This window comes from Anabrus simplex, chromosome 1, assembly GCF_040414725.1.
Source record: "Anabrus simplex isolate iqAnaSimp1 chromosome 1, ASM4041472v1, whole genome shotgun sequence".
NCBI lineage: Eukaryota > Metazoa > Arthropoda > Insecta > Orthoptera > Tettigoniidae > Anabrus > Anabrus simplex.
Genome location: NC_090265.1, coordinates 1674436472 through 1674906881, shown reverse-complemented (window position 1 = coordinate 1674906881; position 470410 = coordinate 1674436472). Strand labels below are relative to the sequence as shown.

The 470410-nt window shown below is 39.3% G+C and overlaps 1 protein-coding gene and 1 long non-coding RNA gene across 7 annotated transcripts; one reads left to right on the top strand and one right to left on the bottom strand.

Moving 5' to 3' along the window:
• The first annotated feature begins 186518 nt into the window (after positions 1 to 186518).
• LOC136858677 (serine/threonine-protein kinase Doa) lies at positions 186519 to 469958 on the top strand. 6 transcript variants are annotated; one of them, XM_068225660.1, is made up of 13 exons: positions 186519 to 186665; positions 227339 to 227460; positions 308419 to 308614; positions 363227 to 363305; positions 363970 to 364036; positions 373236 to 373349; positions 373459 to 373549; positions 374455 to 374625; positions 387773 to 387902; positions 398056 to 398200; positions 407747 to 407852; positions 414457 to 414631; positions 469196 to 469958. In XM_068225660.1, exons 1-13 carry the CDS (start codon positions 186552 to 186554, stop codon positions 469246 to 469248), a joined length of 1563 nt encoding a protein of 520 aa, XP_068081761.1. In that variant the 5' UTR covers positions 186519 to 186551; the 3' UTR covers positions 469249 to 469958. The 6 variants fall into 6 exon arrangements, with proteins under 6 accessions (XP_068081761.1, XP_068081760.1, XP_068081763.1 ...); XM_068225659.1 differs by having other exon boundaries at positions 308416 to 308614; XM_068225662.1 differs by lacking the exons at positions 186519 to 186665; positions 227339 to 227460 and adding an exon at positions 268385 to 268422 and having other exon boundaries at positions 308416 to 308614.
• Positions 434124 to 435953, bottom strand: LOC137502397 (uncharacterized). Its single transcript, XR_011018767.1, has 3 exons — positions 435834 to 435953; positions 434401 to 434499; positions 434124 to 434299 (listed from the first exon to the last, which is right to left on the bottom strand). It is a non-coding gene; the product is annotated as an uncharacterized lncRNA (long non-coding RNA).
• Positions 469959 to 470410: the final 452 nt, after the last annotated feature.

Genomic DNA, 470410 nt, shown 5'->3' with positions numbered 1-470410 from the left:
ATGAGAAGTGCGGCACATCTGATTACTTACGTTCTCGCCTGTCTGACAGCGACTAACACTAACACTAACAACAGCTATCTTTCTTATTCTAGGGCCCTCTACTGCACATTCCACATTACGTCATCACGTTCAAATTTTCCACCTAACTTCTCAACAGGAAATGCCAATACTACACCAATAGGACGGCTTTAACATATGCTCGCTGGATTTCTTATACATCGTTATTATCCTATTGGAATGAACATTGTGCAATTCATTATCAAGCCTTCACGACATAACAGAATATTATATATTAACACATCACACAAAAAGGAAGAATTTTAACGCAAGTTTTTACTGTATCATCCCATGTGGACAATTTTAATTTTAATGTCAACGGTATTCTTAAGTGCTGTGCTCAAAACAGTTCTGAATTCTTCACCATTTTAAATGACATATTCGGTTATCCGAATTATTTTAATGTGTTACTTTGTCCTTGTCCTTGTAGCTTTTTCTCAAAAGTTTTTATGGCTGATGATGTCTACAAGGTAGACGAAACATGTCCCGATATAATTAAAAATCATGTAAATATTTAGTTAATAAAGAATCTTAGTATTGTAAAGGTGGAACATTTGACTTAACCTTCAACGTATACTCACGACAATACGGGCTTTATAATGAAGTTTATTTTATGTAAAAGTTTATACAAGGCAAGAACATCCAAAATTTAGTGACTGTTTAGTAATCCGGGCTTCCAGCCTCTTGCTTCACAAGTCGTGAGCACACAGCTCAAAATTTACAAAGACACAAATTTAGACAAGGGCAGAAATCCCTCACTGCAATGGAGCACTAGCTCCGTACTCATAATCTCAAGCCTCCCAGAGGCACTCTTACAACACAAGAAAAGAGCTGACGTGCTCTCAGTTTTCCACGTCTATACAAGGCGACACCAAAAATATCTTACACCCTTTTGGCCTTCAATGGCCCAACTTACAAATTGATTCAGAAGTATATTATACCCACCCTATAGGGCCTTCGTGTAAAAGCAATAACAGTTAACTAAATGGCTCGAACACAAAATGAAAGGAGGCAAATACTTGAGCTCCTCGATATGAACACTTGAAACCTAAAGGCCACTAGGCCGATGAAAACAGGAGCTATTTCCAAACTATGGAAGTGACTCGTATAATAAAGAAATTTTAAGACATTACGGAAAGGAAAGAAATCAGTTACCTCAAACCAAAGTGAAAGGGAGCTCGAGAGGGTAGGTCACTCTCTATCCCCAATTTAGATTTAAAGATTTTAAGTAGTTTTTACATAAGCCGGCAGAAAATTACATTTGTAGAAAAGGTTACGTGGTTAAAGTTTCGGACCTTTCCCTCAGGTTAAACTGCGGAGCTAGCAAGAAATAAGGATATTAACTGGCCATTACCTTGCTGAAGACCTGCTGCCTGATGAAAGAGGCGCCTCCCGCCCCCTGCTCGACACACACACTAAGTTAGATGTTGATCAAATGGCCAAGAGAGGAGAAAATCTGCAGTTTATAAACCCTCGGGGAAGGTTCGCTACCGTAAAGTTACACACTAAATCGAAGAAGAAGCCTGTGATAGGCTAAACATTACTTACAGAAATTAGGGATTGGCTGGATTCAAAACTGGCGGAAAGAAAAGATAAATATTGCCAACCCAAAAATAAATGAACATCGATTAGTTAAAAAAACTTATGAATACAAAACTTCTTCAAAAAATTTCTTTCACTTCGCACCAGGATGCATGATCATAGTTTTCTAGCAGTGACAACTATGAGAGAATGTCCAAACTTCTTGATGAACGGAAAACACAACAAGTTGAAATTCACACAGTACTGGAAACTTCACAATAACCAAAATTACGGTAGTGACATCTTCTGAGAAAAGGTTTAAATAGGTCTAGTTTCAAGTTAAGTGTTTCTCCTGTAGGGGAGTTTTTTTGGCGCAAGATTTAAATGTACGGCGTAGAGGTGTACCTCCCGGTACTATTATTATTATTATTATTATTATTATTATTATTATTATTATTATTATTATTATTATTATTATTATTATTATTATTGTTCAGGGGTATTGTGGATCGCAGAGGTGAAACAAGGTACCAGGATGAATGGGTCTAACAACAATGTCAAGAATTGAATTTAAAACTTAAGCTGAAGGTTATATTTTCCACAATTTTTACAGGTACAAGTAGCAAACCTTGAACAAGATTGGGGGAAAATCCAAGATTAGTGGTTTTTACAGACCATGGGCTTCAAACCCTCATTTCACTTTTCCTGAGCTCCTAGCTCAAATTTACAAAGAGCACAAATTTACTCAAGGGCAGAAATCCCTCAATACATGGAACACTAGCTCCCTAAATTACAATATTCGGCCTCCCAGAGGCACATTTACAACACTAGAAAAAGAGCTAACGTGCTCTCAGTTTTCCAAGCGTCAAGGCAACATAGCATGAAACTCTAATAATCTCTGGCCTTACAAGGCACTATTTACAAATAGAAATCTAATTACACAGAGGTATCTAGTACCCAACCTACAGGGCCTTAGTGAAAAAGAACAGGTTAAATAAACGGCCCGTGTACAATTTGAATGGAGTCGAAGACTGCACTCCACAAAAAAATTTAAACCTCTAGGACGCTTGGCAGACGAAACAGGGGCTATTTCCAAACTACTGAGGTAGCACGCATGGAAATAACTTTAATACATTACAGAAACAAAACGTGGCACCTCAAACCAAGATGAAGGAGAGCTCGAGAAGGTACATCACTCTCTATCACCGATTTACAGTTGAAGATTTAATGAAGTTATTACATTATCCGGCAGAAAGTTACATTTTTAGAAAAGAAGGTTACATAATTTATGATTCAGACCTTTCCCTCGGGTTAAACTGCGGAGCTAGCAAGAAAGAAAGATGTTATGTGGCCATTACCTTGTAGAAGTTCTAGCAGCTGACGAAGAGGCCGCCCGCCTCCTGCTTTGACACACACACTCAGTAAGATGACGATCAATTGGCCAAGAAACGTGAAAATCCGCACACTATAAACCCTCGGGGAAAGTTCGAGACCATTCAAGATTAAACTAGCCACACCCTCTCTTTTTATTGGTTAATTTAAAGTTATACTCAAATCGAAGAAGAAGAAGAAGAAGAAGAAGACTGGGATTGGTAGAAAATTAATTACAGAAATTATTGATTGGTTGGATTCAAAACTGGCGGAAAGAAAAGATAAATATTGCCAACCCGAAAATAAATGAACATCAATTAGTAAAAAAAGTTATGAATACAAAACTTCTTTAAATCAAAAGTTCTCTCACTTCGCACCAGGGTGCATGATAATAGTTTTTCTTTTGGTAGTGTCATCTATGGGAGAATGTCCAAACTTCTTGATGAATGGCAAACAAAACAAGTAGAAATTCACACAGTACAGGAAACTTCACAATAACAAAATTACATCAGATTTGTGTGGTGACATCTTCTGAGTAAAGTTCTAAGTAGGTGTAGTTTCAATTTCACTGTTTCACCAGTAGAGGAGTTCTTTTAGGCGCTAGATTTAAATGCGCGGCGTTGGGGTGTACCTCTCGGTACAGACCCACCCAAATGTTCTTCCTTGGGGTGACACAGAAGAATTTTGAAAAGAATTATTTTCAGTTGAAGAAAATTTCTTTTTTTTTAAGTTGATAGGTAGAAGGTGGTTTAACTCCAGCTTTAGAGTGTCTTTGTTGTAGTAGAATATGAAGTACATGTTGATAAATTTGACGGCAAGTCCTGCCGCCGCTGCCGATATCCAGTTGAGGTACCCCTGAAGTACCCTCAGATACACCTCTCCCGCTACTATGACAGGGGTAGTCGTGTGATGGACGCCGCAGATTAGAAGTATATATACAGTCCCCAGATGAACTGGCGATAGGGGCGCAGCAATTCAGCCTTTGCCGGGAGATGGACTCCGGCGCGCCGTACACAGATAGACGTCACGGGAGTGGAGTGGGCCCGTACCCCACCTCAGTGGTGGTACGGCGACGAACGGCTGCGGGGACACTGAAACAGTAAGATCTCGGCGACAGAAAAGTGTTGTTGGTGACTTGAGAATAGAGGGTACGATCTTTATTGGCGATGCTGAGGGACAGGCGGCGTGGAAGGCTATTTTTATTCTTTTAACTATTTGTGTGGATTTGCAGGAGACGGGGGCTTGGTAATGGCCACTCGGGAACTGACAGCAGGAAAACCAGAGGGGAAGGTCGTACATACAGATCATATACAAACTATAATACGATAATCGGAGCAGAAGGCCTCGAGAGATTATAAAAAAATATAACCTTCAAACTACTACTAAATATTAGCGGCAATGAATATTTAAAAAAACTAATTATACAGAGAGATGTGGACTCAAAAGATTCTCTCTGTGGCTGGATTGCTCACTAATAATGTAACAGGAGTCAGGAAATCTAATATGATGCACGGCCCATGAAATCTTGGGGCAAGCTTGCCCGCGGGAAAAAAATTCCTAACCATGACTTGATCTCCGACTTCTAAATTGGTGGGCCTCCGTCCACGATCATATCTTTCCCTAACCTTTTCATGAGAAACGTTCAGGTTGTGCTTAGCTTTCTTCCATAGATCCCTAATATTATCGGAATCTATTGTCTCTAGTAGAATATCATTGAGTGACCAAAGGTTAGAGAGCGGCGTGTTAGGCACAAATTTAAACATCAGAGAAACTGGAGTGAACTTATGGGACTCATGAACCGCCGAATTAAAAGCAAAGGCCAAGCAATGCAGGGACGTATCCCACCTGGAATGATCTTCATGATGAAATGCAATGAAAGCTGATCTAAGATTACGGTTGACCCGCTCAGCCAGAGATGGTTGAGGATAGTACGCCGATGTTGTTACATGTGATATAGACAGATCAAAACAGAATTTACGGAAGAGGTTGGTGGTAAAAGCTTTAGCATTATCAGAAACTATATATTGACAAGGACCAAAAGAAGCAAATATGGTATTCAAACAATAAATAGTGGACTGAGCGGTTGCCAGCTTAGTCGGAAATAACCAGGAAAACCTAGTGAAACTATCTACACACACTAGAATGAATTTGTTAGCTTTCTCCTTTGATTGGGGGAAGGGTCCGACGTAGTCTATATTGAGGCGTTCCATGGGGCGCGACGCTTGATGAGAAGATAACAGACCTAACTTAGTGGGCAAGGTGGGCTTACTAAGCAAGCAAGATTTACAAGCTTTTACTAATTCTCGAATTTCACCGTCCATACCTTTCCAGATAAACATCTCTTGGATTTTTTCTCGAGTTTTGAAGATGCCTAAATGCCCCCCCTAATGGGGTCTCATGATAGTACTTGAAGATCATAGGTACAACAACAGATGGAACCACAACTTTCATCTTTTGATCGTGCCTCGACGGGCAACATAAAACCCCGTTCCTCAACACATAAGGGACGACATGTTCCCCAAAAGAAATTGTTTCAATGATAGGGGCCAGCACAGGATCTTCATATTTTTCAATATCCCTGAACAACATGGGGCCATCAGTTAGAATGGCATTAATGCCCGAAGGTATGGGCGTGGGAAGAGAAGAACTATCTTCCTGTTCAGATGTCTCTTCGTCATGGGCAAACGTGCGGCTTAGTCCATCCGCAACAACATTTTCGGATCCTCTGATATGCCTAACATCAAATTGGAAGACCGAAATCCTGATGGCCCATCGGGCTATACGACCAGTACAACGCGGCCTAGCTAAGACACAACTTAAGGCTTGGTTAACTGTTTCCAGGTCGAACTTGACGTGTTCCAGATAGAGGCGGAACTTCTCTAATGCAATAAGACTGCCAAACCCTCAAGTTCATATATGGAGTACTTGGCTTCTTGAGCAGATAATGTTCTAGACGCATAAGCAATGGGTCGTCTTCCGAGTTCCGTTTCCTGAAGAAGGACAGCAGCCACCACCGATGATGAGGCGTCGGTTTGAACAATGAATTTCTTGGAAAAATCAGACATCGCAAGAAACGGGGCATTACAAAAAGCTAATTTCAGATCTTCAAAAGCGGCTTGTTGAAAAGGCCCCCACTCAAATTTGACACCTTTCCTACGAAGTAAGTTCAAGGGCGCCGCTCTGTTAGCGAAGTTGGGAATAAATTTCCGGAAGAAATTCACCATGCCGATGAACCTGGCAATACCTTTGATGTCCTTAGGTGGTTTGAAATCACGAGTGATCGATCGAAAAACCATCGGGCGACACAATATGTCCTGGGAATGTCATAGAAGGCTTAGCAAAAGCTACCTTAGATAACTTCACAGTCAACCCGGCCTTACGAAGTCGGTTGAGTACTTCCTTCAGATGATCTAGGTGATCTTCAAAGGTCTCAAAAAATACGGCATCGTCAAGATAATGATACAAGTATTCAAACTTGATGTCGGAGAAGACCCTATCTAGCAGTCTCGTGAGCACGGCTGCCCCCGTGGGGAGCCCGAAAGGTAGGTGGTTGTACTCATACAAGATCCAATCCGTCGCAAAAGCTGTTAGATGTTTCGATTCTTCGACTAGAGGGACCTGGTTGTACGCCTGGTTAAGGTCTAAGATAGTGAAGAACTTAGCTTTCCGAAACCATGAAAAACAAGAGTGAAGGTCGGGAAGAGGCACAGATTGTAACACCACCTTCCGATTTAAAGCCCAATAGTCAATCACAGGCCTGAAGCCACCTTGGGGTTTCGGCACCAGAAAATGGGCCATGAATAAGCCGGCTTGGAGTGTCGAATAATCCCGTCCTTTAACATCTGATCGATGATCTCCTTGAGAGCCTTCATTTTAGGAGGAGAGAGCCTATAGGGTGGAAATCTAACCGGGATCGAATCAGTAACCTCAATCTTGCATTCAATAAGGTCAGTAACACCTAGAGTATGGGAAAATACTTCCGGAAACGACTGACACAACTTACGAATACTATCAGCCTGCTCCTCAGGTAGATGTCTAAGGTCTAAAAACATCTCATCCTGGGTAGAGGAAACAGATGAACATGATACAGAACTACACTTTAGCAAAGGGGTTTTACACTAATTTGCAAATTTGAAGGTGCACGACTTGCTCGGAATGTCGAGCACTAGACCTGCATGAGACATGAAGTCTGCTCCTAATATTATGAGGCAAGACAAGTGCTTAGCGACAAACAATAACTTTCCAGGTGAATTTAGAAATCCGAATTTTGGCAAAGATGAAACCTAGAATTTCTAATGGTGAGGAATTAGCCGAAACGTATTGGACCGAAGTCGAACAATAACCAGAAAATTTACAGACAGACTTTAATTCGGAATTCCACTCAGCCGATATTATGGAAAAAAACACTCCCAGAGTCTAATAGAGCCCTAACGGGCTCACTATTCAATTCCACTTTCAGAAAAGGTACAAGTGCGGGGGGCTCCACCGCAATCCTAAATCATTATTTGGGGCATTCAAATGCGGGGTTAGAATAACTTCTACCCTATTCCGAGCTTTCGGTGGTTTTAAGCGGGGCTGAGCCTTGGGAAGATGAATGTGCCAACTCATCCGATGCCACTAGTCTCTTTCGATTATTCGAGTTGGTGGAGATTGCACCAGAAGTTGAACAGGAGGGGGTGTTAATGGCATTAGGGCAATTCTTGGCAAGGTGATTAAAGGAGCCACACTTGAAACATTCTTGTGATGAACCTGCTCCATTCTTTGTCCCACTCGATTTTATTACTGGGCACTTGTTACGCAGATGATCTGTCGACCCACAAGCATAGCATTTGCGGGTGGTGAAAGTTCGGCGAGGTTGAGGCCGAAAATTACTCGAAGACGGAGGGGGCTCCTTAGCGACCCGTAAGGTGTCGGCATACCTAACTCCTTCGGCGAAAGTTTGAGGACGCGACGCGAAATACAGGTACGACCTATAGGGCGGGGAAATCCCCTCAACAATCGTCTGCACAATTTGATCTTCTGGGAAATGAAGAGCAGATACCCTTATGTAAAACTTAATATCTTGGATGAAGTCTGCCAGGTTTTCATCCAGTCGGTGTACTCTGAAATAGTACCTTTGAATTAATTATGACATTGCCCGAGCCGGAATGATGTTAGCTAAGAGATGGGCGTGGAAGTCTTCTATGGAAGATTGCTCAGCTATTGCTTTGACTATTTTGTCTGAGAGGACGCCGATGGACTAAGGGTAAATTATTTGAAGAATTTGAGAGTGAGAAAGGGAAAACACTAGAGCGTGATCATGAAATTCAACTAAGAATCTTTAAAAGTAAAATGACGTCGTTAGTGGAATTAATAGAAATAGATTCCCATAAGCAACATAGCCAAAGGGTGAGGCAAACTACTGAACCCGGGTGACATAATTGGTAACAGGCTAGGGGCTGAAGAAGCTTCAGACACAGCATTATTTAAAAAGAATGGTGGAATGGATGTACGACGATCAGGCTCATTTCCTAATGGGGCAGATGTTTGTTGAGTTCCGACAGATTTTCTACCTTCTTCACCCTTGGAAGAATCCCCCTCACTTACAATGTTTATCATATTGGCTTGGTCGGTTTTGGGAGCAGCTGCCGCCGACAACAATTTACTACATTTGACATTTCTGAAGGATGATCAACAAGATTACTAGTTTCCTTAGCATGATCTTCTTTTAACTTGAGAGACAATAGGTCCCTAACTCTATTGTAAAAATGGAACAACCTAGCCTGCACTCTTTTAAGTTGCTTAGCCGAAAAACCACTCACTTCAAAAAAACTAACTACGAATGCTAGCTCAGTGGTATTATCAGTGATAGTGGAGAGAGCTTCATCAATTACCTTCTCTCCCAAAGTTGGGATACTAATAGGTAATTCTCATTACTCTTTAAGCTTGGTGGTGTCTGCCGCAACCGTGCCTCCAGATTGAACATTCCTAATAAGTAATTTGTAAATCAATTCCTCCTTGCGCAAGTAGGCGGAATTGAGGAATTCGGGAGGGGCGGACATGATGAAAAAATTTTACAAATTTAGAAAATTTGCAGCGACCGAGAAAATTCTTCGAGTTCGAAACGGATACTATGATTAGCAGTCAAAAAGGGCTTAATTGAGACCCAGTCAACCACGCTCTGCTACCACTTGTTACGGGGTATTTGTGGATCGCAGAGGTGAACCAAGGTGCCGGGATGAATGGGTCTAACTATAATATCAAGAATTGAATTTAAAACTTAAGTTGAAGGTTATATTTTCAACAATTTTCAACTTCACAATTTTTACAGGTACAAGTAGCAAACCTTAAACAAGATTGGGGGAAAATCCAAGATTAGTGGTGTTAACAGATCATGGGCTTCAAGCCCTCATTTCACTTTTCCTGAGCTCCTAGCTCAAATTTGCAAAGAGCACAAATTTACTCAAGGGCAGAAATCCCTCAATACATGGAACACTAGCTCCCTAAATTACAATATTCGGCCTCCCGGAGGCATATTTACAACACTACAAAAAGAGCTAACGTGCTCTCAGTTTTCCAAGCCTACTCAAGGCAACATAGTATGAAACACTAATAATCTGGCCTTACAAGGCACTATTTACAAATAGAAATCTAATTACACAGAGGTATCTAGTACCCAACCTACAGGGCCTTAGTGAAAAAGAACAGGTTAAATAAACGGCCCGAGTACAATTTGAATGGAGTCGAAGACTGCGCTCCACAAAAAAATTAAAACTCTAGGGCGCTTGGCTGACGAAACAGGGGCTATTTCCAAACTACTGAGGTAGCACGCATGGAAATAACTTTAATACATTGCAGAAACAAAACGTGGCACCACACACCAAGATGAAGGAGAGCTCGAGAGGGTACATCACTCTCTATCACCGATTTACAGTTGAAGATTTAATGAAGTTATTACATTATCCGGCAGAAAGTTACATTTTTAGAAAAGAAGGTTACATAATTTATGATTCGGACCTTTCCCTCGGGTTAAACTGCGGAGCTAGCAAGAAAGAAAGATGTTATGTGGCCATTACCTTGTAGAAGTTCTAGCAGCTGACGAAGAGGCCGCCCGCCTCCTGCTTTGACACACACACTCAGTAAGATGACGATCAATTGGCCAAGAAACGTGAATATCCGCACATTATAAACCCTCGGGTAAAGTTCGAGACCATTCAAGATTAAACTAGCCACACCCTCTCTTTTTGATTGGTTAATTTAAAGTTATACTCAAATCGAAGAAGAAGAAGAAGAAGAAGACCGTGATTGGTAGAAAATTAATTACTGAAATTTTTTATTGGTTGTATTCAGAACTGGCGGAAAGAAAGGATAAATATTGCCAACCCGAAAATAAATGAACATCAATTATTAAAAAGCTTATGAATACAAAACTCCTTTAAATCACAAGTTCTCCCACTTCGCACCAGAGTGCATGATAATAGTTTTTTTGGTAGTGTCATATATGGGAGAATGTGCAAACTTCCTGATGAATGGCAAACAAAACAAGTAGAAATTCACACAGTACAGGAAACTTACAATAACAAAATTACATCAGATTTCTGTGGTGACAACTTCTGAGTAAAGTTCTAAGTAGGTGTCTTTTCAATTTCACTGTTACACCAGTAGAGGAGTTCTTTTAGGCGTTAGATTTAAATGCGCGGCGTTGGGGTGTACCTCCCGGTACAATTATTATTATTATTATTATTATTATTATTATTATTATTATTATTATTATTATTATTATTATTATTATTATTATTATTATTATTATTATTATTATTAGTATTATTATTATTATTAAAGTCTCCGTGGCTCAGTCGGCAGCACCGCTGAGTTTCCTGGTTCAAATCCCGATCACTCCATGTGAGATTTGTGCTGGACAAAGCGGAGGCGGGACAGGTTATTATTATGATAAGGGGTTGAGAGTGAAGTGAGATGAATGTATTTGGCATGTTTTACGGTCGGATAATAATGATGTTGCCGCACGAGAATGGAATCGTTTACCGGATGATGTCAGAGGAATACCAACTAAGTTACAGTGTCATTTAAAACAGCGTTAATAAAACAAGATGTCACTGACTTACATGATGTTCGCTTGTAATATTGTCGCTTGGAACTATTGAATAATTGGTAATTCTAATTAAAACTTACCGTCTGAAGCACCAGAGTGAAGCTGCTAAGTACTTTTGTAGTGAGTGTGGTTTTAAATCTGCATTGTGGAGATCAGTGTTCATTAAAGCATCAATCTCATAACTATAACCTCATCCTGTTAGCTAACCGATAATGGCCGCCTCTGTTGATGGAGGTCTGCCGAGCTCACTGAATCTAAATAATGAAAATCAGCAAGTCTCAAGTAACCTCATTAATCGACAGGATAAAGAAAGCATAATTCCCACCCGTACCGGTGAACCAGGTAAATCATGACAACATCTATTACTGTTCCTAACACACTTAATCTCCTAACAATCCATGGTTAAGTTACTCTGCAGCAATGCAATCCTGTCCTACCAAAGATCAAGCTATTGTTATTGAATCTTGTGATGGTATTAGTAGGCATCCGAGATTATATACCGTACTAGCAATTGGTAAAGTGACTAGCCCTAGTAACATCCTATTTGTCTCACGGATATCTAATGGAAGAATATGCATCTTCCTTGCAAGTCAAAAGTGAGTTGAAGAATTAATTTCAAAACATCCCAAGATTCTCATAAATAATGTTTCCTTGGAAATAAGACCTCCCCTGATTAAAAACAACGAGTTATTCTATCTAATGTTTGCCCTGTGATTCCTAATATTGTTATTGTAGAAGAATTTCTCAAACTCGGCATTAAACCAATGTCAAAGATATCACCTATTAGAGCAGGTTTAGCAATCCCTGGATTTTCTCACATTCTCAGTTTTCGGAGACAGATTTATGTTCAAAATGAAGACTTTAACAAACTTCCAGACTCACTCCAAATCGAATATGAGGGTACCAATTACTGGATTTATTTATCCTTATGCTTTCTTTGTAAAACTGAGGAGCACTTAGCTAGAAACTGTCCTGATAATGATAAAATAATAAATGAAGGCTCCTCATTAAATCAAAACAGTCATTCTCGTGGCAAGATTAATCTAACGGAATTTCCCCAACTAGTAGAGGATACACAAAAGATGAAAACAAACTGTCAAGAAAATATTACCTGTACTCCCTCACAAACTACTCTTCAGACCTGCTATGTCTACATCTCTTCAGTGTTCTCAAAATCAAAACTGTGGGCCTTTAACCTCAGTCGAAACGACTCTAACCTCTCCTTTGGAATGTCCTCAAAACCCCTCATGTGTTCATCTTGCTGGATCAAAGAGGCCAATATCAATATCTAGCAGTGAAACTACAGGCAGAAAAGACCTTGATTTTAGGAAACCTCCCCGAACAACTGAACCTAAGACAAGTGTACAGGCAGGAAAACAAAGACAAAACAAAATTACAAGAAACAAAAGACATAAAAAAGAAAGCACAACTATTAGTGATATGCTTAAGCCAGTTAAGCAAGTTCTAGCAGCCAACCCCATTCATTTCCCCTCAGTTACTTACAACTCCAATCCTTTTTTTAAAAACAGTGTTGGAGTTAATGACATAGCAACAATAGCTTCCAATTACACCCAAGACCTAGAGGGTTTAGCCCAAGCCCTTCAGAGCTATGTCCATACTACACAGAAAAATCCATTAAGAACAGCAGTACTCGAATAGTCGAGAAACTGCTTAAGGCTAGCAGTGAAAACCGAGGTGAAGCAATTAATAATTTGGTTCCAGATTACTCCAGCGATGACTCTACATCCCTCACATAATGATGATAAAATTCCCTCTACACCTGTTTGTCATTCTTATGACTATAACATTACTTCAATGGAACCTCAACAGTTTTCGATCACAGCAAGAGTATTTACAAGTTCTACTAAATAAACATCAGCCTTCAGTTGTATGTCTACAAGAAACTAACTTTAGAAACAACTGTGTTTCCCATTTAAGACAGTTCAACGTACATTATAAAAACCGAATTAATCCAAATCATGCAAGTGGAGGAGTATGTTAAAAATAATTTACACCATCAAGAGGTTCCTTTAACTACTGATTTAGCAGCAATCGCAGTTTTATTATCCCTACCAAAAGCTATATGCGTATGTAATGTGTATTTTCTTACGACTAGTACATATCACGCTAATGATTTAAGAAACCTAATACACCAACTCCCCAAACCCTTCATTTTGATGGGTGATTTTAATAGCCACAACAGTTTATGAGGTAGTCGCAATACTGATGCAAGGGGGAAAGAAATAGAGACGATACTAGATGAATTTACTCTAGTATTATTGAACTCAATTGCTCCAACCCGTTTTGATATAGCACACAGAACATATAGTAGCTTAGATTTAACTATATATACGCCAGACATAGCTGCACTATTTAACTGGTCCATTTGTTCAACTCTACAACGAAGTGACCTGTTCTCCAACATAATTAACGATGATGAAAGTTCTCCAGACAACACATCAATACTTTAAATGGAATATAAATAAGGCAAATTGGCAATCATTTAGAAAGACTGTAAATAACTATTTAAATGATCTAACTCCAACAAATAAATTTTATTCTACGCACATCAATGATATTGTTCAAGAATTCACTGAAGTAATAATGAAATCTGCTGACCAGAGTATCCCAAAAACAACTCCTATGCCCTTCAAGAAAACGGTTTCCTGGTGGAATGACTCCTGTAAAGAGGCTATCAAAAATAAAAACCGTGATTACTACCTATACAAAAGAAATCCTACGCCTGAAAATAAAATCAATTTTCAGAAATATCGAGAAATAGCACGAAATAAAATAAAATTAAGAAAAAAACCTCCTGGTTAACATTCGTTTCTTCCTTAACTTCCCAAACTTCACAAAACGTTATGTGGAATAAAATCCAAAGACTAAGTGGTAAATACAATAAATTCTGTATTACTTCTCTAAGAGATCCAGTCGCTGGGTCAATTGTAAATGAAAGCTGATCAACTGGCTAAATCATTTTCAAAAATCTCTACCGATAACAATTATGAACCTGAATTTCTTCACATGAAAACAACTCGAGATCCAATAGACTTAAGTGAAACTGTACCTACACCGAACAATGCTTATCATGATACTTTACAGTTACAATAAATTGTTACAGAACTCAACAAATGCGGCAGATCTCGTCCTGGCCCAGACACCATTCCATATGAATTTTTAAAACAAATTCTACATAGTGCACTCAATTTTCTACTTGCTATTTTCAACTATATATGGAGTTCCAAACTATTTCCAGATCAATGGCGTTGTGCTATTGTAGTGCCTATACTCAAACCAGGAAAGGACATTTTGATCCCAAATAATTATCGTCCCATCGCTTTGACAAATACGATGTGTAAGCTAATGGAGAAAATTGTTAACAAGAGATTACGCTGGTATTTGGAACATATACACTTTTTAGTGATGCACAAAATGGTTTTCGTAAAGCACGTTCAACAACAGATACTCTGATATGTTTAGAATCAGAAATACCAGAAGCTTTCGTGAATAATCAGCACCTCATAGCTGTTAGTTTAGACATTGAGAAGGCATATGACATGGTGTGGAAAGACTATCTAATTGAAACATTGATGAAACACAATATTTCAGGAAACATGCTTTGCTCCATTTATAATTTCCTTAAAGATCGATGAATTCAAGTAAGTACAAATGGAACTCTTTCACATGAAGTAACCATTGACAATGGAGTTCCCCAAGGATCAGTCATTAGTGTCACAATGCAATAAACGGCATTGTCTCCAACCTCACCTGAAAAACCTTAAAAATGACTGCTTGCGAAGGTTGAACATAGTGAAGATCCTGGCAGCAAAGAACTGGAGCGGTGATAAGGGAACAGGGAACTGGAAATCAAGTAGGGATGACATAAAATTGTTAGTGTTGAACTGTAGAAGTATTGTAAGGAAAGGAATAGAATTAAGTAATTTAATAGATATATATTTACCAGATATTGTAATAGGAGTTGAATCATGGCTGAGAAATGATATAATGGATGCAGAAATTTTCTCACGGCACTGGAGTGTGTATCGTAGAGATAGGATAGGAAGGGTGGGAGGGGGAGTGTTCATTTTGGTGAAAGAAGAATTTGTAAGCTACGAAAAAGTTAAAGATGAGACACATGAAATTCTAGGTGTAAGGCTCATTTCTAAAGATAATAGGCAACTTGATATATTTGGAGTGTACAGATAGGGAAAAGGTAGCACTGACGCGGATTCGGAATTATTTGATAGGATAGTCAGCTATGTGGGAAACGACATGGAAAGAAATATGATTGCGCGGGAGATCTGAATTTGCCAAATGTCAATTGGGAAGAAAACGCGAACGACAGGAAGCATGACCAACAAATGGCAAATAAGTTAATATGGGAAGGACAGCTGATTCAGAAAGTGATGGAACCAACCAGAGGGAAAAATATCCTGGATGTCGTGCTGATAAAACCAGATGAGCGCTATGGGGAAACTGAAGTAATAGATGGTATTAGTGATCATGAAGCTGTTCTTGTGGTAGTTAAAAATAAATGTGATAGAAGGGAAGGTCTTAAAAGTAGGACTGTTAGGCAGTACCATATGGCTGACAAAGCAGGCATGAGGCAGTTTCTAAAGAGTAATTATGATCGATAGAAAACGGTAAATAAAAATGTAAACAGACTCTGGGATGGGTTTAAAGAAATTGTTGAGGAATGCGAAAACAGGTTTGTACCATTAAGGGTGGTAAGGAATGGTAAAGGCCCACCTTATTATAATAGAGAAATAAAGAGACTAAGAAGGAGGTGCAGACTGGAAAGAAATAGAGTTAGAAATGGCTGTGGAAGTAAGGAGAAATTGAAGGAACTTACTAGAAAATTGAATCTAGCAAAGAAGGCAGCTAAGGATAACATGATGGCAAGCATAATTGGCAGTCATACGAATTTTAGTGAAAAATGGAGGGGTATGTATAGGTATTTTAAGGCAGAAAAAGATTCCAAGAAGGACATTCCAGGAATAATTAATGAACAAGGGGAGTGTGTATGTGAGGATCTTCAAAAGGCAGAAGTATTCAGTCAGCAGTATGTAAAGATTGTTGGTTACAAGGAAAATGTCGAGATAGAGGAGGAGACTAAGGCCAAAGAAGTAATAAAATTTACATATGATAACAATGACATTTACAATAAGATACAAAAGTTGAAAACTAGAAAAGCGGCTGGAATTGATCAGATTTCTGGGGATATACTAAAGACAATGGGTTGGGATATAGTACCATATCTGAAGTACTTATTTGATTATTGTTTGGTCGGAGGAGCTATACCAGATGAATGGAGAGTTGCTATAGTAGCCCTTGTGTATAAAGGAAAGGGTGATAGACATAAAGCTGAAAATTACAGGCCAGTAAGTTTGACATGCATTGTATGTAAGCTTTGGGAAGGCATTCTTTCTGATTATATTAGACATGTTTGTGAAATTAATAACTGGTTCGATAGAAGGCAAATCGGTTTTAGGAAAGGTTATTCCACTGAAGCTCAACTTGTAGGATTCCAGCAAGATATAGCAGATATCTTGGATTCTGGAGGTCAAATGGACTGTATCGCGATTGACCTGTCTAAAGCATTTGATAGGGTGGATCATGGGAGACTACTGGCAAAAATGAGTGCAATTGGACTAGACAAAAGAGTGACTGAATGGGTTGCTATATTTCTAGAAAATAGATCTCAGAGAATTAGGGTAGGTGAAGCTTTATCTGACCCTGTAATAATTAAGAGGGGAATTCCTCAAGGCAGTATTTTCGGACCTTTATGTTTTCTTATATATATAAATGATACGCGTAAAGGAGTGGAATCGGAGATAAGACTTTTTGCGGATGATGTTATTCTCTATAGAGTGATAAATAAGTTACAAGATTGTGAGCAACTGCAGCGTGACCTCGAAAATGTTGTGAGATGGACAGCAGGCAATGGTATGATGATAAACGGGGTTAAAGGTCAGGTTGTGAGTTTCACAAATAGGAAAAGTCCTCTCAGTTTTAATTACTGCGTTGATGGGTTGAAAGTTCCTTTTGGGGATCATTATAAGTATCTAGGTGTTAATATAAGGAAAGATCTTCATTGGGGTAATCACATAAATGGGATTGTAAATAAAGGGTACAGATCTCTGCACATGGTTATGAGGGTGTTTAGGGGTTGTAGTAAGGATGTAAAGGAGAGGGCATATAAGTCTCTGGACCCCAACTAGAGTATGGTTCCAGTGTATGAGACCCTCACCAGGATTACCTGATTCAAGAACTGGAAAAAATCCAAAGAAAAGCAGCTCGATTTGTTCTGGGTGATTTCCGACAAAAGAGTAGCGTTACAAAAATGTTGCAATGTTTGGGTTGGGAAGAATTGAGAGAAAGAAGAAGAGCTGCTCGACTAAGTGGTATGTTCCGAGCTGTCAGCGGAGAGTTGGCGTGGAATGACATTAGTAGACGAATAAGTTTGAATGGCGTTTATAAAAGTAGGAAAGATCACAATATGAAGATAAAGTTGGAATTCAAGAGGACAAACTGGAGCAAATATTCATTTATAGGAAGGGGAGTTAGGGATTGGAATAACCTACCAAGGGAGACGTTCAATAAATTTCCAATTTCTTTGAAATCATTTAGGAAAAGGCTAGGAAAGCAACAGATAGAGAATCTGCCACCTGGGCGACTGCCCTAAATGCAGATCAGTATTGATTGATTGATTGATTGATTGATTGATTGATTGATTGATTGATTGATTGATTGATTGATTGATTGATTGATTGATTGATTGATTGATTGATTGATTGATTGATTGATTGATTGATTGATTGATTGATTGATTGATTGATTGATTGATTGATTGATTGATTGATTGATTGATTGATTGATTCACCTACCAGTAAAGGCTTGCCTTTTGCCGATGATTTGACTATACTAAGTGCAGGAAGAAATAAATTAACTACTCAGCAGTTACTTCAAGAATCAATTGATAATATCCACAAATGGGCTAAAGTTACAGGGTTCAAGTTTTCCAAAACTAAAACCAAATGCATACACTTCTCCAAATGTAAACATACTGTATATGATCCTGAGCTGTACATGGGCAATCACAAAATTGAAACAGTAACAACTATGAAAATCTTAGGAGTTTTATTCGACACTACGTTAAGTTGGATACCTCACCTGAAAAACCTTAAAAATGACTGCTTGCGAAGGTTGAACATAGTGAAGATCCTGGCAGCAAAGAACTGGAGGGCAGTCTACCAAGTGCTAATGAAAACTGCAAAGCCATTATTAGGGCTAAATTAGACTATGGCAGCATTGTACACAATTCCGCAAGAATGTCTTCACTCAGAATCCTTGATTCCATCCAGTCCAAAGCTCTTCGAATTGCTCTAGGAGCCTTCCGTACTCGTCCAGTAGCCAGCATTCAAATAAAAGCAAATGAACCACCACTCAGAATTAGACATAGAGAACTAAGTTTGACTTACGCGCTCAAGGTAGCAACTATGAGTGAATCAAGAATTTATGCTTTCCCTAACAAGCACCAAGGTACACACATTAAATCAGGATCACAACCACAGCCCTTCAATGTCAGAATAGCCAAGTTTCTTGAAGAATTAAATTTAAATATCCCTCCAATACTCCTCGCAGACAACTCTCTTAATGTCCCACCATGGACTATTACCCTTCCAACAATTAACTTTGAAATAAATTACAGTGTCAAAGATGAAATTGACAGATCTCACTAACATAAATTATTTCTTGAAATTTCTAACAAATACCCAAGGCACACTGCAATCTATACTGATCGATCAAAATGAGAGGAAAGAAATGGATGTGGGATTATATATCCTGAACGTACCATGCTATACCGATTGCCTGACTACTATACAGTCTTCTCTCATGAGCTGTACGCAATAAAGTAGGCTATGCTACATATTTTGATAACCAGCACCTGCAATAACTGCATCATTTTTTCTGATTCAAAAAAGTGCATTAAACGCAATAGAAAGTCCATCATCGAAACACATCCTTGTACAAGAAATACAACTGTTGTTTTACAACATCATGAAAGAAGGCAAATAAGTCATCCTTGTGTGGGTACACTCTCATAGAGGTTTTCAAAGCAATGAATCTGCTGATCAAGCAGCTAAAGACGCTATTTACCTCCCGTTAGGCGATCTAACAATAGCTACCCCTCACACTGACATTATTGCCTATGCTAAAACAAAAATATACCAACAGTGGAAGATAAAATGGCGTCAAACTTCAAACAGCAAACTCCACGAAGTAACAACGGAATCTACAGTACAACACTATCTGCACAACCTTCACAGGCAAGATCAAGTCCTAATATGTAGAATACGGATCGGCCACTCCAAGATAAGTCACAGCTACCTCCTTGAGAAGAAATTGCCTCCCATCTGTACAGCATGAAACAGTATGTTGACTATGAAGCACATCATTACAGACTGTTCACTGTTTGACAAATGGCGTCAGTCTCACGGTATACCTAAGGATAATTTTTTTTTGCTAGTTGCTTTACGTCGCACCGACACAGAGAGGTCTTATGGCGACGAGACTTATCGTCGTCTAAGGATATCAAGAGGGCACTACCATCTCCTTCACTGTCCAAATAAATTATCAACTTTTTCAAAGACACTGGTCTGTATTCAAAAATTTAACTGTTCAGTTCAAAATACCAAACTATTTTATATCCCTTTCGTTCTTCTCTCTACTGTAATTTAATGTAAATTCTACAGTTAGAAGTCACGATAAGACCTTAGGGTTAAAGTGACTCTAAATAAACTTAATTAAAAAGAACGTTAAGAGGTATAGCAGGATACGAGTGAACTATGCATTTCTTGTCTTGCTACTAGCTATTATTATTATTATTATTATTATTATTATTATTATTATTATTATTATTATTATTATTATTATTATTATTATTATTATTGGTCTCTTTCGGAACACACGAAGCTTTATTCATGATTCGTTTGCGGAGGATCCAGGATGTTTTCATCTGTTGACTAAAGATCATCTTCCTTTCTTCCGTCCACTTGGTACCTGCTCTTTCTAGTACTTCATTCTCTGGAGTAACTTCCCACTTGTCAATTTTCTTTCTATATATGTTTCGATTCAAAATTTCTTCAGGTTGAATTTGTGCATTCTTCATGTCCGCCTTTGGTTTGTTGTATCCAAGGAAAATTCTTCAATTTATCAACTCTTTCAAGAACTTGGTGGGTTAGTCTGGTTTCTGGAAGCCTCTTAATATGTCCATAAACTTTTAGCCTTCTTTTCCTGAGGTCTGCCGCAATATTAGATAATTTTTCTGTGGGACTTCCGGGTTTTGGAGGCGGCACACTTCTCCCGTGTGTCTTGGTCCTAAAATTTTCCTCATGATTTTTCGCTCTTCTTTTAGGATATTATCCAGCTCGCCCTTTCTATGAAGCGTTAGAGTTTCCCCTGCATATAAAGCCTCAGGTTTGATTACAGTATTGTAATGTTTAATCTTAACGTGGAGAGACATACATTTTTTTGTTGTAGATTTCTCTTGTTCTCCCATAAATTCTTCGGAGTTTTTGGACACGGTTGTTTTTGGGCTATTTTCTCTTGTCCGGTTAGTTCGAGGATTTCGCCCAGGTATTTGAAGTGAGGGACTCTGTTGATTTTTCCGTATTTTGTATTGAGACTATGGATATCTAGTTTTGCACAGAAAAATTCCGTTTTCTGGAAGGAGATACGAAGTTACTATTATTATTATTATTATTATTATTATTATTATTATTATTATTATTATTATTATTATTATTATTATTATTATTATTATCGCTTAATCGTGATACAGGATCAAAACAATGCAGCCTATGCCGTAAAAAATTAAGTCTTGGTACTATATTTCCAATTCGCAAAGTTTGCATCACTCATTGAAAGGAAATGGGTAATTTAGCATTCATGATATTTACTTCTTGCTAATCATCAACTTCGTGGTGGTGGTGGTAGTAGTAGTAGTGGTGGTGGTGATTCTGTTTCTAAGAGGAAGTACAAATGGGCAACCGTCCTCTCCAACACTGACTGGAGTTAAATTGAAAGAGGCCTGACTCTTCGAAGAATGATGTATGTATGTATGTATGTATGTATGTATGTATGTATGTATGTATGTATTTATGTATGTATGTATGTATGTATGTATGTATGTATGTATGTATGTATGTATGTATGTATGTATGTATGTATGTATGTATGTATGTATGTATGTATGTATGTATGTATGTATGTATGTATGTATGTATGTATGTATGTATTGCACCCGCTCACCTCCTGAGTCCCAGACTAGCCTTAATCTCAGGGGTGATCAGTTCATAAAATATAAAAAAATTAATCAAAAAAATAAAAATATATATCGGCGCACCAAATGAACACACGGATCAACGGGACATGCAAATTAAGGTAACGGAGAATGGCTCATTCATAGATATAAATTATAGACTCCACAATAGGACTGGGAAGTGACAACTTAAATTTCATGGGCATACTGGACTAACTACAATAAAAAGATATGGAAACTGTTTCCTATTGAAATTGCAATAAGGAGCAATTTATTAACTTATTTTGCAAAACTGCACATGATGACAATTATTACATTGGGAAAATTCCATCCTGAAAAATAAATGACATAATACTTGGATTCACCTCACTACTCTGGTAGTGTACAATATTTGCTGAATTCGCGCCATTGGTTACTGGGGGTCGAATCCACATCCATATGAGTGGACGTTTCACCGCTGGAGATATTATTTCGGAGACGAAGGCATGAGAGTAACTATTTACAGTCGTCTCCCCGTTCCGTAGGACATGTCACTTCCGGTATGTACATTCTGGTGAGCCGGACACCCACCGTGGAAATGTTATCGTATCTAAAACGGGAATTTATAGTACGGACAAACTCTAGCCTATTATGTCCAGATTCACGAACATGCCAGGCATAGCCCATTAACTCAAAGCTTAACTCAATATTTACTTTTGTCAATACGACAAAACGTACGGAAAGGTTCATTACTATGCTCTGACAATGAAGACATGTGCCGTCCGTGGGTTAATTCGTATCTACCGCTAACAATCTTCCCCGTGAAAACCCAACATCTCGATCTGACCAGTTCGGCACATGACGACTGTCCCTCTCATATCCTCCTATGATCATTAAATAATATCATTATCATTCTTTACCTGATCATTATCATATTCTGTGATTACCATCAATTATTTTATTATTATCATTAATTTCAATTATAATCCTATTGCACCTTGTCGACCGACATTTCCCGTGGAGACTTTCTCTATTTGCCACACGCATGGGTGAGAATTAATGCTCCTAACGGGGGATACATTACTCGAATCGTGCCTTTTCCCAATACTTTATCATAAACTCCGGCCAACATTCCATTATCTAATGTTAGGCAGCCAAATAAATATAATGAATTCCCGCACACATCAAGTTATCATGCGGATAGGAATGAGACATGAGTACATCATCCTATCCCTGTGACCTTATATGAATATAAGTATCCAGTCTTGTCCTAATATTTGAATATTTCATCCCGTCCGATATAAATACTCCTTCGCCTCCATCGATATTTACTTATTCTGCGAAATATCAATTACTTTTCATATTATGATATCAATTACATATATATTCGCTGCACGATACCTCTCAGGGATAAAAATTGTGATAAATATATATATTTCCATTTTTTACGTGGACTCAACTGAAGGTAATGCACAGCCTCATTCTTAAATTCATTCGTAAACCATCACAGCTCAATTGTCATCCATAACTAAGAAAAACCCTAGGTTCATTTACCAATCAACTAGTTCATATACCTCCGAATACCTCTTCGAATTATGAAATAAATAAATAAATAAATAAATAGTAAGAATTCCAATCAAAGTTCTTATCACCTAGTTTATTGAAAAATAAAATGATAGTACTTGGAAATTAGTAAAGAAAATCATCTACAGGCTCGTTTGTATTCACTGAATTCCGATCCCTAAACAAAATATTGTAAATATTTCTTTAAAATATTATCTGAATTTCATTAATAATATTAATTACCATTTCAATACCTTTCAAATATTAATTATTGATGCTGTAACATATTGTATTACTGTAGAAATAACATCTAAGTATTATTCAAATTTAGGTTAAATATCAAAAATGATGTTTACATATCGTTCAATTGCCCTTTTGAATCATTATAACACATTGAGAAAAAACTAGAAATATTTTCAAAATATTATTTAAATCCCAATTAAGTGTCCTCAATTTTCTCAAATGAATTAAATGTCTTTCCTCAAGAGTTTGTGACATAGCGTTAGCAACATAAGCGAGTTCCAGAAATCATGGCTTAAAAATTGCCATTCATTATCATACTGTCGTAAATCACCTCAAAAATAAATATTATGTCTATTAAATAAACTTAAAAAAATCCATAATTTTTCTTGAAAAGTGTGTAGGAGTAACCTGATACAACATTCATGTGTCAACAAGCAAGTTATTCAACTGATACACTCATACCATGATTAAAAAAATCGTCTATCTGCGAAAGATTTCGAATACAATCGTAAATGAAGGTCATCTATTCACGGATGGTAGATTTATAGATCATGAAAACATTTCCTAGTTCCAATCATGTCTTTGACAGGAAATCAATCAACTTGAAGATAGCCTAGCATGTGAAACATTTGTAGAAAGATACTAAGTTTCTCTCGTAAATACGTTATTTCTAGGATATACTCTCGATGATGGTACACCATAAGCAACCTCTAAGTTTAAAAACCTCATATGGTCGTATTCATATTCCATTTAACCCAACATGACATGCTACCGTATATATCACGTGACCATAACAACAACATTAACCTAATATCGGCGTTACGCTGCATAAATATCACCAATTATTAATATATGCTCGTATTTTCGCCATGTACGCAGCTTACGTATCATAACTCTTCATAAATCATATATTCTACCATAAACCCAACCTATATTCTTGCGCACAATATCCTCATTTCATTGTACATATCAACAATCTCATTCTATTACATCATTTGTTGCTCTACGAGTGTCACGATGTACGTATATTACACTAAACACAATATCATAACATGTCATGAGTTTACGATATTAAATGACACAAGTAACTACATTCCTCCTGCAATTAAAGGCATGTGTTAATAATTCAGGCTATGTTACTCACGTTTTTGTGACGATTAAACATTATGTCATTTCCTTCTGTCTTAGAATACGATCTCATTTCGTTCAACATTGTATTAAGCTTGATTTGCATTATGAAAGACGTATAATCCTGTCACAACGTTGTAATACTTTCCTCAAGTAAACAAATATTCCTATACATGGAGTATAAATTTTTGGTTTGTCAAAGACTACCTAGATCCGAGTTCTCAAACGATTAGATGGATTATTTTTCAAAGACACTATTCATGGAGTCTATATCTCGATGAACCAGATATTAACCTTGCTGTACAAATATTTCAACTTAAACACACACTATTATACACACAAATCTAATAATTTAACTACGTAAAATTACTACAAGGAACTCCACTTATCTTGCATCCGCTATTCCGCTGGGCTGGATTTCACCCTGGGTCTTCTTTGGACAGCATCTCGCGTTCATGTGCTCGTCATTGGCGGTAACTGGACTCGGGCTTCGGGCATGCAGAACGATTGGCTAGGGTTCTTCCTGATTGTGACCCAATATCCTTGAATTAGTCAGCCATGATATCTCCGTCGATTACATGCAATAAGAAAAACATATTGAAGGTCGTCATTAGATGCATATTTCAATTATGAACTGATCACTCCTGGGTATATTCTCTGTCTTTTTAGCAAACAATTTTGAAGGTGTAATATTTTATATGGTAGTCAAAATGTTTTCTGCTTGACGCTGACTTTAAAATGTAAACTGGCGACTTCTAACTTTTATATATATAAGGGCTTCCAATTATCTGTTTTGAGTTTAGCTTGGCGACTTCTTCTACGAGATCAAATCTTCCTTCCTTACTCTTCTTCCGCGCCAGATATTACTAATTCGTATTTGAAATTTTGGTGAAAGTTTCTTTACGTTTTGCATATGGTCGTAACTGTATCACTAACAATTCTCTTCTCCAGCTTTAATCCCTTCTCTTCTTGTATAGAATCTCGATCGATACTTCGTTCCGAAATTGACTTCTTTAAGTTTTTAAGTGATTGTTTTTCTTAGCTCGGAATAACAATACAATTTCTTTCACGGCCGCATGGATTCGTTAGGTGTGTCCGTCTCAAGATTTATTCACGGCCTACTTGACTTGACATGTCTGCAGTTTTTCTCGACGTGTTCACGGCCGCATGGACTTCTAAAGTGCGATCGTCACAGCTGTATTCCGCGGCTTATTTGATTCTTTATGTCGGTGTATTTTCCTGGTAATATATTCTTTTATCATACAATTTTCATCATTCCATCGCAATTCATGGCAACTGTCAGCGACGTAACTGCCGTTCATGACGCAAACTGGGCCATGAAATGGTACATTTTGCTCCGCTTTCATTGACCCGTTTGTATTAGAGCATCCTGTATATCTTTATTTGCGTGTTTTTCTTTCTTTTATAGACTCTATTCCCGGTCTTCTTCATAATACAATTTTAAACTAGATGCGTTATATACATTTCTATATGTTCCAGTTAAGTTCTCGACTACATACGCGTTGTTGCCTAACGATTTTTTATCACGTATGGACCATCATACAAATGAACAAATTTAGTGAATATTCGTTCTGATACATTGGAATTAGGTGCTTTTGGAATCATGACTTTGTCATTACTTTTAAAAGGTAGATGGAACTTTTTATTTCGGACCCTTCTTAGGCGTTTATGTGCTTGCTCTACAAGTTTGGCTGTCACCATCCGGTTGATTTCGACGCTGGTGGGTTCGGGTTCATCGTTTACCCCTATGATTTTATCGCAAGGTCTTTTCGGTTGTTCATTCAAGTGTATCATGCGGGGTATCTGGTTAGTTGATTCATGTACCGTATTGTTCGTACATTCCTCAATGAAATTTATAACGTTAATCCATCTCCAATGGCTTTCCGAACAATATATTCTACAATATTTCGACAATTCCCGCATACTTCGTTCTACGGGGTTTGCTGATGGGTGCCTAACTGAACAGAGTATATGTTTAATCTCCAGGTTCTGCATCATTTCTTCAAACTCAGCTGAGGTAAACTGGGTTCCTCTGTCAGTTAATATTTTGTCGGCTTTCCCATTCGAGGTATTGTTTCTATTTATTGCTTTAATTACTTGCTTAGTTTTTGCTCTTTGGATTGGTTGTAGTACTACGAATTTTTAAAATACGTCCATAGTAACGACTATGTACTTATGTCCTCTAACAGCTGTTGGCAGTTTACCGAATATGTCTATTGCGAAAATTTCTCTCGGTGCTGTTGGTATTATAGCGATTGGTTCATGTTTAGTTAGGAATGAATTATATTTTGTTCTTTGACAAATTTCACATGTTTTGATCACATTTCTGAAGGTCTTCCTAATTCCTTTACATGTGAACCTTTCCAATATTGTTTTCGTTACCTTTTCAATTCCCCCATGTCCGATTATTCTGTGTGCATGCCAAATGAGTCCTTTTTGTAATGATCTTGGTACCACTATTTTCAATTTATCGAAATTCTTGTCAATATATTTCATTAACATTCCGTTTTTTAATACGTATGGATTGCTTTCATCTTGTAGATTCCCGTTTTCTGAGTTATTATGCTCAATCCTTCTGATTTCCAATAATAAATTTTCGTCTGCCCTTTGCAATAGCGCGATATTCCTTAGTTTTTCCAGAAATTCCTCATCCTGTCGTACCAATTCAATGTGCTGAACAACCTCTTCTCTCTCCACCGGGTTTCTACTTAATGCGTCTGCAAGAATGTTGTCCTTCCCACTGCAGTGTTCGATTTTTATGTTAAATTGTTGCGTAAACAAGATCCACCGTGTAACCCTCTCTCTCGACATGGCTGCTTTCAGTCCAAAATGTAAGGCTTTGTGATCGGTTCGGATCTTTACTGGGAAACCGTATACTATTTTTTTCCACTGCTGCAGGGCGTATATAATAGCTAGTAATTCTTGTTCAGTTGTCGTGTAATTCACTTCATGGTTACGTAATTTTCTACTAGCAAATGCTAAATACGTTCGACTCTTTGGGGCATCTGCCATTTCCTGGTATAAGTAAGCACCTATTCCTATGTTGGATGCATCAGTCTGTATTATGAATTCTTTAGAGTAATCAGGATATCCCAGCTTTATGCTGTTAGCTAGTAATTTCTTCATTGCAAGGAACGCTTCTTCGGTCTTTTCATTCCACTTCCACTTGTTATTTGTCCTTAACAATTCCTGCAATGGTGCTGCTGTTTCCGTATATCCTTTGCAATGGTTAGCAAAGAATTGCGTCATTCCTAAGAATTGCCTTACTTGTTTGATCCGCACTGGGCGAAGAAATTCGCATATTGCCTGAATTTTTATTGGGTTTGGCCTTACTCCATCCCCATCGATGACATGTCCAACGAATAAAATTTGTTCTTGACAGAATTTTGATTTTTCTAAATTGATCTTAAAACCTGTGTTTTTCAAATTCTCCAGTAATCGATCGAGTTTGTCACAATGATCATCGAATGTTTCACTTGCGAATACCAAGTCATCTACGTAGCATGTCACGTATTCCTTTACTCCAGGCAACAGATTTCTATCAAGGGCTGTTATCAATACAGCGCAGCTGTTTTTCAGTCCAAAAGGCACTGGCAATACGCGTAGGTTTGATTGTTGAACATGAAACCGGTCAATAGCCTCGATTTCTCTTCTAGTAGTATATGATGAAATGACGAAGTAAAGTCTAGGCTTGTGAAGTATTTCATATTTCTGAATCTTTTTATTATCTCCTTGATCTTCGGAACATGATCATATTCCGGGATTAGTTTTTCGTTTACTCTACTGAAATCCAGACACATTCTTAGCTTTCCATTACTCTTCTTAACCATAACGATTGGGTTCAGGTAAGGAGTTGTTGTTTTTACAACTATCCCGTCATCCACCATCTCTTGAATAATTTTCTTTACTTCCTGAAAATACTTCTCGGGAATATCGTATATTTTTCCTTTGTATGGTGTCCAATCATTTACAACTATCTTGTATTTGAAATTCGGTATCTGTCCAGGTTTGTCCTTAAATACTTCAGAATGCTTCTCTATGATAGCATATAATTTCAGCTTTTCTTTGACATCTAATTTGGTTTCAGCAATTTTCCTCCATAGACTTGGTTCTTCTTTTTCTTCGTCAACCACTAAAATCTTTTCCAAGCTTTGTATTATTTCTTCTTCGTTATCAGTTTCGCTCATCCTCCCGATTGATGCATAATCACCTATTAGCCCCTGTACTTCCCATCCTTCGAATTTCCTATGTTCTTGGTCGAGTATCTCTTTTCTCAGCTTAATCCTCTCTTTAGTTATCTTCCCATCATCCTCGGTTATAGGAAATCTTATTTCTTGCTTCTTTAGATCGATGGTCATCTCTGTTGTTGTCATAAAATCGATCCCAAGGATTACGGTGTATCTTATCCTGTTCATCACTATGAACGGGTGTTCGAAAACTAGTTCGCCGATCCTGATTTTCAAATATGTTTGTACTTTGGATTCGACTGATTTATCGGGCATTATTCCACGTATCTTTGTCTGTGCCACCAGTATTATGGGCACCTTTTCTTTCCGATTGATCTCATCGAATAATGCTTTCGATATAACGCTGATACTTGCTCCAGAGTCGATCAGGCAGTGTGTCTTCAATCCATTCATCCGTACAACGACGATAGGCAACCGTGCTTTATTTTCTCTATTCCTTTCCAGCGGTTCATTTAACAATTCATCCGGGTGTATGTCCCAAGATTCAATCAGTAGTATATATCAACTTCCAATTTTGCCATAACTTTCATTCCAAGTACTATCTATCTCCTCTTCTAATTCAAAATTGGTGTTTTTTTACTCCGGATGTCCAATTCGTATGTTTGGGTATCTGGGTTTAGTTTTTGTTCATCTCTCTTTTTCCTTTTAAATTCTTGGAGCTCCAAGCTTTCGGCTCCTTCTAAATCCCCATTAATGTTTTGGTTGTTAATCACTTCTCCCAATTTCTTCTTTTCTTGGTTTTTTCTCATTAAGTCTTGGCTATATTGCCTGTTCCTGCTTTCTCTATTGTCGTGATGATTTCTTGCTGTTCCTCTATACATTGGGTTTCGCCTAAAGTTGCCTCTTCTTCTGCCGTCTCTGTTCAGATTATATGGTCGATGATACGGCGCAAATTTCCCGCGTATTTGCCTTCCAGTCTCATGACCATTTTGTCTGCACTTACATCGGCTTTGTTCTCCTATCCTCCCTTCGTCATCACTACACTCTCTTTTCCTAGGATTCCTATCGGTGTCTCTTCGTTCAGGAAACGATTTCTTTTGATTGTTTTCCCAGTTCAACACATTTATCTCCTCTTGGTTATTTGTATTCCTATTTATTTTTGGCGCAGCATGACTAGATGTCATGTCAAGTTGTCTCAATAAGTTCTCCACCTCCACTGCTGATTTCACATTAGCTGCCGCCAATAATCTCTGAGTTTCTGGAGGGAATTGTTTTTGAATTGTTCTTATAGCCTCCAACTCACTATGTGCCGAATCTAAGTCTTGGAACCTACGGAATTGGTATGCGAAATAGTCACTGTATTTAGTCTGCCCTATGGATGAATATTTCCTAGAATACAGCTCCAGCCTAAGGTTCTGCTGAATCTTCGGGTTCCAAAATCTTTTTAAAAAGGCAATTTTGAATTCCTCATGATCGTGAAATTTGTATTTAAACGCTTGGTACCATACATTTGGATTAGCATCCAAATGCTTCTCGATTACTCTGAGTTTCTTTTCGTCGGGAATTCTACTCTCCCGGAAGTATTCTTCCATTTCTCGCGAAAATCTCTTCGGAGACATTGCTGCGGAGTTGTTGAAATGTTTGGGTCTGTCTTCGTAAGTTTTGATGATATTGATTATCGCTGGGCTTCCATTCCCATTATTTCCAATCATGTCCTTGCTACTTTGCTCTGTTCCTCCACTTATCGTGGGTGTCCGTTCTCTTTCGTTAATCTGTATATCCACCATACTTTGCTCGTTCAATTGTTTTGATACTTCTGACTTTGTTATCTGAATTTCCCCTCTGATATTCTGAATTTCTTTCTTCATTTCGTCTATTCCTTGCTCTGTTCTAAGCATTCTTTCTTCTGCTTCGTTTTTATTCTTTTTCATTTCTTCATTTATCATCTCCATTTTGTTCCCAATCTGGTCACGTGCTAGAATGAATTTATCCTCCATACTTTTGTTTGTCGATACTACATTTTCATTTATCTTCTTCAACACCTCATTATATTGACTCCATTTTCCCTGCGAATCTATCCTTATGGATTCCATATTCTCGGTCAATTTCTTGATCTCGTCCTCTTTCTAACCTTGGATACAATTCTTACTTTCCGTTAGCTCGTTTCTAATTTTATTTATTTCACCGTAGATCTCTTTGTTCTTGTCTTCCATTTTCTCCATCATTTCCGTTTGCAGATCATCTAATCTGGCTTTCATTCTTGGAAACTTCTTCTTCAATTTTTCCAATTCCTGTTTTTATCATTTCCTCCTGTCTCTTCTCCATTTTTCTCATCTCTTCCATCCGGTTTCGATGCCTTTCTTCTTGTTTCTGCTGGTATTCTTCTTGTTTCTGCTGGTATTCTTGTTTCTGCTGATGTCTTCCTAATATCTCTTCTAACTGCTTCTTCTGTCTTTCTTCTTGCCTCTCCTCTTGTTTCATCATCATTTCTCGTAACATTTATATCATTCCTTTTTGTTCTTCTTTCGTCTTCTCTAGATCCTCGGTTATCTTATTTATCTTCTCCTATTTTTCTTTCGATCTCTCCTTCTGTTCTTCTTTAGCCTTTTCGAACTCCTCGATTATTCTGTTTATCTCCTCGTGCTTTTCCTTTTGGTATTCCTCAACTTGTGAACTCAATTGATTAATAGTCGCCATTTTATGTCTATTATTGCTCAGCTTCGCTAAAGAGTCTATTTTGCTAATTGTTTATATTTTGCAACCAATAAATATATCAGTATTTCAATTCAGTATGGGATCGACAATCTGGTCTCCCCATATAACCAACCGTCTCATTATCCCTGTTATTTCACAAACTTGAGAAAACAAGGAAAAACCATCATTCTTGATATTTGGGAACTTACTAAACTATTTGCTATCTCTACCTCAACAGAAAAATCATATCATGATCTAAATTAATATTATTAACTATCTTAATCTACTAATTATTTGAAACATCTCTGCTATATTATTCACTATCATCATCCATTTCTTCTTCAGCTCCCTTCCTCGATCACACGACTCCTTGCCTAATTCTCAAATTCTTCTTCTCTTGGTTTCCCTCGTATGCATCGAATCTCAACCTTTTGCTTCCTATCAGTCTTGCCTCATCTCTGGGTGAAGCTTTCTCATGTCCAACACTTTCTATGTAACTCTTCATGCCTCATATATCCTCAGATCCACTGCGTTTTTGGGTGTCATTCAATGCAATTATTCTTCTCCAACGACGAGCGTTAGCTAATGCAACAACTATTTTCCAGAAACCGCATTTGTATGCCAAATAATGTGCCAACAATTATCTTATAGTTTGGTTAGGCATCCTTAGCCTTGCTTCAACGGTAAGTATCAATCAATGTTAAAATTATCTTGTCATTGGACTGAGTGTCCTCAATTTTACTTTCATGTTAATGCTAACTCGACGCTGTGCCCCCGGGTATCCACAACCTTGCTCCACTAATGAGCATCAATTATTACACCTGGGTATCCTCCAGCGTATCCTCAGTTTCGCTCCAACAATGGGCATCAATTAACCTCTTAACTGGGTGTTATTGATGTGCTTGGTGTAACCTGCCCTGTGTGTTTTTTCAGCAGATTGTGTTACACAGCAGGATAGGCAGAAAAGTTAGTCATATCATTCACCTGTGGTACAAAAAGTAAAATAAAGGCATTTTAATTAATAAATTTTAATGTTAGAGAATTTTTAACCATTTTTACATTAACTACAAGGTCATTTACCTGGTTGGAATTTCAGAGTTTGGCCCATATTTTACAGCCGAAAGTTGAAATCAATCAAAGCAAAGGTTATTTATAAATATCATATCATGCATGTGACATTCTGAACCATTTTTCATTAACTGCAAGGTCATTTACCTATTTGAAATTTGAGTGTTTTGTTCATATGTCCATATGAGAACCTAAAATTAAAACAAAAAAGAAAGGAATATTTACGAATTACACCTGATGCTAGTGACATTGTGAAAGATTTTACATTAACTTCACGGCCAGTTACGTCATTTACCTCACTAGAACTGCAGTGATTTGTCTCAGAGATAGTTTTCAAAAAGTAAGGGGTTGCGATACTTTCCCGTTTGGAGAAGTACATACTGTTTTCTGGCTTATGAACAATCCCCTGCAGAATTAGAAGTCCAATTAGAGATTTTATCTGAGTTAGATTTGTATCCACCCAATCTCCCGCTCGTGACCGCAGTTTCAAGTTCGGATAGGCTTCTAAAGCCTGTTTAGCATACACATGGGTCTGTTCGGCAATAAGTTAAAACATGTCATTTTCTATGAACTGTTCAAAATATTCCAACACATTGGATTCATCGTCGAAGTCCACATTTACACCACTAGCACCAGAAAATACGAATTTCTGACGTGAAACACCACGCGGCGGGAAAGGTTGAAACATGTCTAGCACTTGGTCTTCATCCGATACGTCATATTGTTTATCTTGTTCTTCATTCTCATTCTCTGAACCACTTTCACTATCAGAATCAGCATCATCTGTATCAAGCCACTCATCTTTGGAATTCTGAGAACATAAATCGTCACAATCGTTCTCTAAGTGTTGAATAATCTCGTTTCCTTCGAGCGTTTCGAACTTACGCCTTGAACTAGATGCTGCCATATTTGGCCTACTGCGGACAAGTAACACCGTACAGTTGTAAAATAAAAACCAACAAGCTTCAAGGAGCATGATATGTGGTATTTGCTGCCATAGTGCAGGAAAAACATCAATTAAGACGATAATACATGACGCGGCAACGTAGCTCGTCATACCCAGGAGATATTCGCGGTAAAAGACGAGTACGTATATATACGTCATGCCCAGTTAAGAGGTTAATGATATGCGCCCAATATTTACATCTTCAACTATCCTGGGTATCCTCAGTCTTTGCTCCACGAATGGGCATCAATTAATGTACCCAGGTATCCTCCAGGGTATCCTCAGTTTCACTCCACTGTTGGGCGCCAAATAATGCACCTTTTCTACCGACATTTCACGTGGAGACTTTCTCTATTTGCCACACGCATGGGTGACAATTAATGCTCCTAACGGGGGTACATTACTCGAATCGTGCCTTTTCCCAATACTTTATCATAAACTCCGGCCAACAATCCATTATCTAATGTTAGGCAGCCAAATAAATATAATGAATTCCCGCACACATCAAGTTATCATACGGATGGGAATGAGACATGAGTACATCATCCTATCCCTGTGACCTTATATGAATATAAGTATCCAGTCTTGTCCTAATATTTGAATATTTCATCCCGTCCGATATAAATACTCCTTCGCCTCCATCGATATTTACTTATTCTGCGAAATATCAATTACTTTTCATATTATGATCTCAATTACATATATATTCGCTGCACGATACCTCTCAGGGATAAAAATTGTGATAAATACATATATTTCCATTTTTTACGTGGACTCAACTGAAGGTAATGCACAGCCTCATTCTTAAATTCATTCGTAAACCATCACAGCTCAATTGTCATCCATAACTAAGAAAAACCCTAGGTTCACTTACCAATCAACTAGTTCATATACCTCCAAATACCTCTTCGAATTATGAAATAAATAAATAAATAAATAGTAAGAATTCCAATCAAAGTTCTTATCACCTAGTTTATTGAAAAATAAAATGATAGTACTTGGAAATTAGTAAATAAAGTCATCTACAGGCTCGTTTGTATTCAATGAATTCCGATCCGTAAACAAAATATTGTAAATATTAATTTTAAAATATTATCTGAATAATATTAATTACCATTCAATACCTTTCAAATATCAATTATTGATGCTGTAACATATTGTATTACTGTAGAAATAACATCTAAGTATTATTCAAATTTAGGTTAAATATCAAGAATGATGTTTACATATCGTTCAATTACCCTTTTGAATCATTATAACACATTGAGAAAAAACTAGAAATATTTTCAAAATATTATTTAAATCCCAATTAAGTGTCCTCAATTTTCTCAAATGAATTAAATGTCTTTCCTCAAGAGTTTGTGACATAGCGTTAGCAACATAAGCGAGTTCCAGAAATCATGGCTTAAAAATTGCCATTCATTATCATACTGTCGTAAATCACCTCAAAAATAAATATTATGTCTATTAAATAAACTTAAAAATCCATAATTTTTCTTGAAAAGTGTGTAGGAGTAACCTGATACAACATTCATGTGTCAACAAGCAAGTAATTCAACTGATACTGTCATACCATGATTAAAAAAAGTCATCTATCTGCGAAAGATTTCGAATAAAATCGTAAATGAAGGTCATCTATTCACGGATGGTAGTTTTATAGATCATGAAAACATTTCCTAGTTCCAATCATGTCTTTGACAGGAAATCAATCAACTTGAAGATAGCCTAGCATGTGAAACATTTGTAGAAAGATACTAAGTTTCTCTCGTAAATACGTTATTTCTAGGATATACTCTCGATGATCGTACACAATAAACAACCTGTAAGTTTAAAAACCTCATATGGTCGTATTCATATTCCATTTAACCCAACATGACATGCTACCGTATATATCACGTGACCATAACAACAACATTAACCTAATATCGGCGTTACGCTGCATAAATATCACCAATTATTAATATATGCTCGTATTTTCGCCATGTACGCAGCTTACGTATCATAATTCCTCATAAATCATATATTCTACCATAAACCCAACCTATATTCTTGCGCACAATATCCTCATTTCATTGTACATATCAACAATCTCATTCTATTACATCATTTGTTGCTCTACGAGTGTCACGATGTACGTATATTACACTAAACACAATATCATAACATGTCATGAGTTTACGATATTAAATAACACAAGTAACTGCATTCCTCCTGCAATTAAAGGCATGTGTTAATAATTCAGGCTATGTTACTCACGTTTTGTGACGATTAAACATTATGTCATTTCCTTCTGTCTTAGAATACGATCTCATTTCGTTCAACATTGTATTAAGCTTGATTTGCATTATGAAAGACGTATAATCCTGTCACAACGTTGTAATACTGATTTTCAAAGCTTTCCTCAAGTAAACAAACATTCCTATACATGGAGTATAAATTTTTGGTTTGTCAAAAACTACCTAGATCCGAGTTCTCAAACGATTACATGGATTATTTTTCAAAGACACTATTCAAGGAGTTTATATCTCGATGAACCAGATATTAACCTTGCTGTACAAATATTTCAACTTAAACACACACTATTATACACACAAATCTAATAATTTAACTACGTAAAATTACTACAAGGAACTCCACTTATCTTGCATCCGCTATTCCGCTGGGCTGGATTTCACCCTGGGTCTTCTTTGGACAGCATCTCGCGTTCATGTGCTCGTCATTGGCGGTAACTGGACTCGGGCTTCGGGCATGCAGAACGATTGGCTAGGGTTCTTCCTGATTGTGACCCAATATCCTTGAATTAGTCAGCCATGATATCTCCGTCGATTACATGCAATAAGAAAAACATATTGAAGGTCGTCATTAGATGCATATTTCAATTATGAACTGATCACTCCTGGGTATATTCTCTATCTTTTTAGCAAACAATTTTGAAGGTGTAATATTTTATATGGTAGTCAAAATGTTTTCTGCTTGACGCTGACTTTAAAATGTAAACTGGCGACTTCTAACTTTTATGTATATAAGGGCTTCCAATTATCTGCTTTGAGTTTAACTTGGCGACTTCTTCTACGAGATCAAATCTTCCTTCCTTACTCTTCTTCCGCGCCAGATAATACTAATTCGTATTTGAAATTTTGGTGAAAGTTTCTTTACGTTTCGCATATGGTCGTAACTGTATTACTAACAATTCTCTTCTCCAGCTTCAATCCCTTCTCTTCTTGTATAGAATCTCGTTCGATACTTCGTTCCGAAATTGACTTCTTTACGTTTTTCAAGTGATTGTTTTTCTTAGCTCGGGATAACAATACAATTTTTTTCACGGCCGCATGGATTCGTTAGGTCTGTCCGTCTCAAGATTTATTCACGGCCTACTTGACATGTCTGCAGTTTTTCTCGACGTGTTCACGGCCGCATGGACTTCTCAAGTGCGATCGTCACAACTGTATTCCGCGGCTTATTTGATTCTTTATGTCGGTGTATTTTCCTGGTAATATATTATTTTATCACACAATTTTCATCATTCCATCGCGATGCATGGCAACTGTCAGCGATGTAACTGTTGTTCATGACGCAAACTGGGCAATGAAATAGTACACTATATTTGATTATTATCGTGTATCATTCGGGATGATTACCTGCTAACCCTTGCCGACGTTTCAAACGAAGGCTCGTTCTTCCTCGTAATTTATCCGCACAATTTAATGATCAGTTTCCTAATAAAATATTATTGTTATTATTATTGTTATTTTTATTATTAGATTCGTAACAATGAATCATCGTCCATAAAATATCTTAATTTTCTGTCATCATAATTATTATTCTCAAAATACTATTGCAAGTTCTTCTGCTTCTTCTTCAACTTTCCATTATTATTTATTATTATTATTATATTTATTATTATTAGTGGAGACTATCATTATCGTATCACTTATTCTTCATGCATTTAATATTTTACCTTGATCTCACCATAATTATTCTCAAATTAATCGAATAAATTCTTATTATTATTCCTCTTCATATTATTACTATTGTTATTATTATTATGGTAACTTAATTTCACGTGTTACGCTACCGTTAGCGATATTTATGGTTAAATGCATAAGCATTTACAATTTCGGTCTACTTTGGCACTAAGCAATTGATTTAAGACAAGATTCACTTGGGTTATTATTATTATTATTCATATTATTATTATTATTAAAAATGGAAAGTTGATATTTTAATTTCCACTCTTCAGAATTCAGTCACATATGTTAAATCCCGTTATGAACACACAAGATCTGCTTTATGTCGGTCGGGACAACATGGTATTCAGGACCGTGCCTTCAAGTTCGTACTGCCGTTAATTTTATGGGGACACCTGTCCTCCCAAGACACATCTCACAACCTACGGCACATCGCGGCTGGGCAAATACCTCCAATGCCGTCGATTGCTAAACTATTCCTTTCAATTCATCTAAAGTCCATTTTCTTTCATTGGACTCTTCAAACATTTAATTCGTAAATTAACCCTCGGTGCGTGGATTCTGCCAGGCATAACACCAGAATCGGCATTTTATATCGTCTTAGGCCTTGAGATTCATCTATTTCATCATTACAAACAGTACGACTCAATTTTATTTCAAGCCGGATTTTCGTCCCTCATGACTTGCAACTCTAAATATGGGCTCAAACCACTCTGGGGTTTCACCATATCGTGACCATTCTAATTCACGTACCTCTATCGCTTTTAAACAAATTTTAATGGTTAAGATAAAGTCCAAAAACGTGAAATCAACAATTTACGTAAAATTAAACTTACTGCTGAATTAAATTCTTTAACGCTACATGTCATCTCTACATTGATTATTATTTGCACTAGCCAACTCACGAAGCACTGTCATTATTATTATTATTATACTTTAACATGCAAACGCAGAAAAAATATTATTATTATTATTATTATTATTATTATTATTATTATTATTATTATTATTATTATTATTATTATTATTATTTTACTTTCCTTTGCCAACTCACAAACATTATTATTATCTCTCACTCGCAAACACACCCAGCAGGATTACGATTATTATAGAACTTGCCAACGCAGAAAGCACATAAAGCAGTATTATTATTATTATTATTATTATTATTATTATTATTATTATTATTATTATTATTATTATTATTATTATTATTATTATTATTATTATTATTATTATTATTATTATTATGACCTTCTGTACGCAACATAAAATTTACTCTCTAGCACTTTCATAATCTGGCTGTCTTATAACAAATAATCACCGCAGTGATTGAATATCAAATAAATGGGTTAGTACAGAGAGAAATCTAACACTTGAATTGAACTTAAATCAAAGTATACACAAACAGCATGCATTAATTGAAAGAAATATCCCATATTTACATTATATACAACAAACAAATAATTAATTAATCTAACCCATTATTACGTTAATGTAAATTAGTTCGTCCGTCTAACAAAAAAATAAAATCATGGATTCGGGAGGCGGACCATGTTAAGTAACCATAATGAAACTACACTGGACCCCGTTTAGTCAGATAACATCCCCAAATATTAAAATGTGTACTCATTCCTATGTAGAATTCCAGTGTCTCGTAGCGGATGAGAAGCCTCATGGCCCCATGGTAATTTTACTCGTCCATCTTATTGCACTTTATAAATTTAACACAATAAAACACTTCTTGGCGACTACCCATGATTAATACCTTGTGTTTGAGTCATCAGTCCATAGACTGGTTTGATGCAGCCCTCCATCCCACCCTATCCTGTGCTAACCTTTTCATTTCTACGTAACTATTGCATCCTACATCTGCTCTAATCTGTTTGTAATATTCATACCGTGGTCTACCCCTACCGTTCTTACCACCTACATTTCCTTCAAAAACCAACTGAACAAGTCCTGGGTGTCTTAAGATGTGTCCTATCATTCTATCTCTTCTTCTCGTCAAATTTAGCCAAATCGATCTCCTCTCACCAATTCGATTCAGTATCTCTTCATTCGTGATTCGATCTATCCATCTCACCTTCAGCATTATTCTGTAACACCACATTTCAAAAGCTTCTATTCTCTTTCTTTCTGAGCTAGTTATCGTCCATGTTTTACTTCCATACAATGCCACGCTCCACACGAAAGTCTTCAAAAACATCTTTCTAATTCCGATATCAATGTTTGAAGTGAGCAAATTTCTTTCCTTAAGAAAGCTCTTCCTTGCTTGTGCTAGTCTGCATTTTATGTCCTCCTTACTTCTGCCATCGTTAGTTACTTTAATACCCAAGTAACAATATTCATCTACTTCCTTTAAGACTTCGTTTCCTAATCTAATATTTCCTACATCACCTGCCTTCGTTCGACTGCACCCCATTACTTTTGTTTTGGACTTATTTATTTTCATCTTGTACTCCTTACCCAAGACTTCATCCATACCATTCAGCAACTTCTCGAGATCTTCTGCAGTCTCAGATTAAATAACAATATCATCAGCAAGTCTCAACGTTTTGATTTCCTCTCCTTGGACTGTGATTTCCTTTCCAAATTTCTCTTTGATTTCCTTTACTCCCTGTTCTATGTAAACATTGAAAAGGAGAGGGTACAAACTGCAGCCTTGCCTCACTCCTTTCTGGATTGCTGCTTCTTTTTCAAAGCCCTCGATTCTTATCACTGCAGACTGATTTTTATACAGGTTGTAGATAATTCTTCGTTCTCGGTATCTGATCCCTATCATCCTCAGAATCATAAATAGCTTGTTCGAATCAACATTATCGAATGCCTTTTCTAGATCTACTAATGCCATGTACGTGGGCTTGTCCTTCTTGATTCGATCCTCTAAGATCAGACGTAAAGTCAGGATTGCTTCACGTGTTCCAACATTTCTCCTGAAGCCAAATTGATCTTCTCCCAACTCAGCTTCAACTTGTTTTTCCATTCTTCTGTAAATAATACGTGCTAAAATTTTGCAGGCATGAGATACTAAACTAATGGTGCGGTAGTTTTCACACCTGTCAGCACCGGCTATCTTGGGAATAGGTATAACAACATTCTGCCGAAAATCGGATGGGACTTCTCCTGTCTCATACATCCTGCACACTAAATGAAATAACCTTACCATGCTGGTTTCTCCTAAGGCAGTCAGTAGTTCAGAGGGAATATCATCAATTCCAGGTGCCTTGTTCCTATTTAGGTCACTCACAGCTCTGTCAAACTCTGATCTCAAAATTGTGTCTCCCATTTCATCAGCATCAACAGCCTCTTCATGTTCCAGAACCAAATTATCTACATCGTTACCTTGATACAACTGTTGGATATGCTCCTGCCATCTTTCTGCTTTGTCTTCTTTCCCTAGAAGTGGCTTTCCACCTGAGCTCTTAATATTCATGCACCTAGATTTCCTTTCTCCAAAGGTTTCCTTGATTTTCCTGTATGCAACATCTACCTTTCCCAAGACCATACAGTCTTCGACATCCTTGCACTTCTCCTTCAGCCATTCTTCCTTAGCTACCTTGCAATTTCTATCCACTTCATTCTTTAACCGCCTGTATTCTTTTCTGCCCTCTTCATTTCTAGCATTCTTGTATTTTCGTCGTTCATCAATCAGGTCAAGTATCTCCTGAGTTATCCACTGATTCTTAGTTATCTTTTGTTCCTTCCTAACATTTCTTCAGCTGTCCTACTGACTTCATTTTTCATGACTATCCACTCTTCCTCTATTGTGTTTCCTTCAGCCTTTTCATTTAGTCCTTGTGCAACATGTTCCTTGAAACAATCTCTCACACCCTTTTCTTTCAACTTGTCTAGATCCCATCTTTTTGCATTCTTTCCTTTTTTCAATTTCTTCAACTTCAGATGGCATTTCATGACCAACAAGTTGTGGTCAGAGTCCACGTCTGCTCCTGGGAAAGTTTTGCAATCCAACACCTGGTTTCTGAATCTCTGCCTAATCATAATGAAGTCTATTTGATACCTTCCAGTGTCTCCAGGTCTCGTCCACGTATAAAGCCGCCGTTTGTGGTGTTTGAACCAAGTATTGGCAAGGACTAAATTATGATCAGTGCAGAATTCAACCAGCCGAATTCCTCTTTCGTTCCTTTGTCCCAATCCGAATTCTCCTACTGTACTACCTTCTCTTCCTTGGCCTACCACTGCATTCCAGTCTCCCATCACAATTAGATTCTCGTCACCTTTTACATATTGAATTAAATCTTCTATCTCCTCATATATTCTTTCGATTTCTTCATCATCCGCTGAACTAGTAGGCATATAGACCTGCACAATTGTGGTGGGCATTGGTTTGGTGTCTATCTTTACAACAATAATTCTTTCACTATACTGGTCGTAGTAGCTTATCCGCTGCCCTATTTTCTTATTCATTATTAAACCAACTCCTGCATTTCCCCTGTTTGATTTCGTGTTGATAATTCGGTAGTCGCCTGACCAAAATTCCTGTTCTTCCTGCCAACGTACTTCACTTATACCAACTACATCTAACTTTAGCCTATCCATCTCCCTTTTCAGATTCTCTAACCTACCACAACGATTCAAACTTCTAACATTCCACGCTCCGACTCGCAGAATGTCAGTATCCATCTTCCTGATGATCGCCCCCTCTCGTGTAGTCCCCACCCGGAGATCCGAATGGGGGACTAGTTTACCTCCGGAATATTTTACCCGGGAGGAAGTCATCATCAGTACATCATTCATACAGAGAGAGCTGCATGTCCTCGGGAGGTAGTTACGGCTGTAGTTTCCCGTTGCTTTCAGCCGTGTAGCAGTATCAACCCAGCTAAGCCATGTTGATTATTATTACAAGGCCGTATCAGTCAATCATCTAGACTGCCGCCCTTGCAACTACCGAAAGGCTGCTACCCCCCTTTCGATGAACCATTCGTTAGTCTGGTCTCTCAACAGATACCCATCCGATATGGTTGCACCTGCGGCTCGGCTATCTGCATCATTGGGTACACGCAAGCCTCCCCACCGCGGCAAGGTCACATGGTTCGCAGAGGAGGGATTAATACCTTACTAGAGAATTTACACTAATTTATACAAGAATTTAAAAAACACTTATAGTTGCATCTAGACCCATTACATTTGCCCAATTATTCTTCCTTGAGCCCGAATCACACGTCGTGACGCATTACGACGAAGTGTCGTTTCATTCGAACCGGCGCGTATCGCGTTCTTTATCCCGCACTTCCTGAAGTATACGATGCCGTCTTGTGATCGCCTCGCTCCTACAGTTCCCTGCTACAGTAATTGTTACACCGTCTATCATGAAATATTTATTTCAGGCTCTGAACACTGCCTTCAAAAAGTATTATCGGCGTTCCCGCCGATCCTTTAAATTCCAACACATGAAATGTTGAGAAATGTATTAATTTCACATACAGTGATACTGATAATTTACACTCGATATACTGAATAATTTTCACTGTTCGTCTTCACCTTCATGACTACTAACGTACTTTCCACTCTAACAGAATCTATAATGCGTTTTCTGGTACTGAGTTACGGAGTCACCGTGTCAGCGTATCAAATTATTTCGAACGACTGGTTCATGTGAAGCTCGACTGGTAACAACTGGTGAATGGTAACAACTGGCGATGTGAGGTCCAACTGCCGGTTATTTATGGACGATATGGTTTCCCGCCGGGGTCATGCGTGGTCATACCAGGGAGAGGGGGGTTGGCTATCCTAAATCGGTATTTGCAGGTGGATTTGGATCTCTTAATTTATCCCACTTAATAAAATGGCGATACACATTCACGTGTCATATTCTGAACTCATTTCGTTTCGGCGATCATGGAGATATTACTTGATTTCTGTCCTCCACTTTTTTCGCGCGCTAAGTCGTCGTCCCTGATGGCGTGATCGTCATGGCCAATGGCGAACTCGCGTGGGTCATTTCCAAGAATTGTTTACTTTAATTTATTACAATTACAATTAATCAACATTGGGATGATATCACAAAAATCCCCTCTGTTCAATTTTGTGATTGGAATAATTTAATTACTTTTATCGGAGTAGCTAACTGGAATTCATCTCGGTATCTCTTACGTTGGTGCATTTGCGAGCCTCTGATAAATTCTGTCAATGGCTACTACCGCAGCGGTTAGTTCAAAATTCGCTTCCTTGCAACATGACAACAAATGCCTCGAGGAGTTGGAAATCCTCGTACGTCATATTCTCCGTATCGGTGATGCACCTGGCCTCGCTTTTGTTCAGAAATAAATGCTCTTTCACTTCCTTACAGTCATTACTTCTGTTGGTTTGAGCTATAGATTTAATCCTCTTAACTTTCTGACCAAGAATATTCTCCCCATAATGACAGGCTTAACTGTGGCGACGGATTGTCGCGACCACGTCTGGCTATGTCGAAATTCTTCTTTCCAGACCAAACTGACACTGTACATAATTTAATATTCCCATATGTCTGCATTTATATTATAATCAAATCATGATATCTAGGGCCCATCTCATCCGGGTACATTTTCCCGTTGCTCGGTAAAAAAATATTGTGATAATGGGATCTTTTGCTATGTCCGCATCATACTTTCATCATGATTTGATTGCTACTTCCATTCCGTTTCGATGGTGACGGATTTCGTCCCGCAGGTTCTGGTTATTGAGTCTCAATTCTTCATTCTCTCGTTGAATCAGGTGGATCATGTTAACAAAATCCTGGACATCGCTGTCAGGCTCTCCACATTCTAAGCATGGTCTTGCTTCTATTTGCCTATGGAGCAGTTGGACTTCTTTTTCTCTTCCGTCTTCTTCTTCATCATCCTCTCCTTCGTCATCATCTTCTTCTTGGTCGTCCTCAGCCTTTATTGAAACTCTCTCGTTTTCCTCCTAGCTCCGAGTTGTCTTTCGTCCTCGAGTCTAGGGGTGTTTGGATTTAGCTGGCTACTATATTGATATTGTGGCATCCGCGCGTTCCTTTCCCCGTTGCGACCACAATTAACCTCCTTCTTCCAATTGTCTTCTAAATATTGCTTGGTATCCTGATGTAGCTCCTCCATAGTTTGTATGGTCGCCTCTATGTATTGTTTCCCATCGTCACGGTCCCAAAACACTACATGGCTTGTCATCCTTTCGGTCATGATTTTGGATTGCCTCCTTCCATTTCCTCTTCTTCAGCACATCGAGGTACTGCTGGGTTTCTGGGTGTCGATCCTCCCCATTTCTACGGTATTCCTCCGTGTAAGGCCTTCGGTTATTCTGATTTCTTCCGTGGCATGGCTGAGTTTCTCTCCTTCCATTCCGATATCCACGGTATCTCCTTTCGTCGTGGAATTTAACATGCTTGGTTTGCCGGTTGCCTTTCGCAATTCTCCTGGATTATTCCATTGTCGAAGTCTCCATCCCTGATCATACAACCTCTTTGGCTCTGGATCGGTACTTGTTCCCTGACTTCTGGTATTTATGATCCTGGTTTCCGTCTCCCTTTCGACGTTATTGATATGTTGCTCTCTATGCCTGGGTTGCCTTTGGTTAGAGTGATACGTGGTCTGATCTAACCGACGCAACAGAGCTTCCGCTTGTACTGCCGTCCGAATATTCTACGCAATGATCATCCGCTGGACCTCAAATGGCAGCTGTTTCCCAATAGCGCTAATGAGTTCCGTCTCACTGACCGGATTGTCTAGCTCGCGCATCTTGTGAAATTACGCCACGAAATACTCTGACTATTTAGTTGGGGACGATGTAGAATAACGTCTGGAGTACAACTCCAACCTTAGATCTTGTTGTTCCTCAATGCTCCAAAATTTCTGTAAAAACGCCTGTCGATATCCCGTAAAATCCTCGAATGTGTATAAAAAGGCCCTGAACCATATTGCAGGTGCTCCGTCCAAAAACTTCTCTACAGTTCGTAATTGCCGCTCCGCCGGAATCGTATTCTCACTAATATAGTTAGTGATCTCGCGGATGAAGCCTTTAGGGGTTATATGTCCTCGAGCGTCGTATCTGGGTGGTTTGTCGTCTGACATTTTGATGACGTGGACCACAGATGTCGGAAGGGCATTCGATGATGATGACGATCTGTCTCCTATTTCAAAATTAAGTCCGGTCGTATCAGCTTGTGACATGCCTTCCTTTTTATGAAATCCCTGATTTCTAGGGACTCGAACTCTCGGTACTGGAGATGGAAGTCCTGAACTGACCCTGGCTGTTCTAACTTGGCCTTGACCTGTTCCAGATCTTTTCTAATTTCATCCAGCTTTTCGGTATTACTGTCTGACATTTGCTTGGACACTGAATTCTGCCCCTGTGAACCTTAAATTGTTCCACTATTCTGATCTCTGTGTCAGCGATCGTCTGGCTTTGTTCCGCCAACCCTTCAGTTTTTCTGAACAATGCTATATTTGCCTCCTCACACTGTGTGAGTCTCCGGCTACGATCTTCCGAATTCGGCTTTATATCCTGAATTTCATTTCTGAGACCGGCTGCCAGTACTAGGGTACGAACAGTTTCAACCCGTAACTCATCTATTCCCTTTTCGCGCCTGTCCAAACTACTTGCAGTATGTGCACCTTTACTTTCCACGTGGCTTCGGATGATATCGTTTTCCTTGCGACATTCACCCCTCACCTCTTCGATGTGCGCCTTCAAATCTTCCCGGTCGACCAACCTCTGAGCTGAGAGCTCCTGCATACTGGCCTTTAATTTCTCCTTAATTTCGTTACGTTCTAGTAACGCCTCATCCCTGAATCTATCAACCTTTGCATTGACACTAATAATACAAGAGTCGATATGCCCTTTCAATTCGTCCTTAGCGAAATGACACGCCTCCTGGACTTGGATCATTTGGTCCCGTAATTCCTGTCCCAGTGAAATACTGGCGGCATGAACATCGGCTATTTGTTTCGTGAGTTTTATTTTATTAATTTCACATGCGGCCTGTGCCATATCGACTTTATTTTCCACAGAAACACTAGCGGCCCAAACCTTGTCCACTTTAACTTCTAACGAAATATTAGCGGCATGTATTTGTTCCGGGAGTTCCTGTCTATTAGTCTCAATTTTACGCTCTAGTGAAACACTAGCGGCATGAACTATAGATGTAAGTTCCTGTTTAGTAGAAACACTAGCGGCATGAACTATAGATGTAAGTTCCTGTTTAGTAGAAACACTAGCGGCCTGAATTTGTTCCGTGAGTTCTTGTTTATTTAGAACCATAACTCGCATTAAGTCTTCCATTGTGATAGCTTTCACCTCTCTCTGTCCTTCTAACTGTTCACCTTGGGGACGCTCCCTACCTTCGTCTGACAATATATCAAATGAGAAAAGAGGGCCGATCAGCCTCTCATCCTATCGCACCCGATTACGACAATTTTGGGTCTAGGCCGTATCATACGGTTATATCCTCGTTAATATTTTCTAAAATTTTAAATTTCCAAATTCAAAAGCAAAACAAAATATTTCGCTTTCACTTCACGAATTTCTTAGATAAAGTATTTCAAATTTGCATATTAATTGCCCTCACGTGCTTATTATGCCTGAAATTCATATCATCAGTCACTCCAGACTATGACAACAACAACGACAATCGATAATACAACGATGAAAAACTTGAAGTCACCTGTCTTGAAATAATATAAATTTAACTTACACAGTTCCATTATCTTTTTATTATTACCTGAATCTAGTGCTCAGTCACATTTTTACCAAATCCAGTATTCCTAAAAATTTTGTCTATATAAATTCCTGCTCATGGATAATTACATTTATGTGGAGTCTCATTAAATTACAATAAATTTTAGTTTCATAGAAAAAAGGGAATTTTTAAATTAATGAGCCTTTATAGCAATGAACTACTATTGTATAATTATCAAGTCTAGCCCCGTTCGAAACTAACTTTACATTAACATTAATTACTACTTGACACATCTAATGTAAATCCACTATTAGCTTAACCGTGATGCGGTCAAAATTTAAGTAAATATCCCGATTGGGTTTACATTCAAGTTAAACAACTGGGCCTATCTATAATGCAATCGGGCACTGAGTTGGTCGCTCATGATATCGTCGCTAATACAACAAAGTTCGTTTTTTGATGCGTCAAATTATAAAGTCACACGTTGCTCAAGCATGATGAAATAGGCCTTTTACGTTGGGCGCCATGATGCACCCGCTCACCTCCTGAGTCCCAGACTAGCCTTAATCTCAGGGGTGATCAGTTCATAAAATATAAAAAAATAATCAAAAAAATAAAAATATATATCGGCGTACCAAATGAACACAGGGATGAATGGGGCATGAAAATTAAGGTAACGGAGGACGGCTCATTCATAGATATAAATTATAGACTCCACAATAGGACTGGGAAGTGACAACTTAAATTTCATGGGCATACTGGACTAACTACAATAAAAAGATATAGAAACTGTTTTTATTGAAATTGCAATAAGGAGCAATTTATTGACTTATTTTGCAAAACTGCACATGATGACAATTATTACATTGGGAAAATTCCATCCTGAAAAATAAACGACAATACTTGGATTCACCTCACTACTCTGGTAGTGTACAATATTTGGTGAATTCGCCCCAATGGTTACTGGGGGTCGAATCCACATCCGTATGAGTGGACGCTTCAGCGCTGGAGATATTATTTCGGAGACGAAGGCATGAGAGTAACTATTTACTGTCATCTCCCCGTTCCGTAGGTCATGAGTCACTTTTGGTATGTTCATTCTGTTGAGCCGGACACCCACCGTGGAAATGTTATCGTATCTAAAACGGGAATTTATAGTACGGACAAACTCTAGCCTATTATTTCCAGATTCACGAACATGCCAGGCATAGCCCAAGCTTAACTCAATATTTACTTTTGTCAATACAACAAGGCGTACGGAAAGGTTCATTACTATGCTCTGACAATGAAGACATGTGCCGTCCGTGGGTTAATTCGTATCTACCGCTAACAATCTCCCCCGTGAAAACCCAACATCTGGTTCTGACCAGTTCGACACATGACGACTGTCCCTCTCATATCCTCCTATGATTATTGAATAAGATCATTATCATTCCTTATCTGATCATTATCATATTCTGTGATTACCATCAATTATTTTACTATTATCATTAATTTCAATTATAATCCTATACTTGATTATTATCATGTATCATTCGGGATGATTATATGCTAACCATTGCCGACGTTTCAAACGAAGGGTCGTTCTTCCTCGTAATTTATCCGCACAATTTAATGATCAGTTTCCTAATAAAATATTATTGTTATTATTATTGTTATTTTTATTATTAGATTCGTAACAATGAATCATCGTCCATAAAATATCTTAATTTTCTGTCATCATAATTATTAATCTCAAAATACTATTGCAAGTTCTTCTTCTGCTTCTTCAACTTTTCGTTGTTGTTGTTGTTGTTGTTGTTATTATTATTATTATTATTATTATTATTATTATTATTATTATTATTATTATTATTATTAGTGGAGATTATCATTATCGTATCACTTATTCCTCATGGATTTAATATTTTACCTTGATCTCACCATAATTATTCTCAAATTTATCGAATAAATTCTTATTATTATTCCTCTTCATATTATTATTGTTATTATTATTATTATTATGGTAACTTAATTTCACGTGTTACACTACCGTTAGCAATATTTATGGTTAAATGCATAAGCATTTACAATTTCGGTCTACTTTGGCACTAAGCAATTGATTTAAGACAAGATTCACTTGGATTATTATTATTATAATTATTATTATTATTATTATTATTATTATTATTATTATTATTATTATTATTATTAAAAATGGAAAGTTGATATTTTAATTTCGACTCTTCAGAATTCAGTCACATATGTTAAATCCCGTTATGAACCCACAAGATCTGCTTTATGTCGGTCGGGACAACATGGTATTCAGGACCGTGCCTTCAAGTTCGTACTGCCGTTAATTTTATGGGGACACCTGTCCTCCCAAGACACATCTCACAACCTACGGCACATCGCGGCTGGGCAAATACCTCCAATGCCGGCGATTGCTAAACTATTCCTTTCAATTCATCTAAAGTCCATTTTCTTTCATTGGACTCTTCAAACATTTAATTCGTAAATTAACCCTCGGTGCGTGGATTCTACCACTCATAACACCGGAATCGGCATTTTATATCATCTTAGGCCTTGAGATGTATCTATTTCATCATTACAAACAGTACGGCTCAATTTTATTTCAAGCCGGATTTTCGTCCCTCATGACTTCCAATTCTAAATATGGGCTCAAACCACTCTGGGCTTTCAACATATCGTGACCATTCTAATTCACATGCCTCTATCGCTTTTAAACAAATTTTAATGGTTAACATAAAGTCCCAAAACGTGAAATCAACAATTTACGTAAAATGAAACTTACTGCCCGAATTAAATTCTTTAACGCTACATGTCATCTGCTCATTGATTATTATTTGCACTAGCCAACTCACGAAACACTGTCATAATTATTATTATTATTATTATACTTTAACATGCAAACGCACAAAATATTATTATTATTATTATTATTATTATTATTATTATTGTTATTAATTTACTTTCCTTTGCCAACTCACAAACATTATTATTATCTCTCACTCGCAAACACACCCAGCAGGATTACTATTATTATAGAACTTGCCAACGCAGAAAGCACATAAAGCAGTATTATTATTATTATTATTATTATTATTATTATTATTATTATTATTATTATTATTATTATTATTATTATTATTATTATTATGACCGTCCGTGCGCAACACAAAATTTACTCTCTGGCACTTTCATAATCTGGCTGTCTGGAATTGGAAATCAAATAAATGGGTTAGTACAGAGAGAAATCTAACACTTGAATTGGACTTAAATCAAAGTATACACAAACAGCATGCATTAATTGAAAGAAATATCCCATATTTACATTATATACAACAAACAAATAATTAATTAATCTAACCCATTATTACGTTAATATAAATTAGTTCGTCCGTCTAACAAAAAAATAAAATCATGGATTTGGGAGGCGGGCCATGTTAAGTAACCATAATTAAACTACACTGGACCCCGTTTAGTCGCGATAACATCCCCAAATATTAAATTTGTATACTCATTCCTATGTAGAATTCCAGTGTCTCGTAGCGGATCAGAAGCCTCATGGCCCCATGGTAATTTTACTCGTCCATCATATCGCACTTTATAAATTTAACACAATAAAACACTTCTGGGCGACTACCTATGATTAATACCTTACCAGAGAATTTACACTAATTTATACAAGAATTTAAAAAACACTTATAGGTGCCTCCAGACCCATTACATTTGCACAATTATTCTTCCTTGAGCCCGAATCACACGTCGTGACACATTACGACGAAGTCTCGTTTCATTCGAACCGGCGCGTATCGCGTTCTTTATCCCGCACTTCCTGAAGTATACGATGCCGTCTTGTGATCGCCTCGCTCCTACAGTTCCCTGCTACAGTAATTGTTACACCGTCTATCATGAAATATTTATTTCAGGCTCTGAACACTGCCTTCAAAAAGTATTATCGGCGTTCCCGCCGATCCTTTAAATTCCAACACATGAAATGTTGAGAAATGTATTAATTTCACATACAGTGATACTGATAATTTACACTCGATATACTGAATAATTTTCACTGTTCGTCTTCACCTTCATGACTACTAACGTACTTTCCACTCTAACAGAATCTATAATGCGTTTTCTGGTACTGAGTTACGGAGTCACCGTGTCAGCGTATCAAATTATTTCGAACGACTGGTTCATGTGAAGCTCGACTGGTAACAACTGGTGAATGGTAACAACTGGCGATGTGAGGTCCAACTGCCGGTTATTTATGGACGATATGGTTTCCGGCCGGGGTCATCCGTGGTCATACCAGGGAGAGGGGGGTTGGTTATACTAAATCGGTATTTGCAGGTGGATTTGGATCTCTTAATTTATCCCACTTAATAAACTGGCGATACACATTCACGTGTCATATTCTGAACTCATTTCGTTTCGGCGATCATGGAGATATTACTTGATTTCTGTCCTCCACTTTTTCGCGCGCTAAGTCGTCGTCCCTGATGGCGTGATCGTCATGGCCAATGGCGAACTCGCGTGGGTCATTTCAAAGAATTATTTACTTTAATTTATTACAATTACAATTAATCAACATTGGGATGATATCACAAAAATCCCCTCTGTTCAATTTTGTGATTGGAATAATTTAATTACTTTTATCGGAGAAGCTAACTGGAATTCATCTCGGTATCTCTTACGTTGGTGCATCTGCGAGCCTCTGATAAATTTTGTCAATGGCTACCACCGCAGTGGTTAGTTCAAAATTCGCTTCCTTGCAACTTGACAACAAATGCCTCGAGGCGTTGGAAATCCTCGTACGTCATATTCTCCGTATCGGTGATGCACCTGGCCTCGCTTTTGTTCAGAAATAAATGCTCTTTCACTTCCTTACAGTCATTACTTCTGTTGGTTTGAGCTATAGATTTAATCCTCTTAACTTTCTGACCAAGAATATTCTCCCCATAATGACAGGCTTAACTGTGGCGACGGATTGTCGCGACCACGTCGGGCTATGTCGAAATTCTTCTCTCCACACCAAACTGACACTGTACATAATTTAATATTCCCGTATGTCTGCATTTATATTATAATCAAATCATGATATCTAGGGCCCATCTCATCCGGGTACATTATGTATCTTGAGTATTCATCCCGAAGACTTGCTTGATCCTCAACAGCTCCTTCATCAGCTGTCACATTTGGCCTAGGTGTCACTGAAAGGGCATACTAGGGAAATGAGGAATGAGGTAGTTTCCCGTTGTTTTCCTCACAGGTCCAAAAGTTGCTATTACATATCAGTCTGCCAAGGTCACTGAAATGCAGGGACTAACTGACCATATGAGCGACATTACATCATTCAAAACAAGGACTGGCTTAATAAGGGATGGCGTCATTAACATCGCTCATATTTCCTTCACAGAACTCACAGAAAAGGCGTAGGTGAAGCATTATCTGATCCTGTAATGATTAAGAAAGGAGTTCCATTGGGCGGTATTATTTGACCTTTAGGTTTTCTTATGCACATCAAATTCATATGACTGGAGAAATGGAATCACAGATAAGGCTTTATGCGGATGATGTTATACTGTATAGAGTAACAAATAAGGTACAGGATTGTGGGGGAGTGCAAATGAATCTCGGCGACGTTGTGAGATGGACAACAGACAATCGTATGACGGTAAACAGGGTGAAAAGTCAGGTTGTCTCACCAAGAGGAAACATCCTCTCAGTTTTAAGTACTGTACTGTGTCAGGGGATCGCTATAAGTATTTAGATGTTAATATAAGGAAAAATCATCGTTGGAGTAATCATGTTAACGGGATTATAAATAAACGTTACAGGTCTATTTATATGGTTGTGAGGGTATTTAGGAGCTGTAGTGAAATGAAATGGCATATGACTTTTAGTGCCGGGAGTGTCCGAGGACATGTTCGGCTCGCCAGTTGAAGATCTTTTGATTTGACTCACATAGGCGACCTGCGCGCCATGATGAGGATGAAATAATGATTAAGACGACACGTACATCCAGCTCCCGTGTTAGCGAAATTAACCAATGATGGTTAAATTTCCCGACACTGTCGGGAATCGAACCCGGGACTAGTGTGACCAAAGGCCAGCGTGCTAACCATTTAGCCATGAAGCCGGACGAGGTTGTAGTAAGTATGTGAAGTAGAGAATGCATAAGTCGCTGGTAAGACCCCAGTTAAAGTATGGTTTCAGTGTAGTCTATGGAATCCTCATAAGTATTCCTCGATTCCAGAACTAGGAAAGATCTTAATGAAAGCAGCACGATTTCTTCAGGGTAATTTCCGACAAAGGAGCTGTGTGACGAAAATACGATGTTGCAATTATGTTAGTAAGGATAGATATTCACGAAGTTGTGTAAACCATGTCCTTCGGAGACTTTGGTATAAAGAGATGAGGTGAAGTTGATGATTACATCCTGGTGTTTGGGGCGGTAGGTAGGCTACCACGTAGCTGCAAGAGGTACTGAAAGGGATAATCCCGAGGGGCTCCAACCTTGGCGACCCTGAGGCTGCTATCTGGGTCTAGTATTGCTTCTAGCTTTCCATTCTCTCTATCGGACTCGTAAGATATTGATTTGTTGAAGAATTTGTGTACTGTAGTAAATTAAGTCAATGCGAATCAGGATTCCAGAAGTAGTACGGGGCATCACATCAAGTAAATAAGGTAAAGTATAGTACCACGTGAAAATATTAATATATTCCCCTGCCGATAATTCTTAGAAGCTGTTGATAAAGTCATTTACATAAATCAGTTAACGTTTGAATATGATTAAACATCTGAAAATTAAACTATTCGTATTTTCTAGGATACAAGATAGTTCTCTGCGGTGCAGCTTTTCAGGAAGGTGATTTTAATCTTTAACCTGGTAACGTATAATAGAAACAATTAACTTTGAGCCATTGTTTTATGTTACTACCTGTATCCTATTATTAATATCAGTGCTAATTTATGATTTGTGTACAGGCAGAAACAATAGGCTAGTGATCATGGCCTTCGCGGATCGTATGATAATGAGTCGTTGAAGAATTTGCGTACTGTAGTAAATTAAATCACTGCGAACCAGTATTCACGAAAGTAGTACAGGACATTATACGAAGTAAATAAGTTAAAGGTTGCAAGTCCTGCTTTGGTCTTTCCCATCATCGCCATAAGGCCTATCTGTGTTGATGCAACGTAAGACGAATAATTTTCGAGTGAACTTGTTGCATACAGCAGTGCGTACGAACCAGGAGGAGAGGATCTTACCTAAGAGATGGATTCGGCTAAAAGCAGAGTCAGAGAAAGGCATAGAAGGTGATGATTAGACTCAGTATTCAATAATGTCAAGATTAGAGATGAGAGAACAGAAGGGACCAGAATGCTAATTGCAATAGAGGATTATGGAAACACTTGCATTCGAGAGATGATGTGTTCAAACACCATTGTCGACAACGCTGAAGATAGTTTTCGGTAGCTTCCCATTTTCACATCAGGCATATGCCGGGGCTGTACCATAATTGAGGCTTTACGTCGCTCAGATACAGATAGGTCTTATGGTGACGATGGAATACTGTACCTTACTGGGTCGTTGATAAATTTTTAAAAAGTGGATCACAGAGTGAAAAGGCACATCTTACCAAATTATTCCTGTCTTCTTACCTGGCTAGATCAGTGGCGAGACCGCGGACGTTCGTTGACTTGATCAAATAAAAATAAATCTTAAAGATATAATAGGACAGGAATCGCGATTGTGTGAGTGAATGAGGATAATAATTTCAGAAACTAATCTTTAATAATTGGAAACATAAAAATCGGATGAAAAGAACATTAATAATCCCAAAAATCTATACAAAAAGTACAAGTTCACATCAGTAGCCAAGAAGTGGCATCATGATTAATAATCTCTTCTGAGACCGTGGGAACATTACATAAACACTGCATTTTATATCTTGATAAGTTCAGATTTTACACAGTAATCTTCGTAATTAAACGTCCTATTGTACGAGATTAGGAACACAAGCTCTTCACACCTAAAAAACTAAATTTAACATTATTCCCATAAATTCGGGATACCAATACACATGAATACAAATACAGGGCTATCTGTTACCCCCAGAAGGCACTGAAGTTAAGATGAGCCCGCTCTCATTGTCAAAGGACGAGTATGAACTCGCAACCTCTAGAAAGCATACGTGCTACTTTTAACAACACTCAATCAAATGACAAACACAGAGAGAACCAAGACAATAAAGCAACACAGAATAAATCACAAATACCGCCGCATCTGAAATAAAAATTAAAAGGAAATACACTCGTCTTGCGGGTTTGGTGAATTAGGCGCCTTTTTTCCTGGAACACCTTATCTGGGTGATGGTATTGATCTTCCCTGGCGAAAGGGAGAGTGCAAGGCCGTCTGTCCATCGGGTACAAACTAACCTTACGTCAGCAGACGTCTACCATAACATTGCTGAGTTTCCGCCACAACTGGGATCTGTCACTTGCCTAGCAGGCTCCACCTCATGCTCTCAGCTGAGCGAACTTGTCACCCCTTCAATATGGGGCACTCTACAGGCGCTCCCAGCCTTTCAGTGATATAATAAAATATTTCTCTGACATATGACTCACTTTCCTCAAATTCATAATTAGGCTTATATTCCAGACCTCTTCTTAGGCCAAACAAATCAAACTGAATATCATCCGTGCATTTCACCTCTTTATACATCTGACCCCGGTTCATGCCACGTGCACGGTTATAAGAAAACTCGCCGGAGTAATTTGGATAACCCTCTCTACTACAATATTGAGGACATCTGACCCTCAGCTTCATCAGCTCCTGTGAAATTCATGCACATTTATATAGCATGCTGGCCCTATTCTTAGGTTGCCCGGTACTTCCAGTAAGGGTCTCCCACTCGACGTTTCAAGGCATATGTGTCCTTTATATTATATACATATCCTTTATATATGTTATTTTAGCTCCGCAAAACTACTTTACAAAATAACCCAAAGAAAGAACATAACATTATCTGACACTAAATCAAACCTAAATCCAACCTAAATCCCTCATTACCATGAAGAAATAATACAAAGCTACTACACTTAAAACACATTGCAAAGTCCTGAGTAAAAATTATATGATTGCCATAACGGCTTAAGGAAAATTAATTTACAAAGAAAATATATGCGAAGCTAACGGTCCCTTTCTCATGCTAATAAAATCTGTTCAAACTTATCTTGCCATGGTGACCTCACAAACCCTCCATGTCGGACTCAGTAATTGGACTTAGCCCAACATTACTCTGTCTTCATCGTGGGTCGCTGTCCCTCGGTTCAGCACCTGGGGTTGATTCATGGCGATGACGTCTTCTTGGCTGAAGAGTGTTGGACGGTCTTGTGCTATTGGCAGCTCTTGTCGTAGTTTCCGTATAGCATTAACTGCAATTAGAGACAGTTATACGGCTGCTGGCGCACTCCGATCCCTCCTATTCCTTTATCTTTCACGTTAGGGCTGAAAGTACAGTTTACCCAGTCGAAAGTTATTTAACGAAATTCTTAGCGCTTTACCTCACACGACCTCTGAGTTGAAGACTATTAATTGTTCCCTTCCTAGTTCGGGTATCAGCTATATCTCCAGGCTACAATTATTAATTGTTTGATTTTACATCTTCTAAAACGAAGTCTTTGTGTAGTTGGCAAAATCACGATGCAGCCTCCTACGTGGCTGACTTCCACAACGCAAGACTGAAAATACGAATGATCCCCTCTCCACTAGCATGCCCTATGTATTAGTCCAGACAGAGACGCCACACCAGGGGACTCACCAAGATACACACTTCGTTTCTTTGTGCAGAGAAGAGTTTGGTTCCCACGCTTGTCCCGCGCACTTTGTATAACGGAAAGCAATGACTATTAATACCACAAATCAATTCATAGCACTCAGAAAATTATATGATGGAACGGCCTTCTTCCTTGTACTTCTTTATGGCTGTAAGGTACGATACTCGAATATTTCTTATGTCATTTTTCTCGATTAAAACCCTTCCATTGTTTCTAGTCTTCTTCTAGTTGAAGTCTAACTCTTTTACAGTACCGTACTTCTCAAACTGGTACCACCTCCTTGGAGACCAATCTTAACTTTTAACACAGGTCGTAATTTAGATATTGATGGAGTTTTTTCTGTTTAATGGATTGTGCGTCGAATAACACACCAAAATCGTCAATGTCCGTTACACTTTTCTTCCCTTGCCGTGCTTTTGCTGGCGTACCAAATTAAGTTCCTTCAGTCTCGTGCTGTCTCTGTTCTACTAAAATTATCTTGACCGTCCTCAACGACACTTTTGTTGCATCTGCTTTCCTTGTATTTTCAACAATCTTCTTCTATGCTGCCCTTGCGTTTTATTCTTATTCACCTCAGCTTTTTTTCTTTATGAAACTATAGATATTGAGAAAAATCCCTCGCGGTTGTCCTCCTTTTGTCGTAAACTTCAGTTTGGATTACAGGTGGCATAACTCACATGGCGCACGAACTGTAAGAATCTGTAGTGACTATGAACTAGTGCTGGTCGAAACAGTTGCTATTAGACAACGGTTGTCGCCGAAACAGTTGCACGCAGCCAACCGTTTTATAAAACTGTTGCGAAATAACGTACTCCTATCGATATGAATAGAAATGAGGCAGTTTGTCAACCTTGGTCAACCGCGGCAACGTTTCACGACTTTCCCTGTACCGGCCACCCGGTGATCCATATCATTCAATCCAATACAAACGGATATAATTAATTTATTTACACATTTCAGTCATATAGAATAAACATTGGATATATAAATATTACATCGTGACCAAGAACACAATGTTTCAACAACCCTGAGCCAAATAAAAATGTTTTACAAAATTGATAACACCTTTATTCCATCGAAATATAACATTCTGAAATGTATAAATAACGTATAGAACATTCCATTATATATTGTGTTAAAATTTGGATTCGATCAGATAACATGTTTTTGGTAATACAGAGGTGCCGGAATTTTGTCCCGCAGGAGTTCTTTGACGTACCAGTAAATCTACCGACACGAGGCTGATGTATTTGAGCACCTTCAGATATCACCGAACTGAGCCAGGATCGAACCTACCAAGTTTGTGTCAGAAGGCCAGCGTTCCACTGTCTGAGACGTTGTGAGAGTGTCTTTGTTATTACAGAGACGGATTTGAAGTCGTATGTTTTCGTATTAGTTTAAATGATATATGTCACCGCATCTAAAGATCAATTAGTTCTGTATTTCATGACTGAGTGGAGAGTAATTAGGATTACAAACAATATTAACTAAAACGTACTCGGCTAACTGTACCTTGCAACACTCAAGCCATTTAATCTGACGTAGCACTGTATTCTCGCTCTCCATAACGTTAGGCTTATCAGCCACAGCAGCGCATATCTCCAGAATGGCCTACCTGACTTGTGAGTTATTCTGTTACATTGGAGAACTCCAGTTTCAATCAATCAATCAATCAATCAATCAATCAATCAATCGATCGATCGATCAATCAATTAAAGAGTTGTTTCATTCCCTCCTATTATTGAGGTGGGCGGGCCACAGCTAAACTTTTAGCTCTTAGACCAAGAGTAACGAGTTTAATATTGAGACACTCTTTGATTGTTGTATGTGTCATTCATACATGAGGGAGTAGGAAGGGAGTGGGGTTGGTGCAGAGGCAACCGAAAACATTGAGTACCGAAACCACCCAAGTCGGATCCCAAAGTTTGGCAGCATCACACCCGCCCGTATTAACCCCCGCTATCCCCCATTTTTGAGTAAAAGATATACAAGTGTACAGGAAGTTTCGTGAGATAAAAGACATGAGTGCATCCTTGATGTGAATAGTCCTGTGATAATGAAGAATTGTAACACGTTAAGCACTTAAAAGAACACTATAAATACGAATAAAATTTCACACGCACACGAGCTGGTGGGTAAATAACAAAAATGTTCACGTGCCAGGTCCTTGGGCACTATTTTTAACTCCATAGAAACACACTGAGCATCAAAAGAAAGTAAATAACAATCGTAACATAGGTACATAAGTAGTTAAGGGTATATAATAAGAAGAAGAACAATAATAACAGTAATAATCATAATATTAATAGTAATAATAAGATCAGTGTTCCGTATCGCTCTGTTTCATAAAACTTACTAATGTGCCCGTTCGCATCTCGTAGACCGATTGCAAAATGGCGGCGTAGGAAGGTATGGCCCATGCGATCTATCAGATACAATGAACTTCTCGGTAATGTGATGTTATAGAAGGCGATGTACGTCACGGAATGGACCATTTTGGAAGGCACTACGGGACAGTAGAGGGTCAACTGTATTGTTTGAAAAAATGTAGCAGCGAGGTGATTGTTAAAAAACTTCACTCTTAAAAATTTGCATCGGTAAAGGAAGGACGCAACTGCAAGTCGAACTTCGTATCGGAAGATAATAGAAGGATTAAGAAGAGGATATCAAAGATTTACGATCGTCGTTCAGAAACTGACGAAATAATTCACCCCCGGACGATATAAGAAGAGCCGAGGAATAAAAAATAAAATAAAATACGGAGATCTACATCTTAACAGGGTCCCGTAAGCAACCATCCCACGTTTTGGGAAAGGAGGACCAACTGTAAGAGAGGAGCGACAATTTCAATCGGGAAGAAGATTATTCCTGCTCAATTTAAGAAGAACGAGAGTGAATTTGGAGGTCTACAGAGAAAGGCAGATACATAAATTCGTATATACGGAGAACTTAATTCCTACCAAAGCAAAAACTTCATCCCAAAGAACAAAGAAGAGTATATCAACTGAGAAATAAAATTATAAAAATGGAATTTATTATGACTGAATCCTTCGTCGAAATGTATATCTTTGCTGCCTACAGAACTGAAGTCATGACTGTTTGCTAAATCTACAAGATGGACCGAACTGGGGAAAGGTACATCCTAACCAGATGACCAACCTACGGCGGAGGAAGGCAACGGCCAACCAGACGACCAGCCGATGACGTGGAAGGCGATGTCCAACCTGATGTCCAGACCATGACGAGCGAGAATCTCAACCCACCAGGAGCCGATTCCAAACGCGTGGACGGAGGATGATCAGACCCGGATCTCAACCGCGGGTCTAACCACATCCAAGCACTGGAGCGACTACTGGACCACACACATATAATATCTAACGAGCTAAGTCCTTACATTTTTATCTAGTTACGTAGTTTCTTTTTGATCTGCATCCGCACTCTAACTTCGGCATGTGTCGATTAATTGGAGATATTAACTACTTAATTAAGAGTGTGAGTGAATTATTCAAGTGAAGTCTGAGATATTTAAGGCTTTAATATAAGATGGCAGTGTAGAATAAGATCTATATTACATTGTATACGCGCTACCGTACTTGGTCAGAAATAGTATAAAGTGGCATGAGTAAATGAAAGAAGTGTTTTTCTAATATCTGATAGCAATGAGTTAACACACGTTGTTGGAACTTAAATAGATCTCGTTTTAATTGTACAATGGTTACGTCACATTTGACCCGCGCGGCAGATATGATTGTATTTGAGTTACGTACTCTTTGGTCTGTTGAATGAGGGCATTGAACTCTGTCTTATGTTAAAATATACGAGGTTATTGAAATGCGTTTTATAAAAAGGCAATTCTGAGATGCTTAGTGTAGCGGTACAAAAGTAATCGGCGATATGTTTATGGTAAAGAGTATGCAAATGAAGTGATAGTAGTACATTGAAATGAAGTTGTAATGTGATTATTCGACGGAGTCTAGTAAGGAATATTGAAACGCGGATATTTATTTATGTGCTTCGGTGTGGATATGAATCGCTATTTGCTGAGGAAACGCTATGTTACGTTAATATGAGGAGAGATGCCGTGTTGAAATAAAAAGAGGTGTGAAAGAGAGTACATTGCACGGATGACCTATTTGAGGTAAGATTGATATGTACCATAGTAGAATTGAGATTCGTGACAGTATTTATCTGACAGTTGTAGAGATTGTGCATTAAATACGAGAGTTCATTGACATGTTATTTAAATGCGCTCATGGCCAAGTGTAATTATGATATTCTTTGATGTGGTGACATACTTCGAAACATGAATGCGTGTTATTTTCATTCTAACTGACCATATGAGTTTAGTAGCCCGTAAGGATACGACATATTGTATGTGAGAAAAGGAAGGCATATTGAGCCTAGGGTAGATGTGTGTGTGGATCGGAAACTACGTAAATAGGTAGTTAGGTGATTTATTTCTTTTAAAACAGATATTATTTTCAGGCGATGTTCTTAGAAAATATAATGAGTAGGGAAATGGTAGGTTAGGAGCCGTGTCTCACAGGCACTAGGAAGGTATTGCCTTAGCCCGTAAGCTGTTATTCAAGCATATTAAAGAAGAAGGACTATATAATCAGAGTTCAGATTTATGAATGCCAACTTAGGAGAGCAATTTTATGAGTTGATACTCATGCTAGGGTTTATTTCAGAGGCATATACCCAAAGATATGCTCGGTTTTATATTTGCAATCTGATTTTAATCTATTTAATTATTATTACGCTTCATTTTGGTGAACTATATGTTTGATTCAGAAGTAATTGACTTGGGTGTGTTGAGAATAGATAATACAATTAATATGACAGTATTTACGTCAAGCTAAAGAAGTATTTTAAGCAAGGCTGTGATTGCTCAGTGATCAAGTGTACATATTAAGGGTCATTTTGATCTCATTTCAGAATAATAATATCAAAATAATTATAAATATGGAACATAAAATAGAAATATTGAATATGAATGAACAAAAACATAAATGTGAGTATGTGAGTGTGTAAATAGTTTGAAATTCAAAATACATTTCTTTTATTTTGAGCCAGCGCTGACTCTGAACTATTATGCGTATATGATATCAAGATACTACTACCCAAATTCACATTAATTTTTCGGAGGCTGATATTTTATTTCAATAAATACTATTGAGTCTTGGGTAAGGAGTACAAGATGAAAATAAATAAGTCCAAAACAAAAGTAATGGAGTGAAGTCGAACGAAGGCAGGTGATGTAGGAAATATTAGATTAGGAAACGAAGTCTTAAAGGAAGTAGATGAATATTGTTACTTGGGTAGTAAAGTAACTAACGAGGGCAGAAGTAAGGAGGACATAAAATGCAGACTAGCACAAGCAAGGAAGAGCTTTCTTAAGAAAAGAAATTTGCTCACTTCAAACATTGATATCGGAATTAGAAAGATGTTTTTGAAGACTTTTGTGTGGAGCGTGGCATTGTAAGGAAGTGAAACATGGACGATAACTAGCTCAGAAAGAAAGAGAATAGAAGCTTTTGAAATGTGGTGTTACAGAAGAATGCTGAAGGTGAGATGGATAGATCGAATCACGAATGAAGAGATACTGAATCGAATTGGTGAGAGGAGATCGATTTGGCTAAATTTGACGAGAAGAAGAGATAGAATGATAGGACACATCTTAAGACACCCAGGACTTGTTCAGTTGGTTTTTGAAGGAAGTGTAGGTGGTAAGAACGGTAGGGGTAGACCAAGGTATGAATATGACAAAAAGATTAGAGCAGATGTAGGATGCAATAGTTACGTAGAAATGAAAAGGTTAGCACAGGATAGGGTGGGATGGAGGGCTGCATCAAACCAGTCTATGGACTGATGACTCAAACACACACACACACACTATTATATTATTTTCCTAGAATGTGTCTGTGTAATTAATTCTTTCTCTGAACGCTTAGCTCATCAGTTAGTTGTTAAGTTAAATAGGCCTAAGCAATTGAATGGATTGACGAATGCTAAGATTTTTTTAGGTTTACGGTAGTCGGTACTCTCATACGAATTAATACCTCGGTGATACGTCTGCGATGCACTGATACTCTTCAGAGCTCACGTTAAGCGCGACCAAATGTAAGATCACAGATTTTACGAGAGACATGGAATACCCTGAGAAGAAATTGAGCCGCTGGGAAAATAATATGCTGACCGTGCTACCACGAGGCACACCAATAATATAATAATATTTAATGGTTAACCAAATTCTGTTTCACAAAGATGTATATATGACTAATAAAATATCTTCACTCATAATATTAGTTAATTAGTCAGCTGATCCAGTTGGAGGTTAGAATCGATTTGTTGTATATGTTCTTGGTTTGTGTTTGTTCCCAGCAGTAGGCTAGTGTTTGGGTACAACTGGCTATTAATCCATACATTCAATAGACTCACTTGATATTTTCATTGTTCTGACTGTGGGTACATAGGTGAATGGGTTCCGGTAAAAGAATTAAAAGTAATGTGAGAGAAGATATGTTCTTTACGAATGTTTTTGGGTTGCAGCCTGTTGCACACTATATAACCCTCCTTGCTTTTTTAAATATGCTCTTAAAACTCTCTATTGAGATGGACTAGCAAAACCTTGGGTTACTGGTGGTATAAGCGAAGCATAAAAGGATAGACTGAGTCTCCGAGCAGAACTGCACCAGGGAAAGGTCTCCAACCATTAGTCATCTTATTGTTGAAGTCACTTAGCCTTAGAGCCTTAGCATCGCTGACACTACCAGGTCATTTCCCACAAACATAATAGAATTCTAAGTGGTGGCCATGGTGATGATTATTGTATTAAGAGGAAGTACAACTAGGCAACCATACTCTATATAATACTAATCAGAGAGAAAAATGGAAGTATCCGATACTTAGAAAAATGAAGGTATCGGCCAAGAGGACAAATTAGGGCAAATATTAATTTATAGGAAGAGGATATAGGGATTGGAATAACTTACCAAAGGAAATGTTCAATAAATTTCCTGTTTCTTTGAAATCATTTAAGGAAAGGCTAGGAAAACAACAGATAGGGAATCTGCCACCTGGGCGACTGCCCTAAATGCAGATCAGTATTGACTGATTTGATTGAACGGAAAACAAGGGCCACGAAGGGCGTCAAAATGAAAGACTCCCTAGATCTCGCAACCTAATAACATCGGGGTCGGAAAAAAACAAGAGTTGACCAAGGGAGGTCGGATATGAGAGATGAAGATGGCACAAGTAAGTCGAAGCAATGCCAGGACTGAGCTAAGAGCCCCGCGGTCGCCAAACCACGCTCTCGACTGTAGAATTCTAAATTTTGTCTACATATGAACATTACATTCAAGGAATGTTTCCCATATCGATCAGCAAATGCTGGTTCATACGCTTTTTAGCATTCCACCAAGTACTCCACAAACTAAAGGAATACCGCCAAGTTCAGTGAATATGACAAATGCAGTACATCACCATAGTTAGCCAACCAACATGCAACATCATGAGGAAGGGTGTCATCTGACGCTGACATAACTCTGCAGACTGTCGCTTTATATCAGAAACACAATGATACTGTGTACCATTACCTGACCAGTTGAGTGCAATCTGAAGCTGCTGTTTTGAGGTTAGTGCTTCGTGCCTTGCAGGGGAGCATAGTAAGATGTTACCTCTCCTATCAAGCACATATTCAAATTATCTGTAATCCAACCTAAATCTCTCATTGTATTCATATATTTGTTCCCGACCAGTACAGGCTGTTCTTGGCCTAAAATTTATTGGACAGTGAATATACATTCGCTCCTCATCATTATTTGAATCAGAGTCAACTATTTCACCGATCTTCACAATTTGATGCCAAAATATTAAAATACCACTCACTTTGGTTTCACTAATATCAAATACAGTAGACACAATATGCGACACTTCTGGATTTAGCCTTGTTAAAATGGGAGACAAGTCGCAAGTGGCGCTCCTAGTGGCTTGATCTGAAAATTCACACTAAATTCAAATATCAACGGAAATGTATATACGGAAATAGATAAATAAATTACGTCTAGAAAGTGTTACTAAGATATTAACTTCAAAGTTGCTAATGCAATTCTGGATAAATGAATGAAGAATTATTTAACAGGTTATTATTTAAAGACTGAAATTAGACATATAATCAAGATGTGACATGGACTGCTGTGAAAGGGCTTGATTTTTCATTTATGCATTATTTTAGTTTTAGAATTCCTGCCTGAACGTTCACCACCAGATTTTTCTTTTTTCTCATTTAAAAGCATTGTTCATATTAAAACACTTGTCAACAAAAAATATCGGCACAGTCCTTACACACATGATTCAATGAATTTACATTTAAGAGCTGGACAATTTTCCTTTTAACTTGAAGCCTACTAACAGAAAGAAAAATCTATAAATTTAGCCTCAAAAACATTCAAACTTTCCCTATAAGCAATACTTGCCATAATGCCATTACATTAGGATAAAGCAAATTTGCATCATCATATTGTTTCAACAAAATATGTACATTTCTTAAATCACCCATATTTTCTTCACACAACCAGCCACACTCGTATGCATATGTATTTTCCTGAATTAAATCAAACCCACAGATCACACCTACTACAACACATCGGTATTGAAGGTTAACTGCTGCACTATACAATAAAATATGCGTATTATATTTTAATATTTCATCATTACTCCAGCCAAACACAGCACATACATTTCCCCTCATGCTGAGAGGAGATATCAAGGAATGACACAAGCTATTATTTAATTATGTCAACTCACTGAAAAGGCATAAATAACACCAAAACCTTCACACACAAATACACGTGCTCTTATGACAGAACCAGTAGTTCTCAGGTCAATCCGCTAGAGAGAGCTCTAATAGCTGTCCCTCGATATCTCGCTGGGTGTCGCGTATTGTCTTCTGTATTTGCTAATATTGATCATGAGTCGAAATACACTCATGGAAATAATCCCAATAATATGAGTAACTTTTATTAGTCATATTGTCTATGAAACAATTTACAAATATTAGGAATACCTACTAATAATATTTACTCAAACGAATAGGCCTAACTAATATTATTGCCTAATAACTCTATGAAACGTATACTCATAATATTAGTTAATATTATTGGTTTCTTACTAATAATATTAGTGAAAAACAGTGGCGTGCAGTGAACACATTCGTTACCCCAGCTACAAAAATGTTTTAACTATAAGCGATCGTAGCCCCACTACATTCTCTAAAGTCAACATTAGCATTTGATCGAGACTGCATTTCTCGTGAAAAGGTCTACCTGAGAAAGGTCTCTCAATAATATTTTCAAACACACACTCGCACATATTTCCAAATTGATATTCATGGTAGTGACGACACCATCACAACTTAGTCTATAGCAGAATTTAAACAATGTACTTACAGTTTCAAGCGGTGACGCTTCGTAATGAAATATTAGTACAGTCATGGTTTCCAAAAAAAGTACACTGGGGCTATTTGTTTTTAACTGAAAAGCCTAGATTAAACTGAATCAGCAAAATTTAACTCATATTCTAGCGTCGCCGAACTTTTGTATTTTCAATCGCTTACTGAATGTACGTGCATCAACGACAAACGAGGGAAAATATTCGTCATGGCGTATAACACACGTTATATTCATGAAGAATGGCACAAAACTCTCAAAAACTTTACCTATAATCCAAAAGGAACACTACAAAAATTCACTATATACCACCATCACAGATATCCAAATACAAAATTATTTTACTTCGTGCTTAGCTCTGTGTTCATGCTGGGCAACCCAAATATTTTTCTGCAGCTATCGGAAAACATACTCTAAACGTGCCATCAACAAATTGCTCGAAAAAACTTTATACATACCAAAATCCAAAAATAAAATAAATTCTTGTATATTACAATTGATTTCATAAACTAGCTCTATTTTTTATTATCAAGACGATGTGCAAGTGGCCATACTGTTAACATTTTGATGTTTGTCTTGTAGCCTCTATCGTGTGGCGCTGAACACTTCGAGTGACAAGTATTAAAACTAGGTAAAGCTAGCTGGCCTGTCGCCGTAAATTGCTGTCGGGGGAAGGTCCACAGCTCCGCCCCGCCGCCAGGACAAGGAAGCTTCAAGTGCATGCGTCAACCGAGCGACTTAAATTTCGCTGGGGAGCTCTCTTTCGCGCCGGCAAGGAAACCCAGCTCACTGGAGAAGATGAACTGCGGTGGTGCGAGCGGCTTGTCGAGATAGCTGTACTTGGCTTAGCTTAGATATTCGCAGCTTTTTAAACTATAAAATACGTTCTAAGGAATAATAAGAAGATATAAATACAAAGTTATTTACCCCAGCAGTGCTGGGGTAGATGGAGTTCAGTGCACGCCACTGGCAAAAAATGTTTTATGAAATAGGGCCTTGCACTCGGCGGGATTGGTCTAAAACACCCTGTTCCGAAATAACAGTATTCCGTACCGCCAGCGCTCGGTGGGATAACTAGCAACACCCTGTTCCGAAAGAACAGTGTTCCGTATCGCCTGCACGCGAGGGGATTGGTCCAAGAACAACTACAACCGGTCCTGATTGGTCTAGGTGTTTGAGAACCGCGCATGTTCCGCTCCGCTAGTTGGTTGATTGTTCAGACTCCAGGCGAACGTGAGTGCTATTTCTCTGCACTGGTTTCGAACTTCTTTGAAACTTGACTGCGCTGGAACATCAAGGGAAGAGGAAGAGAATCCACGAAATATGGAACTGTAAGGCGCAGAGGCGCGCATTTCACAAGGGAACATAGGTAATGGTTAAGTCGCCGATCGTGATGAAACTTGGAAAACACATTGAGGTACACGTAAAAACGATGTCGGCATCAATTTTGGGTGCCAACATTCATTAGGGCGTTAACTACGGGGTCTAAAAGTTGCGACATTTCAAATTCCGCGTGATCAGCGATGAATACCTGCTGGTCAATGCTAAGCCGGCACACTGCGTGCTTGGAGACACGCCTCTGCACCTCCACCCCTACACACCTCCGCCCCTCCTTCTGGTTCGCCAATGCACGTTTCCCTTCTCCCCGCGCCTGCCGTCATCTTAGCGGTCGAAGAGAACTGGTGCTACACTTTGCGTACTCTATCAGCCTTCATCATCTCTCTCCTTTGTAATTTCCACATTGTATTACTCAGTTGACGTTTTCTGAAATGTTTATGAAAACGTTTGCACCGGGCGAGTTGGCCGTGCGGTTAAAGGCGCGCGGCTGTGAGCTTGCATCCGGGAGATAGTGGGTTCGAATCCCACTGTCGGCAGCCATGAAGATGATTTTCCGTGGTTTCCTATTTTCACACCAGGCGAATGCTGGGGTTGTACCTTAATTAAGGCCACGGCCGCTTCCTTCTAACTCCTAGGCCTTTTCTATCCCATCGTCGCCATAAGACCTATCTGTGTCGGTGCGACGTAAAGCAATTAGCAAAAAAAAGTACGGTGCCTGTTGTTAATTGTGTTTTGTTTCGGTTTTCTTTTCACTATTTTTTAATGTTTCGAATAGACCAAAGATTTTTTTTTACTATCAGTTATTGACAGGGTGTTTGCCCGATGTAATGTATACGGAGTCATTTATTGTGTTGCCTTTAATTGTTTGTTGTTGTACCAGTTCGTACAATAGCCGTTTAACTTTTTGCGTATGTAACTGCCATTATACCCAGAAGACTGTAGTGTGATACTTTAATAACGGTACTTGTTGAATACATAGAACTTCGTCAGCTATAACGCAAAAGTACCGGTACAGTAAGACTACAGGTATGCCTGTGATTACTGTATATCTACTGCATATATAAATGCACATCTTTTTTATTTTTCAAGACTTTTATTATTACGTCAAACTTTACTACATTCCATCTCATACTCATATCAAAGTTTCCTATGCATTAAATTTATTTATATTCGACAACCATTGCTGCAATTGAAATGTGTTGTGCCTGTCACTGCAAAACATAAATAAATCGTTCAGTACAAACACAAATAAAAACATTCTACCTATAGGCCTATTCCTTATACCAGAGTACGCAATACGGAAAATACCAGTAGTTTCAAACTCGGAGTTCATAATTGTTGTTGTTGTCGCCCGCGATGTCGTTTCGTTATGACATAACTGATAGCGTACACAAAATGGGTGGCGGGAAGGGGACATAAAAAGAAGATCTGGACCTACAGCCAGGTTTTAGTCCAACTCGTTGGCTGAACGGTCAGCGTACTGGCCTTCGGTTCAGAAGGTTCCGGGTTCGATTCCCGGCCGGGTCGGGGATTTTAACCTTAATTGGTTAATTCCAATGGCACGGGGCTGGGTGTATGTGTTGTCTTCATCATCATTTCATCATCATCATCATCACGACGCGCAGGTCGCCTACGGGAGACAAATAGAAAGACCTGCACCTGGCGAGCCGAACCCCTCCTGGGATATCCCGGCACTAAAAGCCATACGACATTTCATTTCATACCAGGTTTTGATATCCCGAGGTACCGAATCTCATTACATTCATAGAGATCCTATATGCGGGCACGTAATTTCCTTACATAAAAAGTTATTTAACGTTGTTTAAAGGTGGGAGATTTATTTAGTGGTGGGTGATTTAATTGCATTAATTCCACACGTATGTCCACACTCTAAAGGACACTACCGACAGCTTTAATGTGTTTTAGATGTAAATAATAATTTAAGCGTAGGTGGGACGCGGTATCCTATCCCACGTTTGACCATACCCGGTGGTACTTAATTCGGAGTTGTACCCACGAATGTGACAACTCACCGGAATTAGCAGGAATGAAAATATAACATTTGAATAAAATATGGGTATTGCACCCGTCCACCTCCCGAGTCCCAGACTAGCATTTATCTCAGGGGTGTCGGTTCATTATTTAAGTCATCAAATATAAATATAGCGGCATAAAATAGAACACGGGAATGAACGGAGCAATTAAAATTTAAAAAATGGGGAAGGCTCGATTGTAAACTTGAATTTAAGGACTCCATGATAGGACTAGGAAGTGACTGTTAACTTTAAAAAGGGCATCATCTAACTACAATAAAAAGATTATGAGAATGGTTTCCTTTGAAATAATTGCCAGAAAGAGCAGTTTATTACGCCATCCGACGTACGAAACTTTGATACATTTGGCAACGATATTTAAATTTTCCACACATGTTACATAAACAAATCACTTGCTATACCGCAAGTGGTATCAATATCGTGCTGGGTTGCTTCTGAAATAAAATGACATTCTGAGGTATAATTTACGGGTCGATTCCATTTGAATCGAACCGTTGTTCAAGGATATAGCTTCCTTCTATCGGGAGCCCGAGCATAACCCCTGTTACGGTCGGCTTCTCGATTTAACTAAGATGATGTACTCCGGCTATATACATTTTTCCGAGACCGGTACTCGGACTGGGTAATGTTTCTCGTGAATTACGAAAAATGGATTACACGGACAGTTCCTATCTTACGATGTCCAGCTGATGCCATACCACTGAATTAGCATTTATATTTTATTTACACCTGATCTGAAATGTTACAAAGTAGCCTCAGTAGATTACTGCCACAGATGAGATAACGAGAAACGGTGGGAAATACCGTGCGGAAACCGTACGATAACGAGGTCACAAATGACTAAAATATTTATCATTCTCATGATTCAAACATACGAATCGAGGGATGTTGTCACCAATTAATTAATTAACTATCGTCAGAAATATTCATTTAATCCACGAAATTTATCATCCTTGAAATTATTATTATTATTATTATTATTATTATTATTATTATTATTATTATTATCGGTTGCATATTATCATTTAGATTCCCGTTTCACATCTTTATCAACGCTCAATTAGTTAAGGCGGTCCAATCATTTATATGCAATATTATTATTATTATTATCACGACATCATGATTGTCATCGCTCGTCATTACAATGATTACACTATACGATCATTTATGTGGAATCTGAACTCTCATTATCCTTAGATCCGTAGTATCTCGACGAATAGCTGTGCAGTCTATTTATTTCGTACATGCTGTCACGGGTTCGAATTCTACCCGCTACGTAACTCAGTATTTCTCTGTGACAACGCCCGTACATTTTACACTCATTTCAATATCCTAAGTGTCTCTCGTACGGAATTTATTTCCTTTTCTATCTCAATATTCCTTGATTCATTTATTTCTCACAGAATTATCAACTGACTTATTTATTCCACTTTTGACATCGTACGACCTTTTATTATTTGACTGCAGATTCTTTAACATTTTCTATCTCATTTTGATCTACGCCTTAGTTCATTCTCCACAAATAATCGTAACATTTTGAAATTATATTTACCAAAATTTGACAATCATGGTTTCGTAATATTAATCCTACGTGTTCCGGCTAATGAATTGCAAATTTAAGACACGACATTTATACGTAAAGATAATATTGGACCGTAATTTAAACCACACGTTCATTAACATGTACGGATTATTAGCACCGATCTACATTTCAATATTATTAATTTATCAAGTTAAATTACCACACACTTTAATTCCGAATTAAAAACGACCTCCCGTCATTAAATGATTTCCGACAAACTCAACACCTGATCACTTAAATTTTATTATTACGCATTGATCACTAAAAATTTCCAATATCTCATGAATTATTATTATTTCCAAATTATATTTTTAAAAAAATTTTCTAAAAAAAGTAGTTTTATTTTTATTTATTATTTTTATTAATTTTTTAAAAAATTAATTTTCGCCTGTTACACGGTAGTCCACTCTTAATATGTTTAATGCATAACCCCTTTTACAGATTCGATTTATTCTGGCACTAATCAACTCCAGATACGATTTACTTGGAATATTATTATTATAATCGCTTCTCACAAATTTGAACAACTTCACTTTGAAAGTATGAACATACTAATCACAACAAAACACAACTGGTATGGCGAAGCTGGATTTTCCTTCAGTGTCATTACATAGCTCGTTAAAATGACAAAACAGAAAAGCACATATCGGGTCTTATTTAACTATCATAACCAAAATCAAATATAAAGAAAATTATTGACTACAAAGAAATATGAATGCATGCATGACTTAACGTACTACCCTATATCTACAAAATTTACATCTACAACAAACTGAATACATAAAAGACCCGATTATTTACATTGCTATTATTTACTACTGTCCGTGCTACAAATTTAGGATGGGGTCGTTAAGCGACTCATCTTGTTACAGAAGGTAACCAAGTCTAATCAAATTATTCCCATTTTTCCCAATCACGATAACATTTCCCAAATATATTTTACATTATGTACTCATCTTAGTTTCTCGGTATTCCATTACAGCTTTGCAGATGAGAGGCTCTTTTCGGCCCCCCTCTGCATTTTACTCCTCCATTCTTGATGGCGTAGTTCCACAAAAGATTTCCTGGCACATTACCATTTTACACTAATACCTTAATTATCACAAACCTTCACCATTGACAACGTTAACACTGAACACTTTAACTTTTATACAACAAATTAATATCCTAGACCCAAAAATTTAATATTTACACTATTTTAATCTTCGTCCAATTACCGCACAATGGACCTGGACACGTACGACGAGGTGTCAACTTTTACGCCCGTCGCGATTTATGTCGTCCGACGCGATACGCCCGTTTCATACGGCACTCTTGAAGTGTTCATGATAGCGGTTCGATATTGCAAAGTACAGGCTACTATTCCCCTAAAGTACTGTTCGTCACACAGTAGGTTATTTACGTACTTATTGTGGTACAATTTATATTACTCTCTTATAGTGCAATTAATTTACTTCACTGATATTTATAACTGACAAACACTGTCCTACGTTAACTATTTCCAGTTCATGTTGCTTGAGCGCGATCACATCTTATAAACACTGGCGGATGCTCGCTCCATTAAATGTTGAGTTACTGTACGCCCGTAGAATTCTAAGTTAGCTGCGACCGACAGTTCAGCTCCAGAGATTCATTTCAAGTGTGTTGGCGAGGATACCTTGTCCCGTATATATGGATGAAGCTTTCCCTCGCGGATTCATTGACGTCATACCCCTAAGGGAGGGGGTGGATTTTTAATATCGGCATTTGCACTCCGAATTGGACGTTAAAATTTACATCAAATTAATCCACTCCGCTAGCATATCTGCTGGATTAAATATGAACTCCTGGTGATCACAGATTTAGGAGATACGGGTGGATTTAGCTCCTCACATTTCGCGCCTTCGGAAGCGTCCCTTACAACGTGGTCTTCGTCCAGCCAATGACATTCAAGCTGCCTGGTTTCCAAGAAATCCAGCCTCCAATTTATTTAATTTGGCAATAATTATTGATTATTTTTCCATGCGTGACATCTAATAAATTCATTACATCGATCCGTGTACTCACAATAATTTATTACTGATTAATTTTGAAGTTACGAGAATATCTCATCCATCATTCCTTAAGATGGTATCCCTGAGTCTTCCATCAAATTTTTACGATTGGCCGGCAAGCGGTCACGTGATTTAAATCTCCACCTGCCCGAACCTAAGCTAGCGAATGTACTCGCAACTGCTGTAGTTTTCCACGATGTCACGGAATTTCCGTCCTGCCAAAAATATCCCAGCGCATTACTCACGTAGCGAGCTTCCTTTGTATCACCTATCCCCTTTCTCTTTCTGACCAAGACTTATTTGTAGACTTGTATTTCCTTGTTCGCCAACTAATGAGATCCCCTGCTGTGAAGTAGCTAAATGTTGGTGTGTCGAGCTAATCCGTCAGGCTCCAGTCTGTCGTCCTTCCTTCGCCCCTATTTCGACATTACATATATGAAATGTTTTCAACTACACTTCTGTATTTCAATAAATGTACCATATATTATTTTATCAATCAAATCATGATTGACTTTGGGCCTAAGTCACTCGGGTTCATATATTAGTGTAGGTTATTTATTATCACTATGTGTGAAACGGAACATTATTTAAAGGATTTCAATAATTATAGTACGAAAAGAAGCAGAGTATAGAGCCGGTCCCGTTGAACAGCTAAGCAGCCGGCAAACGCGTGGAGAAGGGAAACGTGTGGCGGCCAACTAGTTGGAGTGGGGAGGGGAGGAGGTGCGGAGGCGTGTCTCCAGGTACGCAGTGTGCCAGCTTAGCATTGGCCAGCAGGTATGCATCGCTGATCGCGTGGAATTTGAAATGTCGCAACTTTTAGGCCCCGTAGTTAACGCCCTAATGAATGTTGGCACCCAAAATTGATGCCGGCATCGTTTTTACGTGTACCTCAATGTGTTTTCCAAGTTTCATCGCGATCAGCGACTTAACCATTGCCGATGTTCCCTTGTCAGTCAGATTTTTGACAGCGAAAGTATGCATGACACTATCTGATTTTATATTTTTATTCGTATGAATTCTTGCTGCGTGAAACCGGGTGTATCGTCAGAGTATTCTTTTACTGCGATTTACGGCTGTTTGTGTTGTGCTATCCACTGCAATTTTTCATAACAAGTGTTAAAAACAGACTATTATACATACCGGTATATAAAAACATGGCGATATCAATATACCAAATATTATTGAGCAAGGCCTACATATTTCATATTCTACTGGTACCTGTCTGCTTTTGTCACATAAAGTGACAATCCACAGACTGTTTCCAGTCATTCGACCGAGTCAGGAATGGAATCAGTGAAGCCCCTATCTAACGGCAAGGACAGGAAATGTGCCGGCTGCCGAAGCCTGTCGCACTCCTCTGGGACAATGATAAATGACTGACAGATGAGATGAATGTTAATGCAGAGTGTTGCTGGAATGAAAGATGACAGGGAAAACCGGATTACTCAGAGAAAAATCTACCCCGCCTCCGCTTTGTCCAGCACAAATCTCACATGGAGTGACCGGGATTTGAACCACGCTCTCCAGCGGTGAGAGGCCGGTGCGCTGCCGCTTGAGCCACGGGGGCTCTTTGTCACATAAACATCTTAGTTAATTTATAACTGCTCTTCTGTCTGTCGAAACTAATTTATTTGTTATAAAATACCAGAAAAATGAATATAACAGATCAAACCTGAAATTTATATTAATTAAGGTGTTTCTTTCTCAGGTTTCATTAATGCTCAATTTTTTGTGATAAAAGCCATGTTTCAGCGTTCTCTACAGACAATAAAAGTAAAGCACGAAACTAACAGTTTGTTGTTGTTTGTCCAACCCTTGTCCCGTTTCCTTACGGGATCGGGTATGAGGTGAGATGAATCTGTCGTGGAGAGTTTTTATGACCGGATGCCCTTCCTGACGTCAACCTCATCAGAGGAGTTAATGAGATGAAATGAATGACGTGATATATGATAGTAGGAAGAGGGTGAAACGCGGTGCCGGCACATAGCCTACTCCTGTCGAATAGCACTAAGGGGTCTGCTCAAGGCTTAACATCCCCATCCGACGGACGAATCACCATCAACAGCGGCATATGTCCTCACTCCATATGAGCACTGCGAAGAGGTTTGGAATTTAATCCAGGCTTTTGGCACGCAATCTAGTGATTAGGATTTGTATTCCACCACCTCCCCTACCCTGCCGGCCAACATTCTGATGGTGAAAAATGTTTTTGACCAACGGGACTCGAACCGGCTAACCTCGGTGTCAGACCGTTTAGACTTCAGCGCCTTAACGATCATGGCCACCAGGCGGTCTAAAGCATAAAACTAACAGTGAGGAAACAAATTTCGAATTAGCATTTAATGAGGTTTGTTAATATTTTGTAATTTCCGACTGCCTAAACCTTTTACTGTTATTTTGGAACCGGTATTCGGAACATAGTATTTTTTCGGAACCGGAACTGTTCCAGAAAATAGAACAACTTCGCCCATCTCTATTATCTATCTATCTAGGTATTCTGCCTTATGGCAGGTCTTGTCATGGGATGAACCTCTTCCACTGTTGCCTGTCCTGCGCCAAGTTTTTCATGTCCGAATATTTATTTCCTTGGATATTGTCCAACATTTCATATTTTTTCCTTCCTCTTCCTCGTTTGCCTTTCACCATTCCTTCTATTCCTTCTTTCAGTAAACAGTCCCTCCTCAAACAATGTCCGATCCAGTTCATTTTTCTCCTTCTAATGGTTTGTAACATACTTCGTTCTTCTCCAACTCTTCGTAATACCTCCTCATTCCTTACCCGGTCTTCCCATTTCACTCGTTCTATTCTCCTCCATACCCACATCTCTAGTGCCTCCAATCTTCTCCCATCTTTCTTTCTCAATGTCCAAGTCTCTGCGCCATACAGCGCTATGCTCCAAATGTAACACTTAGCAAGTCTTTTCCTCAAATCTTTGTTTAATAGTCCACAAAATAATTTTGATTTTTTCCTAAAGCCTTCTTTTGCTATGGTAATTCTTTTCTTAATTTCTGTTGTGCAATACATATCATCTCTGATCATACTTCCCAAATACTTGAAGTTACTGACTTGCTCTATTTCTTCTCCTCCTATACTAGTATGACAGCTACCTTTTCCTCCAATTATCATACTTTTGGTCTTCTTCTTATTAATTCTCATTCCATATTCTTCTAGTTTCATGTTGAGTTTATCTAACATTTGTATCATTTCACGTTCGCTTTCTCCCATCATAACCATATCATCTGCAAATCTTATACATTCTACTCTCCTACCTCCAACACAAACTCCACTATTTCCATTAAAACTTTCATTGATTATTTCTTCGAGATAGATGTTGAACAGTGTCGGTGATAAAGAGCAGCCCTGTCTTACACCTCTTCCTAATTCAATTTCTTCACTCAACTCATCTCCTATTCTCACTCTTGCTCTCTGGTTTATATACAAATTCTTTATTAGCCTTCTATCCCTCCAATCAACTCCATGTTTCTTCAGGATTGTCATCAATTTGTCCCATCTGACACAGTCAAAAGTCTTCTCAAGGTCAATAAATACAGCATAAACCTTCCTGTTTTTCTCTATGTATCTCTCTCCTATCACCCTCAGAAGACCAATGGCGTCTCTTGTTCCAACTCCTCTCCTGAAACCAAACTGTTCTTCACCTATAAAGTTATTCAGCTTTCCATATATCCTTCTGTTGAGCGTCCGCAGTAAGACTTTGGCTGCATGTGAAATCAGACTCAATGTTCTATGTTCTTCACATTTTTTGCTGTTCTTTTTCTTTTCCATAGGGATTAAGATGATTTCACTGAAGTCCTTTGGCCATTTTCCTGTCATGTATATTTGATTACATAATCCAATCAACTCCTTTCTCCCTTCATTATTTAACGCTTTTAACAGTTCAACAGGAATCTCATCTATTCTCTATTTGTGATCAGTGATCACGTCGTGTTTCTCCGACCCCTAACTTGCATTATTAATTACTGTGCCCCCAGTTAAAGAAACTGGGGCATCCCAAAATTCGTTATTCAGTTTGAATAAATTAACTTTTTTCATCAAGAAGGCAGTGACTGATGATGTTCTCGAGTAATTCTCTTGCTTAAGTTTTGGTATATAATAGAGGTTTGTAATCGTTACATTATTGTACAAGTGATCAGCAGTAAATATTTGGATCACCTATTACATTCTTATAAGTAAGATACCTGACATTATATCCGTGGTCTTTCTGAGGAGTGAAAAACTATAGGCCTATAGAATAGAAATAACCTAAAACCCTTTGTTGACTCACTCAAAATGGCCACCTCTGTTGACAGAGGGCGGCATCTATCGAATTCAATGAATGAAGAAATCAATGATAATTTTCCTCAACAGACACCAAGAAAGCCAGCAAATAACAACACCGTAAATAACCCTCCACATCCTAACAGTGCATCAGGTAACCAAATGACAACCGTTAAAACTAGTAACGAATGCAATTCAAGGTTAAGCTATTCTGCTGCAATACAGTCGTACCCCTACAATGAACAAGCTATTGTAATAGGATCAGTATCAAGGATTATGTGCTAGCTATAGGGAAACAACCCCTAGCAACATTCGGTTTGTTTCACGTATATCGGACGGAAAGATATGCATCTTTCTCTCTAGTAAGAAAACTGTTGAAGATCTGATATTGGCAAATCCTAAGATTTGTATCACTGGAAATACGACCACTTCTAACCAAAAACAAGCGTATTATATTATCCAGCGTCTGTCCTGTGATCCCAAACTATGTTATCGAAGAGGAATTGTTAAAACTCAGTGTGAGAATCATCTCTAGAATTGCCCCCATTAGAGCAGGCTTGTCAATTCCAGGATTCTCCCACATTTTAAGCTTTCGAAGACAAATGTCCATTCAAAATGAAGACTTTGATAAACTCCCCGAATCCCTCCATATTGAATACGATGGTACAAACTACTGGATTTACCTATCATCCGACTCACCCACTTGTTTTCTTTGCCATACCGAAGGACATCTGGCCTAAGATTGTCCTAATAACGTTTCACTTCCAAAAGATGAATCCTCTTCCAATCACTTTCCTCAACTCCAAAAGAATTCACAAAAGTCAAGAGACTGAAAATCCCAAAACTGACATAGGCACTTTTAGCTCCCTCCCAAAAGATAGGCCTATTCAAGAAACCACTTCACTGACCAACCCTGACTTTGCACTGTAATGCTCCTCTCTTCTCCGGAATTCAAATTGAGAGAGAAATTGCTGCACCTATCGCGCCCATATGACAGTTTGTAAGGGGGAGGGGGCTAGACCTGGGGGTATGTAATATTTTTAAAATTTTGGAAGATGAATGGCGGTAGAATAACACCCACTGTATCCCCTGCATGTTGGTGGGTTACGGTAGTACCATTTCTACATAATACCGACTTTTAAATCATTTTCTTGAAAGAAATACACCTGACTACATTAGATTTTTGCCTTTCCCTGAGAGCTAGAGGGGGGCCGCGGCCCCCCGCTCCTGCCCCCAGGCACGGGCGTTCTTGGCACTTATGGAAACTCACTCTACCCCTACAACAGTGAATTTTCCTGGATGTAAAAGGCCCAATTACACTAGCTAGTAGTGAAACAACTAATCCAAATCCTCCTGATAGCAACAAATCCATACTGGCCTCTCCTGAACAAATCGAAAACCGTAAGACAAATCAAACTTCCAAGAAAACCTAGACAGACACGCAAAAATCAACATTAAGTGATATGCTCCTGCCAGTAAAACAAGTTCTGGAAGCCGACCCATCACTATTCCCCCTCAGCTACCTAGCTCCAATCCTTCTTCGAAAATACAGTTGATGACAAGGACATATCAGCAATTGCTTCCAACTACACACAAAACATAGAAGTTCTTGCTGAAGCCCTACAAAAACTCTATCCCTACTACACCGATAAAAGCATCAAAAACAAAAGCACTCGAATAGTAAAAAAAACTACTGAAATCCGCCAGTCAAAGTGAAGTCCCAAGGCATATCAATGTAACGCCACACTATTCCAGTGACGACAATTCCTTCCCAGTATAATAATGGAGATAAATCTCGTTCTGCTTTTGATCATTATTATGACAACGTTACTAAAATGGAATCTCAACAGTTATCGATCATTGTTAGAATATCTACAACTCCCAATAAATAAACACCAACCATCCGTTATCTGTCTCCAGGAAACAAACTTTCAGAACGACTTTGCTGCCAATCTAAGACTCTACAGTGTCTACCACAAAAATAGAACTAATATGAATCATGCGAGTGGAGGAGTAGCTACTTATATCAGAAACAATATATATGCCAAAGAAATTACTGTTAACACTAATTTGGAAGCTGTAGCGATTTTCAGTCCATCTACCACCTTCTCTATGTATATGCAATGTTTATATTCCAAACAGTTATTTGTTTCAAGGTGACGATCTACGAAACCTTATCCACCAACTACATGAACAATTCATCCTAGTAGGTGACTTCAACAGCCACAACACGTTATGGGGTAGTCATAGTTATGATGCAAGGGGAAAAGAGATAGAAAAGATACTTGATGAATTTGATTTAATTGTAATGAACTCTACAGATCCAACTCGCTTTGACATAGCCCACGGCACCTGTAGTAGTATAGACCTAACCATCTGCACGCCGGACGTAGCAATCCTTTTCAACAACACTCCAAGGAAACAATGGCCACTTCCCGATACTAATTAATAATGAAAATTCTTCTGTCAACTCCTCATTTATTAACAACCCTAAATGGAAATTAAATGAGCCAGATTGGACGAAATTTAGTTAGACAGTTAGTAATCATTTAAATGACTTAACTCCTCCATATGATTTCCCTTCTAAGCACGTAAATACCATTGCTCAAGATTTCACAGAAGTTCTCGTTAAATCTGCAGACATGAGTGTTCCAAAAGTAATCTCAAATTCCTTTAAGAAAACAGTACCTTGGTAGAAGGACACTTATAAGGAGGCTATTAAGAATAAGAATCACCCTTTCTACCTCTACAAAAGAAAACCCACACCTCAAAATAAAGCCCAATTTCAGAAATGTGGAGCAATCGCTCGAAAAGAAATAAAACTCAGCAAAAAGAATGCATGGCTAACATTTGCCTCCTCGCTAAGTTCCCCAACCCCACAAAAGGAAATGTGGAATAAACTTCAAAATAAATGGCAAATATAATCACTTCTACATTACTTCCCTCAGAAACTCGGTTGATGGAACCTTCATAAACAAACCTCAAAACATCACTGATCAATTATCTGACGCATTTGCCGAGATCTCCAGTGACAACAATTATGAGGGTACCGATCTCTGCACATGGTCATGAGGGTGTTTAGGGGTTGTAGTAAGGATGTAAAGGAGAGGGCATATTAGTCTAAATTTCCAATTTCTTTGAAATCATTTCGGAAAAGGCTAGGAAAGCAACAGATAGGGAATCTGCCACCTGGGCGACTGCCCTAAATGCAGATCAGTATTGATTGATTGATTGATCTGTACTTCAGTGAAGTAGCATGATCCCGAATTTCTCCATACAAAGAAATCCAGTGAATCCATTGATCTAAGGAAAGCCATCTCTGACCCAAACTATAATTTAAACGATGCTTTTCAACTACAGGAAATAATTATTGAACTTGCTTGATGATGCTTGTTGTTTAAAGGGAGCCTAAAATCTAAGGTCATCGGCCCTTATTGAACTTGACAAATGTGGCAAATCTAGTCCTGGCCCAGACACGGTCCCTTATGAATTTCTAAAACAGCTTCCACTAAATGCAATAAATTATCTTCTGGCCATTTTCAACCACATATGGAGTTCTAAGACTTTTCCTGATCAATGGCGCAATGCCATTGTAGTACCAATAGGCCCAAACTAGGGAAAGACAACTCATTTGCAGAAAATCATCGTCCTATTACTTTAACTAATGCGATGTGTAAACTCATGGAGAAAATAGTCAACAAATACGCTGGTATCTCGAGCACATAAATTTCTTCAGTAATGTGCAAAACGGGTTCCGTAAAGCACACTCCATAACAGACACTTTGATAAGTCTGGAATCTGAAATACAGGAAGCGTTACTCAATAACCAACACCTAATAGCAGTCAGTTTAGGTAAGGCATATGACATGGTATGGAAAGATTATGTAATCAAAGTATTAATGACACATAATATATATATATATATATATATCTGGAAATACCGGGCGAGTTGGCCGTGAGGTTAGGGGCACGAAGCTGTGAGCTCGCATCCGGGAGATAGTGGGTTCGAATCCCACTGTCGGCAGTCCAGAAGATGGTTTTCTGTGGTTTCCCATTTTCACACCAGGCAAATGCTGGAGCTATACCTTAATTAAGGTCACGGCCGCTTCCTTCCCATTCCTAGTCCCATCGTTGCCAAAATAACTCTATGTGTCGGTGCGACGTAAAGCAAATAGCAAAAAATCTGGAAATATGCCATATTTCGTTTATAATTTTCTCCAAATGCGCCGAATACAAGTTAGAGTAAATGGAATGCTGTCAAAAGAAGTAGTAATCAACAATGGAGTCCCACAAGGATCAGTTATCAGTGTAACACTGTTTCTCGTAGCAATTAATGGTATAGTCTCCAACATCCATTCACCAGTTAAGTGTTGCCTTTCTGCTGAAGATTTGATAATCTTCTGCCCAGGGAAAAACATTACGACGACTCAACTCCTATTACAAGAATCAATTTTAAATATTCAAAACTGGGCTAAAGCCACAGGGTTCAAATTTTCTAAAACTAAAACCAAATGTATTCTTTTCTCCAAAATAAACATACTATCCCTAACCCTGAATTATATATGGAAGACCATAAAATTGAATCAGTTAAAACAATTAAAATTCTAGGACTTCTATTCGATAACAAGCTCACCTGGACCCCATACCTTAGAAATCTTAAGGATGAATGTCAAAGAAGAATGAACATCATGAAAATTATCTCAGCAAAAAACTGGGGATCAGACTACCAAGTCCTAATGAACACATACAGAGCCACAATCAGAGACAAACTGGATTATGGCAGTATAGTATATTGTTCTGCCGGACCATCTACCCAAGATCCTTGATTCCATCCAATCCTCAGCTCTTCGAATTGCCCTAGGAGTCCATCGCACCAGCCCCATAGCTAGTATGGAGATTGAAGCCAATGAGCCACCATTTGAAATCAGACATAAACAGCTGAGTTTGACGCACTCAAGATAGGTGGCACGAGTAACGACTACTTAAAATCTCTTATATTTTCAAAGAGACATAAAGGAAAACTAACTGAAACTCAACCCCAACCCTTTAATATCAGAATATACAATCTTCTCTAAGAACTAAAACTCAGCCTTCCACCTATTTTACTTCCACACAACTCCCTAGATACCCCTCCATGGAAAGCTAATTTGTCTCCAATCAACTGGGAAGTGAACAACAGTCTTAAAGCTCAAACTGACACAGCAAAATCCCAACAGTTATTTCATGAAATTTTCAATAGATACTCATCATATAGTGCAATTATACTGATGGATCAAAATTCAGTGAGAGAAATGGTTGTGCGGTGAAATATAAATTAAAGACTATAGTAAGCTGTACAGATTACCAGATCTTTTCACAGTTTTTACAAGTGAACTATATGCTCTTTAACAGAACATGATTCATATTTCAAAAGCAAGCTACAATAACTCATTCATAATATTCTCTTATTCCAAAAATGCATTAACTTCAATACAAAATCCATCAACATCACACCTCCTTGTTAAATAAATTCAAATGCTGTACCACAAGATCAAGATTTCAGGGGAAAATGTTATATTTATGTGGATACCATCTCACAGAGGAATACCAGGCAACGAATCAGTTGATCAAGCAGCAAAAGAGGCTACTAGTCTTCCAATCAACGACCGTCAAATTGCCACACCACATTCTGATGTCATCGCTTATATCAAAATAAAACTATACGAACAATGGAAAATGAACTGGCTTAAAAATTTCACTAGCACCGTCCAAAAAATTATATCTACGAGAATATATCCTCTCCAAAACCTCACCAGACATGAACAAGTCTTAATCTCCCGACTAAGGATAGGACGCACGAGGATCACCCACAACTATCTCCTAGAAAAGAAACAATCTCCCACGTGCAGTAAATGTAACTGCTCTCTCACTGTCTTATCATCTCAGAATGTCAACTGTATCACCATTGGCGCCAACACCACAACATACCTAAGGAAATGGAAGTGACACTGGCTTCTCCAGCACTGAGTCATAAACGCATCTACTTCCTCAAGGACACTGGCTTGCACTCCAAAATCTAATTACATTATACTTATTTATATTTTCCTTATATTTTTATAATTAAAATATAATAATAATTATTATTATTGTTATTGTTATTATTCTTTAATCATATGTAAGAGTCGCGATAAAACCTTGGAGTAAAAGCGACTATAAACAACCCTAATAAATGAAAATCACTTTCAATATTTTGAAACGACGACAACGACGAGGAGTTTTCATTCCCCACCCCGAAGGGGCCACCTAAAGGGTAACGCCCTCTCTCTGGGCAGGAGATTCGACGGGGTTGGGGGAAAGTGAGAGAAGAGGGAGGTGGGTAAATAGAGATAGGAAAAGGGAGAGGAGATGAAGAAGAAATGGTCTCTTGGCTAAGGGGGTTGTAGTTTATAGATTGCTATATTGATTAGTAGCGATACATAGATACAAAGACATGTGCGTGCATATAACAAAGATCGGAACGGAGATGCGAAGAAGGGAAGGTTTAAGCGAGGTTGCAATGGGTAAGGTGAAGGGCGAAGATGTGAAATAAGGATGAAATGTTAACAAGAGGAGTGAGTAGGAGTCGGAGAAGATCAGATGTGGGCGGTGGTGGTGAAAAGAAACTGGGTGGGGATGGATAAGAACGAATATGTGGACTAGTTGGATGAGGAGGAGGGGCAGGCCAGGGACCGCGACGGAGTGTGGTAGGGCGGGTCAAAGGATGGGGTGGAGAGCGAGACTGTTCGACCCGGTGGTGGTGGTCGTAGAGATGTGTACCGTGGTTGATGAAGCGTTGAGCGTCTTCGGGAGTCGGAGGGTGGGGTTGAACTAAATAGATAGGTCCATCTTCGTTGTGAATCCGGAACGCTCTTCTCACGGGTAGTCCTGCCTGGAGGAGTTCATGGGCTATGTCTTCAACTGGTATACTAGGGTCTACGCTGCGAACGATGCAGCTGTAGATGGTATTGCGGTCGGGCGGCGGTGGTGATGATGGACATGTTGTGCCTGCAGGAGTATAGTGGCAGTTTCATCGGCAGGTGGCTGAAGTGTTGCGTACTGTGGACTAGGTTGATCAGGGGTGGGAGGGATTTATTTATTTATCCGTGTCCGAAACTACTACAATATATTTACAACTACCCTATTTACACCTTGTTTTTCCAGTATTCAACTGTCGAGATGGCACATTTATTGGCTTCCACCAAATCCTTCATACACCGGGCGAGTTGGCCGTGCGCGTAGAGGCGCGCGGCTGTGAGCTTGCATCCGGGAGATAGTAGGTTCGAATCCCACTATCGGCAGCCCTGAAGATGGTTTTCCGTGGTTTCCCATTTTCACACCAGGCAAATGCTGGGGCTGTACCTTAATTAAGGCCACGGCCGCTTCCTTCCAACTCCTAGGCCTTTCCCATCCCATCGTCGCCATAAGACCTATCTGTGTCGGTGCGACGTAAAGCCCCTAGCAAAAAAAATCCTTCATACTACATGGTAGAGGCAGATTTCTACAGATGAGAAGGTCTCGATGATCCTGCTTTTCACCACACTCAAATAAATCTTGATCACCGTACCCCCACTTTTTCAGACTGGTTTTACTTCGTGCCACTCCAGATCGTAATCTCTTAAGCGTCCTTCAATGTCCATATTGAAGATGGTGTCCTGCAGATGGCTTCTCTTTCACTTCACATAATCCTACAGGCGACTTCATTCTCCAGAGTTCCCTTCGCCGAGATTCGGCTGATGATGGGATTGACCGTCGTTGTTTGTAGGAAGCTTTTCCTCGATTTCAATCTTGATGGGTGGGCGTGTACAAACATTGGATGTCTTGGATCTGTTTCTTGCTTCTTCTTCTTCTTCTTCTTCTTCTTCTTCTTCTTCTTCTTCTCAATCTCTGCTGCAACGTGTCTCCTAACATCCGGAGGTGCTACTCCCATAAGTAGAAGGATCTTATTAACAGGAGTTAGTCGTAAACAGCCTGTCACAATGCTACCTGTCTCGGGGAGGGCTACATCTACTTGGTTTGTATGAGCGGAATTCCTCCAGACTGGAGCAGCATACTCTGCAGCAGAGAAACACACGGCAAGGGCAGATGTATGGAGGACGTTAGGCTGTGCTCCCGATGTTGTGTCTGTGAGTTTGCGAAAGAGATTAATCCTGCTGCATACCTTCTGTTTGGTATCTATACAGTGCTGTTTATAAGTTAGGGCACGGTCAAATTTAACCCCTAGATATTTGGGTTTAATTTGTGTCCTTTCCAGGTGACGTTCAACTCCTTTCTTGCTTCCTTGTTGCGTAGATAGAATGCACGTACCTGAGTTTTCTCCGGATTGGTTTCAGGTGATTCTCGTCTTAGTAGACATCTAGATCTTCAAGAGCAGATGTCAGTTTTAATTCTACTTCTTCAAATGTCACTCCTTGAGCAGCAAGAGCTGTGCCATCTGCGTAGATGAAAGCCCTAGTTCCGGTGTTAAGTGACTGATCGTTGGTATAGATGTTATATAATTGGAGCCAACACACTTCCTTGGGGGTGGCCATTCTTTTGACATCTCCATCGGCTTTTCTTTCCCTTCAGAGTGATGAAAAACGTCTGTTCTGGAACAGGCATTGAATAAACTGTGTCAGTCGATAGTCTTTTGTTGTTGAATACAGCGTCCTTGTCATCCTTTATGATTCACTGTATCATAAGCAGCCGTGAGATCAATAAAAGCAACTCCTGTTATTTGTTTCCTCTCATATCCATCCTCGATATGCTGGGTTAGATTAAGTATCTGAGCGGAGGGATGGGGAGAGGGGACGTCATAATAAGGGTAGGATGGGACATAGTTGTAGTGGTCAGAGGAACGTTGGGGGAGGTGTGAGCAAAAGTGGTGGTGGTGGCAGCGGGGGTGGTGAAGAAAGTGGACGAACTCTGTTGTTGAGGTGTCCATTGGGGTGGTGTGGTTGCTGCGGACGGCTCAAATGCGTCTTCAATGTACTTAGGACAAGGTGTCGCTTGATGACAGTAGCTGAAGGATACACCGTTGTGGAGAAGTCTCTGAATTGCGTCTTCTGTGGAAAGTTGAAGCAGGAACCAAACGTGTTGGAACAAAATTGTCCTGGACCCGAGATGCATTTTCAGCTGGGAAGCCCTGCATACGGAGGTGGTTGAGTATTTCCTGGTCAGTAAAAGCGAGATCAACGACGCGAAGGATGCAATTGCGCAATTCCAGCTTGGTGTCAGCCGATTTGCTTAGTTAGTTCGGCGAGATGCTAGGTAAGGATGTGGAGTCACCCGGCCGATCAAAGAAATGGGGATGTGTTGTGCAGTATTGAGCGATTTTCTCTTTGTTGTAGGCTTAGTAATGGAGAGTTTGAGCCACAACCATTCCCATCGCGGAAACAATCCCAGTACAAATATATACCATGAGAGATTTGAGGGGTAGAACGCGACTAGGAAAGGCCATAATAAACAGCCTTGAACTGGAAAAGAGCCTCTTTACAAATTAAAAACAGTAAGAGACTAATTCCATAAGTAATAAAATTCAAGTACATGTAATAAGGGTATATTAAAATCATAAAATAAAGGTAGAAGGAATGGAAAAAATCAATTAAAATGATAAGAACGGGTACATGCATAAGCAGTCCTTGTCCAGTAGATGACACAACATTGTTATGTGAGCATGAAGTTGCAAAACCCAAAAAATTATTAAAACCTTCGGCGAGCTCACTCAGTTAAGTACAATACCTTTATTGAATGTGCCAGTATTAATATTGGTGCCACAGACCAAAAGAGATCGTTCTTTCTACGAGTATATCTCAATTCATTTTTCACACAACATCGTTCCGACACCATCCTCATAGCAACAATCACCACAGATCGTGTAACTCCCACTAACAAGGAGAAAAACCCAGAGTTGAAAAATAAAATAAAATAAGTAAGATATCACAGAAATAACTCCGGACCAAGGAGATAATATAAATAACCAAAGAGGAAAATCCCAGGCAATCCCATAGCCTAAATGAAAGAAACATAAAACATGGCGGCCCTATAGGTAAGTGAGCGGCCAAGATAGGTGCGAAGGCAAAAGAAATAGCACCATACGAAAATGCATGAATAAGATACAGAAACAAGATCAAAATGTAAATTCAGCTGATTGATACGTCATTCTTTCACTCCCCTCTCATACTAATATTCGCGCACACATTCAGGCACAGCCGGGATCGGCAAGCAATAAGAGCACCAGCGTCAGTTAAACGACGAACTCAATTTCATGTAGCATGACTCCAAGGTCACAAACGAGGTCTCATTTATATCAGAAGTTGCGTGCACAGAACAAACGAATTCAGCCGTGGGATCAGAGAAATCCTGCAGTCATGCACAAACCCATCAGGGTTCGCACTTCGTACGACACGAGTGGAAGCTCGCGCCGACACAAAGGGCAAACAGTCATCAGATGGCAAATTACATAAAAATGCAGTGCACATGAACAGAAGTAATATGATACCCAAGCATCAACATATCATAATCACAACAACCACAAAACAAAACAAAACAACTGCGGAGCGAACGACATATATCAATCAGCTATAAATAATAGAACAAATATAACGAAAGAATAGCCGAACAAATAATACGAAAGAATACCCATACCTGAAGTATATTAACCAGCAAGGAAAAGAGAAGGATGGTGGTAATAGGCCAAGTTTGAATCGTTTAAAGACTTGTCTGCAAGTCAAAAAGGCAACTCCGATCTGGGTGGGGTCTATATTATATTCTTCTCTCAAAACCAAAGCAAAGATTCCAGTCAAAGAGAGAAAATTCACACGTCGTCCGAAAGATAGACCATCCGTGTCCAACATCGAGGGTGCTGCCCTCTCTAGTATAATCACGGAAGCTGTTAAGCCATTCAAGGTGAGGCCGGAAGAGGCCATTAGCAATAAGAGAACAGAAATATTAATGAAATTGCCATGCAGATATGGCTCGTTCCAGGGCGGAAACTATTTCCTTTCACTCATCTGTGTCCAAGGACTAGCCGAAAAGTGTAAGTTTCTCCTGTTTCATTGTTTTCTTTCAGAATATGTCACAGGTTTGGAAGAGACTGCGTAACGTTGGAGGAATTTCTGCTTCTATAAAATCAACATTATTTTAGTACAGAGAACTTCAACAAAGAGGTTCGCGCTTGAGGTATGTTTGTGCTGGTATTGTGCCCTTTTCAAGGCATGTGTGGCGGTACACCTCTTGCTCGACTGTTGCTCCGGCTGCTCCTGTAAATAAAGACATTTAAATATACGTACCGCTCACGTAGACTCCATCTCCTGGTCGTGGTACCGTCCCTCAGCTTTCCTCGAGTTGGTCGGGCCACACAAAATGAGGGGTGAGGAGGTAAAAATGTCGGCGGGTCAACTAACTACAAATAAATAAATAAATCTTTATTGCAACCAATGGTCAAATAAAAGAATAGAATACATAGCACTATTCACTACAGAGACTTTTCAGAGAGTAGGCTCTCTTTGGGTACTCCAAAGCGTGGTAACGGCCACAAAGTCTATTGCACCATCGACATACACAGTCACTATTCGGATCGTGAAAGCGGAAAGTAGCACAGCCTACAAATAACGGTACCCAAAAGACTGAATTGAATTTAAATGAACGACAATTTTATTAACAAAATCGGCAAAAAGGAAAACAAACAGAAATTAAAATGAATCGAAATAAAATTGAATAAAAATAATGAAAGTAACAAAACTCAAATATTCTTGAAATCAAAAAACTATCTTTCAATAAACTTGACTGAAGGTCACAAATTGAAATATCAATCATCACTCCCCCCCTGTGGGTGGGGGCAGTAGAATAACACCCACGGTATCCCCTGCCTGTCGTAAGAGGCGACTAAAAGGAGCCCCAGGGGCCCTGAACTTTGGAGCGTGGGTTGGCGACCGCGGGGCCCTCAGCTGAGTCCTGGCATTTCTTCCACTTACTTGTGCCAGGCTCCTAACTTTCATCTATCCTGTCCGACCTCTCTTGGTCAACTCTTGTTCTTTTCCGACCCCGACGCTATTATGTTTGCGAGGGCTAGGGAGTCTTTCATTTTCACGCCCTTCGTGGCCCTTGTCTTCCTTTGGCCGATATCTTCATTTCTCGAAGTGTTGGATCCCTTCCAGTTTTTCCCTCTGATTAGTGTTATAGAGAGGATGGTTGCCTAGTTGTACTTCCTCTTAAAACAATAATCACCACCACCACCATCAAACATCACTATCGAACTAATGACTCCAATGTCCGTTGACACTCAAATAAAATGAACCAATAGTCTGCCAAGACTTGCCATACTCAGAAAATATCCCAATGACGTACATTCCAACTGTAAATTCAACTAAATGGGATTTTAATAACTTATTAATAAATTGATTAATTAATCCAATACTCTCAAATCGAAAAATATGGGTGTCTTAAATTTATGATCACAACTCCTAATTAACTTGCCAATTTCTCACTGTAATATCAATGTTTTGTAAGCAAAATAAGTGGAAAAGACAAGAAAAATCCATGAACACTTCCCGTTCTGCAGAATAATATCTCGTTAATCTTCATATCACTTTGCCACAACAAAAAAATTAACTGGTGCCTAAACGAAGAAAAATTATCAATAACACAAATTTTATCATGAACACATCAATTCTGTATCATATATTTACCTCCTGTGATAGTTCTGGACACTCAAAGCAAAAGTAAATTAGGCCAAATGCCTCAGTTATTACGCTTATCAAATGAACTCGCCTCTTCACAATATTAATTTACTTTACACTGCCGCTGTCTACACTTGTACTGAGAAATAACCCAACTCTGTTGTTATACCGTTAATGGAAGCAGATTCCATCCTAGTTAGACAGTTTGCGGCGTTTATCACATAACCTTTTACCAGAGGTCGTTTCATTTGCATAATTAATTAGTATTAGTGGTGTCCAATTTCATTTGTTTGTTATTTTGCCTTCATGTCTGCGTAAAGAACTTGTTTCAGTTTACTCTGACTATGAATAACACGTGGTCCCATTCACTTAATACTTAAAATTAGTATTTACACAAATATACACTGTACTGGAGAAACAAATGCTCCAAACAAAGGAAGAAATCAAATGCAAAATAACCTAACTACTCCTACATTTCAATCAAACACGTACAAATCAGATTTACGTACCATCGGCCTCTACACTATAAAATACAGCAGATAAAAATATCAAAAGGGAAAGGAAAGAAAGGAACAATATTCTCAACAATAACGTGATCACTGCCTATCAAAATTAATCAAATTTCGGAAATTTAATAATGCAAAACATCGCTATCAAAATAAACCTCAGCTACAACTGAGTTGAATTTGGCGGCAATCCCAAAACATAAGACGTAAATGTCTGAAACCGATATTCTCGAATTTAAATAATGAGAAATATGCGTCATCATAATCACAAATTAGCTTTCAAAATTATACATTGCAAGCTCGCTCCGTTTCATGCCTCCACTCGGCCTCTTATTAGAATATCTCCGAGTGTTATGTCATCCCTGGAAAATATTCGCGTACTTAAACTTTCCGCCTATAATTATCACATGTACTGTCGTATATTTAACTCTATCATTCAAATTGATTATCATTCAATTCTCATATTTATCTCATTACTCTCAACGTATTATTCATTTGTCAACAAAGCCCTGCTCGTTTATCACGCAGGCTCAATAACTTCACTAATTCATAGTGTCTTTCTCATATTCATAAATACGACATTATTATACGATATGGTCCACAAGACTCTATTTTCCATTTCACCATTATTATCATCAGGGACATTACTGCATCTTTATACTCGGTTACTTCGATCTTTCATTTCATATTCACAAGCTGCCATGAATTTCAGAGCCAGCTGGCAACGATTCCTAATTCTAACATTGAATATAAACAAGATTGCCTGCCACACTCAACTGTCGAAAACTCGAAACTGCGTACCCTCGAAGAAAATAAATATCGTGCATCTAACAACTTAAACCACCAAAACAAAGGAAAGAAAATCTAAGACTGGATATCAAACTGTGATCACATAAGATAACAATAACTCAGATACGCTGTAAATTCACGTCAGCTGACTTTAAAGTAACTCGGCAACATCCACAAAAACAAAAATATTATTATCTGTTATCATCATTATTATTATCTGTTATCATCATTATTATTATTGTAATGAGACGTGAAAATACCATGTGCAAGAAACACCTACTGTAAAGTAAAAATATATTTTATACGTTAACCACACAAAACTCATGTCCAAAAATGACTCTAAGAAGACTAACGAGAAACTCAAAAGAATATGATTAATATTTAATGATTATTATGATTTTACTGACACCCTGACATTTACACCCCGAATCGTTAGATGTAATTGCCGTGGTCTCACTCCTACAAAAAAAATTAAGCTCCCTTGGGTACGTGAATTTTTATATATACAAGAATACCTGATATCACTATACTAAAATTGACCACGAATCATTCATGTCATCATCAATTACATAACACATAAATACAACATGTTCTTTACCTTATGTGCCGGCAGGTGGGCTGCATTCTCCTCAGCCTCCACTACATGGTGCTTAATCCATCTTGATCATCTTGCTGGGAATATATGACACTTCGCACACACGATTCGGATCCATATTAATTTACGTAGCACTCGTAAGATTTTGCCGAAGCACACGCGCCCTCTCGAACTCTACACATAAATATAATTTACACAGTATACACGGAATTAGCATCCATTGAGTTGGCGTTCATTGTCAGGAACAAATCACCTGGCTCGTTGACGTCTTTCTCCCTAGGTCTGCACAGCTTGCCCCTTCAGTTGTTTGAACAAGGGATTAAAAGTTATTCACCTCGCTTGGAAATAGAAAGTGTAGGTCTACTCCTTCTCCCGTTACATTCCACTGGTAAACAAAAGTCTCTCCCTCTAACATAGCATGAGTAGTGCTTGGTTTGAATGTCACAAATGAAACAGTAATTTTTGTACGATGCGCAAATGTAATTGCAACGTTTTTCTGATCAGTCACAGAGTGAAATTATATAAATGATACTGTCCTACAGAATGTAATGCCTTTTTCGCTCAGTTATTATAGTGTAAGTTATATGAGCCATAAACTGCTGTGAAACTAAATATTCTGAAAGGTCCCATAGTTCAGTCAGTGTTCTCCGTGCGGCTTACCACGTTAAGTGTTCATTATTAAACATTCTAGCACACAAATATCGTCTACATTTTTGACTGTATTAAGTGAGTCAACATTTTCTACGACCTGATCTACTACTGTTATCAGAGTTCTCCTAAATGTTTGTCATCTGTTTTACCTCATGAATCACACTCAGCGATGACTAAATATGAGTAGCCGGTTCACATACCATCACCCTGCGCTGCACTTGAAGACTTGACTCTAGGCTCGGAAATTGCAACTAAGACTGAGATATTGGCAAAGTGTCGCCACTAGTTTTGTAAATTCGAGAAGCTCTGCCTCCCACGTAGTTCCACTGGAGGGGTGTGGCGTGGTGATACGACACCTTGGATTAAGTTTTTAATTTCCCGTAGATTTTATGTTCAGTAACTACCTTCTGATGATTCCAAATTTGGTGTGATTCACCTGTTGCACTCCACTATCAGAAATGATCGTTGATTTCTTTATAGATTGAAATGCGTCATAGGGCCTATTTACTCACGCACCATGGCACTTTCCCGCCATGACGGTCATTGTCATGGGTGAAACCATTCTTCCACACAATACTGATAAATTATTATTTACAATAATTAATCACATATTCGTATAAATAATTTTCCAAATATTTTTTCCAGATTAGGACACTATATTTTTCTACTTCTCTCGTCACCAAATCACGAGATACTGGATAAATATTCCCGCTGGAACAAGGCGGTTAAATTTTGAAATTTCTGATTGGCTAAAATCTTGCCGCTTGTCTTGGCTTGGGTGAAACCATTTTCTGTCAAGGGGTGACAGGTATTCGGTCTGTCCTTGTCACACAATTTAGGTGCGCCGCATTCCTTTCTCCGGTTTCCCGTGAGAAAACTGTAGAAAGTCCAGCACTTAGCAGTGTCATAAACATATATTGGAGAAAGCTTTTAGCCAAACATATTTCCGGTACGTGATTTTAAAGAGTTTCTGGGGATATAATTCCGTCTTGTGAGGTCTCAGCCTGGAACTTTGTGAAACTGCTGGCTCTTCCTCGCTATCTGCAGTATTCACATGTATGATTTTTAATAATTTATATACGCATTCCTTTAGGCTAAACGCCTTATGGGTGCAGTATCTAGCGGTGAATGTTCGAATTGGCTGCAACGGTGTGCAACGCGGTGGCTGCAGGGAGGCCTAAGATTCACTGCCATCTAGCACCATGCTCGACGTCACGCTAAGCCGAACATAGCCGACTCCGCACAGTATCTAGCTCTAGCACCTCATAGAGGCCAGCGGCTGCGCGCGTGCGCTGGGACTAGACCAGCATTAATGCCACAATTTAAGAAAATAGTCAAATATACACTTTCAGCCCGCCTGGTGGCCATGATCGTTTAGGCGCTGAAGTCTAAACGGTCTGATACCAAAGTTAGCCGGTTCGAGTCCCGATGGTCGAAAAAATGTCACCATCAGAATGTTGGTCGGTAGGGTAGGGGAGGTGGTGGTATACAATTTCTAATCACTAGATTGCATGCCAAAAGCCTGGATTAAATTCCAAACCTCTCCGCAGTGCTCATATGGAGTGAGGGCATGTGACGCTGTTGATGGTTTCGTCCGTCGGATGGGGACGTTAAGCCTTGAGCAGACCCCTTGGAGCTATTCGACAGGAGTAGGCTATGTGCCGGTACCGAGTTTCACCCTCTCCCTACTATCATATATCACGCCATTCATTTCATCTCATTAATTCCTCTGATGAGGTTGACGTCAGGAAGGGCATCCAGTCATAAAAACCCGCCAAGAAAGATTAATCCCACCTCATACCCAACCCCGTAGGGAAACGGGACAAGGGTTGGACAAACAAACTCAAGTATACACCTTCAATGTAGTACTCATTTTATAAATGATAACATGAGACCATGCTCATTAGTCAAAATTATTGAATATAACTGGAACTGTATTTTAACAATCGCAGTTCTTTTCTTCAGAAATTTAAATACTAATAACACAATAAATTTGATATTAAATATCACTTTGTCAGAAACATAATGCTGAACTTTAGCTGCAAAGGAGTATACCATCTAATAATTTTATTGAGAACTCTTTTTCACCACCCTTCGTTTTGTCTCATTTGTCCGTCACTTACTGTTAGATTGTCATGGGATGTTAATGTTTGTACATATCATATCATATCATATCATATCATATCATATCATATCATATCATATCATATCATATCAATTTTACAAGGACTGATCGATTTTCACTTCACTTTGTCTTTAAGGTTACAGTTACACTTCACAATAAAACATGAGCAACATCAAATATCCCGACATTCTCCCACCTTGCAATTTTCAGTCATTCAACAAAATTGCAACAATGAGTCATTCATTACAGAAACCGTGCAGGTCGCTTCACCACTCTTCCACATCTAGTACGGTCTACCTCTAGGTCTGCCTCTCTCTTCGAGGCATGAATTTTGTGTTCGGTCTCTTCAACTGATGACAGGGAATATTCTAACGGGATCAGACGTTGAACAGGTCGCATGACTACTCCTCTCTTCGTACGAAGCCTCACAACTCTTACACGACCGTCCTTCCCAAATAACAGATCTTCGATAAGGCCCAGCGGCCACTCTAGTTTATTAAGATTGTCCATCTCAATGAGCACAACATCTCCTTTGCTAAATTTTTCATGTTGCTTCTGTTTCAACTAAAGTTGGGCAAGGTACTCCTTTCGAAATCTCTGACGAAGTACATTTCTCAATAGCAGTCGATAGGCTGTTCTCTTCCTCAGTTGAGGTCCACCCATGGCATCCAGATCCGGTACACCTATCTCATGGGCCTCTTGCAGAAACATCGCTGGTGTGATTGATCTCAAGTCATCGGGATTTTCTGTGTCTGCAGTCAAGGGTCGGCTATTGATAACTGCTTCACACTCGCATAAAACAGTCATTAATTCTTCAGATATCAGGAAAGATTTTCCCAGAACTTTGCGAAGCAGGTCTTTCAACAGTCCGATCAATCTCTCCCACCAACCACCCCACCACGAGGCTGTGGGAGGGTTAAGTTTCCATGCAGTTCTTCGAATGCTACAATAAGACTCCATCTGCTGCCAGTTAAGCTTAGCCATCATGTTACTCGCACCTCTAAAATGTGTTCCGTTGCCACTATAAATTATCGAAGGCCTTCATCTACGTGATATAAATCTTCGTAGTCCTTGAAGAAAAGAGTCTGTAGATAGCGATGCGAGCAGTTTCAAATGTACTGCTCGGTACCACAGCGCATGTGAACAAACATACCCACATCTTCTGATTACCTCTCACAATCAACGGGCCAGCCAAGTCAACACCAACTACTTCGAAAATCTCGGCATCTCTCACGTGATCGTGAGGTAGAGGTGGTGTAGAAACCTTTAGTCTCTCTTATATCTCTTGCAAATAACACATTTTCACACACATGATCTCACGAATCTTCTTCCATTCAAGATCCAGAATCTTTCTCTGAGAATACCCAACAGAGTCTGTGGGCCTACATGATAATTCTGAACATGAGTACCATGAATAAGTCGCTGAACAACAGGGTGATCTCCCGGCAAGACAGCGGGCTGACGAAACTCAAATTTATCCTCCCTCTCTGATACTCTCGTATTCACTCGCAAAATACCATGTTCGTCCAGGACTTCTACAACTGAAATCAGCTTTTGATCCTCAGGTCCTCGAAAACTCTCATTCGGGATAAGTTTAATAACTGTTCTTTCGCAGTCTTCCAATTCTGAACAACTCAGCTCTCCACTTTTCCTCCTTTTAGACTTACAGTTAATAATAAACCGTTTGATCCAACCAATCAATCTCACTATCTTGTGAAAACGAGAAAAATATTTGTAGTACCAGTCTGACCTTAATGGATCTTCTGTGACGACGAGGCTTGTGGCAGTCTTTCTTCTTTCGTGCATAATTGCATCTTCATTCCTGACGCTGCAATCTGAAAGCCATTCTTCCGCTGGAAGGTACAACCAGGATGGCCCCTCCCACCATCTGGAAGTTGTAAGTTCTCTTGTTCCACATCCTCGAGTAGGCAGATCAGCAGGATTCACTGTACCAGGCACATGCCTCCAGGATTCCTTTTGAGTCAGTTGCCTTATTTCCCTAACCCTGTTCCAAACGAAGACTGACCAAAGGATCTCACGCTGTATCCATGTCGTAGAATCTGTCCACAAGTAACTGACTCAGCGTCAAAATCTTTTCTCACAGTTGACAACAATCGAGCACTTATTGTTGCTCCCATGAGCGCTGAGTCGAGGAATGGTCGGCCGGGGTAAAGGAGCTACTCTTGATTTTGCTTGAAGGAACTGGACGTAAACTCCTGAATCCGTATGCGTACGTAAAAATACCACTGCGGCATATGCATCTCGACTCGCATCGCAGAAGACGTGAAGGCTACGTACTATATATACCTCAGGAAATTTTTTGGGGATCTCCAACTGATGTAATTCTCGAAGTTCACAAAGCCATTTTCCAAATGTGGTTTTCATTTCCAAAGGTATTTCCGTGTCCCAAGAGACCTCATTTATTTTATGTAGTAAAAGCTTCGGCAGCAGCAAATGGCCACCGAAAATCCTATTGGATCGTAAATCTGATGGACAGTAGACAGCACTATCCTTTTAGTTTTCTTCTCTTGTGAAATATTTTCCAGAGGCTCACAATTCAAACGAAGCACATCCTCCTTGCGACTCCACATTATTCCAAGGACGGGTGACAACTTACAATCACCTTCAAGCAAAGAACCAGTGCTCTCCCAACCTCTGAGCTCAAACTTGTGTTGGGAAAGAACCTCTTGAGCAGTACTGACAAATAGTTCCAGCTCCTCCTCATTTGAGACACTTGTCACACAATTATCAACATAAATACTGTCCTTAAGCTGTATAATAATACCAACAGTCACTTTATTTTCATCTTGAGCATTTAGCAAGGCGTGGTCTAGAACGTGGTCAATCCACCGCTGCCAGTAAACAAGGGCTCGATGTCACTCCAAAAACTACTCGATTGTGCCTATAGGTTTTCACTTCTTCCTTGCCCCACAGGAATTCCAAAGAATCTCTATCTTCTGGTGATATTGAAATTTGCAGAAACGCCTTACGGATATCAGCAATAACCCCAACTGACTTCTTTCGGAACTGTAGGAGGAGAGAAGGAATTCGTTTGATGAGATTGGGACCCTTTTCTAGACAATCGTTCAGGGAAGGATTGTTACCTCTTCTCGTGGAAGCATCAAAGACTGGCCTCACTGGTGTTGTTGCAGAATTCTTGATGACAGGTCGATGAGGAAGATAATGCCCACAGATTCCAGCCTGATCATCCGTAATTTCTTCTATTATCCCTTCATCAAGCCAGCCTTGAAAAACGTTATCATATTCTTCTAAGAGCCCGTTGCTGTCAAGCTTTCTCTTTGTAATTTCTAGCCGCTTTTCTGCTGTCTCGTATGACGGACCTAAGGGCAGATGATCTTTCAGCCATGGAAGTCGAACTTCGTACCTACCATCATCTTTTATCTGTACGGTTTCCAGGAAATCTAGTCTTGCTTCTTCTTCTTCCAGTTGATAGGATCCTCTATCCCCAAAACGTCCAGTTCCCACAGGTCATTCACTTTCTCTATATTCAGCAAAATAGGTGTCGCTTCCCTCTCATCACCACCTGACTGCTGATTTCTGCCGAATACCGTCCACCCTAATGTAGTCAACATTGCCGTCAAATCTCCCACTATTCTACACTCATTCAAGAGAATTGACCCTAGGAAATCTGCTCCGATAAGGATCTCTATTTCTTTAACTCTCCCCACATCTAGGTGTGACAGTCCCAGTTGTATCACGTGTTCTGCTGTAAGGCGAGGAACATGACTGCAAATAACAGGCTGGCTAAGAGCAGTCAGTCTCAACTGATTAGAATTATCAAGATTCTGAAGAACAAATTCAAATACACGATGTTCTACAGGATACCCAGTATTACCACCAAACACAGCATTGCTCATAGTCACTTTTCTAATCTCCTGAAGACCTAATCTCTCTGCTAGTTCTTCTTTCACGTAAGAACGCTGCGAAGCAGAGTCAAGAAGGACACGCACCTGATTATATCCATGCACTATTTTAACCAAGACAGTTTGAAGATAGACACACGAGGAATTAATGCAGAAATTAGTTACTGACCTAGACTGAGGTGAAGCCTGCGACTCTTTCTCAACTTTCCTTTCTGAAAGATCACACATGACCGGATAATGTTGCCGTTTACACACATTGCAGGAGAGGCGAGCGTAACATTTTTTTGCAACATGCCCAATCTTGAAGCACTTGAAGCATGCACCGTTCTGGGAGAGTCTAGCTTTCTTTTCTTCGAGAGTCATAATTTTTACCTGCTGGCATTGCGATGAAGCATGAGTCTCTACTTTACAGAAAGCGCATGCATTACCTACACCACTAGTGTAAACTAAACCTTGAGCAGTTGGAACATCAGATTTTCTCAAAGGTTTTGATGTTTGAGCTTTACCCACACTAATATAACTGATCTTCCTAGTTAGCTTCAAGTATTCTTCATTTTCTACTTCAAATTTCAGAAATTCTAACAGTCCTTTGAGCTTTTCTTGTGACCCAGCTTCTTGCATATTATCTCCTCTCCTCTGCAACACAGTCAAACAAGACTCCACGAGAGGAAATAATAATGCAGCATAGTTGTCAGTAGTTAGACCCTTTGATTCTAGCAACCTAACATATCGTTCTCTATATGTGATTTTTTCACACGAGAACACGTTTACGTATTTCTAAACAACTTTATTATCACTACGAAACTTATCCTAGTCTCGTCAATTTCTCTTTTTAAACACCACAGTGCTAACTTTTTTCTTTCCTCCCAGAAGAAGAAAACAATCACACCTCGAGAGAAAACAATCGCTCTCTAAAACAATCTACATAGAATATATACATGTTTCACATCAGAGACCTAATGGTGCTGTTTCTTGACGCCATATTGGAAGTCTGTGCGTCCGTACGTCCGTTGCTATGTTAACCAGGATAAGTATATGTACGTTATACGTCCATGGACACGAAACATAAATATATTAACATAATACTTTCGGCTCATCGTAAAACTTCAAAATACGATTATTGAAAGTTTTATCATAATTAGGATATCTGTCCTACGACAAACATTAACCTCAATTCGATCATACAACACTGACAGGGAAGGTTTTTCAGTCACTAGATTTACAATGTCTCTTACGTAAAGCTCTATTCATAAATCCTTTCGACCATAACGTGTTTTTAACAACTGAACAGCTTTACTATAATTTTTAGGACTAGGTGGAAAACAATTCACAAGCTCATAAGCCCTTGTCCCGGGAGTCATAGATTCTCTTAGAGAATCTTTTCTGCATCATCCAGCTCGCTACTTTCGTGTATTCGTTTGAACTATGCCCAAAATGATAACCACTGCTTACTATCTCCCGAGAACTTGACAAGCGATAACTTCGGCAATTTACTAACCAATCTACTAGTCTGAGAAGCACTCAAGCTTATGGAAGAAGCATCACACGTTATTTGACATTCATTGAATTTCTCGTACCGTACTTGCATTTCACTGTTGTCCACTTATCTCGATGTGATTCGACTTCTTCATATTCCGCAGCTACATCTTCGTCCGTGCCTTCATTGGTATGCCAAGCTTCATGGATTCTCTCATCAAGTGTAAACAGTCGATCGGCCTTATCTTCGAGTACCTTAAAACTGGTGAAAACATCTTCCTGCGTTACATTTTCATCAGCAATCTTGTTCTGGAATATGTCAAACGCCCTTGTAAATAAACGACGTAACTGTGTCCTTTCTTTCAATAATACATTTAAAGCAGCCATGTCTTTACGTCGGTCGAAATCGAAAGCTGTACCACGAAGCAAGTTTTCTCTTATTTAACCTTCATAGGATTATTACACGGCCAGAACTGTCCTGCCATGGTCGCCAGATGTTAATGTTTGTAAATATATCATATATCGTGTAATAATTAGGTATCTTAAATTCATTTAATGCAATACTTAGACTCGCGAATACTACAATTTTTACAAGGACTGATCGATCTTCACTTCACTTTGTTTTTAAGGTTACAATTACACAAGGTAGATAGAGTATATTAGGTAGGCCATTCCCGCTCACAGCGCTGTCATTGGTTGATCACGCGTGACGTAGCCGGGAGGGCTGGAAGCGCGCGCCTGCATTGCCTGCATGCAGTATAAACCTCGATAATTAAGAAAAATAAATTCAATTTCTTATAAATAATTAAAAAGTTGACTTTATTATAATAAAGAGGTACTTGACATACCACCTGCAATCAGTGATATAATATTATGGATAGAATATAGAAGAAACTTTGAGTAATTACATCTTAAAAGACGGCTGTAAGAACAATACATGAACAGAAACACTGAAATAGTTATTGGTTTAATTGTATTTTGAAACTTACGTTTTGATGACTTAGGCAGTTGTTGAAGAGGCTGAAGCTGCCCACAGTCGACTCTTTTCCGCTTAATACTTCTTCATAGCATCTATATGATCTAATGAAAGTCCTAGTTCTGACGTACAGCGATATAATATTCTAGTCAAGTTCTGGAAATTTTGATTTTATTATAGAAGTAAAAGTCTGCATTACTCTTTCACATTTAGAAGTATAAATCCCGTGAAAACTACCAAACAGTACATCAAACTGCATAACATTTTGATACCATTCTTCGGTTGGACGAGTAAGGACTTCTTTTGAAATGATTGATAACCAGTCGTGAGGCACTTCCTGTGCCAAGGCAAACATTTCACCTTTGTCACCCAAGCCATTATCAACACAGCGACATTTGAATGCCAAGTAGCCTGCAAGATATTTAATTGCATCCTGGTTTACGTCTTCAGTTTCGAAGTTCTGGCTCAAGTCTTCCAAGTCTTAACAACTCCAACGTTTCTTCCTATTCATCTACGGGTACAGGTGTTAACGGCCCCTCAAAAACATCTACAATATATATAGGCCATTGCTTGCGGAGCTCAAGAAATCTTTCTCATTATCAGCATCAGGATGAAAAGTGCCCGTATCACTCGGCAATGAATTATTTTCAATTTTCACTGACACACTACAGGAGAGAGGGATTTCATTACTCCCTGTGAGTAATAGAAGTCGAATTCTGTTACGAACTTCAAAAGGAAACGGATTGCTATTTAAAAAACTCCTAGGCCACGGACACGTGGTTTAATCTGGCGGTTAAAATATAAGGCATATTTTCATGTTCCATGTCTTCAGAAAGTCCTAAGAGAGAGTTTGTAAATATTATGAACCCCTTCTGAAACGGAAGTAAAGTTTTCCGTTTACCAAATCTCACTTGTGTAATCACCTTTGAGAAAGCGCTTCAGAATATTTTCCTGGCTCCTTAAGTTTAAGCCGTATCCACTCCTAAAGGGAGTATTTTCATCTTTAGGTGCCCTGAAATTCAACACGTCGAAGGTGTCATTGACTAGCTCGATGAAGTTGCTTTCAGCGTCCTTGTTTAAAGTATACCGCACTGCCAGAGCTGTGCGCAGCTATTCTCACATTCTGACAGGATCTGCCTGTTACACTCACAAGATGAGCCTCATTAAATGATGTGTAGTTGATAGGACCCCTGTTTGAATTTGTAATAGGTGTTCTGTTGTCTTCTTCTGAAATTCTGAACCATCAGCTAACGTCAAACATTCATCTAAAAAGTTGTTTCTCAATAATTTCAAGAGGTGGGGTACATCACAGAACACCCACACCTTCCTTTCATCATCCACTGGATTGGCAAAATGCTCTTGTCCTTGTGTACGTTTAGTTCCTTCCACACTTCAAATTTTTGCCCCCCCCCCCCCCCCCCAGGGTCACAAGTTACTGCGACAATATGCGTGTCACAAGCCTCAAGTTTAAATTATATTTCTTAAAAACTCTGACGTCATTGTCACGTCAAAATCATAAAAAATGGGTTGCTTCCATGCAGCAAAGAGCCCTCGAACCATCGCTACCTGGACGTTGCTGTGAGGCCCTAGTATGCGGTCATCAGATGAATGGTATGAAACACGTCCGTCTATAGTCATTTCATCAAATGTCAAAACCGCGATCTTTTCAGACTCCTTATAATTTACTGCGCACCTCACGTTTTGGAAATCTGTGGTACAAGACACCAGTTGTTTTTCATCCCCAATTAGTACATTGTGCCATAGCACTATTAACTAAGTATTATTTAGAAACCTTACTCACCTTTAACACAACAATCAAAACAATACTGAAAATGTTACAAGACTGCGTACCGCAAAATAGACCTATACTGAAAGTGAGTTCCTTATCGTTCACCGCAACAGCTGCCGACAGACCTCCACGTGACGTCAGCATGAGACGATGTTACGCTGGAAGCAAAGCGCGGGAGTCGGGAATGAGCCCCCCTGACAATTACACTTCACAATAAAACATGACCAACATCAAAACATCAAATATCCCGACAGGAGTATACCATCTAATAATTTTATTGAGAACTCTTTTTCACCACCCTTCGTTTTGTCTCATTTGTCGTCACTTACTGTTAGATTGTCATGGAGTTCTGAAGCATTCTTATTTGGTGCACAATTCTGACACTACTTTGTTAGGAATGTTCACAGTTGTAATCAATAAATATCTACCGGACTCGTTGAGGAAGTACTGCATAGAGAACTCGATAGTGAAAGCTTACAATAGTGACATTGCTAACTACTTGAGATACTGTACAGGCCACATTTTATCAGGCATGTAATGAATCGCAGTGTGAAATTCTTGAACAATGCGTGAATTCTTACAGCGAAGGAGTTTTCTCCGTACAGAGCTCCAGTGATCCAGTGATACAGTTGACTTCGGGGAACGATTGGGTACATGTACAGATTGCCATGTGTTCAGATTTTCTAGCAAGCATTTGTGTGCCATTTTCGAACACTTTCCAGACTGGGGATTTGATAAACTGAACGTGGATTACATAAAAAGCCACTCTGCTGTATTCCATGACAATCTAAGAGTAAGTGATGGACAAATTAGACAAAACGAAGGTAGTGGTGAAATTCATATGAGTTGTGAAGACCCGAATATATCAAAAATTAAGTCACTGCAACAACCAGTAAGAGATGAAGCAAAGAAGTTAATTGACATGTCGTACTTGTGTGAAAATGTCAACTCATTACAAGAAATACATGCCATGCTTGTATAGGGACGAAAGGTCATCTTGTCAGGCTGGGTTGACACTTCAAATTAAAAACAGCCTTCAGTGTACCGTTTCCAGAATCAAGAGGAAGTATGGGATACTACAAGCGAGATTTTTTAAAAAGAGAGAGGAAAGCAATAGTGTCATGGAATTTTCCTCTTCTTACACTTTCCCACATCCTTGTAGAGGCAGGGGTGCCATCTGTGCAGCAAACATGGACTGGAGCCTGTTTTACGAGCGGATGCCCTTTCTAACGCCAAACCTAAGTGAAGGGATGTATTCACTATTACGAGTACCGAGCGAGTTGGCTATGCGGTTAGGATCACGTAGCTGTGAACTTGCATTCGGCGTATGGCGAGTTTGAATGCCACCGTCGGCAGCCCTGGTGGTTGGTAGTGATATGTATGAAGAGGAGTGCACTGGAACAAAATCAGACAACCAGTCCCCGAGTTAGATCAATGAACTAGACGCAGTTAGAAGGCGACCCGGCCGGGAATCGAACTTATGGCCCTCTGGAACGGAGGTCTTGGCGCTGACCTTTAAGTTAAGGAGCTAATAGCAGCAATCTTTAATATTAAAGGCTCATTGTTGGTAATATATAACGGCTGTTCTCGAGCCCTCTGAGGGTACCGGGGGAGGGGGGTTGTCCGTAGAATAGATCCATGGTATCCCCTACTTGTCACGTCGGTTGCTCTACCAACTGAGTTATGGTGGCCTACAACTTGTCGTAACAGGCGACTAAAAGGAGCTCCAGGGGCTTTCAACTTGGGAGCCTGGGTTGGGACCATGGGGCCCTTAGCTGAGTCCTGAGTTGTACCAGTCTACTCACTTTCATCAGTCCTATGCGACCTCTCTTGGTCAACTTTTGTTCTTTTATGACCCCAGTGGTATTAGGTCTGTGAATGCTAGGGAGTCTTTCATTTTCGCCCTTCGTGGCCCTTGTCTTTCTTTGGTCGATACCTTCATTTGTCGAAGTGTTGGACCTCCGTTTTTCTTGTGATCACTGTTAAGAGTGTATGGTTGCCCAGTTGTATTTTCTCAAAAAACAATAATCACCACCATCTTCACGCTGTCATGGAGATATAAGTAGAAATAGAGATACTAACGAGGTTTATGTATGAAAGAAGATTAACTAAAGACATAATTTCTAGGGATATAACTAGCTATTAATGAATAAAATATCTGTATAGACTATATTGTCTTTGTATAATTTTATTATTTATTTAGAAACGGTATCTAAACGAATCTTCATTTTACTTTAATAAAAATACACTGAACTGTAAACTTACGTTTGGTGTCATTATTATATATGGTCATTGGCTGCAATAAAATTTTAATAATATAACTTATATTGTTTATTTGAAGAACCTTCGTAGCTCAGGCGGCAGCGCGCCGGCCTCTCACCGCTGGGTTCCGTGGTTAAAATCCCGGTCACTACATGTGAGATTTGAGCTGGACAAAGCGGAGGCGGACAGGTTTTACTCCGGGTACTCCGGTTTTCCCTGTCATATATGTTACGGAGTTATCCGTGGAAGGCAGAGGTGAAAGAAGGTGCGGGCTGGAATGGGTCTAAGTACAAAGCTGAAAGATGAATTAAAATTTCAATAAAGGTTATATTTTCAATAGTAGAAAAACTTAACAAATTTCACATAGAATTTAAAAAATAACAACAACTCGACCACTATCCACTAATCAGGTACAAGGTACAATTTTACAAACCAGACCACGAAAGCACAAGTTTTAGGGGATCATTACAAGATCTGGGCTTCGAGCCCCAAGTTTTATCATTCCTGAGCTCTCAGCTCACAACCACAAATTACCAAAGGGCAGATAACCCCTAATTACATGGAGCACTTGCTCCCACCTTTTAACCTCAAGCCTTCCAGAGGCACTTTTCAAACACAAGAAAGAGCTGAGCCGCTCTCAATTTTTCAAGCCTATTAAAGGCAATACCAAACTATTACACTAAATTGCCATCAAGGCACCGCTTACATCAAATGAAACGGGGGTATCTCGTACCCAACCTACTGGGCCTCAGTGGAAAAGAACAGATTAATTAAATGGCCCAAAATACCAAGATGAATGGAGGCGTTGCTTGCACTCCTACATGAACACTTGTTAAAACCTAAGGGGCACTAGGCCGATTAAACAGGGACTATTCCCACACTAGGGAGGTGACTCGTATAAGAAAATTTGAATACATTAAGAGTAGAAAATCGGTTATGAAAACGTAGTCACTTCAAATCAAAAAAGAAGGGGAGCTGGAGAGGGTAAAGCACTCTCTATCCCCGATTTACAGTTAAAGTAATAAGAAAATTTCACATAAGCCGGCACTAAGTTACATTTTTAGACAGGTAGGTTACATTGAAAAGGTTTCGGACCTTCCCCGAGGGTTAAACTGCTGACCTAGCAAGAAATAAAGATGTTAAACGGCCATTACCTTTGTTGAAGAGCTGCTGCCCGAAGGAAGAGGCGCTACCGCCCCCTGCTATACTTCCATACACTAAACTAGATGTTGTTGAAGTGGCCGAGAGCCAGGAAAATCAGCAGTTTTATACTCTCGGGGAAGATTCGAGACCTTTCATGAATAATTAAGACACACCCACAGTCGTTTATTGGGTAGCTTACAGTTACACATCAAAATTGGAGAAGAAAGACACAATTGGCTGAAAATTAATGACAGAAATTATTGATTGGCTAACTTCAAAACTGGCGGAAAGGAAAGATTTATATTGCCAACCCACAAATGAAAGAACGAAATTTAGTAAGGAACAAACTTATGAATACAAAATTTCTTCAAATAAAGTTCTACCACTTCGCACCAGGGTGCATGGTCATAGTTTTTGTAGAGACATCTATCAGAGAATGTCCACACTTCTTGATAATTAGTAAACAAAAGCAGTTCGAAATTAACACAGTGACATCTTCTGAGAAACTGTTGAGATAATTCAGTTTTTAAAGTTCAGAGTTTCTGCTGTAGGGGAGTACTTTAAGGCGGAAAATTCAAAAGTGCGGCGTAGAGGTGTACCAACCGGTACAATATATATCATTCTACCAACACTCTCCAATATCGTTTCATTTCATCTGTCATTCATTAATCATTGCCCCAGAGGAGTGCGATAGGCTTCGGCAGCCGGCACAATTATATATAATTTAATATCAAATTTACTGTGTAATCTGTGTTTAAATTTCTGAAGAACAGAATTTCCAATTATTTTAATTAATTATGACTAATGGGGTTGTTCTCATGTTATCATTTATAAAATGAGATAATGAGTGTATATTTCAGTATTTTCTTAAATTGTGTCATTAATGCGAGTCCCAGTGCGCGCGCGCAGCCGCTGGCCTCGAATAGGTGCTGGAGGAACTGTTGCAGGACGGCCACGGCCGTGGTTCGGCTGTGCGTGACGTATATTATAATACATGTGGCTTAAAATAGTATAGTCACTGTCTTGAATAATGTATGTAATGACTGTAAAGTTAGCCTACATACAAATTTTTTAAAATAACATTACGGTACCATATTCCAGGTTACATGGTTTTACATATCAGAATATACAACGCAGTATCACCAAACTATACACAGAAATGTACTTTTTATATATGAATCACCGGTATGTACGTTATATAATCTTAACACATGCAGAAGACAGAAAATAATATGATTAGTTAACCGATGGGTAGACAAATTTGTATTACCTAGCTCCATATTTATGTTAATATAATATAAGTTAAAATATACTGTACGATTTTACTTATGGTATTAATAGAAATAATAACGAAACCCTGCTACTCTTTAGAAGTGAAAACAAGGAACTGCCAAGGTCCCCGGGGTGTGTATAGTGCTCCTTTGATGATGGCTACGGTTTGATCCCCGCAATGAGGAATTTAATATTAGTATCACTCACAACAGGCCTATAGTTTGAGAAAATACTACCGGTACTTGTTGCTCGGTGAAAACAAGCAGTTTCCTGGTACCGGAGTACTTGTATTCAGGATTCAATTATCGACCACCCGCGGTTCGATCCCCGTGATGTGCGACTAATTCTGTGTCCCGGTTCGGTTAGCACTGGTAGACATCCGCTGTATTTTAAACATTCTATTAACTACTATCGGTTTTGCTAATACATTGTTACTGTTATCATTACGGTACCTTTTTCTTTTTCTACCGCGCTTCCCACAACTATGGGGTTGTGGGTGGGAACTGCGTCATACGTGTGGATTTGGTCCTGTTTAACGGCCGGATGCTCTTCCTGACACAAATCCGATGTGGTGATTTGTAGTGTGGTATGTTGTCTGAATATGAAGATGAGAGTGTTAGGACAAACACAAGCACCCAGTCTCCAAACCCAAGCTATTAAAATATCCCACCCGACCGGGAACCGAACCTGAGACATTCTGAACTGAATAGCAGTACGCTGGCCATTCAACCACGAAGTCGGACTATTATTCTCATCATTGTAATGTATGGGAAAACTCAACTTGGTACTAGACGGCACTTATAACCACGTCCTTTAAGAGATGAATAGCTATAAATGTTTGAATTCGAGAATATATCAAACATAATATCTCATATGGTGAAAATGAATGAGACTTGCAATAAATGATCGAGAGTGACCTTTCCTGTAACTTTTGTTATGTACAGGTTTTAGATAAAACAGATATTTTCGGGGATATTTGGAAAATTTGTGAAAAATAATATTCAGTAATCGTGAAAATCTCTCTTATTTTTCCTTACACGGTAAAATAGCACAAAACGTAATAAAAGATCGGAAATTATATTCTAAACAACTTTCCTTGTGTACAGGTTTTCGATACGGCGAATATTAACGGAGAAATCTGACATTTAACTTACTGTCTTGAACTCCATAAAATTACTAACTCATTTCGTTATTATTGTTACCATTATAATGAAACAACTCTACTCGTTACTGGGAGTGTCTTATCACGTGCTACTTTCAGAGATGAAACCAAGCAATTGTCCAATTTCACTTCAAAACCCTTTCCGGATCTGTATCTGCATCCATAAGCATGTCCGACTCGTTGGCTGAATGATCAGCGTACTGGCCTTCGGTTCAGAGGGTCCTGGGTTCGATTCCCGGCCGGGTCGGGGACTTTAACCTTTATTGGTTAATTCCAATGGCTCGGGGGCTGGGTGTTTGTGGTGTCCTCAACATCCCTGCATCGCACACACCACACATAACACTATCCTCCACCACAATAACACGCAGTTACCTACACATGGCAGATGCCGCCCACCCTCATCGGAGGGTCTGCCTTACAAGGTCTGCACTCGGCTAGAAATAGCCACACGAAATTAAATTAATTCCATAAGCATAACAGTCTGGCGTAATTTTCTTCAAAACTCAAGACCTCAGAAATTCATACACATTTCGAAACTAACAATACTAAATAATTGTCCGTGTTTAATAAAAATATATTTTCGGTTGTATTAAGTTTAAAGCCGCCTCTATGGTGTAGTGGTTAGTGTGATTAGCCGCCATCCCCGGAGGTCCGGTTTCGAATGCCGGTTCTGCCACGAAATTTGAAAAAGTGGTACGAAGGCTGGGACGGGGTCCACTCAGCCTGAGTAGAGATGGGTTCGATTCCCACCTCAGCCATCCTTGAAGTGGTTTTCCATGGTTTCCCACTTCTCCTCCAGGCAAATGCCGGGATGGTAGGCCTACCTAACTTAAGACCACGGCCGCATCCTTCCCTCTTCCTTGTCTATCCCTTCCAATCTTCCCATCCCCCCACAAGGCCCCTATTCAGCACAGCAGGGGCGGCCACCTAGGCGAGGTACTAGTCATTCTCCCCAGTTGTATCCCCGACCCATAGTCTGAAGCTCCAGGACACTGCCCTTGAGGCGGTAGAGGTGGGATCCCTCGCTGAGTCCGAGGGAAAAACCGACCCTGGAGGGTAAACAGATTAAGAAGAAGAAGATTAGGCCTAAGGTTAAAACAGATAGTCTGTACTTCGCTGAAATTGCATAAAGAGTGATCTTACCTTGTGCGGATGCGGAATAGGCCTACACACGTTCAAATCACCTGACGGGACATTCGGCTAAAACATGGCAGAGCCAATCAGAATGAAGCACTCGTTGGCGACACTGCATATCGTTGCCTACGTTATAATACTGCCGGTTGTCATTTCTTGATTGATACAGTACTTTTGCATCCATCTCTTGGCACAGGCCAGAGTAAAGTGTAGCTTCCACCGAAGTCCTAGTCAACATCCATGGCTGTGACAATATGGAAGTTGCTGGGGTATGGGCAGTGCTGAGTAATGACATTCGGAGCATGACTAATACATCTGAGTGTTATGAAAGGTGCTGCTCGTAGGGTCAGCCGTGCTGCAATAGTACTTTCTGACCCAGTGAGGAAAGCAATGGCAAACTACCTCACTCCTCATCTTGCCTAGTACGCCTCATGTTGGTGCTGCCATTGGTTTTTGGGGTTTCCTTATAACCGCATAACCTTTAGTGGTGCTATTTGAGGATCCAACCAGCCTCTGGGCTGATGACCTAACAGACAGACAGACGTAATAATAATGTACACTGACTGACAGAGCAAATGCAACACCAAGAAGGAGTGGTTCGAAAGGGATGAAAGTTGGGGAAAAACAGAGACGGCACGGACGAATAATTGATGTTTATTTCAAACCGATATGCAGGTTACACAATGCGCACGGCATCGACTCAGTAGGATGTAGGACCACCGCGAGCGGCGATGCACGCAGAAACACGTCGAGGTACAGAGTCAATAAGAGTGCGGATGGTGTCCTGAGGGATGGTTCTCCATTCTCTGTCAACCATTTGCCACAGTTGGTCGTCCGTACGAGGCTGGGGCAGAGTTTGCAAACGGCGTCCAATGAGATCCCACACGTGTTCGATTGGTGAGAGATCCGGAGAGTACGCTGGCCACGGAAGCATCTGTACACCTCGCAGAGCCTGTTGGGAGATGCGAGCAGTGTGTGGGCGGGCATTATCCTGCTGAAACAGAGCATTGGGCAGCCCCTGAAGGTACGGGAGTGCCACCGGCCGCAGCACATGCTGCACGTAGCGGTGGGCATTAAACGTGCCTTGAATACGCACTAGAGGTGACGTGGAATCATACGCAATAGCGCCCCAAACCATGATGCCGCGTTGTCTAGCGGTAGGGCGCTCCACAGTTACTGCTGGATTTGACCTTTCTCCACGCCGACGCCACACTCGTCTGCGGTGACTATCACTGACAGAACAGAAGCGTGACTCATCGGAGAACACGACGTTCCGCCATTCCCTCATCCAAGTCGCTCTAGCCCGGCACCATGCCAGGCGTGCACGTCTATGCTGTGGTGTCAATGGTAGTCTTCTGAGCGGACGCCGGGAGTGCAGGCCTCCTTCAACCAATCGACGGGAAATTGTTCTGGTCGATATTGGAACAGCCAGGGTGTCTTGCACATGCTGAAGAATGGCGGTTGACATGGCGTGCGGGGCTGCCACCGCTTGGCGGCGGATGCGCCGATCCTCGCGTGCTGACGTCACTCGGGCTGCGCCTGGACCCCTCGCACGTGCCACATGCCCCTGCGCCAACCATCTTCGCCACATGCGGTGCACCGTGGACACATCCCTATGGGTATCGGCTGCGATTTGACGAAGCGACCAACCTGCCCTTCTCAGCCCGATCACCATACCCCTCGTAAAGTCGTCTGTCTGCTGGAAATGCCTCCGTTGACGGCGGCCTGGCATTCTTAGCTATACACGTGTCCTGTGGCACACGACAACACGTTCTACAATGACTGTCGGCTGAGAAATCACGGTACGAAGTGGGCCATTCGCCAACGCCGTGTCCCATTTATCGTTCGCTACGTGCGCAGCACAGCGGCGCATTTCACATCATGAGCATACCTCAGTGACGTCAGTCTACCCTGCAATTGGCATAAAGTTCTGACCACTCCTTCTTGGTGTTGCATTTGCTCTGTCAGTCAGTGTATTATAGCGTAGGCAATGGTGCATTATAGAGTCACTGTCAGAGCCATCTACTGGAGTCGGCTATGGTTACTGTAGTACCGAGTATAACAGGCTGTCTGAGTATTGGCGGGAAGTAACTTGGGAGTTAGATCTCTCTCTTCTTTAGCATACCATTCCTCTGGTTCATAAATTTTCTGATACTATTGGTATGTAACACACTGGTTCATCATACGAAGTATTCCAGTGATGCAATCCCTACTCTAAGGCACTAATTGGAATGAGCAGTGTAGGTCTACGGTGCACACTTTAGGCTATATAGAGCACACTTAAACAGAATAATGACAGAGGAGTGTTCGTACTGACGTCATTGTAATGAACTATGTCGACTTCAGTTGGAAAAACCATTAAGATAGTCTTTCTGAGAATTGTGTAGCGAAGCACAGGTACATCAGCTAATTAATTATGTAATCGGGATGAGGAAACTATTACTCAAATAAACAGTCCTCTCCCGGGCGAGTTGGCCTTGCGGTTAAGAGCGCGCAGCTGTGAGCTTGCACCCGGGAGATAGTGGGTTCGAACCACTGTCGGTAGCGCTGAAGATGGTTTTCCGTGGTTACCCATTTTCACACCAGGCAATTAAGGCCACGGCCGCTTCCTACTCATTCCTAGGCCCTTCCTGCCCCATCGTTGCCATAAGACCTATCTGTGTCGGTGTGACGCACTGATCTCTATACATGGATCGCTGATGGCAGGTCTCCGCTGCAGGAGAAGGTACGCCAAGTTGAGCGCGCAGTTCGCCATGTTGGCGTACCCAACCTAGAGCTCTCCTTATGGGGAAGCAATGATAATATAGTCAATTTTAAGTCGCAATTAATGGCGCATTGGAATAATTAAAAATATAGAGACATGTTCACTCAAAGCATAAGGACATTGGGATCACTGACACGTCATTCCGAGGTCAGTAAATCTCCGGGATAGCAATAAACATGAGTGTATAATAACGGCCGACAAATACACTGACTGACAGAGCAAATGCAACACCAAGGAGGAGTGGTTCGAAAGGGATGAAAGTTGGGGAAAAAACAGAGACGGCACGGACGAATAATTGATGTTTATTTCAAACCGATATGCAGGTTACACAATGCGCACGGCATCGACTCAATAGGATGTAGGACCACCGCGAGCGGCGATGCACGCAGAAACACGTCGAGGTACAGAGTCAATAAGAGTGCGGATGGTGTCCTGAGGGATGGTTCTCCATTCTCTGTCAACCATTTGCCACAGTTGGTCGTCCGTACGAGGCTGGGGCAGAGTTTGCAAACGGCGTCCAATGAGATCCCACACGTGTTCGATTGGTGAGAGATCCGGAGAGTACGCTGGCCACGGAAGCATCTGTACACCTCGTAGAGCCTGTTGGGAGATGCGAGCAGTGTGTGGGCGGGCATTATCCTGCTGAAACAGAGCATTGGGCAGCCCCTGAAGGTACGGGAGTGCCACCGGCCGCAGCACATGCTGCACGTAGCGGTGGGCATTTAACGTGCCTTGAATACGCACTAGAGGTGACGTGGAATCATACGCAATAGCGCCCCAAACCATGATGCCGCGTTGTCTAGCGGTAGGGCGCTCCACAGTTACTGCCGAATTTGACCTTTCTCCACGCCGACGCCACTCTCGTCTGCGGTGACTATCACTGACAGAACAGAAGCGTGACTCATCGGAGAACACGACGTTCCGCCATTCCCTCATCCAAGTCGCTCTAGCCCGGCACCATGCCAGGCGTGCACGTCTATGCTGTGGAGTCAATGGTAGTCTTCTGAGCGGACGCCGGGAGTGCAGGCCTCCTTCAACCAATCGACGGGAAATTGTTCTGGTCGATATTGGAACAGGCAGGGTGTCTTGCACATGCCGAAGAATGGCGGTTGACGTGGCGTGCGGGGCTGCCACCGCTTGGCGGCGGATGCGCCGATCCTCGCGTGCTGTCGTCACTCGGGCTGCGCCTGGACCCCTCGCACGTGCCACATGTCCCTGCGCCAACCATCTTCGCCACAGGCGTTGCACCGTGGACACATCCCTATGGGTATCGGCTGCGATTTGACGAAGCGACCAACCTGCCCTTCTCAGCCCGATCACCATACCCCTCGTAAAGTCGTCTGTCTGCTGGAAATGCCTCCGTTGACGGCGGCCTGGCATTCTTAGCTATACACGTGTCCTGTGGCACACGACAACACGTTCTACAATGACTGTCGGCTGAGAAATCACGGTACGAAGTGGGCCATTCGCCAACGCCGTGCCCCATTTATCGTTCGCTACGTGCGCAGCACAGCGGCGCATTTCACATCATGAGCATACCTCAGTGACGTCAGTCTACCCTGCAATTGGCATAAAGTTCTGACCACTCCTTCTTGGTGTTGCATTTGCTCTGTCAGTCAGTGTATTAACTTAGGTGCTGAATACATGCAATTAGCGATCGGTAACACAATACGAGTGAAAACCAGTTTCTGGAAACATTGCTGTAAATTGTATACATTTATGCCACGAAATTATGCATTCTTAAAATGATGTACCTATACACGTAGCTCAATATACAGGCCTAGATTCGACATATCGTAATCGGTGCTTGGTAATGAATTTCTGTTTCCTGTTTCCATGAAATAACGCGCATATTATCAAATTAAAATATCATTGAAGCAAATGTACACATTTATAAAACCAGCAAATATTCAAAACTTGTCAATATATCACATTACCTGCAGCTTAATTTACTATTACAGACCTCTTTAATTAAATTCAGCTAGCAAAGCGATATTGATAGTAATCATCAGAAATCTGTAACACCAGTTAAAAGAGTCCCAAATACCACGAATAGTATAATGGGATAGCCCCAAACACCCACCACACTTTCCCTTCTCCCACCACTTCAGTGTCTGAAACCCATAATTATTACTGATGTAAATAAGGTCTAGAATTCCTCCAGACTTCATTTTCTAAGATTGTTATAAGGTCACGTCAATTATTTCATCGAAACCGTCAGTTTAATTATGAGAAATAAAAAAAATATAAGTAAATCTTTACTTGCAGTTAATGTTCAGTAAAATTGAAAACAGGTGGCTGTACATCACTTCTAAGGCGTACAGTTTGTCCATTTCTATCAAAACAGTCTTCCTCTAAGTGATCCGAGCAGAGAACAGCTGTTTTAGAAGGCTCCCAATTCTCCCGCCTGATACTCCTAATCGATGATCTTAGATGTTCGGGTCTCGAGAAAGGAAACCTACAAAAATTAATTGCCATTTTGCTCCCGGAATATGCGAAATAAGATACAATAAACCTAAAACTCAAAAAACTACCCTAGGAAGATTCTTATGTACAGTATAAAACTCCCCGAGCCAGGCTGAGTGGCTCAGACGGTTAAGGCGCTGGCCTTCTAACCCCAACTTACAGGTTCGATCCTGGCTCAGTCCGGTGGTATTTGAAGGTGCTCAAATACGACAGCCCCGTGTCGGTAGATTTACTGGCACGTAAAAGAACTCCTGCGGGACTAAATTACGGCACCTCGGCGTCTCCGAAGACCTTAAAAAATTAGTTAGTGGGACGTAAAGCAAATAAGATTATTATTAAAACTCCCCGATGAAATGATTTTTCCTTCTGCTGATCGGTTCTGTTTGTACATCCATAAGCTGAATACTGCGGTATGTTAATACCCCGTAGAATGTTTCTTCATTCATATTTCAGATAAACACATACATATTTAAATTGAATTTTGTAATCCACAAGTATACTACAAGGCAACGAACCTAAATTCGTAAAATACACTACTATTTACTTTGCAATAACACAGCATAGAACACTCGTGGAACTACAATCAAGAGGCCTGGCGTCACTGAACTAAGCTCCTTGTGGTCTATTGCACCATGCGCTCGCTGCCATCTTACTACGCCAGTCATCTTCTATTCGGCTTACTGCTACCCAATCTACCAGCCATCCAGGTATAGAGATCAGTGGTGTGACGTAAAGCAAACAGAAAAAAAAGTAGTCCTCTCTTGTTAGAATTATGCATACGTATTGTAATAATATACTTGGAATTTTCTTAAAAATTAACAATATGGAAGGATGTTTCAAGGAGAAGAAAGGTCTATTTTATTTTCCAAGTTGTATTACGTCGCACCACCACAGATAGGTCTTATGGCGATGATAGGACAGGAAAGGGCTATGAGTAGGAAGGAAGTGGCCGTGGCCTTAATAAGGTACAGCCCCAGATTGTGCCTAGTGTGAAAATGGGGAACCACGGAAAACTATATTCAGGGCTGTCGACAGTGAGGTTCGAACCCACGATCTCCCGAATACTGGATACCGGCTGCATTTAAACGACTGCAGGTTCATAAATTTTCTGATACTATTGGTATGTAACACACTGGTTCGTTAAAAAGCTTTATAAAAAAATGTAAATTCTCTCTCAATCAACAGTCACTATTGATCTGCATTAGGGCTGTCACCCAGGTGGCAGATTCCCTATCAGTTGCCTACAGTACATAGTCTTTTCTTAAATGACTTCAAAGAAACTGAAAATTTATCGAAGATATCCCTTGGTAAATTATTCCAATCTCTAATTTATCTTCTTATCAAGGAATATTTGCCCAAATTTGTACTCCAACTTTATATTCATATTATGATCTTAACTTCTTTTAAAAAGTCCATTTAAGCTTATTCTGTGACTACTGCCAAGACAGAGCGAAATTTTTCAGCAATCTATTTATCTATATATAGACTCAATCAAACACTACTGATCTGCATTTAAGGCAGTCGCCCAGGTGGCAGCTTCCCTATCTGTTGTTTTCCTAGCCTTTTCTTAAATGATTGCAAAGAAATTGGAAATTTATTGAACATCTCCCTTGGTAAGTTATTCCAGTCCCTAACTCCCCTTCCTGTAAACGAATATTTGCCCCATTTTCAACTTTATCTTCATATTGTGATCTTTCCTACTTCTAAAGACACCACTCAAACTTCTTCGTCTACTGATGTCATTCCACACCATCTCTCCACTGACAGCTCAGAACATACCACTTATAATACCAACATCATCTATATATATAAAAGAACATGTCCTGACTGACTGACGGACTCATCATCGCCGAGCCAAAACTACTGGACGTAATTAAATGAAATTTTGAGGATACATTTATATTACAATGTAGGCGCTCGCTAAGGGAGGATTTTTGGATATTCCTTCGCTAAGGGGGTTAAAACGGGGTTGAATTTGTAAAATGAGTGTATCTATATCTCAAAACTTTAGAAGTTTACAGATGTAAAAATTGGTATTTAGAATCTCCTTTAAAATAAAGAAACACGTATTTTTTCTTCGGAAAATCCCAATAGGAGGGGTACAAAGGGGTAAAAAACGGGGTTGAATGCCCTGAATGAGGATACTTATATCTCAGAAACTGAAGATATTATAGACCTGAAAATTGGTATTTGGGATCTACTTTAAAAATAAAGAAACGCGTTTGTTTTTGTTTTTAGAGAATCCAAATAGTGGGGGGGGGGGGGTTAAAAGGGGGTGAATTTTCAAGATGAGTGAATCTATATCTCAAAATTTTAAAAGTTTACAGATGTAAAAATTGATATTTAGAACTTTAAAAATAAAGAAACACTTTTTTTTGTTTTCTGAAAATTCCAATAGAAAGGGTGAAAAGGGGTGAATAAAGGGCTGAATGCCTTTAATAAGGATACTTATATCTCAGAAACTGAAGATATTACAGACCTGAAAATTGGTATGTGGGATCTCCTTCAAAAATTAAGAAACACGCATTTTTATTTTTTTATTTTTTGTTTTTGGAAAATCCAATTCATTGTTGTTAAACAGGAGTGACAAAATGGGGTGAACTTTTAGAAAGACAATATTTACAGTATATCTCAGAAACGTAAAATGTTACAGACGTAAAAATTGGTATTTGGAATCTCCTGTAAAAGTAAAGAAACATAGGTGATTTGTCTTTGGAAACTCCACGTAAGGAGAACTAAAAAGGGGGTGAAATTTTAAAACGAGAATTTTTACAGTATATCTCGTAAAACGTAACATGTTACAGAAGTGAAAGATGGTACTTATTATCTCCATTAAAAATAAAGTAACGTGTATTTTTGGTTTTCGGAAAAATTAAAATGGCGTCGAATTATTTTAATTAGGATGCTGATATCTCAAAAACTGAAGATGTTACAGACGTGAAATTTCGTATTGGGGATCTGCTTTAAAAGTAAAAAAAACACGTATTCTTGGAAAATCCAATGAATTGGGGGGGGGGGTGAAAGAATTGAAAAATTAATTGAATTAATTGTATGAGGATACTTACATGTAATAAAAATTAAAGTTGTTACAGACGTGAAAATTGGTATTTGGATCTCCTTTAAAACCAAAGAAAAACGCGTTTGGGGGGCGGGAGTGTAAAGGAGTTGAATTCCACTCAAAAATTGAAGATGTAGAGTCGTGATATTTGGTGTTTAGAAGATCCTCTACTATCAAAGAAACAAGCATATTTTGCCGCAAAATTCACTTAAGGAAGGGGAGTGTGCAGGAAGTGAAAAAATTGAATTATTTTTATGGGGATACATATACATCAAAACTGAAAGTAACAGGCAAGAACATTGGTATTTTGAATCTCCTTTAAACATAAAGAAACATGCCTTCTTTTTGTTGGGGGGGGGGGGGGTTGGTAAATCAACTTAACGGCGGTGGGGCGAAAAAAAAGGTGAGACCAATTGATTTTACTGTCCATAATGTTCTTATAAGGAGCCTCCGTGGCTCACGCGGCAGCGCGCAAGCCTCTCACCGCTGGGTTCCGTGGTTCAAATCCCGGTCACTCCATGTGAGATTTGTGCTGGACAAAGCGGAGGCGGGACAGGTTTTTCTCCGGCTACTCCGCTTTTCCCTGTCATCATTCATTCCAGCAACACTCTTCAATATCATTTCATTTCATTTGTCATTCATTAATCTTTGCCCCAGAGGCAGCCGGTCGAATGACTGGAAACAGGCCGTTGATTTTCGAAGTACTTTTTCTGATCATAAACCGATCATTTTTAATCTTTCCTGGGTTCTTTTTCAAGAGCCATCTTTTCCTTTGGAGAAGGTTCTTAGAATGCAGTAGATTCTCCTGGCATATATGTAAAAATTTAAACACATTTGAAATAAACGATAGGAATGAGATTGACCGTGAAATTGTTCACATCTATAATAAGGTCAGTAATGCACGGAAGTATGTCATTCGTATCGCGAGAAATCCCGCGCACTTGTCTACGCGCGACAATGGTGCTAGTCACATTGTCACCAATGACAATGGCAGCAAATGTAATTTACCACCAAGTAACGGTCTTGCATCTTGCTGTGGGGTCCAGAACATGAATAATAATAATAATAATAATAATAGTAATAATAGCCTAATGGTGATGATGATGTTCTGGGCCGTCGTCAAACTGTGCGGACCGTGCTGGAAACGGGTCCTGGACGGGTAACGACTACGAATGCTGTACGGCCGCGGGTTCAGTACCGCCAATTCACCCCAAGACGACACCACGCCCGATCTCCTCGAGGACTTGATCCATATTAAAAATGCTTATAGGAAAGATGGCAAAGATTTAGGGACCCAACTGACCGGGTGGAATACCTTGACCTAGCCCGGGAAGTACGAAATCGATTGCTGGAAAGAAAGATTGAAAAATGGGAGGAACTCTGCCGTAATCTCTCAGAAAACGAATCAGACCAGAATTTTGGTGGATTCTCTCAGAAAACGAGTCAGGTCGTGAATTTCGGCGGATTATATATAAAACGTTAAGAATTCAATTATAAATTTCAGTATAATGCTGTAGCAAAGCACAGGTATCTTGCTAGTTGATATATATAAGAAAACATAAAGGTCAAAGTTCCAATAATACTGCCTTGAGGAATTCCCCTCTTAATAATTACGGGGACAGATAAAGCTTTGCCTACTCTAATTCTCTGAGTTCTATCTTCTAGAAATATAGCCACCCATTTAGACACTCTTTTTTCAAGTCCAATTGCAACTCATTTTTGCCAGTAGTCTCCCATGATCTACCCTATCAAATGCCTTAGATAGGTCAATCGCGATACAGTCCAATTGACATCCTGAATCCAGGATATCTGCTATATTTTGCTGGAATCCTACAAGTTGAGCTTCAGTGGAATAACCTTTCCTAAACCCAAACAGCCTTCTATCAAACCAGTTATTAATTTTGCAAACATGTTTAATATAATCAGAAAGAATGTTTTCCCAAAGCTTATATGCAATGCATGTTAAACTTACTGGCCTGTAATTTTCAGCTTTATGTCTATCACCCTTTCCTTTATACAAGGGACTACTATAGCAACTCTCCATTCATTTGGTGTAGCTCCTTCAAACAAACAATAATCAAATAAGTACTTCAGATATGGTACTATATCCCAACCCATTGTCTTCCGAATCCACCGAAACCTTATCAATTCCAGCTGCTTTTCTAGTTTTTTGTATCTTACTGTAAATGTCATTGTTGTCATAGGTAAATTTTAATATGTACTTCATTAGTATTAGGCCCCTACTCACCTCTCCTATCTAGACATTATCCTTGTAACCAACAATCTTTACATACTGCAGACAGAATACCTACTTCTGCCTTTTGAAGATCCTTGCATACACACTCCCCTTGTCCATTAATGATTCCTGGAATATCCTTCGTGGAACCTGTTTCTGCCTTAAAGTACCTATACATACTCTTCCATTTTTCACTAAAATTTGCATGGCCACCAATTATGCTTGCCATCATGTTATCCTTAGCTGCCTTCTTTGCTAGATTCAATTTCCTAGTTACTTCCTTCAATTTCTCCTTACTTCCACAGCCATTTCTAACTCTATTTCTTTCCAACCTGCACCTCCTTCTTAGTCTCTTTACTTCCCTGTTATAATATAGTGGATCTTTACCATTCCTTACCACCTTTAAAGGTATCTATTTTTACTTTCCTCAATAATTGCTTTATAAACCCATCCCAGAGTCTGTTTACATTTTTATTTACCGTTTTCCACCAATCATAGTTGCTTTTTAAAAACTTGCTCATGCCTGTTTTATCAGCCATATAGTACTGCCTAATAGTTCTAATTTTAATATCCTCCTTTCTTTCACATTTATTTATAACTACCACATAAACAGCTTTGTGATCACTAATACCATCTATTACTTGGTTTCTCTATAGAGTTCATTTGGTATTTACCAGCACCACATCCAGAATATTCTTCCCTCTAGTTGGTTCCATCACTTTCTGAGTCAGATGCCCTTCCCATATTAACTTATTTTCCATTTGTTGGTCATGCTTCCTGTCGTTCACATTACCTTCCCAATTGACATTTGTTAAATTGAGATTAATTGTTTAACATTAAAAGTTGAGATCACCCGCTACAATTACGTACCTTTCCTTATCGTTTTCCACATAGCTAATTATCTTATCAAATAATTCTGAATCAGCATCTGCACTACCATTTCCCAGTCTGTACACTCCAAAGACATCAAGTTGCCTATTATCTTTAGAGATAAGCCTTACACCTAGAATTTCATGTGTGTTATCTTTAACTTTTTCGTAGCTTACAAATTCTTCTTTCACCAGAATGAATACTCCATCTTCTACCATTCCTATCCTATCTCTATGATACACACTCCAGTTCTGTGAGAAAATTTCTGCAGCCATTATATCATTTCTCAGCCATGATTCAACTCCTATTACAATATCTGGTAAGTATATATCTAATAAATTACTTAATTCTATTCCTTTCTTTACAATACTTCTACAGTTGAGCACTAACATTTTTATGTCATCCCTACTTGAAATGAACAGTCGTATGGCTTTTAGTGCCGGGATATCCCCGGACGGGTTTGGCTCGCCAGGTGCAAGTCTTTTTATTTGACTCCCGTAGGCGACTTACATGTCGTGATGAGGATGAAATGATGATGAAGACAACACATACACCCAGCCCTCATGCCAGGGAAATTAACCAATGATGGTGAAAATTCCCGACCCTGTCGGGAATCGAACCTGGGACCCTCTGAACCAAAGGCCAGTATGCTGACCATTCAGCCAACGAGTCTGACATCCCTACTTGATTTCCAGTTTCCTGTTCCCTTATCACTGCTCCCTAGGCCACCCTGTTTCCCTGAATGTACCTCCCTATAACCCTTCTAAACAAATTTCCTAACTTATATGTACCACTGTGGTTTAAGTGAAGGCCATCTGAGCGCAGATCCCTATCTCCTACCCACCCATTAGGATCTAGATATCTCGCTCCTAGTTTCCCACATACCCACTTCACAATCTCATTTAAATCCCAAATCACCTTCCAAATAGTATCCTTCCTACACAGTGTTCCACTAATAATAATCTCCACTTCCTTTAACTTCACCCATGCTGCATTTACCAGGTCCCACACATCCCCAACTATGTTGGTACTTATACCTGCTTCTCTTACGTTATTAGTACCAACGTGAAACACTACCACCTTCTCCTTTCCCTCCTCCTTCTCTTCTACTTTCCTCAACATCTGCCTTAACCTATTACCTGAATAACACTCTACCCTGGTACCCTTTCCTCCACACACTTTCCTGACATTTCTACCAATGGAATCCCCCATGACCAGAGCCTCAACCCTACCCACCTCATTTGATCCCCTCCCCTTCTGGTCAGCCCTATCTTTCCTGACAGCTGCAGAAGCTACTTCCTCCTACCTTTTCTCCATCCCATGACCCTGCCCCACCTGTCTTTTCCTATCCACTACTCCACATTTACCTTTCCTACCTTTTCCCTTTCTCCTACTTCCACACTTCTCAGCAACAGTTCCCTGTTCCTCATCTTCCCTCGGTTGTTCTACTTGCAGTGACTCATACCGATTTCTCACAGCCACCTGTCCTGAATTCTGATCCTGAATGAAGCCCTTAGCTTGCAATATCCTTCCCCTTAAAAAATTAGACCATCTGCAATTCCCCCCTTTCCTTCCCATCCCTCTTTCTTACCTATTGTATCCTGTACATTGTTTGAGGGAGGCCTACTTTCCTCCCTATCCTCTGAGAGAATCCTAATTATCTCCCTCAAACTCTCCAACCCATCCCTCATACTCCTTAATGCCTGACCACACCCACAGTGCCTACACTTGCACTTCTTAGCCATTCTTTACTGAATAATGAAAAGAAAAAAGAAGATAACTTATTCTGTGGTAAAAAAAAATTGAAAGGAAAGAAATATTGTCTAGGATAGTTCACAAAGATCACACTATAACAAGGTATTTAATATAGGCTACTACTACACTACAATACTAATTAGTTGTATGATTTTTTATTCCTACAACACCCTAACAGGATGAAAATTGCTGGTAATTACTGGAAACAGAGAAAAATACACAAGAATTACACAATTCTAAACTGCAGTTAAGTCCACCCTAATTACTACAACAGAATTCTAGTAAAAGAGTTACTATAGAAACCACAGATACTATAATACACAAATACAGGGTGCGCATAAATGATTAGAGCAGTTTCAAAAAATTCCTGTTTGTTTATTATTTGTTGCAACATTACCAAATTATTTAGACAGACAGAAGAACTCACAAAGTTTTTTATGAGCCTATAAGTGCTCGATATGTGCTCCATGATTGATTCTACACACATCAGCTCTATAGTCAAGTTCGTCCTACACCTGATGTAGCATGTCGCTGTCAATTTGACCAAAGGCATTGATAATGCAACCCTCAGTTCCGTTAGATCAGCCGGTAATGGTGGTGTAAAAACTGCGTCTTTCACATAACCCATACGGTGAAGTCGCAAGGGGTGAGGTCAGGAGAGCATTGAGGCCATGACATGAGGGCATGATCTTCATTCCCGATATGACCAATCCATCTTTCTGGAAGTCTGCTGTTCAGAAAGTCACGAACATCAACATGGAATTGAGGTGGAGCACTATCCTGTTGGTAGATGAAGTTCGTGAAGTTCATGCTATCAGTCTCCAACTGTTGCATGAGCCAATTCTCCAGCATATCCAGGTAGATGTACCCTATAATGGATTTTCCAGTGAAGAAGAAGGGACCGTAAACTTTACATTTCAAGATGGCATAGAAAACATTGAGCTTGGGAGAGTCACGAACGTGCTGCACACAGGTACAGAGATTTTCAGTCGCCCAAAATGCTGCCTCATTACTGAAGACAAGATTGTCACAAAATTCATCATCTTCCATACGCTCCTGAAAACTTGTACAAAACTCAAAACGGTTCACTTTGTCAGCCGGCAACAATGCGTGGAGCAGATGAAAATGGTAAGGGCGCATCTGCAATCTTTTCCTTATGACTTTCCAAATGGTCAAATGAGTTATGTTAATTTCCCTGCTCGCTCGACGAGTTGACTTTCGTGGGCTACGTTCAAAACTGTGTTGCACATGCTCAACCATTTCTTCAGGCACACTAGCTGGCCTATTGATTTTCCCTTGCAGAGACATCCCGTAGTTTTGAACTGTTCATACCATCGGCGAATGGAGTTCGCACTGGGTGGATCTTTCCGACACTTTGTTCTAAAATTTCGTCGCACCATTATCACAGATTGGCTGGAATGAAATTCCAGAACAGCATATGCTTTTTCACTGTTAGTCACCATCTTTACAACTGTTGGAGTAGGGGACGCATCATGTCTGCCGGATGTTGCAACTGTTGCGCTCTTGCGGGCGTTGGGGGAAACACAATGTATGGATGGCTATTCAAAGAAAACAAAACAAAACTTTGAGGGATATTTGCGTTACAGCATCAAACACCACCACCATATCTCTAATAATATGGCTAGAAATAAATGATGAAACCGCTCAAATCATTTGTGCACACCCTGTATTTCACAGTAATAGAATAAACACACTATTTTCTAATAAGATACTATTACACACTACAATAATTTTAAACTATGTTCAGACTACATTCAGATACTACAATACACTACAATAATTTTAAACTACGTTCAGATGCATTCTAATTATAACAGGTTATTACTAAGCACAAACAGAAAGGAAATTAAAATTAAAGTTCGAAATTCACACGACCACTCAAAAGAATAGAATAAGCACTCTAATTTCTAATAAGTTACTATAATACACTACAATAATTTTTAAACTATGTTCAGAGGTATCTTAATTACAGTAGGTTAATACTAAGCACAAATAGAAATGAAAATTCCAATTAGGCCTACAGTTAGATATTTGCAAGAACTACCGGTACTCAAGGATTACCAACAAAGTTAAACACGTAGACAGATTAATATTAGTACTACTTTATCTTGCTATGCTGTAAAAGAAGTGAAACCTGCCGTTTACACAAAAATACACACGAATATAACAGGCAAGATACCATCTAATATACCGTATCTATACTACAATTCTCAACTGAAATGTGGTTATGTGATTATTACAGATGGTGGATTACTATCATTTTCCCTACTCCACGAGACGGAGAATAAAAGTGTCCTTAAATGCAGAAAAATATGAGGTTGTTTTTCATGTTCTTAAAAACCAGAACACCTTGAAAGACTAGAGATAGGAAGTTCATATTCACAGGACTTGTGCATTAGTATGTTGTGAAGAAATGATTAACATTTGAACTATGTCAGCCCTCAGGTTCAAGGTCCACATTGATATCTCGGCACACCACCACTGACTGGTAAAATGTGCCTGAGGCTCTCGTTGTCGCTATAAACCAAAAGTAATTGAACAGTGTGTCTTGAGCAGACGTTCAGGATGCCTCGCAGATGTATGCGAGAATCGTGCTGTCAAATGAGTGAGCTTGAAAGAGGGCGCATTATTGGCATGAGAGAACATGCATCTTTCCAGGAAATTGCTGCTCATGTGAGACGAAGTGTGTCGGCAGTGCAACGGGTATGTACAGAATGGTTTACAGAAGGCCGTAGAGCACTACAAGATGGGTCTGTTGCACCACCCAGACCAATCCTCAAGAAGATCGACACCTCATCAGAATGGCATTGCAGAACAGATCTGCGTCCTCCTTGGCTCTGGCGGAACAGTGGAACAGTGTGACACATCGTACACCATAAGGAGTGACAGTCCGTCACTGTTTATTACCGTCTGGGTTAACGGCACGTCGTACACTTCTCCGCTTACCTTTGACTAATGCACATAAACATGCTAGACTGCAATGGTGTATGGAACGACGTTACTGGGGACAGGAATGGCAGCAGATAGTGTTTTTGGATGAATCCAGGTTCTGTTTGTTTGAAAATGATAGCCGCATTTCGGTTCGCCACAGTTAGCGGAGGAGGCATCCCATTGATTGCATTCGCACAAGACATACAGTGCCAACTCAAGGCCTTATGGTGTGGGGTGCTATTGGGTACAACCACAAATCACAGTTGGAGCGTGTCCAGGGCACTGTGACCAGTTTGACATGTGAATGACATCCTGCGACCCGTAGCCATACCCTTTCTGCACTACACCCCAGATGCCATATTTCAGCAGGACAATGCACGACCACATGTTGCTGCACGAACACATGCGTTCTTGTTGTCACAGGATGTCAGACTGTTGCCCTGGCCTGCCCGATCACCGGACTTGTTGCTAATCGAAAATGTGTAGGATATGGTGAAATGATGGGGGTGGCACTGTGACCCAATGCCAACCACCAAAGATGAACTGTGGAACCAGGTGAATGCAGCATGGATGGCAATACCCCAGGACGCCATTCGCACCTTATACGCGTCAATGCCATCACGCATGGAACAAGTTATCAGTGCCCATGGAAGACCCAGTGCCTACTATGCAACAGGACACATGCTGAACCTAGGTGACTGAAATGATAATCGTTTCTGTAGAACATAGGCAGTAATGAACGTGTCCTGTGAATATGAACTTCCTATCTCTAGTCTTTCAAGGACCGGGCGAGTTGGCCGTGTGGTTAGGAGTGCGCAGCTATGAGCTTGCATCCAGGAGATAGTGGGTTCGAATCCCACTGTCGGCAGCCCTGAAGATGGTTTTTTTGTGGTTTCCCATTATCACACCAGCCAAATGCTGGGGCTGTACCTTAATTAAGGCCACGGCCGCTTCCTTCCCATTCCTAGGCCTTTCTTATCCCATCGTTGCCATAAGACCTTAATGTGTCGGTGCGACATAAAGCAAATAGCACACAGTCTTTCAAGGGTGTTCTGTTTTTTTATGAACACGAGTGTAGATATAAAATAAGAGTTTTGTCTGTCATTGCTCAGAATTAAAGAAGAATGGTATTTCTGTATTGGTCATGTCCACAGCAACAAGGAAATACACTTTTTAATTGTCTGTCTGTCTGTCTGTCTGTCTGTCTGTCTGTCTGTCTGTCTGTCTGTCTGTCTGTCTGTCTGTCTGTCTGTCTGTCTGTCTGTCTGTCTGTCTGTCTGTCTGTCTGTCTGTCTGTCTGTCTGTCTGTCTGTAATAGGGCCTATATGTGTGTAGTAGGACATATGTATTTACGTGCATCACAAGAAAATGGCTGAAGAGGGTTTAATTAAAATCGGTATATAAAGTTGATAAAATAATGCACTAAAATCTAGGGCTTCTGGCTATAAATAATTTTATTCACGCTGAGTGAAATGGTAGTTTAGGTGAAGGCCTTAAATTCAATTCTCAAAAATCTATGTTATTGGTGGTCCTATCAATATATACTACATAACTAACACAAAGCTAGTTGCAAATAGGAGATTGTGCGGGCACTTATAATAGTTCATTCACACAGGCTTGCAGATGCTCAAAAGCATAACAGTCTATTTATAATGAAGATGTATATGTGCACAAATAGTGTGTATATTTTTATATGCTGTATGTATGTAGAAATGTATGTCTCTTACAAATGAAAATATGTAGAATGATTGCAAACTGGAACAGGTGAATCATTTCAAGTATTTAGGATGTGTATTCCATTTTTACACACACTCGCACACTCTCTCTCTCTCTCTCTCTCTCTCTCTCTCTCGCACACACACACACACACACACACACACACACACACACATCCTTCAGTAATGATTTTGTTGCTTCTTTGATGGAGTCTATCCATCTTATTACCCAAAGTATTCCAACTTTAGCTTTTGGCAGTCAAGTCTCCTCAAGCACCATAACTCGAACTCACTATGCTTCCTATCTCTCAATGTTATGGTCCAACTTTGATAAGCACTGATCCATAGGGATAGCTAACAACCAAATGTAGCTATGGGAAAGACTAGAGCTTTAACCATTCTGATCTTAGTGTGCATAGACACATCAGGGCATCTGAAGACCTTATCAAGACTTTTAAATGTTGCCTTACCAACAGTTAATTTGCAATGAACTGGACTATCAGAGCCATTGATTGCTATTGATGGTTGATATCAAAAGACAGAAATTTTAGTCAGATAATCACTGACCTTCATGTTCGATGATTATCTTGTTGTTAGTATCTTGGTCTTACTAATGTCAAGTTACAGTCCCATTCTTTCACTCTGTTCTTTAACTGGTATGATATTCTTCAAGGTATCTTTATTTTCAGCTGTCAAAGTCATATGCATATCTACTGGTATGATATTCTTCTAGTTATCTTTTATTTTCAGCTGTCAAAGTGGTATCATATATATATATTGTATGGCTTTACAAGTACACCAAATATCTAATATCAAATAGAAATGTCCAAATTTGACAACCAGTCCAGGGCACTCAGAGACACTTGGTGTAGAAGCCTCAGATAACCGTTAAATGCTCAAAGTGGGCACTCCTTAACAATGTGTTGCATTGTCTGCTCCTCCGCTCCACAGTCGCAGTCAGCAGATGAACGGAAACCCCATTTCTTCAACATGTAACCACACCTCCCTTGACCAAGTTTGACACGGCAGTTGGAATCCTTCAACCTTCTTTGTTGGATCTTGAACCAAGTGAGCGTTGTTGGGTGGATCTTCATGCCAATGTTGTTTCCTCTCGGAGGTCATGTCAAATGAACTGATACTTTTAAAATCAGTCCAAGGTAGTTTATGTGATTTCAGATGAGTTGTTGGTGGTGGGTCTTGTAGGGCATCGTACAAGGGAAAGTTCTTATGAGAAGAGATCATCTTGAGCAAGTTTACCTTAGCTGCTTTGCGGGGCAATATTAGCTAAAACAGGTAATCACTGAATGAGAGTAAATCTGACAGTACCAGTGATAACTCTCACGGCTTCATTAAGCTGTACATCAATCTTTGTTGTGTGGACACTGTTTTGCCATACAGTAAGCACAGTATTCACCAGCAGAATACACAAGAGTTAGTGCAGCAGAACGCAGGGTATTGGTGTCTACACCCCAGCTACTTCTGGCAATCTTGCAGAGTAGATTCACTCTGGAGCTAAGTTTCTTAGATAACATGATGCACTGTTGTTCGAATGTCAAGGACTGATCCAGAGTGATTCCTAGATACTTTGGATTGTAGTTACGCAGCAGTTCTCCAAGAGCTGTGGTCTTGTGCTAGTCTCAAGCTCCACGCAGGATTGACATCCAAGCTCCTCCATTAGTTGCCTGATGTAGTTCAGTCTAGGCCTGCCGCTACAGCTTCTTCTCTCCACAGAGCCTTTCGTGATCATGGCCAGTAGACTTCCATGTTTAATTATGTGTCCAATCCAGATGTTTGTTCTTTTCCTCATGCTCTGTGTCAAGCATGGTGTCTCTTCGTGCATATCTTAAGTTATTTATATTCGGACCACCGATTTTAAATCTGTAGATGAACTTGTCTAATCCCACTTCTCTCGTGATGTGCTCAGCATACAAGTTGAATAACTAAGGGGAGAGTATAAAGCCTTGCCTTACACCTTTGCTAAATGGGATCCCCTCTAAATATGGCTTCTTGTCACGAATAAAGGTTATACATCAGGACAATTAGATGTTCTGCTATACTCATCTGTTGAAGCACCTTCCACTTCCTCTTGTGACTTAAGCAGTCAAAGACTTTTTTTATAATCTATGAAGCACATGTAGATCACCTTTTTGTAGGTACTCCTTTGCCCTATCATCCAATGCACATCACTAATTCTCTAGTTCATCAGTTCTTTGCTAGCATGTGGCATTAGTGCTACTGAATGATGGTTTGTGCAGTTCAACACGTCCCTCTCTTTTGATATTAGTATATAAATGAACCGTTTCCAGTCAGTGGGCCATGTTGTTGTTTCCCAGATTTGTTTGCATAGTGCTGTTAGAACTTCGGCTACTGACTCTTCTGTAGCTTTCCATAATTCAAGACCCACTAGTGAACATTTTGTAAGCCATTGTTGGCAGATAAAACAACTGATACAAGTTCCAAAGAACAGTTATCATTATGTGTAAACTATTGAAATAAGTGTCCATCTTAATTATTATCAGCATATATAATGGATATCAATATTGAAAAATATTATTACCTGCTTTCATCTGCCTTGACAATCCCATCTTTCCATTATCATTTCTTAATCCCTACCTGACTCGCAAGACCTGGACGTTCAAGATGACCAGAGTGAGGTCTAATGGAGAATATGCTTCTGCTATTCTATTTAAAATTTCCGGAGTGCTATTTATTTAAACAAATTTTAACCATAAAATGGGCACAGCGAAACTTCAAATGGACACTTCCTGAATAGTGGACTCTTCTAGAAAATAAAAATTTTTAAATTCCCCAACAGAAATACATGGACATATATGGGGAAAAATGCTTCTCAATAGTGGATATTCTAAATAACAGGCACAGACACTACAAAATAGGTATTATTGGTTAACATTTTCCATATAGTGGACAAGGGCATAGTTCCAGAAGTGATGATGTGATAATGTGATAATGAAAGCACTAAATCTGAATTTGGCAAACTTTCAAAACAACATGGTAATGGTGCAGTACGTTTTGAGTCCACAAAAGATCTATTTATAGTGATGAGTGTCTCGTTCAATGTGTGGAAGCTGATATTACTCCATCAAATTTGGATGAGAATGAGGACGGAACAGTAGAAGCAACAGAGGGTCATGAAGTAATTTCATGTAAGGATGCTGTTAGAAAAGTGAGATGTGAAAAAATACTTCATCTATAAGGAAATGTACTATTTATTTCAGAAATAGAAATGCACGAGGGTGGATCAAATATAAACAGGAATTATTTTTTAAAATTTATTCCATCAACCAAAATAAATGCCCAAATAGCGACCACTTTTCTATATAGCGTCCTGCCTTCGATACATATTTTCTCCATCGGATTGGTAAGTTTTTGATGCCGTCCTGATGGAAAGAAGAGAGACGTGTGCAGAGCCAGTTGCGCACAAATTCTTCTACACTTACATCATCGAACCGCTGTCCTTCTAGGTCTTGTTTGAGTGGTCCAAATAAATGGTAGTCACAGGGTGATAAATCTGGACTGTACGGAGGGTGTTCCAGAGGTGCCCAGTGAATTTCCTCCAGTTTGTCTTACATTAAAGCGGCAGTATGCGGCCTTGCATTATCATGGAGTAAAATGATGTTACAGATTAGTTCCCAGCATCACTTGTTTCGATACGCAGCTTTTGCTTCATCCAAAAGGCGACAATAATAGGTTGCATTAATTGTCCTTTGTTTGTGAAGAAAATCCACCAGCAAAACGCCCACGGAGTCCCAGAAAACAGTTGCAAGCACCTTTCCAGCAAATGGGCATGTTTTGGCCTTGACCGGACCTTCTTCGTCTCTTTGCTGCCTCTCCATGCCTGCTTGCTTTGACTTTGGGGTGTAATGATGCACCCAAATTTCATCACAGATCACAATACAATGCAAGAAAATGCTGTGCAACAGACATGTGCACCTCTTGTTCACTCGTGGCATACTGAAGCAGCCCAGCTCTCCACCGTCGTTTGAGCGTGCAAACCCCTTCTCCAGACACCCCCACCAACATCATGGCAAAGCCCTGTCTCAGATTTATTACTAACAGCAGCAGTAAATTCAAATTCCCATTTATATTTGAACTGCCTTCATATTTGGAAAATAAACTCAAACTGCTTTCTGGACACAAACTCTCATATCAGATTTCCTTCAAGTAAAGAAGAAATTAAGGTCATGTCTTTCCATTTTGACCTTGGAGAAGTTTTACTGTAATGAAGTATTACTGCACTCTATTAAAGTACCCTATACTGTTTCACCAATTCAGTACTTCATTGGTGGGCCAATAACATTTATATTCTGTTAAGGAATAAGATTGAGTTATATCAGAGTCAATACGGAACCTAAGATGAAGTTTATCAGTTGTAATCTATACTGTTTGTTTTGTATTACTGTATTAGTGAAACTTAATTTTATTGATGGAACATTGTTTCTTCTTGGAATCCAGCTGTGAGTGTTCATAATGAAACAGTGTCCCCAAATCTGTTTTTACTTTCTCCAAATAGTAGACACCTCTGAATAACGGACATTTTGTAAATCCCCAAAGATGACTGCTTTTGTGCAGTTTCACTGTAACATTCTTGTTCTGTTATAAATCAGTGGGGCAGAGAGCGAGCGAGAGAGAGAGAGAGCAAAATGATACAAATAAATATCTTGTGTGTAAATCATATGTTCATTTTCATATTTCTTAGCAAACTAATCTGTATATTGTAGTGGGAGAAGGGAGCAGGCAGCAGTATCAACAGCAATCATCATTGTTGGACCCGCCGTCTAACCCCAGAATCGAACCAGTACTCGGTTAATACCTGCGGGTTCACCCGACAGCCTCGAAAGGTGAGCCATGCTCTTTTAATTTTAATAATAGTAGAAGTGAATATACCTTAAACCTTCCTACAGGTATATAAAGATCTGTGTATCCTCTGAATATTTTAGTGTCATAAGATCAAAGGTTTATCTCTCTCAGCAACTGGTACTATGGAAGAGATAGATGTGTGTCCTCATTATAATTTATGTTTCAAATGGATTGCAGCAATATAATTGAGACTCTCCAATTTATATCACCACAAAAAGTACATTTGTGTGAAGAATTGACCTGAGTTAAGGATTGGAATAACTTACCAAGGGAGATGTTCAATAAATTTCCAGTTTCTTTGCCATCATTTTAGAAAAAGCTAGGAAAACAACATAGAGGAAATCTGCCACTTGAGTTACTGCCCTAAATACAGATCAGTAGTGATTGAAGATTTATGATATATAAGATTAAACATGTCCTAAAGCAATGTAATGTGTTAGGCCTATGTAAATGCAAGACATTTGAAGTATTGAATAGTTGGAAACTCTCTCTTAATTTATCTTGATTGGAGGTAAATACGGATTCAAATATGTTTATTAAAAAACAATCTTACAGCATGGTCTCTTCTCCGGTACTCTGTCATTGTAGCCACGTCTGTGTAGTATCCTATGAACCGTCTCAGTACACACCTTCATGCCTGTAATAATTTCTAATTCTGACCACTTTTGAAGGAGTAATTAGTGGATTGGATTATATCTGATACAAAATGTGATGTATTTCCTCAGCAATCGGCCATTTTTGTTTGGCATTCTTAGTATATTTCTCATGGACCCTTGATACTTGAATTTATTCACCACATTTTGCACTGTTGCATGGTTTTTACTCATCATTAATTTGTCCTATTTTTCTTCGAGAGTATCCTCTAAGTATAATAAGAAATTGTTGTATCAACTGATTCCTAATTACACTATGCAACAAATTTTAAGGTCACAAAAACTTTTTTTAAACGTAGGTGTTCTTTATGTATTTCGACCTCCTGAATTCAGAAATGATACTGAAAACATTGTATCACCCACAGTATTTGCACAAATTGCATAAATTTTTAATTAATGGTAATGCTATTTAATGGTATTATAATAACATTCTGATTGATATTCTGAGCTTCATATGGGGTTTTAGTGTTAATTATAATAGGCATGAAAACACCATATGAAGCTCAGAAGCGGTACATTGCAAAGAGAATGTGTACTACATCGCTTTCAACTCGTCATTGACACATAGCGAACTGTCACGTTGCAAATGACGCTGCCTTTCCGTTGCTGCGTTGAGTTTGTGGAAGGAAGTACGTGTTAGTCTTAGTGCAGAATGTCTACCCGAGGTTGTGTAAACTCTCCTAACAGTTTTTGTTATATATGTGGTGAACTTGTGGTGAGAAAGGACCGAAGAAACATTACTACTTTTGTGAAAAAGGTCTACCATGCCTATTTCGGAGTGAAACTCAGCGACATCGATAAACCATGGGCTCTACAGGCTGTCTGCATTGTGTGTGTAGAAGATTTACGATGGTGGGTGGCAGAAAAGAAGAAATCATTACGATTTGGCATCCCTATGGTCTACTCAACAAATTAATCAATCCCTATGGTCTGGCGAGAGCAACAGGATCATATCAACGACTGCTACTTCTGCTCTTGTAAGGTAACTGGTTTCAGCAAGAAAAACAAGAAGACTATTGAGTATCCAAACAACATTCGCCCAGCTATTCATCCTACTGCGCATGGCCCAGATTTACCTATACCACAGCCTCCGCAGACGTTACATACGGATGATAGTGATGACATGGATGCCGTGCAGGAGACGGATGATACTGACTTTGAAGTAGGCACAGATGAGGCCCCTCTTCTGTTCATTCAGCCAGATCTAAATGATTTAGTCCATGATCTGGGACTGTCAAAGGATAAAGCAGAGCTCCTAGGGTCAAGACTGCGTGAAAGACATTTCTTAGCACCTGGAATGTCCGTTACATTTTATAGAAAAAGGGACTTGATATTCACGCAATATTTTTCTCAAAATGACGTGTTAGTGTACTGCAGTGATGTAGAAGGCTTGATGGGTCAGTTCAACATTCCGTACGCATCCGGTGACTGGAGACTGTTCACTGATTCATCTAAAAGAAGCCTGAAGGCAGTTCTGCTGCACAATGGTAACATGCATGCCTCAATACCTGTCGGCCATTCTGTGCACCTGAAGGAAACATACGACAACATGAAGGTGCTTCTTACTACCATTCATTATGAGAATCGCAATTGGATGGTGTGTGGCGATTTTAAAGTGTTGGGTATCCTTCTAGGACAACAGACCAGATATACCAAGTTTCCTTTTTTCATCTGTGAATGGGACAGTCGTGCTCATGACAAACATTGGGAGCAAAAACAGTGGCCCCGAAGGTTGGAATTGGTTCCAGGGGACAAAAATATCAAGTGTGACCTTCTAGTGGAAAGAGACAGAATACTCTTGCCACCACTGCACCTCAAACTGGGCATAATGAAGCAGTTTGTCAAAGCATTACCTAGGTGTGGTAACTGTTTCAAATATCTATGTAACAAGTTCCCCAACATGTCAGACGTTAAGCTGAAGGAAGGTGTGTTCAATGGTTCCGATATTTGGAAAGTAATGCTAGATGAAGATTTCCTTAATTCAATGAACGCTGTGGAGCGAGAAGCCTGGACTGCCTTTAAGTGTGTGGTTCAAAACTTCCTGGGAAACAATCGCAGCCCGAGCATCCCAGAGAAGAAACACAGAGCAGATATAATAAAGGAATGCAGGTATCAGGATGGCCAAGAGAGAAAACATCACTGGACCAAAGAACAATAGTCAAATCCAAAGAGAATCACAGGCATGGACATCACCTGAATTTAAGTAAACAAACATGGCGGCCTCATGGGCATGGGCAAGCAAACGGTCAAAACAGAGACCAAGGCAAAATAATTAACACCATACCAAAAAAAAAAAAAAAAAAAAAAAAAACACAAGGTACGGAAACAAGATCAAAAGGAAAAACTAAACTGACCGATATGTCATCTTTTTACTCCCCACACTCACGAACACACACCCAAACATTCAGAACTTGCCGGTAATGGCCAACAATAGCTCCATTCATTAAGTTGGTCACAAACTCATGTAGTATGACTCTCATGGTCACAAACAAAGGTCTCACATGTCAGAGTAACGTGCACAACGTAAATATTTCATCAGCAGGATAATAGGGACCCATTGGTCACGCATAAGTCCACCAGCTTACGCACTCCGTATGACGCGAATGGATCTCCGCGTCGACACGCAGGGCATACATTCATTTGATAGCAAAACACATTAGAATGCAGTGTGCATAAATAGAATTGATCAGAGACCCAGTTACCCACATCTCACCATCACAACAACAGCAACAAACACGCGGTCCATTCACGCCGCAGAGCAGAAAGATGCATATCAATCAGCTATGATTAAAAGCATAAGAAAACCACGAGATAATCATAGGACCAATATAAATACAAGAATCACCAAACCTGCAATATCAGCCGTCAAATTAAAAAGAACGATGGCAGTATAGGCTGAGTTTAAATCGACTAAATACCCATCTGTAGCTCAGAAAAGCCACTCTGATCTGCGGGGAGTCCATTTTATATTCCTCTCTCATAACCACAACAAACATTTGAGTCAAAGAGGTAAAGTTACAAACTCGCCGGAAAGAATGACCTTCCATGTTCACAACTGAGGGTGCTGCCATCTGTAGTACAACTTTGGAAATAGTTAAGTCAATCAAGCTAAAGCTGATACAAGCTCTTAGCAATACGGGAAACATAGCTCTTTACGAACATGCTATATTAGCATGTAAGATAGGAAAACTTAAAAGGGTCCACCTTTTCAATACAAAAATGTTATAGTTTATTTATAACATATATTTGCACTTGGAACTAGTTTTGACGCTGTTTGGCGTCATCATCAGCCAAAATGTGGGAAAAAGGCCAGCATGTAGGCATTTATGTTACACAAGGCGTTACATTAAACAATACATATCTTACAAGGAGATAAAAACAGGGACGAATATAGAAACAAATGAATCGTTGAGAAAGCAAAAGTTATACATATTAAAAATAACCTTAACCACACATCTTGCAGTGCGAAAATATTCGTCGTGAATGATTCCTGAATACAAAACACACGCGCACACATTTCTGAAGAGCCAGCAGGCAGGAAAAAGTAAAGTGAAACCTTAAGAGTTCTTCTGAGAAGAGTTCATCATTTTTTCTATGTTCCGACTAACTAATGAAGTCTCCCTTGAGTTCCTGATAAACATACACAACAGGAAATTCTCCTTCACTCTCAACAATAGCTATAAAGACCAACGGTAAATTTCATTTTAAATATTGTGCAGAGACGTGAAAGCATGATCTTGAACATGATATAACTTCTTCATTTAACCCAATTTTTTACACAAGGTGTTACATTAAACAATACACATCTTGCGAGGAGATAAAAACAGGGACGAATGTAGAAACAAATGCATCGTTGAGAAAGCAAAAGTTATACATATTAAAAATAAGCTTAACCACACATCTTGCAGTGCGAAAATATTTGCCTTGAATGATTCCTGAATACAAAACGCACGCGCACACACTTCTGAAGAGCCAGCAGGCAGGAAAAAGTAAGGTGAAACCTTAAGAGTTCTTCTGAGAAGAGTTCATCATTTTTCTATGTTCCGACTAACTAATGAAGTCTCCCTTGAGTTCCTGATAAACATACACAACAGGAAATTCTCCTTCACTCTCAACAATAGCTATAAAAGACCAACGGTAAATTGTATTTTAAATACTGTGCAGAGATGTGAAAGCATGATCTTGAACATGATATAACTTCTTCATTTAACCACCTTTGAAAGTCTCTCTCTGTATTATATAGCTTCATTAACACCACCATTCTGTAGATGCACAAAATAATCTTGTAATCTTCACAGGTCCGGTATTCAGCTCGACAAGAATATAAAATTGGTATTAAGGAATACGTTTTCTGAGAGTTTGGAGGTTGACTGTGCCAGTATTTGTGGTGTATTGTTGCAGCATTACGTGTAGGGTGGGGGCAGGTTTCTATGATGTTTATTGCGGGACATGAGGCGGTAAAGCTATGGCGCGAGATGAAGAGGAACAGAGCGTGTTGGCACACCGCCATCGACAATAACATCAAATTTGCTAATATCCAATTCTGGGCTAGGTACGTAGATGACACATTTATAATCCTAGATGAACGCTCCATAGACGTGCCATCCACCCTCAAAAACCTTAATAACATTGATCATGACATTAAATTTACCTTAGAATCAGAGATAAACAACTCCATCAACTTCCTAGACCTAACAATCAATAGGCACCCCTCTTCGTTCACATATAGTATCTATAGAAAGCCCACTCAAACGGCCACTACTATAAGAAATGACTCACTACACCCCCAAACACACAAAGCGGCTACATATAATAGCTTAGTAGACCGAGCATTCAAAATTCCGATGTCAAGAAAAAACTTAAATAAAGAATTGAACACCATTCGCTCTATAGCAAAATTCAATGGATATAATGAATCCTTTATTGAAAGAATAATCAATAAATTCAGACACTGCCCAAAAACCACCCTAATAAAAGACAATACTAGCACTGCCACGTTTTCCACATTTACCTTCAATAAAGAAATTTACAACGTCACTAACGTTCTTAAAAAACACAACGTTAAAATAGCCTTTCGTACTAACAATAGAAGCACAGAGATCCTACACAACTCTTCATCAATAAATAAAAGTAGTCCTTTTTCTAAATCAGGTGTATATAGGTTTTCTTGCCAAGACTGCAAAAGTTCTTACCTAGGGCAAACAGGACGCAGCTTTAAAATCAGATATGCAGAACATGTCAATGCCATAAAACACAACCGTTTTTCCGCGGTCGGCCTACATATAAAAGAATTTAAGCACAACTTTACTGAAATAAATCAAGATCTTGAGGTATTAGATATTCTAAACAAAGGTTCTTTCCTAGACGTCACTGAAAACCTCTATATTCATTTAGACCAATATTTCAATCCCAACCTAAACTTAAATGATATCTCAGAGAAACCAAAGATCCTATTCGACTTTCTCATTGAATTTTTCAAAAACATGAATATCCCGAAAAACAGATCTGTCTTTCAGATTATGCATAATACTTTGTCACGCCACACACTTTCACCACATCACCCTCCATACTTCCCCTCCTTCCATTCCTCCTCCCCTACCGCTCCTTCCCTCTCCCCTCCTAATCCAACAATGGCCGCTCCCCAGACCTAAACTATCCAACACGCTCTGTTCCTCTTCATCTCGCGCCATAGCTTTACCGCCTCATGTCCCGCAAAAAACATCATAGAAACCTGCCCCCACCCTACACGTAACGCTGCAACAATACACCACAAATACTGGCACAGTCAACCTCCAAACTCTCAGAAAACGTATTCCTTAATACCAATTTTATATTCTTGTCGAGCTGAATACCGGACCTGTGAAGATTACAAGATTATTTTGTGCATCTACAGAATGGTGGTGTTAATGAAGCTATGTAATACAGAGAGAGACTTTCAAAGGTGGTTAAATGAAGAAGTTATATCATGTTCAAGATCATGCTTTCACATCTCTGCACAGTATTTAAAATACAATTTACCGTTGGTCTTTTATAGCTATTGTTGAGAGTGAAGGAGAATTTCCTGTTGTGTATGTTTATCAGGAACTCAAGGGAGACTTCATTAGTTAGTCAGAACATAGAAAAAATGATGAACTCTTCTCAGAAGAACTCCTAAAGTTTCACCTTACTTTTTCCTGCCTGCTGGCTCTTCAGAAGTGTGTGCGCGTGCGTTTTGTATTCAGGAATCATTCAAGGCAAATATTTTCGCACTGCAAGATGTGTGGTTAAGCTTATTTTTAATATGTATAACTTTTGCTTTCTTAACGATGCATTTGTTTCTACATTCGTCCCTGTTTTTATCTCCTCGTAAGATGTGTATTGTTTAATGTAACACCTTGTGTAAAAAATTGGGTTAAATGAAGAAGTTATATCATGTTCAAGATCATGCTTTCACGTCTCTGCACAATATTTAAAATGAAATTTACCGTTGGTCTTTATAGCTATTGTTGAGAGTGAAGGAGAATTTCCTGTTGTGTATGTTTATCAGGAACTCAAGGGAGACTTCATTAGTTAGTCGGAACATAGAAAAAATGATGAACTCTTCTCAGAAGAACTCTTAAGGTTTCACTTTACTTTTTCCTGCCTGCTGGCTCTTCAGAAATGTGTGCGCGTGTGTTTTGTATTCAGGAATCATTCACGATGAATATTTTCGCACTGCAAGATGTGTGGTTAAGGTTATTTTTAATATGTATAACTTTTGCTTTCTCAACGATTCATTTGTTTCTATATTCGTCCCTGTTTTTATCTCCTTGTAAGATATGTATTGTTTAATGTAACGCCTTGTGTAACATAAATGCCTACATGCTGGCCTTTTTCCCACATTTTGGCTGATGATGACGCCAAACAGCGTCAAAACTAGTTCCAAGTGCAAATATATGTTATAAATAAACTATAACATTTTTGTATTGAAAAGGTGGACCCTTTTAAGTTTTCCTATCTTCCATTCTCAGTTCAATACGGACAAAAATATAATTCTTAGATTTAAATATTAGCATGTCTCAGTCTTCACAAAAGAAATTAAACTCCTTTTCACCCCTGCCCCCCAAGATGATTTTCCCCCAAGAATGCATTTTTCTTTGTTTTCAAAGGAGATCCAAATACTGATTTCCACATCTGCAACACTTTAGTTTTTATCAGATCTCATACAATTAATTCAATTCATTTTTCAATTCTTTCACCCTCTCACCTACATTGGATTTTCTGAAATCAAAGGAATATGTGTTTCTTTACTTTTAAAGCAGATTCCAAACACCAATTTTCATGTCTGCAACATCTTTTGTTTTTGAAATAGCAGTATCTTTATACAAATAATCCAATTCATTTTTCAATTCTCCCCCCCCCCCCCCTTTAAGTGGATTTCTGAAAACAAACAATACGTATTTCTTTATTTTCAAAGGAAATTCAAAATACCAATTTTTACATCTGTAACATCTTCAGTTTTTGAGATATCAGTATCCTAATAGAAATAATTCAACCCCATTTTCAGTCATTTTTATCCCCCACCCAAATATTTTTTTCTGAAAACAAAAAATACATGTTTATTTATTTTTAATGGAGATAAAAAATACCATTTTTCACTTCTGTAACATGTTAAGTTTTGAGATATACTGTAGACATGCTCATTTTAAAATTTCACCCCCTTTTTAGTTCCCCGCTAAGTGGAGTTTCTGAAAAAAATCACCTATGTTTCTTTATTTTCACAGGAGATTCCAAATACCAATTTTTGCGTCTGTAACAATTTACGTTTCTGAGATATACTGTAGATATAGTCTTTCTAAAAATTCACCCTATTTGTCACTCCTGTTTAACTCCCATTAATTGGATTTTCCAAAAAAAAAAATACATGTTTATTTTTAGAGGAGATTCCAAATACCAATTTTCAGGTCTGTAATGTCTTTAGTTTCTGAGATATAAGTATCCTGATTAAAGGCATTCATCCCATTTTTCACCCTTTTTCAACCCTCCTAGTGGGATTTTTTGAAAAAAAAATATGTGTTTCTTTATTTTTAAAGGAGATTCTAAATACCATTTTTATATCCATAAACTTTTAAAGTTTTGAGATATAGATACAACTTTTATTATAATTTGGGTCCACCTTATTCAATACATAATAATTGTTGCTTAGATATAATTACAACATACATTTCAATCAGAACTAGTTTCGATGCCCCTCTGCATCATCATCAGCTGATATAAGTTTGTGGAAAAATCAACAATCATATAAGTTTATCTACTTCAAATTGATCACAATTTAAAACCATATTAACAACATGAAACTATGTTAAAATTATACTATATTTTCTACAAGTCCAAGACTTGTGAGTCTTAAGCCATAAACTGATAAAAACATATGCAAACCGGTTTGCTCACTTATGAAATAACATGGATTTAAAAGAACAACTTAAAAATAAAATAGTCTTGAAGTACTTTGTGCTTAATTTATCATGCTTCTTAAAACTTGACACAGAATTGTAGTAAAAATGATTCAATAAAAACTACAGTGTCCTTTTAATGGAGCAATCCTAGTGAGGTGGAAACAAGCCATAAGTCCTTTGAGATGTTATTAAGGAAAACGTTCCCAGTTCAATGTGGACCTGTAATAATAGAATGTAATAAACTATCACTTCACTGAAGAGGCAAGATATAAAATTACGTCTTATAACGTAATCGTTTTTATGTGACTCACCTCAAAAGATCGCCGTCCATGCGAAGAGCAATTAAGCACAGCAAGCAGTGTTGTGATACTAATCAAGTGCCCAAGGTTGGACGGGACTAACATGTGCTGACAGAGGTAGTTACCTTACATGTGGTTACAGTGTTGCCAGATTGCCACTCTTCAACGTCCTTTTTCTGCCGGATATACTCGCAGGACGAACTTTTATTAGAGACATTTTTTTTTATTGCTGGCATGTGAGGAGTCGCGCTGCAATGCCCGAGTGCACAAATTTCGGTTCACCCTGATAGATAGCCTAGCAATAAAAAGCAAATAAGTATTGGAAGTTGGGATTCTCCCTTCAACCTTACTTTAGTTTAGTTGATGCCAATACAGGATAAAAACAAGATTTATAAGTTGAATTACTGATCATTATTGCTTGAAGTGACTAATGATGCTATTTCTATAGAGATACCATAGTAATTCCTCCATTTCTTTAATTTAATTTAATTTAAGATTCAGAGAACAATACAACTTGCCATTGGTTTCAAAATATTGTACTCATTCAGGGAAGTGCTGTTTAGGCCAGAATACTCACAGCACAGAATGCATGATATTTATATCTATACTAGCTGCAGTACCCGTCATTGATGGGATAATCATATAGAATGTGCAACGTTATCTAACTCCCTAGCTACTTTCCGCTAATATTCTAGCATGCTGTTTTACTCAAGATGCAGGAGTAATTCCATCTATCAGCAATAAGTGGCAGCGGAGGAGACAAATCACATCACAACAATGGTCAATATAATGTTATTGTTGATCAGTTTTATGAGCTTTCAACTTTGTAGGCTGATGTTATTTGCTTTAAGTCTCACTAACTACTTTTACGGCTTTTGGAGACACCAAGGTGCCGGAATTTAGTCTCGCAGCAGTTTTTTTTCCATGCCAAGTAAATCTACCGACACAAGGCTGACGTATTTGAGCACCTTCAAATACCACTGGACTGAGCCGGAATCGAACCTGCCAAGTTGGGGTCAGAAGGCCAGCGCCTTAACCGTCTGAGCCACTCAGCCTGGCGATATTGTAGACCTTCATATTAATTTTCTTGTGACTCTGAGATGTTAGAGCATCGAATGAAAAGGCAGCTCTTTCTTCTTTCATGAATCCCTCGTGTCTTATTCTTCAAGCAATCATTTCTTTATGTTTTTTCTCATTTCTATAATCATCTTCACATTTTTCCTTGTCAATACAGACTGATGACCATGCACTTTTACACCTTCAGACTATCATGACAAAAAAAAACACCGCCAGTTAAAACGATTAAAGAATATTTCCATGTTAAGAATGCTTGGCATTGGTAAAACTGTATAAGACATAAATTATTGGAACTTTTGTTACGGTATGTAATACTTTTCAATAGGACCAATAACATAAGTATTTAAAAAAACTATTTTTGGCACCTTCCCCTAAACTACCATTTCATCCAGCATGAATAAAATTTATTTATATCCTAGATTGTAGCACCTTATTCCCAGACTTAATATACTGATTTTCATTATGTTCAACCATTTTGTCGTAGTTCAGCATTGATATGGACTTACATCAAAATTTACAATTATCTGTGTTACCATAGCCGGTACGATAAAAACATATAAGACATAAATGATCGGTAATGTAATTGTATATAACTTCAGTTACGTAGTATTTTTTGATATTGCCATTAATAACACAAATATTTGAGAATTAAATGTTAGGCCTTCCCCTGAACAACCAATTCACTCAGCATGAATAAAATTATTTATAACCTAGATTATAATGCACTTTTCCCGACATTACATACCAATTTACATTAAATTCTCATCTTATGATGTCCGTACATACATACATATAGATAGACAAACACGCAAACAGAGCTGACATAAAATTAAAACAGCGGAAGGGGTCAAAATGACAATCACCTTCAATTTTTCTTTAATAATGTACACATTTTTGTATGATTTCTCTTCAAATATCTTGACTTTTCATCATTTTTCGTCCTGGACAGCGGTAGGGGTCATTTTGACACCTGTACAATTCCTTATTACAACACAGCAGTTGTCATTGTCAGACAACAGGTTGTTCCTGGCCTGGATTATTAGTATTGTTGAGATTTTACTGTCAGATGAGTGTTCCAGTTAGTGCGATTGTTGTATTCATCCCATCATTTAGAAAGTGTTCTTCTTACAGACATGTTGTGTTACAATCGTCTTTCTACTGACGAGGTGTCTTCTATGCTAGAATATTCAGATGTTGAGTCTGAAAGCGAACTATCCGATTCAGATGGTGATTTCTTACTTGAGACATGCGAGATTAGTGAGGACGAAGATCATAATGATACAGAGGATAAATTATCCAAGGAGAAATCGAAAGAGCTAATCTGCCTCCGGACTCACCCCAAATGTCTGCCTCAGTTAGGGTGTTTCAACTGCAAAGATGATTCCCCAAGACGGAACCGAACGGGAGATATTGGATTTGAACCCTTCATCTGGTAGGTGGGCTGCAATGAATGTCCTGAAAGACCGGGGAGATCCTACCAAATATGCTTACCGCAGAGTTGACGACTCTGTCATTAGTCCCTTTCGTCTCCTCTTTGATGAATCGATGCTTCGTCGAATGAAACGACACACAGAATCAAACACTCAGAAAGAGCTCAAGAACACTGACTGGATTGAGAAGATGTGGTCGACCAAATGTCTCATAAATATACGACCAAGGCTGCATGCAGGAGGTGGCCAATACATATCTTTTACAAAATCCTACCAGCTGTCAATGCTTGGGTTATTTACAAGCAAGTAATGGGTAGGAAGATAAAGCAAAAGAAGTTCATCCTCCAGCTGGCAAGTGAAATAACAAGGCAGGACAAGCAAGGGCGACAACAACAGCAACAACAGCAACAACAACGAAAAGAGGAGGCTGTAGGGCCGTGTCTATCCAAAAAGCAGAGGTGCCATGTTGGTCTGTGTAAAGGACACAAATCTAGCAATACCTGCAACAAGTGTCTCAAAGCAGTGTGCATAAAATGTGTATGAAAAGTAGAATTTGTATGTGCAAAATGTGTTTAGGGTGTTTTTAATTTTCTTAGAGTATTTCTTAAATTGTTGCAACAGAGTGACGTGTATGACTGACTAAGAAAAGGTGTTTTTTATTTATTTAGTCTGATCCAGGACACCCTAGATTTGCCATAAGACACAGAATAATACACAATAACAATTTTGAGGGAAGATAAAAAGATTAATGTTTAAAAAAATGATAGGTTACAATTAACCATGTTAAATGGCATGAACTCCATATAAATGGTGACGAAGAATCGAAACTTCTTAGAGGAAGAGAAACATGGTGCAGTTGTCTGTGACTATTCTTGTGTCCAGGAGTAATATAACAGGTCCATACACTAATATCAGGTCTTTGTGTTTAAAATATATTTGTGGAAACACAGTAGAAGAAAATACATCTCTTACTATTGGAAAGAGAAGTTAAGGGAAAGAGTCCAGTTGGAAGGTGGATGGATCAGATTTGGAAGGACATTACAGAAGCTGGATTGGATGTGGCGGAAGTTAATGGAGCAGGAAAAGCGGAAGGACAAAAAGGAGTGAAGGAGGCTTGTTAACCACATCCGGGCGACTGGAGTGGGACATTGATGATGATGACTGTGTTCTTCTTTTGAACGTTTCTGAGCATTTCTTATGAAGTATCAAAATGACTCCTTACCGCTATTCTAGGAATGTGAGATTCTCAGCTGTTCTAGTGTTAATGCTTCATCATGCAGCGACAACCGTTAAAATTCCCTATCCAATTTGGTTAGTTCATTTAAGGGTCGCATTAACTGTGCCATTTCTGGAACATACTTTCTAACATAATTGAATGATCCAGTGAGCTGTAGTAACTCTTTCCTATCCTTAGGTGCCTGCAGAGCATTTAAGGCTTTGACTTCCTCTGTGTCAATACTCATGACATCAGCTGATACTATCTGACCCATGAATTTGACAGCAGGTTGTTTGTATTGCAATTCATCAGCATTATATTTTGCATTAACTTCCTTTGCTTTTTTTGTTTGACTACTGCTTCAAAAGCTTTATCGTGTTCCTCGTCTGTCGTTCTTACTACAAGGATATCGTCTCTACAAATAATCACATTGGGAATTTGGCCGATGAATTTCTCTACTTTTTCATCGAATAAGTCTTCCAAGCAATTTAATCCAAATGGTAAGACTACATATCTGTAAACTCCAAAGGAAGTAACAAAACAGCACAACCAAGAAGAGTCATTATCAAGGGTTAAATGATGGAATTCTTCTGAAAAATCAAATGTTGTGAAATGTTTTCTACCCATGCACCTAGCAGTTATTTCTTCCAACTTAATGGTTAGTTTTGGATTTTTAACTATTATTACATTTAGATTAGCTGGATCAAGGCACAATCTTATTTTCTTGTTTGTTTTTTTAATTACTACAATTCTATTTATGCATGTTTAATATCTACCTCTGTGGCTTTAACAATTGCACCTTTGCCCTCCAGCCTGTTTGATTTGTTTTTCAGCAGCTGGTGTAATGCAGCAGCAATTCTCTGAGATGGCCATGCAATTACAGGTTTATCTTTTCTTCCGTTACACTCAAATTTACCATACCCTGAGAAAATTTCCTTATTGCATTCTATGAAATCCTTTTTCTGCAGATTCATCATTTTGTTTCCTATTTTACCAATTTCCATCACATAGCTCATGCTTGGTTTTATTCTTATCACTAGATTTAACATTTGACACCCAATATTACCCAGCAATATTTTGCAATCACTTTCCGTAATTAAAAAATCTAGGTAAGCTTCATACAACTCCCATAGGTTTACTTTGTGATCTGTTAAACCCTTCCAAAATACAGTTTTCTGATCGTGAACGGCTGGTATACTTAGTGGCATAATACTCACTTCTGACCCTGGATCAAGTTTATTTCTTACTTTTTTGCCTTCATTTTTTATGACTTCTTACCATTCGGTTTCAAGATGATTCACATTTTTACTTGTTTCCCTAGCATAAGCACACTTCCCACTTGTACTTTTCTTCTGTGACTGAGTGAAACTGTTACAAAATAACACTGATTCATCTGAATCACTTTCCATTACTCATTCACACATTGAACAATTTTTATCTTACATGCAATTACAAAATGATTAGGTATACCACACTTTTTGCACTTCTTCCCCCATGCAGGACCTGATCTGGCTCCATCTGTACTCCGACATCTACAGCAATTCCATTGATCAGTTCTGCATTGGCTTTCCCCAGTTCTGTGCTGGTCTTCATGGTTCTTCTGTTATGGTGGTCTGGAGTGCCTCCTTGATTGCCCTTTTCTTGTTGCTACTGTATTGATTTCACATACTGTTGACTCCTTGGACATCTGTTTTGCTTGTATTTGACTCTGTTCACTAGTGTGACAGTAGTGTTCTGCCTTCGTTAGGGTTAAATTATCTATGTGTAACAACGCCTTTCTCACTGTTTTGTCCATAATGCCACAAAAAAATTTATCCCTGAGCATTTTGTCCTCAATAGATTCATTAGAATCTATCACATTATAGTTGGATGATTTTATAAGTCTTCTGCACTCAGTAAAGAACTGGTCAAAAGTTTCACCATATTGTTGTTTCCGTTCATTAAACACAGATCTTTCAAACATCTTGATTGATCGAGGTTTCACATACTTCTCCGATTTCTCTACCACCATTTTGTAATTCTTCCTTTCTTTGTCTGCCATTGGTATAGTTTCCAATATTTTCTGTGCCTCATGACGCATTATGTTCCTTAGCAATGATAACTTAACCTTATTGTTTGCTTCATCCTGTCCTATGGCAATTAAATAGTCATCAAAACTTTGTATCCACAAATTGAATTCATTAGCAGCATTTTGCCCTTGTAGCATTAGATCAGGTGGTTATTTCACATGCGCAGCACCTTCCATGATTATTTCACTGAACGCACTTTCAGTAAAACATGTGTTTCAGGTAGTACTGTAATACATTACGTCCACATGTCATTAGTACACCGGCAGTTAAGTTGTTCTTTTCGACTGCGCCATGTTTCATCTTTTGCATTAACTTAAATTTAAGTTACAGGGATTAGTCATGTAAAGGATGAATGCCGATTATACAATGACCACAAACATTTTAATGCCCACCATCTTGGCATCACCTTTACTCACACATATATTACAGTCACCGTCATAGATGTAGCCAACTTACAAAAACTACAATTACCACATATCACACATCATAAAAACATAATTACCACATATTGTACACTCATTGCGCACATGTGGGACATTATGGGACGACAAATCCAGCATCATTCAATACCAGCATTAACCATTGCTTATTTGACTGATCACCTGCAACAGGCATGGAACTCCATCCCACTAAAAGACATACGGCACCTGTACGACACAATGCATGCACGTTTGGATACTCGCATTCAAACTCATTAAGTAATTATTCCTTTAAATGGAATGTTTTATATTTCACGTATCAGTCTCTAAAACCTTTTTCAACTAATGAATTGATACTAATTATGTACTAACATATGTATTACATCTATAAGTATTGAATGGTGGAAATATAAAACATTCCATTTAAAGAAATAATAATTATTTTATTAGTTAAAATCAATACTGAACTAACATGATATATACAGTAGTCTCTCGTTAATCTGAACTAATTGGGACCAGAGTCTGTTCAGATTATGAAATTTTCAGATTAACCAGAAAATATTTTCTAGTAATAATGTTATTGTTTTTACATCCCGGTAACTACTTTTACGGTTTCCGGAGACGCCTAGGTGCCGGGATTTTCTCCCGCAGGAGTTATTTTACGTGAATGTAAAGGATGTGATTTACTGGGCAGCAGAGGGTGTCAGTGAGCAGTTCATGAGGAAAACGTGGAAGAAATTGTGGCCGAGTCTCACATTCATCGAGAGTCCAGCAGAAGCGTCTGCAAATGTCAATCTCCTTGAAATTATTCAACAACTTCCTGGGTGTGAGGAAGCCAACGGAAATGACATTAGCGAGTGGATGGAAGCTGACTGTCATCAATTACAAACAGACCAAGAAATTGTAGCTATGGTGGAGAAAGAATCTGGAGTTGATGAGGAACAGAGTGACGTTGAAGAAAACCACAATGAACAACTACGTAGTGTCACATTCAGATACCGCGGCCGCCTTAGAACTTGCCGTACGCTACGTCGAGCAACACTCCGCTGCTACGGCCACTGATGTGATGTTTATGAGATGCTGGTTTAACGCTGCATCTTTGAGTAGGTTCCAATCACTACGGAAAAAGAAACTAACAGACTTTGTGAAGATAAACGACTAGCGATTGATGGTTTATAATGTCTAATTATGTTTACATTAAATTATTCTAGTAAAATATGATTAATAAAATGCAAGGAAATCTTCATTCTATAATATGTTCTTTCATTTCAATACGGAGAATAGTTTTTTAATTGAATATTTTAGTTCGGATTAACCAGACTTTCGGATTAACGGGACTCTAGTGTATATCAATTGCAATTCAGAATCATGGCGACTACATTCGGTTATTAATGTACCACCATGTCACATGTCTTCTCGTGCATACTTAATCCTTTGACCTGGAAACTTCAATCAAATAAATATCTGTACCTGAGAGGTACAGGACACTATGTCACATTTACTAAATTTTACAGGAGAGCAGTTTGAAGATGTTTGACTTTGTTCTCCCTCAGTTTTCTGCCTATTTATAACGTTTCAGTAAAATAATTTTACCAGTTAACTCTTTGTACATTGGAGACTCTGTTGCTCAAGCGCCAGCGCGCCGACCTCTCACCGCTGAATACCGTGGTTCAAATCCCAGTCACTTCATGAGAGATTTGTGCTGGACAAAGTGGAGGCAGGACAGGTCCATTAACATTTCATTTCATCTGTCAGTCATTTATCGTTGCCCCAGAGAAGTGCGACAGGCTTCAACAGCCGGCGAGTTTCCTATCCTCGCAGCTAGATGAGGGCTTCATTAATTCCGTTCCTGACCCAATCGAATGACTGGAAACAGGCTGTGGATTTTCATTTCATCTCTTATGTAGCATGGTGTTTTACATTTAATGTTATTTGTTTCTTTACTTCCTTATTTTTTATGGACATGGTGTTGTATACCTCTAATGAGAGTATTGTATTGTACAACACAGTGTTCTTGGTATTTAATAAATAACCAGAAACACATTACTCAACCACAACTAATCTATCTATTAAAAGAGTTTACTAAAAACAGCTTTGGAAAATCTGTCCGTCCGTTCTACTGGACTGATTTGCTTCATTTCTGTTTTATTCCCTCCGGAATTACCTGGTGGTGAATCAAGAGACATTGGTAGGTCTGAATAATCAATCAAATCATTAAATGATCACTCCAATAATTGCAGGCGAAGGCTTACCCTAACCTGCAATACTTTTTGTACTTAGCAGGTTACTAAGCGACTAACACTTTAATTAATATTCTGATACATGTGATTTCCATCCTTCTTCTTCTTAAGACACTGTCTACGAGCGGAGGTTGGTGATCCACGTAACTAGCTCTGATCTTGACAGCACAGAATGGAATGCTACTTCTGAAGTACAGCAGTGCCATCATCGAAGGTCTTTCAGCCATGAATTTCTTCTTCTCCCAACAGATCTCTCCCCCTGTATCTTTCCTTCGATAATAAGTTGTAATAACTGATACCTCTCACCTCTCATGATATGTCCTAGGTATTGTGTTTTCCTCTGTTTTATGGTGAGCAGTAGTTCTCTTTGCTTTTTCATCTGACAAAGGACCTCGGCATTTGAAATTTTCATTACCCAGGATATCCGCAAGAGACGGCGATACAGGAACATTTCAAAGGCATCAATACATTTTTCTATGATTGGATCCAGAGTCCAGCTTTCACATCCATACAGGAGAACAGAAAATATATAGCAGCGGATCATACGAATTCGTAGTTGGAGACTGAAATCTGACCTCACAAAGAATTTCTTCATGGTAATGAATTGTTTCCTGGCCTGCTCAATTCTAGATATTATCTCCCGTTTGGAGTTACATTGGTCATCCAAGATGGTACCCAGATATTTGAGAGAAGACACTTGCTCAATTATTTGATCTTTTATTGTGAGACTAGCTGACCCAATAGACGTCGTTCTGTCAAAAATAAATGACAATGGAATGAACTCAAATTCAGTCTGTACTGCACGCAAAAATCAGAATAATGCAAATGACTACAACATCAAATGAGTTAATTTTCTACTGTTACCAAAAGTTAGTAATAAACTACTGGGAAAATGTGTCATCATTACCTGCAATTGTGAATGATTGTGAATGAGGAAATGCTCAAATAGGTCACAGCATATCACTAACCAGAAATAACCCTCATTGAGTGTAACATACATGTGAACTGTTCAGCAGGTCTTCAAATCCTCATTGCAAATAAGTAATTTGATAAGTTGATGGCGTGAAGATGATGTGGCAAAACTTACTCCTCTTTCTTTGTAGGAAATAACTATCATAGAAAACACTGATTCCAATCAACACTATGAAGATATTTTTCATTGTAAAGCTTTAAGGTACACAATATTTTTTGTTTGATTACCTAGCATGTAAACAAATAAAGTTGATGGTTTTCCAACACGGGAACAGGCAACATACAATTGGCCATGTGAGAAACATGGGTTTTCAAGATTAATTCCGCAAACATTCAATGACTGCCCCTGGGATTTATTTATGGTCATAGCAAAAGCGAGCCGTACTGGAAACTGCAGTCGTTTAAATTCAAATGGTATGTCAGTCGGAATCATAGGGATGCGTGGTATCAAAACGACTTCTCCTTTATACTTCCCCTTAGAATGGTTGCTTCGATCACGTTGTTCAGTAATGTTTTCACCGCTAGGCGTGTGCCATTACAAAGACGCAGTTGGTTGATATTTTGCAACATTATGACCACTGATCCGACCTTTAATTTAAGAATGTGAGGCGGCAATCCTGGAAAATCCAGCGAGTTCAAAATTCAGGTAGATAGTTGACGACATCATCTTGGTTAGTAGCGGAATCAACTGATTTGTATGGCCTCAATTCACAGGCAATTTCATTTTGAATTTTGAAATTTAATTCATTTACATCCATGTTTTTGGCAGCCAATATAGTTCGTTCACTCAATCAAATATGATCTGTGTAATTTTGAGCAATGTTTGGGAACACCTCTTGAATGAATTAGGTTTTGGATTCAGTAAACTGACAAAAATTGTCAGGAAAAGTAATGCAGCCAGTCAGAACGTCTGAAGGGAATTTGCCATTACCAATGTCAATTAGTTGTTTTGAAAATATCTCTACAGTAAGAAACTCAAAACGCATATTCTGGCTTAAATTTCATATCTTGCCATGTTTCCACAAAACTGATGACTTTAAATATGCATTAAGTTCATCAGCTGGCATTGACCGTGAAATCACTGGCAGTGTTTGACGAAAATCTCCTGCTAACAAAATCATCCCTCCACCAAATCGGTTTTGATTGTTCCGCAGATCTTGCATGGTTCGGTCTAATGCCTCCAAAGACTTTTTATGTGCCATGGTGCATTCATCCCACACTATCAATTTACATTTCTGCAAAACCTTTGGCATTGCAGAGTTCTTCGATATGTTTCAGGTCGAAGTTTCGTTGCTTTGCATATTCAACGGCAATTTTAGCGCTGAATGGGTTGTTCGACCGCCTTCCAACAATGTAGCTGCAATGCCTGATGAAGCAAGTGTGAGTGCAATTTCATTGTGTGAGCGAATTGTTGCTAAAATCAATGAAATTAAGAAAGTTTTTCCTGTACCCCTAGAAGCGTCCAAGAAGTAAATCCCTCCAATTCCATCATTTACAACTTTCACTTAAAGTATCAAATATATACTTTTATTGTTGGTTCAACAGCGGAAGATTTATTCGAACTGATTCTCTTTTTTTTTGCTAGTTGCTTTACGTCGCACCGACTCAGATAGGTCTTATGGCGACGATGGGACAGGAAATGGCTAGGAGTGGGAAGGAATCGGCCGTGGCCTTAATTAAGGTACAGCCCCAGCATTTGCCTGGTGTGAAAATGGGAAACCACGGAAAACCATTTTCAGGGCTGCCGATAGTGGAGTTCGAACCTACTATCTCCCGAATACTGGACACTGGCCGCAACTAAGCGACTGCAGCTATCGAGCTTAAAGCATCGAGATCGTACAACTTTTTGCGTTGCAACTCTTGATTAATAGCATTATGCATCAGGCGATTGGGTGCGTCCATGCCTAATTGAGATAATACTTTGTATGACATCATCAAGCACATGCTCTCAATTGATATCAATGCCTCATTGTACATTTCTTCACTGATTTGTAAATTTGGATTTCCTGTTGTGATGGGCATTTGATGCAAGATATCATCACACATATCATCTTTGTATTAGATCCATAAATAAATTGGTTTTGATGGGCAGCATGTTGATATAATTATAGAAAACAATGTTCGTATTTGATGAGGTTATGAAGAAATTACAGCATCATTGAGAGTTTGACCCCAATGAGCGTCATTTTCTAACAGTTGCAAATGTATACAGGCTTCTCTGTAAGAGCAACACATTTCACCATTAACAGTTCATAAATGATGGAATGATCTTGGGCCTCGAACATTGACTAATAGCAATCGCAAATAAAATCACTCATCGTTGCTTGGATGGACTGAATAAATTTGACCTATTGCATCAGTGGAATATACATTTGGGTAACCTAGAACTGGTTTTCCTTGTTTCAGTTGTTGAAATTTCTTTGAGGATTGATTTCAAGTATAATATTTTGGCATTTCAGAGTATAACAGTGTTTGGGCGAAATCATCATTCTGACACAAACTGGTCAAGGTTGTAGATGGTGATTCAACAGCTCATTGCAATGCGTTCTGAGCCGTGAAATATACTCTTTGACCATTTTCTAAGTGTATGGCTAAGTGAACAACAGTGGGGTGTCTTTCAGGAATGGGAAAAGAAAAAAATGCACCAAATTGCTTCATTACTGCTAACGTAGTGGCCCATTTGGTATTGGGTAACTTAATCATTGGAATTCTCTGCACTAACTCCAATCACAGCCATGTCACTTCCTTTGGTTACATATTTACAAATGTATTTGATGAATTTGATGGAATGGCCAGATTCAACATTGATGAGTGCCTTGAAAGTCTTTGATAGGATCGGTGAATATGGAACAATCCAACGATTATCAATTTCAATGTATTGTTGATTCACTTTGACTATTGTTGATCTTCCGTTGTCTGCAATCAACCGGCGATGATACAGTGGATAACCTTCATTTCCGGCAATTGTTTCTGGTATTAATGCCCGTGGATAATGCTTCGAACATTTACCATCCACCATACATGATGAATTTTGATTAAGTGTTCCACAGGGACCATGAATCATGTTTTTAATAACTACCTCATGCAAACCTGGATCTACTTGTACATCAGGGATTTCAGCTGATATCACTTCATCAAATTCATTTGGTCTTATATTCTCAACCAACCAAATCAGAATATGTGCATGGGGCAATCCACGTTTCTGCCACTCCACAGAATACATCTAGCAGTGTGTCTCGCCAAACACGCTATGTTTCATAATGAAATCCATTAAAGATTTCAACTTTTGTTGGAAGACTCTAGCAGTAATGTCATGGCGATCAGTGGTTGATTGGCCAGGGAATAACTCTTGTTTAATTTCTATCCACTGTGGATTGCACGTGAATGTAATAAATAAATCTGCTGTGCCATAATGACGAACATACGACATGGCACCTTGAGCATATTCGTGCGTATGTTGAGGAATTCCGATGTATGTTGCTGAAAGAATGGTCATCCGGCCGAGATTCTCTGCATTTTAATCACTGTTAATCGCATCTCGAAGGTGAATATACTCCTCAGAATGGAGTTTGCTCTGGTTCAACTTGATGAATGTCAAACGCTCTGTTTCAATTTTGACATACATATCAACTGCATATTGGTAAAATAATCACCCACATTTCAATATGTGATTGTTTTCATTTTCACGAACCATAAGGCGGTATGAATAATACTTCATTGAACTGACTTTTTTGTTGGTTTCGGCACCTGTAAATAAATTATTGTTCTAATGACAGTGATTGACCTTGCATATAATATATAGTAGCCGATACAAAATATCCAAATTTATAATTACCTGTAAGGGGATTTATCATCTTGATCGAGAAGTGATAACCATTTTCACCTTGCCAAAATATGATGGGATATTGTAGCGCATCGTATGAGCGGTGTGTTTTATACACACGCTGTAACTGATCATTCCGGCTTCCGAATTTTGTCCAACTATAACAATGGCAACTTCATCAATAATTGCATTGAAACTTCTTGCATGTTGGCCCACAGGAGTTTTATCAGCTCTCTGGCATGAGATCCAGTGCAGTTTTATACACACACTGTAACTGATCATTCCGGCTTCCGAATTTTGTCCAACTATAACAATGGCAACTTCATCAATAATTGCATTGAAACTTCTTGCATGTTGGCCCACAGGAGTTTTATCAGCTCTCTGTCATGAGATCCAGTGCACTTTTGAACAATGTAATCAACTGATTGTGTTGATGAAAGAAAGTTTGTAATTGTTCTACAATAGATTTCTTCACTGAACTGTTACGTGCACAATGCAGATCAATTTCTTGTATTGAATTGCCCATGAAATAAATTTGCAGGAATTTGTAGTCACCATCTAACACCGGCAACAGTGAACCTGCTCTGTGATATATTTGGCCTTGTATCTGTAAATTAAGGAGGACAGGTTTATTATTTTTGTCACAAAAACTATAAAATAAAATAAACAAAGCAATATGGGTGATAAGTCTCGTTGTTATATGTTAAAAGAAAGCAATATGAGGGATAAACCTGTTTGTTATATGTTACCTTGAAAGTTAGTATGAAATTGTCCCGAAGTACATTTGTTGCCTCAAATGAAGTCATTTGAAAGCAGTTGTTATATTTTTGGATATTTATAAGGAAATGCATGGAATCTGTTTCTGTTCCTGAAACCAATTAGTACAATGGATCTGGTGAAAGAATCAATGGCACTAATTTCACTTTGCCATTTGCACAACACAATCCAGTGGCTTCATTTTTGTATTTCAATCCCTTACAATTTTGGCAAACTGAGTTCATAGATCCAACAGCAACGCATGGGTAGGCACTGTAGTCAATTGAAACATCATAACTGAAAGCAGCTTGATTCAAACTTGGAAGATTATTAGCTGAACGACGCGCTGCAGGGCTTGTGATATCCGAATTCTTTCAGTTTCATTTTGCTCTTCACGTTGTTGTGCAGTACGATTAGACTGAAAATTAGCTTGGCTTGTAGCATTTCGAGTCTTATAGACGGCATGAGTCTTGAAATGAGTGTACTGTATACGGAAACACACACAAAATACACCAATCAGCCAAAGAAATCGATGAACTTGTTTGTTGAGAAGCGAAGATTTAAAAACAATCAGGTTAGACAACAGTCTCCAACTATAACAAAAACCGACACTGCATGCGACTGTCTGGAGAGCATATGTTTGGGAGATCCGTACCGGCAGTCGAGGTAGCCAGACAGCAAGGCAGGCAGCCAAGCCACGCGCGAAACCAAAACCCAAGGAGATATTCTTCCTGTCACAAACTGAGAACTAAGCAAGATAAGAACTTGGGGTTTGTTTTAAAAATAACTTCCATATCTAAAGACCATTTGCCTCACTTTGACCCCTCATGCAAATTTAATAGCAAAGAAGTTGGCCAGCGACTGACTTTTTCATGCCTGCACATAAAAATCTCGGAACATGACTGAAAAGAAACACAAATAGTGCATGTTCTTATCATTTAAATTTAAAAACAAACTTATCTATATAGAGCTGAAATTTTCCTTTACCAGCAGTGGAAAAATTACAAATATAGTGAATATAAAATAGGAGTTATGACATGATAAATTCTATGCAATGAAGATTTTGCATTTGAGGTAACATTCCATTATATTAACATTTTCACACTCACTCTTTTTTTATTTTTTTTTTTTGTGAACGGCATCAAATGCAGCTTGAAATTTTGTACATAATCCGATATTCACCCATTTTAACGGATAACACTGAGATTTAAGAACATTTGGCAAATGCGCTGGATTAAAGGAGGACAGCACTAAGCGCAACGTGGGAGAAGGAAAGAGAGACGAACAGTTTAAATGGAAAAGGAGAAATGGAGCTTTTACGTTTTTCCTGGCATTTTTTCCAATTTTTCTCTTCGTGAAAACCTTACTCGGACTTCAACGAATATTTGAGAAAAGAATTAACCGAATTGGTCCAGCCGTTCCTGAGTTTTGCACTTAGCAACACATTTAGCGATTCATTTTTATTTATATAGATTTATCCAAATTGTCTTCTTAGAGAACACCATCAGTTTCGTCTTTGAGGGGTTAACATAATTATAATCCAAACTCTTCACTGTGCTGAACTAAGGAGTTTATCATGCACTGAAGGGCAGGAATGTCATCAGCTATGACAACAGTGTCATCTGCATATCTGATGTTGTTGATGATTTTCCCGTTAATTTTGATCCCACCATAATCTGCCAATGTTTCTTTAAAATTGCCTCTGAGTAAATGTTAAAGAACAGAGGTGACAGTACACAACCCTGGCGGATGCCTTTGCTGATCGAAGCAGTTTCTGAAGTTCCTTGATCAGTTTTGACATTTACAATCTGATTCCAGTACAGGTTACTGATTATACGTAAGTCACCGGTGTCAATACCTGTTGATCTCAGAATCCCTATCAGCTTATTGTGCCTGACACAATCAAAAGCTTTTTTATAGTCTATAAAACAGGCATAGACATCAACATTCATATTCCATCGTTAGTAATGTAATTTTATGCAGGCATGTTTGATTACTACCTGTGAAGGCAGAGATTATACACTTTCTCTGATGATGGAAGAATACAATTCTCTGCTAGATACTCTTTTGATTCTCTGACCTTCTCCAGCTTCCAAATATATTCAAAAGATGGCAGAACATTCCTAATAACTTACATGCTGCTAAGAGAAAAAATCAATTCACACACAGACAGGAAGCCTTCTGTATGACCATTAATAAAGCGCAGGGGCAAACTCTTGGGAAAAGTGGGTATTCTAGTTACCCGAACCAGTATTCAGCCACGGCCATTTGTATGTTGCACTATCTCTTGCAAGCACGTTTGAAAATGTTAAGATCCAGATATGGCCGAATGGTCGAAGCACAGAGAATATTGTATTGAAAGAAGTGTTATAAACTATATTACCGGTATTAATTGTTCATAAAATTATTGAAAAGGGCAGGCAAAACAGTATGAGTGCAACAGGCATATCAAGACAAGTTATCTGACCTATTTATAAGGAATGCTGCAGAGCAGCACAGGTCCACTAGTTTCATTTTAAAAAATATATTTAAACAGAATTTTACAAACATTGTGGAATGACTTGCTGTAAGAACATAAATGTTACATCTGGTCCTAAACCTCATCTGTATCTTCTTCTGGATAGTCTCTTTTGACTGCATTACTTGTATCTATATATATAAAATAACTTGTCCTGACTGACTGACTGATTCATCATCACAGAGCCAAAACTACTGGACGTAAAGAAATGAAATTTTGGGGATATATTTATATTATGATGCAGGTGCTCACTAAGAGAGGATTTTTCGATATTCCTTCGCTAAGGGGGTGAAAAGGGGGGTGAAATTTTAAAATGAGTGTATCTATATCTCAAAACTTTAAAAGTTTACAGATGTAAAAATTGGTATTTAGAATCTTCTTTAAAAATTAGGAAACACGTATTTTTTTGTTTTCAGAAAATACCAATAGGAGAGGTGAAAAAGGGTAAAAAATGGGGGGAAATGGGTTGAATGCCTTTAATCAGGATACCAGTACTTATATCTCAGAAACTGAAGATATTACAGACCTGAAAATTGGTGCTTTTGATCTCTTTTAAAAATAAACACGTATTTTTTTGTTTTTGGAAAATCCAATTAATACGAGGGTGAAAAGGGGGTGAATTTTTAAAATGAGTGAATCTATATCACCAAAATTTTTAAGTTTGCAGATGTAAAAAATGGTATTTAGAATCTTCATTAAAAATAAAGAAACACGTATTTTTTAGTTTTCGGAAAATCGCAATAGGAGGGGTGAAAAGGGGTGAAGAAAGGGTTGAATGCCTTTAATGAGAGTACTTATGTTTCAGAAACTGAAGATATTACAGACCTGAAAAATGGCGTTTGGGATCTCCTTTAAAAATAAACACGTATTTTTTTGTTTCTGGAAAATCCAATTAACGGGGGGGGGGGGGGGGGGGTGAAAAGTGGGTAATATTTTAAAATGAGTGTATCTATATCTCAAAACTTTTAAAGGTTATAGATGTGAAAATTGGTATTTAGAATCTCCTTTAAAAACAAAGAAACAAGTATATTTTGTTTTCGGAAAATCCCAATAGGACGGAAGGGTGGAAAAGGTTGAAGAATGGGTCGAATGCCTTTACTGAGTCTACTTATATTTCAGAACCTGAAGATATTACAGACCTGAAAATTGGTATTTGGGATCTCCTTTAAAAATAAAGAAAGACGTATTTTTTTGTTTTTGGAAACTCCAATTAATTGGGGGGGTGAAAAGGGGGTGATTTTTTAAAATGAGTGTATCTATATCTCAAAACTGTTGAAGTTTATAGATGTAAAAATTGGTATTTAGAATCTCCTTTAAAAATAAAGGAACACGTATTCTTTTGTTTTCGGAAAATCCCAATAGGAAGGGTGTAAAAGGGTGAATAATTGGTTGAATGCCTTTAATGAGGCTACTTATATTTCAGAACCTGAAGATATTACAGACCTGAAAATTGGTATTTGGGGTCTACTTTAAAAGTAAAGAAACACGTATTTTTTTCGTTTTTGGAAAATCCACTATTGGTGGGTGAAAAGGGGGCGTGAATTTTTTAAAATGAGTGTGTCTACATCTTAAAACATTAAATTTACAGATGTAAAAATTGGTAGTTAGAATCTCCTTTAAAAATAAAGGAACACGTATTCTTTTGTTTTCGGAAAATCCCAATAGGAGGGGTGTAAAAGGGTGAAAAATGGGCTGAATGCCTTTAATGAGGATACATATATCTCAGAAACGGAAGATATTACAGAACTGAAAATTTGTATATGGGATCTTCTTTAAAAACAAAGAAACACGTATATTTTAGTTTTTGGAAAATCCAATTAGTGGCGGTTAAACAGAAGTGACAAATTGGGGTGAATTTTTTGAAAGACTATATCTCCAGAATATCTTGGAAACGTAAAATGTTACAGTCGTAAAAAGTGGGTGTTTGGAATCTCATGTAAATGTAAAGAATTAGGCTACTGATATCTCAAAAATGAAGATGTTACAGACGTGAAATTTGATATTTGCAATCTGCTTTAAAAGTAAAGAAACACGTATTCTTGGAAAATCCATTATGGGGGGGGGGGGTGAAAGAATTGAAAAAATAAGTGACTTAATTGTATGAGAATACATACAACTAATAAAAACTAAAGTTGTTACAGATGTGAAAATTCGTATTTGGATCTCCTTTAAAAGCAAAGAAAAATGCGTTTGGTGGGGGGGAACCATCTTGGGGGGTGGGAGTGTAAAGGAGTTGAAATCCTTTCGTGAGGACACATAAATCAAAAATTGAAGAAGTTAGAGACGTGATAATTGGTATTTAGAAGATCCTTTACGATTAAAGAAACAAGTATTGTTTTTTGCGGAAAAATTCACTTAGAGGGGGGGGGGGGAGTAGTATGAAATGAAGTGAAAAAAGTAAATTATTTTTATAGGGATACTTATATCTCAAAACTGAAGGTAATAGACGTGAACATTGGTGTTTGGAATCTCCTTTAAACATAAAGAAACACGCCTTCTTTTAATTATTTTTTTGGGTGGGGGGTGGCGGTAAATAAACTTAACGACGGTGGGGTGTAGAAGGAGGTGAAACCAATTGAGTTTACTGTACTTAATGTACTTATAAGGATCCTCCGTTGCTCAGGCGGCAGCACGCCGGCCTCTCACAGCTGGGTTCCGTGGTTCAAATCCCGGTCACTCCATGTGACATTCGTGCTGGACAAAACGGAGGCGGGACAGGTTTTTCTCTGGATACTCCGGTTTTCCCTGTCATCATTCATCCCAGCAACATATAATAGTAATAATAATAATAATAATAATAATAATAATAATAATAATAATAATAATAATAATAATGTTCCGGACCGTCGTCAAATGTGCGGACCGCGCTGGAAACGGCTCCTGGACGGGTAATGACTAAGAATGCAGTCCGGCCGCGGGTTCAGTGCCGCCAAGGCACCCAATATGACACCACGCCGGATCTCCTGAAGGATTTTATCGATATTAAAAATGATTATAGGAAAAGATGGCAAAGATTTACGGACCCAGCTGGCCGGGAGGAATACCTGAGCGTAGTCCGGGTAGTACGAAATCGATTGCTGGGAAGAAAGATTGAAAAATGTGAGGAAACGTGCCGTATTCTAATAGAAAACGAGTCAGATCGAGAATTTTGGTGGATTCTCGCTGAAAACGAGTCAGATCGCGAATTTCGGCGGATTATATATCTAAAACAATAAGCATTCAATTATAAATTTCAGTAAAATACCGTAGCGAAGCACGGGTATCTTGCTAGTGTTCTAATATTTATAAAACTCATGACAAACTGAAGGGGCAAAGGACAGCACCATTAAATCATCTTATTTCTACTGGTAAATAGGCAGTGGGACATTTGAGAGTTGTTTCAGACATACTAGAAATGCAAAGGCAGAATCTAATGAAGTCAACCTCTTGGTTCTCACCATCAAAAAATGTTTTTAAATATTGTACATAGTTCCCGTGCTTTCCTCTTTAACTCGTAATCGTACACATCCTGATAGAAGATATTGCTCATCATCATCATCATCATCATCATCATCATCATCATCATCATCATCATCATTTCCCTTTATCCAGCTGTAGCCGGGTAGGGGCAAATATGGTTCCTCTCCACTTTCTTCGGTCTTTCCACCACTCCTCCTCCAACACTGTGTCCCAGTCCAGGTTTCTTTCTATAATGCTGCGTTGGATGGTATCCTTCCATCTCAATCGTGGTCGTCCACGGCCTCTCCTTCCTTGGATTTGCATTTCCATCACCTTTTTTGGCATTCTTTCGTCGCTCATTCACTTTATGTGCCCAAACCATCTTAGTCGGCTCTTCTCTATTCTATCATTCATTTTTTCCACTCCAATTTCTTCCCGGATTTTCTCATTCCTTATTTTGTCTCTTCTACTCTTCTGTATCATACTCCTCAAGAATTTTATTTTGGCCGCCTGTATTCGACTCTCATCCTTCTTTGTCATTGTCCAAGTTTCTGCTCCGTAAGTTGTTATGGGTACGTAATACATCTTGTACATAGTATCCTTTGCTTCCATTGGTACATCTTTGTCCCATAACATATTTCTTACACTATGATAGAAACAACTTCCAGCTTGAATCCTTTTACTAATCTCAGCATCCAGTCGAGCATTCTCCATTAATTCACTCCCCAGATTTAAACGTTTCCACTACTTCCAGGTGCTTGTCTGCAAGTCTAATCTGACCTTTCCCTTCTTTCTCCCCTCTAGTCATAACAAGAGTTTTACTCTTTTCTACACTTATTTTCAATCCACATTCTTCAATCTTCCCATTCACCACATTCAACTGTTCTTGAACCTTCCTGTCGTCTTCTCCCCAAATCACAATATCATCTGCAAATAACATCATGTTCATTTCTCTTCCTCCATATGCTGCTTTTGCTGTTCTCATGATGTCATCCATGACTATTGTAAACAGGATTGGTGATAGAACACTTCCCTGTCTCAGCCCACTAGTTATTTTGAACCAACTTGTCCTGCCAACTTGTGTTTGCACGCAACTACAACATTCCTTATACAATGCCATGATCATTTTTATTAATCCCTGTCCAATTCCTTTTTGCACCAGACTGTCCCAAACTTTCGTCCTAGGGACACTGTCATATGCCTTTTCAATATCAATGAATGTCATCACCATATCATTCCCGTACTCCCAATGCTTTTCCATTAGTTGTCTCATAATGAAAATGGGTTCTATTGTTGACCTTCCACTTCTGAAACCAAACTGATTTTCCTGTATCTGCTTCTCAACCCTCAACCTTATTCTACTTTCCAGTATCCTTACCATTATCTTAGCAACATGGGATATTAGAGTAATTCCCCTGTAGTTCTTCAAAACTTTCTTATCACCTTTCTTGAAAATTGGGATGATTATTCCTTTTTTCCAATCCTCAGGGACCTCCTTATTCTCCCAGACATTCCTGAGAACCTGATATGTCCACTGCAGGCCTACAGCTCCAGCTGCCTTTATCATCTCCGCTGAAATTTCATCTATTTGTCAATATCCCTCTTCCTATGAACAAGAGAATGGTTTTCAGAGTCGAAGCATACTGCCATACAGTAAGGTGAAACGTTTGAAACCTTGAAGTTTCATATTATGAACAGTGTATTTGCTGGAAGTTTCTCTTACCAGTTGTTGCCAGTCCCAGTGTTAAAATGCTCAAATCAGTTTCTTCCTTTTCCTCTCTAATAAGACATGAACACTGTCAGCCTTCATATGGGTATGGCCTTTTCACAAAAACTTCTGGGTTATGGTCTGTTGAAATGCCAATGCCTAATAATTTTGGTTATGCTTCCAGCCAAATATAAGGAATGTATGAAACAATAACTCACCTATTGAGGCAGTACTATTACTGCCTTGAAGTAACATAATAATTTTACACTCATGAGAGTTTGGATTCATTCTTCACAACTCCTACCAAACATACACTGGAGATAAAGATGTCAAATCACATGTAAAACTGAAAAATTCACCAGAATGTGCAGAAGTATACAACACTATTTCCAGATGGTGTCGTATTCCTCTAAGTAAAACTGGACTTGGTGTTCCTTTAAAAGTATATACCAGTAACTCCCCCTACACTTTGTGTAGGACATAGTGTTGTATACCGCTGGGTAGAGAACAAGAAACTCATATGGGCATGCCAATAATCCCATTTTCCCTAAAAATGGACATAATGTCCTATACCTCTGAGGTACAGATATGTTACCTAGACAATTGCTTATTCTAAATTGCATTCCTTTAAAGTAATGTTTTCTTGGTGTTGGGATTTCATTTTCCACCAGTGTATAAGGGAAGATCTTCATTGGCATAATCACAGAAACAGGATTGTAGATAAAGATTACAGACCTCTTCATATGGTTATGAGGTTATTTATCAATTGTAGTAAGGATGAAAAGGAGAGGGCATGTAAGTGTCTGGGAAGACTACAGTTAAAATGGCTGAATATTGGAGGCATTGCAGGGTAGCATGCACAGAGCAACCTAGCCAAGAAATCAGTAAGCTGTGGGAAAGAATGGAGCACCTCATGTTGGAGGCAATGCAGGCACAGCAGAGGATAGGGCAGGCTCAGGCACTGCTCCCTTTGTAACCAGAACACAGTTTCCTCTGCAGACCTAATGTTCAAAGTATGGAATGTTTAACTGAAGTCATGAGGGAATACTCAGTTCCTTATGACACCACGCATGAATATTACAGCAAGATAAATTTGAAGGATAAGATATGGAGACAAATAGCCAGTTATATTCATAAAAATAGGAAATGAACCTCTTGAAGTAGTGAATTTTTTTTTAATATTTGGGCAGCATGACATCACAAGATGGAAATTTGGTTGGAGAAATTGACTTACGAATACAGCAGTCTGCAAGTTTCTACCAGTGTGTGAGAGACATTGTATGCAACAAAGATGTGCCAATGAAGTGCAAGAAGGTTTTATACTCATCCTATTATAAACCTATACTAACCTATGCTTCAGCAGCCTCCTTCAGCAGAACCAAAGTAAGATACAGTACCAGCAGCTGAAATGAGGTTCTTGAGGAGCATACAGGGAAAGACATGATGAGATAGAATACGAAATGAGGAAATAAGGAGAAGCGTGGGAGTGTGTGAACTTCAAGAAGAGATTGATATACATACATACATACATACATTATCATTATAGACTGTTATGCCTTTCAGCGTTCAGTCTGCAAGCCTCTGTGAATTTATTAAATGTCACCACAATCCTCAATTTGCAACTAGTGTTGTGGCCTCATTTAGTTCTATACCTCTTATCTTTAAATCACTAGAAATTGAGTCTAACCATCATTGTCTTGGTCTCCCTCTACTTCTCTTACCCTCCATAACAGAGTCCATTATTCTCCTAGGTAACCTATCCTCCTCCACTCGCCTCACATGACCCCACCACCGAAGTCGGTTTATACATACAGCTTCATCCATCGAGTTCATTCCAAAATTAGCCCTTATCTCCTCATTCCAAGTACTCTCCTGCCATTGTTTCCATCTGTTTGTACCAGCAATCATTCTTGCTACTTTCATGTCTGTTACTTCTAACTTATGAATAAGATATCCTGAGTCCATCCAGCTTTCGTTCCCGTAAAGCAAAATTGGTCTGAAAGCAGACCGATGTAAAGATAGTTTCATCTGGGAGCTGACCTCATTTTTACAGAATACTGTTGATCGCAACTGCGAGCTCACTGCATTAGCTTTACTACACCTTGATTCAATCTCACTTACTATATTACCATCCTGGAAGAACACACAACCTAAATACTTGAAGTTATCGACCTGTTCAAGCTTTGTATCACCAATCTGACATTCAATTATGTTGAATTTCTCACCTACTGACATCAATTTAGTCTTCGAGAGGCTAATTTTCATACCATACTCATTGCACCTATTTTCAAGTTCCAAGATATTAGACTGCAGGTTTTCGGCACAATCTGCCATTAAGACCAAGTCGTCAGCATATGCCAGACTGCTTACTACATTTCCACCTAACTAAATCCCTCCCTACCATTTTATACCTTTCAGCAGATGATCCATGTAAACTACAAATAGCAAAGGTGAAAGATTACAGCCCAGTCTAACCCCTGTAAGTACCCTGAACCAAGTACTCAATCTACCATCAATTCTCACTGAAGCCCAATTGTCAACATAAATGCCTTTGATTGATTTTAATAATCTACCTTTAATTTCATAGTCTCCCAGTATAGCGAACATCTTTTTCCTCGGTACCCTGTCATATGCTATCTCTAGATCTACGAAACATAAACACAACTGCCTATTCCTCTCGTAGCATTTTTCAATTACCTGGCGCATACTGAAAATCTGATCCTGACAGCCTCTCTGTGGTCTGAAACCACACTGGTTTTCATCCAACTTCCTCTCAACGACTGATCGCACCCTCCCTTCCAAGATGCCAGTGAATACTTTGCCTGGTATACTAATCAATGGGATACCTCAATAGTTGTTGCAATTCTTCCTGTTCCCTTGCTTATAGATGGGTGCAATTACTGCTTTTGTCCAATCTGAAGGTACCTTACCAACACTCCATGCTAATCTTACTATTCTATGAAGCCATTTCATCCCTGCCTTCCCACTATACTTCACCATTTCAGGTCTAATTTCATCTATTCCTGCTGCTTTATGACAATGGAGTTTATTTACCAACCTTTCCACTTCCTCAAGCGTAATTTCACCAACATCATTTTCCTCCTCTCCATGAGCTTGGCTGTTCGCAACACCATCAGGAAGATTTCCTTTTACATTGATAAGTTGTTCAAAATATTCCCTCCACCTCTCCAGTGATTCCCTGGGATCTATTATGAGTTCACCTGAACTACTCAAAACACTGTTCATTTCCTCTTTCCCTCCCTTCCTAAGATTCTTTATTACTGTCCAGAAAGGTTTCCCTGCTGCTTGACCTAGCCTTTCCAGGTTATTACCAAAATCTTCCCACGACCTTTTTTTTGGATTCTACAACTGTTTGTTTCGCTCTGTTTCTTTCATCTATGTACAAATCCCTGTCTGCCTTGGCCCTTGTTTGGAGCCATTCCTGATAAGTCTTCTTTTTACGTTTACAAGCTGCTCTCACTTCATCATTCCACCAAGATGTTCGCCTTTTCCCATCTTTACACACAGTTTTTCCTAGGCATTCCCTTGCTGTTTCTACTACAGCATCCCTGTATGCCACCCATTCACTTCCTATATCCTGAACCTGTTTACTGTCTACTGTTCGAAACTTCTCACTAATCATACCCACGTACTTCTGTCTAATTTCCTCGTCCTGGAGATTTTCTACCCTTATTCATTTGCAGACAGATTTCACTTTCCCTACCCTAGGCCTAGAGATACTTAGTTCACTACAGATCAGATAGTGGTCTGGATCATCAAAAAATCTCCAGAAAACTCGTACATTCCTAACAGATTTCCTGAATTCGAAGTCGGTTAAAATATATAATCTATTATGGATCTGGTACCCCTAGCCTCCCATGTGTAGCGGTGAATAGCTTTATGCTTGAAGAATTTATCCGTAACTGCTAAACCCATACTAGCACAGAAGTCCAGCAAACGCTTCCCATTCCCATTAGCTTCCATATCTTCCCCACATTTACCAATCACCCTTTCGTATCCTTCAGTTCTATTCCCAACTCTAGCATTGAAATCGCCCATTAGCACTATTCTATCCTTGCTGTTGACCCTGACCATGATGTCACTCAATGCTTCATAAAACTTGTGAACTTCATCCTCATTTGCACCCTCACATGGTGAATACACAGAGACAATTCTAGTCCTAATTCCGCCAACTGACAAATCTACCCACATCATTCGCTCATTTACATGCCTAACAGAAACTATGTCGCGTGCAATGGTATTCCTGATAACGAGCCCTACCCCAGACTCTGCCCTTTCCTTTCTAACACCCGTCAAGTACACTTTATAATCTCCTATCTCTTCCTCGTTATCTCCCCTTACCCGAATATCACTTACTCCTAGCACATCCAGATGCATCCTCTTTGCTGACTCAGCCAGTTCTATTTTCTTTCTTCCATAAGCCCCATTAATATTGATAGCTCCCCATCGAATTCCATTTTGTTCGCCAAGTTGTTTCCAAGGAGTCCCTCGCCTGTCAAATGCGAGTGGGACTCCATTACTCCCATAGGTCCGAGGCTTACTTAAAATGTTCTGAGCTCGGTAAATTCATGAAGCAGGATGCTACCTTACTTATACATAGTCCAAGAGAGGATTCTCCTCTAATGGGTTATGGACCACCGGTGAATTGTATAGTCCTAGCCGCCTGAGAACAAAGAGGGCTATGACTCAGAATATGTCCGAGATGCCCACTCCCATTCCATAGCAACTGGCATCCCGACTCTCAGGACCACTTTCTAGGCCACTCAGCCATTGCCCATGGTTCATGAACTAGGATGTGACTACAGTAACCCACACCATGAAAGCTAAAATGGTTTGGACACAGGATGAGAATGCCAGGAGAGAGAATACCAAAGAGAACATTCATGGATACAGAGACTGGAAGAAGCCTAGGGGACATCCTAGCATGAGATGGAGGAGCTCTGTTGTGGACTGTATTACAAATAGAGGAGACAAAAGCAATAAAGTACTAGAAGAGGAATGGTAGAAAGATCGAGTAAGGGGTTACAAATTTACAGTATATGCCGATACACATACTTAACATATCAAATCAAATCTTGAAGTTTCATTAATTTTAACACATGGGCTTGCGTGCTTGCACCACACTCCTGGCTTTAACTTTTGTTAACACTTTTAACTGTAGATGAGTACGTTCTCCATTTCTGCACACTTGACATTGCAGTGGGGTCCCTAACCTTAAGAAAAGACGTGATTTAATGCGCAAAAACGGGGAAGGGGGGTATAAAACTAACCTATCAATCAATCAATCAATCAATCAATCAATCAATCAATCAATCAATCAATCAATCAATCAATCAATCAGTACTGATCTGCATTTAGGGCAGTCACCCAGGTGGCAGATTCCCTATCTGTTGCTTTCCTTGCCTTTTCTTAAATGATCGCAAAGAAATTGGACAATTATTGAACATTTCCCTTGGTGAGTTATTCCAACCCCTAACTCCCCTTCCTATAAACTAATATTTGCCCCAATTTGTCCTCTTGAATTCCAACTTTATCTTCATATTGTGATCTTTCCTACTTTTAAAGACACCACTCAAACTTATTCGTCTACTGATGTCCTCCCACGCCATCTCTCCTCTGACAGCTCGGAACATACCATTTAATCGAGCAGCTCGTCTCCTTTCTCCCAAATTTTCCCAGCCCAAACTTTGCAACATTTTTGTAACGATACTCTTTTGTTGGAAATCATCCAGAGCAAATCGAGGTGCTTTTCTTTGGATTTTTTCCAGTTCTTGAATCAAGTAATCCTGGTGAGGGTCCCATACACTGGAACCATACTCTAGCTGGGGTGTTACCAGAGTCTTATATGCCCTCTCCTTTACATCCTTATTACAACCCCTAAATACCCTCATAACCATGTGCAGAGATATGTACCCTTTATTAACAATCATATTTATGTGATTACCCCAATGACGGTCTTTTCTTATTTAACACCTAGGTACTTACAATGATCGCCAAAAGGAACTTTCACCCCCTCAGTGCAGTAATTAAAACTGAGAGGACTTTTCCTATTTGTGAAACTCACAACCTGACTTTTAACCCCGTGTATCATCATACCATTGTCCACCGTCCATCTCACAACACTATCGAGGTCACCCTGCAGCTGCTCACAATCTTGTTACTTATTTATTACTCTGTACAGAATATCATCATCTGCAAACAGCCTTATCTCTGATTTGACTTCTTTACACATATCATTCATATATATAAGAAAACATAAGGTCCAATGATACTGCCTTGAGGAATTCCCCTCTTAATTATTACAGGGTCGGATAAAGCTTCGCCTGCTCTAATTCTCTGAGTGCTATATTCTAGAAATATAGCCACCCATTCAGTCACTCTTTTTTCTAGTCCAATTGCTTACCAGTAGTCTTCCATGATCTACCCTATTAAATACCTTAGATAGGTCAATCGCAATACAGACCATTTGGCCTCCTGAATCCAGGATATCTGCTATATCTTGCTGAAATCCTACAAGCTGAGCTTCAGTCGAATAACCTTTCCTAAACCCAAACAGCCTTCTGTCAAACCAGTTATTAATTACGCAAACATGTCTAATATAATCAGAAAGAATAATTTCCCAAAGCTTACATCCAATGCATGTCAAACTGACTGGCCTGTAATTTTCAGCTTTATGTCTATCACCCTTTCCTTTATACAGAGGGGCTACTATAGCAACTCTCCATTCATTTGGCATAGCTCCTTCAACCAAACAATAATCAAACAAGTATTTCAGATATGGTACCACATCCCAACTCATTGCCTTTAGTGCATCCCCAGAAATCTTATCAATTCCAGCTGCTTTTCTACCAACTTTTGTATCTTACTGTAAATGTCATTGTTATCATAGGTAAATTTTAATACTTCTTTAGTGTTACTCACATCCCCTATGTGGACATTATCCTTGTAACCAACAATCTTTACATACTGCTGACTGAATACTTCTGCCTTTTGAAGATCCTCGCATACACACTCTCCTTGTTCATTAATGATTCCTGGAATGTCCTTCTTGGAACCTGTTTCTGCCTTAAAGTACCTATACATACTCTCCCATTTTTCACTAAAATTTGTATGACCACCAATTATGCTTGCCATCATGTTATCCTTAGCTGACTTCTTTGCTAGATTCAATTTCCTAGTAAGGTCCTTCAATTTCTCCTTACTTCCATAACCATTTCTAACTCTATTTCTTTCCAGTCTGCACCTTCTTCTTAGTCTCTTTACTTCTCTGTTATAATATAGTGGATCCTTACCATTCCTTACCGCCTTTAAAGGAACAAACCTATTTTCACATTCCTCAACAATTGCTTTAAACCCATCCCAGAATCTGTTTACATTTTTATTTACCATTTTCCAGTGATCATAGTTACTTTTTAAAAACTCCCTCATGCCTGTTTTATCAGCCATATGGTACTGCCTAATAGTCCTAATTTTAATACCTTTTAATACCTTATTATTTTTAATTATGACAAAAACAGCTTTGTGGTCACTAATACCATCTATTACTTCAGTTTCTCTATAGAGCTCATCTGGTTTTATCAGCACCACATCCAAAATATTCTTCCCTCTAGTTGGTTCCATCACTTTTTGAATCAGGTGCCCTTCCCATATTAATTTACTAGCAAGATACCCGTGCTTCGCTATGGTATTATACTGAAATTTATAATTGAATGCTTATTGTTTTAGATATATAATCCTCCGAAATTCGCGATCTGACTCGTTTTCTGCGAGAATCCACCAAAATTCCCGATCTGACTCGTTTTCTATTATTTTACGGCACGTTTCCTCCCATTTTTCAATCTTCCTTTTCAGCAATCGATTTCGTACTTCCCGGGTTAGGCTCAGGTATTCCTCCCGGTCACTTGGGTCCGTAAATCTGTGCCATCTTTTCCTATAATCATTTTTAATATGGATAAAATCCTTCAGGAGATCCAGCGTGGTGTCATATTGGGTGCCTTGGCGGCACTGAACCCGCGGCCAGGCTGCATTCTTAGTCATTACCCGTCCAGGAGCCGTTACCAGCGCGGTCCGCACATTTGACGACGGTCCGGAATATTATTATTATTATTATTATTATTATTATTATTATTATTATTATTATTACTATTATGTGTTGCTGGAATGGCTGATGACAGGGAAAACCGGAGTATCCGGAGAAAAACCTGTCCCGCCTCCGTTTTGTCCAGCACGAATGACACATGGAGCGAACGGGATTTGAACCACGGAACCCAGCTGTGAGAGGGCGGCACGCTTGCGTCTGAGCAACGGAGGATCCTTATAAGTACATTAATAACAGTAAAATCAATTGGTCTCACCTCCTTCTACACCCCACCGCCGTTAAGTTTATTTACTGCCACCCCCCCCCCCCCCCCCACAAAAAATTAAAAGAAGGCTTGTTTCTTTATGCTTAAGGGAGATTCCAAACACCAATGTTCACGTCTATTACCTTCAGCTTTGAGATATAAGTATCCCCATAAAAATAATTTACTTTTTGCACTTCATTTCACACTACTCCCCCCCCTCCCCAAGTGAATTTTCCCGCAAAAATACTTGTTTTTTAATAGTAAAGGATCTTCTAAATACCAATTATCACGACTCAAAATTCTTCAGTTTTTGATTTATGTGTCCTCATTAAAGGAATTCAACACCTTTACACTCCCGCCCTCCAAGATGGTCCCCCCCCCCCAACGCGTTTTTCTTTGTTTTTAAAGGAGATCCAAATACGAATTATCACGTCTGTAACAACTTTAGTTTTTATTAGATGTATGTATTCTCATACAATTAAGTCCATTAATTTTTCAATTCTTTCACCCCTCCCCCCCCCCTTCATTGGATTTTCCGACAATACGTGTTTCTTTACTTTTAAAGCAGATTCCAAATATCAAATTTCACGTCTGTAACATCTTCATATTTGAGATCAGTAGCCTAATTAAAAGAATTCAACACCATTTTCAGTCACTTTTACCCCCCCCCCCCCCCCCCCCGGTCCACCCAAGTGGTATTTCCGAAAACTAAAAATACACGTTTCTTTATGTTTAATAGAGATAAAAAATACCATTTTTCACTTCTGTAACATGTTAAGTTTTTTGAGATATACTGTAAAAATTCTCATTTTAAAATTTCACCCCTTTTGAATTCCCCTTAAGTGGAGTTTCCCAAAACAAATCACCTATGTTTCTTTACATTTACAGGAGATTCCAAACACCCACTTTTTACGTCTGTAACATTTTACGTTTCCAAGATATTCTGTACATATAGTCTTTCAAAAAATTCACCCCATTTTGTCACTCCTGTTTAACCGCCATTAATTGGATTTTCCAAAAACTAAAAAATATGTGTTTCTTTATTTTTAAAGGAGATCCCGTATACAAATTTTCAGTTCTGTAATATCTTTCGTTTCTGAGATATATGTATCCTTATTAAAGGCATTCAACCCATTTTTCACCCTTTTAAACCCCTCCTATTGGGATTTAAGGAAACAAAAAAAGACGTTCCTTTATTTTTAGAGGAGAATCTAAGTACCAGTTTTACATCTGTAAATTTTAAAGTTTTAAGATGTAGACACACTCATTTTAAAAATTCACCCCCTCCCCTTTTCACCCCCCAATATTTGGATTTTCCAAAAACAAAAAAAATACGTGTTTCTTTGCTTTTAAAGTAGATCCCAAATACAAATTTTCAGGTCTGTAATATCTTCAGGTTCTGAAATATAAGTAGCCTCATTAAAGGCATTCAACCCATTACTCACCCTTTTACACCCTTCCTATTGGGATTTTCCGAAAACAAAAGAATACGTGTTTCTTTATTTTTAAAGGAGATTCTAAATACCAATTTTTACGTCTATAAACTATAAAGTTTTGAGATATAGATACACTCATTTTAAAAAATCACCCCCTTTTCACCCCCCCATTAATTGGATTTTCCAAAAACAAAATACGTGTTTCTTTATTTTTAAAAGAGATCCCAAACACCAATTGTCAGATCTGTAATATCTTCAGTTTCTGAGATATAAGTAGCCTCATTAAAGGATTCAACCGCTTTTTCACCCCTTTTCACTCCTCCTATTGCGATTTTCCGAAAACAAAAAAATACGTGTTTCTTTATTTTTAATGAAGATTCTAAATACCAATTTTTACATCTGCAAACTTTAAAAGTTTGGAGATATAGATTCACTCATTTTAAAAATTCACCCCTTTTTCACCCTCCGATTAATTGGATTTTCCAAAAACAAAAAGTACGTGTTTCTTTATTTTTAAAGGACATTCTAAATACCAATGTTTACATCTATAAACTTTAAAAGTTTTGAGGTATAGATACACTCATATTAAAAAATCATCCCCCTTTTCCCCCCACCATTAATTGGATTTTCTAAAAACAAAAAAATACGTGTTTCTTTATTTTTAAAGGAGATCCCAAATACCAATTTTCAGGTCTGTAATATCTTCAGTTTCTAAGATATAAGTATTCTCTTTAAAGGCATTCTACCCCTTTTTCACCCCTTTTCTCCCCTCTTATTGGGATTTTCCGAAAACAAAAAAATACGTGTTCCTTTATTATTAATGAAGATTCTAAATACCAATTTTTACATCTCTAAACTTTAAAACGTTTGAGATATAGATGCACTCATTTTAAAAATTCACCCCCCTTTTCACCCTCGCATTAATTGGATTTTCCAAAAACAAAAAAATATGTGTTTCTTTATTTTTGAAAGAGATCAAAAGTACCAATTTTGAGGTCTTTAATATCTTCAGTTTCTGAGATATAGGTACCGGTATCCTGATTAAAGGCATTCAACCCCTTTTTCACCCCTCCTATTGGGATTTTCTGAAAATAAAAAAATACGTGTTTCCTTATTTTTAAAGAAGAGTCTAAATACCAATTTTCACATCTGTAAACTTTTAAAGTTTTGAGATATAGACACACTCATTTTAAAATTTCACCCCCCTTTTTCACCCCCTTAGCGACGGAATATCCAAAAACCCTCTCTTAGCGAGCACCTACATCTTAATATGAATATATCCCCAGAATTTCATTTCTTTATGTCCAGTAGTTTTGGCTCGGCGATGATGAATCAGTCAGTCAGTCAGTCAGGACAAGCTACTTTATATATATAGATTTGCCATTTGTTGGTCATGCCTCCTGTCGTTCGCATTACCTTCCCAAGTGACATTTGGTAAATTGAGATCACCTGCTACTATCACATTCCTTTCCATACCATTTCCAACATAGCGTCAGCACTACCCTTTCCCGATCTGTACACTCCAAAGACATCAAGTTGCCTATTATCTTTACAGAAGAGCCTTACACCCAGAATTTCATGTTTTTCGTCCTTAACTTTTTCGTAGCTTACAAATTCTTCTTTCACCAGAATGAATACTCCCTCTCCTACCATTCCTATCCTATCTCACGATACGCACTCCAGTTCCTTGAAAATATCTCTGTATCCATTATATCATTTCTCAGCCATGATTCAACTCCTATTACAATATCTGGTAAGTATATATCTATTAAATTACTTAATTCGATTCCTTTGTTTACAATGCTTTTACAGTTGAGCACTAACATTTTTATGTCATCCCTACTTGATTTCCAGTTCCCTGTTTGCTTAACACCGCTCCCTAGGCCACCCTGTTTCCCTGAATGTACCTGCCTATAACCCTTCTAAACAAGTTTCCTAACTTATATGTACCGCTGCGGTTTAAGTGAAGGCCATCTGGGCGTAGATCCCTGTCTCCTACCCACCCATTAGGATCTAGCAATATCACTCCCAGTTTCTCACATAGCCACTCCATAGTCTCATTTAAATCCCCAATCACCTTCCAGTCAGTATCCCTCCTACAGAGTATTCCACTGATAACAATCTCCGCTTCCTTAAACTTCATCCGTGCTGCATTTACCAGATCCCACACATCCCCAACTATGTTGGTACTTATACCTGCTTGCCTTACATTGTTAGTACCAACGTGAAACACTACCACCTTCTCCTTTCCCTCTTCCTTCTCTTCTACTTTCCTCAACATCTGCCTCAACCTAATTCCTGGATAACACTCTATCCTGGTTCCCTTTCCTCCACACACTTTCCCGACATGTCTAACGATGGAATCCCCCATGACCAGAGCCTCAACCCTACCCACCTCATTTGATCCCCTCCCCTCCTGGTCAGCCCTATCTTCTCTCATTGCTGCAGAAGCTGCTTCCTCCTCCCTTTTCTCCCTCCCATGACCCTGTTCCACCTGTCTTTTCCTTTCCACGACACTACATTTCCCTTTCCTACCTTTTCCCTTCCTCCTACTTCCACACATCTCAGCAACAGTTCCCTGTTCGTCAGCTTCCCTCGGTTGTTCTACCTGCAGTGACTCGTACCGATTTCTAACAGACACCTGTCCTGAATTCTGATCCTGAACAGAGCCCTTAGCCTGCAATCTCCTTCCCCTTAAAACATTAGACCACCTGTCTTCTACAATTCCCCCATTTCCTTCCCATCCCTCCTTTACACCTACTGTATCCTGTACTTTATTTGAGGGAGGCCTACTTCTTTCCTGTCCTCTGAGTGAATTCGAATTATCTCCCTCAAACTCTCCAACTCCTCCCTCATACTCCTCAATGCCTGGCCACACCCACAGTTCCTACAGTTGCACTGCTTAGCCATTATTTATGGAATAATAGGAAGAAAAGGAATAATAAAATAACTTATTCTGTGCAAATAAAAATGAAAGGAAAGAAATATTGTCTAGGATAGTTCACAAAAATCACACAAGAACAAGGTAATTAATATAAGCTACTACTACACTACAATACTACCGGTACTTAGTTGTACGAATTCTTTTTTCTACAACACCGTAACAGAATGAAAATTGCTGTTAATTACTGAAAACTGAAAGTAATACACAAGAATTAGTTCTACACAATTCTAAACTGCAGTTAAGTCTGCCCTAATTACTGCAACGGAATTCTAGTAAGAGAGTTAATACAGATACCACAGATACTATAGATACTACAGATACTATACGGTACTACACAAATATTTCACAGTAATAGAATAAACGCACTAATTTATAATAAAATACCTACTATAATACACTACAATGATTTTAAACTACGTTCAGACGTAACCTAATTATAATACAACAGATTATTACTAAGCACGATCTGAAATGAAAATTACAATTAAAGTTTAAAATTTGCAAGACTACTCAAAATAATAGAATAAGCACTCTAAATCCTAATAAGTCACTATAATACACTACAACAGTTTTTAAGCTACGTTCAAACGTATCCTAATTACAATAGGTTATTAATAAGCACAAATAGAAATGAAAATTGCAATTAGGCCTAAAGTTTGAAATTCACAAGAACTGCCGTACTCAGGGATTACCAACAAAGTTAAACGCGTAGACAGAAGATTATTTCTTTAGGGTATAACTTTGTCCTACTATGCTCTAATAGAAATGAAACCTTGCGTTTGGTTAAATGCTTAAGTATCGAAAGGATTGCCGTACACAAAGAAAAACATGAGTATAACAGGCAAGATACTATCTAATATACCTTACCTATCTGTACAATATATAACACGCTGAGTGGTAAAACATCCTACGCACGAAATATATACATCTCGAGTCATGACCAAGCTCATGATCACAACAAAGAATGTGGATTGGAACCACACAAAAAAATCAAAATCAAATAAATGGCAAAGTATAGGCAAAGTATATACATTCAAAGAAACAAAAACATGATATCATATTTTCCAGGGCTCACCAAGAAATGCATGCAGCATTCACGCAACTCGCATCCACTCAAAGCCTCAATGGAAATAAAAGGAAACATAATTACATGTTAAGCAACACTTCCTATTCAACGCAGGTTCCTGAAAAATAATTATATGACATAAAATCAATAAACTGGTGGACTTTACAATATCACGCACAAATCAACGTGGATTCCTGAAATTAAAATTACACGACACAAATTCATAAAAATGAAAAAAAATGACCAAGTAGGTTTTACTTTTCAACACATAATTCAACATTGTATCCTGGAAGAGATTACATGACACAAAATATTCCTTTTTGCTAGGGGTTATATCATTAAAAGAAAATTCAAACAAAACGTTGTGATATAAAACTCCTGTCAACTGAAACAACCGTAGAGACATGGACAGAAGCAGTAAAATCATGAAGTTATAGGCCGCTCAAATAATACTCTCCTCGGTAGACAACATATCATCCTCGCCAACACACGGCGGAATGACACAAAGTGGAGATCCACGTCTCCCAAAATAATGCAGCAAACACCAAAACCACAGGGTCCAATCCTTTACACAAGCTGCACAACAGTCTACCCGAGGCAAGTCACATAATCAAGAAAATGCAGTCCTTTCAGATGAGGATCGCATCCTCTTTCTCAAAATCACACTAAATAAAATCTCATGTCCTAAAGTTGCATAAAACCCAAAGAAATATGAAGGACGTCATCTAACATTTGCTCGCATGGAAAGAAACAAGACTGTGCTGGTCACAAATCAAAGCACTCACGCTCAAAGTAAACATGAATAATAAAGTGGCCAACTCTGTATTAAATAATTATGTTAAACTGAAACTAAGAAATTGCCACATTGACAATCGATCATGTCTGAACATCGGAAAGTTACTGAAATATCTCAATCCTACATCGCGAGAAACTTGTATTGATGATGATGATAATAACAACAACAACAACAATAATAATAATAATAATAATAATAATAATAATAAAACATTTTACAGAAATTTTTCTAATATTCAGAACTCGAAGTACGAAACAGCGTTCGTGGAACTCGTGAATCAATTACTAATTTACAACCTAGATATACAAAATAGTCGTGAAGATGATGCCAACAAATTCGTGGATCCACACTCCTTCGTCTTACACACTCTCATTTACATATCATGCAATAAATCACAGAAAACATGATGGGATGTTTCTGTTCACTTTGAGCTCCCATTAATAATACTTTAATCTAGTCCTTCCTGACTTTAATTTGAATCCTTATTTACATTTACAATTAAGCCCCGAGACGTACACTGCATCTCAAACATCAAAGCAAAACAAATCAAAATAAATATGAGGCTAAAATAAGAAACTGACTCGTAAAATAAATTACGCTAAGCACTCAGCTAAATAAATCAGAATAAAATGTAAAAAAGCAAGCTGTGACCTCATTCAAATGGCCCACATTTATGTTATGTATGTTATATATTTATGTTATAATTATATTTACATTAACAAGCTTCCTCTCATTTACTTTAAATAGGACGTAGTCCTTCCAAACAAAGCTACATCTACTGAAATTAAATATCAAATATTCCCTTTTGCAACATTAAACACGTTCACACTCACATAATTACATTCAAAACTCTGTACTCATCTGTTATGTTGACTTGACCACCCATCTTCAGGAGACAGCCGACCCCATCTTGTTTTTAGCCAGCCATATCGATGATGATGTTGCCTTTAGAAAAGACTTGGATCAGTCCTTTTGTCTCCATCGTGGGTAGAATGGTGATGTCATATTTTCCGTTGCTGCTTCTGCTTCCAGATGTCGTCTAAAACATCCCCTCATTCACGATGTAGAAACTAGGTCAAGATCAACCTGCTGGTTACTAGAATACTACAGCCGGGAGTAATTTCCACTGACCGTGAAACCAGTTCCCATTCAGTCGCCGAACCGCTTCTCTTATCTACTCCCATAACTAGGTCAAATATTTCCCATTTATACAAGGCTGGACTAGAAATTGTAAAGTTTATGCCCTCGGAAAACTATTTACACAGGCAGGCTACCATGCATTTTGAAATGATTAAATGGAACTTTGGTAATCGTAAGTTAAATGCCATTCTCCCAGTATTAGAAAACTTGAATAGATTAAATGCGGACTGAGTGTCTTCCAACAAAAATTTTCAATTCCCCACACGATCACTCGCGTAAACAAAAACTTCTTCCTACGATGTTACCTGCACAGAATCTCGCCGAATAATAGGGTAACTAACTGACACGGTCATCCTTTTTATTAATCGTTTTTATTGACTCATCCTTGAAGACGCCGTCGTATCCTCAATTGGAGCCATCTCTTCCCTAGACCAAATGCCTAGTCATGTTGACGATGGCTCTATCGTTTCATTGGCTCAACACATCACGTACCTGATGCTTACTTCAGCCATCTCTCATAAGCGACCCTAGCCTCTCGCCGGGCATCCGAATTGTTGTCCGTTGGGGTTCTTGTTCGGCTTTGTGTGCATCATGTCGAAATTCCACATTCCAAACTTAGCTGGTGAGCAAACAAACCTGAGCTCCAAGCTCCCTGCAGAAATTGCGACATGTGCTGCTGAATGTAGATGTTTCCTGCCAGTTACTAGTACTTAACAAAAATGAAATATTCTCTGTACATTTGAATAAATGACTGATTAATTAAATGAGCACTTCAAAATGGGCTCAACATATAACTATTAAAAGTTATCCATATGTGATATAATTTGTTTACTCTTAAGTTATCAAACACATTAGAACATTTATTAAATTCACAAATTTGAGCATTGTACTGGTAGCAGTAGCAAGTTTTTATCTTGGTTACTAAATGCGTCAACACTGTCTTCTTTCACATTAGAACATTTATTAAATTCACAAATTTGAGCATTAAACTACCTCACTCCTCATTTCCCTAGTGTGCCTCTTCATTGATGCCTAGGCCATCTATGACAGCTGATGGCAGAGCTGTTGAGGATCCCACCAGTGTTAGCGCTGACAGACTGAACATACATACATACATACATACTGGTAGCAGTAGCAAGTTTTTATTTTGGTTACTAAATGCATTAATACTGTTTTCGTTCAACAGAGTGTTGTTGCCAGGGAACTCTCCTGGCAGCAAAATTAAAAGAGAAATGCTTCATTGGAATGTCTTATTCTATTTGCTGCCAATGGAAGCAATTGTCACTTAAAGCTTCCACAGCATCGTCATCACCATTCACTTACGTTACATTATATGGGGTAAGAGAGGGTTCGCTTATACAATTCGTAAATATCAATGACAATATAACTATGTTTTCATTTTAAAAATTGGTTATATTCTCATTAAATCAGTAATGGGACTAGTTTCTACCTTACTTAAAAATACTGAAAACTATAAAACATCTAAAGCATGATAACATTTTCAAATTTCATGAGCCTTTGTTGAAAAATACTTTTTTTTTTTTAAGAGTGACACCAATGTCCACCAACTGTTGTGTAATGTAATTTTATTAATGAGGAAATGTTTGTTGAGGTCAATGGCGCTGGTTTGTTCAAGTTGTAGACATAGAAACCAGTCATAATCTTGATTACACTCCGTCCGTCCGTCCGTCCGTCCGTCCGTCCGTCCATCCATCCATCCATCCATCCATCCATCCATCCATCCATCCATCCATCCATCCATCCATCCATCCATCCATCCATCCATCCATCCATCCATCCAATATGCGGCCAGTGTTAGAGTATTGTTTCAGTGTGTAGGACCCTTACCAGAATTACCTGATTACAGAACTGCAAACAATCTAAACAAAAGCAGATCGATTTGTTCAAGGTGAATATCGACAAAAGAGAAGCATTACAAATATACCTATATTGCAAAGTTTTGGCTGGTAAGACTTGAAAAAGGAGACGAGCTGCTGGACTAAGCAGTATATTCTGGGACGCATGGAATGCCATTAGTACATGAATAATTTGATTGGTGTTTTTAAAAGCAGGAAACATCACAATATGAAGATAAAGTTGGAATTCAAAAGGACAAATTGGGGCAAATATTTGTGTTTAGAAGAGGAGTTAGGGTTTGAAATAATTTACCAAAGGAGATGTTTGACAAATTTCCAAATTCTTTGAAATTATTTAAGAAGAGATTTAGTAAACAACTGATAGACAACCTGCCACGTGGGCAACTGTCCTAAATGCAGATCAGTGGTGATTGTGTGTATAGGAATGGAAAACATTTTGCTGCTGCTGCTGCTGCTGCTGCTGCTGCTGCTGATGATGATGATGATGCTTGTTGTTTAAAGGGGCCTAACATCTAGGTTATTGGCCCCTAATGGTACGAAATGAGATGAAATGGAATGACAAATTAAAAATCCAAAATCCTCCTCTGACCAGAATTCAAAACGTGAGGATGAGGAATGAATAGATGGATATGAATTTAAAACAATCAGTGGATCCGACCCGCAATGCCTCACAATCACAGAAACTGACGTAAAACAATAGTATTACTGACCAAGGGACTGCTTCTATAGCACAATACTGAATCGAAGATGCTTGTAGTCTGAAGGGGTCCAAAATCCAAGTCATCAGCCCCGCATAATGGTACTTATCATTAGTAAAGTAGATCCATGGTATTTGTCATGTTGCAGTACTAATCAAAAGTAGTGTAGACACGCGATATTCCACACATTATGGTACTACTCACAGGTAATGAAATTCGCACATGTAATATAGACCTACGATGTTTCGCATATTGCGGCGCCATTTACAGGCAACGCAAACCTAGGGTGTTCATCACGTAAGTGTACTAACCACAGGGACCCGTACTATCCCGTGGTGTTCCTCATATAGTGGGTACTAATCATAGGCAAGCCGGAACTATGGTGTAGCTCATATAGTGGTACTAATCACAGGTACTGTAAAAGCTGACAGCACACTCTGTTGCTACTAATTACAAGCCTATTTTGTACCTAACATAGTGGTAATATACACAAGTAAAAGCGACCCATGGTGTTCCCCGCATGGTGGTACTAATTACAAGTAGTCTCATAGCTCTAATTCGATCATCCATTGGTCGCCTCTTACGACAGGCAGGGGTACCATGGGTGTATTCTTCATCTGCATCCCCCACCCACGGGAGGTGGAAAAACGTTTTAGCCGGACAGTAAAATCATGCTTGGTTCATCAGGAAGGTGGTAAGTTAGATTCTCCGTCAGGAAGTCAAAAAATTTTGAAATGAGATTTCTTTTTCTTTTTTTCTATTTTGCTTTATGTTGCACTGACACAGATAGGTCTTATGGCGACAATGGGATAGGGAAAGCCTAGGAAGTGGAAGGAAGCGGCCATGGTCTTAATTATGGCACAGCCCTGACATTTGCTTGGTGTGAAAAGGGGAAACAACGAAAAACCATCTTTAGGGCTGCCAACAGTGGGGCTCGAACCCACTATCTCCCGATTACTGGATACTGGCCGCACTTAAGCAACAGCAGCTATCGAGCTTGGTAAATGAGATTTCTACTTCTCAAGAACCACATGATCATGAGGTTTACTCAGCCTACACCAGAAATGAGTAGCAAGTTAATTCCTTGTAACTAAGGTGGCCGGTTGCAGAGTCAACCTTTTATATCACTTTCATGCTTGCATCTTGTCATTACCTTCGTTATACAGCAATATAATGTACGATAGTGTTTTTGTATAACTTAGTGGTGAATGGAAATTTCAGTGTTGAATTATGTGATGTACGAATAACAAAGTGACATTCTGTATTGAGGATTTACAATTTGCTTTACGTCGCACTGACACAGATAGGTCTTACGGCGACAATGGGATAGGAAAGGGCTAGGAGTGGGAAGAAAGTGGTCATGGGCTTAATGAAGGTACAGCCCCAGTGTTTGGATAGTGTGAAAATGGGAAACCATGCAAAATCATCTTCAGGGTTGCCGATAGTTGGGTTTGAACCCACCATCTCCCGAATGCAGGCTCACAGCTGCACGACCCTAACCGCATGGCCAACTTTCTCGGTTGAGGGTTTACAGAAGGCAGAAGTATTTAGTCAGCAATAGATTAGTAGACAATGGAAAGGGACTGTCTGTCTGTTAGGTCATCAGCCCAGAGGCTGGTTGGATCCTCAAATAGCACCACCAAAGGTTATGCGGTTATAAGGAAACCTCAAAAACCAATGGCAGCACCAAAATGAGGCATACTAGGCAAGATGAGGAGTGAGGTATTTTGCCATTGCTTTCCTCACTCGGTCAGAAAGTACTATTGCAGCAAGACTGACATGGAAAGGGACAAACAAGTGCAATTCAAGTCATACATAGAAAAACAGGATCAATGAAAGGAGACCATACTAGGAAAAACAGAATGACAGGTCAGTGTGAGAAGAGGGTGAAATAGAGAAAAAGAAAGAAAACAGAAAAGGGCAAAAACAATGACTATCTCCACATCCTACTCCATCATCTACAGATGTATTGGCTCTCTCCTCATCCATCTCAGTTCTTCTACGTTCATTTCTTCTCAGCCCCATCAATCTCATTTCTGCTTCTCGGCTTCATCATGAAGACAAGCTTCAACACTCACTGAGGGGCCATCTATAATAATAGAGAAAAGATTCGCACAATGTGCAAAGAAAAATTTAGCTCTCATTTTCATCGAGACAGAATTTTGTCAGTGAGACTAATCTGTTCCAGCATGATATTGCGCGGTACCTCTCACAGCTTTTCCCTCACAATTTGCATAAACACTGTAATTTGTTTGGTTCATGGTAGCTGGCTCTGCTGCATATCCGGTGGTGAAAACTATGAACAGCAAATTGCATCATTATGTGTCTTAAGTTCATATCCGGGCTTTTTCCATTCACTGTTTAACATAGCGTCTGTAGAGTAGAACTCCAGCCATATTCCTTCCCTTTTTCTCTGAAAGTCTATGAGCAAATTCTGATATGCTGGTGTAGGTAGAGATCTTCTATGAAAAAAGTTTCTCTTGCCAGCACATATACCAGGCGCGATCGGGTGTACTTTGATACGCATAGAGATTTTTTAAAGAATTTGGCTGTCACTTTTTCTATATCTACTAGATTGCTTTTGGTAAGGTGCTCCCAAATGAATGCCATACCATATGTTATTACGGGGATAATTTTCAATTTAAATATTTCCATTGTGGTTGCCAGCGGGATCTTTGGTAGATTTTTTTTTTACACTAGTCATGGTTAAGGTTGCAGCTGTTATTCTTTCTTTGACATACACCAAAAAACAGTTCTATATGTCTGCAAGGTGATCCCTAGGTATTTAAAGTGTGGGACGATTGCTAGTGGCTCATTCTTGTATGAGATCTTGTCATTGGCTGCTGATCTACTTTCTTTCCTGAACGTCATTGTCACGGTTTTCTTTTCGTTAAGTTGCAGTTCATTTCTTGTGGCCCACTTTTCCAGTTGGTCAAAGGCTCCTTGAAGTTTTGTTATGTCGGGTGACATAAGAACCATGTCGTCGGCATAGGCCAGCATTTTGACGTCTGCTTTGATGTATTTGGTGATATCTGATGTGGCTATATTGAACAATAGCGGGCTAAGTTAATCTCCTTGTAACACGCCATTTGTCTGTTCTAGCGGTCCAGATCGGTCAACACTGTCGTCTGTCTGTCTGTACCAGGTTATGTCCAAGTATATTCCTAATAATTCTTGTGATGTAATTTTCCCCTATGTACCCTTCCAGCTTTTCTATTATCATGGACCTGCTTATGAGGTCAAATGCCTTGGTACAGTCCACGAAAGTCACATACCTACATGGAGCTTTCCTCTCGGATTCTTCAGAGCTTCCTCAATTTCGCTCATAAGACATTTCACAGCGTGTAAAGTCAATTTGCCCTTGGTGAACCCTAATTGCTCTTCAGGGATGAATTTCTCTATCATCTCGTACAGGCGGTTGTTCAGGAGACTCGTTAGGATTTTGAAGGCTGTGCATTATAATGTTATGCCCCTGTATGCATTCGGATCTTCAATACCTATCTCCTTTACCTTTATGTAACAGCTTCAGCGTGGCTTGCCGCCAGATTTTTGGCACTGTACCTTGTTTCAGGCATTCGTTAAAGGTGTCCGTCCATTGGTCAAAAAAGTATGGCGCAATGCTTTTGATATGTTCATAGTAAATCCCACCTGGTCCACATACTTTATTGTTCTGAGTGTTCTACATTTATTGATATTTAAAAATTTGCCATCTACATTTATTTTAATCTTTTTGTCTTTTCCTATTTCGTTTATCTGGCCTTTTTGTCCTTATCTTCCACTTCCCACAAAACTGAAGATCTATAATTCTTTGTTTATAAATACGTAATTTTTTACAGGTATGTTATAGTTCTATATGTGTTTTAATTAGTGTTTCGATAGGCTAGAAAACTTTAAATTTGTAATGAGTTAAGAACGAAGTATAAGGGTGTAGAAAACAATATAACTGTTTTTATATAGGCCTAGTTATGAATATTCCGTCTTGTGACTTTTCCAGTTAAAATATATCTCTAGATTTAATCAACGTGTTTCTATTAATACACGGAGCAACCGACCCTTTCAAGTGAGCCGGTTAACGTTGGAATTGACCCTTGAAATACTCTTGGCCATGCCCCTAGTCTCACACAGAAACCAAAGATTAGGTTCTGATGAGGATTGTAGCCCTCCGACCGATTAGGTCTTGGGTGCTATCTCCTTCACAGAATGATGTTGGACTGAATGGTGGTATGTGGAAGGGGAGTCCTGTTTCACGAGTCTTAGCTGGTCAGAATATGACCTGCGTCCCGTAGAGGGGCGAGAAAACGAACCGGTCTTTTTATATATTTTACGTGTTTGCAGGAATCGGCAGGAATATCTTCGTCAAGGCAAAGAGAATATGCGTCAAGGAGAATATTCGTGCATCAGTATCAAAGAGCTTAATGCAATGTAATGTATGTTGAGAGATTTAATTGAACATAGTCTATAATAGTATAGCTGTATTAGTAAATAAGATGTTCTATATTCTATAACAACACTGTATCATATTTTTTGGGGATTATGGATTGTTAATATCAAGAGTGAAATATATTTAGTGTTTATTTTGAAGCTTGCCTAGTCTTCCATCTCCACGGTTGAAGCGCCATTTTGTAGCGTAACATATGACGTAAAGCGGACGCACTCCAATCGGCATCGATCCGATGTTCTGGTCGCTGATTCGTGGTGAAGTTTTGCAAGGTTCTGTTGTGAAAAGCTGTATTACATCTTTGTTTGGGCTCTTTTCCGGAAAATTGAGTTCATCGTCATCAGCTAATGTAAGAGGAAATACATAATTGTATTGGAATTAAGAGTATTTTCTTTATATCTTGCTGGTTTGTGAGTTTTCCTATTTTTCTATCACTTCCTGATACAAGTTTACAGCATTGTAAAATGGCGTCGATTGCTCTGCGTTGGCGTATGTTGGATGTATTCAAGAGCCGTTACTTATGAAGTGTTCTTCGCTCTATTGGAAATCCTCAGTTCTTAATAGTTTTCTGACATATAGTTTATACAGCAGATGTAAGATTTAGTTTTGTTCTTAGATAACCCTACATTTTTGTTTCAACATACTTCTGAGGGAATGTGTCATTTAGTACTATTTATTTTTTAAAAATATATTTGGCTGCTGTTTATCATTACTATGATAGCTATTCACTCCTCCCAAACGGGCAGTTTTCCTGGTGTGCATGTGTTGCAGTTCTGTTCACTTTGTAATTGCTGTGGCAGTTCATTCCACTAGTGTTTATGCAAGCATTTTATAATTGTGTTTAATCGGTGATCATGTCAGTATTATCATAAAATTATTTCACCATCTTGGGCATGTATTGTAAATTATTTGCTGCAGGTGTGTGATGTATTTTTCTTGTATCTTCTGCTAGTTAATGTGGATAGTAGTATTGATTCTGGATGACAAGAGTTACTATTGTAATTGCATTAGGCCTACAATTTCCTGAGAAATCTTGAAATTGCCATCCTGTATTTCTTATTATGTGGATGTTGCATTCGAATTAGGTCTATTCATTTGCTGAGTCCAAACTTGTTGCTGGTGTAGCAAGTATTTTGGTGAATATAAGTTCAGATAATTTAATTCAGATTCGTTTATTTTATGCCATTCGGTGTAATAGTTTTACTATGCTTATGGGAGTTGTGTAGAGGTCTAATTGTAACGTTGGTTCTATATTAGGGTGGTTAGTCATATTTAGTTTGGTATATTGGTGAGTCGTACTAATCTTGACCTAGCATGCGTGAATAAGGAGAAATGTTCTTTTAAGGGTCTGTGGCTTCTAAGTTGATTTATATATGCCTTGTTAGCTCTGAGGTAGGTTTGGTTATGAAGTGAATTCTAGCAGTTTCATGTCCTTGAAGTCTAATTTGTACAGTAGACTGCATTTTGTTATGGAAGAGGGCAAAAGCTTCCAGTGAGCATATGACCCCTTTCCTTGACTAATAGCCTAGGGCCTATGCTAATAGATCGCTAAAATTTCCACTGACCGTTTATCAAAGTTGGATTAAAGATACAACATGTCGTGGCTCGGATGGCATTACAGTAAAACTTCCGTACCCGGTGTGCGAAAGTGAGGTTAGAGATACAACATTGCGTGGCTTGGGCGATGTCACGTAACACTCGGCAGGTTTGCCAACTTGATAGAAATTCAGTAAGGCTTACATTACTTTTATAGCATAAGGATGTAATATGTTGGAAATATTAAGTGGAATACCTTGTAGGGGAGAGAAGTGTACACTGCGACAGTTAAGAACCCACCCGCTGTCCCCCAGAAGTAATTTTGCTTCTATAACGTAATAGAATTATCACGCACCATAGTCCATCGCCTAACTACTTACCAGCATTTCCATTGGGTGTGACACAATGGGACATGATGTCACTCCCAGCAATGAAGTAAATTCCGTTACCAACCTGCGAACAAGAAATACACTACTGCCCAGACCAATGGAGGTGTCACGTGGGATACTAGAGGCTATGGCCGCTTTGCAGCTTCTATGCCCCTCTTTGCTTGATCCAGACTAATGGGTTTATGCCCCCTTTGCTTGATCCAGACCAATGGCTTTGTCATGAGATTCATAAATTCAAAAGTAGCGCCACTGCACTAGGACTAGTTCTTTATATGAACAGTTGGCAGCTCTGTCCACTGCATGATCAAGCCCTACGCGAGCAAGAGAGAAACAAATGAGAATGCAGTCGCGCCTAGGTGCATGCGCTGGAAATGTAAGTTGTTCTGTATTTTTGCTGACAATTTCTGCATTCTTAGTGACAAGACCATTGGGCTGGATTGGTTAGGTCTGGGGAGCGACAAAACCATTGTTCTGGATTGGTTAGGTCCGGGTAGTGACTAGACCATTGGCATGACTTCAGCCCCCAGGTTAGAGCCACTGAGCGGCCTATCTCGCGACATCGTCATTGGTCTATTATCTGCGCACTTTTTATCGATAGATTTGTGTAGGTTTGAGGAGTAAGGAGGGAGCAATTCCAGTTCCAGTAGTACTGCCAACTGAATGGAAATGAAATCAGAATTGAATCGATAATATGATCGGTCGATATGAATTTTGCTAAACCTTTGTTATCTTAAGCCAACAACTGTCACACACACACACACATTATATAACATTTCTTGATGCAAATCTTATTCCTAGAGTGAATTCTATAGTTTGGCTCTGCTGCGTAAATAACAGTACTAGTACGTAAAGGGTACGCCAGATGTCGCACAGCGATGCATAAGTAATTCATAGTTTGTGTTTCAAAGGTTGCCAGTACGAATCTCGATGATTGCCGAGGTCGACCAATTCAGCACTAGAGTGTAAATCTATCCAGAAAAGGTGCGCGGATAATAGATAGGTCAAGGTAGGTTAGTGACAAAACGGTTGGTCTGCATATGGTTCTCTGGCCAAGCTACAGAGAAGAGCACTCACGGTTTAGTAACATTAGCGACCGCTAGGTGGCGCACGCCAGTTCACTGTCGCACTAGCAGCGCGGAGAGGAACGACAATGCTGCCAACTGTTGGTTGGGGCTCCTTTCATTCCTTATAGCTGTCTTCTTGTTGATTAGCAATGGCTGTTTGTACTGGGTGTGCCATTAAGGTGAACACGTTTTCGGTCGATTTTAAGCAGAATCAAGACAATTTAATTCTCTTCCTTGAAGGACATAGCTTGATTAGTACTACTAGGAATTGCGGCAAGTGCGGTCATAGTGTAAAATTGACTACACTTAAAAATAAGATTTTTTTTTGCGTGCTGTCGTCGTGTTGAAGGCGGGAAACAGTGCGGCTGGAAAGAGAGTGCGAGGAAGAACGCTTTCTTTGCCGGCTCAAGACTTCCATTATTTGACATCGCACTCTTTTGTGTACTGTGGTGTAATTTGCCGAAACCTATTACTGCGTTTGTAAAGCAGGAATTAGGTTTCGCACCAAGTACTATTGTTGATTGGTGCAGTTTCTGTCGGGAGGTGTGTATTAATTGGGTACACACAAACAAGAAGAAAATCGGTGGTCCAGGCATTTTCATCGAAATTGACGAGAGTAAGTTCGGCAAGTCTAAATACCACAGAGGGCGGCATACTGAGGGACAGTGGGTGTTTGGTGGTGTCGAACGGGGCAATTGTAAAAACTTTTTTGTTGTGCCGGTTGAAAGACGTGATAAGCATACCTTACTGGCTGTCATTCAGGAATGGGTTTTGCCCGGAACTATCATCATCAGTGACTGTTGGAAGGCATACGATTGCCTGGAGGATGAAGGTTTCCTTCATTTACAGGTGAACCATTCGGTTCAGTTTATAGACAGTGGTCGAAGCGGGCGTGTGAACAGGTGGAATAGAAGGGTTATGCCTAATGATAGGCCACCTGTTCACACGCAAAACATTGAAAATATGTGGTGCCATATGAAGCATGGGAGTTTCTCCGTTCCAGGGTTTGGAAGGAAGAAGGCCCACTTTGTCAGGTATCTGGCAGAGTTTCTGTTCAAATCGAACTTTCCATTACACATTCGTGTACACGAGTTTTTTAAGGCCGTTGGTGAACTATACCCTCCTCTCCATTAAGTCAAGTGTATGTTTGTTTGAATTATGTTTTTTTAATTATTAATAAATTTTGTAGTATTCCTTGCATTTTAACTATTCATTGAGTAAAGCAAAGGGGGACTCTGGGCCTTAAGCCCCCCGGTACGATTATTTGAGGAAAAGTGAGGTTATCGTGAAGTATTACTTGCATTTCAAATATTCATTCTGTAAAGAAAGCATAGGGGGTCTGGGGGCCTAAGCCCCCAGGTACGAGGATTTGAGGAAAAGTGAGGTTATCATGAAGTATTACCTACATTTGAAATATGCATTCGGTAAAGCAAAGGGGGTCTGGGGGCCTGAGCCCCCAGGTAGGAGGATTTGTGGAAAAGTGAGGTTATTGTGAAGTATTTCTTGCATTTTAGAACCTCTGAATGACTTTTTCTTGCCGTGCGGACAGTATGCGCCGCGGCCATAGTTAAGAGCCTCTCGAAGGGAGTGTGGCTCCCAAAGGGAGCCACTGTTCTCATGACAGAGATTGGCCTCGAGGTGCAAAAATACCTTAAAGCTAATAAAATAATGATCTTTATATTTCGCACCGAGGCCATTTCAAACTTCCCTGGCCGCTTCGTAGTTTTTTTTTTTCTGTAATGGTTGGTAACAAATTCTCGGCCTCATGCTAGGTGTCACTGACGTCATCCTCTTACTTACGTGAACCAATCACCGTTATAAGCAATGGAGTATGGCGTCTGAAACAGTATTTCTTATTATAAAAGTAAATATACTTCTAGGGGCGGGTGGGTTGGTCTCTGGCAAGCGTATTGAACACATCTCTCTTCCTCGATCATTATAAGGTAAAATTGGAATCATTTCAAGTAACATTCTATGTAATAAGATGTACAATATTATAGGTTAGGATCCACCTTTCAATACTCCGTAATAAGATGGTAAAAAGTAGTTACAACCTGTTTAATGGGACCGGTTTCAACACATTTTAAGTGTCATCATCAGCCAATTTGCGAAGATCTTAAAACAATTAGCATATTTTTAACTTTAAATTCTATGTAATAATCGTTGAGTGCCCTTCTCTGTATTTTTACCTTTTTTCTTGCCGTGTAGACTATGCTCCATGGCATAAAAAATAAAAAATAAAAGCCTACAGAAAATGGTTACATTTTCTCAGATGTTTGCAGGGTGTTGGGCAGGTTGGTGGGTCCTAGTGAGCATGAAGTAAAGATTTCTCTACTCTACTACAGGTATCGTTTCACATGCGAATGGTATTTACCATGAATTCTCAGTAAAAGCAGCAATTACTAAGATTTTATCCATCCCACCCTGTGCTACCATTTCTTTCTTTGTCTAGAATATACAGTACATCACTAGGTGGTCTCACCCGTTGTACCCCCTGCGCAAGAGTGATGGGCGCCCTGCTCCCCTTGGCTGTGTAATGGGACTTGACGTAGTATTGTGCTACTTCCCGCATGAACTGAAGCTGCCTCATTTTAGGCTGTGACATGTTGCTGAGGTACCAAGCATTTTCCAGGCTGAATCCAGGAAAAAATTGCCCACCACCAGTTTTTCTCCTAATCGCCACATGGTATCTGTTGATGTTGTGAATAAGATCTGTTCCTCCCATCAATGTATTGTAAATTCTAACTAAAGCAGGGTGTATTGAGCCATGATGACTATGCCACAGGGCGAGCTGTGGAAGCAACAGTTATGGCGTTGTGCCAGCGAGCAGTTAAGTCGTCATTGCTTACTTTGTAATCGTATGTACCTCGATCTTTTCCTTTTATTTCTGTTGTAGGAATTAGGTCATGCATTCCTTAGGGACTCTGTTCTCTGTTACAGTTTCAGTGCTTGTGTGCCCACGTGACTACATGAGAAAGCAAGTTCATGCTCGTAAACAAGTTGTTAAAATAGAAATTGTAATGTAGCTGCTTGATATTGTCAGAAAATTCATCCAGTGAATCATCTCAGATGCTGACTTTCCAAGATGTTTACTAATATTATCATGGTACCCTGGAGCTTCACCTTGATATACCGTATTTACTTGTGTATTAGACCCCCCCCCTGGCTTTTCGAGACGAAAATGAAAAAAATAAATCTTGCATATAAGACCCCCAACATAATTCGTCAGAGAATAACGATTCCACTTCTAAGCAGGTACAAGCCAAGCCTTACTGCAGCTCTGATGACATCACACAAATTTCTGAATAGTTTCGTCTGTACGACCCACGCAATGAAAACGCGCGTCAGTCATGCGGTACATCTGTGTTTTGTAGTTAAATGTCCGCCTCCGTAGCGTAGGCCTACTACAGCTCTGATGACATTGCACAAATAGGTGAATAGTTTCGTGTCCAACCTGCATATTGCAGGCACGCATCAGTCGTGTGTGGGTTTTTTTTTTTTTTTAGTTAAGAATGACCGTCAGTGTAATGGTTAGCACAATTACCTGTCGTTCTTGAGGGCCTGAATTCCATTCCCGGCACCGTATTGCCAGAGATTTGTGAATGGTAGGAAGGTTGATCATCACTTTCCAACTCCAGTTTGCCGGGTGTGGTGTACAAGCGCTCGCCATCTCCTGTCTTCATACATCTTCTGTTCCAGTACATCCATTTGAGTCTTCTCTCCTCCAGTCTTAGTTCTATCCAGCATTTTCTTGGTCTTCCCTGTGATCTTTTCCTATGAGATTAAGGTCAAATATTTTCTGGCAGGTCTTTCCCTGTTCATTCTCGTTATGTGCCCATACCATGGAAGTCTGCGTTTCATTATAACACTGGTAATAGGAACCTCGATACCAGCTACTTTCCTATTCACTTCATTTCTGATCTTGTCCTTTCTGGTAGTTTAGTTCATCGTTCTAATGAATCTTATTTCAGTTGCTTGGATTCGACTGACATCTTTGTTTAGTAGGGTACATGTCTCTAACTGTATGTGAGGATTGGTACAAAGTAAGTGTGGTACATGATTGTTTTTGATTTTTGTGGTATTTTGCAGTCCCAGAGAAGATTTCTGACTTGACTCTAGAAGTTTGATGCTTCCTGTGTCCTGAGTATTTCCTGTCTAACAGTGTTGTCGTTAGAGATTGTGCTTCCGAAGTACTTGAAGTGGGAAGCTGATTCGATTTTCACTCCTTCCAGAAATATATTTGAACTTGTTCTTTCCCTATTGGTCATTTCCACTCCCTTTGTTTTGTTCATATATTCCGTCCAAAATTTTTGAATGTATTGTTCCATTCGTTAAGTGTCTTCTGAACTTAGCTTCTGTCTCTCCCCATAAAAGCACATCAGCAAATACCAGGGCGTTTGGTTTACTGTCCATTTTCTTGATAAGATTTTATGACCATTACTATTACGAACGGGAGTGGTGATGGGGCACTTCCTTGTTGGACACCTGTCTTTGTTTCAAACCATTTTGATCGTCTGTTGCCTATCTGGACACAGCTGTAGCACTTCTGGTATAGCATCTTGACTGTCAATTAAGTACTTAGGCACCTGTAGGTCTTCCAGACATCCCATATCTTGTTTCGAGGAACACTATCATAGGCTTTTTCAATGTCCACAAATGCAATCGCAAGATTTCTTCTGTATTCTCAGTACTTTTCTGTCAGCAATTTTACTGCAAAGATAAGATCCCCACGAACCTACTACGCTGGCGTAGCAGGGGGAGAGGTGATACTCCCACTGCCGCGTCCCAGGTGGCGGATATGGGGGTCCTAACTGGCTTGCCAGCGGACTTGAGGGAAATAAAATTCCTCTCGCAGACCAAACACACAACCCCCTGTGGGTGGGGGCGCAGACGAAGAATGCACCCATGGTATCCCCTGCCTGTCGTAAGAGATGACTAAAAGGGGCGACCAAGAGATGATAAAATTAGAACCGTGAGACTACTTGTGCTTAATACCACCACACGGGGAACACCATGGATCGCTTTTACTTGCGCGTAGTACCACTATGTTAGGTATCAAATAGGGGTTGTTATTAGTAGCAATAGAGTACGTTGGCAGCTTCTACTGTACCTGTGATTCGTACCCCCATACGAGCAACACCATGGGATGAGCGACACCATGGTTCTGCTTTGCCTATGCTTAGTACCCACTACGTGAGGAACACCCCGGGATAGTGCGGGTCCCTGTGGTTAGTGCACTTTTGTGAGGAACGTCATAGGTTTGCGTTGCCTGTAAATAGCGCCGCAGTGTGCAAAACACCATGGGCTGATTGCAGAAACGATGACTAGTTTTAAGCCTTAGACATCGTCTACCTAACCAACGCCTATATCGTTCACGATCTTCATTGCATAAACAATGTTCAGTCGATGTTTAACTAGACATCCCTGAAAGTTTCAATTTTGGTTTGAAAATGAATATAGAAGTATCTTTCATGCAACTCTTTGCTTGTCGCAACCAATGAAATTCGCCGGTGCGCGCGCCGAACGCCAGTCAGCTGTTTGTCTTCCTACACATTACTCAAATATGGCTGAGCATGACTTGCCCACAGATAAGAGTATCGCTTTCGGTGGAAATTAAATCTCATTATAGCGTTGTTACAGTGAGTGTAATCTACTCATAAATACGGTAGCTTCGACGAAGGGAAGATGAAGCAATAGTAACGTGTAACCGAGTGTGTTGTACGGGCCATATAGATGTAGCTTGCATTCTGGAGATCGTAGGTTCGAAACGCATCATCGGCAGCCGTGAAGATTGTTTTTCGTAGTTTCCCTATTTTTACTCCAGGCAAATACTAGGGCTGTTATGTCCACGGCTCTTCTTCCTCAGTCCTCTTTAAACGATAATCACCACCACTTGCCTTTTCCTATCTGATAGTTGCCGATGATATATATAAAAATCCCATACAACCTACTTTTTAGTTTTTACTATTATGTGTGTTTACTTGGCAGTAAATATAAGTGAATCCCTCCTGATTGATATATGTGACAGCCCTCAGACGATCGGGACACGTAATTCTGATATGTATGTAGTCGAAGTGGCCTATAATTCCATGGAAATTACCTCATGTACATAATAAAATATATTGGTTGCCAAGAATTGTATTAAAGTTGACAGTTACCAGACTGTCACTTTGTCAGTCTCAAGAAACAAGTCTCTCGTAAAGCGAAACCTTATTTTATTGTTATCTCCTCGTGCATGTCAAACGAATTGCTGCGGTTTAGCAGCGGGCGACCCACAGAGAGGCCGTCGGACTAACCTTTCTTTCCGGAACCGTTTCAACATGATCATACAAATTACATATTTTATGGTACATAACCTCTAATTGTGATTCACTCCTCTCACTTGAGGTTAAACAGTGCTCTCAGCAGTGTTTAAACATGACCGGTTGAGCATCGGTTTTACAGTGTCTAAGTGATAAATAACGTCTCTGCAATGTGGCAGCCATGCTTAGGCATTGTTTAACCGTAGACATCGTCTAAATACCGTTTCTGCAATCGGCCCCATAGGTCTGTATTCCCTGTGCGAATTTAATTACCTGTGAGTAGTACCACACTGTGTGGAATGCCGCGAGTCTAAGCTACTTACTTTTGATTAGTACCGCAACATGACAAATACCATGGTTCTACTTTCCTAATGATAAGTACCATTATAAGAGGCCGATGACTTGGATTTTGGACCCGTTTGGACTAAAAGCGTTATTGATTTAGTATTATGCTATAGACGCAGTCCCTTGGTCAGTAATACTATTGTTTCACGTCAGTTTCTGTGAATGCGAAACATTGCGGTTCGGATCCACTGATTGTTTTAAAATCATATCCATCCATTCATTCCTCGCCCTCACGTTTTGAATTCTGGTCATTGGAGGCTTTTGGACTTTTAATTTGTCATTCCATTTCGTACCATTAGGGGCCGATGACCTCGATGTTAGGCCCATTTAAACAACAAGCATCATATAAGATCCACAGTAGTTTGTCCTTTTCTGAATCCTTTGTTGTTCCTCAAGCAAAGGTTCCACTATCTTCCTTTCATTTCTGTGATCTTTTCTAGCAGCTTCAGTGTGTGTGACAACAGCATGGTGCCTCTGTAATTTCCACATTTCTGTCGGTGCCCCCTTTGAACCGTGGGATGATGACTCCTTTACTCCAATCTTCTGGGATTTTGTTTCTTTCCCAAATCACTGATAACACTATATAGCCAGTTCAAGTCTGGTATTCCAGCTGCCTTTATCATTTCTGAGCTGAGATCATCAAGCCTGGGGAGGGGACTTACCATTTCGCATGCTCTTTAGTGCTGTTTCTACCTCAAGCCATGTTAATGGGTATTTGTTGTTTTTGGCCTCACCTATTCTACAGTCATTGGTGGTGTTGTCCCCATCTCCGTTTAACAGCACGTTGAAGCACTTGTTCATTTCATCCGTGATCCCTTTGTTCGTATTAAGCTACCATCATTTGTTTCCAGTGCAAGGATGTTTATATATTCATTTCTTTTACTGTACTATTTTGTACAGAGGTTGATATGCGATAATAATGGGGGCCTGTCTAAAGAGCTGCACCACCTCGGGGTGAGGAAACTGGATTACTTTAGTTAGCCCTCTAACCGGTGGGTGTGCACCACACATTTGCAGTACCTGATGTATGTCACTCTGACAGATGTATTATTGACAGAATATGCACATATAATACACCGAAACATTCAGCATGAACTGGACTATTTGAAAAATGGTTTCCGTTTATCCTCAATGTAATATTTTAAAAAATATTCTGCTCCTTTAAATGCCCCCTCAAAAAATCAATATTTTTACTTACACATCAAATATAAATGGCTAATCAATTTTTCTGAAACATTTTTAAATATACATTTTGTAGAGAAATTAATTCTGATGATGGGCATGCAAATTTTAAGTGAATAGTGTTAATACTTTAGGAATTATTCAATAACAAGTACGTTACTTGATAGAGCTCTAACCGGTGGGTGTTCATAACCTACCTCACGTGGCACAAGACTTGCCTATTATGCTGCAGAAGGCCTTGAATTTACAGATGCATTTAATTCCATTAAAATATCTTCATCATTTAAATCCGAAAATGTAGCCATCGTGTGTGCATAACACACGGTAAGCAATGAAAGCAAGTCGCAACACGTGTTTCAAAGCAGTACGAATTGCGACCTTTATTTATTTCAAATATGAAAAACCTACAACCTGTTTTCCAGTCATTGACTGGGTCAGGGATGTAATGAATGAAGCATATATATGCTGTTATTACAATGGGGTCGCCACTCCCAAGGTGATTTATTAACGAGTGATATTATTTCAAATATATCGCACATAAATGGATGTATTGAACACTGAAACATTCCAAGGAGAAAACATGCCGGATGAATGCTGCCATCTGACGTAGATATTCATAACTTCTTCTACCTGTATTTACTGGTAAAGTAGACCTGACGATCTTTCGTCGGCGGCGGTTGAGATAGGCGCACACCTGCCAATCTGTCGTCAGCTACCGGTTCGAGGGTTAAGAAATATTCAGAGTTGTTGCTATTAATATAGCAGGCAAGATCATTAACAAAGTGATTGTTTAATATCCTGTAACTTGGGCCAATAGTTTTTTTTTTGGAGGGAAGTAGGTTTAAAACATAAAACATTCCAATGATACAGATTGTTTTACTCCCCATCGTACCTCACAAATAATTTTACGCCCCCACTTAACGATTTTCGGAGACACCAAACAAAACATACTATGCCTTAATAAAAAAATGGAGGCAATGATCATACAAAATTCAACATTATGATAAAACGCACTACCGCCACACCTGTAGATATCCATAAATGCGGCAAACTTTCCTATTATTTATTTTTAATCTTCCCGTCGTGGAACTTCTTGATAGCATACCTAACCTAAAAAGTGCTGTCTCTTATCTCGATGTAGGCGTAAAAGTAGTGTTCACCATTTGTCTTTTTACATTTAGAAGTACTGCCTTCCAACGAAAATAGCCAGTAAAACTCTTAATACGTTCATAAGTTTGTTAAAGAATAGTGTAGAATGTTTACATGTACTTTTTATAGCCTACAGTACAAGTCTGTATTCACTTCAGAAAATTTGAGGTTATGGCATATTGGAAACCCCCCCCCCCCCTTTTGGCTGTAGAAGTATGGAAAAAAGGGGTCTAATATATGAGTAAATATGGTATATAAAATGCTTTATAGCCAGACCTGTTCGGCTTGCCTCTTACGAATTGTTTACACGAGTGTCTTCCATAGTATGCTATCATAGATTCATCAAAATTTGTTGGGTAGGAATGAAGTGCTTTATAAAATTTTCTTTAAATTTCTTGAGAAGAGGCCTCAACTTCTATAACTTGCCATTTGGGTCAAGGTCATTATTGGTAAAATGCAAAAATCTCATTATCTGAATAAACCTGTTCAGTTTCATTGAATTATATCAAGTTATTTCATATTGTCACGCAAATCCCAGTAATAGCTCTCACCAGGTAGCATATTATAACCCGACATTGAGTATTCTGAAAAAGCACTTCATTCTTGGTTACAAGTGAATCTGAACAGTTCTTGAATGACACATAGTTTCGCATTTGCTGTAGTGCATAATCAATTAAATCATCAAGGAAAAGTTTGAACAGTTCGATAGAGAAAAAGTCACTAGACTTGGCAGCCACTATTAGGAAAGATACGGGAAGGTGGTGAAAAGTCTCTTGTCCATTTTCATGTAAGATGTATGAATGGATTTAGTTTAGAAACGCTACAGTGAGCGCCTGTAGAAGCAATACTAGCATTAGGTGAGACAATATCACACTCGTCATTGCAATCTTCCTCCATACTTTCTTGGTTGGAAAGTAGTAGTTCAGCTCCTGTAGCAAGCTGCATATGACTCAGGTTCTCAATAAGCCCTCCATTGTCATCTGTCGAGTCTTCATCCAGAAGAGCTGTAGGCCCTTGGAGGTTCTATGTAGATAGTATAAACTTCATCTCTCTTCTCCACCTTCTCGAATCCCCTGAAATAAATGTGAATCGAATCAATGACACTATTCAACTCTGATTTCCTCCCAGATATGAGATAAAGTTTCCTGCCACCACTTGTAGTAGTACACATCGCAAAACTGGTATATGAATTTGAATTGTATGTACAGCAACAAAGGGTTGTTACATCAATAACGAACCATTCAACACCAGAGTGATAGATCAGGAAGCGATCTGACAACAGATCCGGCTAGTGTTGCAAATATGCAACATCAGGAATATATATATCTCATTTTCCCACAAGTTATTAATTGTAAAAGGACTCGTGCTACATTCGAACTCTGAATTTACTTCCTGGATTTCCTAAAAAGAGGTTAATTATTTCTAAATTATATGTGGAATTTTACCTCTTATGGTACGTCATTGTGATAGCTGGAAGAGAGAACGAATTTCAAACGTACACCTTGTTAACAGTCAAGCACTGACTATTAACAGATCAGAAACAAAGCACAGCTGAACATCACCAACTGCTCCAAATTCAGAATGACCTTCACCATTTTACACTTTTCCTTGATAGATCTCAAAGCTATGGATGTATCCTGAGGAACTGATTAAGACCCAAATTTTGAAGCCCCATTTCTAGGGTTTACTCTTCATACATTGTTTCAGCTTTGATCGGCCTCATCAACTGATGAAAATTCTTCTGGTTGGGAAGAACATTTAAAGGTGTGCTTGAAATGGTCAATCATAGGACGTAAACATATAAGCCGATCATTGATGTCTGCTGGAATGTTCTAATTGTCAGTGAAGTGCAAATACTTCCGTATCTCGCAAAAGCGATTGTATATCATGTTGTCAGGTATTACTGACAGGGCGCAGAGTATATTGTGACATTTGTTGTGAAGACTACATTTTCTACAGATAGCCCTGGTTCTTCATCCGTTTTGTTCTAAATGCATAGAAATGAGAATATATGACAAATATGCCATGAAACATCAGTAGTCTGTATTGGTTTGTATAAAAAATTCCACCAAAACACTACAATATGGTGTTTTAATTGAGGTTATGACTGTAAACCATAACCTCATACATTTAGACCTCATATGAGGCCCTTATATTACACAAAATAATGGTAAGAAATTGCATGTACAATAAAAATACTAATACCATAAGAAAGAGCATGGTTTTCTGCTATATAAAACATTTTTACTTATCGGTTGCATATATTTGTAAAGGAAGTATCAATTTCAATAATTTGGTCTCCATATGAAACACACAAATAACAAGAGCTCCACAACTGCCTACAACTTTACAGCTGTAAGGAAACGCTGTTATCTCATATAGTTGTAACTAATATCACACCTCACATGAGGTCTAAAGTAAAGACAGAGTCATAATTTTCCACAAATTCATAACTATTAAATGAACGGCGCACTAAACGAAACATAATTTTGAGACCTCATATGAGGCTTGTGTGCACGAGAGGGTTAAAATACACAAGCTACAGCCTTGCAGGTATGAAGAACAGTGGCCATTGCCAAGGCCCAGAGTACCAAGGATAAAACGGTATATGCAGGAGCAAGGTCAATAATGTTGTCACAACTGAAATTCTTATGTAGTCGGGTAGGGATACAATGTACCTGTACTTTGGTTTAATTAATCCTTCACCCTGAACTGCATAATTGTACTATCTAGAAAAGTAATGAACAAGTTCCCAATATGTCGTTGCATTCAAAATTGCACCTGTTAGATAGTTAGCAAAAGTAAGAATTTCCCGCTCCTATACTTCGCACTGCTTTACTTCAAAATTGTTGTTTCGCAAAACACACGAGCATCGCCTTTCCTCTGTTGCCAGCACGCTACTGCAACGAGAACAGCTGATGCAATACGACTGCAGTAATCGGTCCTTGTAAAATGTATCACCGCACTCCGTAAACCTAATGAATCTGGATTGAAAACAAATTCACAAAAACTACACTTACCAACAACTAAGGGAACATATTATTAAGAATTAATGAGAATGAGGAAATAACACATCACTCACTGTAAATGGCCGTCACAGGAAGGAGGTTATGTCTTACTAAGAGAACACTCCACTGATCTCAAAGTCACTGGAACACTCCAACAATGAATCACTGTAACTGTTACCAGTCCACAAAGACCTTTATTTTCCCCACTCTTCATGTATTACTCTTGTGTACTGCACACAACTTTCCCCCTGTCATCAGCACTAACATTCGCCACAGCTTTGGCTAACAGGTTTTCCACCTTGGAAACAGTAAAACGCTTATTTTTTGTTGCAACATAACTCTTAATCTGAGCTCAGATTTTCTCTATTGGATTGAAATAGCAATGACCATGTGGAAGTCGAACAAATTTTATGTCAATGATGTCTTGCAATTTCGTCCACTACATACACTGGAAATTTTGGCTTGTTTTCCTTCACAAGCCGTAACAGTTCACCTTTCCTCTCGTCTTCCTGCACAGGAATGTTATCCTCCGTAACCACTCGGCAAGAATAGACGTCTTTGCTGCCATTGTCGGAGCCTTGTCCAGGATTATTGTCGTTCAGTTCTCAGACAGGTTTTTCAGTGGAAGATAGGAAACTTAAAAGGGTCCACCTTTTCAATACAAATAAATGTTATAGTTTATTTACAACATATATTTACACTTGGAACTAGTTTCGACGCTGTTTGGCGTCATCTTCAGCCAAAATGTGGGAAATAGGCTAGCATGTAGACATTTATATTACACAAGGTGTTACATCAGTGTGATTAAATGAGAGAACATGAAGACACAAAGTACAATGTCAGTTTCAAAGTGGTCATGAAGGGTGCGTCAAAATTGTATAAACATGAGATAACATAATCACTTAAACAATAAACATATAACTGTAACAGAACCATGCGGAAGTACGAGGTGATTGGCATTGGAGATTCAAATTATTTCAGACACTCTTCCATTGAATGTTGCCTGCCGTGAGTGTATTACAAAACATAGGTTATATTTCAGTAAACACAATCTTCTCAAAAATGCACATAACATTATAAAATATTTGGGTTGAGATGAAATTTGGCAGTTAGGGGTTGAAATCACTTATTCAATAAGCGTCAATTCAAAAAACAGCTGTGAAGGGTTAGACAAGAATTGCACAAGCGTGAGTTTGGACTCGATAAATGCAAAAAACACATGAAACACACTCGAAAATGTAGGTTCGTGATGGATTTGGCACAAAAGGTCTGCGTTTAATCATTCATTGAATGGCACCGGTGCAAGTGTAGTTCAAATGTGAGTTAGGATTTAACAGCCTCTTAGAATTGCACGTGACATCTGAACTCATGGTGCGAGATGAACTTGGCAGTGAAGGTTCAAATTGTAGATATTCAGTAATGTCAATTCAAAATAGTCCATGAAGGGTGAATGCAAAAGCTGTATCATACGAGTTAGGACTCATTAAATAATATTTTCAAATACAAATAACATATTCAACTTTTCGTAGTACAAGGTGAAATTGGCAGTTAAAGAATTAAAATTTGTAGGATTTCTTCGTCAGGTGCCATATAGGTCAAGCGCAGCGTAAGTATGAGACAGGGCTCAACATATCCAAACTGGTACAAATGCATATTTGAATCCAAGTGTGAGATGAACATGGCAGATAATCACTTTGTTGAGGGTGTAGTATACATATTCAGCTCGACAAGAATATAAAATTGGAATTACGGAATACGTTCCTCTGAGAGCTTGGAGGTTGACTGTGCCGGTATTTGTGGTGTATTGTTGCAGCGTTACGTGTAGGGTGGGGGCAGGTTTCTATGATGTTTATTGCGGGACCTAAGGCGGTAAAGCTATGGCGCGAGATGAAGAGGAACAGAGCGTGTTGGATAGTTTAGGTCTGGGAAGCGGCCATTGTTAGATTAGGAGGGGAGAGGGAAGGAGCGGTAGGGGAGGAGGAGGAGTGGAAGGAAGGGAAATATGGAGGGTGATCGGTGAAAGTGTGTGGCGTGACAAAGTATTATGCATAATCTGAAAGTCAGATCTGTTTTTCGGGATATTCATGTTTTTGAAAAATTCTATGAGAAAGTCGAATAGGATCTTTGGTTTCTCTGAAATATCATTTAAGTTTAGGTTGGGATTGAAATATTGGTCTAAATGAATATAGAGGTTTTCAGTGATGTCTAGGAAAGAACCTTTGTTTAGAATATCTAATACCTCAAGATCTTGATTTATTTCAGTAAAGTTGTGCTTAAATTCTTTTATATGTAGGCCGACCGCAGAAAAACGGTTGTGTTTTATGGCATTGACATGTTCTGCATATCTTATTTTAAAGCTGCGTCCTGTTTGCCCTAGGTAAGAACTTTTGCAGTCTTGGCAAGAAAACCTATATACACCTGATTTAGAAAAAGGACTAATTTTATTTATTGATGAAGAGTTGTGTAGGATCTCTGTGCTTCTATTGTTAGTACGAAAGGCTATTTTAACGTTGTGTTTTTTAAGAACTTTAGTGACGTAAATTTCATTATTGAAGGTGAATGTAGAAAACGTGGCAGTGCTAGTATTGTCTTTTATTAGGGTGTTTTTTGGGCGGTGTCTGAATTTATTGATTATTCTTTCAATAAAGGTTTCATTATATCCATTAAAAGGTTTTTCAGTAACGTGTATTCAAACCAGTTCTGAAAATTAACACTATTCAACTACTGGTGGTAATCGCCAGTCTTCTTAGACGCGCATACATATAAACAGTTACAAATTCACTTGCAGTACCGCCATGTTAAGTTAAAAGAAGATATAAAATCGTTCAGCCTTTCAATACTATTAAAATAAGAAATGTACTGAGCTCGATAGCTGCGGTCGCTTAAGTGCGTTCAATATTTGGGTGATAGTGGGTTCGAGCCCCACTGTCGACAGCCCTGAAGATGGTTCTCTGTGGTTTCCCATTTTCACACCAGGCAAATGCTGGGGCTGTACCCTAAACAAGGCCACGGCCGCTTCCTTCCCACTTCTAGCCTTTTCCTGTCCCATCTTCGCCATAAGACATCGTGTCGGTGCACCGTAAAGCAACTTGAAAAAAAAAAGAAATGCAAGTTTACATTCCTATTTAATTCAAATTGGTACCGGTTTTGACTAGTATTATTGGTCATCATCAGCCGATCACAAGCCTAAAACAATGCACAGATAAAATGTGAAGTTAATATAATTCTGCCATTGATGCTTTCACGGCCCGTGCTTATAGACATGATACTGTATAGGCTTTTGGGCTTATGCCGTGACAAGAAAATAAGATTGAATTCTTTATGTTTCAGTCCATGGACCAGAGTATAAAAAAAAAAATCTGGAACACTTCGACAGGTGAATGTTGCATGTGATAAAATTCATTTTTGGGTCCATATTGAAAATATTTGTATTAAATAAAACATACAAGTGTTATTTAAGGCGAATGTTGGTCGAGAATATTCTCGCAGAGGACTGTAAAGCTGTTAAAATTAAACTGGACATTCTCCAAACCTCAGTATGTAAGCAAGCATGGGATCAGGTGACAGCTGAAACAATCTCAAAACTGTTTCAAGAAAGCTGGTTTCTTGATAAGACAATGACAGTGCCAATGGGACTGGGTGAAGCTGTGGTTTCAGTTTATGGTTGGAATTTGTCAATGTTGAGGAAGATGCCGCTGTGTGTGGTGAGCTCACTGATGCGGATATAATCACTGAGGTAATCAACAGCTTCTAAGCTGCGGATGAGGGTGTCGAATCTTTATAGAGGACCACGAGCGGCTGATTTCAAGTGCGGCTGAGGCATCCAATTACATCCATCAACTCAGGTTATTTTTTTAAAATCAGAACAATGTAAGTGATTCTATTTTTCAGTCACTAAATCATATAGATTCGTACATCATGAGCGAGGGATTTAAATATGATCAATGACTCTTTTAACAAAGAGCAAATGTGATTTCAAATGGCGGTAGACTAACACATGCAGTATTTTCATACCTACCTAATGTCTATAGACTAAATACTGTACTGTATCTCTAAGCAGATAAAGTAGATTGTAAAAAAGATTTTATGAATCTGATTAATATTGAATACTATGGAACCAGAATTATTTTCTTTCAAGGTTATTGTAAGGAATGAAAGTTATAGATATAGAAAAGAGCAAAACTGCTGTAAAACTTTCTCAGGATTGAGGGGTAGATATGCAATCATAAAAGACTTAAAAATGAAGAAAAGTTGTTGAAAGTTGGCAACCAACAGTGTAAGTGCCTGAAAACTTATCCAAAACTAGATGAAGCCCTGCACTTGTGGTTTCTGCAGAAGAGAGCAGGAGTTCTTGTATGTAGTCCAATGTCAGTAGAGAAGGCAGGAGAGTTCCATAAAATCATGAAGATCAAAGGAAAATTTACTGCTTCATTGGGATGCCTGATTCGATTTAAACTTGGCTATGGGATTCCAGAATTTGCTTTTTAGTATTTTTTCTCTTCACAATTGTTCTTTCTATGTTTCAGTAACTTCAAGAATCTAACATACGAGTTTCTTTAACTTGGATATATTTCTTTCGACGAATAATATACAACTATATTGTACTATTTCACTCGTATCAGCATTTAAAGGCTTGAACTTAACTGCTTAAATTTTTTCATCGGATTTCTACATACTTTTGGAAGCACAGTGGCGGTCGGCACTTGTCTTGCTACTCTTTAGGAACTTGCTCTGTACTACATTTACGTTTTGGATCTACGACTTCCTCAATATTTTTGAAACAATCGACACGTAGTGCTGATCCCTAAAAATATACAGTGCCTCATGAACTGCAACTGAAAAATACGTATTTGATTCTAGTCTTCTTCATAACATTGAAATTTCAACACACAGTGCTCCCTAAAGTGTTTTAGTGCTTCACAAACAGCAACTGACGGAATTATTTAAACTTGACATTTTATTTACCTGTGCGTTGTCTTTTGTGAATACTGGTAGAGACCAGTACCAATTATAATTAAGTAGGAATATATAACTGAAATTTCTTATTTTAATAGTATTGAAAGGTTGAACCAGTGGTGAATATAGAATATATTTTGGTGGGGGGGCAAGATTAATGTCAGGTTAGGTTAAGTAAATTTAAGAGGTCAGGCGATTTCAAACACTTTAGAAAGGAAAAAGGAAACATTGATTTGGGCTGATTCATACATACAGTACACCAATGGTTACGTTTCTTGGTACACTTGAAAACTTATCAAGAATTTCTTTGTCACTAACTATGTCTCTGTGGATAGAGAGTAAAGCAAGCCTGTTAAGTCTAATTTCAGATGTGCTGTTTCTTAAATCTTCAGTCTCCTTAGGCTAGAGAAAGTTCTTTCTACGGTTGCGACAGAAACAGGAAGAACTGCGAGTAATTTGAGAAGGGTATAAATGTTGGGGAAGAAAGTCTTGTCACATTTTTCTCGAGAACTTCCAGCCGTTTTTGGACGATTTGAAGGATTTTCCTAACTCCACATTTCTTTCCATAACATAAACTCACTTTGCACAATCTCTTTGTGACAGATCATCTTCGTAGAAACTAAAAGCAGCCTCCAGTGAAACGAAATCTGTTATGATGCACAATTGTGAAAGGATGTTTTGTAAGGATGCAACTGTTTCCTTGTGAGATTCAAAGCGTTCTTTTAGTGAGTTACGAAAATCGTCCAGGTATGGTACATAAACAGCTACTCGATAGTATTCTTCTGTGGTGTAAGGGACGCTTCTGCATGCTGCTTGAAGGCGGCAAATTCTTGGAATCTCTTCTTTAATCGTTCAAGGTTATAAACTTCATAGTTGGTTCCGTATTGAATTAAGATTTCACATAAAATAAATACAAAATTTAATCCACCTTCTCAATACTTAACAATCATGAAATGTTTATAAAAACATTACAATATACTATTACAAGGTATTAGTTTCGGTCCTATAAGGGCCATCATCACCCTAGCCAAGATACATATGTATATACCATAGTCCTAAAACAGAGTTGTGCGTTGAGATGAAAGAATGGACTGGGGATGTGGTGGAATGATATAAATATAAAATGGTGAATATATATACTGTTGTAGATGTAGCAATGTTATTTTGATCAGTGACAAAATCTTTTGATATATGTCTCATAAAATTACATATTAATCAACAATTATTTCAAAATTGAATAAAATAAGCTCTATTTGACGAATAGTCTAAGGTTGCACATTTAAAAATTTGGGTTATGCCGGATTTTAAACATTGTCCAAAGTTTCTATGGAGTTCTAGAAGATATGAAGTTCAACGTTGGCGCAGGGGGAATTATTTTGCGTGATGTCCAATAAACCCACAACAGAGGTTAAATGTTGATAAAACTGTTGGACCTATCTTGTGATATATTAAAATCTTGCTGTGTTACAAAGGAATATTTCCAATTCAACAGGAACCAAATGAACCTGGAGGAAAGAAAGTTTGAGTTAACGCGAGAAAGAAATTAATATGAGAGAACGATAATGGAGAAAAAATAAGAAAAGGAAACATTGAGGACTAGCCTTGCGCGCATTGTGAAACAAGCTTGCCGGTGGAGTACAACTAACAGAGTGAGAACAGCGTACAGCAGGAGGGAAGGAAATTAGTGAAGGGAGGAGCATATAAATACGTAAGTGGGGAAATTGGAAGTGGCTTAAGGCAGGGTCGGCGGGAGGGAAGATGATGTTTGTGTTGGCGGAGGACCTTTAATTGACTTAAAGAATTTTGGTCTGCTGACTTGCTTTTTCTGATATGTGATGAAAAGATCAAATAAAATATTAGGTTTCTCGGTTATTTCAATTGAGCTTGTGGTTAGCGTTAAAGTATTGGTCCAAATGTATATAAAAATTCACGATTATATTAAGTAGAGGGCCTTTATTAGCTATTTCAAGGATATCCATGTCTAATTCGATGTTTGTAAATTTATGATTATAGGCGACCATATGTTGGCCGATGGCCGAAAATTTGTTATATTTGACTGCATTGAAGTGTTCCAAGTATCTTATATTAAAGCTTCTACTGGTTTGCCCTACATAAATATTAGAACAGGAGTTGCATTTGAGCCTGTAAACACCTGATTTTGCGTACTTGTTAACTTTATTGATGTGATATATTATGTAGAATGTGTGTATTGTTGTTGGTTTTAAAAGCTATTTTTACGCCTTTTTTCTTGAAGATATTAGTGATCTTGTGAATTTTGTTGGTGTAAGTGAAAGTAGAAAAGGATTCGTATTTGCGTAGTTCTTTTTTAAGTGCCGTTTTGGGATGGAATTTGTTTGTTGATAATACTTTCTATGAAGTGGCTGCTGAAGCCATTGAATCTTGCTGTGCTACAGTTAGTATTCAGTTCAGTGTAAAGATCTTTCTTAGTCATGGGTACATTGAATGCTCTGTGAACAAAGCTGTTATGTTTTTTTTTTTTTTTTTTTTTTTTTTTTTTTTTTGTGAGGGTGGGGGTGATCTGAATCTTGTCGAATTGTAACAGCAGATTGGGTGGGTTTTCTATAAATTTTATAGGTTGAAGATTATGGATGTCTAATAATGGTAAGTTCTAGAAAATTTATCTGTTTCTGACTCCAAGGTAAATTTAATATGAGAGTCAATGTTGTTTAGTGCTTGAAGTGCGGTATGGGCGTCGTCTAAGTTCCCATTTATAACTACCAAAACATCAACATACCTAGCCCAAAAAAGGATATTGTCAAAATTGTTGATTTTATTGTTTTCAAGAAAGTCTAGATGAATTTCTGCGAGAATACCTGAGGCTGGTGAACCCATTGCCAGACCGTTCTGTTGGTAGATGGTGCCATTAAACGTGAAAAAGTTATTGTTTACAACCAATTTAAGCAACGTAATAAAATCTTGAATTTCTAATTTACTCAAATGACTATTTTTATTCAGGTTATTTTCAATGATGGGAATTAATTTGGAAATTTGGATACTGGGGTACATATTTACAATATCAAAAGAGTGAAGTGAGTAGTCAGGTTGCATGCTGAAGTTTAGTTTGTCTATTAATTCATATGTTTTTTATGGACTTGTTAGAAAAGAATTGGTAGTTTTTTCTTAGGAACTGTTGGATAAATTGTGAAGTTTTGTTCAAAGGACTTGGTCTAAAATTAATGATTGGTCGAATGGGAACACTTGCCTTATGTATCTTAGGAAGAGCTCTGGCCGTAGGAAGCCCAGGGTTCATACTTATAAGCTGATTTTCTTCATGTTCGGTAAGCAGGAAGGAAGTGTTTTTTAAAGTTTGTTTGAGGAGTCTTTGAACTTGTTGCGTGGGATCTTTTTTAATTACAGAAAAAGAACCATCTTTGAAGAAATCTGAAGTTTTGATATATTCATTCTTATCGATAATTACTGTCTGTTGCCTTTGTCGGCTTTGGTCAGCAGTGTTGTTGATGCAAGGTGAGACTCGTATAGTTTGTGATTGAGGAAATGATTTTTCCTGTACAAAAATCTGATTTCGTCTTTCAGCCAAATTTTATTAGTTTTATTTTGAGTTTTGATAGTTTGTGACGTAATACAGTTTTTGTTGTTTCTTAGAAAATTTGGCATTAAATCAAACCGAATCCACTGCTTAAAGAAATCAATATCATCCCTTGATAGCCAAAAGGGCCAATGTTACATTTTGTTAATTTTTCAGGAGAAGCAAAAAACGTTTCAGGAAATGTTGGTTTATCTTCAGGTAAATAATGATAGTTCATATAAAGCGTGCAACTTTTCTGTTTATATTGATACTTTTTTTATTTTTTATTATTGGTTATAACTGAAATAGATGTAAAATACATGTTAAAACTGTGACGTTCGCCCTTTTGCCAGTAAGCCTCCATATTGGAATTAATACCTTGGCCCCTTTGTAGGTAACTTTATCTGACATTGGCCCTTTTGGCAGCAAATATTTGTATGTCAATTTTGCGGTGCTGAACCCCAATCTCAAGTAATTATCATTGAAAGAAGTAGAACTGCACACTAATTAAATGGAAATTGGGTAATCAAATCACATCAGTGTTTTTATAGCATTTAATCATTTTAAAATTACCTTACAGCCATAAAAATAAACTACACATAACAAATGATCAAACATGTTAGCAGTGTTCTAATACTATGTGGTAATAAAAAGCAAAAGTTCGGGATGTTCTAGTTAGAAATTTAAACTACATTACTTGAAATAAAACCAAAATACTTGAGTACTTATTAAAGTAGAATTTCAACTCGGACATCCTCTTCATTTGTTTCTAACAGTGTGTCTGGTACATTAGGCATGGACTTCAGACTGAGGTGTTCATCATGGTAACAAGGAGGAATAACACCTGATGTGCACAAGTTATGCAAATCCTTGTATTTGGCTGAAGATACTGGAAGTTCCTTATTGTTAGTATAAAGAAATCGAGGTTTTACTAGAGCAGCTCAGGGTGATCTCTTAGATTTTTGCTAGATTTCAGTTTCTGTACTATCATTAAGTTGCAATGAGCATTTTACTAATACCTTACATGAGTCCTTAGAAAATACAACCTTTCTTGCATTCCTCAATATTACCTTAGTCCCATCTGGTCTCGTGGAAATATCGCCAACAAATTCTTGCCAGCTATAGAAATCGTATGTCAGCACTTTTACCTCATATGGAGCAAGCTGTGTTCGGGCAGTACGAATACTTGTGGACCACTCACTGGGAGCCCATATCGTTTTCGTTCCGTAGTTGGATTCACTTGTGGAATGCACTGAATCGGCAGGCATGAAGGAATGCCCTGGCATTAGGCATATTAGACAATAAAAAATCATGTTGCTGTTCAAAGGAACCCAGCTGCCAATATGATTCGAAAATCAGTTTCCTATCATTCTCTGTGAATAAAGCATGAGTTTTTACCCAAACTCTTATTTTTCTGGAAACCTTTTGAATTTGTGTATTCCCTTCCCTCCCTTCTAGCTATCTTATTGTTCAATTTTGCAGAAAATGGCCTTTGTTTTCGCGTTTCTGTTTTCCCTACGCATTCACTATCACTAACAATATTTACGTACCTTTGAGCATTACCACTGTGGGCATAATTTTGTACACTGCCCTGTGTTCCTACAATAATTGCAGCTGAAGAAATTTCCTGAGTGTTGTTGACTGAAGACTGTTTAAAGGTCGAGTTCAAGGTTACCATACAATCTGCTTCTGTTGCAAACTCACTGATTTTTTGAATGTCATTATTACTAGACATGAAATGGTCCAGTTCACAATCACTTATATTTGTACCCATTTCCACAGGCTCAAAACTAATGTCACTAATGCTAAATTGATCATTTTGTGGACCTGTAGTTGCACGTTCTCCAATTCGTTCACTATAAGCTTCCTCGAACTGTTCAAATTCAGATAGATTTGAACTTACTTCATCAGGATCAACAAGATCAACAATTTCACTATTTACCAATGGCTGATTTTGTGATTCTTGCAGAAATTCATGGCTCCTTCAAATGTGTGTCATGAGAGTTGAACAATACGACGAGAGAGGATGATTGCCCAGTTGTACTTCCTCTTAAAACAATAATCACCACCACCACCAATACGACGAGACCGTGCTGACATAGTGGTACAGTTCGTAGTCACTGAAAAAAAGACATGATTTATTTACAGCCTGCACAAGGTTCAAAATCACTATCTCGAAGTTTTCTGTTATTTTAAAATCAAGTAAAAGACTTTGCAAACTTCGTATAAACTTATTCGTAATTATGAAATAAGTATTGAAAAACAATAGAAAGCCAATCTCTTGAAGTGTGGCTAAGCCTAAACATTATTTACAAAGTATAATCTAACTTCACTCAGTAATTAACTGTACACAGTAACATCTAAAACGTACAATAATGAAAATATAAATATAACATAACTGCATAAGATTCTTACATGGCTTGACCTAGAAGCAAGGCACAATGTTAAGGTACATACTTTGATATAAAATAAATGTTTATTACCTTACCTCCAAATGTTCATATGGATGACTTATTTGTAGACTGAAGTGGGATGGAATTATTTCTCCTCTGACTGTTACTATTCGACACAAATACGACAGTCCACGAGATCTGTCTGAGATTGTGTTATAGAGAGATGTTGTTAACATGAATATTACAAACAAAACACGGTAAACTGTACCTCTAGCTGACTCTGAAGCATAATACGGGTACATACGTAATGATACATTGTAAATTACATTATCTGTAATTGTAACAAAGCTCCAACTAAGGATATAATGTACCCAGTTTTCGTTCGTAAAACAGGCTACATGTATTGTAAAGATAGGACGTTGGCCCTTATGACGGTAACGTCTCGAGAACGTTCGCCCTTGGCTCATACTTTGATTTTGTATTTTTTGGCTTATTATGGGACTAAAACGTCTGCCCCTTTGCCAGAATGTGCATATCACATCGCTAAATACGAATATATCAATAACTCAATTTCGCAAAAAATGTAACGTTGGCCCTTTTGGCTATCAAGGGACGATATCTTTACATATCTTGGCTATTTTTAGTTTAATGCCTAGGTATTGAAAGGCTTTTTGTTTTGCTTGGTTAGCGTCATAATTCAAGGTTATAAACTTCATAGTTGGTTCCGTATTGAATTAAGATTACACATAAAATAAATACAAAATTTAATCCACCTTCTCAATACTTAACTGTCATGCGATGTTTATAAAAAACATTACAATATACTATTACAAGGTACTAGTTTCGGTCCTATAAGGGCCATCATCAGCCTAGCCAAGATACATATGTATAATACCATAGTCCTAAGATGAAAGAATGGACTGGGGATGTGGTGGAATGATATACATATAAAATGGTGAATATATGAACTGTTGTAGATGTAGCAATGTTATGTTGATCAGTGACAAAATCTTTTGATATATGTCTCATAAAATTACATATTAATCAACAGTTATCTCAAAATTGAATAAAATAAGCTCTGTTTGACGAATAGTCTAAGGTTGCACATTTAAAAATTTGGTTTATGTCGGATTTTAAACATTGTCCATTGTCCAAAGTTTCTATTGAGTTCTAGAAGATATGAAGTTCAACATTGGCGCAGAGGGAATTATTTTGCGTGATGTCCAATAAATCTTCTCTTTCATCTCACCGCACAACTCTGTTTTATTCTTCAGAGCACCACTGCTGAACTCTGCTATAATTACCCAGTAATTTTAAGCATTGGTGCTGACTTCTTATTCTCTAAACTTATATTGTTGAACCATCACCATTGTACAAGTGTTTCTTGTACTTAATTTTCCCATTGTAATGTGTATTAATTTGTGCATGTTAAATACTGATCAGGTACCTGATTTTTGCCTTGAGGAGGTAATTTGACTGATGATGCCCTCATTGAAGGGCGAAACATGTCTCAAGCGGAATTAATAATAAATTCCTAAATGTAAAATTTATATGTATTGAATAGGTGACAAAATAAACCATTTAGCATCCTACATTAAGTTATACGTGGTTGATAGCATCCAGCTCAAAACAAAAAGATTAACAAGAAATGCAAATTGACTAATAGCACTCCTTAGAGTGTGAGCCTTAGATGCTGAATCACTTAATTCCTCTTCTATATTGCAAAGGGAGAGAAAAGTAGCCATCGGGGTTTGCACAGTCAAATAGTTTCTTTTTCTTTTGTTCTGGACAACATTCAGAAATCATTGATTTCAATATTTTGGTTCTTTTGCCTGACAAACATCAATTGAGTGAGTGAAGAACAGTGTGTATACAGGGCCAACGGTAACTTTTCTCTGATGGACGCTTGAACTCCTCTGAATTGCCCGCTCATCGTAGCAGCACTATTGTACCCTTAGCCTCTCATTTTTTTTAGCTCAAGCCCTAATGTTGACAAGGTCTCCAATATTGTGCTGGCCAAATCTGCTCCAGTGACATAAACAGGGGATGAATGTCAGAAAATTATCTCTGATTTTGAAAGTTTGGTCCTGTACGTAACGTACACAGAGAGAAAACTGTTCAATTTGGCTGATGTCAGTGGTTTCATCTTCTAAAACAGAATAAAAAACAGGCTGTCTGATGTTTTCTACAATTTTTGATTGCATTAAGTGACCTAATGTGTTAATAAGTTCATTTTGAATGAAAGGACTTGTGTACATCGTCTTCCCATCACTGGTCGTTAATTGGTCTTTAACCCCTCAGCGCCGAATTCTCTATACGTGGTATAGACCCTCTTTTCTTCCGTAGCCGCCGACCTCTATATGTGGTATAGACCCATACATGGTTTCACATTTACGGCTATAGCGCGAAGAGTTTTGGAGTTACTGATATGCAAATTGTTTTGTTTCCAAGAAGACATTTCCGGGTTTATTAGTGTTGTAAATAAGAATTGAAAAATCGTTATAATGTAGTTGTTTTTGAAGGATAATTATTTGTTAAATAAGTCTGAGCACTAATCTCTTGCTTTTTTAAAAGTCTGTTTGCTTCGTTCTTTCCCACAGAATAAAATAAAGAAATGATGTGAGAAGTTTGTCTTTTCATGTGATGTTCTTTGCTCTATTTGTACATTGAGAGTGCGGTGTATTTATTATATTTGTTTTTATTTCTCAGCTTGTAATATTTTCGTAACTCTCCACGAGCGCTCTGTGTAGGCATCAGTTAGTGCTGCTTTCTGTCATACGATACGAGAACCAGTTGTTCAGGGTATATATCTCGTTTGAAAGACGTTGTCTCGACCTTTTATCTGAAATATGTATCGAGTTGGTTTGTTTCGTCATAAATGTTATTCCCCTCATTCAGTTTCGTCCTGTTGCTTCCGGTCTCGCTGCAGCTTCACCCGTCCGTGTGACGCGCCGCGCTCAGCCGTGGTATGACTGACAGTAACGTGCTTGAAATATTGTATAATTCAGATGAAAGTTTAGTCGGAAGTAGTAGTGACAGTATAAGCAGCAGTGATAATGAAATAGATGATGTAGCAGTGGTAAATGATAAGAGTGACGACGATGAGGAAACAGTACTTGGAAATTTCGTGTAAGAGACTATAGATAATTATACAAGTCAAAGAGAAGTTTTCAACGGTGAATTCTGATTGCTAAATTCTCTAATAATACTCACGCAGGTCACAGAGACATATATTGAGCAATTACCTTATCGGGGTCAGTTGGTGAAAGGTTTGTTCACAAAATACGCTCGGGAGGGAGGGGAACAAAATATTCAAGGCCGGCGCGCATCAGATAATACAGTTCCATGGTTGCAGGAAAGTCATTTTATCAGGAAATTAGCCCCCAAGAGTTGGAAATCCAAACCTCAGAGACATTGTATCCTGTGTTCAAAACACGGCGAAAAGAAGACGTCAGTGTACTGCTGCCAGGAGTGTGACTTGAGTCCCTGTCTCCAAGAGTGCTTCGAACTCTATCACACGGAACTAAACTACTAAGGAAATGTGAAACTATTATGTAATTATCTGCATGTACATAGTTCTGTCATAAGGATTTCCAAATTTCGTGAAAATCGGGCTACTCATACTTGTAGTAACGCTTTAAGTGAATCGATGTATTTCCGTCGCACGTAGTTGAAATCTCATCCGGCCGCGGGATAGGAAGCTATTTAAATGGCTGCGACGCTGAGGGGTTAAGCATATTATCTCCACTGTTGGCTTGGTATCTCAACAAAGATCGAAAATGTCCATTTTGGTCCGGTTCTGCAAGGTTTATTCATCCAGAGTCACGATGACCCCTTAGAGCTATTTGCTGCCTCCCGCAAAGTCGTACTGTTTGTATTATAGGGATTAGCCGTTTTCAGTTATTCTCAATATCCAGTCTTCTTTGGACTTTTACTTGATTGATAAACACTTTCAGGCTTTTTAACAACTAGGATAAACTTGTAACGTTTCATTTATCACCAATTCATACTTCATTGATCACCTTTCCAGATCACATCTGGAATTGTCGGAAATGTTTCGATCGAAAGATCAGACAATCAATGAAGATGAGTCTTCTAATGAATAAATCCACCGGTGTGGACAAACAACAAGGGTCTGCACAAAGACACCACTCGGAATCGGTGGGGTGTCAAGTAGAAGACCTAGGCGAGTCGGAGCGCCTGGAAGCCCAACAGACAATCGACAGACAGTGGACAAACCCAACAATGTAAGAAGAGACTTAAGTTCAACAAATCAGGAAAATTTTCATATTTTGCAACATTAAACATTAATTCAAAAAGTCAGGTGGGCAAGGTGAAACATTTAACTGATCTGATGGACCAACATAGGATTTTAATAATGGCTTTACAAGAACATAGGAACACAGACCAGGACCCAATTGAATTAGGTTATCGTCTCTACAAAGGACCTCCAGGACAAAGAGTAATGAAGAATGTCCCCCAATTTGGTGTAGGTTTTCTTGTTCATAGTAGCATAATAGACTCAATTGAAGATTTTTCTTCAAACTCTTCGAGGATGGCACTTCTAACAGTTAAAGTAGGGAATAAAACTTATACTTTAATAAATGTCCATGCACCAACAAATGACAAACAATAAAGATAGAGAAGGAGTTGAAAACTTTTGGGAAGAACTTGATTACATATTATGGAAGATCCCTGATGAGCATATAAAAATCTTACTTGGAGATTTCAATGCTAACGTAGGCAGAGAAAAGAAGTATCACACAGTTGTAGGAAAATGGCCAGCTCATAAATTAACGAACAAAAATGGCCAAAGATTAATTGAACTTTGTGCAGATCATGGACTCATTTTGGAAACCACCAGATTCGAGGCGACCACATAAACTTATGACATGGAAATGCCCTAATGTAAAATTGGGAGAGTTTCAGATTGATCATGTTGCTATGGATAAAGAATATCATAAAGAAATTTATAATGTCAGTCCTCCGTGGGGTAGACATTGACTCGGATCATTATATCTCAAAAATAAAAATCAAGTTAATGCATAAAAGGAAACACAAACGTAATCATCTCAAAGCAAGGAGAAATTATGATCCCAGTTACTTAATAAACAATAAAATATATTTAGAGAGATCCAAAACACCTTTAAATGACAAATTAGAGACGATCAACAAACTTAACACCATAGCTGAAGAAATCGCTCCAATTAAAAGGAGAAAGAAACATGCGTGGTGGAACGGGGAATGTGACAAAGCAATTCAAGCCAGGCACAAAGCATGGTTAAATGATCAACAGAGGAAAACAGAAAAATCTCGAGAAGAACTAATTAATGCCAGAAGACAAACAGCTAAAGAAATTAGGACAATTGAAAGGAATTATCAAAAGGAAATGCTGAACACTATAGAGGAAACATTCAATCAGCATAAAACAAGAGACTATTACAAAACATTCAAGCAATATCAATCTAAGTTTACCCCTCCCACAATTATGTTAAGAAATAAAAATGGAAAAATGGCACACAGTAATCAAGATAATGCTAACATCCTTGCAGAATACTTTAAAGAGTTAATTGTAAGGATCCTGTGGAACATTTAGAATTTCACCCTAATCCAAAAAATAAAACTCCATTACAAAAGATTATACCACCAGTTTACAGTGAATTGAAAACAGCAATTAATAAAAACTACAAAGCAGCAGGAGAGAATCAAATAGTAGCAGAAATATGGAAGAATGCTAATGATCAGACTATTCAAAACCTACATAAATACATCATTGATATTTGGAGCATGGAGAAGCTTCCCAAGGAATGGAATACAGCGATAATACACCCACTTTATAAGAATGGTGATCGGCCCGATCCAAATAATTATCGGGGGATATCCTTGCTTGATATTACATATTTTATCCAAGATTATATACACAAGAATCCAAGAGCAACTCGCCAAGAACTTGGGGAATATCAGGGAGGATTTCGACCGGGTAGAAGCTGTCCAGATCAAATCAATAGTTTAAAATGGATAATGAAGGACCAGAGAGTTCGAAGTAAGGGTTTAGTTATGTTTGTAGATTTTAAAAAAGCATATGACAGTATTCATCGTGAATCATTATTAAAAAGCCTTAAAGAATTTGGCTTACACCAAAAAATTTGTTAACCTCATTAGTATGACTTAAAAATACGAATGCAAAAGTTAACCCATTGAACTGCAATTTTTCTTGAAAATAAATATACATTGATTGCAATTTAATCTGGCTTAAAAGAGATCACTTTTGCTACAGCAAGTTAACACACTGAAACACAGTTCACATTCTAACAATAGTTCAACACAGTGTGGTAGATCTTAAAACAGTCATATACATGCAGTGCCAGCTTACACTTATCACATTCATAGTGGGATTCACCCCTGTTCTTTCCCTTGGGATTTTTTCCCCTGCAGTCATAGCAGACCTCGCAAGAAAGGCCACAGTGAGAAGATGAAGAGATTTTGGGAGAAGGAAAAGTCAACGACATCAGCTAAATAAGTTTAATTGCGCTCCTTAGTTGGGCATAAGGAAATAATAATAATAATAGTAAATACAAGACTGACAAACCAGATCAATACCTTCTTTCAGCAGAAGGAAAACTATGGGGCTTGGAGAACTGAACTCTGTGGTAGCAAGAAGATTACACCATATATTATTTGGTACATTGTCTGTTTGTGTACACGTTCAGTTTTCTAGGTTATGCACACGCCCACCTGCGTCCCCGTCTTCATTTTCTTCAATAATGTCATCTAATTCTTCGGAATTACTAATGCTAACGTCACTCGAAGGTAATTCAGTATCACTTTCATTGGAAAAACCATCACTGACATTGCTTTCCTCCAAAAAACGTAATATTCGAGCTTCATCCGACTCGGCCATGACGTTGACTTTACCTTCACTAAAGCTTTACGCGGCAATTTACTCGATCGTATTTAGACTCTTTGGCGGCGAAATACGTAGCTGAAGGGCAGAGATAGCTGAAATACGATTACCAACATCTCGTAGACATGTTGGGATTGCAAAGAAATATCGATATGTATCCTCGGAAACCTCAACAAAGCAATAAAGAGGGTGGACGGAAATTTCCGTCATTGCATTTATGGCAACCTGCGGGCAATGACGGAAATTTCCGTCATTGCAAGGCAGTGGGTTAAATTTGGAGGTGAATTATCAGAAGCATTCGCTGTAAGAACTGGACTTCGACAAGGAGACGGACTTTCACCATTTTTATTTAATTGTGCATTGGAGAAGGTTATGCGTGAATGGAACAAGAAATGCCAATCAACTATCAAGATCGGTAGAAATATTAAACTCAACTGCCTTGCTTTTGCGGACGATTTAGCATTACTTGCAAATACAATAGAAGAGGCTAAATTTCAAATTGAACAACTAGAAATTATAGTAAAAAAAATGGGATTACAAATTTAATTTGAAAAAACAGAAATGATGCCAACTTTTGAAGTTGATTTACCAGTTATTCAACTGAACAGTAATAAAGAGATTAAAATTGTTCAGAAATTCAAATATCTTGGGGAAATAACATGGAACACAAATGAAAAAGAAGCAATAGAACACAGAACAACCAAATTTAAACAAGCACAAAGACTTACCTGGCCAACCTATTAAAAAAAATCTCTTTCGATAAACGCTAAGCTGAAGCACTATGATTCCATAGTTAAACCAGAGGCAGCGTACGCTAGTGAAACATTATTCAAATTAAATGTAAAATCTACAACAGACAAATTACAGAAAACTGCTAGAAGAATTCTTAGAACAATTATTAATAAAAAAAACCCAAGTTGATGGACAGTGGAGATTATTGCCTAACAACATTGTCTATTGTGAATGTGAATCATTAATATCTACAGTGCGTAAAAGAAGAATTTCCTTTTTCTGTCACATATCAAGATTACCAGACACCAGGATATTGAAACAAATATTTGATTATTTTTTGAAAAATAAAATCAATAAATATTGGTTCAAAGAAGTTCAGGATGATTTGGCAACAAATCAAAGACAGAAAAGAGAGGGGGATTTTGAAGAACAAAAGCATAAGTCTCAAACTAAAAACAGTTGAACGGAAACAATATACTATATCGGACACACAAAGGGCTTCCAGATCGGAGAGGATGAGAAAGTTCTGGGAGAAGAAAAAGAAGAAATTAACTCATATGTATTGATTTAAGTGCTCCAATGTGGGCGTAAAATATGTAAATAATAATAATATACCTTTTGTATTTTCAGCGATCAAAACATATTTCTTGTGATAGGATAAGTTTTCATGTTTGCTAAACATTTCCCTGGCTTTTAAGATTGGTAAAAGCCTGAGTGACCAACGCCCCTGCTACTTGGTGATTTCCTTTCCCTACATTTTCGGTATGGGAAAATAACACTCAGTACTTGCAAAAACATCCAGATTTTTCCTCTGAATAAGCTAACCACGTAAATTCTTCTAGCCACTTCGTTTGAAAAGATCTAGTATGATTTGAGCTAGTAATGGAGGGAAATTTGTATCCAGGCTGAGGTTTCCAAACATTTTCTAACATGAAATTTTTTTTTCATTTGTGAAAGACTGAACGAAATTGCTTTGACAATGGTTTCTAATATCATAGGTATTTTTCCTTACTTGGTTAGGCCTACTATCCTCCATAACCAGAACTACATTAATTGAGCTTGAAGTAGCGGCATCACAAGAAGCAGTTCTACCAACGGAGCCATCTTCAGCATTGTCACCGTCGCGCCCATTTGCACTTTGTCCATAACACTACCGACTTTAGGAGTATCAAAAACATATCAGATGTAAGGCTTTTCAGGCGTTTGCTCTATTAACCAGCATTTCGTCTTTGACGAGTCTAGTGTCAGACCTGAGACGAAACGCTGGTTAATAGAGCAAACGCCTGAAAAGCCTTGCATCTGATGTGTTTTTGACATTTTTGACATGCTCTATTGGTGAAATATCTAATTCCCTCCATGGGAATTTAAAATTTTCCATTCAGGACTATCACCAACAGGCTTATTGACTCTTGTTTTTCAAAGTTTTAAAAGTTTTGAATTGAAGCTTGCCTCTTCATTACGATTGTGGTTCACTTACGGCCAACTTCAGTATACTGATAAAATACGTAAACATTAACACTTAAAAACAGCGCCATACTTCGGTACAAGAGATGTCGAACAAACGTAAACAACCAATAATTGCCACTGAACTGTTCATCACACCTCTGGCGCCCGGTTGTTGTGCTGGCCTCTGGCGGCGACTGTTGTAGTTCAGTTGTCCGCGCACGCGCAGGTAGCCGTGCGGGAGCTTCCGGTGTTCAGAAAAATCAAGTTGTCAGTGCTCAGTGCCACGAACTTCACGCCACTTCCACCCCACTCCTCTCACCTCCACGGTAAAGTAGGCGATGCCTTCGCGCATGATTCATGAAAATAATTCAGGTTACGGTACTTAATTTTTTCTTTATGTTCATTGTTTCGGGGGGGGGGGGGGTCCCCTTGTTATATACCCCTGGGTTGAACCATCATATATCTTCTTTCAACATAATCGTGAACACAAAATTTGGCATCAAGAACACAAAGAAATGAAACAGGCTGTTCAGTTTAGATCATTCCCGCTTGAAATGGAAAATAATACCAACATTCATGATGAATTACCAAGTAAAGCACAAGTGGAAAACGCTTACATTAACAATAGTTAAAATGTAATTCAATCGGGAACTGTAAATCAACTAAAGTCCAATGTTAGCTGTAGTAAATGTTACACTAAAAGAGCACCGAACAGATAGATTTGCTTCGAAAACAACCAAGTTAGTGACACTGAACGCTAATAGATACTCTGGCGATGCCTGTGTTTCATACTAGGTTTGTATATCGTTATTTTCCGTCAAAATGGCTGCCATAGCAGATAGCCGAGCCGTAGGTGCAACCATATCGGATGGGTATCTGTTGAGAGACCAGACTAACAAATGGTTCAATGTAATAGACAAGAAAAATGTTCCACCGATCAATACATTTATTGTAAATGAATTGATCGGTGGAACATCTTTCTTGTCTATTACATTGAAACCAATCAATACGGAATATGAAACTTATAAATAATAACAAATGGTTCATCGAAAGGGGGGTAGCAGCCTTTCGGTAGTTGCAAGGGCGGCAGTCTAGATGATTAACTTATACGGCCTTGTAATAATACTCAACATGGCTTAGCTGTGTTGATACTGCTACACGGCTGAAAGCAACGGGAAACTACAGCTGTAACTAACTACAGAGGCCATGCAGCTCTCTCTGTATGAATGATGTACTGATGATGGCTTCCTCCCGGGTAAAATATTCCGGAGGTAAACTAGTCCCCCATTCGGATCTCCGGGTGGGGACTACACGAGAGGGGGCAATCATCAGGAAGATGGGTATTGACATTCTGCTTGTCGGAGCATGGAATGTTAGAAGTTTGAATCGTTGTGGTAGGTTAGAGAATCTGAAAAGGGAGATGGATAGGCTAAAGTTAGATGTAGGTGGTATAAGTGAAGTACGTTGGCAGGAAGAACAAGATTTTTGGTCAGGCGACTACCGAATTATCAACACAAAATTAAACAGGGAGGGCAGCGGGTAAGCTACTACGACCAGCATAGTGAAAGAATTATTGTCGTCTAGATAGACACCAAACCAATGCCCACCACAATAGTGCAGGTCTATATGCCTACTAGTTCAGCGGATGATGAAAAAATGGAAAGAATATACGAGGAGATAGAAGATTTATTACAATATAAAGGCTGAAGGATACACTATAGAGGGAGAGTGGAGAGTCATGAAAAATGAAGTCAGTAGGGCTGCTGAAGAAATGTTAGGAAGGAAGAAAAGATCAACTAAGAATCAGTGGATAACTCAGGAGATACTAGATCTGATTGATGAACGACGAAAATACAAGAATGCTAGAAATGAAGAGGGCAGAAAAGAATACAGGCGATTAAATAATCAAGTGGATAGAAAGTGCACGGTAGCTAAGGAAGAATGGCTGAAGAAGTGCAAGGATGTCGAAGGCTGTATGGTCCTGGGAAAGGTAGATGCTGCATACAGGAAAATCAAGGAAACCTTTGGAGAAAGGAAATCTAGGTGTATGAATATTAAGAGCTCAGATGGAAAGCCACTTCTAGGGAAAGAAGACAAAGCAGAAAGATGGCAGGAGCATGTCCAACAGTTGTATCAAGGTAAAGATGTAGATAATTTGGTTCTGGAACATGAAGAGGCTGATGAAATGGGAGACCCAATTTTGAGTTCAGCGTTTGACAGAGCTGTGAGTGACCTCAATAGGAACAAGGCACCTGGAATTGATGACATTCCCTCTGAATTACTGACTGCCTTAAGAGAAACCAGCATGGCAAGGTTATTTCATTTATTGTGCAAGATGTATGAGACAGGAGAAGTCCCATCCGATTTTCGGCAGAATGTTGTTATACCTATTCCCAAGAAAGCCGGTGCTGATAGGTGTGGAAACTTACGCACCATTAGTTTAGTATCTCATGCCTGCCAAGTTTTAACACGTATTATTTACAGAAGAATGGAAAAACAAGTTGAAGCTGAGTTGGGAGAAGATCAATTTGGCTTCAGAAGAAATGTAGGAACACGTGAAGCACTCCTGACTTTACGTCTGATCTTAGAGGATCGAATCAAGAAGGGCAAGCCCACGTGCATGGCATTCGTAGATCTAGAAAAGGCATTCGATAATGTTGATTGGACCAAGCTATTTATGATTCTGATGATGATAGGGATCAGATACCGAGAACGAAGAATTATCTACTATCTGTATAAAAATCAGTCTGCGGTGATAAGAATCCAGGGCTTTGAAAAAGAAGCAGCAATCCAGAAAGAAGTGAGGCAAGGCTGCAGTTTGTCCCCTCTCCTTTTCAGTGTTTACATAGAACAGGCAGTACAGGAAATCAAAGGGAAATTTGGAAAGGGAATCGCAGTGCAAGGAGAGGAAATCAAAACCTTGAGATTTGCTGATATTGTTATTTTATCTGAGATTGCAGAAGATCTTGAAGTTGCTGAATGGTATGGATGAAGTCTTGGGTAAGGAGTACAAGATGAAAATAAATAAGTCCAAAACAAAAGTAATGGAGTGCAGTCGACCGAAGGCAGGTGATGTAGGAAATATTAGATTAGGAAATGGTCTTAAAGGAAGTAGATGAATATTATTTGTGTAGTAAAATAACTAATGATGGCAGAAGTAAGGACATAAAATGCAGACTAGCACAAGCAAGGAAGAGCTTTCTTAAGAAAAGAAATTTGCTCACTTCAAACATTGATATTGGAATTAGATGTTTTTGAAGACTTTCGTGTGGGGCGTGGCATTGTATGGAAGTGAAACATGGACGATAACTAGCTCAGAAAGAAAGAGAATAGAAGCTTTTGAAATGTGGTGTTACAGAAGAATGCTGAAGGTGAGATGGATAGATCGAATCACGAATGAAGAGATACTGAATCAAATTGGTGAGAGGAGATCGATTTGGCTAAATTTGACGAGAAGAAGAGATTGAATGATAGGACACATCTTGAGACACCCAGGAGTTGTTCAGTTGGTTTTTGAAGGAAGTGTAGGTGGTAAGAACGGTAGGGGTAGACCAAGGTATGAATATGACAAGCAGATTAGAGCAGATGTAGGATGCAATAGTTACGTAGAAGTGAAAATGTTAGCACAGGATAGGGTGGCATGGAGGGCTGCATCAAACCAGTCTATGGACTGATGACTCAAACAACAACACAGCAGATATGTAATACCAATAAGTATTTGGTAAAATGTGATGAGCTAGTGATGGAGTGGAGTTGAGAAAGTCGGTCTCGAGTAGAGTCCTGTGCTTGGAAATGGACACTGCTCCGGAAGCAAATCCATGGGAATACGTATCGGTATCTGTGGCTGTCCGTAAAATTACTTGTAACAACGAATCTAGTGGGAATAAAATCGTGATATAACGAAGGAAGTGTGTTTAAAATGGCGCTTAATGACTCCAGGACAATGATACGGTTCAATATATGCGAAGTACATATATTTCAAATCAAGAATAAAATAATGAACACAACCCCAAACTCGGTTAAATCTTAATTTACGATAATCTCATTAAATGTTATTGTGGTATTCGCCTTATCACTTCAAGAAATTAAGTACTGAAGGACTGAATTTCGGTAATTTCTCCGTAGCTGCTAGTGATATTGTTGCCCGGCTGAGTGGCTCAGACGGTTGAGGAGCTGGCCTTCTGACCCTGGTTTGGCAGGTTCGATTCTGACTCAGTCCGGTAGTGTTTGAAGGGGCTCAGATATGCCATACTCGGTAGATTTATTGGCACGTAAAAGAACTCCTGCGGGGGACAATTCCTGCATCTCCGAAAACTGTCCAAAGTAATTAGTGGGATTGTAGGACGATATTATTAGTTGACTGGGAGGATGCCGGTACCAAGCATCACATTGGGATGCATAATTTAATAATGCTGCTGCAACAGACAAACCTCTCCAATGGTTTCTATATTGAGAGAATGTAGTTAGAATTTTGTGTTTTAGAACGCTACTAATATATCGCAATCACTATCTCGTTCTTATAATCTAACGATCCTGGCCAATATTATACGGTGTATTTCTTCCATTTGTATTGCATGGAATTTGTTATAATTATTATTAATTCAAGTATTAACAGAGAATTTTGTACTTTTTGTGTTCTACTGCTCATTCATAATCGCGCATCATCAGGCTTGCCACTCCGTTGCTGTGGAGTGCCGTGCGGGTTTGTGATGTCATGCGGAATCGAGCCAAGTGCTCGCATGCGATTTAACGCTGATCCAAGAGTCGCTCATGCACAGCGCTACACGATAGTCAGGCAAAACACTTAACTCCAATGTAGTTCTGCTGACAATAATGAGTATCATTTAAATAAACAGTTTCACAGTATTTAAATTTTAATTTGAAACAACCAGTGACTAAAATATATGTTCATATTATGTAACTAGCCCATATCTAGGTTATGTTAGCCGGGAGTTCTGTAGAAACACCCAGGTGGTATGCCCATTAAAAAGGTCCTGGGGAGTATACTGCACTTTGAAAAAATCATTGGTAATCATAGGACATAGTGTCTGAATGCAGGGAGAAACCAGTTGATATTTGGTCTCTTGCTTGTGTAAACTACTCGTATAATTCAATGTAGAATAAAAGTTTACATCTTTTTTCAAGAGTCTAGTGGGTATTTTGTGAATATCCACTTCACTTAGCCACTTGATGTGCAGTTTTTTTTATCAGTATATTTTCATTAGGAATTTTAGCTAACATTTCTCAGGAAAAAAGAATCTTAACATATTGTTTAATTTTTGACACTGGTTTTTTTTTTTTTTTTTTTGCTAGGGGCTTTACGTCGCACTGACACAGATAGGTCTTATCGCGACGATGGGATAGGAAAGGCCTAGGCGTTGGAAGGAAGCGGCCATGGCCTTATTTAAGGTACAGCCCCAGCATTTGCCTGGTGTGAAAATGGGAAACCATGGAAAACCATCTTCATGGCTGCCAATAGTGGGATTCGAACCTACTATCTCCCGGATGCAAGCTCACAGCCGCGCGCCTCTACGCGCATGGCCAACTCGCCCGGTTGACACTATGTTAACAGTGAGCTTGTTAGGCCCTAGTACTCATGTACGGTAATAACTGTTAAGCATGAAAGAGGGCCCAAGTGTCTTGGCATTGTGCAACGATTAGTTTTGGTTCAAGTAATGCTGCAAGATAGATATTTCTTCATATATAACATTTAATCATAACCTTTTGTTCATTAAGATCAAAGTGGTCTGTATGTCCTTGCTGACCCCAAACTTTTGTATCATCGGATTGTAATATTAATGCTTGTGGAAGGAATGCTAGACTAGAATGTGGCTTGCATTATGACTGCGAGTGCTTCATCACCGTTGTGGCAGAGGCAAATAGCCTTGACGTGCTTATTTGTGACAATCTTGTGTTCATGTCAAAAGTTCCAGTTTTTCTGAACGTTACTTTTTGTTCCTCTCTGTTGTCTGTTGTGTATTTTGGTACTAATGCCTTATAGCACTAGTTTTATAAAATGTTTCCTTATATCTTCATACTCTAAAATGTGACTGCACCCTGTTGTTTTAGATGCCACGTGGAAGAAGGCGAAACCATTCTCGTTCACGTTCTCGATCCAACTCGTATGATCGAGATGTTAAAAGAAGACGGATAGATTCTCATGACAGCCCGTATCGTCGTGGATCTTACAGGTCTGTTTTATTTTTTGTTGATGGATTTCTTGATACTGTGATTTCTTGAAATAGTATGAGGGAATTGGGCATCTTATGTGTTTTTCTTCAAAGTACCATATCAGGCCTTCCTGACATTGATCACTTTGGTGAATATTGTGCAGTCTGTTTTTTTTTTTGTTTTTTTCCTATTGGCTTTACGTCGCACCGACACAGATTGGTCTTATTGCGACGAACGGACAGGAAACGGCTAGGAGTGGGAAGGAAGCGGCCGTGGCCTTAATTCAGGTACAGCCCCAGCATTTTGGTACTATCTCCCGAATACTGGATACTGGCCGCACTTAAGCGACTGCAGCTATCGAGCTCGGTCAGTCTGTTATTAGATGGGAAAATGTGCTGCTGGTTATTTTCTGTCCACTGACCAAACTATTTTTAGTTTTTTCCTTCAGTTTTCAATATATTCTTAATATCAAGTGTGCTTTTGGTAATTTTTACTCTTGATGCCAGTTATGCTTGAACACACTCTGGGGTCAAAATTTAGCAGGTTTACAGAGTATTTTCATTTGATTTGGAATGTTTGCTTCCTGAAAAGATTATTATACTCATTGAAGAAAGCGGTAACATTTTTTTTGTTGTAATGCACCTGTAACAACAAATTGGACTTCGAGGATGTTTGACACTGTTAACCAGAGACCTAATGCAAGACTATTGAGTTCATTTTCTAAACTGATCGCTTTGAAGAATTCGATGGAGAAATTTTAATTTATTTTACCTGAAGAAATTATGTGAATTGCTTAATTAAAAATTATGCATATACCATAGAATGTTGATAATTCAAAATCAGTTATTCAAAATGCTACCTAATTCGAAGAATCTCTCGTTCCCAGAAACATGAGGTGTGGTTTTGCATGTTATTTTAATTGTTTAATTCGAAATACGGATAATTTCATCATTCGAAGTACGTCGTTTCCAGTATTGAAATTCAGACTTCTAATTTGAAATTGTCCTTAATTTTGTTCAAAATAATACTTCACAGTGTAATTTGAATTGAAAATTCACGATAGAACGCGTCTTCCGGAATGTGCATGGGTATCTTTCTGCACTTTGACTTTGGTGTATCTACAGCATGCTTCAGAATTGCCAAGTTCTAGTGAAATCTTAGTTGTTTTGTGTTCTTGTAGTTACTCATTTTACTTTAAGTTTTAGTGTGATATATCATTAATCCTGTTTCTTAGTTTGTTACGGTATTTTAGTTTAGGGCACGTGTGTTCCTTTTTTGTGTTGTGGGATTGCCAAGTGTCGGTATTCTTCCAAGACACTCGGCGAGAAGGTCGACAAAGGACAAAAGCTGAAAACTGAAATAGCTAAAGACTTTGGAATTCGTGTGTCCACACTTTTAACATTTTAAAAAATTGTGAGAGCATAGAAGCTCAAGAAATGAAAGGTGTAAATACAGCAAAGCGAATGCACATTCGAAGAGCTAAACACTCGTGATTTGAAAGTACAATTGATCGAGTGGTTTTGGCATGTTCGGGCGAACAACATGCCTGCTGATGGCAAGATTATTAAGGGGAAGAGGAATGAACTGGCGCTAAAGATGGGGCTTGAGTTTCAGTGTTCAAACGGATGGATTCAGCGTTTTAATTAACGGCAGGCAGTGTGTGGAGAAGCTGAATCGGTGAACACTAGCGATGTAGACAGTTGGTGAGAAAGCGTGGCTCACATAATTCGTATGCACCGAACAATATCTTCAATGCCAATGAGACTGCATTGTTTTTTAACGCCGAGCCCAAACGGAGTTATGGTTTTAAGGGAGAGAAGTGCCATGGCGGGAATTCTTACAATGTGGATGGAAGTGAGAGACTTCCTTCCCTCGTCGTAGGCAAGTTCGAGAAGCCACGATGTTTTAAGGGCATCAGGCAACATTTTTGAGGAGTGGCTGGTATGCCTTGAGTGCAAAATGGCATGCCAGGTCAGAAAAGTACTTTTGTTGTTAGATCAGTGTTCTGCACAAACTTTTTTAATTTTAAAACGTGCATGTTATTTTTCTGGCAGCTAACACTATGAGCTACTTGCAGCCCCTATATCAAGGTATAATTTCATCTGTGAAATGGCCTACAGAAAGTGACTGGTGCGTTACTTTCTCCGTGAAGTTGCTAGAAATATTCCGGCGGGAGAAATACACAAGTGGAATATGATTCATGCAATGTGGAGTGTGATAGTTGCCTGGGACGCTATTCCTTCAACAATCAAGAACTGCTTCATCAGGTGTGGTTTTGATTCATTGCATGAAGTAGTAGTAGAAGAAAACAATGAAGCTGAATGGGAGGAGTTACGGCAAAAGTCTGATGTCAGTATGACTTTCTCCTAATACATAGACATAGACCATGTGGAGACTACTTCAGAAGAGCGAGATCCCACCATGATGATCAGCTGTGATCACGTGACGCCAGAGGGAGATGCAGCTGGAGCTGATGTTGAACATGGCGAAGATACGGCGCAGGCGGCAACTATTCCGTCAGAAAATGATGTACTTGCTGCTCTAGCCATGTTGGATTATGTGATAAGTGCAAGTGATGCTGACGCTACAATTAAGGCTATGGCCCATATGGAGCAGTTCATAGCTAGCGTTTATATAAAAAAGGATTAAGCAATCTCTCACACATTATTTCTTTAAAAGGCAATAAGCCTAATGTGTGACAAAAAAGCCCTACTGGACCATTAAACATTTGCAAACTATTGAGGTACTCTACAGTTATTTGTTATTCTTGATATTTGTGGTAAATATGTGTCTGTGTTTTTAAAGTTTTGTTGGTGTCGTGTGTTTTCAATTTGAACAGTCTTCTTGGCTCCCCTGTGCAAATGCTTTCTACTGCACTTAAATCAAGCAGTTCATAACCTATTTGCTTTAATTGCATCGTGCATATACAGTAGATTACTGTTCTCTTTTTCTTTGAATCACGTTTTATTTTTCCCGGGTGTGAGGTTATGTTTGACAGTGTATGGCGTTATCCAAGAGCATTATTTCAATAAATGCACCTTGTTGGATACATTTCGGAAAAAGAATCGTGGTGTCAGGTAGGGCATCTGGCCTTAAATCCGCGGCCAAAACCAAAATGAGCCTGGGAGGCTCCAGCGCCCCCAGAAATACCTGGGATAAGCTGAAGAAAGTAGAGCTGTTCTCCTGTCACATTACATCACAGTACACTGAACATGCACACTCACTATCAATGTTACTGACTGGGATCACCAAAGCCTTCACTGCAACTTACACAAGATGTTCATATTCTGGTTTCGGGGAAAGAATGGCAATTACATCAATGTCTCTACCTGTTCTACATGAACTACTAACTAGATCCCTCAACTCTATGTACAGTTGAAGATATTCTGACGTTGAAAGTTCTCCTAGGATGGGAATATGCTTTATTAGCAGAGTTCATCATTTTCTAAATCGCTTTCCATTATGCTTCTTGGATCAAAAAAATTATAATATTATATTTGCCTTAATTTGTAGTGGCGAAGTTAGGACTCATGGTCCTCTCTTACACTTAACCGCACTTCATTAACATTGTACATCTGAGAGCAATATTCATAATCTTATCTTAAAACTACCATTACAAACTATGAAACTAAATAACATAAACTCTATAAACATTCTTAGTCATGTCATAAAACTATCGTTACAAATTAAAAGTTGAATGACACAAAATACCATAAGCACAGTAAACGTACATTCATACACACATTCACTCTACCAGATTCATTCAGCCTGGCGGCACACATTGAGGAGATATTCACGGCAAGACAACTTGAAGGAATTTAAGGATTTTATGACTCTACTGTTGTGGGGGAGAGAATTCCATATTCCAGCTCCATTTGCAACAAAGGAACGGCTAAATGCTGCTTGCCTGCTGAGAGGGATAGCAAGTGTACTGCCGGAGCGTGTGTTATGCTGGTGGAAAGAGGATAGGAAATTGAGTTGTGAAGATAAGTAGTACGGGATATTCTCTTTTAATACTCGAAAGATTAATACTGCCACATGGAGGTTTCTGTATTGTTCAAATTTTAGAAGGGAAAGTTGTCGATAATAAGGGGTAACATGAACATCATAGCGTAAGGAAAATATAAATCTAGTACATGAGTTCATAGCACTTTGTAATCGGTTTAGTTGTTCTCTCGTGGCATCAATTAGTACTACGTCACAGTAGGAAAATATAGGGAGGATAAGAGTATTTATAAGCCTAATTCTCATGTTTAGTGGCAGCATATTTTGATGATATTTTAGTGGGTGAAGGGACGCATACACTTTTCTAAAGATATTTGTGATGTGCTCTCCCCAGTTAAGATTCTCGTTTATAATTACGCCAGGATTTCTTACCGAGTTTTTGTACGGAATAATTTTACCAGATAAAATTAGTGGAGGAATGTTTTTGTTTTTTGCCGCAGTGATTTGTTTCGTCTGCCCAACAATAATAGCTTTAGATTTTCATGGATTAATTAAAATACAGTTTTCATGAGCATATAATAAATAATAACTCAGAGTTCATACAACCTATTGCTTGATTGATGTCTGAAATTTTGGAATGATAATCGATCTGTAGATCGTCAGCATACAAGTGGTATTTACATTGTCTTAGCCGTGTCGATATATCGTTAATATAGATAACAGAGAAGTGGTCCAAGTACAGAGCCTTGTAGTACTCCTGAATATTTCATTACCCATTCGGATGACCTATTCTGAAGAATTACGCGTTTTTGTTCCGTAAGATATGAGAGAAAGAATTCTAGAGCTGTCTGTCCAAGATGAAGCGATTTCAATTTAGCAACCAGTACGTCTATATTTACTGTGTCAAAAGCGCTGCTAAAATCAAGAAGTGTAAGTAACGTCACTTGCCTTTCGTCCATAGCACGTCTCATGTCGTCTGTAACTTTCAGCAGGGCAGTGTCCGTTTTTGAAACCCTATTGTAAAGGGTCAAGTAGCTTGTATTTATTTAAATAGTCGGTTAATTGCACATATACTATGCGTTCATGAGGCTTGGAGAGAGATGAAAGTATGCAAACAGGTCGATAATCTGTTATAAGTACAGGTGAGGAAGTTTTGGGAACAGGATTTATAATAGCCTTTTTCCACAGTTTTGGAAAGAGGCCACTTGTGAGGCACGTGTTGTATATATGAGTAATGGCAGGAAGAATGTCAATGATGTGTTGTATTATGAGTATGGGTATTTCATCAGGTCCTACAGCAGATGATGTGATTGATAATTTAACGAGAGAAGAAATGATAAACATAAACTCTTAAGTGGTTCAGCTTTTTCAGGCATGTTCTACCTACAGATTGGGACAAAGATGTTAAATGTATCTGCATTTGCTTTGGTAGTTAGGAAAGTTTATCTGAGGTAGTCTCATGCGTGCGTACATACATAAGTACATTATTATAGACCATTATGCCTTTCAGCATTCGGTCTGTGCAAGCCTCTGTGAATTTACTAAAGAAACTGAGTCTAACCATCGTCGTCTAGGTCTCCATCTGCTTCTTACCCTCCACAAGAGTCCATTATTCTCCTGAGTAACCTATCCTCCATTTGCTCCACGTGACCCCACCGCCGAGGCTGGTTTACACATACAGCTTCATCCATAGAGTTTATTCCTAACTTATCCTTTTCTCCTCAATCCGAGCACCCTCGTGCTATTGTTCCTGCCTGTTTGTACCAGCAATCATTCTTGCTACTATCATAACTGTTACTTCTAACTTACGAATAAGATATCCTGAGGTCCACCCAGCTTTCACTCCCGTAAAGCAGAGTTGGTCTGAAAACAGACCGATGTAAAGATAGTTTCGTCCGGGAGCTGATTTCTTTCTTACAGAATACTGTTGATCGCAACTACAAGCTCACTGCATTAGCTTTATTACGCCTTGATTCAATCTCACTATATTACCATCCTGGGAGAACACATAACCCAAATACTTGAAATTATCAACCTGTTCCAGCTTTGTATCACCAATCTGACATTCAATTCTGTTGAATTTCTTGTAGTGGACTACAATATATATTTGTTTCATTTCACATTTTAACTAAGGCAATACTTAACTCTCTCCAGTCGTTCCACTCATGACTATAGTGACCCAAGGACTTCGTTGTTTCTTTTCTAAGCTGATACCATTCTGTACGTACTTGCATTTTCCAGGCAGTAACTCTGCATGGTAAGGTCCATGATCTCTCTTAATTGATCAACCCATCTTTTGTGACCTGTCCCTGTGTCCTTGTGCCAGAAACTTTTCCTTGGACAATTAATTTTTCCAGGTTGTCATCCTCTCTTCTCGTAATGTGACCAAATAATTGCAGGATTCTCTGGTACACAACTTGAAATAGACTTTCTTGTATTCCATTTTCCCAGATCAGGCATCGTCAATCGAGAGTGAAATGCCTTCTGAGCCAGTTTGCTGCTCGCTCTCGAGGAGAGAGAGAGCTGAGCGAAGAAGCAGGGGAATTGCATGACATAGTATGTATGTACTGAAGGCCAGTGGCGCGAGTAAAGTATGGCCACGGTATGCAACCCGCCTGACTGCTGCTCACTTGTCACGTGACAAACACCCATCGCAAGCGGGGCAAGTGACACCGGCTCCCTAGAGCTACTACGTGACGATGTCTGTCCCAGGTGACAGAATCATTTGTTCGCCTGGCTGTCCACGACAGTATTTAACATATATGCTCAATTCTACATCTCGTCAAGACAATAAATGATTTACAGTGTATCTGCGCTTCCCAGTGATATGAAGAATAACGAATTACTTCGTCTCCTGTGCTACAACAACATTATGAATATATATATGCCCAATTCCACATCTCAAGACTGAATTTAGATTTGTGTCTATGCTCTTGAATACTATGAAGATCATAAGACTTCTCATATATTCCTACAGCTAAGTGATATGATTTCTTACAACAAAAGTGTTTTCATGAAATTCTAAAAGCAATTTTTCATACTGTCAAACTTGTATATTTTAAGACCATCTTTAAAACCACTGTGTTTCAGATACTTCATTCTACACGCGATATGGCTGAAGATGACCTTTAAATAGGCCAAAACTAGTTCCATTTAATGTTTGTTTAATAAACAGTATTTAATTTGTATTGAAAGGGTGGGATTAACTCGCTTATTTTTAATTTCATCCAACTTCCTCTCAACCACAGATTGCACCCTTCCTTCCAAGATGCCAGTGAATACTTTGCCTCATATACTGATCAGTAAGATACCTCGATAGTGGTTGCAATCCTTCCTGTTCCTTGCTTATAGATACGTGCAATGACTGCTTTCGTCCAGTCTGAAGGTACCTTACCAGTACTACATGCTAATCTATTACATTATGAAGCCATTTCATCCCTGTCTTCCCACTGTACTTCACCATTTCAGGTCTAATTTCATCTATTCCTGCTGCTTTATGACAATGGAGTTTATTCACCATCCTTTCCACTTCCTCAAGCATAATTTCATCAACATTATTTTCCTCCTCCCCATGAGCTTGGTTGTTCGCGACACCACCAGGAAGATTTCCTTTTACGTTGAGATTTTCAAAATATTCCTTCCGCCTGTCCAGTGATTCCCTGGGATCTATAATGAGTTCACCTGAATTACCCAAAACATTGTTAATTTCCTACGAAACAGTGCGGTAATCCCCGAGTCCATTTAGTGGGGGAGGCTGTGGGTGGTACGGTTTTGACTTCCATGTTCCTTCGAAGAATTTCTTTGCTCACGGTCGGAGGCAGACCTTCACATGCCCTGATGAAGGCCAATGCAATTTGGTAGAGAGCTTGGCTGTGTTAAATAAATCTCTGTATGTGGCTTTAATCCAGTTAGCACATTACTACTTTAATTTCATAAATTATTTTCCTTAAATGTATTTAGTTTCATGTTTTTTAGCCAAATTTGTACAATTTTACAAAAAATTGTGATTTTGCGCTTTGCAAAAATACAAGTGTCTTTAAAAATGAAGTTTTTTATGGGTTGCCTAGCCAAGATGGTAAACACATGCTCACTTCACCTGGAAGGATGTAGGTTCGATTCCCCATTGAAAGGTTTAAGGAACGAGTTTTCCACTTAACCCTTTGAACCCCAAGAGTAAAAATAATTTTAATAAATTTTGTATTTGTACTGTTCTGTACTATTAGGTCACATTCAAATGCATTTTTGCCATTTTAAAAAAAAATCCTTCCTAGACTTGGATTTTTGAACATGTTGCTTCAGAGCTACATTGGGGCTCAGTGGTAATTCGAAGACAAAATAAACTGAAATTTTAAATATTCTACTCTATTTTATTAACACATTACACAATACTAAAACATTACAATATCATAAGTACGATATTACACAGTACAAGAAGTATTAAAATATTATAGTAACATGTTTTAGTACACTGGATGATGGGAGAAACGTCACATTACTTTAACAACTTTCCTTTACAAGAACTATCATTCCAGTAACAAATACAGTACACAAGTAAGGCCTACTTCGTATGGAACAGAGTAAAGCAATTTTTTGCTGCCTGTTAGGTCATCAGCCCAGAGGCTGGTTGGATCCTCAGACAGCACCACCAAGGGCTATGCAGCTATAAGAAAACCACAAAAACCAATGACAGCACCAAAATGAGGCGTACTAGGCAAGACGAGGTGTAAGGTAGTTTGCCATTGCTGCAGTTAGGCACAAGTTTATATTACATTTTGCACATACTACTTGAGTGAATCAACCTGGGCAAAATTTGCATCTACTTTTACCAGAGTATCCCGGCCAGTGTTCATACCCGTCGTACCGAATGTCATCATCTGGGCGGACTGCAAATGTTCACCTTTTAGTAGGTTCTTTGAGTGCTTCACTGGAGCGACGTTTTGTACCTTTCCCTTGCCCTGATTTCGTAAGCGCACTTGCAATATTTGCCTGGAATTTTGCCAGCAAATATTGACATTTTTATGTTGTTGAGCCTGATGTCCATGGTACAACTACCGTCCATTTACAATGGCAACACTAATACACCAGTATATAATTCTAGTGTACCACTTCACTGATCTCAAAATCAATTCTGTACAATTCCTGAAGCATACCAGCCAAATCTACCCCTCCCATGAAGAAGTTATGCTCTTTTGTAACAATGGGGCAATCTCTTTCCATGCTTACTTTTTGTGATGCATTCCACCTCTTACATTTCCCTACTGGATCAAATGCAGCATAAGCTGATATAAAATTCACTGCTTTTCTGTTATACCATCTTATAAGTGCCACATTAGGCCTACTGTCCTTTTTCACACGCCAGTGGTAGCTGCCTCTTCCGGAGCGTTTCAGTTCAGCTTCAGACATCAGGGGACACTTGCCCATCCTGTCATTACGTATTGTGCCCACACAGAATAATCCCCTTTCTTTCAGTGCTGTGGCAAGTTGAAGAGAAGAAAACCAGTTATCGAAGTAAACTTTGAAGTTTTTGTGTTCAGGAAGCTCATTTGTGAGAGCCACAACTATGCTCGACGAAATATGGCTGTTTCATCTTCCAAGTCCTCAAACTCGGACATTTCATCTATTTCAGAATTAATTCCACCTGATAACTGTTCAAGAATATCAATAACGTCCTTTTCGTTCCTTATTTGTGTCGGTTTCATGTTGGCTATTGGCATAAAACAAGTATAAAATGGAATTACAATCCGGTTGTTAAAAGTTAGGTTAGAATGATTTGTTTATACTTAACCCCAATGTAGCTTGAGAGCAACACCATTTTCTAATCAGATATATTTACTAGCTATGATATTTATTCCAGTTTATTGCAGTACATAATCTTACAACAGTACATTAAGTTGACAAATAATCTAATATAAAGAGTTAACTCACAATTAATTGTTCTGAAAAGTGAATTTGTAACACTGGCGGTACTAGATCACAGCCAGCTGATTCACTTCACATACTAAATGCACACACTGCCACCTAGATCAGTGCTGTAAGTGGCATCTGTAGTCATTTTATGAAAACGCATACCTGTAGCTTTATGGCAACAATGGGGTTGAAGGGACCACTCTAAATAAAAACTGGTGAGATGTCCTTGAAATACACGTTGCTTAGGAGCAACACTGGTAGCGATAGGGTTAAGCGGCACATGGCCCTGAGATTCACTCAACCTGCACCGAAAATGAATTCATTCCTGGTAGCAAAGGTGGCAGGGCATACGGATAACCACTCAATCCCACTCAGTGCCGCGGTTAGACGATGAAAGGCCTCCATGACCTTTATTGAGTTGGCTTTTTTAATGAAGTATTTTGTCCACGGGCCGGGCTTGGACATTTTGCAGTCTTCTAGTTGAAGGGTCTTGGCCTAATGGGAAGAATCCGTTTCTGGCTTAAGGCTGGTTTATGGTAACAAAGAAAGTTGGCAGCAAAAATTTGACGTCAGAGAGTAAAGAATACAGGGAGCTGTCGCTTGAAGCAAGCGGCCACGCCCCCCAGGTAGAGCAAAACATAGCTGTTCTTATTTGTGGATAAAGTAAAACCTCGTTAATTCATTGGAACTCAAAAATTGGACTTCGAATCACGTGATTTCAAATTAACCGCCAATTCGTAATTCAGAAGTGTCAACCCTTGCCGCGTCATAAAATATTCTGAGGTCTGTTTTTACTGCATGCCATTGACCTTGATTCACAGTTCAAACCTTTCAAATGCCATGCGAAAAGAACTATTCCCAAAATGTATCTAACAAGGTGCATTTACAGTATTCAAATAATGCACTTGGATAACTCGCAAACATAACCACATTATTTGAAGACGAAGAGAAACGCTGGCTCCCCTGTGCAAGTGTTTTATTCCTCGGATTACTGTACTGTATGCATTTTATATGCCTGTACTTTTACGGAAAGTACCCGATGCCCTTAAAACATCTTGGCTAATTGAACTTTGCTATGACCAGGGAAGAAGTCTCTCGCTTCCATTTGTATTACAACACAATACAGTCTCTCTATCCTTGTACAATTTCCCGCCATGGCATATCTCTCTTACTTCAGAAATGCCAACCCATGCCGCGTCACGAAGTATTCTAAGACCCATTAACGCATGCAATCGCATTGATTCATAGTTTAAACCTTTCAAATGCCATGGAAGGAAAACTATATCCGAAATGTATCCAACAATGTGCATTTACACTGTTTAAATAATGCACTTGGATAAATCAGTGACTAACAACCTCACACAGCGAAAGAAAAAAAACATGATTCAAAGACGAGGATAAATTATGCTGGCTCCCCTATGCAAATGCCTTATTTTTTGGATTACTGTATTGCTCCCCTGTGCAAATGCTTTATTTTTTTGGATTACTGTATTGTTCCTTTTCTTAGGTGCCTTGCACTTGCACAGAAAGTGCCAGATGCCCTTACAACATCGTGGCTTATCAACCTTTCCTATGACGAGGGGCCATTGTTTTTCGCTTCCCGGTACAGTGATCCCATCTCTTTTAATAAAAGTCTGTTTGGGCTAGGCATAAAAAACAATGCAGTTTCATTGGGAATTACAATATTGCACGGTGTGTACGAATTGATTATAATTATTAGCCACGCTTTTTCGCCAACTGTCGACATCGCCAATGTTCGCGGTTTGTAATTCTCCGCACAGTGCTTGCAGTGTGATATTGTGGCGTTCCTTAAAACGCTGAATACAAAAGAATTAAGATTCCACTTGAACTTGGCAACTAGGAAACACACTGTTGACATACTGAAGTGAAAGTGTGGGAAGCTACCCCTGCACGTACCGGAAGACTCATTCTATCGTGACACGGAGAAATTTTGAATTGAAATTATTCTGTAAAACTTTTTTCTATTGTAAACAGTTTGAAATTAAAAATCTGAATTGTTTTCCATTTAAATATGACACATGGGTCAGTTTTCTTCCATCTGTGATTACAGAAAGCATAACTGTACATCCAACATTGAAAACTAGGTGAGCAGGAGCGTGTTGCCATCCTTGACACATAAAATCCTCACCCCAATTACGCGCCTCATTTTTTAAAAATATGCGAGGATTGTTCGTGTAAATAAGAGTACTGTAGAGGCACATATTTTAAAAATGGCCAAGTCATACTACATGGAAAAAGTGAAAAATCATGTCATCTTCATTATTAATGTTTTTGGTGTATTTTAAAATATATGGTGGTGGACACGTCATGTTTGTACAGTTTTTGCACTAATACGGTCTCTCATTTTTGGGCTAATTCTGTCATTTTGGAGTAAGGAAAATGTTATTGAAAACAAATGTTTGAAGTTCAGCAAAAAAATTAGCTAAAATCGGGAGAAATAATAGAATAATTGCCAGTGGCTGGAAGTCCTTCCCTCACTGGCCGCTTTCAAATGAAATGTGGACGTTCATTAATACGAAAAATGCGCGATGTTCAAACCTGCATATCGCGATGTGTATATTGATTGTCAATCTCTTGTTCTCGCATGCTATGTTCGTGTTCACATCAGTCTAGTTTCTTCTAAGGACTAGTCGCTAGATTTGGAGTCTATTTTAGTAATTTAGTGATAAAATTTCAAAGATAGCGACTAGTGACTTTTGTAGAGATTTTGCCAAATTTTAATTTATTACTTGATAAAAATAGCATTGCGCTTTGCATAATAGCGCGGGCGCGATACAATATATTAATCTATCCGTTTGCTAAATAATGGCATCTGCATGCATGAATAATTCACACGTGTAGAGCATGAAGGCTTATCAGAGACTGATCATCTCACTCACGTACTTCCCTCTTGCACGAGACGTAGAATAATCAGGTTTGACCAATTGTATCTCCTGATTTTCATATCAAAATCTCCTGATTTTTGGTTTGTTAAAGTTGACAGGTATGTAAGAATGTCACCTTCATTCTGTATAAAATATGAAAGGTCTCTTCTCCATTTGCACACTAGTCAATGAATGTAACCTACGTTATTTTGAATCTCTACTGCAAACGCTTGTAAATAACCTGGGCTAAAATGTTGCAACCGTGAATGTTTAATTTTCTTAATGCCCTCACCTGCATCACCTCCATCTGCTGAATCAAGCTGCGTGTTCAAATGTTCTGATTACAAGTAATCACATTCATAATGGTCCGTTATTGACTGTATAACGTGGGACAAATATACATGTAATGTTAACATTAATGCTTTCACGGCCCATACTTGTAGACATGATATGGGTTTGTGCCGTGCCGAGAAATCAAGGTGAAACTTTACATTTCGCAAAGAACTTTGCTTCACGTCTTCAGAAGAAAATCTCAACTGTTCTCAAGGAAGTCTTCTACAATGAGGGTTTGAATTTAACAGTTACCCTGCTGATGCCTTAAATGTTGCTCCTCACCCGTGTGCTGGCTGATTTTCAGGCTTTATGGCTACGTTCAGAATGGCACAAAATGAATGCAGTTTTAAGTTACAAATAATTTGAAAAGGCTGTTCTGTTTCCAAATCCTGTCACTACAAGTTTAATAAATTTCAGTTAGGATTGAAAAAACTATACTGTAAAAAATGCTGCTAAATTACAATTATTATTTTTCAGGAAGAAAAAGAAATAGAAATTGTAAAATCAAACATGCTTGCACTGCACTGTTGAAAATACAGGGGTGGCCAAATTATTACTCGACGTCAGTTTTACAACTAACCAGTCCTTATTTACATACAATTACACAATTAATCCTACACATTGATCAGTACTTTGTGTTTGATAACAGACTGGAGTCTTGTGAGGCATACTATTTACCAAATTTACACATTTTGTTCTTATTTTTGGGTCGTGATGCCTCATCTCGATAAGTCGCTCCATTAAGGCCTGCTTGGTAGTGATGTTACCCTTCTTCAGGTTCATCTTAATTATAACCCACATAAGATTTTCGATAGGGTTAAGATATGGAGAGTTCCCTGGCCAGGGGAGAACACTGACCTCCTCCTCAGCCAAATATTTCAACACTGACTTTGCCATGTGACAGGGAACTCCATCGTGCATCGTGACAAATTCCCCATTTGGAAAGCCATTTGCTTTTGGCAGAAGTACTTCTTTCAATACCCTAAGGTACTGATACCGATTCATAGTTCCCTCTACAATATTATCTCCAGTGCCCCACACTGATATTCCCCAAACCATCACACTGGTTGGGTATTTTAACAATGTTGAATTCGTCATTCGATCTCCTCCTGATGTATTGGTGGGATTCATCGCAAATACAGAAGATGGATTCATCTATAAAGATCACCTGGATGGAAAACAGACCAGTTTGTAACATTTTACTCTAGCGGGCCTCCTCAAGTAATGAATTCATCTAAATGAACTTTTGATATATTGTAGAAATAAGTTAATAAAAGGATTTACCTTTTGCAAATCTAATGGGGTCCAGTGTTTGAGGCCTCTAGCCCACTTAAGGCTCTTCCCAGACATTGGAGTGATCTTGGCTTCATTTCCAGGGCCGACAAGTTCAAAATCTTTCCTTACCGATTCTTCTTCGCACTGTACTCGTGCATCATGAGGGAGAATTCCTTATTTTATTTCCTGTTTTGTAGGACAAGATTTTAATGTTTTCTCACGCCTCTGTTACTAAGTTTTTGTTTACATCCACATTTCCCATTGCCCTTTATACACTTTTTTGATTCTGCAAAAAGATTTTTGGGATATATGCAGTTTTTGTGCCATGACCCTCTGCGAGTAAGTCTTTTCTTGTAAAAGAACATGTGCAACTGCTATTTTCTAAGGAAAGAAATCGCTTGCCTTACCCATAACCTCGCTTTTGATTTGTGACACTTGAAACATGCTAATTTAGCATGGTTTCTAATGTGATTATACCGATGTCTCCGAGAGTAGGTATCTGGCTGTTCCAATAGTTATTGTATTTCAACCTGTCGACTGAGGGCAGCTCGCTCTGTCGCGAGCGTGAAGGATCTTTTCTCGGCGACACCTTTTTAATATCTTCTCCTTGAAGTAATGTTGGGCTGTTTATGCTGGGGAATGAAGAGATGTGTCACACACACACAGGAGCGGCGTTTTTGCTTTTCTTATGGTGGTTTTATAAGTTTTAAACTATGCAAAACTGCTGCATCATTTGCATGCTTCGATGAATGATATTGACGGTAATGTAACGTTTTAAATTTATTTTTATTTTTATTATGGCCGACCGAAGTCCATCTCGGTACTCGAGGCGAGAATGGCATGTGTATTGTGGTGCGTAAAAATCTGGTCTCTGCTTATTTTAAATGAATTTCTCGATGAAACATTTTGCCATTATTTGGAGGTATGGTCTGTGTGTCGGCCGGAGGGTCTGTTCTTGCCGTGCGCAGTATGTTGGTGATGGATCTACGCGTGACCGTGGGGTCACAAACGTCCTACTGTCATTTGCCCTAGGTGGGCTATATATCTACTGTTGACATGAGACCTTATTGATGAAATGTTGAACTGCACTCTACGAGTTGCCTTGATTTTATTTACTCGCACCAATCTGCCGGAATTATTTGCCTTTGGGGGCAAAAGGATCGCGTGATTGAATGTGTAGATGAATGAGCTGAGTGCCAAGATGACGTATCGGTCTGTTGAATTTATGCCTATTTGTTCCCTATCGCGCCTCTTTTCTCCTGGGTGCGAAGTCTTTATTTTGTATGGTGTGTCGTAGTTGTTTACGACCTGGAGCTTGCCATGTTGGTTTATTTCTTTCATGGCCGTGTTCAGGTCCATGTTTTCTGTTATTGTTTTGCTTTGCGTTCATTGCTCCATGGAGCATTGTCTTTGCCCCTTGTGGATTATTTCCTTGGTCCGGCAGTTTTCTGATTTAATCACTTTATTATTTTATCTGCTCCTTAGTGTGTGGGAATCGATATGAGAGGGGATTGTTAAAAAAAGATGGATATTGAAAATGACTCCCACGCTTGAAATTGTGTTTCTATTCCTCGCGGAAGGATAGATTGAATAAAGATTGAGTTAATGATATTCAGCTCGCAGTTTTTAGTAGCGAGGTCATTGGTGGAATAAATGCTATCGTCTCAAGAGTAACTGTGCCCTATGCATGTAAAAAGATGAGGTCACGAGACCTTGGTACGATTATATTTTGGGCTAACGCCGAATATGTATTACCTTGTTATTATTACTGGTTATTTCATCTAATTAATCCCTTTGATTTACGTTACATTACAATAAATTCTCATCTATCATTTATACGGATTTTTACTCGTAGTAGTGTTAGTTGTTAGCTTTAATTGTTTGAGGAGAATAACGTTTTCAGCTCAGGGCTATGTCTTTCGCCCTTCCTGATCGGGGATCCACGGTAAATTTGTTTCCCTACGATGGTCGTGATTCACTATGTGTGTCCTTTAGTTAGGGAGGGTGTGGCTCACACTTCACACTAAAATTTGAAAATACAATGTCTGTTTAGTGTTTCTGGTATATAAAACGCAGAACAGAATAATTCTCTAAATTAATAGAAGCATTTAACTTCCAATAACACACTAATTCATTTAATATTTACGATAAAATACTTCACGCTAAAGAGGCTGATTTTTGTAATCCACAAGATGAAGCTGGCTGCAGTGCTACCACAACAAACAAAATAACAGAAAAATTCCGTCTAAATGTACCCAAGATATTTATTGAATAATATTAGTATTGAGTATGTTTAAAGAAGAGTATTTTGAGGAACTGTACTTCACTTTTTTCACTTTGAATCTAATAATTTGGCCACCCTCTGTAAATCTCAATCATGTAATTGATATAGCACACTACTTTGAACTTAAAACTAACAATAAAAGGTCACTTCTCATAATGCACTACAGTATGGTAAATTTTGAGACGTGGGGTGACACGAAGTCCAACATCACAGACAGTACACTGATACAGAGTGTCTTTTCTCCCGGCCTTGGTCGTGTGATGTTTTTCCTTGTCGCTACAAACCATACATCTCGGTGTCTTTTTACCTCCAGAAAGAGGAGCTCTTTCTGGAAAATGCTTGAGTGATCCGAGCTATTTTGGAACTGGAGATGCGTTCAAATTCATTGCCTGCAGACACCACTAATCTTGAACAAACTGGGAGGTGCTGAGTTTTTTTGCCTTCTGACTGTTTTGAACAATACAACCATTCGCTATTGCCAGCACGAGATGGGAGGCCAGTTATTTCCGCCACCTCATTGTTTTATGTTCGACCGCCCTATATGATAAACGTTGGTTGAAGAGGTTAACACCAGGCTTATGCAGATTATAGTCATTCACTGAGATAGGTTTAGAATTTTCCTGGTCACGTCTTGTCTTCATGTTTTGCATACTGGCAGTGTGTCTGCTACTTAGCATCCAAACATCTCACTTGTCCTTCCACCATACGGCAAGGGTTTTTTTATTATTATTATTTTTTTTTTATATGTGCTCACCTTTCTTCAGTTTAGCTTCCAGTAGTGCCTTAGGAAGTCTTTCCTCGACTTCATTACAGTGCCCACTACCCCTGTATACACCTTTGCTAAGTCTTCTACAAGAATCGGTCAACATACTGTATACAGTGTGACCCTTGTTGGCTACATCACATAGTAACCGTTTGACAGTACCAGCGGCACCGTCGCCAAGTTGCGTGTCCTTTCCGTGTTACCCCTCAAAGTTCCACGTGTACCCCGTGCTTGACTCGGCTATAATGTACTAATTCATACCGTACTCATGGGCACCCGCAGGATCTTTTCCAGCGGGTTTCTTGAATATAAAAACCAATATAACGTCAGCAACATTAAATTGTTTACAGAAACTTCCAGTTATAACATATGCTAGATGACTGTCAGTAATTTCAGTTTATGAAATAATCTGGTATGATATTAAACAATTGAACATCAACATCTTTAGAATTCCAGGGGGGGGGGGCAAGTGCTCCCCCTTGCCCCCCCTTGCGGGCGCCCATGACCATACTTATTTGGCTTCTGGGGCATATATACTTTGAAACATATCCCACCCCTAAATGGGCACACACCTTCATCAATAATTATGGTTTCACCTGGGAAATATGTCTCTCGAAATTTAGCAAGTAATTTATTTGGGGGAGGCCGTATTTTATGCAGAGCATCGTATCCTGGTTTCTTCTGACTAGTATTGTCACATGTCAAACATGGAGAAAATGTTCAGAAACCTGTCCCTGGATAATACATTGGGACAAAAATTACAACTGAGATCTGGCTCTGTGCTCCAATGATTCTCTATCATCAGACGAAGGTTAATGCCCATGTACAATAAAATTGCAAGAAACCTTTTCACCTCTGCAATAGTAAGTGCTCCACTGCCTAAATCGTCAGTTGGGGCTTAACTTATTTTGCGCCCACAGTTTATTTAGTCGTTTACGTGTATATAAATTAGTTCGCTCGTGTTCATCATGTCCGTATTGATGGAGTGCGTAAAAATGTAGATTGACTCATGGGCCTGGTCTAAGCTGATGTTTGGTTCCACCCCGCTAGAATCTGTTCGACCTCTGTCCATTCACTATCACCTTCAACACCAGTTGCTCGCGCTTCCTTCCTGGGACGAGCGGGCGTTCTGGCCGAAGTAGAGGGGAGGACCGATACTTAGGGTGCGTCAGATTCACAATCTGTAAAGCGAATTATAACCCCAAAATACTAAGTCATAGAATAATCTTAACGTTTTTACGACATAAGAATCTGTCTTCGAAGAAAGAAAGCAAAAGAAAACAGATTTGACCTACCTGAAGCTGCATCGTTTGCTAAAAGAGCGGAATCACCGTCGCTGCTTGCAGATACATAAATATTGCTGTCACAAGATTCATTTAAAACTTCTTTTAATAAGTGTTCTGTTTGAGCCATGTTGGTCCAAATGAAGCTGAGCACAAGCCATGCGCAGAACAATAACTAAAAACTTTACGAAGGAAGCTCCTTTCCAGAGTTCGCTTGCCCCCTAACAGCCGTAAGTTATGATCTAACACATTATTTTTCTTCCGTTGAACAGTGACGTAATGCTATCTAGCAATAGTACATGCAACTTCATGTTTAGTTGCATCCACACGGGAGTTCTTGAGCTGTAATATTACGTTCGTGTCCAACATAAACCGCGAGATATCGAACAGTATTACGCTCACTGCAGTTTTCGTAGTTATCTTGAAACGTAACAGGACGGTGCCCGCACTCTTTAAGAGTTGATAATATTTTACCGTTGGAGAATTGTAGTGGTACGCTCGTTCGCCACCAGGTCGCCATGCTGGCGTAGCACTCTAAGTGGGAGCTGATGGCATTAAGCCCCAAATGAGATACTCCATGCGTGCTTAAGTATCAGAGAGGAAATCACACAAATCAGGGAATAATGTGGTAGAAGAAATAGAAGCTAATAAAATAAAAGTAACGTAAGACACCAGGATAGAAGAGAGCTGAAGAAGGAAAGAAAGTATGAGGAGAAAACCAGCGGATGAAGATGTGAGGGATACCCGGTGTACACTAGTGATGGGACATTCGTTTCATTTTACTGAATCGATTCATTTGATTCCGTTCACGTTACTGAATCGATACAGTGATCAGATTCACGGCATATTAGTCACCGCTCCTACTGCATCTGTGTAGTATGTGCTGGTAAGACAGCAGCAACAGCATTCAGTGCTCGCAGCTGCCATCTGGTCTTCATGCTATGAACTCCTTTCTTAGAAAAAAATGCTAGTGACTCTAATACATCGAAGGTTTCCGGCGACGCAGGGTGGGAAACGTTAGGATTAGAAGGTAGCAGCCATGGCCTGAATTAACGTACAGTCCCAGCATTTCCTGATGTGAAAATGGGGAAACTACCGAAATCCATCTTAACGGCTGCTGACGGTGGGATTCGAACCCACCATCCCCCGAACGCAAGCGCATAGCTATGCGATACTAACCGCACGACAACTCGCTCAGTCATTTTTGAAAATAGGTATTTTTCTATCAGCTGAGGATTTTTTAAATCGTCATACTTTGTATAGGCTACCCGAGATGTACAGTAGCTCGCTGGTTTTCTGATTCAACATACGGTTGGTTAAGTTATTGCGTCTGTCCACATATGATTGAAGTCTTGTGCAACGATGTGACATATGACCTCTCGAGGGAACATCCACAATGGTGAAGTCGCCGATCGCGATGAAACTTAGCAAACACATTGTGGTACATGTAAAAACAATGCCAGCATCAATTTTAGCCGCCAACATTCATTAGCGCGTTAACTAAGGGGCCTAAAAGTTGCGACATTTCAAGTTCCGCGCGATCAACGATGAATTCCTCCTGACCAATGCATAGCCGGAACACTGCTTTGTGACTCACCTCTGCTCCGCCCCGCCTGGTTCAGCACCACTCGTTTCCCTCTCCCCGCGCTGCCGTCTGCTTAGCTATCGAACAGAACCTGTGCTACACTCCGTACGCTATCAGCCTTCTTTAGCTCTCCCTTGGAATTTCCACATTGTATAGACAGTTTACATTGTTGTACCAGTTCGTACAATAGCCATGTACACTTTTACGTATGTAACTGCCATTGTACCCAGAAGACTGTAGTGTGATACTTTAATATGGCTACTTGTTGAATACATAGACCTCCGTCAGCTATAGCGCAAAAGTACAAGTAGGACTACAGCTCTGCCTGTGATTACGGTATATCTACTGCATATATAAATGCACATCTTTATTTCTTTTTAAAGACTTTGCTTATTACGTCAATCATTCCATGTCATACTCATATCAAAGTTGTCTATGCATTTAATTGATTTATGTTCGACAACCATGGCTGCAATTGAAATGTGTTGTGCCTTTCACTGCAAAACATAAATACATCGTTCAGTACAAGCACAAATAAAAACATTCTATCTAGATTCTTATACCAGAGTACGTAATACGGGAAATACCAGCAGTTTCTAACTCGGAGTTTATAATTGCTGTTGTTCGCGATTTTGTTTCTTTATGACACAACTGATAGCGTACACAAAATGGGAGTAGGGGAGTGGACATGAAAAGGTGGCCTGGACCTGTAACCATACTTTGATATCCCGAGGTAACATCTCATTACATTCATTGAGATCCTCTACCCGGGCACGTAATTTCTTTAAATAAAAGGATATTTAACGTTGTTTCAAGGTGGGTGATTTATTTTAATAAATTTCATATGTATGTCCACTCTAAATGCCACTACCGACAGCATCAAGGTGTTTCAGACGTAAATAATTTAAGCCTAGGTCGAACGCGGTACCTTATACCACGTTTGTCCACGCCCGATGGTGCTTAACTCGGGATTGTACCCACGAATTGACAACCCACCGGAATTAGCAGGAATGAAAATATAACATTTGCATAAAATATGAGTAAATACTTTTAGGTTATTTATTATTATGTGTGAAACGGAACGTGATTTAAAGGATTTCAATAATTATAGTACGTAAAGAAGCAAAATATAACGCCGGTCTCGTTCCACAGCCATGCAGCTGGCAAGCGCGAGGAGAAGGGAGGGGAACGTGCCGGGGAGAACCACATGGAGGGTAAAAGGCGGTGCAGAGGGTGTGTCTCCAGACGGGAAGTGTGTGTGCCGGCTTAGCATTGGCCAGCAGGTATTCATCGCTGATCGCGCGGAACTTGAAATGTCGCAACTTTTAGGCCCCTTAGTTAACGCGCTAATGAATGTTGGCGGCTAAAATTGATGCTGGCATTGTTTTTACATGTACCTCAATGTGTTTGCTAAGTCTCATCGCGATCGGCGACTTCACCATTGTGGATGTTCCCTTGTGAGAGAATACTGAGCCGTTCTTCCCAATATAAAACAGGTACTTTTGAGTGGTCATGAGCATGACTCATAGTTATAGGGCAGGCTAGAGTAGAGTTTAATTGTCAAATGTCAACTAAGTTATAATACTAAGATTCATTAAACTAATAAATAGTATAACCTAATAGCCTACCTACTTACTACCTACTTCAGAATTATGTTTTGACTACCTTTTTAACACTGCAAATAAATCCATCTATTATTTAAACCTCCCTGTAAGAAGAGGACAGTGAATGCAAATGGGTATTATTTTCAAATGAGCTGAGCTCGAGAATCCGTTATAGCATACGATTCTTTCAGTGTACTGTACCATGGCTCACTGTATGTCTCGCTGCAGCGGAAGCTCGGCTCTCCGCCAGTGTCCAACTGTCCAGTGTGCCGATAAGGAGCCGTGTATCTTGTATCTCACTGAGCCGTGCTCGTTCACGATTCTTTGGTGTGCGATGGCTCACTGTATGTCTCGCTGCAGCGCGCAGTGCGTAATTTCAGGAATCTAGCCGGCCAAAAATCGTATCTCGGAGACTAATGGACCGATTTACATAAAACTTAGTATGTAACTTATTATTGGAGATAATTGTGTGGTCAGTCAAGTACAAAGAACAAATTACTACGCCAGGAATAGAACTAGTAATCTTTGTAATTTTAATCATTTTTCGTTATAGCTTTAAGAAATTAAATAGATGTTAATACTGGGACATGCTGTTTAGAATGTTTAAAAACAGATACAGGAATACATGTACTTGCCTAACAATTTATTCATTAGATGCAGTTACATCAGAATCGCTATCGTCACTTTCATTATCTCCTTCGGCAGAACCAGATACAGGAGCCTCAGACAGTAAGTTGAGCACTTCTCGTGAAAGCAGAATCAACTACCTCCTCCGTGATTTCCCTAAGCTGGTAATATAAGGGTCCGATAATATAAGCAGCCTATGGAAAAGGTCAGTATTTGTGTCTCTCTGGAAGGTTTCCTATTATCTTTATTCCTGGTCTCCTGGGCTTCCTCGGAGAGGTGTCCGATAGGTATAATACAGTGCCATGAACCAAGAGTTTGTGCAAAGTTACAGGCATGTAGTACGATTTGTATTTTTGTAAGTACAATTGTATAGTTTCCTTTGCGTACATGCCAAATGTCACTTTATCAATGGCATACCCACACGAATGAGTTTCTACGATGGCACGTAGATGGTTTATTAAATTTATACCTACTCCAGTAATATCAGCAGAAGTGGAAGCCTCTCTGAAGAATCTTCTAGCGGTTTCCATCATTGGTATGCCAGCACTTTGCTACGGATATCAACCAATAGACGCGCTTCCTCCCTGAACTTCTGTAGTGAAGTCATCTACAGTATTTATTTATTTATTCCGTGTGTATTTTAGGCCTTAAATCAGTGCGTAAATGTATTGTGTTGAATGAGAGTTATGCGATAAGCCTACGTGTGTGATTTATTTCTTCAACATTAATACCGTGATCTTTTGTAGTCATCTGCAGTATTTATTCACTGCGTCTGTTTTGCTAGCTTTTATTGTCTGGATAAATATATTAAATGCAATTAAATACATCACCCGCCCCTCAAGTCCATAAAATTATTTGTCTATTTTCTCTCGCAAATTGCCTTATATTTCAGTGCTGAGGTTTCTTATGTGCCGTAGTTTACCTCTGATTCTGTACTAACCAAAAGTGGCCCCTCTAAACTCCACGTCCCCTTCAGTTCATAAAAGTAATTTGTAGCTTAGTTTCTTCAGCCTTTTGTCTTGAACTTACATACTGAATATCACAAATTTATGTGCCGCCGTTTTCCCGTGATGGCGTTGAGCGGAGCCGCTGGATATGGCAACGCTGTTGTCATGTGAACAATACTGTTTTCTTAACGTGGAATGAGCTATAGCACTGGCAGGCTCATCCTGACACTGTTGTGATGCACGTCCTTCTTGTAAGGCTCATTCTCTGCTCGAACCAACTTTTATTGTACTTCAGCAATTTGTCCCTTTTTCTATTATATTTTGTTCAGCGTGATCGAATTTTAGCAAACAAAATACTGACAGACTTCCTTATTGACTTTGATATATCCTCTAAACAATCCTCAAAGCCTAAATGTTCAATTACAACATTCGCAATATCATCGTTCCGCTTATATTCCCTGCTGTTCAACAGCTCGAAAACCGACCTCCGGGTTACAGAGTACATGGCTTCTGAAAAAAAATTACTCTCATGGTCGCGCCTGGTTGCAGCAAAAAGTCACGGTTTTCTATTCATGAAAGTTGGTTTTTTTTTCCAGGGGCTTTACGTCGCTCCGACACAGATAGGTCTTATGGCGACGATGGGGTGGGAAAGGCCTAGGAGTTGGAAGGAAGCGGCCGTGGCCTTAATTAAGGTACAGCCCCAGCATTTGCCTGGTGTGAAAATGGGAAACCACGGAAAACCATCTTCAGGGCTGCCGATAGTGGGATTCGAACCTACTATCTCCCGGATGCAAGTTCACAGCCGCGCGCCTCAACGCGCACGGCCAACTCGCCCGGTATTCATGAAAGTATAACTCATCCAAAAGATTTTCATTGCGGAAATCAAAGGCAATCCATTTTGAAAGTCAGCTCAAATTTGTGTAATTAGATAGCGCTTGGACACCGTGTACCTGAATTTTAAGTGCATATTTCGGACAACAATATAGTAATTTTCAGAAAATGCTACATACTGTATAAAAATGCACACCTTCATCTAATATAATCACAATGCAAGCTAAAGAAATATTTAGTCTTGACGTCTTTACTGAGCTCTCGCATAATAATAACTGCGCGCTCGCCTCGCCAGAATATGATGCCCTAATGGAGGAGAGCCACTTTAGGACTTCGGTGAGATTAGATAATCATACGGCGCGACTTTTCAATACTTAATTACTGTACCCAAGAGTCTTATAAACGCGACTCACATAAAATGCGCACCAAAGACAAGGGTTGAAAATATTATTTTTGGCCGTCTGGATGCTAGAAATTACCCACTGTGCAGCGGAAGCTCGGCTCTCCGCGTGTCCAGTGAGCCGATAAGGAGCCGTGTGTATCTTGTCTCATTGAACCGCGCTCGTTCACGATTCTTTCGATGTGCCACGATTCACTGTTTCTCTGCAGCGGAAGCTCGGCTCCCCGTCAACGTCCAGTGAGTGCGCCACTCAGCACTGTCCGCTGGGAGTAAGCTGAATCGTGTGCCATGAGCTCGCCGTTCCTGTGAAATCGATTCACTCGGACACTCGTATGAATCGATACACTGCTTCGAATCATGCATTCAGTAGCCAACACTAGTGTGCACAAGTATGGAAGTACGACATGAACACATAGCTTGGAATGAACCAACTGGTGATAACGACCATACTAATTTGGAAAACACCGAAACAAAATAACAGTCTAGATAGGACAGGGAAGTGAACTACCTACAAGACGTAAATCTTTTTGGCTTGCAACCACGTATTACTTAATTGATAGCCAGTGTGTATCTTGTCTCACTGAAGCGGAAGCTCGGCTCTCCGCCAGTGTTCAGTGTCCGTGTTGAAATTGTTGGGATTTTGACGTATTTCCACAGCTTCCCGTATAATCCTAGACCTGTAATGTGGGTAAGAGAACATCTTGGAACACGACATCATGACCCGACGATATGTCATGCTCAGTTATTGCTGACTTGTCTGGTTTGTTGAGACGGATATTCCAGCATATTTGGCCATTGTATACCTTGCCGCAAGTAAAGGGAATTTTGTACACCCCAGGGTGTAATTAGCTAGGACAATTTTTCCTTGCTTTTACCTAAACTATGAACAATTTTAGTGACAGTGCCAAACACAGTTTTCATATGTTTGCAAAAGACGTTGGCAATTCTGTCTGTGGTGTTGTGAATTTAAGGCAGATAGGCAGTTCCCTTCACTTCTTTCTGAGAGTTTTGATTAGCTGTCCCTTTCAGATGCAGGGCTCTGTGAATCTGTATATCATCCATTACCCTTGAACATGACTTTGAGTGTGTTCATCTCCTCCTGGATATTTGATGGCTCACAAATTTGTGTCTCTCGTGGTGAATGTCGTTAAAATACTCTGTTTTTGTGTTGGATAGTAGTGAGAATCTGCATCGAGGTAGTGAAATGTGAGAGTAGGCTTACGGTAGACAGGATGTTCTAAGTGTTGAACGCCATGTGTTTTCTTTCGTCAGAGGTCAGCACAATCAGACTGCTTCAGCCCCAGTGGAAGGGGGACAGAGTCACGCGCCTCACCGGCGTCAGTGAGTTCCGAGACTGGGGCGAGCGTGGGTAACAGTATTGTGTTTGTGCGCTACAACATGGACCACGGCGTCCTAATGTATATTTTGTACAGTGTAAATAGTTTTGTAAATAAATGAAGTATGCAATGTACATTATGTTGGCCTTCCCTTTGCACATAATGAAGTACATTTCGTGGACTGTGGGAAGAGCTAGGCCTCGTTCAACACGAGTAAGCAACTCTAAAACGAGACCGAACACTAAGGAGCCGTCTGGTTTCTTTCTTACTGGAACATCTAAGAAAGGAAGGCATCCGTCCAACTCCATCTCCATAGTGAATTTATTCGAAGGATGTTGCTGATTTAATTGGTTTAAAAACACATGAAGTTTCTCAGGACCTTCTGTCCATACCACAAATGGCATCCCCATACCTCCACCAAATCATAGGTTTGACGGTCGCCGAAGCTGTAGCCTCCCTCTCAAAAGGCTCCTTAAAGAAATTAGCCACTACCGGCGAGAGTGGACTTCTCATAGCCACCCCATACATCTGTTCGTAAAATTTACCACCCCACAAGGAATAGCTCAAAGTCATGCAGTGGTGAAATACCTTAGTAATGTCCTCAGGGAACAGGTGTTCAATGAGGGACAAGATAGTCAGTCGGCACTTCACTGAACAAGAATTCCGCATTGAAACTCACCAGAAGAGCATTGGGTTGAAGGATTATGGTTGACAACTTATTGACGAAATACAGTGAGTCCCTATCATATGAATCAGTACGTCCTATATGTGCCTGAAGCAACTTGCTTTAGGTATTTAGCCAAAGCATATGTAGAAGAACCTTTCACACTAACAATTGGTTTGAGGAGGTGGTCTTCTAATCAGTACACAATAGTATAATATAAATGGACAAAAGTGAACATGTTTCAGTTCTTGGAACCATCATTAGCACACAACACTGAAATAAGATTAAAAGCACATTAGCATATAGATGTATGAAACAATTTTAACATACATTCTGTTTTGTCTCTACTACCAATACATTCATGATCTTTCTTTCAAATGTCCTAGATGGGACATATTCTGGGAAGAATTTTTTAAATCCAGTTCTGACTTCAGCTTGGTTACTTGTCTACTACATTCTATATGTTCTATTGAGGGAAGTGAATAAAAACTACTTGAAGCTATATCTTAAACATTGAGATGTATCTCTGAATCATATGAATAAAAAGACTAGAACCTAATACACCTAGATGTATCTTGCTTTTTCCGGGCAGACTAGATAACTCTTGATCTTTTTTTCCACACACTGCACACAACACATACGTACAAGTTGCCATATTTGAACATTTGGATGATAGGCAAACTGGAAATACCTTAGCAGACTGGTGAAATGTCAAGGTTTCTTCTTTACTGTATGAATAAATGTGAAAAACATCGCACGGGCAAGGCCGGGAGAAAAGACACTCCGTATCAGTGTACTGCCTGTGATGTTGGACTTCATGTCACCCCATGTCTCAATTTACTATACTGTAGTGCATTATGAGAAGTGACCTTTTTTGTTTGTTTTAAGTTCAAAGTAGTGTGTTATATCAATTACATGATTGAGATTTACAGAGGGTGGCCAAATTATTAGATTCAAAGTGAATAACTACAGTTCCTCAATAAAATACTCATTAAACATACTCAATACTAATATTATTCAATAAATATCTTGGGTATATTTAGAAGGAATTTTTCTGTTATTTTGTTTGTTGTGGTAGCACTGCAGTCATCTTCATCTTGTGGATTACAAAAATCAGCCTCTTTAACGTGAAGTATTTTATCGTAAGTATTAAATGAATTAGTGTTTTTTGGAAGTTAAATGCTTCTATTAATTTAGAGAATTATTCTCTTAATTTCAGGGGTGTTCATAACATACATAGTAAAACCTCGATGCAGGTGGCTGGGGGTAAATGAGACGGATGCGGGAAGACTATAAATGCGGGCAACATAAAAAATGGGGGGAAAGCAAAATAACAAAATACGGGTACTGTATTGGGACATTTTTCGTTATGTAATTATTATTATTATTATTATTATTATTATTATTATTATTAAAACAATGGTGCGTGGCCTCCGGAGCTGGGTGCAGGTCTTTCGAGTTGTCGCGTGATAAACGATCTAAGCGCATATGAAAACGCGGAATTAACTAAGGAAAGTTAAAATCCTCGACCCAGTCCAGATCCTTTGAAACAAAGGCCAGCACGTGCTAACCATTTACCTCATGCTATGCATACCGGTAACGGTATCAAAATATTGCAACCATGATATAGGCCTACGAGATGAAAATAAAAAGTGCGGCTTTTACGCCGTTTCGTTTCACTTTTACACATTTCGTAAAAATTGAAAACAAGTACGTTCAGTTCTCTTATTGCAAATTCAAGATAAACGTGGATATTACGGCGATAACCTGTATTTAGGAAAAGATTCAGTTGTCCCTTTGCGAACGTTAGGTTAGATTCCCAACACGGCCCGGCTCCCGCTACTCAGCTCAGACGATGTCACAGAGGTTAGAAATTAAACGCGGCGCGTCTCGAACGATGTCGCAGCGGCTTGTCCAGAGCTGCCGCCAACCTAGGAACTAGTTACAAGACTAGGCTATGAGAAAAGATTATTGGTCTGGCTTGGGTAGGTCCGGCTTGTAACAAGGCTATTGGGCAGATGGTAACAAAGCGGTCAACAGGCCTCTAGCATCCCACACACTCCACAAGGTACGACGCGATTAATCACCCCGTGAGTAATTAAAACGTATCTGGCGCACTGCGCGATTTTCTGTTTTTATTTTTTCAACGAAGTTGGCAGCTTTAGCCAGCCTATGCCAGCACAGAAAATGATGGTAAATGTGAGGTTTACGCTGTCTACGATTTAATTCTAGTAAATAATACTTCTTGGGGTCGGATAATGGGTCGAGAAGTGTTGGCAGGAGGCTCGTAGTGAAGTTACGCGTGAATAGCGTGCGCACAGCACTCCAGCTTATAAGATCCTTGTTCAGGACTAGCAACTCCGAATCGCTCGTACATTCTCACCTAACAGGTTGCCTCTATTTTATGGTAAGAGTATTGAGCAGTCCCTCTAAAAAAAAAAAAAAAAAAAAAAACCCTTTTGTGTATATTTTTCTTACGTACGATCGATCAATGCCGGAAAATTGTGACCGAGGACAAATAATTTTTCGACGATCGATGCGATAAAACGATAGTTCGAGAAACGATAAATGCGGGGAAATTTAACATTGGTTATATGGAACATTTTTGGGACTGAATAAATTCAACGATGAATACGGGAAAACGACAATTTCTGGAACGACGCATCGAGGTCCCCCCCTGCCGCCCTCTTTCATTATATCTCAAGACTGTTACGCAGGCGCGTGTTAAAACATTTCCGGATAAGGATCTTCCGGATTTCTCTTTACGAAAGCTAGCAGGTATGTATTGTTCTATGCCAGCTTCTGTGCATGTGAGGCACTCTTGGTCGGTTCCACTGATCGTTTTAAATTCATATCCATCCATTCATTCTTCGTCCTCACGTTTTGAATTGTGGGCAATGGAGGATTTTGGGTTTTTAATTTGTCGTTTCGATTCGTATCATTAGGGGCCGATGACCTAGATGTTTGGCCCCTTTAAACAGGCATCATCGAAACATGCATCCACCACTACACTCCCGAATCCAAACAAGCCAGTAAGGGGTGGCGGACAAAAGGGGAGGCAGCATCAGTGAAAGCCAAGACTCTATTGTCAGCTGGCAAGCTTCTTGCAACTTGCAACCTTTTTTTTTTTTCAATCGGCGAGGCATTTTGCCGATTGATTCTTTGCATGAGCGCCGCTCAATCAATGCTGTTTACTACTGCGAGCTGTTGAACAAGGCGAGGGTTTCATATCGCCGCAAAAGACGAGACCAACCGATTCGACAATGCCCGGCCGCATACTGCAACTGTCCAAGCTACAGGAAATACACTGGACTACACTTGCTCATCCTCCTTACAGCCCGGATTTATCGCCCTGCGATTTCCATTTGTTCGGACCTCGTAAAGAAGCTCTAGGAGGGCAACGATGGCGAGAGTGTGGAAGACTTCGTGCGCAACTGGCAGGTGACACGACCCTGTTCTTTTTACGATGAGGGCATCAAAAAGCTGCCCATGCGCTGGGACAAATGCATTTCCAAGCATTCTTTATCCAGGCTCCCAGCACCTCATGTACTATCTGCTTCTCACGAGAAGTCGCGGCAGCTAGGTGTGGCACGAATAACCGATACTACATTAAGCTACGAACATTAGTCGTGAATAGTGATTAACAGTGTGAGCTCTCTGAAATAGATGAGTGTTCATTAATAAACTGTTTATTATCATTGCAGTACTTACAGTAAATGTATAACTAAAGCGCAATTGCACTACCAATTTGAAATTTCACAGCACCTTGGTTCGCAAGAATCACCGCGAATGGAAGCTATGTTTATTGTACTCCTTACCCCGTATGCACGCGACTTCTCGTCAAACGACCATAATATGTCAGTTCGCGCGAATAAATATAACCTCAAAAGCTAATTATAGCTTACCTCTTTAAGTTCTCTGATGAAATTATACATACATACATACACAGAGATGCCAACTATTACGATTTAGTCGTAATAATTACGAATTACCCATCATAATTACGCCTTTACGAATCACACACCACAAATTACGATTTTTGTTGATTTTTAAATCTAAGTTTATGAAGTGTTCAAAAGGATACACAAGGCGGCTTGAATTCTCTGAATATTATTTTTCGATTTCTCAGTAATAATTTATACCCCTTTCATGTCCCTCGTTTAAGAATATTTCGAGTTTTCAAGCGCAGTGTGTGCTTCCAGTTCCGGAAATATAGGCACCTGTGAAGTGGTATATCTTGCGGAGTTGTTGTCTTTGTTCGTCACATAATCAGGCTTCCATGCAAGTATGCGAGTTCTTTTGTCTTTGTTTTGGCGGTAAAGTGGTGACAAACTCCGTTTACTTGTGAATACTGTGTGCGTGACTGTTGAAGATGTATTTATTGCGATTTTGGTTGCCAAATTTACATATATTGCTCTTCTAGGATGTATGCTAATCGTGTTACGAAATGCGAAAGGTTTGAAATAATGAAGCGATTTCTTGTGCAGGAAAATACGTGTGATTACGTTACCGTGATTAGTGACGCTAGTAGTAAATATAATTGAAAAATTTAGGGAGGTATACTCGGAAGAATGGCCTTTTTTAATGCATTCCTCAAAATTCATTCGCACGTGTTTTGTAGTGTGTGTAGCCGCGATGTTTCGGATGCGCATGATGAAGAAGAACAAGACTGAATTTCGTGCTAATATGAACTCCGAACTGTTAAGTGCTCTGTTAGTGCAGAGGATGCACATGATATGAAAAAAAAAATGTCACCAGTGTACGTTTACCAAACACAAGCTTTAAATTAAATGATATGTAAGTTAGTAAGATTACGGAAGAAAAAAACTACGACTGCCCCCCCCCCCCCCCCATCCTTGCCCTAACGGCTGCATTACGAATTACCTTTCTTGAAAGTTGGCATCTCTGCATGCATACATACATACATACATTCATTATCATTATAGACTGTTATGCCTTTCAGCGTACAGTCTGCAAGCCTCTCTGAATTTACTAAACGTCGCCACAATCCTCGATTTGCAACTAGTGTTGCGGCCTCATTTAGTTCTATACCTCTTTTCTTTAAATCGTTAGAAACCGATTCTATCCATCGTCGTCTTGGTGTACCTCTACTTCTCTTACCCTCCATAGCAGAGTCCATTATTCTCCTAGGTAACCTATCCTCCTCCATTCGCCTCACATGACCCTGCCACCGAAGCCGGTTTATGCGTACAGATTCATCCATAGAGTTCATTCATAAATTGGCCTTTATCTCCTCATTCCGAGTGCCCTCCTGCCATTGTTCCCACCTGTTTATTACTACTGTAATTCCCACTCTTCTACAGAAATCACCATTTCGTCAGCTCACTCTGGTGGCAAAAATGCTGCCAACATACAACATGTCGAGGAGATATCGCTGGTGTCTCAAGTCGTCCCCCCCCCTCCTCTTTCCCTCTATATAGGTGTCTATAATATACACAGAGAACGGTACTTTCAGCACGGAAATATACTGTTTTATTTTTAAATTTAAACGTTTCGGGCAGTAACCTTCAAATATGTCGGCTTCATCAGAATAACACAATTACATAAGTGTATTATTGAAGGCAGCTGAAGCATGTTATAGCAAAGCAGCTATAAGGATGTTGGATTGCGCTATTCTGGTGAATTTCATTATAAACATAAGTACGAAGGTACGATAGTACGCAAGTTATATTACGAAAACTGTATTACTGCGGCGATAGGCAGCGGTTGATTGGTTGAATTTCCTGATATTCTTGTACGGGATTCGTCGTTGCAACCATGAGCTGAATAGATTTCTGGTGTAATTAATGTGGAGGCTTATTTCTACTTTTTGGCAGCGCCGTGGCGTAGGGGTAGCGTCGTCCTGCCCCTCTTACGCAGAGGCCTCTGATTCGATTCCCGGCCAGGACCGGGATTACCTGGATCCGAGGGCTGGTTCGAGGTCCTGTCAGCCTACGCGATTACAATTGAGAAGCTATCTGACGGTGAGATAGTAGCGCCGATCTAGAAAGCCAAGAATAATGGCCGAGAGGATTCGTCGTGCCGACCACACGACACCTCGTAATCTGGAGGCGTTCGGGCTGAGCAGCAGTCGCTTGGGAGATAATGGTCCTTTGGTGCTGTTGTGCCACGCGGTTTGGTTTATTTCCACGTTGACTATAATAGTGCACGTCTGTGCGTTTAGAACGATTTTAAATTCACTACAGGTATTCCAAAATTCTTTTAATAGTGATGTTATTGGCTTTACGTTCCACTAACTACTATTACGGTTTTCGGAGACGCTGAGGTGCCGATGTGTAGTCCCGCATGAGTTTTTACATGCCAGTAAATCGACCGACACGAGGCTGACGTATTTGAGCACCTTCAAGTACCACCGGATTGAGCCAGGGATCGAACCTGCCAAATTGGGGTCAGAAGGCCAGCGCCTCAACCGTCTGAGCCACTCAGCTCGGTTAAATTATTTTTGTTGCTTTCCTAACGTAACAGAACTCAGCAAGTTCACAGACACAGTGCGTATTGGTGAAGTGTATGTTAAAGAATAGGACAAGAAATATTTTATACCACAGGACGACGCTGATTCTTTTTCTGTACACTGACCTCTTCCTCCCACCCTACTCTTAGATGATGGTTGCCCAGTTGCACTTCAAAACAATCAACCCTGCGCCGTCCCTCTTTCCTTCTTTCAGGAAAAAAAAAAGGCGTAGATGAGGCTGGATTGCAGTTTTTCAAGTGGAATGTATTTTTAGGTTTGAAAATTTCGTATTACGGATGTTCTCATCCCTCTTAGACCTTGAGTATGGCGCAGGCTTCATTCGAAAATATGTTCGATGTTGACATCTGACATTTAGCATACAAATATGAAGATGATTATAATATATAATAGAGTATTAAGTAGTATTTGTCATGCGAAGAGGTATTGATAAAGCGACCAGATTTTAGTGATTGGTATTTCATGTTGATCGTGGAAGCATGGCGGCCACGACCACACGAATGTGATTGAAACTTTAGTCTCTTGTTTTGCCACACAGCTATTACTAACCTTGGCGCCTCGGCGCATGGTCGGGAAACATGCCCATATGTAGCCATGTGAAAATGGCCTTCGACCAAGTCAAGGTATGTGGCCAGCGATGGCTATGATCTTGTTTAGTATGATCGTTATTTTCTAGATCTCTTCCATCTCCCCACTTCGTCATGGTTCCCGGCGTTTGGAACACACCACTATAGTTATGACGACGGTTGCCGTTTTAAGAGGCAAAACAATGGGTTATTTGGCCTACGCAGCATAGATTGTTTTGTTATGGCTTCTAAAAGGATTTTGTCATAAGACCACCTGATGAAATGGGCAATGGAGTGCAACAGATTAACTGGCCACACTACAGACTGTTTAATGTACTAATTATAGATGCACACGTACGCACCAGTGTACATAAGGAGGTTGATTACCAACAATTTCCTAGATCCAAAAAATATGGTCCAGCTACTGATTCGCCCACGTTCATTTTGTGATCGCCGATTCTAGTCCGTGAGTGAAATAATTTCCAACCTTGTAATTAATATAGAAGTAAAACATTATTATATTCTTCCCTGCGTATTTGTATTTCAATGGCAGTCTAATATTAATCACCAGTTACGTTTCGAATCCGTCAAATATTTTTTAATAACAATCAGTTTTCCCACTGTATTGAGTGTTTTGTGTATAGATTGTGGCATATGGCCAGCTCTATTAAACTAAACGTTCCTTCAGTTAGGCCTACTGAATTTAAGAACCACTCCTATGCTAGCTGTGACCTGAAATGGTGTTCTTTAAGGTGGTGGTAAATATATTGACGCAGATCTCGCATTTACAAAGTCGTAGATGCTAACAGAATCTCAACTTTGGGGCATATGTTCGCGACCGCGAAGCCCCTAGTTGAGCATGGTATTGCTATACTTTTTGTGCCATACTCCTCACTTCATCTTTCATATCGGACCTTTTCTTGGTCAATTCTTGCCGTCTTCTGAACCCAACGGTATTCTATTTTTGAGGCTTTCATTTTCTTTCATTTTCGAGCCCTTTGTTTACCTCCCTTTTCTTTTCCCGTTGGACCTCTTCATTGTTTTTTTTCCTCTGGCCAGTATTACAGGAGGAAGGTTGTCCAGTTAATTTCCCTCTTAATGCCAGTGTTTTTCCTATTTTCGTGGTCGTTTTACAAGATACGACGAATCATTTCAACTTTGTACTCAACCAGTCTTACTGGAAGATTTGCTGAGACATCTACGGCATATGTTTGTGTTAAATATGTCATAGTGGCATTATCACAATGACCATTGGTCTAGAAAGCCAAGAATAACTACCGAGAGGATTCGGCGTGCTGACCACACGACACCTCGTAATCTGCAATCCTTCGGGCTGAGCAGTGGTCACTTGTAGGCCAAAGCCCTTCGAGGGTTATAGTGCCATGGTTTTTTTTATTGGTCTTAAACGTAGCCATATGGTGCCTTCCACTTAGGGGAACTGGGTGCGTGCTATGCGGTTAGCCGCTTGTACTACTATCTATCCTAGCTTCGTTCCCTACGTCCATCCATTGATATTTCCCCTATCGAATGTTTTCACTGCCACCTGATGCTGAATTAAATTAACCCAGATATGCCTGAATGCATTTTGTTTAATTTTTTGTTTTTCTCGCCCCAGTATAGCTCCGGAAACACAATTATTTCAATAAAATATTAGTGCTAATCGTCGTTTACGAGGAAAAAATGGTTCCTATACTGTAAATTAGACAGGGAAATATGAGGTACTTTTAAAGGAAATCTAGAATTTTCATGCAGTATTAAAATAAAATATGATTTGAAAACATTCTTTTCCTTTGAACAGCATCCTTTACATGTTTCTGGCAAATCACACACAGGCCTCCTCCTAAAGTCTGTTTTCTTCGTAACAAAACTCCAAGGGACATTTTCCAATTCGATGTTTGTGCATTGTACATGATGCCCTCATATTTCCGTTTTTCAGTTCTTCCAATAACGGAACGCTCCCAAAGCAATTGTCAAGGAAGAAATGGTAGGAAAATGGAGCAGGGGAGGCTAAATTATTGCAATACTGCAGAACAACAGGTGCCCCCAGACCCTGATCCTTAATGTCAGGGTTTACTATAGCAGGTCTGCCTTGATAAGGGTCCTTCCAAACGTCGTAAACTTGAAGTAGCGCCAACCCAGATTTTGTACAAATACTTTACGGGTTTCCTCCGAAGAAATTGCTTTAACCCGTGGCGACCATAATATGGCACCATAGATTCATCAGTTGAGTGGTTTTCCTCATAGTGCATGCAGTAAGAATCTTCCGTTCAGTGCACCATACACAGGAAGAACTTAAGCAACCTACCTTCATTCAGTTTTTCACACACGTGAATGTTTGCCGTGGTAAATTAAAAACTATCCCTAGATATTGATGAGGAAAAAAGTTGATTTCGAGTGTCCAGTGCAGTTTCCCCACAACATTCATAGCCGAGGCTAATGAATGCTAATAAAACACAGTTCATTAGCAGTAACTAAACCCGTTCTGTTATGCAAAGCAGCGTATCGGTTGGTTTTATCCACTATGAAAGAAATTAAATCATCAAAGAACATATCGGACACTAGGCTTGAAACCCTAACCTTAGCCACAGAATATGAAACATATCTTTGCTTTTCATTTGCATATCTATTTTTGGACGTTTCCTAACCATTACAAGTGATAAATGTCCTGTAACAATAATAAGTATACAATAATTTGCTTTCTACTATCATGAAGTGAAGCTGAAGTCATCTTTCAAGAAGTTACAACTTCAGCACTCATAAAGCAAACAAATTGTCACTATAATGGATACGTTAGGCCTTGCTTCATTTGTTTACTCTCTGCTGAAGCACTGATGACTTACTATTGCCATCTCCCGAGCAGAAAAAGAACGGTCTCATATAAAACTAGACCGAACTCACGGTGTTAGTACACTGCGCTACGGCAGCTGCCTCAGCCGAACTTACATCGCGCGCTGCCGGCCGGCTCCCATTAGTGCATAGCGTCCGAAAAATCGGACGTCATAAGACACTCCTATGGTTCTACAGACACAAAGATGTCAATTATGTCTCATTACTGACGTGGCAGAGGATTGTAAATAAGCTGTTCTGAAAATCGGACGCTATGCACAAGGAGTCCTACTGTGTCAGACATTCGTATTCCCTTACTAGTTTGATGGTGAGCGCAATATTGGAAGTTGTGGAGGAAGAACCGACATTTGGCGAGGAGCAGCACATCAAGCCTGAATTCTTGATGAAGGGTGTGAAACGGTTGATAATGACAGATAAGTATGAGAGGTAATCTAAATTACCTTGGTAGAAACCTACTTCGGAGTAAATGTGAAGGGCAAATTGCTTCAACAAAATATGAGAAAAGGGAAGCTAGGCCCAGTGATAGTAACACTATTACTGAAAGTGTAAATTGGAACTGAAAAACCAGAAACCCGTGCAAAAGGAAGCCCTCATACGAAAATAGTCGTACACAAGATTAGGCCAGTACCCCTGTTTCTCATATCCCTGATAGAAAATTCAAAAGCATAGTAGGTCCTTGTGTAACACAAAAGAAGCAACCCCAAAATTGGCAAGATCACAATCTGCATCTCATGTAGTGACTGTTTTCCTTTCTCCTCTCCTCCCACCCTACCAGATGATGTGCAAAATTGTGAAATCCTGCTATTATACTTTCAACGAAATATGAAAAATGGAAGGCTAGATCCAGTGGTAGTCAAAATATTACTGTAAGTTTACAAATGAAACTGAAAAACCAGAAAACCGTGCAAAAGGAAGCTATCATACGAAAATAAAGAGAACCCTACCTGAGATTGGGCCAGTGGCTATAGGATACCTTTCCACATTTCCAGTGTATACAGCAATGTAAAATGACAGGCTGAAAGAATTTGGACTTTGAGGAAGTGTAATCCTACCTCTTATTGGTGCAGATGGAACTGAATCAAACAGGGGGCATGCAATATTCTTTGACAACTAATTTACATTCCTGAAATTGGTAAGACATCTGGCTTCAAAGGGAATAAGTGCAACAGGGACATTTCAAGAAAACCAGACAGAGAAGTACCCCCATCAAAGAAAGGTGAACAGGAAAAAGAAGGGGATCATACAACTACAGGAGTTTTGGTGGTGCGTTGCTGGTGCGCTGGAATGACAACAGTTTTTTTTCATTTCTGGTACAAACTACAAACAGATGGAGATAGCTGTGCATCAAGTCAGCCCAGCGTAAAACAAATATGCAAAGTAAGTGTCTGCACCGCAATGAAAGATGTTCAAGTCCTATATTGGCATCTGAAGAGTGGATCAGCTTGACCAGTTCGGACTTTACCTTAATGCTCCTGTGGATATCATTATCAGTAAATACATAACCGTAAATTGCGTATAGAGACTTCAGTGGAAATTGTAGATCTACTTTACAGTGTAAATTGAATAATGTAATCCAACTCTCTAACACTACCTAGCTTGCAATATTATTGTACAATATAATGCTACATAACAAATGTTGTACTGATTTGAGTGCATAGCGTCCGATATATCGGACGGCCTGTGTAAATAAAAATATCCTTGTATGAACTTTCTGATTGTTGGAACGTGTTTCTGCAATTATTAAGAGTAGAAATTTGTACATAAAGTGAAATAAAACTTAAAAAATAACTATGCACTAATGGGTTAAAGCACGTACACAGTCGTACATGAAATCTTACCTTATAGAAGATGCTGGACCGGCCGAGTTGGCCATGCGGTTAGGAGTGCGCAGCTGTGAGCTGATAGTGGGTTCGAATCCCACTGTCGGCAGCCTGAAGATGGTATTCCGTGGTTTCCCATTTTCACACCAGGCAAATGCTGGGGCTGTACCTTAAGGGCACGGCCGCTTCCTTCCCACTCCTAGCTCCTTCCACGCGTCCAAATGTCATCTTGGGACCCCTCTGCATTTACTGCGGCCCCCTCACCCCCCAAAAATTGGCCCAATTATTCGTCTTGCACTAACAGCACACCAAACACCATTCTTTCTATCATAATGAGGGACTTCATAAGACACCATTCACAGTATCTCTTTTGACTGGATCAGCAGGTTTTAAACAATGGGCCCGTGTAAACCTGTACGGTTTGTTGTGTAACACCTTTGTAGTAGCTCTGTGCAAAAGAAACGGAAACCCCTTTCTGTAAGTGATTTATTCGGTGAAGTAGATTCGCACCAATGCCATCCAGATTTTCCTCAGGTAAAACCGTTCGTGTGTGCGCATGTGATATTGTTTTAAAGCAATGAGCCAGTAATTTCAAATTTATTTAGTTACATGAATCTGTGCTCGTGCAGGTGACACTTCTCCAGGAAATTGCTGAGCAGATGCATGGCGTACCCGTCGAGCAGACTCTCACTTAAAATGACTTTCACATACGAAGATACGGTGTTGCATTGATAACTGGCTCACCATGTTAACAGCTGAGACGCTGATTGGCGACTCATGCTTGCCAGGTCGAACACGTGCAGGCTGCTTGCATGATCAAGAACTATGCGCGTCTCCCGTACTACAGCTGCCGTAGCGCAGAGTACAAACACCGTGCGTTCGGTCTGGGTTGATAGAGATTCTGTACAGTAATCAAAAATATCATTGCAGTGCAAGTGTCCTATATTAGGATGCTAGGTATATCTGGTTTAACCCGAGCATAAAATACTTTCAAATATAATAATGCAGGCAAAGGAGACAAAATGCCACATACATTTAATACATAATGTTCACAGTGCTGATGGTTACATGTCCCCAGCTAACCCTGCAATGAAATGTTCCTGAACATAAGGTGTTTTCGTGCACTTTCTATTTGGTTCTTTTATTTTCGCCCAGTATCCTATTTTCGTCTCATGTTTGTCTCCTGCCTGGACGAATAAGCTGTTGTCCATACGTCAACTTCCCCTAGGCCTAAATTTTACTACATAGCATTTAGTGATATCCATGAATCATTAATTATTCGAATTCAGTTAATAATAATCGTACTGAGCTCGATAGCTTTAGTGCGGCCAGTATTCGGGAGATAGTAGGTTCGAATCCCACTGTCGGCAGCCCTGAAGATGGTTTTCCGTGGTTTCCCGTTTTCACATCAGGCCACCTTAATTAAGGCCACGGCCGCCTCCTTCCCACTCCTAGCCCTTCCCTGTCCCATCGTCGCCATAAGACCTATCTGTGTCGGTGTGACGTAAAGCAACTAGCAAAAAAAAATGATAATCGTATTCTACTATCGCGGGCATTTGCCTGCGCGCGAATTTTTTACATTGTTTTATTCTACCAGATGGTAGAGAAACGAACTGTATTGGGTACCTTATTCCTCTGTTATAATTTTGTCGGGTTAGCATCGAAAACGATCTTTTACATCGTGTGATCCTGTGGAGTGTCGAATGAACACTTATTCGTCCTTCGAAAATTCGTTACCTGTGGCAGGTTTGTATCCGCGACCATGGGATCCGAAGGCTGACTTTCTTGCGCTGATCCACAGGGGCAGCTCATCCGACCTTTTCTTTCTCCAAATTAGCTTCTTGGCTCTAACGCGAATTTTACTTTTTAAAGGAGTCGGGGCGGACTCTTTACTGCTTCAGATAACTCAATTAGTGGATAATGGTCGAAATGGTTCTCCTTGGCTTCTCATGGCATCTCTCGACGAATTCCATGCCGGTGTTTGACATAATAGGTAACGGTTACCTCGTTTACTAGCCTTCCATTTCACAGCAGTGTAAATATGACCACGATGCCCCATAACACGCACTCGAAACATCGAAAGAGTATATTATTTTGCAATGTCTTGTGTTATGTTCACTACATTGGCATCTAGTGAACATGCTAGGTTCGGTTTTTTTTTTTATTATTATACTTAAATCAGAACTAAACAAAGCTGGACAGGATCTGATGCAGCCCGAGTTTCGTCGCTCTTGTTTTAGTTAACGATTAATAGCTATGATAGGGGCGAGACTCTTGTTTGGAATTTCGACCTGTCCGAATACTTTCGTTCACATGAATTACTGGATCAGTTACTGCAGTCGTCATGTATGGAATAACAAGTAGTGTTAGGGAGTTGTCGTTCTGTAGACGGCAGCACTTTCACTGCAGCCAGTCGTATAACCTCTAGAAGCAACCAATGGCAGTACTCGAAGAGAAACTGGCGAGTGGCATGTAATCTTGTGGCGGTACTTACTGGCTGCTGTTACTTGCTGCTGAACTGTGTCTATAATGCATCAGTCCATTGAAGGCAAAGTGTCTGTTTGGAATGCCTATTCGCGTTACGATAGTGTAAGCTGTCTTAAGTACCTTCCATTATTCCTCAGTCATATTAGACTTCGTCGTGTCAGTCTATTGAATAGTTAAACGTGTTTTATGCTCAGATCTTGCGTGTGAGTGGGTTCTGTCGAAGCACTTCTCTACATATGTGCTTGTATGGAATAAAATTAACTTGTTTATGGTGACGGAGAAACATTTAAGTGCGTTAGTGAGATAAGCGTGTGAATTTCGTTAGTATTTGCTCGTGGCAATAGTGACATTATTGGTTTCATGCTGTAATGTGGTTTACACACACGGCCTGATGACAATGAAGGTTCTTATTGCTGTAGTTTACGTTTGCTTGACGTTAATTTTTTTATTCATGATTATTTTGTTCCTAATTAAGCATTTGGAAGAATTATTGAATTTATCTCGAACTATAGATTTTCTTACGAACTCTTAGATTATTATGGTCAATAGATCGAGCAAAAGTTATCTTTGTTTAAATCTGTGGTGGTATTAGTGACACCAGTACCTTTCGGCCGTTTCTAGTGATTTCTCCTTAAGCTTGGTGAGGTATCTTAGAAGTTGTTTACTGCAGAACAAGCTGAGCTGTATTCATTCTTGCGATGGAGTTCGTAAATGCTGGGGTGGAAAAGTTAGATGGTAGCAACTATGCTCGGAATCTGTCATTTAATTTGTCATTTAAAACACCTGCTTTCCTGGAATTCTTGATGAAGTTAGTGAGATTTGACGAAATTCTTCATCGATGTGAAATTTCACTACAGGTTCATTAAGTTTTTACAAACTACTAGTTTGTTGTTAGTTTCGGTTGTTTCGTTCTGTCATGTTTTCTGGATTATTCTGCTCTGTAACTAAAATTCTTCAATTCGTGGTTTTAGATCTGTTTTAGGGTTTGGAAAGTTAGGAAATATCGGACACTCAGTGTGAATTGGACGTCCTTTTACAACAAACCACACTATTAACAGAGCATAGTAATAGAAATGAGAAGCCTCCGTGGCTCAGGTGGCAGCGCGTCGGCCTCGCACTGCTGGGTTGCGTGGTTCAAATCCCGGTCACTCCATGTGAGATTTGTGCTGGACAAAGCGGAAGCGCGATAGGTTTTTCTCCGGGTACTCCGGTTTTCCCTGTCATCTTTCATTCCAGCAACTCTCCGTTATTTAATTTCATCTGTCGATCATTAATCATTGGCCCAGCGGAGTGCGACAGGCCTCGGTAGCCGGCACAATTCATATCCTCGCCGCTTCACTCATTCCATCCCTGACCCGCTCACTGACTGTAAAACAGGTTATGGGTTTTCATTTTCAGTAATAGAAATGGGCGGGATAAGCCGAATTGTATCACAGATTTCTCACCAAGGCAGCCCTGGTTCGAATTCCGGCCAGTGCATGTAGAACTTTTGTAGTTAAGTCTCCACCTTATGATTCGGATTCCACTAGAAACTGAAGTTCCTGTTTCTGTTATCTGACCATCAACAGTTATGTAAACTACAGGCTGACTTGGTGTGGAAAAAAAAAATATATTATTTGTGGCCACGAAGTAATACGTGTCGTACTAGATACGGAAAGACTTTGGTTGCTTAGTCTGATTATAGGGGCACTTCCGTTCCCTGAGTAGCATGTTCAATACAACTCCGGCACACTAATGAATTCCTGTACGGCTGGATCAGGCATCCGGACGTACGTAAACCATTCGGTTAGCGTGGACATTGAACGTTACCATTCCATCTGGAATGTTTTGGGGTGTATGCATTGATAATTCGTATGGCAGTCGGTTGGGAAGTATGACAGTTATGAGAATCTGAATTTGCTTCACTTCTGTTCTGACCTTCCTTTCCATTCCGACCCTCAACTCACTTTATCTTGGTGAGGAACCTTGCTTTCAGGGACATTTGATTAATGGAGCGTAGCTATTAGTGGCAGCTTACACGCGTTTCACTTCTGGAACCAAAAGTGCGTGATCACACCAAAACCCGTTGTTTAAACGAGAGGTATTGTTTATCCTAAAGTCTCATGTTAGACATTTATGTTCAGGATCGTGTTGTGCCCTTTTCTGTCGTGTTTACGCTATAGACAAGATCACAGTGAAATGTCAATATACGCCCTTAGCATGGAGTTACATATTCGCCATATTGCAGTCAGTAACACAACTATATTTTAACTTGTTTTGCCGTCGTTGGCCATTAACAAAAACAAACTAAAATTGCCTCTATTTGTGAAAATAATCGAAAGAACATGAGGTGTTTTTAATGCGAGGAACAACCACCTAGAAACATACGCGTTTCAAGACATTTATACTGTGGTTGGTTTCACTTGCCAGTATGAGGTATCTGCTGTAGAGGTTTTCTTCGCGTTTCGTGTTGTGCATAGTCTATTTTAAGAGTTCGCTTCCAGTACACGGGAGAGAAACGTCATTTACGCTCTCTTAGAAAGAGCAGAATGAAGATATGTTTTTTGATTTATCGCCGTGAAGGAAATGAAGGTTCGCCTGAACTGTTAGATACAGGGATGTATATGCATTTTTCAGACCCTATTGTCGAATCAAACAAAAAGACTTAAAAGCTGGAAATAAATGTAACAGTTTGCTGTAAATTACAAAATGAGGTAAAAGTGAAAAAAGACCTTCCAGGAAAAATGGCAAATTACGAAAAATGACACAGTTCTGTATTCTGGGGGCAGTGATCAGGATTTGTTAGAAATATGCATGATGCACCAGTTAAAATGGCATGTCCTCAAAATCCAGGTCCTGCTCATGAATTAACTAGAGGTGTTTAAAATCCCCCACTCGTCCGGAAATAGAACCCAAGACTCTCAGACAAAAGACCTCAGTGGATACCATTCAGGCAGTAAGATCCGTTAGTAAGGTTTCAGTGACGAATTAAATAATGAATCTATTATTAAGATACTACATACGAAGTGACTGGACAGGACACTCTATTGACATATGGTGGAAATTATCATCCATTACTAGAGGTACTAATATTTAATCATGGAGTAATATTTATTTCTAAATTGAAATATTTAGGCCTAAATAGAACTGTTTTACAATCTGTTTATGAGCGTAGTGAACCTTCAAACTCATATTCTTCCCGACGCAGCTGGTCTTTTTTTAACCCTGGGTCGATCAACTGTGATCATACCTGATTGACTTAATCCACGCGTGTGTGGGGGTAGGTTCCCCTTGGATTGTAGCTTTTGAGACATTTAATTTCAATTTACAATTGGATCGATTGCCTCTATTCAAATGTCCAGTATATTGCTGGTCTGTTCGGCGTTATAATTCACTAACTGGGCTTTAAATGCTTTGGAGCCCCAACTTCCTTTACGGTGGGTATTTTATCTAGACATTTGAATTTCCGGTGGATGTGGTTATCGGGGAAGGAAGTTTCAAGAAAACGGGGGGGGGGGATAATTGGTTCCATGTTTACAATATTAAGTTGGTAGAATGACTTGATCTACTGTAAATGAAAGCTGTGATGTGTTGTTGTTTCAAGGAATCAACGTATACTGTTGGGTCAGACCATTTAAAGTGAGATATTCACATTGCTACTATCCAGAAACAGTTTTTAATAGTTGCAGTGCCTATGTTTTTCGTTTTGGATTTTCTTCTGAGGAATGTTTGTTTCTTTATCACTTGTGTGCTACATCTAATTATTTTATTGACCTCACATCTCCTGTTTTCATTTTTAGAGCATTGATATTACTTCGGGCCAATGACCTAGATTTTAGGCCCCTTTAAACAATATGAAGATATTCTCTCATAAATTTTACTCCACCTGCATATTAAATGATTGTTGAGCTTAACTAGGAATTGTTTATTGAACTAATTAATGCCATTCGAAAGCATATACAGTAACTATTCAGAAGGTATATAGAATCGCTCTTAAAATTTGGAAAATAGAACTTGATTCTTTGTGTGGATTTTTAATACTGATTTTTTCATGATTTGGTTGTTCCTTTTTTCTCCTAAGTAAACCATTGTGTGTAGGTGAACAAGAAATCTTAAAAAAAAAAAAACTTTTTTGCTATATCCTTGCTCTAAAAGCTTATCAGGGATGTGAACATTTGGAGCTAAAGTTTTTTTTCTTTCCCTAATCAGGAAAGGGGCTGATAATGCAGGTATTCTCCAGGGGAACAGACGAGTTTGAAAGTTGGCTTAGATTAAATGGTATGAAGTAGCATTGTGTCGTTTGCATCCAACAGAAAATTTTACTTCCTGTAACTTCCACACATTATAGTCTCATTTCATTCCTACCTTCGTCTTAATGAAGCGTATTTCATTATAGTTCAACATCATTTTAATTAAGTGAGTGCTGTAATATATCAGTTCTATAACAAATATTCGGCTGTACTGGGAGATTGAAACCCATGGAGGAAACGTAGCCTACGACCTAAATTCATTAGCATAGTATTTTCCTTGTTTCTGGCTCTATACTAGAATGATACCTGTCAGAAGTGGCTATAATTAGACCAGTGGCACACATCGTCAGATGAGATGACTTAGCCCCATTTACAATGCAAACGCAGCTGTAAATTTAATAACATAACCGTACAATTTGTAGTATCCAAAATGGAGGAACGTAACATGTACATAGAGTACACAGCAGCCAATCAAATCAGTCATGTTATTAGCCTGGTACGGAAATCGGGTTTTAGGCTATCTCGCAGTTATATATTTTAAATACCTCGATGGATTCTGACAACGTTTAAGCGAAGTCATGCTATTTCAAACATCTCTTGCTTTGTTCCTGTGTACCTGAAAAGGCTAATTGAACAACGGCGCAGAAAATGGGCTCATCCTTTGAATCAAAGGAGGTTATCTGAGGGCGATTTGGGTAATATGCTGCAAAAATTGACAGTAATCAGTTCGTTTTGTACATGCGGATGAAACCTGAACTGTTCGACACTATCTTACTATTTGAGCCCGCAACTTCCTAGCTGTCACACTCCTATGACATGTTTTTGTATGATATGGTTTTCGTAAATTAGTAGCCTGTCATAATGTTAAGAAATATACAGGAACACTATTTTATCTATGGTGGGGATTGTAAAAATGTAGACTTAAGTGTTTTGTTAAAAATGTCATTTTAAAATCTTACGAGGCCAATTTTTATCTCAAAAGAAAGAGCACCGCCCTAAGTAAGCATGCAAAATTCACTGTCAGGCACATGGGATATAATAAACTGAAAGCAAATTTTCGTCGTGATATATAGCACAGCATGTAAAGAAATTCTGCTCTGGTTATGAAGATAACTGTCCCAAGGAGCAGTTCGTACACAGCAAAAAGTACTAAAATATGAAGGTGACAAAGTAGCTCTTAAAAGCCTGTGTTCACGTTGCAGATTTTTTACAGTTCTTTTTGAAATTTATGTGGTGGATACAACGTTAAAACAGATTATTTTTTTTAAATTTGAAGTGCTGAAAATTTTCATAACTTTGTCTTTCCACAATACAAATGGGCATCACGCTTTGGTACATTCTCCCTGTTTGCGTGACGTCCTTTTGAGCGGTATATTTGAACAGTATGCCCAAGAAATGTCTAAAACAGGTGCGTCTCTGCTCCATGCAAGTGGGTGTGCACTTGTCTTTTAAATGCTTGCACAGTAAGTTTAAATATTGGCTGTCATTGGCATTTTAAATGGCAAATTTGGAAATATTATTCACTGTTCCGGTAGAATATGGACTGGGTTATTTTATTATGCGAAAAAAGGTTTTTCCCCATAGAAATCCTTCAAATTTGTCATCCCCGCCTTAAAATGATTATCCTTTGAGCCGAGAATCGAACCTAGAGCCTCCGGTTAGGAGGCAGATGTAATAGTTATGGGGCTGTCGTTTGCCAAATAGGTTACTCGTCTGTATTCTTGCAGAGGTTGGTGAGTCTCTGTTAGGGATTTTAGTTATGAAGTGCAGATTCATTGTTAGAACGTTACAGTTTGCATATATTACTTGCCCCTCACACCTTTTGATAATACTACCCTCCCCGCGTAATTTCTCCTGTAGGAAATCTTCGGTATGGGTAAAGAAAGTTCGAAGGTTGTATTATATAAGGCCATTTTGCTCAGTGGCTAGCTAAATATGCAGCATAGTCATTCTGTGGTAGCATATAACAATTACGGAAATATTTTTGAGTCGTCCTTTCGGCAGTTATCACCCTAGTTCAATAGGTTATTTTTTGTTAAGGAGCAAACCATTCTATTTTACTTTTGACTGTTAATATTTTTTAGTTTGACATTTTTTAGTCTGTGAAACATGAAATGTAACGCGATAACGTACCTGCAAGATATGAAGTGATACTAGTTCAATGCGTCACTCCGAAGATACCCGAGTTTCTTTCTGAGCGGTACAAAGGACAGGCTTGCTCAGCTGCATGCCACCGGAATTGCTCATGAAGGAAGTTGCATCTACTGACGCCTTGCATCCAGTTGCAAAACTCAGAAAGTCTTAATGAACGAAATTTTCAGGAACAGAAAATAACGTCTCACATAGTACATTTCAGCACTGCAAAGTTCAAACTTAGTCAGTGTCCGTACTACGTAGTATATTGGAATTATTTGAAACACTGTGCCAGATGCCTGTCTACTGAAAATATTAATTGGATGTATCAAGTTTTGCCACTGTGCTAAGGATATGCAGAGCTTTTCTTCCGTGTGGACTTTACGAGAACTAGAGATAGAATGATAGGACACATCTTAAGACACCCAGGACTTGTTCAGTTGATTTTTGAGGGGAAGTGTAGGCGGTAAGAACGGTAGGGTAGACCAAGGTGTGAATACGACAAGCAGATGTATGATGCAGCAGTTATGTAGAAATGAAAAGGTTAGCCCAGGATAGGGTGGCATGGACGCTGCATCAAAACAGTCTATGGACTGGTGACTCAAACACATGGACTTCTGTAAATAAGATACTAGTTACAGAGAGTGAAGTGTTTTCCCTGTCTGACACATTTAATGTTGTACTAAAAGGGAATTTATTGCATCATAGGTAATATCCTTAAGTTTTTCATTTCCTTTTGTTCGTAAGTTCCAGGCCAGATTTTCTCATCGCATATGTAGTTCAGTGTCTGAATCTTTATTATTATTATTATTATTATTATTATTATTATTATTATTATTATTATTATTATTAGTATTCGCGTTTCCCTGTGCTTCCATTAGACTCCTGTAAAATCCAGGAGTCTTAGCAGCCTTCAGTACTTTCAGCAGGATTACCTGTCAGTACTTAAGAGCATGTAAGTTACTGTAATATTATTGCTTTCTATTGTGATACTGGTGTAGTGAACCTTTCCGGTAACCAATGCTTTGCCCAGCTTGGATATTGTGTTTATTCTTTTAGGAGAATGAAAAGGCTCTTTTTTTGCTTTACGTCGCACCGACAGATAGGTCTTATGGCGACGATGGGACAGGGAAGGGCTAGGGGTGGGAAGGAAGCGGTCGTGGCCTTAAGGTACAGCCCTAGCATTTGCCTGGTGTGAAAATGGGAAATCACGGAAAACCATTTTCAGGGCTGCCGACAGTGGGGTTCGAACCTACTATCTTACGAATACTGGATACTGGCCGCACTTAAGCGACTGCAGCTATCGAGCTCGGTGAAAAGGCTTTTTCCTGAGCAAATGCTTATTTCCAATTGCCGCTGTTCAAATCAGAAGGGAAAGGATTATCTTCGTTTTGATACAGTATTCAGTGCTCAGACGTACATTGCCTATGGATTTATACTCTGTTTTGGTTCAGGACGTCTAGTTGAATATATAAAATATTACTCTTTTCTGCACATGGATATACAGCCTCCTGCTGCAGAATATTGGGGACAAAACATGACGACCTCGCCTCACACCACTACCCTCCAGCGGTAACCCGGTGTCTATTAGGAGCTAATAGGATTTACTACGTCTGGCGTAGTCAGTTGCCAAATCGTCTACCTCATTCACCAAACGAGCCAGAGCAGGAATAAAACCTGTTTCTGGAATCTATTTGTCATTCCGATGTAAACTGAATTATTATTATTATTATTATTATTATTATTATTACTATTATTATTATTATTATTATTATTATATATAATTCACAATTTTATAATTGGGTTTATGACCTTCGGTACAATGTACATGGAAGAAGTACTATTCAGTACATACGCACATATGCTTCATACATATCGGTATATACTTAACATTGTTAACAAATAAATTTGACAATGAGATATTTACTATACATAAATGGTCAAAATTATTAGTGGTCGATTTTCATTAGTCCTCTGTATATGTATAAAATAACAATAATAATAGGTCGGGAATTCAGGACATGAAAAAAATGTTAATATTGTGTTATGGCGATCTAAAGTAGGTTATGTGGTAACGAAGGGCGACCCCTGAATACTAAAACGCAAATGACCCATTAACTGGACTAGCTCAGTGATAGTGCGACGGGCTAGTAACCCGAAGTTGGGAGGTGCTGTGGGTTCAAATCCCACCAGCTGTTCTTGAAATGATTTCTGTAATTTTCCATTTCACGTAAATACCGGAACATTATAAGGCTGAAATAGCCACATGAATAATAATAATAATAATAATAATAATAATAATAATAATATGAAATGTATGGCTTTTAGTTCCGGGATATCCCAGGACGGGTTCGGGTCGCCAGGTGCAGGTCTTTCTATTTGACGCTCTTAGGCGACCTGCGCGTCGTAATGACGGTGAAATGATGAGGAAGACAACACATACACCCAGCCCCGTGCCATTGGAATTAACCAATTGAGGTTAAAATCCCTGACCCGGCCGGGAATCGAACGCGGGACCCTCTGAACCGAAGGCCAGTACGCTGACCGTTCAGGCAACGAGTCGGACATAATAATAATATATCAATCAATCACTACTGATCTGTATTTAGGGCAGTCGCCCAGGTGGCAGATTCCCTATCTGTTGTTTTCATAGCCTTTTCTTAAATGATTGCAAAGAAATTGGAAATTTATTGAACATCTCCCTTGGTAAGTTATTCCAATCCCTAACTCCTCTTCCTAAAAACGAATATTTGCCCCAATTTGTCCTTGAATTCCAACTTTATCTTCATATTGTGATCTTTCCTACTTTTAAAGACACCATCCAAACTTATTCGTCTACTGATGTCCTCCCACGCCATCTCTCCACTGACAGCTCGGAACATACCACTTAGTCGAGCAGCTCGTCTCCTTTCTACCAAGTCTTCCCAGCCCAAACTTTGCAACATTTTTGTAACCCTATTGTTAGAACTGAAGGATACGAAAGGGTGATTGGTAAATGTGGGGAAGATATGGAAGCTAATGGGAATGGGAAGCGTTTGCTGGACTTCTGTGCTAGTATGGGTTTAGCTGTTACGACTACATTCTTCAAGCATAAGGCTATTCACCGCTACACATGGGAGGCTAGGGGTACCAGATCCATAATAGACTATATCTTAACAGACTTCGAATTCAGGAAATCTGTTAGGAATGTACGAGTTTTCCGGGGATTTTTCGATGATACAGACCACTATCTGATCTGTAGTGAACTAAGTATCTCTAGGCCTAGGGTAGAGAAAGTGAAATCTGTCTGCAAACGAATAAGGGTAGAAAATCTCCAGGACGAGGAAATTAGACAGAAGTACATGGATATGATTAGTGAGAAGTTTCGAACAGTAGACAGTAAGCAGGTTCAGGATATAGAAAGTGAATGGGTGGCATACAGAGATGCTGTAGTAGAAACAGCAAGGGAATGCCTAGGAACAACTGTGTGTAAAGATGGGAAAAGGCGAACATCTTGGTGGAATGATGAAGTGAGAGCAGCTTGTAAACGTAAAAAGAAGGCTTATCAGAAATGGCTCCAAACAAGGGCCGAGGCAGACAGGGAGTTGTATGTAGATGAAAGAAACAGAGCGAAACAAATAGTTGTAGAATCCAAAAAGAAGTCATGGGAAGATTTTGGTAACAACCTGGAAAGGCTGGGTCAAGCAGCAGGGAAACCTTTCTGGACAGTAATAAAAGAATCTTAGGAAGGGAGGTAAAGAGGAAATGAACAGTGTTTTGAGTAATTCAGTTGAACTCATAGATCCCAGGGAATCACTGGAGAGGTGGAGGGAATATTTTGAACATCTTCTCAATGTAAAAGGAAATCATCCTGGTGGTGTTGTGAACAGCCAAGCTCATGGGGAGGAGGAAAATGATGTTGGTGAAATTATGCTTGAGGAAGTGGAAAGGATGGTAAATAAACTCCATTGTCATAAGGCAGCAGGAATAGATGAAATTAGACCTGAAATGGTGAAGTATAGTGGGAAGGCAGGGATGAAATGGCTTCATAGAGTAGTGAAATTAGTATGGAGTGTTGGTAAGGTACCTTCAGATTGGACAAAAGCAGTAATTGCATCTATGTATATGCAAGGGAACAGGACAGATTGCAACAACTATAGAGGTATCTCATTGATTAGTATACCAGGCAAAGTATTCACTGGCATCTTGGAAGGGAGGGTGCGATCAGTTGTTGAGAGGAAGTTGGATGAAAACCAGTGTGGTTTCAGGCCACAGAGAGGCTGTCAGGATCAGATTTTCAGTATGCGCCAGGTAATTGAAAAATGCTACAAAAGGAATAGGCAGTTGTGTTTGTTTCGTAGGTCTAGAGAAAGCATATGACAGGGTACCGAGGGAAAAGATGTTCGCCATACTGGGGGAATATGGAATTGAAGGCAGATTATTAAAATCAATCAAAGGCATTTATGTTGACAATTGGGCTTCAGTGAGAATTGATGGTAGAATGAGTTCTTGGTTCAGGGTACTTACAGGGGTTAGACAAGGCTGTAATCTTTCACCTTTGCTGTTCGTAGTTTACATGGATCATCTGCTGAAAGGTATAAAATGGCAGGGATGGATTCAGTTAGGTGGAAATGTAGTAAGCACTCTGGCCTCTGCTGACGACTTGGTCTTAATGGCAGACTGTTCCGAAAGCCTGCAGTCTAATATCGTGGAACTTGAAACTAGATGCAATGAGTATGGTATGAAAATTAGCCTCTCGAAGACTAAATTGATGTCAGTAGGTAAGAAATTCAACGGAATTGAATGTCAGATTGGTGATACAAAGCTAGAACAGGTCGATAATTTCAAGTATTTAGGTTGTGTGTTCTCCCAGGATGGTAATATAGTGAGATTGAATCAAGGTGTCGTAAAGCTAATGCAGTGAGCTCGCAGCTGCGGCCAACAGTATTCTGTAATAAGGAAGTCAGCTCCCAGACGAAACTATCTTTACATCGGTCTGTTTTCAGACCAACTTTGCTTTACGTGAGCGAAAGCTGGGTGGATTCAGAATATCTTATTCATAAGTTAGAAGTAACAGACATGAAAGTAGCAAGAATGATTGCTGGTACAAACAGTTTTGAACAATGGCAGGAGGGTACTCGGAATGAGGAGATAAAGGCCAATTTACGAATTAACTCTATGGATGAAGCTGTAGGCATAAACCGGCTTCGGTGGTGGAGTCATGTGAAGCGAATGGAGGAGGATAGGTTACCTAGGAGAATAATGGACTGTTATGGAGGGTAAAAGAAGTAGAGGTAGACCAAGACGACGATGGTTAGACTCGGTTTCTAACGATTTAAAGATAAGAGGTATCAAACTAAATGAGGCCACAACACTAGTTGAAAATCGACGATTGTGGCGACGTTTAGTAAATTCGCAGAGGCTTGCAGACTGAACGCTGAAAGGCATAACAGTCTATAATGATTATGTATGTATGTATGTATGTATGTATGTATGTATGTATGTACTCTTTTGTCGGAAATCGCCCAGAACAAATCGAGCTGCTTTTCTTTGGATTTTTTCCAGTTCCTGAATCAAGTAATCCTGGTAACGGTCCCATACACTGGAACCATACTCAAGTTGAGGTCTCACCAGAGACAAATACCTCTCTCCTTTACATCCTTACTACAACCCCTAAATACTCTCATAACCATGTGCAGAGATCTGTACCCTTTATTTACAATCATATTTATGTGATTACCCCAATGAAGATCTTTCCTTATATTAATACCTAGGTATTTACAATGATCCCCAAAGGGAACTTTCACCCCATTAACGCAGTAATTAAAACTGAGAGGACTTTTCCTATTTGTGAAACTCACAACCTGACTTTTATCCCCATTTATCATACCATTGCCTACTGTCCATCTCCCAACATTATCGAGGTCATTTTGCAGTTTGTACAGAATAACGTCATCTGCGAAAAGCCTTATCTCTGATTCCACTTCTTTACACATATCATTGATATATATAAGAAAGGTCCAATAATACTGCCTTGAGGAATTTCCCTCTTAATTTTTACAGGGACAGATAAAGCTTCACCTACTCTAATTCTCTGAGATCTATTTTCTAGAAACAGAGCCACCCATTCAGTCACTCTTTTGTCAAGTCCAATTGCACTCATTTTTGCCAGTAGTTTCGCATGATCTGCCCTATCAAATACCTTAGATAAGTCAATCGCAATACAGTCCAACTGACCACCTGAATCCAGGATATCTGCTATATCTTGCTGGAATCCTACAAGTTGGGCTTCAGTGGAATAACCTTTCCTAAACCCAACCATCTGTCAAACCAGTTATTAATTTTGCAAACATGTCTTATATAATCAGAAGGAAAGCTTTCCCAAAGCTTATATACAATGCATGTCAAACTGACTGGCCTGTAATTTTCAGCTTTATGCCTATCATCCTTTCCTTTATATACAGGGGCTACTATAACAACTCTCCATTCATTTGGTAAAGTTCCTTCATTCATACAAGTACTTCAAATATGGTACTATTTCCCAACCCATTGTCTTTAGTATATCCCCCGAAACCTTATCAATTCCAGCTGCTTTTCCAGTTGTGAACTTTTGTATCTTACTGTAAATGTCATTGCTGTGATAGGTAAATGTTAATACTTCTTTAGTATTAGTCACCTCCACTATCTGGACATTATCCTTGTAACCAACAATCTTTACATACTGCTGACTGAATACTTCTGCCTTTTGAAGATCCTCGCATACACACTCCCCTTGTTCATTAATTATTCTTGGAATGTCCTTCTTGAAACCTGTTTCTGCCTTAAAATACCTATATATACTCTTCCATTTTTCACTAAAATTAGTGTGGCCACCAATTATGCTTGCCATCAAGTTATCCTTAGCTGACTTCTTTGCTAGATTCAATTTCCTAGTAAGTTCCTTCAATTTCTTCTTACTTCCACAGCCATTTCTAACTCTATTTCTTTCCAACCTGCACCTCCTTCTTAGTCTCTTTACTTCCCTGTTATAATATAGTGGATCTTTACCATTCCTTACCACCTTTAAAGGTATCTATTTTTACTTTCCTCAATAATTGCTTTATAAACCCATCCCAGAGTCTGTTTACATTTTTATTTACCGTTTTCCACCGATCATAGTTGTTTATTAAAAACTACCTCATAATTTCCTGTTGTTGTTGTTGTTGTTGCTATTATATAATTAACAGAATGAATGTTCAAATTATACACAATTGTTTGAATAAAGTTCGATGGACAGCCACACTTTTTCTGATTCATATTCCCACTTATGCAGAATATTTAAAACTACAGAATGGCGCCGCCCTTAGAAATTCCGTAGCCTGTACTTTCTCAATTTTGTATCTGGACGACTGTTATCTATCTCCCTTCTCCATTACATGTTTTGTTATTTGTCATATAAAAATCTTCAAGAGATAGATGGGAAACATTTACTGTAGTCTTTATAACGCACATTATTTTGAGTGTGCTGATATTATGGGAGCGATTTTTTTTTTTTTTTTTTTTTTTTTTTTTTTTGTGTGTGTGTTCAGCCGGTTGAGGTGCTGGCGTTCTGACCCCAACTTGGCAGATTCGATCGTGGCTCAGCCCGGTGTATTTGAAGGTGCTGAAATGCGTCAGCCTCATGTCGGTAGATTAATTGGCACGTAAAAGAACTCGGCGTCTCCGAAAACCGTGAAAGTAGTTAGTGGGATGTAAGGCAAATTCTATTATTATCGGTAGATTTACTGGCACGTAAAGAAACTCTGCCGGACAACATTTCGGCACCTCCTCATCTCCGAAAACCGTCAACGGAAGTTAGTGGAACGTAAAAGCAATAACATTATTTGTGTTGAAGTCTTCCCACGGACCTCTTCTCACTATGCCCACATACGCGTGTAGCAACGTGCTTCAAAGTAGAATTCTAAGCGTTAAGCAATTTGAAGTCATGTAATCTGTAAATTACCAGCAAGTTATTCATTTTCTATCACTAGTTCTTCGTATTATCATTCACGTTTGCCAGGTGCAAAATTTGTACTCTCAAAATTTAGTCGCTAGCGAAAATTGAAGAATCTGCCAAATTAGACACTCCGATCAGGGTCAGCCTGTACGGTTCTTGCCATGACCAGGCTTGTGGACTAATTCTGTTTCTAGATTGACGCATAAAACGCAGCGCAGGAAATTTGTTCGTTTCCGATAAACCCGTTAATATACCTCATCGTTAAGTGGACTGTTATGCCTCTCAGCGTTCAGTTTGCAAGCCTCTGCGATTTTACTAAACGCCTCCACACAATCCTCCAGTTGTAAGTAGATCTGTAGCCTCGTTTAGTTCTTTACCTCTTATTTTTAATAAGCAATCGAGCCTAACCATTGTCGTGGTCTACTTCCTCTTAAAACAATAATTACCACCACCACCACCACCTCTCCCTCTATTTCTCTTATCCTCCAGGACAGGGTCCATTATTGTTCTAGGTAATCTATCCACAATTCGCCTCACATGGCCCCTACCGCCGAAGCCTGTTTGTGTATAGCTTCATCAGTGTAGTTCGTTCCTAACAGCCTCTCATTTAGACTACCCTCCTGCCATTGATCCCACTTGTTTGTACCAGCGATCATTCTCGCTATCTTCATGTCTGTTATTTCTGAAGCAGACCCTACACGATCAATAAAACTGTCAGTGCCGAAAAATATTGACAGTAATACTGATCGCGTATGGACTGGAATGATGGAATGAAGGCCAGTACTGAAGCAGATCCGGATTTCCTGATCTGCGAGCGTCAGTACTGTAGAGTAGTGGGGATACTGACAGTTATACTGACCGTGTGAGTGCGCTTGTCATTATTTCTGTCAGTATCAACGGAGCAGCGGTGGACGACAAATGCGTTTCTCACCAAGGCCAAGTAGAGGTGCTTGTGGAACCGTAAAGTAGGCCTATTGCAAAAGTTTATCGAGCTATATGAAACGCTGCCAGAATAAACGTACTTAACACAATACTTTACATGTTTCCACAACTGCTGTACTGATGGAAACTGGTGACATTATAGCGGAAAACTTTAAATTTTCAAAATTTATATCAGTTGTAAGATACCTCACTGTCACCGCTAATCTCTCTGCCACCGATAAACAGCACCGCATGTTGGTATTTTGCCTTATTACAAAAGGCTCTACCATTCGTAGTAATTTCGCAAAAGTACCCTCACGCATTCGGAGATAGTTCTGATAATCTTCTGCTTCGGTATATTGTTTCCCTCAACACTTCATATGAGAATACTCTTCTTTTTTCCTAAGACAATCTTTAACCCATCGTTTACGTTTAAAACTGCGTTTCGTGCAGTACTAATATGATAGCTACAAAATGCCCGTCTTTTACGATCCATTTTGATAGAATACCGCAATTGCATGTTATAAATCTCATTCTGTAGTGACGGTTATTGACTTTATTTGTAAAGTGAGAATGCCGCAATGGTAAGCTAGTGCACTGGTACTGACCAAAATATTAACAGTAATAATGATCGTGTAAGGTCGCTACAATATTGATGCGTACTGTCAGTATTATTGACTCAGTATTACTGATCAGTATTACTGACCGTGTAGGGTCTGCTTAAGACATCCTGAGCCATCCCAGCTTTCACTCCCGTAAAGTTGGTCTGGAAAAGGACCTGTGTAAAGCCACGGTAGTTTCATCCCGGAGCTGACTTCGTACAGAACACTGTTGATCGCTACTTCGATCTCACTGCATTAGATTTGCTGCACTTTATTCAGTGTGCCTCACTCCACAACCATCCTGGGGAAAATACACATCCTAAATACTTGAAATGATGTATTTGTTCCAGTTTTGTATTCCCAGTCTGACTACCTTCTTAGGTTTCTTCCCTGCTGACATCACTTTAGTCTTGGAAAGGCTGTATATCGAACTCATTGCACCTATTTTCAAGTTCCAGGATATTACTGTCGGATTTTTTATTATGGACACTCGAATTTAGGCTTTAATTACAAACGAACCAATAGGTCTATTACAATGCGAGTTATATCAGTATTTTCGTTGTTTAATTCTATGTTAGCGTATATAAGTCACTGTTTTCGACGTTCATTAAATATTTTTTATTTGTGGTTGTAATAAACATTGCCTGGGTTTTTGGCTTCTTCTCTAGGAAGCGCTCACTTAATATATACAAGGAAAACTACTTGTCTGATGGGAATGAAATTTTTATATGTTATAACCACATGTATTTGTAGTGTACTAAAGTTTCAATTTTTTTTAACCACCCGGAAAAAAATCTTATTTTTCTAAAGGAACTCTTTCTCAGCCCAGGATGAACGTACTGCAGCAAGCACTAGGTCATGGTTATGAGAAACTACAACAACTGTAACCGTACAGTATGGTACCAAATTTATGAAGAGTAATATTGAAAGGTTTTGTGTACGCCGGACCGTGCGATTAACAGCAGGCCGGCTGGTGAAATCGGGCGCAGTGTTGCCACGTTCGGTAGTAATCACGCGCCCAGCGAACACTGCTTTTCGTTTACTTTCAACCTTTAATCTTATTTCCTCTTATACATTCCACAGTTGCTGCATCCCGACATGCCCACCTCAGACGAATTAGAGACTTAAAAGCACAGGGCTACAAGATCTTTACAGACGAAACCTGTTGCGGACCGAACCATACTATGAAATATGGGTGGCATAAAAACGTGGCTCAAGCTTTAGAAAACAACTTTGACAACTACAATCTGTACAGAGTACATTCAGCAAATTTATGTATGGCGTGAATGGTTCAAAACATCGTCTGGAGCGGGGAAACGCATCATAATTTTACACATCGGAAGTGAAGGATTTCTTGATGGTGCAGAACTTTGCTTTATTGGCAAGAAAGGAAGTGGTGATTATCACAATGAGATGAACTCGACTCATTATGAAGAATGGTTCACGAAAGTCCTAAGTTTATTGCCTCAAAGGTCGGCTGTCGTTTTAGATCAAGCTCCATATCATACGATGGTGATTCTTAATCTAAAAACACGAACATGTCATGGCTGAAACCTGAAAATATATCTTGGATAACATCAAAGAATATTTCACTACCACCTGGAGTTGACGATTATATTGCAAATTAACTAAATCAGAGCTTATTGTCCTTGCCAGGCCTTTTTTATTTGCTTTACGTCGCACCAACACGGATGCGTCTTATGGCGACGATGGGACAGGAAAGGCCTGGGAGTGGGAAGGAAGCGGCCGAGACCTTAATTAAGGTACAGCATTTGCCTGGTGTGAAAATGGGAAAGCACGTAAAACCATTTTCAGGGCTGCTGACAGTGGGGTTCGAACCTACTATCTCTCGAATACTGGATACTGGCCGCACTTAAGCGACTGCAGCTATCGAGCTCGGTGATAGAGGTATGGAAGCAATTAACGCTTAATGCCGAGAAGCCTTACGTACCGTGATCCCTGAACTCTGGAAACAATGTATTAAACACTCTAAGAAAATTGAAGACCTGGTGGGGAAAATATGGACTGTCTGAAAATGTCGCTTATTTCGAGCCAGTCATAATCAACATGAATGACAGCAGCACCGATTCAACCATTTTTAAACCTGCCATTGAAGGTCGAAAGCCCTTATGGGAAAAGGTAATGGGAAGTGGAATTTATAAGAGGAAATATAATTAAAGGCTGAAAGTAAACGAAAAGCAGTGTTCGTTGCGCGCGTGATTACTACTGAGCGCGGCAACACTGCACCCGATTTCACCAGTCGGCCTGCTGTTAATCGGACGGTCCGGCGTACACAAAACCTCCTTTCAATATTACTCTTCATAAATTTGGTACCATACTTACGGTTACAGTTGTAGTTTCTCATGACCATGACTGAGTGCTTCAAAATAAGCCCAAGTTTGCTGCCGTACGTTTATCCTGGGCTGAGAAAGAGTTGCTTTAGAAAAATTATAAGAACTTTCTTTGGGGTGGTTGAAAAAAATTGTAACTTGAGTATTACACTATTAATACATGTGGTTATAACATACAAATTTCATTACCATCAGATAAGTAGTTTTCCTTGTATATATTCTTCCTAGAGAAGAAGCCAAATACCCGGGCAATATTTATTACAACCACAAATAAAAAATATTTAATGAACTTCAAAAACAATGTCTTATATACGCTAATGTAGAATTAAACAACGAAAATATTGATATAACTCGCATTGCAATAGACCTATTGGTTCGTTTTTAATTAAAGCCTAAACTCGAGTGTCCATAATAAAAAATCCGATAGTAGGTATCAGGTTTTCAGAACAGACTGCCATCAAGTCGTCGGCATAGATCAAACCGCTTACTACATTTCACTGAGTTTGCTAACACTTACCTTGGTGTGTTCAAACACGGATGAGATTTATAATTGCAAACATTTCACCGTAACCTACAGCGGAAGGTAAGTTGTGGCTTAAATATCTGTAGGCTACTAATAAATGGGAGTCTTAACGATGTGTAGAGGTAGGTTTAAAAATAAATGTAGAAGTGAATTTGAGGGATTTTAAGGCAGTATACCGGGCGAGTTGGCCGTGCGGTTAGGAGCGCGCAGGAGCGAGCTTGCATCCGGGAGCTAGTGAGTTCGAACCCCACTGTTGGCAGCCCTGAAGATGTTTTTCCGTGGTTTCCCATTTTTCACACAAGGGAAGTGGTGTACCTTAAGGCCACGGCCGCTTCCTCCCCATCCCTCTGGCTCTTTCCTATCCCGTCATCGCCATAAGACCCGTCTGTGTTGGTGCGACGTAAAGAAAATTGTATATTAAAAAGCAGTCTAAAAATGTAAGTCTTATGTCAGAGAACTTGTTTTCCCGACATCCTTATGAAAATCGAAACTCCCCTAGGGGGCGGAGCTGGGAATGGTTCGAAATTGGTGCTCAGAAGCAAAACGGCAAGCATAAGCATGGTTTGACCCTGTAAGGAACTTGTCTTCCAAAGGTATAGGCCGGGAGTCTTAAATTATTTTTCCCCGTGGTCCGGATTGATCGGTAATATTGCAATAAAGGGGGTTCCGGGGTCCAGATATTTGGTTGAATAAGACATGCACTGGTCTTGTTTACGGTTGTTGTCTTCTCCGTAAATTAATTATGGAAAAAAGTAAATATATTAGTATCAATTAGTACTGTTTGTATTTTTTAAATTTTAACCATTGAAGTGCTTGCATACCTAGACAATTTTTAGACCAGTAATATTTTAAATTCAGGTACAATACGCACATTTGAAATGCACATTTAACCCGTCCAACCTCAACAGTGAGAGAAATGGCAGGTTTCTTTCTGTAAAATACCGTCACGTGATGGTGGGGTGGTAGATACATAAATACAGGACTGGTTCCGTTACCCAAAGATTTATTAACTGTAATAATCACACACAGGCACACTATTACACTAGTTAGCGCGCTCTCTTTCTGTTCTCACTGTTCCAATACTTACGGGCTAAAGCAGTTACACTGCACAGTTCACACACACACACACACACACACACACTCTCTACACTATCGCTTGTACCCTACGGTAGTTCACGAATAAATTCACTGAACACCTTTAGCAGCCGCACTCTTAACTTTCCGGGCGCGCAACAATTGCATAAGTCTGTTCATGGTACCGAATTCGCCCTCACACGGTAGTCCTCTGTTTACAGCCTCACGCCGATCAGCTGCTCTGTTCCATCAGTTCACACTTACTTAGGCCCGCCCCGGCCCGTGTGGCAATTAGCACAATCTACATCGCTTCCGACGTGTTAAGTATAATGAGAGAGGCAGCAGAGATAATGGGAGTGATACTGAAAAAAGTATCTGCCTGTCCACATGCTCAGCATGCTACCAGGCCAAATGAGGTGATGAAGTATCATAGTTGTAATTGGGTAGTAAGAGTCGGGGAAAAACCACATAGGCAGAAATAGAAAGATGCCTACATGCAAAACCTGACAAATTTTAGATAGCGCATTCAAGAATGTGGACTGGAAAAGTCCAGGTAATAATACGTATCAGTTACGAACAAGTATCGTGCACAAGTCCTGTGGGACACATTGAGACGTCTGCATGGTGAAATAGGCACTGGCAGGCCGAGAGGCCTGGGTATCGGCCTCAGAACACCGGGGGAAGGGGGCGTCCATCTGCTGCTATAGGTTCTGTGAGCGTCCTAGATTGCACCCGGGTTGTGGACCATCCCTGGGTGACCTGCGCTGGTGGCGGACGTTCTTGGTTGGCGGCCTTAGTCTTCTGCGTCCACTTCGAGAAGCAGTGCAGGACGACCTGGCTCGCGGCGCTCGGGGATGTCGCTGTCCGCATCGGTCCTCGCAGTCGTAAGCTCCAGGGCAGCCGGGAGGCAGGAATCCGTGCCCACCTGCTTATGTCTCTACCTCCTCGCTGTCTGCGTAGCGACGGTGGACGTCTCCTCCGGCAGCATCTGGGTAGTTGCCTCTCGTCTCTCTCCATCCTCTGGCCCCGTTCCCATACCGGGCAGTCGGATGATGTGGAAGTCCTTGCGGAGCTGTCTCTCGTAGGTGAACCCTTCTTTGGTCCTTTGGGCGGAGGATGAGCGCCCGTGGGAGAATTGTTTCCGTGAGTTCCACCGGATGCAGGCCGCTAAGCTCCACGTGGTGGTGGTGGATAACACCAAGTCTCGTGGACCTTTCCAAAGCCCATTCGGCGGTTAAACGTACAGGGCCGCTCGGGTCCGCGTCCTCCCTCTTGGCTGCGATACTCCGGGTCCATACTTCCAGGATGTGGTCATGATCTTCCGTTACGGCGGCCACCTGGCCGTCGCGTAGTTTTCTGTTGTCTGCCGTCTGACATGAAATGAAAGCTTGTGATAGAAGAAATAGCTTTAACAATTTCTGTTCCGGTAGATATAGCTCTCTTAGCGCACTTAAAAATGCACAGGCGCAGACATATGTTGCTCTTGGATGTATTGATAAGCCTGACGAGGAGAGTGACTAAGCGAGAAGCACGTGTGTCCTTCGGCTATCGCTGCAAACTTGCTCCTCAACAGCTGGGACTATTTCGGCATGCCTTTTGTGCGGTGACCATCCCTTCCAGATTCTTGGAACGAGAGGTACCTGGATTTTCGGAAATTCAAAGGCTCTGTTTTCATCTTCTATTGCCGGGCTGGGTGGCTCGGACGGTTGAGCTTCTGGCCTTCTGGCTCCAACTTGGCAGGTTCGATCCTGGCTCCGTCCGGTGGTATTTGAAGGTGTTAAAATACGTCAGCCTCGTGTCGTAAAAGAACTCCGCTGGGACTAAATTCCGGCACCTCGGCGTCTCCGAAAACCGAAAAAGCCGTTAATGGGACGTAAATCCAATATTATTCATCTATTTATTTTTGGTGTTGCTAGGAAGGCCGAAAGGTTAGTAGTGGTCGTCTATGACTGGTTGTAACTGAAGTGAGCGGGGGCGAGCCTTCTTAGGTGATGTCACTAGCGACAGGCAACCATATTAGTGTTGGCTACTGAATGTATGATTCGAAGCAGTGTATCGATTCATTCAAGTGTCCGAGTGAATCGATTCACAGGAACGGCGAGCTCACGGCACATGATTCAGCTTACTCCCAGCGGACAGTGCTGAGTGGCGCATTCACTGGACGTTGACGGGGGAGCCGAGCTTCCGCTGCAGCGAGACATACAGTGAATCATGGCACATCGAAAGAGTTGTGAACGAGCGCGGCTCAGTGAGACACATGATACACACGGCTCCTTATCGGCTCACTGGACACGCGGAGAGCTGAGCTTCCGCTGCAGCGAGACATACAGTGAGCCATGGCACATCGAAAGAATCGTGAACGAGCGCGGCTCAGTGAGACACAAGATACACACAGCTCCTTATCGGCTCACTGCAGCGAAACATACAGTGAGCCATACTACACTGAAAGAATCGTATGCTATAATGGACTCTCGAGCTCAGCTCATTTGAAAATAATACCCATTTGCACTCACTGTCCTCTTCTTACAGGGAAGTTTAAATAATAGATGGATTTACTTGCAGTGTTATAAAGGTAGTCACAACATAACTCTGAAGTAGCTAGTAAGTAGGTAGGCTATTAGGTTATATTATTTATTAGTTTAATGAATCTTAGTATTATAACTTAGTTGACACTTGACAATTATACTCGACTCTAGCCTGCCCTATGACTGAGTCATGCTCATGACCACTCAAAAGTACCTTTTTTTTATTGGGAAGAACGGCTCAGTATTCTCTCAGTTCATATGTCACATCGTTGCAGAAGACTTCAATCATATGTGGACAGACGCAATAACAGTATGTTGAATCAGAAAACCAGCGGGCTACTGTACATCTCGGGTAGCCTATACAAAATATGACTATTAAAAAAATCCTCAGCTGATAGAAAAATACTGCGGTTAATATCGCGTGGCTATGCGCTTGCATTCGGGGGATGGTGGGTTCGAATCCCACCGTCGGCAGCTGTTAAGATGGTTTTTCCGTAGTTTTCCCATTTTCACACCAGGAAATGCTGGGACTGTACCTTAATTCAGGTCATGGCTGCTACCTTCCTAATCCTAACCTTTCCCACCCTGCATCACCGGACACCTTCGATGTATTAGAGTAACTAGCATTTTTTCTAAGAAAGGAGTTCATAGTATGAAGACCAGATGGCAGCTGCGAGCACTGAATGCTGTTGCTGCTGTCTTACCAGCACATACTACACAGATGCAGTAGGAGCGGTGACCAATGAGCCGTGAATCGGATCACTGTATCGATTCAGTAACGTGAACGGAATCAAATGAATCGATTCAGTAAAATGAATCGAATGTCCCATCACTAAACCATATTGGATCACTCTTCGTAAAAAGGCCTAGTCATCCAAATGGCGAGCCGCCACAATATTTTCAAAGTCTGGAATGTTCGAAGTTCTAGCGATGGTTCATTCAGCAGTCCCTCAAGCATTCATTGGTTATTCTTAGATATGACAATATTTTCCTCTAAATTCATGTTTGATATTATAAATTCACACACACATAAACCCCAACATGGTCAGCACACATTTCGAAAGCTTGCGCAAGTTGGTAGGAATTTCTGATGGGAGAGAGCCAAAACATCAACTTTCTCTGCATTTCCTTTCGGTCATCTGCTGCTGTAGTATTTCACTCTCTAATTCTACCTTGTAAAAGTTCCACAATTCAGTTGCTTTGGTGCACAATTATTCTCTTCAGCTGGTACAAAGAATTAGTTTTTTCATTGAACCTTCGTTTCAAGACACGAAGTTTGGGAAAAGATTATTTGCTCCCTCAGGCCCTGAATAGAGAGACCTGCGTTAGCTCGGAAGGGTAGTACATTATTATGCAGTTCATGTAACAATTTTCTTGATCCCTGTAAAGTAGTGGCTGGATTGTTCCTTCGTCGTCGAGAAAGTTGAAATGACGTTTCGGGTTGCCATCTTTGTCACACTCATTGTCAAAACTGATTGTCTTTCCAAAGAATCATTTTTTCTTTGCTCAGCCAGCGAATATTGTTATGAAGCAAAAGAACTGTGCATGGGATTAAGTTCCTCAAGATACGTTCTGAAAAGTGTCGATGATTATCTCTCACGTAAAAATTATCTGTACGTCATACAACTTACTGCAGAATACGGTTTGGTGAACTATGCAGTGGTAAAACGCATTACTATTCTGATCTCAAATATGTACCAAGCCAGTCGTACTTCCCATAATGCAACCGATAACACGTACGACTGCGTTCGACACGATAGCCCTGAAGCCAAGGAATTCTTCCAAAAATCTAACACCATTAAAGAAACTAATATACTGTATACAACAGTTCAGCACATTCGGTCCTTTTTTTAAGACTCCTTTGTTGCCTTTTCCCGTTCTTTGGTAACTCGTCTTATGCATCCTTGACTGGCCTCTAATGAAACATTCATATTTGCGGTTTCTTGCATCAGTAAAAACCAAACCAAAACCCATAGCGCAACAGCATCAGAAAGGCCATGGTCTACCAAGCGACCGCTGCTCAGCCCGGCCTGCAGATTGCGAGGTGTAGTGTAGTCTGCACGACGAATCGTCCTGGGGAAATAAGAGTGGGTAGAAATCGGAACTCCCAATAAGCTGAGAGCAATTAAGGATACAACTGCAGTGTGGCAGTCCTCTTTCCGGTCTTCACGGATAGGTCATAGTTTTATGTAGGCTTAGGATGTCATGGAAGATCTATGCACTCTTACCTCCTGAAGAGGGAGCCCGCCCCCCCCCCCCTCCCCTCCCAGAGTGTTCTTGTTTTGCCGTAGCCTAGGACGGAACCTCGGTCTGCAGGAAACACTCGAACGCATACTAGCCGATGATGGGAATACTGCTGATCTCGTCATTCCCTTTGTGTGGGAGTGGATTAACCCCAAGGTAACTAGAATAAAAGGTAGGCTACTCCGGCGGTTGAAGCTTCCATTGGCTGGAGCGCCATGACGTCACGCGATATGAACGATAGCGAGTAAGGTACGCAGTCGCAGTACAGCAAGCGTGTAAGTTCTCGTGCCTGTGAAACATCTTCTCAATCTTTCATCAAATAATGGTCTGGTTTAGTCCGATTCGATAAGTAACGGCACTTCCAATAGATTTAAAAACGTGAAAATGCGTTAAATTTCGTCACATGCTGAGCAGGTAGAACATAAACTATCAAATACTTGACATATAATACGATAAGAAATAAAATATTGCCATGCAACTCAAAATAATTATTTCCTGATGAAGTAAGTTTTTATATCAAATGGCATGGGAAAATATTCATCAAATCGGTATCCTTATGGAATTATATTAAATTATTAAAACGTACGTGTCAGGAGACTTCATTACTTGATGAACCAGCCCAAAGCCTAGCCTTCTTATTGGCATATTTTCTCAGTGCTAGCTCCTTACTCTTTGCATTAAAATGCCATATCCTAATAAATGTCCAGGTCCTTACGTAGAGACATTATTTTGTCATGGAATACTGGAAATTTTGACTTAATAATAATAATAATAGAAATAAGTTTTCATTACGTTTTTGTATTTGGATACGTTCTTGCCGTGAAACACACCAAATGAAATTTCGAACTGGGCTATGTTTCTTAACCACTCATGACTGAGATGTGTGAGGCCCCCTTTTGAAATAACCGAGATCCAGTAACAGGTGTCTTCTCGCACGACATTTTTGTCCCTTATTCAGAAATAAGTTATTAGCACATAATAATGTTAATGTTATTGGATTTTCTGTCCTATGTATTTGAGCACCTTCACCACTGGCCTGAGACAGGATTGAACCTGCCATGTTGGCTTAAGAAGGTCAGCGCTCTATCATTTGAGTTGCTCCTCAGCCCGGCTATTAGCCCATAACAATAATTATAGAAAATATAATTTTCATTCATTTATGTCTGACACCTTTTTACCGTACGAGCTGTAATAATGGAGATATTCGAGAGTTTACAAAGTGTTTCAACAACCAAGCATTGCTGACGAGGAAGTATTATGCTATCACAGTAGCAAACTGGCTATTATGGTTGTTGTTATTGTCTTCATAATATGCAAAATAATAATAATAATAATAATAATATTTCTGTTACGTCTCACTAACAACATTTACGGTATTCTGAGACTCGAGGTGCCGTGATTTTGTCCCACGGGAGTTTTTACGTGCCGACAATGTATAGCGCCACACACGTTTCCATAATATGTTGACAGCATTTTAATCAGTACAATGGTTCAACTTCAGATACTGACAACACGAACACTGTTCACGTAGTGAACCACTATAAAATTATGTATCCGTGTTCCGATATACAGTAAATACGTAGGAGACAAAAATGTCGGTCGGTCATTTGCTTTCTTGGCTTACGCAGCGTGAACCATCAACGATAGACCCCAAGTGTAAGCGTACGAATTGTAGAGCATAGAAACCTCTACAAAAAAAAGTCCGCGATGGCACATACCTATTTCCAACCGGCTGCCCTCTAGAAGCGATTCTATTCTATAGTCCGCGGTAAAAAATATAACTCCTTAAAATTAAATAAATATTTCGATATTATCCTCGAGTTCCTCATCAAAATAAATTGTTTGGCCTCCTCCAGTATTTTTATAAGGATTACAATAAACTTGTCAGGATATTGTTTGCGTGAATGGTTCAGAAGTTATGACCATTTTAGACTAGTGGTAATACGTGTCAACAGGCCGGGCGAGTGCTGTCTCATATCACATGACGTCACGCAGAAGGTGGCCAGGGAGAGAAAATAGTGAGCGCGATGCGGGAAGAGACCCCCCTGGATTAACCCATTGAAACGCAATTTTTCTGAAATAAATATACATTGATTGCAATACATTGATTGCAATTTAATCTAGCTTAAAAGAGAATGCTACAGCAAGTTAACACACTGAAACAGTTCATTCTAACAATAATTCAACACAGTGTGGTAGATCTTAAAACACTCGTCTACATGCAGTGCTACTTTGCACGTATCACATTCATAACGGGATTCACCCCTGTTCTTTCCCTTGAGATTTCTTTCCTCTGCGGTCATAGCTGACTTTTCACCTTCTGGGTGGAGATGCCTTGTTTGCTGTTGCTGTTATTTTGACAGGGAAGTGACTCCAATGCTTTCCTTGTAACTTCACCGGTGTACTCCTGCACTGGGCCGGCCTCTGGTTGGATAATTAGGCAGAACACCACCCTCCAAAATTTGCTCTGCAACATCACCCCTGAAACTGGAAAAGCTGGGCCTCTATTTTCTCCAGGATTTAGCATGTGATGAATGACGCTAACCTTTTACATTGCCATGTCGAGCACATAGATTTTTTCTTCTTTTCTTTACGTCGCACCGACAGCAGTGGCGACTCCTGACTTCTGGTTTAGGGGATGTAACCGGAAACTGTCGCAAACATCTACGCTAACAGACCGTCATTCCAAACACATTTTTAAAGAGAAGAAACAAACGACGCCAACAGAAACGTTTTAAGATCTCACATCCTCTAATCCAATGGTCTGTTTCATGAATATTTTTGTTGAAATGACGGAACACACGACTTAATTTGTGTAGGCACGTTCAGAGTTGGACGCGGTTGTCCTTCATTTATTCTGCTTTTCTCCGTAAAAGAAAGTATACTAAATGGTTCTCTTAGTAATCATTCAATTACACAATGGTTGGAATTCAATTCGGATTGCGCGCTGGAAACGCGTGACCCTGGCGCTCCTATATCCATGCCTGCTGAACTACTCTGATCGGTGTGATGTCATTTCAAAATCGCATCATTTCTGCATTTTCTTTTTTACACTACAAACACACGAAACTGAATCATTTATATTATTACGATACACATTCGTCATATATCATTTATAGTACAAGAAAAGAACCACTCACAAGCAAGAACTCCAGTATTTCAAGAAATAGCAAATAAATCCCGGTCATACGCGATACATTAACTTACCTTGCACCGCCCTCTTGACGGATGTGACTGTTCGTTCCGCATTCCAACCCTACGAAATAGATCAACAACGAAAGCATTATCTCGTGCTGCCATCTTTGGAGTAGTTTGGCAATTAGTAGCAGTCACTAGCCAGCAACGCTCGTTCAAGACCAACTACTGTACAGCCTGTGTTAGAATAATATTGTAGTTGGTCTTGGCTCGTTTCATCCGACTCGAATCGGTTCTCCCGAATAAGTAACTGTGAAAAATATGCTGTCCACGTTTTTCTGGAGAAGTAGCTATACCTACCAGTTTGAAAGCGAGCGCTCACTTTGACCCGGCTTTCTGAATTAAGTTTGTAAACTGTGATCCATTGAACATATTAAATGGTTGCGTACATCCGAAATAATCTTGAAATTTTTCTTTCGTCTCAGGCGTTACATGAACTGTATTCGTACTAGAACACGATTGAAAACACGTTTCTTACAGGAACCAGGAGCCAAGCTGACTTCTTAAAAATTTGAAATTGTTTTACAGGAGAAGCACTAGACAAATCCAGCGTATTTTAAAGTATTCTTACCTCTCGCCTTTTCAAATTTAGTCAAAATGGAGCTTGAAGCCGATTTCCCTTTTTTTTCTACTGCTGCAGACTCGCCTGAAAGGGAGGAAATGGGAAATGTTGAGCAGTGGATAGGAAAAGATAACTGGAACAGGGTCATGGGATCGAGAAAAGGGAGGAGGAAGTAGCTTCTGCAGCTGCTAGGAAAGATACAACTGACCAGGAGGGGAGGGGATCAAATGACGTGGGTAGGGTTGAGGCTCTGGTCATGGGGGATTCTATCGTTAGACATGTCGGGAAAGTGTGTGGAGGAAAGGGTACCAGAGTAGTGTTATCCAGGAATTAGGTTCAGGCACATGTTGAGGAAAGTAGACGAGGAGGAGGAGGGAAAGAAGGTGGTAGTGTTTCACGTTGATAATAACAACGTAAGACAAGCAGGTATAAGTACCAACATAGTTGGGGATGTGTGGGATCTGGTAAATGCAGCACGGATGAAGTTCAAGGAAGCGGAGATTATCAGTGGAATACTGTGTAGGAGGGATACTGACTGGAAGGTGATTGGGGATTTAAATGAGACTGTGGATTGGGTATGTGGGAAACTGGGAGTGAAATTTCTAGGTCCTAATGGGTGGGTAGGAGATAGGGATCTGCGCTCAGGTGGCCTTCACTTAAACCGCAGTTGTACATATAAGTTAGGAAATTTGTTTAGAAGAGTTATAGGGAGGTACTTTCAGAGTGTAAGACCCCTTTATGGGGGTATACGCATATATGAATATATTTATTCGTAATTCCAGCCAAGGGAAATCCAAAGTATCGGTGACACCGAGTGCTTTCAAACAGTAAGGAATAAATTTACGCGATGAGAAAAATGCCAAATTGAGAATTGAGGCCGTGGTAAAGGGCTTCTCCTAATAAACATTCCAGAGTAGGCGCAGTGGAAACTATGCTAGATAATATTCAAAAAAAATTAAAAGAAAATGGCAGGAGAAATAAGGGACATGACAGGTGAAATTAGATGAGAAACCAAGATAAAATTTGGAAATATATATATATATTAGAAAAATCAAATCAAACTCTTACAATATTAGAAGAATAGAAGTCAGTACAAATACGGAATTTTCCCAACCACAAATAATACAAATAGTTACATCAAGAGTAAAATATTCAAGAAAACGAAAGCAAATAAGAGAAGGGGCCAGGAGAGGAAAGGGATGGACAAAAAGGGGATGAATGCAGTTTTAAGAAAAATGTTGAACAACGAGAATAAGAAAAGAATGTTCGCAGTTACCAGATTGAAGTATACCAACATGAAGTCTACTAAGCAAAGTCTAATGTCATATGAAAGTTGCCACCTCTTCAATTAACACCCGAATAGGCACGAATAAGCGTTGTCCTACTGGCGTAAGTCACTGTATACTATAATGAAACAGTCTCCAAGTGTACCAAAACATACATGGTGAAGCACTAATTAACCACAAGTGTGTATAGGAGTCGCAGAGTTGCGGATATACCACACGCACATTTTGAAAGCAAACAGTCACTGGATAGTCAATAGAGGCTTTGAAATTGAAAATGCAAGTAAAATCTCGGCCTGGAAATGCACTGCTCCCAGTTAAAATTTGCAAATAAAATAGCTCCAAATGCAACACAGCATTATTTACAATAAGGACATATTTAGTTTGTCATGCCTCATCTTGAACCAAGTAGTTCTGCCCAAAAATGGAGAGTCCAGGGCACATGTCGCTAAAGACGGAGATGATGTTAAAGGTTCCTCCCTCCACACAGGCCAAAGTCCATCTCAACACATTCAGAGGAAGGCCGGGTATTTATAGTGTGGAATAATGAGACATATGTCTGGAATATTCCAGAAGTTAGTGGAGCATGCGTGACAAAGCGGACGATGTCACATGACGTCAGGCAGCGAAAGGGAGGTTAGTTTATCGTCGGTCGTAAAGGTGGATAAGGCAGAGTTCGTGCAAGGTATGATGTGTGCAAATCCACATAAGTATGTAAATTCCAGTTGAAGAGAAAATGCGGTGTGTATCCAGATGAAGGTAAGTCCATATTAATTGTAGAAAAAGGTTATGTGCGTGGCGAGGTTGATAACAGTAGTTGCCGGTGAGGTGAAGAGTCCGTTACAAGAGAAACAGGGTGGTCTAGGGAGCGGTGTTAAGGGAACAGGGAACTGGAAATTAAGTAGGGACGACATAAAACTGTTAGTGCTCAACTGTAGAAGTATTGTAAAGAAAGGAATAGAATTAATTTAATATATACTTACCAGTTATTGTAATAGGAGTTTAATCATGGCTGAGAAATGATATAATGGATGCAGAAATTTTCTCACGGAACTGGAGGGTGTATCGTAGAGATAGGATGGGAATGGTAGGAGGGGGAGTATTCATTCTGGTGAAAGAATCATTTGTAAGCTACGAAAAAGTTAAAGATGACAAGCACGAAATTCCAGGGGCAAGGCTCATTTCTAAAGATAGTAGGCAACTTGATGTCTTTGGAGTGTACAGACCAGGAAAGGGTAGTGCAGATGCTGATTCAGAATTATTTGATAAGATAATCAGCTATGTGGGGAAACGATAAGGAAAGGAACGTGATCGTAGCGAGAGATCTGAATTTACCAATGTCAGTTGGGAAGGAAATACGAACGACAGGAAGCATGACCAACAAATGGCAAATAAGTTAATATGGGAAGGGCACCTGATTCAGAAAGTGATGGAACCAACTAGAGGGAAGAATATTCTGGATGTGGTGCTGGTAAAACCAGATGAGCTCTATAGAGAAACCGAAGTAATAGATGTTATTAGTGATCACGAAGCTGTTTTTGTGGTAATTAGAAATAACTGTGAAAGAAAGGAAGAGATTGAAATTAGGACTGTTAGGCAGTACCATATGGCTGATAAAACAGGCATGAGGGAGTTTTTAGTAAGTCACTATGATCGGTGGAAAACGGTAAATAAAAATGTAAACAGGCTCTGGGATGGATTTAAAGCAATTGTTGAGGAACGTGAAAATAGGTTTGTACCTTAAAAAGTGGTAAGGAATGGTAAATATCCACTATAACAGAGAAGTAAAGAGACTAAGAAGGAGGTGCAGGTTGGAAAGAAATAGCTGTGGAATTAAGGGTAAATTGAAGGAACTTACTAGGGAATTGAATCTAGCAAAGAAGTCAGCTAAGTTTAACATGATGGCAAGCATAATTGGTGGCCACACTCATTTTAGTGAAAAATGGAAGAGTATGTATAGGTACTTTAAGGAAGAAACAGGTTCCAAGGAGGACATTCCGGGAATCATTAATGAACAAGGGGAGTGTGTGTGCGAGGATCTTCAAAAGGCAGAAGTATTCAGTCAGCAGTATGTAAAGATTGTTGGTTACAAGGATAATGTCCAGATAGAGGAGGTGACTAATACTAAAGAAGTATTAAAATTTATCTATGATAGCAATGACATTTACAGTAAGATACACAATTTGAAAACTAGTAAAGCAGCTGGAATTGATATTTCTGGGGATATACTAAAGACAGTGGGTTGGGATATAGTACCATATCTGAAGTACTTGTTTGATTATTGTTTGCATGAAGGAATTCTACCAAATGAATGGGGAGTTGCTTTAGTAGCCCCTGTATATAAAGGAAAGGGTGATAGACATAAAGCTGAAAATTACAGGCCAGTACATGCATTGTATGTAAGCTTTGGGAAAGCTTTCTTTCAGATTATATGACATGTTTGCAAAATTAATAACTGGTTTGATAGAAGGCAGTTTGGGTTTAGGAAAGGTTTTTCCACTGAAGCCCAACTTGTAGGATTCCAGCAAGATATAGCAGATATCCTGGATTCAGGAGGTCAATTGGACTGTATCGCGATTGACCTGTCTGGGGCATTTGATAGGGTGTATCATGGGTTACGCGCCAGATGCGACCGTGTCGGATGCGACCCGGTCATTATCGTGCCAATAGCGACCGAGCGAATGAGCACCGTGCCGCATGCGACCCATCAGTCACTTACAATTGATCTGCATTAAGGGCTGTCATCAAGTGGCAGATTGCTTATAAGTGGCTAACTTGGTCTTTTCTAAAATAAAGGTCTGACACCGTTGTTGGCAGGTTCGAGTGCCATTGCTGGCTTTACGTCCCAGTAACTACTGTTATGGTTTAAGGAGACGCCGAGGTGCCGAAATTTAGTCCCGCAGGACTTGTTTTACGTGTCAGTAAATCCACCGACACAAAGCTGACTTATTTGAGCACGTTCAAATACCGCCGGACTGAGCCAGGATCGAACCTGCCAAGTTGGATTCGGAAGACCAGCATCTCAACCGCCTGAGCTACTTAGTCTGGATGAAAAGAAAAAAATCACCATCAGAATGTTGGCCGGCAGGGTAGGAAAGTTGGTGGTAGACAGTTTCTAATCACGAGATTGCATGCCAAAAGCCGGGATTCAAATACAAACCTTTTCGCAGTGTTCAAATGGAGTGAGGGGATATGATGCTGTTGATGGTGATTCGGCCGTCGGATGGCGACGTAAAGCGTTGAGCAGACCCGTTGGTATTATTCGAGAGAAGTAGGTTACGTGCCGAAACTTGGTTTCATCTCTACCTACGTCATTTTCATAACCCCACATCCAGACGCGCAGACCGCCCAAGGGCGTCAGGTAGAAAGACCTGTACCAGGCAATCCGAACACGTCCTCGGACACTCCTGGTATTAATAGGACACGATAAATAAGTAGGCCTAAGTCGTAAATAATTTCAGAGAATTAGGATCTTTTTTATTGCTACTGGCGTTACTTCACACCGACAGACAGGTCTTAAGGCGACGATGGGATAGGAAAGGGCTCGGAATGGGAAGGAAGTGGCCCTGGTCTTAATTAAGTACAGCCCCAGCATTTGCCTGGTGTGAAAATGGGAAACCACGGAAAACCATCTTCAGGGTTACCGACAGTGGGATTCAAACCCACTATCTCCCGGATGCAAGCTCAGGGCCGCGCGCCTCTAACCGCATGGCCAACTCGCCCGGTAAAAACGTAAACGTATCACCATGTTTCGTATAGTAAAACGAGTTTCCCCCAGAAGTGTTATGTAAAGTAGGGGCAGTAGCTGCTTATAGGACTTATTGAAATGGCACTGTACTTCGTTCAGCTTATCTTATCTTGGGTAATGACACAACTTATCAAATGACAATTTGCTTGTCAACGCCGGTCGCATCCGGCGCGGTTACAGATTATGCGGTCGCTAGTGGCACGGGTCGCATGCGGCACGGTCGCATCTGGCACGCCACCATATCATGGGAGATTACTGGCTAAAATGAGTGCAATTAGACTTGACAAAAGAGTGACTGAATGGGTGGCTCTGTTTCTAGAAAATAGAATTCTGAGAATTAGAGTAGGTGCAGCTTTATCTGTCCCTGTAAAAATTAAGAGGGGAATTCCTCAAGGCAGTATTATTGGACCTTTGTTTTCTTATATATATCAATGATATCTGTACAGAAGTGGAATCAGAGATAAGGCTTTTCACAGATGATGTTACTCTGTACAGACTAATAAATAAGTTGCGAGATTGTGAGCAACTGCAAAATGACCTCGATAATGTTGTGAGATGGGCAGTAAGCAATGGTATGATAAAAGGGAATAAAAGTCTGGTTGTGAGTTTCACAAATAGGAAAAGTCCGCTCAGTTTTAATTACTGCGTTGATGGGGGTGAAAGTTCCCTTTGGGGATCATTGTAAATACTTAGGTATTAATGAGGAAAGGTCTTTATTGGGGTAATCGCATAAATATGACTGTAAATAAAGGGTACAGGTCTCTGCACATGGTTATGAGTATTTAGGGGTTGTAGTAAGGATGTAAAGGAAAGAGCATATTTGTCTCTGGTGAGACCCCAACTAGAGTATGGTTCCAGTGTATGGGACCCTTACCAGGATTACTTGATTCAGGAACTGGAAAAAAGGTCCAAAGAAAAGCAGCTCGATTTGTTCTGGGCGATTTCCGACACAAGAGTAGCGTTACAGAAATGTTGCAAAGTTTGGGCTGGGAAGACTTTGGTGAAAGGAGACGAGCTGCTCGACTAAGTGGTATGATCCGAGCTGTCAGCGGAGAGATGGCGTGGGAGGACATCAGTAGACGAATAAGTTTGGATGGTGTCTTTAAAAGTAGGAAAGATAACAATATGAAGATAAAGTTGGAATTCAAGAGGACAGATTGGGGCGAATATTCGTTTATAGGAAGGGGAGTTAGGGTTTGGAATACCTTACCAAGGGAAATGTTCAAAAATTTCAAATTTCTTTGCAATCATTTAAGAAAAGGCTAGGAAAAGGAGATATAGGGAATCTGCCACCTAGGCGACTGCCCTAAATGCAGATCAGTAGTGATTGATAGTGATTGATTTATTTTCATCACATAATTTTGACATTTTGTCTTGCATCAGCAGAAGCAGTGTCCAAGCCTTTATTTGAGGTCAACAGTGTTGTACCATCAACCTTCATCTTGGCGCGTAATTATTACAGGCTTTCTTGTTTGAACTACATTTTACCTAGTAAGACGAGAGGAGCCTTAAGCGAACACAGATCGCTTTCCTATGGCACGAGCGCTTTGCTATGCCCCGAACGCTCGTTTACTACTTCGTGATTCATCGGAAACATTCCGTAAGTCTCGCGAAAATCACGATCCGCCTTCGCCGTGCATTCGTGGAGGGAGTACGATTCGATATGTTGCCCTCGCTCAATTTCAGCTTGTTGGCGGTGACAGTATGAAAGCTACTGACGTATGGCTGGCGCCGAGTAATTACATTCAGCGTACGGTTAGTGCTTCTGTTTCGAAATATGTTGTTCATAGGATGTCTTTTTGTAATAGCACTTTCTGGCTCAGCGGAGAAATAATGGCGAACTACCTCGCTCAGCTTGCCTAATAAGCCTCATTTTGGCGCCGCAATTAAATTTTTTCTGTTTCCATTTAACCGCATAATCTTTGTTGTTTTTTCCCGATCCAACCAGCCTCTGGGCTGTGATGGCCTAAGACAGCATAGTATGCTCTCGTTTAAACCCTACGTAAAGCAAATATTTTTTAGACCGCTTACGAAGAAGGAACTTTATGCCATCGTTGTGTGATCGAGCATAGTTTGTAAATATATTGTTAGATGTGAACCTTAGTCCATACAGTGTTTTTACGGAGTTGTCCTATTTTCATTCTGGTCAAATATCGTGTTTGCACTTCAAGGTTGCATCTGCTACTTTCGCAGTTCTAGTCTCTTTTCATTTCAACGTCACAGATTTAGTGCGACGTTAAACCGCTTACATCAAGGCTGAGTGGCTCAGACGGTTGAGGCGCTGGCCTTCTGACACCAGCTTGGCAGGTTCGATCCTGGCTCAGTCCGGTGGTGTTTTAAGGTGCTCAAATACGTCAGCCTCGTGTCGGTAGATTTACTGTCACGTATCCGGTAGCTCGGCGTCTCCGAAAACCGTAAAAGTAGTTAGTGGGACGTAAAGCGCAAATTTTTTAGTCCGCTTACAAAGAAGGAATTTTATACCATCGTTGTGTGATCGAGCATTGTTTGTAAATATATTGTTAGATGTGAACCTTAGTCGCTTTTGTATCGAATGAATCAGTACATAAACAGGAAATGCCTGGTATTTTCTGTTTACCCTGGAAAGTGAACCTACCTGTAATGTATAGTCCCTCCAAAAAGAACGAGTTCACGTTTTTCACATTAATTTATCCGACTTAATTGTAATTATCAAAATATAAATCTCCTTCCCATGTAGTCATCCTATGGATACCCACAAGAATCATCTCTAGGTTCATCTGTTTCCGATAAAAGTGTACCTGCGAGGAAATTGCTTGGTACCATGCGCTCATTCTTTTTGAGCGATCATGCAGCTACGAAACAATTCCTTTTACATTTCTCTGCTCTGTTGCTCATTATGCAGATAAATTGGTCAGTTTTTACAATTTTCTAATAGTAATGATAATTTATATTTTGAATGGCAATCTGAAATGGAATAAGATAATCTCAAAATGATATACCGTACAGATTAATGTATCGAGGTACGTAATTCTTTGTACCGTCGTTGATGACTTGCTTCTGGTTCATCTAGTGCCGTATCAGTCATCTGACGTTGGCGATTACTTTGGCTTAGTTTTATCGATGGTTGCGCGCGGAATAGCGAAATTGTTGATTGTCCGAACCACCGTCGCAATCAAGACTTGCAGGGTCTCCCAGAACGTCTTTTCTCTCGATCTTCCCGTGTATAATCATTACCCCTATGGGTGGGGGACGCAGACAAAGAATACACCCACGGTATCCCCTGCGTGTCGTAACAGGCGATTAAAAGGGGCGACCAAGGGATTTTATTAGAACCATGAAACTACTTGTAATTAGTACAACCACGCGGGGAACTCCATGGGTTGCTTTTACTTGCGCGTAGTACCACTATGTTCGGTACAAAGTAGGTTTGTGGTTAGTAGCGATAGTGTGTGGCTCAGGATGCATTTTACACTACCTGTGATTCGTCCCCCTATATGAAATGGCGTATGGCTTTTAATGCCGGGAGTGTCCGAGGAAAAGTTCGGCTCGCCAGGTGCAGGTCTTTTGATTTGTCTCCCGTAGGCGACCTGCGCGTCGTGATGAGGATGAAAGAACATGAAGACGACACGCTCCCGTGCCAGCGAAATTAACCAATTATGGTTAAAATTCCAGACCCTGCCGGGAATCGAACCCGGGACCCCTGTGACCAAAGGCCAGCACGCTAACCATATAGCCATGAAGCCAGACACCCCTATATGAGCAACACCATGGGATAAGCGACACCATGGTTCTGCCTTGCCTATGTTGAGTACCCACTATGTGAGGAACACCACGGGATAGTGCGGGTGCCTGTGGTTAGTCCACTTCTGTGAAGAACGCCATAGGTTTGCGTTGCTTGTAAATAGCGCCGCAGTGTGCGAAACACCGTAGGTCTGTGTTAAGTGTGCGAATTTCATTACCTGTGAATAATACCATAATGTGTGGAATACCGCGAGTCTACGCTACTTTTGATTAGTACCGCAACATGACAAATAGCATGTTTCTATTTTCCTAGCGATACGTGCCATTATGAGGGGCCGATGACCTGGATTTTGGACCCGTTTCAACTACAACTATCATCGATTGAGTATTGTGTTTTAGAAGCAGTCCCTTGGTCTGTAGTACTATTATTTAACGCTAGTTTCTGGGAATGTGGGGCATTGCTGGTCGGATCCACTGATTGTTTCAACTTCATATCCATCCATCCATCCTTCGTCCTCACGTTTTCGAATCTGGCCAATGGAGGATTATGGATTTTTAAATTGTCATAACATTTCTTCTTTCATTTCGTACTATTAGGGGCCGATGACCTAGATGTTAGGCCCCTTTAAACTACAGGCATCATAATCATGTATAATTATTTGAAGGAGGGTGGCCAATACCGCCTTATTTTGTAATGTCTACCCAGCTGATACGAAGCGTGCGACGGCAGACCCACATCTGAAACGCTTCTAATCTTAGCATGTTAGCTTTTGTCTTAGTGCAAGACTACTCGGTATATACACCACATTGGTGAGCGCATAGCACCATGCTATCCTAAACCGAAGCTGTAATGGTAGTTCTCTGCTAAAGAGTCCGGCTCCGTGGCTAAATGGTTAGTGTGCTGGCCTTTGGTCACAGGCGTCCCGGGCTCAATCCCCGGCAGGGTCGGGGATTTTAACCATCATTGGTTAATTTCATTGGCACGGGGGTTGGGTGTATGTGTCTTCATCATTTCATCCTCATCACGACGGCATGTCGCCTACGGGCGTCAAATCAAAAGACCATCTGGCGAGCCGAGCTTGTCCTCGGACACTCCCGACACTAAAAAGCCGTACCCTATTTCATTCTTCTGCTACAGAGCACTTGACTACGAAAGTTTGTAAATGTTGGCCTGGCCTTCTCAGTGTGGCACTAATTTCTTGCGAATGGTCATAGTTCTCATTAACGGCGCTGCTTGTAGCACAACTTGAAGTGAGACCCTCGAAGCCAAGCAATATATGGGCTAGTTCCGCAAATGGTGTGACTGACAAGGTACGGTATGCGTTCTCTCTCTCTCTCTCTCTCTCTCTCTCCCTCCTATGCATAACGTTGTTTTTTAGCACTTCCATTGCTTAGCACAAGAATGTAAAAGAATAAAATATATTCCAACAAAGGCGCCAGCGAAAATCTCTCTCATTACTGCGCAGCACTCGTAATTTAGGCCTGGGTGTTGCCGAGCCCTGCGCAGTGACTGACAAACGACGGAGCTAGAGCACTTAGTGACGGGAAACTCCCCTGTATGGAGAAGAACCCTGCGTTCCCATCTGACGATAGTCATGCAATGGCAGGAAGGAGTTATTCGAAGTGCGCATTCTTTCGGGGTTTAACTTGGAGTTGTCCGGCTACATGGCTAAATGGTTGGCGTGCTGGTTTTTGGCCCAGGAGCCCCGCGTTCGCTTCCCGGTCAGGACAGGGACTTACCGTAATTGATTAATTCCAACGGCTACGGCTCCGGGGCTTCAGCATTATAATTAATCACAGGTAGGGCCTCATCTTTAGAGATCCGCAGGTCACCTATACGGCGTCAGCTCGAAAGGATAAAAATCACGTCAAAAGCATATTGACCAAAGGACACTGGAGATCAGGAATGGATTATAAAGAACATTGGACGTGGAGTTTAATTTTCGTTTCCCCTTGTCCAGCTCTTGTCACGTCGGGGTGTTAATGGTATACCATCACTCATTTTTAGGCTATTGTTACAGAGGAGTCGCCACTCTCAAAGGCATTTTAGAGCCAGCGATTATTCAGGCCGCCCCATACATGGGGAACAGACGCCCTTGATGCCGCCCCTAACATGGGAGACATGCTGTTGATGCATAATACTCGTACTATTCCCTGAGTACTGGGCTGCTGCCTCTTCCGCAATCTCCACGGTACCGAAGTCCATCTTTTCCGCTGTAGATTCCGTTGAGGTCTCCGCTCGTAACCCTGAACTGAGACCCTTCCCAGATGATACCATGTCAGTGTGCTCTGGAACTCCTATAGGCAGAGACGCCACTCCCTGGACAGGGCTCTCTACGAATAGGGTCCTTGCTACCATAGACTAGGAGGGACACCCTTCCCAATCCTAGCCCTTCAAGTTGCGAATAATACTGATTTCAGGAAGCACAGGCTTTGTGCTTGCTGTAGAGCTAAGAAACTCGGAAGGTTGAATGAAGATCGCCTTTATGAAAGTGACTTGTTCTAGAAGTTTGATACTAGCTTGTAAAACAGTTTTCACTACATGAAACTTAAATTCACAAATTACACCCACGGATTAAGTTTGGGCTTTTACATTTTTGACTGCTGTTGGTGAAAACTACAGCAGTAATTTTAAAAAATGAACTTAACATTCCCTTGTTAATATTTATTAATCCATTAGAAGCTTTTGAAATACATAGCGACAAGCACCAGCAGTCAATATTCTTACGTTCTATTTCACGCTCTTAGCTTCATGAAACTTCAAATTATGTACGCTTTCTACTGAAGGTGAACAATTTAAATATTTTCCGTAAACAGTCTTCTTACATGCAATTTGGCAAGAAATTAGCCATACTTTTTTTTTTTTCATTCTCTAGGAACCTTACAGGCAATATAATGCCACATTACATGTCGAGATTCACAATCTCAAAATGGAACATAGTATTATTTATTTCCCGTCAATTCTCTTTCAGCATAGTCTAAAACCAACATTTTCCATATTTTTGACATATCGTCTTCTTGGACTGTTCAGCAGTGAGAGGGCTCAAAGGTCCCGTCAGCATGAACGTGGCACCAGTGCTGAGCGTCGCTACAAACGGAGTCATCGACGTTCCCCTACATCGAGCAATCATCGCCGGCACCATCGTCGCCATCATGGTGGCCATGGTGGTCATTCCCGTCGCCACAGAGAAGTTCTGGAGCACAGTCGTCGTTCTTACACATCCAGTCAGGTTAGTGTTGGCAAATGGCATGGGGGCTATTTAAAAATTCCCATTTTGCTTTTCCCATAGTTGCAGCTACCACCACAGGTTCGGCATTGCGTTATATTCCACTGTTGCTTTAATGTATGTGCTAAGCTTAATCAAAATCATGGCACCACAGGGATAATGTTCGAGTAACAATATTAACTGTCGTCTTCGTATGTTTGTGTCCTTTTGATTTTCAGTTGCGGGGGTATTTGAATTCTCAGAACACATTAAGTAGCCTGCTGGAGTATTTGTTACAAGTATTCTTGAAACAAATGTTGATAACTGTTAAGAATTATGAAGGTGATGGAGCTGATATTTGCAATCCTTGAAGTTCTTGTTACTCCAGATCATGCTTGAATATCTTGTTAAAATGATGATCAAGAACATGTTTATTAATTAAAAAAGGTTAAATTTAGACTTCAAGTGGACATGTCTGGAAACCAGTTGTTAGTCCCGTGCGAACAGCCTAAAGGTTTCTCCAGCAGCGTTGCGCTGCGGAGGTAGAAGTGCTGTTCGTTACCGCTGTGGGTTTCATACTCTTCTTCCGTTGGCTATTTTTGGCTGCCAAACTATTTTAGTAGTGGCACCGTCACATCTTGGCATTATCGAGAGCGCGTGTGCACGACTAGATGGCTGGCCAGTGTGTGGCAAACGCACTGGCCAAACCATGTTCTGAGGCACCGTGGGTGGTAAGAGAATTTGTTAGGGGTGTTACTGTTTGGGGGAGTCGTTAGTTATTTTGCTGCTCATTTAAACGCAGAGAATAACTAGATGCTTCGAAGAATCCTTTATTGAAACTTTCGTATGTGACGCATCGCTTTCCGCGGAACCAATGCCAAACTTAGATTTTGCTTGTGGTTTATGACTTTACAGTAGTAAGCACATGGTATAATAGTTATGGTGATCAGTGGTGTGCCGATTTTAAATTGTATTTGAGTGAAAATGTAATTTTGTAAAACGTTTACGGGCACGACACTAAGAAATGGAAGCGGATTGGTCTCTTCCCTTGGGCCCCATGGCTGATATGGTAGAATCTCCTTTAGCCCTGTACTGTCATCAGCTACCTGAACCACAAACTGTCTACTGCCAGCCCTGCCAGCCCCACCAGCTGCTGCATCAACAAGTGTGCGAGCTCTCCCTTCAACAGCAACAGCCGCCATCATGGTGGCCTATGGTGGACTTACCCCCAGGCAGTGTACCCCGGCTGTCTTGGACATGGATTCCGTGTATGGAACCTGAGGTAGAATGTTGCAAATAGCTAGAATCTTGTTTCACATTCCATTTCAGCATTTGTATAAGTACCTTTGCTTTTTTTTTTTTTTTTTTTAAATGAAATATTTGCCTTTCTTTTTCCTTCTTGCGCTCTTTGTTCACTTTGTGTTTGCCCCTTTTGCTTGAAAATTAACTATCATAGCACACAAACATATTTACGACAGCCAAAATTGTCTAACAGAATATGCGCACATATCTCGAAATAAAATTACGTGCATGGCTGTGTGCACGGTGGTGTAAAATACCTCTACATATTCATTTTCCTGTTTGTTTTACGCACGGGTTCACGCAGTTTCCTTTTTCATTGGCCGAATATGCGAATGGAAAGTTTTAGCTGAGGCAGTACATGCGGTATCGGGTCGCATGAAAGGACGTGGGTTCGATTTCCCCTCAGGAAATTGGAAACTTATAAGAAACGAGGTTTCGATTTCTGGGGGCGCACATGGCTGTGATGTTCACTCCCCCCCCCACACACACACACCAAGAATGAATATAAAACTAATTTCTGGGAGCAAAGGCGGCCGGGCCGGTATACAGTTTACCGTTCTCTCTCTTTAGGGGCGAGGTTACAGGGAGTGAAAACCTTTATCTTACCCTCCCCTCCCCCAACGGCCTTCATGGTCTTTAAGGAGATGGCCGTGCTTGACTTTGGCTTTTACCTCGGTAATTTCAAGGACACCTAATCTCGTTGTACGCTGTAGGGACAGCGCATAGGTTTTTCGGCTGGTGTATCTCTTTTAGGACTAGACTTAACGATAGAACCAAGTAGATTGGTTTGTGTAAATTTGTTCTTTGTTTATTGAATTTGAGGAAGTCTGGTAACAATAGAAAGTAAGGCTACTGGTTTAGTTCGTTTGTTCATGGTGTACACTTTCGTTGCTACATTGCCGATCATTCTGCGTGTGGACTATTTGTTCGTTATTATATTATTTTGTCTTCCATCATATGCTACCAGAAAAAGTACGATCTAGAATAAATCTGTCATCGACCTAATGGTGGGAGTGCGTGGAACCATTCCTCGTCTCTTCTCGTATTTCTGCCGAACTTTTTTGTACAAACTGGCCATCTCAGAAGATATCAGTGCTGACCCTGAAAGGATCGATCTTGATCTTCAGGAATCACTGCTACTGAGAAGCATCCAAAGAAAAAAGAAATGAAAATGTTGTCGCCGGGCGAGTTGGCCGTGCGGTTAGGGGTGCAGGGCTGTGAGCTTGCACCCGGGAGATAGTAGGTTCGAACCCCACTGTCGGCAACCCTGAAGATGGTTTTCCGTGGTTTCCCATTTGTTCACCAGGCAGATGCTGGGGCTGTAGCTGAAGGCCACGGTTGCTTTCTTCCCACTCCTAGGATTTTCCTACCCCTTGGTCGCCATAAGACCTGTGTCGGTGCGATTTTAAGCCAATTGTAAAATGCAAAATGTTGTTCAATAAATGGTTTAAGTATACTGTCTGATGGCAAACCAGGAATTTGGGAAGTGTAAGGTGAATACCAGTATGTCTTAGTTGATATAAAATTCCCTGGGTACAAGCACGGCTTAAAGAAGCTGTAAAGTTAATGCAAGAGTTTTGTCTTTACTTACCCTATAAAAGGGATTGCTTTTGTAGATGTGAAACACATTTAAATGATTACATTCACTAAAAAATACTGATTTTTTTTTTTTTTTTCCTAATACAATAGAACTACACAAGTTTGGTAGGAAATTGTGTATTGGCCAAATGTATAATAAATAGGACGGGAAATGTTGGAAAGGCCTCGTCAAGGGATGAGGTGTACACTGTTCAATGTAGTCCTACCTACACAAGACCACTTAGCTTTATCGTCAGGAACTATGCAACAAAATGGTTCTTTATGAAGAGAGAGGGGTTGGAACAACATGCAGTCTTAGATAGTGGTGATCGGTAATTTATTGACTTTCTACATGTCATATTATTTGAAGTTTATATGTAGGGTATGTATATCATATTAGCTGATATAATCTCCGTTCGTTGGCTGTGGGGGGAAACCACAAACTTACGGGTGCTTGTTAAGGGTTCTCTGAAAGAGTGCTTGACAACACTAGTTGTTTTTTGGTTGATGTAGATAACATTGATTGCTTTCCTTTAAGTACAGGATTGTTTTACGAAAACGTTCCTTCTACTTCTACACTCCAAGCTAGTTCAGCCTATTAATGAGCAAAATCACCTGATCCTGTATATAGTATTCATTCTGAAAATGAGGATGCTGAATAATCACTTCAGTTGAAGAGTAATTTGGCATATAAGATTCCTATCTGGGGGATAGTGGGGCTGCAGGCTACCTCCTGGTTCAATTCCTGTTCAGGCTGGGGATTTTTACTTGTATCTGAGGGCTGGTTCAAGATCCAGTCAGCCTACTTGAGATTGATTGAGATATCCGACAGTGAGATAGTGGACTTGATCTGAAAAGCCAAGGCTAAGGGCGGAAAAAGTCCACTCGACACTCCATGTCGTACGATGTCGGCATGTAAAAGATCTCTGGTGATACATTCGGTATTTACCCGACAAAATTAATTAAATCTCAGCCATAGACGCCCAAGAGAGATCTGGTTTACTCTGCCATCTAGCACCTAGGACCTAGAGTAAAACGGAACGTTGAAATTGGCGAGCAGACAGCCAGATGGCGTCAAATCGAAATGTCTGCACACGGTAGCTGAGGCCATACGATTATTATTATTATTATTATTATTATTATTATTATTATTACCTCCGTCCATTTATTTAAATAATAAAATGAGTTACTAGTACCATTCAGTTGTATTGTGTAGAAGAATCGGATATGTCATGAATAAAGTTTTCAGTTTAATTATATACCTCTCTTTTACTTGTCAACAGTTATTTCAGAGTAGGTAAATAATTGATCGGCAATCTGCTCTCTGGGAAACTTCCCTAAATGCATATAAGCAGTGATTGAGTGTTGGTTGGCGACCGTGTGGCCCTTAGCTGAATCTGGGCATTCCTTCCTCTCACTTGTGCCAGGGGCTCCTTACTTTCATCTATCCTATACAGACTTCCTTAGTCAGTTCTTGTTCTTTTCCAACACTGACAGCATTAAGTTTTGAGTCATTTAGTGACGGAACAACTTTGCCGTTTGGAGAAAATTGTGGTAAATTTTAATTTAAGTCTTGATAAATTTGGTGAGCCAAGTAGTCAGCATTGCGCTTTTTGTGTGCGTGTAATGCAATGCATCTATGCATTTTAAGTAATGGCATGAGTTTGTATTTTTGGATGGCCTATCAGAGACTGATGTTCTCACCCACACATTTCCTGTAAGGGAATGGAGATAGGTAATTTTAATTTCCCTCTGAGTTGACATTTGGATCACTTTTCATTTGATTATTTCGAACGCATTCACTGTTATAGTGTCCCATTAATTTGAATGGAGTTCCAAATGAATAATTGAAAAATAATAAAATTAAATATTCCAGTAAGTGATTATTTTGTATTTAATTATCCCATCACTAACAAAATTCATCACACCGACACACTTCGCCTCTTATCTGCAGGCCTTCCGGTTGAGCAGCGGTCGTATGTGAGGCTAAGGTCCACGAGGGCGGTAGCAGCATTGTTTTGTTTCTTGTATGCAAATCGTCAACCTGTATGTGGAGGTTGGACCTGAGTAATTTTGTTCTCTCTCTCAAACGTGTTGGTACAGAATTGTGTGTAAATTTGGCAAACATAACCTTAGATCCTTTGCGGTAAATCCTGATTGCATTCTGCACATCACCCCCAGATAAACTATTGTGCTAGAAAATTGATTTCGCTGCACAGTTTTTGAGTCTCATTTTGTTGTGCATATATCATACTTAAAATTACTAATATCATACTAGATGTTGCTGAAGTGTTTTTTTGCCCAAAAAGTTCCGAGCTGCTTTGAAGGACACAGGCTGGCTTGGTTTTGATTGCATAAGTTCGGTCACAGGAGACGGATGATGCATACCGCCCTGTTGGTCCTATGATGGTCAGAAGTTTGAGTCTACAAAATAGTTCATTGTTCATTTCTTGCTGTTAAATTCTCTCTTCATACTTCGTAAGATATAAGCCAATTACTAGGGCTTTAATACTGATGATTTTTTATCTTATTGGTAAGTGCAATTTATTGCAGAATTGAATATAAATCTATTCACAATCAGGCTATTTGTTAGTGTAGTGAAACTTTTTAAGTTTGGTCTTAAATTGCAGATGTTCTTCATGGTGGAAATTTTTTCATTGGAAAACTGTCAGCCAGTGACATAGTTTAAGCACGCTCCTCTAATATCAATTGAAATGGAAAAGAGCTTCTTGATATAAAAGTCTTTGTTAGCAGACAACAAGCAATTGTTTTTTGCTTTGAAAATCTACAAGTGGTGATTATTATGTTTTGCAATTCAGGACTGATCAAATGAACACTTATTGATTGGTATTTACATAGAATGAAAATTGCAGATCACTTAATTTGTTTTGTATTGGATAATACTTCTCAATTTAAACTTTGTTACATAAACTTGAACTTTGCTAAATTACATTGTTTATTCTCTTAAAATCTGACACCAAAATGAAGTATTAAAATGTTCATAGTTTTAAGTGTCCAGTGAGCCGATAAGGAGCCATGTGTATGTTGTGTCCCACTGAGCCGCGCTCGTTCACGAGTCTTTCGACGTGCCATGATTCACTGTCTCGCTGCAGGGGAAGCTCGGCTCCCCGTAAATGTCCAGTGAGTGCGCCACTCAGCACTGTCTGCTGGGAGTAAGCTGAATCGTGTGCTGTGAGCTCGCCGTTCCTGTGAATCGATTCACTCGGACACTTGAATGAATTGATACACTGCTTCGAATCATGCATTCAGTAGTCAACACTACACCATTCGCACTAATGCAACCCCACACCATCAGGGAGCCACCTCCAGGTTTCACAGTAGCTGTCAAGATTCTTCTCTTCAAGTTCAGAATTAGTTTTCCTCCACACTACCACTAGTCTGTCTGACCTGAAGAGGGTAAATTTACTCTATCGGTAAAAGCGACTGTCTTCCAATCCTAATCGCTGTAATTTTTGTGCTCTTTAGCGTACGCAAATCTCTTATTCTGTTGGCCTTACTGCTGTACGGCTTTCTACGGGCTGTTCTGCCCACATATCCTCTTTCGTGTAGCACATTGCGGATGGTTTCAGATGACGCTTGCACTTCTACATCTTGTTGTAATGCAGTTGCTATCTTCGGCGCACTTAGTTGAGGATTTTGGGCCACTTCACGCACTATTTGCCGTTTGTCTTGTACTGATAACTTCGAGGGGCTGCCACTTCTTGGTCTATTTTCTATTGTCTGCTCTTTTGTAGCTGTACAGAATATTTTTATCTGTTTTAACAGCACTTCCAATAATTTCACTTATGTCCTTGAAAGATTTACCTTTTTGAAATAATCGCACTGCAATCCTCCTTTCTTCCACGGTTGTTTCTTTAATTTTCCTTCCCATTGCTAGCTGAACGCGGAAACAGTGCTGAATATTACCTTCCAACGTGTCAGCACAGACATAATGAGCCCGAGTTGCGGCGGACAGTACAATGTCACGATGATATTGTTTTACCAGACCAGTACTTCTTTGGCGTGTAATGAGACTAATGACGCACGCCGTCGTATTACTGGTCCGTTTGCAAACAGCATGAGTCTCCTTGGCTCCATATTCAACCTATTGGTGTACTTGACTTTCGTGCATATCTACATACGTGTAATTCCATTATATATACCATTATTTGTACTATACTATTCTGTTCATACCACGGTTATGGGCAGACCAATACTTTTTTGAGCCACTGTATGTACCCAAACACAACTCAACCATCACCGCTCTCCCTCTCCAACCTTTTCCTCAAGGAGTAGGAGGTAATTCGGCCTTCAGAAGACTTCACCACATGCTGCTTCCAGGCCGGAAAACATAGCTGCAATTATCTTAGTGCAGTGCGCAGAAGCATTAGCCCCCTCCTTGTGCGCCTTGTTCAACTTATCAATTAACAGTGGCTATGTACCCAGGGCATGAAAGTGTGCAAACGTAGTACCAATTTTCAAAAGTGGATGAGGAGATAACATTGATAATTATAGGCCGGTGGCAATGACATGGGGGCCGATGACCTGCGATGTTAGGCCCCTTAAAACAAGCAAGCAAGCAATAACATGGCTCATTTGTGAGAGTATGGAGCGATTAGTAGCAAGGAACATGTTTGAATTCTTACGGGAAGGAGACCTGATCGGCTATACTCGGCGATTCCTCCCGGGGAGTTCTTTTTGCAACCAGTCTTTTCGTCCATTTCCTTCTAGAATCGCCTTCCCATCTCGATTGCCATTGTTGCATTCTGCAACTAAGAACCAAAGCCTTTGCCCGCCTCCTTCCTAGCTCTCCTTGCGTGATACTGTTGGCTACTGAATGAATGATTCGAAGCAGTGTATCAATTCATTCAAGTGTCCGAGTGAATCGATTCACAGGAACGGCGAGCTCATGGCACACGATTCAGCTTACTCCCAGCGGACAGTGCTGAGTGGAGCACTTACTGGACGTTGACGGGGAGCCGAGCTTCCGCTGCAGCGATACATGCAGTGAGCCATTGTACACTGAAAGAATCGTATGCTATAATGGACTCTCGAGCTCAGCTCATTTGAAAATAATACCCATTTGCATTCACTGTCCTCTTCTTACAGGGAAGTTTTAATAATAGCAGGATTTATTTGCAGTGTTATAAAGGTAGTCAAAACATAATTCTAATCTTTGTATTATAACTTACAGTAGTTGACATTTGACAATTAAACTCGACTCTAGCCTGCCCTATAACTATGAGCCATGCTCATGACTACTCAAAAGTACCTGTTTCATATTGGGAAGAACGGATCAGTATTTTCTCAGTTCATATGTCACATCGTTGCACAAGACTTCAATCATATGTGGACAGACGCAATAAGTTAACCAACAGTATGATGAATCAGAAAACCAGAAAAACATCTTGGGTAGCCTATACAAAATATGACGATTTAAAAAAATCCTCATCTGATAGAAAAATACCTATTTTCAAAAATGACTGAGCGAGTTGTCGTGCGGTTAGTATCGCATAGCTATGCGCTTGCGTTCGGGGGATGGTGGGTTCGAATCCCACCGTCGGCAGCCGTTAAGATGGCTTTCGGTAGTTTCCCCATTTTCACACCAAGAAATGCTGGGACTGTACGTTAATTCAGGCCATGGCTGCTACCTTCCTAATCCTAACGTTTCCCACCCTGCGTCGCCGGAAACCTGCGATGTATTAGTGACTAGCAATTTTTCTAAGGAAGGAGTTCATAGCATGAAGACCAGATGGCAGCTGCGAGCACTGAATGCTGTTGCTGGTGTCTTACCAGCACATACTACACAGATACAGTAGGAGCGGTGACTAATGTGCCGTGAATCGGATCACTATCGATTCAGTAACGTGAACGGAATCAAATTGATCGATTCACTAAAATGAATCGAATGTCCCATCACTATTGCGTGAGCAAAATTTCTTGTCTTTCGTGAGCCAACAAGTCAGTAGGAGCTGCTGCTGCTACTACTACTACTACTACTACTAGAATCGCAGGTTCTGATACTGTACGATATGCGCGTGCAATTAGTAAAACTGCTCTCCGTTGTACAGCCGCAGTTCTTATCCAATACTTCGTAATTTTTAACGATTCAGCCCAAATTTCCGAACCGTATAGAAGTATCGATTTGACAGTCGACATGAGAAGCCGCCTTCTTAACGAAAGTTGTTGATGACTGGCAGTGTTACTTGGATCAACCAGATGTGATTCAGGTAGACTGCCTGTCACTTGATTGGAGCAAAGCCTTCGACCAAGTGCCGCATGAACGACTGTTAAAGCTACAACAGCTCGGTATACGAGGTAGATTATTGATGTGGCTGAGGTCCTTACTGGAGGATCGAACATAGTGTGTGGTATACGGAGGGGCCCGGTCACAATCTATCAGTGACATCAGTAGTAGTTTAAGGTTCTGTGATCGGTCCCCTGCTGTGGTTCGTGTTTGTGCTCAATCTGCAGATATGCACAATATGCAGATGACACGATTCTGTATGAGTGTGTAAAGAGCATAGAAGACAGTAGAAAACTACAACCAGACCAGCAAAATTTATCTGTATGGTGTTCCTGGAATGGGCTAAACATAAATTTATTTATGTATTTACGTGAATATATTAGGACAAGTAGATCAAGAAACTGCATAGAGTACACACGTGAATGAAATAAGAATGTAATGCCGCAGTCTGCAAATATAAAACTTTTAGGATTAATTATTTCTAGGGATTTGAAATGGAGCCTGCAGACGGAGGAGGCAAGGCGAAAAGCGATAAAAGTCATGGGATTTCTTAGCTGGAACAGAAAAGGCTTTAAATCAGGGGCCCTTCGAACAGACTACCTCAATATGGTAAGACCCATACTAACCTATGGTTTTCCTGCCTGCAGTCCCACCACAGTCACAAATCTAAACAAACTTCAGAAATGACTTACCGCTCCCATCTTCATTCGGCTAACCTCCCGTCAATAGAAAGCATTGTCAAAGGAACTGACTTGATCTTCCTCCGAAAATCCCTCGCCGGCTCCATTAACCTTGACCCGCTTCGCCGCCCTGTCCCTTCGTTCTGGCCGCGCAGTCGTTAATCTTGACCCTCCATTTGCCCGCACAACTTCCTACCAATCCGGTTACTATGGCCGCTTTGCACATCTCTGGAATGAGCTACCACCTAAAATAAAAGCCTAGTCTCGAACGCAGTTTACAAACCATGTTAAAACATGACTCCGTGTGTGCATGCGCGGGAGTGAAAGGTACAAAGTGTCGAGTGAATGAATTACTGTAAGAGTGTAAATGTGTGAATAATATAATTATTGTATATATTAGCTTAGGTATGTGAAGCAACTAATGTACATAGGGCTTGCCCTTTTTCACTAGACCATTCATATAATCTGTATGATTTGTTGTAAATAATAATAATAATAATAATAATGTGAATAATAATAAAACAAACCATTTCACCAAAACAAAATTCAACATCCAAGTACTTGGGATGTGAAACTTCCACAGTCTGTTAAGTCACTTAGGGCCTGTACTACGACAACCAGATCAAAGTGCGGTTTAAGTTTATGTGGCAGTTTGCACATTTATCTGAAGTTCGGTTGAAAGCTCGTACTACGACGTTCGTTTATGTGCAGTCTGGGAGAATATTCTTGAGGTTAGCTATGCCGAAGTTGTAGTGGCAGTTAACGCTCTTATCTGGGACTTTGCTCCTATCGAGGACACTACTGTAAGAATCAAGATGGCTACACATCAAGATAAATCTACATCTGCATGATGTTGTACGAAATTTAAGTTGTTACAATGTAATCTATGTATTTATTTATAAAGTATGTCATGCTTCCTGTCCAGCTATCACAAAATTCTTAAACGATTTCACAATCTAGCATGTTGTTGCTACTGACTATATAAGTTGCACACAAGCAAGTCACCAGCAAGCTTAATGGGTAGCCGTGGTCGTTAGGGCAACATCGTTTGCTACTGTGCAGTTCTTTGTGGGTTAGTCTCTCAATAGCGAAGTATTTTTTTTTTACCTTCTAAATGTTAGTCAGTAGGGTACTAGAGGTGATTGTACACATTTCCTAATCATTAGAATGCGTGTCAAAAGCGTGTGTTCTATTCCAAATCAGTCCTGGAGTAAAGGTATATGACGTTGAACATGGCGATTCGTCCGTCGAGTGAGGATGTTAAGGAGGTTATATTTCTTTGACTTCATAACAACTTGCTACTAAGTATTTACACTAAAGCGAGATGAACGCTTGCCAGTTACTATTCTCACATTGTATTGAAAAGAAAGAAACTAACTACTTATTCAGTGAGCAAGCAATAAATTGAATTAATAATTAAATTAATGATCCTACGCTGCATCAGTGGTTATTAATAACGAATATAAACTTTACTTTCGCCGTAACGCGCATCCTCGTGAATAGTACTAGACAAAAAAAGATACATAACCTGAATCTTAGCTTTTGCGTCCAGGTTACATTTTCAGTCTTTTTATTTTCTATAACAGTTTCGTTACATTTTAACATTCCTGCGTATGTGTAGATTTCAGTCCTAATTTTGTTTTTGACCTGAACTTCCACATTATAGCTTAATAAGAGTCTGATATTGGATTCTAGTAATACAATTTCAAAAGATCTAAACAAACGAAAACACCAGGGAACACGTACATCACCGCGCTAAATTTCACTATATTTTCAGTAACCTTATAACCAACCCAATAAAAATGTTACTACATCTTCCGCATTACAATACCGCCGTTAAAATCCGTTGGTAGTACGCAAGAAAATATTTAACTTCTAGTTTGCAAAACTGCAGCCTACGTATCTAGCTGTTTACCTGACAGTCGTAGTACAGGGCCTTAGTTTTTCCGGCTTGAACAGTATTTTCTGTACATTCCGTTGCTTTGAGAAAAAAAATACTGCAATGTATTCGAAACGTCGGCCAATTGTACGGAATGTACAGAAAAAACAACGGCTCAGTCCGGTAGAAGTGAAAATAATCGCCAAATACTGGACAGGACACGGAACTTTTTCGTAACAGTCCGGTAAGGTAACTCATATAAGATTCTCAAGAGATGCCTGAATTTTATCCTGGAAATAAGTTATTTTTAAACATGCTACTATTACGTGTACGATTCATTTGGTCAATCCAGGACTTAGGCTTACTACTTGGTTTACGTCCGGTGCTATGTTAGTGGACCGGCCACGCGGTATGGGGATAGCGTGTCTCCCTCTTATCCCGAGGCTCCGGGTTTGATTCCCGGTCAGGTCAGGGATTTTTACCTGGATCTGAGGGCTGGTTCGAGGTTCACTCAGCCTGCGAGATTGCAACTGAGGAGCTGTCTGACGGTGAGATGGCGGCCTCGGTCTAGAAAGCAAAGAATAACGGCCGAGAGGATTTGTCGTGCTGACCACCCGACACCTCACAATCTGCAGGCCTTCGGGCTGAACAGTGGTCGCCTGGTAGGCCATGGTCCCTCGGGGTTGTTGTGCCATGGATTTGGTTTGGCTACGTTATTGGGTTCCTTAACCAGGTACAGTAGCGCGCTGAATCTATTGGCTGCAGAGTTCGTCAGGCGGTCAGTCCTTGATAATACACTGGTTCCTTTAGTTTTAAAGTTTTTTTCTTGTAAACAGCTCGCTAACCCTTTGAACGATCATCTCGCATTCCATTCTGAATTCGCTCTATTTTTATTATACACACTCAAATTCTCTAAAATTCATATTGCCCTGTCGGTGATGTGACCACACTGTGGTGGTGACTGTACTTGGTCCACTGATGTGCTCCCCGTCATCTCTCAACTGCCACAAACTCTGTAGTGCGTCTGTACCTTAAAAAGACTGAGTGTTAAATGGGGCGCACTGATGCCAGATCTAGTGCACATGCAAAGTTGTGCAAGACAAAAACTCTTGCGAATGTGTGTTTTTAGTGAAAACCTCGAGACTTCCGGTCTATTTGTTTCATATAATTGTACATCATGCCTTTACGGATCGAACGACAGTACGATTATTTAGGGCTAAGTTCAGGTCGCGATTTAAATGCACACATAATAAACTATAATTTTTAAATTTAATTTTACATTTTAGTATTTTCACGAATATAATTGTTAGAAAGTTAATACTTAACTCTTTGAGCACCCGGTAGCTTCTGTTATGTCTTTAACTGCCTAGGTAACGTCCATTTTCTTCAAGTAAGGATTAAATATGTTCAGTACTATAATTAGTTCTTTATGGCACAGTTTGCCAGTACTATTCTCATTGAGAGAATTAAGAATATAGAAATTAGAAACCGTAGTGTTTATATTATTTGTATATTTTTATATTATTTAGTATAATATAAAATTCAAACCATTTATAAGGAACACGTCAACCATGCTACCCAATAGTTTTTGTTTTAAAAAAACAATTTCAGACATTTATAAACATTTCTTCACGCTTTGTCAACAGTAACTTTTGTTTCCATTAGTTTTTTAAGTATTTAATTTACAAAAAAAAAAAAAAGCTTCGTTACGAAGAATTGGCTGTCCAGTGAAAAGATTTTCTATCAGTACCAAGCTATCAAAATCGTTCTGAACGTTGGTTTTTGTTATATATCGCGTGATAAGTTACTCATCTGTTGACTAATCCGCCCCAGAACAACGTAATTGTGAAAAATATGCCCTGTATTAATTACTGTAGTTATTACTTCATTTGATATCAGGAGTAGAAAATTCTGTTTACGCATCAAAATTGCAGGGTATTTGCCAACACTTCTGAGTACGCTGCATGCTGGGAAACTATGTCGTAAATGGTGGCTTCATTTAATTTAAATACTGTAATAATAGCATTTTACAGCAGTTTATCCGGCAGGAACAGTCGTGGCTCGCTTTTAGGAAGCGAAACGGAAGGTTTCCCTGTTCGTCCCGGGGTAGAGGTGCAGTGTTATTAAAATAAGACAGTATCCTAACTCGCACTGATATACCAGCGCTTACATAAATATCTTCGTACATTTGTAATTTAGTGCATATTTATTTTTCATGCCCGTTTTACCGCAACTGATGATTTTGTATTGTCTCTTGTAATGGCAGTCTCCTCCCCAACCTAGCTGTCTCGTGAGCTGCTGCTTGTCTTATATCCTTACGCTGAGAGACGGACTTCTTTCTTTGGATAACTGCGACAATGCGCAGCTAGTGACAGATGCAAGCGTTCATTTAAACGTAAACAGAAGCACGCCACACGCTGACTGCGCGACCTGGTAGCCGGTTTTACATCTGGTGGGGTCTGTCTAGTGTCCTCCTTGAATTTTTAAACAAACAGTACTGCATGCACGACATTGCAAAGTAAATTAAGTTCTAGGCTAAGTGTTTCAGATGATAGAACATTTCCTGGGCCAAGTTCGCGAATTCGATCCCTGCTCAGCACGGTGGAATTTGAAGGACCTCAAATACGCGGATCTCGTGCGGATGGATCGTGTTCTGGAGGTCTGTTTTCTCTCTCTCCACCCCCCCCCCCCCCACCTCCCGCCCAGGGTAGGAGCTTTCATTATTGCTTCTTCAGTTAATTATAAAAACATAAATACAGCATATGTTATAGAGGAAGAATCACGAATCTCTTGGCTTTTTTACCTCAAGAATTGAAACAGAAGAATCGATACTAGAATGAAATGATCTCTGTAGCTAAGGAGGTGCTGATCCGGCAGTTAATTCAAAAAGAGTGCTCTTACTAATGGTATAAATGTAATTCGATATACAATGTTTCTAGAGTAAACCGGGCATGGGACAGTGGCATTCGTCGGTAGAAAATTATAGTTCATCACAAAGTTCCCAGGACTTTCGGAAGATATAGTTTGGCAGGTATTAAATTCTTCTGGATATAGGAACTCTGAGAGATGAAACAGTTAATGCAGACTAGGTAACTGTTTTGGTCAAGGAATCGTCTTGTAACCTCTTCAGAGTTAACCTCAAGACCTACTCTCGCTGTCCATCGCCAGTTCTCGAGACACGTCGCGTCGGTGGAAGGAGTAAACTAGAATATAAACTGCAAGGTTCGTTTGCCAGAAGTGTTCTGAATTATAATCTAGTGCCGCGTCTGAATGGAAGCAACAGTTCGTCGCGTATTTATAGCCCATGCCAGTCTCTAACGTCACGACCGAGGTGTTGTGACAATTTGCTACACAGTTTCTTCTCGGCTCAACTCGGTATGTTACAGGTCAGGCTTAGCAACGGAAGTTCGGGAGGTACAGGTCAGGCTTAGGAACAGAAGTTCGGGAAGGAGAGGTTTAAACGCGAAGGGAGTTTAATATGCCATTTTATATTCTTTCCAGGCTTTATATTTCCGCTTTCTCGATATATTGTGTTCTTTGAGTTTTGGAGTGTGGTTGTGACCCTTGGTATAGTTTTACTTGAACGAGTGCGCACTTCGAATTTTAAGTTTTGATCTAAATTAATCGTCCTGATACTTCAAATGGGCTTTTACCTATAAGGACCGGTTCTACCACCTACGGGTAAAGTAGCGCGTAACTTGCCCTCCGCGTAAAAGGATATTTCCGTCGACCCCTCCAAAGTAGCGCTATCGGCAGCATAAATCGCAGTTAACCCTGCGCGTAATTTATCTCTCAGTTAGAGGTCCCGATAAGACTTTACCTGCCGGGCAAGTTTTGAGAGCTGAACATTATTAGCTGTATTTCTGGTGACATATAGCTTAAATTAGCCTAGTACTGTACATTGGTAAAAGCAAGATACCGTAACAGTGATCGATAATGTATTGCAGGATTTTGAACATAATGCTTCCCTTGAGTTGCAACGGTCACACCAGCCTCTCGCATCGACTGCGCCGGGGGCACATTTTATACGTCAAGCTTTCGCAAAGATACTCTGCAAGGATATAAAATCAAAACCTATTTGGAAATCATCTCAAATGGACTTTAATTTTCTAATTTTTTAATATTCAGACTCCAGGTATTAAGTTCGTATATGTAACTCTATTACCCCAAGCGTTATCGTAGCGTTATGGCTAACGCGCTCGCTTCATATGATGAGGTAAGCAGGTTCGAGTCTTCCTTATGCCGAATATTCTTTATTTTCATTATTAGTGTTTTTATTCATCTGTATGCCTCTTCATGCGTCCTTGTGTTAATAAAATATTTCATTGAAATGTTTGACACTATTCTGTCTACTGGGAAAATGATTGGGCCGATGACGTTCGATGTTAGGCCCCATTAAACAACAAGCAAGCATCAGGGAAAATGATTTATGTGTGTGCTACTTATAGAACGCGATGTTATGATTAATTCCAATCATTATAGTAGTAAAGCATATATCATACAGGACTGTCACCCAGGTAGCAGATTTCCTATCAGTTTTTACCTAGTCTTCTCGTAAATTATTTCAAAGAAATTGGAAACTTTTCCATTCCCGAATTCCTCTTACTATGGATGGATATTTACCCCGATTGGTTCTTTACATTTACGGTATCTTCCAACTCTATCCTCTATTAGAATGAAATACATTATCAATAAATGGAAGCATGTGGAATTAAACGAGGTCACAGAGCTAGTTGCAAATAGAGGATCGTGGAGATACTTAATCAATTCACAGAAGCCTGCAGATAGAATGCTCAAAGGCAATAAGTCCATGAGGAAGATGTGTGTGTGCGAGGAGGGATCAGATATGAACGGGATTTAATTTTTTATGTAAATTCATTTATTGAAATACACAAGGCAATTTATTTTTTCCACATAGTTTCCTGCTTTGGAAATGCATTTGTCCCAGCATATGGGCTGCTTTTTGATGCCCTCATCGTAAAAAGAACAGGGTCGTGTCACCAAGCAGTTGCGCAGGTAGTATTTCACACTCATCTTCAAATAATTGCCCTCCTAGAGCTTCCTTAAGCGGTCCGAACAGAGAGAAATCACAGGGCAATAAGTCCGGGCTGTAAGGAGGATGAGCCAAGTGTTGTCCAGTGTATTTCCTGTAGCTTGGAGACAGAGCTGCAGTATGGGGTCGCGCATTGTCTTGGATCACCTGTCGAACCTGTTGGTCTCGTCTTTCGCGGCGATATGCAACCCTCGCCTTGTTCAACAGCTCACCGTAGTAAGCAGTAATGTCTTTAACCGCATGAATGTTTTCGTCTGTAATGCTGATCCTAGGACGGCGATAGTGTTGCTGATTTTCCCACACGTTCTCGCCCTTCCTTGAACTTTTTATGCCAGGCAAACACACGCGTCCTTGACAATGTCTGGCAAATTTCCGCCGCTGTAACTCCTTCACGAACAATAAATTTTATAATTATGCGTTGCGCAGTGGAGGGGTGCACCTGTTGCTCCGACATAGTGAGCGTTACTGACGGAACGGTGGGAAATATCTAACAGCACGCTATCCCCACTCCTCATGGTCCCGCCTAAGCATAGCAGAAGCGCGGGGCTCGTCCTACCAACTGTTGACTTTCAGGAACAAGAATCCCGTTTGTTTTTGATCGACCTTCGTATATACGTATATGGAAGCGTGTAAAAGACAGTTAAGAACAACGGCAGGGAACGACGAAGGAAACCTGCATACCTTCTATTACGGAGCGAGCGACTTGACCTATCTACTACGAGAATACTTTCCAAAACGCTACCTTCCATGACAACGTACGAAAATGTAATCTCGAGATTTTAATCTTAATTAGGCATTGATTTTGAAGTTCGTATATTAAAATCGCATACGCTTGACAGAAATAACTCTTAAAGACTCCCCTTACTAGGCTTTATGGTGATAATCAGCACATGCACGCACAGGAAAATAGACAATCGAAATGAGCTTCAGACATCTAACGATAGATAGCACCTCGCTCGTAAGCGAGAAGTCGCTGAAAATCAGTCTATCCAACCCCGTATATCGGTGTCTAGCTCCGGGTAGCTACCTAGTGCTTGCGAGAAGGTGATTGTTCGCAAGCCTAAGTACCAGCTGATTTACACCACAAGGTAGTTTACCTCCCGTGCAGCTGCCAGCCAGTTTACCAGCAGATGTTCGAACCGGCCCCAAGTCGCATAAAGTACATATCGTTCATGCTAAAGTGTGTGTCCAACCCTTGTCCCATTTCTCTTGGAGGTTGGGTATGAAGCGAGATGATTCTTCGTAATGAATGTTTACGATCGGTTGCCTTCCTGGCATCAACATCTTAAGAAGTGTTACGAGAGATGGAATGTATGTCGTGATCTGTGATGGTAAGAAGGGAGAAGGTGAAGCCCTGGTGCCGGCACATCGCCTACGCCTATCGAATAGTACTAAGTCGTCTCTTCAAGGCTTAACGTCCTCATTCGACGGACTAATCACCATCAATAGCGTCATGTGCCCTCACTCCATATGAACACTGCGGAGAGGTTTTGAATTGAATCCAGGCTTTTGCCACGCAGTCTATTAATTAGAAATTGTATACCACCACCTCTCTCCCACCCTGCCGGTCAACATTTTTTCTACCGACAGGACTCGAACAGACTAACCACGGTGTCAAACCATATAGACTTGACGCCTTAACGATCATGGCCACTAGCTGGCTGCTAATTAGAATGTGTAAAATTAGCTAACCGAACCAACATGCAGATAGCGTTCTCTATCGTTCTAGTGCCAGGCCTATAGGTAACAGGATTATCACAAAGAAGAAACAAGGCTACTGTACTAACTCAACCGGTGAAATACCGGACGCTATTCGAAGCCTTTGGATTCACGTCCCAACGGTATCTGATTGGCCATTTGAGCATTGTTGACACAGAAATTTTGTCTGATTCTCTACGGGGTCGGGTATGAGGTGGGATGAATGTGTGGCGGGTTTTTATGACCGGATGCCCTTCCTGACGTCAGCCTCATCAGAGGAGTTAGAGATGAAATGGATGACATATGATAGTAGGAAGGGTGAGGGCGAAAGCCGGTGTCCGCACATAGCCTACTAATGTTGAATAGCACCAAGGCTTAACTCGCCGTCCGACGGATGAATTACCATCAACAAAGTCTTATACCCTCACTCTATATGAGCACCGCGGAGAAGTTTGGGATTTAACCAAGTGTCAATTTCAATGCTTCGTCCGTTGTTCCTTCTTCCTCAAATATTCCTTCATCTCCTCACTAGGCTTCCTCTTCCTCTCCTCGGACAATTTTGTGCCTGTTTTCTTTCCCTCCCGACTTTGGAATCCTTCCATTTTTAACACTTAAAATCTCTCTCTCTCTGTGTTGCTTCTTCCCTCATTATTATTATTATTATTATTATTATTATTATTATTATTATTATTATTATTATTACAAACTCATCAACCTCTTCAGTAAGCACTCACAAGACTGCTTGCTTTATTAAGCTGTAGGGAGGGCATAATGGCTGAGTGCCATAGTCGCACCTTTTTCTCCAAAACAGCCGTGGTTTGAATCATTTCAATACCTATGTGCGTCATTCCTGAAATTACAGATCACGTCCAGAATTCCATGTAAAACTGCTGATCCCATAGTTAATAAATAGAATATCAAGCCAGACAAAACTCTGGCTTGCTTATTTTTTATTTTGATTTGTTGGCTCTTAATACACGGCGGTCAAAAGAAAAAAATCTTCCGCTGTTTTTCCCACACCCTGATAGGGTCACAAGTGCAAACTGTCACTCCGCTGTTTTTCCCACACCCTGATAGGGTCACACGTGCAAACTGTCACACAAGCAGTCTTACGTCTGGATGCCCTTCTTGACACCAACCCCACATGGAGGGATTAATTCGTAATTCTTGTTTCTGTGGTGGTTGGTAGTGTGATGTGCTGTGTATATACGACCGGGTGTGTATATGGATAAAAACAAATGCCCAATTCCCAAGTCGGAGGAGTTAGTCGGGAATCGAAACAAGAACCCTCTGAATTGAAGGCAAGAGTGCTGACCATTTCAGCCAAGGAACCTGATATATTGTAATGATATAAAAATTAATAAATTCAATCATGATCTAATTGAACATGTATTTCAGAAACTTATTTTTTCCGAAGTGTTTTTTTCCCGTCATTTCTTCTCTGAAGCTATGCATTAAAATACATTTGCATTAGTGAATTTTTGGTTGCCACCCGAATAGTTGGTAACGAAAGTAGACCGGGAGAAATTGATAGCAGGATATTTATCACTTGCAAACGTAAAGAATAAAAAAGACCTTATAAACCAGTAGGAACTGGTGGCAGAATTTCTCGATAGCTTCATAGACCTTCATGCAGATGGGCACTTTGCCAGTAATGTATTTGATAATGTTGAGTTAGGGTAAAAGCCATCGTTTGAAGTTGACCAAATGTGTGGTATTTCTTATTTAACCTTTTGTTTTGTATGTTAGTTGGAGCTAAATTGATCAATTACATTTGAAGCCATGCCCTCCATTAATTTTTAGTGAATTATCTCAATATACAAGTAATATTTAAGAGCTGCAGAACAAGATGAACTTACGATTTTCGTAATTTCCTAAGAGTTGATTCTATTCAAGTCATTTTTAGAAATGCCAAATTTGCTTTCATTTTCGTTTGAAGAATTAACGCCTTAAATTGTTACATCGCGCGAATGTGTGTAAATGTTGTCTCGCCAGTACAAGGTAAGTGTGAAGATATTTCTAGGCTTTTTTCATACCTTTGTGCAATATTGTATTCTGTTAGTAATTTTGTTTTACTAGTCTTGTTATAGTGTGTGTTGTGTGACCAGCTTCTTCCATTTATTGGTTATTAGGTAGTGTTTGTTATTGTATTCAACTAATCAAATCCCTCTGTGGGGTCAGTCGTATCTAGGTCTTCGGATACCTAAATCTCGGGTTCAAACCCGTCAGAGATGAGTGGGTTTTTGAAGGGCGAAGAGATCGATTCGACACTCCCTGGAACCTGATATGTTGTAATAATATAAAAATTGAAAGACGTATAAGCGATCTCTGGTGACACACTTGGTGTTTACCCGACAAAATTCATTAAAATTCAGCCGTCGACGCCCATGAGAGATCCGGTTTCCATGTAATAGGCTTAAAGTAAAACACATCGAAATTGAGATCAGACGGCTAAATGGAGTCAGATTAAAATGCTTGCAAACGGTAGGCAGCATTATTAAAACATTATTATTATTATTATTATTATTATTATTATTATTATTATTATTATTATTATTATTATTAAATTATAATTTTACACCGAGCGAGTTGACCGTGCAGTTAAGGTCGCGTAGTTGTGAGTTTGCATTTGGAAAATAGTGGGTTCGAATCCCACCATCTGCAGCACTGACGATTTTGCGTGGTATCCCATTTTCACACCAGCCAAATGCTGGAACTGTGCCTAAGGCCACGGCTGCTACCTTTCCAATTTTAGCCATTTCCGATCATGCATTCGGTAATAATAATAATAATAATAATAATAATCGCATGGCCTCAGCTGCCATGTGCAGACATTTCAAATTGACGCCGTCTGGCTGTCCGTCCGTCAATTTCGACGTTCTGTTGTACTCTAGGCCTACTAGAGGGTCGGCCGAGTAAACCGAAACTCTCTCGGGCGTCTATCGCGGAGATTTAATAAATTTTGTCGGGCAAACACCAAATGTGTCACCAGAGAGCTTTTATTTTAATAATAGCATTACTATAATCGTATTCTTAAAATGAGACTTTTCTTTCTCTTGTTAGAATATTTTTCTTTCTTCATTTTCAGCTTGCACGGTGTTTGTATCTGTAACCTTACCACATTAGGGAAACCAAGGAAATCTACAGGGCACTGATGAGTCAAAATACATCAGTAGGAATTGAGTCAGTTTTCAAGTTCACTCAAGAATTAAACATGTGGGATTCATTATCACTTTCTTGACTGACTAGTCAGCTTTCATTAATGCTATGCAGGCATTGCAGTGCTGGAGGGTGGTTTTATATTTTCAAAAGTGCCGTTCAAAGAAGTAGCCCCATATAACTCTATATACTCACTAATTCAAATTTCATAAAACGGCTACAACAAATCGTATTGGATTGAGATGGCGATGGTAAGATTTGGCAGGATTTCTTCAGCACCGTCACTGTAGTCTCGTCTATGGCAGGATGGCGAGCCGAATCTCTTTCTAAAAATTTAAAAAAAAAACCTGGGATCCACGGTTACACCTAGCTTCGTGTTAAGTGGAGTATGGTATGCTATCATGCGTCATCCGAGTTGATCCATTCACAGCAAGGCAGGATATTTCCTCATCTACTGCCCAGCCCTTCTTCCTCAGGGTGTCGGCTATCTTTGACCTTACAATGTAGTAACGTGTTCCAAATGAGCATTCCACCGTCGCACTGGCCCTAGACGTGAGCCATTGTTTTTGTCTTCGGGCAGCCATGTCTGGATCTGGTACCGTCCAAGGACCGATCAGGAATGACTCGAACTGCTTTTTCTTCTTTTTTTTTCGGGGGGGCCCCCGAAGCCCGCTCCCCCCGCGTGACCAACGACTCAATCTACATGGCCTCCGACATGCTATTATTTCTAAGAAGAAGAAAGAGATAGCAGGGAAGAGTGGGAAGTGATACAAGGAGTATCTGCCTGTTTCCATGTCAGACATGCTACCAGGCGAGATTGTATTAGGTATATGGTGTTGAAGTATGGTATTGAAGGGTCAGGGAAAAACCACATAGGCAGAAAGAAGAAAGAGCCTACATGTAAAACCTGACATCTTGTGATAGCACATCCAAGGATGTGGGCTGGAAAAAGACCAGAGGTTGTGTTAGTTAGGAACAGGTAACATGCACAATACATAAACCAATTCCTTGCCATTCCATCACCTGGGGATCAGTCCGTCTGGGCACTACTGTGACTAGCACGGTCCTTGCCGGCTGCGGAGCCATGCGTCGAGTACCACTAGGGCCTGTCGCACGACTCCACCTCCTTGGGGTACCTCGTACCCAGTCTCCGATCCCGGAGAATGAGGCCAGGCCCGCCGAGGCGGGGGCCTCCTGGAAAGGGGTGGGTCATGGCGCCGGGCCTCCTTCCTCTCTGCCCGCGCCATGGCCCGGTAGACAGGGCAACTGCGATGGGAGGCCGGGTGGCCCCCCCCGAGCAGTTGGCGCACACCGGCGCGTCTCTAAGTGTTGCGCAGGCCGTGTAGTAGTGATCACCACCACAGCGGTTGCACCTCACCTCGAGCCCACAGCTGACCTGACGGTGGCCCCACCTCAGACAGCGGAAACACTGCAAGAGCTGCTGAGGGGGACGTTTCACTCTCACCTGACTGCCGCTACCCGCTGAGGTCCTCTCCTGATTGGCTCCTCGGTTGACTGCTGTCCTGGGAGCAGTCCTGGGTTGCGGCTTGGCGGTCCTCTCCTGGTGAGCCAGCGTCGCCTTATGTTTCCTGGTGCGGCGTCGTCTTCTTCTCCTTCCCGGGGGTTGCTTCTCGGCGGGGGAAGAGGCCTCGTCCTGGTGACCCTCCTCCCGGCCTGGTGACCCCAGGGTGGCTGATGGCTCCGCTGCGTCGCCATCTTCTTCTTTCCCCTGGCTGGCGGCGGCGGTGGCGTCGGTCGGTCCCAAGGGTTGCTTCTCGGCTGGGGAGGAGGCCTCGCCCTGGTGGCCCTCCTCCCGGCCTGCTGACCCCAGGGTAGCTGCCGGCTCCTCTGCGTCGCCTTCTTCTTCTTTCTCCTGGCTGGCGGCGGCGGTGGCGTCGGTCGGTGCTAACACTCGACTGCGTTCCCTGTCCTGGGGGGCGCACATCGAGGTCTGCAACTCGACAGACGTGCAGGCAGGCTGGACCTGGGCAGCAGTATCAGTACGCCAGGGGGCGTCCTTCTCCACCGCTGTGCTGCTCTCCACCAACACGGGCGCGTTCCTGGTTTGCGCCCGGGTAACAGGCCCTTCCTGGTAGGCCTGCGTCTGCGACCACTTCGCCCTGGTTGTCGCCTTGTTGGTCTGCGTGTACTTCGTGGAGTACAGCTTTCCAACTGGAGTCGCGCCGTCGCGGCGCTCGGGAGCGCCGCCGTCGTCCTCGGTCGTTGGCTCCGTCTGCGAGGCTGCCTCCTGGTAGCCCGAGACGTCCAGGTGCTCCCTGAGTCCTGGTAGTCGGGCAACCTGGAACTGCTGGAACGCGCGCTCCTCGTAGATCCTGTAGCTGGCTGCGTCGTTAGGGCGGATGATGATCGCCCAGGAAGCAACCATAATGCCGATGATCGGCAGGAGTGGCTCGCCGATGTACTCCGCAGTCGCATTCAGGTGGTCGAAGACGCGCAGCGTCCCCTGGTAGTCGCTTTCCCCCGGCCGGTTGAACACCACCAGTCCCGGGCGTTCATAGCTGGGGACATCCGCCGTGTCGAGCGCGTCCAGTAGCTTCTCGACGGCTCCCTGGTAGTCGTAGTCGACCAGTCTCACTGGTAGGGTCGGCTTCTCCATCTTGGTCCTCCTGTAAGATAACCTGAAACAGAAGAAAGAGCGAGCACTGAGAAGTGCTACAGCTCAGACAATGCTCCTTCGAAAATGTACTAATAAGTACAAGTGCCTGGCTGATACTTGAAAAGTACAGAGCGCCTGGCAAGGAGAGAGAGAGCGCAGCGAGAGGCACGTATGTCCTTTCACTACGGCAGTCAGCTCGTCCTTAACTCGAACTGCAGCATCATGTGCATTCATCTTTAAACACGTCACCCTCTCGAAGTAGACAACCCGCTCTTGTTATATATTTACTCGTTAGCCTCCGGCACTGCGATGTTCGTTGCTATCCCCTTAACCTCTTCCAGACATGGATATCCAAGCTACAAATTCGCGGTTACACAATCCTTGCCGGAATTTGATCACAGATGACTCATTTCTGATGGAGGGGGAAAGTCGGGGCGATCACATGAAGTTCTTCACTCCTTCACCAACATCCTTACTTCATTTACGTGTATATTGTCAGCTTTCATTAATGCTATTCAGGCATTGCAGTGCTGGAGGGTGGTTTCCCATGCAACCCCACTGTCGGCAGCACCCAAGCCGGTACCTTAAGGCCTCTGATTTTTCTTCCCGAATGCAACATACTCTTGGAATGTCAACTAATAAAAGCGTCTCTCTAACACAACTTCGAATAATCTTGTGTATGTCCGCTTAAAAAAAAAAAATTTAAAAAATCCCCTGGTGTTGATGGCAGGTTTTCAGAATCTTCTCTAATTTATATTATAATCCTTTCTGGGTCAAAACAGCTTTCTTCTTTAAACATTACTCCCGAATGTTTAATAGTATCTTACGGTTCCTTTTGCCTTTATATACGATTGATAATTCAAGAAAGGGCCTTCCCGCCTTTCTGTAATAGCTGACCTTTAGTTACATCGCCATCACTTATCCCTGCGCAGCATCCATCGAATTCACAATAATTACTGTGTCATCTGCAAAAGGATTTGTTTAGGTTAGGTGAAATTTCAAAACCAAACGTGTCGGTTATCTCTTTCCCTGATAAATCTTCGAGGATGAAATCGACTGATAGGTTGAAAATAAACACAGGAAGAGGATCACAGGTAAATGTTGAGATAACTTTAAGACCTGAATCCTGGTGTAGTTACCTTTAGACAAACTGTGACTGCCCCAAAGGCTTGTTTGGATAGGCTGAGAATAAGAATACATAGAGGCATCAGTCTGCAGACAAGAACACGATTAAGTCAAGTATAACACTTTTACCATTATAGTACCGTTAACCGGCGAGTTGGCCGTGCGATTGGGGTGGGGGGTTCAATTGTGTGCTTACATTCGGGAGATAGTGGGTTCGAACCCCACGGTCGGCAGCACCCGAGCCGGTACCTTAATTAAAGCTACGGCCACCATAAGATCTGTGTGTGTGTGTGCGACGTAAAGCAAACTGTAAACAAGATACTACTGTAATAGCAACTTCTGGCTCGGTGAGGAGAGCAACGGGAAACTACATCACGCCTCATTTCCCTAGCACGCCTCTTCAGTGATGCCTAGGCCATCTATGACAGCTGATGGCGGAGCTGTTGAGGATCCAGCGAGCCTTAGGGCTGAAGACGGTACACTGCACGGCTTCAGTTTCGTCTGTTTTTCATTCATACTCCGATTAAGTTAGCAATTCTTAATATGATCAGAGCCCTGCACGGGTGAGTTTGTATTTTGGCGGATACAAACTGTATGGCAGTGCGGATAATTTTGGTGATAATTTCTAAATGACGTTTATTGATTTTCACTCGGGTATACTCTTGTTTTTGCTTGTGACCCTTGCTAGGGGTGTGGGAGAATGGTGATATATAGTGAGCCGTAAATCTGACCTTGGCTTGGCTCCTGCCCGCAATTAATGCAAGGAAGGAACAAAGATCAGTGCGTCGATAGTTGTCGCAAGAGGAAATCTCTCATAAACCTGTGACTGTAGGGGTTCTGGTGCCAGGTGTCAGGTCTATTGTATTATGTTAACAGTTTCAATACCTTGGGTGTAATATACTGTAGTTAAATGTTTACAATATCCGCGGATAGCAATTCGCGGATGCGGATATTATTTTGTACATCCGCGGAGGGCTCTAAATATAATTGCTGTATCACTGCGATTTACATCTTCTGCCTGATCTTCTATTTCCTCGTTGATATTTATATTGGTGTTCTGAAGTGAGCGTTCTGTAGAGGACTTCACTTTCCTCTGAAGATTTCTTGCAGATTTTGCTTGCTTCTTAAACATCATAATTGAAACCTACATATGAAATCGATGAAATAAGACCATTATGAATCTTCCACTCGTCATTTTACGTCATCTGTATTTTACATATGATTTCCGAGCATGCCACTATTCGGCAGAGTAGCTGTTGGCAGTACTTCAATCTCGGAAGTCATTAAATTATCACGTGTCAGTGTGGGAGATGAAATATAACTGCAATATGTCATACCACCAACAGTCTACACTGTATATGGTTGGCGGCGCAGATTGCAACCCAACATTCAGACAATAACTACAGTATACAGTAAATCACCACGTTCGGTAGTAATGGGGCGGCGGGGGGGGGGGGATATTTTGGTTACTCTCTTAGGGACCATAGTTGCGTTGCAAGGCTTTTTATACAGTGACGAAGGTATGTTAGATCTAACGTGAAGCGTGAAATGTCCCAGTTAATATTAACTGTACCAAAATTTTTTACAAGTTTTGTAAAGAATAATTCCCAATTTTTATGTTCAATATCCATGATTATTAGAATTTTCATAAACTTCGTAAACGTTAGTTCTGTTTCTCCTTCCTGGCCACTCTCCCTGTTTCTCGGGGTAGGCGTATGATGCCAGCCGTATGTGGAGGGATGTAATCCTATTGAATATTTCTGTGGTGGTTAGTAATTTGATGTGTGTAGATGACGTGTATTGAGACTAGGGAATTCGATCCCGGCCCTTATTTCTAATCCAGGTATTTCGGGATTACATTTGGTCAGTCCCGGGATCCCGGGATTGAAAGTTACAAAAAAAAAAAGATATTCTCATAGAAATCAGCTGTTTAATCAGAAAATCAAAATTTAGACAAAAACATTTTATGGTATACACCTATTTAATCTAATCACTCTTAACTAATCAGACTTAGTCAGACTAACCGGATTTAACATCACTCAGTCTCTATGTTAAAATTATTCTTTTCCAAGAATCATTGAGATCTCTTTAAACTTACATAAAGTTAAAAAACCCTTATATAACAAACTATGCAAATAAACTTTAGAAATTAACAACAATCTCTCTGAACATAGACTAAATAGACGACTTTCATGTAACAATATAATAAGTAGGTAGAAAGTTTCTTAGCAAAAAGTATTTAAAAATAACATTAACCAGTCACATTCCTCGTAAATATAACGAAAACTAATTTAATAGCAACATTCTAGTTTGAATTGCGAAAATATATGAGAAATAACAACGCATTCAGTGTCTCATCACCAAACCTGCTTCTCAATTTGTTGCACATATATGCAGCTGTTGAGAAAGCGCGTTCAGGTTCGATGGAAGTTGGAGGAATCGTTAGTAAATACTTATAAGCCTACTCTAGGTTATAGCTCCGAGTAGAATTTGAAGACTCGTATAGGTTCATTTCTTTCTTAACAATTCTGGAAAATTCATTTTCATTTCATGCTTCAGGAGACATAATTTTCATGCTGTTTTCTATTTCCAGCTGAAGTTTTTCTTTGAGCGTCAAATCACTTTTTTTCTGTATTTGTATGCTCGACTTGCATATTTTGTTCTTCCTCTTCGTCTTTTTACCATTTAATCTCTCAATTAAAGAAACAATGTGTTTTTTTATCAGGACTTTGCTCAGGCTTGAAAATGTACGCTTTATTTCATCATCGAACGCCAACGCCACATTGTCACTATGAGGATTTTGTAGGTAGCATGATACGCCACTCAACTCATTTCTTCGGCGTTCTTTCATGCGCTTTTGTAAATGTATCTTGAATTTAGAAGCCAACTCGGAGCTATTGTCATTTAACTGCTTAAAAAGAAACTGTAGGGCAGCACCAGTTGTGCATAAATACGCATCAGTGCGACAGAGTGCTTGTACAGTTAATTTGACTGGAGCCAAGACTTTAATGATTTCATCGATGAGCTCGAAATCGGACTGTTCCAACTGCACTGGATTATTCAGAGCTATAAGCGCCTTTTTGACGCTAAATTTCAAGAAGGCACGAACTCATCTCACTCACACGGGAGAGGTAATGTACCAATGCACGCAATTGTGGTCAGACTTTCACGCACAAAGAGGATGAACTCATGCGCTAAACGAGAACAGGCATTTACACACCGAAAAGACGCATAAATAACGCGCTGAGAGTTTCGCTTCACGCAGTCTATTTTGCAAATTTTTTAAAATGATGTCAATCCCGAAAATCCCGGGATCCCGAAATCAATGGGATTGAAAAGCGGTCGGGATCCCGGGATCGAATCCTCTAATTGAGACGAACATAAATATCCTAACCCCGAGCCATAGGAATTGATACACAGTTAAAATCTCCGACCTAGTCGGGAATTGAAATAGGGGCCTTCTGTCCCAAATGCCACTACGCTGACCACTTATCCAAGGAGCCGGACAGTACATACTTTCATACTGAGTACTGGGGAATACATATATATGGGTAACTTTACCCAAAAAATGTATTTTGTTAACATGATAAATGTAATTTCCAATTTTCTATATCTGATATATTTTTATCATACAACCATAATCATGGAGACCTTGCATTCTATTTTTTATTGCTTAGTCTATCAGCGGTGAGCATCGTTAACGTGTAAAAATTGTTCGGCGATCATGGTAACGAATTGGCGATGGTGGTGGCGGTTGATGTTCTTTTTATAAGCTGCCTAATTGTATGGTCATTGGCCCCTATTAATCAGGCAGATGACCATAATACTTGAGGGTGGGAGGAGTGTTTGAAATCCTAAGCCTGGAAGTCCGTAATGTCGCCGAACACGAAGAAATACGACCTATAATGTTCAAAGCCCCCGCAAAAAACTTGACCAGTGATAACAGGGCACAGGCTGTTCAGGTGAGATGTCTGCTGCCACCAGTCTCCATTAGGAGTCATTGCTATTGCAATTCGATCAGCTAACCCATCAGCGGCGGGTACACAGCAGCTAATAGAAAATACTGGGTTCAGTACCAAGTAACGAGATTGAAACGATTGGCTGTTCGAGTATGCTACGGAAATTTACTTAAATCCAGATGTATTCAGCGTGTTTCACATGGGTTGAACCTTCGAACATTATTACTAAAAGCCCATGACGACTCACTAATGGTTTTCTTTGCGGTACTTCAAGAGCTATATTTTAACCTGTGAGGTGCGAACATTTTGGACGGTTTTAACGTATGCAGTTGCGTTGAACTATACATCAAGATTCATGATAAATTACCTCCGAGGTGCGTAGTTCTAAAATCTTGGTAACATTTAGGTTTGGGGGGATTGTAAGAATGCGTTAGCCTTCATGCCTATGTGCAGAATTTTATATGGAATGTCTTGGTAAATTCATTCTTTGCACAGAAGAAGGTCTGAACGTAATTAGTGCTTTCCTAGGCCGAACATATTCAGGAACTTAAAAATTACAGTAAATTTCAGCCTTTCCAATTTTAAACATATTCTAATATTTAAAGAGCGATAACCTTTCTTGTTCAGAGAAGTCTTCTCTTTTCATTGTTTTTAAACACATCAAAGACCCAACTCGTAATAGATTGTTTCTAGTTACGTTCCGGACTTTCCGTAGTGTTTTCTTGATCGTTGATTCGTCTGAGTATTAACGGTGCCTGTGATTTACGTAAGAAATTAGCAAGGAGGCTACTGCGTTGCGCATTCTTTCTTGGAGCTCGCTTCGCGTGGTATTTTTAGTTCGGCCAGTATTTGGCAGGGGGAGGCGAGCTTAGCCAGGGTATCTTTAGTTGCATCCCTGGCTGCGTTGTTGTCACATCGCGGAGAAGTTGCGTGGGGGAGGTCAGGAGAACAGTTGTTAGTATAATTTATGTGCGTCGGTATTTTTTCGTACTTCCCTAGCGAAAAATTCTGCTCGTGTGAATTGTAGACCCTACAATGATCTGGACCGCCGCAGCATTACGTAGCGCATACGATTCTGATACTTACCCCCTGGTCAGTAGCTGTTATGTACGACGTATGACAACACCGACTTGGCACTTAATTCCCCATGAGTTCTTGTCACCTTGTCGCGGTAGTCAACAGTGGACCAGATCGGAATTGGACGTTGAGGATAGCAGGATGGCTTCGCGAACCTCTACGAGTTCAACGGCAGCAGCGCCTGCCCGTCGTCATCGGTATTCGCGTTCTACGACCTCTAGCGTGACGCAGATGCTGACAGAATCATGCTCCAGCTTGCTCCAGAGGTTGACGACACGTGTACGGGGACCTTCCGCAGTTATTGAACATCTCGGTGCAACCAGAACCCGTCTCGAGGACAAATATTCGTCTGTTCTGGACAAGTATGGACGACGACGGGAGCAACCAGAATCCGATCAGGAACCTGAACGAGGATCTGTTGTTGCACAGCCTCTAGCTAAGAGTGCTACCACAGCAAATGTTGTGTTGGCAGAAAAAGCCTACCCATTTGTGAGCGGAACTGTACAACCACGAGAAAAGACTCCATATCGTCATGGCGAATATAGATTATCTCAACACCGCCATCACCACCATCGTCATCATCATGGTCATCGCCAACAGGACAAGTTAGAAAAACATCCTCAGCAAGATTCATACAATAACAGCAGTATGGGTTATAGCCATAGGCCTCGCCATAAATCAGGTCAGTCAGAAGTGCGAACACGACATAATCCTGTGCGACCTATCAGAGTGGGAAAAAGTGAACAGGGTGAAAGAAGGCAACTTCGGCTATGTCCTGTTGAAATAGATCCTGATATTCTCAAGGAAGAACTCCAGACTGAAGATGAAGCTATCAAAGAACGTGAAGCAAAACGTAAAGAAATTCAGTCGCTCATTATGAAATATTCTGCTCTTGATGAAGCATATAGCAGACTCGGGGAGGCATCCAATACTACAGCGGTGTCAACAACTTGCACAATAGCAAACAAATATCAGCACAAACTAACTTTGAATCATGCCAGTACAACTACTGCTGCTGTGTCAACTGTAAGTAGCCTCATCCTAGTATATTAACTTTCAAACTAATTGACCCAGAGTATTTGGTATGTTTTACAAGAACCAGAGATGATTTTCTAGTGCTTTACTAGTGTTACTGATCATGAAAGCCAAGCAGTAGTTTAGGATGATGCCACACTAACCATGTGGTACAGAATCTGTTGGTTATTGATGGGGCAGCAATCGTCTTTGGCAGGCTTGATGGTCCGTTTGTGCCATAGGTTAGTTTTGTTCTAGTGGTAAGTCATTGCATTTTGGCATACTGTTGTGTCCCATCAGATTATTTCCTTTGAAACTGAGAAGTATTGCTTCGTACTGGATCAGTGTATGTGATCTGTCATATCAGTTATTTCCAGGTTTTGTTTTCTACTTGAATGTGGGAGTTGGCCTACTTGAGTAACTCGGTAGGTGAAATGAAATGGTGTATAGCTTTTAGTGCCGGGAGTGTCAGAGGACAAATTCGGCTCGCCAGATGCAGGTATTTTGATTTGACTCCCGTAGGCAACTTGCGCGCCGTGGTGATGAAATAATGATGAAGACACATACATACATGCAGCCGAACTAATCATGGTTAAATTTCCCGACCCTGCCTGGAATCGAACGCGGGACTGCTGTGACTAAAGGCCAGGACGCTAACCATTTAACCATGGAGCCGCAACTCTTTTCAGCCACACCCCCTTTGGAGATGAGCTGCATGTACCATTTCAACCACATACAAGCCCTACTACCGTTCTTAAATTTCTGGCAGTACTAGGAATCGAACCCGGGCCCCCGAGGACGGCAGCTAATAACACTAATCGTTACGCTATGGAGGTGAAAGTAGATAAATACAAATTCCAGTTATAGAGTCGGTATTAAATTTTCCTACAATACCGTGCAGGATTTTCTTCAAGCACCCATCTCCCCTCCATGTATGATCCTGTTTTCTTGGTGATATAGTAGTAGAATATTTCTTTCCCTGTAGGTGATTCACTACTATATCAGCGACACCACATATTAATGACTTGCAAAGAGGAACATTCTTTAACTGTACATTGATATATTTTTGTTATAAGTAGTATATGCGAAATGCTTGTATAGTCTTGTGCCTTTGTTTTCATTTCTCACAACTTGATAAGCCCCTTTTTAATGAGGTTTGAGCACACATTAACATGCAAAATTTATTCTAAAATATTATATAAATCCAAAACCGGTGATTTTTTTTTTTTTAAGATATCTTCATAGTTTTTATTCTTATTCTCAACTTTAGAGTTGTTAAAAATCCTCTCTTACATAGTTACACTGTTTATACAATATTACCATGTTGAATGAAGGCAACATTTACATAAGATACGGGATAGGATTATGAAATGAATAAAAACAGTTGATAGTACCGATATTGAAGATTCTCTATCTTGCATATTTAGACCTACACTGTTCAGGCTACACAGTATTAGCATGTTGAATGAAGGGCAGCATTTGCATAAGATACAGAATAGGATTTTTAAAGGAATAATAACAGTTTATAGTCTTATAGATTACAGGGCAGCATTTACATAAGATCAGTCCTTTAAACAATATAATCTTATTACTATGTTGCCTGAAACCACATCTCTTTCTTTGAATCACTTCTGTATGGTAAGACTGGCCATATGTTTTAAGTCTTTCTTGGTAATACATACGACATCAGTTTAACGAGTTGAACCCTGTGACTGTCTTCACATGCTACATCAGTCACATGGTGATCTGCCAATGTGTGAAATATTGCTGACCTTTCAGAAAAAAATTAATTAATGGCAGTACTTAGCAACAAAACGTCAGGCTGCTTCTTATTACTTAAGGAATATCCCTCTGTACCAGAAACAACCAACCTTAAATTTTTTTCAAAAATAGTAAGGACTTTCACATCTTCAGATTGTTTAATTAACCCACCCCTATTCTTGCACTCCAGGAAAGACCAACTTGCAGAAACTGAGCAATAACAATAGTCTTGCAACTCAGGAGTTACACTACTTGACAGTAATGCATTTTAACAGGTTTTACAATACAGTTTAGCGTACAACTGCGTTAATATATATAACCACCAACATAACACAAAATGGCTTCTTTGTAAACTGTCAGGCCAGTATCCAGTAATCGGGAGATAATGAGTTCGAGCCCCACTGTCGGCAACTCTGAAGATGGTTTTCCATGGTTCCCATTTTCACATCAGGCAAATGCCAGGGCTGCACCTTAATTAAGGCCACGGCCGCTTCCTTCCAGTTCCTAGGCCTTTCCTATCCCATTGTCGCCATAAGACATATCTGTGTCAGTGCGACGTAAAGCAAATAGCAAAAAAAATCTATATATAATAAACTGTCAGGGTTACAGAGTCTTAAGTTACAGGGCATTTCAAATGTCTCCAGAGGTTGTTCAGTGCTGAGAGTTTCAGAAAATTTTGAAGATCTCCATTTGAACTGAATGAAAGCATTAAGTGATTGTGCACTGAAAGTAAAACCGTTGGAATACCTTGAGGGCAAAATGGCATTCGTAACTAAGATTCTTCTCAAACTTGCCTTCATCTGAATAACATCAGGTTGTTTATTGAAAACTTTCTTGCCTCTGATACATGAAAACAGTATTTTAAGATCTTGTGAGAATCTGTAAGTTAGCAGTTAGCTAAATATATCATTTTCTCTAGTCTGTAAATCTACTGCTAACAATTTCAGACTCAGTGGAAACAACAAATCCTAATGCAAACATTTTTCTTCTCTGGGTTATCAGTAGCTGACTGTCGGATCTTCAAACCTAGGAGATAATTGAGTCATCTGTTATCTTTATCATCATAATTAAATTATATCTTGAAATGGGCATTTTAAAGCCAGTAACATAGGGATTTTTGGAATTCATTAAGTCAAAAAGCCTATCAAAAATCTGTATAAACCAAATGGTACCACCAGAATCTAAAAAAATTATCATACCTAAATGCTTTAAGAAAAGGACAGCATCAGAAACTGATGATCTCAAGGTTTGTGCAGCTATTTTAACATTCATCCTTTGTTTATAAAAATGAATATGCTTGACACCCAGTTTGTTAGCTAACTTTATTATTGCTCTGAATCTTGTATCTCAAACACACCTACAATATGATCCCATTTTATAACATTGCCATCTGAGTCGTGCAACACTTTTAAGTCACCAAGGGCATCGAGTGCTTGCTTGAGACAAAAAATACATATACATTGTACTCTAACGCAGGATGACTGAAGGAATGTTTGTGTTCATCGAATTATTCTCAAATAGACAGCCTAGTTGCTTCAACAATAACATTACAACAATCACAACTGTGACAACTGTTCTGCTGTTAAAGTAAGGCAAACCCTGATTAAACTTCCTCAAACCAACCAGCATGAAAACTAATGCTTGGGTAGCCAAACTTTCAGGCTCTTCAATGTCAGTATTTCCATAGTCTGTGAATCCTTCATATTTACCATATATGCCTCGGTGGATCAGTGGTAGAGTGTCAGCCTCCGGATCCCAAGATAGCGGGATCAAACCCGGCAGAGGTAGTCGGATTTTTGAAGGGCAGAGAAAAGTCCATTCGACACTCCATGTCGTACAATGTCGGCATGTAAAAGATCTCTGGTGACACATTTGGTGTTTACCCGACAAAATTAATTAAATCTCAGCCATAGACACCCAAGAGAGTTTCGGTTTACTCGGTCTGCCATCTGGTGGGCCTAGAGTAAAATGGAACGTCGAAATTGACGGGTAGACTGCCAGATAGCGTCAAATTGAAATGTCTGCACACGGTACCCGAGGCCATACAATTATTATTATTATTATTATTATTATTATTATTATTATTATTATTATTATTATTATTTACCCAAAGAAGGATTATACACAGTTCTTTCCTTTATATACATGCTGTCTAGTAATAATGCCACTTCTGCAAGGCCTTGATCTTTATTGATGCCAGTGAGGACATCAGGAAAGAAGCCAGGACTGCACTGTACAGAACCCATCCAATTTCTCAATGAACTTGGTGCAGGCAGAGTAAAAATCTGTCTCACCGGGCGAGTTGGCCGTGCGCGTAGAGGCACGCGGCTGTGAGCTTGCATCCGGGAGATAGTAGGTTCGAATCCCACTATCGGCAGCCCTGAAGATGGTTTTCCGTGGTTTCCCGTTTTCACACCAGGCAAATGCTGGGCCTGTACCTTAACTAAGGCCACGGCCGCTTCCTTCCCACTCCTAGCCCTTTCCTGTCCCATTGTCGCCGTAAGACCTATCTGTGACGGTGCGACGTAAAACAACTAGCAAAAAAAAAAAAATCTGTCTCAAATACTCGTATGCTCTTGGGGAATAGAAGTTAACAGTAAGTGCATATTTCTTGACCTCTTCTGAATATCTGCTACCGTTAGAAAGTCTTGACCCATTAATTAACTGATCACCAAAAAGTTCAAGATCTACGCCAGAAAAGTTACTCTGCAAAACAGCTGCAGAATGTTCATTAATGGAGATTATCATCTTTCAGTTTACTCATTCAATCTTTACAGTACTTTTTGATTATTTGTGCCATACCTTTTGTTGAAGACTTGAACTGATTCTTAAGTGCTTTCTTGTTTGGATAGAGCTGGGAGTTAGTTTTTTCTATTTTTATAGCACCATAATTGTGATCAGCAATACAAGAAGGATATGGTCAACAGCTGGAGACCTACCTCCGTGCTGTGACAAATTTCTTCTTTTGTAATGAGTTTTCAGGTGTCCTGGAAAGTCGAATACACTTGGAACTGCATTTCTAATTAGTTAGCATTTCCCACCATAAGGCCTTGCTTCATAATCCTTGGATACGAAATGTGCACTACAAATAAAATTGTACTTGTTGGGCACAAATCCTTTCCGCTGAACAGCGAAAACCCACCTCTTCAATAAATCTTTGTTATTCAACGGTAACCTGTAAGTAAAAGAACAATTATTCTTCAATGAACATACAATAACTAAACAGCTTCTATACAGCTATTATGTAGTCAGCAATTAAAATGTGACCGCCTTGAATAACGTGTAATAACAAGTTGCTATCTATGATAGGATATATCTTGTTCTTTAGTCTATTTGTGCAGTTATATGCACTGCATGATATAACAGTCTTTTTAAAGTAAATCAAGGCACATAACAGACATAAATAAGGCAAACTTTATTATGATAGCTTACGCGCGGACTCTTTCTTGCCGTACAAAATGGGAGGTAGCTGACTTCAGTATATTTGCTGGAGTCATCCATCTAGCTGTATATAAAGATACTACATCATTGCACCTAGGTCTGCCTGCATATGTATGTTATTGGTTGTTAGGCTTGAAATGCCCAGAGGTCATCCATGCAGCTCTGCTGTGTATTTCGGGTCCCACCATGATTGTAGACCCGGAAAGTTACTGTAATAGAACGCAAATGACAGGTGTTCAGGTATGTTCTAAGATTTCCTTCAGCTATGTCATTGCATTGTTCATATGGAGTGAGATCATACGACGCTGCTGGTGGCGTTCGTCTGTCTGATGTGGATACCACATGTAGATACCGCTTGGTCTTGTTTGACAGGAGTTGGCTATGTGCCAACAACTGGTTTCATGCTCCACCTTCATAATTGTCGCGTACATCCTGTTACATTGTTATGATTTGCGATTTTGAATTTTTGCATTAATGGTATAGAGACATTAGGCCTATCTTTATATCAAAATTATCTCATTCTCTATTAACTTATTCTTCAAAATTCTATAAAACTCTGCATTACAAACGTATAAAGGCTACATTTCTGATTTTGAAATGCAAAAAGTTACCGCTCCTGTTTATAGTGTGTACCGTAAAGTTGTGAACATGAATTTGGTCAAAAGCAGGTGTAAGGATAGCTGAGACGTATATCTGAAAACAAAATATGGGCACTGTATCGTCAGCTGTGAAATGCAGTCATTCTTTTAATAATACTTAATGTGGTATAGCTTTGTCTAGAAATTAACTGGAATGTTAGTGAATGCTCTTTCAGGCCCAAATTGTGGCACTCACTTGGGTGACTCCCAATAACTGCTTTAACATGACGTGTCAACGGTTATAGTGTTGATCTCAAATACTCACCAGCAAAAGCAAAACACTATGGATTTCAGACAAAATTTAATGTTTGTCCTTTTGAAACCTTGTATAAATTATATGTTATGGCATCAAAACTCCTTTTTCACCCCACCACCGTTGATTGCCCCCCCCCCTCCCCCCACCCAAAAAAGGCGTGTTTCTTCATGTTTAAAGGAGATTGCAGATACCAATGTTCATGTCTGTTACATTCAGATTTGAGATGTAAATATCCCCATAAAAAGAATTCACTTTTTTCACTTCCTTCCACATTCCCCCTCTAAGTGAATTTTCCGAAGAAAAAATTGTCTTTATTAGTAAAGGATCTTCTAAATACATATTATCATGACTGTAACATCTTCAGTTTTTGAGATGTGTCCTCATAGAAGGAATACAACTCCTTTTCACCCCTGCCGCCCAAGATGATTTTCCCCCAATATGTGTTTTCTTTGTTTTCAAAGCAGATCCAAGTACCAATTTTCACGTCTAAAACAACTTCAGTTTTTATTAGATGTAAGTATCCTCCTACAATTAATTCAATTTATTTTTCAATTCTCTCACCCCCCTTCATTGTATTTTCCGAAATCAAAGGAATGCGTGTTTCTTTACTTTTAAAGCAGATTCCAAATACCAATTTTTAACGTCTGCAACATCTTTCTTTTTTGAAATAATAGTATCTTTATACAAATAATTAAACTAATTTCTCAATACCTTCCCTTAAGTGGATTTCCAAAAACAAAAAAAAACCGGGCGAGTTGGCCGTGTGTGTAGAGGCGCGCGGCTGTAAGCTTGCATCCGGGAGATAGTAGGTTCGAATCCCACTATCGGCAGCCCTGAAAATGGTTTTCCGTGGTTTCCCGTTTTCACACCAGGCAAATGCTGGGGCTATACCTTAAGGCCACGGCCGCTTCCTTCCAACTCCTAGGCCTTTCCTATCCCATCGTCGCCATAAGACCTATCTGTGTCGGTGCGACGTAAGGCCCCTAGCAAAAAAATACGTATTTCTTTATTTTTAAAGGAGATTCCAAATACCAAATTTCTCGACTGTAACATTTTCAGTTTTTGAGATATCAGTATCCTAATAAAAAGAATTCAACCCCATTGTCAGTCATTTTAACCCCCCACCCAAGTGGTTTTTCCTAAAACAAAAAATACACGTTTCTTTATTTTTAATGGAGATTTTAAAAATACCATTTTTCACTTCTGTAACGTGTTAAGTTTTTTAGATATACTGTCGACATGCTCATTTTAAAATTTCACCCCCCTTTCAGTTCCTTTTAAGTGGTTTCCGAAAACAAATCACCTATGTTTCTTTACTTTCACAGGAGATTCCAAATACCAATTTTTACGTAGATACTGTAGATATAGTCTTTCTAAAAATTCACCCCATTTGTCACTCCTGTGTAACCCTCATTAATTGGATTTTCCAAAATTCCAAATTCGAGATTCCAAATACCAATTTTCAGGTCTGTACCATTTTCAGTTTCTGAGATATAAGTATCCTCATTAAAGGCATTCAACCCCCTTTTCACCCTTTTTCACCCCTCCTAATGGGATTTTCCCAAAACAAAAAATATTATTTTTTAAGAAGATTCTAAATCTGTAAACTTCTAAAGTTTTGAGATATAACTTACTCATTTTCAAAATTCACACTTCCCCTCCTTTTCACCCCCTTAGCAACAGGATATCCAAAAATCCTCCATTAGCGAGCACCTAATTGTAATATGAATGTATCCTCAAAATTTCATTTCTTTATGTCCAGTAGTTTTGGCTCGGCAATGATGAATCAGTCAGTCAGTCAGTCAGTCAGGGCATGTTATATACAGGATATAGATATTTTTTGTTATTTTTATTTTTTTATTCGTGTCTTGCCTTTACCTTGATTTTGACTGTTGGTCTCTGGTGAGACCAAAACTAGTTTCAATAAATATGTGTAACTTTTTTAAGGTTACAACAAACCGTATTGAATAGGTGGAAACCTTTAGCTTTTGTTTTACACTACACTGAGCTTGTGTTTGTTGGAAATGAAGTCTCACAGCCCACTGATACATCAAGGAGATTTTAGTGGATCACGTGGTGCCTTTTGCACCGGTCATCGGTGAGAACTATATCCTGGAGCATGAAAACTGTGGCTAGCTAATTGTACGTCCTCATTCTTGATACAGTTCGGCGTAAAATTTATGAAACATTTTTGAGAAACTGGGCTTTGGACCTCATTCGTCATCCTCAGGTGTCCATAGACCACACAGGTTGTGGGTCCCTGCTCTAGTGTCATCTGAGAGAGAAATTGTACATAATAACAAATTTTCAATTACCTTTCGAAAAACCCTGTATAACTTGCTCTCTCTCTCTCTCTCTCTCTGGTGCTAATTTTTCCTCTTGAATGATACAACTGTTTCATGAAAAAATCTGCTTTGTTTCATGAACTGCTTGTGCCCATTGTGAATGTTTGTTGTCCAGCCCATGTCCCATTTCTCTACGGGGTCGGATATGCGGTGAGATGAATCTGTCGTGGTGGCGGGTTTTTATGACCGGATGCCCTTCATGATGTCAACCTCATCAGAGGAGTTAATGAAATGAAATAATTGACGTGATATGTGATAGTAGGGAGAGAGTGAAACCTGGTGCCGGCACATAGCCTACTCCTGTCGTTATAGCACCAAGGTGTCTTCCCAAGGCTTAACGTCTCCATCCGACGGACGGATCACCATCAACAGCGCCATATGTCCTCTCTCCACATGAGCACTGCGGAATTTAATCCAGGCTTTTGGCACGCAATCTAGTGATTAGAATTTGTATACCACCACCTCCCCTACCCTGCCGGACAACATTCTGATGGTGACAATTTTTTCGGCCAACGGGACTCGAGCCAGCTAACTACGGTGTCAGACCATTTAGGCATCAGCGCCTTAACGATCACGGCCACCAGGCATGCCTGTTGTGAATACTGTAATGAAGCAGAAATAAGACCTCTTTCTTCCTCTGGAGCATTTTGTAAGCTGCTTTTGAATATCATATTTCTGAATTGCTTGCTACTGCATGCCCTTCCTGGTACCTTATGGCTGTGAAAAAACTATGAACCTGTTTTCAATTTAAAAAGAGGCCATTGCTGTGTAGGGAGAGGACCAGAATCTAAACTAGCATACTCTTACACTGTGTTCTACACAGGAACATGTGTTCCTTTACTTAAATTATTTATGAACATGGTGCATACTGGTGTACTGGTCTTCCATTGTCCATCTGGTAAGTCAAAGGTGATGTCACTGTTCGTACCAGTTATCACCCACACCATGAAAAATTATCCAGCGTTGATCGATATCTGAATTCTTAGTATTATCACAATCTCCCCAAACCAATGTGGCTTTGTGAAGGACTGTAAAACATCTGATGCAATCCATGCTGCTAGTCTTCTGGTAGAGGGGCATTTGGAGAAAAGAACAGCAGCCCACATGACTTTTCTGGATTTAGAAAAGGCATTCGGCCAGACACCGTACCAACTGATCCTGTACTCGCTTTGTTTTCGCGGTTTTCCTGAGGCGTATGTTTCCTGGGTGCAACTTCTTTATACCACCACCACCACCCGTTCTGTCCGCTGTCCTGCCAGCATCACTCAGCCGTTTAGCATTTGATTGGGCTTCCAAGGTTCATCTTTACCACTGTTCCTGTCTATTCTCTAGATGGACTGTGTAATTGCAGATATACAGACCCTTCAGCCATGGTGTCTGCTTAATTCTGATGACGTTATGGCGGTTAGTGATTCCCAGAACAGACTAAAGCAGTTTGTCAATCAGTGGAAAGTAAGGCTTCATGTATTCGGACCGCAGTTTAACCTCTCTTAAGATTGTATACCTAGAATGTGGCACCCATACAGTTGGCACAATTCTGGCCATTGGATGTGCTGATAACTCAGTTCTCGGCCTGTCACCAGATGGTGGCACGCTCCAGGATGTTTGAGCTCATGTTAAACTGCTAGGTTTAAATGGCAGCAGGTTACAGGCATCTTGTGACAAGAAGGCATATCTGCGTCTGAAGTAGATGTGCCCCACGATTGTCTAGCCAGTAGTGCTCAATGGGTCGGAGTGTTGGACTTCCGACTACAAGACATGAACAGATGTTTCGTACCTGAAGATGCTAAGATGGTTACTGGGAATCGTGTGAGGTATGAAGCCATACAGGCCTCTTTCAAAGTCGCCCTGATAACAGGACGTGCGAGAGAGAAGTTTCATTGGTATGGGCACAGGGTCAGAGCTGATCCAACATCCATTGTGCAAGAACCTCTCGCACTTAACCCTGATTGACGAAGACCAAGAGAACTCTAAATGAACCGTGTACATGAGAATATGCAGCACGTGGGCATACGACCTGATGCCATAGACGAAGTGGAAGGCCCAATGTAGACTTATGGCAGTCCAAGCATCTTGGCAGGAAAACTCCAAGGAAGTAGCTGTAGTATACTTCAATGTTATGGAAGAGGGCATCCCGTTTAAACGAAGACTATTTATGACTATGGTCGTACTTGTCCTTGTGCTCATCATTCAGACTCCAGTTCTCTGGGTGTAGTGTATAAGCGCTCAACACAAGTCTGCATTTCTAAATAACTCTGGTTATAGTGAACCTTGATGTCTGCTTTCACCCTGTCGCTTCCTTTCTGATCTTGTCCCTTTTGGCCTTCAAGATTCATCCGAATTGTGAATTAATTCTGTTGCTTGGCTTCTTTTGATGTCTGTGTTTAGTGGAGTACATATCTCCAAATCATAGATGAGTTGATAAAAAATAGGTCTGCTGCATACTTATTTCGGCTTTATGGGGATTTTTTTACTGTACCATAAGTAGGTTGCTGACTTGATTGTAAAAGTTGTTGTATTTTCTGTCTCGTTGATTTCATGCTTTCAAGATTGAACTTCCTAGGTACTTCAACTTACTGTCATGTACAGTACAATAATTAAAACCCTTTTCTCTAAAAGGGATATTTTCAAATCGGGAAAAAATGAAAATTTTTGTTCTGAAGCGAGTACAATCTGGTGAACTGCATTCTGTCAACTTTCCAGGCTTTAGGAATCCCTGTTGTACAGTCTCTTCCATTACTTATGTGAGAGTTCTGTGTTAAGATTGCTGTTAACAGATACTGTATTGATATACACTGCTCAAAAAATGTAGACAAGGAATTTGATCGCGTGTACCATGTAAGTAGTCCGTGATTAAGATATATAATGTTGCTCTTGTTCTTCCGACATGTTTTTGAATGGGAGGAATTCTCCACATTTCATTGGAAAACCATTGTTTTGTGGCAGTAGTCAAATGTATCGTGCTATGCCTCAGAGTGAAATGGACAATCGATGTCTCATTCTGTAATTTAGTAAGAGTAAGTAAAGAGTACGTCTCTACTCTTTGTGTACGTTTCATCAGTCACCAGTGACCGAAAACATTCTGTCGTACGAAGCGAATGAGCAAGTTTTTAGTCCTAGAAGCATTGGCAGAGATTCTAGAGCAAAGTAGACAAAATATAGTCAACGACGGGTAAGGCACTGGCTTTCTGAGCCCAAGTTGGCAAGTTCTATCCTAGCTCAGTCCGGTAATAATTTGTGCTCAAATATGTTGGCCTCGTTTAGGAAATATGCGGGCACGCAAAAGAACTCCCGTGAGACAAAATTTTGGCACCTCTGAGTCTCCGAAAACCATAAAAATAATTAGTGGGACGTTGTTATCATCGTCGTCATTGTCTGCTGTTTTCTAAGCATGATTACAAGTGGAAATATGACACTCGGTTGTGGTTTCAGTCTATTATGCAGTTTTTTTACCTTTTCGTGAAATGTTTGATTTGCTTTAAGATTTTAAGTTGCAAAATGACTAATGGAAAGCGAGAGTGGTAAATTATATGATTGAACAGAACTGAAAAATCTTGACAATCATATTTTGTTTGTTTACAATTTAGTTTACGCCGCACTGACATACGTCTTACGGTGACAATGGGATAGGAAGGGGGAAGGAACGGGTACAGTGTACAGCCCCAGCTTTTGTCTGATGTAAAAATGGTAAACCACGGAAAACAATCTTCAGGGCTATTGACAGTGGAGTTCGCACCCAGTATCTCTTGAATTCAGGCTCACAGCTACGCTGCCCAAATCCCACAACCACTTGCTCAGTATCATGCACATTAGTGACATTACAAGAAAGGGAAATAAACACATCAGGTTAACATCTTAACACTGAGTAATCATGGCCATGAGAACCAGTTTTATATCTGTCAATATAATCAGCGCTGTAAGAAATTTGTTGTGAAATCAACATTACTTTCTGATTATAAGAATAAGTGTATCAACCTATTGTTTACGAAACAAAATTCTTTGTTGACCTACTTATCTTTTTTTAAAAAAATTTGCTTTATGTCGCACCAACACAGATAAGTCCTATGGCGACTAGGGAATAGAAGAGGCCTACGAATGGGAAGGAAGCGGCCATGGTTTTAACTAAGGTACAACCCAAGCTTTTGCCTGGTGTGAAAATGGGAAACCACGGAAAACCATCTTCAGCGTTGCAGACAGTGGGGCTCGAACCCACTATCTCTCGGATGCAGGATACCAGCTGTGCGCCCCAAATCGCACGGCCAACTCGCCCGGTAAACATACTTCTAACATTGAGATTGTGCATGTATGATCTGCCAACGCGATGTATACATAGGCCTATATTCGTATACTCTTTCACTGGATTTTCTGGATACAATCGCTTTCAAAGACATTGCCATTCATTGAAAGAAAATTGTCTTCCCTTATATTTCCTAACACATTAATTTCAGTCTTCATGGTAAAGTCCAAAGAATCTACTTCACGCCAACAGAGAAAGAAACCGCGAAGTCAGCACAAGTAGGCCAATCCATATGATAAGTGTCACACAAATTATTTTATTCGCACAAAAATGAATTTCAAATAAACATACCTGTGAAACGATATGCCGTTGCCCTGTATGAACCTACCTGTGCAGCCATCAGCTGCCGAGGAGCGTGACATTTTCCTTAAGGGAAGTATAAAACTTCATTTTATCGAGAAATTCTAGTAGTGACGGTGTGAAACAATCCACCTTTTGCCAAACAGCGTGCTCGTTCAACTTTTCACGTGACTGCAGCGCCAATGCTACCTATAGGGTGGCGTGCACCAACCAAGGGTAAGTTCTACTTCCGTAGTACTCTTACAGTCAGCATTCGGTGACTTCCATACGAGAGTAAATTACTTCCGAAGTATTTTAGTCCTTTCAGATACTCCTGGACTAAATTACTACAAGAGTAAAATGTTGAAGAGCACAATCTTATAGTATATTACTAAAGAAGTAAATAACGTACGAATATAGGTTAGAATTTACTCTCACGTCGTGCATGGAGTAAGCAAAGTTTAGACTTGTTGACTAATGATAATATCGTGCCGTATACGAGAGGAAAGACGTTTCAAACGTGTTTATGGATTACTTAGATTATATTGACGATCTCGACGCAGTAAACGATGGGAAATGTAATAGTGCGTAGGCCTTACAGTGCGTGAAAGGCGATAGCCGTGTAATGTGAACACGGCGAGTTTCAGGAACGTTTTTGGTCTTAGGAAGGAATTCTTTACTTTCCTTCTAAATCTACTTGGAGATCACTTACAGCTGAATTCTTGTCTTAATTTTGTTGTATCTCTAAAATTACAGTTGCTGTCTGCCCTACGAGTGTTTCGTACCTGAACATTTCAGTATAGTTGCCGGTGATCTAATTAACGTTTACCGCACAATTGCTAGCCGTATCTTTCATCGCGTGGTTAAAGCAGTAGTTGAGGCTAAGAGGGAGGTACGCCTGCAAATGATGATCGTTCGGAAAATAAAAGGATATTCTTCACGTTGGCAGGTTTCCACACGTTGTGGGTGCAATTGACTGTGACTGCGCGCATATTCCCGTTTATTGCCCTCTCGGTGACAACGATGAACTTTACAGAAATCGGAAGAGGTTTTTTGCTTAACGTCGCACCGGCACAGATATGTCTTATGGCAACGTTAGGGCAGGAAAGGCCTAGGGATTGGGAAGCGACCGTGGCCTTACGGTAGGGCCTACAAACCCAGCATTTGCCTGGTGTGAAAATGGGAAAATTTCGCTGTGGATGTAGGCCATCTGTATGAAGAAACCGCCATCAGTTTTAATTTTTCCCGCGTGTCCATGACTTTCTGCTTTGCTTCCGTCTTCGCTTTTAAGTCCTTCTACAGAATCTTAACTTGCTTTTCACTGCGTTTTCCGTCACTCGAAGCATTGAATTCTTTCGCCACGACTTTCCATGAATTTCTTTTCTTATCCAGGATCTGTATGTTGTGTTTCTTACACCTTATATCCTTTGCATAGATCGTCATTATCTCTATTAACAAGCATTTATCTTTTTCGCTTAAGTTTTTCCCCCGTTTCCTATCGCACATAACCTTATCTATTTAGATTTCTTTAAAGAAGATACACGAACACAGCACTACTCCGCGAGTAACGGACGCTACTTCTGTAGTAGTAACTAAAAGAGTAAATTGCACTTCAACTCTCCGACGTTACTTCCGGAGTAAATAACTCCCGTAGTAATTTACTTCTGTAGTGTGGCTTTAGTAAACGCTACTTCCGTAGTAATTTACTCCAAGATGGTGCACGCTACCCTTAGTGTATTATTTTCTAACTCTGTGGCTTAATGTGACTTCATCTGTTGTTGGGAGGCTTTGGAAACAATTTTGTGAAACTGGTACATACACACGAAAGCCCGGGCAAGGGGAAAACGGAAAACATCTGCCAGAGAAGACTGGTACGTGGTGAATTGTTCTCTCCGCTGTCACTCTGTGACTGCCCGAGACCAACAAAATGATCTAAGAGCAGCAACTGGTTGCAGTGTCAGTGAGCAAACAATACGCAACAGACTCCGAGAGGCAGGTTTAAGACCAAGAAGACCTCATCAGGCCCTTTGATTAACTGTTTGGCACAAGAGAGATTGATTTTGATTTCCTGAGAACAATAGAAACTGTCATTTGCGTCACTGGCGCAATGTATTGTTTACAGACGAGTCCCGCTTTCTTCTAATGTGGTGCAACGGACGTATACATGAATATCATCATGGTGAGCATTGTACTGAAGCCAGGAATCCACAAAGGTACACTGAGATTGTACTGGATCATGTTATGTCAGTTGCAGTTGTAATGGGTCCCCAGTTTATCCTGCAACACGACAATGCGACAGTGCATTCAGCAGCAGCCATCGTGGAAACTCTACAGGACTTTGCGATCCGAACCTTAGACTGGCCTGCTCTGAGTCCTGACTTCAATCCCATTGAGCGTTTATGGGATGTGTTGGACAGACAACTTCGGGCCCGTTTTGTAGCACCTCATCCTCTTGAACAATTTTCAGAGGTCCTCATTGAGGAATAGGCCAAAATACCGCACAAAACTGTTCGCAGACTTGTCAGGAGCGTGCCTCTTAAGACATGAGGCAGTAATATGGTCACCTGGAGGGCCTACCAGATATTGTAATGTTTTTTTTTTTTTCTTTTTTTTTTCCCCACTTTGGTTTACGACATTGTGTTGAACTGCAGGTCATAGCACCAACATGTGTAATAACAAGTGAACAGGTTATGTACGTTTTAGTTAAAGGTTTCATTTTCCAGATAAAATGTCTTTTTCACTCCAACCATTCTGGAAAAAATAATGCAGGTGTTAATTTGGAAGTTAAGTGCAATAAGTTCCTCAATCACTTAATTCAGCACCAGTTTTAATCTACAGGAATGGATGAATTCAGTTATTTTAGTGGAATTTCTGCTGTTGTCTTTTGACCAGTGACTAAAGAGCTTACTTTTGAATTTCTTTAATATTCTTTAAGGGGAGTATGAATGGCCTATCCTGCTAATGTAAATTTGCTAATTTTATGACATTTTCTCAAGAAGTACTTCATGCAACATAATGAAACGTTTGCAGGTTACTTATACGTGCTTCATTTACTCGCTCCTCTAGTTTGATTGCAGCAGGCTACATATTCTAGGAGTTAGGATAGATTTTTTTCTGTTCTTTTATTACGTTTCTTCCTTACATTTTTGTGCATTTTACTTCAAATTACAAGCTATCTTTACCATTCTGGAGGTATAGTATTATAAGGGTATAATAAATACTGTGAAAAAATCAAGTCTATCTTCTATAGGCCCTAGTTCCTCAGAAAACAGGTTATTTGAAAAAAGTAAGTTTCAAAGAAATTGAAATTAAAAATTATTTTAAATTATCACTTGCTTTTTAACAGAAACAGCTAGAACGCACCAACACTGTAGTTTTCATCATCTACATTCTCAGAGTGCATCCTCTTCCTCATCAAAGAGGTTTGGCTGGAGAAACAGCGAAAAAGAAACCAGAAAGTGGCAAGAAAGGAACAGAAGTACAAAATGTACTCTCTCTCTTTATTTTTTTGTGCTGTTGTGCTAGTGTACTATTCATCTTGTGTGCCAGTTATAAAATTTGATTATGAGAAGAGCAAAAGGAGTGTTTAAAAAAGAAAACTTTGTAGTTTGTCTTGGTGTATCAGAGGTTGTGTGTGAAGTTACAAATGCAGCTTCACCCAGTACTTCAGCTCCATGCCCAGAATATCGCATGTACAGTTTAAGGGGAGTTGCAAAGCCCTAGATCGACAATGTTAAATTTTAATCCACTTACCATTATTTTAGAAACCAGTAGAGATACAGGTATGAAAATTTTTACTGGACAGTTTGGAATATGTTCTTAGTTTACTGAAGTAAATTTATTGGACTAGTCACCAGTTTAGGAAATATGCATTTTTAACTTTATGCATATTTTTAAAAATTATTTTTTATGCTTTCACCTAAATAAATTTGGTTATACATAACATTATGTATTCAGTTTAGTTCAGTAGACTCCTAGGAATGTTATAACTCCCTGGGAATTTTAATGCTCTACTCCAGGGTGGCTCATGAGGTATGAGAAAGAATGTAACTAAAAATGTAAGTGTTCGCAAATGGGATTTAAAGTTCAAAATGACTAAAATTTGGTGAAAATGTGGTGTTTTTGTCTTCTCGCTCAAAAGATCAGAAAGGTAATTTTAAAAATAGGCCAACACAATAAAAAGGGGATGCTGAAACCATCCATGCGATTACATAAGAATAAACCTAATCGGACACGGGGCCCAGAGAAACAGAGGATAACCCCATACTATCTTGTGACTAAAAGGAATGAAAATTAACAGCTGAAAAGTTCAAGGTACAGTTACATTTTGGAAATCCTAGTCACAAGAAACTTGCGTTTCTTGAAAACACTTCTTCTTGGAGACATTTTAACTTTTTTGAATGAATGCATCTAACTACTCGCGATTATTACTCATAATAGAGGTAGCACTTTAAAAAAAAAAGCACATTTTTATATGTTCATATTCTGAGCAACAGCCATGTTTCTGCATTGCTACCAATAGGCACTATGTAAATTCTCCTTTCTAAAACAACAAACCACAGCCTTCTACCTGAAAAATTGCCGAAATTATTTCATCTTGAAGTAACGCAGGCAATATGTTTAATATTTTTGACCTGTGCAGACAATGTTTTAAAAATACAAATAACTCTTCCCATGCAAGTTTTAAACATTTATACATCGATTCATTCAGAAAATAGCACATTTTATTTGACCATGGGATAAAAAGCCAAAAATTTAACAAAAATTGCTTTCTAACTCTCTCTAAACCAGAATCACAACTATTATACCAGTCCTGCCAACTTAATGTAGCAAGGTTTCCACTAGGATTAAATCAATAATAATAATAATAATGTTATTTGTTTTACGTCCCACTAACTACTCTTTTACGGTTTTCGGAGACGCCGAGGTGCCGGAATTTTGTCCCGCAGGAGTTCTTTTACGTGCCAGTAAATCTACCGACACGAGGCTGACGTATTTGAGCACCTTCAAATACCACCGGACTGAGCCAGGATCGAACCTGCCAAGTTGGGGTCAGAAGGCCAGCGCCTCAATCGTCTGAGCCACTCAGCCTGGCAGGATTAAATCAAACCTCAGACTTCTAGGCCTTATGGTTTCTAAGATATTCATTGTTAACTGACCAATGATTAATGAAATGCAACTAATTAAATTAAATATACCAAATTTAATAAATCATACACTTAATCAATCAGCAAAAGAACAATTACAATTTAAGAAAATGGCCATGTATATTCCCGTTAATTCATTTTACTGAACACAAATTGTAAATTGACAATTCGGAGGCAATATTAAATCATAATGGTTCATTGATGAAACGTTTTAACTCTGGTTTCAAAAGTGCACATTGTAGAAAAATCTTTTGACTTTCTTATTAGTGTATGGAACTGTCGTGTATGTTCCTTAGAAAGTAGGATAAACCAAGATGACAGCATAATTTATAAATAGGTGTCCTAAGCTCAGAAGAACCATCACATGAAATATGTGTGTGGATAAATCCACTTTCATATCAGACAATGGTTGGATTAGGTTTCATATGTGTAAAATACCATATCTGACCTTAGTCGGCTTAAGTTACAGCTGAGTGTTACCTGTTGGCTGGAGTCAGGGTGGCATTTAAAAATCACTAGGCTGTATGATTAAATACCTGCAGAGGGAGCTGGGAGTGAATGTGTTAAGTTTCCACTGTGCAATATGCCCTTATGGTTGGTTATCAGGGCAGGAAGACGTGATAAGTGACATTGTCAGCGACTTCTCACAAAGTTGCTTGGTTCAAACTTCAGCCAACACATGGAAGAATCTTCCCCCTCCCCCTGGTTAAACATGATTTATAACACTGGCCGTGAAAGCTTCAGCTGCTACATGGTAGAATTTTTAAGCGGAAAGTTTCAACCTTCTGCTCCAGGTTTCACGTAAAACTGCAGGGGTCCTGTGATGATGTCAAGTGTTATAAAACCGCAAGCTAGCTAGCATCTGAGGTGTACTAGGTAAATAGGGTATTATGGGGTATACAGAAAAGAGATATAATAAAAGCTTTTGAAATGCAGTGTTATGTGAGAATCAGATCACAAATGAGGAAGTATCGAATTGTTGAGGAAAGAATGGTTTAGCAAAAAGAAAAAAGTATTTCATAGGCCACATTGGGACACCGGGGGCTTGTTCGGTTGGTTGGGGGGGGGGGGGGGACGACGACACGAGAAGAGACCAGGACATCAATATGTTAAACACTACATTTAAGATGGAGCAGTTGTTGAAATGAAACTCAGACCCATCTGTAAAAAATTTGTGACCTCAGTTATTAGAGAATGCTGCTATTTGGAAGCTATACCTCTCTGCAAAGCTCCTTCTGTGGAAAAGGCGTAGTGTCTGCCTTCAGATCCAAAGAAAGCCAGGTTCAAACCCGGTGGAGTTAGTTGGATTTTTGAAGTTCATTGAACACTCTTCCTATGATGTCGGCATGTAAATCCAGGAGAGATTCGGTTTACCGTGATGAAAGCAAAACTTCAAAATTGACGAGCAGGCAGCCAGATGGCATCAAATTAATTAGACTGCAAGAGACCACACAATTGTTAGTACAGGGTGCGGCAGAAATATCTGACGAATTTCAGACGTAAATTACTCAGCAACGCAACACGCTATTCACAATTTTTTTGTTTTCACAGTTTAAAAGAGCAGGGTTTGCCGTTTATATAACATACAGTAGATTGGAGCAAACTAAAGGTCGTATTGGCCACAGCTTTCAAAGAGGTGTTATTGTCGTGGTACACGTGGTCTTGACCAGGGGGTGAAAGTCTAATAGGGCTTATGGTTCCAATCTGTAGGTAGCTTCAGGTAGTTTCTCTTTTTTTAGATGGCGCTGGAGGTCATTCATAACCTGTAAATAGTTATATACAGGTTCTGTAGATGGCACGCAAGTAAGCATGAAATGAGCGATGTTAATAATTAAAGGCAGTTTGTCTCAAAGTGATGTATTTCAAGTCTAACCTCAATCACTGGGCCCTTCTAACAAATTAATTAGTCATATAACGTCAAGCATTATGGAGATAATATTGCTGGATTGCATCGAATTCGACTTTACTCAATCGATTAACCTTGTTCGAACTTATACCGATTTTAATCGATAGTTCCCATGATGCTACAGTATTTGTATTTTTTGAATTCCAAAGTCAATCATTCATTTGAAGTTAAAGCTGCTTTGAGGTGTGTGGTTATGTTCTCAGTAACATAGTATGCCATACGAACTAGGGGTATCAGATCATTATTCACAACATAGTAAGTACTTGGAAATAAAAATATATGAATTACAATGTATTGGGCATGGAAATAGTAGAACTGCATTATTATCGCCGGTGGGTGCGGGGGGGGGGGGGTGGCGAGGGGCAGGGGAAATGAGGGGGGAGGGGCTGTAAGCATACCCGGATGTGCATCTCTGCGCTATCTGTTGATAATAGCGGTAAGATAGTGCACAAAATGCGCACTGTGGCGCTATCTCTGATAAGAGACTGAAACTTCTAGCGCCAAGTGGCTTGGTACCAAAATTTATCATTGAGTTTCATCTCTATTCTATTCTAACCTCTTCGGTCTTGACCTTGCCTTGGAGAACACTTGCATCATCTCGTCTGGGGTAGTCGAGTCAGCCAGCCATTCGCTAGCATGGCGTGGAGTGGTGAATACCAAGGTTTGTAGTGATTGAGACTTATTTCAAAAATGCCGACTCTATTACCACAACTCAGCGTTTGTTTCACAGACACTTTGGCTTAGGTCGACGTGAGAAAATTCTGAGCAGGAACATCATTCTGTTGTGGCTGAACAGTTTGAGAAAAAGTGGTTCGAGTGTGAAAACAAAGCAGCCTGGTAGGCCTTGTAGCATTCCAATACCAGAGACCGCCCATGCAGTGAGAAACGCCGTTACGCGATCACCTCAACGTTCGATGTGTAGGCATTCACGTGCTATGGGACTCTCAGATCGCACCGTAAGGAGGATTTTACATGCAGACATAAAGTTCCATCCCTACAAAATGGTGGGTGTTCAGAAACTCGGTGAACATGATTGGACTAACCGCAGAGCGTGTTGTGAGACTATCCTTGAAGCTTTAGCAGCTGACACCAGTGTCCTGGCAAGTGATAAAGCGCACTTTCATTTGTCAGGCTACGTTAATAAAATTTTCGTTACTGGTCCGCGACCAATCCTCAACAGCTCCATGAGCGACCTCTCCACAGTGAGCGTGTTACTGTTTGGTGCGCTGTCGCTGATTTCGGAATTGTAGGCCCTTACTGTTTTGAAGAGGACAGAACTGTAACAGTAACATTGGATCATTACATATAGCTGTTACGCAACTTTCTGCAGCCAACACTCACCGACTTAGGGAATCCTGCTGTGTGGTTGCAACAAGATTGTGCCACATCACACACAGCCAGGGCGTCGACGGGTCTCCTCAGAGAAATGTTTCATCTCCTTGCGGGGTGACGTTCCATGGCCAGCCCGTTCCCCTGACCTCGCCCTGTGCGATTTCTTTCTCGGGAGATATTTGAATGATCGCAGCTTCCAACGTAAGCCTCGAACACTACATGACCTGAAAGCTGCCATTCGTGAAGAAATAGAGGCAATACCAAGAGACATGCTTAAGCGACTCATTCGGAACTTCAGGGAGAGGCTTCAGAGGTGCATCGTACAGGGCGGTCGACATTTGGATGACATTATTTTCAAAACCTAGTGTGTATGTGTGTGTGACGCAAATGGCAAACACTACTCTTCCCATCTGTGCATTAAAGCTTTAAATAGTGTGTTGCGTTAGTGTTATTTACGTTTGTAATTCTCCAGGTATTTCTGCCGCACCCTGTATTACGTCCGTTCTGCAAAAAATGTTACTTATACATTTTAGTAACTCTAAACAAGAAGAGAAGGGTGTTTTCATATAGGAATGGTAAGTAAACCAAAGGGGTTGGAGCTCAGGGAACCAAAGATAGTTTATTTCCTTAGAGTTGATTTGTTTTTGAACCCTAAAGATATAAGATAGTCTTGTTTCTTAATTTATCACTGCCAAAATTGACCAGATAACGAGTAAATGATGATGAATGCAAAGATTTCAAGTGAAAATCTTATTGTTCTACACTTCAGTTATATCCGCTAATGCAATCTTGATGTGTTCTTTTCTGAAATATTATATTTACTGTTAAGTTGATCATGAAAAGCCTTACCATAAAGGTAGAAGTTATCAGCAGGTAAAGGATATTTCTTTTAATTACTCCCCAATTCATGGTCTTTTTCATAGGGTGGTTGAGGATGAGTGGTTGATAATGCTTATTCCTTAACTAAAGACATAACCCGTAAAGTGTGTGTGATGATTCAGTTTAAAGAGAAACCTGTAAGGCATCCGTTTTTATTAATGACCTTATAAATTCAAATCTGCTGTACCTGTAGAAAGTAACTTGTATCAGGTAAAGGTTCTTCATGTTGGAGTACTCTGTTGTAGTGACAGGTATAAAAGTTACAGCAGGCATCCCTAAACTGTTTCGAGGACTTTTGTTTTTAAGAGATGTTTTAGGGATGTTAACCTGAAGTTGATTAACCTGTGTGTGTTTTTGAAGGGCTTGTGGAACTAACAGCAAACATCTGTGTGATCTCCTGAAGCAACCTGCATGCTAAGTCTCTTAGCCTTAATTCTACAGTTAGACACTGGTAAGGAAACCATTTTAATTTTATTTCTTTTCAATATCAGCTTAGCACATGCACAGTGGAATATTGGTATTTGAAATATTTGTTAATAAATGTGTCATTCTTTGTGCTGATGGTGGCTGTGGTGGTAGTTGGTTTATTTTATCCTCCCTGTAATTGAGAAAGTAATATTTTTTAAGGTACAGTTTTTTTTGAAGTCCCCCAACACAACTGCCATTGCCTCCATCTATTTGTAGTATTGCTCTGGTAACACATTGTTATTTTGTTCCCATGGCAATCAAATTGTTGACATCATTTGTTGACATGGCAAACCATTTTGCCCTCTCCCCTCTGTCTCTTGATTGTTGGGTTCGCATCTCGGTTTGAATTGGCGGCAATGAAATGGCACATCCACCTCTACCTATGGCCCACTACGCTCGTGATCGGATGCACCTGTCTTGCCCCGCCCGCCCTGTTTGGTGTAATTTGGCAACGGTGGACGATGTGACTTGTGTTGGTGGTGACTGGTGACCCCTGCAGAGCTCTCGGGCACCTTCAGTGGAAGACGACGAAGATGGCCACCTGATATATCGTCATGGGGACGTGCTTCAAGAACGATGTTCGTGAATACACCAACTTTGTAGTAGATATACTATAGACACTTAATCATATCCCCATCATATCCATGGGGGGAAACTCTTTTAACTCTTTCCAGAGAGGATATTAATAACATATTCCTTTTCAGCTTCTGTGTATGGGTGGGTTGGGTTAAATTAGAAAGTATAGATGGCATGATTTGAGATTAAGTGAGAAAGAAGTCCTTTGGGCTAGAGGGACAAAGAAGAAATTTTATTATTGGTGAGAGAGGAGACAATTAATAAGCATGATGGAGACTTAGGTTTTTTTTTAAATTCACTAAACTGGGGTGAATATCATATCCATGTATATTTTTTAAATGTTGGGACCAAGTAAGGTACTATTAATATTTTAAGATTATAATTAATTGGACTGTGTATGTTGGATACCCTATGAGAGGACTTTGTATGATAATGTTCAGAGCTTACTTGAAGTTAGACTAATAAAATCAGAAATAAAATCATACTTTTAATAATTCTTAATGAGATTTATTAGTTTATTTTTACAATAGATGTTTAATAATTTTTAAGTAATATTATTAGGTCTATTTATTTTTTAGAACCAGCTAGTGATAATATAGAGGTTTCCAACAGTCACACAGTCAGTCGGCATGTTATATCTAATTGCTTCTTAATTATCAATTTCAGATAAAATCTTGGCCACCTTAGGTGAAGGCACTTTTGGCAAAGTCGTCAAAGTCAAGGATTTGCATTTGTAAGTGTTACCTTCTTATATATGTTTTGAAAGTTGACTGTGCTCTGTTCACATGGCATACTTTGATGTTAATTGTTTGTGAAGATTAATTTTAGAAAAAAAACTTTATTTATTGAAGATAGTACACCATTTATTTTGAACATGTCTTATTAATGAAGTGTTCTGCATGGATTGTATGAAGTAATTTTGAAATCAAAATGAGAGTGGAAGAATTAATGCGTCATTTCGTGCCTGCCAAAACTTATAAATTGTTGTTGGTCAAGATTTGGCATAGTTGAAAGTATGAGGTAATATAGTACACAATAGGACAGATTTGTACCTGGCTTATGGAATGCACACTTATTGACAGAACCAACATTTAAACAGCTAATTTGGAGCATTTTCTGCTACAATTACTGCAGCACTCTAAGTATTTCTATTTCCTCATAATGTATAGTGCTTGGAATATAAATTGTATGGTCATAGAGAATGGTTCTTATTCCACTAGAGTGGAAACGGGGAATCCTTGAGGAACTTGTTCGAGAATTTCCAGGCTTTTATGATGCCTGTCTCATATTAAATCTGATTGCAAAATTTAGTTTTGCTTGAGTAGGTGTTTTTGTGTACTGGATTCATTGTCTAGATCCGTCTTAGTCTTAAGGCAAAACACAATCTAATTTAGCCAACGACATCAGATGCTGAGCACTAAAATCACAAAAGCCTGGAAATTCCCTACATTTAGCCATAAGGATATGCTTGTATCTTCCTGGAACAATATGAAATGTGCAGATACCAGTATCTAAGTACCAAAATTCTCATGAAGAGGACATTAAAAAAATCAGTATGCTATGCCATTCTCTTACAACCATAATGTTCAAAATGGAAATAATAATCTTAGGAGTTTGTTCTGAATGGAGAATTTGTTGATGTAGTTTACCGTCTTGATAGTAGAAAACATTTTACCAAGATAACTCCTTTCTTTAATAAGTGTTGCAAGTCAGTCACAGAATACATTTGAAAGGGCAAGTATGTGACCTAAGATTCTTTACATTATTGGTACATAATCTGGAATAAGTTATTTCCAGCATGACTTGACAATACTGATATTTGACACAAGCACTATGCACTCTAACACATACACTTTTAACTGAGGTATTAGAATAACAAATAAATTAAGGATACAGGCATTAATGAAATTTATATCGTGTGATAAAAATTCTCTGTAAAGATTCATCTCGCTTCATACTTGACCCTGAATAGGAACTATTCTTTACATTCTGTAATCGCTTCATTATGAACGTCAATGTTCATTACTTGGTAAATTACTTTCCTTTACCTTCATTTAATAGAATACCTCGCATGGATTCTGGAAGGGATAGGGTGTCGTTTTGAAATCTTTCTTATTCCTGTTATGCTTTGCTGTTGATATTGCTTCAAAGAATCTGAAATGAGTAGTTTAATATGGTTATATTCAAATTCATGGAACCGTATCCCAGGAGTGCTGCAGTTTCCGGATTTTTTAATGTTGAAGGTGTTTGAAAAACTTCTAAAAACTGTTAGAGGGACAATGTCTTAAGTCTGTATTATGATGTTCCACCTGATCAATACACAAAGATTCAGTTATAATATTAGAATGCCACACACTATACATTTAAAAATTTAGTACTAGTTTTCATTCTCTTCTGGATAAAACTCAAACTATAAAATAGCACTAATTAATACTCTATAAAATATTTATGTAGAAGATATATGTCAAGTATATCCCTAAAGTGATATAATGATAGGCAAATTGGGTTGGGTCATGCTGTTGAACTAAATGAATTTTAAAATGTTGCATTGGAACTGCATTATCAGAAGACCATATTTGTAAAATATTTAAAAAATGTAATATTTTGTGTATTGCTGTGAAACTTCAGTTTTGCAGTTGTAGTTCATTGCAGTTTAGTGGAGTTTTTATGACTTCAACCTTATCAGAGGAGTTAATGAGATAAAGGGAAAAGGTGAAATCTAGTGCTGGCACATAGTCTACTGCTGTCTAATAGCACCAAGGGATTCGAGGTTTTACGTCCCCATTCGACGGACAAATCACCATGAACAGCATTGCCCTCTCTCCAAATGAATGTTGTGGAGAGGTTTGGAATTGAATCTAGGCTTTTTGCATGCAATCTAGTGATTACAAATTTTATACTTTCCCCCCTCTCCTACCCTGGTGGCCAGCGTTCTCACGGAGAACTTTTTTTTCTTTCCAACCATCTGGCCTCAAACTGGCTAACCATGGTGTCAGACCCTATTGACTTGAAGCCTTAACGATCGTGGCCGCCAGGTGGGCATCTTCTGAATATCTGTAGCCATAAAATTGTACTCTAAATCAGAGACTATTTTGTTGGACGTGAATCTTTATATGTTGTGCTATCTTATGACATGATAGGAATGTTGTGTGCTGGGTCAGCTGCCATGTTGTTGGATGTAGATCGTGATGCTACGTATTTCTTTTGATTTATCTGAACTCTCCTGCTGAACTGCAAAGAGCTTACAAAATCTGCAACAGATACGAAAATCTAATCTCCCCCGTGAGTGGATTGAAAGGATGCACTGTCTGTACCCACTGCATGCACAAGTCACGAAGAAGGCCTACTTGATTACATTGAAGTCAGGATGTATGTAGTTCGAACTTGTGCCGATATATATATCTGTGTGTGTGTTTTGAGAGATATATGGGAGGTAATCTCGGGAAACACTCAACCGATTTTAGTAAAAAAATTAGAAAACTTCTTGCAGATTATTGTAGGCTAGCAGGCATTGCGAAAAGCTAATGATTGTGAAATGGCTTTCAGTAGATGAAAATTAAATATTGATAACAAACTATTCATTTTCATAATTTGTAGCCTTGGTAATTTGTAACTTTGGCGACCAAGCCCTGCGGTAACAACTAATGCGATGTCACCGATGGTACACTTTATATTTCAACACACTATTTAACCAAATCCATAGCCGCAGCATCGTTGGCGACCAAGGCCTACGGTAACTATATTAATGTGATGTCACTACCGTCGCATATTTTGTTGTTACATTTTCGGATGCCCAGCAGCCATGACATATTCCCGTCAAACAGTACAGCAAGTTGGATAAACTGTACATCTGGGATGCTTCAAAGTAAATTTGCTACCAGACTCGGGCCATTAAAATAATGGAGCTCACCAAGTAATACTTGGAATTAGACTTTCTGCAAAAACGTTTGTACATATTTTCTCAACTTTCAACAATTTTCTGGGAAGAAATTTTTTTTCTGTGTTCTAGTGCATGTTTTATCCAATGTTAAAATGAATGGTGAACTGTTGGTCTTACCAATAAAAAAAACTCTAATGCAGGATTTTGAAATAAATTTCCTTTAAAAATATTGTTTGATTGCAGTCGAGCATTTCAAGTTTGTGGTCCAAGGTAACTCATCCTCGCATTGAGCACAGTGCAGCTGGATCATTTGGGGTCTTTTTGTATTAATTCAGCAATCCCACTTTTTCACTCCCTAAGATAAAGTTTAAGACTGAAGGTGGGGTCAGTGGAAGAAAATGTGGACCAGGCCACAGGAAATGTACCCGACAGGAAAAGCACGGTTTAATTTGTTAGAAGTTCAGATTTTGCAACAAGTAATGCTTTTTGGCTATGACCTTGGATATACTAATTGATAAAGATGCTGAAGAGAAAATTTGATACAGAGGGTGATCAGAGGAAAGTTACTATTGGAATGTTCACGTGGGAACTGCTAGTATTAAATGATCTTAACTAAGTACATTTTAAAACAAATGAAATTCTTCTTAAAAAATTAACGGCATTCCATTATTTCAAATTTTTACAGCCAAATCATTTGCAGATTTGCCATACTTTCCAGTATTCTTCTTAGCCCATTGGTAGTTAATAAATCGTCTGAATGCTATGCGTAGAAGACGACTGGTAATTGCTGAGCTGCATTGTGATCAGTTGTAGTGGTGCCTTCCAGTCTTGTCCCCCCTGTGGGTGGGGGCAGTAGAATACATCCGCAGTATCCCCTGTTGTAAGAAGCAAGTAAATCAGTCAGTGAAATTTAATTTGCCGTTTTCATTGAACATTTTGGCCTCACCTAATTCAAATATTCGTCGTTAACACGGTTTAATGTTGGGATTTTAAAATAGTCTCTCTCTTGGTATACAGCAGTTTGTATGGAGTTTTTACAACATGCACTACAAGGGGGCATCAGAAGGACCTACACATAAACACCTGTCATTTCTCTTGTTCTTGATCCTGTTGTAAATTTCTTATTCGAGAAAAAAAAGCTCTGAGCAGACCAGGTTCTTCCTTATTCAACTTCTTGGGAATCACCATTAATCACCGTAAGTCGGTGTTACGCCCCATTAACGTCCTCACCTACTTGGGGGTAACCATCAACATACCATCACAAGAACTTAGACTTCACTACAGTCAACAGCGGGTACAGCAGCCCGACAGCAGATTGCGGGCTACCTCAGTTGGGTGTCGTGGGTCATGGGATAGCCTCGCTTCCTCCCCAAACACGCGCTCACTCAGGAGCCCTTCTGGATCACCAGGTTCCTGACACCAGACATCATCGTGACTCCCTGACAGATGGCCATGACAGGACGTGATATCTAAACGGATGCCACTCCGAGATCCACTACAGCAGTTGCACCCGACGTCAACCAAAGATGGGCCCAAGCATACCACACTTCTGCCACCATCAACACGGCCGAGACTGGCAGTCATCAGTGCCTTTTGGGCCCTTAGACATTCCAGCAGTGTTTAATAATCTTAATATGTACACCGATAATGCAGTTGCTTTGTGGACTTTGCATACAGGGCGCGGACCAGTGTTACACTCGCATGCATACCTGCTTTCTGTATACAATGGAACCTTGATTCTCCGTTTCTGGAGGGACAATTAAAACAAAACATACAGCACGGGAAAACAAAAAATCCAGGAATGAATGAAAGCCATCAACAATATTGGCTACACATCACAAAAATGAAGTATGTATAATCATAATCTTATAACATTCCTAAACCAAACCAATGGGCCTTTGCCTGCCAAGCGACCACTGCTCAGCTCGAAGGCCTGCAGATTATGAGGTGACGCAAGGTCAGTGTGACGAATCCTCTCGGCCGTTATTCTGGGGTCGCCATTAGATAGTTCCTCAATTAAAGGTAATCACGCAGGCTGAGTGGACCTGGAACGAGCCCTTATATCCAGGTAGAAATGCCCGACCTGGCCAGGAATAGAAACTGGATCCTCCTGGTGAGAGGCAGGCAAGTGAGACAGCGAAACCGGCACCAAACATTAATTTCCGGTACGCAAGTTCAAAATCTTGATACTTTATATACAGTTTTACAGGGGAAACTTCATTTTCCCGTGAAAACTTCTTTCAGTTCAGCAACTTTGATTTGCCACCCTCTTTGAAAAATCGAATAACGCCAAGCCAAACAACAATCTACCGCAAGTAGTAGTCTATTTAATTCTCTCATCTAATAAAATAAAGCACATTAGATACAAAAGCGCCCAGCATGATGGCGAAATCCCTTCTTTTCTTAATCTTCCATTGTAATTTGGTCTCTGGTTCGCAATCAGTTTCTGGAAATCTGGAAATCTTGTACCGCGTAAATTAGGCCTACATCGAGTTTTAAAAGTTATGTTGAACTCAAGAACATGGTTTCGAAGGTAAGCATCGATTCTAAGAAGTTCTCGAATGCATTATATTCAAATCTGCGCATCACTAATCCAATCAAATTGGAAAGAGAAAAAAAGTATCATCAAAACTTCAGAAATTATAGTTATTACTTACATGTAATGTGTGCAAATAAAACGACTGCGTGCTGTGTTTTTTTAAAACACGAAAATGTAAAATTCCTATTATTATTATTATTATTATTATTATTATTATTAGGACCTAAAACAGTAACAGGCAGTCCCAAGACCTCCCATGGCCTTTTGTATCATAAGGTGCAACATCTGTTCTGATCTCGAGAACATAATCTTGTACGATAATATTAAAATATTATATTTGTGTTAAGAAGGAGCAGTTTCGATTCCTGCCTGAAAGCCCTGTTACTATTCAGTGCCCTGAGGAAAGTGCCTAAAACCTGTTCGGCAATACAATCGAAAAAACTAAAAATATAAACATCTAACCCTGGGCATAATGTGGACGTTTTATAAGTGTGAACATTTGACGAAACTTTTTCCGTCATCAAGTAGAGCTGTCGAAATGCTCTGTATCTTCTTACAATTATTGTGGCCACACCGCTTTATAATTTCCGAGATTCTCTAAACAATACCACCTGAATTCAATGCTAAGGTGGTCCCGTATGCAAGGTTACTGCCGATCGCTTTTTCAGTACCGTACTTGCTCTAATTATCGCATTATATGCCATTATGCACAAATATGCCATAGTCGTCCTTTTGTGAGATACAGTTTAAGTCATTGAAAAATGCTTGATCGAGGATTTAGCATTCATGGGATTTAAATTTCTGGACGGTTGATCCGGGAAATCGTTTATTCAAGGAATGGATAATGCAGGATTTTTACAACGTAATTTAATTATGATGCTCGCGGGACCACGTAATTTGAACAAATGATCCGGAAAAAACGTAGGTTCCGGGAATGCATAATCAAGGTTCCACTGTATACTTGTTTAATAAAGCTAGCAATGGAGCGAGGAGTCGCTCTCTCGTCTTGGCCTATCTCCTCCGCCGCCAACCCAGCTGACGTCCCGTCCAAGGAAGTGCTTTCTTCCATACACCTATAAAATGGGAGCGCTTCCTCGGGTGCGACTTCAGTTGTAACCCAGCAGGCGAGGAGATAGGTCATCACAACTAGAAGCACTCATCACCATGTGTTGGCCACACCCGATGTACCGGAAATGGAAGGAAGTCCTGAAGTCGGAGCCAGAACCATGCCCGAACGAGCGGTCATCCTCTCTCCGGAAAAGAGCCTGGGTCGCCCTTCCTTGTCAGCCAGACCTCCCAGCGACACTCCGTGATTTCTGACAAAGCTACGATCCTGTACCTCTCGAGACCAACTGACCCCGAGATGCCTCTGTGCCCCACTTATGTACCATAGAGCGGGGATGCGTGTAGGTGAGGCAGCACGGGCGTGAAACATCGCCAGATAGAGCAAATTGGCTCTGTTGGAGAAATATTTTCCTTTGGCTGTGTCGAGGTGGGGCCAGGCGCTTAGTCCCCAAAGTTTAATAATAATGTTATTTGCTTTACACCCGACTACCTACTGTTACGGTCAAACTACCAGTGTGAGGTGACGTATATCAGCACCTTCAAATATCACCGGTCTGAGCTAAGATCAAACCTGCCAAGCTGGAGTCGGAAGGCCTGCGCATCAACTGTCCGAGCCACTCAGCCTGGCGAAGTCAAGTTTAACATGTTCATCAAGTTTAACATGTTCATAAGTGTGGACACAATGTTAAATGAAACACTATTTAACAGTTAACATGTTGTTAAATGTTCATCAGTGGAGACCGGCCTTTAGGCTGCACACTCACGTGGTTAATTCAGAATAAATTGAGAACGTCAAATATAAATAAAAAAAGTACTGTAAAGCAGTACACTGTTTGTCGATTGGGACTGAGAGGAATTTTTGTTATGTTTACGCAGTAAACGTCTGTGTCCTTCCAAATGGTAGAAATAATTTAGTTGGATACACCCAATTCCTTCGCAATGCTGACATTTTTTGCCCATTTTGTAATGTGTGACTTATCAGTATTAAATACTTCCCCTTTTGCAACATCATGACAGTGGTGCTTGCCATAAGTATTTAACTGACAGACCTGTTTGAAATGTACCATCTTCTGAAAACAACCTTACATTGTTGTCAGCAATCCGCAAGCTCGTAACAAACAAAAATCAGCATTGGGCATTATACTGCAGTTGATACATTTCTCCAAAAATGTTATGAATATACAGTTTTATACAATAAGTCATAAGCGATATTGTACTAAGCAATTTTTAAAATACAGTGTTTATATAGGATTTTGATAGGACCGCTAGATTTAACCATTACTGTATATTCGATACGTCGTTAAAAGTGATGTTGCAATAAAAGCTTTTGGCTGTATATCCTGTAGTTCCGTTTGCCATAGCTACATTCATTAGTTGTGCATTCAAGTAATAAGAAATATATTACTTTCCTTCACAACATTCATTTAAATTTTTGCTACAAAATATATCTCGTTTGAAGCCTACTGCAGTGCTGTATATTTGAATTGACAGATTTTGTCAAAATTCCAGATCTTGCACGAAGTGATAAAATGAAAATATTACTCCTTACCTTTCATGCAAAGAGGAAATTTCAGATTTGCCAGATATATAGCCTGCCGTAGGCTATAGACTTAGAGAATTATTTTACTAAATTACTGATATTGTATTACTCTTAAGAGCTGTTATCATGGTTCCTAGAAGACTACAAAAGGAAAAAGGAGACAGTGAACAGGGTGATCGGAAACAACATGGACCGGATATGAGCATTAGATCATTGCTCATACTACAGAATTGGGAAAAGAATTATTAGATACCTTGCGCCATTGTCATTTTGTCAGCTGCTGAAGTTAGTCAATCAGGTCACTTTGTGGCGACTTCAGGTGGGCTTTGCGAGGTTGTGTGGCTAAATCTGCAAGTGGCTTATGACCGGCTTGAGAGCACCGATAGAAGAAATAAACTTCTCATGGGGCAGGATTTGAACAAGGGCCTCCCTGATGATAGGCTCGCCCCATAGCAAGCACGCTACGGAGGCATTGGTTGAAACCCTCGGTGTATTAGTGCTTGATGCTCACTCGGCATGGCTTTCAAGCTCAATTAAGCCACACCACGTTGGAAAACCCATTTGAATTCGCCCACAAAGTGATCTGATTGTCCAACTTCATCAGCTGATAAAATGACAAAGCCGTGGTATATATCATTTTTTCATATTGCTTATCTGTATGACAGACGCTCTTAGCGCTCATATGCTCAGTTCATGTTGTTTCCGACCACCTTGTATATTGTTTCAAAGAATTAAATGTCAGCATCAATTCATAATATATTTCTGAAAAGGAACCTTTAAAAAACGTCGTGGAATGTGACCTGCTTTACATTTTAAAGCTTATAGTTGTGATCTAAATTATAGAAAATAGTATGATAGTGTTTATTTGAACTTGTTTTAAAAATGTCAAATTCTGTTATTGTTTGCAGAGACCATGTAATGGCTTTAAAGATAATAAAGAATGTTGAAAAGTATAGAGAGGCTGCAAAGTTGGAGATTAATGCTTTAGAGAAGATTGCAGAAAGAGATCCTGATGGTTCACAGTAAGTAAATGTTGTCAGAACATTTCTGGTTGATTGTACTAATTTTTGAAGAACGTGCCATAATCATGTTTAAATTAATAACTACTAAAGTCCATTTTTCATTTTTCAGTTTGTGTGTGAAGATGTTGGATTGGTTTGACTATCATGGACACATGTGCATTGCCTTTGAGATGCTTGGCTTGAGTGTGTTTGACTTTCTGGTGAGTATGTACTGGAATTATAATTTAGTATATTTGTTTTTATGCTTATATAATTATGCAACTATGCTAGTCACATCTTGATTATAATGTAAAAGACCTAATAAATTTAATATGAAAAGTGCACATACAAAAGAGCACAAAACTACTGCAGCATAAGATATGTTCAGTAAGGCAGGAAGTATGCCTTTCTGAAGACCCATGCTTCATAGGAAATTTATGGAATACTGACTATTAGAGAGAGAAAAATAACCAAAAGGAGGGGAGGAGGGATGTATGGGACTAATCCAATTGATGAGACTGCATTTTTTAAAAATACAGAGCCATAATGATCTTAGTGTTTCAAAGGAGAGAAGTGCCATAGTGGTAAATCATACAAGGATAGAGTCACTGTCCTGTATTGCAATGCATGCGGAAGCGACAGATTTCTTCCCCTCGTTGTAGGTAATTTTGATGAGCCATGATGTTTTGAGGGCATTGTGTACTTTCCGTGCGCTTACAAGGCATCAGAAACTGCACACAGTAGTCTAATAAATAAAGGACTTGTACAGGGAAGCCAGCATAGATTTCTCCTGTTCTTTGTATCTTTTTTTTTCTCCTGGCATGGGGTTTTGCTTGCCAGAGTTATCAGGGTGCATTAATGTACCTTGTTGGATATATTTCGGAAATAGTGTTTTCCGTGGCATTTGAAATATTTAAATTGTGAATCAAGGTCATTGCATTTTGTGACGCAGCAAGGGTTTGAGGTTTATTTGAAGTCCAGTTTTTGCATCCCAACTGCAAATTGAGGTTTTATTGTATACATATTGTTCTGGAGTAATTTGGGAGATTTATTGTTGTGAAAGTATGCTACATTATATTTTTACACCACTTTGTACTAACTTCTTTGTGTTTTTTGTTTGTTACAGAAGGACAATAATTATCAACCATATCCCTTAGAAGCAGTCCGCCATATTGCATACCAACTATGCTATTCTGTCAAATTTCTTCACGACAACAAACTGACGCATACAGACTTGAAACCAGAAAATATCTTGTTTGTAGATTCGGATTACGATATTGCCTACAATAGTAAGAAGGTTAGTTAAAGACTTCCTTACAGTGAATGATTCTTTGTCTCCAAGATAAAAATTGCAGTTGTAGTGGCTTAGTACAGTCAAAATTGGTAGTAAAGACGTCCCTCTCCAACACGTTTCCCTGGTTATTACGCTAGTCCCTATTCCTAGTCCTATTAAATACATGCTAAAGAAACCCGGATAGCACATTTAAGTCACTCTTCAATACATTCACATACCTGCCAACTTTCCCGATTTAGGCGGGAAACTCCCGATTTTCGACAGTTTTTCCCACCTCCCGATTATTGTATTATTTCTCCCGATTTTAGCTTATTTTTTTGTGAACTTCAAACATTTGTTTTGAAATTCGGTCATTTCAGCATTGTACGCGACTGAATGTCCTTCGCTCATTGGCCGCTTTCAAATGAAATGTCGACGTATATTAATATGAGAAATGCATGCGAATGTGCGATGTTTATTGAAATCTGTATATCGCGATGCGTATATAGATTCTAAATCTCTCGTTCTCGCATGCTATGTTCGTGTTCATCCACATCAGTCTGGTCGATTCTATAGACTAGTCACTAGATTTGGGGTCTATTTCAGTAATGTAGTGACAGAATTTCAAAGATAGTGACTAGTGACTTTTCTAGAGATTCATTTGGAGACAATTCTAGCGAATTTTAATTTATTACTTGATAAAAATAACATTGCGCTTCGCATAATCGCGCGGGCACGTGATGCAATATATTATTCTATGCATTTGCTAAGTAGTGGCATTTAATGCATGACTAATTCACACCTATGGAGCATGAGTTCATACTATTTTCAGAAGGCTTATCAGAGACCGATCATCGCACTAACATACTTCCTGTGAGGTAATGGAGATGTGTAATTTTTGGCCTTGTAGCCTCTTATAGCAACTGGGGTTTTAAGACAATAAGTGTTATTATATATATCATAGTACTCCTGTATTGCGCAAGACATGCAGAATAAGCAGGTTTGACCATTTGTATCTCCTGATTTTTGGTTTTGTAAAGTTTGCAGGTATGCATTCATAAGTCCTGCCATCATCTGCAGTTTCCAGCTGTTGGCTGGGTCTGCCTGGAACATAAGCCTCTCCATCTCATGTCTTCCCTCCACTTCTCCCTAGTCGCTCTTGCCCAGTCCTCTTCTCTTCCCTGTACACACTCTTCCACTCATTTTATCCACCTGTGTCTTGGTCTTCCTCTTGGTCGTTTACTTGTTATCTCCATTTTGTGCATCCTCCTTGGTATCCTTTCTTCTGTCATTCTCTTCACGTGTCCATACCATCTTAAGTCTAGATGCCTCTATCCTATTCTGTAGTGGCTCCTATTTTATTATATCTTGAACCTTCTCATTTCTCATCTTATCCAATCTTGTCACTTCTATCCTGCTTCTCAGAAATTTCATTTCACTTGCCTGTATGCTATTCATGGCTCTCTGCCTCATTACCCAAGTCTCAGCTGCATACGTCAGAATAAGTATATAGTACATCCTGTATATTACCCTTTTGCTTCTCTGAGGGACATCCTTGCTCCAAACCAGGCTTCTGACACTTTTCAGGAATGCTCCTGCTGTCTTCCACGCTAGAGTATTTCCTTCTCATTTCTTCCGCTTTCCTCTATGATACTCCTCTAGTACTTGAAACTCTCTACCTTCCTAAGCTGTTCCCCTCCAAGCATTATCCCTCTCGTAGGTCTCCTTCTTTCTAGTTGTGATCACTATCTTGCTCTTTTGGGCATTAAATTTCATTCCATATTGTTCCACCTCCTCTACCCAAGCATCTAACTGTTCCTGGATATCCTCTTCCTTTTCTCGCCAGACTAACAGGTCATCTGCAAACATCATCACTTTAATTTTTCCTTCTCCAATTTTCCTTGCTATTTTTGTCATTATCTCGTACATTGTTACTGCGAAGAGCAAAGGTGACAGAGCACTTCGTTGTTTTAACCCACCTTTTTGCTCAAACCAGCCTGTTCTCTCTCCTCCTAATTTCATACAACTGACACTCCCATTGTACATCTCTTTCACTCTTTCTACATTCTGTTCCTCGACACCTTTTTTTTTTTTCCTCTGTAAGGCTTCCCATACCTTGTTTCTACACACACGGTCATAAGCTTTTTCAATGTCCATAAGAATTTCAAATTAGCGTTCCCGGCTACGTTGCATTTAATTTCACGGCACTGGAGCATGGGTGCATGTCGGCCTACAAGTGCAGGGATCGTCTGTCCCAAGCCAGTCTTATTCTCTTTACGTCTGACATGTTGGTACTTAATTTTATGTTCGTGAGGCCTCTTTCACAATTAAGTATTTATTTTCCACCTAGTCGATACAATGATTGCTTAAGGCAATTTTTAATGGTCAAAAGTGGTACATGTTTCGTATATTATCAACATCTTCAGCCACATAACACTGTTTAGATGAAAAATCTATAAAATTGACAAAGTAATGCTTTAGAGGAAGTGTCCTTAAAATTAACATAAGGACACTTCCTCTAAAGCATTACTTTGTCAATTTTATACATTTTTCATCTAAACAGTGTTATGTGGCTGAAGATGTTGATAATATACGAAACATGTACCACTTTTGACCATTAAAAATTACCTTAAGCAATCATTGTATCGACTAGGTGGAAAATAAATACTTAATTGTGAATCTATTGAAGTGTGATACGGACCATGAAGCTGATTTTATGTAAGGCCTCTTTCAGGCGGGTTCGATCCGCTTCTGTACTTAGCCGCTGGTCCGCATGGGCCTAAACTCAGAACTGATTGTTAGAATAGACTATCTCGGATCATGCAGAGGCAGAGAGTAACAGCGCGTGGGAGAAATGTTTAATCATTATGGTCCGTATTGACAACTTATCACTATCGCTCTTGAATAGGTGGACACTTCTCTACCCTTTGATAGAAATGTTAAGTCCATGGTGAGTCACAGTCCCATGCCCACAGTTACTTGTTATTGCACATTAGTTTTTGTTGATATCATACTCAGCAGATCGACAGTGATTGCGACATCAGTACTGCGACCTGTATTAGAACCGGATAGTATACCTATAAGGAAGTAGAAATGGATTTGACAATAAACAAAAGTAGGCCCTCTTTAACCCATTTGACATATTTATTTCTTATTTTCAATTTAAAAGTTACTTGTGTGTTGTTTTCTTTTCGTGAACGATATACAGCGGTTGTTATTGAACCCGAAATAGACATTGAGTACTTAGTATAATGTTGGAAATACCAGTGGTCTCATGTTTGAGAAAGCGTGATATCATTTCGACCTATTATTGAGAAAGTATCCTCAAAATTGTACCCATCTCCTTTTGTAACGATATGCAAGGATAGAGCATCCTTGAACTATTTTTGTATTTTGAAGTGTGGAAGATAAACGAAGACTATGATGGTCCATATTTATTATCCACTCTAAATAGTGTGTTGAAAAAGAATCCACTGGAAAGCAGGGTGGGGAGTTTTGCATCACTCGACCCGCTGTGCGCGCGCGCGTGTGTGTGTGTGTGCGCGCGTGTGTGTACTAGTAACAGGAAGTGTGCACCCACGCATACACGTGGGCGCATTTTAATCCCGCGCCGTCTGAAAGAGACCTGATTGACTTGTGTAACAACATACGTAAATTAAGCCTACTGTACTTACATATACAGCATATACATATACAGTGCTTAATTTTACATTCGATAGTGAATTGTGTAACGTACATAAATTAGGCCTACTGTACTTATGCATAGTGGTTTGCAGGACATTCAGTTATAGAGAAGAAAGCTAGACAGTTTATAGATGATTACAAATTAAAGTTTACTGAGAAAGTAGATGCTGAGCCACACATGAAACAAATCGCCCAGATGTTGGACTTTCCTGCGATAACTTTTAAGTATAATTGTAAGCGATATGTATAGTTTGCATTTCTGAGAATGTTTTTCCTTGATGTTTTACTGTGTTGCATAATTATTTTTACGTTCAAACCTAACCTTAAATTTAACAGCAAATTTGTTTTTCGTTTTTTAGCCCCCCTCATTATGTAATTTTTTTTTCTTTTTCGGTCCCCACATAAACGTCCTAACTACTTTTGGCTGTACTTGTGTATTTTAGAACCTAAGTGTGTGTTCATGCATGCATAATTTCTCTTTTTACCAAGAGAGTTAGTGTTTTTCCTCCTACATTTTAGGATCGTTTTTTAGGAGGGTTGGGTATTTTTCTTGAAGGATTTGAAACACTATAAAACCTTTAGATTTAAACCCCTATGTACTGTATTTTCTTACATAATTAACACATTTTTCCCCCTCAAAGAATATACACTGGAACCTCAATTCTCCGTTTTTGGAGGGACCCTCAATAAAAAACATACAACAAGGTAAAACGGAAAATCTGGGAACGAATGAACCATCAACAATTTGACTAAACATCAAAAAAGTGAAATATGTATACAGTAGAACCTCGATTATACGTTCCCAGAAACTACGTTTTCCCGTATTATTTGTTCAAATTACATGGTCCCGCGAGCATCCTAATTAAATCACGTTGTAAAAATCCTGCATTATCCGTTCCTCGAAGAAACGATTTCCCGGATCAAACATCCTGAAATTTCAGTCCCATCAACGCTAAATCCTCGATCACGCGTTTTTCAAGGAACTGTATCTTACGAAAAGGACGGCTACGGCATACTTACGGATCTTGGTGTTGACATCCCATCATTGCGGTAATTTGAAGAAATACTGTACTTGTAAAGCGATCGGCGGTGAACTTGCATAAGGGATCATCTTAGCATCGCATTCAGGTAGTATTGTTTAGTGAATCTGGGGAAATCATCAAGCAGAGAGTGTCCACGACAATTATTGTAACAAGACAGAGCGCATTTCGACATCTCTATTTGAAGACGGAACGTGTTTCGTTAAATGTTCGTACTTGCAAAACTTCTACATTGTGTCCAGGGTTAGATGTTTATTTTTTTTTTTACTTTTTTCGAGTGTATCGCCGAACAGGTTTTCGGCATTTCCCTCAGGGCACTGTATAGTCACCGGGCTTTCAGGCAGCATTCGAAACTGCCCCTTCTTAAGTAACACAAATTTAGTATTTTAATATTAATGTATACAATTAGCCTATGTTATCGAGACCAGAACAGATGTTGCACCTTACATACATAAAGCCATGGGAGGTTTTGGGATTGCTTATTACTGTTTTCGTCCTAATATAAGACTGGGAATTTCACGTTTTTGTGTTAAAATGTTATAAAAGCTGCAGTCGTTTTATTTGCGCACGTTACATTTAAGAACTTCATATCATTTCGCACTCGTACGGACTTGTACAGTGAGCGCGCTTTCCAGCTGAGCCCAAGGTTGTGAATAATCGTAATTTCGGAAGTGTGAATGATATTTTTTCTCTTTCCAATTCGATTGTGGTTACTGACGGGCAGAACTAAATATAAAGCATTCGAGAACTTCAGGATTGATACGGTACTTTCGAAACCATATTCTCGAGTTCAACATAACCTTTAAAAAGTCGATGTAGGCCTAATTTACTGGGTACAAGATTTCCATAAACTGACTAGGAACAGCATGCTGGTGACGCAATTACAATGGAAGATTTAAAAAAAAAGATTTTGCCTTCATGTTGGACGCTTTGTACCGAATGTGCTTTATTTTATTAGATTACAGAATGAAAAACTACTTGGGAAAAATATCATGCACGGAAATAAGAGCTACGACTTTCATCACATGTTGCGACAGCACAAAAGCACAAGTTACTCTGTCTGTGTGTGTGTGTGTGTGTGTGTGTGTGTGTGTGTGTGTGTGTGTGTGTGTGTGTGTGTGTGTGTGTGTGTGTGTGTGTGTGTGTGTGTGTAAAAACACTTGACTCCCAGGATATTAAAAAAAAAATGAACTATTTAAAGGTAATACTTTACTTACCATCTCAGTTTATCGGTTACTGGACTTTCAAAAGCTTGTGTGAAGATTTGGCAGATGTTCGAGATTGTAAATCTTGCCGCCGATTTCTTTCACTCTGAAGAAAAATCGTCACTTCAGATAATGATAAAAACAAGTCTGATGATTATATCCATAACAGGTTGAAGACAACAGCCAGCACCTGAAAGATCAACTGTAATTTTGCCTATAGAATCGATACAATCAGAAAATATTTTGCTCCACATCGATTTTGAGTTCAGTTTTTCACTAATTACTTTCGCGGCCTGGAAGAGAATGTTGCATATACTTTTCGAAGGGCATGTTAAAAACACTTCATTATTGCTTGATCCGTAGTCTTTTATTTCGGAGGGAACTGAAAATGTACTATGATTATCACGTAGAGAATGGCCACATGGCGACCACTTAATAAATTTACAAGAGTGCTTAACAACGTACCCAGCCAAATGGTACACTAAAACACTTCTCAATCAAAGAGTTTCGAACTGCGCTATCAAATTCAGGTACAGAGCTTTCCCAGTCTTCGATATTTACTGCATCTTGAACCATGATTTTTTGCTTAATGGAAGTTTCCACTGATTGTTTCACTGTCTCATTATGCATTTCCACATTCCGGGCTAACATACGCATCTGATTAACATACGAGGTCAAGATCGTCTCCCGTTTAGGTTCACAATTTCCTCCTACATTTAAAGCCTGCTTTATAGGGACGTAGACACATTAAAATAGATGCAAATGAAGGAAGTCTATTGTCGATGGATGACCATCTTAACTGCAAGAACGCGTACTTCCGAAGTGCCGTTCCAAGGGATCCTGGGTGAGCTTTCCTGTTAACACATACTTATAACCTCTTTCCCAAAGCCATTCAGACATTTCCAAAGTACTCTGTAGGGTTACCATAAGTGATTCCAAGGTTCTGTTGGAGGAAAAAGGTGTTATAGTAGATCTCACAGTTTGAAGAAAATTTACAAGAGCTGTATGAGAAGGTGAACCTCTACGAAGAGCCTGAGAAGGGATGAATGCATTTAGTGCATCAGCAACAATATTTATATCACTGGTAAATGTTCCATTGCCCTCACTACCTTGTAATCCTGCCAGTCCCATTTCGCGATAAAATTTCATACTTTTGGCAACAGTGTAACTAAAAAGTTGGAAGGCAAGCCTAGCATTCATTCTCTGGAACGATGATGGGTCTAAATGAGCAACTGTCATCTTAGAGCAGGCTCAAAGCCCAGCATATCCTGATAGATCTTCTTTGAACAGTTCACTATAGAAATTGAAATTAATGATTTTGTCGTTATAGTGAAGTTCTACTTTATCATGAAATTAGTTTCTTATGCATTTCAATACACGCACGATGTTGGAGAAAGCCCAGAACTTTCTCTTAACATCTGCAGGATTAATGATGTGAGATTGTAGAGAACTTGTCTTGCCACTGATTCCTAACGATTTCCAGGCCTTTTTATTTGTCTGACTACCATCACAAGTAAATCCAACCACCCTCGCCCAAGCCTCTTCTAACTGCAAAATCACCTGTATTAGAATTTTTGCGAGAATGTCTCCTAGGGTAGCATTTCTGCATGCATAAACAGCAGCTGGTTGCACCCAATTATGCATAAAAGGTGCGAACATGAACACTAGAGCGTGATTTGGAACCAAGTTCTTCTGGAGGTCTGGCGTGTGTTCACCTAAATCAACTAATCCATCTACTTTATGGGAAAAACTATTGAACTGGATTTCTTCTTAGCTTAACTTCATCAAAAATAACACCACCATAACATGAATTATAGTTTTCATCCTTAAGAAAATCTGAAGTAGGATTTATGCTATGCGAATTAACTCCATAAGGGCACTTAAGCCCTTTGCAAAGTTTACTCAAGTGACTTTCTTAGGGCAGAGGTAAGAGATCATGTCGCCGACGACGGAATCCTTTTGGTGATTTTATTCTCAACAATAAACTCTCTAAAATGAATTAATTGCTGTACCTTATTCCATTAGATGATTTCACCTGGCATTTCTTAAGCATAGTATCAATTATCTTTTCCTTCTTGCTAAGGTGTTTGTTATCTCTATAATTAAAGTTCTGTGTATTTCTAACCTGCTTCTCCAGTAAATTACTTCTCGATTTTGCCGAGTTTAGACTCGCCTTTTGAGCGATAATATTGTCTTTTCGGCATCAGAAAGCACACTAGAATAACCCATATTTTGATCAACATTAGACTGACCTTTTAATTCTCCATTTGCTGCTGCACTCCCGTCTTCAGTCTTTTTTCTTCTTCTCCTAGTGGTGTCTAGATTCCTTTTCCTGTTGGGAGTTTCACAGGACTTAATCTCACTTGAAAGGTATTTCAGCAAATTAGGGAAAATGTGAGGGACTGCTCCTGGACGTAATTTCCATCTCTCACGAGGCATAACCACTTTTTCACAATTCACTATAAAGTTATCTTGTTTTACTATCAAATTATCAGAGAAATGAACTTGACAAATTCTACTGTTACGCGTTAAACACACTATCCTTTCATGGAATAGCTCTGGCCCATCTTCAAATTTATTTCTATCCTTCGGTGGTGAAAAGAATTTTATACCATTAACTACTCTACCATAGCCGCCAGGCTGACTTACAGCCAGGCACAAAACAGTATGGCATGTTGAACTATTAACTTAATCAGGCCACATAACACACGTGCTTTAAGCTCACAACACACAATGGACTGAGTTTAGGAACCGAATGCAAAGGAAATTCAACTTGTTAACTTGAAATATTTCGCACTATAACATCTCCCGCACTTTCCAACATGGTTTGCAGGTCTACTGAAGCACGTGTTGGACACCGACGTTTGCAGTGCTCCCAGTGGCGGGTCCACAAACTACCACACTATAGCAGTTGAGTCATTACACTTGGTTCTTATATTCGTCATGTTCTAAGTTAACATTAGTTTTAAGTTTACGTTACGTTTGCATTGTGAATGGGGCTTTACAGCAGCCCGTTGAGATCCCATCGCTTTCCATTCGTTAAACACCTGTAATCTTCCATTGTGGCGGTTTATGCGGGTGGTAACATTCTACAATATTGAAGATCCACCCTCGACACTATTGACCTTGAAAACCCAAATTCACGTGTAATCTCCGCAATACTATGACCCGTGTGCTGATGATCATCCCACGTTCAGAGTCTGTTAACCTGCGATGTGTTGTCATATTCATGATACTGATATCTGCGACAGAGTGCTCAGCTAGCCGCAACGCTCAGGGGTCATACATGGCACATTTTCTAATGGGACACCCCTTCCTGCGACTTCTGGCCACTCAGTGTATATTTGCCAATTCATGGAAACTTCATTTCTGCTTAGTGAGACTGTTTCAAACGTGGATCTTTCGGGTTCTGTATGTTAATCCCCCAAACGTGGATCTTTCGGGTTCTGTATGTTAATCCCCTTGTTCTGATGTTTTGATGGGTGAATTTTGAGCTACTATCTTTTTTCTGTAACAACTAGATTATGGTCAGAGTTAATGTCTGCTCCTTGATATTTTTTACTCACACTGTATGGGCCGATTGCAGAAATTTACCATTAGTTTTAAACCTTAGACAGTGTCTTAAGCTACGCACAATATTTCATTGCGTAAACAATGTACAGGCAGTGTTTAGCCAGATGACTAAAGTTTCAATGTTGGTTTGAAAATGGAAATAGAAATATCTTCCATGTTACTCTCTGCTTGTCACAACCAATGGTGTTTTTTGATGTGCTCGCCAAACATTGGTCAGCTGCCCTTGCATATTACACAACCTGATTAAACATGAGCATGACTTGTCTGCAGATAAGGGCATTTCTTTCTGTGGAAATGAAATCTCATAATTAGGGGGAGGATTTCTATGACCTAGAGTTTTAAAAGTTTTAATTCTTCGAAATCTTTAATCCAATATCAACTACTAAAGTTGTGAAGTGAATATTTCATGATCTCGTTAGGTTACACTGCATACTCCTATGCAAGGATGGACTCTGTGGGAAGACATAAACACTACAGTTACTTCCACTGTTCAATATTCAATCAGTTTTAATTTATACACAAAACATTTGTTATGAAACTTTCATATCTGATCTAGTCTCTATTATCAGAATTGTTGCAATTTATAACCACATGCGTTTTAAGATTGTTGAATGAGAATCCCCTCCTGTTGTCGCTGAGTATCGCCTTGTAGCGAGAAAAACTTCTTTCGACATCACATGATGTAACGGGAGTGTACTTGAATAGAGTTAAATCACTTGGAGAAAATTCCTGGAAATCTGCAGATGAAGGGTTTCCACAAAGAATGCCACTTATTCCACGCAGGTACACAAGTCTGCTATTTTTTTCCAGTACACCTAATTTTCTACACACCCTAGGTGTTATTGTTTCTTTCTCATGCTTTAATTCCTGTTCAATGCATTTTACAACATCCAATGCATCGCTTAGTTCTGCACCTGAAACTTCCAGTTGTGTGATTGCTCCAGATGAAAATGAAAATTGGACTTTATGTAAGCCAAGTCCGCTTTTAATGTAGTGCTTGAAAATAAATCTTGAGTGGTTATTATGGAGGACGATTCTGCAGGATCAAAAGACTTCACGATCTTCTCCACAACATCTAAGTTGTTGCAATAGAACACTGCGGCATCAAGCCAAGTCCCCCATCGCGTTATAACTGACTGGGGAGGTAGAGGTAGTGAAGGTGCTTCTCCTTGATTTCTGAACGCTAAGTGGAGCTTTGACAAACACTTCCTTACAGTTCGATATTAATTTATCAACTTCAGGGTAGCTATTTCTAACTTCTTCAGCTGCCCTATGCAAGGCATGTGCAAGATATGTCACATGTATCATTTTCGGGTATAGAATTTTAAGTCCCTTGGCTGCCTTCACCAGCTGCGGAGCAGCATCGGTTACAAATGCAGAAATGTGCTCTCTCTTTGCCCCATTTGGCCACAACAGATTCCTTGAATTGTCGAAGAAAACTGCAGTGGTGGAATGATTTGTCTTCTCTAGCACTTCACATGTCAGGAGGACCGTATCTCCAGGCCGGTCGTCCTTCAGCGTGCCAACGATCACATTTGCTACATATCTTCCATCCTCATCTGGGGTCTCTTCTATTGAAACGCATATCTTACTGTCTCCCACGCCACGCCTTATTATATCCAACATCTCTTCATAACAAGGGGTCAGATAGTCCTTCCTGAGAGCAAATTCATTTGGAACAGGATGCTTTGTATATTTTTCAAGAAACTGTCTGAATCTTCGACTGTTAATTTTTTTTAAAAGGAATATTAGACGAAACCATCATCTTGCAGAGATCTTGTGAAAGTTGTGAACACTGTGAACTTGATGTCGGAGTTTCGAATAGCAGACGTTGCCTGATTTCAAGTGCAGAATATCTAGTTACACAATTCTTATGTTTTACAGTATTACAGTGTTGTTGCAGAGAGAAGAGTTTTTCGGCAGTAACTTTTACCTCTCACAATTTACAGAATAATATCACTCCATCCGTACTGAGTATGTTTTCACCGAACTCACGAACAAAACTTCGGAACTTCCCACAAATTGAGACTTTCGTTTTTGGCATATTGAAAGTAACTGAATGACTGAAGCTCCCTAATGACCAAGGTCATTTAGTGTGTTGAAGGTGGAAGAGGGAAGGGCGAAGGGGAGAGATAAGAACAGTGACAAATAACTGCAGAATTACCTCTGCTTCCCTGTAAACAATAGCCCGCCAGGAATTGACCCATCTAGCAAACAATAGCTCCTACCTGTTAGAAACATTCCATACACTACTTTAGAATGGTTCTTCAGTAGTATATTCCAGTCTATCCTGAAAAATAATTTTCTAGAGCTTATTCTGATTTTTATAAAACTAAATTGAAATGAAAATTACAAAAATATGCCATTATAATGATATTTTGTTCAAAATATGCCATAAAACTTAAGAAAGCCTAAATATGCATTTATATGCCCAATGAAACCTGTTTAATTTTGATTATCATGCTTGGAAACATGTTGAAGATAGACTATAAGATATAATGTTAAGGGGAAAAATATGACTTGTCATAGAAATCCGCCCCTACTCATAATATTATTGACAGCAAAGCAACACGCCACCGTACGAGGAATGTAGCTTTAGTATAAATAGCATCCGCAGAGTGAAGGTTAGATTTTAATACTTTGTAACAGTGTGAGTAGTACGGGCCATTTAGGCTTGTACTGTAGTTACCCATTTTTACACCAAGCAAATTCGGGGGCTGTTGTTAAGGCCACAGCCGCTTTCTTCCCAGTCCTTGCCTTTTCCTGTCTTGCTAACCTGAGTTAGTGCCATCATAATCCACACACACACACAACCTACTTAGTATCGCTAATATCATGTACTTATTTGGCAGTAAAAATGTGATGTAATATAATCCCTTCTGGTCGATGTGACGGTCCTCCACCAATCAGAACAAGTTATCCTGGTATGGATGTAGCCAGTGAGGCGTATTATTCCAGGGAAATTATCCCAAGAAATCTAAAATATATATCAGTTGCCAAGAATCATTGGTCAGGTTGACAGTTATCAGACTGCTCCTTGTGTCAGGCTGAAGGAACAAGTCCCTTATGTTATCTCCTGAAAAGCAAAATTGTATTTTAAATTGTACCTCCCCATACATTACAAATACTTTGCTACAATTTTACAGCAGACTGCATTGAGGAGGCCATTGGGCTAACCTTTCTCCCTGCAATCATCTCAACATGAAAATAAAAATGGTTTCATGGTAAATAACCTCTGTGATTCACTCACTCCTGAACTTTGAGGGTAAACAGCGTTTTCGGCGGTGTTTAAACATCTGTTAAACATCGGGTTTAGACAGTGTCTAAGTGATAAATAACTTCCTAATGTGGCAGCCATACATGGTTAATGTTTAACTGTAAACATTGTCTAAATACAGTTCCTGCACTCAGTCCCATGAACTTGGTCCAGAGTTAACTATTCAAAAGTGTGTCCATGTTAGTCTTCCTATATCATTTATATATTTTTTGATATCCCTCCCTTTATGTTCCTAAGTTATACATTGAACATATGTTTTAGGTTCATGTTTATTTTTGTTTACATTTAGTGTAACATGGGCCAATAATTAGTGTTTTACTAACTTCTCTGTTGCCTGTCTTGAAGGTTTTGTCCTACGCTGTTATATAAGATATTACATTTTGTCTCTTTAGAAGCGAGATATCAGACGAGTGAAGAAGACAGATGTCAGATTGATCGATTTTGGAAGTGCTACCTTCGACCATGAGCACCATAGTACAATTGTTTCTACAAGACATTACCGGGCCCCTGAAGTTATCCTTGGTAAGTTTTATTCATAATTAAATGCCATGCTGGAGTTAACACATCTGAGGTACACTGAGGTCGTACATGATTTAGAACACGAGAGGTCACGCAAAGGCAAATTGCTCATGTTTACTATTTTCAGGACGACCTATTTTGCTTTTGCAGTGAATGCTCTGATAAAAACATAAATATATACCTGTTTAACTGTCTTTCAACTAGTACTAATGTAATTATTCTGTAAAAATATTTCCTCATTGTAGACTATGAAGTATTGCAAAATCTGGTAAAATGCAAGAGAAACTGCGTAAGAGGTCACACATGAGCAGATTACCTCAGCATGTGCATTTGGGCATTTCAGTGAATGATTTGGTCATAATTCAAGTACAGAAGTGTGTTTTTAAAATGAAATACTAAAATTTAAAAGTAAATATTTTACAAAATTATATATATAGGTAATGTTCAAGGGAAATGTGCTTGTAAAGTGTATATGCCAAAATAGCCTGGAAAGTTTGTTATAAAAATGTGGACAGTGTCAGATTCAAAGCTTCTTTTGCACTTCAAACATGGATGTATTCCTTTTTAACCTTATGAACAAGATAACTGTTAGGGCCGTAATCAGCAGGCTGGTGCAATCTATCAACCCAAAATGTCAATTGTGACAATTATTTTACTTCCTTTCCCTTCCCTTGTTGCTAGAAAATATCTCCTGTTATGAGTTCATACTGTCCGACTCGTTGGCTGAACAGTCAGCGTACTGGCCTTCGGTTCAGAGGGTCCCGGGCTCTATTCCCGGCCGGGAATTAATTGGTTCATTCCAATGGCACGGGGGCTGGGTGTTTGTGTTGTCTTCATCATCATTTCATCCTCATGACGCGCAGGTGGCCTATGGGTGTCAAATAGAAAGACCTGCACCTGGCGAGCCGAACCCGTCCTGGGATATCCCGGCACTAAAAGTCATACGACATTTCAGTTCATGCTATTTTCGGGAGGGTCCAATAACGGACCAACTCTATTGGTATTAGGCTTATCAGAGACCAATCATCTTGCTCGCATGCCTCCTGTGAGGGAATAGAGATCTGTAGCCTCGTATAGCAACATTTGGATTTTGAGACAATAAGTGTTATATACCATAGTGCTTACTCCTGTATTGTGCAAGACCTAGAGAAAAAGCAGTTGTGACCAATTGTATCTTCTGATTTTCATCTCAAAATTCCCTGATTTTTGGTTTTGTAAAGTTGGTAGGTATATAAGTATGATGGGTAAGACGAAAGATCGATTGAGAAACCAAGATGTGAGAAAGTTCAGAATGGGAAACCTATATGAGAGAATTGATAGGAGTAAACTAGAATGGTTTAGACATGTAAAGGGGCTGGAGAAAAGGATACCAAAACAGTTGGAGATGAATTTCGAGGGAAAGAGTGTAAGACCTAGAATTAGGTGGATCGATTCAATAAAGAGGAATGCAAGAAGAAGAAACCTGGACTGGGACAAAATGATGGAGGCGTGGTGCAAGGGGAAACGAAGGTGAAGTGCTATAAATGCCCTGACCTAGCAGGAGCTGTATGGGGGGGAAAGGAGGAGGATGGCGGTGAAGCAGAGAGGTGACTACTTTTTTTTTATAAAACTGATACAGTGCCAGGTTGAGTGGCTCAGGGGATAGAAGTGCTGGCCTTCTGAACTGAAGTTGGCTGGTTCACTTGTGGCTCAGTCTGGTGGTATTTGAAGGTGCTCAAATACACCAGGCACATCCAGTACTTAACCCATTGGTAATGGACTCTGAACAGGGGCAGCTACCCTCTGTTGAATTGATGGTTCAAGCTTGCAAGAATAAAATTACATTGCGACACTCAAACTACTGTAGCTAGCTCTAAAACGTGTTACGTATTCTCATCATCACATCACATCTAAGCCACCAGGTTTTGAGCTCGCCAGAAAAATTTGGTGTATATTCTAAACCGAATCAGAACTAATTGTGGTAGATGTGCAGACTCCCTTTATAAATGGAAGAAAATTCCATCTCCCGAGTGTAATTGTGGTGCTGAAAGACAAACTGTTCAGCATATTATCCAAGAATGCCCTCTATCAGCCTTCTCAGGAGATTCAGCCGAGTTCCTGATGGCTACTCAAAACGGTGTTAATTATATTAGAGATACCAATCTGACATTTTGACTTAATGTGTTCATTTAAAGATAAAAATGTCATTGTTCCGTATTGAAATTTCTGGACGGTTGATCCGGGAAATCGTTTCTTCTAGGAACGGGTCATACGGGATTTTTACGTGATTTAATTAGGATGCTCGCGGGACCACGTAATTTGAACTAATAATATGGGAAAGCGTCGTTTCCAGGAATGTATAATCGAGGTTCTACTGTATTTTATGTTTACTGGATGAAGGAAGGAAGAAAGAAAGAAAGATGCAGCAATAGCTGGCTTACATTCTATATTCCATGACTACACAGTTTGAAACTTACAATGTTGCTGCAAGATTCTAGTAGCGATCCAGGGAACCTGAGGTGCATTAAAACCCAGTTACGTGGGGCCCATCACCATTGTGTTAAGAAAACTGTAGTGTGTCTAAAAATAATAGTAGTAGTTGGAGGGATTTAACATTGTTGTTGTTGTTTTTTTTGTTATGACCTCGTGAAAGCCGTTTCACGTAAGTTTAGTGGCTTAATATTCAGCGCAGCGGCCTTCAGTTTGGAGGATCCAGTGTTCAATTTCTGGTTGACCCAAGGATTTTGTCCGTGTCTGGCTAATTCCTCCGACTCTGTGTACTTGTGACTGCGGTAATGCACACACCTCGTTACTACAGTAGTAAATACATCCCTCTTCATAGGGCTGGTATCCAGCATTCAGACTAGGCCAAAACAATGTGTAGAGCTGACCCTAAGTCTAGAATTCTAAGCGAGGTGTACTCATTAGATTTTCAAGTCCCTCGTCTGTAGATTGTACTAGCACCTCATATAAGTCCTGTTCAGGGCAGTTTCAAGGCACTGTGGCAAAATATCAATTACGGGGATATTGACATTAACATTGCTATTGACATTAACATTGCTATGCTTGGAATATTGCGAGCATAGTGAATGACCGCTGCTGTGCTGTGCCCGTAATATGACGAGCGAGACATACATCCTATTATAACTACGCGATACTTGCAATGTTGACATCAGAAATCGTTCAATCTCTGTGGGTGTATACAGCCATCTCTCTGCAGTAGATAGAAAATTGTGTAATGATTATCCATTGCTGATTCATTCACGGTACCGAGCTTGATAGCTGCAGTCGCGTAAGTGCGGCCAGTATCCAGTATGCGGGAGATAGTAGATTCAAACCCCACTGTCGGCAGCCCTGAAGATGGTTTTCCGTGGTTTCCCATTTTCACACCAAGCAAATGCTGGGGCTGTACCTTAATTAAGGCCATGGCCGCTTTCTTCCCACTCCTAGCCCTTCCCTGTCCCATTGTCACCATCTATCTGTGCCGGTGCGACGTGAAGCAACTAACAAAAAAAAAAAAAAAAAAAAAAAAAATCATTCACGAGTTATTTCTACAAATACGACTCTATTTTACCAGCGATGGGATGTTCAGCACGCAAGGTGGCAGAAGCTCCCGTGTCAGGGATGGGTAAGTTGCGTCGTCCGCCAGCAAAGATCTCAATCGTGCCGAATCCAAGGTTATAAGGGTTTCGTCCACATTAGAATTGAAAGATGAATATTCAGATGTTAGTGATATCAAGGATAATTATTATAGTAATAACACTGATCATAATGAAAGTGCAGATGATGACCAATGAAAACAAATGGCATGGTAATGTGTTTCGTCCAATCGTGCACAATTTTAATGACACAAATAGTGTTACTGCTCTAGGTCTGTTACTAAATGACCCAACAGCTTAGGATAATATTCAGTCATTTTCACCCATTCTTATGCAAGAAATATCAAATGAAAAAAAGATATATTTCACCACTGAGTTCAAAATCTCATTAGTGCAGTGTCTTTCCACTGTTGCTGAACACTTCCAAGCAAGACCTGCATTTTGAAACACTTATGCCACCTGCTTTTTTTTTTTTTTTTTTTTTTTTTTGTGTGGAATTGCTAGTTCTGGACAAACCTTGATTAACTGGTCTGGACCATTCTTGATTAAGTGATTTCATACCAAGATTTATAGGATTTTTTGATGCATTCTTAGTGTTTATCTTGAATATTTATGCTGGGCTGAGTGGCTCAGTCGGTTGAGGAGCTGGCCTTCTGACCCCAACTTGGCAGGTTCGATCCTGGCTCAGTCCGGTAGCATTTGAAGATATTCAAATACGTCTAGCCCCATGTCGGTAGATTTACTGGCACATGAAAGAACTCCTGTGGGACTAAATTCCGGCATCTCCACATATCCAAAAACCATAAAAGTAGTTAGTGGGCTGTAAAGGCAATAACATTATTTATAAATATTGTTCACTGTGAAATTTAGATTTAATCAAATTGGGCATCGTTGAGGTTATTGTATTCGGTGTAGTTACATATTTGTTTGTGAAAGTGGGCGGTTAGTACCTGCTGTAACTACCAGAAACATATTGCTCTTTCATTATTATTTTGATGTTTGTCTAATTGTTGGCCTTTTATGTAAGACCTTGAATTTACTAGACAAATTTTGTATTAGGAAATGATGAACTTAGGACCTTCCTTAATCAGTGTAATAACTAAGACGAGACATAGAGATCCTCTGGTTTTTCCAATATCCATGTCAATTATTCAGCATGGTGCTTTTACAAAAGGTAACCTCATCTCAGCAATGAAAAGGTTAAAACATTGTTATTCCCATGTAGAATCTAAACTGTGTTATGATTGTTATTCTTTTATTCTGAGGGGCTGTATTGAATTGTTAAGGCAATGTATCGGTGAAATTTGGTGAAAATTGTGAAAAAAATCCATTTTTAGTTTTTACGTTCTCATGATGTTTATACCTTGTACTTTCTTTTTGAGCTTTGTTTTATTTAAATATCAGCCATTTAAAGCCCTTAGCGGCCATTTAAATGACCCGGCGCAAGTGGCGTTGCCGCCCATCGACACTATTCTCATGAATATCTTTCGTTTTTCAAAGATTTTGAATTGAGCGTGCGGGTTGAATGTAAGAAATGTTGTTGCTGTGGGTCTTTATGTTGGCAATTCTGATGGACTATCGATATATCAAGTGGAATTGGCGCTTGTAATGGAGCTTGTCCATGTGTTGAATGTAAACAAAGAGCTGTGATCTCACGTTTTGTGTTTATCATTCGTGTTTTAGGCCTACTCTGCTTTTCTGCAATTTCTTAAATGTTACATCTATATAAATAAAATTGTAGGGGGTCCGCTGTCTGTAATTTCTTTTGTTTTGCCAATTTTTCAGATATTTATCCGTTTTAGGTCAACTCAAGACCGAATCGGTGGTTTTTACGTTTCGTGTCTGTTTGTTCGTCTGTTTGTCTGTCTGTTTGTCTGTGTGTTCCACCATCACGTCGAAACGGCTGGATAGATCTCAACCAAACTTCATATTTAGAGTATACTCATCCCGGGGAAGGTTTCGATATGCATATTGTTTTAAAATCTTTGAATACACGGGGTGTTTATAGGAAAACCAGAATGGTTTTTCCACCATCACGTCGAAACGGCTGGATAGATCTCAACCAAACTACATATTTAGAGTATACTCAACCCGGGCAAGGTTTCGATATGCATATCATTTTAAAATCTTTGAATACACGGGGGGTTTATAGGAAAACCAGAATGGTTTCACCACCATCACGTCGAAACGGCTGGATAGATCACAAACAAACTTCATATTTAGAGTACACTCATCCCGCGGAAGGATTCGATATGCATATCATTTTAAAATGTTTGAATAGACGGGGGGTTTATAGGAAAACCTGAGTGGTTTTTCCACCATAACTTCGAAACGGCTGTATAGATCTCAACTAAACTTCATATTTAGAGTATACTCCTCCCGGGGAAGGTTTCTGTATGCATATTATTTTAAAATATTTGAATAGACGGGGTTTTACAGGAAAAACAGAATGGTTTTCCTCCATTTTCTCTTATACTATTGATTTTCTGTAAACTTAGTTTACCGTACGTGAAACGTCTCTTCATTATAAACAACTTTCGTTATGTTCATAATTTACCTTACTCTTCACATGACGGAGAAATTTACAATTTTCCGCTGGTATCATGCTCTGCATTGAGTGACCGACAGAACGACAACGAACCTACAGGTTACCATGGCAACGTCTCTGACTGCATGCCAGCAGGGAAGTAACGTATTGCCATTTTCCTAATCATGCTTTTAAATTCGTGGTTGTTCCTCGGGTAGAAGGCAAGAGAGGCGTCAATCGGCCTATCTGCGGGATATTGGCGGAATATCGTTGGATGTTATAACCGCCCTCGAATAGATTAGGTAATAACACCATTAGTCATCTTCTTCTTATTTGTTTACCTAGGAATCACTGGATCTAAATTTCTCCTCTGTTACCGCTTTATTATATCCATAACACACACTAGCATAATTTATTGAGGGGATTTGATTTTCCAATACGTTAACTTGGCATTTACATATTTGTCGTTATCCGGCTGTCCTCAGTTATAATCCATTTTCTATTACTTTCAACTTTCTTAACTGTATTATTTTCTTCCTTAATTACGCCGTATGTACGCGAATGCTACAAACTACTGGATGTATTTCCACCAAGACTCATATTTAGAATACACCTGTCCTTGATAGGTTTTAGGGAAAATATTGTTTCTCAATCCCTGAACTGACTGGGGGTTTATACGAAACCGAAACAGTAATATTGCACTTCCACAAAATATACACAACCAACGTTAATTTAAATCTACCTGTCTTGGTAGAAATTAATTTATAAACTTTTTTTCTCATGTGCATCATTTCGATACCAGGATTAATAAGGGAGATATCATTAACGGACCGTTTTTCTGTACAAGTCCCATCGGACTTAACTCACGAGCGGGTGCGTGTAAAGCGTATTCCTTACAACTTGAAAACTACTGAAGACATTCGAACCAAAATTTATATTTAGCATCCACCTGTCCAAAGGTAGGTTTTAAACGTAAATAACATTTCATGTTCCGGAATGGACTGGCGGTTTATAGGGAACCGAAATGGTGATTTTACTCTTCCACAATATATACAGAACAAGACCAACCTAACTGGAAATCGACCAAACGTGATGGAATTCCACCTCTAAACCTTTTTCTTCATGTGCATTTTTCATAAATGGTCACTTTTGCAGGTTAAGTCCAGCGGACATAGCCCAAAAGGTGTTTTAAATGGAGCAGATTCCTTATCTATATAAATCAAATCGTAACGACTGTGTGCCTCTACACTGACTATTTTGGCGAAAGTTTCGTACAGCATTTCGTTATAAGGGGTAATAATGATCATCTCCATAATTTTTGGTTTAGTTTCCTGAAAGTCCTAATTTTTATCCGCCTCGCCCAAAATCCAGATTGCGGCATAATCTGCCAGAAGAAAAAGAAGGTAATTGAAATTTGACAAAATTATACCTTTTCGCCTGTAACGAACGGAATACATCCCAGATCATTACATTTTTCACTTTTTATCCCCGAAGAATATCGAAATATGCAGGCAATTTTAATGATGGTGCAGACCTTCGGAAATTCCTATCACATAACGGATTGCACAATCTCCGTTCAATTTGGAATGATCTACAACCTTGGTCTTTTGACTTTTGCCGTATCTGTATCCCATTTACGGTTGATTTTTCTCTATTAATCGATGTTAAGTCAATTTGGAATTTTCACATGCATAATTTATACTTTCAGTTACATATATGAAATACAGAATCATCATACTCTTCACGAAAATCGGCCCACCCAGTAGGCATATGTGAGCCAAATGCTATGTATGTAGCTGTCACATAATTATCCGAAAGGTAATGTAATGTGAGATAATCTTTCCAAACCTTTACCCTGTTCCACGTTTCTAACTCAATCTGACCCAAGAATAGATGACATATCATATGACCAGCCATTTAGGCCACTAAATCCGGCGTGTCTTATGGTATAATCCTTTGTCGATATGACGTACGTTTAGTAGCAGTTAATCTGTAAATGAAGGTCTTCAATATTGTAAACACGCATATACTTTCGTATGTCGATCTATATATATTCACTGATGTCGATTTTTAGCTATCGAGAAAGGGTGGGTCTGATATTGTAATCAGTACTCCCCACACCGACTTTGACTGGCAGTAGGAAAGGGTTCCTTCTCCAACTCCTGTGTAAGGAAGGCCTACAATTGTAATGAATAGTTCCCTTCTCGATTTGACTTGCAGAAGGCAGTTTTGTTTATAACTCCCCTACCCGATTGTGTTTGGCAGTAGGCAAGGGTGCCCGCCATTATAAAGAAATGTCCTCATCTAAAATGTGACTTTCATTAGGCATAGTGGCCCGCTATTTTGATGGAAACTCACCAACTTGGTGTGACTGGCAGTAAGGTAGCTGGAAGTAGGAAAATGGACCTGGCATTATAATGATAACTGCACAACTCAACTTCGAGTGATAGTAGGGTAATTGCCTGCCATTATAATAAAAACTCCTCAACTGTAATCTGTCTGGAAGTAGGAAAGGGGGCTGCCATTTTAACGATACTCCCCAAATCGATTCTGTCCGCGTAGTAGGCAATGGGGCCTGCAATTATAATGTAAACTTCCCAACTCGATTGTGAATGGCAGTAGACAAGTGAGCCTGCCGTTATATCACAAATACATAACAAACTTTTTACATTGGAAACAACGTACGGGGACCTCCCCATGCTCTTTCTCGGATAACGCTAAGAGACATGCAATTTTAAAACAATCTTATTTACTGCATGTACACTATTTACGTCGATATTCAAATACAATGTAGAATACCGTAGCGAAGCACGGGTACATTCGCTAGTTTGTAATAAGTGTATTATAAATGATCCATAAACAATAACAGTATCTACTTAGTGAAAGCAGGTTAGTTTTTGAGGTTAGGATTTGTGAGGTTGTGTTATTATCAGTGTACATAATGGGCAGAAGAATTGAGACTTGTCATCGCCGGAAGAAACGACCTAGTAAAGTGTTGGATAAAGTGAAAAAATGCCATTCTAACAGGAATAAGAATGTAAGTACTAGTTTACCAAATCAAGTAGGGGAAGTTAAAATTCCCACACCAAATATTGTGCCCGGAGAATGCATAATGTAATTTGGGCTAAGTATCTGAAGGAAGTGTTTATGTCAAATAAAGAACTGGAGATTGCTGTAACATCAGCAATTGCTGAATTCAACATGGGTTGTGAAGCAAGTGAGAAACTAAAAGCTAGTGTTAGGGGTGTTAAAGTTAGCACCTCAGGACAGAAAATTAGTGTAATGACCACAGTGGAGTGTGTGGGTGACAAGGGTTCAAAACAGCCCGAAGGAAACTAAAACTCTCAAAACTGCTAGTGAGGCCAGGAAGAAGGCAGCAGTGGGTCCAACATATGGTGCTGGGGAGTTTTAAGTCAACTAGATTCAGGTACTGGACTAATGTTCATCTCTAAAATTTCAATCTCTTTTTCCTCAGAATTTATTTTCCAGCACTTTTCAAGATTCAAAATGCTCCTCATGCCACAGTTTTCAATCAATCTACTTGAAACTTTTAGGATAGTTTCAGATACAACAAAATAACAAACTGATGTGCAAATTTTAAAATACATGCAATAGTTCAGTGGCAATCTAGTTTTTTCTCATGATCATCATAAAATATATTTTAAAAAGTTAAGCCTATGTGAAATAATTTGTTCCTTTCAGTGTAATTAAAATTTGTCAAAACCCACACATCACTTCTTTTATAATGGTCTTTTAAAACCAAGATTAAATTTTACACCAGATCTGTTGAGCCGTTTGGCATGAGGAGCATTTTATAAATATATCGAAAATTTAAAAAGATATTGATAAAATTATGAATATCTCAATAACTGTTATTGATAGAAACTTTAAACTTTGTATGCTGTATCATGCTGATACTGACATTAAATGATCAAAATTCTAAGGTGATAGGATGAAAACTGTAGATTTTAGGATTTTCACAGATGCATTGCCTTAAGGGATCTGTTTATTTTTATACTGATTTATTATTTTATTCACTCTTCTTTTCCAGAACTTGGCTGGGCTCAGGCGTGTGATGTTTGGTCTATTGGCTGCATTATATTTGAACTCTACCTTGGAATAACGTTATTCCAAACACATGATAACAGGGAACATCTTGCTATGATGGAGAGGATACTTGGACCTATTCCATACAGGTTGTTATAAATTCTGGTTATCTTTAGATTTACTTTCTCAGTTTCAAAGTACCGTTCAAAACAGTGACAGCAGCTTCCTCTACACCTTTGGTTGTATAATCTGACCTGCCCCTAATTTAGTGTAATTTTTTTGCGTAGGGTGAGTGGTGCATCCAAAGGAGGAAATATTCATTGCCTCATATCAGTCCCTGTCAAAGAGTATCAACAGAATATTTTATGAAAATTGATCTGGTGATGATTGGTTGAAACTCTTTATCAGTCAATTGATTTTTGTGTATAATTTGTGTGTAAATGTGGATATGTCCTGTTTTTACTCAGTTTTCATGTACTCTTACACCATTACTTCTTTTGGTATGTCTTTATTTTTTTGGTGTCTCCCCATGTCTTCTATAATATACTATATTTTTCATCCCCTTGTCATGCCTGGTTCATCTTTGTATCCTATAGCACGTCTTCAACCTTGAACTTTGTCATTTGAAAAAAAAAAGGCGAGTTGGCCGTGCGGTTAGAGGCGTGCGACTGTGAGCTTGCATCCGGGAGATAATGGGTTCAAATCCCACTGTCGGCAGCCCTGAAGATGGTTTTCCATGGTTTCCCATTTTCACACCAGGCAAATGCTGGGGCTCTACCTTAAGGCCATGGCCACTTCCAACTCCTAGGCCTTTCCTCTCCCATCGTCACCCTAAGACCTTATTACATGTAACCAATCTCGTGATTAGACCCGTATTGAATTTGCTATAATACGCTTACAATATTGTTATTTTTTTATATCCCACCTTTTCAATACAATTGCTTTTGTGTTAGATCATAATGCTACAACACTGTTTTATAGGGACATGTTTCGCTTGAATTTCAAGCATCCTCAGCCTATATAATCATCTGAAGGTTAAGACCTTGATTAGTTTTGACAAATTTGTTTATATATTTTATCAACAAATTAATCTAAAAAGCCACCTAATCGATACTTTATTTCTTTTGCCTTTGGCAAACTTAAAAATACATTAACAAACACAGTACATGTTTTGACCACTGAATTTATTATGTTATTGATTCATTTAATAAATGAGTTAATATTAATTCTTTCAATTACAATGGGCATAAAGCTATGATTAGCCCCGCAGATTTCTGAACATTGACCATAAAATAATCCAGGTCGATTTATAAAAAAACTTGTTTGGTTTGGTCATCTTCAGCTGTATATAAAAAAATCTTCGATGATAACATTTAAAAGCAAGCACATTGGATCTTAAAACTATATCCCATGGGAATCCAAAAACTATTGTACTAAATGCTTTAAATGAAATGGAAGATGAGGGGGAGGGGTTGGGGGTAAGGAGATTTATGTGAATGATATTTAAATTTCTTTTATCACATTCCGAAGAGCAATTCTCGGAAGTTAAATAGTCAACACGGCCTTTTAACCACAAGAATATAACTCAAGGAAGTTATTAAATATCAACAATAAATACATGAAGACTGGTGCATATGACATAAACTTTCATTCAAGCACAAGTGTTTTTGAATAAGTACCTTATCATAGACACTTTAGAATATTTTAAAGTATGTTTATTAAAAACAAAGTGTTTAACATCACCACAGGCGCGAATTTTAATTAAGTTATTATTTTTCTCACAAATGCCTGAAGATTATTACAAACACGAACTTTTTATTCACGCCACCTAATGTTATCAAAAAGAATTTTACCATAGACGCTTTTAAATATTTTAAATATGTTTTTCATCATTTAAGTTTTTAAACACAATTGTAAACGATACTGTAATTTAAGTATCATTCACATAAATCTCCTTACACCCCCCCCCCCCCATCTTCCATTTCATTTAAAGCATTTAGTACAATAGTTTTTGGATTCCCATGGGATATAGTGCTGTGCCCGTTCACACGTCCGCGACAGCTTTCAAAATGGCGCCGACTGAAGGGCCATGTAATCTATAGGAAGCAAAGAATAGACACCAGTTGCGATGACACAGAAGGCCATACACGTCATGGAACGGTCAAGTATTCAGGGTGAAACGGACAGTGGACTGTCTACTGTATTGTTTTACAAAAAAAAAGTAGAAAACTTGATTGTTAAGAAAACTCCATCTTAAATTTTCTCAACGGAGAGTGAGGACGGAATTACCGACCGCGGTATAATTCTTTTAGGAATAACAAAGGATCTAAAGATATATTAAAGGAAAAAGCATCGGAAACGAGAAGAAACAAGTCAAATCACCGAAAAATAGCATAGTTGACTCGAGATATTAAGAAGGAATCACCTACAAGAGCTACGAGATACGCGTGGGTGGATACTCAGCGCAGTGATCTATAGTCTGCAAAGGGAGACCAAGCCAACATAAAAAGGATCACACACAAGAAGAGAAACATGTCCAATGATTGAATCAGAATAAAAATAAGTTTTCCTCAAAATCTACAAGAAGGGCAGACAGAGAATAGATGCACTGAAATCATTACCAACGAAATCGAGGATACGTCAGAGAGCCACGAAAGAAATAATAAAATTAAGGATTACAGACGTCAAAAAAAGAATTATATAATGGCTGTACACTGCACTATAATCATTAATTTAGATGCTGACAAGAAGACCATGAGGATGATGTGCTAAATACACATGATGGACCAAGCTGGGGACCAGTACATCTTGCTATACGACCGAGCCATGATGATGAAGAAGACGGTAAATCATACGACCGAGCCATGATGAGGAAGGCGACGGGAATCCAGACAGCACTTCCGTGATGAAGAAGCGGATGATGTACCAGATGTCCAACCCATGACCTAACCGAAGACCCAACTACATCCATTTGGGAGCAGAACAGCTGAGCGAGCTAAGTCATTTACAATATTTAATCGCATAATTTTTGGTTTGCCTACACATGTACCTTAGGTATGTGCCGATGGGCCAATTATAGACCGATACATAAGAAATGCAAGTGAATGTTACCAACAAAGTGTGAGATATTTAAGTTCGTAGTTACATGATTTAGCAATATAGCAGTAGTTTCTGATGTAATGGATATATACGTCAACGTATATAGGTCAAAATACTCGTATGTAGCGTGAGGTTTGAAAGAGAAGTTTGGAAACAGCTGATTATAATGACATACTGGCAGATTACAGAGATTTCATAGAGGTAATGTTACAAGTTGACGTCACGATTGGTTGCGCGCTGTGTAAAAATAAACAGATGGAATCACGCATTGTTTTGCTTCACAATAAGGGCATTGAACTCAATCATAGGTTATGAGATATAGCAACTTTTAAATGTTGTCTTAAGAAACAGTGTGGTACTTTGACATGGTCTTGTATTTGGGAACGCGACGAGTTATTATTGAGGCTACGATGTTAAGATATTATATGGATGTTGAAATAAGGTTACGATTGTGCTAACTGGAGGAAAGGTATGAGTTATATAGTGATATGAGAAGTTTTATTTGCACTACGCAGGGGCCATCGAGTGCCTGCAGTTTAAGATATCCCACACTACATTTTTTTAGATTCGTATACGTGAGATTGCCCACACCGCTGGTGCGACCTAAGCCAAGGTATGAACAGAATTTACTATTGTAGAAGTATGCTTGTGACTGAATCGTATATCAACTTTAGATGTGTTGTAATGAATATCGGAATACAACGATGCGTTTGATAGCTGTATTTGACCAAATGCATTCACGTCACCGATATATATGAGAGTATGTTTCTGAACACCGCGGCATAGCGCTTGCATAGTAACTGCGTATGAATAAAGTAGCTTGCATTGAAGTAGAATGTTATGGAATATAAGGAAGGAAAGGGACATTGAACCTAAAAGGACATGTGTATGACAGCCAAAGATTATGTTGAAATTAGTTAGATAGCTAAATAGATTAACATTCTGTGTTTGAACTTACATTTTCTCAACAAACTATAGCTAGGGAAAAGCTAGAATAGGAGCCGTATTTAACAGGCACTAGGAACGAATGCCTTAGTTCGTAAGAAGTTATCCATGCACAACGAGAACGTAGCAATAAAACATGAGTTCGGATTTACTCAGATTTATTCAGATTTATTCACATGGAATTATGCATTTAAGTTCACTCATATGGATTCATCCAGTTAAATTTACGCATCTAGATTTACTTATTTCAGTTTGCTTATATGAATTTACTTATTAGTGACTCGTCATTGACCGAGTATTAGCTACAGTTTACCATGTGATGTTCTCAACGCTCAATTCTAACTGGATCGGCGAGTAAATATATCCATGATACAGTTCAGTCCTCCGATTTAAAAATGATGTTTTGGTTCAATTTAAGGTTGAACTTATTAGTGGACTTGAGATACACTTCGGCTTAACATTGTGTCTAAGTGAGACTTGTTTAATTAGTCTTAAAGCAAATGAGCTATCGTACCAAGTTGATTGTGTTGGTATTACACCTATGTCTCAAATGCAGTATGGACCTTAGATGTCCAGTGATCTATTGTAAATATGTACATACTCAATTTTTACTTCACAAAGGAACTGATCTTCATAGTTTAATACTGGATATTGTTTCCCTTTCTACGAGCCAGCGCTGACTCATAATCCATACTTGTTTTTACGCAATTCCAAATAATGCCTTGCATAAAATGCCAATTTAATAATCCAATATTTTATCAATAAATATCTTATTTATTTTCTACAATTGTATGTGTCATGAATTCTTCCATTACAGCCTAGTTCATAACTTAGTTGCTAGCTAAGAGAAGTATTGTGTAATTAAGTATTCCATTTAATCATGACCAGTTCTCACGTAGTCAAATATTCAGATAAAATTTGTCGACGGTTACTACTATTACGTCGTGAGTTTCTATAGGCGTCACCCGTGAGTTGCTAATCTCTTCGTACTCACGTTAAGCATATCCTGTAGTAAGATTACATGTCTTACTTGCCATTAGAAAACCCTGAGGTATCCGCTGAACGACCCCATTTCGCCTGACTAGGGTGCCCAACGACGAGTTGAAATGGAGCTATCGGGTAAAGAATGTAACGTTCGAACAGACGCAGTTGTTACAGTGTTAAGATCCAATGTGCTTGCTTTTAAATGTTATCATCTAAGATTTTTTTATATACATCTGAAGATGACCGCTAAGTGGTCGAAACATGTACTGTGTTTGTTAATGTATTTTTAAGTTTGCCAAAGGCAAAAGAAATAAAGTATCGATTAGGTGGCTTTTTAGATTAATTTGTTGATTATACTCATCGATACGGCCATGAAGTGGACAGTTTGCAATATATATTTTATTACGTTATTGTTGGAATTATAATTAAGCACAAATTTGTCAAAACTAATCAAATACAACAGGTCTTAACCTTGAGTTGATTATGTAGGCTGAGGATGCTTGAAATTCAAGCGAAACATGTCCCTATAAAACAGTGTTGTATCATTATAATCTAACACAAAACCAATTGTATTGAAAAGATGGGATATAAAAAATCACAATATTGTAAGCATACCCTATGACCTGTCGGTGTGACGTAAACAAGTAGCAAAAAAAAAAAATTCATTTGGAAAAGAGTAGGATTGCATGGAGCCAAGTCAAGCAGAGAGTACCTTTTCTTAATTAAGCCTTTTTCTTTCTTTCGTGGGTCTGATTTTCTCGTTATCTTACATTTCCTACATCAAGAATGAAGATTTCTTAAAAACTCTTCATACTCCATGCTGCTTTATTTCTACATGGACATTATGGCCAATTTTGGTTCTGTTTGGTGGTTCTGTGCTGAAACATAGACATCCAGCCAATCCCAAGCTGCCATTTGTATCGACGTACATCGGCAGAGTGCGATCTCGAAACCTAGTTGCCAACTATAATATTTGTATTTGCCACGTGGTTAACTTATTTCAATCAAAGCCTGTGGTATTCTGTATGGTTCGCGATCTTTTGCATTTTTCTTCAGTAATTAGTGTTTTTCATATTAGTCTTCATCTCTCTAGTATAGTATAGTACAGTATAGCATAGTTTACAGTTAGCATAGCATAAGTTAGGACAAAATAGCTGTAGTTTTATTTACATCTGTGTATTGGATAGTGTAGTTAGTTTGTGTGTGTTTAGCATGTCTTAAGTGTAGTTTGGGAAAGACAAGTGGCAAGAAAGTGACTTAGATCAGTGGAGTGTTCCTCTCCATTGTCAGACTCATAGGCTGAACGGTCAGCGTACTTTCCTTCGGTTCAGACGGCCCCAGGTTCGATTCCCGGCCGGGTCGGGGATTTTAACCTTAATTGGTTCATTCTAATGGCACGGGGGCTGGGTGTATGTGTTGTCTTCATCATTTTTTCATCCTCATCATGACACACAGGTCGCCTACAGGCGTTAAATAGAAAGACATGCACCTGGCGAGCCCAACCCGTTCTGGGATATCCCGGCACTAAAAGCCATACGACATTTCATTTCATTTTCCTCTCCATTATTATTTTCACTCCACTTCCTTTTTCTCCAGAAATCTTTGCGTTAACTTAAATTTCTTCTTTCATCAGCAGGTTCCATTTGCTTCCATCTTGGACTGAGAATTCCACCTCACCATATGCAGCATTTTTCAAGTCTTAGTTTATATCCCGTCTACATATACCTACCTGAACCATCAAATTGAATAAGCAGGTTATAATACCCTCTGTGCCAGCGATGTACAAAATTGAATCAATCATTGATAGGAATTTGCAATTAAGTGATGGAACTCACGAAAAACAGTTTGGACAGTCAGAATGCCATGAAATTTTTATGCTTTTGTCTTCGCGCAATACTCACTGTCTATGTTGTAAAATTGGTGTAATGTACAATTGATCCACAATTTATAGATTCACTGTCAATATTGTACTGTAAACTAGGATGTTTTCATTGACTTTTTAATCTATTTGATTAGCATCACAATCTATTTTAATCTCATTTCCTGTATTCAGCCACATTTTATAATGAATGTTGTTGCATTGTTCATATAGATTACTAGTTTTTATTACTTCACAAGAGGATAATGTTCCAGGACATTTGATAAAGTGTAATTATTTTAGGCTGATAATTAGCAAATGAGGTCGAGCAAGATTGTCCAAAACTAGACTTATCCAGGATAAGCTGGTAAAAAGGTGCGAATTCGAGATTAAAAATGTTGCGAGGTTTGCTTATTTTAGCAAGCAGAACCATTTCTTTCCACGCTTCCCTTTCCTCCGCACTTACTCTCTGCTTCTGCTAGATTTTTAAAGTGGTCCAGCCACCCGTTCGATACGGTAAAAGGTACCTTTAATTTGCACACCATTTCTTCGACTTTCTCCTTCACAATAGTCCCGCTGAAAGGTATATTTAAACTTTACTGCTGTTTAAACCACATTAGCAGAGCTTGTTCTACTTCATCGTACTTTTCAGGTTTAACTTTCTTGCAATTTGCTGAAGTATTCCTTGCAGAAGCAAAGATCTCTTCTTTCTTCGCTATAATGCCGTAGATGACTCCATTTTGTCTTTTATTGTTAGTGCCTTTCGCGTGATCTCTTTCCTCTAACTTCCGCTCATTTTCACTTAAAACATTCATACGTTGATATTTCAAGTACAACTAACTTCACTGACTCCTATTCACACTAATTACAACGCTACACTATGCATGGCAATCCGTAGCTTAGGCTGACAAAACGTGTACGACAGTTCGTTAGCATGTGCTTTCTATCTTCCTCTTACCCCCTGTCACCTGCTTCAAAGTTAACGGCAGCAAATGGGAAATCTGGCAACTTATTCTTAGAGATTCTTAGAACCTAAGCCTAAATCGCCCCTGCATTCCTACTGGTGGTCATCGCAACGGGCGTAGTTTCTGGCTGTTTAGCAAGTACCACATGGCCAAGCCAGTATTGAGTTTATTTTCCCGCTTCAATCCTCTTCATGCTATAGGTAATCAAGAAGAGAAACACAGGTTCGAAGTTGCAGAAATGAGTTCATGGAAACGTATCTGGGGTATTACGTGGGAGTGATAAAGGCACAGTAGCAACACAGCACATCTAAACGTAAACAGCAGTGTTGCCAACTTATATTTTCAAGATCCGCTAAATACTACTAAAAATCCGCTAAAATTCTGCCCAGAAATCCGATCTCAATTAATGAGCAAGAAAATGAGAAATAATAATAAGTGTCTGCACTCGCGTGATCTGTGAGTTTCACTGGGATTAACCCCCTGCCTGCGAGCCGGCAAGCGAAAACTTGTAGGTGTTTTACTGCCGGGTGCAAACTAGGTGAATCCCCTACCTCAAGGGCCACAGACAAAACAGGCCAGTTCCAGTGTTGCCACCTTATATTTTCAAGATCCGCTAAATACTACTAAAATTCCGCCAAGAAATCTATCTCGATTAATGAGCAATAAAATTAGAAATAATAATACATGTCTACAAGCTGATGATGGTGACATAATAGAGCACCGAAACATGTACTGTCATAAATAATGTTGTAAATATCATCCAACAACATTGTATTAGTATTGAAAAGGTGGAACCTGATAGACTTTAATTAATTGTTGTCATAGTGTGACGTCGTATGGCCTTGGCAAGCCCAAACAGGTTCCGTGACACCAGAGACACGCTGCAAGCGCTCAACGGTCTAACACGATGCAGGTTGCGCTGAGACTGGAGGGTTCCAACCATGGGCTGCTTTGAGCGGACGTTTTCTATCTCAAGGGGCTCTAAAATCTGAGCTGTTTAACCGGGAAATATATTTACAACAGATCACTTTAAATGGGGGAAAATATACATATATCTTAATGCAGCAGATCAAGGGACCAAGAATACCACACTTCTTAGGCGGGAAAACTTCTTATGCGGCAACTTCTTAACCAGATTTCACTGTAGTACTGACTAAGAGGATTAAAATAGTTTTGTACGATTTTGTAAGAAGTTCAGCTGTGTATACGGATTTAGCATGAAATTCATAGTCAGTAACCTCAAGATATGGCAGGGTATATCACTGATTCAGAGGATAGTGCATATTTTCTTGCATCTAGTTAAATTCAGAATGGCTGTTCCCATGTACATTTGTAGCGAGGTGTTATCATTTCTCTACGTGTGCTCAAAATATGTTTTCATGATATATGTACGGTTAGGTTAGGTGACGCTCTATGAAGAAGAAAACTGGCCTGTTGACCGCAGAGGACTCTGGAGTGATATAATTTTTTTCAGAATGAAATTCGAAAGATAACAAGCTGTAGTGTGGATATCATCCGCGAAAACGCAAGTTTTGAACAAACTGATTGCAGTTTCGTACCGTTTTTAATGTGCGTGAGGTTTTCCCCAAATTTTACTAAAATTTTGATATAACAACAATCCATTATAGCGAGTAAAATTTTCGCCGTTATGAATTCTTACTATAACTGACTTCTACTGTAGTCCCAGATCGTTCTATTATTACAGAAGTTGATAATATTGACAATTTTTCGGGTCTTTTTTCATGTATATTTAGTTTTTAGGAATCATGCAAGTTAGTGAGCAATATATATTATATCAGGACTAATTTACTTTGTATAATACTTATTGTTTTTGCTTGTTTCAGGATGGCTCGTAAAACAAAGACGAAGTACTTCTATCATGGCAAATTGGACTGGGATGAAAAGAGCTCTGCTGGACGATACGTCAGAGACAATTGCAAACCTTTGCGGGTGAGATTTTTCTGCCATGTACTAAATGTTATTTGCTAGAAATGGCTTCAGATAATGGATTATGATCAATGGTTTATTGAGAAACATTATGCCCCATTTGTGGTTCTACGAACAAGATATTGAAATTATGTGACAGACTCAAATAGCTACATTTAGGGCATACCTATAAAATATTTATTTAAACTTATGATGTGAGTGAAATGGTTCTCCAGCTGGATGGTGGATGAATTTGAACTTCAAATGAAAATCGAAGATAGGTTCCTTACTTCACAGTCTAAATTTCATGGGTCTGAATGGCATATCCTTAAATTTCCTTGATTGTTTTCCGTACAAATGCATAAATTACCGTATGATTCTGAATACCACCCGAAACCGAATAATACTTGCACACCTAAATTTCTAACGACAAAATTTGGAAAGAAAAAAATTCATGTTTGCTTACCGATTTGTTTAAATTTGTGCAAATGTCACAAATTTGCTAATTAAATCACCTTACGAGTAATAAAAATGTTAAAAACACCAGAAATGAGAAATATTAATTCATTGTACAAATCGTCACTATTCCAATGTCATCAGAACTACCACCATCACAACTTCGATCACTGTCACCTTCCATAGTCTTCCTCACTACCATCCATAGAATTTTAAATTCCACATTTCTTGAAACTCTTCCTCAACAAGTCGTTGAAGATGCGATCCCATGCAGTCTTCATACATTTGCATAAAAGTTCTTCGGGTCGTTTCACTCGTCCGCTGGTATCAGTGCGTGATCGCAGGCAGGCGCCATCCACTTGGTGTAGAGCTGTTTCGATTCAGCTTTGAAAGGCTGGTTCACACAAACTTCCAAGCTGTAACATAGATGCCAGGACTCCTGAAATTATTGCCAATAATTTTTCCTTCACTTATCGATTCCTTTACGGAGTCTGTAGTATACCCGCAATAACTGTTGAGCACAAGCAATAAAGCTCGCAGGCGACATTACCGAACACATTTCACCCAGTCCTCAATTAGCTCACTGTCCATCCATCCAGATTCTGGGGTTCAAATTAAAATATGAGGCAGCATATTTCCTTTCGGAAGTGTTCTTTTCAGAATGACACATGAAGGCTGTTTGATTCTGTCAGCTAACATACATAATATTACCTTGCAGTGGGTTTTATCATTACCAACTGTCCCTATAGTAACACTTTTAGACCCCTTAATGTGAACCGTATTGTCTAGTGGCATATTTTGGAATAAACAGGCATCTGATCAGAATTCCCAACTTCAGACAGCAAATAGGAAGTTTGCTTCTGCAAACGAATAACTTGGCGATCGAAGGTAGTCAACTTTTCTTCGTAGACAACAGGTTGACGTGAAATAGATGCGTGTCTTCGCATACACAGTCAGTTTCTTCAATAAAAGTTCCTTATCCATCCACAGCTTGCAGTAAAATCCTCCTTAAGTTACTTCGCAGTCTGTAATAATTTCAGCGGATAGACTAACCTAGTTCATATCTTTTAGTCGCGTATTTATAAACCCATTCAATTTCAGGGAACTGTGTAATCTACCCTCGGAAAGTTCTACGATCACCGTTACTTTTTAATAACATTTCCTTCTTCCTCCAGTCGCGAATACGATTCGTCAATATCCTGTTTTCTGCCGGCAGCACGATTTCAGAGAGTTTCAGCTTCCATTACAACTTTCAGTTTCTCACACACACACTTTTTAGAATTCTTCACTTGTAACCCATATATATGACTTATGTTACTCAGTGAGAACGGTGTGCCAGAAAGTGCAGAGTTTTATACACTAAAGCAGCAGAGGTAGAAAAAGAGCCCATGCAACGTGAGGATGATCTCATTCAGGAAACAAGATCAACCAACTTCCTATTATAACCAGTAATACTGACTGAGATGCAAGAATGCACAGATGCCAGATATAAACAGCATTGCACTGCACACAACTTTAAGCATCTTACGCATAGGAGGAAACTTAATGGTCTCTTGCTATCCAAAGTCAGACAGACACAGAGCTCAATAGTATAACATTCGATGCAGAGTTTAGAAGGAGCGTTGTTGGTAGAGTCCAAAGGCTGTGGGTAAGGAAAGCAAGAGGTATTGGGCATACCAGAAAAGGTTTCACAAATCATCCTAACTCTCACGGAAATGTCTATGATAATAAAATTTCGACTGAAGTGTGAATGAAATTGAAGTTTTGAAGTAAAAGCCTATGAAATGTTGCACTTAAGACAGTTAACTTCATTAACAATGCTCTATTACTAAATATTAACAAGTAACTCATAATAATAAGCAAATTTGCAAGTGTGCCACGAACGTAGTTGCACACTTGTGGGTGGGGTTAGTAGGTAAGACTCATGATATCCCCTGCCTGTCATAAGAGGTCACTGGAAGGGGCTACAGGGGTTCTTTACTTGGGAGCGTGGTTTCGCGACCGCGGGGCCCTTAGCTGCCATTGCTTCCACTCATGCAGGCTCCTCACTTTCATCTATCCTATCCAACCTCCCTTGGTCAGCTAGTGTTCTTTTCCAACCCCGACAGTATTACGTGTGGAGGCCTAGGGAGTCTATCATTTTCACGTCCTTTGTGGCCCTCTTCTTTCTTTAGCCAGTACCTTCATTTTTTGAAGTGTCTTATTCCTTTAACTTTTTCTCTCTGATTAGTGTTTCTAGAGGATGGTTGCCCAGTTAACTCTTCCTCTTAAAACAATCACCACCACCACACGCAGTAAACAGAGAGCTAATCACACTCATGGTTTGGCTGTTTGATAATTGAGCAGCAACTGTATGATGCAATGGCTGTTCCACTGTTGACACTTCGCTCTTTCCGAAAGGTACTTTAACCCTTTGGGTTCTGATTTTCCGTTCATTTTATGTCGGACCTTTAGTTTAACTGAGTTGCTTTTTCTTTGGTGATAGTTTGTTGCTGTTTTTTATATTTATCAAGTCAACCAGTCGCGGCGTGGAACCTGATATTTGCAGATCGTTGTGTGACAATTGCGGTATTGATGTTTATTTCTTCACTGATTCTGAAAGTGATATTGGTGTTGCCGAATCAAAGAAATTGAGGTGGAAGATAATGGCAAAAACGGTGATGTAGTGGTTGATGAATGAAGGTGACCGTGATTTTTCAATGTGCTATGGAATATACGCCTCCTAATACAGGAAAGAAAGTGGTAACCTCAGTGTAAAGTTATATAAATAATATGCAGCAAAAGCAGAAAATAAGAGTGAAGCGAGTCACAAGTATTTTCAGGATCAATTTATCATGGGGTTTATGGGCGACATTACGAAAAAAATGCCATAATCACGGCCAATGGAGCAGCTGTATTGAATTTTGTCTGACTGGGAAGCTACATTTTGTAGATGCTCGCGAGGCCAAAAATAAAATAAGTGAGGACTGTGACGTGTGTTCCAACAGGAAAGTGAAAGGAGGCAGAAATGACACATTTTATTCTGAGACCTGTCCAGGGAGCCCTTAACGGTTCCCAAACGTACCACACTTTCACAAAATATCGCTGATAGTTTGGTTAATGATAGATAATAAGGAAATGTGCAGTTCATATTTTTAATGAAAAAATCAACATTTCATCTATTATCCACGAAACGTTTAGTCATACTTCAGCTCCCTAGTGCTGAATTGGTAGAACTCGGTTATCTTTGAGATTCGTATTGGCAACCTTTGACACAAAAACTATGAATCAATTATGTATCGCCGTGAGACATCTGGCGGTATAATTGCAACGCTTTACATACTTTTGTTGTTTTCACAGCAAAGTCAAAATGTAGGTGAGGATTGAACATGAGTGAGGAAAATATTACGGGAGATATGTCAGCAGCTAACTTAAGATGACTGATCGAGGCATTCCATTCAGTATCTGCCACAGATTGGTAGGGGTATTTTTGCAGAAAGGTGAACGAACTGGAAGAGGAATACTGGAGGAATGACAGTGTCATCAGAATAGCCATGGACGAGATTGTAATCCATAATACTGCACATAGCAGTGACTATTGTGAAAGTGATATTTCTGAGAATTCATGCTAGAAACAAGATATGAATTGAGAAATGTTATATAATGTAATATGTTGTGTGTGACTCAGTTGTTTTATAAGATAAAGGTTTAGAAAATTCATATCGATCGATCCTACTATCGATTCAATTCAGATTTAATTGCCATTCAGTTGGCAGTATTACCTGAACCGGGGTAGCTCCCTCCTTACTACTCACCCCTGTTAAATGAAGTATCACTAAAATATGATATGAATTTCCTTCCCATATCTAATGTTAGATTGGGCCTGTGCAGGATGCAGGCAGGAAATTAATTAGACCCCTAAGGCTTAATGCAAGAGTACAGATCAACACTTGAAACTAAACATCTTTTTGAAGTAAAAAATTGAAATAAACTGGTTTCAACGACGTACATAACATATAACGTTTACACAGAAGTAATAATACACATACAGTATAACTTATATGTGCTTTACCAACTTGCTTTCCTTATATTTTAATTTTTAAAAATTATCTTGCATGTAATTTGGGATACGAAGGTCAATCAAATATAAACAGGATTTTTGTTCCTGAACATCAACCGTTGGTAGGACTGGCCCCGTGCTTCTGCTATGCTTAGGTGAGACCGTTAGAAGTTGGGAGAGCGTGCTGTTAGATATTTCCCGCAATTTTGTCAGTAACGCTCACGATGTCTGAGCAACAGGTGCACCCCTCCACTGCACAACGGATAATTGTAAAATTTCTAGCTTGTAGAGGAGTTACAGCGGCATAAATTTGCCAGAGATTGACTGCACAGTTCGGTGATCAAACGTTGTCAAGGACCGCGTATGTAAGGAGTGGCGGAGGAAAGGGTAGGCAGCACCAATGAAAGCCAAGACTAGACTGTCAGCTGGCAAGGTTCTTGCAACGGTTTTCTCGATTGGCGAGCCATTTTGCTGATTGAATTTTTGCATGAGCGACGCACAATCACTGCTGTCTACTACTGCAAACTGTTGAACAAGGCGAGGGTTTCATCATCATCATCATTTCCCTTAATCTAGCTGTAGCCGGGTAGTGGCAAATATTCTTTCGTCGCTCATTCGCTTTATGTGCCCAAACCATCTTAGTCGGCTCTTCTCTATTCTATCATTCATTTTTTCCACTCCAAAGGTTTCATATCCCCGCAAAAGACGAGACCAACCGATTCGACAATGCGTAGCCCCGTGCTGCAGCTCTGTCTCCAAGCTACAGGAAATGCACTGGACTACACTTGCTCATCCTCCTTACAACCCGGATTTATCGCCCTGCGATTTCCATTTGTTCGGGCCGCTTAAACAAGCTCTAGGAGGGCAACGATTTGAAGATGACGAGAGTGTGGAAGACTTTGTGTGCAACTGGGTAGTGACACGACCCTGTTCTTTTTACGATGAGGGCATCAAAAGGCTGGCCATTTGCTGGGAAAAATGCATTTCCAAAGCAGGAAACTGTGTGTAAAAATAAATTGTAATTGCCTTGTGTTTTTCAATAAATGAATTTAAATTTTTTTAAATCCTGTTTATATTCGATCTCCCCCCGCCCCCTCTCTTAAGTATAGTGCAGGTCTTTGTAGTTGACGCCTGTTGGCGACTACACTTCCAGGTGTGCGGTGGTGATGAGGTAGGGAGAGGATGAAACCTGCATTCACACATAACCTACTCTTGTTGAATAGCACCATCTGGTCTGCTAGAGGCTCAACTCTGCCATCTGACAGACAAATCGTTTGGAATTTAACCCTGGATTTTGACGCGCAATCTAGTGATCAGAACTTGTCTATCACCACTTCTCCTTTCCTCCTGGCAAACAATCTGATAGTGCCAAGCAGGCCTTACATTGATTACATTGATGTTTTAGTCATGTTACCCTAGGTGTATCTTGAAAGTATTGACATTATTTTTCATTTCTGTTAGTTCTTGCCTTCCTTACGTAAGTCACCTTTCCTCTTTCTGTAAGGGGCCAATGACCTAGATGTTAGGTTCCTTTAAACGACGATTGTTCTCTTCCTACAATCTAGCTTGACTACTTTGTATTTGAAAGGTGCGTGGCAACCAAAGGTCTTGCATTACTTGTACTTCTTTGTCACGCATCCAGATTTTTGTTTTGTAACGGACACACATTCAGAAAGAGATGGAAGATTATTATCTTGTTTAAAAAATGAATAGGAATACAATTATGGTATGGCTGTATTAAATGGATAAATGAACTAATGCCCAAACAAACTGTGGGGTTACTAACAATTCAATTACTCTAATGAGCAATCATACATGCTCTTAATAGTTCCACCAAAGATATGTAGATCAGTGTCTGAAATAAAAAGTTTTGCCAGGGAAAATGTAATTATATTACATCAATATTCTTTTATGTGAGAAATTTGCCAGAAATTGTTTCAAAATGGAGGAAATCAATTCACTAATGATGTCTGTACTCGCTGTTCTCTTATTTGCTATTGTTTAATTTCTTCACTTCAATTTTGTTGCTCGTGTGTGTAATCCATTTACATTAGGATAGTCCTATAGTACTTGCTATCTCTGGTTGTATTTGTTCTAGAACCTAGTTTTTACCATTCAGTTTCATTTTTTCAGCGTTACCAAAACTCGGACGATGATGATCATAGGCATCTTTTTGACCTCATCGCTCGGATGTTGGAGTATGAGCCTAGTGCACGTATTACGCTTGGTGAAGCTCTTCGGCATCCGTTCTTCGACAAAATTCCACCTCACCAAAGACTTGGCGATTTTCGTGCAGCTGGTGATGAAGGTCGGGAACGAAGTCATTCATTGTCTCGGTGAAAGAGGCAAGTAGTTACTATTTTGTACTGTACTCTGGGAATGCCTTGTTAAACTTGTTCATTTGTAGCAAACTAGAGTACCGTATTTACGAGTATATAAGCCGACTCTTTAAGTCTGTACAGGACTTCACTTGTGAAGTATTTGTGTTCGAAAGCTTGCAACAGAAAAAATGTGGCCATTAAGCATACATAAAAGGACTAGAACGTTTAGTGGAAATTTTTGGCTTTGCATTACTGCTATTTCACTCCTACATCCTACTCTTGACTAATGTTACTTGCTTTTAGTATGCCTGTGCTGATATTTCAGTTAACCGTGCAACTGCCAAGATCCGATGTGAGCCAATGCTCTGTGAATCGTAATAGTACCCTGGTTGGACAACATCAGATCCTGTAAAGGCTGTATTTGAATGCTGGTTGATCCATGGTATCTCTAGCTACAAGTAAATATAATTTTCTCTCTGACAAAGAGATTATAACATATTATCATTGATGCTTTCACAGTCCATAATTGTAGATATGAGATATGGGCTTTTTTTGGCTTGTGCCTAGTTTAGAAAATCAGGTGAAATTTTTTATGTTTCGCAGAGAACTTTCCTCCGCGTCTTTAGAAGAAAATCTCGACTGTTCACGAGGAAGACTTCCCCAATAATGAAGGTTTGAATTTAGCCGTTAGTATTAGGAAGTGGTACGTTCGTTCATCACCAGATGGCTTATCGTACGCTGGCACAGCACTGGCCTTCCCAGTGGCAGCTGACGACACCATCTAGAGTTGGTCTGGGAGGCGGCATAACAGGTGTACATATGTTCTGAACGTATGACATTAACACAAGCCTGGAATGAAACCTCTGGTGATTGCCTGATAACAAATGAACATACCACTTCCTATTATTAATGGCTAAATTCAAACCTTCATTATTGGGGAAGTCTTCTTTGTGAACAGTTGAGGTTTTCTTCTGAAAACTCAAAGCAAAGTTCTCTGCAAAACATACAGAATTTCACCACATTTTCTTGACACTGCATAAGCCCAAAAAATCCTGTATCATGTCTTTAGATTATAACTTTTTTTTTCGAGGTTGGCACGCACTGGCCCTGTCGTTTGCCACGAGTGTTCGGCAATTTTTTTTGGCGCAAGGTATTGCCCTTAACATGTGGTTTTTTAAAAATACGTATGTAATGAAATGAGATGTTTCGAAGTGACAGTGATACTACTTCTAGCAAAGATGAACACAGTCGGACAGTGACCGTTCAGGTGAGACAGATATTAGGCCTAGAGATGTCCCTCCTCAGATTACTACTTATACTACGACTGCTGCTGCTGACGAAAGAGATGATGGCAGTGATGTTAGTGTAACCGGCGAGAAGCAAGTCAACATGACAACAAACTTCAACCTAAAAAATTAGTTTCAAAAACTAAAATAATTTGGACATTTTTAACATAGAAATTTGAAACTTATAAAAACAACATAGTTCAATGATCCTAACAGTGATTAAAATGTATGTGAAGTATTTATTACTATGCCAAATATTAATTCACGTTTGTAAATTTAACTACAGAAATGGCAAATTAATTACTGTATTTACGCAAATAATCCCGGTATATTTTAAAAAAAAATTGAGGCATGGGTGCGGGTTTTATTTGCATCAAGGTTGCTAACACGCTCCTGGCTCCTCTAGTTTTCGATGCTGAGTGTACAGTTATGGTTTGTGCAACCGTAGATCGAAGAAAACTGTCCCCATATGTCATATTTAAACACAAAACCATTCAGACTTTTAATTCTAAACTGACGTTATATATTTTTTAAATAGTACCTTATTTTACAGAGCAATTTAAATTCAAAATTTCTCTGCGTCACGATAGAACGTGTCTTCCAGAAGTGCAGGGGTAACTATCCGCACTTTCACTCACTTCAGAGTGTGTGTATAGTGTTTTTCATAGTTGAAAATAGAGTGAGATCGTAATTCTTTTGTATTCACCATTTTAAGGAACGCTGCCATATCACGTAACAGACAGTATGCGGAAAAGCAGAATCCGCAAAATAATAACAAATGTAAAAATGTTATAAAAACTGCAGTCTTTTTTTGCGCACGTTACGTTTAAAAAAAACTTTGTATCATTTCGCAGTTGTACTGACTTGTGCAGCGAGCGTGCTTTCCAGCTGAGTCAAGGTAGCGAATAACCATAATTTCGGACGTGTTAATGTGTTGGGTTTTTTTTTTTTTCTTTCCAATTTGATTGTGATTAGTGATGGGCAGAATTGAATATAATGCATCTAAAACTGAGGATCGATACTTTCAAAACCATATTCTCGAGTTCAACATAACCTTTAAAAGTCAACGTATGCCTGATTTATGCGGTACAAGATTTCCATGAACTGACTACGAACAGTATACCGGTGACCAAATTACAACGGAAGATTTTTAAAAGAAAGGGTATTGCCATCATGTTGGGCGCTTTGATATCTAATGTGCTTTTATTTTATTAGATTAGAGAATTAAAAACTACTTGTGGTCCGTCGTTGTTTGGCTTGACGTTACGGGTATTAGATTTTTCAAAGTTATTATCCTCGAAAACTGACGAGGGTTGGCATTTCTGAATTACAATATGGCTGTTAATTCGAAATCACGCAATTGGAAGTCCGGTTTCTGTATTACAAATACTTTGAATTAACGAGGTTTTACTGCATCACAAAACCAACATCATATTTCGCTGGTGTGTCTATTTCAAGTGTTTACATTGCACGAAAAGAATTATCCACCACCGGTCATGTTACTATCCAGTAAAAAGAGACCACGTGTGAGAATTGTTTTAGCCGTGGAGTGTGACGAACTTGTAATTTAGGAGAGGATTCTAGTGATGCAAGAGACAACGAATCTTCCAATCTACAGGGAATCGAGCCTATTGCAAGCAAGTTCAGATTAATGAAATACCTGTCACGTAAGTAGGCCTGCTTGCTCATTTTCATGGGAGATGTATTTCATAGCAGTGATAATGTGTTTTTGTCATCTCAGGCAAAGCAGCTATATCCGTAAATTTACATGTTCATATTTGCGTAAAGACTACACGGACCTCACGGAGTGATACGAAATGTTTGTTTATGCCTACAATACTCTTTCGATGGAAGGAAATTTTTTTTTTTTTCTTTTCCAAAAATGAGCCTTCCTAAAATGAGGGCGGGGATTATTCGAGTAAATACAGTATTACTTAATTCGTTTTGAATTACTGACAGCAAAATAAGTCTCAGGAGATACACATGGATGTATCATGAATCATTACAATAGAAATTGATCTATATATCTTAAAAAATGAGGAAAGTTATTTTTCAGTACACTACATTTTCCCTTAATTTTGGGTGGCTGATTTAGCAGTACTACATCGTTTATAAGCCTGACAGGGAAAGGGTTAAGACTATATGACTGTCCCATTGGTCAACAGTTTCTTTATCGGAATTTAATTTGCACTTTAAATTTTTTGCTACAAGATCCAAATGAAAATATACACAGTAAAGCTTCATTTATACATTTTTCTGGGTCCTGAGTAGCAAAAGGAATGTATAAGTGTGAAATACATAACCAAAACTGTGCCTCCAGTATATAGAAACTTAGTGTATTGCATTGAGAATGGTATATTTGGGGTAATATAAACTCGGTGCAAATCGTACAAAATTCTGTATTGAACTAAAACAGAAAAACTGACTACATTACACTTTTTATTACCTTCTGCTGTGGCATAAAGTATGCCCTCTAATAGCTATAAATCATAAAATGCTTGATAGTTTCTAGGGCACTAACAATCTCACTAAGACGCAGATGACTATCTGCATCTTCATCACCAGACTCCTACTAAATGCCTCCAGCAATTTCGTTGATGGTGATGGGTTCTGTAATAATAACGTTCTTGTCAGTCTTTTGTATTCAAACTATGTCCCTTCTCCCAAACTGCCCATTCTTCATCACCGCCGAAAGCAGCGTTGTCTTCATTGCCCGAGTCCACATTCACCAAATCCTGCTTCGCGAAAGCATTTGTGTATGTTTAATTGCAACACTGATTGTCAAGAAGCTGCCATGCAGTTCATTTCCTTATTGGAAATATTCATACAATTTTGGACTTGGTTAGTAATGTCGTGGGTGGAGGAACTCAAATGTATGGTGTGAGAGCACCTGATATATGTGCGACTCCCACATCATTGGTTACCAGGGAGGAAAGAAAGTAGGGGAGAAAAAAGGCAAAACATCTTACCTGTAAAACATGTCTGTACCAGCATCTTGCGATCATCATCATTTCTTCACTTCAGCAAGCTGGGTGTGGTTGTGTACGAGCCTCCTCCAGTTTGTCCTGTTTTTCCCAAACATCACATCACAGTAACACAGTATTCAAGTCAAAGTATCTTTGAGTAGTCCTGTGAGGGTCCATTCTTTTCATGTGACCGTAGCATTGCAGTCTCTTCACTTCTAATCAAGTCTCCAGCAAGCTAAGCTATTGCCGGATATCTTGCGATGATGCTACTTAAAATTTTGTATGATCCCAGGGTCCAGTTGTTCAGTTCACTCGTGCAATTTGCAGGGGAAAATTCTGTTCTTTTCCTCTGGTATGACATCTCGGGAGGGTGTGTTTATGTCTCCAACCAAGGAGGTATTCCTAACTTTCTTATCCTTTTTTTACACCTAATTCTCTTGACTAGTCTTCAGACACTTTCCTCATGATCCACAGGTTCTTGTTACTTGTAAGTTTCATAGGAAGCATGGCATTGATTTAAACACATGTCCTTGAGAGCATACTGGTGTGTCAGTTCCCTCAAACAACTTCCTTTCCACTCATGTACTGCATTGTCAACACACTTTTCACCACATACACGCTTGCTGCTAATTCAATGGCTAATCTAAATACATGTACCATACCTGCCAGCTTTCCTGATTTAGGAGGGAGATCCCCGATTTTAGACAGTTTTTCCGCCTCCCAATTGTTCTAATATTTATCCCGATTTTAACTTTTTTTCTTTGTGAATTTTAAACATTTGTTGTCAAATCGTGCCATTTCAGCTTTGTACGCCAGTGGCCGGAAGTCCTTCGCTCATTAATTTAATAAAAAGTGATAGAGCATGGCTTTAAGGAGAAGTTGTTTTTTCTGTGCAAGGTTGTGTCTTAATTTTAAGCGAAATATTGACGTTAGTTAATACAAGAAATGCGTGTGAATGTGCGATGTTTATTGAAACGTACATCGCGGCGCATATATCAATTGTCAATCTCTTGTTCTCACGTGTATGATTGTGTTCGTTCACATCAGTCTAGTCTATTCTAGAGACTAGTTGCTAGATTTGAGGTATTTTTTTAGTCTTCTTCTTTATTCGTGTCAGAAGTATCAACTTATAGATATTTAACAAAAAGCAACATCTACATTTCTACTATACAAATATACAAGTCTATTATACAATCACAGATAGAGCAACAATATTCAAGAGCTAGATGAAGCTTGCCCAGTATTGGGCGACGTCAATAGCGTTGGGGGAGGCTGCAATCAAGTCTTTCATAGTGCACATTGAAGGACATAAAACACACTGACATAGATGTTGGATCGTCTGCTGCTCTCCGCAATCACAAAGTGATGAATCACTTGAGAAGCCCCACTTCCGCAAGTTTACTTTGGTTCTGCCGACTTCTGTACGGAGTCTGTTAAGGGCTTTCCATACTGTCCACTTCTCCTGGTGTCCACATGGAAGACTTTCCTTTGGCTCTATCCAGTTGGAAAGGTGGTGGATTCTTTCTTTCCACATTGTGACTCTAGCATTCTCTGCTTTCCCCTCAAGGTTGACTGATGTGCGGAGAAAACTTTTCCTAGGTTTTAGCCTCTGTGTGGCTGGTTGGTATCCATAGAGAGGATGTGCTTCTGAAGAAGATGCCTGGAGCCTTTCTTTGTTAGCTGCTACCTCCCTACGAATCTCACCGGGAGCAATACCAGCTAAAAGTTGGACCTTCTCAATGGGTGTAGGTTTCAAACATCCAGTGATGATCCTGCAGCTTTCGTTTAAAGCTATGTCGACCTGCTTCGTATGAGCTGACCTGTACCAAACTGGGGAGGCATATTCTCCTGCAGAATAGCATAGAGCTAGAGCTGATGTTCTAATTGTTTGTGGTTGTGTTCCCCAACTTGTTCCTGATAACTTTCGTAGAATGTTGTTTCTGGCAGCTATCTTTTGTTTCAGGTTTTGGCAATGTTTCTTATATGTTAATGTGCGATCCAGCATAACTCCCAGGTACTTTGGCGTAAAGCAGTGTTCCAGTAAGTTCCCCTTCCATAGTACTTTGAGTTTCTGAGAGGCCTGCGCATGCCGCAGATGGAACGCACAGATTTGAGTCTTAGCTGGATTTGGTTTGAGTTGGTTTTTCTCATAATAGTTACCTAGCTCTTCTAATGCAGCAGTTAAAGAGATCTCTGCTTCATCAAAGGTATCAGTTTGAGTAGTAAGTGCAAGGTCATCGGCATAGATAAAGCTTTTAGTATTTTCTGGTAATGGCTGGTCATTAGTGTAGATGTTGAAAAGAACAGGAGCCAGTACACTGCCTTGAGGTAGTCCATTCCTTTGATTCCTCCATCTGCTTCGGCGTCCTTGGAATTCGACAAAAAAGCGACGATTTTCCAGGAGAGTAGCTATCATCTTGGTTACCTTGATGTCTGTAATCATTCTATAAAGTTTGTGTAATAATATCCTGTGATTTACTGTATCGTAGGCGGCTGAGAGGTCCACAAAAGCCACACCAGTAATCTTCTTCATTTCAAACCCGTCCTCGATATGCTGGGTTAGATGTAAAACCTGTGCTGTGCAACTCTTTCCTGGGCGGAAGCCACATTGCTGAGGGATTAGGACTTGGTCTACTACTCCCATTAAGCGATTGAGCAGCATTCTTTCCATTATTTTGTATAGGTGGCAGAGTAAGGAGATTGGTCTGAAATTTTTAGGGTTCGAAGGTTCCTTTCCAGGTTTCAGAAATGCGATCACCTTGGATTTTCTCCATATTTTTGGAATTTTTAGGGAAGTAAAGCAGTTGTTGAAGAATTTTAAAAGCCATGCCTGTGTGGTTGAACTGAAGTGTTTTATTTGTTCTATTGTGATATCATCTAATCCTGCCGCTTTTCCATTTTTGGCGCATTGAATCGCTTTCTGTAATTCCGTTATTTCAAATGGCCGGGATAGGTTACTGGACTTCATTACCTCGCTTTTTAGGATATTATGTTCCATCTTCCTTATTGGGTGATTTGTTTTCCCATTGATGGCAAGCTGATTTGCGATTTGGTTTGCCGTAACATTTGCATGGACTGGTCCCTTTGTTGGATCGTTGCTAAGTCGTTTGAGAAGCTTCCAAGCCTTTCGGCTATCCCTTGACATGTCAGTTTCCTCCATAAGTTTGATCCAAGCATCTTTCTTTGCCTCTGCAATTGAGGAAAGCAGTTTCCTTCCAGCTGAGATAGTGTCTTCACTTAGTGGATCTTCCTGAAACAGTGAAATATATGTGTTCATTTGGGCAGCTGTGTCTGAAGTTAGACCTTGTATATAGTTAACTCTGCATCCTCGTGGTATGGAAGCGCGGGAAGCTTTCTTCACAGCTTCAACAAACTGATCATAAAACTGGTGTTGGGTGGATATCTGATATTATTTTATCAAGGGTTGAGCTGAACTTCTCCCAGTCTGCTTTTTTGAAATTATATCTCCTTCGAAACGGAACCTTTATTGGTTGAATTGCAGAGAAAAGTTGACACATTACAGGCCGATGCTGGGTACTTGGAATAGGATTGCACATTGATTTCACACATTGCTGTGCCACGTGTTCACTCACAAATATCAGGTCTGGGTTGAAGCCTCGTCGCCATCTACTGCTGTTAAAGGATGGAGGTAGTTTAGGGTCATGAATAAGTTGTAATTGGTAATCATCAGCCCATTCTAATACAGCTTCTCCATTATTATCATCATCTGTATATCCCCATGCACTGTTATGGCTGTTGAAGTCTCCAACCACAAAGTTTGTCTTTTGCTTGAAGTAGTTATCTGGAATTTTAAAGGAGAAATCTACATTTGGTGGTTTGTAGATGCCCGAAACGGTGCAGTTACTGAGTTCCACAGTTATTATCTCGATTTGATTTTCATTGGTGGTTGCAACAGACAAAATTTGTAAATTTGGTTTGGCAAAAACAGCGCTGCCATACTGTCTGTGGGGAATCTCGGCCACAAGATTTTTTTAGTAATTTAGTGGCAGCTCAAAAATACTGACTAAAGACTTTTTTAGAGATTTTAGGAGCCATTTGGAGACAATTCTGGCTCATTTTAATGTATCACTTGATAACAATAGCATTGCGCGTCGCCTAATCGCGCGGGCACATGATGCAATATATTAATCTATGCATTTGCTAAGCAATGGCATCTAAGTGCATGACTGATTCACACGTGTGGAGCATGAGTTCATATTATTTTCAGAAGGCTTATCAGAGCATAAAATGAATTTCATTATAAAGCCCGTATTGTCATACGTATACTTAGGAAGTATGGTCAAATGTTCCACCTTTACATTACTAAAAAAAATTATTTCATTATTTAAATAACATTTTAAAAACGGAACATGTTTCATCTGTCTTGTAGACATCAGCAGTCAAAAAGTTTTTAAGATTAAGAACAAAGGACAAGGACAGTAACATATTAAAAATAATTCAGACTACCGAATGCGTAAGTTAAAATTTTGAAGATTATGCTGGAATTTTCTGAGCACAACACTTGAATACTATTACTGTTAAAAGTAAAAAATAAAATATTGAACACTCGTTAAAAATAAAGGCTGAAGTAAATCATTTAATTTTAATGTGAAATACTGCAGTTATGTAAGAATGGGATACACCTTAAGATATGGCAGGGTGTATCATTGATTTCAGAGGTTAGTTTATATTTTCTCGTGTCTGGTTAAATTGCGGTAAGGCTATTCCCGTGTAAATTTATACTGAGAAGATTATCACTTTTCTACTGGCACTTGATATATGTTTTCATGTTGCTCACTTGGTTAAGTTAGGTTAGGTGACGCTCTTTGAATAAGCATTTAAAAACTGGGCAGATAACAAAGACTTAAAGTTAATCCAGAGAAAACTGACCGTATGATTTTCAGGAAGGGTGGATGTGTCTTCCCAGAAAACAGAATATTTTTCCAAAGTAAAGCTCTGAAAACTATTAATAGCTTCAAATATCTGGGTGTAACCTTACAAGCGACAATAAACTCATTCCGTATCCATATAAAACAGCAAGCGACAGCAGCTACAAAGGCTATATTTGATGTCAAGAGCCGTTACAAGATTGTTCATGAGGTCAGCCATGGCCTCTTTGATACCAGAATCGTCCAATACTCCCGGATCGCATAGAAGTAATTTCGGTTACATTAAATATTGGAGATCTTGGAACATAGGAACAGGTAAAAGCTCGATACGCAGTCCTTGGTGTATCTGAATGCACCCGCTCAAGATTAGTATACGAGCTCGCTTGAGAGCCCTTCTTAATGGAGGACTTCAGATTCAGGTTTATTTTGCTATCTATGACTAACTGGCTGAGGCTGCTGGAAGAAAAGATATTCAAAAGAAGAGAAATTTTGATAGTTCTTCTCTCCCGAGGCCGTAATGAACAGAACCGTGGTAGACTCAAATAGGGGCTTAAGTCACTTTGCAACATACTTGGCTGTGCACAGCTTCCATCATAAAATGTGCAAGACAAAATTATACCACGATTCAAACTCGACTTGTGTCTGTGAGCTGTGCGACAGAATTCGTGAACATTACCACGTTCTTAAGTGTATGAATAAGAGGAAAGCGAGCGGTTAAATAAGAAAACCACGGTAAAGTTGTATTTGTGCTCTGTGTTTAAAGATTCCAAGATGGAGCTTAACAACTATAGGTTATATCTCCAGTATCTTAATCAGTTTGAAAGAAATGAAGGGAGAATTATAGAAGAGAGACGCGATTTATTTGACGAATTAAGCGATGTTTCGTTCCAGAGAAGATTTAGATTGCGTACGGAAACAGTGAATTACATTTTAGATTTAAATGGTGAACAATTGGAATGCCCGACTGGGGGAAACTGTCCTATATTGCCTAGAAATCGTCTTTTAATAGCGCTGCGGTTCTATTCAATTGGAACATTTCAAGGAGTGATCGGTGACGTCTGTGATGTTGACAGAACAACTGTATGCCGCATAATACACAAGGTTTCTGATATACTTGTGTCATCGCCACACTTCCACTTACGCAGCGGGAACAAAGAGAGGTTATGGAAGGGTTTCATACAATAGCTGGGTTCCTTCGTGTATTGGGTGCGCTGGACTGCACTCATGTGCGAATACAGTCTCCCGGAGGTGAAAATGGGGAGGTATTTAGAAATAGGAAAGGTTATTTCTCGCTAAACATGCAAACTGTGAGCAATTCGAACCTCACGATACGAGATATTGTAGCAAAATAGCCAGGCTCGACTCATGATAGCACAATATTTCACAATTCTCGGCTTAGAGCGCGTCTCGAGACGAGAGAAATAGCTAATGGCTATCTTTTGGGTGATGGAGGTTACCCATGTAAATCCTTCCTCCTTGCACCTGTTCAGAATCCCACCTCCCCAGCAGAACAACGATATAACAGAGCCCATATTGCCACAAGGAATGTTGTCGAGAGACAATATTGTGTGTGGAAAACGAGGCTCCCTTCCATGTCTTTAGGACTTCGATGTAACATTCAAAACATGTCGAGCATTATTTTCCATTTTAAGGAGTCGATAACTTGCTTGCGCTGTCACAAAATGTAAACACGAGGGACAAGTGACTGTCGAAACGATCACTGCCGGCTGGATAAACTAAAGGCAAGTGACTATCGAAATGATCACTGCTTCCTGAATACTACTTCGAATTTCTTCCGCGGGGAATAATAGTGAGAAAATCAAGCGTCAAGAAACCGCGGTAACGAAACCGGGCGATAGTAATGGTGCACTGCTTTTACGACAATACCACGGTTTCGTAAAGGCTGATAATTACCGAGCTTGGTGCACTCGGGCATTAGCATACTGTACCACAATGAAATTCTCCAGTTTCTCAAAGAAATTCAGATTATGATTACACTTATCACAACATGATGCAACAAAAACTAGCACCTATTTTCTCTTCAATTTTTTTTTTTTCTGTAATTCTAAAAACTCTTGCAGCACATGCTACAATTGATGCATACTCCAAGGAAATAGACTTCCAGTGTCAATGCCGTGTCAATTTTTTTTATTTATTTTTTCTGGGTGAACACCATTGAAGTTTGCAGAGAAAGTTTTTTAACACTATACTCTCCATTTTTTCCATTTCCATTTTTTCCTACTTCTTTGCAATCATTTAAGAAAAGGCTAGGAAAACAACAGATGGTGAATCTGCCACCTGGGCGACTGCTCTAAATGCAGATCAGTGTTGATTGATTGATTGATTGATTGATTGATTGATTGATTGATTAATTAATTGATTAAAGAAAACTTTGTTTGGTTCATCAGGGATCGTTCACCTTCAGCCATTCCAGTATTAATATGAAAGGACGGCCCTTTTTTTCTTGCTATATCTTGTTGGCTGAAGGTGTACTCATCAAATTGGCATAGACACAATCTTTGCTGAAGACTGCTTGTGCTTTTCTGAAATAGAGGCCTTCAACTGCCTCTTTTACTACAAAATAAGCAGTTTTGAGCCAGGTTCCCCGTCTTGTGTGAACTGGTGAAGGTGGGAGTAGCACATAACTGACTGTATCCAAAAGCACATTTTTGGAACATGGAACCTTCAGAAATACTTTTTTGTTTTACTGTAGAGATTAAAAAAAAAAAAAAACTTCAGGTAAGGAAGCCCAGACTGCTTCAGCAGCAAGAAGTCCATGAGCTACACTCATGTCTTGTATCATCTTGGGATCATGACTTTGCACATGGAAGGGGCAGGCAACGAGAATTTATTGTAAAGCATGTGTGCTGGCCACAAAAGACTGAGCACATCATTGAAAAATGCAGGAATTGAGTGATTCACCTTATTCTATAGATAGTGGATATGATTCATCTCTCTCTTCTTTCTCTCCTAAACACGAAATTATAGATCTTTGATCGTCTAACGAGACCCAAAAATATTTTTCATCAGTCTTCCCATAAATTACTTAGCGCCACTTCTTCCTAATTGTTGATTCATCTGGGACTAGTCATTTTGTATATTCCTCCAGAAATTCAACTAAATTCTTATTGTTTAGCTTAGCCAATGGTATGTTTGCCAAAACAAACTCTTTATATAGTAATCGCCGCGTAAGGAAATACCCCAGAAAGTAAATATCGCCGCCCGATGCTCTTCTTTTCTCTTTTTTGTAATGGCTGATCACTGCTGCCGACCTGCCTGGTTACATATTAAAATCACCAGACATAACCATAACAAACTGACCTCAATGTAAACACCGATAATGAATGTGTCCCTACCTTAGTAAATGCTAAAAGTTAAGATGAAATAAATCAAGATATTCATAATTAAGTCGGTTTCCACGCTCAATGAGGAATTAAGGAAATAAACACACTTTCTCACTCAAATTAATGTTACATGTATCTGTCTTTATTTTGATCTACAGTAGGCGTACTAACCATATTCTTGAAAAGAGGGGCGTGTTAAACGTTACAATTTATTTAATAAATCTTTGCAGTGTGATTTTCGAAAGTTCCAGACATCCAATGACTTCCCTTTCTTTTGTGCGAACATTTCCTTCTCTCTTCAATACCGGTAACCAGTAAGGAGAGAGATTACTGGGCATATTTTCAGCCTGCAGGCTGGTTATATCTTCAAGCTTACCAGGAAACTTATAGGAATACTAATGTGCCAAGCTCCGTGAACGGAAATGAGGTCAGCTTTCAAGTTCACTGCGGATTTGAAAATAATAATGTAATAAGTTCTACTGCCAAAATTTCGTCCCGCAAGAGTTATTTCATGTACCGGTAGATCTAGACATGACACTGGCATATTTGAGCACTTTCAAATACCGCCGGACTCGAACCCACCATATAAGAACATTAATGTGCCAAGCTACGTGAACGGAAATAAGGTCAGCTTTCAAGCTCACTGCAGAAATGAATATTACTTCTACTATCTACTTCTATCATTTTAATATACGCCGAGGTGCCAGTATTTCGTCCCGCACGAGTTCTTTATATACCGGTAGATCTAGACATGAGGCTGGCGTATTTGAGCACTTTCAAATACCGCCTAACTCGAATCCGCCAACCTGAGCTAGTCATACATTCTCTCCTTCACTTGCTTAAATTAATTCTAAAAAATCCTGCCTTTATTCTGATGTACGCATTACTATAACTGCATTCTTAAAGGAAGGGGGGGAGGGAATATAGATTGTATAATTCATTGCGATTTCTGCAAGTTCAAGGACTTACCACATAAGACATATCTGTCCTTCCTTTTAATAATAATGCTAACAGCTTTACATCCCACTAAGTACTTTTACGGCATTTGGCATTTGAAAAATATTTTCAGCTTACAAGTTGGTGTATCTCAAGCTTACAACATTACAGAAACCAATGTACAGGAGCACTATGAGTCAAACAACATTACCAGATTTTTACATATAGATTGCCTTAAATCACATGAAGACAGGTTGTGAGGCAAGAATGGGATAGGAAAGAGGGCTAAGATTTAAAACGTTTAAAATGTACATAAGCGTACAGACACAGCACTAGCCTGAAATGAAAATGACGGGCGAAAAAAACTTCAGACCTGCCGAGTGTGGGGTTCAAAACCATCACCATCTCCTGATACCAAGCTCACAGCAATGTGATCAAACTGCACAGCCAGTTCACTCAGTTTCCTGTGACGCGTAATAGGCCTACCACATGGGCGTCCCACTTACCTGTATATGGATCTTCAGTTCTTCAATTATACATGTATGCAAAAACATTATGCACCTTAGTAAAAGGTACTTCCCTAGTTGGTTCTCTGATTGGTGCACGTATAACAAATATGTTTGGGAAGAAATACTTTTATTTTATATTTATTTATATCATAAAGAAGTAATGTTGTCATAGCAAAAAGAATATGCAACGAAAAAATGAATCCAAAGAGAGAAACATTATTTACTGTATTAAATATTAGTTTATTTACATGTTAAGCGATATGTAGTAGTAATAATAATAACAACAAACATGTGCAATATGGAAAAAGGAAATAAATACAAGTAAATATAAATATAATTTACAACATTTAGAGCCATTCCATGGTCACTGAATTATAAAGCAGGGGTATGAATAAACAACAATAATAAACATGAATACTAATATTTACAAAGCAAAAAGCAAAGTCACCTCCATACAAACCATGAAAGCCATTGGAAGGGTGGAAGGTGAAGTCTTCCACTATCCATAAGTAAACATAATTACCCAACAACAACAAACAAACAAACAAACAAACAAAGAACAAGAGTACAAGAAGCAGATATATGAAAGGAAAATATTACAAGCATTACTGCTAGTTTAATATTCTAAATCGAGCAACATCATATACAAATTCTCACACAACTTAAGTATTTCCAGTACTTAACACTACATATTACAATACTACAGATTGAACTTGCTACTAGCTTAACACTACAAGTGATGATAAAGTTAAAACCTACCACCCAACAACTACAACAACTCAAGTATCGGTACAAAAAGGAATTCCATAAAAAATATTACAAGAAATACTACTAGTCGTTTTAAATCCAGCATCATGTACAGTTTCACACACAATTTAATTATTTCCAATACTTGACACTATGGCGTACAAAACTATAGATTGAGCTTACTACTAACTTAACGTTACAAGTGATAAAAAATAAGTTAAAAACATTGTTAATTAACCAAGAACAACAACAATTACAAAAATATGAGTACAGCAAGCAATTTCCTGGAAAGAGAATACCACAAGTAAAAACCTCCCAGTTTCACAATCGAATCCAAGCAAAAAATCACAAATTCAGTGCCCATAATTTACAATTTTTACTTTTCACTTTACACAAACACTAATGGTCTTCTTAAATGACGTGATACCAGAAGGGAATCTATCAAAGACTGCTACAGGTAATTTATTCCAATCCCTTACGGTCCTGTTGACGAAGGAAAACTTGCCCACATCCGTATGCTAGTTTTTATGCTTATGATAATTTCTCGATAAGTATGAGGGAGGTTCCAAATTATTCCTAATACAACTCCAAGCAGCCCTTTCCGTATAGCTCTTATAAAGACCACACAGGCGAGGTCTAGTTCTTCTAGATTCAAGACTTTCCCAATTAATGGTATTCCTCCTATTCCCAGTTACGAAACGCATCGCTCTTCTTTGAACTTTCTCTGGGGAATTTATTAAACCCATCCTGTACGCATCCCAGCATGCAGATCCATATTCGAGAATGGGTCTTACGAAGCATTTATAAGGTTTATTTAAACCTACTAGGGTGGTGAACACATAAATAAGAATTCCAATGAAACTATTTTCCTTCTGGACCTTCATGTCAGACAGATTTTTTTAAACAATTTATTCACTATAATATGATTTATCTATAGAGCGAAACCGCTATGCAGTGTGCGTCTCATAGCTATCGAGATGGAATTGGTAATGTACTATGTATCTGTAGAGCCTATATACAAGACTTTTTACAATTACCTCTAAAGTGACATTTCAGCTGTGTGACAACGCTAAAAAGACTATGGACTTTGAGATTGGAATTCCTGAAGAGGGTTTTCTGCACTTTCCCATTTTCACACATTGATTCAAGAGTCTGTATTGGCTTGTGACAAAACCACTGTATTCTTCCGAAAACCACTGATAGGGACAGGTTTGGTTGTGATCCACCGAAAACAAATTATAATGACCGGTTAGGTTGTGATCCACCGAAAACCACTGATTGTCGCAGGGTTAGGTTCGACAGGAAATGTACTCCAGCGACTGTTGTCATTGAAAGCACTGCCGTGACAACTGAAGGCAATAAACATAAAACTGAATCCATTGATCTACAAAGTTTTCATTCAGTAGATACGCTAGGAACTGGCGAACCAACACCGTACATACAGGAATCAACAAAACAGGATATTAATTCGTGGTACTCACTGTTCTTTAAAGAGAAGACGATACATTTGTAATAACAGACAATCGAAAAAATAACCGCGAAAAAATCCTTGAATTTTTAAACAACATCGATAGATACGTAAAATTTACCAAAGAAGACGAAAAAAACAACTCATTGAATTTTTTAGATGTTACTGTAACACGCTTAAAATCCAAATTTGATTATCAGATATACAGAAAACCAACACACACGCCAATAACAATAAGAAATGACTCACTCCACCCCAAATCCCACAAACAAGCAACCTTTTTCAGCATGGTCTACAGAGCCTACAAAATACCCTTATCACCCGCGAATTTTACAAAAGAAATAAATTTTATAAAAGAACTTGCACTAGCCAATGGATATAAAGCAGACATAGTAAATCGAATCATCAACAAAGTAAAGCTCAAAATAGCCACAAACCTCACACCAGAAAAGACTAAAAAATCCAAATACGCAACCTTCACTTACACCAGTTCAAAGATTCACCAAATAGCAAACCCACTCAAAAAACGAGATATGCAAATAGCCTTTAAAACATATAACACTAACAAAAACTTATTTTTTAACCATAACACAGTAAATGCCTACAATAACAAATTTCAAGGCTCCGGAATATACAGACTAACATGCGCACAGTGTACATCTTCATATGTTGGCCAAACTGGACGCAGTTTCCTAACCAGATACATGGAACACTTTGATGCCTTAAAACACAATAAATACTCTGCAATGAGTAATCATATGAAAGAAACTGGCCATCATTACACCTCAATAGATAAAGACCTTACAACAATCAAAAGAATCGAAAAGGGGAAGCTAATGACAGAATTCGAAAACATATATATTTATTTGGATCAATACTTTAATAAAGGAAAAAACTTGAATGACGCGGTGGAAATAAAAAGTCTGTTAATAGAGCAGTTGCCAACATTATTACGAAATCTCAAATCAGATAAAAGCAAATTCTTTAAAATATTCAATCTAAATACACTCACAACTGAAACCATTTCGGCAACCCAAAAAAGTCCCCCTCCACATAACACACCAAAGCTTAACGCCCCGCCTGCAGGATCGTCCTCTACCCCCACCTCGACAACAAATAAGAATTCCCCACCACGTAGCACGTCAATAGCAAACGCCCCGCCCAACATCTCTTCCCCTCAACCCCCTACCCGCCCTTTACAACAGCTCTTTCATACGTACAACACAAGGAGTAGAGCCGCAACAGACAATGGTCACAGTAACGCAATAAGGCCCACAAGATTCTGTAGCAGCAGACAAAGGGGTAAGTGATAATGCAACATCAACACTCACATTATAAGCACAACACACACACACAATATTACTTAAGTTCATTTCCATTTGTTCCAGATGCTTCTTCCATTCCATAAATCGAAAGTAACATAATCAGATACCAGTACTCAAAATTTGGATTGAAGCCCCTTTTAACCATAACTCACATCAAAACAATCAACTTCCAACGGAGAGTCTGGTCGCTACAAACAAGAATTAAATATGTCAATACTTCCTCTGATCAAATTGCCAAATTGCAGCAGCAAGCCTCATCAAATCTAGAAGCCATTTTCCAACGAACTCAAGACTTCAATTCTAGATTATCATCATGACTAATCACGCATAATGCAAAACTACAGTTTTTTAAATAACATTATTTAGAGAGCACAATTCTTAACTATAATTTGCAATACTGAAATGTTACTGTATTCTAGAAACCAACGCACTTCAGAAACTATGGCTCCTATATATTAACATCCAATATTTATATTTATGACTCAAATTTTAATGCCAAATTATAGTTGAATCAAATTTATTTTAACATTGCAAACAATTTTTAGCCAAATTAATAACTGTGTTTTGGACGTCAATTTGTTTTAGAGTTAAGAGTTAAACCATTTTAACATCGCAGAACATATTGTCATAATTTTTAATGTGTATATTATTCTTGTTTTAAATATTGTTATCACTGAAATTAGATTTACATTCAATGTAATGACATTTGTAACAACAAACCAAAAATGACAAACCTTGAGGCAATTGTATAGGCTGATGATGCTTGTGAATAAAAGCGAAACATGTCCCGGTAAATTAGTGTTGTAACATTACAACTTAGCAACACAAACTGTAATTTGTATTGAAAAGGTGGATCAAAATAACCAACAAATTGTTAGTATACAATGGACACTGGCAGGAAGCCGAGCTTCCGTTGCAGCGAGACACAGTGAAACATAGCACACTGAAAGAATCGTACGCAGTCACGGATCAGTGAGACACAGCACACACACGGCTCATTATCGGTACACTGGACATTGGCGGGGAGCCAAACTTCCTCTGTAGCAATACATACAGAGTCATGGTACACTGGAAAAATCATATGCTACAATGGACTCTCGAGCTCAGCTCATTTGAAAATAATACCCACTCGCATTCACTGTCCTCTTCTTACAGGGAGTTTTAAATAATAGATGGATTTGTTTGCAGTGTTAAAAAGATAGTCAGAACATAATTCCAAAGTACCTAGCTTGTACGTAGGTAGGCAATTAGGTTATTCTAATTACCGTATTAGTTTAATCAATCGGTATTTTTATAACTAGTTGACGTTCGACAATTACTTAAACTCAGCTCTCTAGCTTCCACGCCTGGCTGAATGGCTCAGACGGATGAGGCGCTGGCCTTCTGAATCCAACTTGGCAGTGCCGAGCTCAGTGCGATGGCATTTGAAGGTGCTCAGCCTCGTGTCAGTAGATTTACTGGCACATAAAAGAGCTCCTGCAGTACTAAATTCCAGCACGTCGACATCTCAAAAATCCATAAAAGTTGTTAGTGGGATATAAAGCCAATAACATTATTATTTAGCCTAACCTATGACTATGAGTTATGCTCATGACCACTTGAAATTGTCTCAGTTTGTATGTCGCATCATTGCACAATGCTTCAATAATCGAATTACCAGGTTACCGGTATACGTGGACAGTGAGTATGTAAGTAGACTGATGCAATAGCTTAAATAAATTATGTTTAATCAGAAAACCAGTGGGCTACTGTCCATCTCGCGTAGCCTATACAAAATATGACGATTTAAAAAAAGCCTCTGCTGATAGAAAAAGACATTTTCAAAGATGACCCAGTTAGTTGGCCGACTCGACAATCTTCTTCTGAGTGTGTTTCACTTCGTTTCTCCACATCTCTGCTGTCACCTGTAGGATATATTGAAGTATCACAACCTGACAAGTATATTATAAACTCCACTTGCCTATATCCAATAAATAACATTTCCACTTGGCCTACCTGATCAAGAGATTCTTTCCACACAGCTGTAGCTCTGTCCAATCCATGACCAGGTCTTGAAGCCACTGTTTTGTTATAATACTGTTTTGCCACAGACCATGCAAATTCGATGGCATTGAAAAATGAGTGGTATGGAGGAAATCGTAGGACAGTATGGCCTTCACTGTGCAGCATCTAGTCAACAATGTACCTGGTTTTAAAGAAACAGAGAAATATTGTTATGCATACATGAAAGTCAACAACATGAATGTAAACAACATTATCTAAACTTATATTTAGGTGCTTCTGTACCTCTTTAAGTGACTTCGATTCATATTACACAACCTTTGCAGCTCATCTTTTGTAGCATAATCTTGATTTCTCTTCAAGTTTGTAGCATCAAATCAGCACCTGTAAGAATTTTAAGTTTTAGTATGAAGTTATTTCTTCTAAAAAAAGTATTCCCTAAAAATATGAGATCACCCCTCTTCAAGGATAGGCCTATTAATTGATAAAAAAATGTGATTTCTGTTGAATGATACAAAAAGATGTCTGATTTTAAGTGAAACCAACTACTGTGTAGCAAAGTCACCTGATGATGATGTCAATGAATTACTACTTACACTACTTTATCCTAACATCTCTCATGAATGTATTTCCATTGGTAGGCCTATATCTGGATTAGAAGTCCACGATCACTTGCATTAAAGATATAAGTATAAACACCCATTTCAATACCTTAGAACAAATGTAATTGCTGCAAACACTGAACCTATATCAGGCAGTAAGAAATAAGAAGCTTGGAAGGTGTTCAACAGTCAGGTATCAAGCACCGATTCAGGTGGAGATTGTCGAATGCAGAATAAACATAATAAATAGGCCTGCAATAAAAATAATTTACTGATACAAATATCCAGTAATATTATATGAAAATACACTGGGGAAGTTTTGATTGAAGTACCTCTCTAAGGTTAATCATTGGCCTAAAGTGAATACCTGCAAGTCTTTTTAATAACCAAGAGATCCCTCGACAGTGGAGAAGTCAAAATCAAAAACCACGTACAGAACCCAATGAGCGGTAAGTTATAATGCCACTACCAATCTCGTGCCAGTCAATTTCAATCAATCGGGCACCACTGATCTGCACTTAGATCAGTCGCCCAGGTGGAAGATGTAGTTTCAGGGATAGACCTAGTCTTTTCTTCAATAATTGCAACGGATTTGGAAATTTATTGAAATCTCCCTTGGTAAATTACTCCAATCCCTAACTCCCTTCTTAAAAAAAACAAAAACAAATATTTGCCCCACTTTTCATCCTCAACTTTATAATTGTACTGTGATCTTACCTACTTTTAAAATACCACTGAAACATATTCGTCTACCAATGTCATTCCACACCACCTCTCCACCGACAGCTCGGAACACACCACTTAGTCCAGCAACTAGTCTCCTTTCACCCAAGTCTTCCCAGCCCAAACTCGACAAAATTTTTGTAACGCTACTCTTTTGTCAGAAATCACCCACAACAAATCGTGCTTCATTCTTTTGAACTTTTCCAGTTCTCAAATCAAGTAATCCTAGTGAGGGTCTCATACACAGGAACTGTACTCAAGTTGGGGTTTTATCAGAGACTTGCGTTCCCTCCCCCTTTACATCCGTACTACAAACCCTAAATACCCTCATAACTATGTAAAGAGAGATCACCTCACTATAATAAAATGAAGTAAAATAAAGTAAGAACATACCAGGTACAAAGCCATCTTTCGTTCCAGCATGAACAATAACCAGTCTTCCTCCCTCAGACACAGGTCGACGAATTACTCCTTGAACATCATGTCCAGATTTGTGTGGTTTATTCCAGGAGTCTGTGGGCGACCCTGAAAGAGAAATGCACATTTGAAACCAAAGACACCTCATGAAGATAAATTATTCTAAGATTTTTAAATAAAATATAATATATAACATATTCACCACTACCCTGTAAGAATACACACACAGAAATATATTACATACACATACACCGTACGTCAACAGGAATACACAAAGGTTAAGTCTACAAACCGTATCGAAGTAGACACAAGACATGGTATAGGCGTACATGATTGGGTTAGGTTAGGTTCAGAATGAAATACTGCTCCATTTGAACTGATTGTCATTATGTCAGAAACTTATCATAGAAACAAGATAAAAACGAACACTTACCCCAGTTGATAATGAAACTCTTGCCATTAGCTTCGTATCACTGCGACTGATACCTTCTTCGTCGTAGTTCGTGTTTCAATTGCTCGTAGCAATGTACAAGCATTTCTTGACCTGATGTTTGTAAAGGACGTAACCTTGCTTTTCTTTTCGGAGGAGTTCTTGCAGATTTTTCTTCCTTCTTAGACATCCCAATCGAATACTGTTCGTATAAGTATGGGACGAAATAGGAACGTAATTAATAAAATGATGTGCTCATCATTTCACACAAAACTATGTTATTAAATGCATTATCCGAACATGCCACAATTCTACTTACCTGGTATTAGCCGAATAGATTTACAATCCCACAGAAAAAGAAAATATTATTTAAATATTCTCACAAATGTATCATTAGTGACTTTAATACCAAAGCAGTGGCAACACGCAATTCACGCTAGAACAGTGATTGAACATTGCCAACGTGCCAGATTAACGGTAAATGTAAGACGTCGTATCGGCAAGTAGGGTACCTAAACTGTATGGTTACCAACACTGAAAAAGACCCAACAGCAAGAAAAGTTACTATAAATCAATACTTTAATATTACAGGGGAGAAAGGGTAAGGTTGCACCCTTAGGGTACGTCCTTACACGGGGACGACTATACACGAGCCTTTACTGAATTTACCTAGTGTTGGTCCTAGTTTAAAGCTGTGGTTACAAGAGGCCTTTTTTCCTCCTCCTCCTCCTCCTCCTCCTCCTCCTCCTCCTCCTCCTCCAAGTTCGCCATTTTTCATTTGCGGTTTGTCATTTGACGATGATGTTGAACTTCATACATTTTAGTTGCTGTTACAGCTGTGCTAAAATATTTACTACTGGGCGAGTTGGCAGTGCTGTCAGTGGCACACGGCTGTGAGCTTGCATCCGGGAGATAGTGGGTTCGAATCCCACTGTCGGCAGCCGTGAAGATGGTTTTCCATGGTTTCCCATTTTCACACCAGGCAAATGCTGGGGCTGTACCTTAAGGACATGGCCGCTTCCTTCCAACTCCTAGGCCTTTCCTACCCCATCGTCGCCATAAGACCTATCTGTGTCGGTGCGATGTAAAGTAACTAGCAAAGAAAAAAATATTTATTAAACAAAATACTTCCTGCAAGTTGAAAAGTCTTCAAACTCTCGTACATAATGCTTTCAATACATTACTAACAGTTCTCTTATCTATGAGCATTATAAATTAAGTAGCAACAACTATGAACCACAACCTGTGTCAGCAGAACCGAAGCGGGTCTGATAAGAACTAATTGTGCATGAAAGGACATATTTGTTTACTAAGTTGGGTAAAGGATAGTCCTATCCCAAGTACAACTCCAGGCATCCGTAGCCTGCTTGCTTAATTGGTTGCAGGTAGACTAAGCCATGGCTGGATGTAGAGCCGGAGTTTCTAGTTTTAAACGCGCTACCCACCTGTCAAACAGGCTGCACGGCGATACCCATTACAGTTCAACATCTTGAATAATGAGTAATGCACAGGTTTCCAGCACTTAATTTTCCATTCTCCTGCAGAAGCTGATGTCTACACTCAGGATGCAGAATACTTTCAAAATATGCCCTAACAGGAGGAAAGCACAAAGTATGCACTATTAACATAAAAGTACACCAAATATATATTACTGAATATGCAAGATGCATAATGTCATTGTATCTATAATGGTAGAACTGTTTGAGGGAATTGGACATGCAAATGAAAACAGTCGGTCTGTGGACAAAAGTATGTACAGTCTCCACCTGGTTGGGTTCTTTGGGTGTTGTAAGACTTGAAAAATACCGTAAGTCGCTCTCGTTTATTTCAATAGTCCACTACATTACAAATTTTGTCTCCCTTTCTTCTACTGTTGTTATAGCTGGGGTGAAACTACTCTTGAGAAGATTCTTGAAAGTTGATAAAAATCGTCTGCAAAGACAGTCTCTTATAGCTGGTTTCTGCAGCGTGAGATATCAAACCTATAGCAGTATTGATGGATAACTTGTGTTTTTGCTGTGTTGCATGACTGTAATATCATCTATTGGTTTGGTAAACTGCCCGCTGATTTATAGGCCCTGAGCAAGAGAGATCTGTTAGTTAACTTTGCGGGCACAAGCATAGTACTGTACTCATACCTACCAACTCTCCTGGTTTACATGGGAGTCTCCTGATTTCACACCATTTCTCCCGCCCTCCTGCTTAACGTATTAATTCTCCCGATTTTTCAAAAACCTGCGCATAATTTTGGACTAAAAGTGCGAGATGACAAACTCCAGTCATACTTTGAACAGATTATTAGAAATTGATTTTACTTGTTTTGAAGTGTGTTTCGATATCGCAGTTGCGTATCGTATCAATAATTCTCCATAAAAGTTTATCTTCTGTCTCTTGCATCCCACTTAGTGTCAAACCTTTTTGAAATTGTTGGTTAATATAGTGCATGGTATTGGATTTTTTTTTTTTGCATAATAGCCTGTGGGTGAGAGGTAGTTCTAGGTTGCGAAAAATATTGTGTGGTCCATTTCACATGTGAAATACGTAACTTACATGGTGTTGGTATTTAGGCTGGTAGGCTATCGTGATTTTCGGCGTGAGTTATTTTTTTGATGTAGATGCTGATTCCGAATCAGAAATAATTGTTCCGAATGAGTAAATTTATAATACCAATATAAATGGTCCGTTATTGGACATTATAAATTTCCCAGCTAACTCATTCCTGGTTGCCAGCGTTTCGCCCCCGTGTGCTAGGCTGGGCTCATCAGTTGGTACCTAGCACACCTACCAAGACGCTGGACAGTGCATACCGTGGAGGCCACTGCGTAGGCTAATTGTAGCCAGTGCCAATGCACTATGAGAGACATTCTCATTATCAAAAATTGATGCCTGCTTGGCCATCAGATGATGTAGATGCTGATTCCCATAGGGAATCAGAAATGTTCCGAATGGGTAAATTTATAATACCAATATAAATGGTCCGCTAGCTAGCGTCTTGGTAGGTGTGCTAGGTACCAACTGATGAGCCCAGCCTAGCACACGGGGGCGAAACGCTGGCAACCAGGAATGAGTTAGCTGGGAAATTTATAATGTCCAATAACGGACCATTTATATTGGTATTATTATTGTGAGTTATTTTGTCGGTTCCTCAGTATTATGACAAAGAAATATGATATGACGTGTGTAAAGTGTGCCAAAGATACCTTTCTGTATATGAGTCGAGTCAGGAAGAGGCTCAACGTTTGCATTTCGTAGCAAGTGTGATTTCAGTATCTAACATTTCAAAACGTGCTCCCAAAGAAACACAAATAAAAAAAAAAAGAAATTATGTAGGTAGTACAGTTCCATGCAAATTAATCAGAACAATGTATTTTTTCATTATTTTCTCAATGGTTAGCGACTCTGTGTTACACATGACTTATTCATAGTTCCTATTCTCTGTACACCTTATTTGCACTGTTACTCGAGTGTTGTTTAATTTGTGTGGCGATTGTTGTGGTTAAAAACTGTATTTATTTCAAAGTGATTTACTTTGGAGGATTTTTTTAAGTTGTGGTAGTACTTATTTCTTCAATGCATGGGACTCCTGGGAATCGTAGTGCAATTACAGCATTATCCCAAAATAAATCTACTACACAAAGAGAGTTAGCTACTAAATTTTGTGTCAGTGTAGGCACTATAAATAGAATTATTCAGCAGTACAAACTGATTACTTTCACCAAGAAAAACGGGCAACTGTGGCAGGACAAAGAAAACGACTAATGACTGTTTTCTCCTCAGAAGAAGTATAGCCTAACTGCTGTAGACTTGGTTTGTGAATTGGGGGAAAGGGGAGTGAATGTGCATGTTTCTTACTTTTGCTGTAGACTTCTATTTGCTGGAAGGATAGCCTGCAAACCTGTAAAGAAACAACCTTCTAACAGGAGAAATGCGCAAGAAACTTCTTTTGAGGGCATGTAGTTATCAAGACTGGGCAATGGAATATTGGAAGACAGTTCTTTTCTCTGATGAGTTATTTTCAAGTGCAGGGGCAGAGGGTTCAATATGTGCACCAGGCGAATGAGGCAAACAACTTCACATCATTTGCTACAGACTGTAAAGCACCCTGTGCAGATGACGTTTTAAGGGTATTTCGCACATGAGGGATTGGGACCCTTACAGTTCATTCCATGTTAAGAAAACACTATTGCTTTTATGACAACAGGGTTGCTATATCGAACGGCTCTGCTCAACACAATCACGGGAGAACGGCGGCGCACATTTGTGAAATTCAGTATTTGCGTTCAAGACAAAAAGCAGAAGAAACTAAGCTACAAATCATTTTTATCAACTAAAGGGGATGGGGGATTTACAGGGGCTTTTTTTTTATTTGTACAGAATCAGAGGTAAACTACGGCACATAAAAAAACCTCGGCATTGAAGTGTAAGGCAAATTGTAGGAGGAAATAGACATAATTTTTAAGGGCTCGAAGGTTGAGGGATGCATTTAATTACATTTAATAAATTTTTTCAGGTAATAAAGGCCAGAAAATAGACGCAACAAATACTGTAGATGACTCTACAACAGACGGCAGTATTAATTTTAAGAAGGAAATCTCACACGTAGGCTTACCGCATAACTCTCACTCAACACACGACAATTACGCACTGATTTAAAGCCTAAAAACACAGATGTAAGAAATAAGCACTGTAGATGACTTCACTACAGAACTGAGCCACCGGCGGTTCACAGACTACATGAGACTTTTACCAGAGCAACACATAAGGAAAAAGAAGGCAACAAAGCTATGGCCATTCCAGCCATTACGATTCCTCCCTACAAATGTATTTATGAAAAAGAAATTTTATGTAGTTATTTTAATAAATCACTAACATAAATGCCTCATCCTTTGTATCTAACTTTCATGATATAGTACAAAGTACAGTATAATATCCCTTAATCACGAATTATGGATATCTTAAAGGGGGTGTGTTCACTCCTTGTAGGTGCATAAGAGCAATACTGTTTTCTTAACGTGGAATGAGCTTTAGTACCAGTTGAAGGAATGATGAAATCTGACCAGTATATCCAAATACTGCAAACAAGTTTTTTTCTGAGCTGCAAAGAGGTTCCAGAGGGTGATGGAAACTTTTGGCAAGATTTGGTTCCTTGCCATATTTCAAAGATAGTGAAAAACAACATTCCTGTGGTTAGGGAACTCTCCTGACATAAATCCCATAGAACACTTGTGGGCTATTTGAAAAAGAAGACTTGTAAAACTTGTCTGTTCCACCAAAGTATGCAGATAGGCTATTTAAAGTGAGATTTCATTATGATAAACTGAAAAATATGTGCTCATAGCTTGTGGAATCAATCCCAAATCATTTGAAAGAACTTACCAAATACAGAGAACATAGTAGCTATTAGAAGATATTCAAGATGTGTATTATGTAAATAAATTTTTAACGATTAAAAATATGTGCTTTATTGCCACGTTCCGATTAATTCGCACTGGACTGTAGGTGCTTTGTATCATATGAGCGGAATGGAAAAGTACGTTGCTGGGATATAACAGTCTTCCCTCAGTTGTAGGGAAAGATAAAACCTGATGGAGCCAGTTGAAATTGGGTTATATAATGGATAAACTTGTGATTGCGTTGAGATTGTGCAGACCAGTGATAGCAAAATGGGCATTTGACTTTGACGGATTCGATCCTCTGCCAGGCTATGTGAATGCCGTATGTCTTTATCGGAGAAACAGTCTTATTAATAAGCACTGTCATTTTGCCATATCACTAGGCTAAATATTTACTTACTTTTATAAACAGTGGTTTACTGGGCTTTTAAAATGATTACACCTTAATTTTTAGCTGGTTGCAGACTATAAAAAAAGATATAATGTAATCAGAATTGAATATTTTAACTCCAGTTGAGAAACGAAATGTAACACAAATTTACAGAAGTGGAAAATGGAGTAACAGTGCAGAAAATAACTCTTGCATCATGGGCTGCAGTGGTGGAGACCTGTTGTATACTTTTATAATAGCCAATAGATTACAGAAAATTACTGGCCTTCCAATACACTTGAATTTATAGTATGGTATTGAGCTATTGATATATTCTGATCATCTACTTCTCATCACGTGCACACATTTGTGACTTACAAAAGCAAACTGTTAAAATTTATTTTTTTAGGCTCTTGTGTTTCATTAGGATTCTCCTTGATTTCATCCAGGATTTTTTATTAGTGAATAATGTTGACAGTGTTAACTTTTTTTGTTTGCTGGACAGTAACTTAATGTCACTTTGAATTGTGGGAAGAAAAAAAAACACATTAAGGATAAGTGTTTCAAAATAAACCTAACATTTTGTAGTTTGGGGGTAGCAGAATTCCAATACTCCAGTAAATGTAGGTTGTTACTTATTTCATGACCTTTGGCCCCTTTGTCAACTTCAGCTGGAAATTGATTGTTAGGTTTATTAACAGTGGCTTATATCAGTAGGAATACGGTACTGCTAGAGTGTTTTTCGTTTTGGGAGCAGATGTGTACTTATGATTAATAATTAAGTTCTTGCTTCGTTTGTGTAGTTTCAAAGGAGAAACAATTAAGTTTCTCTAGCATCCCATGCCAGTCAGTAACAAGATGGTGGCTATGCATGTTTTCCAGTTTATTGAACTGTTTTATTTTAATGTTGGAATGAACCAAACAAGAAATTTTTAACTAAGTTGCATGTAACATCATCTGAATTCTGGAGGTGCCATGTATATAGTTTTTATTGCATGAAGATTTTTTCTCCAGAAAAATCATTCCTGATTTTCTTGTTTAGTAAGTAATTTTATATTTATCAAGTTAGATTGAAACTTATCAAATGACATTCTGTGGTGTTGCCTTGTGAAGAGTTTGAAAAGAAGTGAATTTGAGATTGGGAAGCTTGAAGCCATACCTAAGTGGATAGTGCTCAAAGCATAAACGCAGCAATATTGAATCACTACATATTGCGTGTAGTTTCAAAATATAACTGTAAGTAACGGCTGACATTTGTGAAAGGACTGCTTAAAATGTAATTCCTACATCAGCACTATGGTCTAATTCATTTAATTTTATGATTGTGTTTTTTGTTTTGTTGTACGTTGTGATATTTAGTTGCACTATTACTGTGCGTTCAAGACAGTGCTGAATGGCACAACTTTAAATATTATTATTACAATTTACTTGACATCGCACCAATACAGATTGTCAGTGGCCTTGGTTAAGGTACAGCCTCAGCATTTGCCTGGTGTGAAAATGGGAAACCACAGAAAACAGCCTTCAGGGCTTCCGACAGTGGATATACGAACCCCGTATCTCCTGAATATAAGCTGACACTTACGAGACCCAAACTACTTCAAATATCGATAATAAGGCTGAGATTTCTTGAGAGCAAACTGGAAACTACCTCACTCCTCATTTCTATAGTATGCATTTTCCAGGATTATGCCCCATATGGAACTACCAATATGATCAAGTTTGACTGGTACACTGCTCAGACTGTTATTGGTTGTGTACCTATTGTTGCAGTGACTGCTCCGTAAATTCCAAGGTCTATCTATTCTTGTATTGAATTTAAGTCCCAGGAAGCTGGAATGGCGATGTTCTTTTATTGCTTTGTCATCGATTTAAAAAAAATACGCTTAATAATTGAACCCCATTAGACTATCAGGAGCCTCGTTGTATAGTATGGCCAGATACTTTTTAATTGTACAGAAAATATTCAGTGTATCCAATGCAACAGATTAAAGGCTAATTTACATAATCCAAATGTTGTCTGTCCAACACCAAACTTTTTTTGCAGTGATTCTACAAATTGTTAAATATCACTGCAGTTGTGTCCCATGCAACAGAATGCAATATCTGCATGATCGTTTTCAACTGGTCGGTGTCACTAGAGACTGAAGTACTGTACACACACTCCTTCAGCATTCTCCACAAGTAAGAATCAGATGGGGTGAGGTGGCTGAGTACAGGTAATCTCTTTACTTTGTGGTGATGCGCTTCTGAAAGTTATGCTGTAGAAGCTGTAAGGATTCCCAAACAATGTGTGGTGTCATCCTGTTGGAACTATTGTGTGCGAAACTCAGATTTTGAACCTGGCTAATGCTTCAGATCACTACGTACTGTAAGACAACAAATTTTCTGTACCTACTTCTCTTTAATAATGGTTACGATTAGTCTGTTTCCTTGATCATCCTCGATAAAGTAGGAAACAGTTATGGCATTACCAGAGATGACACATCAGCCTTTCTTTCTTGCCCACATCTTGTAACATATGGTGCACTTGCTTACGGGAAGGAAATAAAAGCTCCCAGTTCTTTAGCAGTAAAACACGGTCTTTCCCTCCTTGGTAACAATCTCCATCACCAACCCCGCATGTTCATTTGAGGCTGAATAAATAGATTTTGATACTGGCACAGCACTGATCACATTTGTTGAAATTTTACCACTGCCAACAAAAGAGTGCATTGTGTTAGAGGAAGTTTTTGGAACTCTTGCTTGAATAAGGTCTGTACATTTTTCACACTAGCCTCACTACTGTGGTCATTTCCGTGTAAGTGGAAATAATGCTCAACAACAACAGAGGTCTTCTCTCTTATACTCAAGGCTATTAAGACTCCTTTCTCCATGTCTGTTCCCTACTCGAAGTAGTGTTCAACTAAAGCTTTTCTTCCTGCATCTGTGCTGTTACAGATTGTGTACAATGTTTTGTTCTGGCTGTGGTGTATTAAGAAATTCCTACTTCACAAAGAATGTTTCGCCCGCTTTTCTTATGCCCTGAAGGGGTCGTGGGCGGTCATACCTTTAGACTTGGCCCATTCTTACGATCAGGTGCCCTTGATGACGCCGATCCCGTGTGGAGGGATATATACCACTATTATGTACTTCTGTGGTGGTTTACTGTGTAGTGTGTTCTGTTTGTAAATGCAGAGTATTTAGACTAGTGAAAACACCCTGTCCTGGAGGTAGAGGAATTGACCGCACATGGGTACTCTTGACGTGACTGGGAATTGAACTTGGGACCTCTCTGAATCGAAGGCCACTATGGTGACCCTTCATCCAAAGGGCCTGACTGTCTCAAGTGAATGAATTGTAGGCTCAGCTTTGCATTATTATGTCATCTTCCTACCAGCCCACTGAAGCATCATCATAATCCATTTGCCTTGTCTAACTCCCACTACCATTTTTTCTCAACTGTTCCAATCCAGTTTCTTCTAATTACTCTATTCTCAATAAGTTTTCAACTCCCTTAGTCTGGGTCTCTTTTGCGTTCCCAGCTATCTGGGTCTCAGTCATCGGCCTCGGTGTCCTTCCCTCTTATCTGTCCTTTTAATACGTCTAAACCATCTTAAGTTTATCCCTCTCCATTCTGTCGTAAAACTTTTCCACTCTGATTTCCTTCCTGACGACCTCATTGCCCAGTAGTACATTTTATATACATCACTTTTTTACACTTCATTAGTGCTTTCTTGTTCCCCTCACACTCTAGTAGAATGAATTTCCCTGTTGGTCATGATCTCCATGTCCTGTCCTGCATCAGTTCACTTCCCAAGTACTAGAAACTTTGAGCCCGCATCCGGGATATAGTGGGTTCGAACCCCACTGTCGGCAGCCCTGAAGATGGTTTTCCATGGTTTCGCATTTTCAGACCAGGCAAATGCTGGGGCTGTACCTTAATTAATGTCACAGCCGCTTCCTTCCCATTCCTAGGCCTTTCCTGTCCCATCGTCACCATAAGACCTGTCTGTGTCGGTGCAACGTAAAGCAACTAGAAAAAAAATGTAGTCAACACAATAGTCTTACTCTTTTCCATGCTAATTTTCACTCCTCAGTTTTCAGTAATCTCTCTAAACATGTACTCCCTGTCCCCATCTTTTACCTTTGTCTGATTCGCAGTTTTGTCCATGAACCTTTATGTAGTAGTGGTGACGGCCCACTTCCTTGTCTTCATCTATTTTCATTCCAAAATTACTGTCCTCCCCACTAGACACTGCTGGAACATTTTTTTCTAAACCGAGGAATGTCATCACTATATACCTTCCATATTCCCAATGTTTTTCCATTAATTGCTTCAGACTGAAGATAGGATCTAGTGCTAATCTTCCGTTTCAAAAGCAGTATTGCTCTTTTTATATTTGTTGTTCCACCTTTTTCTTATTCTCTTTTCTAGTACCCTATCAAATATTTTTGTTGTCCGAGCTAAATGCGATTCATCAATAATCGCACATCTTGTTCCCCTCCTTTACTGTAGTCACTTAGTACAGATTTTTCTTTCCAAATACACCTAACCCTCAGGCACTCGCGCTAGTAATAGACGCAGCGTTACTCGCGCTGGCTACATATGTAGCCCAAATTGAAATTCAAGCTGAATGACTCGTACGCGCCATTTTTAGGTTTCTTTGGTAATATCATAAAGAGTAGTATATATTAATATTCTAAGCCCAGTTTGAAGACCATATGTGGGCTTGTCTTTCGATGAGAAGAGGAAATAAAAACTCTTGAAGAAAAAATTAATTGCATCTCGCACTAAGGGAAATCTACCATGGAAACAGAAATAAAAGAATTACAGCTTTTAAATTTATTTTTATATATACCCAAATACCTACATTAGAGCATATTTGCTTGGTAAATAAATAAAAACACTATCAGGTTAGTAAACTGTCTTAGAGTTTCTGTGAGCATTTTAGGGAATTTTAGCACTATCAAAACATGTATTTATGTAGTATCAGTAAATTTTGCATCACGATCACGTTCAAACTTGTCTCATAATTCACCTATAGAAATATTTGTCGCTGTGGTTATCATTTGTATTTTATTTTTGTATCTATAAAAAGTTAATATTCCAGTTCGGTTTTCACAGTACGAGCAATTCCATTAGGGCCAAGAAAGTGCACGATAATTTATGGGCTCTTGTATGCTCATTAGTACATAGATGATCCATTAGCCACTTGAAATTGTCCTTCGCAGTAAACCATCCGGAATAAAATTGCTGCCTGTACCTACATCGTCATTTGTTGCTGGACACTCAGGTGTGGTATCTTCCTCACTGCTTATACCTTCCTCAGATTCAGTTTGGTGTATTTCGTGTGTAAGTATATCCTGTTAACTATCATCACTATCACCGCTAACAACACTATCATTACTTTTATGTAACTACTGACTGATTTGAAAGTCATCTGCTTGGCCGCCTGTGCAGTGACGTTTCCTTTGCTCGGTCATTGTTAGTACTGAAACAGCAATACTCGCGCGGGCTACTATTGTAGCCCAGACCACTTCTAATCCGTCTGGCGCCTAAATGGCGCACCTAGTCAAGCGAGAAACACGCTCGCTAGTTAATTGCAACATTGACAGGCAGTTATAGAGTGTATCAACATTCCTAGCAACGAATATACTCTGTAGTACAACAAAATATATGACTGGGCTACAACTGTAGCCCGCACGAGTATCTGAGGGTTAAGCCCATATAGCCATTTTAGATCAATGGGTCGTGTTGCTTTCATCTTTTCCACACACAATTTATTTAATCCTGCTGCTTTTCCCACTTTCATTCGTTCGGTGGTAGTTTCAACCTCTTCCATTGGAATTTCACTCTTGGATTCTTTCCCCTCACACTTTACCTCTTACATCTCATCTACACCTTTTCTCACAATCAGGAGTTAATCGAAGTAACCGTTGTGTTTTCTCTCCCTTTTTTTCCTTGCACCTGCTTTGTATAGAATTTCTTTTCCTTCTTACAAGTCCATATTGCATTCTTTTACCACTATACACCTCTTTGTCCAACTCTAGTGTAAATCCTACCAGCCTTTTCTTCGCTTACTACTCTCGTTTCTCGATATTTTCTTTTACTTTCTTCCGTTTTATCCGTATTCCAAATTGCCATGCTATTTTTCTTTTTGCTGCTTTCTTTGACCCTGCCTCATCAAAATTAAGTCCAAATCAGTAAGTGAATTGTCACTAAAATGCCAGAAGTTCCAGATTTTGTCAAACCTCTTCAAACTTACAATTTCACCAAAATCGGCATCCAAGTGAATTTCCTTATGGTCTAGAAATTCCCAGTTTCTTTCATTACATGACCCAAGGAAGTAATTATTCTAGGAACTTTGCTTGCTTGTTTGATAATATTCTGTCATGTCAATGATTAGGGGAATATTTCGTACCTATCTGTGTGTTGCTCATGATAAAAGTTCTATTGTTCCTCACGGGTTTCAAAAAATGTATTGCCTAGGAAACGCTTCACTACCTTTTGGAATACATGAGAGGTTAATGGGCATGTAAGCGGACAGATATTATGCAAAAAGCTATTCCAACCTTCTGTCATGGTCTTGTTTATTGTTCAACCTATAAACAAGTTATCAAATATCTAATCATATCCTAAAGACAAAGCCTTATTGCTGCAACCACATTTGTCTCTCCTCTGCTGAGCGTTTCAAGTCAGCATATTTTTTGGAATTCAGTCTGTCCATCACGGAGTCCAGATACTTCTTTCTCGGAACTTTTCCTTCCAACACGGTTGTAAAGAATTAATGATGTAGTGTGTGACCAAGAAATTTGGTTCTCTTTTCTGTAGTGGTGATGAATCCCTTGTTTCATCTACTTCCTTAAGGGGACCAAGTACCCTATATGAGCAATGCTAAGTTTGCTAAACTTGGGGGGTGCTCATCCTCCAAACTACTGCAGATAGAGCAGTGAAATTTGGTGTGGTTATACCAACAGCCTTTACCTCCGTGATAAATGGATTTTAGCAAAAAACAGGTAGACTGTTTTTTAATTTTTTTTTTTCTTTTCTGATAAGCTAACAAAATCACCATTTTTTCACACATAGTTTTTATGTAGAAAGTTTCCGTTGTTAATGAATTTGTGTTTAACATGGAGGACAGTGTTGGTTTCAAAGGTGATACAAATTTCATACTGGTATCTTTAGTATTTTCCAAGATGAGAACCCCAAACCAAAAAAATTTTGTTCAGAGAAAATCAACTTCAAAGTTTAGGTAGTAGAGAAAACATACTTGTGATTTAAAACTTCCCAGCTCCATACTCGGAATCATCCATGTCTTCATTCTTCCTCTTGGATCCTCTCCTCTTCTTTCTTGCTTCCTTTGTCATCTGTTCTGCTTGTCTTTCACCATATTTCCTGCACAAGTTGTCCATTATCTGAAGCTGCCTGATGGTGTTCAGACCTGGTTCGATCCCATGATGGTTAAGTACTTGTACTCTCCCAGCGTTTCCTATGTTAAAGGAGAGAACACTTTCCAGTATCACCATTTTTAGGGTATTATACCCAACAAACACATACCTGGGTATTTTAGTCCATATCACATTGTTAAATGACTCATTCGGGTTCTGGGTTTGACCCTGCAAACATTCTCTTAAGGTGGTCTGGATGAGCCAAGTCCCGATATACACGTTTTATTACATCTAAACTAAGCCTCAGGCAGACCATGTTTCTAGGTTGCCCTTTTAGCAGAATTATACTGGCACTATGAATCTGTAGGGCACAGTCCATGTTGAGGCTGATCGTCTGTTGAGAGCTTATGTAAATAAGTGCACCATACTGGTTTCCTCATGGTTTCTAAATTATGCACATTTTCTCCTGTGGCTTTACTATAATAACCCTGCAACTTGTCAATTTCACTATCAGATAATCTATTTAATCTTCCAATAGCCTTGCCATCAGCTAATTTCTTGCCCTTCATTATAACAAAATTTACACTGTACAAATTGTCTCAGGGCTTCTGACAGCATTTCAGTATCTACAAACTGAAAACCTGTTGTCACGTTATTTACATCTACGCTATCACCAAATTCACTGTAAAGAGTTCATGAAGATGATAGTTTACTGCTTGATGCACTTGAAGCAGTAGCTGTACAATCTTTTGGACATGAGCCAAACATTTTTACAAACTCACTTTCAACATGATTTACTTTACTAATTTTTTCATTTCCACTATATGTACCAACACATTTATTAAATAATTAAAGATGTTTTCTTGTTCCTACGCTGGTTTCCATATGTCTCTTTGACCAAATTTCTTTACATTTCTCATTTTTCAACCTGAATTACTTGTAATTTAGATCAAAACAAACCAATTCCCTGTGTAAAAACAAAACAGAACTTTGATGGCAGTATGACCAACTTCAGCTATGTAAACTCCTCTTTCAAACGAGGGTACATTCCTAAATCTGACATAAAAACTCGTGGAGTAGTAACTTATGAAAGGAGTGAAGGATCTTCGTGCTGAAGGGGGTGTAACCAAATTGAAGTATGCAAGTTTACACTTATTACACATCAGTCGACGGAAAATGGAAACAAAAAAAAAATAATCGTCTAGATTACCCGGTGGACGGGTACTTGGCCCCCTTAAGGGAGCCCTTTTGTTTGACTTTTTCTCTGTCCAGCTTATTTTCAGCATCCTCCTCCATATCGACATTTCCATTTCTTCTGTGTTTTATATTATGTTTTGCTAAGACCCTTACCACAAAACACTCCACACAAACATTTTGACAGGTTCTTTCCTAATCTTAATGTTTATGTTCCTGCTTGTCAGAAGCTGTTTATTAATGAAGGCTTGTTTAGCCAGGACAATCCTCTTCCTGATGATGCACCTATTGTCCTAGGTGATAATGCTTCCCAAGTAACAAAATTGACAGACTTCTTGCACGGTTTCATCACCTATCGTTATGTTCGTTGGTATCTCACTTGATTTCTTGACAACTACTGGTAATACTTTTGTTTTCAGGGTGTTCAGTTTTAATTTTGATTCTTGTAGTGTTGGTGTCAAAACTCTCAACATTTTACTTAGTTCCCTTGCCAAATCTGCAATTAAGGCGATGTTATTGGCAGACATTATACAGTGGACTTCTTGTCTCATTACAGTTTAGCCACATTGTCAACTGGCTTGTCGGAACCAGATTCTGCCGATTTAGCTTCATGTATGTTACTATGTTTGCTATTAAGGTGTTTAAAATTTCCACAGTTTACTTAATCTCCAAAAATCACTGCTACAATAGGAGACATCCTAAACAGCCTACTGGGGGCTTGGAGCTTGATTGGATAACAAAATGGCCAATAAAGCAGACAGTACAAAAGTATTATTGCCTATCGAGCAGTTCTACAGCTTTATATTCCCATGCTCTTAATGGTTTACCTTCTTTTGTGGGCTCCACTGTTGACCTTTTCCTTTCTAACTTTGAGTATTTTATTACATAGTAGTCTCCTTTTTTGAAGATGGGCATTATTTGCTTTTGCCACCTGTCTGGGACATGTTTCTCTTACCCGTGTGAGCACTAGTATCCATTACAATCCCCTAGGTCTCATTGCAACTATCATTTCCTCTAAACAAAACACCAACCCATGGCACAACAGCCCCGAAGGGCCAAGTCCTACCAAGCAACCATTGCTCAACCCGAAGGCCTACAAATTACGAGGTGGTCGATATGACAGGTCCTTTATTACACGTGATAAAATTATTTTTGGATCCGTATTGAATAGGTGGGTAAACAGTAAAAATAAATTAGTTTCATTTAATGACAAGTCCTCTCAACTGTTGTTCTTGGCTTTCTAGACCAGAGCTGCCATCCCACTGTCAGATAGCTCCTCAATTGTAATCACGTAGGCTGAGTGGACCTCAAACCAGCCCTGAGATCCAGGTAAAAATACCTGAACTGATCAGGAATCGAACCCAGGATCTCCGGGTAAGAGGCAGGCATCCTAGCCACCAGTTTGGACCTCATTTATTTTTCAACTACCAGTTCCAATTCTACTATAGCATTGTCTGTTGCAACTTCGACCAGCGTGATAGGCTTTATTTTATTATGTTGTCTTACATTTCATTAGTCAAGAATAACCGGGCGAGTTGGCCGTGCGCATAGAGGCGCGCGGCTGTGATCTTGCATCCGGGAGATAGGGGGTTCGAATCCCACTGTCGGCAGCCCTGAAGATGGTTTTGCGTGGTTTCCCATTTTCACACCAAGCAAATGCTGGGGCTGTACCTTAATTAAGGCCACGGCCGCTTCCTTGCAACTCCTAGGCCATTTCTATCCCTTCGTCGCCATAAGACCTATCTGTGTCGGTGCGACGTAAAGCCCCTAGCAAAAAAAAAAGTCAAGAATAGGGGGCGGATTTTGTTGAAATGTTATCTTTTTTCTCTTTGCTTCAAGACTTTGCTCAGTTGTATAGAAATTCATTCTGCCATATAACAAACTATAACACGTTTTTATATTGCATGTTTTGCCGATTTAGGATACAGTCATTATTTTAATTTTATAGAAACTTTTAGGTCAATATATATAATTTTGAAGAATGTTCAGGTCATTTTAATACATTTCTTTTTTTAATATATGATAAAACTCCACAAGTGACAACATTAAAAATTATACTTTTTTGTTTTTTTACATATGGTTAAATTTACTAAATATCTTTCATGACAACCAAACTGATGTCAGTTTTTGGTGACTGTGAAGGGGAACGAAAGGATTTATACCTGTGTCTTGTGTTTCTAGAGTATATGCAAAAACACAATATGGAATGCACCAGCCATCGCCCCCGTCCCCACAGCCAGTCATTCACCCCAGCGTATCTCAGTCAAGAATAGATGGAAACAAGATAAGGGATTGGAAACAACAGTTATTTAACTTTCCGCTTCAGTACATAATTATCCTCCCAGGGAAATTTGTACAAGAGAAATGCCAAAATTGAAACCATCACAAAGTGGGTGTTTTTTCAATTTGGTTTGTGTCATACCGACACAGATAGGTCTTATGGCAACCCTGGGATAATAATGGGAAGGAAGCAACTGTGGCATTAATGTAGATACAGCCCCAGGATTTTCCTAGTGTGAAAATCGGTAAGCAGAGAAAACCATCTTCAGGGCTGCCGACAGTTCTAACCCACGATCTCCCAAATGCAAGTTCATAGCTACATGACCCAAACCACGCAGCCTTTTGCTCGGTATCAGAAAGTGTATTTTTAATTCAGCTTGTAAACTAATTTGGGAAAGACTTGTTTGTTACAGATAGGTATGTTAATTTTGTAAATTGCGCAATGTTAAAGTGAGTGCGGAAAGTTAGTTTATTGTTACAGCTTTCAAATGTTTTTTTCCGTTAAATGTGCCGTTGTACAAGTGTTCCCAGGTTCTTGGCAGTGCAAAGGACTACATCCTGTGAGTTGGCCATGTGGTTATGGGTGAGAAAGAGAATAGAAGCTTTTGAAATGTGGTACAGAAGAATGCTGGGGGAGCTGTTAGCTTGCATTTGGAAGATAGTGGCCATTGAGACCTGCCTGTTTCAGTACAACAAAGCAAATTGTAAATAATAATAATAATAATAAATAAATAAATAAATTATTATTACCATACACTTCCAAGTAAATTAAGAGATGATAATTTTGGCAAAAAAAACAAGAGCTATGCAGTGAATAGAATAGGGATATATTAACTCGTAAAGTTTTTGTTACTCAGCCACCTGAATTCAATTTGGTTGCATATTTTGAAGTCGGTTTTTACTTGTTTTATACCATTTTTCCATACATTTAAGGACATTTCATTGATCATAGTCAGTGTGGGTTTTTTTTAGGTCAACAACATCCGCTCCCTACCCATGAATATATTCCTCCCATCTGCTTTTTATTTATACTGCTGTTGTCAATAGTATTTTTATTTTGCCCTTTACAATACTGTGGTACATTTTCATTCTTTCTATTTACATTTCCGTGTAATAAGTTTCTTTCTCTTGTTCCAGTCATCTTTCATTTTGTGACTGAATAATTTCCTGCTTTTTTTTCCAAGCTGTTAGTCATTGTGATTCAGTGCGCATCAACTTTACAGTTTCCTTTTCTCTCTCATTTCTTTTTTTATTTTTCTTTCACTCCTGTCATTCTACCGTGGTGGTCTTTCTGTTTTGCCTTTCCTGATGTTCTTCTGAATACTCTTTGTACACTAAGGACTAATACAGGGGCCAGCAACTCCTATGCCTTTCTGATCTATTAAGTTCTGACATTTTCACATGATCGACCCTGCCCTTTATATAGTTTTTTTTTAATTTTATTTTTTTATGTCTGTTTATGTAAGTAATAGCTGCTGAAAAGTGAATTGAAGGTATATGGAAATATATTGCACTGCAGCATTGGTATTCAAGAAAGCCAGAACCAGACAGGGGGGGGAAAAAAAAAAGCAGCAGCAGCTAAAGGTTGGTTGACCTATGTTCTGTAGTTAGACGAGTGATCAATTCAGTCGTGGATCAGCAACTGCAAGAGTCACCTTCAGCTCAAACCAGAGAGATTTTACCAAGGCACCAGAAATATGTACCACTAGATTACTTGTATTACTAGATTCTGTTCAACAAGAAGTCTAGATAAAGAAGGGGATTAGAACTTGTTTTTCTGTTGCAACGTTGGCGCTGGGAAGACTTGGGAGAAAGGAGACGAGCTATTAGACTATGTGCTATGTAATATCAATATAAATGTTCAATTATTGGACATCATACATTTTTCAGCTAACTCAATCCTCGTTGCCAGAGTTTCGCCCCAGTGTGCTAAGTTGGGCTCATCAGTTGGTAAATAGCACACCCACCAAGACGCATGGCTAGTGCATACCGTGGAGGCCACTGCGTAGGCGACTTGAAGCCACCAGCGGTGCTTGTCCCGAATGAGTAAATTTATAATACCAATGTAAATGGTCCGTTATTGGACATTATAAATTTTCCAGCTATGTGGTATGAATTACCACCTATTCAATACAATAAAAACATAATAAAAGCTTACATATTTATTATTAAGTTGTTGATATGGTACATGTTTCGCTCCTTTTTCGTGAGCTTTCTACAGTTGATAATTGCCTATGTTATGAACATTTTACTTGTTCTCGATGTTGCTGGAGTAATATTTGCACAAAATGTATTGGCATTAATTTTATGTTGTCAATACCATAAATATATATCTTTTATCTTTCATTACAGATATACCAACAAGCCCAGTTTGGAACATACGAGAACAATTCAAATTCTACATCCATCACATTAGAAAGTGTTTACTCGCTAACAAGTTTGTTCATGAACAATATTCAATTAAACAATCAGACAAATATGGTTTAACTTAAAGACATAATTTTATTGTTATATGACTTGTAAAATATAAGATTTGTCAATCAGGTTTACAAGCATAACCCTAATCCAATAGAATAGATTCATGATCTTATATAACCTTAAGTAATTAATAATTGGCTGATGATGCTCACGAAAAAGGAGCGAAACATGTACCATATTATCAACCACTTAATAAATATGTAAGTTTTTATTATGTTTTTATTGTACTGAGTAGGTGGTAATTAACAAAATTTGTATCACAATTAGATCTTCAATACGGACAATACCTGCTACTGTCAAGAGATGCCGTAGAATGACAGTTGTAGATGAATAAGTTTGAGTGGTGTTTTCAAAAGTAGGAAATATCATAATATAATAAAATTTGAATTCAAAAGGACAAATTGGGGAAAAGATTTGTTTAGAGGATGAAGAGTTAGGGATTGGAATAATTTACCAAGAGAGATGTTCAATAAATTTCCAAATTCATTGCAATTATTTAAGAAAGCACTAGGTAAAAAACAGATAGGGAATCTGCCACCTGGGTAACTGCCCTAAATGCAGATCATTGGTGATTGATTGATTGATTGATTGATTGATTGATTGATTGACTAGTAAAGTTTTCGACAACGTTAGTCACAATCGCTTGAAAAGAACTTTGATATTGCTGCCAATTCCAAGTAAACTTGTAAATTTAGTGACCAATCTCGAAATAGGTAATGTCGCAGAAATTCGATCTAAAGGGCTCCTAACTAAATTGATTATGCTGGCTAAAGATATAATACAGGGTTCACTTTAGTTGACGCATTGTTTAACCTCACTGTTGACCCCGTCTTGAATGAGTGTTGTACAAGCACTCACCATCTCCTGTCTTTATATATCTTCTGTTTCCGGCCATCTTTCCACCTGAATCCCCTGTGGGTGGGGGCGGTAGAATAACACCCATGCTATCCCCTGCCTGTCGTAAGAGGCGACTAAAAGGGGCCTCAGGGACTCTGAACTTTGGAGCGTGGGTTGGCGACCACTGGGCCCTCATCTGAGTTCTGGCATTGCTTCCACTTACTTGTGCCAGGTTCCTCACTTTCATCTATCCTTTCCGACCTCCCTTGGTCAACTCTTGTTCTTTTCCGACCCCGACGCTATTAGGTTTGCGAGGGCTAGGGAGTCATTCATTTTCACGCCCTTTGTGGCCCTTGTCTTCCTTTGGCCGATATCTTCATTTTTCGAAGTGTCGGATCCCTTCCATTTTTTGCTCTGATTAGTGTTGCATAGAGGATGGTTGCCCAGTTGTACTTCCTCTTAAAACAATAATCACCACCACCACCTTCCCACCTGAGACCTCTCCTTCACATTTGATTTTTATCTGTCCCGGCATTTCCTTAGCCTTACCCTTTCTTTTACCTTGGGCGGTAAGGTCAGAGTATTTTCTGGTAGCTATTTTGCTGTCGGTTACAGTTTTTAATTTCTACCATACCAAGTTCTGTAGTCTGTGATAGTTTTTACCAATAGCAGTCATTGTTGGGAAGGATGCAGTGTCTGCTTTACTGCTGACTAGTAATGCCATTCAAGAATTCACCAAAATGGTCTAAAAATAAATAACAATCGTGGAATTTATGTTGAGAAAGGTCTGATGGTAAAGAACTTCATGGTGTCTCCCGGGAACAAAATACAGTGTGTGAAAATGGGGCAAACAATTAGTCATATAGGAGTAAATTTCTCAAATAAACCTTGATTCTGCCATGGCCTTGAACACTTTCAAGAAACCCTTGACATGCCAATATATTATCTTTTACGGACAGATCAAAAATTCGTAGTTGTGAATATCTCCATAAGTGGAACATTGCTGGAATGAAAATAAGAAGTGAGGTTTAGGACTCCTAGACCAGCGAGCTAGAGAAAGGTATATAAAGTGGCAAGCACACACATATTTGCTTGGAGCAGAGACAACTTGAGTTAATGCAGCCATGATGAACATCATATGGCAGGATTTTGTTGTGATTGTTCAATCTGTACGGTAGTAAGAGTTTTAAGAAATTCGTTGAAGAATTCTTAGACCATGTCTTCAGTGTGTTCATCATTCAACTGTACAAATAGAAGTAATAAAACAGAGGGTGTGTCGTACGTCAGGTAAGAAGCGTCATCCAAATGAGAAATTTACGTGGTAGACATCAAACGAAAATGTGGAGCTAGCAAAAAGTTGGGTTGTCAGCATGAAAAGGGATTTATGGTATTCCACTGGACACAGTTGTCTGTGTTCTTTGCACTTTGAGGATAAATACACAGGGTGGGTGGGGTATAACTAGGCAGCCGCAAACACACGATGCCACAGGTCATTAAGAGCTGAAATAAGCAAAAGTGTAATAAAAGATGTGTTGTTTAGGAGGAAAAAAGATGAAGTGTACGAAGATTATGCCGAAAGTTTTTAGCAGCATGTAGGCCGTAATTCTGAGGACAATGGGATTATTTTTATTTGAAAGAGCAATGTTTTTCGACCTTGGAACATACTCGCGCAACCCCTCCTAGCGGTAGTTCCTCCACAGCGAGGGAAGAAAGCACAAGCAGTGCCAAGTCGGACACAGTGCAAGATGGATCTGTCGCACCGCGATTTTCTAGGAATGAATTATTTTTTTTATGATTATAAAAAGAAATTAAGTGCCGAAGAATGCCATTCTTCTTTGCTGCGCATTTTTGGTGAGGCTGCCCCTTCTAGCGCCACAGTTGGAAATTGATTTCGCGAGTTTTCAAGGGGTCGACAGTCAATTGAAGATGAACCTCGTCCTGGTTTCCCAGCAACAGCAGTGACTCAAGAAAACATTGATGCTGTGAGGGAAATGATGAAAGCAGATCCACAGCTTACATTTTGCGACATTGAAGGGACCTTAAATATCTACAGGTGTTGTAATCTTAAATATTGGGTCAAGAGCAGCTCAGACCATTCACGATTATTGAGACCTTAACCAGGAGGTGTGCCCGTTGGGTGCCACATTCCCTGACAGAATGCCAAAAGGAGGAGAGAGTGGACTGGTCATTTCATGCTAGAAAAATTCAGTGGAGGGCAGTCCGAAGACACCTACAATATCGTCACAGGTGATGAAACATGGGTCTACCATTATGACCCTGAAACGAAGAGTCAGTCTTCTGTGCTTTCCAGGGGAGGATCCCACCACAAAAGTTCAACAAAGTCGGAGCTCCGGAAAGATGATGGTGGCGACTTTTTTTTTTTAAATACGAAAATCACCTCTGTGACCTTGGACACACGTCGTACAGTCAATGCTGAATGGTATGTGAATGACTGTCTTCCCAAAGTCCTCGCCACTTGGAGTTCATAGCACCCAAAGTCCAAGAGTGGGCACCTTCTGCTGCATCACGACAGTGCATCTGCACACAGGGCTGCCAGAACAATGGACTTTTTGGAAAGGGAAAAAGTGCAAGTGTTACCTCATCCCCCCTGTTCACCTGACCTGGCCCCATGTGACTTCTTTCTGTTCCCTAAGACCAAGGAAAAAGTACGTGGGCAGCGGTTTTTATCAGATGAAGAGGCCATTGCAGCGTACGAGAGTGCACTAAGTGACATCCTGAAAGAAGCTTGGACTTTCAGTTTTCTAAGTGGTTTCAGAGAATGGAAAATGTATGCGTGCTAATGGAGAGTATTTTGAAAAGTTGTGATTGTTGTTTCGCAAATAAATTTTTTTTCTCACACACTGCTAAAAACTTTCGGCATAGCCCTCATACATCACACGTTGCAACATCTCTTGAGTTGACTACATAGTAGTATGTGTAAGACCAGAACCAGGAAAAGCCTCTTTGGGATGAGTCGGCAGTAAACCCGTATTGAATCATTTTTGTTACTGTTACTTCATTTTTCTTTCTTTTTCTGCTCGGATTTATGGAAATATCGAACTATGGACACTTGAAATACTGCATTGAGACTGTACTGTACTCCCAAGTCAATACTCTGCAGAAATGTAGTGCTATGGCATAACATGTGACATACCAAAATGAAACAAATAGCGATTGTTCGAAGTGATCACCCTGCACTTGTATGCAAGTTTCACTTCCCCAAATCCATTTGTGAGGCATTCAAACCAAGGCACCAGGGTTGTGCCAAATATCCTCTGCTGTTTGAAAAATACATTCTCGAGGTTCATCCTAAGTGGTTATATCAGTTCGATATACTTTTTTGTCTCCTCAAACATAAAAATCCACTGGATTAAGGTCTGGATATCTGGAGGACGGCGGTATTGATGGGTCTATATCGAATCCACCTATGGGGAAATGACTGATCCGAATGATCGCGCTCTAAGTGGTTTACATGGGCTGGTGCACCATCGTGTAAAAGCCTCATGGTTCTTTGTAGTTCAAGCGGCGCATTCTCGAAAAGCTCCAGTAACGAACCCGTGAAGGACTCCAGGTAAGCGACACTGATTAAATGTGCAGGTAAGATGATTGGTTAAGGTAACAGGCCTCTTACTACACCCATCTAGATATTGAGAACCGGTGCTGGAAGTTGCCTTGATGTACTGTGTGGGGATGTTCCATAGCCCATGAGTGAGTGTTGTGCATATTAAACACTCCTTGTCATATGAAAATTGCCTCATCTGTCACTAATACACTATGCAGAACGATGTGGTTTTTACACAATGGTGCACCACCTCATGTAAGCCACTTTGTGCTTGGCTGAATCTCTGGATTACGTGCTTGACAAATTAACCAGCGGTAGTAATCCACTCTTGGTTGGTAATCAGCTGGTGAAACACTGCACCCCTTGAATTTGGTAAGGGTGCGTTTGCTCTTCATGCAGTGTCCTACGTACTGTCCAACAGCATGTGTTTTACTACACGTACTGCGTCTGGGATAGTCTACCATTGCCAGGCACTTCTTCCGTGTCAAAGATTGCACGTGGCTGTTCTGGCCCTCTATTTTCATAGCTTGATGTAACACAACCAGCATCACAAACACATACTACAAGAAGTATCATAGGTGGATTCAGCACCCGTCTGTTGGGAAACCTTTTCCTATAGATTCATGTAGCGCGACGCGGGTTCTGTTGTGCCTCACCATACACTACCAGCTTATCAAGATACTCATGGTTTTCATGCACAGGCATCGTTCAGTAATAATTATAATAAACGTAACTTGCATAAAACTAGTACGAGTTATAATTCGCCTCTGGACGGCTGTTATTCAGGTGAAGGGGAGGGTGGGAACCCATTTAACCACATCCCCGCTGCTAGGAACAGCAGAGCTCCGAGCTGGCACACGACACTTCTAGTGCTGTTGCCGAACTGCGTATGTTGAATGTTCTCCCACAGAGTGATTTAATTATCATCGATTTTTGGGAGAACCACTTGCTGTATGCAGAAACACCCCGGACCTAATTTCTTCGTATTGTTATAAAGCACAGCATACCGCACACTTAAAGCCTATAGGACATCCGGTTAGCCTGCTAGAGATCTCTAAATATATTGAAAACATCTTTTCCCGCTAAACTACACGCATTTTATTATGCGATTTGTGCGGATTTCAGCTCTTGCTGGCCTAGGGCATCATGTGTTCGCGGATGTCTAGTTATACCTCATCCACCCTCTATGCATGTATGTTGCAAATGAGAGGTGACATCTCTTAGGTAATGCAGTGCCTACAATTTTAAATTTTCCTGCACATCTGCAGAAGATGTAGACCATGGTCGAAGAAGCAGAGTTTCCAAGAAACAACTGAACATTCAAAATCAAATGTCAATATTGCAGAAGACTTGATCTCAGGATGTAAATATGTTAGGCTGTCTTAATATTTGCTGAAAGAGATTTGCGAGTCATTTTAATAGTAATAATGGCTGTAAAAGTATATAGTATTTTGTAAAGAAATGGGATTTACCGAGTTTGATTGAGTGTACTGTGAGAAGATTTCTAAAAATAATAGGTGTAATATTCGGCATACATGTAATGAAGTAGTCTATTGCATTATCGGTCAAAGGCACAGTTGACAGAAAAAAACATTTGAAAGCTGTAACAACAAACTAACTTTCCGCACTCACTTTAACACTGCGCAATTTACAAAATAAACTTGCCTATCTGTAGCAAACAAGTCTTTTAGTTTACAAACTGAATTAAAAATACACTTTCCGATACCGAGCAAAAGGCTGCGTGGTTTGGGTCATGTAGCTATGAACTTGCATTTGGGAGATAGTGGGTTCGAACTGTCTACAGCTCTGAAGATGGTTTTCTGTGCTTACCGATTTTCACACTAGGAAAATCCTGGGGCTGTATCTACATTAATGCAACAGTCACTTCCTTCCCATTATTATCCCAGGGTTGCCATAAGACCTATCTGTGTCGGTATGACACAAACCAAATTGAAAAAACACCCACTTTGTGATTGTTTCACTTTTGGCATTTCTCTTGTACAGAATTCCTTGGGAGGATAATTATGTACTGAAGCGGAAAGTTAAATAACTGTTGTTTCCAATCCCTTATCTTGTTTCCATCTATTCTTGACTGAGATACGCTGGGGTGAATGACTGGCTGTAGGGACGGGGGCGATGGCTGGTGCATTCCATATTGTGTTTTTGCATATACTCGAGAAACACAAGACACAGGTATAAATCCTTTCGTTCCCCTTCATAGTCACCAAAAACTGACATCAGTTTGGTTGTCATGAAAGATATTTAGTAAATTTAACCATATGTAAAAAAAAAAAAAGTAAGTATAATTTTTAATGTTGTCACTTGTGGAGTTTTATCATATATTTAAAAAAAGAAATATATTAAAATGATCTGAACATTCTTCAAAATTATATATATTGACCTAAAAGTTTCTATAAAATGCAATATTAAAACGTGTTATTATAGTTTGTTATATGGCCGAATGAATTTCTATACAACTGAACAGTCTTGATGCAAAGAGAAAAAAGATAACATTTCAACAACATTCGCCCCCTATTCTTGCTAACATAACATAAGACAACATAATAAAATAAAGCCTATCACACTGGTCGAAGTTGCAACAGACAATGCTATAGTAGAATTGGAACTGGTAGTTGAAAAATAAATAAGGTCCAAACTGGTGGCTAGGAATAGATTTCCAAGAGAAATGATACAGGCCGGCCCCATGGTGTAGCATGCCTGCCTCTTACCCAGAGATCCCGGGTTCGATTCCTGATCAGTTCAGGTATTTTTACCTGGATCCGAGGGCTGGTTTGAGGTTCACTCAACCTACGTATTTACAATTGAGTAGCCATCTGACAGTGAGATGGCAGCTCTGGTCTAGAAAGCCAAGAACAGTTGAGAGGACTCGTCATTAAATGAAACTAATTTATTTTTATTGTTTACCCACCTATTCAATACGGATCCAAAAATAATTTTATCACGTGTAATAAAGGACCTGTCATATCGACCACCTCGTAATTTATAGGCCTTCGGTTTGAGCAATGGTCGCTTGGTAGGACTTGGCCCTTTGGGGCTGTTGTGCCATAGGTTTGGTGTTTTGTTTAGGGGAAATGATAGTTGCAATGAGACCTAGGGGATTGTAATGGATACTAGTGTTCACACGGGTAAGAGAAACATATCTCAGACAGGTGGCAAAAGCAAATAATGCCCATCTTCAAAAAAGGAGACTACTATGTAATAAAATACTCAAAGTTAGAAAGGAAAAGGTCAACAGTGGAGCCCACAAAAGAAGGTAAACCATTAAGAGCATGGGAATATAAAGCTATAGAATTGCTGGATGGGCATTAATACTTTGTGGTATTGGGAAGGAAGTGGCCGTGGCCGTAATTGAGGTACAGCTGGTGTGAAAATGGGAAACTACAGAAAACCATATTCAGGGCTGCCAACAGTGGGATTCGAACTCACTACCTCCCGGATGTAAGCTCACAGCTGCTCGCCCCTAACCGCACGGCCAACTCGCTCTGTTCTCATCGTTATCATAAGTGTTTATTTCGTATATGCCAATTTTTGTTTCTTTACACTTTTTTTTTTTTTTTTAGCTGAAGCAGTTCCAAATTAGGAACAAAATGTTTACTTAATCATTTAACTAGATTTTATGCTGGAATATGTTTTATGATTACATAGAATAGCAACAAAAAGCAAATAAGTATTGGATGGTGGGATTCTTCCTTCAACCTAACCTTAGTTACTCTGCACATTTCGTAAAGCAGGACTATGAACTATCGATTAAATAAAAAACCGAATTCCTAGGGCACAATATAAACGGGTATTTAAAAAATTCTGTGCCGGTGCTTAATATGAGGGGAATAACACCTGTTCCTGTTGCCAAGTGTGCATCTACATATATTATGAATAATTTGAAATATTCTAATTATACTTCAAAATTAATTATTTATCAAGGTATTCCGGTTCTGGCCCCTAGAGCAGCCTGGAATCCTACGTATGTACTTCCTTCTTGAGGATATTGTTCTCATATTGCCTTCACTACATAAGATGGTATAACTTATCTTCTCTCTTCCTAAAGTAGTTGCCGGGCTGAGTGGCTCAGACGTTTGAGGCGCTGGCCTTCTGACCCTAACATGGCAGGTTCGATCCTGGCTCAGTCCGGTGGTATTTGAAGGTGCTCTAATATGCAAGCCTCGTGTCGGTAGATTCACTGACATGTAAAAGAACTCCTGCGGGACTAAATGTTGGCACCTCGGTGTCTCCGCTGTTAGGAAATGAAGTGGTATTTACAAACCAAAAATTGATATGACATTGTAAATGACCAAAAGAATATGGGTGATACCTACAGTACCCCATTCACATTATAATTTTTCTATAAAGCTGTTATGAAGGTTAGTACAAAGATGAAGGACTGAACCATTGGTCAAATCCAAATTATCTCACAGACTAATGGAGATTTTTTTTTTTTTTAAGTTCTGATTTTGGCATTCCACTCTTCTACATAGAATCTAACTGAATTAATTAAAAGCAAAAAAGTATTAAAATCTATAGTGATTGTCAGTTCTTGGTTTGCTGAAAGTGCCTCTCCGGTTACATCAAGTCTTTGAATTCCATGCTGAAACTTGGTTTATGAGCAAACCATCAGAAAAATAAAAAATTGCATTAACTTTCTGCAACATCTAAGTCTTGTCCAAATTTCTTTGCTATTTCAATAAACGCTGGCCCCCGTTACCGGCTTTCCTTCGGAGCGTACTGCGCTGAACCATTTGTACAATAAGCTAATTGTTCCAGTTTTTTTACTGTTTGTCTGGAAGCCGATTTTTCGTTTGTTACCAATTGAGAAGCAAATTTAATTAGTTTTTTTTTAATTGTTGAACAAAATGGCTCAACAAAATATTTTTATTCTCACGTTTCTTCAGGCGGTTGATGATTTACAGTTGGTTGATGGTCAGAGTTACGTGCTTACGTTTTCCTCCTGATTTGGAACTTTAAGGTTTCGGTTTCGAGAACATTGTCTTGCAGTAATACGGATCCTAGATCGCAAGAAAAAATACTGTTGCGAAAAGTGCTCGCAATCAAAACAATGAACTGAACCTGTGTGTGGTGACAGTCAACAATGCTGATTGTGTCTAACAATAGCAGACATGTAGTGGACACTTCCGGGTGTTTCGTGCGCTTTAACTGTCACAAACTTTTAAAAAAGTAACATAAAAAATCCTGGAATGGTGCCGGACCATCGGGCGTTCCGGACTGTTGGATGCTGGACTAATGGAATTCTACTGTACCTCTGTTAGCAACATAACATTGTTTTTTCTTCACTTATCCTCTCCTGTCAAGTTGGAGTTTCTGACTTGGTAGACTTTTTAAAAATATTTTGTTCCATTCCTTGCTTTCATATCTCTTATCCAGTTTCCCTTAGGCAATTATTGTTTCAAAGAAGCAAATTTAATCAGCCAGGTCAATATTTGTCATACCGTATAAATTTATTTAGTTAATTATACACGTTCTGCCTTCATTTTTATAATTTGAGAGGGCAGAGGGGTTGTTCCCTTTTTGTAGTCAGAATTGTTCTTCAGAATGTGTCCCTTTCTTTGTCTCCTATGATGAGAATTAAAAGGGGATGATTGTCTTTTTTTTCCCCTGTAAAACGATCGCCCTCTGTACTTTATCAGCTTTTATTCTTTTCTGGTGCCTCTGCATGTTCACAAACCATGAAAGTTGTGAGTGAAATATGTAAACAGTAATAATGTCATACTTCTCTTTCCTGATGTGTTCCGAATTTGGATGCTCTGGCAGAGAATCGGTCTGAGAGTTTTACCTTCCTGACCCACAGTTGGCGGGTTCAGTCCTGTGGTATTTCAAGATGCACACATAGGCAAACTCAGCATCTCCAGAAACCATAAAAGTACTGTAATTGGATGTAAAATCAGCGACATTTCTGGCAAAGATCAGTTAACATGTTCTGTTACTGATTCTCAAGTAGTGCTGGTTTCTTCTTTTTCTACTTCCTGCAGTCACTTCCAGGAATTGCATAAGGTTGTCTTCTGTGTTTCTTTTTGAATTGCCATTACAGTTGTCCCTAGCTTTATACAATTGATTTATTTCAACTAAATATTTTTTATTATCCACTTTGTCGATACATTAGTTGCTTAAGGCAAGTTATTACTTAATAGTGGTACTTGTTTCGTATTTTTCAACCACATAACAACACTGTTGAAAAAATTAATAAATCAGCAAAGTTTACAATGCCTTGTGAGAAAATGTCTTTAAAAGCACAAGATCAAATTACGACATTAAAACAAAATACTCATGAAAAAATATATTAACTCGTTTTACAATTGAAAGCTTTGTAATCTAGCGGTTGTCAAGGAAACACTAGTACAGTAGTCCATAGAGAATATGTCCTGATGAATATTCTTTTCTCAAAAAGTTTGTTGAAGAGTTTAATAATATGTTTTGATTATTCTTAAGCCTATTTATAATTAAAAATTATACATTTTTTAGTAATTCACCATGCTTGCAAGGCTTTCTCTTCTCTGATATCAATCCTTCAATCTCTTCTTCATTTTCATCAAACCAATCTTGATGTTTCTTGTTGTTATAACCCATCATTTCTTTGCAAGCATCCCAAATAGTGTTACTATAATCTATCAGCTTCATTGTCCGTATTGATAGTTAGACCACACAAGTATGAAGGATGAGAGTTTTCCACCTAATCAGTGCTTTATTATACAAAGTGTCTAATAATTTAAATTATATTACAACACAATACTGGTTTCAACCTGTTAATTCAATAGCAACTCATCAACAGCTGGAACGTAACGTTCCCCGCATGTTTGCGTCCCAACAATGCACTTTTGTATCTACCCTGCACAACCGTGCAGATATTTGAACTTGACACAATGATATCATTGTCTCTTTAAACTTTAAGAATTGTTTCCGACAGTGTCTGATGAAGCAATTCTCTATATTGTGAGGCATTCTGGAATCCCAAATTTCACAGTCTGTCTGGCATGACCTCATTCACCTCTACAACCGTTGGGAACCGAAGCGAGAGGTTCCTCCTCAGTGTGTTTACTGTTGGGTCTTCATGTGATTGATTCCAGTGTCATTTCCCCCACTCTGAGGGGACTTATCACCCCACCTAAGGGAGCTCATCCGCCCGGAGCTGTTCGCCCCTTGAGGGAGGCAGGTTATTTACTTCCCCCCAGCACTCAGCATTTGCAGTTTTACATCTGGGTGCCAGACCAGCTAACCCTCCTCCTTTCTCATTCCGGACTTGGGACCGGACAATGGTGCCATTAACTTCCTTGTTACCTTCTGCTTCAAAGGGGGAGGAACACGCCGTAGTTCTATCTGGAGGTGGACATATCTCGATTCTTTATTCGTAATATTTTTCCAGTATTTTCACATACACCAGAATTTGATCATCTAAACGGATTCTTATACTCTATAGCCTCATTAAGGTTATCATTTTTCTTAACAAGTTGGTCTAGATAATTGTATAGACCTTCATGTGTGTTCATTAAGCTGCCCCTTTTTAATTTATTTATGATGGTGAGGTCTTTTTTTCTATGCTGGTAAAATTATGACCTGTGGCAGTCATGTGTGCTCCCATAGGTGAGAATCTTCTATGCTTTTCAGCATTTACATGTTCTAAATATCTTATTTTAAAATTGCAGCCGAATTGTCCTAAGTATGTATTCTTGCACTCAAAGCATGTAAGTTTATATTCATCAGGACATAATCTCTATGGACTATTGTACAAGTGTTTCCTTGACAACCACTAGATTACAAAGCTTTCCATTGTGAAAAGAGTTTATATATTTTTTCATGAGTATTTTGTTTTTAATGTTTCATTTGATCTTCTTGTGCAATTTTTAAGGACATTTTCTCTCAAGGCATTGTGAAGTTTGATGTATTCATTTTTTTATCTAAACAGTATTATTAAGTGGCTGAAGATTTTACAAAAATATGAAACGTGTACCACTATTAACTAATAAGTTGCCTTATGCAACTAATGTATCGACAAGGTGGATATTTTTTAAAAATGTTTAGTTGTGAATCTGTTAAAGTGCGATATGCACCATGAAGTTGATTTCATGTAATTAATAGATTTTGCAAAATCGCGTACACAGTAGGCGAGATGGGGCTAGGGGTTACTTTGGTATAGAAAGCCTTATACATGACAAAAGGAAATATTAATTATTTAAATATGGAAATAAAAAAATGGACTTTTTTATTAGTGAAGTGGCTGGAGAGATGATGTGCTATGTCGTGAAGTACTGAGCAAAGATAAGAGGGTTATGTATATTTTGCAAAATTACAGTGCTTATATTTTATAAATGAAGTACCTCTTTGATTTTAATATTTCAAGAATTTCAAGTGCACTTCAGTTCCTACTCTCTATTCCTGAAGAAAATGCCTCCCCCTCCCCCCTTCAGTGTGGATAACGGAACAGGATTATTATTTTTGTTCTTTCTTGGTCAATCCATTCGACCAACATACTTCCCCAATTCACCATAATTGGTGTCCCATTCTGCATTATTTTATTAGATGTCGACATTCTCGTTGCTTTTCCATAACGTTCTTCCCTTTGATCTTTATTTCTTAATTTTGAATTCCCATTAGCTTTGATTATGTCAACTGTGCACTCTTCACACATTCACACCACTTTATTACTAACTTTTTCTCCAGTGCTATAGGTGTTTTATCTGCTTTAAAGTCTGGAAAGTATTTTGATCTCTACTGCATATTTTCCCCCATAATGTTGGCGATGGAGAGCTTACTAGTCTTACACATTCTCTGGGAATCACATGCAACATGACGCTGCAATGTCAAAGTGGTGTGTGCACAAAGTCACATTACCACACACAGCATGATTGAAATTGCTATCAGTTGCATTTTTTCTTAATCAACTCTCTTAGAATTAATAAAAACACGTAATCTGAGTTCATATAAAATGAGAGATCCTATCGTTTATAGATTGAAGTTTCCATCACTTCACTAACCCTTTGGGATTTGTAGTCTTAAATTATAAACCCTTTGAACCATTGAGAGGAGAAGAAAAACACTGTAGAACTAGTAAGTTTCAAAGTTAGGGTACAGGATTTGTTAAGGATTATTAACATAACATAGGCTGTTGTAAGAAGAGAATTCTTCTCCTTATGTACCTTATGTAGGTACCTTATGTTAGAACAAGAATTTCATAAAATTTCTTCTAATGCTTGAAGTGTTTGCCTGGAAGTTGAACTTACGGACATATTTTAAAGAAACTGAGGAAATGCTTATGCTGAACTATTGTATTTGTATTATTTATCTTGGGGGGGTGGAGGGGATGTTCAAGGTACTTGTATCCTCCATGTGTTTAAATGTGCACATAATTTTTAAGCTTATTTTGTTCAACTTTCTAATTGACTTTTTCTTTCTTTACAGTTTTTACTGTTCAAAGACTGAATCACAGTAGGGCTGCAGTTCCTGCGTCATGATCTTCATGTATGGATCCAAACCAGTGGCACCATTACAAAATATGACTAGCATGCCACGGTGGATTGGACTCTGTACGGCGTAGTGTGCAAGGACAGCTGAAGTGTTCTGTGAAAAAATCATTGAAAATACGTTCTTTTGTGCATTTTCCTGTTTCGCTTTACCACTGCAGCGCTATTCTGGTGGTACGGAAATGCAATCGCCAACCAAAATCTTCAACGGTACAAACAGATGAAGTGTGTTTAGTTGATTTTCAAAAATGTGCATTTTTTTAATCTATCTTTTAGATACACTTCTGGTTATTCATATGACTGAAGGAAAGTTTGAATGTGAATAGTGTGCTTGGACAGTGATTGTAAATGAACATTCGTTGTTTTTACAAGACAAGTTTGAGTATCATCTTACCTCTTTACAAAGAAATGAATATTCACTATTTTTGCTTCAACATTTTGTTTTCTAGGATTTTGAAGAAAATTGCTCTGTACAAATTGATCGGGAGGGGGGGGGGGGTGTTTCGTACTGTGAAATTTCCAATGAAATTTCGTTTAACATGTTGTTGTAGATTTTTATGTAAATAGTGTATTTTTAAGTTCCACCTGTAAGTTGAATGGATTTAATTTCTTGTAAGTGTACACAAATTTAAACATAAGTAAAAGCTTTATATAGTGATTGAACTATCCATTAAATGGTCTCAAAACTGTTTAAGAAACAAGTGTGTTATTTTTCCCCATTCGGTATCCACATTCACAGAAAGATCAATAAATTAAATTAGTTCTTAAATTGTCATTTGTGCTCATACACTGTCTTCAGCTTTACGGAGGCATGCTAGAATGAAAAGATTTTTTATGAAATTGTTGGTATTTGTGTATGTAATTGTTGGTATTTGTGTATGTAGATAAAAATGAAATTGTAATTTTGAGACATTTCACAAGTTCTATCTCTTCCAAAAAGAATGCTGTTCAATGATAAATCTGGATTTATTTTGAATTGTAATTGAACTTTCGCTGTCTGTCAGACTGCCTTGCTTTATCCAGTGTTCTAAAAACATGTTCACAGAAACAAGAAGTACATAGATAGAAAATTATTCTTAAAAACCACAAAAGTCTTTCAAAAAAATCAATTCAAAGAACTCCAGTTCTGTAAACTTGTCAAATTTGTATTTTA

Excerpts from the sequence above, each read along its gene's own strand:
- LOC136858677 (XM_067138395.2), top strand. The coding sequence starts at position 338,923 with ATGATCTGGACCGCCGCAGCATTACGTAGCGCATACGATTCTGATACT. Across the intron at positions 363,306-363,969 it reads GGACGTGCTTCAAGAACGAT|ATAAAATCTTGGCCACCTTA; the intron begins GTTCGTGAATAC and ends TATCAATTTCAG. Across the intron at positions 398,201-407,746 it reads CTTGGACCTATTCCATACAG|GATGGCTCGTAAAACAAAGA; the intron begins GTTGTTATAAAT and ends TGCTTGTTTCAG.